Genomic DNA, 516,494 nt, shown 5'->3' on the forward strand with positions numbered 1-516,494 from the left:
GTGGTACTTGCAGTACATCTCTAGTTCAGTGCCGATAAACTGCTTGGCATTGTCGAGCGTAATGGTCCGAGGGTAACCTAAGCGAGTGAAGATTCGGTCAAGCTTGTTAATGGTATCTTTCGCGGTTATTTTCGACATGATTTCAATTTCTTTATAACGGCTATAATAGTCGATGATAACCAAAAGATAAGAACCACATGGCAGAGGACCCAAAAAATCAATAGCGGTGTCGATCCATGGTCCAGAAGGTAGAGAGCGACGGCTCATCGGTTCCGGTTTGCTTGGTAGTCCAACCAGACGACAGCCTTCACACGTCTTTACTCGGGACACGGCATCTTTATCCATGCCCGGCCACCACACGCGCTCACGGAGACGGCGTTTCATTAAGGACTCTCCCGGATGTCCTTCATGGGCAATGTCAAGCATTCTTGATTTAAGTTTAATAGGTACGACAAGTTTGTTTCCCCGGACCAACAAATCTCCTACCAATCCAAGTTCGTCCTTGAATGAAGCAAATGGTTTAGCCTGCTCTTTGTCCCAATTTCCTGACCGCAAACATTCTTTGACACTGTTGAGAACTGAATCCGATCGGGTGGCATCTTCAAGTTCCTGTACGTCGATGGCAGCGGACTCCATTACCGCTAAAACCATGAACTTACTTTCCGCGTCAAACGTCTCCGATGGCGGATTATTCACCAGACGAGATAGAGGGTCCGCTATGTTGGATGATCCTTGACGGTATTTCACTATGAAAGAAAAAGACTGGAGGCGCAGAACCCATCGTTCCACACGAGCACATGGCCGAGATGTTGGTCGAAAAATCGCTTCTAACGGTTTATGGTCCGTCTCAAGCTCGAAAGTCCTCCCATAAAGATATACCGCAAACCTTTCTACACCCCAAACTAAGGCTAATGCCTCTTTCTCAGTCTGACAGTATCTCTGTTCGGTGCTTGTTAGACTCTTGCTGGCGTATGCAATCGGTCGTGGCTCGCAATCAGTTGAACCTTCGAATTGTATTAAAACCGCCCCCAACGCTACCGGTGATGCATCCGCGATAAGCCTAGTTCGGAAGGTGTTATCGAAAAAATACAATTGCTGCACATTACTGATCATGTTCTTAATCTTCATGAAGGATTCCTCTTGTTTTGTCCCCCATACAAATTTAATGCCGGACCGGGTCAGTTCGCGAAGCGGTGCTGTTATTGTTGCTAGATTCGGGAGGAAGCGTCCGACGTACGTCACTAACCCAAGGAAACTTCGTACCTCCTCGGCGGTGATTGGTGGTCGAAATCTTTGAAGAGCCTCAACTTTACGGTTTGACGGTCTTATACCTTCCGACGAGATCGTGTGTCCGAGAAATTCCAAACTATTAACCTTGAACAGACATTTCTCTTGGTTTAAGAGGATTTCACGATCTTTCAGAATCGATAGTACTACCTTTAGTTCCGCATCATGTTCTTCTTCTGTGCTACCAAAGACAAGGATATCGTCGATAAAATTGACGGTGTTTTTGCAGCGACTCAAAACTTGCTCCAAGATTCGCTGAAAGATCTCTGGAGCAACTACAATTCCGTACATCAGCCGTTTATAGCGAAAGAGGCCCATGTGGGTTATGAAGGTTGTTATGTAACGGCTTTCTTCTTTCAACTCCACTTGATGAAAAGCCTCTTTTATGTCGAGACGACTAAAATACTTCGCGGACGTGAATCTGGGCAAAAAATCCTCAACCGTGGGCATAATATGACGTTCTCGCAAAATCGCCTGGTTTGCGCGGCGCATGTCGACGCACAATCGAAGGTCCCCATTATCCTTAACCACTGTTACTAATGGTGAAACCCATTGACAGCCGCCTTCTACCGGCTCGATGATGTCACTAACAAGCAAAGAGGTTAGCTTTTCCTCTATTTTGGATAAAAGAGCAATTGGGGGACGACGAGGATGTTGGCACACCGGCGCAACACTTTTGTCAATAGGGATCTCGATTTGAACGCCTTTGATTTTCGGGAATGGCCGTTTTTGCGTAGACTTAATCATGTTAATTCCATGAGTGCTCGGTAATCCGATAAATAAAACCCCCAGACTCATGGCTGTGGTACGACCTAACAAGCACTGTTGGCCTCCGAGTACCACGTAAAACGTCGCAACCTCTTCAATGAGTTTTCCCTTTCCCTGTCGCTCTCGATCTCGTTTATGCGGTATCGCTTGAATCTGTTGCTAGGACCTGGTCTATTTTCTTCCGCAAACTTCCTTTTAGTTGTAGGTGTTCGACATTTTACGGCATAATGTCCCATTCGTTTGCACTTGCCACACTCCTTTTTACGAGCAGGACACTTAAGATCGTTAGCCCGATGTTTGTCGTTTCCACATCTTGTACATTCGTTGCTGGAGGGAAATCGGATTTGGTTGATGCTACTCCTCTCATCACTATTTATCCCAACGGACTCGGAGGCTCCCGAAGATGACATATTCATCAGCTGAGCTTGATGCTTCACCGACTCATATGAACTGACAATTTTAGCGACTTGGTCAATATCGAGTGCATCTTTTTGCAAAAGCTGTTCTTTTAGATCATTAGGGGCAAAAAGAATGACTTTGTCAATGACACTTATGGCTCTGCTTTCCTGAGCCGTACTTCCGAAGTTACACTTGCTAGCCTGATCCTGACAACGCAACATAAACTTTCCGATTGTCTCCTCCGGATTCGGTTTGAGTGTCCAGAAAACATTCCTCTCAAACGTCTCGTGTTGCTTAGGGGAGAAGTAACGGCCCCTAAACCACATACACTGCCGGCCAAAAGTTTGGGATCACCCACTAAAAAACATGCAAATTTTGATCGTTCATATCTCAGCCGTCTTAGGACATATTGAAAATCTTCTGATCTCATTTGAAAGTTAATGAGCAATAGCTATCTCGGAGGTATTTTGCCCAAATATAATGTTTTAATTATGAACTTAAAACTTAACCTAAAGTTATAACATTTTCAAAAAATCGCACTCAATATTCAAAGCCGATCATCTCGGGATAGGGTAGACCAAATCTCAAAATTTGAGTGGCATTAGAATTCCTGTTCTTTACTTCTCAAAACACAATCAAAAAATTTTTTGAAAAAATTCAAAAACGTATTTTTAATTAATAAAATAGACACTTGAGTTGTCGTCCAAAAGTTTGGGATCACCTCTTTGTATGGTGAGTTTGGGAACATTCTTATAAAAACATGCAAATTTATTTTATTCATATCTTTCTTATCTAACATCGTATTGCAGATCTGAAAGATTCATTTGGAAGCTAAGGAATTGTTATTTTTTAATAAATTCATTCAAAAATTATATTTTGAAGTGATAACCATAAAAAAATCACCTGAAATTTATTGTTTTTTTGAAAGTTCCCAGATTTTTTTCATAATTCTCACCTTAAAATATAATTTTTGAATGAATTTATTAAAAAACAACAATTCCCAAGCTTCCAAATGAACCCTTCAGATCTGCAATACGATGTTAAATGAGAAAGATATGAATAAAATAAATTTGCATGTTTTTATAAGAATGATCCCAAACTCGCCATACAAAGAGGTGATCCCAAACTTTTGGACGACAACTCAAGTGTCAATTTTATTAATTAAAAATGCGTTTTTGAATTTTTTCAAAAAATTTTTTGATTGTGTTTTGAGAAGTAAAGAACAGGAATTCTAATGCCACTCAAATTTTGAGATTTGGTCCACCCAGTTTTAAGTTCAAAACTAAAACATTATATTTAGGCAAAATACCTCCGAGATAGCTATTGCTCATTATCTTTCAAATGAGATCAGAAGATTTTCAATATGTCCTAAGACGGCTGAGATATGAACGATCAAAATGTGCATGTTTTTTAGTGGGTGATCCCAAACTTTTGGCCGGCAGTGTATGACATAAATGCTTGTACATCGCGTTGACCTGACATATTGAACGCGGGGAAGCAGATGTCAATTTGTTCCACCGCTCGAGATCGCTAAATATTAAATTTTCAATTTCAATTTTAATTACTTTATTTTGAAATATCTCGAATAACAGTCACGATTTTTTCACCGTGTTCCTCCAAAAATTCCAGTTCAACACACCCCTGCGGTTGTCAGCTTCGAAAACTGGGATGCCAGTCTTCAAGATAAGTCTATTTATTCACATTTTTATTCAAATTTTTTTTATGAACATAATTTTGAATTATTTAAAGATTTTATACAGATTACACTTGAAATTTCAATGATTTACTATCTTTTGTAGAGAATACTTCGGTAATGAGTTTTGAAAACGGTGAATGCACCAGTTGTAAATAAATGTATTTATTAGCTGGGTTAAAAAGTACGTTTGGAGATCTACAGTTTGATAATACAAAGTAATCTGAACGATATTTGGGATTCGAGTAATTTAGAAAACCAATAGGTATAATATTTTTGCTGGAAGTCTGGGAGCTTAAGGCGCTGTTAAACTTTAAACGCGTTTTTCGCGAAAGTGATGTTGGTGCATTAGCTGTATTCAAAATTTGATGCCGACTGGTTTTGAAATCATACCTGATGGTTTGTATTTTGTCTGCATCTAAAAGCCTATCCTTATTTATTTTAAAATATAAAATTCACTGTTATCAACAAAAAATAATTAAATTTTCGTTGTTTTAATAATCTCTCAAGAACTTCAAAAACCTTTCAATCAATATTTTCAAGTTGGCATCACTTGCTTTCTTTTGCGCGAGCACGCGGGCGTTTTGTTTTGATTCCCTTTCTTCCGTCAGTGCGCTTTGATGTTTTCCTCGCCGCTTTCCGCTGCAGATTGTTTTGGTCCACTGGCAGGTGGAAATTTTCTATCGAGATTTTCCGGATTCATTGGTAATTTCGTCATTTCGCAGTTATTTTGATTCGTTTAGCAGTTCGCTGCTCCTCGATTTGGCCGTTTTGATGTTAACATTGTTTGGCTAGTGAAGTGATTCAAGTTTGTTTGGGGTGATATCTAGAAGGATTGTACCGCACACAAGAATGTCATCATTCACGGAATCTGGATTGGTCAAGAAACTGCTTGAGCTAAATCCAAGCCAGCAAAGCATCCAGACGTTGTCGCTTTGGTTGATTCACCACCGGAAACACCATTCGATCATTGTTAAAACATGGTTCAAGGAACTGCAGAAAGGTGGGTTGTTTGTTTAAAATTTATTGTGTGGTTTTATATTTCAAAATCATTTTCCAGCACCAACCTCGAAAAAGCTTACCTTCATGTACCTGGCGAATGATGTTATTCAGAACAGCAAAAAGAAGGGTCCGGAATTCGGTAAAGAATACGAGAACTATCTGTTGAAATGCTTCAAACACATTGCGCAATCCGGACCGGAAGACAAAACCATACACAGCTTGAACCGGATACTGAATATCTGGGGCGAACGTGGCGTGTATGAGGAAGCTAAAATAAGGGAATTTTCTGGAGCTCTAAACCAAAGGAATAAAAGCCCCGGCTCGATTACACCCGTCGTCGAGGAAAAGAAGCGCAAATCGGAAGAGACTGTAGAGCCACCGGCCAAAAGTCACAAAAAACCTAAATCGGGCAGTAACAAGTCGCCGAGCGATAAGAAGGCCGCCAAAAGCGAGGTGATCGAGGTTAACGGGAAGGTCGAAACGCACGTAACGTTAAGCCCGCATCTGCCGGAAGGAGATCCACCGGAGCCGGAAGAGCTCATTAAGGTGATTCAGGATCTGGAAAATTCTGCCTCCAGCGATGCGGTTGTTCGCGAACGGATTGCTAATTTGCCTCCGGAAGTTTCGGAACTTTCGGCTCTAGCCAAGCTGGAGGATAAGGAGGCGGCCATGCAGCTGGCGATGAAGGTTAGTCAAATTTTTTTAATCCTCGGTCATTACACCATCAAGAATGCACTTTTTTAGTCAAATTTAAAATAATTCAACGTTTTAAAACACGATGGACATCTTAAAAGCATTGAATTAGTCCGGTAAAATACATTTTACCATATTTTGACTTAGTAATATTTATGCTATTTCATAAATGTAGTTGAAAGCCAAAATTATGGGAAAAATAAGGTTTGAAAATTTTTTCAAACTCGCACGAAAACTAAAACACAATATTTCAAACTCAAGCGCCCCTTGGAGTCAAAGGAGTATAAGTGCAAAAATGATTGATTTTGATTTTAAGAATTCTAGAATTTTTTCTACATACTTTAACGTTGGGAAGAAAAATATGGCTTCTCGAAAAATGGGTGAATACAGAAATTTTGAAGCGTGTTTTCTCGAAATAAGCTTTTACGCATTTATACCCCTTCAGCTCCAAGGCCCACATATGACTGAGCATGGAGATTTTCTATGTTGATCTGTCATTCCACTTGCGATATCATTGTTTGGTCTCGGGGACCGTTAGTATTAGCTATTGGACACAGGTTTTGATCAAGATAGCTATAAATGACAAGTTTAAGCACAAAGTTTAGGATGCTCATGGAATTACGATGCGGATCAAATCCGAGGAATAGAATTACTATTAAACTTTTACAAAGCGCTCCCGGACACTCTTCACTAAAAGCGCTTCCCCCAAAACGCCCGAAATTCCACGCGAGAACCAGAATTAATTTTAACACTCTGTTTCTGCAGAGACAGATTTGCAATTCTTCGTCTGAAATAACACTTATTCCCCTTCAAATTTTCCTAACTTGGAAACTTCTGCATTTACTTCCAGTTTATTTTCATGCCCATTTTTATCTACTTTCCACTGTTTGTACCTTAATTAAAAATTTTGTAATAATTCGCGGACGAAAAAAAAACGCGTGCTAATAGAAAAAGTTATTGCCTACTCCTCAAAGGTCGTAGAATTGCCATACTTACACTTCATATGAAAGGTTTGATCTATAATTTACTAAATTTCAAAAACAATTGATTACCTTTGAAAGAATAATGTCAAATTAACAAAAATCAGTGTTTTATCAGTAGATTAGAATTTAAATTCAGTTAAACCCTTTATTCGGTTAAAAAAATGTCATTCAAAGAATTCACATTCAAAAACTCTATATCCAGTTGCTGTAACAGTAGTGTTGATTTTTTGTTATTGTTTCTTAACTGCTATTCATGTTCAGAATTTAAAGTAAAAAAACAATATTTATCTTTGATTCAGCTTCAAACCTTTTTTTTTATTTTAAAAGGATTTTATCTCCACCGGAGGCATTCGTCCATAGACCGAATGTTTCACTTTAACCCTTTAACTATAGGTTTTACAGTTCATAAAGCAGATTTGTGTTTCGCAGGAATACTAATAACTCTTTCTTCATTAGGGCAATTACCATCAAGACGCCATTCACCGCCCAGTTAAGCGGTTTTTCAACTTCAAACATGCGTAATAAAAAAACGACTTCAGATTTTCATTCGCTTTCTTTTCCAATACATCCCAAAACTGCTCTACTTTAAATAAAAAATTTAGTGGAATGCGAAAAATGTACGCTTTTCAAAATAATTAACTAAACTTTGGGGTGTTCAACTGGCCCTATTACCGCCCACTCGACTTTTTCGGGTATCGATAATGTTTTCTCAAGGAAAAACTATCTAAACAACATGGAAACTATTCTTTTTAGTATTTTCCATACAACGAGCTATCAAAACCATATTTTGGCTTTATAGAGAATACATTTTGTGAAATTTTTTCCGCAAATTTAGTACAAATTTTAACAAAGTGCGTTGACTGACAAAATGATGATTTCCGGCAAACAACCTCAAGTAACCGGTTACTTTCAGCGATAAAACATCACTTTCTAACATAATCAAACTAAATGCTTCATACAATTTACACATTTGACACAATACATGCGTTAAAAACAAAGAAATTGTGCGTGACCGGTCATTAGGAACCCACACTTTTTTTATACACCAATTACCGCCCATCACTAAACGCTTCATAACACAACAACTATTGAAAAAATCGAAAAATTTTTGATGCAAATCTATTCTACGAAAATAAAACTATCCTTTCAAGTCGATTTTAGGTCCAATAGGTACTATCTAGTAAACAAAAACCCTTTTTGCCCTAGGAGTACAGTAATGCTTAGTTCGCTAACAGGCGTCGAATTCAATAATTTGACCGGAAACGAAAAACCAAATATTTTATTTCTGGCTATAGTTAGCATAATTAAGTAATGTTTTTTCAGTGAAATGGTCGAACAATGATGCCGACACAGAACACAGGTCTTATATTTGGAGAAAACATCCCAGTTTTTTTCAAAATACACACAAAAGGGTGATTTTGGGCGGTAAATGGTGTCTGGGCGGTGAATGGCGTCTTGATGGTACTTAATGTTGTAATCCGGGACGTTACGGATACAAACATAATAAAAACGCGAATAAATCACGAATTAAAACAAGAGTTTAATTTACGAGGTAAAACGTGATGATACTCGATTCTGAAAGTGAATAGAATAATAATAATATGTTGTTGTTTGTTGTTATCCGCTGCTTCGCGTCGATCGGCTGACAGACAAGCTACCAGCAGTGAGCCCAGCGGGTTTCTTCATAGGGTGTTTCACGCCCTAACATCTCCTCCTATAATACAGCTGGTACGGATCAAACCGGATCGGCGGTCTTCTGGTCCGAGAAGATTGATTGAGAAGTGTACAGCTGTGTGCTCGATGGCTTATTGGAACTCAACTGTATCAAAAGAGCTTGATGGTGAGGTAGTAGAAGACGTTGAGGGTAATGGTGGCATCGGTGGGATATCTTGAGACTGCCTTGGATCTCGCACAACAGTGTTCGGTGTAGAAGTTGGCAGCGAAGCTGAACGACCATGCGCTGTTGATGGTGGGCTGGATTGCGCAGAGGTTTGTTTGTTTGTTTGTTTATTCAATCAACGGACCAAGTATAGGTCCAAATGACGACTTAAAGTTAAAGTTACATAAAATTTACATCTAATTAATGATTTCTTGATAATCTTAAAACACTTCTTCGAAAAACATTCCGCGAATCGTCGAAGTCGAAGAGTTTGGAAAAGCGGTTGAACGTTTTCATCACACCGATGAATGCACTATTGGCTCCATAGTTGTTCAATCGAATGGGAACATACAGTTGAAGGTCCTGGTTTCTCAGTCCATGAGGTCTCACACTAAGAGGAAATAGCTTCTAGTAGCGTAGGACAATCGATACGCGATGTCAGTAGATCGGCGACAAAAGAAGCTCGTGTTGCATTTCTTCGGGCTTGAAGAGTATCCATGTCTATAAGACGACATCGATGTTCGTAGCTTGGCATGTGGAATGGGTCTTGCCAGTTAAGGTGTCTGAGGGCATAACGCAAAAAGCGCCTCTGGATGGCCTCGAGCCGCTCATTACCGTTCTGGTAGTAAGGACACCAGACAGCTGAGGCGTATTCGAGGATGGATCGAACTATGCTGCAATACAGGCTCTTCAGGCAATACACGTCCTTGAATTCCTTGGCCACTCGGAATAAAAATCCGAGGCTTCTAGAAGCTTTATCGACGACGTAGTTCGTATGTGTTTTGAATTCCAGCTTACGGTCGAGTATTACGCCCAAATCATTGATGTGGTCCACCCGCGCAATGGACTCATCTCCTAAGAAGTACTCCGCACAAAAAGGCTGCCGTCTTCGTGAGAAACTGATGACTGCACATTTACTGCGATTCAAAGGCAGGCAGTTGATGTCGCACCACTTTGCGAAAACATTAAACTGGTTTTGCAGAAAATCAATGTCGTCCTGACCGTTTATGGCGTAAAACAGTTTAAGATCGTCAGCATAACAAAGTTTCGGGCCGTTAAGGAGTGTGAGCACATCGTTAAAATAGATTGAGAAGATAATCGGTCCTAAGTGACTACCTTTGGGGCACACCAGAGGAAGCAGAGAACTGGCTGGAGAGAGTGTCTCCAGTGCGAACTGTCAATTTACGTCCAGTTAAGTAACTGCGGAACCAGCCAAGTAAAGGTCCGCAAAATCCTAAGCGCCCAAGCTTACCAATGGTGATATCGTGGTTCACCTTATCAAACGCTGCTGACAAATCGGTATAAATGGCGTCAGTTTGAGACTTAGCAGCAAAACTTTCGTGTACATAGGAGGTGAATGTCAACAGGTTAGTTGTCGTAGAGCGTTTGGGCATAAAACCGTGCTGATCGATTGAAAAATTTTGCTTACAGTACGAGAAAATCGGATCCATGACGACTAATTCGAATAGTTTGGAGATTGCACATAAAGCAGAAATTCCTCTATAGTTGTTGATATCTCTTCGGTCCCCCTTTTTATGGACTGGAAACATGTAGGCTTCCTTCCACAGTGAAGGGTAGGTGGCTCTGTCAAGAGAGGCTTGGAAGATGAGTCTTACAGGTGTCAGTAAAACAGGAATAAATCGTTTTAAAAAGGTAGATGGTATGCCGTCCGGGCCAGTAGAGAGGGAATTTTTGAGCTTTGCCGCTGCTTTAGATATGACCGCATCCTCTACAACAATCGTGCTCATGCTGAAGCCGAGTGGCGAAACATTCCTAACAGCATTCTCCACGTGTTCTCGGGATGTTGAAGCAGTAGCAAAGATACTCGAGAATTTTTGAGCAAAGAGAGCACAGATTCCGCCATCAGAGTTCGCAGTGTTGCCATCCAGAAACATTTGAGTTGGAATACCAGGTTCATTCCGCTGACTTTTGACATGCTTCCAGAACGATTTTGGGTTGGACTTGAGGTTACGTTGTACTCGAAAAAGATAATTTTGGTAACAACGCTTACTAGCTTTTTTATAAGCAGAGTTCAGTCTTCGATATGCATCCTTAGTTTGGGAGGATTTGAGCTTATGGTAATTTCTAAGAGCACATCTCTTCGCCGTCTTCAGTCGACGCAGTTCCTTCGTATACCAAGGAGTCCGCAAATTCCCGGAAGTCGTTCGCTTTGGCACGTGGCGGTCGATAACGTAATTTAAGATATGCGAAAAGGTTTCGGCCGCAGCATTGGGATTCAATAGATTGAGTTCAGATTCCCAGTCGATGGTGACCAGGATATGGGAGATAGCATCGAAATCCGCTTTCTTGAAGTCAAGATAGAAGGGTGCTGATTTTTCGACAGAAGCATGCAATCCGGTGACCTCGAGCGAAACCATTAGAGCTGGATGATGCTGAACTGCCTTAACGAACGGAGCAGGAGCCGATTCAATGGTCGGAACGCGAGACCCATCGCTAGCAAAGCAGAGATCCAACATACGGCCGTTTTCGTTAGTAACTCTGTTAATTTGACGCAAGGTTGCCGTACTCAGGGAGTCAAGTATGATGTTTGAAGGCGCCGAGAATGTAGAGCGCACAGGATCCGGGTACAAAAAGCTACCATGGTTGGAGCACCACTTCAAACCGGGCAAATTGAAGTCACCAATGACGAGAATATCGTCTTCGGGGGCGCAGAGAGAACTCACTTTGGATATGCAGCGAGAAAGAGACTCCGCCAGGGCGACATCTCGTGTGCGATCAGGGGGCAGGTACAGCACGCATACGTAGAGTTTTCGGTTGCCAAGATCGATGCGGGTCCACACAAGTTCCAAGTCGTGCCAGGAGTCATCGTCAATAAGCAGTGCATGGAAATCGGATTTAACAGCAATTAAAACTCCACCCCCAGTGTTCTTCTTGCTATTACGGGGACTGCGGTCATAACGAAAAACAACGTAATCTGGTCCAAATATCTGACTCGAGATAGTACGGTCGTTCAGCCATGTTTCCGTGAAAGCGACAACGTCGTAGCAGGAACAAGAGCTGGCGAGCAGATAATCTGCTATACAGGAGTTTAAACCCCCGACATTCTGGTAGTACATGGTGAGTGAATCATAAGATTCCATCGCAGACCTAGAGCCTCGAACGCTGGAAGGGGAGGAACCATCAGGCGGAGGAAAACGGTTAGGAGGGCCATACTTGTCTGAGTTCACAGGCTGGAGAACCCCTATGCCACAGACGAACTCAGGGCCAGGACGACTGATGACGTTGACGGGAAACAGCGTGACTGAGTCGAAGGGAATAGGGGTCTCCGTTGGACCTGATACGTTGCGTCCCGGTGATGAAAGCCCTATGTTTGTTGAGTTAGCGAGCGTAGCGTGTTGATAGGCGTCAATGGTTGAAGCAGAGCTACCCGAGGATCGTTGTAGGGATCTGACAATTGGTGGAAATTCATCACGCGAGGGAATGGATCTTGAGTTCGAAAGGTACTTGCCTGTAGAGGCGATCTGGGGAGCCTCGTCACCACAGACGAAATCAGGGCCGGGACGACTGATGCCGCTGGCTGAAAACGGCGCGACTGAGTCGAAGGGCTCGGAGGTCCCCAAAAGGCCAAGCTCGGTGCGTCCCGGTGATGTAATCCAAGTCGAGGTGGCTGGTCGAATCGTAGCAAATTGACCGTCGGAATGAAATTGCGTAGCATGTTGATAGGCGTCAATGGTAGAAACAGAGCTACCCAAGGACCGTTGTAGGGATCTGACAATTGGTAGAAATTTATCACGCGAGAGATTGGTTCTTGAATTCGAAAGGTACTTGCCTGTAGAGGCGATCTGGGGAGCCTCGTCACCACAGACGAACTCAGGGCCGGGACGACTGAAGACGCTGGCTGGAAACAGCGCGACTGAGTCGAAGGGCTCAGAGGTCCCCAAAAGGCCAAGCTCGGTGCGTCCCGGTGATGTAATCCAAGTCGAAATGGCTGGTCGGATCGTAGCAAATTGACCGTCGGTATGAAATCTGTTGTAAGGCGAGATCATGTCACGAGCATTGCAAGTTCTTGAACAGAATGAATACTTGCCGTTGAAAACCGGTCGGAGAACCTCGTCACCGCAGTCGAACTCAGGGCCGGGACGACTGAAGACGCTGGCAGGAATCAGCGCGACTGAGTCGAAGGGCTTAGAGGTCTCCAAAATGCTAAAACCGTTGCGCCCCGGTGAAGAAGCAATTGACGACGAAAAAGATTGGCTAGTAGATCCGATAAAATTGTAGCAAGCACATGGGGCTGAGGTCTCGAGGGACTCGTTGTCGAAAAACGATGGACTTTCGATGTCAGCAATCATTGGTGTGGTACAACCAGTGGTGTAGAACTCCCGGAAGTTAAAGATGGAGTGAGCGAGGTCGCTGGAGGAAACGGGACAACAGGTGTCGACGGGTTTTTTGATCCAAGATCCTCAAACTCTCTAAACAGGATACCAGCGGGCCAAGTTCTAGGGGAAAGAGCGGCGTCTTTGAGCTTGGGATCCACTCCAACCTTGAACGAAATAGGCCTGAGCGAGTTCACGTCGACATCCTTCCGTACCAATAGGTGAACCTCGGCAGATTCGCACTGGAGACATTCCGTGACGAGTTCTTCGATGTCCTTAGTTGTGACGGTATTTTGCAACCTTGCGAGATAGACCCAAAATTTTTTCTCCCTCGGTGCAACGGTGGCTATCGATTTAACGGTGACTTTCTTAGTACCGTCAAACGGGGCATCATGCAACAGCGGGGTTCGATGCAACATTTATATAACACTACATTGAATCATTTTTTAATTTAATGTATTGTAATTAAGTTATCTTTTAATGATAACAAAATGATGATGACATAATTTCTCGCATCTTAAGCTAGTTGTCTTAAGTTTTTTATTTTTATGTAAAATTTGAAAAATCGAGCAATTAATGTACAAATTTTAACATTTTTTGATGCCGAAGAAAACTTTACCCAGTATGACGGATCGGCTTGATAAAATTACCTACAAACTTTTTACAGGTTTCCTCATATTATACCAACATTGTTTCTGTAAAAATATTTTTCGAACAATCACCCAATTTTTTTAAATGAATATTTTTTATATTCAGTTAGGTGTCTGGGGTTAAATGCAACAAAATGCAAATCAAAGAAATACCTTGTAAATCTTGTTTCCAAGTGTTAGAATATGAATGTTTTGAATCACGCGTTTGTAAACATTTAAATTTCATTCATCCAAACATTGTTTTTTAAGATTTCAGCTTTTAGAATTTTTCGTAGTATTATTTAACCCCTAAATGTATGCAGCATCCTTAATTTCAGAAAAAAAGTGAAAATTTGTTTTTACAGACCCAAAAACTACTGCAATTGGTGTTGTCATGCGTAATGGTCTTTAAGACATCGCTAATATATTAAAAATTATGAATTTTCGTACTTGTTCATAAGATTCTTCATTAAAAACAAAGTTTGTTGCAAGTTACCCCATTTTCTAAGAAGGGTGAAAATCGAATGTTTTTAGAAAATTCAAAAATAACTGAGGAAACCAATAATTTTTTAAACTACGCCAATTTGATGTCCCAGCATCCTTAAAACTTTTGATGCATAAAGGATACGATTATTTGTGAACATAAGTTTTTTAGAAGCTATTGAAGTTGAAAATTGTTGCATGTTGCCCCAGTTGACGGTACCCACACAAGAGGTTTGAGTAGGTGGTTCGATCCGCCGTCGCTTGTTTGTAGGGGTGCCAAGGCTGGGCCAACGGGCAGACATGCGAGGGGATGGATTTAAATTGGAACGGTCGTTAATGATTTTGTCCAATTTTCGGTGAGTCACGGCTAATTCCGACTTCACTTCAGCAGCTAAGCTCGCTTGATTTTTCTTAAAATCCCGGATCAGAGATTCGTAACAAGCCATTGTGCGACGAAACGCTGAATTCTTTAAAAGATTACAGCACGCATCACAGACCCAAAGCAGATTTTTGTTGTCTGCCCTGGAGGTTAAGGCCCGTATTGGAGGTTCTGGCAAGTTCCAGGCGTCCAGCAGAATGGTTAATGGAAGTTGCGACGGTTTCGGAGAATTTGTTGGCCCACTTGGAGTACGATTGCAAAGCTGGTTTAAGTGGGATCGCACGAGCTTACCGTCCCCCAGACGCACGTTGAACATGACGTTTCCGATTCGTTCGACAATCGTTTTAGGTGTCCAGTGCCATTGTTTTCTTGAAAACACCTTCGCGTAAACCGGGTCATGGCTCTGGAAGCTTTGGTTGAGTTCAGCTGGTGGATTTTCGCTGTGAACTGGTGGGCGAAGTAGATCCAAGGATGTTCGAATTGGCCTGCAGAACATAGCTTTGCTTGGCAACTTCCCTTCAGGAGTCGCCGGATTGGGTGTGCTTCTGTAGGTCAGTAAAAAGGTACTCAACACTTCGCTTATCAGTACCGAACTTCTCCCCTCTCGAATTTTTCGAATGGCCCGTTTGAAGGTGTCCACAAATCGTTCAGCTTGGCCGTTCGATTGTGGGTGGAAGGGTGGCGTGGTGGGGTGCTGTATGCCGTTTTCAGCGCAGAAGGTTTGGAACAGAGCGCTGCAAAACTGCGGCACGTTGTCGCTCACCAAAGTTGTCGGCATTCCAAAACTAGCGAAGAGATCTCGGAGAATGTTGATTGTAGCTGTGCTTGTGGTGCTGCTCGTCCGAACAATCTCAGGCCACTTGGTGAAGGAATCGATCACAAGCAGGAAGTAATCTCCTTCTATTGGTCCAGCATGATTAATGTGCACTCGTTCCCATGGCTTGGTGGATTTGGGCCACAGCGAAGGCGTAGAGTGTGGTGGAGATTTCGCTGTGAGTGCACAGTGTCGGCAAGCCTGGATGTGTAGCTGGAGATTTCGTTGTCAACTTTCGAGCAATGGCTTTCATACGCTGAGTGCCGGGGTAGCCTCGATGAAGCTGGTCGAGACAGCGCTTGCGGAATGGCCAACTGTTCTCCGAAAAGTATGCAACCGTCGACAATCGTGAGTGATTCTCTTCGGTCGTAAAAGCGCTTGAGCTCTGGAATGGATAGAGCTTTTGGATCGGGCCAACCATCTCGCAAAAAACGGTAGACCGATCATGACCAGATCGGTTTGCGTAGCTTGTTGAATGTCGCTAAAAGTAAGAGGAAGTGCATTTAGGTGCAATCGGAAGCAACTGACCTCAAGTGGTCCTCGAGAACCAAAGAAGCGATCACATAATTCTCGTCGGACTTTGAATGGTGTTTGATCAGCCGGGAAAGTACATCGGCGTACCCAAACTTCGTTGTCGGCACATGTTCGATGGAGAAATCGTACAGGAGCAGCATCAGTGCCCATCGTTGCAAGCGGTTCGATGTGTAGACCGGAATGCCCTTTTTCGACCCAAAAATCCGCAACAAAAGAGCATGATCAGGAGGAAGTGGCGGCCAAATATCATTTTGTGGAATTTGGTGGTCGCAAAAATGATGGCTAATCCTTCTCTGTCAGGCCGGCTTTAGTTTTTCTCCGCAGGTGTAAGTGCTCTGGCTGCATGCTGGATGACTTTCACAGAACCGTCCGGAAATCGGTGACTAATAGTAGCCCCAACTCCGACTGAAGAAGCGTCCACCGAGAGGACTATGTCGAGCCTCGGGTTGCTGTGGGTAAGCAGAAGACTTGAAGTTAGAATCTCCTTGAACTTGGTGAACGATGCAGGAATCCAATTGAATATAGCTCCAGCTTTCAAGAGCTCATCCAGCGGGAACCGAAGCGCCCTCATGTTGGGCACGAACTTGTCATAGTAGTTTATGGCTCCGAGGAACGAACAGACTCCGGACACGTCAACTGAAGCGGGAATCTCGTTGATAGCTTGCACTTTGGCTGGATCTGGACGTAGACCATGGCGATCTAGCAGGTACCCCAAGTTATTGATTTGAGGCTGAACGCAAGTGCATTTCTTCGGGCGCAATGTAAATCTGAAGTCGCGAATCCGCTTGAAAAGGGTTTCGAGATTGGCTAGGTGTTCCTCTTTGGTTTCGTCTCCGACAACAACGTCGTCGAGCTATCCAGAAAGGCATCAGAGAGATCGATTTGGCTAAAGATGGTGCAATTTGACAGTTTCGTGAAAATGTTTTCAGGGAGCGGAAGCGGGTACTGGTGGAGCTGCAAGGCTTCGTTCAATCCGGTGGAGATTTTCGCACGACCACGATCGGAGCTGCCCAATTGGATAAATCAACCGGTGAAATGATGCCTGCGCGCTCAAGCTGATCGACCACTGGACGCTTATGCCAGAAAGCTGGCTGGACATCGGATTTCAGTTCCAGCTTTACTTTGGTTTTACTACACAATCCTAGGGCACTCCTGAAGACGGTCGGGTAATAAGCTGCTTTCAGTGATTCCAACGATGTAGATGGTTTGGTAATATGGTTGTAGAACGACGAAATTGGCACTGACCAGAGGCCAAACAAATCAAGCAGATCGCTGCCGAGCAGACTCAGCGCTTTGTCGACTACGTAGAAAGTCCCACAGCGATGCTGACCATTGACGCTGACGTCACAGTCAAACACGAACAGGAGCTGGAGAGGGGCACCAGAAGCAGTAGATGCTTTTTTTAGTGCGAGGGGTGTGGATGGCTTGCCGATTTTCTCCCACACACACTTCGACACGACACTGATGTCGGATCCAGTGTCTAACTGGAGTTTCACTTCAGCACTATTTAGTTTTGCCTGCACAAAACGCCGCTTTCGTTGCACTGTGTTTACACTGAGTGTTCTTGCCCGAAAAGTGTTAGTTTTCCGTTTTCCATAGGGCTTTTCACTTTTTGAGGTCGTACAATAACCTTCTCGGTGTCCACTTTTACCGCAATCACTACATTTGTGGTCCTTGTAAGGGCACTCACGAGTGTAGTGCATTGCACCGCACTTCCAACAAGGGGATGAGGGAATGTTTTTGTTTGCACTTTTTGATGTCACTGTTCTTTTCGGAGGTGTTTGAGAAGTCTGCTGCTGATGATTACTCCGCTTCACATACTGCACCGTTGATCCAGAAGAGGCTTCCATCATGTCTGTGTCTTTCTTCAAGCACAACATCCGCTGACAATCCTCGGAAAGTTGCTCCAGGGTAACGTCGCTCCAATCTTCAATTTTCGCAAGCAGTCTAGTGCACACCTCAGCATCACATTCCGTTTTCAAGCCGCAAACAAATAACAAACACTTGAACTGCTCTTCCGTCAGTTTACTCAGTTCAAAATCGACACAACTCTTGTTTACACGGCTAGAAAACGTTATATAATCTTCGGTGGACTTTTTTGCGATCTACATGCACCGATACCGCTTGCTAATAAGAGATTCCAAGGCACCAAATAGTATCCCCAACTTCCTTACGGTGTCTTCAAACAGGAAACCTTTCGGTTGCCTGGGTAGTATGAAGTTTACACACCTCTCATGCTCAGTTGCACCTAGCTTCCGGAGGAGTAAACGAACTTTTGCTTCACTATCGAGCCGAGAAGCGTCTTGCTCGAAGAGGTCTTTGTACCTCGCATACCAGGCCGCGAAAGTGATGTTCTGGTCCGGTTAGTATCGAAACTCCTCCATGTGGTGCGAAAGTGAATCGAGTATCACTTCGGGATTTGATGGCACCTGAATTTTTTTTCGACGACATTGTGCGGATAAACATTTCTTGTTGCTGCCGCATAAACTCCTGCTGCTGGTTCAACATTTGGGTTGTGAACGCCTGCTACTTTTTTTTTTTTTTTTTTTTTTTTTTTTTGTAGCGGCCCACCACACTCCCCCACACCAAAAAGCTCATTAGAGCCCCCTGGTAATGGACGCTACTGTTCTCAGCATGTCTGGCAGCAACAAAAATTAATAAAAAACGCGGGCAAAATTTTACTCATGCTGAGAACTGAAATGTTTAAATTTAGTGCGAGGAAATGTAATGATAATACTAAATTAAATACTACATGGATCTCAATGGAAAACAGATTTCCTTTAAAGAGATCCACTATTTGATATTAATACTACTAAGCAAACATTTAATCAAATAAGACATTATAATTTAAATAATTAATAAAAAAAAAAAAAAAAGAACACACAAAGAAACTAAATTGCTACAAAAATTAATTATAAAAGAAGAAAACTGGTCACTGATCGATCGGTTTTTAACGACTCAATTTTTCTTTTAATAGCTGTATTACTTTGATTTTGAACGTAGAACGGTTGTTGATGGTTTTTATTTCATTAGGCAAGGCATTGTACTTAGTTGGACCAATAAATGATATTCTTTTTTGACCTAAGGATGTCACGGATCGGCTTCGTTGTAAAAAATCTGACTGGCGAGTGTTATGAGTACGCAAACCCGTTGTAAAATGGATGTTTTGATTACTGAAACTTGTGTGTAAATTGTCGTAGACATATATTACAGTTTGTAAATCGCAAAGATCTTTTAATGGAAGAATGTTATGGGCTCTTAAGGTGTAGAGCTGTTGGGTAGGAAAGAGCAACGGTAGTCTATAAATATTTTTTAAGCATCTATTCTGGAGAGTTTGAAGTTTTTGTAAATTTGACAAGGAAGCTCTTCCCCATATCATAATAAGATAGTTAATATGAGAGTGAATAAACGCAAAGTAAAATTTCAATAAAACATGTTGAGGCACAAAATTTCTCAATTTCCATAGGATACCACAAAGAGGAGAAACTTTTTTCTCTAGATATTCTGTGTGACGACTCCAACAAAGAGTTTCATCTAGGTAGATTCCTAAATATTTAAAGCATTTTACCCTCTCAATAACATTTCCATTTATCGTTGGGTCAATATTCGGAGGTAATCTTTTATGTGAAGAATGAAATAACATGTATTTGGTTTTCGTATAGTTGAGTGAGAGCAAGTTGGTATTAAAATATTTAGATAACAATTTCAAGTCATTTTCAATTTGTTGAATGATAATATCAGTAGATGCTGCTGAGTAGAAAATTGCTGTATCATCAGCGAATAGGCGTGCTGTGCCTTTTAATGGTAAGTTACAGAGATCATTAACATACAACAAAAAAAGTAACGGACCTATATTGCTACCTTGTGGTACACCTATATCAATATTTCTTACCACGCTTTTGGTATTTTCAATCACTACAAATTGCTTCCGCCCCTCTAAGTAACTGCGAAGGATATTATTAGCTGTTCCTCTTATTCCATATTTGTCTAGTTTGGATAGTAATATTTCGTGATTCAATGTATCGAAAGCTTTTTTAAGGTCCAAAAACAATGCTCCCACAATATTTTTGGAATCAATTTTAGAAATAATGGAGTCGACTAGTTCTGAGATGGCAATTAGTGTGCTCGAGCCGGATCTGAAACCATATTGCAGCTTATAAAGTATGTCATGCTGGTTCAGGAAATTTACAATTCTGGTCACAAGAAGTTTTTCAAACACTTTACTAAAAACACTTAAGGTAGATATTGGACGGTAGTTGTTTATATCATGGGAATCGCCAGCCTTAAAAACAGGAATAACTTTTGCGATTTTGAGGCATTCAGGATAAATTCCAGTCTCTAAAATGTAATTAAAATATTCCTTAAGTATGATAGAGAATTTGTCATGGTAATTTTTTAAGACACTTACTGGGAAATTATCAGGTCCACAGCCCTTCTTATTTTTAAGGGATAGAATGACTACCCTTACCTCATTCACAGTAGCTGGATGTAGAAATATTGTATTTTGTACATGTTCAATACGGGATAAATGGTCAGAGCCAGGGTCAATTGGAATTTCCTCAGCTAACCTTTTGCCAATTGTGGAAAAGTGCCTGTTTAATTTTTCACAAACTTCTAAATTGTTGGTAGTGCTGCCTTCTTCATCAGACAGGTTGATTGATGTGGTTGGTTTGTTTTTACCCATGAGGGTGTTTATATTTCTCCAAAGCTTCGAATGTGGTGTGTTGTTCAGTAAACGTTCATAATATAACTTTTTGCATTCCTGTTTTTTTAAATACAATTTTTTATTTATATGACTCAACATTTGTTTTAGTTGGACATCATCGGGGTGCCTTTTAGAACGTTTTAAATAGTTGTTTTTAATTTTTATGAGTGTCCAAAGATCTAGTGACATCCATGGACAGTAGTTGCCTTTCAATTTTACATTTTTTTTTATTGTCCTAGTAGACATTGATCGAAAATGGCTGTAAGATGTTGTGATATCTTGCAAACCAACATTCACGTTATCTGGTAGTTGAACATTATTCAAATAATTCAAAAATAAATTGTTCAGTTTACAATGATCAGTAATTTCTTTCGTTAAAGTTGCCATTTGTTTATTACTTGATAATTTAAAGGATGTAATAACCTGTAAATGGTCGCTCACATCAGTAAAAATAGTGTCATTTTTCAGTCGGCCTAGATCAATCTGCTTAGAAATGACGTGGTCTAAAATATTATTAGTTTTTGGTCTAGTGGGGAAGGAGTTTGTGCAAACATAACCAAAGGATTCCAAAATCGACTTATATTTCGTAACTGTATTTAAATTGGTTAAATTTATGGGGACATTAAAATCACCTACAATAAGACAAGAATGGTTATCGGCAACAGACGCTAACAAGGATTCAATTTGATCGCAAAATGAGTTAAATGGAAATGCGGGTGGTCTATAGATGCCATGAACACTAAAAACTTGACCACTCAAAGATATTTGAATGCTTATCCTATGGAAACCTTCAATGACCTTATTTTCAGTAATTTTGAACTTTAAATTTGTTTTAATATACATAGCTAGACCTCCATAGGACTGGTCACGGCAAGAAAAGATCGAGGTGTATCCTGGAATGTTATAAATATTACAATTATGCTTCGCAACCCAAGTTTCACAAATAACAATTACATCAATACAGACATTTAAATGTTCAATAGTCTGCAACACACAGTCAAACTTATTTAAACTATTCATACTACATATATTCCATTGCAAAACTCTTAAATTTCCTAAATTGTTATCACAAGTTCTTAAATTAAAATCATCGACATTGTCATGGTATACATTAATTAGATTATCCATTAAATTATTTATATAAAAGGTAATCACAAGACCTTTTACAAATAAAATTTATTTTAATTCTGAATCATTATTCCTTTTGCGTTTAGGAGATGGGGTTTCCTTGGGAATTGATGAAACGCTTTTTCCTTGAGTGATGTGCTTGCTCATAAAATGGTTCATTTCAAGTTTTGTTTTAATAACATCTGGTTTAGAAGTATCTGTTTGTTTTACAAGGATAGCACCGCCTCTACCAGGCCAGACGTATTTTACTCCTAGTAAGTCCTGATATTCACGTAACTCGTTCAGAATTTCCATTGATAAAGGTGTAAGCTCGTCCCTAATTGTGATATTGAATGGTTTTCCGTTTAACACACATGTCGGGTCAACTAAAGAGGAAGCGAGTTTCCCAAAGCTTCGTTTTTTATTGAATATCTCTTCTTTAACAAAAGTGTCTTTAAGAAATACTTTAATTGGTGGTAACTTTTCGTTGGGTTTATTCGAAGAAAGTAGTCTTACTGCATTTTCTATGTATTCAAGTTTTAAATCGTAACTAAAAGTCCCACATATTTTACGAACAAGTTCTAGAGTATTCTCGCCACTTTGAAACGGTACTCCAAAAATCATTAAATTTTTAGAAATAGCCTCTCTATTGAATCTATCAAGGTTCGTTTCTAGCTTTTGTACTTGATTTGAAAGTTTGGAATGTTTGGATTTGAGACCAGATACTTCTTCTTCAAGAGCATCATTCCGGGATTTTAAATCTTTGAAATCCGTCTGAATTTCTTCAAATTTCGAAGATAAAAATTCCTGTGACGCCTCTATCGCAGAAGTAACTGATCTCATATCCGTTTTTACCGAAGTCAACTCTTTAGAAACAACGTTATAAACTGTTTCCTCAATTTTCATGTTGATATTTTCTATAATTGTCTCATGATCTTTACGTAGAGTTATAATTTTAGAATAAATAGATGCACAATTTGGGTCACAAAAATATTGCTGTGCTTTCATTTTGCGTGCAGCACTGCCAATTAGATTTTTACAACGTAGATGGACACTTTTAAAACAATACGCACAAGTAATAACTTTCTCAAGGTTGTTTTCCACGTTTTTACATTCAGTACACATTACTTCATTATCACATTCCATGTTCAGATCAAAATAAGATACAACTAAAAAGATTAAAAAAGAATCAAACTTGTTAAAAATACTCACAATAAAAATTAAACAAAAGGGGACTAAATGAGATATGAGGTAAATGTAAATTATGATGAGTACGGAGATGAAACTATGAGCTAAGACTGTGATGATATTAATAAGCAGCGTAATAATAATAATAATGAAAAAAGAAAAATGCTCAAGTCTACAATAAGCAAGGACAACACGTTAAAACTTATGTTCAAAAAGAAAAAAAAATTGATTAATATTTTAAAGTTAACTAATAATATCAAGGTAACAAAGTAGTAAATTAAAAACTAACTAAATATTACTTATAATTACAAACTAATAAAGCAATTGCCAAGAATATTGCAAAAATTTAACTCTGGAAATGAGAAAAAAAAATCTGTTGAGAATGATCGCTTTTCAGAACAAACAACTTTCAACTTTATGTTGCACTGTGTACGGCTTCCAAAAAAATACTTATACTAGTGACAAGTCACCAGCGAATCAGCACGAGCTAGTTATAACGATGTGTGCTACTGACGGAAGCAACAATACTTTCGTTCTACTCATGTGTGCTGGCTGCCTTCGCTTAATCTTCACCGCTAGCAACCGAGATTCACTAACAAGCTAGCAAGTGTAAGAAACACAACCCTTTGAAGTGCGCTAACAACAGAGACACACACTTTCGCACTACACGCAAGTGCTCCGAGGTTCGCCAAATACTGTTGGAGGAGCTGGGAGAGGAGCGCATCGGAAGCTGAGACCTGATGTGGTGATTACTGCTGCAAGAAAATGCCTTCGGTCGCGGGGGAGTCTTGCATTCGAGACTGCTGCTGCCCAAGGAACTGCGTTGCGAGTCTCGGATTCGGTAGCTGCTGACCGTGTGATTGTGTAGCACGGAGGAAATTCTGCTGCATTCCGACTGGTTGGAGCTGCTGTCCAATGGGAAGACCGTTGATGATTACACTAGCACCAGCGGGTCGATCCGGAGTGAGGTTACGTTCACCCGAATCCACCTCACTCGTCTGGCACCGACGTCGTTTTCGCGTAGGTGACGTAATTTCGCGATTGAACACAGCGGATGTCGCGAATAATTACGACCGACTCGTCGCCGCTGTTGTATTCCGGGACATTACGGATACAAACATTATAAAAACGCGAACAATTAACGAATTAAAACAAGACTTAATTTACGAGCTGAAACATGACGATACTCGATTCTAAAGCCTAGTCCACACTAGGCAACATGAACTGCGACCTGAAACGGTCTCAGTGTCTTCCGAAGAGAATGGGAGACGCTGAGACCGGCTAGGAGACGAACCGTCTCCTAGTGTGGACTACACTGAACCTCGAAAATACCCAAACTTGAGAATTTTCCCCGCCAACCCGAATGAAACTCCCTCCCTACAGGTTTGGCTATTGGAGTCATAACCTAAAGTTAAGCTCTTAAAGGAGAACTCATCCCCCAAAATCTGATACCGCAATAAAATGGAAATCAAAATAAAAAAAATTACAGCAGGTAAGGGAATCACACCCATACCTGCAATGGCTCTGCGATTACCATCTCAGGATGCTAACCGTTCGACCACCGGAGAGTTGTTGAGAGAGGCAGCTACATCATCGTATATGCGAGACTTTCTGCGAATGAAGCGGGAATAAAAGTTATCCCCCAAACACAAACAGTTCTTCGCTTTGAACTTACCCCCCAAACCTAAATCTGCCACGATGGAGGTAACAGAATCAGATGCGCTTACAACCAAAACCCCCCAAAACAACAGTTCTCCGCTTGAAGGACAAGTTTGGCGTATTTGTAAGCTGTTATTTTTTCACAAACTTAAGTTGTCAATCTTGAACTTAGGTTTGGCGGGTGCCAGTTCTTAAGTTTGGGTATTTTCGATTTTCAGTGTAGGCTTAAAAGTGAATACAATAATAATAATGTGTTGTTGTTGTTTGTTGTTATCCGCTTCTAGGCGTTGATCGGCTGATAGACAAGCTACACACATAGACAAGCTGCCAGCAGTGTGCCCAGCGGATTTCTTCATAGGGTGTTTCACGCCCTGACACTCAGTATTTCACGTAGATTACTAGGAAGATGGCCATGTGTTCTTTGAGTATTGTACTGCTGACATGTCACCAGGATATGTTTAACGGTGATGGGTACGTTGCAACTACTGCAGTTGGGAGGGTCCTCCTTTTTAATCAGGTGATGGTGTGTGATGTTGGTATGTCCGATACGTAGGCGCGTCAGGGCTCTTCTTTCGATGTTGTGGTTCCTATCGGTCCATTTCTCTGTGGAGTTTTTCACCTCTCTTAGCTTAGACTCGTGGGTTAGGTCCCATGCCAGCTGAAGCATATTTCGGACGAATTTCGAGGAGTCTTGCTAAAGAATGGGCATGTTTGGAGGGTCGAGTTTGGTAGCTGCGGCTGCAAGGCGGTCAGCGGCCTCGTTGCTAGGAATGCCGGCGAGCCCTGGTACTAAGCACTATGTGATATTTCTACGGAATGCTATTTTGGAGTTTTGGAGGATCCAAGTGTTTCCTGCTAATAAAGCATTTAGCACGCTGGAAAAGTCGGAGAATATAATGGAACAAGGTTTGACGGATTGTGTAGCCTCAAATATGGCGTATTCTTCACAGCTGAAAGCAGAGTATTCAGGCGGAAGAGGGAGGCTTTTGTTTTGGATTTTGTCTCCACCGTATATTCCGCACCCTGCTTGGCCGGTATCTGTCTTGGAACCATCAGTTTAAACGTGGGGCTGTGTCTTTTTTTTTTAATTTTCGGGCTGTCAGTTCCCTAAAGTGTGGCAGAATGATGTTGGGATGGTCTCCAGCTTATATTCTTTGTAGCAGGCTCAAGTCAACTTTCGGGATCCTGTAGTTCCAGGGTCTTGTACAGGGGCAAATTGATGGCAAGTTTTGGTATGTTAGGTCGTATAGGAGGGAATCGGTTCTCATTACCAATGATGATTCTTTTGATTCACCGTTGGCGAGCGCTCGGAGGGCTTTGATGGCACTCTCGGCCATCAGAGAAGTAATTGGACTGGCGTCCGTATATGACCGACGGAAGTAACCAGCCGTGTTGAAAGCGGAAGAGCGTGTCTCGATGGCCCATACTTGTATGAATGGAGAGAATTCGTAGGATGTTCATTTTGATTGCGGCATTTTTCAGCATGTTTTTTAAATGCAATTTGAAATTTAGGCGATCGTCCAGACGGACTCCCAGTAGACGGGTAGAGTGTACTAATAGAATTCTTTAACTATTCATGTAGTCTGCCGAGTCTCCTTCTGTTGGGTCCAAAATGGAGAAGACTGGACTTTTTAGGAAAAATACTGGAAACCCATACTAGGGGCCCAGTCAGCTACTATGTTTACAGCACGCTGCAGCTTTTTCTGGAGATCTTAGGAAAGGAAGAGGTTGAGAGGAGGAGAATGTCGCCGGCATGGGTCTGGATGCCGTTAGGTACGACCTGAAAAATTGAATTCATAGCCACCAGGAACAATGTTGGGGCTATGACTGATCCTTGTGGAACTTCCCAGATAACAGGTCGTTGATTAGGACTTAGATGTATCTATCAGATAGGAAATCTTGTACGTAACGCAACATTCGCCCTTGTATTCCCCATTTGGTAAAGGTGTTGAGAATAGCGATGCGATCAACCTGATCAAAGGCCTTGGAGAGGTCGAGTGATACGCATTCCACATGTTGCTGTTCGCTAAGTGAGGTGTCAAGGGTTCTTTCAAGTAACTCGAAGTAGTCATCGGTGGATCTTCCGGGTCGGAAGTCAAACAGCCGGTTGTCGATAGGGACTTCTTTTTCGAGAATGTCGTGTTGTCGGCGATTCACCATCCTTTCCAGTATTTTGCCCGCGCAGTCAAGGAGAGTGATGCGTCTGTAATTATCGAGGAGCAAGGGATTTCGCTTGGGTTTGGCTGTTGGAATGACTAATCCGAGCTTCCTTCATTCGGAAATTTCGTCTTCGGTCCATATTTCGTTGAATATTTTCAGGAGCGTACGTTTCCCAAGCAGTGAAAGGTTTTTAAAGAATGGGTATCCAAGATCGTCTGGTCCTGTAGAGAGCCGCTCGCTTTTCGGAGGTAAAATTCCAGTTCAGCCAGAGTAAAGTCTTCATTATACTCTTGGCAGTTTGAAATTGTTTCGTTGGAGACAAGTGTAATCGTTGATTTAGGATGGAGCATGGAGATGGAAGAAAAGTGCTCGCAAAAAGAGTCAGCCAGAGTTGAAGAATTATTTATGTGTTTCCATGGCCGTAGGAACGGGGGGGGGTTTTGGGGGTTAAACCCCCCCCCCCCCCCCATGAGTGTCCAAAAAAGCAAGCGAGGTATTCTACTCTACACTCAAAATTTCAAATTCATAATCAAATCTTGATAACAGAGTAAAGTTATTCAAGAGTAACAATCTAGACTAAAACCTAATGTCAAAACCTCAAAAACCCATCCCAAGTTGAAAATTCTACTACAGTTTTTCAAAATTTTCTCACTTGTTCATAGAAATTCAGGTCTGAATATTCAGTTTTTAATTAAACCCAATTTCGTAGGTGATGGAAAGAATTAAAAAAACATGAGGTATCAAAAAACGAAAGAACATAAGCCGTAAATATAATGAATTTTTCGAAAAAGATACAACGGCTCACCGGCAGGACTTGAACCTGCAATCTCCGCTTATGTTTTTTGATACCTCATGTTTCTCTAATTTTTTGCAGCACCTACGAAAATGTGATTATTTTCAGGTACAAAGATGTACCAAACGATTTCATAACATCAGTATTAATCAAACCCATTCTGGAGGTTCTGGTTTCATTTTCCCATTACCAAAACTGTTTCTCTATTTTCGTATTTTTGATTCTGTATCCAGTTTAGGATTCTTGATTGTCAGTTCGAATTAAGAAATTAGAAATGAAAAGCTGCTTTGAAATCCTGGTTCAAATTTGGTTTTGCATTTCATATCAAATTCGAATCAAGTTTTTTGCAAATCATACGCATTTTCAATATTTTGATAAAAGTTTTCGGAATATGAAAAAGAAGAACTTTGTATTATATTCAAATTCTAAGTTCTTAAACTTAATAATTACACGAAATTTATACATTTAAAGCTTCTAAATGGCGATCCAAAAATGAAAACTCAGATTCAGATTCATCATTTGAAATTCACATTTTAATTCAGATTCACAATACAGAAAAAAATAAATAATTGAAATAATGAATTAAGATTAAACCAGAACTTCAGAATTTAAATAATAAATTTATGAATAAAGGCTCCTAAATTTGGCTCATAAAATTCTGATCTGGAATTAAGATTAGAAAATCGTATTTTTTTGTACATTTCAGAAATCGTATGGAGATTCGGAAACAGATTTAAAGTTCAATTTTTGATTTCAGATTCAAAATTCAGAAAAAGATTTAGCTTGTAAATAAGTTTTCATGCAATGTAAAATTTTTGAGGAATTCAAAAGAATATTAACTTAAACATTTGCTTGTTTATTCAATTTCCTAATTTCTAATTCTTTAATCAGATTTTTTCTATACATGACTCATCTGAAAACCACAAATATAAAGTAGAATTTGAATTAATTTCCCAAGTTGTGTTTTATGCAAAAAATCCCAAGTTTTATATATTTTTTCACGGTGATTTGTTTAACATTATTAATATTGTAGTCTTTTTTAAACCAAAATCATAAATTTGGTTCAAGTTTGCATCAAGTAAATTTGATCCGAAAATTTTTATCACTTACTTTTTTTGGATTTTTTTTTATTTCAATCAAAGGTTTGAATCTTGGAATTTGCAAAAGAGTTTAGAAGATTGGGCTTGTTTAATTTGAGTATCGCATAAGTTTTTTTTTTTAAAGAAATTAAAGGCTACTCTAAAAAAACTCATTTTATGCTCTAATCAAATGATTTTATCTACCAGAGCTTTTAAACACATTCAAAGATTTTAACTATCGATGAAAGTAAATTCCATATTTTGTTTCTGAAGGTTTCATTATAAAAATTTAGGTTTAGGATCACTTTACTAAGATAAGATTTAAGTACATAAAAATGAATTATAATACAATTACAAACATAATTTGTTAAGAATTTTTTTTATTCGTGCATCGTTGGGCAAAAATCATAGGTAATATTCAGTCACCAAAAACCCCCCCCATGAGTCGGTTCTTCCTACGGCCCTGTGTGTTTCAACAGATTCAACAGAGGTCGGTAGGAGTCTTTACGGTGTTCCCCATTCAGCCTTTTCACGCTTTTTAGTTTCTTCCATAGAACGCTGGAAGAAGTATTAGGATGTATCTCTTCAATGAACTTTCGCCAACTATTTGCTGAGGAGTTCGAGCAGTTGATCTGGCCAACGACCGCGCTTTTTGAATTCTTCCAAGACAAGTTGTTCTCCGGGATCGTTATTAGGAATTCGTCTGAGAGCGCGAAGCTTTTTTCGACGGTGTTTGAGCGCTTCCTGAACTTCGAGGTTCCACCATGGAACGGCCGTTTTCCCCGCTGTACCACTGGTGCGAGGTATGAAATTTTTCCGAGCATCTAGCAGTATTTTGGCAAACGGTACAAAAAGGGCACGTTTGGTGGTTGCTATAAGATAGTCCACTTCAAGTTGGATGCCTTCCCAGTCGGATTCTTCATATTTCGAGCGCGGACGTGTAGCTACTTTCGGAGTAGGGTGTTGAAGCTTGATAAGGATCGGGAAGTGTCACTGAGTGGTTATGAGAGTGTCGTGAGCTCGTGGGCAATCTGTTTTCTTTTTATCGAGGCTGACTTACTGGAAGCTCCAGGATGAATCGGAGAGGGGTTACCATGTGTGATTATAGGAGGTTATGTAGCGGTAGAAGGTTGTCTCTTCTTCCGAGGTGAAGTTGCGGTTCCAAATGGACTACCGTAGGAGCTGTTTTAACGGTTGCGTTTCGGTGTTGATGTGCTTGGAATTGCTTCGATCACGGATTGGTTTTCACTTTCTGAATTGGATTCTTCGGAGTCCTGTGACGTGGAGCTCTCCTTTACAAGCGTTGTGTCGTTGATTTCTTCAGCACGGTCGTTGAATTTAGCCAGTTGCTTAATTAACAAGGCAATCTGGACTTCCAGTTCACGGATCCTTCGGTCTTTTTTGGTGTCGGGGTTTGGTTGTTGCAGTGGCTTGGATAAATCCTGTTGGTTGGTGACGGTATCGATGCTCAGTTTCGATGCTCAATATCAATTTTAATGATTTTTTTTTTGTTCGATTATAGTCGTTTTAACATCTTTATGTCATTCGCGACTTATATCAACGATGAAGTTGGCGGACAAGTCATTGAAAAACTTATCCGGTACAACTGTTATCGATGTTTACTCTTGGGCTCGAACTCACGGACATCGGCTCAGAAAGCAACTGACTTGCCAACTGAGCTATATCACAAGCCCAATTTTAATGATTTACAATATCAATTTGACATTCTACAAACAATAACATAACACAGCCACGTGTGGAGACTTCATCTGTCAAACGGACAACTTGCATGGAAGATTGCACGAGATTGGATACAATGTTTGATACAATATTGAACGGAATCTAGTGGACAACTGGATAAAATGTTCCTAGTTCTTCAAATAAGAAACAGGCACACCGAGAAAAAATGAATGAATAAATCTTAACATCACTAAGCTGTACTCAGTGTATGTTTCAAATAAAGTTACCTTAAACAAGAGTTAGATTCGCGTTTTTACTCAAAGACTCAAGAAATCCCAACAGGTTATGGGCCCAGTGGATAACTGGTATTGTCGATAACCTGCACACATTAACAGGTTATAGACCCAGTGGATAATTGGGATGTATTAACATGTACGGCTTAACAGGATTCACACTCTCTATCGAAACAGAGTTCTAAATATTCCAGAAAATCTTGAAAGACCGCGTTAGTCTTCCGGCATACGAATTTTGAAAAGAACTCTACAAACTTGCAGGAAAACGTCCACAAAACTTAGTGCTTGATATAAATGAAGCAAACATTTGGGACATTGGTTTTCTTAGTCTCAGAGAGTTTTAGTAAGGAAAAATAGGGAAAAGACCTCATAAAATATGTTTTTGTTTAAAGTTTTCCCGTACGCTAATATATTTCAACGTTATCTTCTTTCCAGGTTAACGATGCCATAAAAATCCTCAACGACTACAACGCCCGACTGGCGTCCGAAATGGACGACCGCAAGAAGCTGACAACCATGCTGAAAGATTTCCAACGGGAGCAGCAGGAACTGCTGGCCCAAGCGGAACAGCGATTACAGGTGATTTTCTAAGTCACTTTTTTAAGATCATAGTTAACAAATTCTTCCTATTTCTGTTTCAGGAATACCAAGACAAGCTGACCAAAATCAAGGAAGTGCAGAAGGAGGTACGCAACCACATGAACAATCTACCGGATCTGACGTTCCTACCGGATGTGACGGGTGGCCTGTTACCGCTCCCATCGGCAGGGGATCTGTTCAACATACATCACTAGCCACGTATGCTCAGAAACAGTGGCAGTAACGATTGATTTCCTACAATATGCATTTTCACCCGGTGGAACAAACACCTTGGCCCTAGGTATGGTGGATTTGATCGGCACAACTTTTGTTGTTGTTCTTCTACGCGTGTTTGCTCTCCAGGTGGATCACATTTTTGTATGAGCAGATTTTCTTTTCTTTTTGTAGAAGTTAAAGTAGTGTTTTTTTTAGTTTTGAGGATAGATTGTATAATATCATACACCAGACGGAACCGAGAAGGTAAATCGCAGTTGAAGCGGTACTCGGATCGCTTAACGTTGGACTTTGTTAAGTACGAAAGAGTTTTTCGTAATTGACGACCATAAATTTGGATAGCAAAATGTGTGGTGTAAGACATTAAACCGAATGCTAAAGTTTAAAAGTCTCGCAAACCTAACTATGCAATCAATAAATAACTGTGTTGATGATGAGCACAATTGAGTGATTTTTTTTGCTTTTTCTTATTTTTTATCAGATGACAGAGCCTTCGAATTAAATCGGTTTCTACCTTCTTTTTCGTTTAATCCACTTTCTTTTGAGATAGGACATTTGTAAAACATGTAATAGTTAATTTATTAATTTCACTCAAGTTCACGATATCATAAAAGATAACCAAGTTTATATGGTTGCAACCTAAGAACCTCTTGATTATTTGGGCATAGTCACAGGAATCATAAACAAGAAAATATCTCACTCTATGGAGACCATTTGTCTTCCAATAGTGTCTGGGTGACCGGCAGCAGGAAGTGATAATGTCCCTGTACAATCCCTGCAATTTTATGCTACTTAAAAAAACAAACAGTCTGTTTTCCCTGAATTTCAGGAAAATCAGAGCGAATGATTTATATTAACATCATCACTTGTTGGAATACCCTGAATCAATGTGATTCCCATAGAAACGTTTTCATCCCGTTTCCCGCGATATGCAGAACGGAAGCAACGTTGTCGGAATCCTAACCAAACCACTCTTCTCCCAGGGGGGTGGTTTTTCTTATCCGGTGAGCAACACAAGAGAAGAGCACGGAGAGAACACATTTTAACAACAGCCGAGCTACCCATCCCATCCCATGGGCTGTCGAGGAAGGTGGTTTCCGACCCGAAACACCCATCAGGCTATATGTTCGACCGACCGACCGACGGAATGAAACTACGATACACCGACAAAGAACGGGAAGCTGGCGCATGTCAGCTACCTGTTGCAAAGGACCACCAGAGCGAAGGATGCTGAATCGGAACCAGAACGGCGTGTCGGTGTAGGTATGTATGTTCTCGTACTTTTGGGTGTTCTGTAATTTGAGGTTTACTTGAAGGGCTTTAATGGACAGCAGTGGTGTTCTTAGGGCGACGAAAGTTCTGTTATTTTCAATTATAACTTTTGTCGCTGAATGGTAACCATCGGCTAGAGGAAACATTCAAGTCTTTTCAGCCAGCGGTCATGAGATTTAACTTGATCCCGGCAAACAAAGTATCTACTCTTTCTGTGGGCTGGTGGTTTTTGCATTTTTAAGAAGCTAGTCAACATATCCTAGAACGATGCACGCCTTAGTTTTAAGTAAATTAGATCTCTTTAAAGAAACATGAAGTTTCGCTGATATGCATGTGTTCGTTTTTTAAACATTTTTTTAGGAAGGATTTCTCGCGTACTTATTTACTTACTTTTTTACTTACTTACTTACTTACTTACTTACTTACTCACTTACTTACTTACCTACTTACTTACTTACTTACTTGCTTACTTACTTACTTACTTTCTTTCTTTCTTACTTACTTACTTACTTACTTACTTGCTTTACTTACTTACTTACTTACTTACTTACTTACTTACTTACTTACTTACTTACTTACTTACTTACTTACTTACTTACTTACTTGCTTACTTACTTACTTACTTACTTACTTACTTACTTACTTACTTACTTACTGAAGTGTCCAGATAAATGCATAACGCACTGTAATGATCTATAATGATCACTCGTTTAGACGAGTTCTTCTACTCATCCGATCGATGTGCGATCGGAGTCGAAATGAAAAAAACGATCATTCTGATCTTAGCCGTGACGATAAACGGAGCCATCCTAAAAGTGTATTTTATATATTGTACTGAAAATCCCCTTATTTAAAGTTAATTTCCAAGTTGGATAATAGTTGTTCCTGATTTAAAAGCGTACATAACAGCTAGCGACGAGGAAAAAGGAAAAACTCAAACGGAATAGATTATATTTCTAGAGTGAGTTCGTAGGTATGGTTTTTGACTAGAATTTCTTGTGAGCTTTGCTTAAAGAATTTGCGGTACAAATTGGTTGATTGTAGCTAGTGTTAAAATTGTGCATCTAAGCTAGATCGCCTGAAATATCATAATTGAAATTGAAAAGCAAAATTTAAAACCGTGTGTTAAAATAGATAATGCACATTGACATTGTGAAACATTTTTGATCTACAGTAAAAACGTGCTTTTAACGCCATTTTCATTTCTTTCTATAGGTAATTCCAGCCAAGGGTTTAGTCGGCGAACAAAAGAATTGTTCTAAAGCATCGTGTTCAGTGTGAGTGGTTTGGGCTAGTATAGGCTTGCCAGATACTTTCAGAAAAAAGCGGGACATTTCACGATAAAAAAGCGGGACACAGCCGAAAAAAGCGGGACATTTCAGAAACTCTTCAAAACATCTTTTTTTCCTTAAAGAAATAAAAACAGTTTGATTGTAAAGCCAAACATCGTCCAAAGTTATTCATTGTACACAAAGTTTTTTTTTCACGTGGATTGATTTTGTTCGATTTTTTCTTATATAACTTCTAATTTCCCTGGTTTTTGCCAAAAACACGTTTAATTTTCACGTTTCTCTCTAATTAACACGTTATTTAAGAGAAAATATTTGTAAAATATAAGTCCTACATGTACACAGCTGATTTGATACCGCGTATGAAACCATTGTGTAATAACAAATTTATTTCAAATTTGAAAACTCAAGAAAACTTCCATCATTTTATACTTTGGACAATTTAGTCTCAAAAAGTGATGTACAATATAAGGCAGTTTAATTCAGATTCCGGAGAAAAATTAAGATCTTCAATCATTTGGAAGCAATTTTAACAATATTTTCTTCATACTAAATTTATTTAGATTGCATTGGTTGAACGTTTTCCAAGAACGGTTAACTGAGTCAGAATCTTTTTGTAATGCTAAGAACTATCTAATATGAAATATGAAAAAGATGAGTAATTTGAGAAAAAAAATATAATTTGGAAACTTTTCTTTGTTGAACCAATGAATTCAAATTAGGGCTAAAGTTTGATTTTTTTCTAGTGTAAGTTAGTGAACTTTATGAAAGTTTTTCAAAAAAAAAGCGGGACATTTTGAGGAAAAAGCGGGACAGCGGGACATTCAACAAAAAAGCGGGACATGTCCCGCTTTTGCGGGACGGATGGCATCCCTAGGCTAGTAGGTCGCCTTAGCAAAGCAACTCTACCGACGCTTGCTACTCGACGTCACTCAGCACAGGAAGTGAGACGAAATCTGTGAGTCGTGAGAAAACGTGCGAGTCAAAATCCAATCTTAAGTTGATCGATAGCAGCTACTGGAAACGTGAGGTGGTCGTTGCATATCACTAGCGTCGAACGAAGAGTGCTTCAAGTGAGAAGTGAAGTGGAATTAGAGGGTACTGCATTCCACAGTGCATTTCACGGTACATCTGCAGATAGTAGTTGCTTCGAAAGCGTGAGTACTGAATTTTAACATTGATTTTATTAAATTGTGCACAGATTTAAACTATATACCAATTCAATCATGACTGCTCCGAGTATGATTGGAACGATTGATCACTATAACGTGGGTCGATCGTTTCAAAATTACGTGGAACGATTTGAGATCCTGTGTGATCTGAACAAGGTAACAGAAGATTGCAAGAAATCGTGGTTTATTTCTTTGAGTGGCGATCTTGTGTACGACGAAATAAAACTACTGTTTCCTAATGAGGAAGTCAGTAGTTTACAGTATAGAGATATTATAACGAAATTGAAAGCGCGATTCGACAAAACTCAACCAGCGTTGATGCATAGGTACAAATTCTACAATCGGTTCCAAGGAGCCAATGAAGGTTCCGAAAATTTCGTACTTGCGATAAAACTGTTAGCGGAAAAATGTAATTTCCGTGAATTTAAAAACGAAGCTATAAGAGATCGACTGATCATCGGTCTCAGGGATAAGGTTTTACAGCATAAACTTTTGATGGACGATGATCGTGGACTGGAAGAGGTAGCTAACATGATAATTAACAATGAACTGGCTGGGGAACGCGCGAAAATAATTGGGGAACACAATGAGGCTCAAGCGGATGTTTTTTCAATTAACCCTCATCCGCATTAGAGTGTCATTTTGACACTATTGCAAGTTTGAATGCTTGTAACTTTTTTCAGAAGCTTCAAAAAAGAAAAATTTCTTCAGGGACCCTAAATGAATTCAAAAGTTCTTGAATATTGCATCTTTACTTTATTTATGGACGAACCCTGGAAGCCTGGACAAAAAAACTCCCTTTTCCGACTTAGAGTGTCATTCTGACACTCCAAAAGTAAAATCTATTTAATTCGTTTGAATTATTATGAACTTCATATAAAACTTATATCAATAGAAACCTTGTAATGTCAGTAAAATATGTTTCGAACATTATATACAGCTAAAGTTACAAGTTTTCTCGTTATTCAGCATGAAAGAAAAAAAATCCGAAAAAACATGCCTTACGAAAACTGCTGTAGTTCATATGTTACACGTCCAAAAAAATATTTGCCTTATGCATATGAAAGCTGAAGTTAATGCCTACATCATGAAGACAAGAAATATTTTTTTAAATTTTTTTCAATAAAATGGTCACAAAAAGTTCAAAAAAGTGGTCTAAAAAACCTACTTTTCATTCGATTGCTAGTAAATACTATTTGAGCGATGGTAGAGTTTTTAAAAAAAATATGACTACCAAATCTATTAAAATTCCAACATTTTGCTGTCTTTAGATTTTTGATGCAACAAAAATTGAATTTACTGGAATTTTTCAAAGTTCACTACTTTGCGCGATTTTTTTACAAATTGAAATTTCATCTGTTTTTGTGGTCCACTGTCAGGTTGTACCCGGATTATCAGTGCTTTTACTTTGTTTGGACCAATCAAGAGTATATTCATTGGAAAGCACATTTAATCTACATTCTAGTGAGGTGCTACAATTCACGCTGTGAGATTTCACAAAAATATGAAAATTATAAACGTAAAATCATTCCTGAATTTCTAGAACTACAAGCAGCGGTCCAGCAAAACGTGTTTGTTTGCTCTCCTAGTAGGTACGGTGGGTGGTTATTCGGGCAGAGAGCGAAGCCAAGAGACGAAATAACGATGCGTGTCGTGCATTTCTTGGTCTGTCGGCTTCGCTCTCTGCCCGAATAACCACCCACCGTACCTACTAGGAGAGCAAACAAACACGTTTTGCTGGACCGCTGCTTGTAGTTCTAGAAATTCAGGAATGATTTTACGTTTATAATTTTCATATTTTTGTGAAATCTCACAGCGTGAATTGTAGCACCTCACTAGAATGTAGATTAAATGTGCTTTCCAATGAATATACTCTTGATTGGTCCAAACAAAGTAAAAGCACTGATAATCCGGGTACAACCTGACAGTGGACCACAAAAACAGATGAAATTTCAATTTGTAAAAAAATCGCGCAAAGTAGTGAACTTTGAAAAATTCCAGTAAATTCAATTTTTGTTGCATCAAAAATCTAAAGACAGCAAAATGTTGGAATTTTAATAGACTTTGTAGTCATATTTTTTTTCAAAACTCTACCATCGCTCAAACAGTATTTACTAGCAATCGAATGAAAAGTAGGTTTTTTAGACCACTTTTTTGAACTTTTTGTGACCATTTCATTGAAAAAAACTTAAAAAAATATTTCTTGTCTTCATGATGTAGGCATTAACTTCAGCTTTCATAGGCATAAGTCAAATTTTTTTTTTGGACATGTTTTCTATGAACTACAGCAATTTTCCTGAGGCATGTTTTTTCAGATTTTTTTTCTTTCGTGCTAAATAACGGGAAAACTATAAGCTTTAGCTGTATATAATGTTCTAAACATATTTTACTGACATTACAAGGTTTCTAGTGATATAAGTTTCATTGTAATCGGTAATATATAAAAAGAGTTATGACGATTTTTTTTTTTTTTTTTTTAAAACGAACACACACATATAGGATCTCAGTGAAACTTCATGTTTCTTTGAAGAGATCTAATTTACTTAACTCTAAAGGTGTACATTAGACTGGCCCATAACAAAAAAAATCCTTATATTCCACGCGGCACCCCCTAGGTTGGTGCCTTTAGGTGAAAAAATGACTTTCTGAAAGTTTCAGGTCATTTGGCGGAAGCACGAGCTGGCGCAAAGGACTTGAATTTTGTATGGAGATTTTCGGCAAAATGTATGAAAAATCGACATACTTTCACTCTTTGTGTTCTAAAATGTGTTTCCAGTATGCTAGAAAGCTAAGAATTTCAGAAATTGTAGTTCAAACAATGACAAACAAGTTTGTAGAAGATTGTGACGCGATACGAGTTGACTGTGATGAGTTATTTGCAATTGAACGTGTGATTTTTTCCGCATTTCATCGATATATTGTGAACGGTGTATGGGCTAATAATCGCACTAACTTGATCGCATCGTCACACAATGAGAATAACAAATATAAAGTTTGTGTCCTCGGCCAAGTTGACAAAAACAGCTCTGACAAACATTATTGTGGGGCATTTAGACCTTCTTGCATTCACAAACTTTCTATCTGTTATCCTCATTGTGTGACAATGCGATCAAGTTTGTACTAATAATCCACCTATACACCGTTCACAATATATCGATGAAATGCGAAAAAAATCACACATTCAATTGCAAATAACTCATCACAGTCAACTCGTATCGCGTCACAATCTTCTACAAACTTGTTTGTCATTGTTTGAACTACAATTTCTAAAATTCTGAGCTTTCTAGCATACTGGAAACACATTTTAGAACACAAAGAGTAAAAGTATGTCGATTTTTCATACATTTTGCCGAAAATCTCCATACAAATTTCAAGTCCTTTGCGCCAGCTCGTGCTTCTGCCAAATGACCTGAAACTTTCAGAAAGTCATTTTTTCACCTAAAGGCACTAATCTAGGGGGTGCCACGTTGAAAAAAATGTTGTAAAAATCATCCCATACAAATTTGGGCCAGTCTAGTGTACATCTTTCAAGGATATTATGGCTAGCATCTTACAAATGCTAAAACCACCAGACCAGAGAAAGAGTACTATATGTGCCGTGATCGGGATTTGATCTCATGGACTCTAGCTTAGAAGACTGGAACGCTATCCTCTAGGCCACGACCGGCGGCAAAAGCTTGGAGCGTCAAATTGACACTCTTAGTGCTGATTAGGGTAATGAAATCTAATGCGGATGAGGGTTAAAAACAGATTGGGTCGTCGTGATGGGTTCGAAAGCAATCGTTTTGGTAATCGGGCGGATTACAATCAACAGCGCTACGGAAAGCTTGCTAGGTATCGATCGCGTAGTAGGAGTAGGGACGAAAGTGGAGATAATGACCGTCGATTTCGCGGTCGTAAACAATTCAACCACTCGAGAGCTGTTTGTAACAAATGCAATCGCTCAGGTCATTTACGTCGAGACTGCTGGTTCGAGAAAAAGAATGTAAATTTTGTAGAACAAGAAGAACAGAAAACTGTTTCACCCACCGATAAATTTGATCGTCTACGATTAAATGATTCCAGCGAGGAGAGCGAAATTAATTGCATGATGATATCGTCTATAAACAGTATTTCTGGAGCTTGTTTGGTCAATGCAGTTGTTGAGGGTCAGATTCTTTCTATGGAAGTGGACACAGGGTCTGCAGTATCGGTGATGAGTGAAAATTTATACAAAAAGCGTTTTCCTTTCCTCCTGATTTTTGAATGTAACAAAAAATTATTGGTAGTAGATGGAGCCAAACTTGATATCGTAGGACAAGTTCAAGTGTTGGCTAGTCTCAATAATCGCAAAACATTGAAAACCATGATAATTTTGAAAAGTAAAAATGATTTTGTACCTCTTTTGGGTCGGGACTGGATGGAAACATTTTATCCGCAATGGAAAGCTAGTTTTTCAAAGGTTTCAACTGTTAACAACGTTATTTTGGAGGCTACCAGGGAGAAAACTTTGGACATGATTAAACAAAAGTATGGAAAATTTTTTAACAAAGATTTAACAGAACCAATTTCAGGATATGAAGTTGATTTACATTTCAGAACAGAGCAACCGATATTTAAGCGAGCCTATCAGGTGCCATATAAACTAAAGGAGAAGTTCTTGAAACATTTACAAGGATTAGAGAAGCAGGGTATCATAACGCCAGTCAAATCTAGTGAATGGGCATCTCCGGTCATTGCCGTATTGAAGAAAAACGAAGATATTCGTATGGTAATAGACTGCAAAGTTTCTTTAAACAAATTTATTATTCCCAGTACTTATCCTTTGCCACTTGCACAAGATATTTTCGCTTCTTTGGCTGGATGTAAAATTTTTTGTTCCCTCGATTTGACAGGGGCTTACACTCAGCTAAAATTGTCTGAACGTTCAAAAGAATATCTGGTGATAAATACTGAAATTGGTCTTTTCAAATATAACAAGGTTTGTCATCCAGTGCTGGTGATTTTCAACGTGTAATGGACGAAATACTTAAAGGGTTGGAAAATGTATGTTGCTATCTTGACGACCTGTTAATCGCAGGAAAGGATTTTAAAGGATGTTTGCTTAAATTAGAACTGGTGCTCGAAAGACTTTACAAAGCTAATGTTTTTATAAATTTTAAGAAATGTAAATTTTTTGTAAATTCCTTACAATATTTAGGACACATTATAACTAGTGATGGATTATTGCCATCCCCTGAAAAATTATCTACTATTCAAGATGCTAAAATACCACAGGATGTGACACAATTAAAAGCCTTTTTGGGGTTGATAAACTTTTACAATAAATTTATTCCAAATCTATCAGCTAAATTGCGCAATCTTTATGATTTGCTTAAGAAAAATCAACGATTTATATGGACAACTGAATGTGATGCATCTTTTAAAGAAAGTAAAGATTGTTTATTAAAAGCTAATATTCTTGAGTTCTACGACCCCAGTAAACCACTGGTAGTTGTGACCGATGCTTCATCCTATGGCTTAGGAGGAGTATTAGCTCACAATATTAATGAAACAGAGAAACCTATATGTTTTACGTCCTTTTCTCTAAACACTGCTCAAAAAAATATCCAATATTACATTTGGAGGCGCTGGCTCTGGTTTGTGTAGTAAAGAAGTTCCATAAATTTCTTTTCGGGCAAAAATTTAAGGTTTTTACCGATCATAAGCCGCTGATAGGAATTTTCAGTAAAGAAGGAAAACATTCAATTTATGTAACTAGGCTGCAACGATATATAATGGAGCTTTCTATTTATGACTTCGATATCGAATATCGTCCAGCTTCGAAAATGAGGAATGCTGATTTTTGTAGTCGCTTTCCACTTGATCAGAAAGTACCTAACAGCTTAACACAAGAACATATAAACAGTTTTAATTTCACTAGCGACTTTCCATTAGACTTTACTTTAGTTTCGAAGGAAACTAAAAATGATAAAATTTTAGCAGAAGTTATAAAATTTGTCGAAACAGGTTGGCCAAAATTAAATCAGGTGAAATTTAAGAACTTTTACTCACAAAAGGAGAAGCTGGAAGTGTTAGACGATGTTTTACTTATTGAAAACAGAGTGGTTATTCCTAATGCTTTGAGATATTCAATCCTTAAACTATTACATGCTAATCATGGGGGAATAATTAAGATGAAAACATTAGCGCGACGCACAGTTTATTGGACAGGAATGAATTTGGACATTGAAGATTTTGTTAAATCTTGCAATATCTGTGCTACCATGGCTGTCGCAACAAAACCAAAAGAAATATTTTCTTGGATACCAACAAAGCGACCGTTCAGTAGAGTGCATGCTGATTTTTTCTGCTAATAGTAGATAGTTATTCTAAATGGCTGGAGGTGGAAATTATGAATTATAGCACAAGTGCTCAAAAAGTTAACAAAAAGTTCAGTGCTTTTTTTGCTCGTTTTGGATTGCCAGACATGGTTGTCACGGATGGAGGTCCACCATTCAATTCACGGGAATTCATACATTTTTTAGAGCGACAGAAAATTAGAGTGCTCAAAAGTCCGCCTTACAATCCGACCAGTAACGGACAAGCCGAGCGGATGGTAAGAACTATCATAGACGTATTAAAAAAGTTTTTATTAGATCCTGCATTTAAAAATATAGATTTGGAAGATAAAATTTACTTGCTCTTAATCAACTACAGAAACAGTTGTCTTATGGAGGATGGTGCGTTCCCGTCAGAAAAGATATTTCTTTATAAGCCAAAAATGCTTCTAGATCTTATAAATCCTAAAACAAAAATTGAGCAAAATTTGGGAAAACATCCTGTAAGAGATAATTTATTTGACTACAGGTTGGAAACATCTCCTGACAACTTTGACAAGCTGGTGGCAGGGGATAAGTTATTATACCTAAATCCGAATCGAAAAGAAATACCCAAATGGTTAAATGCTGTATTTTTGAAAAGATATTCTACTAATATCTTTCAGGTCACTTTGGGTACGCACGTCATAATGGCACATCGTAATCAGTTGAAAATGATACACAATCCGCAACGACGGTGGAACGTGATGATCCGGCCAGGAGTTTTGCTAGGAAGCCCAAATGGCAAACGACGACGAAGTTCATCATCAGAGGACGAATTCCTAGGATTTCCGGACGACGAGGAACACGTTGCTCATCCACCAAAAAAGCGCTTCGTAGCAATACGCAGTCCGGTTTGGACGCGGTCTAGAGGAAGCCCAGTAAACATTCCCAAGGTTTTGAATTAAATACCAGCAAGTCGATCCATACAAGGGTTATAAGTGCTGTGGCATACATTGAAATGTATTCGAAGAAATTAGCAGAGAAAAGTAGCAATTCCATGCTGTCTAAAAATGTTATATGAATTTAAAAGTTATAATTTTATTAATATTGAATTTACTAAAAAACGGAGGACTGAAGTGTCCAGATAAATGCATAACGCACTGTAATGATCTATAATGATCACTCGTTTAGACGAGTTCTTCTACTCATCCGATCGATGTGCGATCGGAGTCGAAATGAAATAAACGATCATTCTGATCTTAGCCGTGACGATAAACGGAGCCATCCTAAAAGTGTATTTTATATATTGTATTGAAAATCCCCTTATTTAAAGTTAACTTCCAAGTTGGATAATAGTTGTTCCTGATTTAAAAGCGTACATAACACTTACTTACTTACTTACTTACTTACTTACTTACTTACTTACTTACTTACTTACTTACTTACTTACTTACTTACTTACTTACTCACTTACTTACTTACTTACTTACTTATTTACTTACTTACTTACTTACTTACTTACTTACTTACTTACTTACTTACTTACTTACTTACTTACTTACTTACTTACTTACTTACTTACTTACTTACTTACTTACTTACTTACTTACTTACTTACTTACTTACTTACTTACTTACTTACTTACTTACTTACTTACTTACTTACTTACTTACTTACTTACTTACTTACTTACTTACTTACTTACTAACTTAATTACTTCCTTACTTACTTACTTACTTACTTACTTACTTACTTACTTACTTACTTACTTACTTACTTACTTACTTACTTACTTACTTACTTACTTACTTACTAACTTACTAACTTACTGACTTACTTATTTACTAACTTACTTACTTACTTACTACCCTACTTACTTACTGACTTACTTACATACTTATTTACTTACTTACTTACTTAATAAATCAAAGCAGACGAGTTTAGAGGAGTGGCAGCAGGGTCAATTTCTAGAGCGTTGAGAGAACAGCCTGTGTTTGATTACAATTTCAAGCGAGTTTAGAGTCGAGCTTACGATTGGAAGGCAAGTTTGGAGCACCGCCTAAGCAAATTGAAAGGCGAGTTTAGAGTACGTCCTGAGCGTTCGGATTACAATTTCAAGCGAGTTGAAAGGGCGGCTTAAGTTGGGAGGACAACCTGAAAATGTTGACGCAAACTTCAAGCGAGTTGAGAGGACAGCCTGAGCGTTTTGATTATAGTTTAAGCGAGTTGAGACGACAGGTTGAGTTTAGAAGGCGAGTTGGGGGAACTGCCCGAGCATATTGATGAACTTCAAGTGAGTCCAGAAGTCTGCTTGGTGATCAAGTGGGTTGAGAGGACAGCTTTAAATAAATGGAAAACACGGATAAGCGAACTGAGAAGACAGCTTGATGATCAAGCGAGTTAAAATGACAGCTTTATATGAAATCCAAAATACACCTTGAAGCAAGTTGAAAACTTAACACAAGGGGGTTTAGGGAACGGCTTGAAATAAATTAGTTTGAAAAAATACACCTTGAAGCAAATTGAGATAGCAGATTGGTGAAAATTATAAAACAAGCAGATTGTGAGGACAGCTTGAAAGAAATTATAAACAACATATATAATCTTAGAACGATTTCTTAAGAAAATTTGAAATAAAAAGAATATTTTGAAGCGACATAAGAGAACAACTTGTGATAGATGGAAACTCATGGCAGTGGAATACATTTTGAAAAAACGTTTAAAAAAAATCGATTAAGAAGAGTGGCGATGACAATTTGGATTTTCAACTGAAGTGGAGTGAAAGGACAGCTAGCAATTGTGACGAAACAAAGCGAGTAGAACGTTTGAAAATAATGATAGAACTTTGAGATTAGAGAATACGATGAGAAAATTGTGTGGTGTCACAATACTATTCAAGGCTAACATCAACTCAATCGGTAATCCAGGCAAACCGGCGACACTTCGCCCCCCGACTCGGGTCAATCTCATCGCGGGTCGGCGGAGGAAGCAACCCAGGGTAAGCTATCCGGAGATTCCACCGGACGGGGCCCGAATCCCATATTGGCGATCCTGCCAAGAGCCTTATCTGGTCATTTGATTAAGAATGGCAGGGTTTCCCGCGAAAATCGCCTGATCGTCGGTAGGAGGAGAAAACTAAAGTTCTTTGCAGCAACATGGCGTCTTTGGGCTGACGGCCTGCTCACCTAGAGCGTGCGTCGTTGGCTGCAAGAGAGGGCATGTGTGAAGTGCTTCTCTAACCGCAAAGTGTGGCGGCTTGTACAGCTTGTCTGAAGTGTTGGAAGCGTGCCTCGAAGGCAGCTTAGGTAGTTTTCCAGAACAACATAAGCGTGCCTCGAAAGCCGCTTGAGAAGGCAAATTTGAAATACTTGCCTAAGAGAAAGAGAGCGTGCCTGGAAGGTCGCAAAATATGACAGGTTGGGAAGTCTGCCTGTAATGCAAAAGCGTGCCTCGAAGGCCGCGAGCGGAGACAACCTTGGAATACTTGCTAATGAGAGCGTGCCTGGAAGGTCGCGCAATATTTTGCTTGGAAAGTTTGCCTGCAACGCAAAAACGTGCCTTGAAGGCTGCAAGAGAAAAAAAAGTTAGATATGTTTACCTAAGAGATAGAGAGCGTGCATGAAACGCAAAAGCGTGCTGTGGAGGCCGCAAGCGGAGACAACCATGGAATGCTCGCTAAAGAGAGCGTTCCTCGAAAGCAGTAAAGCATGGCGGCTTTTGGAAGCTTGCCAGAGAAGTAGAAGCGTATCTCAAAATTCTCAAAGGCCGCCTCAACAGTTTTAAAATGTTAGCCAGAGCAATGAGAGCGTGCCTTGAAGACTCTCGTATCGCAGCTTCAGCTGAAAGCTTATTAGAAAGTCAACAACATGCCTCGAAGATCGCGGCAAGAGAAGCTCAATAAATGACAGAAACTTTGAAGTTGTAAAACAGTTTTTAAAAAATGAGAGTCTCTCTCAGGACGAAACAAACGGAATCTTCTGTAAGACAAAGAGAAAGGCAGTGAGGAATTATCGTCACACATGAACAGAGGGAAAATTATACTTTTTCAACTGCTCGTTTATTCTTTAAAGCCTCAAAATGTCGGAAGTGGGAAAATTTGTCAAGGCACCCATGATTCCGAATGTTTGCGAAAAGCCATTAAAGGTAAGCAAACACACATAAATGAAATTCGACCAACAGCCAGCCAGCGATAACTTTCTTGTTTCGAATTATGTATGGAAACAAAATGGCAGCAACCGGTATTGATCGACAATGACTGGGGGCGTAATACTGAGCAATCAGCGCCTCTACAGGACGGAGCAAGCGGCTCGATTCGATGGGATTTGATTCCCACTTTTCCAATGGTTATTCCTTCAAATTGGGTATGGGAGGCGTGGCAAACCTTCCTCTGCTCGTCGTTCAAAATTACTCTTTCTTGCTATGGGCGCTAACCTTCAGAGCATAATAAGAGCAGCCCATCTGAAACCATCTTTGAACGACCCCCACTGCTATCAAAAGTTCGTTGATAATGTCGGCAGTTATTTTAGATCAATGATAGATAAAGCTGCTGAACATTTAGCTTTATCTTTCATGCACCAGAGAGTCGGGGAATCTACCGTTAACTTCCATGCTAGACTAACCGAAAAAGTACGGCTGTGTGAGTACAGCCCCAACGACCAGGATCGCTTTGTGAGAGCGCAATTGCTCAAAGGAATGGTCAACAAAGAATTGGTGAAAGACGCAAGAACAGATACTCAAGCCACAAGTGAAATCGTGAAAGCAGCAACACGAAGAAGAGCCTGCGATGCGGGGTTAGTATCTGTCAACCCAGTCGTTAATTCACGTGCTCCTCCTTGAGGCGAAAATAGATAGGTTTATCCATGTCATCTCCCGTTGGACTTCCGAAGAGCAATTAACTTCGAACATTAAGCGGGTGAATCTAAACATATCGGTTTCTGTAAGGAATGTAGTCAGGTCCCATGACTCCCTGCTAAGTTCTAAATGGTAGAACGCGTTACTAAGGTCCAACTTCGTGAAATACTTGGCGCCGTGGAGTTTAATATGCATTTAGTCTACTAAGGCCAACCGGAATATTCCCACTTTATAGCCTTATTCGATGCCCTCATATTAACGACTAGTCGGAAGTCGTTTTTGTCCTTAGGTACCGCCGACGTACCGCTTTTCCATCTGGGGGTTGATGTTACTGTTTTTTGTTTATCGTTCGCGTTGCTAGAGTAACCGACAACAACAAACAGATGGATTTTGTCCAGCGTGTTCGTTCAACGCTGGACAAAATCCATCTGTGCAGAAAATGCTAAAAACATGGACATTATGCATCCACTTGTCGAATAGACTCGATGAACAACATCCCTGAAAACGAGGAAAAGATGCCACTGCACGGATGGTCTGAAGACGAGCATGAGCAGGTACAGTTCCGTAATTGATTAAACTAATTAAAATAGATTTTCATAACGAAATAAGAAAATATTTTTATATCAAACGCAAATATCCTTTATTCTTCCATCAAATGAACCTAGAGCGAATCCTGACAACCGACAGCTACGAGCATACGCAACTTAGTAGACTAAATGCGTGTAAAACTCCACGGCACCAAGTATTTTACGAAGCTGGACCTTAGTAACCCGTTCTACCATTTAGAACTTAGCAGGGAGTCACGGGACCTGACTACATTCCTGACAGAAACCGATATGTTTAGATTCACTCGCTTAATGTTTGGAGTTAATTGCGCGCCGGAAGTGTTCCAGCTGGAGATGACAAGGATCCTAGAAGGAATACAAAAAGGTTATCATATTCATAGACGATATCCTCATTTACATCCCCACCTTGGAAGAATTGCACAAAATAACAGTGAAAGTGTTAAAGGTGTTGCGTACCAATTGTCTTACACTTAATAATGATAAGTACATCTATGAACAGACAAGTGAAATTCTTAGGACATGAACTAGATGAAAAAGGATTTCACATGGAAGAGGCGAAAATTAAAACTATCCGTTAATTCCGTGATCCTACAACGACTTCTGAACTTAAAAGCTTCCATGAGCTAGCATCATTCGTGAGCCCCCATATCCAAAACTTTGCAGAAATTAAGAACCCCCAAAAACTGGTTGTGGGGCCCCGAACAGCAAAAGGCTTTTCGACTTGTGAAGGAACGCGTTATAACTTCAACAACAACTTTAGATTAATAGGTATAACATTGCGTCTAATCTCAATTCCAGCAAAATATTCGAATTTCGGAAAGCATTTTGTTTTTCAAATGTAGTTTTAAAAATATGCTAAAAAATGACTTGTTACTACGTTGTTACGGTCTATCTCATTGATCTCATTGAAGTTGAGTTTTGATTACAAAAGCAGCAGTTCCCCCCTGTAGTAGTTAGTATTTGAACCACTTTTCATGAAAGTTCGCGTATGAGCGATGAAAGAATGAGATGATCCGAAGTTTATACATTTCGTTTTTAGAGGACTTTCAGTACAATTAATAAATAAAAATTTTTCAATTTAAAACACTTAGCTTATGAGTAGTCATATTCATCTTAAATTATTGTATTTATCCAATTACAAAATAATGTATTCCTTCCTTATTTATTATTAAAATTTGTTTAACTCGTTGGTTTCCGAAATTTATCTTATTCTCTTAAGGTCACTTTATTACTGAAATACAAGTCACATATAGGAAGTGTAAAATTTGTTTCAAAAATTGTTACAATTCTCATTATTAGCATATTTTAGAACGTATAGAAAACCTTAAAACACCTCTGCCCGGATGCATGGAGCCATTAGAAAGCAGCATGACAATTCTGATGGTCCCCTTCAACGGAATGTTGCTCCCAATTTGAAGTTGTATTAGTGACAGGGTGGGGGTGTTGTTTTGATTGTTGCTCCCCAGGTTCTGATCCTTTCGTTGTTGGTACATCCTCATCTCATGCATCCGAAATTGTGTCCTTTTTTGCTTTTAATTTTTCTCATCACAATCGGTCGCGAGCTACTTCAGCAACACGTTGGTGCGTGAGATAAAAGTCTCGATTTTCGAGTGATGTAAATCCTTGTGGAAGCTGAATGACTGGTTTGAAATTTAGATTTTATCGATGTTTTACTCGTGTGAAAAGTGTTTATAAAGGTTTTATAATTGAAAGTCTTTGTTTGAAATGTGAAAAATAGTACTGGAATCTATTCTCGAACTTCAAGCTTCAAGGCGGACATTTTTCCACAACGAAGAGCCGAGAGACCCCGGAGTCTCCAACAGGTGGGTTGTTTGGTGGGAGTTTTTGGGAGAAGGTGAGCGAACTCTGGTTCTGTTTTCTGTTATCAGTCAGTGGCGGCGATTTCTTCTCTCGGTGAGTTGATGTGAAGGTATTTATAGCATTGGGTCGGATGCTGCTGGAGTCGTCAGCTGGCTGGATACTGGGGAAAAACCCTTCGGAACCATCAAAAACACATCCCCAGATTCAGTTATCAGCCTTCGGTCGCGAGAGACTGTCGAGCTTCCGGAAACGCTCGGTTGCATATTGAGCTTGAAGAATTCGAACAGAAATCCTATTCGGTGGGAAAAGCCGTTGCTTCAGGCTTTGAAGTAGTTTTGTGGAGTTTCTTAGTGGAGCTATTTTTGTTACTCTAAGATCTACGATGTTAAAGGAAAAAGTGCTTGCTGTCGCTTAGTTCCGGTTCTTTTTTTTTCTTCCTAAGGTGATTGTCCTAACCCAGGAAAAGAGTGTGGGTAGGAAGATCGAATAATAGGTGCACCTCCATTTTGCCGTTTTTTCTATCAACCATCATCCTAACACACCGTTAGAAGTGAAATCTGTTGGCTGAGTAAAAGTGGATCTAACGAAAATCAATTCGCCCAGTGAGGAGTCTCCCCGGGATGATTGGGATGGATGTGATTCCGTAGAATTTTCGAAAAAAAACGCGAAGCCACAGCCGAGGAACGAAAGTGAAATTTTAATCATGGTTGTTTATTTTTCGATCCTTGCTGAAGAGTTAAATTCCCCTCAGTTTCCGCTCAATGGAGTGCGATGATGAAAATTTATGAGCTTGAGCCTGTGTAAGGTGAAGAAGGAGCTGATGGAAGAAAAAAAAATACGCATGTTAGTGGATTCTATTCAACACGACCGACGCACAAAACATCGTATAATCACTTCTCGTTCGGGGTGCACGTTTGTGAGATTTTTTTTCTCCATTTTGGTGAACAAATAAGGGCTCAATTAAGGGGATGGTGAATGTAATGAAATTAGTGGAGTTATCTGATAAGCATCGACGAGAAACACAATTTGGAAGCGAAAGCGTTATAAAAGATCAAATTTTACTGTATTGGATTGGTGAAATACAATTCCCATGATACCGTTCGCAATTTACATTTAAATTTACATACATACAATTAAAATATGAGAACCTGTAGGTTTGTTTTAAACAAAATATAGATTCAAAATTTCAAATTTTGATAACAATTGAGGCCCTGAGAGTCTGGCGGGTAGAAGTGTGGAAAAATTACTTCGTAGGAAACATTCTTTTTCATTTTTTTTCTCTAAAAGTTGTTTTAATTCAAAAGTATGGAGATAAACCATTTAAAAGGCTGAAATTGGCACAACCTTTAAATTAAGATATTGAAAATTGTCGGTGTTATCCATTAAAAGTAAATAAATTTTACACATCTTTCAACTTCTTAGGGGCCTCTCTCTAGACCAGTGATTTTCTAAGTGGTCCCTACTTCCACCTGGGGGGCGTTGAGAGCCTAGAAGGGGGCGGTTAAAGAGCTGAGAACTACCCATTTTGTTTGTATTTTTATACAATTTTGTTCAAAAACACTTCTAGGGGAGCTGTGAGCTCTCAAATGTCAAGACAGGGGAGCGTTGAGTGAAAAAAGTTTAAAAACCACTGCTCTAGACTGCTCTAGGCATAAACTTTATTTTGGTGTATGCTACGTTCCTTGTGATTGGAATAGATACAAATAGATTCTCAATTTTATTATTTGCATTTTTATGACAAATAAGATCTTCATTTATCTTGTAACTGCTTGATTAACTAATTACACAGTTAACTGAAATTACCGAATTCGGTAATTTATTTCATCGAATCAGTTCAGTAATTTGAAAAAAAAATCGGATGGTAATTAATTATTTTGACGTCTATATTCTACCGACCTCCGTTAATCGATTCTGTGATTATTATTAACGGACTTATTTTGAACCGGGTGCATATTTTGGACCACCTTGCAACTATTTACCAATATGTTACTCATAAATCAACAAATCATCAACGAGGAAGAATGACCTTAATAGGTTAAATTACTATAAAAAAAAAAGAAAAAAAACAAATCATCTTAACACACGCACAAAATACAAAATGATAATAAAGTGTGATACAAAATTGAAAATAAAGTTTCTGTTTTTCACAGTTCAGCCGAATTAAGTCCAATTCAGGAGAACGTGTCATTATTGGAGTCTACTTCCAAGAGGTTTTCTGCATAGCTGTGATGAATTCAACAATTACAAGCATGTTCACAGCTATGATAAAACACTTAAAGAGTAGTTTGCAGGCTCGAAGAACCAAAAAAAAAATAAATTCAATAGCATTTTGACCCATGTCGAACCTGCTTAATTCTTTAGGGACTTATTTTTGAACACTCACCCATATCAAGGTATTGAACTAGCTGTTGAAGGTTCATTAACGTAATAGGAAGTGATAATATAAATAGAATTTTGCACGCTCTTTCATTTGCTTATGAAAAATAAAATTTAAAATTTGGTATTTTAATATTTCACTAGCTGACCCGATGTACTTTACTACCCCTTTCAGGAAAAAGAAAGGTTCGTTAAAACTGTTTTGATGATAAAAACTTTCTTTTCAATCAAATTTAAACATTATTCAAAAGCAAACTTTTTTTCATGGCATCTGAGCTTCTAGATTGTCTTGAGTCTCAGCGTAGCTTAAAGGTTTGAACGTTGAAGGAGCCACTCTTTAGAAAAAATGGGGAATCTTTTATACAATAAATAAACCCCATAAATAAAAAAAATCGCCCTTTTTTGAAGTGGGAGGAACTTTTAAATACAGGAAAATTTGAACATATTCAAAAAGTGTGCCAAACTTTATGAAAACTCTAAGACATTACATTACATTAAAAATAAGTGTGTTACAATTATTGGAAATGAGGGTCTTCATTCATGGAAATGGGAAGCGTCTATCAATACAATATATCATCTTTATTTTTTTTATTTACATAGTATTCCGTCTCACGACATAACTTGACGAACATAATTCCTAAAATTCACTCGGTTCATAGCAACCGTTCTCCAATTTCTCGGGCACCCCACGTTCGCCAGATCACGCTCCACTTGGTCTAACCACCTCGCTCGTTGCGCCCCCGCTCGTCTTGTTCCTACCGGATTCGTAGGGAACACCTGTTTTGCAGGACAGTCGTCCGGCATTCTCGCAACATGTCCCGCCCAGCGTATCCGGCCAGCCTTCACCACCCTCTGGATACTGGGTTCGCCGTAGAGTCGCGCGAGCTCGTGGTTCATCCTTCGCCTCCACATTCCGTTCTCCTGTACGCCGCCAAAGATGGTTCTTAACACTCGTCGCTCGAATACTCCGAGTGTACGCAGGTCCTCCTCGAGCAATATCCATGTCTCGTGCCCGTATAGAACAACCGGTCTAATGAGCGTCATATACAGGTTACACTTCGTGCGAGGGCTAAGTCTTCTCGACCGCAGTTGCATGTGGAGTCCATAGTAGGCACGACTTCCGCTGATAATTCGCCTCCGGATCTCACGGCTGGTGTCATTGTCTGCGGTCACCAGTGAGCCGAGATAGACAAAGTCTTCGACTATCTCCAGCTCGTCGCCGTCAATCGTGACCTTGTTATTACTGGACAAGCGGGTTCGGTCGGTCTCGGATCCGCAGGCCAGCATGTACTTCGTCTTGGACGTATTAATCATCAACCCAATCCTTCCTGCTTCGCGTTTCAGTTTGCGGTAGATCTCATCCACCGCCGCAGATGATCTGCCGACTATATCAATGTCATCGGCAAAGCAGATAAGTTGACTGGATCTGTTGAAAATCGTGCCCCGCATTTCGCCCACCGCTCGTCGAATAACACCTTCTAGCACCACGTTGAACATCATGCAGGATAGACCATCACCTTGTCGAAGCCCCCTGCGCGATTCGAATGAATTCGACAATTCACCCGAAATCCGCACACAGCACTGCGTTCCATCCATCGTCGCCTTGATCAGTCTGATCAGCTTCCCGGAAAAGCCGTTCTCGTCCATGATTTTCTATAGCTCGTTACGGTCGATCGTGTCGTATGCGGCTTTGAAGTCGATGAATAGATGATGCGTAGGGACTTGGTGTTCACGGCATTTTTGGAGGATTTGCCGCAATGTGAATATCTGGTCCGTCGTAGACCGTCCCTCCATGAAGCCGGCCTGATGACTTCCCACGAATCTGTTTGCTTGTGGCGTTAGGCGGCGGAGTAGGATTCGGGACAACACTTTGTAGGCGGCATTGAGGACAGTGATCGCTCGGTAGTTCTCACAGTCCAATTTGTCGCCCTTCATGTAGATGGGGCATATTACCCCCTCCTTCCACTCCTCCGGTAGCTGTTCTATGTCCCAGATCCGGATTATCAACCGATGTAGGCAATCGGCCAACCTGTCCGGGCCCATTTTGATGAGTTCAGCTGCGATGCCATCCTTCCCAGCCGACTTGTTTCTATTCAGCTGGCGAATGGCTTCCTTAACTTCACTCATCGTTGGGAGTGGCTCCTCTTCGTCGTTGGCTACGCCGGCGATGTACCTTCCCCCACCGTCTTGATCTCCTGCATGTGCGCCGTTCAGGTGTTCATCGAAGTGCTGCTTCCACCTTTTGATCACCTCACGATTGTCCGTCAGGATACCCCCGTCCTTATCCCGGCACATTTCGGCTTGCGGCACGAAGCCTTTGCGGGATGCGTTGAGTTTCTGATAGAACTTTCGTGTTTCTTGGGAACGATGCAGCTGCTCCAGCTCCTCGAGCTCCTCCTCCTCCAGGCGGCGCTTTTTCTCCTGGAAAAGTCGGACTCGCTGCCTCTTCCGCTGTCGGTGATTTTCCACATTTCGACGGGTGCCTCTTTGCACTACTGCCGCCCGCGCGGCATTCTCTTCGTCCATCACCCTCCTACACTCCTCGTCGAACCAGTCGTTCCGTCGAGATCGCTCCACATAACCGATGACGTTCTCCGCCACACATTTTGATGGTATCCCAACAGTCCTCGAGAGGGGCTTCGTCAAGCTCGCCCTCTGCCGGCAGCGCTGCTTCGACCGATTGCGCGTAGTCTGCCGCGACCTCAGGTTGCTTCAGTCGCGCGATGTTGAACCGAGGCGGGCGCCGGTTTCGCTTGTTGTTCACTACGGAGAGTTTTGGGCGCATCTTCACCATCACCAGATAATGGTCCGACTCGATGTTGGCGCCCCGACAGGATCTGACGTCGATGATGTCCGAAAAGTGCCGGCTGTCGATCAAAACGTGGTCGATCTGTGATTGCGTTTGGTACGGTGATCTCCAGGTGTACTTGTGTGGGAGGCGGTGCTGAAAAAAGGTACTACGTACGGCCATTCGTTTGGAGGCGGCGAAATCAATAAGTCTGAGGCCGTTTTCGTTGGTCAGCTGGTGCGCGCTGAACTTTCCAATTGTCGGTTTAAATTCCTCCTCCTGGCCGACCTGAGCATTGAAATCCCCGATGACGATCTTGATATCATGTTTTCGGCAACGGTCGTATTCACGCTCCAGCTGCGCGTAGAATTCGTCTTTGTCGTCACCGGTACTTCCGAGGTGAGGGCTGTGCACGTTGATGATGCTGATGTTGAAGAACCGACCCTTGATTCTCAACCGGCACATTCGTGAGTTGATCGGCCACCACCCGATCACGCGCTTTTGCATCTTTCCCATCACTATAAAAGCTGTTCCAAGCTCGTGTGTGTTGCCGCAGCTCTGGTAGATGGCACGACCATCGGGATACGTTCGTACCGTGGAGCCCTTCCAGCATACCTCCTGCAGCGCTACGATGTCGAATTTGCGGCTCTTCAATTCGTTGAACAGCACGTGGGTACTGCCCACAAAATTTAGAGATCGGCAGTTCCATGTTCCAAGTTTCCAATCGCTAGTCCCTTTTCGTCGCGTGGGTCTTTGCCGATTTCCATCCGAAATTTGTTGTTCGTTATTCGTTGCTTATGTTTTTTTAGTAGTCACAGGCTCGCAAGGCCCGCAGCTAACCCCACTATCTCGCAGGAGGACCATCGTGATGTTGCTGTTTTGGGTCCCGAACACCACCAGGACGTTGTTGCACTCCGCACGCCGCCCCTAACATGGAGAACAGACGCGTACGAAGCCCCCTAACTCAGTCTACATGCGACCAAAGCATCCACCGGGGTTGGGTACCTGATCTCCGCTAAGGTTGCTCGCGCCCCAGCTAGTACCACGGGGAGGTAGAGAATCGGAGTTGCAGACAAGAGGTGATATGACCACTACCCGAGGGTTGGGTGTATGGGGTCTCGAGTTGCACATTGTCTACTTCACTAGCCAAAAAAAATCATCTAATTTTGTTCAAACTTATTTGACAATTATTTTCGAAATTCAAATTAAGCTAAAAATAATAAAAAACGAAAAGTGCACAATAAATAAGGAAATATATTTCTAACATAATTTTCTTATACATGACTATCACACAAATAAAAAAAATAAAAAAAATTACTTATAAAACAAATCAAAATTTCCAAAACAAACCACGAAGAAAGTTTCAAATCAATGATATTTTGGTAAGTTATTGATAATTTTTTCAAAATGATGTTCCTTTCTCTGAATAAGGAATATGCTTAAAAATAATTTTAAAGCAATCTAGTTTTCAATTTTGATGAAATAAATATTACCAAAACACCGATTTCAAAAAAAAATTCTGAATTCTAAAAATAAGTCAGACCAGGTTAAAGATTTACCATGATCAATTGATAATAATTGTTATTTATTGTTCATCTTAATTCACATTTCTATTCTTCATTTTCATCTGAAGGGTTGATAAATTCCGCTAAAGTGTTTTGAATTTGAAAAAAAAAATTATTCGCGATTTGAAATGAAAATTTCAGATAACGACAATTTTTAAAAGTTTATGTTTTTAAAACACATGAATTCAGAATTGGAAAACATAGACAATAACCCAAGCTACCAAAAGTCTCATATCGAATTAAACTCGTGCCTCCAAAGTTCGAATTTCGCTGAACAAAGGTTTCAAAGGGAATTGGTACCGAGTTTTCTCGAATGTGAGCATGAAAGTTACAAAAGGTTGCTCAAATAGCCTTCTATGGACTTGAAGTTCCAAAAACTTCCTCACCAGAACTAATTTTTTCCATTAGGTTGTTTGATTGCTTGAGTAAGCGAATCAAATAATAGTGTAGCAGAACTGGCATGCGTTCCGGCATGTATCGAACAAAGTTAAAAACAAAGCAATTAAGTAAGATCAATTTAGGGAGGTGATGGGAGGAATAAAGATGGATGCCGAGAAACCGGCAGCACCACATGGGCTGGTGGTGACCAAAGTAAGAGAAGAGAGGAGAATTGTTTTTTGTTTTTGCTAATTAAACGTTTACTTGTGGGCTGAATAGAAGGCCGTTCAAATCTGTAATGGAACTTCAAAGTTTCAATAAGAACTTAAATTTTGGGCTGAATAAAACGAACTTCAGCACATTGATTATGCTGATTTAGCAGTGTTCGACCGTTTTAACGAGACTTTTGGTTGCTTGGGAAGCTTATCTAAATTATTTTAAAAAAAAATGACTGGACCAGTTAATTCGGTAAATTTCTTTAAAAATGTAAAGAAAAACTGTACAATAAAATTCAGTAAAATCATTTGAAAATTAAAACAAAATATGAAGACAAAAAACATTTTTTGACATTTTAGAGGGTTTTCTTTTTTTTTTTTTCAATAAACACGTCTTACCATTATAAAAACTTATTTATAGAATTCATTTGATAACTCAAGGGAACAGCACTTTGGTGATTATGTTTGAAAGATTGATTTATTGTTGTTGTTGAATTTTGACTATCACATTTAGTTTTGATTATATGGAGTTTTAAAATGTGTCTGTTTCAAGTGAACTCAATCATTGATAAATGAATAACTATCTAACCTGGTTTCGTTCATTATACTTCATTCAATAAAGGAATAATATTTTGATGTTTGTGATGATGCATGATCTAGAAAAGTAAAATCTAACAATTTTTTTAAAATTTTCTAAAGATATCAGTACAAGTATTTGTGACATAACTGCAGAAAGTTTTTAAAAAAAGCTTGATTTCATTCACAAATTTGTTGAAACCTGCAAAACGATAAGATTTATGCTTCAAAAAGTATCTTAATAAAACGTTTTTTACAACTTCTTTTAAAATTCGTTACATGAGGAAAAGTCAACAAATAGAATACTTCTATAACTTTTTTGCAGAGCTCAAAATTACTTGAAGTCTTGATGAAAGTTGATAATTGTTTCAATACTTTTTTTTAAAAAAGTTATGTTGTTGTTTTCAAGTTTTGTCAAAAAGTGCAGAGCTTCCCTGAAGAATTTTGAGCTATTTTGAAAAGTTATTAAGGTAGCTGAAAGAAAAAATGCATATTTAGAGTTAAAGCACTCAAATTAGTCAAAATTACTTTTTAAATTCATTGCACTCCGGAAAAATGTAAATTTTGTGGCCTTGTGTAATTCATCAAAACCTTTTCAAATGTCATGTAGTGCATTTAGAAGAACAAGAATACACAGCAACAAAAAAGTGTTGCGATATTACATCAAAAACGTGCACATAACTTGAGTCGCAAATGGTACCTAAAATTACATTCTGTTGATGTATCAGTTACTCCATAAATGTCACGTAGTAGACAAACCAGAGTAAGAAGTTATGTTCTAGACGCTATCATTCATGATTTTCCTTAAATGTGATACATTTATTTATTCAGAATTAAGATCAGGGGTTTTAAACGAGTCGAAAAGGGATGTCGAAATTCAATCAAAAACAAACTGAGCCAAAAACTTTAAAGCAATTTAAAATTTATTATAGATAGATTTGTCAAGTTTATATTTGTTGAATTTACGTTTGCTATACAAAGCTCCAAGCCTGACTGTATTAAACATTCATCAACATTTTCTGTATAGCATTCTCCTTATCTTGAAATTGGACTTCCATGCTGGAGCTGCCCGATTATTGGGCATTACGCTGAAGCATCATAAATTTTCGTTCAGACTTCATGTAGAATCTTCCCAAATTTTGTTCCCAAATCGATTGGTTTAAACCACTTTGTTTTTTGCAAGCCGGAATACATCGTTTCTTCAAAGCTATAAATGAAAAACCCAGAGGAAAGATGAATAAAATAAAATACTATCCTTATAATCCGGGTGTTTCAAATCATAATATCTTCTCCGCTGAGTCAAGTGGGCCAAATTCCCTAAAAATAAGAAATAATGAAATGAAACTTAAAGCAATAGTTTTGCTTAGAAATTTAATTGATTTTGGTAGTACTTACAAGTCAAACAAATACTGCTGAGTTTCGTAATCCGTTTCAAACTTTTGGAAATGAATAAAATTTGAGACTTCAATTGAGGAAAACATTGACTACTTGATGCGGTATCACATGGAAAGTTGTGATATTACACCACACGACGTGTTCGCATTGTGTACATCGTTTTGATGTATTATTGCATCAGAAATCCGTAATGCTACATCATCTCCAGAAATTACATCTTCCATCGTTACATTTTTTTTACTGTGTACAACATAAAATTGAGACTGAAATTGTTGTTTGAAGGTATAATCGATTTTTTCTAAACTAACATTTTTAGTAATAACTTGTCGATGTCTAAAATTAGTATTTGATTAATTCATTTTGAAGTAAAAATGATGCGTTTTAAACTCTGTTTCTGTTTAGTTACACTAATTAATAAAAGCCCGAAGAGAAAGAGTTTTTATATGTCAAGTTAAGAGTACAATACAAAAGGTTGATCGAATTGCAAATCTAAATTTGTGCCTTGCTTTTAATTTTAAACACTCTCTAAGATCGAATAATTTTCCGATACTACGATGAAAATTTTACTTGAAAAAATCTCGATGAGGGGGGTTAAACCCCTAAAACCCCCCATTTTCGTTCGACCTTGCACCTGATTATGTCATAATGCTTAATTTTATTAATTTTTAATCAAAATTCATCGAGGGTTGTAAAAATTGTCATTTTTTTATTAATTTTGTATGGGAGCCCCCCGTTTTTGGATTAGGAAGGAATTGAAAGTACAGTTATAGAAACCATTACCGGTCTTGAAAACGGCTACACACAAAATTTCACATTTATAGGTTCAGTAGTTTCCGAAAATTGTTCGAATTGTGTCATATTTTCATTAATTTTGTATAAAGGATCACCACCCCTTCCCCCCTCCTGCATGTCGAAGTGGGTTGAAAGTATTTTAGAAACCATCTCCGACCTCAACAACTTTAACATACAAAATTTTACATGGATCGGTTCAGTAGTTTTCAAGTTTATAGGGAACAGACAGACAACCAGATAAACATTAATTCAACCCTGTTAAACCCGATCCCGCCTTTAGACGGGTTTTATATAATCGGCATAAACTCAAAGCCAATCATTATTTTTACTTATTTTTTGAGCAGAATGTCTCAAAATATGTAAATATTACAATCCATTCTAAGCTGTTATTTATTATTATTTATTATAAATCAACAGATTACTTATTGATCCAAATGAAAAATTAAAATTAAAGACAATGTACATAAAGCGGTAATCTACGTTAGACTTAAAACTCTAAGAACTTTTCTTCGAAGTACATCACGCGAAACGTCAAAGTCGAAGTACTCTGAGTAGCGGTTAAATGTTTTTATAACACCGATTAGAGCTGTGTTGGCCCCATAATTTTTCAGCCGGAGAGGGACAAATATCTGAAGATCACGATTCCTCAAAACTCGTGATCGTACGTTGAGTCGAAGTTCCTCTAACAATGCGGGGCAGTCTATTCCCTATGAGAGCAAATCAGCAACGACAAGGCTCGTGTGGCGGTCTGGTGGGCTTGCAGCGTGTTGATGTCGATTAGACGACAGCGACTCTCGTAGCTTGGAAGTCGGATCGGGTCGTGCCAGTTGAGTTGTCGGAGAGCGTATCGCAAAAAAACGCCGTTGAATGGCCTCAATACGCTCTGAGCCGTTTTGGTAATATGGGCACCAAACAGCTGAGGCATATTCAAGGGTCGATCGAACCAAGCTACAATAAAGACTCTTCGAGCAGTAGACATCCTTGAAGTCTTTCGTCATGCGAAAAAGAGGACCTTGACATCTGGAGGCTTTGTCGACGATGTAGTTTGTGTGAATCTTGAAATTCAACTGTGATCACGCCAAGATCATTAGCTTGTTCGACACGAGCGATAGCGTCGTTTCCAAGATGATAAATGGCTGATAACGGGTTCCGCTTGCGGTAAAACGAAATTACTGCGCATTTACTACGATTCAAGGGAAGGCAATAGACATCACACCAAGAGGCGAAGAGGTTGAATTGGCTCTGTAAGAAGTTTACATCCTCGGGGCCTCGGCGATACAGTTTAAGGTCATCAACATACGCTAATTTTGGACCATCAAGGAGCAACAGCACGTCGTTGAAGTATATCAGGAATATTATTGGTCCTAGATGACTTCCTTGAGGCACTCCGGATTTGGCAGAGAATTGACTGGAAAATAATTCAACTATTCGAGCAATGAGTTTACGTCCAACCAGATAGCTACGGAACCATTCCAGTAAAGACCGAAGATACCAATACGATCGAGTTTGTCGATGGCTATGTCATGGTTCACCTTGTCGAAAGCAGCTGACAGGTCAGTGTAGATGACGTCGGTTTGAGATCCCATGGCGAAACTGTCTTTCGCAGTAGACGTGAATGTCAACAGGTTTGTAGTCGTAGAGCGCTTAGGCATGAATCCATGTTGTTCATTTGAAATATAAGGCTTGCAATAGGGTAAATGATCTTGAACGGAACCAATTGGCTCAATTCAACGCAACTCTTAACAGTTGATCAAGCGGTATGGCTATGGGTGATATCCGAACAAATTTTTTTTCAGTTCAGCGGATAGATCTTGTTTTCTGCTTTCTAATGATGATTTTTAGAATATTTTAGAGTAAATCCTAATAACTTTAGAGCTGTTTTACTGAAGTAAGAATTCTGATCTTGAGCGGAACCACGCTGATCTTGAGCGGAACTAAAATATGATCTTGAGCGGAACCATTTTCTGCTGTCGACATCTTTAATAGCTCTTATTCTTAATCCTTGCGTAACTGTGAAAACTTTAATTAAATTTTATCTTTGAAGATTTTAAAGTTCAAAAATTAATGTTTTTACGTAAAAAAAAAAGAAACTCAGCGTTCAAAAGTTGTTCTCAAAATAGCCGTTCAAATTTATTTCTTGCTTAGAAAAGTTCAATTTTCAATTTGATTCACTTTATCCTATTTTAAAAGAATCGATTCTCTAAACTCAAATTTTAGTTTTTTTTATCTCAAAAATTCAATTCGTTATATATTTGATTTATTATTTGAATGTGAGTGTTTAGGGTCATGTTGCCCCGATCAACTTTTGAAGGTAACGACTTAGTCAGTAATACAAAAGTTGTTTTTTTTGCAAAAAAAAAACTGTACGTTTCTCTTAATCAATGTTTTTGAGAAAAAAAATCTGTTTTTTCAGGATTTCTTATTCCCTTAATTCCTTTAATTTCATTGAAAATTCATGATAACTTGGAGCATTTTTATATTTTAGTTGGGAAAAATCAGTTTACGTTGAAAATCTTTCCATACTTCTCTAATTCAAAGTCTGTAAATATTTCAAAAATTTGTGTTCTGTGACACAGATGCTGTGATAAAAGTTTTCTCATAATTCTGTGAAATAACGGATTTTCTGTGATTTCGGGAACCTTTGCTCTAAGCAACTCATTCATAGAATAAAGTTTATAATAAATTCTAGTTAATCACGATAAAATTTATTTAAATCAAAAATCTATGGAAACATTAATTATTTAGCTCAATTGATAAAACAATTATTTTTCAAACCAATTTCGAGTTCGAGCACGAGTGTAAAATGAAACACGAGGGAATTGGATAGGTTTTCAATACCAGGCCACCAATTGAATCGTGGAGTATTATTAAATAGCTAACCCGGTGTGTTTTGCTACACTTTGTAAAACTGAAGGAACGTGTGTAGAAAACAATTTGAATTTTTGTTTATTAGGTAGTATATCGTTTTCAATTGGAATTTGAACATCTAAAACTACCTCTTTAAGGGGGGGGTAGGGTCTAACGGGTATAAAAAAACACCATTTTCACGATTTTTTTTTTGGAGCTATCGTTCAAACAAATGTATTCAAATTTTTTGCATTATACAAAGCATTGTTAAAAGAACATTTAGTAATTTTTTTGTAGAAAAATATTGAAAAATGAGCCGGTAACGGAGCACTTTCGAGGATGCCTTTTAGAAAACAGGATTTGCGGTGGACACTGTATCTCAGCACAGAATCATCTGAAGTCAAAAAATCAGAGGAAAATATTTTTAATAGATGTTTTTCTGGACCCCAACGTTTTTATTTAACTTAAAAAAATTTATGAAATTTTTGTGGCTGTTTGAAGTAAAAACTACGATTTTTCACGAAAAAATTGGCCATTTTTCACCTGTAAAATCTCCCCAAAGTAAAAAAAAAAAAACAAAAAAGAAAAACGTTGGGGTCTGGTATTTTATATGTAGAAAATATGTTCCAAATTTGAAAAGAATCGGATAAGTAGTTTTCAAATGACGATGTCCACGGACTTTAAAAACGTGCTTTCGAGAAAATCGCGTTTGAAGTTTCTGCTCTTGCTTTCTTGCAGCATTAGATAGGAGGAGATAAAGGCCTATAATTTCTACAGTTTTGCTTCAATTGACTTGAAAATTTGACACAACATTCTTGAAATGTTTTACAATAAGAAAATAAAAAAATAAAAAAATCGATTTTGTGAAAGTGTTAGACCCTACCCCCCCTTAAATGAAAGCTACTTCTTAAAGTATGAATAGATTGATTCTTATTCTGAAGTAATGACTTAACTTTATTAGCTTCATTAGTTCTCGAATTATGCCAAAAAATATGTATGAAAGCCTTCCTCCTCCTTCCCGTCGTCCCTCTGAAAGAAAGAATCAAAAACACATTTCTTGTACCTCCAAAAATTAAACTTTTCGTGCGCTGTGACACAAATTACCTAATTAATTTTTGTTCTATTCGAACTTAATTTTACATCTTTTCTTTTCCTAAAATAATAAGAGATAAACAAAGGTGCTGCATACATTCAGGGGTAAAACCGCGTGTGAGACATTAAGTATAAGGCAGCGCACCTAGCGGTTTATTTCGGAAGCTAGTAGTTCCGCTCAAGATCAAAGATGGTTCCACTCAAGATCATATTTCAATTTTAAAAACTACTCGATTAATTGATATTTTAATGGGAAACTTGTTACAAAAACCCGAATAATGCTTTTTTATGAGTTTTTCTATCATTTTAGTCATTAAGAAAAAGTTTTTAACGGTCAACGGTGACATAAATTGACGTTGAAAGTCGGCGTAGATTGATGAAAATTGCAGCAGAAATGCGTATGTTTTTAAATCTTCAAATAACATTATTTAAGGCAATAAATTTTAGCAAAAATGTTAATGTTTGTAGGAAAAGATCTTGAAAAAGTGTTTTTTCAACATTTTGATAAGATTCTTAAACAATCATTGCCTAGATCTTAGGAAAAGTAAATGGTTCCGCTCAAGATCAGATTTCGACTAGTTCCGCTCAAGATCATTTACCCTACGTAAAAATGGGTCCCAAAACAACCAGCTAGAACAATTTGGCTATCGCACATAATGCAGAAATAGCCACGATGTTTGACAAGCAGTTCACAAAAGCTACAACTTAGAGATACTAATAAAATGGGATATCTTGAAAGGGATCGATTTTTTTTTTCAAATTATTAGGGCGGAACAAATTTCAAATTCTTCTTTTGTCCCTCGGAGCTGGAGCATCGCGAGGGGGTGAATAGTAGAAAAATAATGCGAAAAACAAATAAAATTAAATTAATTTGCACGAAACTTTGTATGCAACCAAATTGCTCACCATTCCTTGCAGAAAACTTATGAATTAAGGTTTCCAAATTGCCCGGTTTTATCAGGGTTTGCCCTGATATTTGGTACAAAATTTGCGAACAGTCCGGCCCGGATTTCATTGAAAAATGCCCTGATGATGACCGGGGGTTTTCAGTTTATTTGGCAAATCAAACAAAATAAGAATAAATTGTGTTGTAATTTTTTTCCTATTTATCCACCGAAACAAGATTTTTTTAGCAGATTTTGCAAAAATAATCATGAAAAGGTTTTTCGAAGCCGATTTAAAATTTGATTATAAATTTTGTTGAATAATTAATTTTTTCAATTTATTTCTGGGTTTTGACATAATTTGCCCGGATATGTCCCGGATTTTTGGTCGTAAATTTAGAAATGAAATGCCCAGATTTTGCCAGGTTTTTATAGATAATTGCCCGGTTTTCTATAAAAACCTGGCAAAATCAATAATACAAAAGGTGAAATAACTCCCATTATCAAAAATTGGTTTTTTGGTCTTGTAATCTTTCGGATGATTGAATTTTTCTTCAAAATTTACATACAAGATGTTCAAACTTTATTTATTTCACCTTCGGGTGGATTTTTATGAAAATTTCGAAGGGCCGCGGTGGCAAAAGAAGAAATTGATATTTGTTCCAGATTTTGGTAGCTTCATGAAACAGTTTGGTATACAAGTAACAACTATTCAGGCTTAATTCTTTGAGCATAAAGTAATCCTACATTAGGCAGGCAGGGTTGGCAAAAAACATGATAAAAAATCGACCTAGCTTAATTTTTGTAAGATCAGTAATTTGTGAAACAATTTTATCAAAAATCATACAAAATTATAGTTATGAGACAGTCCTTTTAAGTTTCAAAATAAAGAGTGAAAAATGAAACTGCAACCGAAAAAGTACTGAAAATGCATTTTTTTAGCGTCCTTCGCACTGGCCTGCTATATGGTGTTTTTAATTTTATAAATATTAATATTGTAAAACATTTCAATCTTTTTTGATGTCTCAAAAATTCAATTAGCAATTATTAAACCCAAGACCCAAAAACTAAGTAGTTTAACCGACAAACTTGACTTATTCTTGCCGCAAAAATTTGAAATAATTGACAAAGATTTTTAACTATCGATAGACGTTGGTTAGCCAGTGTTAAAGTTATTCATCAAAACTTGTAAATTTTCAGATAACTACCCTTTTGTTTCAAAATATGTCGTTTCTTGCCGATGATTAACGCCACTAAATGATAAGTGTTGCAAAATAGAACATTAGGATTCTTTTCGTAGCGTTTCTTTGTTGGAATTGTTTGCTTTTTAAGATTGTTTGTGGTTTTTCACTTTTGCACTAATTTTTGAACTGAAAACATTTTTTATCAAATTCAAACCAGTTTTTAGAAAAAAAAATGTTGAAGTCTAAGTCGTATATCAAGGAAAAACTATCATTTTCCTTGTTTAACCTGATCCATTTTTCCAATTTAAAGCTTTGGCTTTGAGATATTATTTCAAAGGGGCCCTAGCTACGTTTTAATTCCGTATTCTAGTTTTGATTTCCTCTCCTAGATTTTTAGAATGATCAAAGAAATTTAAAACTTTTTTCCTCGCGGGGCTCTTCTAATTGCTTCGCATTACCCCCCTTAATCCAGCCTTGCATGGGAATATTGTAACACTAAGGTCTTTATTTTAAACGGATTGGTTTCGTCATTAGAACGATTCTTTTCCACGGTTCCTACAAATCAACACGATTTCGGAGAGATAATATTTTTAGTGCCATGTTTTTTTTTTTTTTTTTTTGTTTCGATTATAGTCGTTTTACCACCTTTATGGCATTCGCGACTTTATAAACGTTACAGTTGGCGGATCGTTATTGAAAAACTTATCCGGTACAACTGTGTTCGATGTTTACTCTTGGGCTCGAACTCGAGGACATCGGCTCAGGAGACAACAGACTTGCCAACTGAGCTATATCACAAGCCCACCTTTTAGTGCCATGTATGTGCGGATTTTATACCGTATACCTTGGTGTAAATACTTTGGAAAGCATTCACATTGATGATGGCATAATGTGTGAAACCAGAGCTAAATTTGATAACATCTTGAATGAAAAGAAAAACCATTTTCCCTGGACTGTTGTTGTGCTTCCGAGCGAAAGAAAACAAACGACAGAATAAATACATTGTCAGGATATCAGTAACAGTTTCTTTTCTTGCTCCATCGTTGTTTATTTTTCCCCGCTGCCTGCATATTGTTTTTAACTTTCGTCTGGCTGGGTAGAATGACGTTCGGGGTAGGAGTTTGAGTTCAGAGAAAAATACCCAAAATAAAGCACTCCAGCAGGTTTTCCCTGGGATATGTACGTCAACGACCAAACCGTTAGGGTCCCAAAGGGAGCTTTTCCTCCTTCTCCACGTGTCCTCCGGTGGGACTCCTTCAAAACGGGAAAAGTAGTAGCTCCCTGATGGATGAATCTGGGATGAGTGAAATGGGAGCTTGTTCAGACGCGCAATTAAAAATGGAAGAAAAATGTGTAACAAGAAGAGAAAAGATAAAACGGTGTACCCGGTGAATCAAATGGGGGAATTTTCCTCCGAGTTAAGCAAAGACAGTGTTCGCTAATGGAATATCTCCTGTCGGTGGAATGTCGACGATAAGCTTTTCAACAAAGAATGTGAAGGGATGAAAGCTTTTTTTTAAATCTTGTTTGTTTATGGTTGTGTGAAAGGTCTAATTATTTCTTTTCTGCTAATGAAAGTTGTGTTACCTCAGGAAACCCCGATAAAAGAAGAATGCAGCTATTCAACACGTGCTACCAGCTGCCACGTGTTAATGAGTGAAGTTTTCCAAACCGACCATAGCAATTCCTGCAAATATGTTAATGTAAACGTACTTGGATGAAAAAAAATACAAAAAAGCACCCGTCGCAAACTTGAAGACAAGCTGAGTCTCCGTATATAAAAATATGCAGCACAATAGTCCCCAGGGATGTTAAGTGGATTATTTATGTCTGAGAGTTTTTCCACTCACAGCAACGACGAATCAGCCAGGGAGTGAGTGAGTGAGTGAGTGGCTGGAAGCAAAAAAAAAATTCCACCCACCCCCAAATGGAGGAGGGGAAACAAAAGTTGACCGTTTCTGCAAGCTTTTGGGTATTAATTTCATCGCAGCATAAAAGCCAACGTAATTAAGCGGTAAAAGGTGAGTTGGGTCTTTTTTACGCTTGTTTTCGGGGCAGCACCCGAATGAGAACTGGATTATGTTGGGCTTTGGGTTGTCGACAAAAGCTTATCATATAAAAAAAAACTTAAGGTCACCAGATGTGTAAATATACTTAAAAAGCAATTATGATTATTTGGGATCGCAGCAAGCCGTGCTCGAGCATGGACGTGTTTTTTTCGCCGTCGCGTTTTTCCCGTTTTTTTTCTCGCGAAATTAAATATACTGTGAATTTAAACTATTTCAAGATTTCTGTTGCGATCAGTATATTTTAAAATTGATTGAAATCCATCAAAATAACTAGCAGAGAAATGCAACTGGTGTTTTGTTGTGCTGGACAAATCCTGTGGGATTTCGTTTTTATGGCTCGTGATTTTTTCCAGAAAGTTGGATTATACAAGTGAAATTGAAGTGTTTTATCCATAAGTTTTATCGTTTTATGATCTTCTCGATTGTATCCTCGGCGAGCATTAATTGTCCCCATTGAAGACCAACGGGAAGAGTGTGGAGTTGTGGTTCTTCATAGTAACAAGCATTCAGAAATCGAATTAAGTTAGGATTGAAGTGTACACTGGGTGGTGATCCATAACAGATTCGTTGCTCAAAACAGGCAAGCGCCTTTGAATTTGCAATCGAGGAAGTAGTGATTAAGAAATCTAACAAAAATTTATTTGGAAAAGTGATTTTAAAGTGGCATTAAACAGTGTTTTTTTTTTTTTTTTTTTTTTTTTTTTTTTTTTTTTTTTTTTTTTTTTTTTTTTTGTTTCTTCATAAGTAACATGATATGAGGTTTTCACACACATGTTTTCGGTTGGAAACGACAGCAGTTTGCTACGACTTTTTCTTTGGTTGAGTCGTCGAGATTTATTGAGTTCCTAGAAAATGTTTAATGAAATCGAGTTGCGCGAAGTTTATCTTAAGTTTATTGTGCCTTGGTGTCGTTGGGGCAGGAGTTGTTTGTAAGGTGCTGTTGAGGAAAGGAGTGGATGGCGGCAGATGTTCCGTTTACTCCATGAAAAACGGACGAAGATTTATTTTCACTCTCGGTCAAGCTGCGACTGACAATGAAGAATTTCCCGATTGCTGCGATCTTTTTGAATAATCCAAAAAGGAGCAGTGCTGCTGCCCACTTACGAAAATGGAGTTGTAAAATTTTCCATTAATTATCTTCAGCGGGGGTAATCAAAGCTAAGTATATTTTTAATTCCATTCTTTGTTTTTTGTATGATGATTTTGAATTATTAACTTTCTCTTCTACAATGAATTGTTATTAAAATCCCATTTTAATACTGAAAATTAACATCGGTTGTAGTATGGCATCCAATGGTAAATCAATAAAGCCATTCGAGTTATTAACAGAACTCCAAAAATTTTGTTTTCCTTCTAATATTTTTCTCTGTTCTTTTTTGAAGTTTTGCTGGGGGAAGGGGATTTGGGATCACTAATTATGTTTTTTTTTATCTGCTAAAGTTTCTTTTCAAGAGCGAGCAAAGGCGCTATATCCAAGGTCAATGACCAGAAATGATAGTGCATCGAAATCCAAAACTCTAAATTACAGTTTACGATAATACAATACTTGAATCATAATTTTAAAGTCAAAGAAGTTAAATAATAAAATTAAGAAAATTTGGAAGGAAATATTGAAGATTTGGATTTCTGTGCAGAAAAACGTCATTTCCATCCACAGAAGGACGAATGCATACGGGCCATCATCTAGAAGCACACAAAAATTTAGCATATGTGCTTCCAACGTTAAAATCTTAGTAATAAGTAGCCATGGAAACGTATGGTACTGTTGTCCACGTTTCTTCTTCCCTGTGTTCCAGTTGTCTCTGCGTCCAATACTGCACAGTGGGCCCGGCCTAGTTAAGATGAGTAGTAAATGTATTTTTACTACTCACCGGGATGCTGACAAGATCTGGCTGTGTATGTATCATAAGCATAAGCAAGCATAAGCATAAGCATTAAAAAGCAATTATGATTATTTGTCGAAAATCAAAGACCAAGGCCTTTAAAAAACTTAAATTTTTTTTCTGTTTCCATTAGATTCTGTCAAACACAAACTTGTTTCGTCTTTAAATAAATAAAATATTGCGTTATTGAACTCAAAAAACAGGCATATGGTCATAGACAATAGCCCTTCATCCGAACTGCCGAGTCGCGTTTCAAGTAGAGCAAAAAATTAAAAAGTAGGTACTCAGAAAACAGGAAGGCATATGATCTTTGAAATAAACCATCGAAGAATTTTCGTTGAGCGTAGAAAGATTAAGTTCACAATTTGTTTATATCGATTCCCTTGATTTCTGTTAATAACGCTGTGTTTAGCTGCAAAAACTAAGTTTCCTAGAAATTAGGAATGCCTCGTGTGGAGTTAAAATCCCTTAAAAAAAAGTTTCTGCAAAAAAGCACTATTATTATTATCATCATCGTTATTTTTTAGTAATTCTTTATTTTTTTAATCATGTTTCTGATGCATTTTGCGCTTTTTTGTTTTGTTTATAATCTAATATATAAAGATGAGTTGGACTATATATGTTTGTATGCACCTTATACAAATCCACACCGCTTAACCGATCAGCCTGAAACTTGGTACAGTTATGTGTTTGTACCATGGTAAGTGTGTGGCACGATGCTTCCAAGGAAACCACCCATCGTAATATGCCGACAACACACGCCATGGCAGCCAGCTCGCTAGGCTGGCGTGTTCCTACTGACGCGGCCACTCAGAGCCAACTCAAGCCAACTGTCGAGTTGATACTCACCCACACAGTTGTATAATACATCTCAGCCAAGGAACGCACTGCGTCACACACACCAAGCTGCTATCGGTCGGCTTCGCTCTCACTGTCAGACTGGTGTGGCTTGAGTGCCGCTCTAGAGGTCTGCATGTTTCTACTGACTTATTTGTGCCTCACACAGTAAGGTTTTAGTAATAGTTTTGAGCCCCTCCCACCTAAGAAAAGGGACCCTCCCATACAACTTTCGGTTTTATTCACACGAATTAAAAGTCATGGCACCCATTTTGGCAAACCGATTTTTTTCCTTTGACGGGGTTGTTTTCACCATCACCATGGGCCGGGCATTAGAAGCCAAAGTTCTTTGAAATAACAGGTTACCTCATCCGCCATATTGGTTGGCAGATTTCCAGAATGATGACGTAGTTGTTACGAAAAGTAGCAAGCATTGTACCGAATTCTTCAGTTTTTCCATAAAAATTATTATTTATGCCAGTAACTTGTATGCCACTGTCCTCAAATTCATAAATTCAACTTCTCTGATTTATGAGCTTCTTTAAAAAACACGGTTTGGTTTGCGGTTCTGCATAAAATGCTAATTTACCGCGGAAACGTCTAATTATTCGGGGAAATTGTTATTACTCGGAATAATTTCTGAGCAAATTCTTAGCTTAAAAATTGAAAATATCGCATGAGGACACATTTAAAAGTTCTAATGAATCATTTAAAACGCAAATTTTGAGTTCGTTAACAGTAAAATATGAAATCGATAAATCATCTTTTATCGTAACTATTTTCGTATTCGAGTTTTGGAATGATTCCAAGCTCTTTATTCAATACATTTCATACTGTAATCAATTGTTTTAACACTAACTTTAGTTCTTTAACACTAATTACTGAACTTTTGTATGCAAATGACGAAAAACGTAGATTTATTTTTTATTCCTATGGAATGTATGAAGAATCTCATAACAACTACGTCATCATGCCCGGCGTGGGGGTACGTTCACACATGATTACGGTACCCTATAATTCAAATACTCTGATTAGAAGCAACCATCCAGAGTTAACGTGTACTGGATAGCAAATCAAAGCTTGCTCAGCATTAAAAATTTGGAAGAAGAAATTTTGGCGGGTGTTTTTTATTCCTTCTACTGTTCAAAGCACGTGGTACCCTAACGAGAAATTTGGATGCAATAATAAGCCTACATTTTGAATTGAAAATTAAAACTCGCCTGTTAGGCACACATTGATTATAACTTTGGTGGCTTTAAAGTGCTCTTTTCTGCCGCTAGGGGACTTTGAGGGTCTACAAAATACAAATAAACTAAACAGTGAACAACGAATTGTCATCTTCAGATGAATAACTACTTGGGCTGAGTGCTGAAAAACTTATGAACCGATTTTCATAAATTCCAGCATTTAAGAGCTAAACATTTTAAAATTTTTGGAATTCCTCATAGACAAAGAATAATTTATAAGATTCAGAGTTATAAGTTAAAGGCTGCGATTTCAACGCTTCGATAGCCTCCAAAAAATTAAACGGGGGATTAAAAAATTGATTAGATAATTCAATCCGAGCTTTTGAGTTTTATACAACTCAATTTCATTGGCCAATTTCATCATTGATGACCAATGTAGTCGATTCTACCATAAAATTTTGAGAAAATTTATTATAAAACTGTTTAGTTCTGCAAATGCAAACAAATGATATCTTGAAATTTTAACATTGATTACTCTTCAAGATAATCAATTGGATGTTTGTGCCCTAGAATAGAAAAATAGAAACAGAACTCAAATAAAACTTTTTTCATAACTTTGAATTGATGATTTCGGTTCAGAGATAATTTGTTTTCGATAACTTTGAAAAACTATAAGTGGAACTTTCAACATTTAAGGTCAAATAATAATATAACAGTGTGAAATTCAAAATCGGAAAAGTACACACATACAATTCAAAACAGGCAAAGCGAATTTTCAACATGGTTCAACAAAGTTCGGAGGTCTTTTTAGAAATTTCTTAGTAAATAAAACTTAATTATTCCATTGTACAAGGAGATCATCCATCTTGAAATGTGGGATGATCTTCAACAGAGATTTTCATTAGATAAAGGATGGGAAAGGTAAAAAACAAACAGTTTGATCTTTTGAAGATAAAATATAAGGCTTTATCTGTTCAAGCTTCCTAAAAAATTATGGTTGTTAAAAATGTTTTTTTAAGGATGAATCAGCAATCTAGGGAATTTTTTTTTAATTTAGACTTATTAAAACCTCATATAAATGTTTTAATAATATGAAAACGATAAACACAGTAAACAATCTCAAAACAAGAAGAGGTTCCAAAATTACAAAAAGTCAAACGTTTCAGTTTGATTTATATTTTATGTGAAACCGAGCAAAGCCGGGTAAAATCAGCTAGTTTTTAATATTTGTTGCCATTTTGCTTGTGTTTAATTCTTTTTTAAGCTTTTTTTTGTCATTTTTAGTCTTTGGTTTGTATTGTTTTTATTTTTCGAAATTTACATCTATCTATCATTTTCGAGTACTTTATAGTTTTTTTTTAAAATTTAGTTTTTGTTGTTGTATTTGATCACCATAAGAGAACGTTAAAACATATTTTTGGTGATTATCTAAATTATATTGATACTAGGGGTGAATGAGGATACTTGATCCCTGGAGATACTTGATACTTGATACTGGAGATACTGACAAATTTCAAATGGTTTAGAAAAATTGGCCAAATTGAACAAAACTACAAAGCTGTTATCTCAACCAAATTTTAAATAAAAATCAAGTTATTGAACTTTGTTTGAAAAATTTAACAATATGTGATTTGATGATCTTTTTTATCACTTAAAAATGTTTCGATCATGAAAAATTTATAATAGAAATATTTATTCAAATATGTCAATCTTTAGAGTATAAGATGAATTCCATAACGCCATATTTTCAAAGCAATAGCAAACTCTAATTTTGTTTAAGTTTTCCAAAATGTATTTTATGGGTTAAATTGATCCCTACACAGAAAAATTTTTGACTATTACGTGTCACTGAAAACTGCAACCTTTAAAATAAATCACCTGTAATTAATGAAACCTGTAATTTTAAAAAGTTTTCCTTGAAAGTTAATTATTACAGCAAATGTCCTGTAAAAAAGTTATACACTAAAAATTAAATGTCACGTAATCATGTTTTCGACCTGTAAAATTACGGTAAATGTCCTGCTCCTTTTTGTTACAGGACATTTGAGTTATTTTACAGGAAATAATTTTTGCTGTGTAGCGTCCGAAAAGATTAATTTTTATTCTGAATGGATCGGGATAATTGATTATCACGAAATTACTAATATTTGTCCACTGACAAACATTGAGGTACTGTGAAAACTCTGAACATTCTTTCCATCAACCGTGGGTTCGTCGCGTCTTAACTACAAAAGTTCATGTTTGAACTTGCATTTCTATGACCACGCAGAAAATTTTGTTTTTGTTTTATTTTCAACATAGGAATTTCAGCCTACTCCAACTTTTCTTCGTGTACACAGCAAGAAAAAATCGTGTAAATTTAGATCGAAAACGATGCACGAAAACGGAACATCGATTTTGGTATAAAATTCTACCACGGTGTATTTTTCTCAACAATGTAATTTTTGAAGCGTGTAAATTTAGATCGAAAACAATGCACGAAAACGGATGACATAAACCGTGGTGTAAAAATACACAATGATGTAAATTTTAAAACATATTAGCGTTAATATTACAAATCTTTTTTAAATAATCAGATTTTGGAAGTTGTTTATGAATAAATACGCCACATGTGTCATTTTATTTAACATATATGTCGATACACTTCAAACTCAAAAAATGCACACCATCACTGGCAGCTGGAATTGTGGTTGTGTCCGATGATCCCCAGCACGGCGATGTTTTGCCGATCAGCATCAGGCAGCATTCTTGAATCCTTCCAGAACAGCATAGTAATCGGAATCCCCTAAACATTAGAAACATTCAACATTGATTCGGCTTTTGATCCATTAATAAAACAGCAATTCCTGCAATCGAAAGAGAATTTGGAGTTCCATTTTTTTTCATTTCGTCTATAACTATAACCTACCATTTTTTAATTCAATTCTGAAAGAATTTGGTTCGGTTTTAATACTAAATTAATTGCGGAAGCGAATTTTTTTCTTTTTGCACAATAAACCACCATCTCGGATAAAAACAGAACAATTTATGCCGCGAAAAAAAGGAAAACAATGGATCTGTTGTGTTTTACATTGTTTTCGATGTAATTTTATATTGAGATATATTTTTTAGATCAGGGCGTGTAAACATACATCATACAAAATTAAGTTTATTCCAACGATTCAAAAATAGATCAAAAAGAGTGTAAAATTACATCAGTTTTGAATTACACTGGTCAAAAAGTAGATCACTCGTATTTTAGATTGCGTATACTTTTAGAAATTTTTTGCTGTGTAGCAAAGTATGTTGCTATGGTTCTCAATTTGTGTTGTTTTCTGCCGAATGGAAAAAAGGTCCCGACTGACGGAGTATGATAATAAATCTACAATTTGAGATTCTAATGTCATTTGAATTCGAACAATCATTGCTGAAAATTTCACTTTTTGGACAATACTGAATATTTCATAAAAGAAATCATAAGAAGGCAACAATTTTCTAAGTAAAATGATCTTAAAATCTACTCTACAATATGATTTGAGATTTATTGATGACCACATCATCATTATTATTATTATTATTATCTGGAGCACGTTTGGTAAATGGAAATCAGCATTTCTCTAAAAATGAATAAATTGGTAAAGGAAAAAATTCTTCGTGTAGAATTTGCTTTTTTAATACTATCATTTAGGCACATCTGATTTTTTTGAAAAATCCAAAACATGTTGAACTGATAAATCAAAATCATATTTTCAGTATAAAATATATTAACGAAGTCAACTTACTTATCATGAAAGATATTATGAAAAAAAATAGAAGATATATTTGTGTTGTATTTAGTATAATTGTCAGATCGGGACACAAAGTTTTGGTGATAATGAGCTTAATAGTTTTCGCCAGAAGCTTTCGAAATTTAGTCTAAGGCAACTTAGGTCTTCTCGATAGCATTTATTCATGTTCGTAAGAACTTTCCTTACATTGAAGCGCGTTTCATGTGTCCTTCAAGTTTCTGGGGAGTGAGGAATATTCCTACTATTATTATATTTGGTATTTATCTAAAAACAAGAAAATTGCGCCTTAAAGTATGTAATAATAGACTGAGTCGATTTGGGGTCATTTTTGAATTTCTCAAACCCGGGGATCTTAAAAGCTTCGTCGTGGCCCAAAACTCATCCATGATTTTTTGTAGAATTTTTAAGTAACGTTTACATGAGTAAATTTGAACTTTAAGGTTTGTAAGGGAAAATTGAATATTTTGTACTGAAAAATCAACATCTTTTTTGTTTCTTCTGTGGAACCAAGCCAAGGTTTTTGTGCCAATTTATAAAATTCCTTAAGGAAATTTTCGGCTGAACAACTTTGTCGAAGATCGTAACTTCGTATTTTATTAGACAAAAAAGTTATTAGATGTTGAATGGGGATATATGTTTCTTTTCGCATTGATAAACGATAAATTCAATTGACATCACTGCAGGATGCCTAGCGAGGTATTGCATGACTGCTTTTCATGCAATACTTCACGAGGCTCAAGCAGTGATGTCAATTGTTTATTGTTTATCAATGCGAAAAGACATACCCCTGTTAAGCAGCATATAACTTTTTCGCCTAATAAGATACGAAGATTGGTCTTCGACAAAGTTGTTCAACGGAAAATTTCCTTAGGGAATTTTATAAATTGGCACAAAAACCATGAGCTGGCTTGGTTTCACAGATGATGTTGATTTTTCAGTACAAAATATTCAATTTTCCCATACAAACCTAAAAGTTCAAATTTACTCATGTAAACGCTACTTAAAAATTCTACAAAAAAATCATGGATGAGTTTTGGTCCACGACAAAGCTTTTAAGACCCCAGGGTTCGAGAAATTCAAAAATGACCCCAAATCGACTCAATCTAATGTAATAACTCTAGGGTAGTAGACAAACTTAGAATTCTCTTTGTCTGATACTTACAAACTGTGAAATGGGAATTAATATGACAAAAATTTGATATGAATTTTGGTAGATTTTTGCCTAGGACCAGGCACCCTGATTCAAGAATCAAGTCTCCTTTGGCAAAGGATCAAGTATCCTTTAACCTAAAAAATATCACAATTTTTTTTCTTCTCACGAAAATGCTTCTAGTTCATCTACGGGTTCATATATCCTTCTAACTTTTGGAGCATGTAAACTTGAAATTAAACGCTGTCAGAAAATGCAAAAGGCGACGAGTTGTCAAATTTCCTCAAAAAGATCTGATGAATATAAAGAAAGGGGATCAAGTATCCCATTCTCCCCTAAAGTAATGTTGTTTCTGAAAACCGTTGTGCCAAAATCGGATGTTTCCAGTATCGAATGTTGCAAAAATCGAATGTTTCCAAAAACGAACGGAGTCTGTAATTCAATCTTTTGTTATGAATTTTCTACCAGATAAATCAAGATGGGTCGAAAGTTAACTACTGAAGTATTCGTATACTTGAAATTGATTTTAAGTTCTCGGAGATGTATAACAGGTTTTTATTTCTTTTGAGAAATTTTCATATCGGACGGTACTCAAAAACTCTTCTACTGAGATTTGTTTCAATTTCATCTTCGGTAAACCAAACTTGAAGAATGCTGTAAACTGGCGGAATCGTTAAATATAATCAAATTTATGTGATGTGTATGTGCTGTGCTGTGCTGTGTATGTGCAACAAATATGTCAAATTTGTTGGAATGTTTTGAAAATTGGGTCAAATCAAATGATAATTTCAAGTCATTCAAAGGCTGGGACTTTTTAACTTGTGTACTTGGTCCTTTCGTTTCATAAATATCTAGTAACATATTTGCAAAAGGTTGTGTATGAAAAATAGGAAAAAAAAATCCTTTATTCTTGACGAACATATTTTTTACACTGTTTAAAATTATGTTAAAGAAAAAAAAACTCAAAAATAAGGGTTCACTAAACTAAAAAAAGTAGGGGAGAGTGGGGTATGGGGAAACGTGGGCCACTTTGAATGTCTCAACTGTGTGTTAAGATCAAAATCTCTATGAAATTATCATCGTCGTCGCTTTGCGTAAGCATGTTTTTCTATATGCTGTTGACTTATGTACGAATCAAATGCATCTTTTGATTAACTAGCCTAGAAAAATGTAATTACATAATAAAACAAGCACTCGCAAAATTGCATTCGTGGGAGACCTACAGTTCATAACAAAAATATGCTCATACGCTTATGATCTTAATTTTGTCATGCTCTTCCACGTGGAAAACGTGGCAGGTTTCAGTGATGAATAGAGTTATCTTTATTTATGTTTCGTCAGTCTAGTCATTACATAACTACACAATTCATTAGCGATTGCTATTGTCGCACTCTCCACTTATCATATTCCCTAACCGAGAAAGTACTCATTTCTCAATGAGTACTTTGATACTCTTACCCAGAATATCTGGCGACGCTGTTATTTTATCACGAACCCAATTCGAGTAGTCTCGCTTAACCGTGTGATGATGTATACATTTGTACCGCGTTTATCATCATCACCTGTCATCAGCAATCATTGATCTATTGTTCATAATGCGTCTAGGATGGTGATCTCATATGCCAAATCACCATTCAGCCATATTGAAAAAAGTTTTGACAACTGGCTGTAGTGTTTACAAAAAAAGGGGTCCAGGGATGCCAGGTGTTAGTATGTTTTTTTTTTTTACAAGATGGAAATTTGACTTCAAACCAAATATAGTAAAATCAATATACCTCACTCTTCAAAAAACAAGGCGACACATCAAGCACGCCATCCTATGGAGAAAGTTCTAACTACCATGTATAAACATCGGCGATCTGAACTACTTCTGGCAGATTTTTGACTTGTAGATGGCGCTGTTGCTGCTAGAGGTGGTGATGGCGGTACGATCAGTGGCTTTAGTAGGAACTTTCGTCAGTAGGTGGTGCTGACATGCCTGTCTTTGATGGGATGTATGGAGAAGGCTGACAGTGAGGTATATTTGTTTTAATATATTTGTTCAAACCATAACAGCCGGGTGTTTGCTGCCATGTGTGGGTTCGTCCCACTAAAACCACCTTGACTTATACATCTCACCCTTTTCCTCTTTCTCAATTTTTCCTCAATTTCTCCTTGATCATCGTTCTGCTTTGTCCTTTTTCTCCTTTTTCCTCCTTCTCCTTTTCCTCTATCGCCAACTTCAGACTGGTACGGAAGACCCCGAAACGTGCCTAAGCATGAGTTCACCTGCATTCTTCAGATTATTAAGTTCGACAAATCTCCAATGCAGCGCGTACACTATACCCGGACCCCATGGCTTCGTATGAACTGTTATGTAGTGAATGTATTGTGTTGATGTAGGTTTATTTTTGGAAGAACGAGTCAATCAAGTGGGCTAGTTTACTTACAGGTATTCCGGCATCCGTGTATATACCTGGCCAGCCGGCAACTGATTGAACATTCTTATTATATAGCCAGTTATTTTAATGAAACACATCTTACCTATCGGCCGCTTATGGGAATCGAACCCAAAAGTTTTACTTGCCAATACCGGGAATCGAACCCAGTACGCCTGGCATACCAATACCAGACTCGCGCCAGCCTATCCACTAGACCACATCGGCGCTTGGGTTCAGAGATGCCGGTGTTAGAGATAAAAAATCAAATGGCGAAAAATTATGTGTTTGTGCACAAGCTAATCGTAAACGAAAGATCAAAAGATTTAAACCGTACTGAGGTTTAGTTTATTTTATTATATTTAAATTGAGCTTTCGGAAATAAAGCAATGATATGAGTATATTCAATGAATTAATTTGTATTCTAAACACTTTTTTTAAATAAAATTACAATACAGTTCGGTCTTTCCGTATGTTCCGAAAAAGAAAAACTTTTCATTGACCGTTATGATAGAAAGGATCTTAAAGGGTGGAACAAACAATCAAAACCGTAAACCGGATGTTGCTTGTCCCTTATTCTTTTTACCTTATCCAAAGAGCTATTTTGTTTCCCTCCAATCGAAAAGTGTTGGATGAAAATAAAAATAAATCGGTTCTGCTAAAAGAATGCTATGAATTCTAAACGATTTTATGATTCGAAATTTTATTTTCAAATACCTGTTGCACCATGTAAATACTACTTAAGCCTTTTTTAATATTAACATATTCAGTTAATCTACCTTCACCACCACCCACGAGCAGCGCTGAGCTGGAGCTTTGCTGCACTCGAGGATGACTAGCAATTGGACAGCATCACTTGCAGGAATCCTTCAGGGGCTCAATCCATTCCGGACAATCAACAGTCGGCAGTGGATCGAACTGATTCCCCAACCCATTCATCGGACTTATGCTGCTCAGGCGCCTAACGTTGCGCATATTTCCCTATTTCAGCTCATCGGTTCCCTCGTTCAAAAGTGCCAAAAACTTCATCTGGTTCATCAAATGCTACCCATCAAATCCGGATTACTCGATTGGATCTTCTGAAGCAGCAATGGCAACAGACGGGGGTCCTCCTGAAGCAGCTTCTTCATCTCGATGAAGATCGGATGTTCCTGCAGGAGGGCCAGCCGCTTCTCGGACGATGGAATGTAACGCCTCGCCATGTTACCATCCGATTCGATGACTTTCTGCTGCTTCTAGATAGCTCTTGAAAGAAAAAAGTGTTGAATAAGCATAACTTTGTCATAAGTAATGCAAAATTAATGTTACTCACCGCTACCGACAAAGCTGGCACCGTCGTTTATAGGTCCAACCTCTTCCAGCTTTGCTTACCAGCCTGGAGCTCAGCCGGAAGATTTTGTTTCGATTCTATGAATTATATTTGCAAAAATCAAGGCGAAATCTTTGTCTAAGCAATATCTCGAGGATTGGCAAAACTTCGTGTTTTACAAAAATCAGAGCACCTGGCATCCCAGCCAGCAGCCAGCCAAACAGCCAGCTGTCAAATTTCGGCTGCGTTTCGCCCCCTCCTCCGCATCCAACCCTCGTTTACTTTTTGCCAAAGTGAGACCACCATATCTAGATTCCATCATGCTATTGTTCTCGATTGCGAATTGGACATAGCAACAGGAACCAAAACAAACAGTGTTTTGGTTCTGCTCGTGGCAGCAGAAGTCTGCTGACGCCGCGCCGGAGGAAACCGTACGTTTCAACACCTCCCGCCAGTAGTAAATTGATAATGCTGAACAGCTTCGCGTGCCTCAGTAGAGATGTGTCTCAAAGAAAGCTGACCGCTTCTTATGATGTCTCTGATGAAAGCATACTTAACGTCCAGACAGGGTTGCCAACATTTTTATTCAATAATCAGGGAACTGGCGAAATAATAATCAGGCAAAATCAGGCTACTATAAAGTAACGGAAATTTCGCTAAAAGTGATGACGTTTTTTTTGTCATCGCTCCCCATTTTCTTTCTAATATTTTTTGTGAGCCTTCTTGGTTGAAGAATTCTACTGAATCAAATCATCAAAGCAATCGAAATATTCTCTTTAATTCCCTTTTTTAATAAGAATTGAAGGGAATCTTTCGATTGCTTTGATTCAGCCATATTTCCACCTTTTCACTTCAGCAATGATACCTAATCCAGTTCCTTACTACTCATTTTTCATCACATTTGCAAAAATCAGGCAAAATCAGGCATATTTTCAAAAATCAGGCAAATTCAATGGCTTATCAGGTTATCAGGCAGAGCCCCAAAAAATCAGGCACATTGGCATCTCTGCTTCCAGATGCTTCATCCACTGATGGGTTCGCGCCTTTTCCAGATACTGAATGCAAAGGATGTTGTCCTCCATTAACGTGAAAGGAGTGCTAACCACACCCAATTCACCTAAGCAGTTTGTTGAGCTTGAGCTTGCTATCAACTACGGTCCACCTACGGCCCCTCCTGGCCAATGGCATAATGGTTGCACTCCGTGATTGGTTCGAGATAATCACCATTGCACAATGAACCAAATGAAAGGTGCTGGGAACAAGCATCACAATCTCACTGTGCAGTTTTGAGAATCTCATACATTTATTTGAACCAATAACGACGCCGGCCAAGTCCGTGTAGTCGATAGGAGGAAGGGAAGTGCAGCACATGTGAAGATATGTTTAGCGGAGGCCGGCTGTACGCCATCCCTCCACAGATCTCCACGCTGAATGTTTGGGGGGAAAGGTATTGTGGCATGGGAAATTACCTTGGTAGGTAAAGTAACCACTTTGAACCTATGCTCCTAGTCTCCTATATTTCCTACGTTTCCTATTGAAACTCCTATTTTCTCCTAATGAGGCCTTGTAATGAATTCGCATGAACATGACTAATGTACGATTGAACTATATGAGTTTAAAATAGTCACATTTTAACCCTAAGGATTCTAAACTGTTTTTTTGTAGCAGAGTGTTAACAACCAAAAATAAATAACAACAAAGAACAGAACAAAGCATAGCAAGCAAAATAGATATTATTTTTTGTTTAACCACAATGCATGTTATTTTCCTTATAGTTGCTCTGGGTATACCTATCTACGCAACGGCCTCATCTGTTTATTCATCTGACCACCGACGAGGTCTGCATTTAGAAATTCATGTTTTGAAAATTGCATTACGAAAAATTTACTGTTAACCTGAATGTCTTAAAGTTCTTTTTTTCTTTTCTAGTAAAACTTGGCTGGTACTTGAAACTTTCAATTGAACCTAATTCGTTGAGTTTAATGATGGATTTTATCTGTGCAAAAAGTCCGATTCTACCATATCCAAAAAACTTAAGAGTCGTCGTGCGATGAACAAGCGAGTACTGTATTCATAACCTATAAAGCAGCCTTCCAACACACGGATGCTTCTAATATGTCATGTACTCATTATGTACATATATTATTAAAACTGAAAATAAAAATAATTGAAAAGTATCAAAATAAACATATGTTGGTTGGTCCTCTTGTTCGAAACAGAAAAGTTAGGCGAATTTTGTTACAAAAAAGTTAGGCGAATTTTGTTACAATTAGGTTTGTTCCAATTCCCGGTGATGCAAAACCGATTCGATCTAGTCCAATGCTCGATGTCGCAAGGACAGTTTCTCTATATATATGTCACATTATTTCAAGAATTGAAAATTTTTAACGGTTATTTTTTTTTGAGCATATTTTACAGCTGAAAAGACCAGGGTTTCTTTTTGACTAACCCACGAGCTGACGTTAAATACATATAACTAATTATAAAAAATTGAGAAGTGGTAGTTTATCATTAACATGTTATTGAGCCTGGACCATTTTCAAACACTCAACATTATTCAAAACCACAAACCAAGCAAATTGTAATAATTGCTTGATAACTTCAGAATCGATTACCGATCAATTGCATGAATCTATATTAAAATAAAATTTTAGAAGTTCCCTCGCATTTTAAAAAACTGTTAATTTACTTGCTCATTACTTTGATCAACTGTCCAAAGATTTATTTTGAGCACATCTTCAAAACGCCTAAATTGCTGCAAGAGTATAGTACCGTTCGAAGTTGCTCAAATAGCTTTTTCTTGCATGGCAGCTTGCGTTCAAGTCTCCAAGTATTCCAATTAGATCTTGAAATATTTCGTGGCGTGACATTTTTTCCAAAGGGAAAATTTTGTTGTCGTCTATATTTTCTAATTTATCAAGTAAAATAATCAATTTTCTAATGAACCCTAAATTGGGCTATGAGACTGCAACAACATAAAATATAAAATTATCTACTTATCTTAAAGATTGATCTGCAATATGCAGTAGTACAACTCGCTGGTTCAGTCCTCATGCTCTTCCAACTGAGCATTTCTCCTCGGCTGATCCAGAGGGCATAGCGCCAGCACCATCGTCTCGTCGTTTGGAAATAAAATTCACAAAATCAGAATTTGTTCATTATCTAACATCACTCCATTTTTCCACAGATAAAGATTTCATTGCAATGAATTGTGTCCGGAAATAATAAATTCTCGATTTTTTGCACAATTTCACGATTTTTTGGCTGTTTAAACTATTATGTTTCTAAATTTTCACGGAGCACGAAAAAATTACTTCCGATGTCCAAAATGCATGGCCAACTTCCTCCAATTCACCTAAGCAGTTTGTTATCCACAAACCTTTCTTGACTCCATGCAAAGGGCTCCTATCTCAGCTTCGGTCGACGACAGACTGACTGTCTGCTGACATTTCGTTGACCACGAAGTAAGATTCCCGATTTCTATCCGTGTTCACGTTTCTGCGGTATACCAACACCTTAACGGTCATACGTCGATGGTATCGCAGAATACGCTGCAGGCCTCGCTAGTGACTATCCGCCGGGCTGGCTTGGTATTTACTTAGTGGTGAACCGCTGCACAAATATCTGGTCTCAATGATATCGCCAGATACTGCAAACAACCGATCAACTCTTTGAACGGCTGTTCGGTGATAACCACACCGTCGTTCAGCTTCGTTCAGCGAACGTTCATGTCACAAAATCTGTGATCTAGGGTAAGCCAATCGCTCCCCATGCCGCATACTTCTCCAAAGCTGCCATCCATTTGTCGATAGCTGTCTTCCAGTAGACCCATTTGTACGGCGCTTCAGATCGCTGATGATGATCGCTTCATTATTAATACCAGCAGCTACGTTAGCCACGTAGCGCTAAATAGCTTCTCTGATTCGCTGACTGCGTCTCAGAGTCGGTACTGGATCGACGAAATCTTGATCATCATCGCTTCTCTCATAGTCGCTCTCGTCTCGCACCATGCGCTGACTGGCACCGGAATCAATGATTCGTTGATTCCGGTGGCTGATAACCTCAGAACACGATCGAACAGCATGTCGTTCATGTTGCTTTCTGGTAACCCCAGAAAAGCAAACTCTTGTAGCTAACAAAGGCCTCTCTCGGTGAATCCGGGAACTAGCCAGACTTCGATCGATTTTGGCAGAACTCGTCTTAAATGCAGCAAAACGTAAGAAGTGGTTGAAATGGCTGGCAACTAACCGTCGCCCAAAACATATCCAAAGCCACAGAAATAAACGTACTGTAGGTTTGGATGGGCACACGCGTACTGATCGCAGCATAGCTCCACATCACGAGAGTAACCCTCTCGCTCGGCAAACAGCTTCTTCCAATCTCCGATACGGGCTTATCGCAGCGCGGCTTGTGTCGGCATCGAGAGTAACCCTCTCGGAACCCGACTTCCCAGCCTCGAACTCCAGTGACACCTTCTGGCTGACGTGGAGCATCTCGTGGTATCTGTGCTCTGCGCATGGATCAGCTCATAACTGCTGAACATAGCGCACACTAATTCTTTCGTTTATTGGTTTCCATCTTATGAGGGCCGCATGGGCCTGCGGGCTTAACAGGAAACCAACTTCTCGTTCCCGAGTAGCATGTTCTCCTCGTATGCCATAGTAAAGCAGGACTTGCCGGGAATGTGTCTTGTGTTCTCCAGTATTAGGCCAACGGACTTCTTTCAGTCCCAGAATTTCACGCTTGAGGCGGCTAGCCTCTCTAGCAGTTTGAGCCAGCTTGCCTTGTTAAGCAAGGGTTAAAACGTTCCAAGTACCAATTCGTGTCCGTGTTTTCATGTTGAAAGTCATCGCCATAGTTTCAGGTCGATCATTCCTTTCGGATTCCGTAACAATTTAAAAAATCGGGAGCAGTAGGTTGTTAGCCTAAGGTCCCTACCGCATTTCATAAATTCAGCCGATCGCTGCAAGACAGACGCTGTTTGAGCCGCCCCTGACCTGAGGAACAGACGCGTGCGGTCATCTTTCCAGTCTGCATGCCACCAAAGCATCAACCGGGGTTGGGCCCCCGATCTCCGCTTAGGTTACTCGCATCCCAGCCGGCACCACGGAGAGTTTTAGTTTTAGTTTAGTTTAGTTTATTTGTGAAAAGCGGCGTAAGACAATTGTCTTTTTTAATGCCACAGTGGCGTTACAGTATTGATGAAATGCACTTAATAATTTACATTGATTTGTTTCTCTCTATCGTTGAATTATTCAGACTATTTTTCTGATTCTCATTACATCTAATTGAATAAAATTGAACATTGCTTCTTAAAGGTGCCTAAATTTAAAATATTTTTTGTTGAGCTTGGTAGTGAATTCCAAAGAACTACACCCCTGACAAAAAATGTGCAATTGTAGTATGTGCTTGAATGATTGGGTATAACATAGTTTCTCACTCTAGTGCCACTAAAAGGCTGTAGAATATTAAAAAGATATGAAGGACATTTAGTATTGACGATTTTATGGAACATAAAACATGACCTTGCTTTAATGAAGTTATAAAAAGAAAAGCCTAGCAACTTATGTTGTAAATGTGTGACTCGATCTAAACGGCGTAGATTAAAAACATAGCGGACACATGAATTTAGTGCAATTCTCATTCTGTCAAATGCTCTGGCTGATACTGTGGGTAGCAAGAAATCACACGCGATGAAATATGGCAAGATAAATGTCTTGAACAGTTTTAATTTTATATCCTGATTAAGAAAACTAGACTTGAGTTTTATGTTTCGAAGCACTCCATAAATTTTTCCACACTGTTTCAAAACATGACTATCCCAATCAAATTTGTTGTTTACGACAAATCCCAAACTAGTTGCCTTTTCCACAAAAACGATTTCGTTTTCACCTAATTTCAAAACCGGGATTTCTGAGCAAGCAGTTCGAGTTAACAGGAGGGCATTCGATTTACATGCGTTCAACGTCATCAGATTGTTATTCGCCCATTCATAAATTGATTCCAAATCGAGGTTTACTAACTGACAGGTTTCGACAACACTACGTTCTTTACATTTAAGATACAGCTGGATATCATCAGCGAATAAATGAAGAGTGCAATGATTCACAACACTTGGAAGATCGTTTATATACAAGGTAAACAATATTGGCCCTAAAACAGATCCTTGAGGTACTCCGGAGTTTACGGGAAGGAAACTCGATAATTCGTCGTTACTATAAACTGCCTGTTGCCTATCTTCCAAGTATGAACGAATTAATTCAACAGCAGCCGGCTGGAAATTAAAATTTCGGTTCAGTTTTTTACATAGCGTCCTATGAGAAATTGTATCAAACGCCTTTGAACAATCAAGAAGCACTAAAATAACTTTACAACCTTCATCTATGGATTTGGATATATCATTACCTATTTTCAACATTGCGGTTTTTGTACTATGGCCCGGTCGATAACCAGATTGATATTCTGTAATTAAACTGTATGCGTTCAAATATGTACTTATTTGTTTTTTCATTATTCGTTCGAATACTTTTGATAGAGCACATAAAATGCTTATTGGACGGAGATTTGAGAGTGATGTTATGTTTGACTTCTTCTTAAAAGGGATTATTTTTGATTGTTTCCAAGCTTGTGGATATTTAGATGTTTCGATTATACTGTTAAAGATGTGTGATAAATGTTTAATGATGAGTGGCAGAATTTGCTTGATGAATTTTATAGGAATTTGGTCTAATCCTATGGCATTCGATTTTACTTCGTACACAGCGTTGATAATTTCATATTCTTGAATGCAGTTGAACTTAAAACCCATTGAATTTGAATGAAAATTTTCATAAGATATTGCGTGGTCTACAGTAAAGCTTTCATGAAATTTTTGATTAATTACATCTGGGTGGAAGTCATTTTCGGTACTGGATTTACGCTTTGATAAGCCGATATTTTGAAGTTTGCTCCAAAACTCTTTCGGTGTCATATGCTGGTTAAATTCATTATTGTAGTAGTCGCGTTTAGCTTTCAAAATTTTCTTGTTTGCTATGTTTCTAAGTCTTTTAAAATTACTTTTATCTTCACTGCTTTTAGTCATCTTCCATTTACCATAAGCGCGATCGCGGTCAATCAGAGCAATTTGCAAATTCGATTTAAACCAAGGATTGTACTTGCGTTTGGATGTGTTTTTTCTCCTAAGAGGTACGCACGTGTCATGGAGGAATTTGACACGATCATTGAAAAAATCTATAATGTCGTTGGTATCAGTAAGGGAGTGAAAATAGGTCCAATTAATTTTATTGTACTCTTGGATTAAATAATTTGGATCTAGACATTTATAGTCTCTATAGAAGTATTCATCGTTTACAATTTCTGTGTCGTAGTTGAAAGAAGCGTAAATCATATCATGATTTGAAGCATTGGGTATACTTATTTGTCCAAAACGTATTATTGAACTTTGTCGGCTTGTTATTAGTAAGTCCAGCTGTGAAGCCCCATGATTATGAAAATATGTTGGTTCAGTCCCTACATTATACATTCCGATTTCACTCAACACGCTACAAAACCGCTCAGTTTTACTATTTTGGATCACGAGATTAGTGTTAAAGTCACCCATCAAAACAATATCATCGTAAGCACCTTCGTATTTCAAAATTTCATCGTGGATCATTTCTGCACAGTCTATACTTGGATGGTTGTAAATCACTCCAATTAGTAATTTTTGATTGGGAAGAATCAGCTCTACAAACATGTATTCGAATGTATTAGAATGTCTAACAACAAAATTAGCTTCAATAAGTTTGCACTTGTAACGTTTCTTGACATACAGGAGTATTGAGGTTGAGATTATTTTATTTCAATAGTATTTCATCTCACGACATAACTTGACGAACATAATTCCTAAAATTCACTCGGTCCATGGCAACCGTTCTCCAATTTCTCGGACATCCCACATACGCCAGATCACGCTCCACTTAGCACTTATCCTTCTTTGGCTCCAAGGGCCTCATTTGATTTCATTCATAGGTGTAGTAAATTTTACAATTTAAGTATTTAATCCGAAAGTAAAATAAGGATTTGCGCATTTCGGCTCGTGTGTTCACCATTCCCCTAACTGAATTTATTCGAGTTAAAATAATTAAAAAAAAACAAAACCCCTTTAAATAAATTAAATGATATGATCACTCTATTAATTATTACGTCACTGAGCTAACCATCGACACAACGATGCTGTTGCATGGTGTATGAGTGCCTTAAAAAGGTTTTGGATGAAAAATTGATTATTTTTATTACGGACAGAATCTCAAATTGTGAAATGATGTTTTTTTTATCTACTTTGAAGTATAAAAATTTTATTTTTAGCTACATTTTTCAGATAAGTCTTTTATTTGCGAAGAACCCTTTTTCTAATAAACTTATAAATAGGTGCAAAAAAAAATTATAAGATCTTCAAACTAGATTGAAAAAATAAGAAAAACTGTCTAAAGTGATTATCGTTAGCTAATTTCTGTTACCTTCTTCTGTATAAGAACTTTAGGGCAAAGTTCATCTATGACGTGCTCACTGCTCACAGTTTTGTGTGTTGTGTGGAGGAATTCATACACTAGTTTAACCTTTTTATTTAACACCTTTCTCAGAAACGAAACGATAAGTTTACAAGCAGCAATGTCATAAATATTGATGTTTTCTGAACTAGGACATGTGTTTGCTACAGTGTAATCTGAGCGAAGTGGACTTGTAGTGTTTTTTGCTATCCGCTCTATAAGTATTTTGTTACATATTCAGCACGGTGCTGACGACCGACATGACACTTCCGGTCCAATGAACGTCTTCATTCGAAAGTGTTGTAAACACTTTCAACCGACAACTGCAGCACATGAAGCATCTATCGAAAGTTGCTCCCTGGACTATTGATGATGTAGGGGATGTATTGAATCGAAGAATTTTGCCATTTTGTAAGTGGCAGATGAAGTGTTTTCAATGGACGGTAAAGTGAAACAGTTGAATGAAATATGATAAAGACGACTGTGTCATGTATTTAGATAATTTTAGATAACCATTCGGGATTCCAAGAAAAATAAAACTGTTGCAAAGTAGGAAAACAGCTTTAAGACAGAATTTTCAGTTAAGCTTTAAATGTTTATCGTTATTCAAAATGTAATTTTCATCAACTTGTTTCCTAAACTCTGTAGCAAAATGCTTTTGAATGGGAAACCATCTATCTTCATTCTGACCGCACCTTATTCGGACCCCAAGCAAGCTACTTAGCACATAAATTCCTACATGAAGCTTGCTATCATCACTTCACAAATGGTAAAGTCACATTCTGAGCGAGCAAATATGGTCGGAATATAACCGATAATCCTGCTGCAGTCTGACTCAACTTGTTTCCTGCGGTTCCATCTTGCTCGCTTGTTTGCTTGCTTTTTGCTACCGGAATCAATGATTCATATTCAGCTTTAGGGTACATTAGTGTAGATTACAAAGATGAAAGCGCTCCGTTTTGTTTCTCGGATGATGTGGTTCTCCCTTCCAATTGAAAAGGACGATTCCGCTTAACGTTCGCATATGAACGAAAAAAAAATCTTTTGATTAAAGGGAAACCATTTTCCAGAGCTGTTTGCATTGAAGAGCCTTTAAATTTGTGCTATCAACCGGGAATCCTGTACACAGGATACAATTTGGCATCGACAAGAAGTAACGTTTTTCCAGCTTTTCTAAAGCAACCTAAATATATCTCTAGCCTTGCTGAAAGAAGGTGTGATATCATTTATCTCACGCACGCAACCTGCTGTACGTCTGGCGTACCTTTGGCATCTGTTTAGGTAAAGCGATTCTGAAATTTTCCGTCTCCCTCGCCTGGATGAAAGGTCCTCTAATCTCGACACAACATTCCTGGCAGGAAAACGATGGCACATGCCGCCCATAAAGAGAATTTACCTACCAACAACAAATGACTCGGAGTTACATGTGACCGGCTGCTCTGGGGCAAGATGTTCTTCATTTGATATTTATCTAGCTTGTAATTGAATTTGTAAGTTTTCGAATTCTAGCCCTTCAAAATTACTTAGTGAAAATTTAATCTTTTAACATAATTAGATTTGAGAATCGTGAGAACCGAATGTAGAAGTTCGAATGTTTTTCACATCCGGTACATTAAGTTAAGAGTGAAGCTCGACCAGGTCTTGTCAACTTCTAGTCAATCTCTCCAAACAACGATTTTTCATTTTTCCACTAAATTTCAATCACTTTTGTGGGCATTGGAAAGGTACTTCAAGTCACTATAAGTTGATTTTTAACAGTGATTAAACGAAAAGCACTTCAATATTAACTCAATTATCTCGGACATTTTTTTTCTTATTTTTCAAGCGTTTGTATAAGCCATAAATCTGTGACACACTCCATATAACAGTAACCAAAAATCAGGAATCCACTCATTGGCGGTTAATATAGAAAACATAATGGAATCAGATTAATCACAGTTGATGGTAAATTCTTAAACATCATCAGCTATGTATCCTAAATAAAAGTAAATTAATTTTTTTTTAAATTTTTTGACCCCGATGGAAAAACACTACTTTTTGGGGGACTTTGGAAGCAAAGTGGCATAAGTGCTGCAATTATACCCCTTGAATTCCAAACAAAATGTGGCTTCAGTAAGTAAAGATTTTTCTCAGAGTTAGGGCTAGAAGTTGGTCATTGTTACTTTTTTCAAGCTGGTCACTCGTTATTTTTTTTTTTTAATTTAATTACTAATGTCACTAGTTTTAATAATTTGCTTTCAAATAAGTACATTTTACCTTCTAAAACTTGCTTTTGCATTTTTGTTTCAATTTCATTTTACAGGTCAGCCTCGATTATTCGTATTTTCATGATTCAATTATCCATGCATGAATAACGTTTATCTTTCGTCTTATTTTATAAAGTTTTGTTTCTTTAATTGTTCAATTTTTTTTTAAAGTGATGGTTAGCCTTTTTATTATGTCCATATTAAAAAAGGTCGCTTTTTTCGATTTATAATGTGGGCTTACGAGTTTATACTACATAGATAATATGATTACATCTCGGATACAAGATTTTAAAACTTTCTTCTCCAAAAGTTGTTAACTAGTATTCCATACATTTTTGCTTCGTATATTCCACTCCAGTTGTACCCAGCAAACATTTTTGAAGATATATTTCTCAACAAACTTTGTTATACGTTTCATATACGTTATAGAATCATCGAATCAAACTCAAAAAAACAGCATTTACCTACCAAAGTGGTGGCAATAAACACACATATTTTTAACTTCTAGCTTAAGCGATAAGAATTATACAAATTGGACAATATTCAACACTTTATTCGTACATCCTTAAAATATGCGAGAGCACGCAAGTTTTGCTCTCAATTCATGAGAACCGTTGCCAGTGACAATATTTGCTGCTTCTTTCATTTGAACATATTTCCAAATGAACCATATGATTTTAAGCAATTTGGTTGTACTGCTTATCGCAGAGAGAACACAAAAGTTGTTTTTTTTTCAACTAACCAAATTTGGAATATTGTTTATCGCCGCGCTTTAATGTAATTTGAATCATCGACGTTTTTCGGCGGATTTTAGAATCAAAAACGTTATTACCAGTTGTCCAGACGTTTCGAGCTACTATGGCTTTCGCTCCTCTTCAGTGGACACTAAAATTATATTTTAAACAATGAATTTTTATCTTAATTTACAATATTTAAAATCTTACAAACTACTGGCCTTCGTCTATACTAGTTTGATTCGGGACATTTTGTTTTGATTTTCGTTTACATTTGTATGTTAGTGTTTGTGACAATTTTTTGATTACAGAGTCGTAAGCTGTCTTAAAATTACAGGAGTCTATCTGCCTATTGACTACATTGTTGTCACCTCTAATCTTAATGTAAAAAGTTTCAGCTGTGATTCTTGCATTATAGCCTGTAACTTTTTCTAAAATGTTTGTATTGTCGAAGTCGAAAAGGTGACCAGTTTCCAAACTGTGTTGTGCTAGTCCAGTGCTTATTTGTTTTGTGGATACATTCGTTTTATGTTGTTTTAATCTTTTTTCCAAGAACTGACTAGTTTCACCTATGTATGATTTGTTACATTTACCACAATTGATTTCATACACGACGTTGGTATTTTTGTTTTTGGGGATTTTGTCCTTAGTTTTTGTTAGGATCAGATTTTTAATTTTATCTAAAGGCTGGAAGGCGACATTAATTTCAAATTGCCATAAGTACCTTGAAAGTTTCTCCCCCAATCCTGAACAATACGGAATAGTTACAAATTTGTTTGAATTTCTATTGGTTATACTTAAAGTGTTATAAATTTTATGTGTTCGTTCTTTGACAATACTCGCAACAAAATATTGTGGATAGTTGTTTAAGTTCAAAATGTTTCTAACTGTATTAAGTGTTTTTTCCCTATATTTTGCGTGTGATAATCTTATTGCCCTGTCTACTAAAGCTATGACAGTGTTCTTTTTGTGCGAATATGGACTTGACGAATTAAAATCTAGGTAGCGGCCTTTTTCGTCAAGTCCATATTCGCACAAAAAGAACACTGTCATAGCTTTAGTAGACAGGGCAATAAGATTATCACACGCAAAATATAGGGAAAAAACACTTAATACAGTTAGAAACATTTTGAACTTAAACAACTATCCACAATATTTTGTTGCGAGTATTGTCAAAGAACGAACACATAAAATTTATAACACTTTAAGTATAACCAATAGAAATTCAAACAAATTTGTAACTATTCCGTATTGTTCAGGATTGGGGGAGAAACTTTCAAGGTACTTATGGCAATTTGAAATTAATGTCGCCTTCCAGCCTTTAGATAAAATTAAAAATCTGATCCTAACAAAAACTAAGGACAAAATCCCCAAAAACAAAAATACCAACGTCGTGTATGAAATCAATTGTGGTAAATGTAACAAATCATACATAGGTGAAACTAGTCAGTTCTTGGAAAAAAGATTAAAACAACATAAAACGAATGTATCCACAAAACAAATAAGCACTGGACTAGCACAACACAGTTTGGAAACTGGTCACCTTTTCGACTTCGACAATACAAACATTTTAGAAAAAGTTACAGGCTATAATGCAAGAATCACAGCTGAAACTTTTTACATTAAGATTAGAGGTGACAACAATGTAGTCAATAGGCAGATAGACTCCTGTAATTTTAAGACAGCTTACGACTCTGTAATCAAAAAATTGTCACAAACACTAACATACAAATGTAAACGAAAATCAAAACAAAATGTCCCGAATCAAACTAGTATAGACGAAGGCCAGTAGTTTGTAAGATTTTAAATATTGTAAATTAAGATAAAAATTCATTGTTTAAAATATAATTTTAGTGTCCACTGAAGAGGAGCGAAAGCCATAGTAGCTCGAAACGTCTGGACAACTGGTAATAACGTTTTTGATTCTAAAATCCGCCGAAAAACGTCGATGATTCAAATTACTAACCAAATTTACGATCGTTTAATTATTTGGTAGGAATTGCGACTCATATTAACATTGATATCGATTTTAGCTATCATTTCTAATGCAATTTTATGTTGGCTGGGCAGTATTTTTAGCTAGGAGAATTGACTCAATTCACTCAAAAAATGTATATGTATGTATGTATGTATATATCCACCTTGGGTTTGCAGCAGCGCCGCAGTTATGGCCAAAAAAATAACCCGCGCGTCCATCTTGGCTACCACGCAAAACAATCATAGCCACTCAATGAGACTGCCATGGGAATAGAATCGTAAGCAGAGGCACTTACGGTATCCAGGGTTATTGGGGTAAAAAGTCTCGAGAAACTATAACTGTATTGTTGACTAACCAAGATAGCATGCAAATTATAATCCCGCCCCCAAGGCTTCCGAAAAAAGAGTGCGTCCTTATTTTACAAAAAGTAATCAAATACTATCTTTTTCTCAGCAATGCCAAATTCCCTTGACATAAATTGAGAAACGTCCAGTAATCGAAACTGGTAACGAGCACATACCGCTACCTGTTCCTTTTGCAAAAGAAGGATACCCTGATGCCCCTAACCCATTCGTTTGATGGAATAAATATGTATTAAAATATAATATTATGAAGAAATATAATAGAACAATATAATAATATAAAAAAGTTATATAATGAAAAATTATATAACATATGATAGTAACAAATGTAATATAAAATAGCACAGAATAATGTATGATATTCAAATATAATAAAACACAATCCATGGAAAATATGTATCTGCATCTGCAAATACTTTGAAAGAATATTTTTCATTACTGATTCGTAATAAAGTAAGTGAAGACATTTTTGAATTGAAGAACTCCAAACACCTGTGCTAAGAACAAAAAGCTAGTGAATATCCTAATTCAGATTCTACAGATAACGCAATTAATATATTGTAGAAAATAATTTAATAATAAGCAATTCACACTATGAAGACTGGAAACTGAAAATGCAAATGAGTGAAATAATGAATTATGAAGGAATATAGCTATAATTTGGAAAAAACACTGATTGATAAAATATAACGATACGACACCACCTGGGAAACAGAATACTTTTGATGATTACAAAAGTACAGTCATACAAAAAAAAACAAATCAATATGTGGAATTATATAAATGAGAACATTTTGAATTATAAAAAATTAGTATGAAATATATTAAATACAAAGTGATGAGCATCTTAATGAAAGACAAACCTAAAATAAAATACAAAAAAGAATTTAATGGTGATTGTGAATTTAAAAATATGGATTTCTAGAGGCGAACCAGCCTGTGGCTGAAAACCTCTCAAATAATGAAAAAAAAAATGGATACCTGCAATAAACTTAAAATTATTTTCGTGTTATTATTTTCAAAGCAGCAATACAGGGTTATCAATCAGAAACACTCAACGATTATAATCTGTAAATTTATTAACTACAAGTATCATGAGCCGACAAGTTGAAATCACCTAATCAAAATCGAAATGGATAGGAATAGTAAAATGGAATGATAGGAAACAGACAACTTATTAATATAATACTCCTCAGTTGTTGCGACGTAACGCTCAGCCGTTACCGCTCGTTTAGATTAAAAGTGTAGGGCGTATACAAACAGGAATGATTGACAGATTAAGTTGATAGTAGGAAATGAAAAGAAGAAGGTAAAGGTTAAAAGAGACAGGAAGAGGATTGAAATAGAGGAAAACGTGAAATTGATCGCAGAAAGTATAAAATTTACAGATAGTTCTAAATCTATAGAGAAAACTGGTGTTTTAGTCATTCCACTACTTGGATACTGGTGGTCAAGTGAATATTATCGGGTTTGAATAAGCCGTAAGTACTCTGAAGAGTAATTTAAACAACATACTTTATTAAAATCCACCTTTCTGGAAATATAGGTTAGAGAGAAGCTTGATACCAAGTTTCGGGGAAAATTTCCCGTATTTGATCAAATTAAACGTATAGCATAGTATTCGCTGAAATTGTTCTACAATATTGGCAGAGTAAGCCGGGAGAATATTGTGAGTACGACTAACATTAAACTTGAACCAAGCATTGTTAAATATGGTAATCATAAATTGTAGGTTAGAGCAAGATTCACGAGCGATCTGAAAATCTAACGTTGTGCGCCAAAAGTGAGGAACGACGCCACTAAAATTGTAAGTTACAACCTAAAACCTTTATTGAATTTACTCTAATGAATCTAACTTTCCTAAAAAACCACAGCTTAAAAGCAACAATAAAATTGTTCAGCTATACGGAAGTGGCGTTTCATTCCACCGCGACAACAAACTTTTAAGAATTTTAAGAATTCTACCCGGATCGGAGTATCCGTGATTGAGATGGCCACTAATTACACCATGGACGACCAGGATAAGACCATGGAAGAAACACAGTTCAACTGTATGGAGTGTTCGAAGCCGGATGACCACCAAACAATGGTAGCCTGTGATACATGTCACGGCTGGTGGCATTTCTCCTGTGTGGGTGTCGATTCGTCGGTTAAGAATCGCCCATGGTCGTGCCAAGCCTGTCGGCTGAAATCACAAAACCGGTCTTCATCGCAGTCCGGTAAATCCGGCAAATCGACAGCAAGCCAGATCAACCTGAAAATGCGGAAGCTAGAAGAAGAGCAGATGTTAAATCTAAACATTCTAGCTGAGAAAGAGAAGGTCCATAAAGAATTCATCGGCAAAAAGTATGCTCTTTTGGCGGAAGAAGCAGTAGCAGGCGAAGAAGAGGACGGAAGTGTACGAAGCTATCATAGTTCCCGAAACGTGGTTCAGCAGTGGTTGAAAGATCATCCGAGTACGCAGATGCAAGCGAACGTGGCAGGAAGTGCCCCAGTTACATCTGGCAATGAGGTAGCGGTCAATCAACGCACAGTGAACGAAACAACGGCAACTTTGTTGAGCGATTTACACACCACCTCTCAGGATGCTCCAAAGTCTTTGCCAACAGAAACTCCAGTCCGAGCCTACACGGGAACGGTCCCAAGGAATGTACCAGCCCAGCCGACCGTTGCCTTGTACCCTGCTGTCCGATCAACGCCGGTGAATACGTCGATGAGTATGTGTGCTCCGGTAGTTGGGCACTACCAAGCTGCAATTAGTAACTCGAATCCGATGTCTACAATGTATCCGACATCATTCGGCCCACGAATGTCTTCTACCGTGCAGGAACCAATAACATCCGGAATAGGTTTGAGTCAACCTACACTACCGTGGATGACTAAGCATCGGCATGATCAGTGTCATCAAGTACCTCTACCCTCATCCTCAGGTGCTGGAAGCACAAATCGAAACGACCAACCTTGGCAGTATCCAGTCAGCAGTGTACCGAACAGCAACCCTTATCGGCCATCAACATCCGAGCAATACAACCAACCAATGTACCCCCTGCTTTCTAAATGGATCGATGGGCCGCAACCAGCTGGTGAGGCGGTTCCAGTAGTTGGTCCTTCTGCCAGAATTGATCATCAAATCGCAACTGGGCATGGAAGACCGGAAGAAACAGCTAGGTCGTGGAACAGATTCCAGCATCAGATCACCGCAAGGCAGGCAGCTCATAAAGAATTGCCGATTTTCTCTGGCGAACCCGAAGAGTGGCCGCTGTTCATCTGTAGCTACCGGAACTCGACGGAAATGTGTGACTATACCGACGCAGAGAATTTGTTGCGCCTACAAAGGTGCCTGCGGGGCAACGCATTGGAAGCGGTGAGGAGTAACCTGATGGAGCCGGCATCCGTTCCCGTGGTGATCTCTACGCTAGAGCAATTATTTGGAAATCCTCAACGTATAATTGCTGCTCTACTCCAGAAAGTGCGGACCGCACCTTCACCGAAAACAGATCGATTGGATTCACTGATCCAGTTCGGCGTGATGGTTCAGAATTTAGTAGGACACATGAAGTCAGCACAACTACACACGCATCTGGCGAATCCTACCCTGCTGCAGGAGCTGGTAGAGAAGTTGCCCGCGAATCTTCAACTCGATTGGGCACTGTTTTTAAACCGGGTAGACGAGCCAGATCTGGGCGTGTTTAATGATTATCTCTCCGTCTTAGTCAAAGCCGCCAGTAAAGTTACTTTCACAAAGAATTTTCTAAGTAGACCTGCGAAGGCAGATAGGAAGGATCGAGATAAAGCTTTCGTAAATATTCATGCTCCAACAACGGAACCAAACTCGGAAAGAAAAGCTATTGTGTATGACCACCGTAATGACCCCAAACCTTGCTTCGTTTGTGGTAGTAGCTCACATAGAATCCGAGACTGTACTAAATTGAAATCCTTGGCAATTCATGCACGATGGCAAGTAGTCATTGACAACAAGTTGTGCCATCAATGCCTCATTCCTCACGGCAAATGGTCGTGTAGATCGAAAAGAAAATGCGATGTGAATAGATGCGGTAAAGACCATCACCCACTTCTCCATCCCGGACCGCCGGAAGAAACAGCTGTTGTAGCCATTCACCAACAACTCCAGACGCCAGTTCTATTCCGTATCATCCCTGTGGTTTTGTATAAAGGAAATCTGAGTATCGAGACCCATGCATTCCTCGACGAGGGGTCATCTACGACATTATTGGAAGAATCCATTGCAAGCAAGTTAGGCGTCGATGGTGTTCATGCTCCGTTGTGTTTACTCTGGACGGGAAATGTTACGCGTAAAGAAAATCGGTCACAGAAAGTGAGCCTCGAGATTTCCGGTTGTGGCGGTGGAGCCCGTATGTCTTTGAAGAATGTACGCACTGTTGTAAACTTAGAACTACCCACGCAGTCGTTGGACTATGAAAAGCTGGCAGAGAATTTCCCGTATCTTTCGAAGTTACCAGTACAGAGTTACCAGAATGCATCACCAAAGTTGCTCATTGGTCTTGACAACTTTCATGTGGCAGTTTCATCCAAGGCACGCGAGGGCCGTGCTGATCAGCCACTGGCTACGAAATCGAGGCTCGGGTGGACGATATTTGGAAACGTTGGACCGAAATCGTGCAGTTCAATCCTAGCACCACAGCTGCACATTTCGGAATGCAAATCTGAACCCGACCTACACGACTACGTTAAACGATTCTTCACCGTGGAGAGCCTCGGAATATCCACTATCCCAGCAGCGAAATCTGAGGACGAACTTCGAGCAGTGGGTATTTTGGAAGAGACTACGATGCAGTTGGATGACGGTCACTACGAAACAGCGTTATTGTGGAAGTACGATGAAGTGAAGCTCCCGCCCAGCTACGATATGGCCTTTGGAAGGCTACGTTGCTTAGAAAGGAGGCTAGCGAAAAATCCGGACATGAAGGCGAATGTGAGTATGCAAATTGATGAGTACCTACGGAAGGGCTATGCCCACAAGGCTACGACTCAGGACTTGGAAACAAATCCCGATCGGGTGTGGTACCTGCCATTAGGCGTCGTAATTAATCCGAAGAAGCCGAAGAAGACTCGTTTAATTTGGGACGCCGCGGCAAAATCCAACAACATATCGCTGAACGACATGCTCCTGAAAGGCCCGGATCTGCTGATAGCGCTGCCAGCCGTTCTTTATCGTTTCCGCCAGAAGCAGGTGTGCATTACCGGTGATATCCGTGAAATGTTTCACCAAATCAGGATACGCAGTCAGGATCGCCAGGCCCAACGATTTTTGTGGCGAAGGAACGTGGAGGATAAACCTGAGGTGTACGTGATGGACGTGGCGACGTTTGGCGCGACGTGTTCGCCCAGTTTAGCGCAATACGTCAAAAACGTCAATGCAAAGAGATGGGAGCAGAAATTCCCGGAAGCAGTAGATGCCATAGTAAATAGCCATTACATGGATGACTACGCAGCCAGTAGAGATAGCGTCGAAGAATTGGTCGAGCTCACGAAATCGGTGCGTCAGATACATGCCTCGGGAGGATTTGAGTTGCGGAACTTCCTGTCGAACTCTGAAGCAGTTCTGCGGCAGATCGGAGAAGGCGTTCAAAGCGAAATCAAGCAGTTTGCGGAAGATAAGGAGAATGATTACGAGAGGGTGCTGGGTATGACGTGGTTTCCGAAAACCGACGAGTTTGGCTACACAGTGGCACTTCGTGAAGACCTTATGCAGCTGATAACCGGTGAGAAGCCACTCACAAAGAGAAGCATCCTGAAATTTGTCATGAGCCTGTTCGACCCTTTGGGATTCATGGCACACTTCCTTATTCAAGGTAAATTAATCCTTCAGACTTTGTGGAGAAAAGCCATTATGTGGGATGAGGTTGTCCCAACTGATGTAGAAGTAGCCTGGGAAAGGTGGATAAAGGTTTTCAAGAACATCGGGCAAGTTAGAATACCCCGTTGCTATTTTCCGGACTATGATGTGGAGAGTTATCGTTCTATTCAGCTGCACGTATTTGTGGACGGTAGTGAAAATGCTTATTCTGCAGTTGCTTATTTTCGGATCATCGATCGCGACCAGGTTCGGTGCTCGCTCATAACCTCGAAGGCCAAGGTAGCCCCACTGAAGCCAATGTCTATTCCCCGCATCGAACTGCAAGCCGCAGTTATTGGAAGTCGGTTAATTCAAACAGTTGAAAGTCTACACACTATCCCAATAGCGAAGAAGTTTTTATGGACGGATTCCTGCACGGTCCTCTCCTGGATACAATCCGATGCTAGGAAGTTTCGTCAGTTTGTAGCATTCCGGATTGGAGAAATACTCGAACACACCAGGCCAGATCAGTGGCGCTGGGTGCCAACGAAACAAAATGTTGCTGATGAGGCGACGAAATGGTTGAATGGTCCTTCTTTGGATTCCAAGAGCAGATGGTTTAAGGGTCCAGGTTTTTTATACTTATCAGAGGAGCAGTGGCCGAAACAATCGAAACACGTTGAAACGGTGGAAGAAATTCGTCCAATGCACCTCCATAAAGAAATCGTTTTTGATTCGCCGATCGCCTTCGAAAACTTTTCTAAGTGGGAAAGATTATTGAGAACTATGTCGTACATGCTCCATTGGAGAAACATCGTGCGTCACCGGAACAAAACCGCCGAGGGATTAACCCAAGAAGACTTTCAGAGCGCAGAAAGAACGATCTGGAACATGGTCCAACGTGAGACTTATCCCGACGAAATGATTCTACTGGGCGAAGCTGAGATTCCGGAAAAGTCGTGCCGCAAAATTGAGAAAAACAGCCCTATTCGTAAACTGACACCATTTCTCGACAAATGGGGAGTCCTCCGTATGCAAAGTCGAATTGAGTTGTCACCGTGTGTTCCTTATGACATGAAATACCCCATAATTTTGCCGAAAACTCATCGAGTGACCCAGCTTCTTGTTGACTGGTACCATCGAAAATACGCACATGGCAACAGCGAAACTATTGTAAACGAGATACGACAACGCTTTCACATTTCAAACTTAAGGGCGGTAGTACAGCGAGCTGCAAAGAACTGTTGTTGGTGCAAAGTGTATAAGGCGAGGCCTGAAGCTCCAAGAATGGCACCATTACCGGAAGACCGACTCACCGCAGGTGGGAAACCCTTCTCAGTAGTTGGCATAGACTACTTCGGTCCTTACAATATAAAAATCGGACGATCCAGAGTGAAACGATGGGTTGCACTGTTCACCTGTCTCGTAGTGAGAGCAGTGCATCTAGAAGCAGTTACATCCTTGTCCACCGAATCGTGCAAGCTAGCCATACGTCGATTTATCGCCCGGCGTGGTCCACCAGCAAAAATCTACACGGACAATGGAACAAATTTCCTCGGCGCAAGCCGAGAACTAGAAGACCAGATCGTAGCCATCAACCAAGGACTTGCATCAATCTACACGGACGCCGAAACGCAATGGTGCTTCATTCCTCCCGTCACACCCCACATGGGCGGAGCGTGGGAAAGGATGGTGCGCTCGGTCAAATCAGCCATGTCCACTTTCCACGAATCTCGAAGTCCAACAGATGAAGTATTTGCAACAGTACTCTGTGAAGTAGAGTCGATTGTAAATTCACGCCCACTAACTCATCTTCCTCTGGAAACCTCCGAACAAGAATCTCTGACACCAAATCATTTTTTGCTGTTGAACTCAAACGGGACGAAGAAAATCGAAAAGGTGCCAACGGATGAACGTGAAGCTCTTCGCAGCGGATGGAACCAGTGTCAGCGGATGGCGGATCTGTTCTGGCAAAGATGGGTGAGGGAGTATCTTCCTACCCTTACGCGTAGGACCAAGTGGCACGACGATGTTAAGCCGATTGCAGCAGGTGATCTTGTTGTCATTATCGACGACGGGATACGGAATCGATGGGTTCGTGGTCTTGTGTTGCAGACGAAGCCAGGTAGAGACGGCCGAGCGAGAAGTGCATACGTGCAAACAAGTCAAGGCGTTCTGAAGAGACCAATAGTAAAGCTAGCAGTTCTGGACGTGCAAGGTTCGGATGAAGCCACGCCCCCTCAGTAGCTTTACGGGGCGGGGAATGTTGCGACGTAACGCTCAGCCGTTACCGCTCGTTTAGATTAAAAGTGTAGGGCGTATACAAACAGGAATGATTGACAGATTAAGTTGATAGTAGGAAATGAAAAGAAGAAGGTAAAGGTTAAAAGAGACAGGAAGAGGATTGAAATAGAGGAAAACGTGAAATTGATCGCAGAAAGTATAAAATTTACAGATAGTTCTAAATCTATAGAGAAAACTGGTGTTTTAGTCATTCCACTACTTGGATACTGGTGGTCAAGTGAATATTATCGGGTTTGAATAAGCCGTAAGTACTCTGAAGAGTAATTTAAACAACATACTTTATTAAAATCCACCTTTCTGGAAATATAGGTTAGAGAGAAGCTTGATACCAAGTTTCGGGGAAAATTTCCCGTATTTGATCAAATTAAACGTATAGCATAGTATTCGCTGAAATTGTTCTACAATATTGGCAGAGTAAGCCGGGAGAATATTGTGAGTACGACTAACATTAAACTTGAACCAAGCATTGTTAAATATGGTAATCATAAATTGTAGGTTAGAGCAAGATTCACGAGCGATCTGAAAATCTAACGTTGTGCGCCAAAAGTGAGGAACGACGCCACTAAAATTGTAAGTTACAACCTAAAACCTTTATTGAATTTACTCTAATGAATCTAACTTTCCTAAAAAACCACAGCTTAAAAGCAACAATAAAATTGTTCAGCTATACGGAAGTGGCGTTTCATTCCACCGCGACAACATCAGTATTTAAATATTTCCTAGAATTCAAAAGTTATTCATTTTTAAATATTTTTACTATGGAGATTTTCATTGAAGAAAATTGAATCATGAACTGATTTTGAATCAAAAACGATCAGCACAAAACGATTTATGTGCAGCATAGATGCTTTTTAAACTCCTTTAGGCAATTGCTAGAATTCAAATAATATTAAATAATTGTAAAATTTCGAAAAATCCACTGCTACGATTGCCCGGCTGCACGATAAAAGTGATGTAATAAAAAATAAACCTGTTAAAATAAAACAGATGTTTTCTACCTAATAATAATAATTTGAAAAAAAGAAACTGTAATCAGAAGAGCTTAGAAGATAAAGGAAAGAAAGAATAAATCATAAGAAACTTTTCATCCGTAGCACCTTTCATCCCATACTGCCGCCACTGAAATAAAATATGATTAAATGATGATTACGACGATGACTATCATTGCAAAACATTTTTGAGTCACACTCACAATTGACACCAAACCTCTAGTCGTTCTTACCATCAGTTCACAATCGTAATATTTCGCAAGAACAGTTTTTTTTTCAATTCGATCATTTGTGCTAAATGAACTTAAATAACTCCAGTCCCTTTCTTTTAATTAAAAATATATTATTTCTTATAAGGGCTGTATTGAATGAAACCGGAAAGCTTAGATTATGACTAATAACTCAAATTTGGCAGTTCCAAAAAGCATTTTAGTCTTTCAATTTATACTTAGCTTGAAATTTCTGCTCTCTCTCATGGAGCTCCATTGTGGTTGGCTTTCCCATTCTCCAAAATCTTCTTGGTTTTTCACCCACAGGCCCCTTAATTCATTGAAAACCTTTTCTTCATATAGCACATTTATCATCGCAATCACATTTTCTCGCTTCTTCAATTTACCTCACTTCATTCCATTTCTTGCTATCCCTTCTAGCCCACAACCTTCACACACAACTTTTTTTTTTACATATCACACACCGACACAAAATCTCCCAGCAAACCAAAACAACTAAAGGTAGGCTAGTAGTAGGCCTTGATGCCGTTCAAACTGAACCAAAAAAGGCTTGCTAACGCTAACGCCTATCATCAAAACTAGATTAATAGCACACACACATCTTCATTTTGAACATGCGATGATTGGAATGGAAAATCTCAACGGACGAGCCAATCAATCAATTTCCTAATTTTGCTTTCACTAGTAACCACAACTGTAATTCACGAAACTTAACAAATTCAAATATTAAAGCTATGCGCCTTTTTCTCTATAAAAATCTTTGCAAATCCTCCACATCGTACCCATGTCAAACACTACCAATCAAACTAAACACTTCGGAGAACAGCAGCGAAACCGAAAACGAACCGAGCTCAGCAAGAGCCAGATCCGAACTGTCGACTCAATTCACTCAAAAAATATACAAATTCAAGTTTGAAATTTTGTTCATTTCAACATTTTTATGTCTTTGTAAGAGTATAAATTTCAAAATTTTTTATTCTTCAATTTAAAATATAAACTCAAATTTTGAATGTTTTGAAAATTTATTTCGGGTTTCTATATCTATGTACTTCAAAACCTGCATGTCATGTAAGACTACCGATTTTGAGTCTTTTTGCTGCATGAATTAGGAATCCGTTTAGTATTTTTATGGTGGAAAGAACTTCTTTGATCTATGACTGGAAATTTATGCTAAAAAACGAAGTCGACTTTTCAATAGTTTGATTTTTTTTGGAGTGGCTAACCACACTCTCCCACACCTAGAGGCTCATTTGATCCCTGGTAATGGACGCTACTGTTCTCAGCACGTCTGACAGAAAGTGAATAAAGAGAAGAATTGTTTGAAGTTTGAATAGTAACACTTTTTAGGTATTATAATTTCTTGTTGTGTTTTTGGTGCATTCAAATAGTTTGAAATTTTTTAAAGTAGATACTGAAAACAGTTAAAGAAATTTAGAAATAAACTCGAGGCCATATGTGAACTATTTAGAGAATTAATTTCTTAGCTCATGAAGTCTATTTTTTTTGTTTTGGCTTAAAATGCATCCACTATATTGTAATGTGTAACTAAAAGATACGAAGTTATGGTCTTAGACATAGATCTTCATCAGAAAAATATCTTTCAATTAATTCATAACAACGATATAACAACTTCCAGAGTAGAAATAAAGATCATGTTTGTTTTGCAGAACCAAATGTGTTCATACAACCCTAAAAATAAAGATTTATTCATGAAAACTTTTCTAAAACAATTAAGACCTCAAGTCCTCAGATATTAAAAAAGTGACCCAAAATTGAGATAGCTGCCTTGAGCCATTTGATAAACTTTTTTGCATGTTGCCAGGAGCTCATAAATCGTTTAAAAAAAACTGTATTAAAATTTACAAATTGATTATTTAATGTATTGGTCGAAATTTTTGAAGTCCTTAAATATTGATGAAATTTTTGGCTTGATGTGGTCACTTGTTTTGTCCAAATTTCATTTGAAAGTAACATTTTTCTCCTCTTTTTGCATCATGTTCGCTTCTCACCCTGCAGAGACCAAAAAATAAGAAAATGGTTGAATAAAATTATGATTTAAAAATTTATTTTTGGTAGTTCATAGTAACGCTATCTCAAAAACTACTAAACACATTTTGCACATGTAAACATTACATTACTAGATAGTATCACTAAAAATTTCATCAATTTTCAATCAGTAGCTTAAAAGTTATTCATCAATGCAAATGTTGCATTTTTTTTTCGAATAAAGTCCTTAAATTTTTTATCATCTCACCTACTATATTTTCACCTACGTACACTTCAATATCAAGAATGTTAAAATAATTTGTTTTTAAAATAAGTATATAAGTAGTCTATTAAATATTTTCTCAGTCGCATCAACTGATGATTCATAACCTGTGACAGACAATCATTAACTTGAAATGAGTTCACAAAGTCGGTTTTTGATATAATTAAATTTTACTAATTAAACTAGCTGGCCAAGTGTGCTTTGTTACAGCTTCCAATAATTAATTAAAGTTGTCAAAATAAGGTTAATTTTAATTTATTAGTTCATCATTTTAAATTATAATCGATATATTGACTATGAGAGCTGCAACTTAAAATTCGTTGAATTTGAAAAGGAATTACATGAATAGAACTCAAACTTCGCGAAAAAACAGTATAGAAGCTCCCTTGCTCATCCAGTTCGATCTTCGCACTCAAATATTTTTTATTGTAAAATTTTGATCCATTTACGTGATAATTCGTTAAATCGGGAGGTTTTCAAAGAGCCACAGAAAAATTTCTTGTACTCAAGTACTCTCTCCTATAAAATTTGGTTCCAATTATTTGATAAGCTCTTCAGTTATCTATATATATAAAAATGAATTTCTGTCTGTCTGTCTGTCTGTCTGTCTGTCTGTTCCCTATAGACTCGGAAACTACTGAACCGATTTGCGTGAAACTTAGCTGGTGGGGGTATTGGAGGCAGGGGAAGGTTTCTATTATGGTTTGAGACCCCTCCCTTTCTCATGAAGAGGGGGAGGGGCCTCCCAAGCAAAAGTCAATTTTTTGCATAACTCGAGGACGCATCAAGCAAATGGTATCAAATTTGGCATGGGGTGGTATTTGGGAACGATGAATATTTCTATGAATATTAGGTACCCCTCCCTCCTCTTAATGGGGTGTTAGGAAGGGGGAGGGGGGTTGCCTTACAATTTTTCATGTAACTCGAAAACTTATCAAGATATTGGAACCAAATTTGGCACGGGAAGGTATTTGGATACGAAAAATACTTCAATGATTATTTGAGACCCATCCTTCTTTGCAGTGGGAAGATATAAAGGGGGAGGGGGCCTCTTTTATAATTTTTTACATAACTCAAAAACTAATTAAGCAAATGGAACCAAATTTGGCATGGGAGGGTATTTGGATACAAAAAATATTTCTATGATTACTTGAGACCCCTCTTTCCAGTAGGGGGGGAGGGGGCCTCTTTAATAATTTTTTACATTACTCAAAAACTAATAAAGCAAATGGAACCAAATTTGGCATGGGTGGGTATTTGGGAACGTGACATGTTCTAATGTTTGAGACCCCTTCCTTCTTCCAGCGGGGAGAAAGGAAAGAGGGAGGGGAGTTTCATACAATTTTTATTGCATAACTCAAAAACTACAGTAGCAAATGGAACCAAATTTGGCATGGAACGATATTTGGGTACGAGAAATGCTTCTATGAATATTTGATATCCCTGACTTCTTCAAAGAGGTGTATGAAAAGGGGGAAGAGACGTCTCTCTTACAATTTTCAGTATAACTGGAGAGTTGATCGAGGAAATTGAACCATATTTGGCATTTGAGGGTATTTGGATACGGTAAAGGTTTCTATTATAAATTGAAACCCCACCTTTTTTCAGCTGAAAGATATAAAGGGGGAAAGAGAGGCTTCTATACAATTTTTTAGCATAACTCGAGAATTAATCGAGCAAATGTAACCAAATTTGGAACCAAAAAGTATTTGAGTACGAAAAATACTTTTTCTATGCGAAATAATTCCTTTATTGCGGTAGGATGATAGAATTGGGAATATAGGAAGGGAAAAGGAGGCTTACATATAACTTTTTTTTTACAAAACCCGAGAAATGGACAAAACTTAACATGGAAAATCGTTTTGGTATGATTTTATGATTATCTGACACACCATCCTCCTTTCAGTGAGTAGGTACATAGGAGGAGGGAGGTAAGCCCAATACAATTTTGTTAGCATAAGTTCTCAATTTATGCTAACGAAGCCAACAAATGGAAACAAATATGGCTTAGAAGGGTACTCGATTAGGACATATGTATGTTTCTACGATTGTTATAGACCCTTATGCTTTATAGTGTAGAGAGGGAAAGAAAGGAGGAGGCTCCATATACATTTTGTTGTTAAGCTTAAAAACTTATTAAAGAATGGAATTATATTTGATATAAGAGGATTTTTGGGCACAAAAAATGGGTATGATTATTAAAGACCAAGACCTCCATTCAGCAGGGGATGAAGGGAAGGACAGGGGAGGGGGCTCTCTTATCAGTTTTTTAGCATAAATCCAGAACATATGAAGCAAAACAGCCATATTTTATAAGTTAGATTGTTTGCGTACGATTAATTTGAAACCCTCCAGACAGATTAAAATTATCAGATCTTTAAAACAAATTTATAAAGCAAGATTAAAAATATTATTTTAAGTTATCTTTGAGTTGCAATTCGAAACTCCAGCTGCAGCTCTCATTTAATAGCAATTGCTTATGAATTATGTTATAATTTGATTCAAAATAATGCCAATAAAACAATAAAAATTTGATTAATTTTGGAAAATATTATTTGATTTTGAAAGGTGTAGCAAAGCACACGGGTCAGCTAGTGCTAAATAAATGTATGGAGTCCTCCTTCATTCTTCCGAAATATTGAGTGAGGGATCAAATCTTCAAAGAAAATATTTTTTGTACCTAAATTCTCTCTCCTTCCGGATTAACATCCATCTGCTCGATGAGTTCTCGAGTTATTTTTTTCCATTACAAAGATCAGTTCTCTAGGTGTCTAAAAAATATTGTATGAAAGTTTCCCCCTTCCCCTTTCCCAATTTGAGAGAGGAAGGGATCACAAAATATTTAGAAAAAACATTTCTCGTACAAATATACTCCCATGGCAAATAAGGTTTCATTTGCTCGATAAATTTTCGATTTATGAAAAAATCTATGGGAGACCCCCGCTTGCTATTTCCTCAGTGAAAGAATGCAGGTTCTTGAAACACCGTACAAATATTTCTTGTTCCTAAATACCGTCCTTTGTCACATTTGGTTTCTTCTCTTCTAGTTCTCAAAATACGCAAAATATTTTATAAGTGACCTATCCTATCTCTCCAATGAAAGGAAAGAGGAGTTCCAGATAATCATAGAAATATTTCTCGTACCCACATACCTTTCCTTGTCAAATTTGGTACCTTTGCAGAGAACATTAGAGGGGGGGGGGCAATGGAGGCAATTGCCCTGGCCGCCCTGCTCAGGTGGGCCCTCTGAGGAAAAAACAAAGTTCAATATTACTTTAATCATACTGCTTTTATTCAAGGAATCGGGGAAAGAAAGTAAAAACTTAAAATTACTTCAACTAACCTAAAACTTCCCCCTTGAAATCTCGAATTGTTTCACACAACCTGGAAAAATCTGGGGATTTGAAATTTTTTAATGCTTAAATCAAACAAAGCAGAAACCAGTGGTAATGTTGAAAAATCGAAAAGAATGTGAAGGAGAACACCTCAATTTTTTTTAAAACGAATCACGACAGCAGCGTTTTTAAATCATTTTTCAAAATCCCAATAAACCATTTATTTAAAGCAACCTAATAAAAGTGATCAACTTTATATAATTCAATTGATTATTTTTTAAATAACGTAGATAAACCCAGTAGAATATGGATTTCATTTACAATATATATATATATTCTGGACACAGGCTAGAACGTAGTATGCTTTACTTATCCACTTTACTTTGAAAATCCGGACTTGCTCGAATAAATCCGGGAAATCTGGAATGCTTACCTTACAATATATAGTATGTCATTTTCTCTTAACAATTCAATATGAACATATTTAAGGAAATCCCAGTGAATCCAACGTTATGTTTTGAATATTATAAACTTTTTTACATTTAAATAAACACGTAATTGCTTTTAACTGGCGACTAGAAAAACTTTTCTCAGCTTTGTTAACATTTGAATAAATAACAGTAATTATCAATTTGTGAAAAAAAATTTGCAGCACAGAAAAGGTGGAATCGAGAAAATTATCTCCCATTTTCATTAGGCACAAAGTTTTCGCATTAAGTACTAAGATATAGCGCTTTTACTTTAAGTTTTTAGATTATTTGTGAGGAATTTTATAAACATGAAATTTATGGATAGATTCGTGTTTACTTAATCTAATTAAAATTCTTTATGATGAATATTCCAGAATTTTATTCCGAGTAATATTCGGGTCCTATTGCAATTTATAAACGGGCTATATAGAATAAATTTTTCAATTATTAAAAAAAATTGCCTTAGTATAAACATCCTTCAATTAACTTTAAAAAAACATCGATATATTCTCCTCTTTACATCTCTCCAAACGAAGAAGGGAGGGATTTCAAATCATCATTGAAACATTTCTCGTCCTGAAATAACCAACCACGTCAAATTTGGTTCTATTTGCTTGATTGGTTCTTGAATTGTGCAAAGAAATTATGATTTTGATAGTATAATGGGTAAATTGAATTAGATCATTGCTTTAGGTATAGGCTATTATCGATACCCTCGATATTATTCCTTAAAATAAATATCTTACATAAAATTACATACAGTACAGTAAATATATATATTATTTTTCATAAATGTTAGTACAAATATCGTGATTTTCATTGTTTTATCAAAATGTTACCCTCAGTGTTTTTAAACTGCTATTACTTTAAACAATTACAAGAGACTCAAAATACCATCAGCTGCAAAATATTCTTTACACAGCAATACCCACCGGGATCCTCAGAATCAAGAGCCACCTCCCCCCTCCTCCTCAGCACACGCAAGGGAGAGTAAAGCATGACAAAGAACGAAAAACAAATTTTCCAAGATTATTTCTTTATCGTGTGTCGCCCATTTGCCGCAGCTGGAAAAACGGCGACTCTTCTTCCTGATGATGGCTGGGCTGAACTGAGCTGAGCTGGCACTGGAACTGGTTCAGTACCTTCCTACTGGAAGCACATGCTCTTCTTGTTTGGGATGAAATAAATGTATATTGGATTTTTTCTCCGTTCTTGCTTGAAAGTGGGAACGCACTCGGTTCTGGTTCTGTTTTCAATCGGCACTTTTTACGGCTTTTCATGATGCTATTTTCGCGATTACTTGTAATACCTGAATTTAACATATTTTCCCCTTTACGAGGATCTGTTCAGCATGATTGGGAGGATTTCTGATTTAAAAATTGGTTGGATTGGATTTAAATTTGCTTGTTTTTTCGAAAAATTTCGAATAATGGCTTTTGTTGGATAGGAGTTGTTGTCAACAACAATTCGAAAAAATGATGACGATAATCAAAAACATCATTTATTGCGTTCAACAGGGGGGGAGGGGAGGGGGTCAATTGATAATAATGGTTTCATCACTTCTGTCAACGCCTGACGATTTAATTATGCAATCATTGATAGGATAATGAGACAATTGATTTAGGTCGCTGCTGTGTGCAGTGGTTTTTGCGATATTTTGATACGTCGATGCATCGATTCATATTTAATGACTGAAACTATTGTATCGTAAGAAACACACACAAATATAATAAAGGAAAAAATTAAAAGACGCACAAGATGGCCCATGCTAATATTTTCCAAAAATACTCTAAACTATGGCTTCGAATGATGTTTTTCTTGAATTCTATTGTGGCAAATAAGCTTTTCTATAATTTTTTTGGAGGAAAGTTCTTAAACCACCTTTGATTTTTAGAAACAGAAGAATTTATCGAACACCCGATCAGGCATGGTTGGTCCGCACTTCTCAAGTCCGACAGTGCGCTGTGTGAATCGCACCGTTATCTTCTACGATTTGTAAAGCACCACACTTCAATCCGAAATGCTCTACACTCATTTCCGAGTACAGCCGAAGCCAAGTGCCGAGCAAAACCGGTGTCCCAATAGCAACACTACTGTGTGATCAGGAGAAATCACGAATCACACAACTGAAGTGCATTTTTTCCTTCTCTTCCTACCACAGTAGGCAAACAAACAGCACGAAACGATATTGCTTCTTCTTCCTTTTCTTCTTGGAAAAGAACCAAGCCTACTGAGTTGCTTTAGCGCTGCTCCCCTACACTTAATGTGATGATTTTTTTTTTCTCTTGCTCTCACTCTGGCGAAGCGTTCTCTGCTCTTTGATTGGGTGTACGCCCGGCGTCTAAACAGAGCAGGGCAAGTGTTTCAGAACGAAAAGTTCACTGAGTTGCATTTTTCAAGCCGCTCGGGGAGAAATGGACAACCATGCGATCAGGAGAGTGTATCAAAATTATTACTCAAACCGATTTCAACGACATATTTTTTTTGTTTCGATTATAGTCGTTCTAACATCTTTATGTAATTCGCGACTTATATCAACGATGCAGTTGGTGGATAGTCATTGAAAAACTTATCCGGTACAACTGTGATCGATGTTTACTCTTGGGCTCGAACTCACGGACATCGGCTCAGGAAGCAACTGATTTGCCAACTGAGCTATATCACAAGCCCAGCTACGTATTATCATCTTATTCAGATATTGCCTTGATATCAAAATCTTCGTCTTAGTCGTTAAAAAAAATATATCACCTATGATACAAATAATTGTTTTTTTCTGCCTCAATATGTCTGCTTCCAAAGCTTTTATTGGAATTTTGAAACCCCCATTCCATTGCATTATGGTTCTAAGGTAGCGATCGCGCCAATCGCGATCGCGAATATCGAGGTTCGAATCTCCTGGCTGTACACAAAATTTTCTAGAGTGTACAGCCAAGCTTGAAACACTGCATAAAGGTTTGAGTACAAGGCGGGAGGCGATTCAACACTGCATACAAGTATGAGTCAAGGCAAACATTGCATGGAAGCTTTGTATGCAAGACTCATATTTTTGCCTTTTTGATGGTCGATCTTTTATCTGATTGAGTTATAATCTTGATATAATGCTATCAAAGGGTGATATAATTCAATTATTCTTGCATCGATTTCATCCTACGAGTTCACCACTCGTTATATCTTATTTTGATAGGAAAAAAAATGAATGTATAAATATTTCATCTTGATATTATTCTGTTTTTTTTCTGTTCTGATCAGGTATACAAATGTTTTAAAGTTCTAATGTAATGGGGGTAACACTTTAATACACTTGAGGTCAAAATTTGACCAGGCGAAACTGAAAGCCATCAGCATTTTTCGAGATACTTGTATTTTATGTTCAAATATTTTCGTTTAGAGATGAAATCTTTGAAGTTTATAAACCAGAATCGGTTTTCGATCTTGTTTATGAATTACACTAAGCATTTCAGATTCCCGCTTAAAACCGAGCTGGTTCGAATTTGCCTGGCCCAGATACGTTAAAAAATCTGGAATGCTTAGTAGGATAACACATGGTTCCATTTCTGTTGTTTTTTTTTAAATTTTCACATAGGGCTTAGTTCGGTCTGGTCGAAGCTCGACCAGATATGTTTCCGATAGTACGCAATACAAGTGGTATATGAGATCTTAAGAGCCAAAGGGTAAAGTTTAGGTTGCCTGAACTTTTGCAGCACGAATCCAGGGCGAACAAATCCAGGCTATTTTATCTAAAAACCTGACGAAATTCGGACATTTGATTTAAAATTGCCGACTAAAATCTTGGCAAATTTGATCAAAACCTAGAAATAACTAATAAATTATTAAGATGACAAAAGTTGAAATTGTTTTTCCATCAAAATTTACCAGCAGATTTTGAATCGTATTTTAGACTTTCAAAAAACAAAATTTACAACAAACATTGTGTTTTTAAGTTGGGTTTGAGAATGAAAATGAGAATAAACCCGGGTAAAATCCGGGATTTTCCAATGAAATCCGAGGAACCGTGTCGGCCAGACTATGCCCAAATTATTTATTAAATATCCTAGAAAACCCGGATAAAACAGAGCAATCTGGCAACCTTAGTTTAAGTGTATCAAAGCTGTGTTTGTGAAAACGAGCTACAAGATATTCTTTTTCCCGTTTTTTTTTCATATAGTTTTCAAAAAACTGAAGTTTTTGCTTAATCAGAAAAGTATGAAGGACATAAATCTAAAATATTTGAAAATTACACCAAATAAAGTTTTAAATATGAAAAATCGTTTGGTACTATAAACTAAAAATTTACCATTTTTGCACTTATACCACTTGAACTCTGAGAAATGCATAATGTTTGAGCATACGATAAAATGGGTAAGTAACATTTCATATATTCTAACTTTACACAAGCTTTAATATTTGAAAATTAAAACTTTTTTAAGGCACTCATCAAGAATCATTTCATTAATTTTTTTTCTTTTGATCTTATGAAAGGCATACTCATTAACTAAAATGAACAAATAAGTTTGGATGTTAAGATTTATTTTCCCTTCTGTGGAATAAATTCACAATTTCACCGATTCAAAACTGCAAAACCGTAAAACTATACTTTTATGTTGGCTTTCAATCATTATATCAATACCTTATCTTTGTTTTTTCAATTCACGAATACATTATTTATTTTATTTTTCAATAAGAAACTTCATTAATAACTGCCAACATTCGATTTTCGAGTTTTGAAGTTTAGTTCTGCCTGTTTTCTTAAAGACTCAATTATGACTAGCTTTGAGTTCTTATATGGATATGGATAACTGAACCAATTTTTAATTGTTAAGTTCTGTTCTTGTGTTTTTATCTCTATTATTTCCTTTAACTCAGGCATGTCAAACTGGGGGTTCACGGGCCGCATGCGGCCCGCGGCCTAGGTCAATGCGGCCCGCGTAGCCTCGTTTTAAATTTTCACAAAAAACACCAGTGATTTTTATGTAAAATATTCCTGCAAAAAAAACTAAAGCTGAATGTACCGATTTAACTGATTTTGGCTGCGGCCCTCTACGCCATAGAAAGTTTTTAATGCGGCCCGCACAGCTAAACGAGTTTGACATGCCTGCTTTAACTGATTTTTGATTGAAAGTCTTATTTTTAGTTGAAATCCGATACTTATTTCGAGGAATAATAAAAACTTCCGTGATTCAGCCCCCCAATACTGAGTTTTGATTAACAAAACTGACTTCAATGAATTGCCTGATACTTATGGTATTAACAAATTTTAAATTCATTTTCGGAGATTTTCTTAATCAAGTTTTGAACTTTCAATGCTAAAATCATTACCTTTTTGAAAATGATCTTACACCAAAGTTTGAACGGATTTTGAGCTAGGAACTGTTATTTTGTGGTACAAAAAATATATCTTCAAGAGAACTTTGATTTTCAGTTTTGTCTTCGACTTTTTTTATTGAAACTTTATTTTGTTGATGAAAGTCAGCATTGATCTTTAAGGTTAGAATATACGACCGGCAGTTTTAATGCATTATAGCAGCAATTTAGATCGTTTCAACAATAAATAAATAAAAATATTTTGCAATCAAACTGCTACAGATAAACCTAGGGTGAATTTGCCAATCGTTGTCCCCTTACCCATTAATGCACAGAATGACTTAAATTGTCAATATTTCAGCTATTTTTCAACATTTTCCCAAAAAATAATACTGAATCATTTAAATCGGAATGTTTACTGATGAAATGGCTTTTTACGATATTTGATGCTGTAAAATATGCATCTAACGCCAGTTTTGATTTTTCTTGTTCTTTTCGCGTGGTTTTTGTGCTAATTGTTAAACACAACCTTAACATTTCTTTTACGAAAAATAAGGTCTTCAGACCAAAACATTTTTCTTTACAAAACGTTTGTTGGACAATTTTAATACCATGATTTTACAAAATAATTACGATCCATATGTAACCAGAGAAAATATCGGATCGTGCAACAATTGGTCTGCTCTATCTCCTCCTGTCCCGTTGTTGTACATAATTGCAAGATTTGTATGGAAATTTCAAATTTATGAATACCTGTTTTTATACCTGCTATAGCTTTGTTAGGTTCTTTTTACAACTAAAAAAGGCAAAAAAATTTTTTTAGCGTTTCATTGTGTCCTGAATTAGCGCTAGGAGGTATTACGGAATATCAAAATTTTCTCATAACCAGATATGTACTGGAAGTAAAAAATAAACTTAACTTTGGATTTTAAAAATATTTCTTGGTTTATGCAATTCATTTCATGTGAACGGAAACCAAACCAAACCGCAATACAATGCTTTGCATAGCTTATGAACTTGTTTATTTGTTTAACTTTTGCATAAACATTAAATGAAATTATTGAAAGTTTCAGCAAGCAAAGCTTGCAATTTTACAATACTTTTCAATGGATTTCGATTTTTTTTTAAATTTTAAATTGGCTCTAATTTTTTCCATGAAAAAGTTAGCTTATTCTCATGTTGGCAAAATAATGAAGCTTAAAAATAGGCAAAATCAATCATTAAACTCAACTTCATTTCAAGCTTATTTAAATTTCCTGGATAATTTCAAAAATTTCTTCTTCCATATAAACTGCCATACAAAATTTAACACGTTCATTGATTAAATGCAACTGAAAAAACAACTAGGATTTTCTTTAAACATGACATGTTTTTTGCTTATTAAGTAAATGTTTACATATAACTCGTTACTTTAAAAATTTAACAAAGACACTTCATTTTACCATAAGTATGTTTTTCTACCGTCAAATCCTAAAATTTAAGCTTTGAGATTATTTAGCTCGTTGAAAAACATATGTTTGTTTTGTATGGTTGGGAAACTTACAATGTCTCAAAGTGTAAAAGTGACTGCCTTGGCTTTGAGGGACTTCTTTTTTATCAGATTTATTTAGAAATCCTTTAATCCAGTAACTCAACATTTTGTGCAAACAATCTAAAGAGTGTTTTGAAAAATCACTGTTTCTCAAATTTCGAGACGACAAACCTTAAAGAATTGAATTTCATGTCGATAGCAAACCCCTTGAATTTGATAATAATATTGTTAAAATTTTGTAAATCCCAAAAAAAAAAATTCGAAGTCGGAGGTTGGAAGACTCGAGAAATTACAATACAATTTTCTCAAAAATTCATATCTGACGTCGAGTTAAAGCGGAGACATCTGAGTGAAGCTTTATTTGGCCCTTGTTTTCCGGAAAAATAAACAGTCATAACTTCGTGAAATTTAATTTGATCAAAAAAAATTTTCAGCCGGAAAATTGTTGGTAAACATTTCAATGTGATGAGAAGGTTTCTAGAAGATTGATACAGAGGTGATATTCTTTACAAATAACCTCACTGTCATAAAAAAACTATTCAAAACAGTTAACTTTTTGGAAAGATAATAGTTATACAAAATTGTACATCTTGAGCAGAAATCAGTCGAACGATCTGAAGCCTTGGGCGTGCTAATTGATATTTATTTTGTAAAAATCGATTGACTTCCAAGTGAGTCCTAAAGTAATTAGGCCGGAACAAATATCAATTTCTACTTTTGTCACCTTTCCCTTCGAAATTTCCTAAAATCCTGGAGGGGGAATAAATAAAGTTTGAAGTATTTTATCAAAATTTCGAAAAAAAATATCCAAAGATCCGAAAGATTACAAGAGCAAAAAACAAATTGTGGAGCTACAGAGTTTTATCAATTTTTGTATTCTTGATTTTATTGAATTTTTCGATGAAAAATTACTTGATTTATAGGTTTGTGCAATGATATATAATTTTGTTGCAAACAAGCTCTCGTGCAATTTATTCCAAATAATTAGTATAACAACCCCCCCCCCCCCCCCTGTCTCGCATTTTATAAAATCAAATCTTCTCAATAGAGGTAAAGGGGGGGGGTCAAAACCGTTCACGTCCTTTTATCTTTTCAATGGCTGATTAAAATTAGGTTTCAATTCCAATTAGTTCAATCTATGGAATTTCAATACAATTACATTTTATGTTGAAAGATTTATAAAGAAAAAAAAAAGCTCATTACTGGGCAAATAAGGTCAAATAACATTCCACTGAGATGGTTCCAGTTTAATTCAGCGGCAGATTTGAGATAACACTTCACATGTGATTAATGCAATTCCAGACTCTCAAACCGGCGGTATCATGTTTTATTTAAATTTTTGGTCTGAATTTTCCCATTGTTCATTTGAAGGTCTATTTGGGAAACCCACCTCAAAAGGGGCCGTCCAAGACAACCAGAAGTCGTATATTATTTTACAGATTATATCGTATGAATGTTATTTAAACCAGTTTTCGTATATCTGTACCTACAATGTGCGTCCCATGCATATTCTTTATCGTATTTAAATACATTGCATGTTTTTATCACGACAAAATAAACCAAATCAAGAATATGTGTACTAATGTACCTATATGGCCTCCAAAATGATACGTATATACTGGTTTTGCTGCATTATATACGATATGTTTACACGTATATTTGCATGTATATTTGTGTTGCAAATTTGATATACCCATCAAATGGTTGTCTGGGGTCTCAAAATTGGGTTGCATTTGAACTAAAAGTTTTCTCGCTAATAAGCAAAATTGAATCTCTTTGCCCACATGATGGTTGAGCCCCTTAAGAAGGTTTTCGAAATGTGCAACCATTGGAAAAAATCGGACAACACTAGGCACGACATCAAATTTGCCGGTACAACAATTTGGCACAGATGGACTGTTTCAAATGATTTTTAAAATTTCAATGTCACATTTTTTTAACAAAAAAGTCGAGTAAATTCGGTCAAAATGACTAAAATACGGCATAACCAAAATCATGTGCTTAGCTGTGCAACGGTTGGCAAATCACTCTATCAATCATTAAAATGAACAAAAACTGTAGGTGTCCTTCCAAAAAGTTTCCCCGGGCCCCATAAGGCTTAATCCGGCTCTGTTGGTTACACCTAAATATTGATGTGAAGTTTAATGTTCTTCAGGGGAATTAGAATTCTTTTCAAAATAACTGGATCAAATTGTTACTTTGATGAAGGAAGTATGTAGGAAAATTTGGACATCAATGGAACTAAATAATGTTTGTATAAAAATCATCAGCAGACGAAAATTGTTGAGCTGATTTTTTGAGTTTTTTTTCTGTATTAGTGGAGAGTAATTTGTATCTATCTTTCAAAGTAGAAATCAGCATCTTAGGCTTTTTTTTTGAATTTAAGTTATTATTTCAAAAAAGTTTTGAGTAGAGTTTAATGTCCTCTATTGACACCTCTACGACAACCTTTTCAAATTCTTGAGGAAAAATTAACAAAAGTTTTGGTCAACCCTTCTGTAATTTCAGTATTATGTAGGGAAGAGTGGGGTATCATGGAACACTTTTTTCTATGCTTTATGACTTCTTTATTATAGGGGAGAGTGGGGTATCATGGGCCACTTTTTTCTTTGTTTCGTAACTTTTTTATTATGAAAGATAAAAAGAAAAAAAATAATGGAAAGGTTTTCTACATTTTTAAGGTATCATTTGGCTTTTTTTTTTAAACACATAAATTTCCCAAGTTCTGACTGTTAAAAAAAGTTTTTTTTATTTTGAAAAACTATGGGGAAACGTGGGCCACCAAATCCAAATTGACTAGATAACGTGCAAAGATTATGAGTTTACCCAAAACTGAAATTTCATACTTCATTTAGTTATTTTAAAGCTATTTTAGATGAGGAAATAAAAAAGAGAGTTGTGTATGATCGAATAATTCCTTATTCCTGGCTCGCGATCATTTCGGCGAAATTCTTTATAGGATTTATGTTCGTCTATATCGCATTGGAAAAAATGGACAAAATATTTTTCGAAACTCTTTATTTGGCATAAGAAAGATAGGAAAACGTATTTTAAGTTCTGAATGTGTATAGAAACACCAAAGTATAGGTGGTCCAAGATAACCCACAAAATGTGGCCCACGATTCCCACAAGCTATGATTTGCAAATTGGTTGCATTTGTGTGACTTATTGATGTTTCATCAAAAATTCCTTTTCCACGTGGAAGAACATGACGAAATTAAGTTCATAAGCGTATTAGCATATTTTTGTTATTACTGTTGGTCTCCCACGGATGCAATTTGCTGGTGCTTTTTTAATTATATAGGTACATATCTCTAGGCTCGTTAAATAACAAAGGCATATGAAACGTACACAAGTCAACAATATATAGAAAAAACATGATTACCCGATCAGGAGGGAAAAACAAAATTATATCAAGATGAGATATTTTGATACTATTTTTTTCCTATCTAAATGAGTTATTATTCAGTACTCGTAGGATGTTAAAATATCTCAAATTATATCAAAAAATCTATGCGGTCATACCTAAATTATATCAATTTTAGATTTGCTGCTTTCAAGATTATATCTCGTTCAGATAGCATAGCTTGATATTGGGCAGAACAAAACCTATCAAAATTATAACTTATCAAGATATGAGTGCTACGAGAAAATTTTCTAGTGGGATGTCAATAAACCACATTATTTGCTTAAACCATGCCCCATTTTTGGATTCCATAAAATTGGATTCAATTTTAAGGATCTGTTGAGCGAAACTCATTAATGTTCGGTTTGGGCCGTTGACTTCGATGTCCGTGTTTCAGAAAAAGTTGTACGTATATCAAAATAAGATATAATCATTTTATTTTAGGACAATCTGAAAAAAATTTTTGATAATTGATAATGAGCTCAACCCCATTCAATTCTGTCAATCAGAATAAGATATAATTCGGATTGGAGAAACTTATAATCGAAAATTTGGAGTACTTAATCATAACTCAATCAGATGTAAATATCTTGGTGAGATATGATTGAGTTATTATTTTGATATGCTCTCCTGATCGGGTACGCAAAGCGACGACGATGACAGTTGGATTGAGAGATTTATCTCAATTCACAGCTCAGATATTTAGAATGGCTCACTTTTCCTCATGACCCACATTATCCCACTCTCCCCTAGTGTAATCATAAGGGTGAAAATCATTTTTATTTGAAATGTGATTGCTTGAAATTCAACGATTTTCAAAGCAGATAGATTTAGCTTGAATCTGCAAAAAATCAGAAACAAACATGCCGTTCTCGTTCATATTATTTGAATTTAATTCTACTCATTACCGAAAACGAATTATGTTAAGAACTTATTACAAAACCTGCTTTAGTAATACGATTATATTATGGGCCAGTTGAGAAAAACTATTCAACTCAACATTTTATGGCTTTCCGATAAAGCTCTTCCCGGAAGACATAATCCCATCACGCGTTATTCCCATTCAGTTCGTTTCTGTTTACTCTGCTGTTTGCTTAAAGCTTTCTGTAAATTCACTGTCACGTCCTCGAACAGACAGACAGCTCTGCCGATAAACGATTCCGCGCTACAAACTGTCGGAAGCGCTCTAAAAGTTTCCCCATTCCGACCGAACTGGTTTATTATTAAATGTACGATCACGAGAGTGCTTTTTCTCATTTCGATTCCAGGCCAATTGACCATCATATGACTTTATACACAATCCAATAGTGAGGAAACACAAATCCTATATTAATATTTCCTCTTTTCCCATCACAATTTCAGATCCGATACTGGAGGCGCGGTTTGAAGAAGAAGATGGACCTGTGAATAATCGAGCTCCGGAAGATCCGTATGACACGCAACCGGAAGTGCCGTCAACGAGCACAACAACAACAAGTGAACACCCCAGCTGGGTAGTGTAGCTTCCGTTTATGGAAAAGGTGGGGAAAGTGAAACGGAAAGATACACACACACAAACATTCACACACATACAGACACCCACATACGTGAATCGGGGCTATGCATGTCCGTGGCGGCTCCCAATGGCAAAGTCGAAGGAAAACCTCCCTGGGGCCGTTGAGGCGAGCCCATCCAGCCTCCGGGGCCACGTGGAATGTCCAGGTGGTCCGAGGGAAGATGACTTCCCGCTGTCTGTGGCACGCCTGCCGGGCTCTCGTGCTTGGCATTGTGCTGATGCTGGTCGGGGGTGGAATGGCCACTGTCGGTAAGTATTATGCCAACCCTAACCTTATACCTCTGCTCTAAGACTGGCGCGTAGATAGTGAACGTGCCTTGCATTATTAAGTGGCATTGGCTCTCGTGAAGTTTTGTTGAGGGTTTAGTTTTATTTAAGGAACTTTACACTTTCTCGGGCCACGGAAAAGTTTAAATTTACTTACTTAATAAAGACTTTGGCTACGAACTTTCATATACTGTTAGGTAATGTGTAAAATATTTTTACGGAACTTGGGATCGATGAACTTCAGTTTTTCACCTTTCATACATTTTTATTATAGTTGTTACACTACACATAAGTACCAGATATTTTTTCAAGATCGAAGCAGTGCTGGACAAATACAGGCGATGTGAAAAAATAATAAGGAAATTTTAATCCTCTATTACCTACAAATTATTTTGTACTATTTTTTATATATCCAATCATTATTTAGTATTGAAAGATATTTCTAATATTTTAAATGCCTCGAAAACTCATGGTGTTTGAAAATTTTGAAATTCACCAATTTTAAGTGAATCAAAACTGATTAACAAACTTACCATAATGAAAAACGAAAACTGATCCGAATCTTTTTGTTACCGTCCATTCAATCAAGCATTCAGAATTTTGATAGTTTTTCGCTTTTCAGAGATACAATGCTATAAAAATGAGAATTTGTTGTTTTGTTTCAATGGTGTTAAAGAATATTGAAGAATGGATATTTCGATCCTTTCGGGCTTGGCAATTGTGGACGGATCTTCAAGAGACGGACAGATCCAAGGTCTCCGACAAGAATGTGAACTCGTGGGTTTTTGCATTGAAATGGAATCTGTATTCCTTGATTCTCTGCGAAGCAGATCTGAACTTTAAATACAGTCATATCAAAAGCTAAGTATTATTATTTCATTATTTGTTTTAACTTCCATCAAAATCATTCATTAGCTTTTTTATATTTAAATTATCATGTTTTTTCTTGGGCGTCATTATTTTTTCCATCGTAAACCGGCATTTATTTTCATGAACACTTTAAATAATTTTGAATATATTTTATTGCAGAACTCAAAGCAGGAAATTTAGCAAATTTTCATTTTAGCTATGTGTATCATTTGATCAAAATGTTTTATCTAGATCAACTGAAGAGACATCAAATGAAATAAGAAGCGGAAGAATTACAAAAACTATGGCAGCAAATGGTAAGACCCAACCATTTTCAAACATAATATTCATTTGTTCAATAATCACAAAATATTCTAAAAGTTATTAATTTCACACAAAAATCAATTTGAAATTTTTCTTTTATAGTGTTTGACTTCTATTTTATCTAAGAGGTTATTTGCCTTTTTATCTTAAATAATTTACTGTGGATACTTCAAAATGTATTAAAGTTGAGAATCTAAAAAGTTACTTGGTTCGAATTCAACTAAATACTAATTTCTTTACTGAACTGGCCCAAAAATGCTTTTTGGGCAACAAACATCATTTTCATATTTTGATTTAAATAGCAAACAACATAATGACATATGATGTTATTTTATAATCTTTTGGTATTATTTTGTGGCAGCTATTCAAAGTGTAGGAATAAAATATAGTCGTTATAAAGTTATCGATTTTAAGCCGTACGCCGTTAGACTTTGTAAAGTATCATGTACAAATATGCTTCAAACGTATTTTTTACGTAAAATCTCTTAGATTTATCATCCAGTTATGTGATCCGTTAAGTTTTAATTTTATTTCGTGTACAATTTCAGACTTGAATAAAATTAAATCGAAATATTTATAAAACTTTGTACTATACGAATACAAAAAAAAAATAAAATCATTATAAGTATTCATTAAAAACATGATAATTTTCAAAAAACCAAGACACGGCTGAACTTCGTAAAAAACATAGCTTAAACATTCGTGTGTCGCTTATCAAAAGGAAGATTATGTCGATATTATTCCCGAAATGGCGCATTTTAGTTGCGCACTTTTCGAAAATCGATTCTGATCTATCATATTTTGAGGTTAGGCTGAGGCCTTCAAACCTGTAAAATTCACAATCTAGAATAATTGAAAGAAATCATTTGAAAATTCTGCCAAGCTTACTCTCTCATCATTATTATTCAATAAAGGTGTTTTTATGATTGTTCAGAAGTTTGATTAGGAAACCTACGAAGTTCAGAAGCTTAGGAGTTTATGTTTAAAGTGGTCATTTTTTTTTTTTTTTTTTTTGTTTCGATTATAGTCGTTTTACCATCTTTATGGCATTCGCGACTTTATCAACGTTACACTGCCGCTCATAGCAAGTCCGTCCCATTTGCGTTTTTGTCATTTTTCAGTTTATCGCTGGAATCACTTTAATTTTATCCGTAGTTTCAATAGAAAATTTTGTTTTCAGCACTTTGTTCTGATAAACATTGAAAAAAACCACAAGTCATTTTGTCCCATTCCACAAATCATCGCAAGTCGGTCCCATATGGCTTAAATCATCGCATGTCGGTCCCACTGTCATAAGGGCCCAGCAAATGATTTTTAACATAATTAAAACGAAAAAACAAACCTTATAAAGCGAAAAACTTTAGTTTGCCGTTGCAGTGACAGATTCTGGTGATTACTTTGATTAAAAAGGCATACAAGTGGCGAATTCTCAACGGAACATTTTACGATTTTTCATTGCTGTTTTTCTCAATTCAACAAAAACGCAAATGGGACGGACTTGCTACGAGCGGCAGTACAGTTGGCGGATCGTTATTGATAAACTTATCCGGTACAACTGTGTTCGATGTTTACTCTTGGGCTCGAACTCGCGGACATCGGCTCAGGAGACAACAGACTTGCCAACTGAGCTATATCACAAGCCCTGATTAAAGTGGTCAATCGTTTACCAAGTTGCTTACAAATATCAGCCGAAGAAAAACGTTATATTAAATAATTTTTATTTTTATTTTATCTACACTGTTTTCATAGTGAGATTGTTACGCTAGTGGGCCGATACATGTTATTCACAATAAGTTTCATGTTTTTTCCGTTAACAGATGTACATGTCTCTTGATTTTTTGTTGTTGTGTAGAGTTAAAAAACATTTTGTTAGGAACAATGAAAGCACCGGAAAATAGGTTTACACACTTGTCAAAGGTGTCTCCTGATTATATCCCTTTTCCCCCATCCCTACAAAAATTGTTTTGCTAGGATGCAGAGGTGACCTCGGTCCTAAAGCATAATTTTACATTCTATCATCCCTTTCTCTTATTTTCCTCTCTATCTATTGACTACTAGGACGTGGCCGGCGCCGTTATTGATGTATAAAGAGAGAGCATCAGTTTTGTTCATTGTGAATGTGTTGTCAATCCCAGACACCATTCTTTTGACCTCTGTGCAAAATTGATGGCCTCGGTCAATCACGGAGTAGCAACCATTGGCGATTTGGAATTCATTCTACTGAGCCACACCAGCGGTAATGGAATTCGAAATGCTTTAGTACTATTATGATGAAATGAACTATGGAAAGTAAGAACTTTATATCATTTTAAAAGTATAATTCCGAATTTTTAACGACAATTCGGCATATGACCATTTCCAGGATCGGGAATTGTTAATTCTTGTTTATTGTATAAAAATCAACGGATCAAATTTAGATCCTAATGATAACTTAATTATAGGTTACATATATAAATTGACATAAATCTAAGTACATCTAATTAAATCTTGACTTGTCCAATATTTTTCTACGGAAAACATTTCTGGGAACGCCGAAGTCAAAGTACTCCGAAAAACGGTTGAAGGTTTTTAGGATGCCTATAAGAGCACTGTTAGCCCCATAATTATTCAGCCGAACGGGAACATAGAGTTTCAGATTCTGGTTTCTCAATCCTCGCGGTCGCACGTTGAGAGGAATAGCTTCCAGCAGCGAGGGACAGTCAATCCTCGATGTAAGGAGATCCGCAACGACCAAAACACGTGTAGCGTTTCTTCGGACTTGAAGCGTGTCTAAGTCTATCAGGCAGCAACGATTCTCATAACTGGGCAAACGAAAAGGATCTTGCCAGCAAGGTTGCCGAAAAAATTTCTGTGTTTTTGAGAAAAATAATTCTGACTTTCTGTGATTTTACCCAAAAATTCTGTGATAGATTTCTGTGATGCTATTCCCTTGAATTTCATAGAAAATTCATGAAAAATTGGGTCATTTTCACATTTAAGTTGGGCAAAATCAATTACCATTACCAATCTTATCATACTTTTCTGATTCAAAGTAAAAAATCTAAATTGGATTCTGTCTAAAAAAAAAATTATTTCGGCAATCCATTCAAAATTTAGAAATTCTGTGAAATCTGTGAAAATTTCAAAATTCTGTGTTCTGTGACACAGATTCTGTGATGAAAATTTGCTCAAAATTCTGTGAAATTACAGATATTTCTGTGATTTCGGCAACCTTGCTTGCCAGTTTAGGTGTCGAAGGGCATATCGCATGAAGCGCCGGTGGATAGCCTCGATTCGTTCAACTCCATTCTGGTAGAAAGGGCACCAGACAGCGGAGGCATACTCAAGAACGGAACGAACTATGCTGAAATATAAGCTTTTTAAGCAGTACACATCTTTAAATTCTTTAGCCACGCGAAACAAGAAACCAAGATTTCTGGAGGCTTTGTCTACAACGTAGTTCGTGTGAGTCTTAAACTCAAGCCGTTGATCGAGAATAATACCCAGATCATTGATTTGATCAACCTGGGAAATTATTTCATCCCCGAGAATGTACTCAGCATAAAGAGGGTGTCGCTGGCGAGAAAAAGTTATGATCGAGCATTTACTGCGATTTAGCGGTAGGCAGTTGTTGTCGCACCAGTCAGCAAAAATGTTGAACTGCCGTTGCAGGAAATTGATGTCGTCTCTACCATTGATGGTGTGATATAGTTTCAAAACATCGGCATAAGCGAGTTTTGGGCCATCGAGAAGCGAGAGAACATCATTAAAATAGATGACAAAAATTATTGGTTCTAAATGGCTTCCTTGCGGCACTCCGGAAGAGCCAAGAAACTGTCTCGAGAAGGATTCTCCAGTATGAACGGACAACTTTCGTCCCGTTAAGTAACTCCGAAACCACTCCAGTAAAGATCCACAGAAGCCCAAGCGACCTAGCTTTGCGAGAGCAATCTCGTGGTTTACTTTATTAAATGCAGCAGACCGATCTGTATAAAAAGCATCGGTTTGGGTCTTCCTGGCATAGCTTTCTTGTACAAAAGATGTGAAAGTCAGTAAATTTGTGGTATTTGATCGTTTAGGCATGAAACCGTGCTGATCGTATGAAAAGTGGTGCTTGCAGAATGAAAAAATGGGATCCAACACAACCAGCTCAAACAGTTTTGCAATATATAGACGCATCGTCGACGAGAATACCATTTAGAGAAGAGCCTAGAGGTGAGACATTATTCACAGCCCTGGTCAGTTGTTCTGCAGAGATGGACCCGCTCTTGAAAATGCTCGAAAATTTCTCAGCGAACAGATTACAGATTCCAGGGTCAGTGCTGGCAATATCGTCGTCCAGGTACATGTGGGACGGGAGTTCGGGTTCTTTTCGCTGGTTTTTGACATACTTCCAAAACGACTTCGGTCTGCTTTTGAAATTTCGCTGTAACCGGTTCAGATAAGTTAGGTAGCAACGTTTGCTGGCTTTCTTATAAGCAGAGTTCAGTTTGCGATATTCCCTTTTCGTGATGAGGCACTTGTGCTTATGGTAGTTTCGAAGAGCGCACTTTTTAGCAGTTTTCTGTCGCCGCAGTTCTTCAGTAACCCAGGGAGTTCGTAGATCACCATCGACGCTGCGTTTAGGCACATGGCGATCGATAGTGTAGCTAAGGATATTCGAAAATTTTTCGGCAGCTGCGTTAGGATTAGATAAATCTAGTTCATCTGCCCAATTAATAGAATCCAGAACGAGGGAGATAGCTACGTAGTCGGCATTCTTGAAATCGTGATAGAAGGATCTTGTTTTCTCTGCGGGAGCATATATCATGGCAACATCGATTGAGATCACTAAGGCGGGGTGATGTGGGACAGGCTTAACAAGGGGAGCAGGAGCTTAATCGATTGTTGGATTTCTAAACCCTTCGTTGACAAAGCAGAGGTCGAGCAAGCGACCGTTTTCATTTTCGATATTGTTGATTTGACGCAGAATCACTGTATTTACTTAAGCTATCTAAGAAGATGTTGGAGGATGCCGAAAACGAAGAACGTACGGGGTCCGGAAACAGAAAGCCACTTCGCGAAGAACACCATTTCAGACCGGGCAAGTTGAAATCACCAATAACGAGTATGTCATCTTCAGGAGAGCACATAGAGCTAACTTTGGTGAGGCAGCGCGAGAAAGGTTCAGCTAACACCTGGTCTCCGGAACGATCGGGAGGCACGTACACTACGCACAAGTAAAGTTTTCGGTCACCGAGATCGATGCGGGCCATAGCCATAGGTTTCTATAATAGTTTCAGATCCCTCCGATCAGAGGGACTTAAACAACGTTTAAGCAATATCCACCAAATTTTTTACATTTTTCTACTATTTCTACATATGTACATGCCATTTTTAAAGGTATACACAGTTTGGTACACATCCAAGTTTTAAGATGGTTGAAAATATTATTAGGCATGCGAAAGGGGCCTGTCAAACAAAATGAACAGAAAAAAGACAAAATTCAAATTATTTTTAAGAGACCGTTGCACTTAAAATTTTAACATGATAAGATAGTTGATTGAGTTTTCATAGTAGTTTTGGTTTTGGCTCCCATATGAAATACCGTAAATTATAACAATATCCAAAAAGTTTTAAGAGATTTGCATCTAACTTCCTAAACTAAATGTGACATAATGACATGGCTGATGAGTCATGATTAAATTTGACAATATATTGTTTTGTAAGAACACTTCTAGAGAATATCTAAAGGTTTAGACCTTTCTTAGAAAAAAGCAAACTTAAATGTTGAGGATCAATTCTTGAAATTCCACTACAACAATAATTCATCTCTTTATTATTAGAATTTAAGATCAATGACTTTTTTCAAAAATATCATTCATCATAAGCTCAGATCTAGACTGGCAATACTAGAAAATGGTCGCTATTTGTGAAAATACAATAATTATGGTGGGTATTTAAGTTTTAAATATATATTCTTCTTTAAAACAGAATTCAAGATAATAAGCTAAATATTCAGATTTTGAATTTAAATCAAAAAATAATTTGAAATTCAAATTTTCTTTAAAAAAAACAACCAATATTAGTTGGGAGGTGTTGCAAAGCAGACAGGATCAGGTAGTCTTTCGATAAAGGTGATTTATTAGAAAACACCTAGTTTTCAGTTTTAAGCAAACCCAAATATAAGGTTGCCAGAATTTTTTCCACTTCCATCCGGGCCTAGCAATTCCGGGCATTTTTTCAAAAAAACCAGGCAAAATCCGGACATGGATTTCAATTTTTCAAATTTAAAAACCGGGCAAAATTGAGGTGTAATTATACATAAAAGCAAAGAAAAAATGCAAAAAAAATTAAATTAATATTTTATTTATGTAATTGCAGACTTCCAATAACTTTTTGGAACACTTAAATGTTTAAAGGTTTATAAAAGTAAATCAGCGAAATTATTTGCAACAACCGTTCAAAATTTCCACACCGTTAATCGATTTTGCTGAAACTTACTCGAAAGCTTTGATTTTTTTTGGTTTCTTTGTGAAAATTGTGAAAAATCCGGGCAATATCCGGACTTTTTTCACGATATCCGGGCAACCGGGCTGGACCGGACTTTATCGAAACCGGGCAATCTGGCAAGCTTACCCAAATATCATTCTAAATTTTTTTAAAATATCTTTTGTAAATTGACAAAGGAATAACTTAATCATTTCGGAAGCTTTGGAACTTTGACGAAAAATCACTTAAAAACGAAGAACAGAAGTCATAAACCTTAAAAAAATATATATAAATTCAAATTTAGTATTTCCTTACTTGAAATTAAAAATTCAGAATTAAGAACTACAATTAAAGATTTAATAACATTGTCAAATATCAATTTTATTTATAATTTCATGATTTGAATTAAATTTCAAGATCTAAACGAAAACTATAAAATCAGCACTTAAATCCAGATCTCACTTGGCATTCACTAACTCTAATCTGTCGTAGTTTTTTAAAAAAATAACATTTTATATAAGATTTATCCAATTATTTATTTTATTTGAAGTAAAACCACACAATGTTGCTATTGCAAAAGCATTTTTTAATTGACTTCGATTGAGGATTTAAAAAAAGCTTATCTGTTAAACTTGTTTCGCTCTTGGTCTATTATAAAAAAATTAAATAAAGTTAAAAATCTCATTAAAAGCTAAATCACAGGTTTAACGTATGTTTTCAAAACACTTTATCGCATAATTTCAAACTGAATCAGTTTTTTTCAAGTATTTAATTGCTTTGAGTATTACCAAATATTTTAAGTACCAAAGTATACATGCTTTTGTGCTTTAAATATATGGAAATACTCATTGTCTTGTAAAAGCTGTCAAAAGCACACAACTTTTGAACAAAGTTCCAATGACGAAGTTGTTGAACTTATTTCACAGATCAACTAACATTACAAATTTTTTGTTACTTATTATGTTGAAATTTTCACCACTTTGAATCTTATTCCAATTTTATTTAAAGCCTTAATTCATGAATATATCCCAATTATGATCTTGCCAGCTGGATACTGTGAGCCAAATGTTAACACGTTCTTCTTTTTAATTCTAGACACGAATTTTCAGTTATGTTGACAAAGTCACAGAATCAAAAATTATTTGAGGCCAAAACTATAACTTTTTCTTCACTAATCGAAGCATCAACATGGAGGAACAATCTGCAAAGTATTGAATTTCATTCTTCATTCTATCAAATTTCCAGAACTGAAGAATCTCTCCTGTCCAAAAATTGACCTTTGAATTTTTCAGATGCATTACATTCTGGGTGTATGTTTAAAGCAGTTTATTAATTTAATTTAAATTTAAATTTAAATTTAATTTAAATTTTTTAAGACAAACAAATGTATGTTGTCAACGGAATTTTTAATGGAAAATTATTTTTTGAATTTTTGAATGCATATGTTTCATTTGATTTCAACGATTTCAACCCCATAATTATTCTGGAATATTCAAATGCTCAGTTAAAATTTCAATATAATATTGCTTTATAACCAAAACGTTTTGATGAGTCTTCTCAGTCAAATTTTCAATTATGTTGAATAACAGAGAGCGAAAATTTTCAATTGAAACATAATTTAACTCCATATAACATATGTTATTTGAAGAGAAGCTCTTGCCTTCTCCTAAAAATAGAAATATTCTTCTTATGTCATTATCTTTGACTTCATGCAAGATATAAATTTCCGATTGAAATATATTTTGAATTTTCTTTACCGCTTTTTGCTACCCGCATAAAACATGAATAAAACCAATAAAAAAGAGAAAAACAGCTTCAGCCGACATTTTAAATTGAGATAATGCCCTTCTCATATTTCATTAAAAATAACTTTACTGTACCATATATTCAGGATGGAATGTAATAAGTTTTTCGAGAAAACATAAGTGCGGCTCTTTGAAACGCTGAAATTTTGAAAATTTATAGTTTTTGGTTTTTCTGACTCTGACTCAAAAGGTTGCCGATCACTGATGTAGGGTAAAACTTCGACCATTCTTATTTCCACACTTTCGCATGAAGTCAATTTTTCGTGCAAACAGGAACAGAAATATCTGCTGATGTTTCCAGTGCATAAAAAAAAGTTAAAAATTTTCGTTAAGATTTACTTCAGTGCAAGGTGTGTATATATAGGAGGTGTAACGATATGATAAACTCCCGATTCAGCCATTTTGATTTGGCTACTATGGAGTACGTGGAGTTTGTTTACCAACAAAGCCCTCAGCTCGAACAAAATTTTCTATGTTTACAAACAAACTCACAGAACCTCACCGCGCTCTGTTCGCCTATGTACCTACTGACAAAGTCAGAGAACCTTGTGATCTAATAACCTTGCTTCAGTGGACCCTGTAGTTGAAAAATTCCTTTAAGATTTACTTCAGTAGACCCTGTATATCATTCGTACCTTTACCCCATTTGCGGTTCGTACTTTTGCCCCTTCAAGATTTCTTGTGATTTTCAGTTTATTGTGCAAACCAGAGACACTTTCTTCGGCATTTGATATTGAATGAAAACAACTAGGGTAAGTGAGCCCTATTTTGGCATGGTCCTTTTCTTGGCATGCCAACATGTCTTTTCATGTTTTTCAGGTCTAAATTGAGCTAAAAAATTTTGAATATATTTTCATTGCGAAGAGAATAATTTGTTTCAAATCTTTGCATACCGAATTTTTCGATTGTTTGTACTTTATAAAAGTAGTTAATTTTTTTTCGATCTGCATCCGAGGCAATTATGTTGTTACTAGTGCAACTGTTAAATTCACATGCGATTTCAAACGCGGACATTTATTTGAAAAATTTGCAATAAATACTCATGCCTTCAGTTAAACTCGGCAAAAAATACTAGAAAGACAGAAGAATGATTATTTATTCAGGTTTTGAATAAAAATTTAAAACTAATTTTGTTCCTTTTCTTGGCATGCAACTTCAATCGAAATATACCACCAGTGTTGGAAGCTGGAAAAAATACATGTTCAATAAAGAGGTGTTTTTGGGCTGATGTTTTCCCTAAAAATACAAGTAGTTTTTTTTTAATTATTCGTTTATTTGACACGGCTCAAACCTTTCAGTATTACTCCCGTTCAAGTCGTATTTGATTTTTATTTTGATAAAATTTTCTCAAAAATCTTCGCAAAAATGATGAACTGTGACATCTTTTTAAAAAATTTCAAGGAATGTAAATCAATCGGGGCCAGATATTTGACCTCAATATTCTGGCAGCTGGACCACACCAACTTTTTTTTAAACTCTACGTTGAAAACCTGGGCTAGTCTAGATAAGCCCATGCCATCTGAAATACTTTTCCTAGATTGATTGGCTTTATTCAGATCAGTCCTTCATAAGTAACTCACCGTATACATATTGGAGAAATTTTTTGAAGTGTTTAGTTTAAAAAGTTTGCTTACAAAATATGTTAGTTTAGATTTCATCAAAGGGATTTAATGTTCATAACAAAGAAAAAGTTCAAACCACTCGCAGACATAATTCGTTTCTGAGTCGGTCCCCCTGATGAAGATTTGGTTGTCATTCATAAACAAATGATTCTTGTTCATACACAAATATTCTGAAACAACCTGAGGTGTTTATAATCATCACTTTGTTTAAATGAGAAAATAGATGAAATTTTTTAAAATTAAAAAAAAAATTGCAGAAATTCAGGACTTCCGACTTTTTTAAATGAAAGCTTATTTTGTGCTTCCCTTCCAACCAAATTTCATCAATGATTTCAAAAGCCTTATTGTTGTATGAGTGAAGCCCGGTGCTCCATCGTCGCATAGAACTTTACGCTCAGCTGACGTCATTCAGTCAGTGGCCATATATTCAGAATAGCCAACGGTTCTGTTAACTGTCAATTGAGCCTTGTTGGTAAAGATCTATTGCACATTGCTGGTGACCAAGAATCGGACCATCGAAACGGCAAACAATTGGTACGGCGGCCAAGTAATTGGAGCACCGCAGTGAGTACTTTGCATGCATTTTGCTCAAATTAATGTAAATTCCGTAGAGAAAACATATTTTTGTTGAACTCTAAGCAAGTTAGCAAGTAAATTCTTCAAAGGATGTTCTATGGTGCACTCATCAGGAAGGTTGGAATGTTGAAAAAAAGGATAAACCATGCCTTATGTGCCAAGGTCGGGTACATTTACCCTAATTACACACAGTAACACATTTATTGAAAACAATAATTTTAATGGCTCCAACAGGTTTGGCGTTATTTTAAATATTACATCATTCATGCAAAAAAGCTATAGTCTGTTTTTTTTAAAGGATTGAAACAAACATGCGCTCCTCGAGGACGGATTTGGGAGTTATTGGCGCCAACGTGTCTAGATTTTGTCAGCTTCACGTATGTAGTTTTAACATTCCGCAAATCGACTTTACTTTGTAATCAATTAACATGGAAGCCGAAAGAAGGAAAAAAGCCGAAAGAAGGAAAATTGTGCACAGTTATTTGAAGAATCCATGATGGTCTGCATTTAGGCTAGCTAAACAGCCTAAATTGCCCAGAAATTCCGTAATACGATTTGGAGGCCTCAAGCCAATCGTCGAAGTGGAACTGTCGACCAAAAACTAAGATTTAGAAGATGGTTAAGAGGAATTCCAATATGTCGGGCCGTTATTTGGCCAGAAAATTCAGCAGCAGCCCATAGTACTGTGAAGAGAATTCGACTCCGGGAAGGAATTAAGTGTGGCCAAAAACCGTACTCGAATTTAGGTGCTGACCAAGTTCGACGAGTGTCTTCTGATGGACGATGAAACCTATGTCAAGGCTGATTTCGGGCTAATCCCTGGTCAAAAATTTTACTTAGCAACGGCTCGGGGGATGTTTCAGCCAAATTTAAATTTTTTTTGCCGAAAAATTTGCAAGAAAGTTTATGATTTGGCAGGGCACTCGCAGCTGTGTAAAAAAACGAAAGTTTTCGTTACAAATAAGACAATGATTTCGGTGCTATACCAAAAAGAGTGTCTCCAAACACGAATTTTGACGTTCATTCGATCCCACGACTGTGATGTTTTGGCCAGATTTGGCAAGCTGCCATTACAGCAAAAACTTTCAAGAATGGTATGCGGAGAAAGGGGTCCAGTTTGTTCCGAAAACAAATAACTCACCCAACTGCCCCCTGTGCCGCCCTATTGAGAGATACTGGGCAATCATGAAGAGGAGACTCAAGCCAAAGGGAAAGGTTGTCAAAGACATTACCTAGATGAAGACCTGATTTAATAAGATAGCTACAACGATGGACGAAGACAGTGTGAGCTGCCTAATGAGCCGTGTTACCTACAGGCAAAAATTCGAGAATTCCTTCGAAACCGTGATGAATAATTTTATCCGTATTTTTTTCTTATAAAGATGAAAAACGCTACATTTGCATAAAAAGATCTTGAATTTAATAAAAAATAATTAAAAAACTTGCTTCTGATTCAATTTTATCTGAGGCAAGCTTTAGAAAGGGATCGTAGACATATTTTATCACTTATAAAGAGAGTAAAAATGGCACTTTTGTTAATAAAAAAAATGCCATTATAACTCGCTAGACGAGACATAAATTCCACGCATGACCTTTCTGAGGCGTTCCATAAAACATCTATTAGCTTGATTGGATCTAAATCCATCCAATCTCAGTGTTATTCTTACGAGTCTGCAACTTGTTATCCAGTATCCATTACATCGCCATCATGGGAAATTAATATGACGTATTTCTTTCGTCTTCGTTACCCAAAAATGATAGCAATCAAATTCCTCTCAAGAAAAGTTCAACACTCGGGCTATCCCTATAATTCTGCTTTTATACACGACTCGAGAGCTCCACTTTTCCACGCTCCTTTAGCCAGCAGGATCCTGAATCCGTTACGTTTTCCCGAGAAAATGGGCCATAACTCTGATCACCAGTATAACTTTTGCGTTTGCCAGTGAGAGTTTTTTTTCCCTGCTAACAGTCCTTTCTCCCTACAATCCACAGGATATTACGCCAACAACTTTCCATCGTTGTCCGACCTCAAGAGTAACAGCACCTCGACGATTCGGGTCCGGAACGAGCAACGTGGCCTACATCTGAACAACCTTTCCTACGTTGGACCCATCATCATGGGGGTGGGAGGTAAGAGATTTTGTGTTTTTTTTTCTTTTTTCGCTCTCTGTGAGTATTCTGGTGGATTTTTTTCCTCAAATTTCGACGCCGCGACTTCTAGTTTGCCCAATTCCCAGCTTATGATGGTGACGTGCCGGAAAAGCGGAAGCTTTGCTCTGCTTGATTGACAACCGGAGGATATTTGAGAAGCTTTGCTTGGGGCTTTACGAGTTTTTCTAGGGTTTTCTATGCGTATGATAAATTTTGAATGGTGCTCCGAACTATTACACTCAAAATCATTCAGATAATTTTTATATTAGTTTATTTGCTTCAGACTTTCATGACCTTTTTCAGTGTACAGTGTACAATCGATTTGCCAAATTTTTGCATCAATTAATTGCTTCTCTTTATAAATGCACGGATGAAATGAAGCTCCTTACTTCTGAGCTGATAAAAATAAACTAGATTGATTGCACAAACGATGATGAAAAGCGAGAATTTATATTTGTACTACACTAAGACTAATGCAGGTGATTCCATTTTACTTTATCCCTTCTTGAAGGTAAAGTGCAGCATATGAAAATATCATCCTGTCTGCAAATGCGATTCGTTCAGTAAGCTCGGTTTAAAGTTCGAGTTAAAATGAACGTGAAAACAACTTATTTTACCAATAACTCAAAAATGCAACACAACTATCATGTGTATTATAATAGAATCGATGGGGAATGGTTGAAAGATAAAATTCCAGTCGTATTTACTATGTCATTTAAACCTTCCAGAACTGTTTTTGTTTCGAATTCCCCTAGTTTTCTCCGCGGAAATTCCATGATGGCGGGGGAATTGGAATAAAAACAGTTTTATCAGGTTTAAGGAACAAATCCGGCTGGAATTTCATCTTTCAACCATTACCCACTATGTTTCAAAATCTAGGTTCATCGCGTTGTTGAGTTGTTGGAGAAAATAGATGTATGTATCACGTTCTTTTCAACGTGAAGTGTAAATGAGCCTGTAGGAAATGAATTGCATTCAAAATGCTTTAAATGCCAATGGTCTAATTTGAAAGACAGTTTTAGAAACAAATTTCAAACGGTATGTTTATTTTTTACATATAACATATATCAAAATGAACCTTTTTAACAAATTTAGTCAATTTTGATTGCAAATTTTCATTTTGAGTGCCAGTCTCCAATCCCGATCTCAAACCTTTTTCAATCTGAGCTCGGTTTCAGCAAGCATCAACGGATGGTTATTTTTGATTTCCCTTATTGACGAACGTGGGGGAAATGCTTCAAAAAGGTTCAAAAATCTTCCAACATCCCCGGACTAAAAAGCGAGCCAAAAAGTTAACGTTTAATGAACTGATAAATACACACTTTCCTCACGATCTACCATGGGCTTATCACGAGCATAATGATGACGACATTGATGCTGCTGATGATGTTATTTAAACGCCCACGTACTCGACAGTACAGATTGAGCGTGCCTGTTTCCCCCCGAAACAGCTGGAGCTCTTATTTATACATTCTCTGGGTGATCCTTTTTTTACATTTTTTTTTCTTTCGGTGGAGGTATCTTGCAAGGGATTTTGCTGCAAATAAACAGATGAAGGCTCTTTGGGGCGCAGTTTGAGTTTTATGCCGCTTTTCACAAGGTAAGCTTTTCTTGCATTGGCTAAACGCCCGGTGAATCAGTGTTTTATTTTTATTGCAATGTAGAAGAATATTATGACCTGATTCAAAAAAAAAATGATTTCAAGTACCGTAAACCGGAGAAACTTTGGTCAACATGAAATTTTAGCAGATAATCATCATTAACTCAGTCTTAAGTTAATATATCTGAGAACTGTTTTCTACATTTGAAAGCCTTTGAATTGATTTCAAATAGGCTCAATTTGGTTTGTAGTTGCAGATTTTTTTTATATTACTTAAAATGTAGTTTTAGAGTAGTAAAATATCTAACTGTTTTATCGAAGACGAAGACGTGACGTTACAACGTTTGCAAAACATTTTTTTTCTATATTGTTTGTAGATTTTACAGTTAATATCGCACACTGAAAAAAAAATTACCCCTAAGTTCAGAACTTAATTCGTAACAATTTGAAATCAAAAGAATTTTTATTGAACAAATAGTTATCAATATATAAGCAAATGAATTCGTGACGTCACAACGTGCCTCTTTTTCCACTTTTCAGTTTTTTTTTTACAAAACTGCATTTTTCTGCTCTCCTTTTCGAGCAAATTTTATGAAAATTTCAGAAAAGTATCGTTCCATTACAACCAACAAATCGCTGTTTTTGGTTTTTTTTTCAAATGTTGATTTAAGTTTATTTTAGAGCGATTCAGTTTCGTGACGTCACAACACACCATTTTTTTAAAAGCAGGGTTTTGCTAAGCGTTGTGACGTCACGAAATTTTATGGTCAGCTACATGAAATAAATCAAAATATAATGTTGGAATTAATGCTTAATTTATTAAAAATATTCAAAAACTCAACAAACAATGTGATTTGGTGATGAAATCGATCCATTTATATCCAAGAAATTAAAGGAATTAAATCTAAATGGCTCATATAAGCAGATAAGGCTTGCAACACTGCGCACATCAATTTTATTCGAAATTTATTTGTGCGATGATGTGAATATTATTTGAAAAAAAAAACTTATGCTAGGAAATATTTATTTGTGAAAGCATTGAAATATGTTGCTGAATCTATTCAATAAGTTACCGCATAAAGGCTACCACGCGCCCATCCATCGAGTTCGCAATTACAAATAAAATAGATAACCCAAACATAAATCGATAATAAATATGAACATTCCGTTCCCAGACACAAACCAAAGTAAATACGAACATTCCATTCCAAGAGAATGAAAAGTTAAACATAAAACAATCCCAGTTGATAACGATCCATTTCAGACAGAATAAAAGGGAACGAAATCAAATCAAACAGTTAGTTCAGGTCTTAGTTTCAGTGAGTGTAGTCAATAAGAAGTAGTGTAATCTAAATGTAGTTTTAAGAGTGATAAAAAAATAAATATTTGTTTTATGAAAAGATAAGAAAAATAGTTTAACTAATATTTAATTGCAAAGGAAAGGAAGAATAAATGATAATTTCAAAGTCCTGCGATCTATTAAAAGTTAGTTAATGGACACTAGAGTGCCCAAATCAGCCGACTTATGAAAATCTAAAATAAATCCCAGGCCTAGTACAAAATGCAGTGCTAAATTTAGGAGATCGGATCACGGAAATAGATGGCGCAATGAGCCTAAAATTTGTTTGGATTATGAGAAATTTTTCTTGGAAAAAAAATGAATACCCTGTTGTGCACCAATTTTTGAAGTCCATATCGGGTGATTCGCGCAAATTTGTATTTTTTTATTTAAGACGTTTTAAAATAACCACGTTTATGCGAAAAAAAAGATTTTTAGTTTCATTAAAACTTGATAAATGAATTCATTTATAGAAGCGCATGGTTTTGTTAAACTTGTTTTGAAGAAATACTATGATAGTGTTGAAGTAAGCAGTCATGGACGTATCCGAAAAAAAAGGAAATCAATTTTCGTGACGTTACAACGCATTCTTTATCCGGGTGCAACTCACAACCTTCTGAACCGATTTTCATTCTGAAAAAAGCATTGAATTCCTCTCAAAAAATTTCGAGAGATCTTCAATTTTCGACAGTATGTTACGTTTAAAGGAATCATGAACTGAAAAATAGTAAAATTTTCGTGACGTACCTTTATTACCGATTCTAGAGCGTGAAGTTGCTGTGATAATTTTTAATCTAATATCATGCTTAAAAGATGGCTTTTTAACAATCATTTTACAATAATTTCTTTTTATATATGTAGGTAGTTTTTTGACAAAGTTATGTTTCAAATAAAGAATAATTGTTAAAATCAGTTTTTTTTCGTACTAAAATTTTTAAACTTCAACGTCAACATACTCAATTCCGAAAAAAAATAATTGAAATTCTTTTGATGGAAAATGAAGCTTAAGAAATAAACTTTCGAACGCTGGGCAAATCATTTAAGAATAATGAAAAATAAAAATCGGTTCTCCAGTTGAGGGCGCTTGGAATGGGCCTAATAAATATTGCATAATAACCAATGGCAAAGAAAATTTAGTTTAGACCATAATGTTTAGATCGATTAGACAAGTAAATGTTTAGAATATTGAATGGTTTGCTTTTCATTGGGACACGAAATTAAAACAATCTGGATGATAGTTAACCTAGAAATTAGTTTGAATCCGATTTCAGCTCCCGACCGATTAAGTAGAAGGGTTTTACTGGTAGGTGACATAAATTAGTGTCGCGAGTTCGCTAGTACAATAGTTGAGTCGATTCGAGGCCTTTTTGAACCTTTACACCTTGGGGTCTTAAAAGCTTCGTTTCGGTTCAAGTCTCATCCATGACTTTTTGCAGAATTTGTATGTAATGTTATGAGTAAATTTGAGCTTATAGGTTTGCATGGGAAAATTAAATATTTTGTACTGAAATATCAAAATCGTTTTGTTTTTTCTGTAGAACCGTGTTTTCTAATAATGTTTTGCATTTGTTTACACCTTTTGATCAAAATCGCACAAGAAGCTTCCGGATATTCGATAAGGCACATTCGAACTCAGTAGAAGCTTCCACATTTTGACATTCGATAGGATCTTTTATTTCAAGTAGAAGCGTTGCCCCAGAATATGTAATGCAAAGTGGGTTGACCCAGAAGAAATGAGTTGAAAAGAGGGTTTCAAAAACATGTTGAAACACTTCAGTAAACGAACCTTGTTTTAGAAATTTTTAGGAATTTTTAACTTTCTGTTCATTCCCAGAGAGATAACCGTTAAGAAACCAAAAAAATGTGTTAAATTTAGTTCTCAAAATGGGACTTGATTTTTTGCTATCTGGATGGGAAAAAGGTGCAGTTACCTTGTTTCACTGCCTCGACCTATCTCAACTTGACCTGGTTGGCCGTTTCGCTCCGAAGGTTTTGATAAATAAGCAGAAAGGAACATTTCATGATTTTTCCTAGCTTACCCTAGATTTTTTCAATAATTTCTGGGTAATATCCTGAATTGCCCAGATATAGACCAAACTAGACCAAACTAGAAACTTTTGACTTTATTTCTGTTGTTTAAATTTTTTAATTACACAGGATGAGCTCATCAAAAAATAATAAATTAAACCAGTTCGGATTGAGACTTCTTCTGATAATGTCTTCAAACTGGATAATATTTTGAGGTACAACACTTACAAGCAGATAACTCTTGATGATATGAATTGTAAGTAGGAAAATTTGTAGCTGGAGACTTTGATATGCAAAGAAAATTGTTGGGCACAAAATAGAGAGATTACTCATAATTTGACGATTTTTTAGTTTCTTCAACACTAAGCGTATCTACTGACAATTTGTACCTTTTCTTACAGCCAGGGGTCAAATGATTTCGAACACTACAACTCTCTTACTGTTCAACAGGTTTTTACACTATTCATAGCTTTGGAAAGTTTGTAACGTGTCTCAAATATGAATTCTAGACAATATACAGCTACAATTACTTACTTTAAAGCTATTTAAAGTCGAAGGAAATAAAATTAAAAAAACATTCTTCGGAAAAAGGCCCAGAATCAGTTATTCAGTGCGCAAAAAAAAATCACTTGTGCTTTAATAAGCTCAAGTTGGAAGCTATATTCAAAAATAAAATAAGAAAATCATTGCCACAAAAAATGTAATAAGTGTTGTAAAACCGTATTTTTAAAAGAATCAACACAATCAATCAATGATTCAGCCACAGTAGAAGCATTGTAAAAAGTTTACTGGTAAGGTGGACTGATTCCAACAAAAATTATAATTAAATGTTTTTCTAAAACCTACGTAATCTAACACCACAATTGAGTTTAACCACTTTACAAATAGTTACTTAAACATTTGTTTTTTAAGGTATGATAGTTTTTTTTCATAGTTTCATACTTTGAGAATTGATTTGATAGTCCACAACACTTCATTTTAAATTATATTCATTTGCAATCGTTTTTATGGAGGAGCAGTGAGACTTCCATGATTCATTTTATGTGAATCAGCATAAATGTACATTCGGATGACAGCCAAATGGGTGATGTCGAATTTCGGACAGTGAACATGTGCATTTTATAGATTGGCCCAATAAACTAACCTGTGCAAAATTTCACTACAATCGGACTTGATTTGGGGGTGCTTTAAATCGTTCAAAGAAGAATTGCCGTTTATCAAAATACCAACTACCCAGAAAGTCGAATTTATGGCCGAAAATATTTTTTCGAGATAACACTAGATCTTGACGTTTCATATATTCATTTGGCATCAAAATTAAGATTTCGATTTTACGAATTTCCTTTGGCCACCCTTTTGGTATTTTTTGAAGCTTTCAAGTCTATTCTGAGATTTTTTTTTTATTTTTACCAAATTTTAACGTTTTATGCATTTTTAAATCATTTGGTATCAAAACTGAAATTTGGATTTTTCCAATTTTCTTTTGGTCCCCTGTTTGTGATTTTTAAGGATCAATAATCAAAAACTTTGAGCGCTTTGAGGTACCCATAAATCGATTCCGAATGAACTGAGTTTTTACACAGGTCAGTTTTTTGAGCAAATCTACAAAATGTGAAGGACTATTGCTGTATCCCTCATGTACAAAAGTACTTGTAGGTAGGTACTGGTGATGATTTGATGGCTATATTTTTTGGGCAATCCCAAAAATTCAGTTGATCACTTATCAAAAAGATACACACCAGGGAGCCGAATGAATATTCCATCAACAACTTTCTAATGAGTCAAGTTATGCGCTAATTGGATACCCAGGGAATACCTAGTCTCGATGTGGTGCGGCGGCGGTGGCATTCGTTAAACTTTTTGAATGAATTTTTGTCGCCGACAGAACGGAACATAACAGCGCCAAAGGAAAAAAAAATCTGGAATGAATTTGGCTTGGCTGCCTGATGGAAATTGAAACCGAGCAAATTGTTTGACTTTCTGCTTCTGAATGGAAAATGAAAAGCAAACTTTTTTTTCTGGGTGAAAACCAAGGGAAAATCTTGTGGCTTTGTAGGAATACTTAGGTCATAGATACCATCAAAAAGCTCTTCGGAATTATGCTTAATACTCTAAATATAACAATGAGAATTTGACTTTTGGTTCTGTTGTCTTTCCTCCTACGTTTATGTTATCTTCCTTACATCGGAATAGTTTTTCAAGAGATACGTTAACAACAATAAAGTGAGATTAAATTATTACGCGAGAAAACTTTCTTGCGTATTTTTTCTCTTATAAAAACTAAAAGAACTTTTCAAAAGCAACAAACTGTCAAAAGAAAAAGAAAACGTTACACAGGAGCAACGCTGAAAAACGGAACAAAAGTTTTCCAGGAAAAAGTGGTTTCAATAGAACAAACGAAGGAAATCGTAAACCCACCTTTCCCGATCCGGGCGCGTCCCAATTCAAATTCAAATTGCCCTACGGTGCTTGTAAGTGGTTTGTTGTCCGACAACCGTTTTTTTTACTTTGCTGTATACCTACATTGCATTGCATACATATACAACTGAGAGCCCTCTAGCAAAAAAAAAAACAAAACGGCACATTCCCCAGGAGAGTTGGTCAAATGAATGAGCTGTATTGTTGGGTTTTTATTTAATTCAATTCCTACAAAGTTGAACAAAGTTGTGGGAATAATCGTTTTTCCCACACCCTTGCCAGGATTTGTTTTTGAGACGGGTGTGCGTGGGAGAGTTTGATCTGGGTTTAAAAAAAGAGCAAAATCTTTTTGCTATAAATAGTAGGAAGGGGGTTTGATTTAAGTGAAGGTTGAAGTCAAAGATCGTCGCTCTCAAGCACAGTGTCTATGACCAGTATTATGACCTTTAAAAACAAAAATTCAGTAACTTCGAAAATGTGTTATATTATAGAAAAAAAAATACTCGCATCTATTCTAACCAACCAATTACCTTTTTTTTGTAATGGATTATAATGGACGATAATGAAACCTCAAAGTTTGCTCTCCAATTGGCTTTTTTTTATTTAGGAATGTGTCGTGCATCTGCTTGATGGCAAATTGTTTTTGAAGAATTGACCAATATGATAATGAAATTTGGATAACTATCACCTCATTTTTATTGTATATTTGTATTGCCTGATTTCTGGAAAAAAGGAAATAATTAACACGTCAAAAGAACTGAATCTTTTAACTAAAATTAAGATCGGAGGCCACATTGCAAAGTTTTAACAAGATTTTTTTAATTCAAATTCATTTTGCTACAACTTACGATGTTCAAAATAATCCATATTTACGTTTGGGATCCAAATTTACGTTTAGAACAATCTTCTCTAAAAAGGCTCAGCACCCTAAGTACACAAAAAAAAATTGAGAGTAAAATAACAATATGTTGAATAATAAGCTGTTACATTTTACTTATGTTTTGTTTAAAATTGAAGAAATGTTGCAAGAAACTTTTAGGGTTATTTCTATCTAAATTTTATTATTATATTCTTTATTTAGGTTTGAAAAAATCTTTGAAGTTTCTGAGCTCATGTTTACTTTCAATGAATTTCCATATATTAAAGCATAAATCTATGATTTCCTAAGCTTTTCGAAATTAGAATTAGATGAAACTTCAACTGTGAATATTTTTTCTGCATAATTTACTTATTAATTTATTGGCAGATTAATCCCCAAGTAACCATATCTACTTAATCTAGTACGTTTTAAGTTCACATTTGGCTGAGTAAAAGGTACTCGAGAGAAATAGGAACCGTTTTCGCCAAGTGCTTGATTTGGACTTTTGAACGAACATAAAAAGTCTAAACAAGGAACATTTTACATATTTGTGCGTTCTAAGTACCTTAAAAAGTCCTTAAATTCAGGCTATCAAGCTTCGTTAAGAACTTCTTGTGAACTATCTGGTTCCATGCGGAACTTCTTACGAACTTTTGGGTTTCCATGCGGAACTTCTTATGAACTTTTTAGTTCCATGCGGAACCTCTATGGAAATACAATGCCATTTGGAAGTGTAGTGCGAATGGGAAATCCTCAGGCACCGTGTCCCAGAGATACCTTAATGAATATAAACCAATTTGTACAAAACCCATCTATCTCTTTCTTTCAATTTTGATTGGATTTGTAGGAAAATGTTCTGCAAAGAAAATTATTCCAAGAAACACAAATTTGTTCATAGTAATTTTTGATGAAGCTCAGCATTGAGTTATCGAAAATCATTTGGCTATATCTTTTTTTACAAACATAGCCAGTACATGAAAGCATATCGGGAATTGTTTTTAGCAATATGAACTCAAAATTTAAGTTTTTTGCACCTAACTTATACACCTTTAGCTATGAATTCATCATATGTTTCCTGTAGGCTAAGTCAGTTTATGGTTAGTTGAAAAAATTACATGAAAATAAAAACTATGTAAATGAAGTAGCTAGACAAAATTGAACTTTTTTTTTATTTATTTTACAAAATTTCTTTTTTTCGAAGTCTCATACAAAAGCTGAATAGCCTTCTACTCAGCTTTGACTATGGATCTTTAAAGTATCGATAAGAACTTAAATTTTAGGCTGAGTAGAATGCTATACAGCTACAAATCAGGGCTGAGTAAGCTTTTAAGAGACCGTTCGATGGAACTTTTGGTTACTTGGGATCCACTTAGATAATCAGTCCAATTTAAGAGAAATACGCTTTGATCACATAGCATGAACCAATTTCAATGAAATACAAAAACCAAAAAATTTATTAATTCATACAAAGGTTATCATGATTTTGATGTTATAAATTGAACTTTCAAAATCATCTGTTTATAATTTCTTTACAAAAAATGTGTGTGGGTTTTCTTTATTATCCAGTTGAAAATAACAAAACTCAACAGACTAAAACATTCAGCAATGATTTAGATGATATTTTACTGGAACCGTTTCTGAATGCCCCTATAAGGCAGGTTGAAAGTCCCAATTAAGAAAAAACAGGTTGGCAACATTACAATTAGGCTTTTCACCATTGAAAATTTCAATTTTAGCCCTTATCAAAATTCCACGTTGTTTATTTTTGCACTTTTAAAAAGAAAATTTGGCATCTCTGAAAATTTTCCACACTATAGAGGAGACTCTTCCCCCCTCCCTATCCACTCGAAAGTAATTTCCCATGTAAAATTTTGTCCATTTGTAAGATGAATTCTCGATTATACAAAAATTTGTATGGAAACCCACCTCCCCCTTTCTATATCGTTAAGCCTATACTCCTACTCCAAGAAAAAAATGGTTTCAAGTTTCAAATAATTATAAAAATATTTCTATTGGTTCTAAATCTTTATTTGGTTCCATTATTTGCTTGGTTAGTTGATTAGTCGAGTTATGCAAAAACAGGTTATAGTCTCATTTCCCCTTTCTATCTCACCATTGGATGAAGGGATGAATACATATTATTCATAGAAATACTTCTTGTACTTAAATATCCTTTAATGCCAAATTTGGTTTCTATTTGCTCAATTAATTATCAAGTTATGCTAAATTTATATGGAAGCCCCCTTTCCCCATTTATATCTTCCCACTGACATAAAGGAGGGGCCTCAATATATTATACAATCATTTCTCGTGTTCAAATACCTTTACATATCAAATATGGTTCCATTTGCATGATCAGTTCTCGAGTTATGAAGACATATTACTTATATTTGAGAGTCCCTCTACCCCCTTCCAGGAAGAGGGAGGGATCCCAAACTATTATAGGAACCTTCCCCGACCTCCGAAACCTTCACCTGCCAAGTTTCACGTAAATCGATTCAGTAGTTTTCGAGTCTATAGGGACAGACAGACAGAAATTTATTTATATGTATAGGGGAGAATAGGGGTACTTGATCTCCTTTTCTTATTTTCATCATATCCTTTTGACAAAATTTAGCATCTTGCCGTCTTTTGCATTTTCTTACAGCGTATAAATTCAAGTTTATATGCTTCAAAATTAAGAACGATTCATGAACCTGTTGATTAACTAGAAGCATTTTCGTGAGACGAAATAAATTGTGATATTTTTTAAGTTAAAGGATACTTGATCCTTCACTCAAGGAGGCTTGATTCTTAATTCATGGTGCTCTTACCCGCAAAGTCCAAAGATAAAAGGTCCTTTGTCTATTTTTCGCATAGTACTCATGTCACAGTTTGTAAGTATCAGACAAAGTGGATTCTAAAAGTTACTACTCTAGAGTCATTGCATACTTCTAGGCACTTTGTCCTATTCTACATAGCATAATATCACTGGATAAACATTAGTTATTAGACAAATTTTAGCAATTTCGTGATAATCAATGATCATGATCCATTCAGAAGGAAAATACCTCTTTTTGAACTCTAGGGGTAAATCAATTTGTTAAATGTAAGTTGGGATGATTCATTAAAATTGTTTTATTTTCTTCTTCATCCTGCACTTACTTTTAATAAATCATAAATCAATAATAATCATTCAATTTTAAAACAAATTTTCTACATACATATTCAGAGCTTGAGAAAAAATCAAATCTCTTATGTTGAATTGAACATAATCATAAACTTAAAATGATATCAACTTATTCAAAAATTATATCATTTCTTATAACATTTATGTGTCGATTTGAATTCAAATCAAATTCATTGAAAGACCTTAATCATATACTGTACATAGGAGAGAATGGGGGTACGATTTTTTTTATTATTTTCATCATATCTTTTGTCTTCTACATTTTCTGATATCGTTTAATTTAAAGTTAACATGCTGCAAAATTTAGATTGATACATGAACCCGTAGATGAGCTTGAAGCGTTTTCGTGAAAAAAAACTGTTTTTTAGGTCCATGACATTTAACCATCTTGTGGCATTCGTGTCATGGGAAAAAATAGTATTATTTTGAAAGTTAACGGAGACTTGATCCTTTATTTAGGGTGCTCTAAGCTTTGGCAAAAATCATGCAAAATCTAAAGATAAAAGTTTCATTAAATTTTTAGGCCATATTAGTTTTCATTTCACAGTTTTTAGGTGTCAGACAGTAAAAATTTAAAAGTTTTTTTACTAGCCAAGAATCATTGCATACTTAAAGGCGCAATTTTCTAATTTTCAGATAAAAACACTTCGTTGAGTCCTTTTTATCAGTAAATTATTGAATAAATTAGATAAACTCGTGCTTAGCAATGATCAACATCCATTCAGAAAAAAAATATCTTTTTTTTTACTCAAGGGATTACATACATTTTGGAAAACTCTTTAAAAAAAATGTGAATTTACTATTGCTTTGGAAATATGACATTAAGAAGTTCATGTTATAGGGGAGATGGGGGCATAATGGCCACCTTAAGGAAAACGGTTATTTAACCATAGAAAATAGCTATAATATGGAGGTTACATTATTGTTTCGTGTTCAGACACTTGAAAAGCCTATTCCCTAACGGGCTGAAACGTGAAAAAGTAGATGAAAACGTTAAAAAATGCATTTTAAAATTTTTTGCCAAAAGATGAAAACCAGCCACTATGGAGGCATAATGAGAACCCCCCCCCCCCCTGAGGCAGTATGAGCACCATTAATCAGAGCAAGATGTGCGTTTTTGCCGGGGAATCTAGCAGCGAATTCAATTCGATGAAGTCAGGTGAGTCGTAGATTCATCAAACAAAGCAATAACAAAATGATCTAGGTCTGTTTGTAGAATACAAACAATTCACGCACGCTCATACATTAAGTGCTTTGTTTGGAGGATGATGCTACTAGCCGTATAATGTAACAATAAAAAAATCGATCATGAATTGTGAATGGAAAAAAATCACCTCGAACAGAAATCTAACTCTAGTCTTTTGATTACCTCTCCGACACCTTACCAATAGGCTAAATCGTCAGATGAAAACTAGTCAAGGTGTGGCGCTATAAATCAATTTTAATTCGCTGCTAGATTCTACGGCAGAAAATGCTCATTATGCCTCGATAATATGGTGCTCTATATGCCCCTAGTCAACAAATTTAAGTAAAAACGTGTTTTAAAATTGATAAAAGTGAAAAATCAAAAATTTGATGATGGTAAAAATTGAGAAACAATGTGTACATCATGTTGCAGTGCGTACATTATAGATCAAGGTTATTTTAAGATCATAAGAGCTTATTCCGTGGTGCTCAAAAATTATAATATTTTCGTAACTTGAGAACCAAGCTAGTTTTTTTTTAAATATCTCTGTAAAGATGATAAGGAGATTCCTTTTTTTGTGAAAAATTAATTCTATAGGAAGTACGAAACAAATCCTCATGAAAATTTGTTTAAGAAAATACGCACTTTCGTAGAAAAGCGTAGTTCTCATTATGCCTCGGGTGCTCGTTATGCCCTCATCTCCCCTACTCTAGAAAAATTGACATATTGGAATAAAAATTATAATACAATTTTTTCGTGTGGAAAACATTTTAAATGATCTCAAATGATTCTCAAACAAACTACAATAACTAAAAAAAAAAAATTAAAAGCACCTGTATCCGTGGTCTATTCTTGGGTCTAATTTACACAAGAATTGGACCAAAGAAATAAGATTCAATCCAGTGAAGAAACATTAACTGTCAAACGGTTTAGAACTCCGTCAAATTGGATCCAAATCTCATCAGTTTTGGATCAATCCTTAGACCAGTTCTAAAAAAAGATAAGTTGAAACTGGTCTAATGGATCACTAGTGCGGTTGCTTTGGTCGGAATTTGGATCTTAACCGGCTGTTTGGACCACCGATACATGTGCTTTAAGATAACAGGTTTGTAATTTTGTTCTATTTTTAAAATTTTTCTAGAACATTTGATCCATGTAAGACATTCCAGTTTCGAGATATAGCTGAGGAACCAAGTATCCCCAAGGATCAAGTATCCTCATTTTCCCCTATAGGGTGAAAAATAGTGAGGCGTTTGAATTAATATAAACAGGCTAGTGTATCTCGATTGTTTTCTGTAATTTTCTCATCATATTTTTAAACTAGATGGATTTAAAATTGTAAAAATAGAACTAAACTTAAAATAGTGCTAATACATTCTTTGACTTAAGGAAATTTTGATAATGATAGTTTTAACTAAGTTTTAATTTTAAATGAAAAAAGGTGCCAATAATAAGCTAAAACTCATTAACAGGTGAACGTTTTTATCTCAGAATTTCTTAATATTACTACAAAAAAAAGGAAAAAGGTATTGTTGAATGCCTGAATTGTAACTTTTCCCACTTTTCAACTCAAAACAAAATTTTGTCTTTTATTGAAATGATTATAGACAAAACACCTTTATTACCGCGCTCTTGTTTATTAGGTACAGTGTTGCCAGTTGATTTGAAAGCTAAAAATTTGTATTGTCATATAATTTTTATACTTAACTTGCAAATTTTCTTCGAAATTTAACTTTTTTGCCAAAATTTTTGATCCAAAATCATTTTTACCAAATGTTTAAAAGTTATTATTTATTATTGAACGAATCTTAACATATTTTAGCTCCAAACTGTCCAATTTGAATTTTACTAGTGTCTTTTGTTCGTAAATTTTCTTTAAAAAAAGTTGCTCCTGATAAATTTTTTCCCTGAAAAGTGATTTGGATAGAGGAATGTCTCCTCTATAATGTGGCAAATTTTCAGAGTTGTCGCTTTTTTGGTTTTGAAATTGTTCTTTTAAAAAAACCGTGTTTTTAACATATATCCTCAATGTAAGACAGGCATGACAAACTGGGGGTTCGGGGGCCGCATGCGGCCCGCGGCCTAGGTTGATGCGGCCCGCGTAACCCCGTCTTAAATTGTCACAAAAAACACCACTGATTTTTATGTAAAATACTACTGCAAAAAAAAAAAAAACTAAAGCTGAATGTACCGATTTAATTGATTTTGGCTGCGGCCCTCCACGTCATAGAAAATTTTTAATGCGGCCCGCACACCTAAACGAGTTTGACATGCCTGATGTAAAGGCTCAAAACTGCATTGATAAATTCACCTTATAGTGATAAGAAAAAAAAAGTTCTCATAAAATGGTATGACGAACTGGGTTTTATACAAAATACTAGCTGATTTTACCCGGCCTTGCTCGGGTTCACATATATTAATCGAAATGAGTCGTTTGACTTTTTGAAATTTTGAAGCTTTTTGTTCATCATCATAACAAATTGGACCATGTTTGGCCATGTGAGCTTTGTAAGTTTTGTTAGTCGTCTTAAAGTTTTAATTGGGATTATTAGCAAAGTTTATGCTTATCCATTCTATCACGAAAAACATTTCAAACTAACGTTGCCAGGTTGCCCGGATTTATTCGGATTTGCTAGAACATTTGAATCAAAACTTGAAGAAAGTCCGGTCTGGCCCGGTTTCCCAGATTTTGTTGCAAAAAGCCCGGATTTATTCACATCATTTTTAAAACGTAACATAAACTGAGGTTTTATAATTATTATAATTTTTTCATTTTGACGTTCAAAAAGAAGTTTTAAATGGCAAGTTTTAGAAATAACCATGACTCGTGTTTGGAAGCTTGCTATACAATTAAAAATCTGCTGATGCGATTTGTTGAAAACAAATATTGGAAGTATATTTTTCGTTATTTTTAATGAATAATTCCGCGGTTTTGACCAAGTTTGCCCGGATATTGCCAGGATATCGGTTTTTCGATCAAATTGGCTGGATTTTTCCGGTCCCGATACGGCAATTCTGGCAACCTTATTTTATACCCACCATTTTTTAGGAAGCTTGAATTGAATTAGGTACCTTTTTTTCATCAAATGATAACATTTTTTGTATCTTTTCCATGGATCATCTAGTGAAAATCCAATGTATTAAGCTTGTAAACAAATGTTAACGACCTCTTTTCAAGATCTTCCCGTAGAATGGAATACCTATTTCAGTTTTATTTTGTACTTAGAAATTTCTAAATAGATTTCCGCTGAAACCTCATTAAAGACTTCCTCTGCATGTTTTCAATGTGCTTTTAAAGTTCTTATAATTAGATTGTAAAATTGAACACATCGATGATTAATAATAAATTAAAATTAAAAAATTTTACAAATGAAATTGAATTGTACAAAACTAAAAATTTCAGATAGAATTATTAAAAGTCTTGTGCCTTTGATTTTGTTCTAATTTTTTGCATAACATGAATGTTTAATTGTCTAATTCTATTGTAAATTAAATTCCTACACGGCAATCAAAGTGTTGAGATCGCAGCCTTGAACTTACAACCCTCAGTTTTATTAATTGTTTCCCTATGAGAAGTTCCGAAAATATGTTAGTTATCATTAGTGAACATTAGTTATCAGCCCAAATAGTTATTCAACTGAAGAAGTCAATTCATATAATGAACACGAACTAATGTATCCATACTTTACACACTTCGTATTCTCGTAGATTCTCAACCACTGTTCTTCTCAATATATTTCTAACAGGCGAGTAGTTTTTTCTATCCTAAATGAAGGCTCATTATTGCAATCAAATGCCTCTCACCGGTACCACGTGCTTTGAACAGTAGAAGGAAAAAACACCCGCCAAAATTTCTCCTTTCAAATTTGTTATGCTTAGCAAGCTTTGATTTGCTTTCCAGTACACGTGAACATTGGATGGTCGTTTCTAACGCCTGGCCCATGGTGATGGTGAAAACAATCCCGCCAAAGGAAACGAAAATCGGTTGACAAATGGGTGCCATGACTTTCGGTTCGTGGGAATAAAAACGTAAGTTGTATGGGAGGGTCCCTTTTCTTACGTGGGAGGGGCTCAAAACTATTACCTCGACCTTTCTCATGTCCGTTTTCATCACTGTACCAAATTTCAAGCTGATCGGTTAAGCGGTGTGGATTTGTATAAGGTGCATATATATATACAAACATATATAGCCCAACTCATCTTTATATATTAGAAGAAGATTTGGTGATTTCTAAAACTTCTCAAAATTTCAGTTATAACGTACGATTTTTATCAGTTTCTATCGTTTTCAATTAAATTTTATGAAAATATTGTCAGAGGAACTGAAATATAGGTCAAATCTTTAAAAGGCACGTTTTACCTGCCCAAATAAGAAAATCTTCTGTTTGGAATACATTTATAATAAAATCATGAGTATATTATTTTCGTTCACAATTTTTTAAGAATATATTTTCTTAGTCGACGCATACAGCCCGCCCTTCTCTTAGGGAAACAAATCTGACTAGTGTTTTAGTATTTAAATTTTTCCTTCAGGATCAGAGATGGGAAAGTGCCAAATCATCAATTTTAATTTGAGTACATCGTACACTGCCGGCCAAAAGTTTGGGATCACCCGCCTAAAAACATGCAAATTTTGATCGTTCATATCTCAGCCGTCTTAGGCCATATTGCAAATCTTCTGATCTTATTTGAAAGATAATGAGCAATAGCTATTTCGGAGGTATTTTGCCCATAAATAATGTTTTAGATTTGCACCTAAAACTTAACCTAAAGTTAGAGCATTTTCAAAAAAACGCACTCAGTATTCAAAGCCGATCATCTCGCGATAGGGTGGACCAAATTTCAAAATTTGAGTTGCATTAGAATCCTTATTCTATACTTCTCAAAATACAATCAAAAAGTTTTGTGCAAAAATTTAAGAATGTACTTTTAATTAATAAAATAGACACTTAAGTTATCGTCCAAAAGTTTGGGATCACCCCTCAGTATGGTGTATTGGCCAAAAACATGCAAATTTATCTCATTCATATCTTTCTCATCTAACATCGTATTGCAGATCTGAAGGGTGCATTTGAAAGCTTAGGAATTGTTGTTTTTTAATTAATTCATTAAAAAATTATATTTTATAGTCAGAACCATAAACAATTTACTTGAAATTAATTGTTTTTTGAAAATTCACACTAATGATTGTGAATTTTTTATGGTTATGGATTTAAAATATAATTTTTTAATGAATTAATTAAAAAACAACAATTCCTAAGCTTTCAAATGCACCCTTCAGATCTGCAATACGATGTTAGATAAGAAAGATATGAATGAGATAAATTTGCATGTTTTTGAAAAAATGATCCCAAACTTTTGGTCGATACACCATACTAGGGGTGATCCCAAACTTTTGGACGATAACTTAAGTGTCTGTTTTATTAATTAAAAGTACATTCTTAAATTTTTGCACAAAATTTTTTGATTGTGTTTTGAGAAGTATAGAATAAGGATTCTAATGCAACTCAAATTTTGAAATTTGGTCCACCCTATCGCGAGATGATCGGCTTTGAATATTGAGTGCGTTTTTTTGAAAATGCTCTAACTTTAGGTTAAGTTTTAGGTGCAAAACTAAAACATTATTTCTGGGCAAAATAACTCCGAAATAGCTATTACTCATTATCTTTCAAATGAGTTCAGAAGATTTGCAATATGTCCTAAGACGGCTGAGATATGAACGATCAAAATTTGCATGTTTTTTAGCGGGTGATCCCAAACTTTTGGCCGGCAGTGTATGTCAAAGATATCTTCTTTATAATTGCTCTAGCTTTACTTGATGTCTCATTCCTTTTTTTTTAATAATTGTTTACATATGTATTATTCCGGTTCAATCTATGTACGTTATTTCAAAGGTTTGGAAAGTAAACGTTAATTTGTTCTTCTTTTTGTATTTGTCCTTTGAAGTTTCACTTTTAGGGGTTCCTTACTCGTAAAAACAATTCTTTTTCAGCCTCTGATGAGAAGCCATAACCGATTTACGACACGGTTTCGGTCGAGTGCGTACGGAATATCCTATTTTTCTATTGGATAAAACCTCATCCTTTTTTCCGCCAGAATTATCACAAGATTCCCATCTACAACTACACCTACACACACAGACAACGTGATGAAATATTAACCTTATCTGTTTTGTTTTTGGCTCTTGTCTCCTTTTTTCTTCTCTCTCATCGACAGGTTTCATAGTGGTGGCATCGTGTGTCATGACCTTCGAGGCGCGAGACTCGGCTGCCAAGGTGGTTCCGGCCCGATTCAAACTAAGCGGAAACGCCCGAACCACGAACCGGAACGCCGCCTCCAGGAGATCAACCAGTAAGTCGATATACCGATCTACTTTTAGGAAGCAAGAAAGAGTTTTTTCCTGCGATTTATACATGCGTTTTAAAAGGGTTATCTTTGAAATTGACTATGTATTTTGGACATACATAAACCTTTTAACTTAAATTTTTATTAGAAGGGATTTCCAATTAATTTTTTTCCTAATTTCCAAACCATCACCCAACTAAAATAAACCTCAGCTTCAGATTTTCTTGAACCGATTGAACTCGAATAAAACCCAACTCTCATCTGTTCTCTATCTTTTTGGTACCGTATCAATCACACGTTGGATGAACTGTTTCATTCAAAGAAACCCAATTTGATTGCTTCCTCTTTATTCCAATAGCTTTAGAACGCATCCGGATTGAACTTTCTAAGCGGCTTGCGATAAGTTTGGCAAGAAGGGGATCGATTCCGTGGTACCTATCTTCCATTTATCTTGAGGCTAAATGCAAGCAATAGCACACTCAGAAAAATACTATTATGTATGCCATAAGATTCTCTTATGAAGTGGCGCCATAAGAAAAATTAATGAAATTCATAAGATTGTCTTATGACGCGAATGAATTCTGAAGATGAACGCCTACTTCAATGAGAGGTTGTTGCTTTTCATAAGAGATTCTTATGGAAACAGTAAATCACTTTCTAATAAGAAAAATTCTCAATATTTCATGCTGAAAACATTCACTTTATTGTTTGCAAATTTGTTTAAAATTAAATCCTTCATGGTCACCATCAGCAGCGCATCAACAGACGGCTCCATCTAAGTTTTTTTTTGCCGCATCTCAATCTCCGACCTTTCGTTTTTTGCCGATCAGCTTGCTGAAAAGTGAACAAATAATGCGTATTTTAGTTTACTAATATATTCAACGTTCACACCAAAAACATCAAATCGAACTTACCATTCCGGAGATAACGATAACATTTAACTTTGAAGGAAAACTATAATAACTATGAACCGGTGATAGCTTCGTACTGTTAGATGATGAAAAAAAAAACTGATGCTATGAATGAATGTGTTCATCATTTTTTCTCAATGCCGTTTCTTCTATTTTTCATAAGAACATTTTATGAAAATTGAAAGAATTTCATAAGACTCTTATGAAAAATTAGTTTGGACGCAAAAAAGTGGTTCATAAGATGTATCTTATGAAATTTATAATAAGATTTCCTCTGAGTGCACCTCTGGCCACATATGGCAACATTCAATACATAAAACAGTACGGAAAGATGTTCCACGAGATTAACAGAAATAAAAGTGTATTTTTAGGAAAATAATTTTTTTCACAATAAATTCGTGATTCATGAAAAAATTAATTTTCAGAAGATGGGACTTGCTGGGAACATAAACAAAAACACTTTCTAACATAAAAAGAAATCTATAAAAACTGCCAACAAAATAAGCGGAATTTAAAAGCTACATACACAGTACTGCCGTTCTAAGCAAGAATGTCCCATGTGACTTTTGGGTCATTTTCACTGTTTTGCTGGAAACGGTCTCTTTTAGTGTTAACTTTCGAATAAAAACACAAACAAGTATACTTTGTTCTGAACTTATACGAAATTTTCATCAAGGTGGTTGTCTCTATGTTGATAGTTCTACGCAAGAATGTCACACTAGAGAAAATTCTATGAAAAATGCTAATTTTATCAAAAAATTGTCTTAAGATGAGTTCAAACTGTTGAATTTAATGTTATTCGCTGAAAAGAACACTAAAATAGAGGGCAGAGGAGAAGCGAGAAGCCTTGAGTGTTTTATTCAGAGAAATTTTCACTAAACACTTTTCGGTAGGCACTACTTACAGGATCCATACTCAACTATACATTTTTATAAACAACAAGGAACGTATTTCTCAAACTACGGTATAGCATGAGTTTTTGGGGAAAAAATAAACTACGCAAGCTTTTAAAATGATAGAAAAATTGTAGCCGTGTGCCAGTTTTTCGGCATGCGTTCTGATTCTACGCAAAAGTGTCACACGGAGCTTTTTTGGCTCTTATTTGCTGTTTTATTTGTAGGAAATGTAATTTTTTTTTTGGCAGAAAACATTGTAGAAAGATTAACTTGAACTATTCACTACGAAAAATCTGTCGGTGAATTTTTAGTTTGAGAGAAAAATTGGAAATATAGCTGATATTTCAATCGCGTTTTTCTCGTTTGCACGTTTTTCACATGGGACAATCTTGCTTAGAACGGCAGAGTAGGGAAGATAAGGGCATAACGAGCACCAATGGCATAATAATAATAAGCATTACTCTTTTCTACAAAAGTACGTATTTTCTTAAACAAATTTTCATGAGGATTTGTTTCGTACTTTCTATAGCATAAATTTTTCACAAAACAGGAATCTCCTTATCGTCTTTACAGAGATATTTAAATAAAAACAGCTAGGTTCTCAAGTAACAAAAATATTGTAATTTTTGAGCATCACGAAATAAGCTCTTATGATCTTAAAATAACCTTGATCTATAATGTACGCACTGCAACATGATGTACACATTGTTTCTCAATTTTTACCATCATAAAATTTTTGATTTTTCACTTTCATCAATTTCAAAACACGTTTTAATTTAAATTTGTTGACTCGAGGCATATAGAGCACCGCTGATCGAGGTACGATGAGCATTTTCTGCCGTAGAATCTAGCAGCGAATTAAAATTGATTTATAGAGCCACAACTTGACTATTGGTAAGGTGTCAGAGAGGTAATCAAAAGACTACAGTTCGATTTCTGTTCGAGGTGGTTTTTTTACATTTACAATTCATGATCGATATTTTTTATTGTAACATTAAGCGGCTAGTAGCATCATCCGCCAAACAAAGCACCAGAAACATAATGTATGAGCGGGTGTGAATTGTTTGCATTCTACAAACAGACCTAGATTAATTTGTTATTGCTTTGTTTGATGAATCTACGACTCACCTGACTTCATTGAGTTGAATTCGTTGCTAGATTTCCCGGCAGAAAACGCTCGTCGTGCCCTGATTAATGGTGCTCATACTGCCCCAAGGGGGGAGGGGGGTTCTCATCATGCCCCTACAGTGGTTGGTTTTCAGCTTTTGAAATTTAAAAAAAAAATGCTTTTTTAACGTTTTCATCTAGTTTTCAAGTTTCAGCCCGTTAGGAAATAGGCTTTTCAAGTGTCTGAACACGAAACAATAATGTTACCTCCATATTATAGCTATTTTCTGTGGTTAAATAAGCGTTTTCCTGAAAGTGGCCATTATGCCCTTATATCCCCTACTTTATGGTGAAATATCGATAAAAGTTTTTTTTTTCATAATTTAAATCGTAATTTGGCCTCAAAATAATTTTCACATTTTCATAAGTTTTTTGTTTAGGAATAGAAAATGTTGATGAAAACGATAAATCATTATTCAAATTGTTTGATTGTGATAACAGTTCAAAATGGTGGCCAAACAACTACAAACAACACTCATTTAAAATCGTCCCAAAATAAACATCTTTACAAGAAACATTGTTTTTGTGTGTGAGAGGAAAATGGAACTTAGAACAAAAAAAAAAAGAAATTGTAAATCAAGATAATTTCAAAGTAAAATCATAAAAAGGCAACTAAATAAAATCCTTCATATTTAAGTTTTTTTTAACCTTCTAAATCATTTTCAGCGGAATAAGATAAACACCAAGGGAAAAAAGAAATGAAAAAGTTTGTTACTTTTTCATTATTAAACATATCCGTTGTGATTTTGTAACTTAAAGAAACAAAATCAGAAGAAGACTTTCATAAACAAATAATTATGTTGTAAAGAAAGATATAAAAGTTAGACTGTCAGTGCACAGTGGTCCAGATATGAAATTAAGCGGAAACAATTAGTAGCGTCTTCCCTTTGATGCATTTGTTGATGTCTTAGACAAATTGTTACAACATCTAAAGACGGTTATTTTGACTGGAACAATTTTAGGGTGGTTCATAATGTTTCTGAGATCCGAAAACTATTTCCTAACTGTGATAAAATAGAGGCCTATTTTATTCTACAATATTGTAGAACATAATAATTATTTAAACTTTGTCGAAAACACAACACATCTATCCCTTGAACTAAAAGTTTTATGACAGCTTGTTTTCATGAAGTTAGGGTGGTCCTATGAAAATCAATATTATCTTGATATCCTTTTCATGGTGATATTTTATCAAAAACATTTATTCAGCAACATTTTAGATAACTATAACGCGCATCTTTTGTTGAAAACGGATTTCTAAAATTTGTTTTTGTTTAGAAGTTATGAGGCAATATGTATTGAAAATGATTCTAGTAGAGCTACAATAACTCCAAATGAAGTAAGTCGTAAGTTTTATCGTTGATTGCATTTGAAAGTTCATTTTACAATCTTCACAACATCAAATGAAAAGAACTGTAGATATGTTTTCTGATTAATGCGTTTAATCGTTGTATAAATTTTTCAGGGCTTGTGATAAAGGTCAGTAGGCAAGTCAGTTGCTTCTTGAGCCGATGTCCGTGAGGTCGAGCCCAAGAGTATCGATCACAGTTGTACCGGATAGTGTTTCAATGACTGTCTGCCACCTGCATCGATGATATAAGTCACGAATGACATAAAGATGTTGAAACGACTATAATCGAAACAAAACAGTTGTATGAATTTTACTAGAAATCGTCATAATCTCTATACAAACAGGGAGAATTTGTACATTTGTTCTTAAAGAATGCAAAAACTACTAGACGGATCGATGTGAAATTCGGCATGGAGTAGTTTTTTGAGTAAAGAATGATATCTGTGGAGTTTAGAGTTCGTCGCACTCTAGGGAGGGAGGGCTCCCATTCGTAAATATGTTCTGATAATTTTTAGCACACAAAGACCCCTTTCTCCAAAGAAAAAGGGGGTCCCCATCAAACATGCAGAAAACACGAGAAAAACCTTATCAGGAAACACGTAGGGGATATTTTTTTCGAATAATTTATCAATTTAAACAAAAAAAAAAATGTGAAGCTCTTCCCTATTTCATAAAGTGGGAGGTATCATTTTATGTTATAAATAATCACACAATGTTTGTTTGTTATTCGATTTAAATCACTCAGTTTGTTTCCTGATAAGGATTAACTTGTGCTTTTTTATATCCTCCTTTTCTTTGACGGGAGGGGCCTTTATGTACTAAAAATTATCTAAACATGTAAATGTAGACATTTTAACAACATTTGATGAGATTCACTATAGTCAATAGATTGAATTTAACCGCTTTTTATCGTATTTTACGAATATTTTGTATGGGAGCCCCCGCTCCCTTGAGTGCGACCGACTCAAAACTCCACGTATATCATTCTTTACTCAAAAAACTACTCCATGCCGAATTTCACATCAATCGGTCCAGTAGTTTCTGAATTCATTAAGAACAAATGTTCAAAATTTATTAATAACAAATGTACAAATTTTGACGATTTTTAGTTAAAATCATACAACGATTAAACGCATTAAACAGAAAACATATCTACAGTTTTTTGATATTGTGAAGATTGTAACATGAACTTTCAAATGCAATCAACGATGAAATTTTCGACTTGCTCCATTTGGAGTTATTGAAGCTCTAAAAGAGTCATTTTTTCAACACATATTGCCATACAGCATCAAAACAAACAGAAATTTTAGTAATCCGTTTTCAGCAAAAGTTGCGCATTATAATTATCTAAAATGTTGCTGAATAAATGGTTTTGATAAAATATCACCATGAAAAGGATATCAAGATAAAACTTCATGGAAACAAGTTGTCATAAAACTTTCAGTTCAAGAGATAGATGTTCAGTTCAAGAGATAGATGTGTGGAGAAAAATTTGAAAAATTGAAAAAATTTGTAGATTACATGGTTTTATACATTCAAAAATGTGTTCATAGTTTTCGGAAATATTCTTGTCTATGTAATAAAAAAAATACTGCGCGAAGGCAGTACATGTATGCCGTCAGCAGAAAAAAAAATAAATTAAAAATCTCAGTCTAATGACCATAATGATTAGTATATTTGACTTTTTAAATTTGTTATTCCTTTGAAATCCATCAGAAAACGTAGAATTTTGAAGCTAAAAAAATCGACGCAAGAGAGGATAAGAAGAGCAAATTATTTAATTGTTTTTAAGTAACCTCTACACTTCATTATGTATCGCAAATGTATAATAAATAAATGGTCAGCAATTTGTGATCAAAATATTGAAGCCTCGATAACAAAAAAAAAATTAAATATTTAATGACTGACTATTCAAGAAGCATATAAACTGAAACATCATAGTAACAGTTCATATTTAAATTTTTGGTTTTGGCCAGAATTTTGAGTTAAATGTGCGATGGTTAATTTGACAGTGTCAATGCAGTTTTCCAAACTTCAAATGTTTATTTTTCTTGTAATATACAAGTAAATGCATGAATGTTTATTTTACTTGTGCAGAATATTTCTTTTACATGTAATTTACATTATGCAATGAAAGTTTAAAAAAATTATTATCTTGAAACTATAAATACTAAAGAGATTTGTCACTTCATTTAAACAATTTAGATAGATCTTACGAAAGGAAGAGAATTTCCTACGGATTAAAATTTAAATAGCTCAAGCTTAATATTGTCAGATTTTTTCCCATACGCATCCGGGTCAACAAATTCGGTCAGATGTATCTAAAACCTGTCAGTATCTGGGCATTTGATTTCAATACTTTGTATCCAAAATTCGAGCTATATCTGGGTAAATTTGGTAATAAAAACAGGAATTTTCAAACAACACTCAAGAAGTTAAACATTTGAAACATTTATTCTTCAACGAAACAAATCAGCAGATAAAGAAACGTATTTTAGGCTCCCGAAAAACCGTTTATGATGATTTTGAAAATATTTCCTCAAAAATTTCGATTTTGGACTAAAACATTGAAAAAGTTATAATTTGTTGTATAATTTGAGTTGTTTTTTAGTTTCTAGAAAGTGAATAAAGCTGTACAAAATCTGGGTGTTCAAATGAAACTTGGGCAACTAGACTGGGCCGGACCCATGTTGTTTCTAATATCCGGAAAAGTACGGTTGAAACCAGTCAATCTGTCAAGCTTACTCTAGCAGTCTAGCCAATAACTCGCTAACTTAGAGCTTCTACTATTAATCTTGAAAGTCCTTAGTGTAAACAGCAGTGCATCGGTTGTGTCTTTCAAACTTGAGAATAACACAAACAAACAACCAGCTTCGAAAAGTTATACCACATGCTGTGCAAACTGCCACACATAAAAGTTAAGACTAAACTCCCCAAAGTCTTTTCGCATTGAGTCAAGTTTTGCTACCGTTGCAATCTTACCAACTTTAATCGCTTGCCTTTCCAAAGTTAGTTTGATTGTACCAAAACCAACGGCAGAAGGTTTCTCGCTGAAACTAACTGATTATATCAGACCATTTCCAGCATTGTTCCACTGAAAAGGATTACACCCTCCCAAAATATGTACCACAACCATCACATGGACGGTGTGCAGATAATTGCATTGCTGTAAGCTCCATTAATATAAATGCTCCGATGATGGGTTCATTGAAAGTAATTGCCTTTGGCTGTTAAAACTGTTACGAGCATCCATTACCATCACATGGCAGCGGAGTGGAAGCTGAGCTGAGTGACACGTTACATGGGATTGTAATCTGCTCCGTTCCGCTCGAAAAAATGAAGCTGTAAAATGAGGTTTACTGTCATCAAAACGTTTTGCAAACATTCGGGGACGACATCATTATCGCGTCGAAAATAATGCAACCACATGAACAGCGTGGTTAATCTCTCATGTCAAGAAGGTACAAATGGGGTCATAAAAATGTATGAGGTGCAACGTTTTTTTTTGGAATCATTTTTTTGAAACCTTGCAAATTTATGATCCGTTCTGAAAAAATCATTTTCAACTTGTTGCATAAATTACTAAGTTTTAAGAGACAGCTTAAAACGGTAGCAGTATAACAAAACTACAGATCTTCCGCTTGTTGTAGTTTTGAATTTATAAAGAAGAATGGGAAATTTGGTTTTCGGATGTACACGGATGAGAAAAAACATTTTTGCCACTCTTATCTTCGAAATAATAAACAACTTCAATACAGAACATCACTCTCTCACGGTAAATTTTCTCGACCCAATAGTAACTTTCTATTGGCTCGTCAATCTGGATCTTTCGAACAGTATTTTGTTCATCCGTGTACATCCGAAAACCAAATTGCCCATTCTGGACTTCACAGTCAGTTTTGTACTGATTTTATACTAACAACAACTTCATTGTTTCATAACTTTTTTTCTCCCATGTTAGATTGCCCCATAGTAAGTAATTGATTCTTGTCTCGTTAACATCCGAAAATCAAATCTCCTTTATGACGATTTTTTCTTTTACATACTCAAATATCAAATGTTACAATCGCAATCAACTTGCTGAAATAATTGGTGGTGATTGAATCGAGAACCAATCGAGGATAACTTATCACGACTTCAGGATAAGCGAGAGACCCTAGAGCACGTTCTGCTACTTTATTTCCATTACAATTTATGAGATTTTGGCCGGAGGATGAGAGCACACTTTACGATACACTAGCTTGTTCTCCAATGCTTTTTGTACGTGTGCCACAAACAAACCAAACAACAAAAAATAACGACTGATAATTCACGACTTCACTTGGAAAATTGATTTTCCGGCACATCGACCTTGCCTTCTACCCCCATCCCAAAGTCCCAATTATGCACGATTCAGTGATTTTTGGCTCTCGGTTGAACGCATTTTCACACGTAGTTGAAACTTACTATCGCTTTTCACAGATACTTTCACACAGATCTGGAGCTAGTTTCGAAAAGGTCTTATTAGGCATAGTTTATAATGTGAATTTAAAGAATTAATAGTTACTGTTTTAGTTGTTTAAATTGAATTCTGAATAACACACAAATTTGGAGGAAATGAATCTCGTAGCTATTCCCATAACTAGCATTTCAACAATTGCCCATACAACCTTTTCAAAACTAACTCTAGCAATGTACATAATTCCTTTTTGAAAGGGGTATGGGTTTGTGTGTGCGTGTTTTCATGATTCCTTTTCGATCGGGGGAAAACTCAAACGAGCATGAAGCAGCAGCGATAATGTGGAGTCGTTATCACATGCTACTTAATATTCATATGATGGCCGAAGGTGTGTCGAACGCATGATCACGACCAGGAATAATCGAAACCATAAAATTGTTTTCGAATGAAGGATTACCACTGTATGAGAAGATTTCAGATAATTTTACCTAAAAAAATAATCTTTCGTGTTTTTAGTAATTTTATTACAGATGTTCTTCAAAATGGATCACGTTCATAACACTCCTAATTCATAAAATTTGTTATTCCATAATCAGAAGCTTTCATCAAACATTTTTTTCTCATTCCCCTCTTCAGGTGTCTCAAACGGTCCAGCATCACTTGGATCTCAAAATGCCCGCTGGGAGCAACATCTGGGGGTGTTCCGGACATCGCCGGCAGTGGAACAGGTGATGCCAGACCGCAAGGCTCTCACTGCTGCTTTGGTGCACTTTTCTCGCGCCCTGGGGTAAGTTTATTTATGATGCCTTCCTTAGCAATGTGTTAAGGTGATACCAAAAGGATGATAGATAGAGACAGGCCAAGGAGGTGTGATAGTGATTAATGGTTTGTGGCTCCCGCGTGAATGCGCTTCGGGGATGAAAAATGATAATCGATTCGATGTCTTAAGGCGTATTATATCCTTTAAAAAAAGGTGGATGTGAGATAGGAACGTAATAAGATGACTCTCGTTCTTTTAAAAGGCCTACATTTGAATAATTAATTATTTTTCTTAAAAGACCGGCACAAAACAGGTTTCTCTTTTGAACGGTCATCGGAATGGGGTTTAGAGAGACGATAGTTTGTGAGATACTTACTAAAATACATCAAACATGTTCACAAAAGATTTACCAAATTTGATCAACGCTCCATAAGGATTGAGGCTGCAAAAAATCAAAAACTATCTTCATCGGAATGATTGATTTACTACTACTAGTTAAAGTTTTATAATTAACTGAGGTATTCAAAATTTTTCAGATCATTACAATAAATAATTTAGTACCGTAAACTGGGGGAACTTTGATCACTTTTTCCATTCATTTTTGAATATTTTGGAAGGGGTTGCTTTTTCGTAATACCTAAAAGCTTTAAAACCCTTACTGATGTGAGGAGTATCAAACATGCTCATTGATTGCAGTAAATTCATACGACATTTGTGGTCATAATTAAATGTTTGTTACAAACCCAGTTTTCGAGTTTCGGGGTATCTTTGATCACATTGGTTTAAACGTATCTCAACATCTTCAAATTTATTGTTTTGATGCCATTTAGCACAAAAGGCTCAAAATATCGATAACAGTATTTTTTGTTTGGACTCGATTGAATTTTTCAACGTTTTTCAAAAACAAATATACTCAAAAGATGGAAAATGTTGCTGCATACATTTAGGGGCAAAAATTATAAACATTTCTTTATATTTTTTGGCCTCAAAAACAAATGAAATTTTATCTTCATGCAATTCCCTGAGTCCTCGCACTGTTCCCATGTTCTTTTTTTCTTCAAACTTAATCATTTGATATGGTTTTTAGCCATTTTTTCTATACGAGCTTTTTCATGGAAAATGACCGATTATTTTCAATATCCAAAAATTATCATCAAATGACCAAAAAATAACACTTAAACTAAACTCAAACTAAGAAAAAAAGTTGAACTTTCACATTAAACAACCCATTTGCTCCTAAATGCTTAAATTTGATCAGGAGAGATGTTTGTTTGTGAGCCTTCAAAAACCAAGATATTTTAAGATTTTAAAATTACATTTGAAGTAATATAAAAAATCTACTAATAAAAACCAAATTTAGCTTATTTGTAACTTAATTTATAGGCTTTCAAACGTAGTAAACAGTTTTCAGATATTTTAACTTTAAACTTAGTTAATGATGATTATCTGCAAAAATTTCATGTTGATCAAAGTTACCCCGCTGATCAAAGTTCCCCCAGTTTACGGTACTTCACAGGCATCAAATTAAGGAAATTTTGAATTTTTTTTTCGTATATGGAGTGCGTTGGATAGGGGGGAGTCTCCTCTGCTCTGTTTTTTTTTCTTGACATTGAACTAACTCAATACTTGCTGTTAGTAAGTGTACCAGTTGCCAGCGCAGCAAAGTCAATAAGTGAGCCTACAGTCAGAGGACCAGCCAACAAAGTATCATAGCAGAAGTCGAAAGGATCAGCTGGAGCAAAACACTGAAGCGATTGGGTGGAGCTAAAAGGCGAGAAGGTTACTCTCGTGCATTGGCTCAAAGAATCGTCAATGTAGAGTTCATTAGATACTTCAGGTCAGCCAGAAGGTGCCCCTAGATTTCGAGGCTGGTAAGTCGGGTTCCGTGAGGGTTACTCTCGATGCCGTCACAAGTCACGCTGCGCTGAACAGCGTCAGTTTGTTCCCGACGACGGCCGGAAAAGCGACTCCCGAGATCTGCAATTATGATGAGTCAGCGTCGGGAACTTCAGAGCTAGCCCGGATTGAGGGTCTGAAGATGCTGCTTGTTGAGAGAGTTACTCTCGGGGTGCTTATTTTTTTGTACAAGTTGTTCACCCAGGTGGTAAAACCTTTTTACGGATTGCATTCCAAGGCACGGTAAGTCACCGTGTCTCTCCAGTTTGCTAATCTGGGTCCATGGGTGCAATTGGTGACTTAAGATACTATGCAATGAAGGCTATACCCGGGATGGGAGACCATACTCGCACAAAGCGCTTCATGGCAATACTCGTTTTTTCGCTATTCACCAGCAAAGCTCTACCCTTCTAATGTCGCGATTCGCGACTCACACACCGGTCAACCAGTCGTTCGCCACTCCTCGTGACTCGAGGCTCACATTCGATCTCTTGTAATTTGTCATAATTTGAGTAGTTGACGAAACGCGTCTCCTCGTGACTTGAAGCACTTTTACACTCCGCCTCTTGGCCCGATTTGAAACGAAACCTCTCGCCTCTCCTCTTGTCTCGAAAGCTCTCTTTCTCCCCGTCTCTTGACCAAATGCGAGACGAGAACAGCTAGCCTCTCCTTGTGTCTGGAGATCCGCACCTTTTCCACTAAACGTGTTCTCCGTCACAACTATTTGATACTCAATCTCTCCTCATAAGACTGGAGGTCTGGGCGCCACTTGATTCTGGCAGAAGGCCCTCTTCTCTGCAAATCGTGTGCCGACCAAGTCCGCACATCTGCGCCTCATCGACTTACTCAGTTTTAAGTCTAAACTCCAGCATGTATACCCTGCCTCTTGTTACGCTTCAAGACTAAGGACTTCTCCTGTGACGACTTGAGGTCCGGACTTTACTCGTTACTGAAGGCTGGATTGGTTACCACGACACGACTATCGTGCGCTCCACTTCTGTTTAAGACCACTGTTGGAGACCAATGTCCTCTCTTCTAACGACTTGAGGTTTTGGCTCCGCTTGGATTGGCTCAAGGCACTCTCCTCTTTACCCGTACGTGTGCTGATTGAGAGCAGCTTATCCTGGACACGCGCCTGTCACAGCTCGGACGTGTGTCCGGAGACGTCATCCTAAGAAGGCTCGAGTGACTCAACCGTCGACGACTTGAAGTCACTCTATCCGAGAGTATTCCGCGGCGTGAATACTCTTTTCCCTACGAATTCGACTGCGAAGAAGGTCAAGTTTTATTACCGCAGCTTTCATCATAAGGAGCGCGTCGGAAAGTTGACTGCACAATGTGTGAAGTTCAGTTCTCTTGATCGTACACCTGCAGGTGGCAAGTCTGCAGACACGTTTCCACACTGGACCAAGGGGAGGTGGAATAACGGCCCAGAGTAAGACTCTCGAGATTTGAAGCTAAGCACGTGAAGTCAGCACGTGTCAGCTTATCCGATTCTGCTGTGTGATTCTTTTTATCACTTTGAAGGACGTTGGATGGTTAGTTGCCAGCAACTTCAGCAACGCATTCGAACCAGTTTGGAAGCATGCTAATGAACGTTTCCAAAGCGTTGGAGCAAAACGATACCAAAGGCCATGAAGCTGAAGTCAAAAGGATTAGTCTCGTGCTTTGGAGCTGCACTGTTCCAGCTACCTTAAAGAACTGCGGCTACCCAGAAAGGGCAGAGCTTATGCTTTCTTCAGAAACCAAGTTCAGATTACGTTTTTGCCTTTCTTTCAGAAAGGTATAGTTATCGGTCGATTTGGGAGATCATTAATTATGGGTCTTAGATATACCTTTATAGGTACCTATCGAATCAGCTCAACGAGTTCAGACGATGTCAGTGTATTTGTATGTATTGGTGTGAATTTTTGTAAACTTTGTCACTACGTTTTTGCGAAACTGGGCAGTACAATAAAAATGATTTTTGTCTTAAATTTTTTTATTTTTTTCCCTCTTCAATGTATAAAAGAAAGAAAAAAAAACAAAATAGTTTGAAAAATAAATTTTCATAGTAATTATCATCAAATCATCACTCCAAAAAACTAGGGTGGTCGGATTTACCGGTTTTTTTCAAATCCGGTATTTCGGTATTTGTAATTTATAAAACCGATAAAACCGGTAAAACCGGTATTTTTCAAAGTGTATCGAATTCATGAAAAGTTTTCATGTAATTGCAGTAGTAACGGCATAAAATGCTCAGAATTTATAACGCAATAGATTCAGCAACATTTCCAATAAAAAAATGGTATTGTGCCTTTAAATTATTCCTTTGTCATAAATCTATCATCATCCTCATAATAATCATAATATTTATCGTCTTCATTTTGTTATTAAAATTTCGATGTGAGGTTGCAGAAATTCTAGAAGTTTCACATTTTTTTCAACGAATTTTTGTCCTATACTCGGTAAAACAGTATTCATATTTAAGAACAGATTTTACAGATTTATAAAAAGTTTATATAGCCTTTAATGAAAATGATATGAAATTGGTATAAAAAAAGATTTTTTGTCAAAACAACGACTTAACTTATAAATAAACAAAACTCAAAACACTGTCACAAAGTTTTTGGTTGACTCACTCCCCACAACCTAGGTCGTGATCGCATTAAGTTTGCGCTCCCAATAATAAAACGAACAAATCGAAATAAAAATTCTTGAAAAATCAGTAAAAATTCAGCAAAAAATTTGTTGTTTGGATCTGATCCATACACTTTTTGTTGCTATAATACTGTTGCAAATTTATAAAAACTTTGTTACTGCTTTATCTGGAAAAGAAAATGCTTCAACAGCGTTAAAAATAAAAACAACAGAGTTCCAACAATTACCTTGAAAAAATTGACAAAAAAAAAACATACAGTCTAACATGTGTTTAAATGCTGACTCTGTTGAAAGTTTCGTTAGAACTAAAGTTAGAATTGATGTAAACATGTGTTCAAATGCTGACCCTGCTAAAGCATTTTATGTTTTGAAACAAACTAGGAAGTTTCTAATCAGTTTTCAATATTTTTTATTTTAAATTTCAAGTTTGTGAAAGCCTGGAACCACTTAGAACGATTTTGATAAACTTGGACTGTTTATAGGTAAATCATTTTTGCAAATTTTATCAAATTTCAGCTTTTCAATGAAAAATTCAGTCATTTTTGTGAAGAAAACTTAAATTTCTTGTAGGTGTATCTTTTTTCAGTCATTGTAATCTTATACAGTCTTTAAATGTTGTGGAGTTCGATAGCTGATCTGAAATGTGTAAAGTTTCATGAAAAAAGCTTTAATTCATAAAGTAACATCGACAAGTTTTAGAAATAATCAAATCTCACATAAACCTTGCAGTAAGGTTTATTGAGCTTGGATTTTGAAGCAGATTGAACAAAATTTAATTATTTGTACTCAAAAATATTTGGTAAAAAACGTTTAGCTGTGTCCATTTTAAAATGCCAAATGATGATAAAATTTACCGGAAATACCGGTTTTTTACCGTCCCAAAAGTCGGTATTCCGGTATTGAGAAAATGGACGGTTTTACCGGTTTTACCGGTTTCGGTAAAACCGGTTAGACCACCCTACAAAAAACGTGTCAATTGGCCTTGCTAGCCACAACCAGCAATCACTAAAATCAAGATTATCGTATATATGACGCCAAATTATACGTGACGTCATAGATACGCGCTTGCTATCTAAAAGTATGGACCTGTCGATGTGTGGAAGGGAGAACAGACAGGCTTCACTCCCACTCAGGTTTGATGTCATCGTGACAGAAACCGTGTAGGAGGAAGACGACAGTTAAAATTTTCCCGGCCAATGATTTTTTTTAAATTTTTATGGATCAGTTTGATACCGATCCATTACAAAAATTTCGGAACCGAAGCCCCGAATTTGAATCATAAAAATGGTTTTCACCAAGGGGTACTACCCCGAAATTGATGAAGTCGTTGATGAGTACGTCATGCCCACACTGCATGGTACGGAAGCGATAGTAACTTCGCCAACATTATATTCAGGCACAGATTGCTCTGAGAAGGGGAAAACAACACGGGTACGCGGACGATGTATGTCCTCTCATCTTCTCACATGCCGTTCGTGCTTACGAAGCTTTTTCTTAAGCAGCAACGACAGGAGAGCCCGTGGAAGCAAATGAAATCTAATAAGACAAATGCTACTGAATCCTCTCGAGCTTTAAGCTCTCGGGCTTGTTTTTTTGTTCCCTTTTCTCTTCCTCTCTTCAGATCTAACGTTGCGTTGTTGTTGTTGGGGTTGGTGTCTAGAGAAAAACGATGACGGCTTGGAGGTCAATCTGAACTTTCACTTGCTGAAGCCAATGGAAGATGACAACCAAACAGTAGCGCCACCAAGCCCTCCATGGTAGAGTTTGAAGCATTTGGGATTTTTTTGGAACATGCATATAACGCTAAAAAGCTAATAATCATTATTGACAAAGTTGAAGAAACAGAAAAAAACATTTTCGCCAGGTTGACCAAATACAAAAATGACAAAATCGACAAAATTGAAAAAATTGACTAAATAGACCAATTTGACAAAATTGACGAAATTGACAAACTTGACATAATTCATTGATTTGACAAAATTCACTTAGTTGAAAAAATCATAAAATTTGATGAAATTTATAAAATTGACAAAATCGAGAAAATTGGTCGATAAAATTCACTGAATTGACAAGATTGACAAAATTAACAACATTGAAAAAATTGACAAAATTGACAAAATTGACAAAATTAACAAAGATAACAAAATTGACAAAAGAGATGACAAAATCGACAAAATCCACTAAATTGACAAAATTGACAAGATTGATAAAACTGACAAAATTGAAAAAAATGACTAAATTAACGATGACAAAATCTAAATTGACAAGATTGATAAAACTGACAAAAATCGACAAAATTGACAAAATTGACCAAATTGATTAAATCGACCAAATTGACAAACTTGGCTTAATTCATTGATTTGACAAAATTCACTTAGCTGAAAAAATCACAACAATTGATAATATTTATAAAATTGAAAAAATCGAGAAAATTGGCAGAGTTGACAAAATTCACTGAATTGACAAAATTGACAAGATTGATAAAACTGACAAAAAATCGACAAAATTGACAAAATTGACCAAAACGACCAAATTGTCAAAATTCACAAAATTGACAAAGACAAAATCGACAAAATTCACTTTATTTAAAAAATTAACAAAATTGACTGGCGAAATTTACAAAATTGACCCAATTGACCAAATTGACAAAATTGACAAGATTGACAAATTGGCAAAATTGACAAACTTGACAAAATCGAAGAAAATTGACAAAATTGAGAAAATTGGCCAAATTGACAATGACAAAATCGACAAAATGCACTTAATTGACAAAGCTGACAAAATTGACAAGATTGAAAAATTTGAAAAAATTGACAGAATTTTCAAATTTGAAAAAGTTGACAAAATCATGAAAATTGTTAAAATCGACAAAATCTAGAAAATTGGTTAAATTGACAAAATTTACTAACTAACAATGCTGACAAAATCATGAAAATTGATAAAATTGACATTATTGACAAAATGGAAAAAATGACCAAATTAACAAAATTAACGAAATAGACAAAATCAACAAAACAGAATAAAAATCTCAAAATAACAAAATTAAAAATACTACGTTTTCAAAATTTTCAATATTATTAATTTTCAAAATTTATTCTACCGATTTTCTACATTTTGGTATCGTATTTTACTCTAGCAATTGAAATTTTATCCAATAATTTTATTTATGTACTAGCAGACCCGGTAAACTTCGTCTTACCATGTTCAACCTGGCGTCCATTTTCTATTTTTCCTAGTTTTCTTTACATTTCCCTTCTTTCCCTTTACTCGAATCGTCCCGCTCAATTCTATCAAAATTAAACCAAAGAGTTTAATTTCAACGGGTCTTTTAAAATCCAATTTTTGTAACTTGTTCAAGAAAAAACTGTATGTTGATAATATGTATGTTTCATTTGCTGCATTCCATTCAGTAGATTTATTTCGTTTTGTTATATTGTTTTTAATATCGGGACAATTTTTAAGAGTATTTGCCGAACATTTTGCCTAACGCAGCGCTTTCAGCTCCCAATAAGCTTTGGATGGTGTATTTTTTAGAGCTGTAGAAATGGAACGCATAAGAAAAGATTTTTTACCATTTTACCATTTTCAAACAGCTTATTATTCACCATCCTCATGCTTCGAAGCAGTTTGAATTAAAATCCATATTTTCACCAAATCATTTCCAAAAAGTTTCGCCTGATACTTAAGTTATAGACTTTACACATTTCAACTTAAAGTGTTCCCAACAGCACTTGTCATGGCATTAAATCTGGTGATTTTGTGTATCGCTAATTCCTTTGGTTTTGAAAAGAGGAAAACATATGTTTAGATATATTCACCCATTATTTTAAAGATTTTAATTAAAGCAGTTCAGATTTTTAAATTTCCTGAACATTGTTGGTGGTGATCTGCGATTTCATTTAGGATTACGTTATATTGTTAAGATTTAATAACATTTAAATTTTTTAAATTTAATAGATTGAAAATAAATAATCTGTTCAGGCTACGATGGTTTCATGAGTTCTTTTTATTCCCTGGAAATTATCATATAAACAAAACCTTAAAAAAATAATGTGTCTTTTTTACTTTAAATCTTAATTTTCAAAAATGAAACACCGGTCAAATCCTAACGAATATCACCACAGTTCAACTTTCATATGCTCTGGAAAAAGTAATATTTAAAAAAAAAATTAGTTATGTTGACAAAAAGAAATATCGAAGTAAATATTTGTCCCATTTATTGGGGTAAGTGAAAACACATAGGTCTTTTTAGATGCGTCAGTGAAAAGACTTTAAAATTAATTAAATACTTGTTCTTGTTTGTCTGTTTTATCCACTTTCATTGCTTTATCCTAAGTTTTTCTCCAGAATAAATTAATGCTTGGTACTTCATGCTGTTCAACCAAAAGACCTTGATTTACAAAGACCTTTATAATAATTTTGAATATCAGCTTCAGATTCAACACTCGGGGTATCCTTTCTGGCCATTTTGAAAATAAAATTCTTAAATTGTAGATGTTTCATAGCTAAATTGCGCGTTTTCATTTATTCCACCTAAGAAATTACAGGAATTAATATTATTTTTAACACTATCAGGTCATATTAAAAGTTCATCTAAAAATCTGCTGCCCCTGGAATATCAATCACAAATATAGCCCAAATAGGTATGTCAAACAAAAACACACTTTTCATGTTAAGTTTGTACTTGAATTGTGTGTAAACAAACAGTAAACGTGTACACAGTTTTGGTGAATGATTTAAAAAAAAGTTAAGTTTATTTATTCAAAATTTTTTTTGGGCCCAACAATTTTTAGATGAAGAAATAATGTATACATTTTTTGTAAAAGTTGGTAGTTTGCTTAATTAGTTTTATAGTTGATAGTTAGAATTTCTTCCGGAAAATGCATATCCTCACTTTTTGTTATTAAAAAGTAGACTATTTTATTGATAACTTCAATTTACGTTTGCAAAAAATCAAATAGTTCATTCGGCCTTTTAAAACTTCAATTCTATCTAATCTATTTCAAAGAACAGACTCTTGTTGAGAGAACGAATGGCCAAGTTGGTTAAAATCCTCTATAATTAAACAAATTAGAAGAGAATTGACTCTTGTTCAGTTAATGTGTCTAGCATTCTAGGCGTATTGGATTATGGATTATAAAGCTTCCCAATTCCTTATTTTCAAACGTCCTCAAAGTGTCATAACATTATTTCATATTTATCTTTACCAAGTTCATATTTTTTGGCAACAATTTACTACTTAAATTAACACGAATTAAAAATGGTTTTGATATTTGAAATCGTTTATATGGTTTTGATTCGATCGATAAAATATCAATCCGTGTCACATCTATGCTGCCCATATTTGATAAACGGTCTAATATGCCATTTTTTTCAAAATGGAGAAAATTGTGCCATTTGATAGCTTATACTCTATATAATATCCCTACTTCATTCATTTTTCAAAAAATCCATTGGTAGAGGCATAACAGCCCTAAAGAAAATTTGTCTAATGTGCAATATATTTGATAAATTGTCTAATGTGCATAATGTGTTGAATCATCCATGGCAGCAACCGGTGTCTTTGAATGGAAAGTTTTTCTAATCCCTTCTTGTTGTGATCTTGTGGCTTGGTGGTTATGGGCGTGAGCAATTGCAGCAATATTTGAAAACGTATGCACATCAGGCAAATTCAGAGCTATTTGTCAACTTTAGTTCACGTTATATTTGATAAAGTGGCTACTGTGATTGAAATTAATTTTTTTCATAAATTCTTTATCTAAATTTGCGATTTAACTCAACCGCCTATGTCCTACACCTACAATGATTGTTATGCACATTAATCTACTTTATTTTGAGTATCAGGATGCAGAAAAATTGTAAAAACATTGATTTTGCGTTTTTCTCGCATTGGTGTTCATGGCACATTAGACCGTTTATCAAATATGGGCAGTATGCGTCATTTATTACCATGTGCTGTGTACAAATAAAATAAGCAAGAAAAAAAACACATCTAGGTTGCATATCGCCCCCACGTGCATAAGAAATATAGGTTCTTGGTTGAGAAATAGGCGCCTAATTTTTAAATTTTTCCAGCGATCAATGAACAGTATGCTTTGGTTACTATTATCTTGTAACGATGTTTGCTAGCGACGCCTCGCCCATGCAGACGAAAAACAAACCCCTCGAAGAAAAGAAAATCTCTAAAAATGGATGCCCGACTTTTCAATTTCAGATTTTGGCAAAACAAATATTATATGTTCTATTCGATCAGCAAAATGTCAACCTGAGTCACATCTAGGCGTCATTCATCACCATGTGCTGTAGAAATGAGCTAGGAATCAAGAACAAAAAAAACACATCAAGGCTTCATATCGCCACCACTTACATTGAAAATATGCTTGGTTGAGAAATACGCGCCACAATATTCTCACTGATCAGTATGCTATGCCATGGTTACTATCTCCTAACGACGTCTGCTCGCGACGCCTCGACCTTGGAGACGAAAAACAAACCGCCCAAAGGAAAAAAAAATCTCAAAAAAATGGAAGCCATGACTTTTATTTCATTCAAAGAACTACAAATTTAATTATTACGCACAATTAATGCGACTTTGTGTAGTTTTTATTCGATATAAACCAATTCGCATGGCTACAGAATATTCTAAAAATAATTTCATTCGAATCGTTTGGGTCATTTCGGAGGAGTAGTACTACAAACACCGTTACAAGAGAATTTTATATAATAGATTTGTTTCCTCTACTTGAGAGGTTGAATTATTTGAAATACATGGTCAGGTATCTTTTTTTAAATTGTATTCTTAATTTTTATACCCCTTCCATTTTGAAGATATCATATGCTGTAACTCCAAAAGGAGTAAATTGAGTTAGATTATAATGTCATAGAAACCGAATCATACATGATATTCCAGAATCTAGTTATTCAAAAATCTCCAATTAGTTGCAAATAAGGTTATTTATATGAAATTTATGATTATATTAAAAATACTTTTATCCTAATAAAAACTTTGAATCTTTATTTCCTAAATTCATTTTGGATTTATTGCGTATGAAATTCATTAATCATAATTCATAATTCATTTTGTTTTATATGTACCCAAATATAATTTACAGACTGTAAGAAAGGCTACAATCCACTGTCAAGTGTATTAAATCGGGTTTTTAACCATGCTATGACCAACAGTGTAATTATAGACGATCCGGGCGAGTGCAATGCGACGACTCTTTGTCAAAGTTGATTTGAAGAGAAATATTGCGAAACCCATTCTGAATATTGTACTAAATAATCTTTTCTTAAGGATTCGTTCGTTGGGGTTGATTTTAAGAGAACAAAAATAGTAAGACCTTAGCTATAGCCATGACGGGTTCGATCAGTCCTAGAGGATTAAATATCTTAGTTATCGTTTAGAGCACTTGTCGTCTGAATCACAATTTGCCGGAAAAATGAAGAAATCACTGCCATTTTAGCCCCAGAGTTTTGATTGTGACGTCGGGCTCGGTTGGTGGTTAGAACAGCTCACAGCACTGCCGATTCATTAATGGCCCACTTGCGAATGAGCAATCCGCCTTTCTCTACACCCAAAATAATTTAGAAATTAAATATACGGGATTTTTCACGTAAACTGAGCTTTTGATGCAGCACATCGATTCTACGTGTGATTTGTAGTAGATACTCTACTTCCATGTAACTGACACATGAATTTCACGTAAAGTCTAAGTGGAGGGATTGAAATTATTTTTTTGCATTTTTTCAAGCGTGTAGTAGTAATTTCTTGTTGGAAAATTTAATGCAGTCAAACGGCCCTGGATGGAAGTTGGTTATTCACCGGCCGCTGAAGCAGTATCGCTTCCACCGTTGGAAATTTAAGCTGCCCGATTCTAAGGAAATTACCGGATACATATATAGGGTCCATTGATGGCAAAAGGAAACAATCTACTGGTCCTAACCAGGTAATCTATTTATCATTTTGATAATTTTATATTTATTATTAGTTATCTAAAACTTTTACAGGATTCAACAACCAACTCGCTGGTAAGACCACGTAAGGCGTCCCGAAAATTTAGTTTTCATTAGAACTAATAACGTTAGTGAAAGTGTTGTGACGATGTGAACACAAACGATAATAAAAATAAATTTTATTTTGGATTGAATTGAATTTGTTTTCATTTTTTGATTACCGAAAGTAAAAACGAAAATAAATAAAAATAATAGAAAAGATCCAAATATCATTCATTCATTTCTATACTAAACACATTTCACGTAGCTTTCATCATCACATCGCATTGAACATACTAAAATTCACGTAAGTTGCACGTGATGTTCACCAAGCAGAAATTCCTATTAGGGGAGCGTTTACCTATTTTATTCGTACAATTTACGTGAAAATCAATTGGATAAAAATTATGTAGTTTTTCACGTAGCAGCTATGTGCAGATTATTTTGGGTGTAGGAGTTTAGTCAGATGCACTCGTTTCTCGATTGCATGCTCAACGGTGTCAGCCAGACGTAGATGTCGGAAACATGTTAAGCGTGTTGCCAAGAGACTCCTACCCTACCGGACCCGTCATCAACAGGTCGTTGAACGTCACTCCGTTGCTGGATTACATCGACCTGCAACCTAAACTTTAGGCGGTATCCATAAACTTTTTTGACCCCCTCCCCCCGTATGTCACAAATCGTAACGATTTGACGTACCTCCCTATGAAAATTACGTAACGCTGATAACTACCCCCCCCCCTCCATCTTCTCATGTTATGAAAATGATTTTTGAAGGTAAAAAAAGATTTTAACGTAAAGTTTTTCAAGGTTCTTCGAATCGGAAATAATATCTTTCCAAATTGCTTCTTAGTACTCATTGATGACAACTCTCAGATAAAATAAATTGATTGTCTTATTACGAGTTGCTCTGTGCTTGTTAACTGATGATATACCTTGTTTACTTTATTTTGTTGAAGGAGCATAACATGTCATGCAACATATACTCCAATTAGGAAGATTCGCCGGAATAGTCAAAATGTCTTTTTTTAAATCAATTGAGAAAAAATGGAAAAATTACCGTTTTTAGGTTGAATTGAGTTCTTGGATGGGGGTTAATGTTTTCCAACGGTTATTTCACGGATACTCAATACACATTTTAAGAAGTCTATCTCAGAATCTTTGAAGAGGAAAGGTTACAATCCAGTTCTAATCAGTTTACAAATTTTAAAATGATTTTGATTTCTGCAAAATTTGCATGACATAAAAATAGCTGCGATTAAACTGAAAATTTTAAGGAAAAAATCGTTACGTAACGATGAGCATACCTCCCCCCCTCCCATATGTCACAATTCGTAATGATCGATCCCACCCCCTCCCCCTCCCGTTACGTAATTTATGGATGCCCCCTTAGTTGTTGTACTGAACTCCTTTGGCATGCTATGGTGACGACCAAGGTTGCCGAAATCACAAAAAAAATCTGTAATTTCACAGAATTTCGAGCAAATTTTCATCACAGAATCTGTGTCACAGAACACAGAATTTTGAAATATTCACAGATTTCATGAAATTTTTGAATTTGCAATGGATTTCCAAAATTATATTTTTTTGGTCAATATTAAATTTAGATTTCTTACTTTGAATTAGGAAACTATGATAAACTTTGTACTGTTAATTGATCTATCATGAATCTCACTTTATCATGAATTTTCAATAAAATGGAAGGAAATAACATCACAGAAAACCATCACAGAATTTTTGGGTAAAATCACAAAAAGTCAGAATTTGTTTTCTCAAAACCACAGAATTTTTTTCGACAACCTTGGTGACGACTCTGCTATGCAGACGTGACCAAGGTGTGTATATATTCAGGAGGTGTTACCACTGACCACACTGACATGACACTTAGAACAAAAATTCAACCATTTTCTGTCTAATTTTTAGTTGTCAGATTTTGCAGGTTCGCAATACCGACGGCAGGTGGCGAAACTGAAAAATTTGACAAAAAATGCCCTGTAGGAAAAATGGTCCTGTTTAGCCCGATTATATTGTAAAAATTGCGTGTTTTATTTTTAAAGTTGGGTGGCATTTCCTAACTGGGATAGCATTTCTTCAAATCGATCGATGCGCACTCTGGAATCGACATTGCGTACTGTTGGAAAAATTATCCAGAAAACGAAATCGAGTGTCCAGTCAGTATGGTCAGTGGTGTTACCGAATATCGAATTCCCGATTCAGCCATTTTGGCTATGTAGGCTATGCAACTATACGAAACTCATGAAGTTTGTTTACTAACAAACCACCGAAAAGCTGAGCAAAAAATAAACAAACTCATTGAGAGCCCCGCTCACTCCTCGCCTACTTACTGTGAAAGTTGGAGAACCTAGTGTATCAAAGGACCTTGGATGTGACCTGCCATTCCATGATGAGATTGTTGAAGAAATTCATCTTTCTTCCTTCTTATCACTGTGCTTCTCTCGATTTTGCTTAACTTTATTTATTTACTCAATCTTTCAACATTTATTTTAAAAACTTTTCTTCACATTAGACACATTACTTTAATTAAGTAGATGTCACGTTGACGTGTCTGCTGTCACAAAAGCTTGACGAAAGGTAAAACCCACACCGTGGGTTGGTCTTTTGTCACTTTTTCGCCCGGAAATTCATATCGCAAGTACTTTTTCTAACTGTGACCCACACTGTAATTCTCCGTGACTCAGATTTGAAGGAAAACAATTCAAAATGCGCCAAAACTGGGAAAACTCAAATTTTGATTAGAACGTCAAAACTCAGAAATGAATAATAGGGGTTTTCGCGAATTTTGAGTTGTTTTTGTTCAGGGTTGCACGGGGGATGACTATGGGTCGACTGAATGAAAATAACTCAACATTTTATGAAATTTTACTGCAGTTTCGCATGGAATGTCCAATTTTAATGAGAAATACAATATTGTACGGTGTAGTCACGTTTTTTTTATATTTATTTTTTTTCAAAAATAACAATTTGGTGTCTGATGTGCAAAAAAGAACAAAACTGAGAAATTAACCTCACGGTGGGTGGGAAGTGATTTGATTGCTTCACTTTTACTTCGGTGCTCCTTTTTGACGGTCATTAGATCCACCATCTTCTTGACCCGCTTGAGACACTGCTTTTTGCTCCGGTTCGGCATGCATTCTGCAATCCGATCCCAATGATCCGGTACACTCCCTCGGTCATCGGTTGCATCGAATCTGTAATTGAAAAAAAATATTCAAAATTAAATTTTCTATTGGACGTTCCGCTAAAACTTACCTTATTTTCTTCAGTCCTAGCTCCATGAATGGCTCTCCTTTTTTTTAAGTCACCAGCACTTCCTGCTGTTCGATGAGGTACACATATTCCCGATGACATAATCGGTCCTGGTTTAGCCGATACTTACGCAAATTCCAATGGTAAAAGCTGCCCACACGCAGTGGAAACCAACCTAGAGGGGATCAAAATTTGTGAATACAAATAAATTAAACTAATTTGAAAATTTTACCCGTCGCTGTCCGACCAAAAACTTTTGTTTTCAACCGTTGTAGAAACGCTCTGAGTTGTTTTAATCTATTTTGCTCGAAGAAATGTGCGTCTTTGCTAAGTCCCAGGATTTGAAACTCGCTAGATGAAAACAACTCAAAATTTTGAAGGTTTCTCACTCAGTTGTTTTCATCTTCATATAAGGTGCGACTCCTGAACCATAACAACTCAGTCTCTGAATAATTCAAAATTACCGTGCACTTTGCGTTCGATGTTATCTTCAACGGGTGTTATCTTCATCTGACCCACCACGTTTCACAACGAGATGGCGAAGATCTCAGTTTTCGTCTCACGAACACTGGTTCAGTTGTTTTTTTAGAAGATCAAACTGATTTAACGCTTGGTATCCGCTTTCCGCAATCTCGACTGGATTTCGCTTGAAATTGAGTTAGTCCCTGGTTATTTGCTGTAGGTCACTACTTCACACAATCGTTTTTCTACTAATAAGTTGCGCTGCCGCACGAGTATTTCGAGTTCCCAGAATCGAGACACAAGTTTGTTCACTGATGGCTCTGGTTCTGCTTCGTCATCAGAATTTCTCAACATTTACTTTAATCCCAATCACCGATCTACTCTGCTGTTGGCAACTACAGCTGGATATGAATCTGTCTTTTTCTATCAACGCACTCTTTGATGACGAGATAGACGGGTATTAAGCGAAACAAAACAAAAAAAATCAAATTCGAATCAACTGTGGTGAAGAGTGCTACTGAAAAAAGCTTGTATATTTTGAGTGAAGACCCATACAGTTTGCCTGTAGTTGTGTTGTCTGAAGTAACTTATTCGAAGAACATATCAATACATTTTAGAAAAATTTAAGAGGGCTCGAATTAGTGCTTGCTGCCGACTAAATGTACTTACGAAATAATTCTCCACGACGAGTCTCGTATCATGCGGATCGAACGCCAGTTTATGATCAGTGTCATTCTTTAGTAATCTTCCGGATGACCCAGCCGAATTTAAGTTTCCGTTCAAAAAAATAAAGGTTTTGCTCGTTTGCCTGCGGCCTCCATAGAACGGGCTGGCTTTGCTGCTGCTGTTGACCCGATCGACAATACAGAGATTTCGATTCGGTGCTGCTGATCATCAACTCCACCACACGTAAATCTGGATGTGTATCTAGTTTTTTAAGAATCACACAATCAATTATAAAAATATAGTTGAATTTACTATGTTTACGCTTCAATGCCTAAAATCAATGACACATTTGTAGTATAATTTATCAAATTTACAGTTGAATCAATCATACCATTACTGTTGAATACATTACATTCATAGTTGATTGCGTAAAGTCAATCAGCAGTTTGTAGTTGAGCATATTATATTTATAGTTGAATGCGAAAAAATCAACAACACTTTGATGATTGGTATAACTAGCTGAAATAATTGAAACAACACAGTCGTCTCTTCTTTTATTCTGTGGATAGTGAAATTCACCCCCCTCATGATGTTGTATGCTGCTGGAGCGGCATGATTGTTGGTACCCCGGCTAAAGGTTGAGTCCGCCTACTCTACTTTATATTTGAAATTCCTAGTTTTACAGCAAGTTTAAAGAAAGAAATATTGTTTGTGACAAAACGCTTCATAAGATCTGAACTTCATTTAATTTAGAATGCTTTCACCAGTATTTGCGTGTATTTTCATATTTGCTTTTTCAACCGCGTCACTAAATCAGAACAAAATCAAACATAACGACCACGGCCGCACACGTGAAGGTGACATTATCTCCGGCTTCAGATTAAATTTATGAATCAAGCTTTTATGGCAAGTAGTGTAAATAGTACCCAACACCCTCCCTACAAGCCACGGTTAAGCTTTTGCGAGGCGCTCACCACGTATCCTACATTCATATCTGAATAAAGTAGGTCTGGTGGAATGTTTACTGATGTGGGAGTAGTATGTCTGGTCACGAACATCCGCTGCATCGTAGCTCAGGAGAAGTATTAAAGTGTCATACAATCCGAAAGATAAATAAAGAAGCACGTATGGCGCGAGGAGTATGCGGTTGTATTTTTATCCTTTCATTTTTGCAGGACTCAATCCTGTAGATATACATAAACGAACTTAAAAAAAACATCTAACAGGAACTGCAGTTTTTTGATGCAGTTTCCAACGAAGAAAAAACGTGTATTTTAAGCTCCTTCAAAGGATTTTTTCATTTTTGTACCAATTTTCATGCTTAGGTATAGTGTCGCAAACCTACAGTGATAATCTTATGCGGCGTGACAAATGGCTCGAATTATGTACATATACTCTAACATTTGAATTCATTTCATATTCGCATCGAATCAAACCGGTCACATGTTGATTCGTGTTAATGTAGACAACTTTTTTTGTCCTGGCCTGGAGGTGAGCGAATGTTCATTCAAAACGAAATAGAAACATTTCCCACCACTTTTTGCACCTATGTGAGGTAACAGATAAACAAACGGATATGTGAGACATCAGGAGACGCTATCGTTCATCACCGTCACTTACCTTGTCATAGTACAGTACCCTTACAAAATTATTTGACGGAAACCTTATCCAAAAATTTTGAGAACAGATTTTTTTAGGAACCTTCTGATACCATTTTAAATATTTTGGACACTGTTTTAGGAAGAATATGGCGCTTTTCATAGAAATCTTTTGAAGATTGATTTCAAACTTTCAAAATTCAACTGATAAAATTGTCAAGTGGACTTAAAGTGCCATCAACTTTTTGCCCGGAACTGCTTCCACTCACCCTTGGACAGGATTCCGGATCCGGGAAAGAGCGACAGGATGCAAGTTAATGCAATCATCATCACAATAACGCTTGGTGTGCTGATGTTTCTGTTTTTTTTTTTTGCTTTCTGCGCTTCCTTTTGCACTGTGACAGATGAAAGTGCTGAGCAAGATTTGACATTTCATTCCACATCATTCGCTACGAGTTTTCATCTCTTCGTCTGTTGCGATGTGATGTTGTTAGCTTGGAGTTTGTTTTTCGTCAGTTTTCACCTTCTGAAAGTTGTCTTCATTGGGAAAAGGATGTCTCAATTTTGGATTATAAGATTGCATGAATCATTTTATGAAGAAAATAATACTTATTCAAATAAATTGAAATGATTCAATTTGATTACGAAAAGTGGTAATAATATCAACATCCATTGTAGTTAAAATTAATCGTTTTCTGGAAAATTTATTACATGAATAACCCGCAATCAATCTGAACTTGAATGGAAAAGGATATTATTGAACCATCATCATCACCACCACCCATTTCAATATCACACTTATCATAAGCACGATTTGACACCCAAAGAGGGAAAAATAGCACCCGATAAAAATATTTTTATTCGTCGATTGAGTGATTGATTGCTGTATACATACTCCGTCATTTGGTGTTGGTGGATTTTTGCTCAATCCTGCTATTTGCATATCTTCATTTTGAAGCGGCCAAAATTTGGCGAGGCATTGAATCACGGTTGGTGGCGTTGCAGTAACGAATGAAATCAATCAAATTTGAATATGATTTCACACGATATTTGGAAATAAATACAAATTGTTAATTGACCATTTTTCATATTAAACTTATTAAAAAGACACAAAGATACGAAGAGAAGAATATGCTACAAAGAGTTGAATTCCCGTAAAAAAAAGTGTGGGGTTCATCTCAAAATTGTTAATAATATGTGGAAATATAAGTGAGTGACGTCATGAAAAAAAATGAAGCAACAATTCTAACACTGCGTTGGAAGTGAAAATCCATGATTCACTTAAACCTTTTAAATGGATATTGGAATTATGCTATCTAACTTTAATATTTGACAATTTTGGAAAGTTACTCCTAATTTAACCGGAACATGTATCCAAAAGAACTTGGACTTGGTAATACTAATGCAGTATCCTTGAATCCGAATGAGAATTCCAATTCAGAACAGAAGAAACCGTACGAACCGTAGGAACCGTACGAACCGTAGGAACCGTAGGAACCGTACGAACCGTAGGAACCGTACGAACCGTATGAACCGTTCGAACCGTAGGAACCGTTCGAGCCGTAGGAACCGTTCGAACCGTAGGAACCGTACGAACCGTAGGAACCGTTCGAACCGTAGGAACCGTACGAACCGTAGGAACCGTACGAACCGTAGGAACCGTTCGAACCGTAGGAACCGTACGAACTATTTGAACCTTAGGAACCGTACGAACCATTCGAACCGTAGGAACCGTTCGAACCGTAGGAACCGTACGAACCGTAGGAACCGTTCGAACCGTAGGAACCGTACGAACCGTAGGAACCGTACGTACCGTTCGAACCGTAGGAACCGTACGAACCGTAGGAACCGTAGGAACCTTATGAACCGTTCGAACCGTAGGGACCGTACGAACCGTAGAAACCGTACGAACCGTAGGAACCGTTCGAACCGTACGAACCGTTCGGACCGTAGGAACCGTGACAACCGTATGAACCGTTCGAACCGTAGGAACCGTAGGAACCGTTCGAACCGTAGGAACCGTACGAACCGTTCGAACCGTAGGAACAGTTCGAACCGTAGAAACCGTAGGAACCGTAGGAACCGTTCGAACCGTAGGAACCGTTCGAACCGTAGGAACCGTACGAACCGTAGGAACCGTACGAACCGTAGGAACCGTTCGAACCGTAGGAACCGCACGAACCGTAGGAACCGTGAGAACCGTATGAACCGTTCGAACCGTAGGAACCGTAGGAACCGATCGAACCGTAGGAACCGTACGACCCGTTCGAACCGTAGGAACAGTTCGAACCGTAGAAACCGTAGGAACCGTAGGAACCGTTCGAACCGTAGGAACCGCACGAACCGTAGGAACCGTGAGAACCGTATGAACCGTTCGAACCGTAGGAACCGTAGGAACCGATCGAACCGTAGGAACCGTACGAACCGTTCGAACCGTAGGAACAGTTCGAACCGTAGGAACCGTACGAACCGTAGGAACCGTTCGAACCGTAGGAACCGTTCGAACCGTAGGAACCGTTCGAACCGTAGGAACCGTAGGAACCGTTCGAACCGTAGGAACCGTTCGAACCGTAGGAACCGTTCGAACCGTAGGAACCGTTCGAACCGTAGGAACCGTACGAACCGTAGGAACCGTAGGAACCGTACGAACCGTAGGAACCGTTCGAACCGTAGGAACCGTAGGAACCGTAGGAACCGTTCGAACCGTAGGAACCGTACGAACCGATGGAACCGTACGAACCGTAGGAACCGTTCGAACCGTAGGAACCGTAGGAACCGTTCGAACCGTAGGAACCGCACGAACCGTAGGAACCGTGAGAACCGTATGAACCGTTCGAACCGTAGGAACCGTAGGAACCGATCGAACCGTAGGAACCGTACGAACCGTTCGAACCGTAGGAACAGTTCGAACCGTAGGAACCGTACGAACCGTAGGAACCGTTCGAACCGTACGAACCGTTCGAACCGTAGGAACCGTTCGAACCGTAGGAACCGTAGGAACCGTTCGAAACGTAGGAACCGTTCGAACCGTAGGAACCGTTCGAACCGTAGGAACCGTTCGAACCGTAGGAACCGTACGAACCGATGGAACCGTACGAACCGTAGGAACCGTTCGAACCGTAGGAACCGTAGGAACCGTTCGAACCGTAGGAACCGCACGAACCGTAGGAACCGTGAAAACCGTATGAACCGTTCGAACCGTAGGAACCGTAGGAACCGATCGAACCGTAGGAACCGTACGAACCGTTCGAACCGTAGGAACAGTTCGAACCGTAGGAACCGTACGAACCGTAGGAACCGTTCGAACCGTACGAACCGTTCGAACCGTAGGAACCGTTCGAACCGTAGGAACCGTAGGAACCGTTCGAAACGTAGGAACCGTTCGAACCGTAGGAACCGTTCGAACCGTAGGAACCGTTCGAACCGTAGGAACCGTACGAACCGTAGGAACCGTACGAATCGTTCGAACCGTAGGAACCGTACGAACCGTAGGAACCGTTCGAACCGTAGGAACCGTAGGAACCGTTCGAACCGTAGGAACCGTACGAACCGATGGAACCGTACGAACCGTAGGAACCGTTCGAACCGTAGGAACCGTACGAACCGTATGAACCGTTCGAACCGTAGGAACCGTACGAACCGTAGGAACCGTACGAACCGTACGAACCGTAGGAACCGTACGAACCGTTCGAACCGTAGGAACCGTAGGAACCGTACGAACCGTAGGAACCGTTCGAACCGTAGGAACAGTAGGAACCGTACAAACCGTAGGAACCGTACGAACCGTAGGAACCGTACGAACCGTACGAACCGTAGGAACCGTTCGAACCGTAGGAACCGTACGAACCGTAGGAGCAGTAGGAACCGTACGAACCGTTCGAACCGTAGGAACCGTACGAACCGTAGGAACCGTACGAACCGTTCGAACCGTAGGAACCGTAGGAACCGTACGAACCGTAGGAACCGTTCGAACCGTAGGAACAGTAGGAACCGTACAAACCGTAGGAACCGTTCGAACCGTAGGAACCGTTCGAACCGTAGGACCCGTACGAACCGTAGGAACAGTAGGGACCGTACGAACCGTAGGAACCGTACGAACCGTACGAACCGTAGGAACCGTTCGAACCGTAGGAACCGTTCGAACCGTAGGAACCGTAGGAACCGTAGGAACCGTACGAACGGTAGAAACCGTACGAACCGTAGGAACCGTACGAACCGTAGGAACCGTACGAACCGTGAGAACCGTACGAACCGTAGGAACCGTAAGAACCGTTCGAACCGTAGGAACCGTAGGAACCGTACGAACCGTAGGAACCGTTCGAACCGTAGGAACAGTAGGAACCGTACAAACCGTAGGAACCGTACGAACCGTAGGAATCGTTCGAACCGTAGGAACCGTACGAACCGTAGGAACAGTAGGAACCGTACAAACCGTAGGAACCGTTCGAACCGTAGGAACCGTTCGAACCGTAGGACCCGTACGAACCGTAGGAACCGTATAAACCGTATGAACCGTTCGAACCGTAGGTACCGTTCGAACCGTAGGAACCGTTCGAACCGTAGGAACCGTACGATCCGTAGGAACCGTTCGAACCGTAGGAACCGTTCGAACCGTAGGAACCGTACGAACCGTACGAATCATAGGAACCGTACGAACTGTTCGAACCGTAGGAACCGTACGAACCGTAGGAACCGTTCGAACCGTAGGAACCGTACGAACCATTCGAACCGTAGGAACCGTACGAACCGTAGGAACCGTTCGAACCGTAGGAACCGTTCGAACCGTAGGACCCGTACGAACCGTAGGAACCGTATGAACCGTAGGAACCGTTCGAACCGTAGGTACCGTTCGAACCGTAGGAACCGTAGGAACCGTAGGAACCGTACGATCCGTAGGAACCGTTCGAACCGTAGGAACCGTTCGAACCGTAGGAACCGTACGAACCGTAGGAACCGTACGAACCGTACGAACCGTAGGAACCGTACGAACCGTACGAACCGTAGGAACCGTACGAACCGTTCGAACCGTAGGAACCGTACGAACCGTAGGAACCGTTCGAACCGTAGGAACCGTACGAACCATTCGAACCGTAGGAACCGTACGAACCGTAGGAACCGTAGGAACCTTATGAACCGTTCGAACCGTTGGGACCGTACGAACCGTAGGAACCGTACGAACCGTACGAACCGTAGGAACCGTTCGAACCGTAGGAACCGTTCGAACCGTAGGAACCGTAGGAACCGTAGGAACCGTACGAACGGTAGAAACCGTACGAACCGTAGGAACCGTACGAACCGTAGGAACCGTACGAACCGTGAGAACCGTACGAACCGTAGGAACCGTACGAACCGTTCGAACCGTAGGAACCGTAGGAACCGTACGAACCGTAGAAACCGTAGGAACCGTAGGAACCGTTCGAACCGTAGGAACCGTACGAACCGTAGGAACCGTTCGAACCGTACGAACCGTAGGAACCGTTCGAACCGTAGGAACCGTGGGAACCGTAGGAACCGTACGAACCGTAGAAACCGTACGAACCGTAGGAACCGTTCGAACCGTAGGAACCGTTCGAACCGTAGGAACCGTATGAACCGTACGAACCGTAGGAACCGTACGAACCGTAGGAACCGTTCGAACCGTAGGAACCGTTCGATCCGTAGGAACCGTAGGAACCGTAGGAACCGTACGAACCGTTCGAACCGTAGGAACCGTACGAACCGTAGGAACCGTTCGAACCGTAGGAACAGTAGGAACCGTTCGAACCGTACGAACCGTAGGAACCGTACGAACCGTAGCAACCGTTCGAACCGTAGGAACCGTTCGAACCGTAGGAACCGTTCGAACCGTAGGAACCGTTCGAACCGTAGGAACCGAACGAACCGTAGGAACCGTAGGAACCGTACGAACCGTAGGAACCGTACGAACCGTATGAACCGTTCGAACCGTAGGAACCGTTCGAACCGTAGGAACCGTTCGAACCGTAGGAACCGTACGAACCGTAGGAACCGTTCGAACCGTAGGAACCGTACGAACCGTTCGAACCGTAGGAACCGTAGGAACCGTACGAACCGTAGGAACCGTTCGAACCGTAGGAACCGTACGAACTATTTGAACCTTTGGAGCTGTACGAACCGTAGGAACCGTAGGAACCGTTCGAACCGTAGGAACCGTAGGAACCGTACGAACCGTAGGAACCGTTCGAACCGTAGGAACCGTACGAACCGTTCGAACCGTAGGAACCGTACGTACCGTTCGAACCGTAGGAACCGTACGAACCGTAGGAACCGTAGGAACCTTATGAACCGTTCGAACCGTAGGGACCGTACGAACCGTAGGAACCGTACGAACCGTAGGAACCGTTCGAACCGTAGGAACTGTAGGAACCGTCCGAACCGTACGAACCGTAGGAACCGTACGAACCGTAGGAACCGTACGAACCGTACGAACCGTACGAACCGTAGGAACCGTACGAACCGTAGGAACCGTACGAACCGTTCGAACCGTAGAAACCGTAGGAACCGTACGAACCGTAGGAACCGTACGAACCGTCAAGGTTGCCGAAATCACAGAAAAATCTTTAATTTCACAGAATTTTGAGCAAAATTCCATCACAGAATCTGTGTCAGAGAACACAGAATTTTTGGAATATTCACAGATATCACAGAATTTTAAAATTTTGGACGTTTTTTCAAAATTAATTTTTATATGTCAATTAAAATTTATTAATATTATCTATGAATTGGAGAAAAATGATAAAATTCATAATGTAAATTGATTTTTCTTAAGTAAAATGTAAAAAAGACGCAATTTCACATGACTTTTGATGGAACAATTGGAAAAAGCATCACAGAAAATCGTCACAGAATTTTTGGAAAAATCACAGAAAGTCAGATTTTTTTTTCGTCAAAACACAGAATTTTTTTCGGCAACCTTGCGAACCGTAGGAACCGTTCGAACCGTTCGAACCGTTCGAACCGTAGGAACCGTTCGAACCGTTGGAACCGTACGAACCGTAGGAACCGTTCGAACCGTAGGAACCGTAGGAACCGTACGAACCGTAGAAACCGTAGGAACCGTAGGAACCGTACGAACCGAAGGAACCGTACAAACCGTTCGAACCGTAGGAACCGTAGGAACCGTAGGAACCGTTCGAACCGTAGGAACCGTACGAACCGTAGGAACCGTAAGAACCGTAGGAACCGTTCGAACCGTAGGAACCGTTCGAACCGTAGGAACCGTAGGAACCGTAGGAACCGTACGATCCGTAGGAACCGTAGGAACCGTTCAAACCGTAGGAACCGTACGAACCGTAGGAACCGTACGAACCGTAGGAACCGTACGAACCGTAGGAACCGTACGAACCGTACAAACCGTAGGAACCGTACGAACCGTACGAACCGTAGGAACCGTAGGAACCGTTCATACCGTAGGAACCGTACGAACCGTAGGAACCGTACGAACCGTAGGAACCGTACGAACCGTAGGAACCGTACGAACCGTAGGAACCGTTCGAACCGTAGGAACCGTACGAACCGTAGGAACCGTACGAACCGTAGGAACCGTACGAACCGTACGAACCGTTCGAACCGTACGAACCGTAGGAACCGTATTAACTGTTTGAACCGTAGGAACTGTGGGAACCGTACGATCCGTAGGAACCGTTCGAACCGTATTAACCGTTCGAACCGTAGGAACCGTACGAACCGTAGGAACCGTTCGAACCTTAGGAACCGTACGAACCGTAGGAATCGTTCGAACCGTAGAAACCGTAGGAACCGTAGGAACCGTACGAACCGTAGGAACCGTACGAACCGTAGGAACCGTAGGAACCGTACGAACCGTAGGAACCGTACGAACGGTAGGAACCGTTCCAACCGTAGGAACCGTAGGAACCGTAGGAACCGTACGAACCGTAGGAACCGTACGTACCGTAGGAACCGTACGAACCGTTCGAATCGTAGGAGCCGTACGAACCGTAGAAACTGTTCGAACCGTAGGAACCGTAGGAACCGTACGAACCGTAGGAACCGTAGGAACCGTAGGAACCGTAGAAACCGTAGGAACCGTAGGAACCGTACGAACCGTACGAACCGTAGGAACCGTACGAACCGTAGGAACCGTAGGAACCGTACGAACCGTACGAACCGTACGAACCGTAGGAACCGTACGAACCGTTCGAACCGTAGGAGCCGTAGAAACCGTATGAACCGTAGGAACCGTTCGAACCGTAGGAACCGTACGAACCGTAGGAACCGTACGAACCGTTCGAACCGTAGGAGCCGTACGAACCGTAGGAACTGTTCGAACCGTAGGAACCGTACGAAACGTAGGAACCGTACGAACCGTAGGAACCGTACGAACGGTAGGAACCGTTCCAACCGTAGGAACCGTACGAACCGTTCGAAACGTAGGAACCGTAGGAACCGTACGAACCGTAGGAACCGTACGAACCGTTCGAACCGTAGGAACCGTAGGAACCGTACGAACCGAAGGAATTGTTCGAACCGTAGGAACCGTAGGAACCGTAGGAACCGTACGAACCGTTCGAACCGTAGGAACCGTAGGAACCGTACGAACCGTAGAAACCGTTCGAACCGTAGGAACCGTACGAACCGTTCGAACCGTAGGAACCGTTCGAACCGTAGAAACCGTACGAACCGTACGAACCGTATGAACCGTAGGAACCGTTCAATTCGTTGGAACCGTACGAACCGTAGGAAACCGTTCCAACCGTACGAAGCGAACGAACCGTACGAACCGTAGGAACCGTAGGAACCGTAGGAACCGTAGGAACCGTAGGAACCGTTCGAACCGTAGGAACCGAAGGAATCGTTCGATTCGTAGGAACCGTACGAACCGTAGGAACCGTTTGAAATGTAGGAACCGTTCGAACCGTAGAAACCGTTCGAACCGTTGGAACCGAAGGAATCGTTCGATTCGTAGGAACCGTACGAACCGTAGGAACCGTTTGAACCGTAGGAACCGTACGAACCGTAGAAACCGTTCGAACCGTAGGAACCGTACGAACCGTAGAAACCGTTCGAACCGTAGGAACCGTACGAACCGTTCGAACCGTAGGAACCGTTCGAACCGTTCGAACCGTAGGAACCGTTCGAACCGTAGGAACCGTACGAACCGTAGGAAACCGTTCGAACCGTACGAAACGAACGAACCGTACGAACCGTAGGAACCGTAGGAACCGTTTGAACCGTAGGAACCGTTCGAACCGTAGGAACCGTACGAACCTTAGGAAACCGTTCGAACCGTACGAAACGAACGAACCGTACGAACCGTAGGAACCGTAGGAACCGTTTGAACCGTAGGAACCGTTCGAACCGTAGGAACCGAAGGAATCGTTCGATTCGTAGAAACCGTACGAACCGTAGGAACCTTTCGAACCGTAGGAACGGTAGGAACCGTACGATCCGTAGGAACCGTACGATCCGTAGGAACCGTAGGAACCGTAGGAACAGTACGAACCGTAGGAACCGTACGAACCGTAGGAACCGTACGAACCGTAGAAACCGTTCGAACCGTAGGAACCGTACGAACCGTTCGAACCGTAGGAACCGTAGGAACCGTTCGAACCGTAGGAACCGTACGAACCGTAGGAACCGTTCGAAACGTAGGTACCGTAGGAACCTTATGAACCGTTCGAACCGTAGGGACCGTACGAACCGTAGGAACCGTACGAACCGTACGAACCGTAGGAACCGTTCGAACCGTAGGAACCTTTCGAACCGTAGGAACCGTAGGAACCGTACGAACGGTAGAAACCGTACGAACCGTTCGAATCGTAGGAACCGTAGGAACCGTTCGAACCGTAGGAACCGTACGAACCGTAGGAACCGTTCGAAACGTAGGAACCGTAGGAACCTTATGAACCGTTCGAACCGTAGGAACCGTTCGAACCGTAGGAACCGTAGGAACCGTACGAACGGTAGAAACCGTACGAACCGTTCGAACCGTAGGAACCGTAGGAACCGTTCGAACCGTAGGAACCGTTCGAACCGTAGGAACCGTTCGAACCGTACACTGCAAAAAATCGACATTTATAGTTTATGTTTCTTCACACATAAGCCAATTATTGTCTGCTGCTATATGATTCAAATAATATTTATAGATAATTGTTCTCGACTGGTAAAACTGTATAAACGGGAAAATATTTCGGCTTTTTCAGTCAATTCACGGATCCAAAACACCTTCTCTTCTTATTCCGACGTTTCGTTCTTTATTTGAACTTTTTCACAGGAATCTACAACAAACATTACAATCTCTTAAAGAACTAATTGACAACATAGAACAGTAGAAAACTTACAGAAAATTGTGTTTCTTCATCTGGAGGATCGATTACAATTAAATTCACATACAATAATTGGACACTTTTTACCATTAAAAACGCTAAAAGATATTAAAATGAAAACTTAGATGAAAAGGCTTACTTAAATATTTATAAAATGAAAATTACTGCCTAGAGCAAACTCCAAACACGAAAGAAAATCTCAAAAAAACTCAGCAAACAAACACTCCGATCACTAGCTGGTTGCACTACCAAATGATGTTGTTGATGTAGCAGTACCGGTCTGTTTGGGTATGTTTTTCTTCGGTCTATTTCCTTTCTTGATAGTGTTGAGGATCCCGGAATATGTAGAGCTCAGATGGTCAACATCGGATCTCTTATTCACTGTTGCATCTGTGTTGATGATGTGACAAACTTCCAGTATGGGCAATGCAGACTCCCGACGGCTTTCATCCAGAATGGCAGCACCTTTTAAATTGAAGCGATGTTCTGTCTCTATGCAATGTTGTAATAGAGCCGTTTTCCCTTTGAGTTCAGAAATTTCGTGTTGTTTCCTTGGGCTATTGTTGATGGCATATTCAGTCAGTAGCTGATTCAATTTGTTGATATTACTTGCATGGCCTCCTATGCGTGTTTTCAACGTGTTGGTGCTATATCCAACATATTTCGCTGGGCAATCGTTGCACGAAATGCAGTAAACAACGTTATTTTTCATATCTGGCGGAATTGGGTCTTTGGTTCTACTGAAAAGTTGGCTTGTAGTTTTTTCATAACGAGCAGCTAATTTTATGTTGGGAAAATCATTTTTCAAAACATTTTGTAGCTTATTCGTCAATCCGCTGACAAATGGAATTGATCTGTATCGTACAGTTTCGGGTGGAGAGGGAGAAACAATTTGCGTTGAATTATTTCTTGCTATTGTGTTCCTGATTCTGTGGCGAAGTGAAACTGGGTAGTGATTTATTTTTAGGTGTTCATCAATGATTCGATCAATTTCTTCTCCGGTGAGATTGGTGCTGAATGTCTGTACTCTTCGGATGAAATTATTGACCATGTTGATTTTCATGTGTAACGGGTGGTAAGAATAATAATCCATGAAACTGAATGGTACAGTAAAGCTATGGCATCGGGGCGGTTCATGGATTATTATTCTTACCACCCGTTACACATGAAAATCAACATGGTCAATAATTTCATCCGAAGAGTACAGACATTCAGCACCAATCTCACCGGAGAAGAAATTGATCGAATCATTGATGAACACCTAAAAATAAATCACTACCCAGTTTCACTTCGCCACAGAATCAGGAACACAATAGCAAGAAATAATTCAACGCAAATTGTTTCTCCCTCTCCACCCGAAACTGTACGATACAGATCAATTCCATTTGTCAGCGGATTGACGAATAAGCTACAAAATGTTTTGAAAAATGATTTTCCCAACATAAAATTAGCTGCTCGTTATGAAAAAACTACAAGCCAACTTTTCAGTAGAACCAAAGACCCAATTCCGCCAGATATGAAAAATAACGTTGTTTACTGCATTTCGTGCAACGATTGCCCAGCGAAATATGTTGGATATAGCACCAACACGTTGAAAACACGCATAGGAGGCCATGCAAGTAATATCAACAAATTGAATCAGCTACTGACTGAATATGCCATCAACAATAGCCCAAGGAAACAACACGAAATTTCTGAACTCAAAGGGAAAACGGCTCTATTACAACATTGCATAGAGACAGAACATCGCTTCAATTTAAAAGGTGCTGCCATTCTGGATGAAAGCCGTCGGGAGTCTGCATTGCCCATACTGGAAGTTTGTCACATCATCAACACAGATGCAACAGTGAATAAGAGATCCGATGTTGACCATCTGAGCTCTACATATTCCGGGATCCTCAACACTATCAAGAAAGGAAATAGACCGAAGAAAAACATACCCAAACAGACCGGTACTGCTACATCAACAACATCATTTGGTAGTGCAACCAGCTAGTGATCGGAGTGTTTGTTTGCTGAGTTTTTTTGAGATTTTCTTTCGTGTTTGGAGTTTGCTCTAGGCAGTAATTTTCATTTTATAAATATTTAAGTAAGCCTTTTCATCTAAGTTTTCATTTTAATATCTTTTAGCGTTTTTAATGGTAAAAAGTGTCCAATTATTGTATGTGAATTTAATTGTAATCGATCCTCCAGATGAAGAAACACAATTTTCTGTAAGTTTTCTACTGTTCTATGTTGTCAATTAGTTCTTTAAGAGATTGTAATGTTTGTTGTAGATTCCTGTGAAAAAGTTCAAATAAAGAACGAAACGTCGGAATAAGAAGAGAAGGTGTTTTGGATCCGTGAATTGACTGAAAAAGCCGAAATATTTTCCCGTTTATATAATAATATTTATGTTTGAGTTTCAGTATTAATTGGATTGGAATATGATGTTCATTACCTTACACATAACTTTTATGAATATCATCTTTGAAAAATTTTATTCTTTCAAAATGGCCAAGATTGATAAAGAAACACGAGGTGCGCGATAAAAAAACCTTTTTCTCGGAATAATAAGGACAAATAAGGTTAGTAAATTTTATTAAAACTTTAAAAGAAGGTGTTTACGATAACAACACAGCCTATGTGTATATTTTTATCCTATCTCTCTTTCACAGCAAGTTTTGGTGTTTGTTGCGGCCTTAAGCAATGTGAAATACAGTGCTAGATTCAGAAAAGGAACCTCGGATTTTTCGGATGATGAGCCACGATGAGCCACCGGAAAGGACAATAGTTTAGTGACAAAAAGTATTGAATAATTCACACGAAAAAAAAAATTAATAAATAAATGATATCATTTTAAACAAAATCACAATTTTCCTGCTTATTTGGAGACTAGATTTGAAAAAAACCTAATTTAAAGCCTACTTTTAGGCGTTTTCATTGCACATACATATAACATCCATATGTGTGAATTTATCATTTTCATGAGTCGCATATAAACCTGAAATATTTCCAGAAAATATGTGTGACACATAAATTTCAATTGGGAGACAAATTGCAAAAGTCTATATAGGCTCACACATAGCCCCAATGTGTCGATTTGGTTGAGTGTAGGAACCGTAGGAACCGTACGAACGGTAGAAACCGTACGAACCGTAGGAACCGTACGAACCGTTGGAACCGTACGAACCATGAGAACCGTACGAACCGTAGGAACCGTACGAACCGTAGGAACCGTACGAACCGTTCGAACCGTAGGAACCGTAGGAACCGTACGAACCGTAGAAACCGTACGAACCGTAGGAACCGTTCGAACCGTAGGAACCGTACGAACCGTAGGAACCGTACGAACCGTACGAACCGTAGGAACCGTACGAACCGTAGGAACCGTTCGAACCGTAGGAACAGTAGGAACCGTTCGAACCGTACGAACCGTAGGAACCGTACGAACCGTAGGAACCGTTCGAACCGTAGGAACCGTTCGAACCGTAGGAACCGTTCGAACCGTAGGAACCGTAGGAACCGTACGATCCGTAGGAACCGTTCGAACCGTAGGAACCGTTCAAACCGTAGGAACCGTACGAACCGTAGGAACCGTAGGAACCGTACGAACCGTATGAACCGTTCGAACCGTAGGAACCGTTCGAACCGTAGGAACCGTTCGAACCGTAGGAACCGTACGAACCGTTCAAACCGTAGGAACCGTACGAACCGTAGGAACCGTTCGAACCGTAGGAACCGTACGAACTATTTGAACCTTAGGAACTGTACGAACCGTAGTAACCGTTCGAACCGTAGGAACCGAAAGAACCGTTCGAACCGTAGGAACCGTACGTACCGTTCGAACCGTAGGAACCGTACGAACCGTAGGAACCGTAGGATCCTTATGAACCGTTCGAACCGTAGGGACCGTACGAACCGTAGGAACCGTACGAACCGTACGAACAGTAGGAACCGTTCGAACCGTAGGAACCGTAGGAACCGTCCGAACCGTACGAACCGTAGGAACCGTACGAACCGTAGGAACCGTACGAACCGTAGGAACCGTACGAACCGTACGAACCGTAGGAACCGTACGAACCGTAGGAACCGTACGAACGGTAGGAACCGTTCCAACCGTGGGATCCGTAGGAACCGTAGGAACCGTAGGAACCGTACGAACCGTAGGAACCGTACGAACCGTACGAACCGTTCGAACCGTAGGAACCGTAGGAACCGTAGGAACCGTAGGGACCGTACGAACCGTAGAAACCGTACGAACCGAAGAAACCGTACGAACCGTAGGAACCGTACGAACCGTAGGAACCATACGAACCGTTCGAACCGTAGGAACCGTTCGAACCGTACGAACCGTAGGAACCATTCGAACCGTAGGAACCGTACGAATCGTTGCAACCGTAGGATCCGTAGGAACCGTTCGAACCGTAGGAACCGCACGAACCGTAGGAACCGTACGAACCGTAGGAACCGTTCGAACCGTTGGAACCGTTCGAACCGTAGGAACCGTAGGAACCGTAGGAACCGTGAGATCCGTAGGAACCGTAGGAACCGTTCAAACCGTAGGAACCGTACGAACCGTAGGAACCGTACGAACCGTAGGAACCGTATAAACCGTACAAACCGTAGGAACCGTACGAACCGTAGGAACCGTTCGAACCGTAGGAACCGTTCAAACCGTAGGAACCGTAGGAACCGTACGAACCGTAGGAACCATACGAACCGTAGGAACCGTACGAACCGTACGAACCGTAGGAACCGTACGAACCGTAGGAACCGTAGGAACTGTAGGAACCGTTCGAACCGTAGGAACCGTTCGAACCGTAGGAACCGTACGAACCGTTCGAACCGTAGGAACCGTACAAACCGTTCGAACCGTAGGAACAGTACGAACCGTAGGAACCGTTCGAACCGTAGGAACCGTACGAACCGTTCGAACCGTAGGAACCGTACGAACCGTTCGAACCGTAGGAACCGTTCGAACCGTAGGAACCGTACGAACCGTAGGAACCGTACGAACCGTAGGAACCGTTCGAACTGTAGGAACCGTACGAACCGTTCGAAGCGTAGGAGCCGTTCGAACCGTTCGAACCGTATGAACCGTTCGAACCGTAGGAACCGTACCAACCGTTCGAACCGTAATAACCGTACGAACCGTTCGAACCGTAGGAACCGTACGAACCGTTCGAACCGTTCGTACGGTACCGATCGTGGGAACCGTAGGAACTGTTTGAACCGTAGGAACCGTGGGAACCGTACGATCCGTAGGAACCGTTCGAACCGTATTAATCGTTCGAACCGTAGGAACCGTACGAACCGTTCGAACCGTAGGGACCGTAGGAACCGTACGAACCGTAGGAATCGTTCGAACCGTAGGAACAGTATGAACCGTAGGAACCGTACGAACCGTAGGAATCGTAGGAACCGTACGAACCGTACGAACCGTAGGAACCGTACGAACGGTAGGAACCGTTCAAACCGTAGGAACCGTACGAACCGTAGGAACCGTACGAACCATAGGAACCGTTCGTACCGTAGGAACCGTACGAACCGTTCGAACCGTAGGAGCCGTACGAACCGTAGGAACTGTTCGAACCGTAGGAACCGTACGAACCGTAGGAACCGTAGGAACCGTACGAACCGTAGGAACCGTAGGAACCGTAGGAACCGTAGAAACCGTAGGAACCGTAGAAACCGTACGAACCGTAGGAACCGTACGAACCGTAGGAACCGTACGAACCGTACGAACCGTAGGAACCGTACGAACCGTAGGAACCGTTCGTACCGTAGGAACCGTACGAACCGTTCGAACTGTAGGAACCGTAGAAACCGTATGAACCGTAGGAACCGTTCGAACCGTAGGAACCGTACAAACCGTAGAAACCGTACGAACCGTTCGAACCGTAGGAGCCGTACGAACCGTAGGAACTGTTCGAACCGTAGCAACCGTACGAACCGTAGGAACCGTACGAACCGTAGGAACCGTACGAACGGTAGGAACCGTTCCAACCGTAGGAACCGTAGGAACCGTAGGAACCGTACAAACCGTAGGAACCGTTCGTACCGTAGGAACCGTACGAACCGTTCGAACCGTAGGAGCCGTAGAAACCGTATGAACCGTATAAACCGTACGAACCGTTCGAACCGTAGGAACCGTACGAACCGTTCGAAACGTAGGAACCGTACGAACCGTACGAACCGTAGGAACCGTAGGAACCGTAGGAACAGTACGAACCGTAGGAACCGTACGAACCGTAGGAATTTTCCGAACCGTAGGGACCGTAGGAACCGTAGGAACCGTACGAACCGTAGGAACCGTACGAACCGTAGGAACCGTACGACCCGTTCGAACCGTAGGAACCGTAGGAACCGTACGAACCGTAGAAACCGCTCGAACCGTAGGAACCGTACGAACCGTTCGAACCGTAGGAACCGTTCCAACCGTAGGAACCGTACGAACCGTACGAACCGTACGAACCGTAGGAACCGTTCTATTCGTTGGAACCGTACGAACCGTAGGAAACCGTTCGAACCGTACGGAACGAACGAACCGTACGAACCGTAGGAACCGTAGGAACCGTAGGAACAGTAGGAACCGTTCGAACCGTAGGAACCGAAGGAATCTTTCGATTCGTAGGAACCGTACGAACCGTAGGAACCGTAGGAACCGTTTGAACCGTAGGAACCGTTCGAACCGTAGAAACCGTTCGAACCGTAGGAACCGAAGGAATCGTTCGATTCGTAGGAACCGTACGAACCGTAGGAACCGTAGGAACCGTTTGAACCGTAGGAACCGTACGAACCGTAGGAACCGTTCGAACCGTAGGAACCGAAGGAATCGTTCGATTCGTAGGAACCGTACGAACCGTAGGAACCGTAGGAACCGTTTGAACCGTAGGAACCGTACGAACCGTAGAAACCGTTCGAACCGTAGGAACCGAAGGAATCGTTCGATTCGTAGGAACCGTACGAACCGTAGGAACCGTTTGAACCGTAGGAACCGTTCGAACCGTAGAAACCGTTCGAACCGTAGGAACCGAAGGAATCGTTCGATTCGTAGGAACCGTACGAACCGTAGGAACCGTAGGAACCGTTTGAACCGTAGGAACCGTACGAACCGTAGGAACCGTACGAACCGTTAGAACCGTACGAACCGTTCGAACCGTAGGAACCGTACGAACCGTAGGAATTGTTCGAACCGTAGGAACCGTACGAACCGTAGAAACCGTTCGAACCGTAGGAACCGTACGAACCATAGAAACCGTTCGAACCGTAGGAACCGTACGAACCGTAGGAACCGTTCGAACCGTAGGAACCGTACGAACCGTAGGAAACCGTTAGAACCGTACGAAACGAACGAACCGTAGGAACCGTAGGAGCCGTAGGAACCGTTTGAACCGTAGGAACCGTTCGAACCGTAGGAACCGTAGGAATCGTTCGATTCGTAGGAACCGTACGAACCGTAGGAACCGTAGGAACGGTAGGAACCGTACGATCCGTAGGAACCGTACGATCCGTAGGAACCGTTCGAACCGTAGGAACAGTACGAACCGTAGGAACCGAACGAACCGTACGAACCGTAGAAACCGTTCGAACCGTAGGAACCGTACGAACCGTTCGAACCGTAAGAACCGTAGGAACCGTTCGAACCGTAGGATTCGTACGAACCGTAGGAACCGTTCGAAACGTAGGTACCGTAGGAACCGTACGAACCGTAGGAACCGTACGATCCGTAGGAACCGTAGGAACCGTAGGAACCGTACGAACCGTAGGAACCGTTCGAACCTTAGGAACCGTACGAACCGTAGGAACCGTTCGAACCGTAGGAACCATACGATCAGTAGGAACCGTTCGAACCGTAGGAACCGTTCGAACCGTAGGAACCGTACGAACCGAAGGAACTTTACGAACCGTAGGAACCGTACGAACCGTAGGAACCGTACGAACCGTACGAACCGTAGGAACCGTAGGAACCGTACGAACCGTACGAACCGTAGGAACCGTAGGAACCGTTCGAACCATAAGAACCGTACGAACCGTAGGAATCGTTCGAACGGTAGGAACCGTTCCAACCGTAGGAACCGTAGGAACCGTAGGAACCGTAGGAACCGTACAAACCGTAGGAACCGTTCGTACCGTAGGAACCGTACGAACCGTTCGAACCGTAGGAGCCGTAGAAACCGTATGAACCGTATAAACCGTACGAACCGTTCGAACCGTAGGAACCGTACGAACCGTTCGAAACGTAGGAACCGTACGAACCGTACGAACCGTAGGAACCGTAGGAACCGTAGGAACAGTACGAACCGTAGGAACCGTACGAACCGTTCGAACCGTAGGAACCGTACGAACCGTAGGAATTTTCCGAACCGTAGGGACCGTAGGAACCGTAGGAACCGTACGAACCGTAGGAACCGTACGACCCGTTCGAACCGTAGGAACCGTAGGAACCGTACGAACCGTAGGAACCGTAGGAACCGTAGGAACAGTACGAACCGTAGGAACCGTACGAACCGTTCGAACCGTAGGAACCGTACGAACCGTAGGAATTTTCCGAACCGTAGGGACCGTACGAACCGTACGAACCGTAGGAACCGTAGGAACCGTAGGAACAGTACGAACCGTAGGAACCGTACGAACCGTTCGAACCGTAGGAACCGTACGAACCGTAGGAATTTTCCGAACCGTAGGGACCGTAGGAACCGTAGGAACCGTTCGAACCGTAGGAACCGTACGAACCGTAGGAATTTTCCGAACCGTAGGGACCGTAGGAACCGTAGGAACCGTAGGAACCGTACAAACCGTAGGAACCGTTCGTACCGTAGGAACCGTACGAACCGTTCGAACCGTAGGAGCCGTAGAAACCGTATGAACCGTATAAACCGTACGAACCGTTCGAACCGTAGGAACCGTACGAACCGTTCGAAACGTAGGAACCGTACGAACCGTACGAACCGTAGGAACCGTAGGAACCGTAGGAACAGTACGAACCGTAGGAACCGTACGAACCGTTCGAACCGTAGGAACCGTACGAACCGTAGGAATTTTCCGAACCGTAGGGACCGTACGAACCGTACGAACCGTAGGAACCGTAGGAACCGTAGGAACAGTACGAACCGTAGGAACCGTACGAACCGTTCGAACCGTAGGAACCGTACGAACCGTAGGAATTTTCCGAACCGTAGGGACCGTAGGAACCGTAGGAACCGTTCGAACCGTAGGAACCGTAGGAACCGTACGAACCGTAGAAACCGCTCGAACCGTAGGAACCGTACGAACCGTTCGAACCGTAGGAACCGTTCCAACCGTAGGAACCGTACGAACCGTACGAACCGTACGAACCGTAGGAACCGTTCTATTCGTTGGAACCGTACGAACCGTAGGAAACCGTTCGAACCGTACGAAACGAACGAACCGTACGAACCGTAGGAACCGTAGGAACCGTAGGAACAGTAGGAACCGTTCGAACCGTAGGAACCGAAGGAATCTTTCGATTCGTAGGAACCGTACGAACCGTAGGAACCGTAGGAACCGTTTGAACCGTAGGAACCGTTCGAACCGTAGAAACCGTTCGAACCGTAGGAACCGAAGGAATCGTTCGATTCGTAGGAACCGTACGAACCGTAGGAACCGTAGGAACCGTTTGAACCGTAGGAACCGTACGAACCGTAGGAACCGTTCGAACCGTAGGAACCGAAGGAATCGTTCGATTCGTAGGAACCGTACGAACCGTAGGAACCGTAGGAACCGTTTGAACCGTAGGAACCGTACGAACCGTAGAAACCGTTCGAACCGTAGGAACCGAAGGAATCGTTCGATTCGTAGGAACCGTACGAACCGTAGGAACCGTTTGAACCGTAGGAACCGTTCGAACCGTAGAAACCGTTCGAACCGTAGGAACCGAAGGAATCGTTCGATTCGTAGGAACCGTACGAACCGTAGGAACCGTAGGAACCGTTTGAACCGTAGGAACCGTACGAACCGTAGGAACCGTACGAACCGTTAGAACCGTACGAACCGTTCGAACCGTAGGAACCGTACGAACCGTAGGAATTGTTCGAACCGTAGGAACCGTACGAACCGTAGAAACCGTTCGAACCGTAGGAACCGTACGAACCATAGAAACCGTTCGAACCGTAGGAACCGTACGAACCGTAGAAACCGTTCGAACCGTAGGAACCGTACGAACCGTTCGAACCGTAGGAACCGTTCGAACCGTAGGAACCGTACGAACCGTAGGAAACCGTTAGAACCGTACGAAACGAACGAACCGTAGGAACCGTAGGAGCCGTAGGAACCGTTTGAACCGTAGGAACCGTTCGAACCGTAGGAACCGTAGGAATCGTTCGATTCGTAGGAACCGTACGAACCGTAGGAACCGTAGGAACGGTAGGAACCGTACGATCCGTAGGAACCGTACGATCCGTAGGAACCGTTCGAACCGTAGGAACAGTACGAACCGTAGGAACCGAACGAACCGTACGAACCGTAGAAACCGTTCGAACCGTAGGAACCGTACGAACCGTTCGAACCGTAAGAACCGTAGGAACCGTTCGAACCGTAGGATTCGTACGAACCGTAGGAACCGTTCGAAACGTAGGTACCGTAGGAACCGTACGAACCGTAGGAACCGTACGATCCGTAGGAACCGTAGGAACCGTAGGAACCGTACGAACCGTAGGAACCGTTCGAACCTTAGGAACCGTACGAACCGTAGGAACCGTTCGAACCGTAGGAACCATACGATCAGTAGGAACCGTTCGAACCGTAGGAACCGTTCGAACCGTAGGAACCGTACGAACCGAAGAAACTTTACGAACCGTAGGAACCGTACGAACCGTAGGAACCGTACGAACCGTACGAACCGTAGGAACCGTAGGAACCGTACGAACCGTACGAACCGTAGGAACCGTAGGAACCGTTCGAACCATAAGAACCGTACGAACCGTAGGAATCGTTCGAACCGTAGGAACCGTACGAACCGTAGGAACCGTACGAACCGTAGGAACCGTTCGAAGCGTAGGAACCGTACGAGCCCTAGGAACCGTACGATCCGTAGGAACCGTACGAACCGTAAGAACCGTTCGAACCGTAGGAACCGTACGAACTGTTCGAACCGTAGGAACCGTAGGAACCGTATGAACCGTATGAACCGTTCGAACCGTAGGGACAGTACGAACCGTTCGAACCGTAGGAACCGTACGAATCGTTCGAACCGTAGGAACCGTAGGAACCGTTCGAACCGTAGGAACCGTAGGAACCGTACGAACCGTAGGAACCGTACGAACCGTAGGAACCGTACGAGCCGTAAAAACCGTAGGAACCGAAGGAATCGTACGAACCGTAGAAACCGTACGAACCGTTCGAACCGTAGGAACCGTACGAACCGTAGGAATTGTTCGAACCGTAGGAACCGTACGAACCGTAGAAACCGTTCAAACCGTAGGAACCGTACGAACCGTTCGAACCGTAGGAACCGTTCGAACCGTAGGAACCGTACGAACCGTAGGAACCGTAGGAACAGTTCGAACCGTAGGAACCGTTCGAACCGTAGGAACCGTAGGAACCGTACGATCCGTAGGAACCGTTCGAACCGTAGGAACCGTTCGAAACGTAGGTACCGTAGGAACCGTACGAACCGTAGGAACCGTACGATCCGTAGGAACCGTAGGAACCGTAGGAACCGTACGAACCGTAGGAACCGTAGGAACCGTTCGAACCGTAGGAACCGTACGAACCGTAGGAACCGTTCGAACCTTAGGAACCGTGGGAACCGTACAAGCCGTAGGAACCGTTCGAACCGTAGGAACCGTACAAACCGTAGGAGCCGTTCGAACCGTACGAACCGTAGAAACCGTTCGAACCGTAGGAACAGTACAAACTGTTCGAACCGTAGGAACCGTACGAACCGTAGGAACCGTTCGAACCGTATTAACCATACGATCAGTAGGAACCGTTCGAACCGTAGGAACCGTTCGAACCGTAGGAACCGTACGAACCGAAGGAACTTTACGAACCGTAGGAACCGTAAAAACCGTAGGAACCGTACGAACCGTAGGAACCGTAGGAACCGTTCGAACCATAGGAACCGTACGAACCGTAGGAATCGTTCGAACCGTAGGAACCGTACAAACCGTAGGAACCGTACGAACCGTAGGAACCGTTCGAACCGTAGGAACCGTACGAACCGTTCGAACCGTAGGAACCGTATGAACCGTATGAACCGTTCGAACCGTAGGGACCGTACGAACCGTTCGAACCGTAGGAACCGTACGAATCGTTCGAACCGTAGGAACCGTAGGAACCGTTCGAACCGTAGGAACCGTAGGAACCGTACGAACCGTAGGAACCGTACGAGCCGTAAGAACCGTAGGAACCGTACGAACCGTAGGAACCGTACGAACCGTTCGATCCGTAGGAACCGTAGGAACCGTACGAACCGTAGGAATTGTTCGAACCGTAGGAACCGTACGAACCGTAGAAACCGTTCAAACCGTAGGAACCGTACGAACCGTTCGAACCGTAGGAACCGTTCGAACCGTAGGAACCGTACGAACCGTAGGAACCGTAGGAACCGTTCGAACCGTAGGAACCGTTCGAACCGTAGGAACCGTAGGAACCGTACGATCCGTAGGAAACCGTTCGAACCGTAGGAACCGTTCGAACCGTATCAACCGTACGAACCGTAGGAACCGTACGAACCGTAGGAACCGTACGAACCGTAGAAACCGTACGAACCGTACGAACCGTACGAATCGTTCGAACCGTAGGAACCGTAGGAACCGTTCGAACCGTAGGAACCGTAGGAACCGTACGAACCGTAGGAACCGTACGAGCCGTAAGAACCGTAGGAACCGTAGGAACCGTACGAACCGTAGGAATTGTTCGAACCGTAGGAACCGTACGAACCGTAGAAACCGTTCAAACCGTAGGAACCGTTCGAACCGTAGGAACCGTTCGAACCGTAGGAACCGTACGAACCGTAGGAACCGTAGGAACCGTTCGAACCGTAGGAACCGTTCGAACCGTAGGAACCGTAGGAACCGTACGATCCGTAGGAACCGTTCGAACCGTAGGAACCGTTCGAACCGTATCAACCGTACGAACCGTAGGAACCGTACGAACCGTAGGAACCGTACGAACCGTAGGAACCGTACGAACCGTACGAACCGTAGGAACCGTACGAATCGTTCGAACCGTAGGAACCGTAGGAACCGTTCGAACCGTAGGAACCGTAGGAACCGTACGAACCGTACGAGCCGTAAGAACCGTAGGAACCGTAGGAACCGTACGAACCGTAGGAACCGTTCAAACCGTACGAACCGTAGGAACCGTAGGAACTGAAGGAACCGTACGATCCGTACGAACCGTAGGAGCCGTAGAAACCGTATAAACCGTAGGAACCGTACGATCCGTAGAAACCGTTCGAACCGTAGGAACCGTACGAACCGTAGGAACCGTTCGAACCATAGGAACCGTGGGAACCGTACAAATCGTAGGAACCGTTCGAACCGTAGGAACCGTACAAACCGTAGGAGCCGTTCGAACCGTACGAACCGTAGGAACCGTTCGAACCGTAGGAACAGTACAAACTGTTCGAACCGAAGGAACCGTACGAACCGTAGGAACCGTTCTAACCTTAGGAACCGTACGAACCGTAGGAACCGTTCGAACCGTAGGAACCATACGATCAGTAGGAACCGTTCGAACCGTAGGAACCGTTCGAACCGTAGGAACCGTACGAACCGAAGGAACTTTACGAACCGTAGGAACCGTACGAACCGTAGGAACCGTACGAACCGTACGAACCGTAGGAACCGTAGGCACCGTACGAACCGTACGAACCGTAGGAACCGTAGGAACCGTTCGAACCATAGGAACCGTACGAACCGTAGGAATCGTTCGAACCGTAGGAACCGCACGAACCGTAGGAACCGTACGAACCGTAGGAACCGTTCGAAGCGTAGGAACCGTACGAGCCCTAGGAACCGTACGATCCGTAGGAACCGTAGGAACCGTTCGAACCGTAGGAACCGTTCAAACCGTAGGAACCGTAGGAACCGTTCGAACCGTAGGAACCGTTCGAACCGTAGGAACCGTAGGAACCGTACGATCCGTAGGAACCGTAGGAACCGTAAGAACCGTTCGAACCGTAGGAACCGTACGAACCGTTCGAACCGTAGGAACCGTAGGAATCGTATGAACCGTATGAACCGTTCGAACCGTAGGGACCGTACGAACCGTTCGAACCGTAGGAACCGTACGAATCGTTCGAACCGTAGGAACCGTAGGAACCGTTCGAACCGTAGGAACCGTACGAACCGTAGGAACCGTACGAACCGTAGGAATTGTTCGAACCATAGGAACCGTACGAACCGTAGAAACCGTTCAAACCGTAGGAACCGTACGAACCGTTCGAACCGTAGGAACCGTTCGAACCGTAGGAACCGTACGAACCGTAGGAACCGTAGGAACCGTTCGAACCGTAGGAACCGTTCGAACCGTAGGAACCGTAGGAACCGTACGATCCGTAGGAACCGTTCGAACCGTAGGAACCGTTCGAAACGTAGGTACCGTAGGAACCGTACGAACCGTAGGAACCGAACGATCCGTAGGAACCGTAGGAACCGTAGGAACCGTACGAACCGTAGGAACCGTAGGAACCGTTCGAACCGTAGGAACCGTAGGAACCGTAGGAACCGTTCGAACCTTAGGAACCGTGGGAACCGTACAAACCGTAGGAACCGTTCGAACCGTAGGAACCGTACAAACCGTAGGAGCCGTTCGAACCGTACGAACCGTAGGAACCGTTCGAACCGTAGGAACAGTACAAACTGTTCGAACCGTACGAACCGTAGGAACCGTTCGAACCGTATTAACCATACGATCAGTAGGAACCGTTCGAACCGTAGGAACCGTTCGAACCGTAGGAACCGTACGAACCGAAGGAACTTTACGAACCGTAGGAACCGTACGAACCGTAGGAACCGTACGAACCGTAGGAACCGTAGGAACCGTTCGAACCATAGGAACCGTACGAACCGTAGGAATCGTTCGAACCGTAGGAACCGTACAAACCGTAGGAACCGTACGAACCGTAGGAACCGTTCGAACCGTAGGAACCGTACGAACCGTTCGAACCGTGGGAACCGTATGAACCGTATGAACCGTTCGAACCGTAGGGACCGTACGAACCGTTCGAACCGTAGGAACCGTACGAATCGTTCGAACCGTAGGAACCGTAGGAACCGTTCGAACCGTAGGAACCGTAGGAACCGTACGAACCGTAGGAACCGTACGAGCCGTAAGAACCGTAGGAACCGTACGAACCGTAGGAACCGTACGAACCGTTCGAACCGTAGGAACCGTAGGAACCGTACGAACCGTAGGAATTGTTCGAACCGTAGGAACCGTACGAACCGTAGAAACCCTTCAAACCGTAGGAACCGTACGAACCGTTCGAACCGTAGGAACCGTTCGAACCGTAGGAACCGTACGAACCGTAGGAACCGTAGGAACCGTTCGAACCGTAGGAACCGTTCGAACCGTAGGAACCGTAGGAACCGTACGATCCGTAGGAACCGTTCGAACCGTAGGAACCGTTCGAACCGTATCAACCGTACGAACCGTAGGAACCGTACGAACCGTAGGAACCGTACGAACCGTAGAAACCGTACGAACCGTACGAACCGTAGGAACCGTAAGAACCGTAGGAATCGTTCGAACCGTAGGAACCGTTCGAACCGTAGGAACCGTTCGAACCGTAGGAACCGTACGAACCGTAGGAACCGTACGAACCGTAGGAACCATTGGAACCGTATGAACCGTACGAACCGTAGGAACCGTACGAACCGTAGGAACCGTTCGAACCGTAGGAACCATACGAACCGTTCGAACCGTAGGAACCGTAGGAACCGTTCGAACCGTAGGGACCGTACGAACCGTAGGAACCGTTCGAAACGTAGGTACCGTAGGAACCGTACGAACCGTAGGAACCGTTCGAACCGTAGGAACCGTACGAACCGTAGGAACCGTTCGAACCTTAGGAACCGTGGGAACCGTACAAACCGTAGGAACCGTTCGAACCGTAGGAACCGTACAAACCGTAGGAGCCGTTCGAACCGTACGAACCGTAGGAACCGTTCGAACCGTAGGAACAGCACAAACTGTTCGAACCGTAGGAACCGTACGAACCGTAGGAACCGTTCGAACCTTAGGAACCGTACGAACCTTAGGAACCGTACGAACCGTAGGAACCGTTCGAACCGTAGGAACCATACGATCAGTAGGAACCGTTCGAACCGTAGGAACCGTACGAACCGAAGGAACTTTACGAACCGTAGGAACCGTACGAACCGTAGGAACCGTACGAACCGTACGAACCGTAGGAACCGTAGGAACCGTACGAACCGTAGGAACCGTAGGAACCGTACGAACCGTACGAACCGTAGGAACCGTAGGAACCGTTCGAACCATAGGAACCGTACGAACCGTAGGAATCGTTCGAACCGTAGGAACCGTACGAACCGTAGGAACCGTACGAACCGTAGGAACCGTTCGAACCGTAGGAACCGTACGAGCCCTAGGAACCGTACGATCCGTAGGAACCGTACGAACCGTAGGAACCGTTCGAACCGTAGGAACCGTAGGAACCGTTCGAACCGTAGGAATCGTAGGAACCGTACGAACCGTAGAAACCGTACGAACCGTAGGAACCGTACGAGCCGTAGGAACCGTTCGAACCGTAGGAACCGTACGAACCGTAGGAACCGTTCGAACCTTAGGAACCGTGGGAACCGTACAAACCGTAGGAACCGTACAAACCGTAGGAGCCGTTAGAACCGTAGGAACCGTACGAACCGTAGGAACCGATCGAACGGTAGGAACAGTACAAACTGTTCGAACCGTAGGAACCGTACGAACCGTAGGAACCGTACGAACCGTAGAAACCGTTCGAACCGTAGGAATCGTAGGAACCGTTCGAACCTTAGGAACCGTACGAACCGTAGGAACCGTTCGAACCGTAGGAACCATACGATCAGTAGGAACCGTTCGAACCGTAGGAACCGTACGAACCGTAGGAACCGTACGAGCCCTAGGAACCGTACGATCCGTAGGAACCGTACGAACCGTAGGAACCGTTCGAACCGTAGGAACCATACGATCAGTAGGAACCGTTCGAACCGTAGGAACCGTTCGAACCGTAGGAACCGTACGAACCGTAGGAACCGTACGAACCGTAGAAACCGTTCGAACCGTAGGAACCGTACGAACCGTTCGAACCGTAGGAACCGTAGGAACCGTAGGAACCGTTCGAACCATAGGAACCGTACGAACCGTAGGAATCGTTCGAACCGTAGGAACCGTACGAACCGAAGGAACTTTACGAACCGTAGGAACCGTACGAACCGTAGGAACCGTACGAACCGTACGAACCGTAGGAACCGTAGGAACCGTACGAACCGTAGGAACCGTAGGAACCGTACGAACCGTACGAACCGTAGGAACCGTAGGAACCGTTCGAACCATAGGAACCGTACGAACCGTAGGAATCGTTCGAACCGTAGGAACCGTACGAACCGTAGGAACCGTACGAACCGTAGGAACCGTTCGAACCGTAGGAACCGTACGAGCCCTAGGAACCGTACGATCCGTAGGAACCGTACGAACCGTAGGAACCGTTCGAACCGTAGGAACCATACGATCAGTAGGAACCGTTCGAACCGTAGGAACCGTTCGAACCGTAGGAACCGTACGAACCGTAGGAACCGTACGAACCGTAGAAACCGTTCGAACCGTAGGAACCGTACGAACCGTTCGAACCGTAGGAACCGTAGGAACCGTTCGAACCGTAGGAACCGTACGAACCGTAGGAACCGTTCGAAACGTAGGTACCGTAGGAACCGTAGGAACCGTACGATCCGTAGGAACCGTTCGAACCGTAGGAACCGTACGAACCATAGGAACCGTTCGAACCTTAGGAACCGTGGGAACCGTACAAACCGTAGGAACCGTTCGAACCGTAGGAACCGTACAAACCGTAGGAGCCGTTCGAACCGTACGAACCGTAGGAACCGTTCGAACCGTAGGAACAGTACAAACTGTTCGAACCGTAGGAACCGTACGAACCGTAGGAACCGTTCGAACCTTAGGAACCGTACGAACCGTAGGAACCGTTCGAACCGTAGGAACCATACGATCAGTAGGAAAAGTTCGAACCGTAGGAACCGTTCGAACCGTAGGAACCGTACGAACCGAAGGAACTTTACGAACCGTAGGAACCGTACGAACCGTAGGAACCGTACGAACCGTACGAACCGTAGGAACCGTAGGAACCGTACGAACCGTAGGAACCGTAGGAACCGTACGAACCGTACGAACCGTAGGAACCGTAGGAACCGTTCGAACCATAGGAACCGTACGAACCGTAGGAATCGTTCGAACCGTAGGAATCGTTCGAACCGTAGGAACCGTACGAACCGTAGGAACCGTACGAACCGTAGGAACCGTTCGAACCGTAGGAACCGTACGAGCCCTAGGAACCGTACGATCCGTAGGAACCGTACGAACCGTAGGAACCGTTCGAACCGTAGGAACCGTAGGAACCGTTCGAACCGTAGGAATCGTAGGAACCGTACGAACCGTAGGAACCGTACGAACCGTAGGAACCGTACGAGCCGTAAGAACCGAAGGAACCGTACGAACCGTAGGAATCGTAGGAACCGTACGAACCGTTCGAACCGTAGGAACCGTTCGAACCGAAGGAAACGTACGAACCGTAGGAACCGTAGGAACCGTTCGAACCGTAGGAACCGTTCGAACCGTAGGAACCGCAGGAACCGTACGATCCGTAGGAACCGTTCGAACCGTAGGAACCGTTGGAACCGTATCAACCGTACGAACCGTAGGAACCGTACGAACCGTAGGAACCGTACGAACCGTAGGAACCGTACGAACCGTAGAAACCGTACGAACCGTACGAACCGTAGGAACCGTAAGAACCGTAGGAATCGTTCGAACCGTAGGAACCGTTCGAACCGTAGGAACCGTTCGAACCGTAGGAACCGTACGAACCGTAGGAACCGTAAGAACCGTAGGAACCGTTCCAACCGTAGGAACCGTACGAACCGTTCGAACCGTAGGAACCGTACGAACCGTAGGAACCGTTCGAAACGTAGGAACCGTACGAACCGTAGGAAAAGAAGGAACCGTACAAACCGTAGGAACCGTACGAACCGTAGAAACCGTACGAACCGTAGGAACAGTAGGAACCGTTCGAACCGTAGGAACCGTACGAACCGTAGGAACCGTTCGAACCTTAGGAACCGTAGGAACCGTACGAACCGTTCGAACCGTAGGAACCGTTCGAACCGTAGGAACCGTACAAACCGTAGGAACCTTACGAACCGTAGGAACCATAGGAACCGTACGAACCGTAGAAATCGTTCGAACCTTAGGAACCGTGGGAACCGTAGGAACCGTACGAGCCGTAGGAACCGTTCGAACCGTAGGAACCGTTCGAACCGTAGGAACCGTTCGAACCGTAGGAACCGTAGGAACCGTAGGAACCGTACGAACCGTAGGAATCGTACGAACCGTACGAACCGTACGAACCGTACGAACCGTAGAAACATTTCGAACCTTCGGAACCGTGGGAACCGTAGGAACCGTTCGAACCGTAGCAACCGTACGAACCGTTCGAACCGTAGAAACTGTAGGAACAGTACGAACCGTAGGAACCGTACGAACCGTAGGAATATTTCGAACCGTAGGAACCGTTCGAACCGTAGGAACCGTACGAACCGAATGAACCGTATGAACCGTAGGAACCGTAGGAACCGTTCGAACCGTAGGAACCGTTCGAACCGTAGGAACCTTGGGAACCGTACTAACCGTAGGAACCGTACGAACCATAGGAACCGTACGAACCATAGGAACCGTTCGAACCGTAGGAACCGTTCGAACCGTAGGAACCGTACGAACCGTAGGAACCGTACGAACCGTAGAAACATTTCGAACCTTCGGAACCGTGGGAACCGTAGGCACCGTTCGAACCGTAGGAACCGTACGAACCGTTCGAACCGTAGAAACTGTACGAACCATTCGAACCGTAGGAACCGTACGAACCGTAGGAATAGTTCGAACCGTAGGAACCGTTCGAACCGTAGGAACCGTTCGAACCGTACGAACCGAAGGAACCGTACGAACCGTAGGAACCGTACGAACCGTAGGAACCGTACGAACCGTAGGAACCGTACGAACTGTACGAACCATTCGAACCGTAGGAACCGTACGAACCGTAGGAACCGTTCGAACCGTACGAACTGTACGAACCATTCGAACCGTAGGAACCGTACGAACCGTAGGAATAGTTCGAACCGTAGGAACCGTTCGAACCGTAGGAACCGTTCGAATCGTACGAACCGAAGGAACCGTACGAACCGTAGGAACCGTTCGAACCGTAGGAACCGTTCGAACCGTACGAACCGAAGGAACCGTTCGAACCGTAGGAACCGTAGGAACCGTTCGAACCGTAGGAACCGTTCGAACCGTACGAACTGTACGAACCATTCGAACCGTAGGAACCGTACGAACCGTAGGAATAGTTCGAACCGTAGGAACTGTTCGAACCGTAGGAACCGTTCGAACCGTACGAACCGAAGGAACCGTACGAACCGTGGGAACCGTACCAACCGTAGGAACCGTACGAACCGTACGAACCGTAAGGAACCGTAGGAACCGTAGAAACTGTTCGAACCTTAGGAACCGTGGGAACCGTAGGAACCGTTCGAACCGTAGGAACCGTACGAACCGTTCGAACCGTAGGAACTGTACGAACCATTCGAACCGTAGGAACCGTACGAACCGTAGGAACCGTTCGAACCGTAGGAACCGTAGGAACCGTTCGAACCGTACGAACCGAAGGAACCGTACGAACCGTAGGAACCGTACGAACCGTAGGAACCGTACGAACCGTACGAACCGTAGGAACCGTAGGAACCGTAGGAACCATTCGAACCGTAGGAACCGTAGGAACCGTACGAACCGTAGAAACCGTAGGAACCGTTCGAACCGTAGGAACCGTTCGAACCGTAGGAACCGTAGGAACCGTACGAACCGTAGGAATCGTACGAACCGTACGAACCGTAGGAACCGTACGAACCGTAGAAACCGTACGAACCGTAGGAACAGTAGGAACCGTTCGAACCGTAGGAACCGTACGAACCGTAGGAACCGTTCGAACCTTAGGAACCGTAGGAACCGTAGGAACCGTTCGAACCGTAGGAACCGTACATACCGCAGGAACCTTACGAACCGTAGGAATCATAGGAACCGTACGAACCGTAGAAACCGTTCGAACCTTAGGAACCGTGGGAACCGTACGAGCCGTAGGAACCGTTCGAACCGTAGTAACCGTTCGAACCGTAGGAACCGTTCGAACCGTAGGAACCGTACGAACCGTAGGAACCGTAGGAACCGTACGAACCGTAGGAATCGTACGAACCGTACGAACCGTACGAACCATAGGAACCGTACGAACCGTAGAAACCGTACGAACCTTCATAACCGTGGGAACCGTAGGAACCGTTCGAACCGTAGCAACCGTACAAACCGTTCGAACCGTAGAAACTGTAGGAACCGTAAGAACAGTAGGAACCGTACGAACCGTAGGAATAGTTCGAACCGTAGGAACCGTTAGAACCGTAGGAACCGTACGAACCGAAGGAACCGTACGAACCGTAGGAACCGTAGGAACCGTACGAACCGAAGGAACCGTACGAACCTTTCGAACTGTACGAACTGTACGAACCATTCGAACCGTAGGAACCGTACGAACCGTAGGAACCGTTCGAACCGTACGAACTGTACGAACCGTAGGAATAGTTCGAACCGTAGGAACCGTTCGAACCGTAGGAACCGTTCGAACCGTACGAACCGAAGGAACCGTACGAACCGTAGGAACCGTTCGAACCGTAGAAACCGTTCGAACCGTACGAACCGAAGGAACCGTTCGAACCGTAGGAACCGTACGAACCGTAGGAACCGTACAAACCGTTCGAACCGTACGAACTGTACGAACCATTCGAACCGTAGGAACCGTAGGAACCGTTCGAACCGTACGAACCGAAGGAACCGTACGAACCGTGGGAACCGTACCAACCGTAGGAACCGTAGGAACCGTTCGAACCGTAGGAACCGTACGAACCGTTCGAACCGTAGGAACCGTAGGAACCGTAGGAACCGTAGGAACCGTAGGAACCGTAGGAATTGTTCGAACCGTAGGAACCGTACGAACCGTAGAAACCGTTCAAACCGTAGGAACCGTACGAACCGTTCGAACCGTAGGAACCGTTCGAACCGTAGGAACCGTACGAACCGTAGGAACCGTAGGAACCGTTCGAACCGTAGGAACCGTTCGAACCGTAGGAACCGTAGGAACCGTACGATCCGTAGGAACCGTTCGAACCGTGGGAACCGTTCGAACCGTATCAACCGTACGAACCGTAGGAACCGTACGAACCGTAGGAACCGTACGAACCGTAGAAACCGTACGAACCGTTCGAACCGTAGGAACTGTAAGAACCGTAGGAATCGTTCGAACCATAGGAACCGTACGAACCGTAGGAATCGTTCGAACCGTAGGAACCGTTCCAACCGTAGGAACCGTACGAACCGTTCGAACCGTAGGAACCGTTCGAACCGTAGGAACCGTATGAACCGTAGGAACCGTAGGAACCGTTCGAACCGTAGGAACCGTTCGAACCGTAGGAACCGTAGGAACCGTACGATCCGTAGGAACCGTTCGAACCGTAGGAACCGTTCGAACCGTATCAACCGTACGAACCGTAGGAACCGTACGAACCGTTCGAACCATAGGAACCGTACGAACCGTAGGAATCGTTCGAACCGTAGGAACCGTTCGAACCGTAGGAACCGTTCGAACCGTAGGAACCGTACGAACCGTAGGAACCGTACGAACCGTAGGAACCGTTCCAACCGTAGGAACCGTACGAACCGTTCGAACCGTAGGAACCGTACGAACCGTAGGAGCCGTTCGAAACGTAGGAACCGTACGAACCGTAGGAAAAGTAGGAACCGTACAAACCGTAGGAACCGTACGAACCGTACGAACCGTAGGAACAGTAGGAACCGTTCGAACCGTAGGAACCGTACGAACCGTAGGAACCGTTCGAACCTTAGGAACCGTACGAACCGTAGGAACCGTAGGAACCGTACGAACCGTAGGAACCGTTCGAACCTTAGGAACCGTAGGAACCGTACAAACCGTTCGAACCGTAGGAACCGTTCGAACCGTAGGAACCGTACAAACCGTAGGAACCGTACGAACCGTAGGAACCATAGGAACCGTACGAACCGTAGAAACCGTTCGAACCTTAGGAACCGTGGGAACCTTAGGAACCGTACGAACCGTAGGCATCGTACGAACCGTACGAACCGTACGAACCATAGGAACCGTACGAGCCGTAGGAACCGTTCGAACCGTAGGAACCGTTCGAACCGTAGGAACCGTTCGAACCGTAGGAACCGTAGGAACCGTTGGAACCGTACGAGCCGTAGGAACCGTTCGAACCGTACGAACCGTAGGAACCGTAGGAACCGTTCGAACCATAGGAACCGTACGAACCGTAGGAATCGTTCGAACCGTAAGAACCGTACGAACCGTAGGAACCGTACGAACCGTAGGAACCGTTCGAACCGTAGGAACCGTACGAGCCCTAGGAACCGTACGATCCGTAGGAACCGTACGAACCGTAGGAACCGTTCGAACCGTAGGAACCGTAGGAACCGTTCGAACCGTAGGAATCGTAGGAACCGTACGAACCGTAGGAACCGTACGAACCGTAGGAACCGTACGAGCCGTAGGAACCGTTCGAACCGTAGGAACCGTACGAACCGTAGGAACCGTTCCAACCGTAGGAACCGTACGAACCGTTCGAACCGTAGGAACCGTACGAACCGTAGGAGCCGTTCGAAACGTAGGAACCGTACGAACCGTAGGAAAAGTAGGAACCGTACAAACCGTAGGAACCGTACGAACCGTAGAAACCGTACGAACCGTAGGAACCGTTCGAACCATAGGAACCGTACGAACCGTAGGAATCGTTCGAACCGCAGGAACCGTACGAACCGTAGGAACCGTACGAACCGTAGGAACCGTTCGAACCGTAGGAACCGTACGAGCCCTAGGAACCGTACGATCCGTAGGAACCGTACGAACCGTAGGAACCGTTCGAACCGTAGGAACCGTAGGAACCGTTCGAACCGTAGGAATCGTAGGAACCGTACGAACCGTAGGAACCGTACGAACCGTAGGAACCGTACGAGCCGTAGGAACCGTTCGAACCGTAGGAACCGTACGAACCGTAGGAACCGTTCGAACCTTAGGAACCGTGGGAACCGTACAAACCGTAGGAACCGTACAAACCGTAGGAGCCGTTAGAACCGTAGGAACCGTACGAACCGTAGGAACCGATCGAACCGTAGGAACAGTACAAACTGTTCGAACCGTAGGAACCGTACGAATCGTAGGAACCTTTCGAACCATAGGAACCGTACGAACCGTAGGAACCGTTCGAACCGTAGGAACCATACGATCAGTAGGAACCGTTCGAACTTTACAGTAGGAACTTTACGAACCGTAGGAACCGTACGAACCGTAGGAACCGTACGAACCGTACGAACCGTAGGAACCGTAGGAACCGTACGAACCGTAGGAACCGTAGGAACCGTACGAACCGTACGAACCGTAGGAACCGTAGGAACCGTTCGAACCATAGGAACCGTACGAACCGTAGGAATCGTTCGAACCGTAGGAATCGTTCGAACCGTAGGAACCGTACGAACCGTAGGAACCGTACGAACCGTAGGAACCGTTCGAACCGTAGGAACCGTACGAGCCCTAGGAACCGTACGATCCGTAGGAACCGTACGAACCGTAGGAACCGTTCGAACCGTAGGAACCGTAGGAACCGTTCGAACCGTAGGAATCGTAGGAACCGTACGAACCGTAGGAACCGTTCGAACCGTAGGAACCGTTCGAACCGAAGGAAACGTACGAACCGTAGGAACCGTAGGAACCGTTCGAACCGTAGGAACCGTTCGAACCGTAGGAACCGCAGGAACCGTACGATCCGTAGGAACCGTTCGAACCGTAGGAACCGTTGGAACCGTATCAACCGTACGAACCGTAGGAACCGTACGAACCGTAGGAACCGTACGAACCGTAGAAACCGTACGAACCGTACGAACCGTAGGAACCGTAAGAACCGTAGGAATCGTTCGAACCGTAGGAACCGTTCGAACCGTAGGAACCGTTCGAACCGTAGGAACCGTACGAACCGTAGGAACCGTAAGAACCGTAGGAACCGTTCCAACCGTAGGAACCGTACGAACCGTAGGAACCGTTCGAAACGTAGGAACCGTACGAACCGTAGGAAAAGAAGGAACCGTACAAACCGTAGGAACCGTACGAACCGTAGAAACCGTACGAACCGTAGGAACAGTAGGAACCGTTCGAACCGTAGGAACCGTACGAACCGTAGGAACCGTTCGAACCTTAGGAACCGTAGGAACCGTACGAACCGTTCGAACCGTAGGAACCGTTCGAACCGTAGGAACCGTACAAACCGTAGGAACCTTACGAACCGTAGGAACCATAGGAACCGTACGAACCGTAGAAATCGTTCGAACCTTAGGAACCGTGGGAACCGTAGGAACCGTACGAGCCGTACGAACCGTAGGAACCGTAGGAACCGTTCGAACCGTAGGAACCGTTCGAACCGTAGGAACCGCAGGAACCGTACGATCCGTAGGAACCGTTCGAACCGTAGGAACCGTTGGAACCGTATCAACCGTACGAACCGTAGGAACCGTACGAACCGTAGGAACCGTACGAACCGTAGAAACCGTACGAACCGTACGAACCGTAGGAACCGTAAGAACCGTAGGAATCGTTCGAACCGTAGGAACCGTTCGAACCGTAGGAACCGTTCGAACCGTAGGAACCGTACGAACCGTAGGAACCGTACGAACCGTAGGAACCGTAAGAACAGTAGGAACCGTACGAACCGTAGGAATAGTTCGAACCGTAGGAACCGTTAGAACCGTAGGAACCGTACGAACCGAAGGAACCGTACGAACCGTAGGAACCGTAGGAACCGTACGAACCGAAGGAACCGTACGAACCTTTCGAACTGTACGAACTGTACGAACCATTCGAACCGTAGGAACCGTACGAACCGTAGGAACCGTTCGAACCGTACGAACTGTACGAACCGTAGGAATAGTTCGAACCGTAGGAACCGTTCGAACCGTAGGAACCGTTCGAACCGTACGAACCGAAGGAACCGTACGAACCGTAGGAACCGTTCGAACCGTAGGAACCGTTCGAACCGTACGAACCGAAGGAACCGTTCGAACCGTAGGAACCGTACGAACCGTAGGAACCGTACAAACCGTTCGAACCGTACGAACTGTACGAACCATTCGAACCGTAGGAACCGTACAAACCGTTCGAACCGTACGAACTGTACGAACCATTCGAACCGTAGGAACCGTAGGAACCGTTCGAACCGTAGGAACCGTACGAACCGTAGGAACCGTACGAACCGTTCGAACCGTAGGAACCGTAGGAACCGTAGGAACCGTAGGAACCGTAGGAATTGTTCGAACCGTAGGAACCGTACGAACCGTAGAAACCGTTCAAACCGTAGGAACCGTACGAACCGTTCGAACCGTAGGAACCGTTCGAACCGTAGGAACCGTACGAACCGTAGGAACCGTAGGAACCGTTCGAACCGTAGGAACCGTTCGAACCGTAGGAACCGTAGGAACCGTACGATCCGTAGGAACCGTTCGAACCGTAGGAACCGTTCGAACCGTATCAACCGTACGAACCGTAGGAACCGTACGAACCGTAGGAACCGTACGAACCGTAGAAACCGTACGAACCGTTCGAACCGTAGGAACTGTAAGAACCGTAGGAATCGTTCGAACCATAGGAACCGTACGAACCGTAGGAATCGTTCGAACCGTAGGAACCGTTCCAACCGTAGGAACCGTACGAACCGTTCGAACCGTAGGAACCGTTCGAACCGTAGGAACCGTACGAACCGTAGGAACCGTAGGAACCGTTCGAACCGTAGGAACCGTTCGAACCGTAGGAACCGTAGGAACCGTACGATCCGTAGGAACCGTTCGAACCGTAGGAACCGATCGAACCGTATCAACCGTACGAACCGTAGGAACCGTACGAACCGTTCGAACCATAGGAACCGTACGAACCGTAGGAATCGTTCGAACCGTAGGAACCGTTCGAACCGTAGGAACCGTTCGAACCGTAGGAACCGTACGAACCGTAGGAACCGTACGAACCGTAGGAACCGTTCCAACCGTAGGAACCGTACGAACCGTTCGAACCGTAGGAACCGTACGAACCGTAGGAGCCGTTCGAAACGTAGGAACCGTACGAACCGTAGGAAAAGTAGGAACCGTACAAACCGTAGGAACCGTACGAACCGTACGAACCTTAGGAACAGTAGGAACCGTTCGAACCGTAGGAACCGTACGAACCGTAGGAACCGTTCGAACCTTAGGAACCGTACGAACCGTGGGAACCGTAGGAACCGTACGAACCGTAGGAACCGTTCGAACCTTAGGAACCGTAGGAACCGTACAAACCGTTCGAACCGTAGGAACCGTTCGAACCGTAGGAACCGTACAAACCGTAGGAACCGTACGAACCGTAGGAACCATAGGAACCGTACGAACCGTAGAAACCGTTCGAACCTTAGGAACCGTGGGAACCTTAGGAACCGTACGAACCGTAGGCATCGTACGAACCGTACGAACCGTACGAACCATAGGAACCGTACGAGCCGTAGGAACCGTTCGAACCGTAGGAACCGTTCGAACCGTAGGAACCGTTCGAACCGTAGGAACCGTAGGAACCGTTGGAACCGTACGAGCCGTAGGAACCGTTCGAACCGTACGAACCGTAGGAACCGTAGGAACCGTTCGAACCATAGGAACCGTACGAACCGTAGGAATCGTTCGAACCGTAAGAACCGTACGAACCGTAGGAACCGTACGAACCGTAGGAACCGTTCGAACCGTAGGAACCGTACGAGCCCTAGGAACCGTACGATCCGTAGGAACCGTACGAACCGTAGGAACCGTTCGAACCGTAGGAACCGTAGGAACCGTTCGAACCGTAGGAATCGTAGGAACCGTACGAACCGTAGGAACCGTACGAACCGTAGGAACCGTACGAGCCGTAGGAACCGTTCGAACCGTAGGAACCGTACGAACCGTAGGAACCGTTCCAACCGTAGGAACCGTACGAACCGTTCGAACCGTAGGAACCGTACGAACCGTAGGAGCCGTTCGAAACGTAGGAACCGTACGAACCGTAGGAAAAGTAGGAACCGTACAAACCGTAGGAACCGTACGAACCGTAGAAACCGTACGAACCGTAGGAACCGTTCGAACCATAGGAACCGTACGAACCGTAGGAATCGTTCGAACCGCAGGAACCGTACGAACCGTAGGAACCGTACGAACCGTAGGAACCGTTCGAACCGTAGGAACCGTACGAGCCCTAGGAACCGTACGATCCGTAGGAACCGTACGAACCGTAGGAACCGTTCGAACCGTAGGAACCGTAGGAACCGTTCGAACCGTAGGAATCGTAGGAACCGTACGAACCGTAGGAACCGTACGAACCGTAGGAACCGTAGGAACCGTACGAACCGTACGAACCGTAGGAACCGTAGGAACCGTTCGAACCATAGGAACCGTACGAACCGTAGGAATCGTTCGAACCGTAGGAATCGTTCGAACCGTAGGAACCGTACGAACCGTAGGAACCGTACGAACCGTAGGAACCGTTCGAACCGTAGGAACCGTACGAGCCCTAGGAACCGTACGATCCGTAGGAACCGTACGAACCGTAGGAACCGTTCGAACCGTAGGAACCGTAGGAACCGTTCGAACCGTAGGAATCGTAGGAACCGTACGAACCGTAGGAACCGTTCGAACCGTAGGAACCGTTCGAACCGAAGGAAACGTACGAACCGTAGGAACCGTAGGAACCGTTCGAACCGTAGGAACCGTTCGAACCGTAGGAACCGCAGGAACCGTACGATCCGTAGGAACCGTACGAACCGTAGGAACCGTACGAACCGTAGGAACCGTACGAACCGTAGAAACCGTACGAACCGTACGAACCGTAGGAACCGTAAGAACCGTAGGAATCGTTCGAACCGTAGGAACCGTTCGAACCGTAGGAACCGTTCGAACCGTAGGAACCGTACGAACCGTAGGAACCGTAAGAACCGTAGGAACCGTTCCAACCGTAGGAACCGTACGAACCGTAGGAACCGTTCGAAACGTAGGAACCGTACGAACCGTAGGAAAAGAAGGAACCGTACAAACCGTAGGAACCGTACGAACCGTAGAAACCGTACGAACCGTAGGAACAGTAGGAACCGTTCGAACCGTAGGAACCGTACGAACCGTAGGAACCGTTCGAACCTTAGGAACCGTAGGAACCGTACGAACCGTTCGAACCGTAGGAACCGTTCGAACCGTAGGAACCGTACAAACCGTAGGAACCTTACGAACCGTAGGAACCATAGGAACCGTTCGAACCGTAGGAACCGTTCGAACCGTAGGAACCGTTCGAACCGTAGGAACCGTAGGAACCGTAGGAACCGTACGAACCGTAGGAATCGTACGAACCGTACAAACCGTACGAACCGTACGAACCGTAGAAACATTTCGAACCTTCGGAACCGTGGGAACCGTAGGAACCGTTCGAACCGTAGCAACCGTACGAACCGTTCGAACCGTAGAAACTGTAGGAACAGTACGAACCGTAGGAACCGTACGAACCGTAGGAATATTTCGAACCGTAGGAACCGTTCGAACCGTAGGAACCGTACGAACCGAAGGAACCGTATGAACCGTAGGAACCGTACGAACCGTACGAACCATAGGAACCGTAGGAACCGTAGGAACCGTTCGAACCGTAGGAACCGTTCGAACCGTAGGAACCGTTCGAACCGTAGGAACCGTTCGAACCGTAGGAACCGTTCGAACCGTAGGAACCTTGGGAACCGTACTAACCGTAGGAACCGTACGAACCATAGGAACCGTACGAACCGTAGGAACCGTTCGTACCGTAGGAACCGTTCGAACCGTAGGAACCGTACGAACCGTAGGAACCGTACGAACCGTAGAAACATTTCGAACCTTCGGAACCGTGGGAACCGTAGGCACCGTTCGAACCGTAGGAACCGTACGAACCGTTCGAACCGTAGAAACTGTACGAACCATTCGAACCGTAGGAACCGTACGAACCGTAGGAATAGTTCGAACCGTAGGAACCGTTCGAACCGTAGGAACCGTTCGAACCGTACGAACCGAAGGAACCGTACGAACCGTAGGAACCGTTCGAACCGTACGAACCGAAGGAACCGTACGAACCGTAGGAACCGTACGAACCGTAGGAACCGTACGAACCGTAGGAACCGTACGAACTGTACGAACCATTCGAACCGTAGGAACCGTACGAACCGTAGGAACCGTTCGAACCGTACGAACTGTACGAACCATTCGAACCGTAGGAACCGTACGAACCGTAGGAATAGTTCGAACCGTAGGAACCGTTCGAACCGTAGGAACCGTTCGAATCGTACGAACCGAAGGAACCGTACGAACCGTAGGAACCGTTCGAACCGTAGGAACCGTTCGAACCGTACGAACCGAAGGAACCGTTCGAACCGTAGGAACCGTAGGAACCGTTCGAACCGTAGGAACCGTTCGAACCGTACGAACTGTACGAACCATTCGAACCGTAGGAACCGTACGAACCGTAGGAATAGTTCGAACCGTAAGGAACCGTAGGAACCGTAGAAACTGTTCGAACCTTAGGAACCGTGGGAACCGTAGGAACCGTTCGAACCGTAGGAACCGTACGAACCGTTCGAACCGTAGGAACTGTACGAACCATTCGAACCGTAGGAACCGTACGAACCGTAGGAACCGTTCGAACCGTAGGAACCGTAGGAACTGTTCGAACCGTACGAACCGAAGGAACCGTACGAACCGTAGGAACCGTACGAACCGTAGGAACCGTACGAACCGTACGAACCGTAGACACCGTAGGAACCGTAGGAACCATTCGAACCGTAGGAACCGTAGGAACCGTACGAACCGTAGAAACCGTAGGAACCGTTCGAACCGTAGGAACCGTTCGAACCGTAGGAACCGTAGGAACCGTACGAACCGTAGGAATCGTACGAACCGTACGAACCGTAGGAACCGTACGAACCGTAGAAACCGTACGAACCGTAGGAACAGTAGGAACCGTTCGAACCGTAGGAACCGTACGAACCGTAGGAACCGTTCGAACCTTAGGAACCGTAGGAACCGTAGGAACCGTTCGAACCGTAGGAACCGTTCGAACCGTAGGAACCGTACATACCGCAGGAACCTTACGAACCGTAGGAATCATAGGAACCGTACGAACCGTAGAAACCGTTCGAACCTTAGGAACCGTGGGAACCGTACGAGCCGTAGGAACCGTTCGAACCGTAGTAACCGTTCGAACCGTAGGAACCGTTCGAACCGTAGGAACCGTACGAACCGTAGGAACCGTAGGAACCGTACGAACCGTAGGAATCGTACGAACCGTACGAACCGTACGAACCATAGGAACCGTACGAACCGTAGAAACCGTACGAACCTTCATAACCGTGGGAACCGTAGGAACCGTTCGAACCGTAGCAACCGTACGAACCGTTCGAACCGTAGAAACTGTAGGAACCGTAAGAACCGTAGGAACCGTACGAACCGTAGGAATAGTTCGAACCGTAGGAACCGTTAGAACCGTAGGAACCGTACGAACCGAAGGAACCGTACGAACCGTAGGAACCGTACGAACCGAAGGAACCGTACGAACCTTTCGAACTGTACGAACTGTACGAACCATTCGAACCGTAGGAACCGTACGAACCGTAGGAACCGTTCGAACCGTACGAACTGTACGAACCGTAGGAATAGTTCGAACCGTAGGAACCGTTCGAACCGTAGGAACCGTTCGAACCGTACGAACCGAAGGAACCGTACGAACCGTAGGAACCGTTCGAACCGTAGGAACCGTTCGAACCGTACGAACCGAAGGAACCGTTCGAACCGTAGGAACCGTACGAACCGTAGGAACCGTACAAACCGTTCGAACCGTACGAACTGTACGAACCATTCGAACCGTAGGAACCGTAGGAACCGTAGGAACCGTACGAACCGAAGGAACCGTACGAACCGTGGGAACCGTACCAACCGTAGGAACCGTAGGAACCGTACGAACCGTAGGAAACGTACGAACCGTTCGAACCGTAGGAACCGTAGGAACCGTAGGAACCGTAGGAATTGTTCGAACCGTAGGAACCGTACGAACCGTAGAAACCGTTCAAACCGTAGGAACCGTACGAACCGTTCGAACCGTAGGAACCGTTCCAACCGTAGGAACCGTACGAACCGTACACTGAACAAAATCGGGCTATAAGGTTTATCGAGAATTCTAGTAATTTCGCACTAAAAGAAAATCCAATACTTTTTATCAGTAGACGTATGATTTAATTTAAAGGAAAATCCAATGAATATTATAGAGATCAAAATTAATAAATTTTATTGTATAACCTTGTGTAATGAATCGTTCTATCATTGTAATAAAATATGCCTGGTATTTCAAATTATTTTATTCTAATATTTCTCATCATTAATAAATTCACAAATTTTTTTCGATGTTTAACATTTATTGCAGCAAATCTAACTTAAAAAAATACTTCCAAAAATGGATAATTAAATCTACACTGCACTTTAACACTTTTTGTTGTACAAATCCATAATGGGATGTAGTTCCTTTGCGTGATGCATGTTCATCCGGCGCAAAATCCTTATTCATTCCGGGGTGCTGATGACAAACAAACTTGTCGAAAACTTTCCTGTTCTAGATGGAATTTATGACTCCGTTATATCCGCTCCACTCGGCATATTCGGATCATTAAACGCATTGATATTTAAACACGGGTACATACAATTTTACGTTCTTCCAGCGAGGTTATGTTTTCTAAAAAAAAATCCGCATATAGAATTTCAAAAGAAATCTTTCAAAAATATGAATTACCTATGTATGTTAGACAGAACTGTGCTCGTACTCGCTGAAATCCGAAGCTGTTTTTCTGCGCTGCTGTCCGGCATTCCAGGACCAACAATGATTTACCTGTTGGGATAAATTCCAAAATATTAACAACCAAGCCGTTCAGCCATTACATATTTTCGTCGTTCCACTTACCTCCATAAATTTTTGGCTAATGTCGTGGCGATGAGGTTCAGCTGGTTAAATCCTTTGGCGAAACATTACTGGTACCGAAGTACACATAAAATCGTTTTCTCGGTTTATGTTTCCCGAACAATAATGAAACCTGTTTCTTCTTAACCAACGATTCAGGCACGCTGATATGTATATTAACTTCAAAATGAATAAATTTATAGGAATTTTCTATACATTTTTCTAGGTAGAACAAGTTACTGAAATTCATTGGATTTTTCTATATTTTGTATTGGATTTATTGTTAGCTTCTATCACACACTGAACGTTAAAATTCATTGAATTGACCCTATAAACCTTATAGCCCGATTTTGTTCAGTGTAGGAACCGTAGGAACCGTTCGAACCGTAGGAACCGTTCGAACCGTAGGAACCGTAGGAACCGTACGATCCGTAGGAACCGTTCGAACCGTAGGAACCGTTCGAACCGTATCAACCGTACGAACCGTAGGAACCGTACGAACCGTAGGAACCGTACGAACCGTAGAAACCGTACGAACCGTTCGAACCGTAGGAACTGTAAGAACCGTAGGAATCGTTCGAACCATAGGAACCGTACGAACCGTAGGAATCGTTCGAACCGTAGGAACCGTACGAACCGTAGGAACCGTACGAACCGTAGGAACCGTAGGAACCGTTCGAACCGTAGGAACCGTTCGAACCGTAGGAACCGTAGGAACCGTACGATCCGTAGGAACCGTTAGAACCGTAGGAACCGTTCGAACCGTATCAACCGTACGAACCGTAGGAACCGTACGAACCGTTCGAACCATAGGAACCGTAGGAATCGTTCGAACCGTAGGAACCGTTCGAACCGTAGGAACCGTTCGAACCGTAGGAACCGTACGAACCGTAGGAACCGTACGAACCGTAGGAACCGTTCCAACCGTAGGAACCGTACGAACCGTTCGAACCGTAGGAACCGTACGAACCGTAGGAGCCGTTCGAAACGTAGGAACCGTACGAACCGTAGGAAAAGTAGGAACCGTACAAACCGTAGGAACCGTACGAAGCGTAGAAACCGTACGAACCGTAGGAACAGTAGGAACCGTTCGAACCGTAGGAACCGTACGAACCGTAGGAACCGTTCGAACCTTAGGAACCGTACGAACCGTAGGAACCGTAGGAACCGTACGAACCGTAGGAACCGTTCGAACCTTAGGAACCGTAGGAACCGTACAAACCGTTCGAACCGTAGGAACCGTTCGAACCGTAGGAACCGTACAAACCGTAGGAACCGTAGGAACCATAGGAACCGTACGAACCGTAGAAACCGTTCGAACTTTAGGAACCGTGGGAACCTTAGGAACCGTACGAACCGTAGGCATCGTACGAACCGTACGAACCGTACGAACCATAGGAACCGTACGAGCCGTAGGAACCGTTCGAACCGTAGGAACCGTTCGAACCGTAGGAACCGTTCGAACCGTAGGAACCGTAGGAACCGTTGGAACCGTACGAGCCGTAGGAACCGTTCGAACCGTAGGAACCGTTCGAACCGTAGGAACCGTTCGACCCGTAGGAACCGTAGGAACCGTTGGAACCGTACGAACCGTGAGAATCGTACGAACCGTACGAACCGTACGAACCATAGGAACCTTACGAACCGAAGAAACATTTCGAACCTTCGGAACCGTAGGAACCGTTCGAACCGTAGCAACCGTACGAACCGTTCGAACCGTAGAAACTGTAGGAACCGTACGAACCGTAGGAACCGTACGAACCGTAGGAATAGTTCGAACCGTAGGAACCGTAGGAACCGTACGAACCGAAGGAACCGTACGAACCGTAGGAACCGTACGAACCGTACGAACCATAGGAACCGTACGAACCGTAGGAACCGTTCGAACCGTAGGAACCGTTCGAACCGTAGGAACCGTTCGAACCGTAGGAACCGTTCGAACCGTAGGAACCGTTCGAACCGTAGGAACCGTAGGAACCGTAGGAACCGTAGGAACCTTGGGAACCGTACGAACCGTACGAACCGTACGAACCATAGGAACCGTACGAACCGTAGGAACCGTTCGAACCGTAGGAACCGTTCGAACCGTTCGAACCGTAGGAACCGTACGAACCGTAGGAACCGTACGAACCGTAGAACCATTTCGAACCTTCGGAACCGTGGGAACCGTAGGCACCGTTCGAACCGTAGGAACCGTAGGAACCGTTCGAACCGTAGGAACTGTACGAACCATTCGAACCGTAGGAACCGTACGAACCGTAGGAATAGTGCGAACCGTAGGAACCGTTCGAACCGTAGGAACCGTTCGAACCGTACAAACCGAAGGAACCGTACGAACCGTAGGAACCGTTCGAACCGTACGAACCGAAGGAACCGTACGAACCGTAGGAACCGTAGGAACCGTACGAACCGTTCGAACCGTACGAACTGTACGAACCATTCGAACCGTAGGAACCGTACGAACCGTAGGAACCGTTCGAACCGTACGAACTGTACGAACCATTCGAACCGTAGGAACCGTACGAACCGTAGGAATAGTTCGAACCGTAGGAACCGTTTGAACCGTAGGAACCGTTCGAACCGTAGGAACCGTTCGAACCGTACGAACCGAAGAAACCGTACGAACCGTAGGAACCGTTCGAACCGTAGGAACCGTTCGAACCGTACGAACCGAAGGAACCGTTCGAACCGTAGGAACCGTACGAACCGTAGGAACCGTACGAACCGTTCGAACCGTACGAACTGTACGAACCATTCGAACCGTAGGAACCGTTCGAACCGTAGGAACCGTTCGAACCGTACGAACCGAAGGAACCGTACGAACCGTGGGAACCGTACCAACCGTAAGGAACCGTAGGAACCGTAGAAACTGTTCGAACCTTAGGAACCGTGGGAACCGTAGGAACCGTTCGAACCGTAGGAACCGTACGAACCGTTCGAACCGTAGGAACTGTACGAACCATTCGAACCGTAGGAACCATTCGAACCGTACGAACCGAAGGAACCGTACGAACCGTAGGAACCGTACGAACCGTACGAACCGTACGAACCGTACGAACCGTACGAACCGTAGGAACCGTAGGAACCGTAGGAACCATTCGAACCGTAGGAACCGTAGGAACCGTACGAACCGTAGAAACCGTAGGAACCGTAGGAACCGTTCGAACCGTAGGAACCGTACGAACCGTTCGAACCGTAGGAACTGTACGAACCATTCGAACCGTAGGAACCGTTCGAACCGTAGGAACCGTTCGAACCGTAGGAACCGTACGAACCGTAGAAACCGTAGGAACCGTAGGAACCGTTCGAACCGTAGGAACCGTTCGAACCGTAGGAACCGTACGAACCGTAGGAACCGTACGAACCGTAGGAACCGTTCCAACCGTAGGAACCGTACGAACCGTTCGAACCGTAGGAACCGTACGAACCGTAGGAGCCGTTCGAAACGTAGGAACCGTACGAACCGTAGGAAAAGTAGGAACCGTACAAACCGTAGGAACCGTACGAAGCGTAGAAACCGTACGAACCGTAGGAACAGTAGGAACCGTTCGAACCGTAGGAACCGTACGAACCGTAGGAACCGTTCGAACCTTAGGAACCGTACGAACCGTAGGAACCGTAGGAACCGTACGAACCGTAGGAACCGTTCGAACCTTAGGAACCGTAGGAACCGTACAAACCGTTCGAACCGTAGGAACCGTTCGAACCGTAGGAACCGTACAAACCGTAGGAACCGTACGAACCGTAGGAACCATAGGAACCGTACGAACCGTAGAAACCGTTCGAACTTTAGGAACCGTGGGAACCTTAGGAACCGTACGAACCGTAGGCATCGTACGAACCGTACGAACCGTACGAACCATAGGAACCGTACGAGCCGTAGGAACCGTTCGAACCGTAGGAACCGTTCGAACCGTAGGAACCGTTCGAACCGTAGGAACCGTAGGAACCGTTGGAACCGTACGAGCCGTAGGAACCGTTCGAACCGTAGGAACCGTTCGAACCGTAGGAACCGTTCGAACCGTAGGAACCGTAGGATCCGTTGGAACCGTACGAACCGTGAGAATCGTACGAACCGTACGAACCGTACGAACCATAGGAACCTTACGAACCGAAGAAACATTTCGAACCTTCGGAACCGTGGGAACCGTAGGAACCGTTCGAACCGTAGCAACCGTACGAACCGTTCGAACCGTAGAAACTGTAGGAACCGTACGAACCGTAGGAACCGTACGAACCGTAGGAATAGTTTGAACCGTAGGAACCGTAGGAACCGTAGGAACCGTACGAACCGAAGGAACCGTACGAACCGTAGGAACCGTACGAACCGTACGAACCATAGGAACCGTACGAACCGTAGGAACCGTTCGAACCGTAGGAACCGTTCGAACCGTAGGAACCGTTCGAACCGTAGGAACCGTTCGAACCGTAGGAACCGTTCGAACCGTAGGAACCGTAGGAACCGTAGGAACCTTGGGAACCGTACGAACCGTATGAACCGTACGAACCATAGGAACCGTACGAACCGTAGGAACCGTTCGAACCGTAGGAACCGTTCGAACCGTTCGAACCGTAGGAACCGTACGAACCGTAGGAACCGTACGAACCGTAGAACCATTTCGAACCTTCGGAACCGTGGGAACCGTAGGCACCGTTCGAACCGTAGGAACCGTAGGAACCGTTCGAACCGTAGGAACTGTACGAACCATTCGAACCGTAGGAACCGTACGAACCGTAGGAATAGTGCGAACCGTAGGAACCGTTCGAACCGTAGGAACCGTTCGAACCGTACAAACCGAAGGAACCGTACGAACCGTAGGAACCGTTCGAACCGTACGAACCGAAGGAACCGTACGAACCGTAGGAACCGTAGGAACCGTACGAACCGTTCGAACCGTACGAACTGTACGAACCATTCGAACCGTAGGAACCGTACGAACCGTAGGAACCGTTCGAACCGTACGAACTGTACGAACCATTCGAACCGTAGGAACCGTACGAACCGTAGGAATAGTTCGAACCGTAGGAACCGTTCGAACCGTAGGAACCGTTCGAACCGTAGGAACCGTTCGAACCGTAGGAACCGTTCGAACCGTACGAACCGAAGAAACCGTACGAACCGTAGGAACCGTTCGAACCGTAGGAACCGTTCGAACCGTACGAACCGAAGGAACCGTTCGAACCGTAGGAACCGTACGAACCGTAGGAACCGTACGAACCGTTCGAACCGTACGAACTGTACGAACCATTCGAACCGTAGGAACCGTTCGAACCGTACGAACCGAAGGAACCGTACGAACCGTGGGAACCGTACCAACCGTAAGGAACCGTAGGAACCGTAGAAACTGTTCGAACCTTAGGAACCGTGGGAACCGTAGGAACCGTTCGAACCGTAGGAACCGTACGAACCGTTCGAACCGTAGGAACTGTACGAACCATTCGAACCGTAGGAACCATTCGAACCGTACGAACCGAAGGAACCGTACGAACCGTAGGAACCGTACGAACCGTACGAACCGTACGAACCGTAGGAACCGTAGGAACCGTAGGAACCGTAGGAACCATTCGAACCGTAGGAACCGTAGGAACCGTAGGAACCGTAGAAACCGTAGGAACCGTAGGAACCGTTCGAACCGTAGGAACCGTACGAACCGTTCGAACCGTAGGAACTGTACGAACCATTCGAACCGTAGGAACCGTTCGAACCGTAGGAACCGTTCGAACCGTAGGAACCGTACGAACCGTAGGAACCGTACGAACCGTAGGAACCGTACGAACCGTACGAACCGTACGAACCGTACGAACCGTACGAACCGTAGAAACCGTCCGAACCGTAGGAACCGTGGGAACCGTAGGAACCATTCGATTTGAGGAACCGTAGGAACCGTACGACAGTGGTCGGAAAATCGCTCAAGAAAAGCAATCAGTAATGGTTTCTAGCTAGAATGATGCTACTTTCGAGTGCTGTGATACGCACGTGGTAAAAGTACCCATTGAATATATGTCGAAAATCAACACTAACTTGATACAAGAAGATATACCATGCCCCACCGGAGGCTACCGTTGCTATTCGTCACGTGGCTTATCGACGGTGATCGACATACTTGGTGATACATTTTGAACGTCGCTCCCTCAATCATTCCCGAACGTCTATCCTCGCATCATTGTTGATAATGCTCGTTATTGATAGACGATCATTAATGTTTCAAAAGGAAAAATCTGAATAAATACCAGGACCACATGTTCAAAAAAGCTGTAGCACATGCTGGACAGTTCATTGCGGTTACCTAGTCATGATTTTGTCCTTCTAGGCAAAACGAAAAATAAAAAAATCATCTGATAGCCTACATAGATCGCTTAGAACTGATACATATCAGTTATGATTCTAAAGGTTGAAAGTCGTTAGGGGAAGGAAATCAGCATCGAGACGTTCGTTGCTGATAGTCTGCGTCCTTATTTACCTCATCATGTATCGCAAAAGTGTTTCAAATACAGAAGCGTCGTTGTCATGCATGATTGTTTGTATGATTTGGTTGAAGAAGGGAAATTTGACTGCTTTGATTTTTTGGCTCTGAATGTAGTCAAGCATGGCTCAGTGAAAATGATTGATTTTCGGAAGCATGCCGTACGAACCGTTCGAACCGTAGGAACCGTACGAACCATTCGAACCGTAGGAACCGTACGAACCGTAGGAACCGTTCGAACCGTAGGAACCGTACGAACCGTAGGAACCGTACGAACCGTACGAACCGTAGAAACCGTACGAACCGTTCGAACCGTAGGAACCGTACGAACCGTAGAAACCATTCGAACCTTAGGAACCGTGGGAGCCGTAGGAACCGTTCGAACCGTAGGAACCGTACGAACCGTTCGAACCGTAGGAACCGTACGAACCATTCGAACCGTAGGAACCGTACGAACCGTAGGAACCGTACGAACCGTACGAACCGTAGGAACCGTACGAACCGTAGGAACCGTTCGAACCGTAGGAACCGTAGGAACCGTAGGAACCGTACGAACCGTAGGAACCGTACGAACCGTACGAACCGTACGAACCATAGGAACCGTACGAGCCGTAGGAACCGTAGGAACCGTACGAACCGTAGGAACCGTACGAACCGAAGGAACCGTACGAACCGTAGGAACCGTACGAACCGTACGAACCATAGGAACCGTACGAACCGTAGAAACCGTTCGAACCTTAGGAACCGTGGGAACCGTAGGAACCGTTCGAACCGTAAGAACCGTACGAACCGTTCGAACCGTAGGAACCGTACGAACCATTCGAACCGTAGGAACCGTACGAACCGTAGGAACCGTTCGAACCGTTCGAACCGTAGGAACCGTACGAACCGTAGGAACCGTTCGAACCGTAGGAACAGTACGAACCGTAGGAACCGTACGAACCGTAGAAACCGTTCGAACCTTAGGAACCGTGGGAACCGTGGGAACCGTAGGAACCGTTCGAACCGTAGGAACCGTAGGAACCGTACGAACCGTAGGAACCGTTCGAACCGTACGAACCGTACGAACCATAGGAACCGTACGAGCCGTAGGAACCGTAGGAACCGTAGGAACCGTACGAACCGTGGGAAACCGTACGAACCATAGGAACCGTACGAACCGTACGAACCGTAGGAACCGTAGGAACCGTAGGAACCGTAGGAACCGTTCGAACCGTACGAACCGTAGGAACCGTACGAACCGTAGAAACCGTACGAACCGTGGGAAACCGTACGAACCGTAGGAACCGTTCGAACCGTAGGAACCGTACGAACCGTAGGAACCGTTCGAACCGTAAGAAACCGTTCGAACTGTAGGAAACCGTACGAACCGTACGAACCGTTCGAACCGTACTAACCGTTCGAATTGTACGAACCGAACGAACCGTTGGAACCGTACGAACCGTACGAGCCGTACAAACCGTACGAACCGTACGAACCATGGGAAACCGTTCGAACCATTGGAACCGTACGAACCGTACGAACCGTACAAACCGTTCGAAACGTAGGAACCGTAAGAACCGTACGAACCGTAGGAACCGTACGAACCGTAGGAAACTGTACGAACCGTAGGAACCGTACGAACCGTAGGAACCGTTCGAACCGTAGGAACCGTACGAACCGTAGGATCCGTAGGAACCGTAGGAAACTGTACGAACCGTACGAACCGTAGGAAACTGTACGAACCGTAGGAACCGTACGAACCGTAGGAACCGTAGGAACCGTACGAACCGTAGGAACCGTACGAACCGTAGGAACCGTACGAACCGTAGGAACCGTAGAAACCGTTCGAACCTTAGGAACCGTGGGAACCGTAGGAACCGTAGGAACCGTACGAACCGTAGGAACCGTAGGAACCGTACGAACCGTAGGAACCGTACGAACCGTAGGAAAATGTAGGAAACCGTACGAACCGTTCGAACCGTACGAACCGTAGGAACCGTTCGAACCATTGGAACCGTACGAACCGTACAAACCGTACAAACTGTTCGAAACGTAGGAACCGTACGAACCGTAGGAAACTGTACGAACCGTAGGAACCGTACGAAACGTATGAATCGTACGAACCGTAAGATCTGGAGGAACCGTACGAACCGTACGAACCGTTCGAACCGTCGGCATCGTTCGAACCGTAGGAATTGAACGAACCTCACGAACCGTAGGGAACCGTTCGAACTGTAGGAACCGTTGGAACTGTAGGAACCGTAGTACTACACCCAAAATTCAGCCTCTGTGCCAATGGCGTGTAGTCAATTTCATAGCATCATTGGTACAAGAAGATAACGCGACCGGCACTGATTCGATTTGCGCCCACCGGCATTAACCTCCCAGTGCAACCGAATTGCGTATGTCTGAATGAAACAAAATAAAAACGTTTTCGCGTCCCTCCCCATCGCATCACAAGCCGAAGAAGGATGGAAATAAATACCGGCCAACACCAGGCAGCCAGCGAACCGAGCACTGTGCGTGTGAATGTAGCAAAAGCAACAACAAAAACTTCCTTCTAATTCAATCAACCGGCAAACACGGCTAAGCTGTGCGTGTGTATGTAGCAAAAGCAACAACAAAAACATTCCTTCAATTTACCGGCAAACAACACCGGCCAAGCTGCCCGGCTTTAGCAGCTGTGTATATGTAGCGTGTGTATGTAATAGCAGGCAGTAAGCAAAGCACAGTTCTCATTCAATGGGTTTCCCGTTCCTTCATTCCCGTTCCCTTTCCCGTTTCCATCTTAAGACAAAGGAATGCATTGAAAGGTGGCCAAACGCCGGGAAGCCGCCGTTGTACGTTTTTTGTGATTGATCGGTAACAGAAAGCCTATGACAAATATACCTCGTCCTACATGAAGCTCGAATAGTACACTGGTTAGAATGTCGGACTGACAAGACGATACAATTGGTGATGTGAGTTCGATTCTCACTACAGCACTGTGGTTTTAATTTTTATTTTCTTGTTTCTGGGAGGAATTATCCAATAGGAAGGAAATCCCATAAAATGTTTTTCTTGTTTCGCTTGAATGTAGTGGTCATCATTTTGGTTGGGAGCCGAGTCCTTATGCCAGTTACGGTTTTTCAAACATACCGTCTTCGGCACAGTGCACATTTCAGCGCATTATCGGCACAGAGATTTGCTAAATAGGCATTGGATTTTTGCAACCTCTTCTATGGGTGTACTATTCCACCCCCACCTGCGTTTTCAACAGGTTATGGGCCCAGTTTCTTCTGGATTTTTGGAAAAACGAGTTAGTGAGAGGGGTACTCTCAAGTTTATCAGACTTGCGGTTAGCAAGTGCTTCAGCAACCATCGCAGAAGGACCAGCCGGGGTCGAGGAGCCAGAAGACCATCGCAGAGGGCCAGCAAGCTGTCGGAAGTCCGCCAGCGCAGACGCGAGCCTGCGAGATGTTACAGGCCAGCACGGAGGTTCCACCAGAGGTCGAGTCCGGGGAGGTTCGTGGACCGAGAGGGTTACTCTCGATGCCGTCACGAGCCACGCTGCGGTTAGCATGCTTGAGCTCACGTCCGACGGCCGGGAGCAGTCCCTGGATCCGCAACCGGACAGCGCAATGGTCAAGAGGTCCACCCCGGATATATTGAGTGATGCTGATAGCCGAGAGGGTTACTCTCGTCCTTTGGTGATGCGCTATGGTCAGCAGTTATAAGCTGATCCATGCGCAGAGGACCATCAGCGCAAAGGACCGTCAGCACAGAGGCCATGAGATGCTTCAGGTCAGCCAGAAGGTGTCACTGGAGTTCGAGGCAGGGATGTTGGGTTCCGAGAGGGTTACTCTCGATGCCGACACAAGCCGTGCTGCAATTAGCAGCATGGTTTTATTTCCGACGGCCGGGAGGAGGACTCTCGGGATCTGTAACCAGGATTGGCCAGATCCTAATGCTCCAGATGGAGTATAAGCCAAGATTGGAGATTGGAAGAAGCTGTTCGAGATGGTTACTCTCGTGTTGTGGAGCTACGCTGTTGTCAGCACGGATGAGCTCATTCAAGCCTACAGTTTGATTTTTCTGTAGCTTAGGAGGAGGTATTTTTGGCGACGGTTAGTTGGGGATTTTTTTTTATTATCTGACAATTTGCGCCGGGGGTTTTCAGATTTTCCCCAAAATTGAAAATTTGGTTCATTTTTGCGACTTAAAAACACATGTATTTTTTCAGATTTCTAACATTTTTATTTTTTGAGTTAGCTTCGGTTAGATTTTTTTGTAAATAAAAAATAACAATTTTTCAAAGCTACATAACTCTGTTGTTTCTCAACGGAAATTATAAAATAGCACATCAAAATGCATTGAAATTTTATCAGCTTTCCAAATAGAATAGTTGAGAAAAATTAAATAATGACCTTCAACATGAAAAGTTGTAAATAAACTTTAAATGGCGTCTAAAAGTACCGTCTGCACCACCGAATATTTTGCAAAAAATACCATTGTATAGCTCGATTTATGATGCAACTTTCATCTGAAGACATCAAAGTGGGCCATTAACACCTTGAAGAGTTATGAAAGAAATAATGACAATAAATCTCTTTTTTTGCATCGAAAACAAACAATGGTCGAACAACTGCACTCACATATGGAGATAGCGCGCACTTCTAACAACAGGGAAACAAAAGAACTTATCGAAGCTGGTAAAAACACTACTTTTTCGTGCTTTGTAGAGTGTTTACAGCAAAACTGACTTTAAATTTTAACCAAAATTCTGAGTATCGTATTGTTTATGTGATATAACTAATAATGGGAATGTTGCTTTTACAACTTGGTCATATACTATATAACTTATTAATTTTTCGATCAAAGATCATTGTGAAGCATAATCAATGCCAATCGTAGAAGGTTCAGTCCCTGTGTTTGGGATCACAAAAATGTGATTAAAAAAATGAAATATAGACGTGCTTTACATAGTTTTCATATCGAGAGCTAAGCACAGGACACCAAAATCCTTTCCCATTGATCAAAAAAGTATGAGAAAGTGGCACAAATGTTGTAGAAATAATCAAAGAGCTCAGTATGGCCAGCCTAGGCTGTAAAATGATGAAAATATGATACTTTTACCGTATTCGTTTTCTACATTCGCCCAGTTTTAAGGTTTATCATACTAGAACGAACATAATTCGTCGTCAGTGTTTTGCTACCTCGATCGCTCACACACGTATCTTCAGTGTTCCACCGTCCATTTTAAATCAAATCTGGGGAATTACGGATGCAAAACTTAGCGCATAATCTTCTAAAAATGACAGTAAAATGTGCATAACTTGTTGTGACCTGGTGCAAAACTGGGTATAAACGAATACGTTATTAGATTTTTGGATATAACAAGAAGTCAGTTGAGCTGCAACAATCTACCGCCCCTTCTTTCATAACAGTCCCATATACAAAAATAAGCAAGCGAGACAATCAGCTTTTTCTGTTTTGGAATATATATTTCTAAATTGTGACCACCACTGGTCCACCACCAGGTTGTCATAATAAATCGTTAGACCTGAAATTTTCGAAATTGGGTTATTGGTAAGGTCGAGAGCACCATTTTTATTCATTATGGGACTGTTAATCGACCATATTTGAAACCTTTTTCGAATCTACTAGCATAACAGTCCCATACAAAGTATATTTTTCTCACCAAGCTTCTTTCTAAGACTAAAATTTGATCATTTTTGAACTTCTAAATGCAATTGTCAGAAAAAGAAACATACTTTTGAAAAAAAATATCATGAATTCCACATTGTAAGTTGAATCTTTTTACGATTTTTGATAGCATCCGATAGTTTTTCGCTCAGGAAGTCATTCCTAAGAAAGTCAGACCTGCCTTCGAAAACTAATGTGCATCATTCGACATCAAGTGAGTTAAAAAAATGTTTAAATGATTCAAAGCAATAAACCAAAGACTATTTCGTCGAAAGAAACATTAAAAAGTTACCAAATCCGTGGTATTTCACATTTGGGACTGTTATTCAGGTATATTTCATATAGGACAGCCACGAATTGATATTTTTTCTCGAAATTTCTAGAACAAAACCTCTTTTATTAGTCTTTTATGTTGAAGCCTTATGTTGACCTAAAATGACGAAAATTCATATGGGACTGTTATGCGAGTAGGGGCAGTCTGAAAAGGACGAAAAAGTAGTGTTTTTTACCAGCTTTGATAAGTTCTTTTGTTTCCATGTTGTTAGAACCTGATCAGGAGGGAAAAACTAAATTATATCAAAATGAGATATTTTGATACTTACTTTTTTCTATCTAAATGAGTTATAATTCAGTACTCGTAGGATGTTAAAATATCTCAAATTATATCAAAATATCTATTCGATCATAGCTAAATTATATCAGTTTTTGATATGCTCCTATCAAGATTATATCTCGTTCAGATAGCATAGTTTGATATTGGACAGAACAAATTATATCAAAATTATAACTTATAAAGATATGAGTGCTTCGAGAAAATTTTCTAGTGGAAGGTCAATAAACCACATTGTTTGATAAAACCATGCCCCATTTTTAGTTTCCCAAAAATTTGATTCAATTTTATGAATCTGTTGAGCGAAACTCGTTAATGTAAGGTTTGAGCCGTTGACTTCGATGTCCGTGTTTCAGAAAAAGTTGTACGTATATCAAAATAAGATATAATCATTTTATTTAAGGACAATCCGAAAAAAAATTTGATCATTGAATATGAGCTCAACCCCATTCAAGCTTGTCAATCAGAATAAGATATAATTCAGATTGGAGAAACTTAAAATTGAAAATTTGGAGTACTTAATTATAACTGAATCAGATGTAAATATCTTGGTGAGATACGTTTGAGTTATTATTTTGATATGCTCTCCTGATCGGGAAGTGCTTGCTATATCCATATGTGAGTGCAGTTGTTCGACCATTGTTTGTTTTCGATGCAAAAAAAGAGATTTATTGTCATTCTTTCTTTCATAACTCTTCAAGGTGTTAATAGCCCACTTTGGTGTCTTCAGATGAAAGTTGCATCATGAATCGAGCTATACAATGGTATTTTTTGCAAAATATTCGGTGGTGCAGACGGTACTTTTAGACGCCAATTAAAGTTTATTTACAACTTTTCATGTTGAAGGTCATTATTTAATTTTTCTCAACTATTCTATTTGGAAAGCTGATAAAATTTCAATGCATTTTGATGTGCTATTTTATAATTTCCGTTGAGAAACAACAGAGTTATGTAGCTTTGAAAAATTGTTATTTTTTATTTACAAAAAAATCTAACCGAAGCTAACTCAAAAAATAAAAATGTTAGAAATCTGAAAAAATACATGTGTTTTTAAGTCGCAAAAATGAACCAAATTTTCAATTTTGGGGAAAATCTGAAGACCCCCGGCGCAAACCCGTCAGATAATAAAAAAAAATCCCCAGTTGCCAGAAACTTTAGCAACACAGAGTCAGATTGGACGTTTGTTTCTGAACTTTGCCTTCACGCTTTTTGTAGCGATCAAAGAGTTGGAGTCGAGAAGATCATTCTCGTGCTAAGTAGCTGTACTGCGTATAGTATGCGCGAGCATGTCTTCGATGGATGGAAGCTGCTTCGGGTGCTTCGGAGGAGGTGGTTCGAGCGATGGTTATTCGCTAGCGAATTCATCCACCTTTTGATTTCTGAGGCATTTTGGATGAGTCCTGTCGATCGAAGTCTAGCTAATTCACGAAGCCACCGAGAAAGGGCCCTGTTAGCAACAAGAGATTGTTTATCTGGGGTTACCAGAAAACAACATGCAAGATATGCTGTGCGTTCGCATGCTGAGGTTATCAGCCACCAGAATCGACGAAGATTCGTCATCGAATCTGGTGCCAGTCAACATACGTTGGGAGAATAGAGTAGCGAGTAGCGAGAGTAGCGATGACGAAGATGACGATGATGATCAAGATTCCGTCAATCGCGAGCCGGCCCAGAGACGCAGTCAGCGAACAGGAGAAGCTAATCAATGGTACGTGGCTAACGTAGCCGCTGATGATGAGGAAGAGCAACTTCGAATCGTGGTCAACGAAACGTCAACAGGCGGTCAGTCTGTCTTCGACCGAAGCTGAGATAGGAGCCCTTTGCCATGCAGTTAAGGAAGGTTTGTGGTTAACAAACTTCCTTGGTGAATTGGGTGGGTTAGCACTCCTTTCACATTAATGGAAGACAACATCCCTTGCATCCAGTATCTGGAAGAGGCGCGGATTCATCAGCGGATGAAGCATCTGGATGTGAAGTATGCATTCATCAGGGAGATCGTAAGAAGCGGTCAACTTTCTTTGAGACACATCTGTACTGAGGATCAGCCAGCTTATGCGTTCTCGAAGGCGTAACCTAGGGCGAGGCACGCGAAGCTGTTCAGCATTCTCAATTTACGAATAGAGGGGAGGTGTTGAAACTTACGGTTTCTTTCCGGCGACCTAAAAAACAGCAACCGATTTCTGCTGCGAGCAAAATCAAAACATTGTTTGTTTTGGTTCCTCTTGCTCTGGGGGAGGAAGACTGAATAAAAAAAGAAAAAAAATCTTTCAAACGTCAAATTTCTCTCCTCAATCTATCGACCAGTGCGAAGGTTCAAAGTTTTACTTTCTTATTTAGTGATTTTTAATAAAACTTGTTTGATGCTGAAAAGCACTTGTTTTGCATAAAACAATGATTTAATTAGGTTTTGTTTTGCTCTGGCAAATTCTTGCATGATCAGGCGTATTAAGTCGCTCAAATTTCGTCAAAGTTTTAAAGCTGATAAATGGAACAATGGTTGTTCTAAAAATATATCTAAATCTAAATTTAGCACCTAAACAACTGAGTTACATGACTCGCTACGCGATACTGATCATCTATAGTTAAAATTTGAACGATTACAAATCTTTTCTGGCTTTTTGCCGAACAGTAAAAAAACGATACAGAAAACGATACAACAAATTTCAGTCTTCCTCCCCCAGCTCTTGCTTGTTGTTCAATTCGCAATCGAGAACAATAGATTAATGATTGCTGATGACAGGTGATGATGATAAAAGCGGTATAAATGTTTACATCATCACACGGTTAAGCGAGACAACACAAATTGGGTTCGTGGTAACACAACAGTGTTGCCAGATATTCTTGGTAAGAATATCAAAGTACTCATTGAGAAATGAGTACTTTCCCGGTTAGGGAATATAAGATGTGGAAGTGACAATAAGCTATCGCTAATTAATATAGTTGTAATCTAATGACCTCATAGACGAAACATGAATAAAGATAACTCTATTCCACCACTGAAACCTGCGTTTTCAACCAGAAGTTTTCACAGCCTGCTGCCCTTATAACCTTCTTGTGCGAAGCTTTTCTCAAATTGAATTTATTTCTCAACTAGTCCGTGTCAGTGTGTCAGTGACTTGATCAAATATGCAAATCACTTGTTTGGAGTTGCATTTGTCCACAATCATTCATGTCAACTTTTTTGTAGTGTTTTAAAGTTTTAATTGCGTTTTTTTTGAAGGTATAAGTGCAGTATTATTTCTATGCGAAGTGTACAGTGGAATATTTTTCAAATCTAGATGAAATTTTTCTGAATAATTGAACTACCAGTTTTAAATTAAAAATACATATAAAATGGGTCGGAAGAGCGAACCACTACAGATAACAGCAGGAATTTTGAATCCGCTGTCAAAGATAACTTTGCATGTTAAATATGTTCAGCAAATATTTTATGAAAATTAAAATATCTTATCAAATTTGGTGAAAAAAATAGTTATCAAAAAACCGTTATCGAGTGAAATCTGTTTGTTACTTGTAGAGATGTACCGAGTATTCGGCGTCGAATACCGCCAAAAAACCGTTAAGCCGAATATTCGGCTCATCGAATAGTTGAGCTAGGTATTTATTTTTTTTAAATTCATACGAGATTAAACTTGTCAATTTTTTCAACTAATGTTAGATAATTTATACAACATCCAAAAGTAATGTTGATAAAGCTTCAAAATTATCAAAATCGTATGGTTTCAGTAAAACATTTAAGATTTTTCCGTATGTTTTTCATTGTAGATAGCTTTGTGCTTTGATTATCATTTATTCCAAATTTTCTTGATGTATTCAGGCTGCCCATAAACCAAATAAAGAATTCGAGAAACGTTAAATCTGACCGGGATGGCCACATTTTTTTTAACTTACCGGATTTAACCTGGTTTTTTTTTCAGATTTTTTGCTAAACCAAATGTCTTTTCGATTTTGTTTAAATTTTGTATTACAAAATGATTTTTCAAAGTAGATTTATTCGATAGATTCGATTTGAACACTACTGTTATAATTCGATGAAAACATTAAATTTCAAGCTATTTAATTTCTTTATTCTCTTGTATGTATGTATGTATGAGAACAATACCTAGTTTCTGTTCAGATTTTACCTTTCTTTACAAGTTTTTCAAAAAATCGTTCAGACCCGGCCGTGTGGATACGTGTCGTAGAAAAAAATGTATGCTTAGGGTTAAATATCATCGATTTTTTTGGCAACTATTTTTATTACATCTAGCAAAAATTAGACATTCATCTAATTTGATATAAAAAATAGCAATTTAAAATAGCTTGGCACCTGTTTTGAAATGTTTTGTCCCGGATTTCAATCTCTTTTATGATGAACGTCCTAGAAGCGACAAGTCATCTGATGTCCTTTCAGCTAATTGTGAAGTTTTTAAAATGAAAGAGACCTTTACCTAAAAAAGATCTGACACATCTGGTTGGGAATAATCGACTTAAAAATATGGCGTTGGCCGTTTGGCCGAATAGTTGAAAAGGTCAATATTTGGTATCCAGCCGTTCGCCGAATACCACTATTCGGTACATCTCTAGTATCTTACCTTTGGCCTAGATCTTAGGAAAAGAAAATAGTTTAGAAAATAGAAAATAGTCAGATTTTGGCTAGTTTCACTCAAGATCATCTACCCTATTCTGGACCATGAAAAACATTTGAAATCACTTGAAATAACAGATCAGTCACCACTATTTGTGTATATGTAAACTCATTATTCGAATATTTCATTTCCTCTGCAGCACTCCAAAAGCCACCAAAACTTGCGAAAGCCGTCGGGTGTCCAGGAGCGGATCGGTGCCAAATCTAACGGACAAACTGACGGTTCCACTCGTTTCCGGTGGTTCACCTTCGAATCGGGCCCGCACCACCGTACGTCCTAGTCGAGGCACTCGGGTCAGCAGCATGGTTCAGCGATCTACCAGAGAGACCAACGGAAGCCTGTTGCATCCAGCAATGCTGCAGCTACATCGACATGCCCAATCCGTTGATGAGCCGGAGCCATTTCCCAAGTAATTAAAGCTCGAAATTAAAATTCCTTGCTGCCCACCACCCACACGGGAATGACGTTTCGATCTGTTTTGACTGTTTGCTCTCCATTCGTTTCAGGAATTTAAATCAGACCGGGTCCCATGGATCGATGCACTACGGCTACCAGTACGATATGCCGGTCGTTCACAAGCTGCGTGACCGGACCAAACGTTCGGACACGGCCCGGAGGCACGTCCTGTCCCGGCAGACAAAAATCGAGAAGGAGGACCCGGGCAGCCCGAAGCAGAACCCATTTGCTGCCGTCAGCCGGCGGTCTTCCACCATTTCCAATGCCTCATCCACCAAGCTAACGAAGAGTAGCAGACGTGCCTCAACTATTTCCAAAACGCCGAGCGTCGATTCCCGGGGTGCTTCCGCCTCGACGATGGAGGTCACGAATCAGAGCCCGGAGCGGTCATTGCTGGCGATGACAACGACGACGACGACGATGCCTCGGAAGGGCAACATCAGCTGCGGTATGATGGCCCAGATGTCGACACCCTCAGTCGAGAAGGAGTGCCGGTAAGTGACCTTCAAAACAAGCCACATAGATTGTTGAATGTTGAATACCAGACTTGACAATATTTCGCTCTTTAAGTATAGATGCTCTGACAGGTACCTAGGGTAGAAGACCCGTCTATTGATATAAACAAGTAGGAGAATGTGTTCCTATATGTGTCCATCGGATTAAATGCGCCTACAGCCGTTTGAAAAAAAAAAGTGGAGGAGGTAGTAATTTGGCTACGACCGCTAAACGTAGAATTACGCAATTGTTTTTTGTCAATGTATAGAATAACAGAACTTATAGTGCATTTTTGAAATGACCAACATATGAGTGTCAAAATGGCAATATGACGTGACAAATTTCACTCATTTAACAGAATTTAACCATGTGACATAAACCTATCACCAGAAATAATCTGAGCATGCAGTACATGTGACATAATCGAATCATGCAACATAATCAGATCATGTAACATAATTCGACCAGGTGACCTAATTCAACCATGCAATAAAATCGACCATCTGACATAATCCGACCATGCAACATAATCGACCATGTGGCACAACCTGATTATGCAATATAATCAACCATGTGACAATATCCGATCATGCAGTTAAATCGAAGATGTGACATTATTTGATCATGCAACATTTTCGACCATGCAACATATTTTGACCATGTGACAAAATCCGACCATGCTACAAAACTCGATCATGCAACATAATCCGACCATGTGACAAAATCCAACCATTCAACATAATCGAATCATGCAACATAATCGGACCATGTGATATAATCCGATCCTGTGACATAATCGACCATGCAACAAATATGTGACATAATCCGACCATGTGACGTAATCGGACCATGTGACATAATCGGATCATGCAAGATAACCAGACCATGTGACATAATCCGATTATGTAACCAAATTGGACCATGTGACATAATCCTACCATGCAACATTATCGACCATGTGAAATAATCCGACCATGCAACATAATCGACCATGTGACATGATTCGATCATGCAACAAAATCGACGATGTGACATTATCGAATCATGCAACATAATCCGACCATGCAACAAAAACGGACCATGCAACATAATCGGAGCATGTGACAGATTCATGCAACATAATCCGACCATGCGACATAATCGGACCATTTGATATAATCCGACCATTCAACAAAATCGGACCATGTGACATAATCTGACCAAGCAAAATAATCCGACCATGTGACGAAATCCAACCATGCAACAAAATGGGACCATGTGACATAATCGATCATGCAACATAATCCGACCATGCAACATAATCGGACCATGTGACATAATCCGACCATGCAACATAATCCGACCATGTGACAAAATTAAACTATGCAACAGAATCGGACCATGTGACATAATCGCCCATGCAACATTATCGACAATGTGACATAAATCGATCATGCAACATAATCGGACCATGCAACATAAATGGACCCTGTGCCATAATCCGACCATGGAACATTATCGACCATGTGACATCAATTTGAATCATGCAACATAATCGGACCATGTGACATAATCCGATCATGCAACATAATCCGATCATGCAACATAATCCAATCATGCAACATAATCGGACCATGCAACATAATCGCCCATGCAACATAAATTGACCATGTGACATAATCCGACCATGCAACATAATCCGATCATGCAACATAATCGGACCATGTGACATAATTCGACCATGTAACATAATCCGACCATGCAACATAATCCGACCATGTGACGAATTCCAACCATGCAACATAATCGACCATTCAACATAATTCGACCATGTGACAAAATCCGACCATGCAACATTATCGGACCATGTGACATAATCCGACCATGTGACAAAATTAAACCATGCAACATAATCGGACCATGTGATATAATCGGATCATGCAACATTATCGACCATGTGACATAAATCGATCATTCAACATAATCTGACCATGTGACATAATCCGATCATGCAACATATTCGGAATATGTGACATAATCCGACCATGCAACATAAATCGACCATGTGACGAAATCTAACCATGCAACATAATCGGACTATGTGACATAATCTGACCATGTGACGAAATCCAACCATCGACCATGTGACATAATCCGACTATGCAACATAATCGGACCATGTGACATAATCCGACCATGCAACATAATCCGACCACGTGACATAATCCGATCATGCAACATCATCGGACTATGTGACATAATCGCCCATGCAACATAAATGGACCGTGACATAATCTGACCATGCAACATCATCGACCATGTGACATAAATCGATCATCTAACATAATCGGACCATGTGACATAATCGCCCATGCAACATAAACGGACCATGTGACATAATCCGACCATGCAACATAAATCGACCATGCAACATTATCGACCATGTGACATAAATCGATCACGCAACATAATCGGACCATGTGACATAATCCGACCATGCAACATAAATCGACCATGTGACGAAATCTAACCATGCAACATAATCGGACTATGTGACATAATCGACCATGTGACATAATCGACCATGTGACATAATCCGACCATGCAACATAATCCGACCATGCAACATAATCCGACCATGTGACGAAATCCAACCATCGACCATTTGACATTATCCGACTATGCAACATAATCCGACCATGTGACATAATCCGACCATGCAACATAAATCGACCATGTGACGAACTCTAACCATGCAACATAATCGGACCGTGTGACATAATCGCCCATGCAACATAAACGGACCATGTAACACAATCCGACCATGCAACATAATCCGACCATGCAACATTATCGACCATGTGACATAAATCGATCACGCAACATAATCGGACCATGTGACATAATCCGACCATGCAACATGAATCGACCATGTGACGAAATCTAAACATGCAACATAATCGGACTATGTGACATAATCGACCATGTGACATAATCCGACCATGCAACATAATTCGATCATGTGACGAAATCCAACCATCGACCATGTGACATAATCCGACTATGCAACATAATCGGACCATGTGACATAATCCAACCATGCAACATAATCCGACCATGTAACAAAATCCAACTATGCAACATAAATTGACCATGTGACATAATCCGACCATGCAACATAATCGGACCATGTGACATAATTCGATTATACAACGCCACTTGCGATGACCTGTAGGATCCCTGCCACTGCCACTGGAGTCCTCCGCCACTGAACGCCTCCGCCGCTGGCTGTCTACGCTGGTGTGGTGGCCGTCATCGCTGCTCACCATCATCGTTGCTCACTGGTCCACGGTTGCCACCAGGGTTGCTAACATATATTTTCAAAAATCAGGGAACTGGTGAAATAAAATCAGGCAAAATCAGGCTACATAAGTAACGGAAATTCCTCTAAAAGTGATGACCTTTTTTTTCTGGTCATCACTCTACATTTTTACTGTGTCGTGGGCCTACTTGGTTGCATAATTCTACTGAATCAAAGCCGAAAGATTCCTTTTCATTCCCTTTTTAAGATATGAATTATTAGGAATCTTTTCGATTGGTTTCATTCAGCCACATTTTCGTTTTTTAACTTCAGTAATGGTATCTAATTTAGTTCCTTACTACCCATTTTTCATCACATTCGCAAAAATCAGGCAAAATCAGGCATTTTTTGAAAAATCAGGGAAATTCAATGGCTTTTCAGGTTGTCAGGCAGAGCCTCGAAAAATCAGGCAATCCCTGAAAAATCAGGCATATTGGCATCTCTGGTTGCCACTGAACTACTGCAAATCGATATCTGAGTCGGATTACCACTGGTGGGGTCCACACTCAGATCGAAGTGCAGCAACGGTCTGTTCAGCTTGACGGCTAACAGAGAAAGAAACCGAGTCGATCGACGGGCCCTTTGTTTTATACCTTTCGTAGGTAGGGAAAAACAAAACCCATCAAAGCAGGCGTTGGTGATGACGTCATAATCCTTTAGATAGGATGTCTGTCAAATGGAAAGCTTTCGTGACGCGAGATCTGTTCGCAAATTTCAATTTGCCCCCCTATAGTGTTGCCGTAAGACGTAATTCTACGTCAAAAATGCGGTTCTTATCAATACATTTTAAAGATATTACATTTTGAACATAAAGGAATGAAAGAATTTTTGAATGAACAAACTCAAAATGTTATACATTTTTTTATACGGTTTTGATACCTTTCGGTCTAATATTTTGACCTTTAAAAAATATACAAACAGAAGCTAAAAACAAAAACTCGAAAGATTTCCAATTCAATTGAACTGTTGCCAGAGAAACAAAAACTTCGATTAAAAAACTCATAAGGTCTATTTATCCCACACTTTTGGGGTTCGGTAATTTTGATAATTTTTATAGTAAAATCGTTACCCAGAAAGAAAACTGACTGGAAGAATGTTTTGTGATCGTGGGAGGCAGGGCCGTAAGAAGAATGGCCTCATGGGGGAGAGGGGGTTTGGCGACAACATTTTTCCTATAATATTTTTGTTTGAAAAAAAGATACATAAAGAATAGTAAAAAAAGTGATGCTAAAAGTAGCTCATCATTCGGGTTTAAGTTCTTTTATATTGAAAATCTATTATATAAAATTCTCTTGTAACGGTGTTTGTAGTACTACTCCTCCGAAACGACCCAAACGATTCGAATGAAATTATTTTTAGAATATTCTGTAGCCATGCGAATCGGTTTATATCGAATAAAAACAACACAAAGTCGCATCAATTGTCCGTAATAATTAAATTTGTAGTTTTTGAATGAAATAAAAGTCATGGCTTCCATTTTTTCGAGATTTTTTTTTCCTTTGGGCGGTTTGTTTTTCATCTCCAAGGTCGAGACGTCGCGAGCAGCCGTCGTTAGAAGATAGTAACCAAGGCATAGCATACTGATCAGTGAGAATATTTTGGCGCGTATTTCTCAACCAAGCATATTTTCAATGCAAGTGGGGGCGATATGAAGCCTTGATGTGATTTTTTGTTCTTGATTCCTAGCTCATTTCTACAGCACATGGTTATGAATGACGCCAAGATGTGACTCAGGTTGACATTTTCCTGATCAAATCAAAACCATATAAACGATTTCAAAAATTAAAACTATTTTCATTTTGTGTTAATTAAAGCAGCAATTATTGCCTGAAAAATATGAATTGAAAACTGATGCATATGAAGTAATAGTATGACTTTTTTACAGACATTTGAAAAAAAAGTAAGAAGCTTTACATACAATTGGATAATCCAATACGCCTAGAAGGTAAGTTTTGATTCATATCGATAACAGAAAAATGAATAAGATGTTTTCGACAGAAATAGATCGAAGACATTTTTTGAACATGTACAAATGTACTTAACTGGAGATATATCAAACGCCTTAAAATAAAACAACAAAATCCAATGAAAATGAACAGACACATGAACTGAACAAGAGCCTGTCCTTTAAAATGGATTATATAGGATTGATGTTTATTTAAAGGCCGTAAACAAAGACTTTTTTTGCAAATTGCCTTTCCTCAATTTTGGATATGCATTTTCCGGAAGAATTTCAGTTCAGAAGGTACACTATTATACTATTTTTATATAATTCACCGAAAACTGTTTACAGGTTCACTATTCGCTTACAATTCAAGTTCGTTATTGAATCTTAATAATATCACATAATCTTAAATGAAATCGCAGATTAGCTCCAACGCTTCTCAGGTAATTTTGAAATCAGAACACCCCAATGCTTCAGTTAGAATCTTAATAAACAGTGGGTTAAATTTTCAAAAACAAATAGTTAAATTGGGCACATATCGGTATCAAATTTTGAATACGGCGAATGCGCCAACTGTAAACAAATCCAGATAATCACATAAATGCGTTAAACTCTTTATTTTACATCCGAAAATATGATCTCCTTTTTATTTCTCTTATTTTAGTGAAGTTAAATTTAATTATTTAAATAAGGCGAATAGCTTTTTTTATGAGTGTGTAATCCCACAGTTCATTCGCCCATTTCCCCTCAAAATTTCGTCGCGAACAAAAGGGCCAATAATTATTTCGAGATGGAAAAAGGGCATTGAAGTTTTTGAAATTTGTTTTCCCAGGGCAAGGAGAAGCACAAATCAGCATTTATGAGATCGTTGAATGTGCTAATGTGTTAATGTGATCATTTGGACCCGCTTTAAAGCCGAAATTTGCTTGAATATTGCTTTTTTAATGAGTGATCCAAAAGGCGAACAGTCATTCTGCAATTCAAAAAGGCGCTCCATATTATGTTCTTTATGATAAAAAAAGAAAAAAAAAGCTGTGATTCCGTTGAATGACAAAAAATCTGAACATATTTTTTCCTCCTTTCAAAACCAATCGTTTCCTTGATTAATTGGGTTAAAGTTCAAAATTAAATATGCATTTTTCCTTGAATAAATAATGAAAAATAGCGAACCTTTTTTTGGGCATGATTTTGGTGAAAATATGGATATTAAATCCAACTACTTCGAAAGGCGAGAATGGTGAACAAAAGCTGCTTGAAAATGATTCTTAAAAAATTCTTCTCTAATTTTTTTTTATATTTCTTTTGTTCTAAAAAGTATACCATCCAAAGGTAATCAGGAGCTGAAAGTACTACATAAGGTAGAGTATTGAGCAGATATCTAAAAATTGTCCCGATATTCTAAATTCTATTTCCATAAAGTTTCGACATGCAATTAATTTACAATTGATGTAAGTAAGATTTATTGAAGGTTATTTTTTGTTAATTTAAGTACAGACCTGTAGAATTCATTTAAAATTCTTAGGTTTGATTTCGATAGAATTAAGCGGGACAATTCGAGTAAAAGGAAAGGAGAGAAATGTTAAAAAAAAACTAGGACATGTTCATGAAAACGATTCGAATAACAACTCACCATTTGATGCTTTTTTAAAGCGAAGAAAAAATGGAAAATGGACGCCAAGTTTAAAATGGTAAGACGAAGTTTACCGGGTCTGCTAGTTATTCATATATAATCATTACTTTAGAAAATATGTCCTTAAATTGTACAGTTTTTTAAGCTTTGATAAATAAATGAGGGATCTTGAAGGCATCATTTGAAAGAAAAACTTGTTTGGGATACAAATCAGATTTATTTTCAATTCTTCTAAACTCGATAAATTCAAATTTTAGTTAAAATCTAAGTCATTGTTGTATATTCTATATAAATAATGCTATATATCGAATGGGGGTAGGCTTAATAGCGGTACGTTTTCCTAACATAGGGGGAAATTGTGCCTAAGTACAAGTTATTTTATCAACAATAAATTATCATTTATACTTTATTTCATTATAAAATTCCTGTGAAAAAAAATTAATTTAAAGTTTAGATTTTCCAAAGAACGCAATCTTGAAAATGAGTACAGATCCTATTTTATTATAGTTATTTTCATATATTTTGTGTTTTGTTTTTGAAAATTTGGATTTGAATTCCGATTTATTATTCTGCATTTTTAACCTGATGGAAAACTCTGAATTCCTGATTTTAATTCGATTTCTTAATGTAAATTCCAAACAAAAATGTCAAAATGAAAAATAAAAATTTTGTAACGAAATCCTTAAACAGAAATCTATTATTTGAATTTTTATCTTGGTTTCCTATATACATTTTTCCTTCAACTAATGTTTCGTAATTTTGGTGAATCTGAATTAAAATTGCAAATGATGAAACTCTGATATTTCAATTCTGGATCATTATTATGGAACTTTTCTTAGTTTTTAACCTGTTGAAGAATTGAAAGTAAAAATTTCAAATCCAAGTCCAAGTCAAATTGTATATTATTTGAAATATTTTATTTCAATATTTCGGAATGATGAGTTTCGATCATGGAAAATGAATCTTATTGAAGTTTTAAATGAAAAACCGAGAATCGAATTAGGATTTTTTCCCAATGATGAACCTAAATGAATATCAAGAATAATAAAAAGGATACAGATTCCACAAACCGGTCACAGGCAACAAATTTTGATACTTATGAAAAAAAAAATTGGAACCAGCACATCGGAGACGATTCAAACCAATGCTCTCCATATATTTTCTGCACTTATCTGGCAGGGAAAAACCCTAGCTTTTTTTTTATTTAAAAGCCTTTCAAAATTTGGGCATTCGAATTCAAAGTTTACAACCCAAAATCAGGGCAATATCCGGGCAGATTTGGGAATCCATCACCTAAAGTAAAAAAGAAAAAAAACTCGAAGTTGTTTTTTTTTACATCGAATCATCTCAGCCAGCTTATTGGATAAACTTTGCTCAAAAATAGTTTTGCAGGCAAATTACAAAATTGTGATAAAAAAATTTAAATTTCTCTTTGATTTTGCAAATAATGTAAAAACATTCGGGAAAAATCCAGACAATCAGGCAACCTCATTGAGTTTTATCTTATTGAAATTTCGATATTGGAAACTAAGGGCTGTACTCAAAATTTTACCACAAACTTTTTTTGCGAATAACTTTTGATAGCTTTTTTCGAGTAAAGTCTTTACATGTCTATCAACAAGGGAGAAATTGTTTGAAAAACTATTGTAGAATTGTAAGCCTGGGATAAGATTTCGAGGTTTTGGACTTAATTCTGAGTCGAGATTGTTACTCTTGATTCACTTTAGTCGTTCATCAAAATAATACAAGGGATTTAAAATTTTGAGTTTGGAGAAGAACACGTGGTTTGACAGTTTTAGGACACTCATGCCCCCCCCCCCCCCGGGTTTAACCCTCAAACCCCCCCCCCCCGTTCCTACGGCTGTGGTGGGAGGGTATTTCGAGCCAATCTTGAATTTTTTAATCGTTTGACGTTGTTCCCAAGCTTCCATATTTATAATTTTTATAGACACTTATTTGTTTAAATATTTTGACAGCATAAGTATTCTGCTTGATAGGGGCATACTGCCTACTTCTTTTTCTAAATTTTACAATTTTTTACTGTTTCATTATTATAAAGATCTACGATTTTTCGATCAAAACCTATCGTTGTTTGAAGTGGTAGATACAGATTCCACTTCATAGTAGTTGGCCCGTGCTGAACAGAAATTTGATGTGTGGTGGTAATACTTCTAAACTTAAAATTCTACTCGCTCATTTTAACCAGCTTTCATTTCATCTTACTATCTATCCGACTAAAATATTTAATAATCTTGAAATGAACATCACTTTCCACTGATTAGGCTGATAAACTAATTATCAAACATAACCAACGGTGAGTTTCAGTCTTTATAAAAAAAAAGTTATATTTTGCCATAAGCTTAGGAGTAAATTTTTAACATAAATTATTTTTAGGATATTTAATAAATTTGAAGGATTCTTCAAATATTTGAAGTTTAAAATATAAGGTTCCAAGTGTTTTGGAATAGTGTCATGAACTGTGGAACTGTCAGGATATTATAGTAAAATTTTAATAGTTTTTTATCCAATCTTGGTTTAATCCTAAATCATTTTAGATTTGAATAGATACGAATGGCATAATGCTAGTAAAGTATCGAAAACATATCCAAAAAAATCGATTAAAAAAAAAGATATAAAAAAATAGTAAAACATATCAAAATACGCCGCCATCGAACTCTTACGGTGAAATGTTATCGATAAAATGATCCCATTTCGAGTCGCCGCGACTTTTTCGGTTGCCCTCTTTCCAATTTAACATAGTTTTAGTAATAAATTTACTAGAATACCACGGCACAGAAAACTTTGTAAAAGTAATTGGAAAAAATATAATATTTTTATATGAAGAAAAAAAAAATATTCGGAACTTCAATTTCTTTATTTCAAACATCCGAAATTTAGATTTAGGGTTCTGAAAATACCATGACACTTTTGTTTATAAATGTGAATATTCGAAAACAAAAGTGTCATTGTGTTTTCAAAAATCAAAAATTTTGATTTACCAAGCATGCTTTAAAATTGGATCCATTTTTTGGATCTAAATGCCATGCCAACTCTGATGTTTGAAAAATTTATGCTCTGTGCTTGACATTAACCCTAATTAACTCTAGAGTGTCAATCTGACACTTTTGGAAGATTCAGAAAAAAATCCTTTTGGGATCTAGAGTGTCTATTTGATTTGCTATAAATCGCTACATCTTTCTGGTTCCTTAACCGATTTATACAAAATTTAAAGTTATGGAAACCTCTTAATGCAACTCAAATAAAGGGTGTCCACGATGAAATTGCAACACACAAAATTGATTCGCGAAATTCGAGTTTTCATCCGATTGCACCAAATTTTCAGGGATTGAAAAATAACTAATAAACTTCATTTTATAATTTTACTCGTATTTTATTTACAGTCCATACGCAAATGCCCGAACCTTGGCGTTAATCCCGGCCATAAAATTCTGCACAACCTGTGAATCAACCGTGTTTTGCATGTAAACCCATACTTTCTTCAGTTTCTCAACTGTCTTCACTACCTTAGGTCGTTTAAGAAGGTGCTGCTTTATAATCACCCAGTTCAACAAGGTCAAAACTAAGGCTGGGCTTCGAACGTTCAAGGTACAAAAGGCCCCTGATCGCGATGAGAAGCAGAACAAGTACACGTTTGTATGGGAAATTTAAAACCTGTGAAATGTTATGCGCTGCTGGCTAAAATTGGTCCTAAGCCTATTACAAGATCTCATGCCAAATTTGGGCCAGATCGGATCACGGGAAGGGGTCGCTCAACGAGCCTGAAATTTTTTTCTGGAATTTTGAGACATTTTGTTCGGGAGAAACATGAAAAACCAGTTTTTTTCAATAACTTTGGTTCCCGTCGGCCGATTTCTTTCAAAAATAGTTTTTCTTAAAGCCTAAACTATGAAAAATGTTTCATCCAAAGACTGCATATCGATAAGAGTTATGATAAAAATGTTATAAGGCTTCGAAAATGGGCTATCTTTCTAAAGAATGGTATTCATCACTGTTATTGAGTCGGAGCGGTCGAACATAATGACGCCCGTTTTCGAAGCCTAAAAACTTTAATATCTTAACTCGAATCGAAATACTGTCTTCGGATGAAATTTTCATAGTTTAGGCTTTAATAAAAACTGTTTTTGAAAAAAATCGGCCGACGGGAACCAAAGTGATTGATGAAAAACTGGTTTTTCATGTTTCTCTCGAACAAAATGTCTCAAAATCTACCCATAAAAACTTCAGGTTGTTGAGCGACTCCTTCCCGCAATCCGATCTGGCCCAAATTTGGCATGAGATCTTGCACTAGGTCTAGGATCAATTTTAGCTTGCAGCGCATAACTTTTTCAAATGTCGGGTCATTTGGGACACTCTAGTTTACATGCAAAAAACGGTTGATTAACAGGTTGTGCAGAATTTTATGGCCGGGATTAAGGCCAAGGTGTGGGCATTTGCGTATGGACTGTAAATAAAATACGAAGAAAATTTAAAATGAAGTTTATTAGTTATTTTTCAATCCCTGAAAATTTGGTGGCAATCGGATGAAAACTCGAATTTTGCGAATCAATTTTGTGTGTTGCAATTTCATCGTGGACAACCTTTATCTACTGAAAACTATCTTATTGCGGAAGTTTTGCGTTTATATACACCGAAAAAATTCTTCACATGACCGCTACGTTAAAATGTACATAGATTTTTGCCACCATGAAAATAATGTGAAATTTCGGGTAGCAAACGGAGCTCGCGCAGCAAGCAGATTTCACGTAATTTTCATATGAGTTGTACGTGAATTAAACGTAGATCGAATGTGGGATTCGTTCTGCTACGTGAAATTCACGTAGATTTCATTGTAATATTAATGTAGGGAGGTTTTTTTTCGTTTATCTATATATATAAAAATGAATGTTTGTCTGTCTGTCTGTTCCCTATAGACTCGGAAACTACTGAACCGATCATCGTCAAAACTGGCATCTGAGGGTTTTTGAGGCCAGGGATGGTTTCTGTAATAGTCAAAACTCCATCCGACTTAAGGAAGGAGAGGCTTCCATACTAAATTTGTAGTTTTTCGAAACAAATTAAAGTCATGACATCCATTTTCTTGAGATTTTTTTTCCTTTGGGCGGTTTGTTTTTCGTCTCTATGGCCGAGGCGTCGCGAGCCAACGACGCAAAAGGAAAGTAACTCAGGCATAGCATACTGATCAGTAGGAATATTTTGGCGCGTATTTTTCAACCTGGGGTTTGTTTTTCGTCTCCATGGGCGAGCAAACGTCGTCGCAAGAGGATAGTAACCAAAGCACACTGTTCATTGATTGCTGGAAATTTCACAATAAGGCGCCTGTTTCTCAAACACGTGGGGCGATATGCAACCTAGATGTGTTTTTTTCTTGCTTATTTGATTTGTACACAGCACGTGGTAATATATGACGCCTAGATTTGACACGGATTGGTATTTTATCAATCGAATCAAAACCAATTGAAAGATTGGCAAAAATACTTCCATATTTAGTTCGTGGTAGGTATAGGGTAGCATTCGACTTTTCATTCAAGGAACATTAGAACATGTTAAAACGTTCAACTTTTTCTGTTAAACAAAATTAAAAATTATGTTTTCTTCTAGAAATTGTTACTTCGGTTCAAATACACAAGTGAAACGAATTTAGAAATGAAAATGGGAGCTTTTAATTTTAAATAATTCTGAAAAAACCATCGTACTTTTTGCTTACATACCAATTCAAGTACGCACCTAACATGAAAAGTGTTTTTGTGTTACATGGCTGCATAAAAGAGACCTTTGATCCGCTTCGTTTTTGAAAAGCGAGACTTTAGAACTGATATTTAACTGGACGCAAAATTTTTAAGGGAAACTTTTAGTTTACCCTTAAATTGTTAAAAACAATATTCCCTTCTGTCAACTTACACGGTGGGGCAAGGGCAAACGTCGAACTTTTAAGAAATTCATCTTCAAAATGATTCAATATGTTGGAAAGACCAGAAGGGGTATTCTGAATGTTGAAACTGCAGCGGATATTAAAAAATCTTAAATGTCTTTGAAGGTCATTCCCTTTGAACAGCATTCGTTAAAAGTGGAGTAACAAACATAAATTTATATTGCAGGAATACTGCAAATATATCAGTGAAACTTGATAGAACAAAAAACAGGAATTCGTATTAAATCCATTTTAAAGCCATTACTCTGACGCATCTGTAAATAAGCTTTGCATTGACACTTGCCCCAATATACGGGACAAATGTAAACTTAGATATTTGTTTTTGCCTACATTTTTGAATATTTGACTTTCAAAGAGAAAATAAAAAAAACCGCTGAGAACTTATTTAGTGATGCAAATGATATTTTTTTAAATATTTGTATGTTTACCGTAGAAAATTTATTAATAAAAAAAGAAATTTGCACTGTATTTACTAGGTACATAACTAATTTATTATATTTTTCAGCCGGTTAAATTTGCCTACCTTCTTCAAGCAGTGAGGGACAAAATTGAAAAAGATGGGAGAGCTCCCATGTAAATTTAAGATAGAGAGCTTTTCAAAGAAGGGACCATATTTTAAAAGGTTTTTTTGGGTACAGAGTACAAATTTCAGATCTTGAAAAACGAGTTTAGAGATCAAGTTTCTGTAAATAATATATACCATCTTTGAATTGCTATTCAGAACTGCAGCTGCAGCTTTCATTTCAAAGTTGTTGGTTCTGAAGTATGATGAGGTTTGATTTATAAAAATGCTCTCTAAAATCTAAATTTTAATAAATTTTTACAAATTACATTTATTTCCTGAAGGTGTAGCAAAGCACAACGGGTCAGCTAGTTTTAAATAAGATTTAATTGTATTTGTGTTTTCATATTTCGGATTATGTATCCAGTTCAGGGTTTGAATCATCATCAAAAATTGAAATGAAAAGCTGTGTTTGAAATCGTTGTTAAAATTTTGTTTACAAAATTAATTTCTTCAAAAACCATTTTTACAAAAAATGTACTCATGATTTTTGAAACTCATAAGCATTTTATACATATTTTTTCGATGGAAGAAATAATTTCCAGAATCGTTGTCTGAACAATATTTTTCCGAATATGATAAAAAACTTAAAAATCATGTTCAAAATTCAAACAGAACAAAGCTTTCAAATGGCGATATAAATTCATCATTCGATTTTTTTTATTTTTATTTAGATTTGCAAGTCAGATTAGAAATACATTGTCGGAATAAAGAATAATCAGTGAAACCCAAAACAACCGAATTATAATTATGAATTCATGATCAAGGGCCCTGAAACTTATTTCAATTCTTGGCCCTTATTTAAGAAACCGTTTTTATGTACATTTGAGAAAACGTTTTGAAGTTCCGAAACAGATTAAAAATACGGTTTCTTTTTCGGTAAGGTGTTTAAATTACAAGTGATCGCAGGCTTATTGTTCTGATTTTTTTTCGATTTTAAAATTTAGCTAAAGTTTAAAAAGTTTGGACAATTCATCCGAAAATGACAAAAATTAAGTAGAATTTGCGTTCATTTTGCAAGTTTCGACTAATGGAAAACTTATTTAAATAAACCTTTCACGGTAATTGATTTCAATGAAAAGTAATTGATGATAAAGACACATGTATGTTCTCTTAAAGAAATTGAAGAGAATTTTGTATGGTTTGGCATATTGTTCAACATTATTAGTATTGAAAAAAAAACTTATTGTTAGTTCAAATCAAATAAGCAAAACTAAACTGACCAAATTACCTGTTTTTTTTAAATAATTAATAAAAAACTGAGAAAGGTTCGACCCGGTCCGGTTGCCCAAATTTGGTTGTGAAATATCCTGATTTTGTCAAGATTCAATCACATTTTATATGGAAAATCAAACAAAAAATTCAAATCGCATCAGTATAATTTTGAATTTTGTTGCCCAAAAATGAACCAAGATTTTAAAAATTAACAACAACGATTTTTCGGGAATCTGAAATAAAATTCAAAATCAGGTTATGTTTTTCGAAGCAAATATAATGATTCAAATGTGTTTTTTTTTTGTTGAACCATTTCTGGATTTTTGTCAAAATTTTGCGGTTAGTGCCCGGATTTTGGTCTGAACATTTGGAAATAGAATGCCTGATTTTTGCCAGATTTAAAATAAAATTGCCTAGATTTGTCCGGCCAAGATACGTGCGGGAGAGCTTCTGGCAATCTTAACCTTCCAAAGCCGTTCGCTAAATATCCGTTTCGGGGAAATATGAGTTGTAATTTGATTTCGTTTTCCTGGCTGTAAATGTTAACCGATTTTGATGATATTATATTCATTGTGTAGGTAATTTATTCTAATTACTCAACATTTCAATCAACATTTCAAAATAAAGTCGATATGTATTACCAGGTTTTCAGAAACTGGTTCAGAAAGTATAAAGTCCGAAAAATCAATTTTATTTTTAAAATACTCATAACTTCTGACAGCTTTTCTGTATTTAATTTTTTCATTGATGTTTGAAATTGTCAAGAATCCATCTATCCAACAATGTATAGATAGGTTGGGGTCCAATGAAAGTTTTTACCGCTATGACAGATCTTCCGGTAGAAAAAAGTCTTACATTAAAAAACGACATCCAGTTTTGGCTTTGCTTAGCTGTATTTCATTTCTCAATGAACCGATTTTAAAAACTCAAATTTTAGTTTTTTGGTGTTAATTTGATCATTATTTTCATAGAACATACTTGGTCTGTCAAAACTACCAGTTCATCAGTATATTGGAATGATGATAAAGATGTTTGAAATGTGCGCTTCGGGTCATATTGACCCGAACGGCTTTGGAGGGTTAAGCTCAGTTCACCAGATTTTGATGCAAATTCCAAGATTTGATGAAAGTAAATTTCCTATTTGGTTACTAAAGGATTCTTTATAGGAATCCTGATCATCATTTGAAATTTTTAAAGATGGATTTTCAAAAATTTCTATTTAACATGAAAAACAACTTATTCTGAAAAACTTGAAAATGAATAATCAAATATTATTTAAATATAATTCTGCAAAAAAAAATCATGGATGAGGTTTGAACCAAAACGAAGCTTTTTAGACCCCAGAATTTGAGAAATTCAAAAATGACCCCAAATCGACTCAGTCTAGTGCATCGGTAATCCTCAAAGATAGACATTTTTTCATTTCTCGGCTCACATTTATTCTCCAAGTCTAACCTTCTACTTAAAATTTCTCTTCAATCATTCTTAAGTACCAATGGAATTTCAAGATGGTACCGAGTTGAGGTAATTTTATGCCAAAAATGTGCATTGCGCCAAATATGACATGCTTGCCTTTGTGTCTACTGGCATAGAGACTTGAGCTCTCGAGCAAAATTATTCATTATTTACTAAGGTTTCCGGACAGATCTGAGCTATTTTATCTAAAAACCGGGCAAAATCCGGGCATTTGATTCCAAAATGTCGACCAAAAATCCGTGCAATATCCGGGAAAATTTGATCAAAATTCAAGAATTACTCAACACGAATCTAGAAAAAAATTTAAATATTTTTTTCATCAGCAATTTTAGGCTTTCAAAAAACTTCTCATGATAATTTATATAAAATTTGGAAAAAAAAAATACGCTTTGGACGCATGAATAAAAATGTTTCCAAACAATTTGTTTTTTTTTTGTTTTGGCAAATAATGTGAATAAATCTGAGAAAAATCCGGGATTGTTTTTAATGAAATCCGGACAACCGGGCCGGGCCGAGCTTTTGTTAAATCTTGTATCAAATATCCGGGCAAACCCGGATAAAACCGAGCAATCCAGCAATCTTATGCATTCCTGCTACATACAAAACATTCAAGCGAAACAAAAAAATCCAGAGAATTTCTTCCTATTAGCCAATTTCCTTAAATGAACATTCTCTGGAAACTCCCTTTCGACTAGTTATTTTTAGGAAACTAAAGACTCTATTTGGAGTGGGTTATTTTAATGTCTAAAATATATTCTTTATTGTTTCAAGTTCATTGCCACCGCACGCAAGCCGAAAATTCCAGTATTCAGCAAATCAAGCACACGTGCCATCGTCTGACTTCAGAAAACTAGGTACTTACTCGTTCCACCTCCTGTTGCTTTTCGTCTAGCTAAAATAGCCGGCTAAATCTGGCTAGCGAATTTCGGCATCAAAGTACTAATCTGGAAAATGAAAATAACACTTTTTCATCGTTCGTTGACGTTCGAGGGATCCTGTCCGTGGAAAGAGCCGTGTTCTGTGAACTCCAATCGAGGCCATTACCATATGACCTAAGTACGTACCCAGCAACTATCGCTAGTTAGATCTATCTATCTACATTACATAAGTATAACTCAACTAACTAGCTAAGCAGACCACACGAACTATCGCTATCGAGATCTCCACATTCAGAAGAGAGAAAACTGTTCGTCATGTCACGGGGAAGTCTGACTGAAGCCGAAACTGGAACGATGATGCCAAGGCAGCAAAACGAAGAGGGAGGCTTCCTTTTTTTCGATTCGTTTCACTTTTCCAGCTCACGATGATGGCCGTGGGACGTGGGAAAGTTGTTTTTCATCGTTCCTCCCCCCAAGAAGAACGAAATCGTTTCTAGGTTCTTTCTAGGTAAAAACCCGTGAAATAAAACCTTCCGTTTTGCGGTGACAGAGGAAAAACTTGCCTCGCAATGAAACTAATGATGTCGGTTGTTGGCTTAGTGGTCACTCAACTTTCTAATGTTGATTTATCAGAGACCGATGGACATTTACCGGGGCTGGAAGGCGGAAAGTGAATTGGCAAAGTCGATTGCCCCATTCCACTTCCGGGCCAAGGAAGTTGGGGAATCATTTTTCACGTTGTCCTGTCAACCATGAGGAAACGTTGCGTGGCCTGAAGATGATGCGTGCGTTTTCTTTAATGTCGGTTCAAAATTTTCGCGGACAAAATTTTTTACACAGCCAGTAAGAAGTTTTGTTTTTCTAAACTTCATGGAATTTTTTATTTTTGTATTTAGTTCATTTTAAATTAATATACCTTGAATTTATTGAAACTGTCAAGGTTTAGTTATGATATACTTTCTAATTCAAGAGAAATAGCCTTCTTGAAGAGTTACAACAAATGATCAACAAAATGTGTGATAACTTTTCTTCTCATCATTAAAATGATAACTTAATGATTATAATTACTTCTTCTCTGTTCTAGATCAACAGGAAATTTCTGAGAGGGAATTTTCAGGTCAACTGTGTAAATTTCTCTTCTGTACAACTTCTGTCAAAAGGAATTTAACGGAGAAGCGCTTCGATTGCTCTGAAAATCCTTGATTTTTTTTAGTCAATTTTCAAGTATTTTACAAATAACCCCTCTTAAGGTAAGTTGGCCATAAAAAAACTGGACAAATATGTATAAGTTTTTCTTATATTTCAAATCTTATCAAACATTATATAAAAAAAAAGTAAAAGTAGCTACTTAACTCATGTTGAAATGAGGCCCTGCTTAGCTCCCTAGCGACTTATTTAAGACCACTTAAAACACGGTATCTTTGTTTCTTAAGGGAAACATTTGTCATATCTAAAAAATTGTCACATAAATGAAGAGACCTCTCTTATCCAACGCACTAATCACGAAAAAACAATCTATCGAGGGGTTTGCGAAAGTTTTTTTCTTTGGTCGCAATATACACCAGGTTTTTTTTTCAAATTTTCGCTTATAGGGTAGAAGCTAAAGCCGTGCAAACGGGGGGGAGGCTGTAAGTTTACGGGTTTAGTGATTTGAAGTTGCTGGGTACAGAAAGGAAATAACAATTTTGTTAGAAAATTTGTTCGGCCCCACGCAGTTTTTTCCCTTAACACTCTAGAGGATAGTCTGGGCTCAAGGCATTAAGTATTCAAATCATTATCTTGATATTCAAAACCCTTATCTTGCCCTCAAAAGTTTTTTTATAAGAAGTGTAAACGACTTCAAAATATAAAACCAATTTTCTTAACTTTACAATACATTCAAGCAATTCCAGTTCAAGTCACAACGATTCAGTAGACTGAGTCGATTTGAGATCATTTTTGAATTTCTCAAACCCTCGGGTCTTAAAAGCTTTGTTTTGGTTCAAAACTCATCCATGATTTTTTGCAGAAGTTTTAAGCAACGTTTACATGAGTAAATTTTAACTTTTATATTTGTATGGGAAAATTGCTCCCAAGCTTGCTAATGGTTTTTGTGCCAATTTTTAAATTCTTTGAAGGAAATTTTCCACTGAACAACTTTGTCGAAGATCTTAACTTTGTATCTTATAGAGAAAAAAGTTATTAGCTAATTAAAAGGGTATGTCTTTTGGCATGTAATTTGTTTTTTTTTTGTTTATTCTGCATTTGAAACGGCTTATTCCTTTAGGCTTTAAGGAGCCAAACTCGTTTTGTTTGATTAGAATTGTGTGCTTATATCTAATTGCAATAAATTATATGACACCACTGCTGGGTGCCTAGCGATGTATTGCACCAGCAGTCATGTCAATTGAATTAATTGTTTTTCAATGGAGAATAAAAAAAACATAGCCCTCGGATCCACAGAAGGAACAAAATTGATGTTGATTTTTCAGTAAAGAATGTTTAATTTTCCCATACAAACTTAACAGTTAAAATTTACTCATGTAAATGTTTCTTAAAGATTCTGCAAAAAATCTTGGATGGGTTTTGAACCAAAACGAATCTTTTTATAAACCAGGGTTTGAAGATTTCAAAAATGACCCCAAATCGACTCAGTCTAACGATGCAGCCATGAGACCGATATTTTCTATTCGAAACAGCCAACCTAATAAGCAAAATGGGGCTTGTGATATAGCTCAGTTGGCAAGTCTGTTGTCTCCTGAGCCGATGTCCGTGAGTTCGAGCCCAAGAGTAAACATCGAACACAGTTGTACCGGATAAGTTTTTCAATCCGCCAATTTGATAAAGTCGCGACGTTGATAAAGTCGCGAATGCCATAAAGATGGTAAAACGACTATAATCGAAACAAAAAAAAATAAGCAAATAGAAGCCCCAACAATCATGTTAATTCATTTATAAAAATCGAAAATCAAAAACATAAGTCATGTAACATTTTCTGCCGGTATCGATATGTAAAACATTCTTCAAAAAAGCAAATTCATTCTCAATTTTTTATTTATGGTTTTTTTATCTTCTAAATTCTCAGTTCCACATTTTTAAAGTGTTTTGATTTTAAAATTGCACTATATTTTCAAATAGAGATATTTCTTTCTAAAATATCAAAAACAAATCTTTCTGATTAGTTTTAATCCGGATCAGGTTTTTTAACCCGTTAGAGTACTAGGAGTGATAACTTGACAATCCTGACCAAAACGGCTACACTTCTATTGTTTCTCAACCAATTTGTTCAAATTTTATAGTTTTGAAAACCATATGATAAAACCCAAATAAAATCCCCAGACAAAATTCAGCTACAATAATTCAATTGAATATTTTCAAAGTATAAGAAAAAACATCGAAAAAAGACTATACATAAATAAGCTACCAAATACTCATAAAACTTTCACTTAATGCTTTAGAAAGCTGTAATTAAAACCAATATTTTGCGCTCATTTTTTTTTTTAAATCACAAACACAAAAAATGTAAAAAAAAGGTTTAAAACCCGCAGTTTTCAACCAATAAGCTATGAAAATTGTTTCAGTCTACTGTGATTTTTGTTAAATTTAAAAAGTTGATTGTAGAGGTGACATATTTTAACATATTTTTGCGTCATTTGATTCTTAGAACACGAAACACAGAAACTTGTGACGAATTTTCAAAGGAAGTTGTTTTTAAGTTTTTTTGTAAATTTGCAATTTTTAAGAATTTTAATCGGCTAAATTCAACTTTGCACTGCACGGAAAATAAAAAAAGGTAAAATTTACCTTTTTGCGAGGTGAATTTTTTCCACCCCTCTTCGAGGTAATTTTAACTTTTTTTTCATCCACCTAGCAAAAAGGTAAATTTTACCTTTTTCGCATTCACCTAGCAAAATAGTATATAAAACCGTTTTCCCATTTACTGATTTAAAAGGTAAATGCTGGTTGGTTTGATTGTTTTCTTCAATAAGAATTAAGAAAATACAAAATTCTTTCAAAAATGATATTTATTGGAGATAAATAGGGACTGGTAATTCGGCTTCGCGTTCTTCTGAACCGCTATGGCCGCTGAATCCACCTGCGTTGCGTACATTCATGGCCTCCTCCGTTCGACTAATCCGGTCAGGTTCGGCTTTTCCGGCTGGAAGATGACGTGGAATACACCTCAAAGCTCTATGGGCCGATCTGAAACAAAATCAATAGTATTATGACGAGAACCAGCACAACTAAATGATATTTAAGAACACTTACCATTCTATTCCGATTTTCACATATTAGGCACAAAGCAAAACTTGTTCCTAAAATGACAAAACAGCTTAACCTCAATGATCGTACCGTAATTGTACCGTTTTGTTTAGCTCAATCCAGGTCAATTACATCTCGCTACGAGGATTTTAGATTTACCTTTTTTTCTAGGTGAATTATACTTTTTTATCGAGCTCAATTCAGGTGAACTTCACCTCGCCACGAGGTAAGATTTACCTTTTTTCTCGGTGAATTGTACCTTTTTTCCAAACTCAATTCAGGTAAATTTTACCTCACTGTGACGTGAGTTTCACCTCGAAGAGGTAGAAGTTACCTTTTTGGCCTTTCACGAGCGTTCACCTTTGCTAACTCGGTAAATTTTACCTTTTTATTATTTTTCGTGTGGATTATGAGAAGATACACTCAGCCGAAAAAGGAACGTTAAATTTACCTGGATTTTCACGTAGCCACTCGTTACGTGAATTTTTGGTTGGTCTACGTGAACCATTTAGGAGTTAATAAAAAATCACTTGATCCTTACGTGAAATTCATATAGTTGAATGTCGTTAAAACAAAGACACATTCGTTTTACGTGACAATCCAGTGATCCGCCAAGTACTGAGGGATTTGGTGCATTCTATGTGATGTTCACGTAAACCTGAACGACTCATTCACGTAAAATCTTTGTGAAGGAATACCAGTTTCAACATGGCGCAGATCCGACAGTTGATGTATAAAGACAAAAAAACTGGGTTATGGAGAAGCTGATATTCATTTCGTAAGTAATAAAATTATGTTTTGTGGTTAGTAGTTATGTACATCTTTGTTTTTTTCCACAGGATTTGATATTGAGGCAGCTGAAACGGCCAAGCAACCGCTGAAGAGGAAGAACAAATTCCATTTTTCGACGAATTTTTGTTCAATGAATTGAGTGGAGTTACAAAGTGTCAGTTTAAAAGTGTTATGCAAGTTCAAATGTTAAATATGTTATTTTGTCGAATAATAAAGTTTACTTTCGAAATCAAAACTTTTTTATTTGAAACTAGCTGACCCGTTGTGCTTTGCTACACCTTCAGGAAATAAATGTAATTTGTAAAAATTTATTAAAATTTAGATTTTAGAGAGCATTTTTATAAATCAAACCTCATCATACTTCAGAACCAACAACTTTGAAATGAAAGCTGCAGCTGCAGTTCTGAATAGCAATTCAAAGATGGTATATATTATTTACAGAAACTTGATCTCTAAACTCGTTTTTCAAGATCTGAAATTTGTACTCTGTACCCAAAAAAACCTTTTAAAATATGGTCCCTTCTTTGAAAAGCTCTCTATCTTAAATTTACATGGGAGCTCTCCCATCTTTTTCAATTTTGTCCCTCACTGCTTGAAGAAGGTAGGCAAATTTAACCGGCTGAAAAATATAATAAATTAGTTATGTACCTAGTAAATACAGTGCAAATTTCTTTTTTTATTAATAAATTTTCTACGGTAAACATACAAATATTTAAAAAAATATCATTTGCATCACTAAATAAGTTCTCAGCGGTTTTTTTTATTTTCTCTTTGAAAGTCAAATATTCAAAAATGTAGGCAAAAACAAATATCTAAGTTTACATTTGTCCCGTATATTGGGGCAAGTGTCAATGCAAAGCTTATTTACAGATGCGTCAGAGTAATGGCTTTAAAATGGATTTAATACGAATTCCTGTTTTTTGTTCTATCAAGTTTCACTGATATATTTGCAGTATTCCTGCAATATAAATTTATGTTTGTTACTCCACTTTTAACGAATGCTGTTCAAAGGGAATGACCTTCAAAGACATTTAAGATTTTTTAATATCCGCTGCAGTTTCAACATTCAGAATACCCCTTCTGGTCTTTCCAACATATTGAATCATTTTGAAGATGAATTTCTTAAAAGTTCGACGTTTGCCCTTGCCCCACCGTGTAAGTTGACAGAAGGGAATATTGTTTTTAACAATTTAAGGGTAAACTAAAAGTTTCCCTTAAAAATTTTGCGTCCAGTTAAATATCAGTTCTAAAGTCTCGCTTTTCAAAAACGAAGCGGATCAAAGGTCTCTTTTATGCAGCCATGTAACACAAAAACACTTTTCATGTTAGGTGCGTACTTGAATTGGTATGTAAGCAAAAAGTACGATGGTTTTTTCAGAATTATTTAAAATTAAAAGCTCCCATTTTCATTTCTAAATTCGTTTCACTTGTGTATTTGAACCGAAGTAACAATTTCTAGAAGAAAACATAATTTTTAATTTTGTTTAACAGAAAAAGTTGAACGTTTTAACATGTTCTAATGTTCCTTGAATGAAAAGTCGAATGCTACCCTATACCTACCACGAACTAAATATGGAAGTATTTTTGCCAATCTTTCAATTGGTTTTGATTCGATTGATAAAATACCAATCCGTGTCAAATCTAGGCGTCATATATTACCACGTGCTGTGTACAAATCAAATAAGCAAGAAAAAAACACATCTAGGTTGCATATCGCCCCACGTGTTTGAGAAACAGGCGCCTTATTGTGAAATTTCCAGCAATCAATGAACAGTGTGCTTTGGTTACTATCCTCTTGCGACGACGTTTGCTCGCCCATGGAGACGAAAAACAAACCCCAGGTTGAAAAATACGCGCCAAAATATTCCTACTGATCAGTATGCTATGCCTGAGTTACTTTCCTTTTGCGTCGTTGGCTCGCGACGCCTCGGCCATAGAGACGAAAAACAAACCGCCCAAAGGAAAAAAAATCTCAAGAAAATGGATGTCATGACTTTAATTTGTTTCGAAAAACTACAAATTTAGTATGGAAGCCTCTCCTTCCTTAAGTCGGATGGAGTTTTGACTATTACAGAAACCATCCCTGGCCTCAAAAACCCTCAGATGCCAGTTTTGACGATGATCGGTTCAGTAGTTTCCGAGTCTATAGGGAACAGACAGACAGACAAACATTCATTTTTATATATATAGATTAAGTATTCAGAAATAAATGACAATCAATAAGTGACAAAATTTTGAAAAACTGTTGCTGAATTCGATTAAAAAACAACTTGATGGACCCTCATGAGAGGGGAGGAGGGGGGGGGGGGGGTCTTGCAACGTATCTCAAATATAATTCTCAGACAATGTTCAGCTACAACCATTTATTTTAAAGTTATTCAAATATTAGGAAAAAATTTTTAAACATGCTTCGAGAAGAAGGCTGTAAGTCAGTTATAAAGTGCTAAAAAATTTACGTAATGCCTGAGAAAGCTGAAGTGAGAAGCTAACATATTTTTCAATTTTTTAAGAAGATAGCCACAAAAAATGTAAAAAAGTGGTACTTTTTAAAGAATCACCCACCAAAGTTGTCCAGCCACAGTAGAAAACTTTTGAAAATTGAATTGAAACGTTTAAAAAAAAAAAATACACCGTCTTAGCCGGTTAAGGCTTTATAGACTGAATTAATGACGTGGACAACTTAAGATTAACATCAACACCCAAAACCGAGATGAGAATCGAACCTATGCCATCAGTGGACCAGCATTTACTGTCTTACCACGCTAACGTTTCGACCACCATATTTAGAGACATTTTCGCGTTTTTATATTCATAAAACATATAAACAAATAAACAAACAAAAACACGAAACTCAGTACTTTAAAATGAAATTTTCATAAAACTGACTTAATACCCAAGCAACCAAAAGTCCCATATCTACATTAACGCGTGATTTCAAAGTTCCAATTTCGCTGAACAAAGATTCCAAAGGGTATTGATACCGAATTTTCTCGAATGCGAGCATGAAGTTACAAAATGTTCCTTAGATATCCTCTCTTCGACATGTCAATTGCATTACTCAGTATTAAAGTTACAAATAGGGCCTCAAATAGCCTTTCAAGGACTTGAAATTCCCAAAAGTTCCTCTAATAGCCTTTTTATGACATGTCCGCCATTTAATGAATATGAAATGTGAACGAACATCACTAAATCATATAATCAATCAGTCATTTTTGGTAGCTTGGAATTTGTAGGAATTTCTTTTGCCACTCGGAGTTGAACCATTGCGAGGGGGGATGATAATAAAAAATAATGCGAAAAACGAATAAATTGGAATGAATTGCACGAAAGCTTGTATGCAACAAAAATGCATACTATATCATTTCACAAGACCTATAAATCATGTATTTTTTCATTGAAAAATTCAATAAAATCTAGAATACAAAAGGAGAAATAACTTCCTTCTTCCACTATTTGTATTTTGGTCTTGTAATCTTTCAGATATTTGAAATTAATTTTGAAATTGACATAAAATACTTCAAACTTTATTTATTTCCCCCTTCGGAGTTTTTTCCAACCTGATTTTTTTCACCTTAAACATTTCGTCCAACTATATTTACTTACCACAAATTTATCACACATTTAAAGTCAGTTGAGGCAATTCATAAATTATGTAAATATATAGATAAACTCAATAATTTGTATATTATTTGTATTATTATTTTAACGAATGTTTGATTTATAGGCCGTTTCGTAATGTTTCTGAGTAATACTCAACATACATCTTTACTGCTGGCGACTGGCTGCCCTTGCAGGTATTCTGGGAAAGCTTATTACCACTTAGAATTTTAGCTGCTAGTACGACAACATCTAGCCGTGACTTCGTGGCAGCGTGTTTGGCTAACATCACGAAGGGCTTCCGGTTTTCGATTTCCCCCCGATCCAGACTTCCTGGCTGTCGACAAACGTTCCCCAAACACTTTAATTACATTTGTAACGGTTGATTTGGCAACTTTTAGCGATTTTGCCAGCTTTGCGTGCGAGTAGCTTGGATTTTCGCGATGCGCGAGCAAAATTTTGATACGCTGCTCTTCTTCCTTGGACGGCATTTTGACAACTGAAGAGTGAATTCCAAAATCAAAATAGGAGCAACATTTTACACACACACCTTCAAAATGAAGGGTGTTCAGGTTTTTTAAATGCAAAATTGAAAGAAATACGTCAAGTTGATACTGACCAAATTTTGACCGTATCTCCGTATGACTTTATCTCTCTTGTTTCTCAATCGTAGAGAATGCATTAGTTGTAGAAATTTCGTAATGTAGCGAAATCATCTTTCTCAGACAATATTCAGCTATAACTTTTCAATTTTCCATTATCTAAAGTCTAAACAAAAAAATCCGAAAAAACATGCTTCGGAAAAAAAAGATTGTAGATCATCTACAGATTGCTGAAAAACAAATTTTTCTTCAATATGATCGCATAATATTTAATATTTAGTAAACTTTACCGGTTCAAAGAAATAATATTTTTATGCTAGGTCCATATTTAATGTGAAAGTATATTTATTTTCTCCCTCAAATGAACTTCATTCCTTCAGCCAATTTTAATCGATAGTTTCCAGTCGTTGAGCATGTGCCAAGATAAATTACCATCTCCGTAGGAATGGATGATTGCTCTGGGAGCAAATTGAGAAAAACAATACGAATTGGAATGCCAATAAAAGTTTCTGTATTCCCTCCGCATGGTATGGAACGGTTGGTTATTAGTTTTCCAAGCAAGATGCTTGCTTTCGAAACACATGCAGGTTGGTTGAAATTTAATTACCATTTCACATAAATTTAATTTAAATTAAATCACGTAGGTAATGTATTTCAATTATTGATTCCGTTACATTTACAACAACGAATGAATATATGAAATCTTTAACCTACTTTAAGAAATTATTTCTAAAATATGGAAATCTCTGTTGTGGTATGAGCCTACTTGGTTGGAAATCTTAAAAATCTACATTGAGGGACGATGTAGCAAATCATGAATGGGCTCCATAGAAAGAGTGCATAATTGATGTATGAGCTAATATTTCCTTTCGTTTGATTGAACTTTACTGTGAGTAGGTATGCGTATGTTTTAAAAAAAGCCCCCAGGAATCAAACATTGTATGGGGCTGGCTGGCTGACTGACTGAGTGGACCCTAGGATAGAGTTAGTTCATGAGAACGAAGAGTGCTTTACCTCGGCTTGCACTATGTTAGTCTGCTATTAATTTTATATTCCATTATGAGAGATGGAGCTGGAGAATGGTTTTGCATGTGGTACGTAGCTATACGTATACATATTTACCCTTCAGGAGGCCCTTCATTTAAGATCCATCTGGAAAACTTCGATGAAGAAAATTTAAATTCTGTTTGCAGTAGTGCTGTGTGTATTAGATTTTTATGTTTTGCTTCACTTGACTTGATTTGGATGGAATTTTACAAACCCATTTACATCTACCTTATTTTTCTAGGAAAATTGAAATTCAAATACGACTTTTAAACAAAAGTGCCAACAGATTAGTGTTTTTAGTATTTATCAGTTCTATTATATGAATGAAAGTGTATTCTTCGATAAGAACTTATATCTAGGTATTTTGGTAAAAGTATAGCACTAATAAACATTTTCGGGCATTTTCGTCCACAGCATTCTAAATCACAGTGTATTTAAAATGTGTAACGTATACTGGGGGAGCTTTGATTGCCAGGGTAACAATGATCAACATGAATTTTTTCCTCATAATCATCAAAATCTTAGTCTAAAGTTCAAATGTTTTAAAATGGTTATTATTTGAGTTTTCAATAAGCAAAATTAGGTAATTTCAAAATCTTAAATTAACTTTCTTTTCGAAAGCTTGCAAACAAACATCTCTCATGATGAAATCAAAGCATTTAGATGAAAACGGGTTGTTTTGTGTGAAAATTTAACATTTTTTCTCCGCATAAAGGGTTTTCAGATTAAAAAGTGGTCAGACTAAATAGCGTGTAAATTAATTATGTTTATTATGTTATGTTTATTTAAAAAAAATCAAAGTATCTTTTTTTTGAAGTTCAATATGCATAAAAGACGAAAAAAAAACTCAGTTAAGATTTCGGTTGACCTAGCCCCGAAACACAGAATTTTTGTCACTTTTTCAAAGGTTGCTTCTGATTTCCATTCTTGTTGATATAGTTAAACAAGCTGGCCCAGTATGCTTTGCTACTTTTTTTCATTTTTGATAGGAGTTGAACCCGTTAGGGTCATTCTCCCTCGGTGCTTTTTTACACCATCGAAAAACTGTTCTAACTTATTAAAAGAATAATGATTTGAAAAAATAAAATGGAAGCTGAGCCTAAATTTAAATCTTTGAATATCAATGTTAAATAAGACTAGTTTTATTAGTTTATTGAACATCCGTTTTGGAGTTGATTTTGTTGAAATTGTCTTCAATATTATTTTTTCCTATATTTTTTATATTTCAATCCATGACTTTTTGAAATAATTTGCTGACTATTTAAATGATTCTTCAATTTATGATTGTAAGAATTATTAGTATAGAATTCAAAAATTGTCCAACTTTGGACCCTTTAAATAAGCGGTGGTTTATATAAACCCATGTTTTTCTCATACATATACGGGATCTATATGGTTTTTAGAAAACCCATTCGTAGTTAATGGTCTTATCTACCAGTTTCAATGAGAGTTTTTATCCTTGGTTTTGCTGTTTTAGATAGATTAAAAAAAACATGAACAATCAACATTTCCTACTTTGAACTTACTGTTCCTGTTTTGGTAGTAATGGACATTAACCCTCAATTGGACCTAAATCTGAAATGCCAGTAAAAAGTTTGATTTATCGAAAAAAAAAACATAAAAAACTTAATTAAATTGAAATAAAAATTCCATGAACTAATATGAGGAATTTTAAACGATTCAAATAAAAACCAAAATTTCTGTTATGAATACCTATCTCAATTATTTTTCTCTTTAGCACGTTTCTTAGCAGCTTTAAAGTTAGAATGTTTTTTGTGTTGACTTGTAACTTATTAACATAAGGCTGCAAAAAACTGTTAACAATGCTTAATATAGGTTTCTTATTATACCCTCTTGAAAATTTGCACCTTTATTGACTGGTTAGTATGTATTGAAAAAAAAAGTGACGTTAGGTCTAAAAAGGGAACGTCATGGCCAATTATGTCATTATTTTTGGACCCTATATGTACCTATTTTTATGGGTTTCTAATATTTTTTTTTATTATTTGTAGTTAGTTAGATAGTATAGTTCATATTCGTCACAGCACAAGGTAGTTTTACTTTAAAATTTGGCTTGGCTTGTTAAATAGTGGGATTTATTCTTTATCTCTTTGATTTTTCGAAATGCTTCCCACAAATATAGATGTCTGTTTTACTACAGGGTGACAAAAAAGTCTGTCACACTTTTTTTTTGGGGTCGCATGTAGCCTACACGTTGTATCTCTCTGGTGCCATCTATATGTCAAATGAAAGGGCTAACTTTGTTGCCCACAGTGGCAGAGTTTCGTTTCTGTGCAGTTTGTGTACATTAAGTTGTTAGTGGCAGAGTTGAGAGCAGCTGTTATCGCTGAATATGGGAGAGGGTACAAACCCGGACACGTATTCAACATATTCAAACACCTAAAACCGCTCGTAATCAACCGGAAATTCGTGACCATAAATCGATCCTAGAGACCAGAGGCACCGAGAACAAGACACGATCTGGACGACCAAGGTCTGTGAGGTGACTCCAAGGTTGAAAAAGATTATACGAGACCGGACGTGCGCGCCGCTTGCAACGATTTTCCGAGACGTCTGAAGCTGGTTCAATCAGAGAAAGGTGGTGTAATTCCGAGATATCGTCTGTGAAGTATCTTGATGAGTTACTATAAAAGTCAGATTCTGATTTTCTTCTTATTCTTTGAAATATTGAGATTTTTCTGTGTGACCGGACTTTTTTGTCATCCTGTACTATGAGGAAGCACTTTTTTCAAAACGCTAAAAATTCTGTAAGAATTATTTTTTATTGCAAATAGCAGTATGATAGGATAAAGGAAGAATACGAGATTATTATTTGCATAGGAGTGTCTGGAATCATTGCAAACGAAATGAGTTTTTATCGATTTTCGGCGTTTTAGGACTAAGCTAGGTACAAGGACCAAGGAACACTCACCCTATTTCGAAATTCAAGGCTCCGTTGTTTTACAATCTTAAGAACAGCAAAACCTTTCAATATTCCAAAAAAAAAATTGTGTTATCATGACAGAATTCAATGCATTGTCGATGTTTTATTCCATGATTTTGATTTATTTGTGAATAGTTTCATTAGAATGTCAGGAATAAATTGATACAGAATAATTTTGTAAGTAAATATTTTCGGATGAGAGTTTCCTTTAAAATAAAAATGGAAAGGTTTTCATCACAACGATTCATTTTATTATTTTATAACAAGTTTTAAACAACGTTTTTTGAGCGTACCTCTTGGAAGTAATTTTATTGGTGCAATACTCCATGTAGCTTTAGGAGATCTACTTACATCGTTTTGCAATCACCATATCCGCCTGATTAAGCTCCGTATGATTTCTGGCTGTTCAACAAACTCAAAAAGCCACTGCGAAACACCGTTTTGACTTGTTTAAGGAGATAAATTCCGAATGCTATATGTTTATTGCAGCGGAAGGGAATTAATTTGAAGGCGATATGTGTAAGTAAATATGTTTTTGATATAAAAATGTGAGAAAAAATTTCAATTTGATCACAGTTACATTTATTTTTACAGTTATTTATTTTGTATGGGAGCCTCCTTTAACAAAAATAGAAAACACCTTACAATATTTTAAATCATCTTATTAAAACTTAAATGTTTGTCAAATTTTGTCACATTTTCTATAGATGACTCCCTCCCTCTCGCTTTCAACAATGGCAAGGAATTTCATAGCTATGAATCTACTCTATATGTCAAAACTCGTTCAAAAATACATTTAATCATCTCTCGACGTTAAAATTTGGTTTTCTAGAAAATGTTATGAACATCACTTGTAGAATCCATTTCCGCTTCTGAAAACGGTCATATGCCAAATTTATCGTTGATGTAGTTTCTGAGTCCCTAGGGAACAGACAGACAAACAATCATTTTTTTATATATGGTCGGGATTCGACTAGACCAAACTGAACGCCAAATTGAAATAAATGGGTTTTCTATTGCAGCGGATACAAAATATGATAAACTACCTACTCTTTTAGAATCAGGATATTTCACTAATTTTTGACCTAGATTTTATTCAATGTTGCTGACAGTGGAAATTTCAAAAAAGCGTTGCACTTAAGTTAACTGAAAGCATCCTTTAATGGAAAAATAAAAAGCACGTTTTCTTCCAGAAAATTATTTTCGTGCGGAGTAATATGCAGTTTGTACAGTTTCCCGATTCGAAACTGTTTTTCAGTTGGCCATAAACTTCATGTTGCGAATTGTCATCATTTGTATAAATTCTCGTTCAGCCAGACCAAACGTGTTAAAATTCTCTCGTTATAATTTTTTTTTGCTAATTTAAGAATATAACAGAAAAATTTAAAATAGAGACCTAAAAATTCTGATATTTAATACCATTCCTTAATAAAATAGTATTAAACAATTGCAATTGAAAAAAAAAACAAAATTTCAGATTCAATAGGATTGGATTTTCGATTCAAAATTTCAATTACGATTGTGTCGTGAGCTGGGAGGCATTGACATTGGTGTGAATCTTGTTATAAAAGGTTCTAGCGTTCTGAACTAGATTTTTTCGTCAGATGTTTTCTATCACCTCTTGTTTTGAGGATATGGCGTTTAGGGTTTTAAACGAATCAGTTTAGAGTGGAATCACGCTATGATGATAACAGATAAAGTAATTAACCTAAAAACCCGAAAATGAACTCCAATCTTTTTGTTATCCGATATTCATTCAACTAAAAACTGGCACAAAGCATTAAATTCCCGAAAAAAAACGATTAAGATTTCGCCTTGATAATATTGTTTCAGTGATACTACGCTTTGAAAAAAAAAATTATTAAAATGTTTAGGAAATTGAACAGATTACACTATTACTATTTCTGACATCACAAAAGGAGGTTTTGTTTGTTTAAGTATTCGATACTTAAGACTTTAACACTAAACATACCGACACTTTGTATATACCTATTCATACCGCGAGCGGTCAAATGACGGCAAACACTATTTTCGCTGAAACTCCCTTGTTTCTCAACCGATTTTCACAATTTATAGTTTTGAAAAGCTTTTAATTCGACTCAAATATGTTTCTCAGACAATTTTCAGCTACAATCAATCATTTCTAAGTTATTTGAAGTTCAAAAAAATTTTCATGAAAAAACATGCCTCAGAAAATAGGTTGTAAATCAGTTATAAAGTGCTCGAAAAAAATTTCACTTTGTGCTTCAGAAAGCTGAAGTTAGAAGCTATATGTTGCACATATGAAATATTTTTTCAAAAAACTTCTAAGATCATGGCTACAAAAAATGTACAAAAGTTGTGTAAAACCCGTACTTTTCAATCAATCAACCGCCAAAGCTGTTCCTGTTACAGCAGAAAATTTTTAAAAATTGAATTGGAAAGTTGACGTAATTTGTCACATTTTGGCATCTTTAGATTTTTAAAATACGAAATACATAATTTATGACGACTTTTCAAAGCTAGCTATTTTTCGAACTTTTTATCAATTGGGATTTTCTAAAGCAATCCCTACACCTAAATTCAGCTTTGCACTGGATTTTGAGTATGTTATCGTAAGGTTTAGGCTTCAAAACTATATATAAAAGAAAGCAAATTTCATACCGGTTCTAGAGGTGTAACTGCATTGGCGGTGTGATGTTTGACAAAAATATAATAAAAATATTTCTGAATGTAAAACCAGAAAATTTGCGCTAATGCTTGTTTGTTTTTTCGTTTCCTTTCACCCGTCTTCGTGTGCAAAATAGCTTTGAGATATTAGGTACCACCAACTGCGCCTGTCTGCCAAGCAAGAATTTGTGCTAACTTTTCAAAATTCAGAAACTTCTCCACTGTTTTATTTATCATATTTTTGTCAAGCATTGCACCGCCAATGCAGTTACACCACTAGAACCGGTATGAAATTTGCTTTCTTTTGCATATAGTTTTAAAGCCTAAACCTTACAATAAAGTACTCAAAATCCAGTGCAAAGCTAAATTTAGGTGTTGGGATTGCCTCAAAAAATTCAAATTGATAAAATGTTCGAAAAATAGCTAGCTTTGAAAAGTCGTCATAAATCATGTATCTCGTATTTTAAAAATCTAAAGATGCCAAAATGTGACAAATTACGTCAACTTTCCAATTCAATTTTTAAAAATTTTCTGCTGTAACAGGAACAGCTTTGGCGGTTGATTGATTGAAAAGTACGGGTTTTACACAACTTTTGTACATTTTTTGTAGCCATGATCTTAGAAGTTTTTTGAAAAAATATTCCATATGTGCAACATATAGCTTCTAACTTCAGCTTTCTGAGGCACTAAGTAAAATTTTTTTCTAGCTCTTTATAACTGATTCACAGCCTATATTCTGAGGCATGTTTTTTCATAAAAAAATTGTTTAACTTCAAATAACTTAGAAATAATTGATTGTAGCTGAAAATTGTCTGAGAAACATATTTGAGTCGAATTAAAAGCTTTTCAAAACTATAAATTGTGAAAATCGGTTGAGAAACAAGGGAGTTTCAGCGAAAACAGTGTTTGCCGTCATTTGACCGCTCGCGGTATGAATAGGTATACCACATGCGTTATTCGAAAACCGCAACACTTAAAAAAAATTTAAAAACGCAAAAATACTTGCATTTTGTAAATAAAAATAGTCCTGTCGTTAAATTTGCGAAAAAACATTTATATAAGGCGCAATCATCGTTTAAAATTCAAAAACCGTCATTTGACCGCTTCCGGTACGTTTAGTGTTAATCCTTTTAACAACTTTGTTGAAGGCAGTCTTCAACTAAGCATTTTAACTTAAGCTGTAAATAATATACAGGATTATACAGGATTCATTTTAAAGTTTTAGGAATTTCCGTAACGGGGAAAAATGAGAAAATGAGTATTTTTATAAAGATTCGTCCGCACTGCAATTTTTCCCGCTTGTGGGGCGAACCACGCTTGGCCTACTAATGTGTGGTGGTAGTTGCAACTCTATCTGTATCTACCACTTCATAGTAGTAGGCCCGTGGAAAACAAAAATTTGATATGTGATGATAATGCTTCTAAATAAATTCTATTCGCTCATTTTTACCATCTTTCATTTCATCTAACCTAGGGTTACCATATCCTGCAACGCCAAAAAGAGTACATTGAGAAATATTTTCAAAATTGTAAAGACAAACGCCATTCATTTAAAGCCATGATGTTTTAGGTCATTCAAATTGCGTCAATTTATTGCAAGTTATGCGAATTAATTGACAAATGCTCAGTATTTTCAGTTGGATTATTCAAAGTTTACGATTTTATACTGAGAAAGTACATCAAAGTTAATAACAAAAACTGAATTTTTTAAAGAGTTTTTTAGAGGCGTATTTTTTCACTCATTAAAAACATTACTGCTGATTCGTTCGCTATTGATTTGTGCACTATGCTTTTAAGTAAGTTGTAGTTATGCATATTGCCTACTGTTCAGGAGTTCGTTGCATACTCAAAGGCGCTTATTTTAAACGAAAAATCCAGATTGAAATCGTGAATGTACTCATTATTTCTCCCTTAGAAATCCATCCTTTGAAACATTTAACACAAGAAGCAAAACTTAAGTGTTGTGCTACAAATGCTCTAGAAGTTGTATATTTTGTATTTATAAGAATACAATCTTCATGTATCGGAAGAAATAAGTTAACTTATATGAGAAAATTTCATTTTTTTTCTTTGAACAAAAAAAAAGTACATTTGGTAAAATTTTTCAAAACGAAGAGTACGCTCGTTTTTCGATCGAAAAAGAGTACATGTACTCTTAAAAGAGTACGTATGGTATCCCTAATCTAACCTTCTATCCATCTATGTATAAAAAAATTCATAATCTTTAGATGTCCCTACTAAAACGGACATTACTTTTCACCGCAAAGGCCGAAAAATTAAAGTAACATATGAATATTTTTATAATTTTCAACCAGAAGTCAAATTTGATTAAAGTCATCGGCAAAATTTATCATTTAGTCAAACCTTATATTTACTTAATCTTTTTGATTTTTTATAAATTTTTGCTAAACGAATCTCAATATTTTTAGAACAATTTTTACCTTTTTTATAGAGGTATACAGAAAACAAGAGCTGATAGAAAATAACTATAGACTTGGAATACTGAGTTTGAAAATTTATGCACCTCGGTTGCTAAACCACATTAAAACAGCATTTATAGATACTTACTATTCCTTACTGGCTCTGAAAATTTCTAATGGAACGCAATAGTTAAAGAACACACAATTTCCTTCTGATCAATTGTTGCTAGAATCTCTTCTGTTTTAACGCTCGAACTTGAATTTAGAAATGTGTTTTGCAGTATCTGTATTTTTTTGGTCATCCCATATTATGAATTTTTAATGGGAAAATTTTAAATCGGAGATTTGTTAAAATATTTTAACTCTGATTCTGATTTTCAGTCGGTCTAAAATATCTTAAAATATATGAAAATCCTGATAGTCTGATAGGGCACTTTGCATTCCGCAAAACTTCTTTGTAATATAAACAATTTTTGTAGATTACGAATGACTTCAGTGTGAAATATCGATAAAAGATTTTTTTTTTCATAATTTCAATCGCAATTTGGTCCCAGAACAACTTTCGTTTTACAGCTTTGATAATTATTTTCGAGGTTTAAAGAATTTAAGAGCTAATGGCACTCATGTTGCCCTGAATTTAAATATACAATTAATTATTTCTTACCGCCTTTTTATCTGAAATAGCTTTTGAAAATTGTTAAAAAAAATCTTTTCGGGAAAATATTAATCAATTATCCACTTTCTCCAAGACAACTAATAATTTTAATTTTTGTGAAAAGTTAGAAACGTTTTCTTTTGGTTAGCTTTTTTCCCATCCTGATAAATACGGGAGTCAAAGGAAATTAATTTTTTTAAATTAAAATGATCTTTTCAAACATCAAGAAGTTCATGAATTTAACGTCAACCATCATTTTAACACTAAACATACCGACACTTTGTATATACCTATTCATACCGCGAGCGGTCAAATGACGGTTTACACTGTTTTCGCTAAAACTTTCTTGTTTCTCAACCGATTTCTTCAAAATTTATATTTTTGAAAAGCCTTTAATGTGACTCAAATATGTTTCTCAGACAATTTTCAGCTACAATTAATTATTATAAAGTTATGTTAATTCCAAGAAATTTTTTATGAAAAAACATGCTTCAGGAAAATTGCTATAAATCTGTTCATCAGTGCTCGAAAAAAATTTCACTTAGTGCATGAGAAAGCTGAAGTAAGAAGCTATATGTTGTACATACGAAAGTTTTTATCAATTTTTTTAAGATCATGGCCACAAAAAATGTAAAAAAGTTGTGTAAACCCGTACTTTTCAATCAATCAACCGCCAGAGCTGTTCCTGTTACAGTAGAAAAATTTCAAAAAATGTATTGGAAAGTTGACGTAATTTGTCACATTTTGGCATCTTTAGATTTTTAAAAATACGCAATACATAATTTATGACGAATTTTCAAATGTAGCTGTTTTTCAAGCATTTCATCGATTCGGATTTTTGATACAATTCCTACACCTAAATTCAGCTTAGCACTGGATTTTGAGTATGTTATCGTAAAGTTTAGGCAAAAAAAATGTATGCAAAAGAAAGAAAATTTTATACCGGTTCTAGTGACGTAACTACATTGGCGGTTCGATGCTTGACAAAAATATAATAAATAAATTTCTGAAAGTAAAACCAGAAAATTTGAGCGAATGCTCATTTGTTTTTTCGTTTCCTTTCACCCGTCTTCGTGTGCAAAATAGCTTTGAGATATTAGGTACCACCCACTGCGCCCGTCTGCCAAGCAAGAATTTGTGCTGACTTTTCAAAATTCAGAAACTACCTCACTGTTTTATTTATCATATTTTTTTCAAGCATTGCACTGCCAATGCAGTTACATGACTAGAACCGGTATGAAATTTTCTTTCTTTTGCATATAATTTTTTTACCTAAACCTTACGATAACATACTCAAAATCCAGTGCAAAGCTGAATTTAGGTGTAGGAATTGTATCAAAATTTGTATTGATGAAATGTTTGAAAAACAGCTACCTTTGAAAATTCGTTATAAATTATGTATTTCATATTTTTTAAATAAAAAGATGCCAAAATGTGACAAATTACGTCAACTTTGTAATTTATTTTTTGAAATTTTTCTACTGTCACACCCATAGAAGAGGTTGCAAAAATCCAATGCCTATTTAGCAAATCTCTGTGCCGATAATGCGCTGAAATGTGCACTGTGCCGAAGACGGTATGTTTGAAAAACCGTAACTGGCATAAGGACTCGGCTCCCAACCAAAATGATGACCACTACATTCAAGCGAAACAAGAAAATCATTTTATGGGATTTCCTTCCTATTGGATAATTCATCCCAGAAACAAGAAAATAAAAATTAAAACCCCAGCGCTGTAGTGAGAATCGAACTCACATCACCAATTGTATCGTCTTGCCAGTCCGACATTTTAACCAGTATACTATTCGAGCTTCATGCAGGACGAGGTATATTTGTCATACGGTTTCTGCCACCGATCAATCACAAAAAACGTACAACGGCAGCTTCCCGGCGTTTGGCCTCCTTTCAATGCATTCCTTTGTCTTAAGATGGAAACGGGAAAGGGAACGGGAGTGAAGGAACGGGAAACCCATTGAATGAGAACTGTGCTTTGCTTACTGCCTGCTATTACATACACACGCTACATATACACAGCTGCTAAAGCCGGGCAGCTTGGCCGATGATTGTTTGCCGGTAAATTGAAGGAATGTTTTTATTGTTGGTTTAGCTACATACACACGCACAGCTTAGCCGTGTTTGCTGGTTGATTGAATTAGAAGGATGTTTTTGTTGTTGCTTTTGCTACATTCACACGCGCAGTGCTCGGTTCGCTGGCTGCCTGGTGTTGGCCGGTATTTATTTCCATCCTTCTTCGGCTTGTGATGCGATGGGGAGGGACGCGAAAACGTTTTTATTTTGTTTCATTCAGACATACGCAATTCGGTTGCGCTGGGAGTTTAATGCCGGTGGGCGCAAATCGAATCAGTGCCGGTCGCGTTATCTTCTTGTACCAATGATGCTATGAAATTGACTACACGCCATTGGCACAGAGGCTGAATTTTGGGTGCACAGGAACTTGCTTAGGCGGTTGATTGATTGAAAAGTACGGGTTTTACACAACTTTTTTACATTTTTTGTGGCCATGATCTTAAAAAAAAAATTGATAAAAATTTCCGTATGTGCAACATATAGCTTCTAACTCCAGCTTTCTCATGCACTAAGTGAAATTTTTTTCAAGCACTGATGAACAGATTTATAGCAATTTTCCTGAAGCATGTTTTTTCATAAAAAATTTCTTGGACTTTACATAACTTTAAAATAATTAATTGTAGCGGAAAATTGTCTGAGAAACATATTTGAGTCACGTTATTTGCTTTTCAAAAATATAAATTTTGAAGAAATCGGTTGAGAAACAAGAAAGTTTTAGCGAAAACAGTGTAAACCAAGAATGGCAAGAATGCCTTGTCCAACATCCGCTTAATGCGACACAACATGCATACCAAACAGGAAAATCAACATTAACTCTTCTGCACAACGTAGTACATAATATTGAAAATAGTTTTTCACAGAAAGAATCATGTCTAGGAGCATTTCTAGACATAGAAGCAGCATTTGATAATGTCTCGTTTACATCAATAATGGATGCGGCACTACTTCATGGAGTGCCTAGTGTTATAACTAACTGGATTAGCGCAATGCTAAGTAACAGGAATCTTCATTCATCTTTAAGACAGGCCTCAATAACAAAAGTTAGCACACGTGGTTGCCCACAGGGAGGTGTACTATCACCTCTTTTGTGGAACCTAGTTGCAGACGGTTTGTTGAGAAAACTCAATGACCGTGGAATACCAACCTATGGATTCGCAGATGATTATCTTCTGCTGGTAAGAGGTTTGTGCATAAGCACATTATTTGATATAATGCAACAAGCTCTGCGCTCTGTTGAACGATGGTGTTCTCATGTAGAACTTTCAGTTAATCCTCTAAAAACTAATATTGTTTTATTTACTAAAAAACGTATCACCCGCGGGGTGCGCCCTCTGCTGTTTTATGGTTCCGAAATCACCGTGTCTAATCAAGTTAAATATTTGGGTGTCATTCTTGACTCCAAATTAAACTGGTCTGATCACATCGAATTCAGAATCAAAAAAGCATGCATGGCCTTCGGACAATGCCGACGTGCAATCGGAAAAAACTGGGGACTCAAACCCAAACATATTCACTGGATTTACTCCACAATAGTAAGACCAATTCTGGCATATGGGTGTCTAGTGTGGTGGCAAAAAGGAGAAGTTGCAACAGTTCGGACTAAACTAAATCACCTTCAAAGAATGTGTCTTTTGGGGATGTCCGGATCGTTCACTACAACTCCTACTGCAGCACTAGAGGCTCTGTTTTCTATCAAACCTCTACACTTGTTCCTAAAACAGGAAGCCTTCTCATGTGCTTTTCGTCTACAGGCAGTTGGTCTCTGGCTGTCAGGAAATATCGAAAGATCATCGAGTCATACAAATGTGTGGCCTGAATTAGTTAGATTAAACAAGTTTAATCTAGCGCCAAACGATTTAACACTCTCGAGTAGTTTTCCCTACATGGGGTTTAAAGTCAAATTTCCTTCTCCTCAAGAATGGTTATCAGGTTTCGTAGAGGACCAAATGTCCTCTCATATTGTATTCTATACTGACGGCTCATTATCAAACGGCCGTGCAGGTGCAGGAATTTACTGTCACGAGTTGAACATAGAATATGCTCAACCTCTAGGAAAATATTGTACAGTGTTTCAGGCTGAGCTATATGCTATTATGTATGGAGTGCAAATTGCACTTCAAAAGAAGATTATGTTCAGAACAATTTATTTCTGTTCAGATAGCCAAGCAGCTATCAAATCACTCAGTGCTTCCAGTTCTAGATCAAAACTGGTAATCGCATGCCGGAAAGCAATCGAAGAACTTGCTGAAGGCAATGGATTAAACCTTCTATGGGTACCCGGACATAAGGGAATTTTTGGAAACGAATGCGCCGACGAACTCGCTAGAGCTGGGTCGGAAAAGGAATTTTACGGACCAGAGCCGGCTGTCCCAATATCACCATGTTGGTTCAGAAACCAAATTCAAACTTGGTCCTCTAACCAGCATGAACGATACTGGGAAGAGTTGGACACTTGTCGTCAAACTAAATTATTTTTAGAAAAACCATCTCCAATCATATCGAGTTACTTATTAACTTTAAATAAATTTCATTGCAGCATCTTGATCAGAGCACTCTCCGGTCATTGTAAACTCAACTATCACATGCACAACATTCAGCGTGCTGAATCTCCAGTATGTGGTAGTTGTGAATCAGATGTGGAAGATCCCTTCCATCTTATATGTAACTGTCCCTCATTCGCCAGACTACGTTTCCGTACTCTGGGATCTTACGCCTTAAGCGAATCTGAGTTTAAGAAATTAAACTTAAAAAACATTCTATCATTCCTTACCGAATGTAGAAAAGAGCTTTAATGCTAATAATCCCTAGTGGAAAGGCTTTATGCCATCTTAAATAGATTGAATTTATTTCTTCCTTTTATAGGTTTTTCAGGTTTCTCAGGTAAATGATGAAATCTTGGATAAAAAAAGGCTAAGCACAATTTTCCCGTATGTTTGGATAACGTGCCGCTATTAAGCCTACCCCCATTCTGATACCTATTTGCTTTTCAAAAATATAAATTTTGAAGAAATCGGTTGAGAAACAAGAAAGTTTTAGCGAAAACAGTGTAAACCGTCATTTGACCGCTCGCGGTATGAATAGGTATACTACATGCGTTATTCGAAAACCACAACACTTAGAAAAATTTTAAAAACGCAAAAATACTTGCATTTTGAATATAAAAATAGTCCTATCGTTAAATTTGCGAAAAAAAAAATTATATAAGGTGTAATCATCATTCAAAGTTCAAAAACCGTCATTTGACCGCCTGCGGTACGTTTAGTGTTAAACCAAAAGTGATTATTAAAATATTGTATTTTTAAATAACTTCATCATGTTGATGTGTCACGATTCTACAAATTTCCATATTTTCTTTCTTCCAGAAGCCAACTATCCATCTGCTCCGAGCCACCGCTGATGGCTCCCCGCAACCTATCGTGTCAATCGAGCTTAGAACCGTGTGTGCCCGAGGAGGACAGTCCAGATTTGGAACATCCGGAGGAAGCAGCACAATCCAAAGCCATAACAGGTGCCAATGACTCTCTCCCGTCAAGACCCGATTCATTGGTCCTTGGCAGCGGTACAAGCAAAGGTGCTACTCATCATCAGCAAAAGTCAACACAATCGGACCGAACTCCAAACTCCTCCGGGGCGACGGCCAAGTTTCTTTACCGCAGCAATTCGACGAAAAGTTTTCGCAAACCGAAGCCTAAAATTAAGAGCAAGAAATTGAGCAACGAATTCGATCAGATTTACGTGATTAGCAGCAACGAGTCGTCGGCGGGACAACAACAGCTGAAGGGGTGTGGGCAGTCGGGGTCAGGTCGTTATCCGAACTTCTACCACACCGGCGATGACGAGTTTTACGATTCTATCGAAGTGATACACGAACGACGCAGTAAAAACTTTAGCAAATTCAGTGCCGCCAACACTCCTACCGGGGAACAACGGGCTGATGAGCTGGCTCAGGAGGGTGGTGCAGGGGATCAATTCAAATTGCAACCGCAAACAGCGAAGCGACCGGATGGGGGAGGTGGGGTAGAAGGTCCTTCGATGAAAACGACTAAAGTCAGTGCCGATGAGCTCTGTCCGGTCGGTGAGAGTTTGGGGTCGAACAAATTTAGCGTGGTGGCCGACATTTCGCCGATGATGGCGCTGTCGAATTTTCCGGCTAGTCCGGAAAAGTTACTGCAGCAACCAGAAATAGCGGCTACCAAAACGCTCGCAATCGGGAGCAGTGGGGAGGGTGGCACCGATCTCGAGGAAGACGAGGAACCAGCAAAGTCGGCAGATCACAACAATAGTAGCTCTATCCAGCGCTACGATACGGTTATATATAATGCAGCTGCGAGCAGCGTAGAAAGCGAAGATAGCAATCCCATGGTGAATCCGCTGGCGGAGAAAATGGGAAGCAGACTCAACAGCAAAGGCAGTGCTGAGGGTGCAGGGAGTGATGAAAGTGCACTGCTGCCGCTGATGGAACATCCCGGTTAGTGAGCATGATAAGACAAATAGTAACTTAGGATGACGGTGGCTATGAGCGAGAATAATTTAGGACTAACTGAGGGTGTCAATATAGCTTGTAGAAAATGGGTTCAAAGTGCCACCAAAGTTCTAAATGGAGTCAACTCAATTTGGTATGATGAGTTGCTTCTCGAATAGCGTAGGAGTTCATGATGAATTGCGTTTCGTTTGTGTTTCAAGGGAATGCGTGATCGTGTTATCTTACTGATGAGTTGTTTGAAAAAATATTGATCTAATTACCTCTTGTTAATAACCTCAAAATGCTTGTCGAAGGTCGGTTTTCCAACGATGTCCATTTGAATAAAATTTTGAAATTTAAATCTTTCGATAGCGTTAATGGGAAGAAGCATTGACATCCTTAATAAGTTTTTTGAAACTCGGACTATATTTTTGGTTAATTAGTTTTAAAAAACTTTAGAAAAAATTTTTAATTGCAAAATATGTTTTTTAACTTTTTTTTTATTATCTCTTAGCTAGTAAGTATTTATTACAGATCAAAATGCAGGATATATTGATCTACCTAGTAACAACATGTAATAGGTTTCTATTGTGCAAGGGGAAGTCTTATGGATATTTTTGTTTTCACCAAACCAAAACTTTCAGCTCGGCTTATTCTAAAAGGCTTGATCCTGAAAGGTTTTTTTAAAATAAGTATTGACAAAAATGTCGGAAAATTGGTTCACCTACGGCAGAATCCGGTCTTATTTAACTCAGTATTCCACATTGCACAGCTTTACTCGGGCTTGCGTTAATATTTAGTTAAAATTCAAAACAACTCCGGATCGACCATGAATCTAATTTTTTGTGGAAAACTGCTCAGTTTTCGCCAAATTTTTTTCACATTTTTATGCAAAATTAATTATCTTAAATCAAGTATTGCCTAATTTTGATTTTGGGATCAAATCATTTTGAGCTATTGCCATCAAAACAATAAAAAAAATAAAATGGTGTGAAGTTAAATTAAAATGAAGCTGATGTGTTTTGTAAAAAAATAAAAGCATGCAATCGTATTGCTAGCATTTGAAAGTGATTTTATCAAACTTATGGATTAAAAACACCATACGCAAAAAACGGATTACAATTTTGGCGCCATCTGAAAAACTGCTGGACCGATTTTCATGACCAATATCACTTTGTTATCATGCTTTGTTATTATTATGTTAGAAGGCATCGAAAAATTGAAAATAAATCCAAAATTGTTCGATAATTATGTTTGTTTTGAACTAAAACTCCGTTAAATGTAAAAATTATTCCTAAAGCTCTCTGCAGCTATATAGATTTGCATACAGCGATACACAGATGTTAGTGATTTGATTTTTTCGGGTGCTCAGGGGTGCCAAGTGCATTGATATTTGGAAAATTATTACATTGGCCCTTATTCTGCGCCGCGCGTGACGTGATGATTGTCACCTCACCTCGGAGTCACCGTGAGATTTGTCACCTTATTCCCGTAGTCGATATGGGTAAAGTGACAGAGGTTCATTCTAGGTGAGTTGCCGAATGAACACATCTGTCAAAATGGTGAAATTTGTTCGCTCTTGATGTGTTTTTGCTTACGGTTCGAATTTTCAGAAGCAAATTTCTAAATAAACTGTTATGGTTTCGGTTCGTTGGAAACTACAATCCGGTTTAAAGTAGGTAGCAAACTTGTCAAGACAAAAACATTAATAATCTGTGCTACCGAATTGGAAATATCGGTCGTCTAAACTCTGCAAGGAACATCCAGAAAAAAAATCAACAGCTGCTGTCCCAACCAGTTTGTGCGATAAGTATATTCGATTACGCCAACCGTAATTCAGGTAAGTTAAGAATAATTCTGTTCTGGTTTGGCAAATCTATCTTTTTGTTTTGCTTTTCAGGTGGTGTAATTTAGCGATCCGGCCAAAGGTGCCGGAGATGTAAGCCCGAAATCAGTCTTCCGGAACGATTATTACGCTGGAGAGGAATACCAGTAACATGGTAGTTCGTATGGTAAAATATCACGGCAGATTTCCTGAAGACGGATTGAAAAACATGTCCGCAAAGCTAAGGAGTTTCTCAAGAAAGGACCAAACACGAATAAAAATAAAAGCTGCCGCCCAGATCGACTAATGCATCGTAGTATGGATTTTAACATCGGCACGAAATTTAAACACATTTTTTCGCCAACTGAGAACAAATTTTTATGCTCGAGAAATATTGAAATTAAAAACACCTCGTAAAACGATTTCTTTTGTCATGTCGTTACCTTCGGCACCCCACGCAAGCCGGAACATTTCACACCAACATCCGGAAATGTACAATTGCCACGGAAACCCGTAAGTACAGTGAAGGAACTTAAGAGCAACATTAACAACAATTTAAAAGTGTTCAACTTTCAGCTGGAAACTGCACCGAGCAGCAGCGGAAATCTTCCACAACCGGAGAATGATAGAGGGTTTCCAATATGCCGCCCTGCGAATTAACTGCACATGATGCTGGATGAATCAAACGCTTCTTATCGTACTGGACTTGAAAAGTGGCAGCTGTCTGAAATTTGCAACAGGCAAACCGGGAAGCAAACTGAATTTTTGATTATCTTTACCGGCTACCTTAAAGTCATATTATGCACCAAATCCCTATTTGTAAAATGTACAAATAAATTATTTTTAAGGTACAAACTAATTGCAATTATATTTGACCGTTTAATACGCCGTACTGACTCATTTTAGGAATTATTTCGAAATACTCTGAATCAGATTTCTAATTTCATATTTTCCCCTTAAATCTTTTTAAAAGCTTCAACAAACTACATATAACAATTTTAAAATCGTTTCAATTTTATGCAATTGTTCTTGCTTGCCCCACTGTATACAAATTTTTGGTTAAATTTTCGCCAAGTCGGTACCTGAATCGGTACCGACAATTGTCACCTAAAATCGTCACCCGAATGCGACGATTCTCACCCACGGTGACTACGAGAATATGGTAAGAACTCACAAAGTTCATTCGAAGTGACAATCCTCACCTAAACCGACTACTGGAATAGAGTGACTTGGGTGACTCTACTATCGTCACGTCACTCGAGGCGCAGAATAAGGACCATTATAATTAGTTTAAAACAAGCAAATGTTAATTCTATTAATTCTATTAACACACCTGGTGAGGCCGCCAAAAAATTAAATTTTAGGTTTTGGCTGAGACCAATTTTTCGCCAATACTATCGTCCGTATCTACTCCTAAAGAGTGGTTTTCTGCATCATTTTGACTTATTTATATTCGTTTCACTATTCAAACGATGGCCTGGCGAGAAATGAAGTCAAATAAGTCACTTTTTGTATTTAAGAACAAAAATTCTCCCAGAGTACCGGAACAAAGGTCCATCGAAACATACTGGGCTATTTTGATGCAGGCGTTCAGTGAGAATCTCAAAGAGACCAATCTTGCGAAATAAATGGCAAAAAAGTGGGTTTCTGTAAAGCTAAAAAGCTGCTTTCAGATGTTGCGTTATTTTTTAGGTAGAGTTGGGCCCAATGAACGATTGTACAAATATGATATTGAACTGAATAAAACAAGTATACCAAAATATCACAAATGAATGATACTTTATTGTCTGAATGTTTAAAAGAATTGGTCTAATAGGTATTTTTTGCAGCGCTTTTACTGTGATGAAATCTGATGTGGGACACCCTTTATTCAATTATTTTAATTTGTAAGTCTCTCTATTTCAATTCTGATTTTTTTGTGTTCTTAAAACTTAATTTTCTTAATCTTTATCATTAACAAGAAAAACATTAATTTTACCTTGGCAAATCAAGGGCGTTCAAACCATATTTTACAATTCAAAAAATTGTTTGCGAGTTTATTTCGCTGAAACAAATTTACCAAATTTGAGTTTTGGGTTTAGATTTTTTTTAAATTGTGAAAAAATCCGGGCAAAATCTGAGTTTAGATATCTGGGAAACCAGACTGTTCCAGCCAATTTCAAATATATTTTTTCTGAAAATTGGGTTAAGCCTGGTAGAAACCAGGCAATATGGAACGCTTATTTTAAAGCAAACAATATTTTTATTTAGGGTGACAAAATACACAGAGCTTGAAATTGAAAACTAAAAAATCTGCACTTTATTTTTATAGGTCTGTTTTTATCAATTTTCAAGAGACTAAATTTTCCAATCTATATTGTGTCAGTATAAACTTTCAATGATGAATTGAACATGTTGTATTATAAATATGTATGTGAACTTCAAAAAAGAAATTTATAGCTTTTTTGATTATGATGACTGGAAGAATTTTGTCTCTAACTTGAATCATTTACACACTTGAAACAAAATTAATTAAATATATACGTCCTTCTTTTGACCAAAATAAACTCAATCATCAACTTGGATAGGGGACTTATTTTGAACCATCATGTCTATCTCTCTTATAATGCAACTCATCATGAAAAACGTTAACAAATGTAGCTGATGCTCGGGCACTAAATATGTTGCAAAAAAATATTCATGATTATTTGTTTTATAGGAAAGCTAGACAAGGTGGTCAAAAATTAGTCCACTGGTCCAAAATAAGTCCGTTACGCTGTATTTTAATTTAAAAAAAAATGTTTCTACTAAATTCTCTTAGGGAACGTCCATAAATGACGTAGCTTTTTTTTCGAATTTTTATACCATTCCCCTCCCCCCTCGTAGCATTTCATCACAAAGTCATAGACCCCCCCTAGATAATAACGTAGCTTTAATAAGCCCCCCCCCCCACTTTTAAAAATCAATATTTAATTTAGAATAATACAAAAAATAACAAAAAAGGGAAAGAACTTATAAATGGAAGTTTAAAAAAGCATATCAATCAGTCAAAAAAAATCAAGCTACCTTTCAACAAACAGGATAGCTAGTAAGTATTCAATGAGTTGCGTCGGTCCAAATTATCTCCATTCTGGATTCCAATGAAATCGTTGGGCAGCTTTCCTCCATCGTCTGTTCGGCTGGAATAATTGCATCTGCGATGTCGGCTGCCTCCACCCACTCTCTATCGTCCTCCGGAGTGATGACCAGCACTTCGTGTCCTCTTTTGCCTACAATTCGCTTTGGACGAATCTATCTATCCGAGGCTGGGGCCTTGTGGATTTTGCTATGCTCCTTTTGGAGAACATTTGAAGCAAAATATAAATTGCATTACTTGCATGTACGCTCTTTGATACGCTTGAAAACAGTCGGGCAGTAGGAGTCAAAAGCTACATGTTCAGACTGGATTGAATTAGGCATAATTTTGCTCAATTTTGATTTTTTTTTCGATATTTAATCAAAGCTACGTAGCTTTACTTGAACCCCTACCCCCCCCCCCCCCTCTCGTCACACATCGTCACACAAAGTTAAACTCCCCCCCCCCTCCCCCTCAAATGCTACGTCATTTATGGATATTCCCTTAACCTTCCAAAGCCGTTCGATAAATATCCGTTTCTGAAAAATTTGAGTTGTAGTTTGATTTCGTTCTCCTGGCTGTAAATGTTAACCGATTTTGATGTTATTATATTCATTGTGTAGGTAATTTATTTTTATAACCCAACATTTCAAAAATAAGTCGATATGTATAACTAGTTTATCAAAAACTGGTTCAGAAAGTAAAAAGTCCGAAAAATCAATTTCTTTTTAAAATACCGTAATCCGGGGTAATATTGTTCACTTTTTCAATATTTTTCGATTATTTTTCCTTTTTATGGGAATGTGGCAAGTTTCATATTTTTTAAACCAGTACTGGACTCCTATGAACGTAAAACATGTTTGCAGAAATTTATTTGACAACTTTAAATTTGATTTAAAATCGATTTCGTCGCTGTTCAGGAATTGATGCTTTGAGGTTACATTGATCAGTCTCCATTTTGATGGTTTTAACGAGTTTTATTGATCACTAGCTGACCCGTTGTGCTTTGCTACACCTTCCGGAAATAAATGTAATTTGTAAAAATTTATTCAAATGTAGATTTTAGAGAGCATTTTTTTAAATCAAACCTCATCATACTTCAGAACCAACAACTTTGAAATGAGAGCTGCAGCTGCAGTTCTGAATTGCAATTCAAAGATGGTATATATTATTTATTGAAACTTGATCTCTAAACTCTTTTTTCAAGATCTGAAATTTGTACTCTGTACCCAAAAAAACTTTTTAAAATTTGGTCCCTTCTTTGAAAAGCTCTTTATCTTAAATTTACATGGGAGCTCTCCCATCTTTTTCAATTTTGTCCCCCACTGCTTGAAGAAGGTAGGCAAATTTAACCGGCTCGATACCCAAACAGCACTTATCATGGTAATGAAAAATATTTTAAATTAGTTATGTTTTAAATACAGTGCAAATTTCTTTTTTTTTTTAAATAAATTTACTACAGTAAACATATAAATATTTAAAAAAAATACCAGTTGCATCACTAAATAAGTTCTCAGCGTTTTTTTTTTATTTTCTCTTTGAAAGTCAAATATTCAAAAATGTTGGCAAAAACAAATTTCTAAGTTTACATTTGTCTCGTATATTGGGGCAAGTGTCAATGCAAAGCTTATTTACAGATGCGTCAGAGTAATGGCTTTAAAATGGATTTAATACGAATTCCTGTTTTTTGTTCTATCAAGTTTCACTGATCGATCTGCAGTATTCCTGCAATATAAATTTATGTTGGTTACTCCACTTTAAACGAATGCTGTTCAATATCCGCTGCACTTTCAACATTCGGAATACCCCTTCTGGTCTTTCCAACATATTGAATCATTTTGAAAATGAATTTCTTAAAAGTTCGACGTTTGCCCTTGCCCCACCGTGTAAGTTGACAGAAGGGAATATTGTTTTTAACACTTTAAGGGTAAACTAAAAATTTCTTTTAAAAATTTTGCGTCCAGTTGAATATCAGTTCTAACTAAAGTCTCGCTTTTCAAAAACGAAGCGGATCAAAAGTCTCTTTTATGCAGCCATGTAACACAAAAACACTTTTCATGTTAAGTACGTACTTAAATTGGTATGTAAGCAAAAAGTACGATGGTTTTTTCAGAATTATTTAAAATAAAAAGCTCCCATTTTCATTTCTAGATTCGTTTCAGCTGTGTATTTGGGCCGAAGTAACAATTTCTAGAAGAAAACATAATTTTTAATTTTTTTTAACAGAAAAAGTTGAACGTTTGAACATGTTCTGATGTTCCTTGAATGAAAAGTCGAATGCTGCCTACATTAACACGAACTAAATATTGAAGTATTTTTGCAAATCTTTCAATTGGTTTTGATTCGATTGATAAAATATCAATCCGTGTCACATCTAGGCGTCATTTATTACCACGTGCTGTGTACAAATCAAATAAGCAAGAAAAAAACACATCTAGGTTGCATATCGCCCCCACGTGTTTGAGAAACAGGCGCCTTATTGTTAAATTTTCCAGCAATCAATAAATAGTGTGCTTTGGTTACTATCCTCTTGCGACGACGTTTGTTCGCCCATGGAGACGAAAAACAAACCCCTCAAAGAAAATATGCTTGGTTGAGAAATACGCGCCAAAATATTCCTACTGATCAGTATGCTATGCCTGGGCTACTTTCCTTTGGCTCGCGACGCCTCGACCATAGAGACGAAAAACAAACCGCCCAAAGGAAAAAAAAATCTCAAGAAAATGGATGTCATGACTTTAATTTGTTTCGAAAAACTACAAATTTTGTATGGAAGCCCCCCTTCCCTTAAGTCGGATGGAGTTTTGACTATTACAGAAACCATCCCCGGCATCAAAAACCCTCAGATGCCAATTTTGACGATGATCGGTTCAGTAGTTTCCGAGTCTATAGGGAACAGACAGACAGACAAACATTCATTTTTATATATATAGATAAAGGATACAAAAAAGCTTAATCATTGTTAACAAACTCTAATTTATCAATTTTACCTAAAAACAGTTTTCAAAAATTTGAACTATAAGCAAAGTTATTGATGATAATGTGGAAAAATTTATTGATGGTCAATGTAACCCCAGTGATCAAAGTTTCCCCGTTTTACGGTACTCATAACTCCTGACAGATTTTCTGTTTTAAGTGTTTAATTGATGTTTGTAATCGTCAAGAATCCATCTATCCGACTATGTATTGTTATATGTTGGGATCCAATGAAAGTTTTGACCACTATCTAAGATCCCTCGGTAGAAAAAATCTTACTTTAAAAAATCGACATCCAATTTTGACTTTGCTTAGCTGTGTTTCATTTCCCAATGAATCGATTTTCAAAACTCTTATTTTAACTTTTTGTCGTTAATTTGATCATTATTTTCATAGAACATACTTGGTTTATCAAAACTCCCAGTTCTTCAGTATATTGCAATGATGATGTGCGCTTCGAGTCTTATTGAACCGAACAGCTTTGGTGGGTTAAATTCAATAGTTTAAATTTTGGTTTAGTTCCAAATTTTAACTCGTATTTTTTCTGGTGTTTCGAAAATATTGATTTGTAAACTAGACTGCTAAAAATTTATTCCCAAGCAAATTTTTAATTCAGAGTAAGGATCATCATTTTGAATAATTTATTAATAACTTAACCAATTCCAATACGTAGGTATGTAGCTCATTGGCTCCGGCGTTCAGAACTTGTTAAATTATGAGTTTTCTTTCTTTTTTTGTTTACTTGATATATTCCTTCTGATGCATATTGCACAGAAAGCTTGACACCTGATCCCCGAATGTCCTGATACTTTGAATTACTTCGATATCAATTCGCCAAAGCCGACCACACTTTACAGTAAGAGTCCGAGAATTCCACCGACCCAATGAAAAAAAAATTTTGTTCACTAATTTTCGCCCCATCACGACATCAAAGGCAACCTGGATCATTTCAAAATATGCAAAGGTGATTGGTAGGCAATATCGACGCTAAATGGCAATGTAATCATTTTGCGAAAAATCAATTGATTTTTCTCTCAAATATCTCGCTCGACTGTTTGTCTGTGACTTAACCATTGATATGAATTTTCGATACATTTTTTTCAAGTCAACTGCTTTAGAAATCAATTTTCTTATTTATTCTGCATTTTTGTATTGATTATATTTCTAGCTGAATTCGAGTGAGTGAGAGATCACCATCAGGATCAGCATCGTTATCGACCTCAGGATCAAATTTAGAATAAGAATCAGGGTCAGCATAAGTATTAAAATGCTTAGGAATATAATTGAGATTGGGAGCTAGGATCAGAAAAAGAATCGGGATAAAAATCTGAATCATGTTCCGAAACAGGATCAAGGTCAAGGTCAGGTCAGGTCAAGCTCATGATCAGAATCCGTAATCTTATCATTATCTCCATTCTGATCTTTTTTTGGTTGATAATGTTGTTCAACTAAGGAAGTTTAAAAAAAATAAAGTTCAAGAAGTTGTGTACAAGCCAAAACCGGAAGTTTAAAGTGTGATCAAAGTACTGGATGTGTTAACCGAACCTTCGCAATCACTTGATTTCTCAAATTTACGTTTTCCGTTCTTTATTTTTGCTCTCGACCGGGAATAGATTTCTGTCCAACTTTTCGCACCAAAATAAGAATCAAGAATGATCACAGTAACCCATTCATCGACCGATCTCATCAGTTCATCCGCTCACACATTCATTCAGTTAATTAACACTCACACACCACTCATATTACACACTTCAATCGCCTGATCAAGTAGCTTTACTTTTTAACCCAGTTTACGCTGTTTTCTGGAATCAATCAACTATGTTAGATATATCACTATCTGTGTTATCTTCAAACGAATATAGCAGAGAATTTTATCAAGGTATTTATGTAAGTATCTGATACTTATACTATATTTTACTCAATTATTAAACATAAATCTTTTCTCTAGTTCATACCTACCACACTGGAATTTACTGCAAAATCTCGAAAGTGTTCGAGCTTGATTGAGTGAATTTATTTATAAAATACAAAAATAAAAAGAAATAAGTTCAAAATTGAACCATCCCTTGCTGCGTGAACCATCCCTTGCTGCGAGAGTTTCAAAACTTTCGCAGTTCGGGAATACAAATGTTTGCTAAGAAAATCGAAGGCTATTTTAAGTATTCCTCTCATGTCAAATTTGAATTCTTATGGATACTCTTAGCTCTCTATGCTCATAAATTGTAGAAAATTTGTTTTAGCTTTTCGATGTCGATAAAAAGGGGGTACCTTAAAAATTATTTCTTAGTACACGCCTGAGCCTTTTGAGTTGCCAAAATCGAACGGTTTTTTCATCAACTTTTTTGCCACTTGTTTTTATTATCATTTAAACAATTTCGGTAAATTTTTTCGGTAAAAAAAATATTTTTGTAGTTATAAACATTTAAGAACATAAAAACATATTCACGGTGTTTGTCCAAATTATATTGGTCTTTTCACAGCGGAAAATGTCGTTTCAAAATACCGTTCGATTTTGGCACATGTGCAAAAATCGGATGTTGCCAAAATCGAATGTTGCCAAAAACGAACGGGGTTTGTACATTCAAAAAGTAGGTAGGAGAACTTGGGGTAAGCCTGGCTTCCTAAAGAAAATAATCATTTGGCAAGAACTGAAAGCATTTTTATTATATTTCCTTCACAGAATCGTTGGTAAGGTTGTCTTGAATAAGATATTTACGTTGTCAATGATTTCGTACCATTTTTTTAAAAGTATATTACCTATTAAAATATAAAAACAGTGGCAAAAACAGTGTTCATAACCGCTCAATGAAAGATATTATTATTCTGTACAATGCAGATAAGTATTGCAGTTATCAGTTTACCAATTCCGGAAATTTTACCGAAACAAAAAGAAATATCGAATTAAGAAACTAGATATTATGTATACCTATCACCCGACCATGTCCAGGGTTTAAGCAGCTTTTTTTTAAAGAATTTTATGGATGCCTGTCCTTTATACATGGAATTTTAAGTGTCTTTTTAAGACATAAACACATGGAATGGCCAGTTTTCTGACTATAGAGGTGGACGCTAGCCTCAGGAGACAAATTGTAACGTAACATGCCCAAGTAACAATTTTAGCTTTATTATGGTCAGCAAAATGTCGTTTGGACCATAGCATTAATCTTCATAAAAAGCTAAAGTACATTCATGACCATTGACCTGACCAATGACCGACCATTCATTAGAATGCGCCATACCATCAGCCATCTTCCCAACTTAGCTATATTTTGAGAATACTTAGTCTTACTTTAAGATTCAAACTAAAGTTTTAAAGTTCAACTTTTAAATTTTCCAGTTGATTTTAGTAAATATCATTATACTGTTAAGAGTAGCTTCATGCTTCAACGTGTGGAATAAAGTCATTAAAGCATAGAAATTGGTTCCGAATCCGATTTGATAACAGCCTTTATACCATTAGGTATGTAAACTATTAATAGAATCTGAAAGGACCCGTACACACAAAAATGAAGATACCATCAAGATACATATACCTTCTAGGTGGCAATAATGGCTCTGGTCCTGCTGCCAAGCCCTCACAGGTCAGGCCAAGCACTAGGAAACCAACCGGATGTTAATGGAAGTTATAAAAGTAAACGATCTTGTGAATGGAAAACCAATGTCGAAGCAAACGAAGGGTGGGTCCGGAACAAAGTTCCTAACCTGCCGGTGTTGTTGCCATAAAAATTCATTTATCACGTGTTTCATTGAAAAACAAACGATGGGCGATGGCCAAAGGATATTCGTTAAGGGAAGCGAGCGACAAATGCAGGCTAGCAAGCTAGCTGGTGAGCAAATAGATAAATATTTGAATCGATGTTTTCATTAGAATTGTTGGTTCCCATCCTGCTGCTACTAGGGGAAAAGTTCATATAACGCCCCATGTGGCTAATACGCGCCACCCTTGTTTTGAAGAATCTGAAGCATTTTAAGCCTGCAAAATATTACCAATTTGTTCTAAATGCTGTGATTGGTCATGGCAAGTATGAATTTTTCCTTAAAATGCTCCTGTGTCGTGATAATTTCACAATTTAGGTTTTTCTTCATTTCGATCTAAATTTTAAAACACTTTCAATAAGGTGTCAACAAGCAGAGAAAACCGAATAAGACAATATTTTCTGACACATCGATAGAGGAGAATCTAAACTACGATTTAATGCTAAAAAATTATACCGAACTCGCTATGGTATGCTTTTTATGGGTATGTTATATCACGGCCCATGCGCTCGTTATAACGCACCAATCGTAGTAGGCTGAAAATAGCATTAATTTTTCAAAAAGGCCAATTTTCATTGAAAATGAACAAAAAGTCGAAAACCTTATTTTGAGCGTTATTTCAGCCCAAAAAATCTACTTTTATTTTTTTTTTTTTTAAATTTTGATTAGTCCATTTTGATTTTATTTCCATTCAAAGTGTCTGTAAGTATTGGTGTGTTTTCGGTCTTCGGCTGCTTTCGGGTGGGTTCGGCTGCTAGGCGCGTATTGAATACACGGCGGCGCGTATTTGCAACACAGTTTTGTTCTGTGGCTTTGAATAAGGTTTTAAAAAATCAAGTTTTTGAAGCAACTATAGCTATTTGAGTAATAAAAAATCATAGGCATTTGTAGAAAACAATTTTCTTCAACGATTGCACCCATTTTTAACACAATTTATACGTGGAATACATAGAAAATCAGCGATTCGCTTAGGTGGCGCATAATAGGGCATGTTCCCCTACCTACGTCAAATGATGATGGTAGCTTCCAATTTTCCATTCCTTTAACCAAAGGGCAGCGAGCAAAAGGTACGTAGGAAGCTCAAAGAAAAGACTCATAAAGGGTTTTCCAGGAAGCGGCACAGGAGAGTGAGTGAGCAGGTCATCGACTGAAAAAAGAGAAGACAAAAAAACGCTGTTTGTATAGGGTGTTGAGTACAATTTTCCTTTTTTATGCAGCATGATTGTGTGATGTAAGAAGTGACTGACAATTCTGGGTGTCAGAGGTGATTGATTGTTTTGTATGCTCAGAAGGAAATGAAGAGTAAAAAAAATCCACGCTCGATGAAGTGTGGAGTAACAGGGTTTGCCAGTAGTAGTTGATTGAAACAAATATTAGCACTAATGTGAGTAACGTAGATTGGTTAGTTTGACGAAATCCCGACCGTAGTAGATCTTTTTGAGTGTCTACCCACTTTACATCTGACGACGAGTCCGACGAATGCTGACGACACATATTTATATTTGTTCGAAGAAATCATATACTCAAACTATATACCAGGAACAAAAAGTACATGAAACCGGAAATGGAACTCAACTGATGTTGAATTTAGCAGCAGCACGTTTGGACTGCGTATCGAGTAAGTGTTAAATTAGCATTTGAACAAAACAAACCAAAAGCTCTAGCCTGTTTAATCGATATTATATACATATATTTGATTGTTATTACTATTTAGGCGTCAAGTGTCGTTTACGAAAAAGAAGTGCTATACACGTTCACAGGCCAAAAATGGCGGAAAACGGAAAGCAAAACTAATTAACAAAAGAAAAAGTCTTGTACACACTCACTCACTCACTTACAAAAAAGAATCAAATTAACAAACAAGCAGCAATCATCATTCCATAACCACGTGTCTATTGTTGTCAAATTAATATGTGGGTGCTACCACTTTTGGAATCCAGTCCCATTTGGAAAGCAAAACCGATCCCAATTTATATACATACATACAAACCTAGAGTGCAACAAAAAGAGGGCGAAATAGAAACACGATATGGAAGAAAGAGCGCTCCCCCGTAACACAATAAATGTATTTTCCATGTAAATTGGTTGTTGGTTTTTCAATTCTTAGATATCACATGTTTCCCTAAAAATTGCTTACATGGTACCATTTCTCAGGGGAATCAAATCAAGAAACGAAATTAAATATAAATCAGTTTAAAACTATGGTAACCATAACTATAACTATAACTATAACTATAACTATAACTATAACTATAACTATAACTATAACTATAACTATAACTATAACTATAACTATAACTATAACTATAACTATAACTATAACTATAACTATAACTATAACTATAACTATAACTATAACTATAACTATAACTATAACTATAACTATAACTATAACTATAACTATAACTATAACTATAACTATAACTATAACTATAACTATAACTATAACTATAACTATAACTATAACTATAACTATAACTATAACTATAACTATAACTATAACTATAACTATAACTATAACTATAACTATAACTATAACTATAACTATAACTATAACTATAACTATAACTATAACTATAACTATAACTATAACTATAACTATAACTATAACTATAACTATAACTATAACTATAACTATAACTATAACTATAACTATAACTATAACTATAACTATAACTATAACTATAACTATAACTATAACTATAACTATAACTATAACTATAACTATAACTATAACTATAACTATAACTATAACTATAACTATAACTATAACTATAACTATAACTATAACTATAACTATAACTATAACTATAACTATAACTATAACTATAACTATAACTATAACTATAACTATAACTATAACTATAACTATAACTATAACTATAACTATAACTATAACTATAACTATAACTATAACTATAACTATAACTATAACTATAACTATAACTATAACTATAACTATAACTATAACTATAACTATAACTATAACTATAACTATAACTATAACTATAACTATAACTATAACTATAACTATAACTATAACTATAACTATAACTATAACTATAACTATAACTATAACTATAACTATAACTATAACTATAACTATAACTATAACTATAACTATAACTATAACTATAACTATAACTATAACTATAACTATAACTATAACTATAAATACAGTGAGCGAAATAAGAATGTGTTTTGCTTGTTAAAATATGAATGATTGAAAATAAAGAAAATTTTCTTCTACAATTTGTTTTGAATTGTTAAACCGATAAATCAAGCATAAGTTTACTTTTTTCGGACGTAGCAATTGGCATTGGGGATCAAAAATATGAAAAAAGGGTGCAAAATAACAATTGTACCACTTGTGTTTTTTCAACAAAAACAAGATTATTTCTAAAAATTTACGGTGTAAAAGTGAATATTGATGCTTCTACAAATTATTTGAATAGATAAATGCGTTTTAGGGAGTTTTATAGAATTCCAAAGGTTTGGCACCCCTTTTTCAATACTTTTGGCCCTCAACGTCAATTGCTACATCCATAAATAGTAAACTTATGCTTGATTTATCAGTTGAATAATTCAAAACAAATTGTAGAAGAAAATTTTGGTGATTTTCAATCATTCATATTTTAACAAGCAAAACGCTTAGTGGTACTCTTCTTATTTCGCTCACTGTATTGCGAGGATCCACGATGGCTCCAGAGAGTTATCTCAGGAGCCACTCTTTTTTTTAATTATATTCTGTAGCAGCTAGATAAATAATTAATAATAACTGATTTAGAATCATTAAGTTGATTGATATGCATTTATGCTGAGAATTTAGTAAATGCACACAAATAGGTAGAATTTTTAATAAATTTATTCAACAATTTTAGAAAGTCCAAATGAGGACACTGCTGATTTGTCTCGATAAAAATAGTGGTGCAAATGATATCAATTCTAAATCTTTCTCTTTTTCCTTGATTTTTTTCAATTAAGGTTAGGGGCCGTTCACTAATTACGTAAGCACGATTTTGGAAATTTTCAACCCTCCCTCCCCCCTTGGTAAGACATAGTAAGATTTTTCAAAACCCCCCCTCCCCCCCTAGTAAGATCTTACGTTTTTTTATTCTTTGAGAAATTGACACGTTTTTTTAAAATAGCTTGAAAATATTAAAAATGTGACCTACATGCTTCAAAGCAAAGCCCTTTTTAAGTAAAATTAAAAAACTGTTTTTAAAAAGCACAATTTATACAAAACAACAGATGAAATGTTATAAACGATAGAATTGTAGATACCGCCACACAATGTATCTACACAAAGTAGAAGGCCCGTGAGGAACAAAACGATGAAATGTGATGAAAAGTTTTTCAAATTAAATTTACCCTTCCGCTCATTTTCAACATCTTTTAACTTATTCTAATCTTCTATCCTTCTATAAACTTTCAATTCTTAAAATATTCTTTCTCAAAGAATATCAAATTTCACCGATATAGCCGATAAAATAATTTCAGACAATAAATTTACGGTGATTAACTCTCAATTTCAAAAATCATAAGAATCTTCAAAAATATATCATTCCATACTACTACAATTGGGGCAAAAATGTTTAACGACAATCACGTTGCCAACTAACCTAAAAGCTCAGACTCATTCAGCGGTAATCGATAAAGTTTTAGGATTTTTTTGGTAAATCGTTTGTTTAATTTAGAGTGTCTATCACAGAAAAACTGTCTAGAAATGCATTATTTAAAGCGCCTTATATTGATTTTTGAAGATTTTTTTCTGGTTGAAGTCATTTTCGAAACATGATGGATTCAAATCGTGGTGTAACAACGAGCCATTTTCCTTTTTGTTTCGACAAGCGACGATCTTTTTGCCTTTCTTTTAGAAAGGTATAGTTATCGGTCGATTTGGGAGATCATTAATTATGGGTCTTAGATATACCTTTATAGGTACCTATCGAATCAGCTCGACGAGTTCTGATGATGTCTGTGTATTTGTGTGTATTTGTGTGAATTTTTGTAAACTTTGTTCTCGACGTTTTTGTGAAACTGAGCAGTACAATAAAAATGATTTTTATCTTGAAAAATTTGATTTTTTTCTTCATCAACCTATAAAAGAAAGAAAAAAATACAAAATAGTTTGAAATTTTCTTTTTCATAGTAAATATCAAAAATCATCACTCCAAATAACGTGGCCATTTGGCTTGCTAGCCACAACCAGCAATCACTAAAATCAAGATGATCAAAACTATGTCGTCATAGACAAAGCGATGGGTGCGCTCGCTCTCAATTTCACAAGAGGGGGCGTCTTTTACAGAATGACATGTATGACACTTTTGATAAAACTAGTACATTAAAAAAAATCGGCGAACTTATCAACATTGCGATTTTAATTAAGTATCGAGTTTACAGTTTTAAACTTAAATAACATACCAGTTCAGCTTGAGGCCGAACCAGATCAAAAATACGAGATTGTAGTCCCGGTTTTCAAAAGTCCAATGATTAGTGATCATGACATCCGGAATGATTATCCTCTTCATAATTCATCAAATTGGAATGCACCAACGGGTCTAACATAGGGTGTTCACTCTCATACCGTAAACTACGAAAGCGACTGTTAGTCAAATTGAAACGAACCAAACAAATGCTATGATTTCTTTTTCATTTTTGTAACTTTGTCAGTTTTGAAAATTTTGTCATTTTGGTCAATTTTGTAAGTTTTATCAATTTGTTGCATCTCGTTTATTTGATCAATTTTTCCAATTTAGTGAATTTGGTCAGTTTTGTAATTTTTATCAATTTGGTAAATTTTATCATTTTTGTCAATTTTATGATAATGTTCAAGCATGACTCTATCAATGGAAAATGTTCAATTGGTTCTCAGTTTAGAAAATAAAATATCATTTTCGTCAAAATTGTCAAATTTTACAAAAAAGACAAAAATGATAGGGAAAGACAAAAATTACAAGGACAAAATTGACTGCATTTACCAAATTTGTCTCGTTGGCAAAACTGACAAAAATGATAAAATTTACAAAAATTCCAAAAATGACAAAATGAATGGATTGACACAAGTGACAACATTTACAAAATTGGCCAAATGGATCATACTAACAAAATGCCAGAAAATGATTAAATGAACAAATAGACAAAATGTTTAAAGCATTCATGAGATTTTTATTTGATTTTCAAAATTAATAAAAAAAAGTCATAATTTACACTTGAAAATTCGTCAATTTTATCAGTTTTATAAGTTTTATCGATTCTTGCAATTTTGTTACTGATGTCTATTTCCTAAATTTTGTCATTTATGTAATTTTTGTCTATTATGTCAATTTGTGATTTTTTTTAAAATGTTATCATTGTCTTCTTTCGCTATATTGTAAATTTTGTCAATATTGTAAATTTTATCAATATTGTAAACTTTGTCATTTGATATATTTTGTTAATTTGGTAAAATTTGTCAATTTTGTAATTTTGACAAGTTTTGTCATTTTTTGTTATTTGTGTCTTGTTATCAGATTTTATCATTTATGTCTTTTTTTTTAAATTTTGGCAACTAATCAACTTTGGTCAATATTATCAATTTTTCCGATTCTGACAATTTCGTCAGTTGTTTTAGTTTTGTCAATTATTTCTGTCAATTCTGAATTTTACGTCATATCTTAGCATTTTCCTTTTGGTAATTTTTGCCATATTAATCATTTCTGTCAAATGTATTTTTTATCATTTTTGTCATTTTATCAACTCGGTATATGGAATTTTGAATAATGCGAATGCACCAACATCACTATTTACATCAAACATATCATTGTTTTTTATAATTATTCGGAAACTTTATATCCTTCAAATAACTTTGTATAATCAAAATGTTGATTTTCGAACAAAATTTTTATGCCGGCTGATAAGTCCATTTGTTTATATTTGGCGCATCCGTCCTTTTCAAAATTCATTACCGAATTTTGATTTTGTTACAAAAACCACACAATTGTACTGCATAGGATTTTCGCTGCGAACGAAATACCAAGCAACATGAGGTGTGTAGAGGGGAAGAAAAAACAAGTCCGTAGGCTTAAAGCTCAAACGAGTAGCATTTGTTTGGTTCGTTTCAATTTGGTTCCACTCCACGAACGAAATTCTCTCAAGCCGTTCGTGCTCAGGAAATAGCTTCCTGACTTCCCCGAACGGCTTGAGAGAGGATGAGATGGTGTGCATCAGCCGCGCCGCGACGCCATGTCGTTTGCCCCTCCTCAATCTGTGCTTGAGAATATTGCGTTCGGCGAATGATGAGACTAAAGGCAGAAACACAATACAGCGTCGGTCGTCGCGTCACGTCAGCGGTCAACGCTGTCGATAAGTACTAAAACGCGGACGCGACGCACCCGACGATTTTTGCATCACAATTCAGCGTCAAGAGACTTCTTAGATGTCTCTTAACGCTGAATTGTGATGCAAAAATCGTCGGGTGCGTCGCGTCCGCGTTTTAGTACTTATCGACAGCGTTGACCGCTGACGTGACGCGACGACCGACGCTGTATTGTGTTTCTGCCTTAACAATCGCTTTCGTAGTTTACGGTATGAGAGTGAACACCCTATGTTAGACCCGTTAATGCATTCCGAGTTCAGTTTCATCTGTGCTACAGTTAAGACGTTCATTGGATTTGCTCTCGAATTCGAATCGAATTTCTCTCACCTGTTATAGATCGACACCCGTTTTATTCTCTCGTCATCTTGTGAAAATTTTCTTCATCTTCTGACCGCGTTAGTGTCAACACCGAATGGCGGAAGCATTTTCGCCATGGGGGGATCCTGCTGGCCCTTCCAGTAGGAACTCTAGAACCCTGCCAAGCTGGCTGGATCCTATGGACAAACACGGAGAGGTACAATACCTCAACCTCAAAGCAGCCAACGATCAAAAATTGACTTCGAATCCTTTCATCATTTCGAAATCAATCGATCAAATTGCCGGTCGCATCGAAGGAGTGAGCCCCGCCGATGGAGGTAAAACTTTTCTACTACGGGTCCGAAGCAAGCAGCAAGTTAATAAGCTGCTCAAAATGAACCAGCTTATTGACGGAACACCCGTTTTCGTGGAATCTCATCCTACTAAGAATACCTGCCAAAGTGTTGTATCGTGCCGCGAAATCGCCGACTTGAAAGAGGAAGACATCTGCGAGGCGCTGCAAGACCAGAAAGTTGTGAAAGTTTATCGTTTCACCCGAAAAATAGAAGGAAAAACCACCCCAACCAACACTCTAGTCTTGACCTTCTCCGGTACAGTACCACCAACGCACGTCTGGTTTGGCTACCTACGAGTAGCCACTAGACCATACTACCCCCGTCCCATGCAATGCCTATTGTGTGGAAAATTTGGTCATACCAAATCCAGATGCCCTAATCAGCCAATTTGTCCCAACTGTGGTGGAATTGACATCCACAAAAACTGCCCCAATCCACCACACTGCAACAACTGTCTTGGCCCTCATCCCACCACCAGCCGATCATGTTCCAAGTACCTTGAAGAACAAAGCATCATCCGTATTCGAATTGACCGCGGCCTTACCCATTCTGAGGCCATTAAAGAATACAAATCCCGAATCAATTCCCAATCAAACCTCCAAGCCCGTATCAACAACATTGCTTCAACCGAAAACAACCTTCAAATTAAAACTTTGGAAAAGCAAATCGCCGAACTGCTCAAGACCAACCAGGAACTCCAAGCCAAAATTGCAAAACTGGAAAACCAAATTTGCCGAGATACCGATGATTCTGACTCCACACTCACAGATACCAACAGCAACACATCGATGGACACAACCGACGACCCTCCCAGCAACACCTCCACCCCGAAACGCGGAAGAGGAATCGATTCTCCCGAATCGGTTTCGCCTATCAACAAAAAGACCAGAACTCCACCTAGCCATCCAGTTCCGAAACCAGTCATCCCCAACTTTGCCAGTAAGCCCAGGACCGTTCCAGATAAGGTAACAACATCTCCCATCCCCCTCTCAACCAATCGGTAAGTGTTTTTAACTCATTTTCTTCCCACTGCATTCAAATATTTAGTATTCCATATTTAGCTCTTATCTTTTGTCATGGCCACTAATAGTCATAATAGTTGCAATAGTCCTACCCATAAAAGCACAACCATTTTTGCCATTCAGTGGAACATCTTTGGTCTCAAAACTCGTCTACCCGAAATTCAACTCCTAGTTTCCAAATTTTCGCCAATCGCTATAGCCCTCCAAGAAACTCTAATTCCAGATGCCATTCACCCAAACATAATCAAAGGTTATCAGTTTTTATCAAACAAAAGTCCTTCCAATCCGTACAGCAGGGGCGTTGGCCTAGGAATTAAAAACGGTTTTCCATTTACACCAGTTACAATTCAATCCACCCTCAATGTTTTATGTGTAAGAATTGAAGCTCCAATCAAAATTTCTGTCGTTTCTCTCTATGCCTCACCCTCCCTCCCTTTCCAAGATTATACCAAAGGTATTGAAGACCTGATTTCACAAATTCCAACTCCGTTCATAATTCTTGGGGATTTTAATGCCCACTCAACTGAATGGGGAAGCAAAAACATCGACAGAAGGGGAATTTTTATCGGGGATTTCGCTCAAACCAACTATCTTAACATTCTAAACGATGGGTCACCTACCCGACTATGTCCACACACAGGCAATTCCTCCGCAATAGACCTTAGCTTAACATCTGGTTCCTTAGCATCCAAATTCAAATGGAAGGCACTCACCGACTGTGGGGGAAGTGATCACTTCCCTATTGTGATTAACCTTGAACATCCCTCTCCAATAGCCGCTACACGTCCCCGCTGGCGTTATCAAGAAGCTAACTGGCCCGAATACCAAAATCATGTTGACCATCTCCTTTCCCTAAACCAAACCACATCTATCCAGAGATTCAATGAAATTCTATTAGAAGCAGGCTCCAAATTCATTCCCCGCACTAGCGGTATTCCCGGTAAAACTGCTGTTCCCTGGTGGGGACCTGAGGTTCGAGATGCTATTAAGCAACGAAGAAAAGCACTAAGAGCTCTTAGACGTTTACCTCAGAATCATCCTGATAAACCCACTGCACTAACTCTTTTCAAAAACGCCAGATCCCTTGCAAGATCTGCAGTACGAACCGCAAAAAATGACTGTTGGTTGAAATTCACTGAAGAAATTCATCCTAATACCCCTTCCAAAGTCCTATGGAGTAAAATTAAAATCCCGAATGGTGAACCTCGTAGAAATCAGTACCATCTTCTACTTAACCGACAGTTTACAAATGATCCCTCCCTCCTTGCCGAAGCCTTCAGTTCTCACTTTTCCAACACTAACCCTCCTCCCAACCAAAACCGCCCATCAACCAATTCCAACCCTTCTCCTAATCCTACCTCCCTCATACATAGCCCATACAATTCCGATTTTACTCCTCAAGAACTTTTCTCTGCCCTTCACAAAGTTCACGGTCTCTCCTCCGGAATTGACGATATAGGTTACCCATTCTTGAAAAACTTGTCTCTTATGGCCAAAACAGTTCTCTTAGATATATTCAATAATATATGGGACCAGGGGTTTATTCCTGACGGTTGGAAACGAGGCCTGGTTATTCCAATCCCCAAACCCCAGAAAGATCCTAACAGTATTGACAGCTACCGCCCTATAACGCTTCTCGACTGCACTGGCAAAATCATGGAAAGATTAGTCAACCATCGTCTGAACACTATTCTCGATGAAAAACACCTATTGGACGATCGACAGTTCGCTTTCCGGCCCGGTCGTTCTACAGATGACTACCTATGCCACCTTGAAGCCATTCTAGATGACGCCTTAAATCGAAGCCAACATATCGAACTACTGTCTTTGGATTTGTCAAAAGCGTTTGACCGTGTAGATCAAAATGCAATACTTTGCACCTTACGCGAATGGGGAATTGAAAATCGACTATTCCAATATATTCAAAGCTTTTTAACTAATCGCTCCATCCAAGTCCTCGTCAATGCCACCCTCTCCAGCCCAAAATCCGTGCTTACCGGAGTTCCGCAAGGATCCGTGATATCTCCCACATTATTTCTTATAGCAATAAACTCCATATTTAAAATAATCCCCGATAACATAAAAATTCTAGTTTACGCCGACGATATCCTATTGATATCAATCTCTCCTTTTGCCCGTCTCACACGTCAAAGATTACAAACTGCCATAGACAAGGTAGCTAGGTGGGCCCCAACCATGGGCTTCCAGTTCTCTCCCGACAAATCAAAACTCCTACATCTTGGCCCTAACAGGAAAAAGGTCAATAAATTACCCCCAATAACTATGAATGGTCAAACCATCCCACTAGTACGTTGCACCCGACTTTTGGGTGTTTGGATTGATGATAAGTTAAACTTTCTAACTCATCTCAACCAAGTCAGAAAAAATGCTAACAATAAGATCAATATGCTTCGTATCCTAAGTCAAACCCCAAGTCATGCCAATCGCGACTCCCTGTTTCGATTCCTACACGGCTGGATGCTTCCTTCAACCCTATACGGCTTGGGCTTTGTAAGTAGATGTGGTCCTCCCGTCTATCAAAAACTTGAACCCCTGTACAATCGATGCGTTCGTATCATTGGATCTGCCTTTGTCACCAGCCCAATAGTTTCAATCATGGCTGAAAGTGGACAGTACCCTTTCAAATATCTAGTCGCCAAATCCCTTACATCTAAATCCCTACGATGGCTTTCCTTTGGTGGCAGTGATGAAGTCCCTTTAATTTCCCGCACTAACTCCCTGCTCTCAGAAATAGCTAACACCTCCCTTCCAAATATCTGTCAAAGAAGAACGACTCCCTTCCGTTATTGGTCTGAAAAAGTACCCCACGTTGATTTATCCCTTTCTCTCAAAATTAAAGCTGGACAACACCCACTTACAGTTTTACCTTTTTACCACAGCCTAGTCCACAACAAATATTTATCAACATCACACATCTTCACCGATGGCTCTAAAACCGCTGACGGGCGAGTCGGATGTGGTATTACCGACCCTTTCGACCAGCGCAGCATCGCTCTACCATCGCAGTGCTCCGTCTTCAGTGCTGAAGCTTATGCTCTACTCAACGCCTTGCTAAACATTTCTAATCATTTCCCCCCCACTACTATTTTCACAGATTCCGCTAGCGTACTGAAAGCAGTTCAAGCCGGTAACATCAAGCATCCGTGGATATCCTCAATCTCTAACGAAGCCCTGAATAAGAACGCTACCCTTGTCTGGATACCTGGTCATGCAGGCATACCAGGCAATGAAGCTGCCGACCGACTCGCCTCGCTTGCCACAAGTCTCGACCCAATACCGACCCCCATACCGCAACAAGATGCATATCGCGACATCTGTAATCGACTGTCCCTCGCCTGGGAAGAAAACTGGGCAATAAACCGAACAGCCAAATTAAGGGAAGTCAAAAACACCACCCAAAAATGGGTTGACCGACCTAATCCTAGAGAAAGAACAGCACTTACCCGACTTCGTATCGGGCATACACGAATCACTCAGTCTTACCTTCTCGATAGAGAAGACCCCCCTAGTTGCCCCGCCTGCAATTGCCCCGTTACCATAAAACACATACTGGTTAACTGCCAAATCTACGACAATCAAAGATCCCTTTGCCAACTGGCAGACAATTTGCGCCAAATTTTATCCAATTGCCCAGAAGAAGAGAAAAAATTAATAACATTTCTAAAAAGTACCAAACTCCTATCCCAAATTTAAACTAGTTGTCCATTCATCCGGATTTGTCTACCGTCACTCGAATCTGTTTCCTGAATTAGCCGGACATGCGTGCCGTTGGGACAAACTGTTTCCCTAATATCCGGTTTTGAATGCCATCAGGATTCTCTGTTCCTCTATAAAGCCGGACCTATGTACCGTTGAACTATCAGTTTCCTGGAATATTTGGATTTGATCACCGTTGAAACAATTTGTTCCATATAGCCGGACCTGCGTGCCGTGACCAGAAACATTTCGACACTACAACTAGAATCTATAGGAATAGGGAAGAATGCCACAATGTGGTAAATTCCTGGCAAAAAAAAAAAAAAAAAAAGTTAATGCATTCCAATTTGATGAATTATGAAGAGGATTTTCACTCCTGATGTCTTGATCTATAATCATTGGTCTTTTGGAAATCGGGATTTTAATCTCGTGTTTTTGATCTGATTCGGCCAAAACCTGAACCAGTATGTAAAATATTGATTACCAACAAATGGCAATGAAAGTAGGTAGTTAGAGAAAAAAAATGGTATTTTGAGCTTGGGTGTACCGAACAGATAAAATTTTGTTGAATACTTTTGCACAGTTTTCCATAGAAATGACAACCAATTGGAGTGAAGGCTATTGCTTTCTCTTTCAGTCTAATGAAAAATCGTATACAGGGATTATGAGCGCGTTAATCGCTTATAAGATGAAAGATTAGGTTCGATTTTTGAATGATTGTGAATTATGAAAATTAGGAATTTTGATACTAATTGGAACGCCCACCGCCATCATCGCCCGCTTGCAATCCCGTTCTTTTTACGATTTCTCAAGTGTTGAACAGAGATTTCTGAAAAATGAAAGCTAACATAAGTGACAAATATGGAATAAATTGACAACAATAACAAAATTGACAGAATCGATAAAACTGACAAAACTAATAAAATTGTTGAATTTTGAAATGTAAATTATGATTTTTTTAAATTTTGTAGTTTTGTCATTTTTATCAATTTTTTGAATATTGTAAATTTGGTCAGTTTTGTCAATTTTGTCAAAAATGTAATTTTTGTCTATTTGGTGAATTTTGTCAATTTTTATAATATTCAAGCATGTTCTCAATTGTAAAATGTTAAATTGGTTCTAAGTTTTGGAATTAAATGATATTTTTGTGACAATTTATAAAAAAAATGACACAAATGATAAAAATGACTAAATTAAAAATATGACAAAATAAATGATAACATTTACAAAATTGGCAAAACTAAGTATATAAAATCAATAAAAATTAATCATATAACTGAAAAAGTTGTCAAAATATGAAAAATTTACAGAATTGATGAAAATTTGAAATTTTTTTCACGAAACTGACATAATTGACAAAAGTGTCAAAATAGTCAATAATTACAAAAATTACATAATTGTTAAAATTGTCAAAAATTACAAAAAGGACCAAATTTGCATAATTGACAAAATTAATTAAAAAAACCAATATAGACAAAAATGACAACATTCACAACTGAATATTAACCCTTCGTTTCATAAAGTAACAAATTTGCAACAATTAATGTTTAGAAAAAGTGAAAAATCGTAATTTATTTTAATTTTTTTCTTGATGTACTCATCATTTGCAACTGTTAAAAATGATTTTTAAGGAAAAATAAAAAAATCATGAAATGAAGGGTTAACTAAAAAGATTGTCTGAAAAAAAAATCATTAACATTGATATGCTTTAGAAAATATTGATGATTTGCCAAAAACCAGAGCATTTGGTATCATCAACAATCAAAACATCAACATCTGTGTATCATATTTGATAAATGCGAACTCAGCGATATTAGTCTCAAAAATCTCAATTTTCATTGCGCCCTTTTCAAAAATCGACCTTACGTTGCGCGTCATTCGTTGGCATACACGGAAAATAATAAAAAGGCAAAATTTACCGAGTTAGCAAAGGTGAACGCTCGTGAAAGCCAAAAAGGTAACTTCTACCTCTTCGAGGTGAAACTCACCTCACAGCGAGGTAAAATTTACCTGAATCGAGGATGGAAAAAAGGTACAATTCACCGAGGAAAAAGGTGAATCCAAAAAAGGTAAATCTTACCTCGTAGCGAGGTGAAGTTCACCTGAATTGAGCTGAATAAAAAAGTATAATTCACCTAGAAAAAAAGGTAAAACCAAATAAGGTGAAACTTACCTCGTAGCGAGGTGAAGTTGACCTGGATTGAGCTAAACAAAACGGTACTATTCTTCTCGAAAAAAAGTGACTATTCGCCGAATCCGTTTATTGAGGTTAAGCTGTTTTGTCGTTCAGAAGGGAAGTTTTGTTTCGTGCCAATATGGAAAAATCGGAACAGAATGGTAAGTTTTTTCTTAGCTTTTATTTAGTTGTGCTGGTTCTCATCATAATAATTTGCTTTTGTTTCAGATCGGCCCAGCTTCGAGGTGTATTCCACGTCATCCTCCAGATATCATTCCGGAAAAGCCGGACCTGACTGGATAAGTCGCCATTATGGAAGAACGAGAAGCCGAATTGCCACGAGCCTGGCGAAAAAAGGACTTACCACAATAATTTTTCAACAAGGTGATATATTTAAAAAATAATATAATGAATTGTCCATATTTATTTATAAAATAAATATAAATTTTTCAATGGATTTTGTTTTCATTTTTATTGAAGAAACCAACCAAACCAACTAGCATTTACCTTTCAAATCAGTGAATGGGAAAACGATATTATTTACTATTTTGCTAGGTGAATGCGAAAAAGGTAAAATTTACCATTTTGCTAGGTGAATTGAAAAAAAGGTAAGATTTACCTTTTTGCTAGGTGAATGAAAAAAAGGTAAAATTTACCTCGAAAGAGGGGTGGAAAAAAATCACCTCGCAAAAAGGTAAATTTTACCTTTTTTTTATTTTCCGTGTAGTTATACTTGTACGTGCATCAAAGGTGCCAGGTGGTTTTGTCATAAATTAGGATATAAGAGATTTGTTCGTAGTTTTCAAAGTTCAATTACAAATTTGATAGAGATTTGAGAATTTTTTGACAATCAGAACAATTCAGGACATTTTGAAGACAAATTTTCAAAAATCAGGACAATTCGAAAGTTTTAGAAAAATCAGTACAACTTCTCGAAAGTCAGGACAAGTCCTGAAAAATCAGGACCCCTGGCACCTCTGACGTGCATTACAATTGTTCAGTTGTTGTTGTTGTTTCTCTTGTGCTAAGCAGGGATGTCAGGTGTCCTGATTTTTCAGGATTTGTCCTGATTTTCGAGAGACCGTCATGATTTTTCAAAAATGCTTGAATTGTCCTGATTTTTTAAAAATGACCCTCAAAGTGTCCTGATTTAAAAAAATATCTAAATTATAACTAAATTTATTAGTAAATGATGATAATATCAAACAAATCTCTTATAAAATAGTTCAACCATTGATCATCTTCGGTTCAAACGATATTTGAATGGTGTTTTTGCTATTAACTGCGGGCCAGCCAAGGATATTCTCGCTTCAGCTGCATAATTCGAGGATTCTTCAGCACCTATATTTTGCCTTATTCTTTAATATTATTTTCAGTTTATACCTATTAGGAATTATTTTGTGTCTTGCATATGCATCAAAAGATAATTAACACTCTGTAAGAAAGGCTATAATCCACTGTCAAGTGTATTAAATCGGGTTTTTAATAATGTGATTGAGTGTTTTTGATGGCATGTTGGTTTGAATTGGTTCTCTATAAGGTTATAGAACCTGCGATTTTTTTTTATTAATTCAAAGACATTAAAAGATAAATAACATTGCATAGAAAATAACTAACAAATAGGTAGAGGGTAAAAAAAACCTGAGTAATATGGTTTCGTATGGCTGTGGCTGTGATTAAATTTTAATGTAACATTTCTTACGTAAGATTTTTGGAAACCCCCCCTACCCCCCTAGTAAGAGATCGTAAGCAAATGCGAAATCCCCCCTCCCCCCCTATGTGCTTACGTAATTAGTGAACAGCCCCTTAATGATCTTGAGCGGAACTTACCGAAACTGATTTAGAGCGGAACTATTTACTTTTCCAATGATCTAGGCCAACGTACGGCCCGCGGCACGTTTGTAAATAATGTTCTTATCCGGCTCGCCGGACATCAAAATTTTTGGTTGTTCTCTGTTATTAGTTTGAATCTACAAAAAATACATTGATTTTCTTACTGTGTATGCTATAACTTTCCTTCCAACGAAATATATTATCCATACCTGTTTGACGTCTTTAACTCGCACAGTTATGTGAGCTTATTTTGTCACGCAAGGTTTGACATACCGTAGAGATGAATGTGCAGTAATGCAGTCTGCAGTGTGCACACACATTATGTTAGCATACGTCAGAAAAATTTGATACATTCGCTTCATTCGAGAAACGGTGTTGTGTACACCCAAAATAATCCGCTCGTAGGGGCTACGTGAAAAACTACATAATTTTTATCCAATTGATTTTCACGTAGATGCTACGAAATTGATATGTGAACCCGTCCCTATAAGAATTTGTGCTTCATGGAACGCACTTACATTTTACGTGAATTTTTTGTCAGTTCAACGCGGTTTGTTTATGAAAGCCACGAGGAATGTTTTTTATGAATGTAAGTATGAATGAAAGTAAGGATGTTTTTTATCTTCCTGTTTTTATTATTTTTTATAATTGTTTTAATAAGCTATTTTTTTTTTGAATAAACTTTATTCTACTATTTTGCACATATTAACACTACACTTTTGAAGTTTAAAAAAACACTTAATTTTTTGGACATCCTACAACGATATCTTTTGAAATCCTGTAAAAATTTAAAAGTATACATCAATAAAAAAAAAAAAGGATTATTTGAATAAAATATATTTTATCTTGTCTGTTGTTCCGTAAATAGTGTTCCGTTGAACCTCTTATTCGAACAGACCCACCAAAGAACGAAAGGTCATCATCAGCTAACGTAAAATCACTTGTATCCAGAGCCATTGCTATCAGAAAAATGAAAAACAAAACTTAGCTGATTACAATTAAGAATTATTATCACTTACCAAAACGACAAATCCAAAACAGTTGAATATCCGATCATAATGACAACAGGCACAACGGCTTCAAAAAATTTCACAACATGGAACAAAGCTGACGGACCACAATTCCATATTCTAATTTGAATTTACCACCACATGCTGGAGAAAAATAAACAAAACGGATTTAGAATCATCCAATCCATGCTTTACGTGAAATTCATGAGTCAGTTATGTGGAAGTAAAGTAGTTGCTACCAGAGCGTCTTTGTTACACTGGGGTTACTACGAAATTCACGTAGAATCGATATGATGCATCAAAATCTTAGTTTACGTGAAAAATACCGTAGAAACAATTTTTAAATTATTTTGTGTGTAGTACTGACTGAGTGGTGAAAATATCAGTTTTAGTTTTAAAAGAACCTCAAATCCGGAAGCAGCATGGCTAATGCGCCCAAGAAACGGAAAACTGACGTGGAACACCGTGTTTTTAATGACGAATGGCAGGAGAAGTTATTTTTCACACTTCTTCAAAAAAGCCGATTTGTTTTATTTGTTCTGAAAGTGTTTCTGTGCTGAAAGAATACAACCTGAACGACATTATGAAACGAAGTATCCGGCTGGCTAAATATGACAGAAGATGGATGAGCTCAAAATGTAATTAATATATATTCAATTGATTTTAAACATTGACTAAAATTGTACTTTCTAGAGTGGATTGACAACACAACAAACACTCTTCACCCGAGGAAACACGGAGTCCGAAAACGCAGTGCGTGGCAGTTTTGCCGTGAGTGAAATATTGGCCAAGAAAATGAAACCATTCCAAGATGGTGAGCTTATCAAGGAAAGCATGTCTGCTGTAGAGAGTGTGTCCTAAGGAAAAAGCTGCCAAAAATAATATATTCCGAGATACCTAGCTCTTAAAATATTTCATATAAACGCCAACGGACAATCTTTTAACAAACCTTAACACCATCTACTGACAGAAAAGGTCTACATTTCTCGATAATTGAATTTTTTACTTGTACCCCTCGTTCCAGGGGGTTCAAATGCACTCTAATATTAGACTGAGTCGATTTGGGGTCATTTTTAAATTTCTCAAACCCTGGGGTCTCAAAAGCTTCGTTTTGGTCCAAAACTCATCCATGATTTTTTGCAGAATTTTTAAGTAACGTTTACATGAGTAAATTTGGACTTTTAGGTTTGTATGGGAAAATTGAATATTTTGTACTGAAAAATCGACATCATTTTTGTTTCTTCTGTGCAACCGAGCCTGCTAATGGTTTAGGTGCCAATTTATAAATTTTTCAAAGGAAATTTTCCGCTGAACAACTTTGTCAAAGACCGTAAATTCAAATCTTATTAGACAAAAAAGTTATTAGATGTTCAACAGAGGTATGTCTTTTGGCATTGATAAACAAGAAATTCAATAGACATCACTGCTTGCGCCCCGCGAGGTATTGCATGAAAATTAGTCATGCAATACCTCGCAAGGCACCCAGCAGTGGTGTCATTTGAATTTATTGTTTATCAATGCGAAAAGACATACCTCTGTTAAACAGTTAATAACTTTTTTGTCTAATAAGATACAAGTTTACGGTCTTCGACAAAGTTGTACAGCGGAAAATTTTCTTTGAAGAATTTATAAATTGACACAAAAACCATTAGCAGGCTCGGTTGCACAGAAGAAACAAAAATGATGTTGATTTTTCAGTACAAAATATTCAATTTTTCCATACAAACCTAAAAGTTCAAATTTACTCATGTAAACGTTACTTGAAAATTCTGCAAAAAATCATGGATGAGTTTTGGACCAAAACGAAGCTTTTGAGACCCCAGGGTTTGAGAAATTCAAAAATGACCTCAAATCGACTCAGTCTACTCTAATATGCTTTTGTTCAAATTTGGAATACATTTTCAAAATGTACTCTGAACTACTTTCGCCAATTTTTGGAGAAATGCTATGCCACTGACTCAATTTAATTGAGAACCTGACTCGTTTTTGCGCATTCAGATTCTTCAATCAAAAATAATTATCTTCAATTTAAACAGATCACTTATTTGTATTGCATATCTGGTTGAGCCTGATCATTGATTCCAAATTCCATTAAATATTAATTCATTAATGGTCACCATCAGCAGCGCGTCAACAGACGCTTCCATCAAAGTTATTTTTGCCGCATTCCAATCTTCGAACTTGCGTTTTTAACCGATCAGATAGCTGAAAAGTAAACAAAACATGTATTTTAGTTTACCAATATATTAAACGTTCACATCAAAAACATTAAATCTAACTTACCATTCCGGGGATAACAATAACATTTAACTTTGAAGGAAAACTAGTAACTGTGATTGGCAATTGCTTCGTACTGTTATAAATGATGAAAAAACTGATGAAATGAATGTGTTCATTTATTTTTATACAATGACGTTTTTTCGATTTTTCTTAAGAACATCGTATGAAAATTGAAAGAATTCCACAAGACTCTTATGAAAAATTATTTTACACTACAAAGCGGTTCATAAGATCTTACACAGTAAACGGAAATTAGGGGAAGAGTTCATATAACGCCTCATGTGGCTAATACGCGCCACCCTTGTTTTGAAGAATCTGAAACATTTTAAGCCTGCAAAATAATACCAATTTGTTTTAAATGATTGGTCATGGCAAGTATGAATTTTTCCTTAAAATGCCCCTGTGTCATGATAATTTCACAATTTAGGTTTTTCTTCATTTCGATCTAAATTTAAGAACACTTTCAATAAGGTTTCACCAAGCAGAGAAAAACGAATAAGACAATATTTTCTGACACATCGGTAGAGCAAAATCTAAACTTTAACTTTATGCTAAAAAATCATACTGAACTCGCTAAGGTATGCTTTTTATAGGTATGTTCTATCACGGCCCATGCGCTCGTTATAACGCGCCAATCGTAGTAGGCTGAAAATAGCATTAATTTTTCAAAAAGGCCAATTTTCATTAAAAATGAACAAAAAGTCTAGACCATAATTTGAGCGTTAATTCATCCCAAAGAATCTACTTTTCTTTTTTTTAAATTTTATTAGTCCATTTTGATTTTATTTTCAGTCAAATTGTCTGTAAGTATTGGTGTGTTTTCGGTCTTCGGCTGCTTTCGGGTGCGTTCGGCTGCTAGGCGCGTATTGGATACACAGCGGCGCGTATTTGCAACACAGTTTTGTTCTGTGGCTTTTAATATGCTTTTTAAAAATTAAGTTTTTGAAGCAACTATAGTAATTTGAGTAATAAAAATCATAGACATTTGTAGAAAACACTTTTCTTCATTTTTACCACAATTTGTACGTGGAAAACATAGGGAATCAGCGATTCGCTTAGGTGGCGCATAATAGGGCATGTTCCCCTACCGAGTTCGGTAATTTTTTTACCGAAATCCTAACATGTGTAAATCGTTAAACTGTTCGGAATTACTTTCGGTAAAAAATAAACGAACATCGGTAAATCGAATCTTCATTTACCGATGTTCGTTTATATTTTACCGAAAGAAATACCGAACAGTTTAACGATTTACACATGTTAGGATTTCGGTAAAAAAAATTACCGAACTCGGTAATTTTCGTTTACTGTGTATGAAAATTATAATAAGAATTTGCCTGAGTACAGGCTTCCGAAAAGTACAGCTTTGCTATGACAGCCTTTTCCTTGTCGAACAAACTGTCTCGGTTTTCCTTGCCACTCGGTTCGCTGTTGTACCGTCGGTAAAGAATCGTAATGCTTCGGCTACATCGCACACGTGCGAGAACCCAGGCTGTATCTGAACAATCTGCTCAAAGCATGCGTTGCCGAAAGTGTCGTGCTTTAAGCTGTAGCGAACCCAACCGACTGTTCGGTTTTCATCCCTTCATGCCTCCTGTTTCGAAAATAATTTCATCCTAACTGTCGGCTGCAGGGCGTGACAGTTTTTGCAGGACTGTCACGGGTGACTGTCGTGCCCATACCGTACCCATGCCCGATCGTATGCGCTGCTGATCGGTTCGAATAGATCGAACGATGCCATCGAGCAGCAGCATACGACCGAGGCGCAACGCGATGTGTGGTGCCGGTGCAGGTTAGGTGAAAAGGGAAGGGGAAGGGTGATTGGGGTGATCACCACCACCACAGTAGCTTTAAGCAAGGGAAAATTCATACGTTCGTTCGAAATTAACTCGGCTCGAGCAAATCTCGGCTACAGTCGGACGGAGTAAGTAGTACTGTCATGCGAGATTCAACGCATTGAAAACTGTCACGAAGATTTTCCCAAAACTGTCACGAAGCTTAAAAAACTTTCATACCCACGAACAAACTCTCGCATGAGGTAAAACAAGCCATCGCTGTACATCGCACGACCGCTCCTTTTAAAACTGTCGGGGAAGAAATATTCGGGAAGCTTTCAACGTGGTGCATGTGCGACGTTCGCAAAAATACTGTCGTTCGCCAGTAGGGTAAAACTGTACAAAACGCACCAGCTAAGCATAATTGCTATTTATAGCGATACCAATCATTTAAGAACCAAATTGAAAGTTGACGACGATTCAAAGATGAAATTTACGTATTATCGAAAAGAAAAAAATATGATTAAAACTCGATTTTGACTATATTTTGGTAAAAAAACTAAAATAGCCAGAAAACAAACCGCGGGGTAGAATGCCAAAACTAGTGGACAGAACGCACCAAACAGGAAGGGTGGTAAGAAATAGAATAATGATTATACGGAATGTAATTATTGAAACACCAAATGTTTAATTACACTTTCATCGTATTTTTGTAAACTACCATTCTTTGGCTAAAAATCATATAGTATTGCTGAACTCATTGAAAATTTCGCTTTTCAAAATTCACTTTTTAATATCCTTATATATAAAACGCCTTCAAGTAGGCAACGAAATTCATTTTTTTTGACTGATATAGTGATATCGCGGCAAACATGGCGGCCGATAATTTTTTCGAATCGAATATTGGTGCACCGTTTTAACTCGAACAAGGACGAAATTTGTTATAACTATGCATTGTTATCGTAATTTGGGAGTCAGCAAATAAAAAAAAATGGCATTTTGTTTTGATATTCGGGTTTTCTCAAAAGTTAACAGCATTCAAAATTTGAGCGTAAAACACGTGGTCTTGTAGGCATTCTGCCCCAATTTCCATATGATTGATTTTTGATAAAATTTTTAGGATATTAATAAAATACAACAAAATATTTATAGTCTTCCAAAAGTGCACATGAGTGGTAAAACTATAAGCTGTAGTTTGATCAGATTGCGCAGGCTGTTTTATCATAAAACCTTATATGTTATTTATGAAAAATTATAAGTTTCACGCTGATTCCATTAATTCCTCTGTTTCTAAGAACTAAAGTAGATTTTGTGAACTTTTCATTTATTGAATGATGAAAAAGCTTGTTTGCTACAATAAAAATGAAGAAAAACATCATTCGAAGCCGTAGGTAAGTTCATATTTGAGAAAAAATGACATGGGCCAACTTACCCCGCTGGTGCGTCTTGTACAGTTCTCCCCTACTTTTCGGAAGCCTGCCTGAGTGTACATTCGTGGTCAACACGATTTAGTTTTTACCAATGCATTGCACACACAAGCACATGCTATTTCAAGGTCAAACATGGTGGAGTGTAAATGCATCCTTGATAAAATGGCTCAACAGCTAGAGAAAACGCACTCCTTTGGCAAAGGTCCTTGAAATGGTAAATTTTCATACCTTCCATCGCCCTCTCTTCTCACCATCTTTCTGGTAACGCAAATTGTGACCCCCTCTCATGGAGGTAATAAATCTAACTCCTTCATGAAATCTCGCTTATCGGTTGTGGTGATACGACAAAGCTGTCACGAATCCCGAAGAGTACCACATTTTTGCATGAAAATAGATTTTTTTTCTCGCAAGGAACAAGATGAAAAGTTGTATGCGTCTGGGTTTGTATGTTTTTGCGATTTCTTTTCTCATCGTCTGACAGAGGCAGCGCTTCATCCGACCGAATGCCACAATTCATATGGTACGAAAGGATTTTTTTGTCACCAACAGCAATTGAGCTGCTCCTTTCGAGCTACCTACCATACATAGGCACTCGATGACACGAATAAAAGGAGCAGAAAATAGATATTTTCCGGATGTTCCCATGTGGGAGGAATAAATCTTCAAGATTGCCGGCTGACGCCATTTATTTGTTGGAATGACAAATTACCATCCAAGCCAATCAATGTGTTATCCTTTGCGGGTGCTTGGTACAAGATCGAAAGGATGAAACATACAGATTTGTTGGTGCTGCTGATTGAGTTATAAACCGTTTAAGGTTAATAGCATTAAAAACTGGTCTTTCTATTGGAAAATAGTGCTGAGTATTTATTTGAGAGTTTCAGAGATTGATTCCGTATGAATAATAGAAGCTTGGAAATAAATTTACGAACAGTAAAAGCGTTTTCGTTTATTTCCCACTGGCATGGTGGCAAAGGAGAATTTCTTAATCAAACGAAATCGAAATTATATGCGGGACAATGCATATAATTTCGATTTCGTTTGTTGACGGGGTGACGGTTTTATTTGTTTACGTAGAACGTACAAAAAATTGCAACCGAGCTAATGGAAAACAAACGAAAACGCTATAAAAGGAGTTTAACCTAAGCTAGTCATGAACATTTCAAAAAATAAACACAATTTTTTTTAAACGCCTATCTGTTATCAAAATTCCAAGTTAAAATGCCTGCCAATTCGAAAAGCGGTGGTGGTGGTTCATCCAGATCGAGTAGACCTTCGTCACGCAGCCCTCCTCCGCCCCGGACCAGAGCACCTCCTCCGCCACCTAGGACTCCACCAAAGGCCGCGCCTGCCGGAACCCCTCCTCCGGGACGCTCATCCGGCATCATGAGGGACATCGGGACAACTGCTGCGGGAGTGGCTGTCGGTTCGGTCGTCGGAAATGTGATAGGAAGTGCCCTTACCGGTAGAGGAGGAGAGGGAGGATCATCAGGCCATCATGCTGCTGCCCGGTACGAGTGTGATCCCGAGAGTCCTTGCGCCAATGAAGTTGAACTATTTTTGGAGTGTGCTGTGGATCAACAGGATCTGCAGAAGTGTGAAAGTTTGAGGGACAAAATGGCTGCCTGCAAGAAAAAGTACGGGGTTTGAAGAAATCATTTATAACTTAAGTGACCTGGAACCTCAAATTTGGATTGTGATTAAAATTTTTACCAGATGAACTCAAATCTGTATACATGAATCGAAAAGCAATTCAAACTAATTCGATTTTTGACAATAGATGACGATACTGATACCTATATTTTTGGCGAGTTTAAAAAAAGTCATTCACAAACGATATGGCAATGATAATATAATAAAGAATTCTAAATTTATTACTCGATGAAAATTACCCTGGGTGTTATCTGGCAAATTTTATTTAATTTTTTTTTATATTGAATGGAAACCCCCCTTCTTTGGCTGAAGGGGCTTTTTCCTAAAATGCAGATGTATACATTTTCACAAAACTTAATGAGAACCACTTGTCAATTGATTGAATTAAATATATTTGTAGATTCCGGGATCTGGAGCACACGAGAAACCCGCAGACAACCACACCGAATACCACTTTTCGGATAGAAATGACAACGAACGCGATTTACAGGGAATTCACTTTATTCCACCTAACGCTACTGTAGGACCGATCCCGATCAACAACTAAAGAACACTGTCGGTCGGGTTCTTATTTGATAGAGGATTATAATTTTAACTAGGGATGTTCAATCCAACATATATTTTATCGTATTTTCCTCTTTTAGATTAAAGGGACTAAAAACTTCACTGGATGAATTGTTTACTCGAAAAACCGCTTCAAGCTAAGTTTCACATCAATCTGTCCAGTAGTTTCTGAGGTTTTGAAGAACACAGATATAATTTTTTTTTATCTAAAGATTTCAGCGATTTGTTCTTAATTTCAAACAACGATTAATAGCTTTCAACAAAAATCATACCTCCAGATTTTTTATATTGTTAAGACTGTAACATGAACTTTTAAATGCAATCTACGATAAAATTTTCGACTTGCTACATTTGGAGTATTCGTAGCCCAAAAATAGTAATTTCTCAACACAAATCGCCTGAAAACATTTAAACAGAAACAAATTATGGTAAACCGTTTTTCACGAAAAATGCGCTTGATAATTATCTGAATTCTTATGGCAATTTGTTTTCATAAAGCTAGAGTGGTCCTATAAAAACTGTTCTTTAACTGTATCTTTTCTTGGTGTTATTGGGATTTATTCTGCGATTTGAGTGGCGTTACATACATAGTTAAGAATAGCCTCTTTAGCCTCGAAATTTTCGTTCGGATGAGTTGTTATTGGTCTTCAGAGCTCATCGATACACAAATTTCTTGTTTCAAGCGTTTTCTGGAGTCAGGTCGAAGAAGTGAAATTTCGTGAGTCACGTCACTCAAGTCGCAGAATAAGCCCCAATATCACCACGAAAAGATACAATTGAAAAACAGGTTTTATAGGACCACCTTAACTTTATGAAAACAAATTGCCGTAAAACTTTTATATCAAGAGTATATATTTGATGTCTTCGACAAAGCTTCATGAATTTTTAGGTTCTACAGTGTTGTAGAACAATGTAGGCCTCTATCTTATCACAGTTGGAAAATAATTATCATATCTCCAAAACTTTATGAACTACTCTTAATTAATTCATTCAAAATTACTGCTTTTAGGATAGAAACTTTTTTGCCACTGTTGAAGCATTTTCTTTTTCGGTTCAAATTTTTATCAAGATTTTCGGACTCTTAAAGCCATGATCACCGAAACAAGAATATGTGTTCAAAATTTAATTATTTTTTTCAACTGGATGAAAGAAACTGCTTTTTTTTATTAGAAAAAAAAAATAGTAAAGACAGATAAAATTCTAAAATAAAAATATGAGTGTTTTCAACTAAATCTTTTAAGATGATTTCTGGAAGAGTGGCAGCCTTTATCATCTCTGTTCTCTGTGTTTTCTTAAAATTTTACAAATAAAAGTATTCAATCATTGGATCACAGAATACGCCAATGGTTTAGTTACACCAGTTTATAGCATTTTTGAACTTAGTAAGTTGAAGATAAAGCTGGGACATATATCAATTTCTTCTTTTGTCATCCCCTCCTCCCCTTCAAAATTTCCAAAAAAAAACCGAAGGGGGGGAATAAATAAAGCTTGAAGTTTTTAAAGTAAATTTCGAAAAAAAAATATGAAAGCTGACAAGACCAAAAACAAATTTTGGAAGGGGGAAGCTATTTAAAATTTTGTATTCTTGATTTTAATAAACTTTTCGATACAAAAAATTACTTGATTATCAGGTTTTGTACATGTACATTAGAGTGGCCCAAAATTGTACTACGTCTGGTATTTTGGGGGCTCAAGCTTCAAATGATAGCTAAGGGTATAAGAAACAAACTTTTGTAAGGCAGGGACTCAGAAAAATTATGTTTAGAGGTCGCACTGGTTCGATTTATGGAAAAATTCCATTTTTTCGACATTTTGTCCTAATAACATTTTCAGATCTTGAAAATGTATCAAACATATATCTCTTATATTTTTTAAATTTTCTTTATAATGTAAGTTTTAAACTAAAAATTTATTGGGGCTGTTTTGGACTCTCAATTTGCATGTATGATTTTTTAAACTACGCAATACCATGAATTCTGGTAAAAAAATAATTAAAATTAACAAAAAAGTGTACTTTGGATTAAGATTTTTAATCAACATTTAATTCAAAAGATGCGCGACGTTATGATGTGCAACTTTGCAGAAGAAAGTGTATAGCCATGACTTGTAGTTTTAAAGTAATTCAAGATTCACTGTGGAAAAAAGTCACGATTTTCAAATTTTTGCTAAGAATTGCTTTATATTATGCTGTGGATGAGTTTCGAGAAATTCAAACTTCTGATATCAAACTTTTTAATCCTTTTATCGATCCTAGAATGAGCCTAAGCAAGCATGACTAGTTTCTAGATTTTAATTTTAAATTTATTTAGTGGTTGTAGCCATACAACATTCCTCAAACCGTCACCGAATTATGGGTAACACAACCTTCAATCAATAAAAAATCTAAAAACTTGGAATGGTTTTTTCTGGTGATTTAAGGATCGATAAAAGGATGAAAAAACCTGATATCAGGAGTTTATTTGGTTCTAATATTGCTCGAAACTCATCCACAGCATAATATAAAGCAATTCTTAGCAAAAATTTGAAAATTGTGACTTTTTTCCACAGTGAAACTTGAATTACTTTGAAATGACAAGTCATAGCTATACACTTTCTTCTGCAAAGTTGCACATCATAACGTCGCGCATCTTTTGAATTCAATGTTGATTAAAAATCTTAATCCAAAGTACACTTTTTTGTTAGTTTTAATTATTTTTTTTACAAATATTCATAGTATTGCGTAATTTATAAAATCATATATACAAATTGAGAGTCCAAAACAGTCCCAATAAATTTTTAGTTTAAAACTTACATTATAAAGAAAATTTAAAAAATCTTAGAGACACATGTTTGATCCTTTTTCAAGATCTGAAAATGTTATTAGGAAAGAATGTTGAAAAAATGGCCTTTTTCCATAAATCGAACCAGTGCGATCTCTAAACATCATTTTTCTGAGTCGCCGCCATATAAAATATTGTCTCTTGCACATTAAGCTATCATTTGAGGCTTGAGCCCCCAAAATCCCAGACATAGTACAATTTCGGGCCAACCTAATGTACAAAGCATGCAATTTTGATGCGTATAACCTTTCGGCAATTTATTCCAATTTATTTGTTTTTCGCATTATTTTTTATTGTCCTTCCTCTTGCGATGTTCCAACTCCAAGTGACAAAAAAAGGATTTGAAATTTGTTTCAGCCTAACTTTTAATGTACAATCTTGCGCTGCATCCGAAAATGGAGTTAAAAAACAACTCAGTAGAAGAGTTTTTTTAGTTGCTCAAAATATGAAATTTAGATGAAATAAAAGAAATACTTGTAGGGCGGGTATTCCTAATTTGGCATTTGTGCCTAATGTTTACATACCGTTTGATGTTGACTGTTTGTGACGTTTTTTTTTCCATTTATCACTATCATAGAATAAATGATGATGTAACGGATCATGTGAACTTCCATGTTACAAAATAAAAGTTTTCTAACTCATAGGGTTTTCAGTAAAATAAAGATTTTTCCTGAACAAACACTTTTTTAGAAAAAGAAGATTAAAGCTGAATTTTTTAACCGTTTTTTTTTAATTTTTCTTCGGATTGTTTTTTGTCATGATTTCAGTAATTATTTTGTTAGAACCCAGGGCTGGAAAACAGAGAAATAAATAAGAAAAAAGCGCTCAAACGTCAAATTGGTCTGATTAAATCACCGACCAGTGAGCAGGTAACAAATTTAGTTTCATTAGAATGATCATTATCACAACTTTTTTTTAAGTCTTTAAATGAGTTTTGCATTCAACAGGTTTACAAATTTTACCAACCTGAGCATGCCTTATTTATATAACAATAGTTTTGTTGATTTTTATTGGCTCCGGCACGAGTTTTTTCTTAAACGATTTCAACTCTTTTTCAAAAAGTGCTCAATTTTTGGCCCAAAATTAAAAAAAAAAATGCTGCAAAAATGCTGCAGCAAATTTCTATTTGCCTGACCTAGGGTAGAACCATGTTTTTTTCGTGAAAAAAACTAAAAAAGCTTAGGTCCATAGTTAGGAACACTATTTTTAACGTGTTCCTAATTTTGGGCATAGTCAAAGTTTTCCAAATCATATCAAAGTCATAGAATATATTTGAAACGAGTATGCTTGACGTAAACACGATATATATATTTTTTTAACTATATATATATAGTTACTATACTATACTATAGTTATACTATAGTGTATTTCAAAGCTAAAAATTTCCAAAACATATTTCTGCCAGGCTGTGGAAAACGCACCCTACCCAACAGAAAAGGAAACCATCAGGTTACAGAGAGCTTCTCAACGAAAACAGAATCAAAAAGAAAAATTACAAAAATTAATTTAAAAAAATACGTTGTATACCGTCAAATGGGGCATCATGCAACCTTTTTCAACTTCAAAGTCTTCTAAAAATGTTTTGTCCACAGATAATCGTACCGCTTGTAGTACTTCAAAAATTTTTTAGACTGATTGATCATCAAATTGATGTAGTGAGAAAAATAATTGGTTACCAGTTAGGGGAGAGGAGGGCTATATGCGCATTAGAGTGCCCCAAATGACCCGACTTTTGAAAAAGTTATGCGCTGCAGGCTAAAATTAATCCTTGGCCGAGTACAGGATCTCATGAAAAATTTGGGCAAGATCGGATCACGGGAAGGTGTCGCTCAACGAGCCTGAAGTTTGTATGGGATTTTGAGACATTTTGTTCGGGAGAAACACAAAAAACTAGTTTTTCATCAATAACTTTGGTTGCCGTCGGCCGATTTCTTTCAAAAACGGGTTTTCTTAAAGCCTAAATTATGAAAAAGATTTCATCCGAAGACTGCATTTCGATAAGAGTTAAGATAAAAAAAGTTATTAGTCCTCAAAAATGGGCTAACTTTTTTAACGGTGGTATTCAGCACTGTTAATGAGGCGTTAATATGTTCGACCGCCTCGATTCATTAACAGTGATGAACACCGTCCTTAAAAAAGTTATCCCATTTTTGAAGCCTAATAACTTTCTTATCTTAACTCTAATTGAAATGCAGTCTTCGGATGAAATCTTTTTCATAATTTAGACTTAAATAAAACCCGTTTTTGAAAGAAATCGGACGACGGGAACCAAAGTTATTGATGAAAAACTGGTTTTTCATGTTTCTCCCGAACAAAATGTCTCAAAATCCCATACAAACTTCAGGCTCGTTGAGCGACCCCTTTCCGTGATCCGATCTGGCCCAAATTAGGCATGGGATCTTGTACTAGGCCAAGGATCAATTTCAGCCTGCAGCGCATAACATTTCACACGTTTTGAATTTCCCATACAAATTTGGGGCAGTCTAATGCGCATAATAAGGAAAGCACTTATTTTCTCCCATATTCCAATAGATAAGAGTCTGAAAACTATATACACATGAGCGACATCTGTTTTATATACTTTAGAGCAATTTTTGTGTTAAAATCTCTCACAGTTTTTGTGAAAATAGTTTTATAATAAAAAAAGTCAAAATAGCCGATTCCCGAAACTGGCGGGCTAAATGCGCATATTTATGTTTTTAGCTATATTTCAATAACACTTGCAATATTTTGAAATAATTTAATTGAAAATGGTAGAAACGGATGTTAAGCATACGTCAAGGCCGAAATTTTGGTGAAATTTTTTACATCACTAGTTTTTTTTTGCATGAAACATAGTTAAGTATGCCATATGGCTATATTTCATGGTAATATTTTTTTCATATTGTATTTTTATCGGATCAGTAGGAAGTTCTTCTTTTTTCGCTGTAAGATCGTGATTTGAGCGTAGATTTCAAGTTTAAATGATAAAATGTAAAAAATGTATACGACTTATCTATTTTTCTTGATATTGGCATTTAACCTGCCTTGATATGGGCATTCAGAACCTGTCTCTTACTACAATATCTTATCATTTTCAACTTTGCCAGAAGCTTCAATTTGTTGAATTTCCGATTTCCAGATGAATAAGAAAGAAAAACCATTCAAATTTTTGTTCACAGAATCTGTACGCACGATAATTAAAGTTCAATATATTTTAACGAAACTGACAAAAATCTTGTTTGAATTTTTAAATTTTTTTGGCTATATATAACAATCAAATTTCTTCATGCCATGTTTCAAAAGCGTATTACCCTCAAACTGCACTGATTAGATACGTTGAATCTCTAGCCATATCGTCAATCGGCTGTATGTGCATATTACCCAACATGCGCATTTAGGAACACTTCCCCCTATTTTTAAATTTACAAAAACGTGCGGTTTTCACTCTACTTAAGAAAAATGGTAAGTTGCAACAACCTTTATTTTTAATGAAAAATCAAATGAAAAGGTTTGAAAATATACAGTTTTTGATATATTTGTTATTTCATTACGCCATCATTACCATTAGAACCATCTGCAGATATATTTTTTATGTTCGAATCACATTTAATATTTTTGCAGTCAAAAAAAATATTTTTAAAGAGAAAACAAAAGGATGGTGTCGTGATTCAACGAATCTCAATTCAGAGATTCACTTAACACGTCTGTCGCTCACAAGAATAGATCAATGACAGACTTTGTTTTGTTTGTTTGTCTAGTGTTGCCAAAATAGCAAACGTTGCCATAGATTTTTTTTTATTTTGCTTATCTTCAGTGTTGCCGAATACAACTTTTAATTTAAAATATTTTTTAACAATTCTGATTTATTTTCTCATATCCTTCATCTCATCACTAAAAGTACAGTATACATTATGGGGTAAAAATACTACCTGAAATCTTAAAAATTTACGTTTGGATCGATGAAACTTAGAAATTTACAAACGAGATGCAAAACAATCAAATTCCAGCATTTGGAAACAAGATTTAAACGGTGAATCATTGATTTGGATGTTGAGTTGATGCATTTTACCCCAGACTGGCAACGGGTTTTTTTAAAAAATTATTTAATAAAAATAGGTGATTGTCCATAAAATATTTTTCCAACAACAGTGTGTGTAGCGCATAATAAAAGCAATTTTACGTTTGTAGATGACATCATTAAGCCAATCCGTCATCTATATATATAAAAAGTAATTTCCGTTTGTTTGTTCGTTTGTATGTTTGTCTTCAATAGGCTCAGCTGCCTTAAGAGCTAGAGAGCTAAAATTTGGCATGGGTACTCATTAGGACCAGGAATGATGAAAAATGTTTTTAGATTTTCGGATGACCCCTTTTGAAGGCGGTCGTCCATACAACAACGGATTCATTCCCCCGAACCAAAAGTCATGGCACCCATTTTTTTAACCGACTTTCGTTTCCGTTCGTTTCGTTGGCGGGATTATTTTCACCATCACCATAGGCAGGCTATTAGAAACGACCATCCAGAGCTCACATGTACTGGATAGCAAATCGAAGCTTGCTGAGCATTAAAAATTTGGAAGTGAACATTTTGGCGGGTGTTTTTTTGTACCTTCTACTGTTCAAAGCACATGCTACCGGTACGAGATATTTGGAAACAATTATCAGCCTACATTTTGATTGAAGAATACAACCAGCCTGTTAGGAATATATTGACTAGAATAGTAGTGGCTTTCAAAGTGCTCTTTACCGCTCTGCCGCTCATAGCAAGTCCGTCCCATTTGCATTTTCATCATTTTTGAGTTTATCCGTGGAATCATCTTAAAATGATCGGTAGTTTTAGGAGAAAAAAAAAATTTTAGTACTTTGTTCTGATGAACATTGAAAAAAACCTCAAGTAAATTTGTCCCATCTTAAAAATGATCGCAAGTCGGTCCCATCGAGAAAATCATCACAAGTCGATCCCAAAGTCAATAATCATAGTGATAGACGACCATGTAGTGTGCTTTGAAATATAATGTTGCTACTGTAACAGTTGTGCAGCCTGCAGTTATATTGGATATGATCAACTCGGTTTTTACAGCAATTTCTCGCATGTTATAAAAAAGTGAAATATTTTTTGCTATTTTTTCGACCATTCTGCATAAAATTTTAATTGTATAAAATAATAACGCAAAAAAGGTCTTCACTTACAGTTCTCTTCATATCCTACATTAAGCTTTTTAGGCTTATTTCTGAACGTATCCGGCCGGGAAAACTCGATCATTTCACCCAAAAATAAGGCAATCTCCTGAACAATGGATTTCTAAATTTAAAACTCAAAAACCGAGCCATAACCGGTCAAATCCGGTCAAGCTCCAGGTATTTTCCTATAAAATGCAAGAAAAAAGGTAAAAAATAAACACATGAACATAGATTTTTTACCAAGACACATCAACGGCGGGCGTTCAAATCTTATTTTACTATTCCAAAAACGTATGCGAAGCTATTTTATTTTATATTCGAAGTAATTTGTCCCAAAAATAATAAATTTCTTGAATTAAAAAGAATTTTTGGTTTGTATTTTGCAAAAATTGTGAAAAAAAATCAGAAAAAATCGGGTTTTTTTTCCTCGATATCCAGGCAACCGGACCAGACCGGGTATTTCCCATTTATTCTTTAAAGATCCGGTAGCCTGGTTAAAATTGGGCAATCTGGAATGCTTACCCTAGGTTGTTTAAGAAATAGGTTCCGATAGACCGGGACAAGCTCTCTTCTAGCCTTGTTTTTTCATCAGCGTTTGCAGTTGGCTATGGAATGGGACTGACTTGCTATCATTTTTGCTAGATACCTACCATGAAAATAATCGCATATGCGTCCCAGAGTATAATGTTCATCACAAACAAACCAAATTTTGGTATTTTTGAACGTGCAATGATGTAAAAGTATTTGTTTGTCACGTAAGTAACTAATGCTGTTGATTGCTGCCATCAAAACCGCGGGAAAATACGAAATTTCTCAAAACAAGTAACAAAATTCAATTGCTGTTTTCTCAACTCAACAAAAACGCAAATGGGACAGACTTGCTATGAGCGGCAGCGCTGCTGGGGGGCTTTGAAGGTCAACCATTTTTGTATTTTTCGAATTCCTCATAGAGATAGAACAATTTTTTAGATTCAGAGTTTATAAGTTCAAGGCTGCGATTTTAATGCTTCAATTGGAATTTTGATGGGGGATTAGAAAATTGATAAGATAATGAAATTTGAGGAATTGGGTTTTATCCAATTCGATTTCACTGATCAATTTCTAACTTTTGAGTTATCATTGATGACCAATGTGGTCGATTCTACCATCCATTAATGGGATGTTTGTGCCCATGAAAAAAAAAAACAGAACTAAAAAAAAACCTTTTTCATAATATAGAAATGGTGTTTTTGAAATGATTTATTTTCGAAAACTTCAAAAAGCTATTAGTAGAACTTCCAACATTTAAGGTAAACTTATAATAAAACAGTACGAAATTTAAAAGCGAAAAAAATACACACATGCAATTGAAAACATGCAAAATGAGTTTCCAACATGCTCAACAAAATCATCCATATTGAAAAGTGGGATAATCTTCAACAGATATTTTCATTAGATAAGGGATGGAAAAGATAAAAAAGCAGTTAAATCTTTTGAAGATAAAACTATTAGGCCACATCTATTCAAGCTTCCTAAGAAATGATGTTTGTAAAAAAATGAGGTATCAAATTCAAAATAAGGGGCCGGCTAAAGGAGTCGTCCATATTAAGTTTTCAATATCTTAGTCATCTTGCCATTTTTATACATCGGATTGCGTTGAAAATTGGCACATAGGAGTTATTTGGGACAAACAATTGTATTCACTTATCCAAATTAAAGTCAGGGATCAGCCTAAGGGGTCGTCCATATTAACTATTCATTGTTTTTGCGATATTGTCGTTATTATACATCGGATTTAGATGAAAATTAGTACACGAGAGTTTTGAGAGACGATGAATCGATTTCAGGTATTGAATTCAGCGTAATGGGCCGGCAATGGGGTCGTCCATATTAACCTTACATTATTTTTGAAATATCGTCGTTATTGTACATCGGATTGGGATGAAAATTTTCTCACGGTAGTTTTCAGAGACGGAAAATCGACTTCAGATATCAAAGATTGTATAAGAGGCCACCAAAAGGATTTTAATTTTTTGGCAATAATTGCGTTGTTATGCTGTTGTTATGTCGACTCGAAATTTTTACACGGGTTTTTTATTTGACACGGGCAATCAATTCCTGATTTCAAATGAAGTAGCAGACGACAGAAGAGGTGTTCGTCAAATATTTTTACAATTATAACTTAACAATTCATTCGGAAAGCATCTGGAAAATATTTGGCTATTGACTTTCATACAAACTGTTCATGACATATTCCAAGTTGAAAGCGAAACGGAGTTCGTATGGGATCAGCTAGTACTTCATATTTTTAAAACCCATATTGGACTCCTATGAACGTAAAACATGAATGCAGAAATTTATTAGAATGCTTTAAATTTGATAACATCGAATTCGTCTTTGTTTAGAGTTTGATGCTTTGGGGTAGCATTGATCAGTCACTATTTGGACGGTTTCAACGAATTTTCTTGATCATAAATGATTCAAAACACCTTCATAATATTTACAAATGCTAGTTTTTGAATTTCTTAGGCAGTTCGGAAGAAACTCAAATAATATAAAATTATTCATGAAACTCTACACAATTGGACACAACATTTTCGGTGATTTAAAGATACTTATTTTGTAATTTTTAGTCCAGTGAATTCTGGGTTTAGATTTTTATCGCGGTCCAAAAAAAACAACATCGCGGTCCTCAATGTGTTAAGGCCGAACAACAATTAAAATCGAAAGATGGACAAAGATGCTGCATAAATTTAGGGGCTATTTTTTTAAGTTTCTTATAAAACTTTTACTACAAAAAGAAACGGAATTTTGCCTTCATTCAGTTCCCTAGGCCCTCGAACTATTCCCTTTCAATTATTTCCTCTAAACTTTACCGTTTGATAGGCTTTCTAGCCTTTTTCCTAGACTGACATACTCTTGGAAAATGTCCCTATATTTTTTAAATCAAAAATTTACCCCAAACTACAACATAAACATCACCAAAACTATACATTTACTAAGTTGAACTCTCACATAAATCAACCTGTTTGCATCTAAACGCTTTGATTTCATCAGGAAGGGTGTTTTTCTGCGAGGCTTCGAAAATAATAGATATTTTAAGATTTTGAAATTACATTTTTACTCACATTTGAAATTTTGAAAAACAAACCAAGTAGAAAAATGTGATGAGATATTTTAACTTGAGACTTAGTTATTGATGGTTATGTGGAAAAAATTCATGTAGATCATTATTAACCCGGTGATCGTTACCCCGGTTTATGGCACTGATAACAAAGATCTGAAAAATCGAGGATGTCTAAGTTAAATATGTATATAATACGATGAAGTTAGTTTGGAATTTTTTGTCACCGCAGTTACCATAAGGGTTTATACTAAGGTTGCTAGATATTTTCAGTAGGAGAGAATGGGATACTTGATCTTCTTTTTTTATTTTCATCGTATATTTTTGGAAAAATTTTGCAACTCACCGTCTTTTGCATTTTCTGACAGCGTGTAACTTTAAGTTTATTTGCTCCAAAAGTTAGAACGATACATGAACTCGTGATTGTATCCCATTTACCCGAAAACCATTGCCCAGAATGAATTTTTCCCAGAATGACAAATACCCGAAATCAAACCCCAGAATGAACCATTTCCCAGAAAAAAAATCCCCAGAATGCACCATTTACCAGAAATTTTTTTCCCAGAATGGACCATTTCCCAGATTTTTTTCCCCAGAATGGAACATTTACCAGAATGGCACAAATCCCAGATTTTTTCCCTGGTATTTTTATTTGTTTTTTTTCCTAATGAATTCTTGAATATTTCATATGATTCGAAATTAATTTTTTCAAAATGATTTTTTAAATGAAACTACGACTTTGAAATTTTCCAACTAAATTTATTTTAGAACCAATATTGTGCTTTGTTTATGGTTTGAGTACTTGATTTGATTCAATGCTTACCATGGTCTTTTAAAAAACCGTTTTGGTTTCCGACTCCTCACGCTGCGCGTTCGAACTTGAAAGACGTTTTGTCCTTCACGCTGTCGCGTGGCGGACGGGGCTAAGGGATCACCCCTAGCTTTCACGCAGACCTAGGAAGCCCCGGCAGACCTAGACCAATGTCTTAGGGCCGCCGCTTCCGACGGCGGGTCGGCGGCCTCCTCGGATTTGGGAGCTTCGGCGGCTTTGTGCCGCCTCAGCCCCTTCATCCTCGTTGGTTGCGGCCTTGCCGCAAAAGAATAAAGTTATGAAACCCCATTTTTTTTGTAACAATCCCTTTTTTTTAAATAATTTCTAGTAAGGATAAATGTTTTCAATTTTCTGGGAAATGGTCCTTCTGGCGAAAAATTTTCTGGTACATGGTTCATTCTGGTGAAAAAATTTCTGGGGAATGGTACATTCTGGCGAAAATTTTTCTGGGGAATGGTTCGTCTGGGGAAAAAAATTCTGGGGAATGGTTCTTTCCGGCGATTGGAATTCTGGGGATTTTTAATTCTGGGCAATGGTTTTCGGGTAAATGGAGTACAACCTGAACTCGTAGATAAACTAGAAGCGTTTTCGTGAGACGGTAAAAAAAAGTGATTTCAAGTTACAGGAGACTTGATCCTTAATGCAGGGTGCCCTGACCCCAGGCAAAAATTTAGTAAAATCCGAAGATAAAAGGTCCGTTAGCTGTTTTGTCATATAAGTTCTCATTTCACAGTTTGTAAGTATCAGACAAAAATAATTCCAAAAGTTTGTCTACTACCCTAGAGTAGACAAATGCAGTATATTTAGTCCTTTTTAACAGATAATTTCTGGATGAACATTAGTTATTGGACAAATATTAGTAGTTTTACGATTTATTCAGAAAAAAAACGTCATTTTGGAATCTAGGGATCAATTATACCCATAACATTCATTTAGAAAAACTTCTTCTTAAAAAAAAATTGATAATAGGTTTATACTAGCTGACCCGGTAAACTTCATTTTACCTTTCAATTAATAAATCGTAATAAATGTTTGATTTCATCTACTCGTTCATATCTTCTTCGTGCTTGTGAATCAATTTTTATGAAAATCATTACAAAATTATTCGACTTGTGTCCAAGGTTGCCAAAAAGAATTTTGTGTTTTTAACCAAAAAAAATCTCGAATTCTGTGATTTGAACCTGAAATTGAAGTTCATTGGAAAGTCATGTCAAACATCAACAAATTGGAAATTACTTATATTTTTAATAGAAAAAAATTAATATATTACCTTGTTTTCATATTTTCAAGATTCAGAGTCAGAAATAAAAATTCGAAAGCGACAAAAAATGTTTATAATTTTGGAAATCTGTTCAAAATTTAGAAAATCTGTGAATTCTGTGAAAATTTAAAAATTCTGTGATCTGTGACATTCGTTGACATATTTTGCTCAAAATTCTGTGATAATACTGATTTTTCTGTGATTTTGGCAACCTTGCTTGTGTCACGTTTAAGTTTAATTTTGTATGCAGAGCCCCCCTTCCATAGAAAGTAAGATTCTTGAAACTATAATACAACCCTTCTCTGACCCCAAAAACCCTGGAATACGAAATTTCACTTCATTTCGACCGTCCGTGATGGTGTTACATAGAAAACGCCTCCATTTTTTATATTAGATTTTAAATTAATTGCTGCAGGTTGTTATAAAACAAGTAGGGGAACTGGGTATGAGATGCGCCGTCGGGACAATATGCACCACCATCAGTGTTTCACTAAACAAACATTGTTCAACATTTCTGAAAATGCCAGTTTGTTCTATTTACACTTTTATGCGTTTATAAACATAAGTGGACCTTCTAAGTTTTCTATATTGCGTAAATTTGACGAAAAAAGAAAACAAATTTTTTTGGGAGCTTTTCTTCCAATTTTTCAACTTTTCTCGTAAGGAATTAAAAAATCTATCAGCAAAACATTTACCTGACATCTGTTCCAATGATGAACATTGGTCTTGACAATCATCACACAACGAAAAATTTCTTTAATCAACTATTTTCTTGATATTTTTAACGATTTTTAATAAGCATGTCTAGGCAGGGCAAACGCGCAAAGTCCGTTTATCTTTAAGCATGTTTCATATTTGTTTAAATTTATATGCTGCTTTCATCACAACAATTTTAAGGATATTCATACGTAATAAACAATTATATTAAAAATTCCTAAATTTAATATTATTTAATTAAGTATTCACAAGAACATTAGTATATCTGGCAGCACTGCGAGTAGCAATACATTTTCCATCTGTGAAGTAGAAAAGAAGTGTTTAAAAACACTTATTAATTGTTAAAAGACGCGTTTGAGTACACACATATGCGCACTTTACCCCAAACGATATGAAAATCATATTTTAGAAAGCCTTTCAAAATTTAACGATTAAGACGTATATAATTGGTATAAGTGTTCCTGTTCGTATATTTCTGGTGAAAAACAGACCCCTTTTCAAAACTAATGTCAAATTTACTGGATTGCATTCTCCATTTACGAGTAATGAAAGATTCTTCTTAACGTGGGCGTCTTACCCCCAGTTCCCCTAATAATTACAAACCTAATCAAATTGAATATGGACTTGAGGAATGAAGTCGATACAAAACATGGGTATATTTTACGTTGAATTTACTATTTACTTGAATTGAGATATAAAGAGGATTTTTCGAAACATTAATAAATTTGACAACTTATGATTTTCATAATGATCAGATGAGATTTATTAAAAAAATCAGTGCAAATATTGTAATTATTAGACCTGACTCCACTGATTAGCATTCAAAATCAAAGCATTGAAAATTCAATTTTTATCAACTGATGAAGCTACTGAAAACTGGTAACAACCAGAGGCTATAAGACAGGCGTCGTCTGCGTAGACAAAACAACTATTCAACGAGGGATAGGTAATGCCTTATAGTGGCTCCATAGATAACAGAAACATGCAGACTGGTAGCACAAAATCTTAAAACACTCAATGTGTTTTTGTGGTTTACTAATTGACCACCCAAGTGATAAAAGTTTTAAGTTTAGTATCTGTTTTTGAATTAGTCTTGTGGAATCCACGATGGTTGCTGAAAAATATCTCTGGAGCCACCTCTTCTAGTAATATTCTAGCATTTTCTCAGGAAGCATTACGTGGACCTAGACAACCCGGCAAACCTCGTTGAATAAACGTACGACTCTTGCTGATTTTTTTTTCTGAAACTTGTTGCATTGAAATATTTCTTTACATAGCGTGAATTTACGGACGAAACCATTCTGACAAATGATGAGAAGAAAAACAGAAACAACCTTCACTTTATTGACTTCCATCTGTACCGTTGAGCCGTCAACACGTACGCCGGAGCATCGTATCGTTGCTGTGTACCTGCAGGAACATTTTACATTATTTATTTTTTTTTCCTTACCTGTTTTTCAATCAGCACTTTTCAGTGCTAAAATTATTTTCATTTTCTTTTATTCATATTTTCTCTTTTCTTTCCAGCATGGGGAAGTCATCGGCTGGCTCAAGGGCTGGTAGAAAGCGTATTGCCGAAACTAATTCAGGTCCATCGCCCAAAAAAGTTGAAATTTCCAACTCATTCGATGTCCTTCATAACATCGGTGATGAGGAAATATTCATATTTAATTCTGATAAGAGTACTAAGAAACCTTCTTCTTCTTATACTCTTAAAAACGAAAAGATTCCACCAATAACGGTCACGATTCCTGACTTCAATGCCTTTCGAAAAGAAATTGTCACTTCCGTTAAGGATGTGAAGATTTCTTTTCAGATCGGTCGAAGGGGAACTGCTCGTTTATTGGCGGAATCTATTAATGATTTTCAAAAAATTTTAAATTATTTGAATAATAAAAAACATCAATTTTTTACTTACGACACCAGAAGTGATCGTCCATTTAAAGTTGTACTTCGTGGTCTCACCGGCGATCAGACACCGGATGAGATCACAGCTGAATTGAATTCTTTGTTAGGTTTTTCTCCAATTCAAGTAATTCAAATGAGGAAAAGAACCAACACGAATAATACCAGTAGTGTTGGTTTTGCTCCTGAACTTTATTTGATCCATTTTAAAAAGGATCAGGTCAATAATTTGCAAATTTTGGAAAAGGCTCGTCTTATGTTTCATTGTCGAGTAAAATTTGAACCTTTTCGTAAATCCCATACCAATGTTTTACAAAATATTACGCAATGTCGTCGTTGTCAAGCTTTTTGTCATGATGGCACTAAAAATTGTAGAATGAATGCCAGATGCATGTTTTGCGGCTCATTCGATCATGAAAAATCTAAATGCCTTTTTGGTGGTGATAAGCCAAAAACAGAATTTTTTAAGTGTGCGAATTGCGCAGGTAATCATTCCTCGAATTCTCTAGAATGTCCCGTTAGGGCAAAAATTGTTGCTTCTAGGAAAAATCCCAAAGTTTCCAGAAAAGTTTCTTCTCCTCCTTCCTCTTTTTCGTCTTCACACGTCAGACCGGCAAACAACCTGCCTGTTCGCGGTCAGCCTCGGCCTACATTGGAATCACGGCTGGGTAATACCCGAAGTGATTTTAATGTTACCTGGGCTGATTCTGCGCCACAAACTCGTTGTTTATCGTTCTCAGAGGTGGTTGAAAATGGGTTGCCCTCTTCAGGTTTAACTAATAAAAATGGGAAAAAACCAAGTCTCAACGTTCATGCGAAGGCTTGGGAAAATCCCCGAAATTCAAATACTTTTTCTTCTCCTTCATTTTCTGATCCTAACAATTTTGTTGATTTGGGTGAGATTACTGAGGAAAAATTAAAATTTTTGCATCAAAATTTAATGGAAATGATGCAACTTATGTTGAAAGCAAATTCAATGTTTGAAGCTTTCCAAACTTCTTTTAATTATGCAAACAAAATTATTATGACTTTACGATTCCCTCATGGATCCAAATAGATGTTTAAATATTATGAATTGGAACGCTAGATCTTTGCTGGCTAACCAAGATGAATTCTTTTTATTTTTGAAAACTCAAAACATACATATTGCTGCCATCACTGAAACTTTTTTAAAGCCAGACAATAACTTGAAAAGCAATGCTTTCTTTAAAATTTTACGAAATGATCGACTTGATCGACAAGGTGGGGGTGTAGCTATTGTCATCAATAGTCGTCTCAAATTTAGACTTCTTCCTTCTTTCAATACAAAAGTCTTAGAAACAATTGGAATTGAATTAGAAACTTCTATGGGGAAAATTATAATTGTTGCCGCATATTTGCCTTTTCAATGCCGCGGCGAACAGAAAAATTTTTTGAAGGGAGATTTGCAAAAACTCACCAGAAATAAATCTAAATTTTTTATTATTGGTGACTTTAATGCAAAACACCGATCTTGGAATAATATTTCATCAAATTCTAATGGGAATATTTTGTTTAATGATTGCTCTGCAGGTTATTATACTGTTGAATATCCTAATGGGCATACTTGTTTTTCTTCAATTAGAAATCCTTCCACAATTGATTTGGTTCTAACGGATTTAGGCGAGCATTGTAGTCAATTAGTTACTCATGCGGACCTCGATTCAGACCATCTTCCAGTAACATTTTCTTTATCCCAAAGTCCCATTGAAAACCCTTTAAAATCAACTTTTAACTTTCAAAAGGCTAACTGGGAGCGATATATGAATTTTATTGAACGTAATTTAGATGTAAACGTTCCACTGAATTCAATAGAAGATATTGATTTGGCTGTAGAAAATTTGACAACTGCAATAGTCAATGCTAAAGCCGCTTCAATACCTAAAGTTAAACATAAGTTTAATCAACCTTTAATTGATGATGATCTTCAGTTTTTGATACGACTGAAAAACATTCGTCGACGCCAATATCAACGTACTAGAGATCCTTATTTGAAATTAATTTATTGCGACCTTCAAAAAGAGATCAAACGTCGTTTAAATTTCATTCGTAATGAAAATTTTGCTAAAGCAGTAGAGGATATAAAACCCTACTCAAAGCCATTTTGGAAATTAACTAAAATTTTGAAAAAGCCCCAGAAGCCAATTCCTACTTTGAAAGATGGGGATAAACTTCTTTTAACTAATTCAGAAAAGGCTCAAAAATTAGCCCAACAATTTGAGTCTGCTCATGATTTTAATTTAAACGTTGTAAGTCCAATTGATGCTCAAATTTCCCTAGAATTTGATGATATTCTTTCTGAGCAAAATGTGTTTGAAAGTTCTTGTGAGACAAATATTGATGAACTTAAATTGATTTTCAAAAAATTTAAAAATATGAAAGCTCCAGGGGAAGATGGGATTTTCTATATTCTTCTTAAAAAGTTGCCTGAAAGCACTTTAAATTTTTTAGTTAAAATTTTCAACAAATGTTTTCACTTGGCCAATTTTCCCAATAAATGGAAAAATGCCAAAGTAACTCCAATTTTGAAACCTGGAAAAAGTGCTTCAGAGCCTTCAAGTTATCGACCAATTAGTTTGCTTCCATCTTTAAGTAAACTATTTGAGAGAGTTATTTTGAATAGAATGATGATTCACATTAATCAGAATTCTATTTTCCCTGATGAACAATTTGGTTTTCGTCATGGACATTCTACTACACATCAACTTTTGAGTGTAACTAATATGATTAACGCTAGCAAATCTGCAGGTTATTCAACTGGTGTTGCTCTTCTTGATATTGAAAAAGCTTTTGACAGTGTTTGGCACAAAGGTTTAGTAGCTAAATTAGCTCGATTTGATTTTCCTGTATATCTCACCAAAATTATTCAAAATTATTTGACTATCCGAACCTTACAAGTAAGTTATCAAAATTCATGCTCTGAAAGGACACCCATTAGAGCTGGTGTCCCTCAGGGTAGTATACTTGGGCCAATTTTATATAATATTTTTACTTCTGATCTTCCTGATGTACCAGAAGGAAAAGGTAGAAGATTATTTGCTGATGATACTTTGCTTTCAGCCAAAGGTCGAAATTTACGGGTGGTACGCAGTAGATTGCAACAAAATTTAAATTCCTTTTTGAATTACTTGAAAATGTGGAAAATTTCTCCTAACGCTTCCAAAACTCAACTTATTTTATTTCCCCATAAGCCAAGAGCTCAATTTTTAAAACCTAATGAAAATCATTCCATAACTTTTAATGGGGTTTCATTAGAATGGTCTGATCACGTGAAGTACTTGGGACTCACACTTGATCGGAATCTTACTTTTAAAAATCACATTGAAGATATTCAATCTAAATGTAATAAATACACTAAATCTCTTTATTCTCTCATCAACAGGAAATCCCGGTTGTGTCTGCGAAATAAGATGCTCATCTACAAACAAGTTTTCCGACCAGCGATCATGTATGCAGTTCCGATTTGGTCTAGCTGCTGCGCGACGAGGAAGAAAGCCATCCAGAGGATTCAGAACAAAGTTCTGAAAATGATTTTGCGGCTTCCACCTTGGCACAGCACCGAAGATCTTCATCGGATTGCAGGCATTGAATCTATCGAAGAGATGGCCAACAACATCATCTCCAACTTCAGAGGCAAATCGATGCAGTCTGCCATCGCAGAGATTCGTTCTCTTTATGTTTAGTTTAATTTTAAGATAGTGTTTAGTTTTAAGTATAAAATATTTTTGCTATTACAGGATGTTCTCCTACATTAAAAACTTGATTGCGCTCAGCAAATTTAAATCTTATAAATAAATTTTCATAATCTAGTTACTTATAGGGCTATGAACAGTTCATTATTGAGCTGAACACCTAGTTTAATGCAATAATGTAATATAAATGTAATCATGATTTGTTACAAATAAAGAAATATTTAAAAAAAAAATTAAAAAAAAAACCTTCACTTTACATTGACTTCAGTCATCAATAACAGATTAAAATAATCATGCAAAAGTGCATACTAAAATAACTTTCTATGCCTAACAGTAAAAAGGTTTTACCAAAAATAACATTTCAAAAATTTATTGGACTCTTTCGGGCAGTTATTTCTTATACGATTTTACAAATCGTTCCAAAGGGTTCAAAATGCCACATTGAAACGGACTAATGGCGTCACCAAACATTTTTTCACCCTGTTAAACAATGACGACATAATGTTAGCCCAGCCGCAGGCACGTAAACTTGCCGAGCTACACGATTCGGAAATACCTCTGACTTTGAATAGGTGCCACCCACTTGCCTTCACCACCCTTCTTGGGGCCCCTCATTCATTCGAGTGTAGTAAACAGTGAGGGAATTCCCACCGACCAACCAAAACAATTGACCGAGGCTATTATTGGGACCTTGATTTATGATTTGCGCCGTTTCGCTTCCAAATGGCACCCATTTGTTGTTGGTCGCTGGGGCCTGCCGCCAATCTGCTACCAGCACCGTTCCTCAATTCTAGAAAGCTACCCCTACCTCAAAAAGCTAAAAATCAACCCCAGGCTCAGCTAAACTTGGCAACATTAGTCGTCGTTCTTCCCCGAGTGCCTCCCATCAACTCCAGACCGCTTCATCCTTCTTTCGAAAACGGATGTCTTCATGCAGGGCAACAATTAAAAAAGTCTGCATCTAAATTGGTACTTCGGCCGGCCGTTGTTCGTCCCGTTCTGTGTGTTTGTGGCTTTTGTAGCCACAATTGGATGAAATATTGTTCAAAAGTTGGAAAACAATCCACTCTGACTGGCAGCGAGTGGTTCTATTTATCGTTTTGTTTACAAGTTGGGAATTAATTTGAGACCCGCTTCAAAAATAGCTGTGCCTGTGGTGGACAGCTATTTTTTGAATGTCGATGAATCATTGCTATGAACACAATAGAATTGTATTTCAATTGGATTGCTAATGAATCAATGGTAGGTGGACTTTATCGATTAAGGGTTAATGAACTCTCGAATCTGCTAATGAAGAATGAGTTTGAATTTAAAACTTTGTTAACTATCAACTGCTTCAATTTGCTTCTGAACCTTTTTATGGGTAAAGCAAGTGCATATAGACCATTCTGATAGTTATAAATCGGTTATTTTTTGAGCATCATTTTTCATCGAAAGATTTTTAGTTACCTTTTTTTTAGAAGTGACAGTATGTTATTTTTGAAATTTAAAAAAAATTGTATGAAAATAAACTGATTTTAACCATTTTTTTTATTTGAATCATAATTTTGTCAAAAATCTAGCTTTGCCAAAAAAAACATTGGAAAATGATGACAAAAAAACTATTTTTAAGCATGATATTAGATAATGAATAATCACTGCAATTTTGCGCTCTAGAACGGGTGATTAAAGTTTTTAAGCGTTGTGACGTCACAAAAATTTTACTGTTTTTAAATTTAAGATTCCTTTAAACGTTACATATTGGCTGATATGAATAACGCTCTAGTAATGGCTTTTGCTATTTTCGAGCAGTTTTGTGAATGAAATATTTCGGATGGCATGCATATTTTTATTCCGGAGCCGGTTGAAAATAAAGGTTTTACTCTGCTTTTTCATACTTATTTGACCAAATGCTTCAAATTTTACCATTCTAAAGTTAGAGCTAAGTCAAGACTACCGAAGCAATTGCTATTTTCTTATTCATAACACCTACTGTCAAAAACTTCAAACCCACTTCACACGTTTTGAGAGGAATTCAATGCAGTTTTAAGAATCAATATCGGTTCAGAAGGTTGTAAGTCGTACCTGGGTAAAGAATGCGTTTTGATGTAACGAAAATTGATTTTTTTTCGGAAATGTTCAAGAATTTTTACTTCAACACTATTACAGTTTTTCTTCAATGCAAGTTTAATCGTGCGTGTTGAACACTTGTTTCGAGAATATACAAACTATCAAAAACATGAAATACTCATCGGCTTTCTAAAAGAATGTTTGAGAATCAAAAAGCAAGTAATTATCTGCGATTTAAGTGAAAATCTTACAAAACCTTGATCTTGATCTTCGCATATCTATGTATATTAAAATGAAAAAAAAAACCGCTAATAGCTTCTATTTCTTACTTGCACCTTGTTCAAACAAAAAAAAGTATCCATGGAATAATTGCAATGAGATTCAAAAAAAATAAACGAACATGGTAAATTTTATAGATTAACTTTTTTATCTAACAATTTTTAATAAAATTATCCCAATAAAACTGTCCTTCATTGAAATTTCAGCCCCGAAGAATGTTACTAAAAATCCAATCGAACCACATATTTACATAAAAGCCTACACAAAAGAGTTTTAACTGAATTACAAAATTCAACTAATTAAAATATGAACTAGCACTCCCAAGCAACCAAAAGTCTCGTTAAAAAGGTAAAGCACAGCTTAATGAGCATAATCAATGTGCTGAAGCTCGTTTAATTCAGCAAAAAATTTAAGTTCTTATTCAAACTTTAAAGTATCATTACAGAATTGAACGGCCTTCTGTTCAACCCACAAGTAATCGTTTAATCAGCAAAAAAATTCTCCTCTCCTCTCATACTTTGGTCACCACCAGCCCATGTTGTGCTGTCGGTTTCTCGGCATCCATCTTTATTCTTCCCATCACCTCAAATCATCTGACTTAATTGCTTTGTTTTTAACTTTGTTCGATACATGCCGGCACGCACGCCTGTTCTGCTACACATTTGTTTGATTCGCTTAGTCAAGCAATCAAACAACTTAAAGGATAAAAATTAGTCCTGATACCAGATTTGAACCACGACCCTTCGAGATAATAGCCAAACACGCTGCCACGACGCCACGCCTAGATGATGCCTCACCGATAGCTAAAATTCGAAGTGGTAATAAGTTCTCCTAGAATACCTAGAAAAAAATGGGTTTCCACGTTATTACTGTTATGCATAAATTATACAAATTCTTGAGTTAATCTTGAAATTTAGTTCATGAATTGCTTCAACTGACTTTACATGCGTGATAAATTCGGTATAAGTAAATACAGTTAGACGAAATTTTTTAAAGTCAAAAAATTTCTCTTTTCAAAAAAATCCTTTGCGAGTTAGCTTTAAGTTGTTCAGAGTTCAAATTTCACTAAAATTATACATTTCAAAAATTTCTAAGCTACACAAGTGATTTATTGATTATATGTCCTTTTATGATGTTCGTTCACACTTCATATTCATGAAATGGCGGACATGTATCAAAGAAGGCTATTTAAGGAACTTTTTGGAACTTCGAGTCCATAGAAGGCTATTTGAGACCTAATTTGTAACTTTTATACTGAATGGATGCTAGTGACATGCCACAAAAAGGCTATTCAAGGAACTTTTTGGAACTTCGAGTCCATAGAAGGCTGTTTGAGACCCAATTTGTAACTATTATAATAAATAGATGTGATTGACATGTCACAATAAAAGCTATTTGAGGAGCATTTTGGAACTTCAAGTCCATAGAAGGCTATTTGAGGCCCTATTTGTAACTTTAATACTGAGTGATGCGATTGCTGTGTCACAAAAAGGCTATTTGAGGAAACTTTTGTAACTTTCATGCTCAAATTTGAGAAAATTCGGCACAAATTCCCTGTGGAACCTTTGTTCAGCAAAATTCGAACTTTGGAGGCATGAGCGTGTTGTTTTGCTAAAATTTCGTTGAAAATTTTGAAGCTGATGAATAATAATTGTTGGATCCGGTTGTTCTAGAATAGTCAAAATAATAAGATTTTTGGTAGTTCACATGGATCGAACAACATTTTTAGATTAGTTCTAAATGCTGGTGTATTCTTTTCTGATGTTTACTTTTGAATCTGCTGCAATTAACTCAGAAGACCTCAATTTTACGCCTAAACAACTAAGTTATATGAATCGCTATGCAAAATTTATCATCGATAGTTCATATTTAAACAATTACAAATCTTTCCGAGAATTGCTGACTTTTTGTTGAACAGTAAAAAAACGATACATAAATGCATTTTTTTTAAATTAAGCATTAATTAATTTTTTTTTAACCGTGTTTTAAAAAAAATAGCTCTTTGTGACGTCACAAAACTGAATCGCTCTAAAATAAATCGAAATCAAAATTTGAAAAAATTTAAAACAGCGATTGGTTGGTTTCGATGAATTGATACTTTTCCGAAATTGTTTTGAAAGTTGATCGAAAGAGCAGAAAAATACGGTTTTGGAGATAAAAAAAAGTGGAAAAAGGAGTACGTTGTTACGTTACGATTTCTTTTGCTTTTATTGTATAACTATTCATTCAATAAAAATACTTTTGATTCCAAATTGTAGCGATTGAAATTCTTAACTTGATGATATCATTTTTTCAATGTGTGATATGAACTGTAAAATTAACATACAATATACCACGAAAAAGCGTTATTCTCATGAACCAGCATCAGTTTTCGCGACATTTTTGTGGAAATTATACGGGTAAACGTACGAATATAAGAACGGGTTCTAGACTAAGGTTGCCAGATTGCCCGGTTTTATCCGGGTTTGCCCGGTAAATTGAAACAAAATTTAGGGACAGTCCGGCCCGGCCCAGTTGCCCGAGTTTATTTGAAAATGCCCGGATTTTGCCCGGATTTTTACACTTCGTTTGAAAAATCAAACGAAAAAAATATAAATTGTGTTGCAGACATTTTTTATTTAGCCAACAAAACAAAAGTTTTTGAGCACATTTTTCGAAAATAACCATGAAGCCTAAAATACGATTTCAAATCTCTTTTTGAATTTCGATGAAAAGAAGTATTTTTTTCAATTTTTTTATCTCGATTTTTCATGAGTAATTTCTAAGTATTGATAAAATTTGCCCGGATTTTGCCCGGATTTTTGGTCGGATTTTTGGTAGAAATAAAATGCCCGGATTTTGACAGGTTTGATAGAAAATTGCCCGCTTTGTTAGGCTCGGATACGTGCTGAAAAAAAATCTGGCAACCATATTCTAGACAGAAATAGATACGTTGGTAATGAAGATGATTTCCAACCTTTTTAATAAGAATACTTTTACTAAAAGACATTTTTTTCCGTGCAATGGGCACTTTACTTTGAAAAACATCATCTTATTTTTATAATTGCTTGCGAAACGGAGTTCGTACGGGATGAGCAAGTACACTATAAAAACCCTCATTTCAAAAATCGTGTAATTTTCAACCAAATTTTGACTGTAGTTTACATCCAAGTGAAGAAAGCATTGTCATTTTCAGCGTTTTTTGCGTAGAAATTTGAAAATGCTTGGCCATACCTCCGAGTAAATGAAACTTGTGCACAAATGAGGCACTGTGAGTGGTCTTTCAATCATAAAACTAGCTTTGGAAGGTCGTGTGACTGTGTGAGTGTCGAAGTCGTTCAAATCGCGTTGAAAAAGTATGGAGAACAGTGTACTTTCGCAGATTCCCCGAGAAGCGGTAAGAGAAATTTGGCCCTGCAATCGACAAGAAGTTCAAGGATGACTCCAAAGGGCATCTTTCGGCATGAGTACGGGATGTGGATAAGAAAATAGGTACTTCATTGACTAACGTCAAGCGTGCCAAAAAGAGAGTTGAACTTCAGACCCATCGGAAGCAGAAGCAGCCGAAAAGGACTACCAAACATGCTGAATCTGTGAATCCAAGGGCTCGGAAACTCTACGACAAGCTTCTGACCAATAAATCGAGGCATGAATCATGATTGATGAAACCTACGTTAAACTCGACTATAATACTCTGCCCGGACCACTATTTTATACCTCAATCTTTATTGAATTGATTTTTAATCTACACAGCAAAAAATTTCTAAAAGTATACGCAATCTAAAATACGAGTGATCTACTTTTTGACCAGTGTAATTCAAAACTGATGTAATTTTACACTCTTTTTGATCTATTTTTGAATCGTTGGTATAAACTTAATTTTGTATGATGTATGTTTACACGCCCTGATCTAAAAAATATATCTCAATATAAAATTACATCTAAAACAATGTAAAACACGACAGATCCATTGTTTTCCTTTTTTTCGCGGCATAAATTGTTCTGTTTTTATCCGAGATGGTGGTTTATTGTGCGAAAAGAAAATAAATTCGCTTCCGCTGTTAATTTTGTATTAAAACCGAACCAAATTCTTTCAGAATTGAATTAAAAAATGGTAGGTTATAGTTTTAGACGAAATGAAAAAAAAATGGAACTTCAAATTCTCTTTCGATTGCAGGAATTGCAGTTTTATAAATGGATCAAAGGCCGAATCAATGTTGAATGTTTCTGATGTTTAGGGGATTCCGATTACTATGCTGTTACGGAAGGATTCAAGAATGCCTGAAGCTGATCGGCAAAACATCGCCCTGCTGGGGATCATCGGACACAACCACAATTCCAGCTGCAAGTGATGGTGGATGTTTTTTGAGTTTGCAGTGTATCGGAAATATATGTTAAATAAAATGACACATGTGGCGTATTTTATTCATAAACAACACCCAAAAACTGATTATTTAAAAAAGATTTGTAATATTAACGGTAACATGTTTTGAAATTTACATCATTGTGTATTTTTACACGACGGTTTATGTCATCCGTTTGCGTGCATTGTTTTCGATCTAAATTTACACGCCTCAAAAATTACATTGTTGAGAAAAATACACCGTGGTAGAATTTTATATCAAAATCGATGTTTCGTTTTCGTGCATCGTTTTCGATCTAAATTTACACGATTTTTTCTTGCTGTGTATTTGTTATCCTCCATTTAATATCAATTTTTTTAATTTATGGGCGAGCCCAGATATATTCAAGAAAATCTGGAATGAAATAAAATCAAAATATAAAGCAAAACTTATTACCTAGTTTTTGGTGATCGTGAAGCTTTTCTAACATTACTTTTGATTATTTTCTTAGTTACATAAGTTTATGGAATATCAGCAGAATATTCGGTATGTCTCTACTGTCAAATTTTTAATATGTAAAAACTTCACATTTTTTTTAAAACATGGGTTCCAATTATGGAACCTGGCATTAGCCCGATATATATCTCGTTATAAATTTCCAGGCTTTGATAACATTGTATGTAAAGCTTAGTTCTTTAAAAAATGGGACATTTTATTTTATTAATAGTTCTTTCACTACTTATTGGGCATTCAAAACTTTGACAGTATTTTGCTGTTTGTGAAATTTACTCTCCGACGCCTACTAACTTACGTGTATTTGAGATACTTACGATGCAAGAGAAAATGATAAATAAACCTGATTTTGCACAGTTTACTTCAAAATCCGTCATTAGAGCAAATTCACTGGTGTTAGGAAAAAGTGGTAAACATTTTATCACTTGAAGCACATTTTAAAAATTTTACCATTTAAAAATGTTTTCAAGATCTTTTGGCGTTGTATTTTTGCACAGCACTGTTTCAATTTCAGCCGTATAAGCACAGACTAATACAGACAGGACACTCTTTTCCAGTTTTTCGCAAGATTTATGGGCAATGTCGACACCAGAGGCGCATCGATCGCACGAAAGATATCGAAGCTAGCGATGTAATTTTGGTCAAATTTGAAACATAAAAATCAAGTTGCTATGCGTCGTTTGTTTTTGTTTGTTTGGTAGAGATAAAGCGAAAAGTTTACTTTGTAGAAAAAAAACAGGTAACATCTGTTTGTGAGCAGTAGCAGTCCTCTGGCCGAAGCTAAACAACGCAGCAAGTTCGGAGTAGTATTTTTCGATTGTTGAAGTAGAAAAAAGGTTTTTATCGGTTAATGTTCAAGTGTTTCAATTATTCAATAATATATTTCTTTCCAGCTACTGTTTTTGGTCACGTTGAGAAACAGTCTCTGCCATGCACGTCGCGAGCTTCAAATTTTATATCGGGCAATCTGCAGACGATCATTGCGTGGACCATCCGGTACACCAGGAAGAGCAGTCAGAAAAATGCCTTAATTATCAAAATTCTACAGGGCCTAAGAGCTAGACTTAGAACCTAATTTTATTAATTTCACAAGAGAAATGGCAAGGAAAGTGCAGTATCTGGCAGCGGAAAGGACCTGTATGTTCTTTTCATAATTTTTTGTCTCCTTTGCCTAACAAAACTGCGCAGTTAGGATGAATAATAAAAACAATTTCGAATTATCAAATTCATTATAAACAATTCATAATTTATTAATTCAACATTTAGACGCAATTGATTTTGAAGAGAGATCCGAGTGTTTTTTTTATAGTTCAAAACTTAAACTTTCCTCTCACAATTTTTTTGAACTTCTCTGACTGACAAATTTAAAAAATAATTATGAATTTATGTTTCCTTTTGTATTTTTCCCGGTTGTGGGTCTGAATTCCCGGATTTCCTGATGCGATTTTCAATTCTCGATTTTTCCCGGTTCTGCAATAACTAATAGCATTCTGCAGTTTTGCATAAGAATTTTTATTGTCTAAAAAAGAAAATATTTCCAAATATGCGCAAATGCAACCCGTGCGTTTGTTGGTTGGATTGGCCACCTTTGGTGTCTCAGCCTCCAAAAACGCCGATCGATCTGCCTTGTGTTTTTGACGCATCACGCATGGACCTAAACAGTACGCGTTCTGACGGTGATAGTTGGTTTCCAACCAACGGAATCCAGCGTGAACCTAAACGAAATCGACCTGTCATTTTGTGTGCATGACACTGTATTACACGCAGGGCTTGATCATTTGGGCCGAAGCTCTAGGTGCGCGCTTAAGCCAATCCAAGTCGTGAGTGAGTGGTACAGTGCTTCTTTTGTTCCATTCAGGCGTCGTGAAGCATACCATACCATAGACTCCAACTAGAGTCATTCACCTGCAAAAAAAAACAAATTTCGAGCAGTGGAAATGTACAGTATTTACTAATTCGGAATTCCTTTATGTCTTCTTTAGCTGCGCACTTTCGGGATTGTTCCGCTTTAATGGAATAAGGTCACTGGCAATATCGGCGACGGTCTCGATAAACTTTCAAATATCAAACGATCTTGAAGATTTTCCTCCTTGAGTTTTTGTTTGTTTACTTTATGATTGATCAAATTTTTTCATGGCTACTTCGACAGTTTTTGAAGTTTTAAATGGTTAGGGGCAATGTCGATACCAGATGGCAGTGCAATCACTTGAAAGAACTTTTGCGAAAAATTGGAAAGAATTTTCTATGGAGAGTCATGTCTGTATTAGTCTGTGGTATAAGGTAGAAATATTGCTATTTTTGAATCACAGCATGCGAGAACACGTATTGTAAAAAAACTTGAAGGCCGCAGACCTTGAAAATGTATTTGCATGGTAAAGTTTTCAAAATGTGCTGAAGGGAAAAGTATGCAAACACTGTCAAAAATGTCCCCGAAGTTCAAATCAAGCATTGCAGTGAAGCACATGATCGATATCTACGGTTAAGGGTTATCAAGGATGTAAAGTCTCATACCCTAGTCTCATAACCTGCGATCTATAATAACCGATTATACAGTACCGTTCATAATTGTATAGAAATTGGAAGCAAGCGCACTGTCACTTCGATTTTGAACTTCCATAACTTTTTACTCTGATAATATTTTTTGATTAATTTTTTTGCGTTAGATAGACCAACAATCACACTATTATATATTTCAGCATTCTGGAGTTTGAGTGGCCTGTGAAACAGTAATTCTACGAAAATCGGACTTTTTGGACTTTTCTCATTCGAAACTGTCTATATCTCTAAAACTACTCAACATTTTTTATTGAAATTTTGCACAGTGATTGTTGAAATATAAAGCTAGCATGTCTGAAGTTTTTGAAAAGTTCTATCGATGAGATCAAAAGTTACGCGAGGTGCAATATTTCAAGCATGAACCTAGAAATGCGATTTCTATAGAATTTTGAACGATTCACGAAAACAATATCGTTTCCTCCACCAATCAGACAAAAAATGTTGAAGTAGAAAAAAGGTTTTTATCGGTTAATGTTCAAGTGTTTCAATTATTCAATAATATATTTCTTTCCAGCTACTGTTTTTGGTCACGTTGAGAAACAGTCTCTGCCATGCACGTCGCGAGCTTCAAATTTTATATCGGGCAATCTGCAGACGATCATTGCGTGGACCATCCGGTACACCAGGAAGAGCAGTCAGAAAAATGCCTTAATTATCAAAATTCTACAGGGCCTAAGAGCTAGACTTAGAACCTAATTTTATTAATTTCACAAGAGAAATGGCAAGGAAAGTGCAGTATCTGGCAGCGGAAAGGACCTGTATGTTCTTTTCATAATTTTTTGTCTCCTTTGCCTAACAAAACTGCGCAGTTAGGATGAATAATAAAAACAATTTCGAATTATCAAATTCATTATAAACAATTCATAATTTATTAATTCAACATTTAGACGCAATTGATTTTGAAGAGAGATCCGAGTGTTTTTTTTATAGTTCAAAACTTAAACTTTCCTCTCACAATTTTTTTGAACTTCTCTGACTGACAAATTTAAAAAATAATTATGAATTTATGTTTCCTTTTGTATTTTTCCCGGTTGTGGGTCTGAATTCCCGGATTTCCTGATGCGATTTTCAATTCTCGATTTTTCCCGGTTCTGCAATAACTAATAGCATTCTGCAGTTTTGCATAAGAATTTTTATTGTCTAAAAAAGAAAATATTTCCAAATATGCGCAAATGCAACCCGTGCGTTTGTTGGTTGGATTGGCCACCTTTGGTGTCTCAGCCTCCAAAAACGCCGATCGATCTGCCTTGTGTTTTTGACGCATCACGCATGGACCTAAACAGTACGCGTTCTGACGGTGATAGTTGGTTTCCAACCAACGGAATCCAGCGTGAACCTAAACGAAATCGACCTGTCATTTTGTGTGCATGACACTGTATTACACGCAGGGCTTGATCATTTGGGCCGAAGCTCTAGGTGCGCGCTTAAGCCAATCCAAGTCGTGAGTGAGTGGTACAGTGCTTCTTTTGTTCCATTCAGGCGTCGTGAAGCATACCATACCATAGACTCCAACTAGAGTCATTCACCTGCAAAAAAAAACAAATTTCGAGCAGTGGAAATGTACAGTATTTACTAATTCGGAATTCCTTTATGTCTTCTTTAGCTGCGCACTTTCGGGATTGTTCCGCTTTAATGGAATAAGGTCACTGGCAATATCGGCGACGGTCTCGATAAACTTTCAAATATCAAACGATCTTGAAGATTTTCCTCCTTGAGTTTTTGTTTGTTTACTTTATGATTGATCAAATTTTTTCATGGCTACTTCGACAGTTTTTGAAGTTTTAAATGGTTAGGGGCAATGTCGATACCAGATGGCAGTGCAATCACTTGAAAGAACTTTTGCGAAAAATTGGAAAGAATTTTCTATGGAGAGTCATGTCTGTATTAGTCTGTGGTATAAGGTAGAAATATTGCTATTTTTGAATCACAGCATGCGAGAACACGTATTGTAAAAAAACTTGAAGGCCGCAGACCTTGAAAATGTATTTGCATGGTAAAGTTTTCAAAATGTGCTGAAGGGAAAAGTATGCAAACACTGTCAAAAATGTCCCCGAAGTTCAAATCAAGCATTGCAGTGAAGCACATGATCGATATCTACGGTTAAGGGTTATCAAGGATGTAAAGTCTCATACCCTAGTCTCATAACCTGCGATCTATAATAACCGATTATACAGTACCGTTCATAATTGTATAGAAATTGGAAGCAAGCGCACTGTCACTTCGATTTTGAACTTCCATAACTTTTTACTCTGATAATATTTTTTGATTAATTTTTTTGCGTTAGATAGACCAACAATCACACTATTATATATTTCAGCATTCTGGAGTTTGAGTGGCCTGTGAAACAGTAATTCTACGAAAATCGGACTTTTTGGACTTTTCTCATTCGAAACTGTCTATATCTCTAAAACTACTCAACATTTTTTATTGAAATTTTGCACAGTGATTGTTGAAATATAAAGCTAGCATGTCTGAAGTTTTTGAAAAGTTCTATCGATGAGATCAAAAGTTACGCGAGGTGCAATATTTCAAGCATGAACCTAGAAATGCGATTTCTATAGAATTTTGAACGATTCACGAAAACAATATCGTTTCCTCCACCAATCAGACAAAAAATGTCTGGCAAAAGCAATGAAGAAAAGAAAAAATGGAATAAATGATCCATTTGTGTTTTGAAATCAGAATCTCGCGATATGGTTGTGATTTTTTCGTTGAAATAGATTTACTGGTTGTTAAAGAGAGAATATGATTTTCCTATGGAAACATTCGTCCAAAATTCTATAGAAATCGCATTTGCAAATATTGCACCTCGCGTAACTTTTGATCTCATCGATAGAACTTTTAGAAAACTTCAGACATGCTAGCTTCATACTTCAAAAATCCCTGTACAAAATTTAAATAAAAAATGTAGCGTAGTTTCAGAGATATTGCAGTTTGAATGAAAAATTCCAAAAAGTCCGATTTTTGTATAATTACTGTTCCTCAGGCCACACAAACTCCAGAAAACCCAAATTTTGTGTTATATTAGTGTGATAGTTGATCCATCTAACGCAAAAAAATTGATCAAAAAATATCATCAGAGCAAAAAGTTATGGAAGTTCAAAGTCGAAGAGACAGTGCGCTTGCTTCCAATTTCTATACAATTATGAACGGTACTGTACTTTAAATTCAATCTCATGATGGCTTTACTTCGTTTTTGTCAGATTTTGCCAGCAGACATTGCATTAAAAATTCTTTTATGTGGCTGAAAAATAATCATGTTTTGTTAATTTCGAAACATCTGTATCCACTTAAAGAAAAGTACTGGATCGAAAGGTAGCAGAAATTGAAGGAACAGGATGCAGCCACCCAAAATACAGTTTAGACGATGCATAAATTTGTATTTATGCTTCCAAAATGACCTTTTTCGAGCTATTTTTATAAGAATAATCAAGGTAGGTTTTTCTGAAGCCTTAAAAACGATTAAAAATTTGTCAAAAAGTTTAGATGAAATTTTTTTTTTCAATTTGTTTTTCTTGATTATTGTTGAGTATTTTCTGAATTTTGACAAAATTTGCCCGGATTTTTGGTCGTCAATTTTGAAGTTAAATGCCTGGATTTTGCCAGGATTTTATAAAAATTGTTCGGATTTGTCCGGCCCGGAAACGTGCTGAAAAAAATCTGGAAACCTTAGCTTAACACCACATACATAGTTTCAAAATCATATTGGTTTTTAAAAGTGGGTATCAATTTTTGATGCATTGTTCTTTGTTCTGTTCTGATGATATTTTTTGTTTGTCTCTAAACTTTTCATACAAAAATTCTCAAATAGCTTTGAATTTTTGAGAAAAATGCTATTTTATTATTATAATTGAATTTCAGTATCAATATTCAATGACCAATCACATGTTTTAGAGAATAAAAAGCAGATGAAACAAAACATTCCATTACTTAGAAGTGAGCTCATCATTCTATTTTTGAAATCGAATGCGAGCCAAAAAAATCCTTCCGAAGTGATTGACGTATTGTATTAGCTATATAAAGCTGTCGTATGAAATGTACCTAAATGCCATCAAATCGTAAAACGCTTCACCATCGTCCGGGAGGGGCTAAGTTTTGGCTAAGTCGCACAATTCATCAACCACAGCACATTTTTTGTTTCCTTTCTAAAACCAAACCGAAAGACGCCGGTTCCTGCCCCTTGTTTTGTGGTTGGTGTAGAGGAGCGCCAATCTGCCAGGACTCAGGCCGGACGGCCTGCCAGGAAGGAAGAATCTGCCGACGGTGGGCCAACGAGGACATAAATTTACGCCAACAAATGTGCGCCAAACAGCCAACCGATTACGTAGTGGGTACCGCGAAATTTACCCAAACTGGACCCTCAGGTCTCGTTCATACACTCAAACAGAATGTGGAGGTAAAGCTTGGCTTCTTTTGGTATTTTAGTCTGTTTTGCCGAGGTTCGACTTGGAGTAAATGAATGTGAATGTTTCGGCTATTAGGGGATCCGTCATGAGTGGTCCGTCTAGCAGAAAACCGAAATAGCTACCGCATTAAGCCGTAAATCCGCCCGTAGTATACGAAGTAATGTGTAGACATTTTCTAAACGTCTCAGGGGTTTAAAAATGCTGACCGGGCGGTTTTGAACTGGGTCGAAGGACTTCGATTTACGATATTTTGATCCAATCGTATTATTGACGTAATTTGCACGTAGATATCTCTTTTTCTTCTCGTAAATTGATAGTATTAGTAGATTGTTCAAGAAAAGCTATATTTACTAGCGGTTTGAAACTTAAAAGAAGAGTATAACTCGAATCGTAAGATGCCAAATTCGATTAGGAAAATGAAAATTTAAGATTCGTTCTTGTAAATTATAGATTTATAAAATACTAGCTGATCCCGTACGGACTTCGTTTCGCCTTGAATCAATAATTTGTCGCGATGAGTTAAGAATATTGAATCCGATGCATTTTTTCGACAACATTGGGTAAAAATTTAACAGTGTTTAAAGTTGCCACTTTTTCTTGTTCTTCAACTTAAAATTAAAATCGAGAGGTTGATAGGTTCTTTAAGAAAATTTCTGTTTTCTTTTCGATCGGTTGCAAAATCACGACATTAAAACAGAAACATGTAATATTTGATTATATGCACGACTCCTTTGCTTGACTTTAACACTAAAATGAGATACCAAATATCAATTGACTGCCTCCCACAAAATTATTGCACAAAACACTGAATTTTAAAAGTGGACGACCTATTGAAACGTCCCACGGCCCGATATTCGATAATTGAAACCAATTTTACGTCCCTCAAAACTCCCTTGTTTTCTATTCAAATAATAGCTGATCCCGTATGAACTTCGTTTCGTTATTAACTTATTATATGTTATGAACAACTTGTGTTTGAATGATAACTGCGAAGCATTTTCGCGGATTATATGCCAAAAGCATTTATCCAGAACGATTTTTCCTCAGACAGACAAATACCCTCTATTATGTGTTGCGTGTGAGCCTACGTGGTTGAATAAGTCGACTGAATCAGAGCAATCGGAAAATTTTTTTAATTCATTGAATTCAGTGAAATCCAGTAGGCGATTTGCAGCAAAGCTGTTTAACATGCAACGCCAACTGGATTTCACTAGAACAACTAACAAAAGGGTAAAGTTTGCTGTTTTTTGAACACGGCTTTATGTATTTAAATTAATTCTAAAACTGAGATATTTGTAAAAACTGCTAAAATTCAGAAGATAAAAATGACTAATCTTTTAGTAAAATCTTCAGTTTAGTAGTTTTAATGCTTTTTACATCTCTAAATAAAGGTATCCAGGTTTTTTTTAAAAATAAAAATGCATTGAGATTTTGAATTCGAATCAAAAAGAATCTGATCCAGAAGAAATTGGTTTTTGTGGAAATTTGGTCTGTCCATTACGAGGAGAATACACCTTTTTTTCTCAAAACAAACTAGTTTTTAGATCGGACAACGAAAAAACGACAACTTTACAGCATAAACGCCGAAGAATTTACATCTTGACGGAAAGATTAGTATTTGGCCAGTAAAATCATCAAAAAAAGACTTGGTGACATGACGATTGATCGGATTATTATTTAATTCATAATTTTTTTGAGATTCAAGATCCAGAAATAAAAGTCGAATATTGATTCAAAATTAAAAAAAAAAAAGAACTCTGAACGCTCTTCCTCCAAAAACCGGATTAAAATTTTCATATTTAGGATATCTTGACTATAATAATTTTTTACTTGTTTGAATTTATCAAGTTTAATGAATTTTTTGGTTCGAAGAATTCGACACTACGGATAGAAATTGCGTGTTAATTCAACTACATATATTTGAAGAAATCATCACCTTCGTTGGAATAGCGTGCATAATAATGTTTCGAGTAAATCCTGTTATGCTTATGCTTATGATACGTACACAGCCACATCTTGTCAGCATTCCGGTGAATAGTAAAAATACATTTACTATTCATCTTATCAAGGCCGGGCCCACTGTGCAGTGGGCCCTCAATCTCAATTTATCTCAATCGTTATTACTAAGAATCTTCATCAGTTCTCCTCAGGTCCGTGTCAATATTTCATTACTTTCAAGGAACCTTGATTTTTTTCAGATTCTTCTTACATATCAGCAATCATAGCATGCCACGAATAGCTCACAGGTTACAACCATATAAAATGGAGCTCTGGGTGTTGGGGCAAATTTAAGGACACTAATCACTGACTTGTAACAAATCTTGTCGAAGAAACTATTTGCAACAAATTTCCGTCACTTTCAGATGTCACCATCCCTCCCTTTCAAACACCTTTTGGAGGGTTAGCTGTTAACGTGACAGAAGAAACTTGGCCAACTTTTTTTAAATTGTATAAATTTTTATAAAATTTATTTTATGTTTCCCTCTCATCGCAGCACGTCGAGATCGCCACGGCGATTGACCAAATTGCAAACTTTTCTTTCGCACACTTACTCGACAAATCACTTCTTCAAATATCACATTCAAAACATCAATTTCAAGGTTCTTGTTTTCTTCATTGTGATTTAAGTCATAGCCATCCCAGGAAATTCTTTGATAACAACAATCGGCGACGATCATCACTGATTGTGCAAGAAACTGCAGCCGCAACACATTCTCACGCCGGTTTTTAAACCATTACCGAAACACAACCTCCGCTATTTTGGCGGAATTGGTGAGATCTATCATTGGAAACTCCTTCGTAAACTTAAACCACTGGAGTCACAAAATTCACTTCAATTGTAAACACTTTTGCCTTTTGCTCGATGCAAATTCTATGAAATGCGCATAGCTATTATCCCACAAGCCCGTTTGAAAAACTTCCTGCGATCAGAGAACCAGTATACATCCAGTCACTTCTTTTGCACATCTTCCTAATGTTTCGAATAAATCCTGTTAAAAGTTAAACCTAAATTTTTGTTTGGTTTCTGTAAAACTTGGGAGCCAGGAAGTCTTCCTGTTGACATTATCGGTGAATGTTATGTTCTCATAGTGAGAACATTTCAAGAATTGAAAATTATAGATGAATAGATTAATACTTAGATCGTTCGCACTGCAAGTTTTGCAGTGCAAACCACGCAAGACCAACTATTGTGTTGTGTTAGACTCAACCCTGTCCGATTCTAACATTTCAAAATAGTTGATCCGTGCTTGAACAAAAGTTAAGTATGTGGTGAAAATGCTTCTTAAAAATTTCTACCCGCTCATTTTCAAAATTTGTAATTTTCTTCTAATCTTCTTCTATCCATCTATAATTTTCAATTCTTGAAATGTTCTCACTATGAGAACATAACATTCACCGATAAGGCCGTAAAAATTAATTTCAAAACAAAAATCACGGTGATTTATCTTAATTGATCACACATTAATGCGCCAGCACTAAATTTTACTTCGGAAGTCCGGACTTCCGACTTCCGAAAGACTTCCGACAAAGAAAAACAAACTACAAACAAACAAGTTTGTGAAGTACTAGATTTTCGGAAGTCTGTGTTTTGTTGCCTGTTCACCAGCGACGTTTCTTAAAAATTTTATTAAAATTCACAATAACATTTACCGATAAGGCCGTATAAAGTAACTTCAAAACAAAAATCACGGTGAGTTATCTTAATTGATATTCTTAGTTGTTTTCGTTCAACGCGTTCAAACAGTCTTTTTGAGTGCCTGCATGACAACTACTCATAATGCACGAACACCCCTACTTTTGATTTCTGATTTGTTCGGTTCTGATCAAAATCTAAATTTTTCCAGTTTAGGCGAATTCTGAATTGTTTTCCTTCAAATCTGAGTCTAGGAGAATTAGATTGTAGAACATTTCTGAGCCCACATGCATCAACAAATTTCTTCTGAATTCTTCTTAAATTTGGCATTGCTACCCATATCCGACATAAAGGGTGTCCACGATGAAATTTCCACACTATGAAATAGCTCCTTTTTAACTTTTTAACCTTTGGGTAGAATTTGATGAAAATTTGGGTGGATTTAGTTCGTAGTGCATTGTTTACATCGTGCAAGTTTTAAAGTCCTGTGATCAAAACTCGCGGAAATGGAGTCGAAAGAACAGCTCGTGCGGGATAAAATCTTGCACATTCATCACGAGAACAAGGATCTCTCGCATCGTTGCATCGCTAAAACGTTGGGAATCGCGAATTCCACGGTGTCGCGAGTGGTTAAGCGGTTCGAGGAACGATTGGCCACCGATTGGAAGCCCAGAAGTGAAGAAAAAAGTATTCCGTACAATACCAAAACTCACAACCGCGTAGTTGGTTCCTTCAACCGAAACCCGAACGCCTCCGAGAAGTAAAACAAGTCCGCCGAAATCCGTGCCAGGAAGTTGTACCCCAATATGCTGACGAAATTTAAATGCTGCATCATGGACGACGAAACATATGTGAAAGCCGACTTCAAACAGATCTCCGGCAACCTGTTTTTCACGGCCAAGGATAAGTTTAGCTTTCCGGAACATGTCCGCACATAGATGATGTCCAAATTTGCGAATAAATGCCTGATTTGGCAAGCCATCTACACGTGCGGGAAGCGGAGTGCACCTTTCGTGATCCAGGACACGATGAACGGACAGGTGTACATGCAAGAGTGCATCCAGAAGCGGCTGCTGCTCTGGGCTGATAGTCCCACCTCCTCATGGTCCAAGACGGAAACGTGTCTGCAAGTCTGGCGTATTGCAGATGTACGGCTAAGAGAACTACCACTAAACCCACTAGAGGCCGTCGACGGGTCTGCCAAACCCGCGCGGAAGAAGTGGTGCACCCGGGTACTTAGGTACCAGTACTTGGGTGTGAGGGTGAGGGTCCAACATGCGTTCGGGGAGTCATGGCCCTGAAATGCGGACGTGACCGGAGGGAGAGCGATCGCCAACTTGTTTTGCGTTTCGGTGGGTATAGACCCGACTCGCAAAACGAGTAGATGCGCAAAGTGGTGGCCAATGGTGAGCCAATCACTTAGAGACGTGTTTCGTCAGTGTCAGGAAGTGTTGTGCCTGAACTGCGAGTGCTACCTGATGAGAGCGGTCTACAGAGAGTTCGGAGGAGTTTGAGTCCTATACGTGGCTTAGGAGGCTTGCCTCCTGACCCGCGTGTTCGAACAGAGAAAGTGTCGTCAACAGCTCGCTTTGTGTTTCTGGACTTTCTGGAATTTCTGGACTAGATCCACAATGTTAGTAGTTGCGCTTAATGGGGACCTATTTTAGCACGATGATATGTTGGATGTCGGGTCCTTACTCGTTAGATAAGGGGTTGTGCATCGAGATGAGGTATTTGCTTACAGAGGATTCGGAAACGAGTATTTACTTGGAGCGCTTTAGCGCGAATCGACCTCCCACTTGAAGTATAGTGTGTCAAACAGATCGAGGTGGGAACAAAGGTCAGCGGCACCAGGTGGACTTTATGGCGTAGGGGGTACAGTGTTCCTTAGCATTGTATCATGAGTGGTCCAATTTCACCCATGGATTTACACGCAAAAAATGGTTGATTCACAGGTTGTGCAAAACCTTATGGCCGGGGATTAGGCTTAGGTGCGGGCATTATGACAAATTTCATATTTTTCTTGTTTCGCCATTAAACTTAAGACTCTTTTGTGATCACATTATATGTATTAACTGGCATAGATATGTTTCTAATAACAATTTACTCAAACCGAATTATCACATGGAGCAAACAAGGCTTCAATCAATTCCTTTGGCAACTCACGAACGGTTCCTCCCGATTAACGCACGCATTCTGCTTAAGGGGGGGGTAGGGTCTAACATTTTCAAAAAATCGATTTTTTTATTTTTTTATTTTCTTATTGTAAAACATTTCAAGAATGTTGTGTCAAATTTTCAAGTCAATTGAAGCAAAACTGTAGAAGTTATAGGCCTTTATCTCCTCCTATCTAATACTGCAAGAAAGCAAGAGTAGAAACTTCAAACGCGTTTTTCTCGAAAGCACATTTTTAAAGTCCGTGGACATCGTCATTTGAAAACTACTTATCCGATTCTTTTCAAATTTGGAACACATTTTCTATATATAAAATACCAGACCCCAACGTTTTTATTTTTTGATTTTTTTTATTTTGGGAAGATTTTACAGGTGAAAAATGGCGGATTTTTATGGGAAAAATCGTAGTTTTTACTTCAAACAGCCACAAAAATTTCATAAAAATATTTTTAAGTTAAATAAAAACGTTGGGGTCCAGAAAAACATCTATTAAAAATATTTTGCTCTGATTTTTTGACTTCAGATGATTCTGTGCTGAGATACAGTGTCCACCGCAAATCCTGTTTTCTAAAAGGCATCCTCGAAAATGCTCCGTCACCGGCTCATTTTTCAATATTTTTCTACGAAAAAATTACTAAATGTTCTTTTAACAATGCTTTGTATAATGCAAAAAATTTGAATACATTTATTTGAACGATAGCTCCAGAAAAAAATCGTGAAAATGGTGTTTTTTTATACCCGTTAGACCCTACCCCCCCCTTAAAATATCACTGTATTTGTGCATTTCTAACATTTTTTAAAACGAACACAAACACATTTAGGATCTCAATGAAACTTAACACTAAGCGTTCATCTTTTGAGGATATGATGGCTAGCATCTTACAAATGCTAAATCCACCAACCCACAGAATGTGTACTATGTACGCCATGACCGGTAATCGATCACATGACCGTTGACTTAGAAGACTCACAGCGTTTGCTACATCATTCAACAATATCTCTGCTTACTGATTGTTTCCATCCTGCTTTGTCTTGTGATTGGATTTGGGATATGTTTTGTTTGGTTTCTTTCAGACATATGCAATACGGACAATTCCAGATTTTAGAAAGCTTGTACATGCCGGCCCGGCATAGAATCTTATACCGATAGTTCCACCTCCAAGGAAGTTCATTATTGGAGTAGAGTCTGATTTGTGGGTGAATAAAATTTTTATATATTTACGTTCAATAGAGTCTGAGTCTGAGTCTGAGAGACGTTTAGACTGCTGCAAATTACTAACAACAGCTACAGACAACAAAACTCGTTTCGCAAACAGAATCGCAGTCCAAGTTGCCAAGTTTGGACTAGGCCTTAGAGTAATTAAATATCCAAAAAATTGTACGGAATATGTTTTTATGTTTGTCTGGCAGTGATTAGAAATAAATATAACTTTACGCAATGAATTTCAATGATAAAATTAATGAACATTATAGGAGTGCGGTCTTGTTTTTTTTCGCCTGTGCTAATTTTTGCTTTTGAGTGTCCGAAAAAATGAAAATTTTGAAATTTCGTTTATTGTAGGAGTGAACATACATATATATCAGAAAGTTTTTCGTGTTCGCGTTGAAATACTACCTAGCAGGTGTTTTAGTTTTCAAATTCACGGGAAATGCTATAATTGTGTGCTCGTGATGGGTTTACAGAAATGTGGTTCTCGTTCGTGTTTTCCGATGTTGTCCTGTTTTTACCCCTGTGTTTCTTTTGTAATTGGCGAAATATTGTTCCGAATGGAAGAAGAGTTTAAAAAGTTTGCTGATGCGGCCGCATTGAAGAATAGTTTAAAGTGATTTTTAACAAAATGAAAAATTCGAAAGCGATTGAGAAATTCTTTTTCTTGAGCTTGTTTATCGATTGTAAATTGTTAATGAACTATTCGCGGAGTGTTCAGGAAAATCTTGTTATAAAATTCAAGCAAGGAGCAATATGAATCAGTTTTTGCGAAGTCTGAAAAAAAACTTGTATCGGATCGTTAATTTCAAACCAATTTGTGCTGTGTCGTCTTGGTTTTGTGGTGCTGTTTTATCATGCTTGCTAAACGGCTTGCCTTGATGGGATGCAGTTTGCTGTTCGGTTGCCTTTGCGCATCCAAAGCAAAGTATTTTGTTTTAATTATTTTTTTTCCACATACTAAAAATATCAGGAAAATTATGCTAGTAAGCATTTGTTTAAGTTTGCAAAAATCTGAGTTAAAATGTTATTTGAATCAATATCTACATTAGTAAAAGGAAGTACACAGACGACGAATGTACCATATAGATAACGATATATTACGCTGTTTCATTTTTTTTACCTCTATACTTTGCTTTGAATTTGAAGTTGTGATTTTTAATTGGTAAACCCAATAGTTGCTGATTTTATGAAACTTTCTTCCAGTCATCAGTTTCGAACAAAATTGCATATGCATACGAACAATGTAATATAAAAAAAGAAATGTTGATCCTTGCAGACTATTGAAAGGTAAAGTAAAAGTATGAAAAACTTCAGCTTTTCTCCACTAAACTTTTCGAAACAGTTTATTTCGAAAGGTTTAGTGATTGCACTAATCATTATTTCCTATTTTTTTTTTCGTTTCAAGAGCGAGAAAAGGCGCATTTATTATTGATTAAAAACCTATTTAACTGAATGTAAATTTAATTTTTTTTAAATCACTGAAAAAAAATTTATATATTCTACAAAGAAAATTAAAGTTTTCACTGATTTGTGGTGTGAGAGAATGAGAGATATTTTTGAAAATTTCCGTTGCAGAAAAATTACTAAATGAAATACATATCAATTGATAAGATAACCTTTCAAAAATATATTTATTACAAGGATACTTTGGTTTTCTTCATCATATTTTTATTATTTCAGATTAAATATGTTTTAATAAACTTAACTTTCTATTGATTTACTATTGATGAGAAAGACTTCTAAAATGTGAGGCACTGAATAGCATAGAATCAAAGAGTTTTCAGAAATGCAATATTCATAGAAAAACAATTTGGAAAAAAATTGTGTCATTTTAAGTTACTTTCCGTCTTCAACCATTAAAGCCCATTCGTAAACTCTTTGGTTCAACAGGGATCATGTTTAGGAAAAAGAGCTAGTTTATCAAGGAAGAAATTTGGATGGTATTGATTTGCTTTCAATATTTTACTCGATCCATTTTATTTGGATGTTTATAGAATGCCTCAGAGAAATAGGAGTTTCCTTAGGAAATGTCTAGGAGCATAGGAGGTGTAGGAAACTCATGATCGCACCATTTACCAAAATGGATCCTGATCTTCACCTTTCACCAACTAACACAACCCCTTCCTTGGATACTTGAACATGGATTCGCAGACGTATAGACGGTTTCCATAGTTTGTGATACTAGCTTAAATCTGGTTCTGACTATTCCAATTTTTTTTTTGGAGTGCAGTACCGAGAGGTTGCTGGTTGAACTTAAAGAGTATCTTATTAACAATCCTTCCTTTTTCCCCATTGACTACTAGGACGTGGCCGGCGCTGTTATTAATCATATAAAAAGGGAGAGCATCAGTTTTGTACAATGAGAATGACTGCTAATCCCAAGCACCATTCTTTTGGACTTTGTGCAAAATTGATGGCCTCGATTAATCACGGAGTAGCAACCATTGGCGATGTGGAACTTGTTCTGCTTAGCCACGCCAGCGATCATGGAATTCGAAATGTATAGTTTGAAAATAAATGTAAAAAATACGAAGTTCCTCTAGAATCGTTTAAAAAAAACCTTTAAATGAAGCATTTCGAGTTCAATGATTTAAGGTGGATATGAGTAGTCAACCAAGCTAAGCTAAGCTAAGCTAAAATTAATGAACATTATATTTTTAAAGAGAAATTCCTCTGAAAATTTGAAGTTGACTCGAATCAGTTGTTTTGCCAAAATTAATTATTATATTGGTGATAGTACGGCCTGAAAGTTACTTTAAAAAACAAAATGAAGTTTTATTGTTGCGCGATTTTACGCAAATTTGAGCGATAGACTCAAAAATCACCATTGATGCACTTTTACAACTTGAACCGCAAGTGTCTTAGATGTCCGAAGGACACATTCCACGGGCTTGTACCGCTCAAAAGTGATTTTTAGCCGTTCGCGTATCAAAAAATCTCAAAGTTGTCTATAATTTTGATAATTTAAATCACACAAAACCATCAGGAAAGGAGAAATAAAAATTTAGAACACATGTTTTAGATGATTTTGAAAATAAATTTTTTGTTGGAAAAAGTGGTTATTTTGACAACTTTTACAAAATCATTAATTTAAATATATGGATAAATTTTTTTTGGAAATATTTTTAGTACATTTCAAAGCCATAAAACACGGCTTCATTTTATAAAAAAAAAATTGTTTATATCCAATGTAGTTGGTTTGAAAAGCGAACAAAATAAGTCGCCAATGAGTAAATTTACGTCACAAAAAAAGAAATTTTTAGTTTTACGAGAAAACTTTGAACTTTTAAAAAAAACAGAAATTAAATTTTCTTTGAAAATGATAAGACGAATCTAAATCTCTAAAATTTATAGAAATCGGCTGGAATCTAGCTGAGTTACAACAGCGCGAATGAGTGAATTCACGTCACAAAATTTGTTTTTTTTTTTTATTTTAAATTAAAAATAATGAAACCTGTTTTGACCCTCCAGATGGTCGGATTTTAACAGATCGAGCATAATTTAGTTGATTATTTTAAAAAATTCAATATTTTCAAATAAAAATACAAAAAGATTGAAAAAGGAAATAAAAAAAAAATGTTTCAATATGTTGCTATTCAAGTGCCAATCAAAATAACGATAAAGTAAGGTGCAGATACTGAAAATTTATGATTGTTAAAGTCGGAACAACAAAATATCGTTTTTTTAAGTGTATGTATATAAAATTTGAAGGCTCCAAAGAATGGTTCAGTATAACCACAGGCACAGGTATAACTTTATATTTCGTGACGTGAATTCAGTCAATTTCCCTGTTCTGTTTGAACCGAGTGAATTCAAGTCACAACTTCAAATAAGCGTTACTTTGTTCGTTATTGTTCAATCGAGATGCTACGTACATCAAATTGTGGGTAATATTTTTTTCTACAACTCATTTGAAGACACCGATATTCTATTTCCACAAAGAGAACAGGAAATCAACGTTGTATGTACTAAAGTCCAAAATGGTTAATTCTAGCGTGAATTCACGTCACAAAAGTAATCAATCACAACAAAAACAACTTAAATTTTACAATGACAAATTGTATTCATTTTGAAGGAAATTCAATTTCCGACCATTTGCTACAATTTTTATCATTTTCGAGTAAATTTGTTGACTCCTAGAATGATAACAGAGCAGAACAGTCCGGAAAAGCGATTTCACGTCACGGTGGAATGTGTCAAACGTGAAAGTTCAAATCAAAATGAAGAATGGCAATCGATGTTGTCAATCGAAAATCTCTAAAAAGTTATTTAATAAACCTTTCCTTTTTCTCTTAAAACAATTTTCTCCAAGTAAATCCTTAAAAATTCTATCTGTATACAACAAAAACCGGCCAGATGAGCAATCATCGCAGCTTTTTTTAATACCTACTTGTCCTCCTAGAAAGACAATCCCAAATTTGCATAATTCCATCTACTTGTGGCTTCAAGTTGAAAATATGACGCGTAACAGTTGGTATAACAAGGCCTATTTTTAGTCCAGCACCAAGAAGTTCTATCAGTGTAGCTAGACAGATGGATGTTAATGTTTGCTTTTTTCCCTCTTGGAAAGGTTTTTGTGGCGTCTTCGGGAGGCAGGACTCGTTTTTTATATACACTTTTTTGCTAAAGAAAATGCCACCCTGCGAGAGCTAAAATGAGATACAAATCCGTGTTATTTAGTTTGCTAATTGAATGCAGTTTAAGCATGATAAATAGTTTCTTCAAGTTTTGCCCAGCTGGCAGTCCCAGAACGCGGGCACGTTAATAGCCTGACCTTGCGAAAGGTGCAATTTTCCTCCCTGGCTGAAGTTCTTCGGTAATTTATTGCTTATTTCGCTGGCGCGCTAAAAGAAAACCTCCTGTGAAAATAAAAACGCAACCGAGGTAAATTTTTAATGAACGCTGCCGTCACTTTTGGGAACTTTTCGCTGGTATGAGGGTTTCAATTTGCGAAAACGTGAAAGTTGCATTTTTGCAGCGATTATTTTATATTTATGAGTAGGGTTACTGTTCTTTTCATGCGACTTATCCTGTAAAATAAATAAATCTTTCTGAAATTACGATGAAAACTTCTTACGATGATAAAAGCTTCCCTAAAGGATACAATTTTTCCTAAGCTGTTTTCAAATCTGTTGTATTTTACAAAGCATTGATGTGCTAAAAGGTCCCATACCCTGAAAGGCGTAAAGCAATAAAAATAAAACCATTAAATCGTCTTCGTTCTTAAAAACTAAAGGGCATCCTCTTGACGCGCGAGTCTTTTTGGCCAACGAAGAACTACCTTTTGAAGAAAAAAAAACTTAAACGCCCAGAAATCCGGGAAAACAACACATCCTCCTCGAATTTTCGTACAGCTGACTTCCTTTTTGGTTGAGGATTATTCCTAACGAACCAGTTCCCTGTGCAAAAAGGCGGTTATGCTTTTAGGAAGCCACTGAATGTTTCACCATTTTAACGGTCAAAGTTCATTTGGGGCTGGCTGGCTTTTGGATCCTTTCCGATGGGTTTCGTTTTGCGATGGAAAATCCCTCCAACATGGGTTTCATCTGAACAAAATTGGTAGCAGCACGTCGTCGTGGGTCGTCCTGACTGAGTTCCGGGATTTCGCCAATAAAAGGTTGTTGTGTTTATTGACGTTTAATTTGTGGGTGATTTTCCCTGACGTGCATAATTGATGTTCGAGAAAATAATGTTGCTGAATAAAAGCTTCACAAATTTAAAAACAAATTTTTGGTCATATTTTCATTTGAAGACCCTACTTTAAGAAGAGAATAAAGATTATAAAAATTGAAATTAAAATAGTTTAAAGATCCTTGTGAATGAACTATTGAACTCCAATAAGACTCCGAAAATTAAATCTGGATGTGGATGAAAAATATAAAAATCTCCCATAGTTGAAAGATTTGTTTGTTCAATTTTTGTCAAGCACACAGTGCGATGATGCTATCAAATTTTTGTAAATTCATAATTTTCGTAAACTGAACATTATACTGATCACGAAATCATCAAATATTTCTACAAAATCGTTTATTATTATTATCTCATATATCTCATATGTAAAAGAGCTGGTGTTCTATGGCATTTCACAGAAATGCATAAACAAAGACATTTTTTTAACATGCCCTACAAACATCTCTTAGGTTAAAACAAAAATAGAATGGACCAACTACGTGATAAAAAATATAACGATTTTCCACTTTCTTCGAGCATCTGAAAAACAAGTTTACCCCCGAGACCTCAATTTCATTCTTACTTAAACATCTTAATTGGGGTCTTAGATGTCCAATAAATCAAAAACAAGCTGCCATTTTTTGCTGATTCAAAAGTTAACATTTTTTTGTAACAGGTTTATCTAAATCGTCCATACTTTTAAGCTTGCTTTTGGTAATATTTTTGAATGAAAAACTTTCACTTTATTCGGACACCTGAAACCTTGCCTTCTTGTTTTAAATCAATAAGGTCAAGCTACAGAGAGCGAAACAATATTTAATAGTAGGTACCACTATGTGTTTTGATTGTTTAAATTTGAATGGTTAATAATCATCAAAATTTTCTTCTACCACTTGTTTTGAATTGTTTAAAAGATATTGCAAGCATACTTTTACTTTTTTTCTATAAATCAATTGGTGTGGAGGACTAAAATTTTTCTTTAAAAAAAAGTGCATAATAAAATAAAAACGAAACTCACATAAGTAGTTTTACAAAATAAAGATTATTTCGTGAAATTTAATATGCACAAATTGCTTCTGCAAACTATTTGAATAGATAAGGGTTTGAAAAGAGTTTCTTCTAGTGCTCTCAAATTCAACATAAGAGCGATAATATTTTATCAAACTGCTTAGCTTTTTCATCAAAATAACGTGAAATGAATCAACAAACGAGTATTATTAAAATCTGCAAATATACACCAGAGTCAATTCCAAATCATACCAATAACCACGCATCATCCGAAAATACATCAGTATTCCGAATACCGCCCCAAGAAATTCACATTGTTGTAAGCTTGATGCAACATTAGGGTGGTCTAACCGGTTTTACCGAAACCGGTGGATTTTCCAATTCCGGAAATACCGCTTTATGAAGCGGTAGAACACCTGTATTTCCGATAAATTTTCCATCATTTTTTGGCATTTAAATAAAATTTACACAACTTTTTCTTACCAAATTTGTATGAGTAAGAATGTCAAATTTTATTGAATCAGCTTTAAAATCTAAGCTCAATAAACCTGACTGCAAGGTTTATGTGAGATTTAATTATTGCTAAAGCTTATAGATGTAACTTTTTTATTCAAGCTATACCTAGTGGCGTTCAAAAGAGTATTGAAAAGCTGTCATCTGATATTTTTTCATGAAACTATAAAAATTTCAGTTCAGCTATCGAACTAACGCTCCACAACATTTGAAGACTGCACAAGTGTACAAAGACTGAAAAAAAAGATACAGCTACACGAAATTTAAGATTGCTTCACAATAATCACTACATTTTTCATTTAAAAACTTAAATTTGGTCAAAATATGCAAAAATGTTTTATCTATAAACAGGTCAAAATTATCAAAATTCAAAAATCAAAATCAAAATTCTAAGCGGTGCCGGGCTTTCATAAATTTAAAACAAAAAATTTTGAAACTTGATTGAAACTTCCAACCTTGTTATAAAGCTTAAAATGTTTCTAAACAAATGTTAGAATGTTAGTATAAATTTTCTCTTTAAGAATTTTCAAGGTAATTGATGTAACTCTGTTGATTTTGTTTTAAACGCTGTTGAACCTTTTTCCAGACAAAGAAGTAACAAAGTTTTTATATATAGCAACAAAGAGCGTATGGATCAGATTCAAATAACTTTATTTATTGCTAAATTTTGACAGGTTTTTAAATAGATTTTAATTTCGATTTGTTCGTTTTAATTTTGGAAAGACAAACTTAATGCGATCATGACCTAGGTTGTAGGGAAAACATTCGTATTTTAGACAACAATAATCTGTTGTTCAATGAGTCAACCAAAAGCTTTGTGAGAGTGCTTTGAGTTTTGTTTAGTAATTAAGTAAGTCATTTTTCCAACGAAAAATCTTTATGTAAATCAAATTTAATTTCATTTTCAAGAAATACTATTTAAAACTTTTACTAAATCTGTAAAATCTGTTCTTAATTCTGAATACTTTATTACAGAATATATGTCAAAATTCCTCAAAAATGTTATGAAATTTCTAAAATTTCTGCAACCTCACAGCGGAATTATAATAATAAAATGACGATGATATATATTTTGATCATCATGAGGATGATGATAGATTTTTGACAAAGGAATAATTCAAAGGCACAATACCATCTTTTTCAATTGCAAATGATGCTCAATCTATTGCGTTATTCTAAGAATTTTATGCCATTACTACTGCAATTAAACGAAACTTTTTATGAATTCGATTTACTTTGAAAAATACCGATTTTACCGGTTTTATCGGTTTTATAAATTATAGATACCGAATTACCGGATTTGAAAAAAACCGGTCCGACAGCCCTTTGCAACATCCATGACTCATTTGGTAGAAATTATTAACTGCTGAAAAATATTCTGGACGTGAGCAAACTCATTGCTCTTTTTTCTTAAATTTAAATCATTTTCTTCTCCTTTGAATTCAAAATACTTTATTTCAGCATTTTTAAAACAAAATAATCGATCAAATTCAAAACTGACCATAGCAAAACTCTCAAAGCAGACTGTTGGGCAACATAATTAATTGATTGCTTTAAAAACAAGAGCCACCCCAGCGACTGAGCAAAAAGCGAGTTCTTTCTTTAAAACTCACTCTCCTCGACCGATCGTGTTTCGTGCCACGGTTTTGTTTACCTCAGCATCATGGTTGCCACATGTACAGAAAACTCGCTTCTAAAAAAGCTAAACAAATTTTCTGAATTTGAGGTTAGTTCAAAAAAATTCTTCAAAACATGTTGTATCAAGATATAGAGCTTTGCCGCTATAAACCTTCCAAAACTGTTCGGAAAATATCCGTTTCGTGGTAATTTGACTTGTAATTTGTTGTTTTTCCCGTGGCCGCAAATGTTGACCGATTTTATGATATTGGATTCATTGTGTAGGTTATTTATTCTAGTTCCTAAATTATTTAAAATGAAGTGAATTTGTTCTAACAGGTGGTCTTTTGTTGGTTCCTAATGAAAAAAGTATCTGACAACTTTTCATTATTTGAGTGTTTCTTTGATTTCTGAGATTGTCAAGAATTCATTTATCCGACGATGTATAAATATGTGGGGGTCCAATGAACATTTTGACCGCTATTCCGAATTTTCCGATAGAAAAAAAATCTAACTCAAAACAAAGACATCCAATTTTGTCTTTGCTTCGCTGTATTTCATTTCTCAATTAACCAATTTTAGAAAATCTCAAATTTCAGTTTTTTCTCGTTAATTTTATTATCATTGTCATAAAACATATTTCGTCTCTAAAAACTCTCAGTTCCTCTATATATTTGAATGACGATAAAGATGCTTTGAATCTGCGCTTCAGGTCATATGACCCCGACGGCTTTGGAGGGTTAACAAAGTTTTTTAAAAATTGAATGGTCTACAACTTTTTTGAAGACATGATTGTGATTAGATGGTAAACACAAAAAATAGAAAAATTATCTCCCATTTAAGTAAATTGATCAAGAAAAAAAGAACAGCGAAACATTCGCATTCCAAACAATAAAAAGTTGAAGAACGTATTATAAAGCTTTTTTGATTAAGAGCCTTTTAAAATGCCCATGATAACGTTTTTCATTTTTTGGACCACCGCAAAATGGCAAAAAAAAAGTTTATAAACCGCGGAGAAATTCAATATCTTCCGATCTACTTCAACCAAATCTATGAAAAATCCTTTCCTTTAGTGAAAGTGCCTGGAAAATTGATTGCACAAAGTTTCCAACGCCACTTACGAACGGAAATATATTGCCTTTTAGTCCCTTATTCTTCTATATTTTGATAACAATCCGGAAAACACTGGTTGGACTAAAAAATTTTGAACAAAAACAGACCTTTCATGTGTGATTATTTTTTAAAACAAAAGAGCCATAACACACATCGGAAAATGGAGTTTTGACCGTTTTACTCTCAAATCCCCTACATTTTTCAGTTAATTGAGAAAAAAGCATGTTCTGACTTGAAATTTTTTAGTCACATGAGACTTTTCTTGTGTGATTTTTCCCAAGGAATCGAATGAAGGCTGTATGAGTAACCTCAAGCATCGTAAAATGGAGTCATGGCCATTTTATCCTTTTTTTCTCAACATTTTTAGTATAGCTCAGAAAAAGCATGTTCGGACTTGAAAATTTTGATCCAAATGAGACTAATCTTTTGTGGTTTTTTCCTAGGAATCGAGTGAAGGCTATTTAAGCCACCGCACGCTTCGTGAAATGGAGCTATGGCTGATTATACCCTCGATTCCACAATATTTTTCAATAAAATATGAGAACAATATGTTCGGACTTGAAAATTTTGAATCAAATGATACCTATCTTGTGCGTTTTTTTTTTGAGGAATCAATTGAAGGCTATTTGAGCCACCACAAGCATCGGAAAATTCAGTTATGGTTGTTTTACTCGAAATTCCCCAACATTTTCTAAATATTTTAGCCACAAATCCGTTTTATGAAGTATCCGGTGACCTAAAAAGCCTTCATTCGATTTCTCGAAATAAAAAAAATACTCGAGAAAAGTTTTAATCGGTTTTAAATTTCCAAGTCCGAACATGCATTTCTCTGAAATATTTGAAAACTGTCGGGCAATGGAGGGTGAAGCATCCATAAATCCATTTTCTGATAGCTGTGCTGGCTAAAATAGCCTTCATTGGATTTATCCAAAAAAAATCACACAGCATAAGTATTGTTTAATTCAAAATTTTCAAAGCTTTTTTCTCAATTTATCGAAAAATGTAGGATATTTGAGGCTTAAAACAGACAATAACTCCATATCAAGATGCGTGCGGTGTCTGGTACAGCCTTCAATTGATTTTTAGGGAAAAAACACATAAAATGACATAAGATTTGGTTCAAAATTTTCAAGTCCGGAAATGTTTTTCTGAACTAGATTAAAAATGTTGGGAAATTAAGAGTAAAACGAACATAACTCCATTTTCCGATGCGTGCTATGGCTCGAACAGCTTTCATTTGATAATAATTAGCAAAAAAAAATCACACAAGAAAGGTTTCTTTTTGTTCAAATATTTTAAGTACAAACTAGCTGACCCGGTGTACGTTGCTACTCCTTTGAAAAATTTACGAAATTTCTTTAAATTAATATAACTATGATTTGTGAGAACATTATTCAAAATATATTTCAACATAATTCAGTTGTAAACTCTTTGAAATGGGTGCTGAAACTTTAGTTTCCATTTGCCAAAGTTGACTTAGTTTTTATTTGCTTATTACTTTTTTAAGTTGTGCATAAAAACATTTCATTTCCATGAAATCTTTTCTTCTTGAAAAAAAATTGAGGATCCCTCTCCCTTACCATCTTTCCATTGGAAGGAGGCAGGAGTTCTAAAAATAGAAACATTCCTCGAACTCTACTACACTCAAATGCCTAATTTTGTTCGATTTGCTAGAATAGTTCTGTATTTATACATGTGTTGTATTTATGTGAGCCCCTTTTTATTTTTTCTTCTGAAAAAAGGAAGGGGTCTCCAAAATTCCAAGAAACTTTCTTTCTACCCTGAACCGCCTAATTTGGTACAATTTTCGTGATCGATTCTCGAGTCATGGAAACTTTTTACTTTTTTTTTGGAACCCCCTCTCCCTTAGATTGAGAGGGAGGGTTCTCCAACTATTATAGAAAGGCACTATATCTCCGTTAGTAAGCTCTTGCGGCTTCTAAAACGATGATCAACCGATTCTCCGGGCATTTTCACTAAAGGAAAGTATATTTTTTAAAGATTTGAATAATGTAGGATGGAAATTTCTATTGAATTTCTTCGCGGTTTATTCACTTTTTTCCCCATTGTGCACTTTATAGGCGGGCAGAAGGTCTCCTTTACAATATTTTTATCTCAACTCGAAAACTATCAAATGTAAGTGAAACTAAATGTACCATGGCAGCAAATTTAAGTTTAATAAATGTGGAGGACGGTTTCACCTTTACAATTTGTATAAAAACTCGAGAACTAGCAGAAAGAATGGATCCAAATGTGGCATGGAAGCGTACTTAAATACTGACAAGGAATGTTTCTCAAGCTGTTTGAGAGCCCTTGCTCTTTCCAGTGGAGAGATGGAGATGCCAAACCAAACTTGACATGTGACATTATTTTGTTACATAAAAGACATTCCTTTGATAAATTAGAGCTTTTGAATAATTAAAAAAAATCCTTTCAAAGACATGTAGAAATAAAATTCTGAAAAATCCTATCAGTTTTATCATAAAGTTTTCATGACTTTAAAAGAAATCATGATGCACACAATATTGGGGTACCACGCTGTATTTATTTGAGCTGATCGAATTAATTTTTTAACGAACATTTTCAATTTGCAAAAGAGTCTTTTTCATTTTTTTAGCTTAGCTTAGCTTAGATTAGCTTAGATTAGCTTAGCTTGATTGACTACTCACATCCACCTGAATCATTGAAGCCGAAATGCAACATTATGAATTATTACAAAATTATTTTCACTGAACAAATTTATGTTTCTTTTAACATTCAATTAATATAGTTTATTTATATAGTTTATTTATTTCTTACAAATCAACGGAACACATATTGGTCCAAATGATGACTTAAAATTAATATAAAAAGAGTTTTAAGTCTAATTACAGGGTTTACTTAAAATTTTACTACGGAAAACATCTCTCGAAACATCGAAGTCGAAGTGCTCAGAAAAACGGTTGAATGTTATGATATTATTGTCTGTTTTTTTTTTAGGAAATGCATTTCGAAAACCATGATCGCCAGCGTGGCTTACTAGAACGAATTCTACATCGCCAATGGTTGCTACTCCGTGATTCACCGAGTCCATCAATTTTGTTCAACTCATTCACACTGCACAAAACTGATGCTCTCTCTTTGAACGTCAATAACGGCGCCGGCCACGTCCTAGTAGTCAATGGATAGATTGGAAGAAAGAGAACGGGATGAAAGTAAGAAATTTGTGCTTTAGGACCGAGGTCACCTCTGCATCCTAGCAAACAATTTTGGTTTGGAGAGTGGGTGGCAGGATAAGATTAGGAAACACTTTTGACCAGTGTGATCTAGTTTTTTCAATCCTGTTATTGACAAACATTTTTTATCTGCAAAGCCCTAAATTTGCTGAACACTATCATACTACCAAAAATTCAACTTCTTGCTAAGCTTTTTCAAATATAAATTCAAGAAAACCCCTTAATGTGTTATAGTAGTGCAATCAATTCTCCGACCGTAACCCTGTCAATGAATTATTTTAATTTGTATTCATAGATTTTGAATTTAAAGGCGTAGTTCTAAGGGCAGTGTGTCTACTGGATACCTTAAAACGTTACCTAAATACCTAAATTGCCGTTTTGTTTTTACGAAATCAGTAGTTTAATGTTGGCATAGTCTCGAATCAAATTGTATTTTTTTTTTAATTGAAAGTTCATGAGGTTAACTAATCTAAATATTAACTATTCATTCTTTTATCAAGCTAGCTTTTTCACTTATTAAAATAATTTCAAAAAGGTTTAATTACTTCTATTTGGAATTGATTTGCTTTTCGCTTTCCTGACTGAAAATGGCCTTATTTTCACAAAACGATAATGAATTTAAATTATATATTTATTTTAAGATAGGCCCATTAAAAAAAAACCGTTCCAAATCATTTATTATTCCGAGGATAAGGTGTAATAGCTCAAAAGTTAACTGAAATATTCATATACAATTGGGAGAGGAAATTCAAAATCTAGTTCAAATGAAAAAGTTCTTTAAAACAAAGTATGAAAATAAGCTAAGACATTAAAGTTTCTTGTTCTAGTCAATATGCCTATCAAATGGGAATAATGTTGTCTAAACTGATCACATGATTATCAGAATGTATGAGTTTATGGGTCTAATATTTTGATCCGTTTAAAACTTTTGATATGAAAGAGAAAAAAATATTTTTCAGAAATAACACAACCCTCGAAAAAAAAAAAAGAACGGGCACCAAAGCATTCTTAAACGTCGGTTTCCGATGTCAAAGGGATCTGGAACTGCTTAGCTGATCTGTGGCAGGCCACCTGGAAGCGCTGACTCTTCAATTTCTGAGAAAGTTAACAAATGTGTTGGTCTAATCCAAAACATGAATCACTGTATCGCTCCTTATAAAACAATCTTCAGCACTTCTTGAAATTTGAAGAACAAATTATTGAAAAATTGAAAAATAAATTGTTTCACTGCAGAAAAAACGCGTCAGCTTTGATCGATCACAGCCTACCGAGTCCAAAAGAGTCTTTTTCATTTTTTGATCATATAACAGTACTCATTTAACGGTAAGTCATATTGATTTCCCAGTACCTCGCAAACCAATTCAAGGCTAACCGAAAATCAAAATCACTTGTAAAGAGTGTGACCTTTCCATTTCCACAATCGCACCGACATACCGAAACACGTGGAAATTATGTTTATTTGTACCATAACTGTGTGTACATCTTACTTCGCCACTAAATACCCATTAATGTTTCCACACTTAACCACCCGAAGACCCCTCGTATTGTAGAAGAACAGAATAACACAAAGACTTGGGCGGTGGTCCTCTGTGGGTGGTAAAAATACCTTTTCCTCACTCGCCTTTCACCCGCCCTCGTTTTACTTTCGGTTCAAGAATTGTCGCGTGATTATTATGCCATTAGTGTAGTCGGGAAGGTACGAGTGTTATGTAGTTTATATAAATTCAAAGAATCGGTACAAACGCTGCTCTGGGATTCAATTCGCAAAAGGTTGAGCAGCCAGAATTAGATTACAAAGAGCACTTGACAGGTAGGACTTGGCGCCATGCCACAACTTTCACCTCTGACCTCCTCCAAGCTTGTCCGACTTCAAGCATGTTAGTTTTCCTCAGAGTCTTCGTCGTCGGATTGTATTTAGAGAACCCCCTTTTCTTGGTCCGGCGAGCCCAGCGTCGAGGATTCGCGTTTAAAAATCGCACACCCCCCACTTCGAAGTCAAAGATTGTTCAGACGTGGCCCCTTTTCCAAAGTTAACTCAACGGAACAAGGACCACCAACCCCCACCCCAGTTTGGGTCAAATTATTCGTTCTTGTCACGAAGTACGAGATTGGCAAACCTGGGCTCCCCTTCCTAATGGTCGATCCGGGTCCACTTGTGCCGCGTGAAGATTTTCGACTACTGGCGGAACGGGTTAGAAGTCATTGGTTTAGTTTTTCCATTTGAGGGCGTCTTGAAGTGGGTTGTTTTGAAATGAAAATATCGAACACGTCGTGCTGCTAAATCACGTCCCATAAAGGGGTATACGATCAGTGGGCTCGAGTTGAGTAGACGAACTGCGACGGAAGTACAACCGATGCTTTCTTTAAATGTTTTAAATTTAAACTTTCTCTTTGAAAAGTTTTGCGTTCTAAATATGCTATCGCGAATCCCAGTTCTTGTGAAGGAATTTGTCAACAAAGATTATCACGGTTCAACCCTCATTTGTAACAGATCTCACCAGATGTTTACAGGATTAAAGACGCCAATTTAATTCTGCAGATGGAAATCAGCAAAAAACTTGGATATTGATTTTTATTTATTCTCTACTAGCTGATCCCATACGAACTCCGTTTCGCTTTCAACTTGGAATATGTCATTAACAGTTTGTATGAAGGCCAATTGCCAAGCATTTTCCAGATGCACTTCTGAATTCATTGCTAAATAATAATTGCAAAAATTTTGGTCGATCACTTTGAAATCCCAAATTTGAAATCAGAAATCCTTTGACCGTGCCAAAAAACCACGTGTATAAATTTCGACTCGATCATTGCAGAACAATGCAATTATTGCCAAAAAGCTGAACCCCTTTCGGGGGCTCTTATACAATCTTTGATGACTGAGATCGATTGCCCTTTCCTCAAAATTCCCGTGTGCAAATTTTCAAAGCAATCCATGGTATAATAACGTCAATATTGCTAAAAACAGTGAAAAAATCATTTATATGGACGACCCCTTTCGTCGACCCCTGCAAAGCATTTGACGTCTGAAATCGGTTGCTCGTCCCTGAAAACTACCGTGTGCAAATTTTCATCCCAATTCGATGTCAAATAACGACGATATTGCAAAAATATTGAAAGGTTTATATGGACGACCCCCTTTGCCGGCCCCTTACACTGAATTTAATACCTGAAATCCATTGCTCATCTCTCAAAACTCTCGTGTACCAATTTTCGTCTGAATCTGATGTATAATAACGACAATATCGCATCAACAATGAATAGTTAGTATGGACGACCCCTTTGGCCGACCCCTGATTTTAGTTTGGATAAGTGAAATCAGTTGTTTGTCCCTAATAACTCCTATGTGCAAATTTTCTCCATAAACCGATGTATAAAAACGTCAATATCACTAAGATACTGAAAATTTTATATGGACGACCCCTTCTGCCGGCCTCTTACACTGAATTTGATACCTCAAATCGATTGCACGTCACTCAAAACTATCGTGTACCAATTTTCATCTGAATGCGATGTATAATAACGTCAATATCGCAAAAACAGCGAACAGTTAATATGGACGACCCCTTTGGCTGACCCCTTACACAAAATTTGACACCTGAAATCGATTGCTCGTCTTTCAAAACACTCATGTGCAAATTTTCAACACGATCCGACGAAAAGTAACGTCAATATCGCGAAAACAATATTTGTCTTCTATGGACGACCCCCTTCAGAAGGGGTCATCCGAAAATCTAAAAACATTTTTCATCCTTCCTGGTCATAATGAGCATCCATGCCAAATTTCAGCTCTCTAGCCCTTAAGACGGCTGAGTCTATAGAGGACAAACAAACAAACAAACAAACAAACAAACAAACAAACATACAGAAATTGCTTTTTATATTTTCTCTATAATAAGCAGAATTCTTTAAAAAATGTGATGGGATATTTATCATGTTATATTAGGTTATAGTTTGATTTAACTGTATTTTCATAAGTAGCAACCTCTAAAGTACTCCGATCAAAACTGTAAGCTATAAAGTGCTTCAGATTTTAGAACGACGTTACGGAAAAATTGAGGAATGGAGAATCTCTTGAGGAAAGTTCTGCAGGGCAGTCAGCAGCGGATATGACGAAAAGCCAATCGTAAGTTTACAGAAAATCCGACCGTTGAAGACACGCTATGTTGAACCGAAAAGAAAGAAAGAACGCCGACGACGGTCAGGCACGACCTATTAGGCGGGAAGTAGCGAGCAACGAAGAGAAAGCTTTGCGTGACTTCCAGGTACTTTTCGTATAGGTGTGGAAAATATTAGAGTGTCCATTTCCCGGGCAATTTCTCATTCCCGGGAATCGGGAAATCTGGTGGCCTGTTTCCCGGGAATTCCCGGGATCCCGGGAAATATTCAAAAACATGTAAAATACATATATGCACTTCGATTCAAATATACATAGTTTATCGAACCTTTCGTACATACAAGCCCACAATTTGTTCAAAATGTACACTCCATAATGTTTTTTAACTTATTTTTTATCAAATAAATCAAACTGTTTTCAACAATGATAAATTGAAAACAATCTAACGAACTTTAAAACAACCTGAATAAGTGAAATGAGGAATTCATCCATGCAATTAGGAGTTGATAAAAAAATGTGTTTATATGTTTATTCCACAATTTACATAAGTGCTCTTCATATGAAAAAAAAGATGTATTCTTCATTTTTAAGTTTTGAAGTTCATCTGGCATACAAAACCAAGGGAAACAAGTGCATGAATATTACTTTCGAGAAAACGCAATCTGTCTACCTGCCGCGCGATTTTTCATATATTTTTCGATCTGTTGTTAGTTTTCGTTCAATGAATACGGCGTGGAAATACATATAATCGATTTAAACTAATCTATTTGAATAAAAAAATACACAAAATGGCTGCAAAATGTCTACTGCCACAGGAATCGGCATATTCTCAATGAGTTTTGTTCAAAATGAACAAACAGAATGACTCCGGAGGCTTTCAGGCTTAGAAATAAGAAATAATTCCATACATGTCGGGAATTCCCGGGAATGAAACAACAATTCCCGGGAATCGGGAATTCCCGAATTTTCCAAATTCCCGGGAATTCCCGCCCGGGAAATCCCGGGACAGACACTCTAGAAAATATTTCAGATTTTTTTTAAACAATGATGAAACTTAAACAGCTTGTATATGTATTGAAATAAAATTGTTCAAAAAGCAATGAGGGCAATTATATTTTGTGTACGATTACTCATTTTTTCCATGGCGACCATAAAAAAATGATTGAGCACCGATAGAAGCTCACATACAAAGAAATTTTTTTTAAAAGTATTTTAGGTTCCGTATACACGAGTAATCTATTTTTTCACGACTGTAATACGAAAAAGATATCATTTCCAACTGTAATTTTAGTGTTTAAAAAGCTAAAGATGAACCAGCCTGTGGCTGAAAACCTCATAAATAAAGACAAAATAAAAGTCTTAAAAAAATAAAATACAAATAAATTGTTTTGGTTAATTTGAAACATAACAGATGCAATGTTTTTTTCGCTGCATAAGTTCATTTACTTTGACTCGAGATGCTGGAGATGACGGTTAGCCAAAAATGTCGCTCAAAAGCCTCGGTTATATTCCGCTCAGGCAAAACTCCGTCGGATAGGTGTATTAAAAAGTGGAAGGTGTATGAATTGGAATGAAACACTGCATTTGTTGTGAAATTTCCAGATGGAAAACCTGAATATTTTATAAATATTTCATAATATTTTGATGAAAGGACTTGAAATTTACATCCCTGTGTATTTATAGACGACAGCTTTCTTTGTCAGATTACGTGCATCGTTTTCAATCTAAATTTACACACTACCAAAATTCCACCTTTGAAAAAAAAGTACCTTGATAGAATATTAAGTCGAAATCGATGTTCCGTTTTCGTACAAGCTCCTATCATATTGTACGGTGATGAATTTAATGCTAATAGCTCATACTTGTTAGATTGCCTTATTTCCGAAAAAAATAGTCCACGGGATAGTTTTGATTCACTATGGAAAAATTAAAACTAAGTCAATCTGATTTCGGAAAATTTTTGCATCCTAATGTTGATTAATTGTCAGATTTTGGTAATTTTAAAATTAATCAGTTTAGAGCTGAATCGATCAATGATAACTGATCAATCTCGTGTAGATTGGTCACCTTAATTTTGAATAGTTTATAAAGTTCATCAAAACCCCTCGATATCTTGCCATAATTTAGTTGTAAAGTGTTACCATTTTGTCATAATTTGTGAAATAAGATGAAGAGTAATATGGAGAATCAGGGCGCCAAAAACTGTAATGTTCAGCATGAATAAAATGAAATGTCTTTTCTATTTTGATCGTCGATAAGAAAGGTCTTTTCCTTCCATCCGAAATGGTCCGCACAAACATTTGGTGCCGTGATCAGGATAGGGCAGCTTTCGCCGGGAGTCAAACACTCCTGACATTGCGCTAAGCCCCCTACCATCTGGTCTAACCCTTGCTGCAGATCCATTACGCGACCAGAATAAGCAGATAATCCATCTGATCCCAGTCCCGAGAACAACGTCGTTGCTGAAACCGGTAGCTATCCCCGAGTGACCCCATTTCACAAGCTGACCCAGCTGGGGTGGAGCAACGATCTTTGAGTTCAGTGACCCATTCCCGATCATCAATGCGACCCGGATGGATGGTACTGGTGTTGACGGTTCAACTCCAGCCATCCGGGCTTCTGCCGTACTGGTTGTCCGGCCAGTACTCGCTTTGGAAGGACCTCTCAGGAATTCCAGAGTAAGTGTGCCCATTGGTGATCATTTTGCCAAGAAATCCGACCCAACACAACAGACGACCTACAGCCCGATTTTCTGCGATTCGAACCAAACCTTTGCAAAAACAAACATGTTCCCAGTCTTCCCGATACTAACTGGCCCAACTGTTCCCGATAAGAAAGCAACCCGGATGGGTGGAACTGGTGTTCAGGTGCTACACCAGCCATCCGGGCCTCTGCAGTGCTGACTGTCCGGTCAGTACTCGCTGTGAATATCATTCGCGGTGTTTCTTTTGTCCCATTCCGAACGATAGTCCAAACTATCTTCCTGCCAGTACGATGTTCTAAAAATCCAGAAGTAAGCCGCCCAAAAATGTACCTACCAGTTCAGCAGCTATTGTCCAGTCTTCATATTGTGTCTTCTGAAGAGTGTCTTGTTTCAACATTGTTCCTGTTCTAAGTTTGTCGAGTTTTTGTTATTGCTGCGTACTTTATGGTTCGAAGATAGGATCAAAACAATGTTTAGGGTTGCAATGATTTAAACAGTTGTTAAAGGTGAAGAATAATATGGAGAATCAGGGCGCCAAAAACTGTAATGTTCAGCATGAATAAAATGAAATGTCTTTTCTATTTTGATCGTCGATAAGAAAGGTCTTTTCCTTCCATCCGAAATGGTCTGCACAAACAATAACTAATGACGTTACTAACCTTCAGGAACAACAAAATACGATTTTAATCTGTAGTTATTCTTCATTCATTCAACGATATAAGTTATAGAGAAGAATGCCACAAAGTGGCCAATTCCTGGAAAAAAAATGATAAAGATTTTGTCTAGACAATCTTGTTTTGCTGATTAAATGATTAAAAAAAAAATAATTTAATTTTTTTTTTGAAAATTTAATTGATATAACTGTTGCTAAAATCACGAAATGTTTGATACTTAAAAAAATGTGTATCTATATCACAATCTTGTTGAAGGCTAAATAGCATTTTCTCTTGTTCATTTGAAAATATCCAAGATTGATTTTGGTTTTACAAAACGGGGAAACATACTTACTTCCAACATTTTTGGCCCTGAAATCACGGTAAGTTACTCACAATCTATAGCCTAAGATGGCGAAAACAGTGATTTGCGCTAGTTTCTTTGTAATTTTTTTTAATAGAAAATTAGGTGTGAAATAGTGTGTGGATATTTATAAAATTGGTGTTAAAACGTAAAGGAGTTGCCATAGGATCAGGATAAGTAGAAGTCTTAAACCAATTTGAATTATTTTATGTTAATATCGATAGTTAATTAACAGCAGTATCAAGCGAGAATCGATGAAAATCTTTTCCTAGCTTGTGCTGCTGGAGCGTTTTTTTTTCTTGCTTTGTTGTTCTCCACACACAATTGATCTCAGCCAAGCGAGCACGCGCGTCCAACGGTCGGTCGTTCGATGGCTGAAACAATGAGTGTGTGCAAGAAATGTGGATTGCAACTGAAGTGCTCGGACCAACCTTTGACCTGTTGGTGTGGATCGGTTTTTCATGCCGCTTGCACCAGCTTGCAAAGGTCGGTTTCGAGATTGGTAATTGAGAATGTAAATCTTCAGTATAGATGTGATGATTGTTCATCGGTAAGGTATGATAGGGAAGAAAATAATGGGGATTCGATGGTCAACTCGGCCGATACCGATAAAGGCGCTGCAGCAAGTATATTGAATTTGGTTGAGAATATGCAAAACGACATTATTAAGCAATTGAGTAATAAATTAGATAACGCAATAGCACAGATGAAATGCGACATGCAAAAGGTATTTGATCAACAGATTGATAATGTACGCTGTTCTATTTTTGGTAAAATTGTTGAAATTGATAACACAATTAAATGTTTGGTTGAAAAGAGTGGAAATTTAATACCGGGGAACAGAAAAAGAATTTTTTCCTCCAGGAACACGAAATCAGATCCAATTTTAGATCCAAGGAAAAAGACTTTGATTTTGAATGACAGAAACGATTCGCCTATACAAGTAGATGCTCAATTGAATGAATTAGACGATGAAGTTTTCACGGAAAATTCTAGTCTTTCATACGCAACTGTAGTTAAAAGGAAACCATCTAATAGGAAAAAATCCAAATCAAGTTACCGAAAAACTCGGCCAGTTATTGTAATTAAACCAACGGAACCTTCTCAGGAGTGTGAGGATACACGTAAGTTTTTGAAACAAAAACTCAATCCGAAAATACACAAAATCAACAATTTTCGAAACGGGAAAGATGGTTCGATTATCGTTGAGTGTGCAACTGAAGATAATGTAGAGGTTTTAAAAGACAGCATTGACAAGGACCTTGGGGATGAATACTCCGCTGTTATTCCATCTCCAGCGAGACCAAGATTGAAAATTATGGGAATGAGTGAGAAATATTCTTCTGAAAGATTTATTGAGATCTTAAATGATCAGAATGATGTGGTAATAAATGATGTTAAAGTTATAAAATGTTTTGAGAACCCACACTTCAAGTACAATAAATATAATTTTATCATTGAAGTAGACATGGTCACTTATAAAAATCTAAAAACATTGAAACGAGTTTACATTGAATGGGATTCTTGCCCATTGTTTGATGCTTTTGGTGTTGTCAGATGCTTCAAATGTGGAGAATTCAATCATAAAAGCACGAATTGCCAAAATCGGGAGAGATGTTCAAAATGTAGTGAATTTCATAAAACATCTGATTGCTCAGTGGATCAATCGAACTGTATCAACTGCTTGAAAATGAACTCTGAACGGAAAATGAATTTGAGAACGGATCATTCAGCATACAGCTTGGATTGTTCAGTTTATAAGAGACTTTTGCAAAGTAAAAAGGATAAATTTAACTTCAGCGAATAGCAACCAACAGAAACTATTCGTTCGGCTATTTCTAACATAGTGTTTTTGAATATAAACGGAATAGCTACAAACTATGTTGCTTTGAACCAGTTGGTAGAATCGACTCGTCCGTCGTTGGTTTTTATCACTGAAACACATGTCAAGGAGGCGGAGGCCTACGATCAGTATAGTATCACAGGATATAAGGTAGTTTTCTGTTTGTCACATTCAAGTCACACAGGTGGTGTAGCAATATACGCTAAACATTCAATTGATTTAAAAATTCGTTTGAATGAATCGATTGAAAATAATTGGTTTTTGGGCATAACAATCTGCCAAGGCATGAAATTGGGGAACTATGGTTTGTTGTACCATTCACCAAGCTCTAGTGATCAGCGGTTTCTAGAAATTTTTGAAAAATGGATGGATAATTTTCTAGATGCAGCTAAACTGAATGTCATTGCAGGCGACTTTAATATAAACTTGTTGGTAGACAATGATTCGAAACATTTAAAGCGTGTTGTTGAATATCTCAATTTAAAGCAAAAAGTTAATGATTATACGCGTATTTCAAGTAACAGTAGAACGTTAATCGATCATGTGTTTAGCAACTTTTCTTCAGTTCAGTGTGAAATTGAAGCTGATTTAAAAATATCTGATCATGAAACAATTGTTATTAAAATTTTGGATGATTTTTTGGAAACTGATAATAGAGTCAAAATACGATGCTGGAAAAATTATTCACGACAAGCTTTATCAGAGCTTGTTTCTAGAAGCTTGGATTCTGATTTGTTTGGATGTTTGGACCAAAAAGCAGTAGGTCTCACGAACATTTTGAAAAGGTGCACAGATAAGCTGGTAGTAGAAAAAAATGTTAATGTATCGAATTCAAACAGCTGGTACAATATTGAACTTTGGCGTCTGAAAAGAAATAGAGATAGACTTTATAAAAAATTTTGTAAATCAAATTGCTTGTCAACATGGAATCAATACACAGCTGCGAGAAACATATATTCAAGGTATCTGAAAAAAACTAGAAGTGAATATATTCAGAAAAAAATTGATCACAATAAACATAACAGCAAAGAACTATGGAAAATTTTGAAAAGGCTGATGAATGCTCAGAGTATGTCAACGAAAGTCGTCACTTTTGACGGTGTTGAAGAAGAATCTAACGATGTAATTGCAAATAAATTTAATAAGTATTTCATCGAAAGTGTCTCGCAAATCAACCAAAGCATTGAAGCTGTCAGCGAGCCCAATGAACTTAAATTTCAGGTTGATTGTAAATTTGAAGTTTTTAAAGTAATTAGTTATAACGAATTGAAAACGATTTGTTTTTCATTAGAGAAATCAGCTGGAATTGATAATGTTACTGCTCAAATTCTTCAGGATTGCTTTCATGTTATTGGACACCATTTTTTAAACATGGTAAATGAATCGTTAGAAACTGGGCTTGTACCGCAAATTTGGAAAGAATCCCTTGTTATTCCTATTCAGAAAATTACTGGAACGATCAAATCCGAAGAGTTTCGTCCCATCAACATGTTGCACACATTAGAAAAAATTTTAGAAATTGTAGTAAAAAAACAGCTAATGGAATTTTTGAACATGCATAATTTACTCGTTCCAGAACAATCAGGATATCGAGAAAAACATTCTTGTGAAACTGCATTGAATCTAGTGTTGGCAAAATGGAAACAGCATTTAGAAAACAAAGAACCAGTTTTTGCTGTATTCCTTGATTTAAAACGTGCATTCGAAACAATATCTAGACCTTTGTTATTGAAAACCTTGAAACAACTTGGAATTTGTGGTAATGTGTTCAAATGGTTTGAGAGTTACTTAAGTGGCAGAACTCAAAAAACATCTTTTAATAATTGTATCTCTAATTCTTTAGATAACTCTCTTGGGGTACCTCAAGGAAGTGTATTGGGGCCTATTCTGTTTATAATGTACATTAATGACATAAAACGGGTTTTACGATTTTGTGATATTAATCTTTTTGCCGACGATACTGTTTTGTTTATTGCAGAACGCGACGTGGTTAGAGCTTTGTCACATCTAAATGAAGACTTACATTATCTAGTTAAATGGCTCAAGTTTAAAAAATTAAAATTGAATGTAAGTAAAACAAAGTATATGATAATCTCGTCACGAATTGATGTTTCCAATTTTAATGTCAACCTTGATGGAGAACCGATTGATCGCGTAAGTGAAATAAAGTATCTTGGTGTGACGATTGATGAGAAATTAACGTTTAAAAATCACATCGACAATGTTATCAAAAAAGTAGCTAAAAAATATGGAGTATTGTGCCGATTAAAGCATGATTTAACGATTGCCAGTAAAATTCAGTTGTATAAATCTATAATTTCGCCACACATTGATTTCTGTTCATCAATTCTTTTTCTAGCTAATGAAACCCAATTATCACGATTACAGCGCTTACAGAATAAAATAATGCGTTTGATTTTGAAATGTAGTCGATATACTTCCTCTCGTTTCATGCTGGACGCTCTACAATGGTTGTCTATTAAAGAAAGAATCAAATATTTGACAATGGTGTTCATTTACAAAATAGTAAATAATTTATTGCCATCGTATTTAAGTAACCGTATAGTCAGAGGAAGTGATATCCATAGATATAACACTAGAAATGCTTCGGAAGTGAGAACACCCACTTTTATCCTTAGCGCAACTCAAAATTCATTGTACTATAAAGGAATAAGTGACTTCAATTCATTGCCGCGAAAAATCAAATGTGCTCATACTTTGGCTGAGTTCAAAAGACTTTGTATTTCACACATAAAAAGAGTAGGTTTTTAAAAATAAGTTATAAGGGAAGAATGTAAAATTTGACGCAATTGCCAATAATAATAGTTAGGAGACAAGCAAATCATTGTTTTCGTCCGATGATGATGATGATATTTGCTTTTATTATTGATTTTTTGTGGCCTTCTGCCATCAGTAAAGTAGAGTTAAAAATCAAGAGAATGTCTACATATGTTTGAGCCACGCGCGCGAAATAGTATTAGATTATGAAAAAAAAAACTAGTTTTGAATGTGCATTGCAAGCACAAATCAGAAATCAGCCCCGTTTTTTTAAGTTTTATTTGTATACTGATTCTGATAGAATATTCATTCATATTAAAATTATCATAAAGATAACTCGACCAGCTCAAACCTGTGTAGGGGAATGAGGTGGGACCATCATCATCATCATCATCATCAATCTTCAGGAAAATTGATCATTAAGTTAAAACCTTTTTTCCTAAACCTTTTTGATATTTTGCTCTTTTACTAAAAAGTTCATACATTTTTTTAATGAAATTTCACCTTGTATTTTCAGAAGTTATACCGGAAACAAGTGCTGATAGAAAAAAAAATACAAATTTGCCTTCAGTGCCCCTAAATAAGTCAAAATCGGTTTTAAAATTTTTTGCACATTGATATAAGTGAATTTTGTTTCCTTTTGTTATAATTCTGCATGTAGATTTTGAGTTTCGGAAGTGAATTCGAATCTCTATCGCAAAACACCAATTCTATCATATTGAAACTGCTTTTATTAATTCGTTTTATTCCTTTTTGGCTCTGAAAACTCACAGGGACCCTAAAAGTTATGACACACCATCTCTTCATTTAGTTTTTTGTTGCTGGAATCTCTCGTGTTTTAGCGTTTTAACTTGAATTTAGAAATCTTGAGAAGATTTTATAAAATTTCAACTCTTACTATGAATATTGTAAATTTGATTCCTGTTTGGCAGTACTTGCTTTGTATGGATGTTTGATGTGATAGATTTTAAACAGAAAAAAATTAAATCGAATCTGAAATTTATTTTTTAATTTTTAATTTCATAATATAGGGTAATAATTTGAAGTTTCATAATTCATAATTGAAGAATGGAATATTGGGGGTGAAATAAATTATGGCAAAAGAAGCTTTACTGTGATTAAGAACCTCAATACTAATTTGGCAATCTAATCATGAATTCCTTGTAAACGCAAGGAAAAATAGCACTGCTTCAGATTTAAAATGAGTTTAGCTTTAGACATCTGATATGACTTGGTAAATTTTAAAAATTCTCAATAAACCTTTTGTTCAAAAAGAAAAAAATAAAGAAGTTAAAATTCTTTTAAATATTTAAATATCAAATGCGTATAAGCTTTTTATTCTTAGATTAAAGTTTTATTAGAATATTATGTCGTGATTCTGAATTCCAAACAAAAAAAAAGATTTTTTTTTGCTAGGATGCAGAGGTAACCTCGGTCCTAAAGCGTAAATTATTAATCTTTATCTCCTTCTTCTCTCTTTTCCTTCTATCCATTGACTACTAGGATGTAGCCGGTGCCGTTATTGATGTTTAAAGAGAGAGCATCAGTTTTGTTTATAGTGAATGTGCTGTCATCCCAGACTCCATTTTTTTACCTCTGAACAAAATTAATGACCTCGGTCAATTACGCCACGCCTACTGAGCAGGCTTGCAATTTCTTTGACGAGAATCACCGACGTGCTCGGTTTTCGATTCTCGGTAGAGATTCTTTGGAACGCACCGCAGAGATTTTTAGCCGAACCTCTGTAGAGAATCTGTAAATCAACACGACGGAGCGAACACACACTACAGTGAAAAAATGTTTTCCCCACGGGGAGCGACAGCGACGGCAGCTGGCTTGGCTTGTTGTGTTTACCAACACATACGAAGCTGTTTCACTCGCCCGAAACATTCAGCGTTTGTTGATGCTATTATTATGCACACCATCGTGTTTGTTTTTGTCTTTGCTTTTTCGTGGCTTGAACCAGCCTGTCTTGTGTTTTCACCAGGGTGCTCTACGGTGACGAATTGTCACACGCCGGAGCTATTGAAATTAGGTGTGTGTGGCTTTCGAAACCGGGGTGCGAATAATGTGTGGAGAGAAACAAAAAAACTCACCCGGGTGATTTGCAGCTATCGCACGGGGGTGATTTATTCTGCGTTCTCCGTCTTCCTCGGTAGAGAATGGCATCTCTGCTACTGAGCCACGCCTGCGACTGTAAAATTTGAAATGCATTGATTGTAACAATAGGTTCATTAATTTTTAGGAAGATACAAAAAATAAATAAACGAATAAAAAAAATTGTGTAAAGATGGATAATTCCAAAGAAGATTTGAACAAAGCATTTCAGATTCAACGGTTAGCGGTGGATGTGAGTAGTCAACATTTTTAACTCCTGATAGTTTTATAGGAAATAATGAAAGTTTTAAAAAGTCATTGCATAAGACTTGATAGCCGCGAAGCGTATTTCGACAAGACCATTACAAAAACTATCTTCAGGATATCTACACGACGATTATAAAACCTGTTTAGAAAACTTCAATCAACTTTTACCCTCCGTGTGTATAGCGGTTTTGAAAGCTGCTATAAAGCAGTTTCAAAACCTCGCTATAAAACTCTGTCAAAATGCCATAAAACGTCAAGTGTCAACGAACAGCTGAGCTGCGAAAACAAACAAGCCACGAAAAGAAGAAGACGAACAAAAAAAAAACAAACAGCTGAATTTTGCGTTCGGTTTCTTCAATCAAAGGTACTTTTTTCGTAATTTTTTTATCCTGAACTTGTATGTAATATATTTTTTCAACTTTTGTAGGAAGTATGCAGGTAGTTCATCCCCTGCTTGGCCTAGCCGTCCGCGATTCGGCGCAATTGCCTTTGCTATCATCTACCCAGTGTCCGGATGTTCAATGGGTGCCAGATGGTTTGCTTTTTTCCCAGAAACGCACCTAGAAAAAACCCAGCTGTTCGGTCGTTTGAGCTTCCGGAACTGTAACGCAGCTACGGCGAAGCGTGCACCGGGACATGGTTTTTCTTTTTTAGCTAAAAATACCAGGTACCGTCGTCGTTTCGTTTTCGGAGCTGGTGCAATGGAAACCGGAAAACAAATCCGCGGATGGAAACATAGTGTTAGATATGTAGATATTATTAAAATAAGAAGTGAATCGTATTCTGGTGTTTTTTTTAATATCATTTCATGGAATTACGAAGTTGAAACGCCATTTTTGATGGAATACAGAAAATGTTGAGAAAATAATTCCCATATGGATTTTATTACTGTGAAGCATTTTTTTTTTATAAAAATACAGCAACTTACTTTATATTCGTATAAAATAGTGAAATATAGACAATATGAGTACTTTTACAGAAAATAGGAGGTAGATTTTATGTTTAAAAATATATATTTACTAGCTGACCCGTTGTGCTTCGCTACACCTTCCGGAAATAAATGTAATTTGTAAAAATTTATTAAAATTTAGATTTTAGAGAGCATTGTTTTAAATCAAACCTCATCATACTTCAGAACCAACAACTTTGAAATGAGAGCTGCAGCTGCAGTTCTGAATAGCAATTTAAAGATGGTATATATTATTTACTGATCTCTAAACTCGTTTTTCAAGATCTGAAATTTGTACTCTGTACCCAAAAAAACCTTTTTAAATATCGTCCCTTCTTTGAAAAGCTCTTTATCTTAAATTTACATGGGAGCTCTCCCATCTTTTTCAATTTTGTCCCCCACTGCTTGAAGAAGGTAGGCAAATTTAACCGGCTCGATACCCAAACAGCACTTATCATGGTAATGAAAAATATATTAAATTAGTTATGTATTAAATACAGTGCAAATTTTTTTTTTAAATAAATTTACTACGGTAAACATATAAATATTTAAAAAAATATCAGTTGCATCACTAAATAAGTTCTCAGCATTTTTTTTTTAATTTTTCTTTGAAAGTCAAATTTTCAAAAATTTAGTCAAAACAAATTTCTAAGTTTACATTTGTCCCGCATATTGGGGCAAGTGTCAATGCAAAGCTTATTTACAGATGCGTCAGAGTAATGGCTTTAAAATGGATTTAATACGAATTCCTGTTTTTTGTTTTATCAAGTTTCACTGATACCTCTGCAGTATTCCTGCAATATAAATTTATGTTTGTTACTCCACTTTTAACGAATGCTGTTCAAAGAGAATGACCTTCATTTACAAAGACATTTAAGAATTTTCAATATCCGCTGCAGTTTCAACATTCGGAATACCCCTTCTGGTCTTTCCAACATATTGAATCATTTTGAAGATGAATTTCTTAAAAGTTCGACGTTTGCCCTTGCCCCACCGAGTAAGTTGACAGAGAGGAATATTGTTTTTAACACTTTAAGGGTAAACTAAAAATTTCTTTTAAAAATTTTGCGTCCAGTTGAATATCGGTTCTAAAGTCTCGCTTTTCAAAAACGAAGCGGATTAAAAGTCTCTTTTATGCAGCCATGAACACAAAAACACTTTTCATGTTAAGTACGTACTTGAATTGGTATGTAAGCAAAAAGTACAATGGTTTTTTCAGAATTATTTAAAATAAAAAGCTCCCATTTTTATTTCTAAATTCGTTTCTGTTGTGTATTTGGGCCGAAGTAACAATTTCTAGAAGAAAACCTAATTTTTATTTTTTTTTTTTTAACAGAAAAAGTTGAACGTTTGAACATGTTCTAATGTTCCTTGAATGAAAAGTCGAATGCTACCTACATTAACACGAACTAAATATTGAAGTATTTTAGCAAATCTTTCAATTGGTTTTGATTCGATTAATAAAATACCAATCCGTGTCACATTACCACGTGCTGTGTACAAATCAAATAAGCAAGAAAAAAACACATCTAGGTTGCATATCGCCCCACGTGTTTGAGAAACAGGCGCCTTATTGTTAAATTTTCCAGCAATCAATGAACAGTGTGCTTTGGTTACCATCCTCTTGCGACGACGTTTGCTCGCCCATGGAGACGAAAAACAAACCCCTCAAAGAAAATATGCTTGGTTGAGAAATACGCGCCAAAATATTCCTACTGATCAGTATGCTATGCCTGGGTTACTATCCTTCTGCGACGTTGGCCGCGACGCCTCGACCATAGAGACGAAAAACAAACCGCCCAAAGGAAAAAAAAATCTCAAGAAAATGGATGTCATGACTTTAATTTGTTTCGAAAAACTACAAATTTTGTATGGAAGCCTCTCCTTCCTTAAGTCGGATGGAGTTTTGACTATTACAGAAACCATCCCCGGCCTCAAAAACCCTCAGATGCCAGTTTTGACGATGATCGGTTCAGTAGTTTCCGAGTCTATAGGGAACAGACAGACAGACAAACATTCATTTTTATATATATAGATATATTTAGGTCTTCTATTTCTCAAAACTGTACTGGGGCGTGTTTTTTTCACATCTATTTTCAAAAATCAATCGATAAATTTTCAAGCGCATCAAATTTGCGCATGTTATATGCGAAAAAGATCATAAGTACTAATTGGGTTAATCGATTATTTATCCTGCTGTTGATTCTTGACAAAATGAAACCATCTTATTTCGTTTGTATTTATGTCAGTCAGAATATTTTTTCCCTTTTTTTTTGTCAACTCAAAACCGCTGTCAAAAATTAAAAATTCAGACACTGAAATTTGACAGCTACCATCAGCTCTTGGCGAAACCCATGGTTTTATAAGGCTCTTGTTGAGTGTTCTCCAGAACCTCCTGTAGGTGGGCCTTTTTACACTTGTAAGTGTTTTAAAGATGTTTTAATGTGGATTATAAAACTAAATCCCGTTTTATAACGAAGTTTGGAAGTACACTTCCAGTTTCTAAAAAACTAAAATTGTTACTTGGGAAGCTAAGCTAAGCTAATATTATGTCCTGATTCTGAATTGATGATTTTCCTTCAATTTTGAAAATATTTTGAAATATAAAAAAATCTTAATGGGAAACTTTCCGTTGCCCGAAACTTCATAAAAATGGATTTCATGCGGCATCAACACTTGCTGTATATTACAAAAGAATGATAAAAAAGTTAGACAGCCAATTGAAGTAATTAGTTTCTTAAGTGCCTACTGTGAAACTGATCAGTTCAATGGAGAATTCGACTACTTCTTACTATAAAGGTTATTTAACACTCGAAGCCCAAAGGTCTTTTTCCTCTTCTTAGAACGACCAAGATCTGTTAATCCACTAAACATGATAGAAATTTCTGAAAATTAAAATTATCTGAAATTTTTTTTTATCATAAGTCGAATCGAAATGCAGTCTTCGGGTGAATTATTTGTCATAGGGTTAGTTGTTAGAAAAGTTCAATATTTAGGCCGGAACAAATTTCAAATTCTTCTTTTGTCACTCGGAGTTTAAACATCGCGAGGGGGTAGGGGGATAATAAAAAATAATGCGAAAAACAAATAAATTGGAACAAATTGCACGAAAGCTTGTATACAACAAAATTGCATACAATATCATTGCACAAAACCACTGAATCAAGTAATTTTTCATTGAAAAATTCAATAAATTCAAGAATACAAAAGGGGAAATAACTCCCATCTTCTACTATTTGTTTTTTGGTCTTGTAATCTTTTGGATATTTGCATTTTTTATCAAAATTTACATATAAGATACACTGGGGTAAGTGGGACGGTTTTTCGTATAGTTCAACTTTAAAAAATCATTAAAAAATCAGCAGTGGGTCAATTTTGATAAAATCGCGTTCAATGTGATGTAGAACATGTTGTTCACAAACGCTGAAGAGATAAGCTTGATAGACGCAAAGCGAAAAAAGTTATCACGTAAATTGTTATGGACTACTGGTGTTTTCACTCACCCCGCATTATGGGATAAGTGGGAACAGTAGATTTTCCCTTTGATTTCTCAGGAAACTTTCAACAAATTTGTGGTAAAGCCGTCCCCACTTACCACAGGTAGGGTTTGGAGAAATTTTTTTAGATTTTTGCAAATAAACCCTTATTTCTCAATTTTAAACCGTCGTTTCTTTTCCTAACTGCTTGTTTCGAATGTAAGGATTGTTTCAATGTAGAGTTTTTCGTCAAGAGCCAGCTAATTTACGAAAAGTTTGCGATTGAAAAAGATGCACATCACCTCGACATCGTAGTTAAAAATATAAAATTTACAAAAAGTCACCGTAAACATCCGCAATTATCGGAACCGTATCTCTTTTACAGTTATTGGATAGATTACAAGTTAATTTAGCATTCTGCATTAAAAATTTAAAAAAATAGTTCACATTATTGTTTTAATCAGGCTTCCGAAAAGTACTGGCGAACAACAGTATTCTTACGAATGTCGCACATGCACCTCGATGAAAGCTTCCCGAATATTCCTTCCCCGACAGTTTTAAAAGGAGCGGTCGTGCGATGTACAGCGATGGCTTGTTTTACCTCATGCGAGAGTTTGTTCGTGGGTATGAAATTTGTTTTAGCTTCGTGACAGTTTTGGGAAAATCTTCGTGACAGTTTTCAATGCGTTGAATTTCGCATGACAGTACTACTTACTCCGTCCGACTGTAGCCGAGATTCGCTCGGGCTGAGTTGATTTCGAACGAACGTATTTTCCTTTTGCTTGAAGCTACTGCGGGTGGTGATCACCCCAATCACCCTCCCCTCCCCTCCGCCTAACCCGCACCGGCACCACATATCGCGTTGAGCGCCGATTGTATGCTGCTGCTCGGTGCGAATAGATGGCTCGTTCGATCTATTCGAAACCGAGCAGCAGCGCAAACGATCAGGCATAGGTACGGTATGGGCACGACAGTCACCCGTGACAGCAGCGATGCCACACATACCGATTTTCCGGTATTTATACCGATTTTTGAGCAAAATTTTGACCAAGAATCGGTATATACCGATTACCGATTTTTGGCAAACATACCGATTTCATACCGATTTTTCAGATTTTAACTCAAAATTCATTCCACTTCAACATTTTCCACTTCATTCAAGCTATCCTCGTAAAGGTCCCGTTGAAAGAAGATAAAGTTCGGTAGCTGGCGTGGCGTAACTTTGATCTGTACAACTTTTAAAGTATTCTGCAAAAATTTCCACGGTCCACTCTCATAATTCGTTCAGTTGTTCGCGCTGTTTTGTTCTGTCAAATGATGCACTGTTATGGTACTCAACCTCAAAGCCAATGGACTTTGAGCCAATGGACTGGATCAGCTCAAGTCTGATATTACCTTCAGCGACTGCCAATAGAAGTTTCTTAAGGTCAATCACAATTGACACAAAGCTCTTGTCTCGTGAGATGCTAACTTTTCAAAGAAAAAACATACACCATTTGATCAAAATCTTTGTTCAACTCTTTGCCAGATGGGGTATGTCGAGATTTGAAGTGCAATCAGATACACGGTATCGGTATAATCTTCAATCCTTCTGCAGCTTGTTAGCCAAATAAATGATATTATAAGTACCTAACTGCAGAGATAGCAGAATTAAAGACCACCCCCCCCCCCAGGCAAAATGAATGCTTTCAGTTATAGGAAAACTATGTGTTTTTTAATCTTTTTCGGAAAAACACGAAGGTACCTTCTTTAAGAGAACATTTCTCATTTATTTTTGCATAAAATTCTTGGATTTTTATAAGACTAATGCGTGATTTTTCATAAAATAAAATTATTTTTTCATTGGCTTTAAAAAAAGTTAAAGCACTCTCTCAACTTTCTGCAATAATTTCTTTTTCTAAAGGTCGCTGAAACCTACGGTGAAAATGCAAATGAAAAATCTTATTTTATCAAAAACTCAAAAAAGTGACACATATTTGCTTTGTAACATGGTGGAATCGTTTGGCAATAGTTAAAAGATAAATTTTGAACTGGCCTAGGTGTTCAAAACCTCTTTAAAATGTTTATTTTCGGTTCTCCTGATTTTCACCGCGGAAATTTCCTCATGTTGGGGTAATCGAAATAAAAACGTTTTTAAGAAGTTTTATACTCGGAGACCGGTTCAAAATTCGGCTTTTAACTATTCCCCAACGACTAAATCATGTTACAAAGCCAATATGTGTCACTTTTTTGATAAAATAAGATTTTTATTTTTATTTTCACCTGAGGTGTACTGCGACTTTTACAGAGAAAATGCAATAATATATGCTAAAACACTTTTATTCAGCTAGTTTTGAACTAAAAATGAACATTCATAAGAGTTCTTAAACTTGCTATTTATTGCAAGCTTCTATTTAAAGAAAAATGCGTTAGGAAGTTGTAAATTTAAGCATTTTTGAATATCCACTTAAAATACCGATTTTCATACCGATTTTTAGGATTTCCATACCGATAAAAGATTTTTTTGGGTTTCAAAATACCGATAGAAATGTGGCATCACTGCGTGACAGTCCTGCCCAAACTGTCACGCCCTGTAGCCGACAGTTAGGATGAAATTATTTTCGAAACAGGATGCATGAAGGGATGAAAACCGAACAGTCGGTTGGGTTCGCTACAGCTTAAAGCACAACACTTTCGGCAACGCATGCTTTGAGCCGATTGTTCAGATACAGCCTGCGTTCCCGCACGTGTGTGATGTAGCCGAAGCATTACGATTCGTTACCGACGGTACAGCAGCGAACCGAGTGGTATTGAAAACCGAGACAGTTTGTTTGGCAAGAAAAAAGCTGTCATAGCAAAGCTGTACTTTTCGGAAGTCTGGTTTTAATAACCACTGTCCCACTTAACCCAGTGCACCTTAATACTTTAAACTTTATTTATTCCCACCTTCGAGATTTTAGGAAATTCCAAAAGGGTGAGGTCACAAAAGAAGAAATTGTTGATTTGTTCGTATTGGAACAGAGTGTTGGTGATATCAGGTCTAAAATTGGAACATCAAAGCCGAAAGTTTCCTATTTTTGGCCCCTCTACCAATTTTCCGGATATTTCATCGATTTTAATTTATTTTAGGAAAAATAGGTAGTTTGATTAATTTTCTTCACAGTCGAAGTAATTGCCCTTTAAACTTTGCCATGGACAAGTGATTTTTTTTCTTATTCACGCTAATTTCTCAAAACGCGCCCTACTAATTGAGCTGTCTTACCAGCTGTATTAATTGAGCTGAATTTACCACAGGGTGCGTAAGTACATTTTTAAAAAGCTTTAAAACTTTATGAGAAGGTATTTTTATGACAAAAAGCGGTATGGTAGGATTCAGGAAGAATAGGAGCTCATTGTGTGCATACGAGTTTCTCTGTCCTATGCTAACAAAACTAATTATTTACATTTTTCGCATTTTAGGACTAAAGAAGGCTCTAGGTCCAAAGAAGGAGCACTCACCCTAGGTTAGGCTTTAAGAAAAACCATTTTCGAGAGAAATCGACCGAAGGGAACCAAAGTTATTCATGAAAACTGGATTTTCTTGTTCCTCCCGAACAAAATGTCGTAGAATCCCATACAAACTTTAGGCTCGTTGAGCGACCCCTTCCCGTGATTCGATCTGGCCCAAATATGGCATGAGACCTTGTACTAGGCCTAGGATCAACTTAAGCTTGCAGTGCATAACATTCTACAAGCTTGAAATTTCTCATACAAATTTGGGGCAGTCTAAGGTACACTCTCGCGGACTTTTCCCTGCTCATAGTGAAAAATATGACCTACAAAGGCGCTAGGAAAATGTTCCCCTTTTTCCCTTTTGGACCACTGTGCATTGCCCATGTGAACTTGTTCAATTTAGTCAAGCCTGCGATCTTGGAATTCGAAATGTATTTAAACCAAGTTTAGAAATCAATCAAGCATTGATTCACAGAGTATAGTAGAATACTTTTAATTCATCATCCAAACATTTTATGGAGCATTTCGGGTTCAATGAATTTAGATGAATGTGAGTAGTCAATCAAGTAAAGCTAAACTAAGCTAAAAAGGAGAAAAAGTGGGTTCCAAAGTTCGTTCAAAAATCGGTGATTATTTTATTTTGTTTCTTTTACATTTTTGTTGACCTGTCAATTGACGATTGATTCAGTTTTCGCTAAATAATTTGTCCAAATCAGGACGACTAAGGACTTGATCGCATTTTCGCAGAGAATTTTGGTAGCTTTTTTCCGAAAAAAAATTATTAAAAACTCCTCCAAAATGTTTTTTAGCAATAAATATATTAAACTGTTAATTAAAAATGTTGAGACATCAATTTATCAAAAAGATTTGAAAATAATTGGAAAATTCCACTACTAAGTGAAAGACTCATCTGATTGAAACAGAGTCGAGCGGCCACCTGTAGGCACTGGAAGTGCCCGTTGTTGGTTGGACAGTCGGTTTCCACCGAGGGTACCTGGGTATTTCGCTATTTTGGTAGGTTCCTCATGTCAACATACAGGTTGGTATGTATAGCTAAATGCTATAGGCCAGGTTTACAGGCAGGTGCTGCTCTATTCATACAACTAGAAGTGATATGAACAGGACCAATTCGGGCTTTGGCTTGCGTGTTTTTCTTTTTGGGGTGGCGATGAGGTGAAAGCGCGTCGCACGCCAAATTAGACGTTGGGAAAATGGGGTTAGCTCCGGCGGCGGTGAAAAGAATGCAGGTCGCCACCATCCTTTGGGGTGTTTTGTTGATGTTAAGCTGCTTGTAGGAGGGTGAGAATATGGGTAGTTAAAGGATCAAAGTTCTTTACAGGTTCTCGTTCGACCTGATATATTCATAGAACAGCTTTGGTGTTACATAGCTTGGCTAGACTCGGTTGAGACTTTGGGTATAGTCACGAGGTCTCCGCGGACTTTGGTCAGTTTTGTTGTGACCGCGATTCGGAACGGTGCTAGTCTTTGGATGAAAACCGAAAAAACCATTTGGACTAGGATATTTACCTACTGAGCAAGTGATTAAGTGTGACCAGAGAGATTTATAAAAAGTGGTGACGAATTCATGGTCATTGAACTGATTACGGGACACCTACGCCGATTGGGATTGTTAAGCTCGTTCGGTGAAAACATTCAACATTCAACATTCCTTCGTGAAATGTCAAGGGTAGTCAAAGTTTAATGTCATCAATAGTGAATTGATATACGATCGTACAGTTAGCAGTTAAAGCTAATGTACTGATGCAATACAACTAGTTATATTGCATTTCAAGTGTCTCGACTACAGCAGTAAAAAACAAAACTTAAAATAATAACCTAGTCCTTTGTTCGGCTAGCTTCTAATAACAAAACAAAGAAAGACACATGTAAGTACGTTAAAGAACTTTTTTTTTTAAATTATCAAACAATGTTAAAAACAGTATTGGAAAAATAGCATAAAACGCATAAAACGACAAGCCTCGTTTGATAAAATTACGACTCATTTTTACAACTTATTTGATTACTAACTTTAAAAATTCAATGGACTGTGTTCAGATTCAACTTTGATTCTAATTAGCATTTAAAAATATGCGTTTTGAAAAACAAAAATTTGGAAAATTTCATGAGGAGATAAACTATCGTAATTAATGTGTGTTACTCTATTTATCGGCCTTATCGGTGAAAAGTGATGTCTTTTTAAGCATGAAAATCTTAAGATTATGAAATTTAATAGACGGATTGAAAGTTAGAAGAAATAAAAGATGGTGAAAATGAGCGGGTAAAATTTAATTAGAAGCATTATCATCAATTGCTGAACAAAATTTGGTATGTGATGATAATGCTTCTAATAAAATTCTACCCACTCATTTTCACCATAATTTATTTCTACTTAGTTTCTGTCCGTCTATAATATTTAACAATCTTAAGATGTTCTTACTTAAAAGGACATAACATTTTAACAATGGCGAATCCTTTAGGTAACTATTTTGAATTGTTTTTTGTTAACATTGTGATTAAAGAACTCTTTGGACAAGTTTTGATTGTTTTCTAAGGCAGCAACGTTGACTCATTTTTATATTGGTAAAGAATCACAAGTAGGGGAGAGTGGGGATACTTGATCCCCTTTTCTTATTTTCACCATATCTTTTTGGAAAAATTTAGCAACTCGCCGTCTTTGACATTTTCAGACAGCTTGTAACTTCAAGTTTCTATGCTCCAAAAATTAGAACGATACTTAAACCCGTTGATGAACTAGAAGCCTTTTCGTGGGAGTAAAAAAAATTGCGATTTTTCTGAAGTTAGGGGAGACTTGATCCCCTATTGAAGGAGACTTGATTTTTTATTCAGGAAGCCCTAATCCTTGAATAAAAATCAAACAAAACCTCAAGATAGAATGTTAATTGACTATTTTGGTCATGTTTGTTCTCATTTCACAATTTATAGCAGACATATGAAGAAAATTCTATAACTTTGTCTCAACGCTAATAACATTGCATACTTAAAGGCGCTTTTTTATAATTAAGAGAAAATTAATTATTTTTGCTCTTTTCTTCAGACAATTGTTTGATAAATATTAATTTTAGGATAAATATTACTAATTTCGTTATCAGCAATCATAACGATCAATTCAGAAGAATCATATGCCGTTTGGAAGGGGGATCAATTGTACCCAACTCTAGGGGATCAATCGTACCCATAATCAACATTTTAGAAAACTTTTTCTGAAAAAAGTTGAGAGTTTTCCATTGCTTTGAAAATATGGCATTATGAAGTTCATTTTACGCTCGAACGATTGATACATTGGAACAAATATTTTTTTCATAATTTTCCAATGTAAGGAACATTTTAAAGTGATGAAAAAAGATCTTCAAGTTACATTTTGTGAATTTTTTCAAACAAAGTTCAATTACTCAAACAATTATTTTGTTAAAAAAATTTAAACCACAAGCATTGTTATATTGCTCATTTTGGCACATTTTTCTAGAACATTTTATCTTTGTAAGACGTTCCAGTCTCGAGATATAGCTAAGGAATCAAGTATCCCCAGAGATCAAGTATCCTCATTCTCCCCTATAGTTGAGGGAATTAAGCTAGTAAGGGGAGAATGAAATATTTTAAATCACACGCGTTTCAAGATCCAATTTAACACTGCATGACTAGAAGGTCGCAAACTAAATTATGAGCCATTTTGCTCAGGGATTGCGTGAAAAACAGTTATTTCAATAACTTTGTCTTAATACTGACCTGTTTATTTTTAAAGGTTGAATCATGACAAACATTTTACCCAAGACTGCCTCATCATTAGAAATATATCACAAAAGCTATTTCGGCACACACTGCTTGATTTGACTCCAATTTTCCACTTGTTAAAACATTTTTAAATGCTTGAAATAAATTTAAAAATTTTTAAATTTCTACCCCTTCCATAACTTTTTTGGTTGCTTTGACTGCCAAAAAAGAAATAATACAAATTTCAGACACGATTTATTCAGTCCTGAATTGCATATCCACAGATTTTGTTGATTTATATAACCTTGTCAAAAACATTTCATGAAATTATTGAAAGCCCTAGCAAGCAGTCTGCTTTTTTTTTGAATACTTTTCAATAGATTCAGATTTGCAATTTTGAAATGATAAGGTTTAACATTATTCACGGAAATAAGGATGTCCCACATAGAATTGCATCACTTTGCAGTTTAAAAAAAAAATTTCCAGTATTTCGAAGGTTTTAAATGAAAAGAGTGTCTCAAAGCGCAGTTCTGACGCAGATCAATACAAAAAGACTAGGAGTCTGAATGGTTATTTTATTAGTAGATAATTAAGGGGAATCTCTTTAATTTACTCAGGAAATTACGAAGCAACTCCATACGAAGTTTTCGCCAAAACTATTTCGAATGTTTTTTTTTGCATTTTTGATGATGTTTTTATATATTAGATGGTAGATTTGTTGTTTTAGTAATATTTTATTTATTAATTTATTATCTTTATAAAAGAAATAATTAATAAAATTATACAAAAACATGATTTTAACAGCATCTTATACGTTTGACTTAAAAAGTGATTTCAGCAAACTTCTTGATAAAGAACACAATTCGCTTTTAACCAGTTTTCGGTTTTTGTCCTGACTTTTGGTGTAATCGCAAAATTCAAAATAGCATAGCATAGCATAGCATTGGGTGACTACACACATCTTGAATTGGCTGATACACAAGCTACAACTAATAGTCAAGCCCAACACAAGATGCCAAAATGAGTACCTGGATTCAATACTCATTTCAAGTGTTGCTATTGAGGATTAGTATGGTAACGTAATGACCGTGTCAAGTCAATGTAATCATGTAGGGATGATCTGAAACAGCTAAATAAACTTTTCAAGTGCAGAGAACTCATACGACCCTACATTTAAAGATGCTGTTTCAGATTGGTAAGGGAAAGATTATTTATGTTTACAGGAAATCCTACTTGGCAGATAGGATTGATGAATAGAAGATTTTTCAAAATAACACAATTACACAAATAATATGGACAGAGCTCACCATATTTTTTGTACCAGCTGAGTTCATGGATAGCTTGAAATGATGGAATCGATGCTGCTCCTTTGTATGCTGTTTCTTTGTATTTCCACTTCCAGTCCTTTCAAATTCCTTCATTTTTTTTGTATTACAATTTCGTATCATCTGGAACCTATTAAATTGACTTAACATTGACGCGTGTTCGTGCCCTCCGTTTTTCATGAAAGTTTCATTGAGGAATGGATCGAAAAAAAAATGAAAAATACATAAGAACTTATAATCAGGTTTATGTGTTATGTTCTGATAAAAAAATAATCCTTAAACATTGAAAGAGACAAATATGTTACATAATTTTTTTTAAATACTTGATAATAAATAACCTGCAAAACTTACCTTAATATTTTTTTAAATTCTAACATGCCAAACTTTAAAAAATTAGCAGAGTGTCATAGTGCCCATATTGATCAATTTTAATGTTTTAAAGCTATTATTGTTGTTATTGAGTATTATTTTCAAAGGTCAATATTTCATAGGTTTGTCATAATTATGCTGTTACTAGTGAAAATTTTATTTAAAAAAAACTTTCAAATCTCCTGACTTTTGGCACCTAATATTTATTCTTCTGGAATATTTTTCGTGTTAATTTTTTAAAATCAAATTTTTTAATTAAAAAATCATTCTAATAAATATATAATCAATTTTAAATATTTAAAAAATCACATTTTTTAGAACTCTCAGCAGCGTCTCCTCCAGTCGCACATAAATTTCCCTACAATCACAGCAATCTGAAACGTAAACACAATCACAATCACAAAACGATTGACACCTTCTGATGGAATAGAAATTTTTCAACTTAAATAATCTACACAAACATTTTTACATGCGACTCAACCTGCGTTAACCTTCTTGACAAGCTTCTTCATAAAGGAGTGAAATTAAAAAATTTCATAGAAGTGTAATCGCAAAATTCAAAATGCTTAAAAATTTGAAGAAAAGAATCCTTCAAAATGAAAATAAAACTTCTAAATTATTTATTTTGTACTCACCTTCAGAATGGGGGTAGGCTTAATAGCGGCACGTTATCCAAACATACGGGAAAATCGAGCTTACTCACAATCGAAACTATTTTAAGTAATGCTCTAAGTGAAGCTCTCAAATTGTGTACCTTTGTTCAACGTATTACAAAAATGTACAAAGTTCAATGAACCAGTATAGTAAGAACCTTATTATGTTCGGTTGCGCTTTTTTTTGTCCGCCTAAGGCAAATTAAAAAAAACCCACAATAGAATTTAAGAAACCGTTTAGTTTCTTCCAAAAACTGTTCAGTTTATCCCTGCAAATTGTGCAACTTGTTGTGCGATGTTGAAGTGGAAATTATAGGCTGCGCAATTTTGATGCTGTTGTGAAGTAATAACATTTTCACCCAAGTGGTTACGAGTGATAATACTCCACTACTTTTTATCTGGGCCGTGTGATATTTGCAGGAGAAAAACGGTAGCAAACTCTTCGAAACAACTGGTAAGCCCGATCTAAGCCTCAACAAGTTCAAAATAAATCATTTTTAAATCCAAAAGCATAACATATCCCAACACAACGGAACTAAGACTTATTGAAAGATACTGTGCTATTTTGTAGCAGACACTCAGTTAGCATGGCAAAGAAGACAATTTCGAGAATAAAATGACGAAAAAGTGGGTTTCTGTAAAAAGAAGCCCCTTCAGATGTTGCGCAAAATCTTAAGAGTCGAGTCTAAAGTACGATTGTACAAATATGGCATTGAGCTGTAATAAAGAACCAAAAGTACTAAAAGATCACAAATGGTTTAAAGTTAATTGTCTGAACATTCGAAAAGTCAACTGAGTAAGTTTTTACAGCGTTTTCACTGGGATGTAAATTGACGTGGGACACCCTTTACTTAGATTCTCCTCATAGTAGCAATAAATGAAGCTTAATAATATTAAAAAAAAACTAATAGTTAAAGTCAAACTTTCAAAATGATTTCAATATCCTTGATGATTCCATATGCAAAAATTTCTTTTCCTTACAAATTACCATACAAAATCAAAACGCTTTTGCGTTAATTCAGGAATCAACCAAATCATGTCAAATTTTACAATAATATTTAATGACTCGAAAGTAAGGTTTTCAGATTTTTTTTTTCAGTACGTTCCAGGCCCGACAAATCTGGGCAATTTTATATAAATACTTGGCAAATCCGGACATTTGATTTCAAAATTGTCGACGGAAAATCCGAGCAATATCCAGACAATTTTATCATAACCCAGACATTACTAAGCAAAAATCAAGAAAAAACATTGAAAAAATAAACTCATCGAAAGATTTAAGATCGTAATCTAAGCTTCCAAAAAACCTTTCATGGTTATATTTATAAAACTTGCTCAAACAATTTCAATTTGGAAATATAAATAAAAGAAATAACAACACAATTTGTTTTTTTTTTTTGTTTGATTTGCTAAATTAAAATCCGGGCTTTATTCATGGCTTCCGGGCAAACCCGGATTAAACCGAGCAATCTGGCGTCCTTACCCAAAGGGCATCGAGAAAAACATATGGAAACAAAATTTTGTTGGTATCATTCTTGAATCACTTAAAAAAAAAACTCTTTACATAAATGCTTCGTGAAACTGTGTAGAAATTTTTGCCTAACCTGAAAATAAAGTTAAATCTACGTAGACTTCAGGAAGCGAATAGAGTTTGCTTTGGCAAAAAAAAACCATTGGAAATCATGTATCTACAATAGGTTCATGTGAAAAAACGTAAATCAAATTTGAATATTCATGCCACTTTAAATAAGAATCGTTAAAAAACTGGAAACAGGTGCAGCTATTAAGCTGTGTTTGAAAAGCAAAATGATACCACACTTTATTTTACCATATATTTAAAATATTAAAAACCATGGCAGTAGAAACGAGGGTTGCGGGGTTGGATGCCCTTGAAGGCTCATAAATATCATACAAAAAATAATGAAATTTATAATTGAAAATAAACAATAGATTTTAATTACCAATTTATTTTAAAACCTGAATTATATTGAAATTATAAATTCAAAAAATAAATGGAAAATCAGTATCCAAAGAACACTGTTTGCTGTTACCCCTTCAAACCATTCGTTTTACACTTAAAATTCTAATGCAAAAAACATATTTACTCATAAAGCTAAGTTTAGCTTGATAGACTACTCAATAGAGTGTAACATTTTGCAATTTTTTTCCGAATTTCGTCCCTGTCGTCCCTGAAAGTCTAAAAAGTTTCCGCTTTGCTCAAAATGGACGATTGATTTTTGCAGATTTTTAAAATGAGATTAAGATACCCAAGTTTTGAATTGAAATTTTGGACAGCTTTTTTGTTATTTTAATTGCTTAAGCATTAATAAAATATGCCACAATTTTGCACGATTGAAAATGGATTGTATCCCAATTACCCGAAAACTATTGCCCAGAATGACTTTTCCCCAGAATGACAAATACCCGAAATCAAACCCCAGAATGAACCATTTCCCAGAAAATATTTCCCCAGAATGCACCATTCATTAGAAATTTTTTCCCAGGATGGAACATTTCCCAGAATTTTTTTCCCCAGAATAGAACATTTCCCAAAAAGACACAAATCCCAGATTATTTCCTCTTGTATTTTTTTTTTTTTTGCGCTGTTAAATCTAATAAATTCTTGTAAATTTCACATGATTCGAAATTAAATTTTTCAAAATGTTAATTCAAATGAAACCAATTGTTTGAAAGTTTCCAACTAAAATTATTTCAGAACCGATATTATGTTTTGTGGTTTGGACACTTGAATCAATTCAATGCCAACCATGGTCCTTTGAAAACCGTTTTGGTATCCGACTCCTCACGCTGCGCGTTCGAACTTTAAAGAAATATTGTCCTTCACGCTGTCGCGTGGCGGACGGGGCTAAAGGATCACCCCTAGCTTTCACGCAGACCTAGGAAGCCCCGGCAAACCTAGACCAATGTAATGGGGCCGCCGCTTCCGACGGCGGGTCGGCGGCCACCTCGGATTTGGGTGCTTCGGCGGCTTTGTGCCGCCTCAGCTCCTTCATCCTCGTTGATTGCGGCTTTGCCGCAAAAGAATTAGGTTATGAAACCCCATTTTTTTGTAAGAATTTTTAAAAAAAATTCTAGTAAGGATAAATTTTTTCAATTTTCTGGGAATAGGTTCTTCTGGCGAAAAAATTTCTGGTAAATGGTTCATTCTGGCGAAAAAAAATTTTGGGAAATGGTACATTCTGGCGAAAATTTTTCTGGAGAATGGTTCGTCTGGGGAAAAAAATTTCTGGGGAATGGTTCTTTCTGGCGATTGAAACTCTGGAGATTTTTCATTCTGGGCAATGGTTTTCGGGTAAATGGAGTACAACCTTGAAAATGTCCAAATTTTATTCAAAATGTGATTTAAACAAGTATAAAAGACAGCTCCACCCAATTTTTGATTATTTTTTGCAAAACCATGACATCTGGTTACTCCAAATTTCTGGTAACCCGATTCGTCTGGGGAAAAAAATTTCTGGGGAATGGTTCTTTCTGGCGATTGAAACTCTGGAGATTTTTCATTCTGGGCAATGGTTTTCGGGTAAATGGAGTACAACCTTGAAAATGTCCAAATTTTATTCAAAATGTGATTTAAACAAGTATAAAAGACAGCTCCACCCAATTTTTGATTATTTTTTGCAAAACCATGACATCTGGTTACTCTAAATTTCTGGTAACCCGATGTTTTTTTTTGCAAATGAGAGATAATCTAATGAAAATTATTTAATCAAAAAATTTCAAGGCTCTAAAACCGTCTTCGGCAAATTTAAATTAAAAGAATTTTCCATTAAGCTCCATACATTAGAATTTCATTTTAATTGCCTGAGAACAGAATATTCAAGAAAAACAAAAACAAGTGAAATTCTTTGGAAAAAATTTTGCGTTTTCCATATAAAATTTCAAATCAAAACTTAGGGACCTGAATCTCATTTTAAAAACCTGCAAACATTCTATCGCTCCTTTTGACAAAAAAAAGAAAACTTTTTAGACAACAGGGTTTTCGAAATTAAAAAAAAAGTAGCAAAATGACACATCCTACTACTCATATCCACCTTAAATCATTAAACTCGAAATACTGTGTAGAAATATTTATACACCACAAAAAAAAAAGACTTCAGACAACATATCTTATAAGTCATTGCTCAGCCAGCTTACGCATTTCAAATTCCATGATCGCTGGTCTGGCTTAGTACATCCAAAAAACTATTCACATGGGCACTTCGTGAAAATGACTATAGATTTTTGCCACCTCGAAAGCCATGTTAAATCTATGTTAAATTCAGGTAGCAAACAGAGCTCGCGTAGCCTTCATATGAATTCAACTTGAAGTGTACATTAAAAAGGGATTCGTTGGATCCACGCCATATTGAAAACTATGTTTTTACATACCTTATATGTAAATGGGCTATTCAGAGTTATATAGAATTTCTTATAAAAAGCACCAAATCGGTTTTTACTTGGTGGATCACTATATTCTCACGTTAATCGAATGGACAGCATACAATTATTTTACGTAATGATAAATAGGTTTTTTTACGCTACTAAGTGCTTCACGTAAATCAAGCAAAAATTCACTCAATGAGCGCCTACGTGAAAATCCAAGTGAGTTTAACGTTTTCTTTTCGGCTGAGTGTAGAACAAGTTGTACATCACCAACGGTTGCTACAGCTACACCGTGATTGATGAAGACCATCAGTTTTGTGCCAAGGCCAAAAGAATGGTGCTTTGGATTAGCAGTTCATTCTCAATGCACAAAACGCATGCTCTCTCTTTGAAACAAAACAATTACGACGCCGGCCACGTCCTAGTAGTCAATATTGTTTTCGCTATTGCAGAGAATAAAGTAATAGGTGTTCTTCAATGAATCCGTAATTTTTCCAAAAATATTCCATCTGCTAATGAAAATTAATAATAGAAAAGAATGACCTTTACGAGTCAAATAATAAAAAAAAAATATGTTTAGGGTATCCCATTATGTCTAAGCACGATTTAGATACAACCCTGCTCATTCCGAATGACGTTTCAACAGCTTATTTTTGCTGGGTGTTGTTGTCTGCAGTTTAACTTAGAATTTTGTGTAGTCCGTGAGCCGCGTGAACCCTACTTTTCATATTTTTTGTAAATATGAGAAGCAGTGGGAGAAGTACGTATCGGAGTGGTTCGAAATGCAATTTGGAAGTATGGAGAGGAAAGCAACTTCGTGGACAAACATATTTAGGCGAAAATCGGGTCCGGTGGACAAAACTTTGGACCGGAAAGTCATGCGTGCTTACGCCAGCAGAAAGACTGCCTCAGTTCGGGATGTGGCCTAAAATGTTGGATCCTCTTTCCGCACTGTCCATCGTTCCAAGGTAAGATTGGGTCTAAAGGCACATATGAAGCAGAAGAAGCCAAAGCGGAGTCGAAAACAAGCTGCTACTGTCAAACCCAGAGCTCGCAAATTATATGATGAACTTCTGAGTGAAAAATCGGTGTGCTTTATCATCGATGACAAAGTTTGATTACCAAACGCTTCCAGGTGATCAGTATAACGCTGTTCGGGATATCCAAAGAGACACCAATTTTTACAGAAAAATTTGAAGAAAATGCAATGTTTTGTCAAGCCAAGTTCACTACTCAAAAGACACGATGGCTTGGTACCAATCCTCCAAAAGTTTAGATCATATCTAAGAAGATGAACCCCCCAAATTGTCTTCAAGCGAAACCGATTGAACTTTTTGGGCCCTTACCAAATCGTTTTTGAGGAAACATGAAGCCTGCAGATTCTATCGAAAACTTCACAAAAGACTGGAAAAAGTTTTCAAAATCGCTGCAAATCAGTCTGTGCAAAAGCTACTGAGCAGTCTTCGTTAAAAAAATCGATCACTGGCCTACGATTGACTGAAATCAATTTTTTTTTGTGATTCACTGAAAAAGAAGATTTAAGAGCATATGAACAAACAATTATGCTCAATATTGGTAACAATTTATCTTCTTGTCTTGTGTTCTAAAATTTGTCAGAAAAATAATTATCGATTTTATGTTTGGAAAAAAATATCCCAAAAATATTCAATTCGTTCTATTTCGCAATTAGATACTGTTTCGTAAAAACCTTTCCCAATTATATTGCCCATCACGTAGTGAGGCAAAATGCACACAATTAGAGGGCACACTCAACAAATGATAACGAAATTACGACCCACGCGCTGCTCATTTTGCTACCTAACCTCAATTGCCTCGACTAGGTAGTTAATCTACAGAACCGGCAAGAGAGAACGAGGGATTTTCGATTTCCCGATTCCGATTCGAACAACAACGAGAGAAACCACAAAGCCGTTAGTGTCCAAATGATGATTAATTCTCGTTTCCTCGCAGGCAGCGCCCCCAAGAATTTCATTGACTTCCGCTTCCTTTTCCCGACTCCAATGCATGAATGAAATCGGTGAAGGTGCCAAGGATTGGAAGGAAATTTAGTGGGGTGGTCGAGAATAAATCGCCGGTTCATGTTCCATGACAAATAGGTGGAACATTGGCTTTTGTATGGCAGTTGATTGCCAACAGCCGGGTGATGACCAATTGCAGGTTTCCACTTCCTGCCCTCCAAGTTCAAGAATTTTGCCGAACCAATTCCGGATTGGAATCGTTAACCTAGATAGATGAAACCGGCTGTCATTAGCCGATAAGATGATGACGGTTGTTTTTGTTGATTTGAGAAAGAGCTGTTTGGACAAAAGAAACGTAATTTAGTATACACACTTTAGGAAAACCGGGAAAAACAAACTAGTCAAAATGATATACTAGATTAAATTCCTAGATAAAAAAGAAATTAAAAACAAAGCAACACACAAACATTTTTTTTATCGTAGTCATTTAACCATCTTTATGGAATTCGCGACTTTACATCAACGTTGCAATTGGTGGACAGTTATTGAAAAACTTATCCGGTACAACAGTGTTCGATGTTTACTCTTGGGCGGACTCGCGGACATCCGCTCTAGACACAACTGACTTTCTAAATAAGCTATATGACATGCCCGGTAATGTTCTTGATAACCACTTATTATTATAAACTCTATTACTAGTATTTTTGTTTGTATTTATTTTTCACATCGTTTTGAAAAACACCTAAACACTGTGCAGACCGGTCCGGAGCTCCGGACCGGTCTACTATTCACGAACTACCGGGAGAATCACAACGCTACTCGACTCGCTCGCTCGCTAGCCGACTCACTGACTGACTGCGTACACGCTTGTGACGAATAACGCAGTGTCGATTTAATCCATTCACACATCCCCCTCCTATCCCAAACAAAATAACATTAATAGAATTACTAATAGACTGTTATAAAATCGTTTCTTTTTATAAAGTTTTTATTAAAATGTGATAATAAAAACAGGGAGACGTTACAGAACAATTTGAAATACCGATTCAAGAACACTCCTCTTCTTGGCTTCCGCCATGATTCCTATCAATAAATATATGTGAAAAAGGTATGAAGAGCTTACGCTTTTGTGCGTTGTCGATGCTTACCTATGTATCTTCAGAATAGGGGTAGGCTTTATAGCGGCATGTTATCTAAATATACGAGAAAATTGTGCCTTAAGCGTCAATTGTTCCACAAATGCAAACAATGTCAAAACTGAAATAACAATTTCTATAATACTGCCTATGGCTGAATCTTTTCTGAATTTCAATTAATTGCCTCCCTGAATTAACATGAAACCACGTTGTATAAATCAACAAGAAACTCAAAATAACTGTTTAATCTGAAATACCACACATTATCCTCTGTTTATTAAGGTCAATTTTGTTTTCCATAAATGTTGCATTCTGATCCAATTTATCTTCCTCCAGTGCTCACGCAGAAAAGCTAGTTTCTTACAGTAATGCATGAAGTATTGGTAATAGAACTTTTTCTCTGTGCTTTTGACAAAATTCGAACTAATGTACTGGAAACAATATTTGGTCAGTTATCCTGAATGAAACTGCAGTTGTCAAGGAAATACACGTTTTTTCTTTCTATTCGGACAGGATTTTTTTTGCCGTTCTCTAGGCTCGCCTAACTCTTTTCGATTATTTTTTTCATGTTGCTCTCTCGACCCACCTGATTATTTATTTGATCAGACACCAAAGTTGTCCAAGACACTCTCCAGTTTATTCTTTAAATGAGAAAGCTGTCTTTACGAATTTTGTTTATCAATGCAGTCCTGTCAACTCAATTTAAATAAAAAAAAAACATTTGCGCTGTTATCTTATAAATGTGTACATTTGTGATTGTTTAGTTCAAACTTCTTGAAGCCTTCCTCTCGACACGCCTTTTCCTAATTTCAAACTTTCTTCTTGACTTACATCATAGTTGAATCTTTTATTAAACTTTTTTCTTAACTTGCTTGATTTTCAAATTTATATGATATTGTGGTTGTCCTTATATGTTAGCTTCCAGACTCGACTCATAATTAAATCTTATCTCAAGCTGTTCTCTCAACTCGCTTGATATTCAATTTGATAAGATATTCCAGTTCGTCCAACTTTTTCTTACAAATTCCAAGCTGTCTTCTCGACTCGCTTTAAATTTCTGATCATCAATTTGGTAAGATATGTCCTCTCGACTCGCTCAATTTCCAATTATTTCTTTTTCAAGCTGCTTGATTCCCCACAAGATAAAACATTTTGACTCTCCTTCATTTCGCCTTCTGATTTCAAGCTATCCTCTCAACCCGTTTGAAATTATCGATACTTTCAGACTGTTCTCTCAACTCGCATTTCAATTAGAAGCTGTCCTGTCAATTTGCATGAAGTTTCTATCGATACGTTCAGGCTGTCTTTTAAACTCGCCTTTCGTTTTCAAGTTGTCCTCTCAACTAACTTGAAAATTCTAACGATACTTTCAAGCTGTCCTCTCAACTGGCCTTTCAATTTCAAGCTGTCCTCTCAACTCGCTTGAAATTTTTATCGATTCTTTCAGGCTGTCCTCTCAACTCGCCTTTCGATTTCAAGCTGTCCTCTCAACTCGCTTCAAATTTCTATCGATAAGTTCAAGCTGTCCTCTCAACTCGCCTTTCGATTTCAAGCTGTCCTCTCAACTCGCTTGAAATTTTTATCGATACTTTCAGGCTGTCCTCTCAACTCGCCTCTCGATTTCAAGCTGTCCTCTCAACTCGCTTGAAATTTTTATCGATTCTTTCAGGCTGTCCTCTCAACTCGCCTTTCGATTTCAAGCTGTCCTCTCAACTCGCTTGAAATTTCTATCGATACGTTCAGGCTGTCCTCTCAACTCGCCTTTCAATTTCAAGCTGTCCTCTCAACTCTCTTGAAATTGTGAACATGATTAAGCTGTCCTCTCGACTCGCTTAATCTGTCATTTTCATTCTTATTTCAGCTTAATTAATTTTTCTTATCGATTTTTGTTTCGGTGTTATTTCATTACCCGTTTATTTTCACTCATAGTAATTTATCAAATACGGCACTATATTTTCCTTTTTCCTCCACTTCAACTTGTCACAAGATACATTTGACATCATTTACTCATTGATCAGTTTTTTTCTAAAGCGGGTCATTAATGAACTGTTTGATTTTTAATCTGGTTCGATGAAAATTAATTAAACGTGAATCGTTCATCGCGTTTGTTTACCTTTTTCGGTTCGACTTTTTTTTTTAATAATTTCTCGTTTTATAAGGTTAACTAGAAATTACCGGTCACGGTCGCCAAATGTGCAGACCGGTCCGGAGCTCCGAAGCCCGGAAGTAGAACCAGAGAGTCTACTATTCACGAACTACCGGGAGAATCACAACGCTACTCGACTCGCTCGCTCGCTAGCCGACTCACTGACTGACTGCGTACACGCTTGTGACGAATAACGCAGTGTCGATTTAATCCATTCACACAAACACCATTGCTTATCAATGTTTTCTTATCTGTTTCAGCATCGAAAAACATTGGATTCTGCTATTCAATGTTATAAAGTGATCTACCAAGGGCAAAACTATCTCACTTCTGCCCCGATAGCAAAAGTGCAATCCAAAATAGTGAGCAACGAAAATTGATTTAAAATCTTCTGGGTATCTCGGTGAACATACTTTAAAGAAAAGACATAAAAAAGTTATTGATATCGGAAAAAACTTTTTCACGAAAAAAGGGGGCGTGTGCTGCAGCAAGAAAAGTTTCCCCAAGGATCAGGGAAAAGTTATAAGCAATTGAATAAAGGAAAAGAGCTCAGCCAAGAGAGTATCATCATGGGATGTGCCAGCAGTTCGCCGCTTATCAATGGCGGTGGCCCCGGAGGAATCGTCGAGACGGTCAAGGAGACGGCCAACAAAACGGCCACGGAAGTTTTGCATGCTGGAGAAACGGCGATACACGGTAAGTGCCCAAGTAGCTGCAGGATGCTTATTTCAAGGCAGCAAAAAGTGGTTCTATTTTTATTCTGAATCCTTAGTTGGAATTGAAATACTTAGGATGAGCTGAGCATCCAATTGAACTTTGAATCAGATCAGATCTATGAACTCTATAAAGTGCAGTAGAAGCCCGGTTATCATGATATTTACAACGATTATATTAACTTTCACGATAATATCGCCAAAAAGTTTACGATTTATATGACCTAAATTTGAAACGAAATACTAAATGGCCGTTCTACAGTGGTCCAAAGCTCAAAAAAGCTGGAAGTCAGTTGATTTTTTAAGCGGTAAAAATTATCTGTTCGATTAGGTATGTTGTTACATAACGGCATTTTCAGGCTAAAACCATGGAAACGATGCTCATTAATTTGTCCATTTGAGAGATTTAAATAAAATGGCTAAGAAAAGTTTTTGTATTGTTTGGAAATTTTACAAGGATTTTTTTTGTATGAAGCCGAAATTCTCATATGGGCTCTATTAGCCAAAATTTTAACATTTTTTCGAACATCAACTGAGGATTGAAAAAAAAAGTTTTCAGCACCAGAGCTGAAATAAATGCGATTTATGCCAATTTAATTTTATTGCCGTTAGTTTTAAATAGAATTAACGTTCATGAAACCTTCCTTAAAACATGGCATTTTCCAGCAAGCAATTTCAAAATCTTAATACTAAAAGTTACTTAGCTATATTTTTTCCGGTATAATAAAAAGTTTTATCTACATTTCTAGGAACAAATGGAATTGTTTCTCTTCAAAAGTGCTAATTTAATTAATTATTCCTTATCTCTGCTAACAAATGAAAAAAAAAAACAATTTTATAGATCAACCGTTTGACAACAATATCAAATGAAACGAATGTTTTCGGTGGCTAAGGCCAAGAAAAATCAAAAGTGCCTAAATTATTCTCTTCAATTAACTCTTTAAAACCACATTGTACAGGGTGTTCAATAAGTTCGCATACAAATAAAATAATTCCTCAAATGGAAAGGTAATTCAATAATGGTCAATCACACCTTTTGTTTAGGAATTTTTTTTTACCTTAAACCAATTATATGAGCTCCTCTATTGTTGAAATTTCGTTCCCCATAAGAATGATGACGATTTTTATAGAGAGTCAAAATAAGTTTCCTGTATTTGATTATTTTCGGCAACATGTAAGATATAACTAACCAATCCAAGAGAGCTATATTTGAAGGGCAAGCCACTTTTCATTTTGAACCAATATTTTCAAAAACCTGTATTATTCTGTGTAAAATGACCTATAAAATAAACACTACATGCAACATTAGCCAAAAAATCCATTAATGATCAATGTAAGCTTAGTACAAAGTTACTCAAGCACATTTTAAATGGTTTTCATCTATTTATGATGTGCAATTATTCTATGCTTCATCACGTTGATAAGCTTTTTGATGAAAATCAGCTAGCACGTAGCTACTTTTTCGACATTTCACACATAATATAAAAAAATAGATATTATATGAGCCAAGTTTAGGAATTCTGTACTTGTTTACTCTCGACATCATCAATGATCAGGAGAATTTGACCAAAGGAGGCAGATTAGGTGACCTGTAAACTATTTATTTTGGTCAATAAATTGGAATTTTTGCCTGTACCAGTACTTGTGGTGTGAAAAGGCTGATAAAAAACGAACACCTAATTAAAATTAATTCTTCGACACCAGGAATAGTTTGCATGATAAAAGCACAAAATTCTTCCAAAAAAAGTTAGATGTATATGCTAGGCTATACGACACTATTTGGTTAAAAAGGGTATTCGAACTAATTGAACACCCTGTATTTTGCTGAAAACTTCATGAAAACTTTGGTTTAAGGGAAACTTGATTGATTCAAAAAGAAAATTAAAAAATCCGTCCAAAGGTGGAATTGGATACTTGGTTCCCTTTCGATAAATTTTCTTATTAAAAAATCAACCCATTTAGTTTATAACACCCGTAGCATCATTTTTTGTATATTTTTGGAACGAAAAAACTGTTTCAAACTTGAAGAATCTGTCACCTGAAACTTTTGAATAAAAGTCGTTTTAACAACTTTGTGTCATTCGCGACTGCTTGAATTCATAGACATCGGCCCAATAGTGTTTTACCCAACTTTCAAAAGAGTGGGCCATTTCACTTATGTTTTTTAGATATTTTCGTAACAAATTAAAATGCTTTAAAAGTTTTAAGTAAATTAGTTTTAGAAGCTATTTATGACTATTCGATACAGTCCTCAATTCCATAACTTGAAGATAACTCAAAGGAAACAGTCGTTGTTATTTTTGGCATCACACGAGACGCTTCCGACCCACCTTCAGATGTTAGAGGTTTTCTCAAAAAAATAAAATTTTTGTAACTATATTCTATAAAGCTCAAATATATCGTTGTTGTTGAAAAATTTATAAGTTATATGAATCCTTTATGAGCATTCTTTAGAATCTCTTAAAAAAATTTCATTGGTTTTTGTATTATTTTTTTTAAATAGACCTTAAGATCCCAAACACTTGAGCTGATAGAACAGGACAAACAAAATCAGTTAGGGATTTTGGGACAAATGAATGGGATAAACGATTCAGGCTGAAATAATATTTATCAAACTTGCTTAATACTCAAGCAGTTGTTGAGTTTCGCTATACGAAAAACTGTGGTAGAATGAGTAAACTATAAAAAAGGTTTTATTTTTGACACTTTACCAGCATTATGGCATTCGTGTAAAGAGTAAACTGTGTGAAATGTAAATTGCTTAAATTAATGAAGAAAGCAAATGAGTGAGTTATAAAATTTTACCGAAACTGGAATTGATGGGAAAAAATATATTCAGCTTAATTCAAGTTTCATTAAAAAAAATAAAATAAATTAAAAATTTCGAGCGATTCATAAGGAGTCGAGTCTTTCCGCCGATCGTGGCCTAGAGGATAGCGTTCAAGTAACTAAGCCATAGGTCATGACATCGAATCCCGGTCACGGCATACAAAATACTCTTTTTGTAGGCTGGTGGTTTTACCATTTGTTAGATGCTAGCCATCATATTCTTGAAATAAGTACGCCTTAGAGTTAAGTTTGGATTAGATCTCTTTAAAGAAACATGAAGTTTCACTGGGAACCTATACGTGTGTGTTCGTTCTTAAAAGGACAGATTGATCACGTTCACAACTGCAAGCGGGTTGAGAGGTCAGCTTGAAATTGCAAGGTGATTTGGGAGGACAGCCTGAACATATCGATAGAAATTTCTAGCGAGTTGACAGGACAGTTTAAAATTGAAAAGGCAAGTTAAGAGGACAGTCTGAACATATCAAAAGGCATTTCAAGTGAGTTTAGAGGACAGCCTGAACATATCGATAAACATTTCTAGCAAGTTGAGAGGAAAGCCTGAACATATCGATAGGAATTTTATGCGAGTTGAAAGAACAGCTTGATGTCGCAAGGCGAGTTGAGGGGACAGCCTAAACAAATCAATAGAAATTTCAAGTGAGTTGAGAGGCCTAAAATTGAAAAGCTAGTTGAGAGGACAGTCTGAGTATGTCGGTAGAAATTTAAAGCGAGTGGAGAAACAGTCTGAAATTGAAAGGAAAATAAAGAGGACAGCTGTAAATCTTATCAAATTGATAATCAGATGGGTCGAAAGGACAGCTTGAGATAAGATAGCAATTCAAAGCTAATCGAGAAGACAGCTTGAAATTTAAAAAAGTGGGTCAAGCTTGAATATCTTATAAAATTGAAAATCCAGTGGAACAGCATGAGATGAGATTCAACTATGAAGCGAATTGAGAGGACAGCTTGAAATCAAAAAAATATTTTGGGAGGACTGCTTTAGTATCTGATCAAATAAATAACCCACCGGGTTGAGGAGACACCATGAGATAATAGAGAACAATACGATGAGTCTAGAGGACAACTTGAAGAAATTATTTTAAACTTCAAGTTAAAAAAAAGTGTTTGTCGAGTGGAAAGTAAGATTAATAGAATATAAAAATTTTATAAAAATAAATAATCGAACAAGTTGCGAGGACAGTTTGAGATGAGAGTAAACAGGAAGTCGAGGAACTGCTAGAATGAATTGTTTTGAATCCCGAGCTTGAAAATGAGAAAAAAAATACAAATCGAGAGGATATCCCAACATTTCACCGATTTGAAACAAGCGGGTTTTGAGAAATGTTTGAAATGAAAAATAAAGATCAAAGTGAGTTAAGAATACAACTTCAAATTGTTCAGGAAGTTAGATGAAAAAAAGCTGTGATAGTACGATAGTATCTTTGATAATTCCAGTAAAAATCAGGATAACTGATCAAATGTTGTTTTCTGTTTTAGATAAAAGTGAAACAACCCAGATTTAAAAAAAACCACAAACAAGAAGGACGGTACTCAATACACATCGTTAGCACTATGTGGGAGGATAAGTTTCGATCGAAACGCACTACCTATGGAAAAAAATGACCCAAATGTGCTGATTTGCCTTGTGTTTGGGGATGCTTTCTGTTACGAATAATATTATGAATGGTGTTTCAAACTATATAGCAATTTTAGGTTTCCTAATGATTTACACAACAACGTGTTCACCTGCAATTTATGAAGGATATTTAGTGTATTAGCAAATGATTTGCATTTCGTCGAAAAAGAGAAAAGAGTGAGTACCGTATCATTATTGAGGCAAAGTTATAGAATTCTAGTTTTTAATAGTTTGCAGTATTATCATAATTGTCGCAAATTGCGTATATTCTAATTGCAAGGCGACAAATGAGTTAAATTATATTCTAGTTGCAAGCTTAGTTTGTGATCGAACAGAGACTTTGTTCCATCGAAATATTAAGATGATTTCGTTTCTAATTAGTTCATTGGTAGGATTCATGAAGAAGCCATCAAAATAGACGAGTGCTCTAGAACAAAAACGAACCAATTAAAAATTGAATCGCTATTCCACATAATAGGTGTTTGTCATGGCCAGTGAGAATGTTCCTCAAAGGAAAACGAATGTTTTTTGTGCAACGAAAACTGCATGGTTCCATTATGTTTGGCTTTTGAAAATTTGTTAAAATTAATATATTAAATAAATATAATTTCATAAAACAACAAATTATATAAATGTTTTTTTTTTTATTAGGATGGGAGGGGGATGTGTGACTGGATTAAACCAAAATCGGATCATTCGTCCAAAGCGTGCACGCAGCCGCCCGTCAGTCGGCGAAAAATTAAGCAAGTGTGTGTGTGTGTGTGTGTGTGTGTGTGTGTGTGTGTGTGTGTGTGTGTGTGTGTGTGTGTGTGTGTGTGTGTGTGTGTGTGTGTGTGTGGGTGTGCTAAAATGGTTTAATTTTACATTTTCTTGAATATCCACCAAGATTATCACTAACACATTCAATTCTGTCAAACTTATACTCTGAAAAACTTTTTCAAATTATGAAAAATGTAGACTCTTTTGCATCTTTCTTTAAAAAAAGGAGATATGAGAGGATCTTTCAAAACGATACAAATTAAAATAAAATTGATAAACATGATTTGAACAAAGGTACAAGGGAGATGCCAACATTTCATCGTATTTGGTTTAATTTGTAAAAAACAATTTTATTTTACCAAATTTCCAACAGAATCTTAAAATTGAAAGTTTGATCATGCCAAACGATTTAATGATGTTTTCAAAATTTCTATTTGAAAAAAATATTGAAGAAAATATTGAGAATATCAACATTCAATAATCGAAACATTTAATGGTCCAGAAATTGTAATATGGCAACAAAAGTGATTTATTCCAAAGAAAAAAAATACATATTGTGGTTTCTTTTTGGAAAGAAAATTCAGAAAAAAAATCAGCTGGTCGATAATCTTTTTTCCAACGGTTTTCGGAAAATTGTTCATCGATTTTGCATAACTGAAATAAGAATTGTTGTAGTTGTAGCTGAATCCTGCCTGAGTATCATATTTGATTTGCGTTTTAAAAACTATAAATTTTATAAAAATCGGTAAAGAAAAAAAATAGATATTGCAATTTTTGTCAGGAGTATCAAATTGACACTCCAAGAACTTGAACGGATGAAAATATCTGGGACGGATTAAGGTTAAAGTGATGCTTTTCTTGAGATGTGGTAATACAAAATATTCTAGGAGTTAAAAGAAATTAGCCTATGGTATTTTTATTACAATATTTGAATGCTTGTGAGATATCGAACAAAGTATGTGGAAAAATTGCGAAAATCAAATTAGGTATTTTTTTTTTCGAAAATGTAGTTTTTGGAAAATCGCTGTTATTTATTTAGATTTGCTAATCCTATCAAATTTTTTAATCACAAACATCTTCCTGCATTCGATTAACATGGTTTGAAGGAGATTTGCAAAATAGTTTTGAAAGTAATTGGGAATTTCTAAAATTTTTCAACTTTGATGGGCCAAAAATTTAACAACACTCAAAATATTGACTTCAAACCTTTTCAGTTGTGTTTTTTTTACAAATCAGATATTGAATCTTTTTAGTCATTTGCTCATTCACATTCGAGAAAATAATACGATGGTTCCTACATGTATTTGTAGGTGAAAGTTGTAAAAACCTTAAAGGCTTTTCCTCTATTCAAATATTTTTTTATCCTTTGAACCTCGCCATTTTCACGAAGAATATTTCTGTGTGCCGAGATACGATCTTATGACCATTGGCTAAAACACTTGATTTCTGACTAACACGTCAAGGTCTTCTGTAATATAAGCATTCTAGCATTATATTCTAAGAACCATGAAAGAGAAATTCAGATTTATGAAATTTCGAAAAAGTCGTGTAGAACTTGTGCATGAATTTTAACAACAAATTTTTATTTTTATAAATCATAATGGCTCTATTAACTTTAAAAATTGTATTGGAACCAGATTTTCGGATACAGAGGGTTCGCCCTGTATTCATCTAAATTTTACAATATTCTAAAAGAAGCCGATCAAAATTTCGTATTATAGAGAAATTCCAAGGTCTGAAGGTCATTTTAATTTTAGTACATTAATCAAACTTTGAACTCTGGCAATTTTCAATGTTTGATTTCTACGCCGATGAATTCAGGTGAACTTTCCTTTTCTAGATTATAGATTTGGTTAGCAATTCGACCTTCAACTTTATATAGGCACCTTCAAACCATTTTAGACGAGAGCAAAAACCAAAAACGAACGCTTCATTAGCCCACCTTTCCAGGTCATAAACGAGTTAACAACCCAATCGGAAGGGCCACCCCGAGCAGACTTCGATGCCAAAAACGATAACAAGCTGATACCAAATTAAGGTTTCAATAGCAAAATGATAGCATCATTTGGTATAAATTCAACCATGATAGCAAAAATAGGCATCAAACAGATATCAAAAGTGTTAATTTTGAAAGCAAACTGCAACTAAAATGAGCTATCAATAGCAAGCGGATAGCATACTTTGGTGTAAAATATAATCTCATGCCAGAACGAGGTATTGTTAAGGCATCCTTTACTTTCATGAATTTCAAAGCTGAGGCCATAATGATAGTATAATTTGGCATTACATTCATTTGATAGCAAGACTAGGCATCATAAAGTCAGCGTTTAGTTTCCAAAGGTTATCAAAGTGCAAACGCTTTCTAACGAGTCAATCATCAACAAGATAAACAGAATTGGGGGGTGTTTTGCATTTTTTGGATGAGGAAAACTAGTTGTGTTGATAAATTGAAAGAAAAATTGATTTCTTTTTTGACATTATAGTCTAAGTAATATTAACAGATTATTCAATACTTCTGTGCATTAACGCATGTTCGACGATTTATCAAGTTCATAAAAACTATGTTTATTTTGAATGTACATAAAATTGAGCTTTCTTAACTTTACTCACATCTTGAGTATTCATCAAAAAATATTTAGAAAGCCATTTTCCCCCATATGAATATATTTTTTATATTTTTTAGCAGAACTTTCCAGGTCATAATTCTCAAGCGTATGAAATGAAGAAAAATTCCTAATTGATATTTTGGTAGCACACTGACGTTGAGGTACCAAAATGTCATTGAAACCAAAGTAACACTGACGTTCTGTAACCAAAAAGTCGTTTCAATCTGTTTACTTGGATTGGACAGTTGCTTCATCCCTTTGATAATTCTTTGGACCGTGCATTTATCGCCTCACAATATAAAAGCTCGATTTTCTAAGCGTACAACTGATACTAATTTTGTGTATTATTACCCGTTATATAGACATATATTGAACGTAACCCAAAGTTTATAAGCTTGATTCATATCCACGGTACAACGTATCAATTTAAGGTCATGTTTTTAATCAATGTTTTGAAGAATATCAATATGCATTGATTATAATAGGACTTAAGACCTGGTTTGCTAAATGAAACATTCGTGTGATATTTTTTATCTAATTTAGACATATGTTCGATGCCACTGATCCTTCCGCGGGTCAGATCGAAGTAGAGATGCCAGGTGATTTTGTCAAAAAACTAGCATATGCAATGACGGAAAACAAATTATGTTACTATAAACTTTAACTATTATTTCTATGTTAATCAAAAATCAGTTCAATTACATTTAAAACCAACCTTTTTTTTCAATCTGAACAATTCAAGCAATTTTGAGAAATCAATACAGTTTTAGAAAAAAAAGTACACTTGGCACCCCTGCAGCGCTGTATTTTTGTTTACGTTCAAGTTAAGGTACACCGGGGTAAGTGTGGACGCGGGGTAAGTGTGGACGATGGCTATAAAAACAATACTGTGCACTATTTTTTCAAACTTTTGATGCAGAATGTTCAATTTACTTGTAATCTATCCAATAACTTTGAAATAGATACGATTCATACAATAACGGATGTTTACAGCGACTTTTTCGGAATTTTCTATTTTCAACTACGATGTCGAGTTGATGTGCATCTTTTTCAATTGCAAATTTCTCCTGAACTAGCTGGCTCTCGATGAAAAACTCTACATTGAAACAATCCTTACATTCCAAACAACCAGTTAGGAAAAGAAACGGCGGTTAAAAATTAAGAAAAAAGAGTTTATTTACAAAAAACTAAAATTTTGTCTCCAACCCCTACCTGGGGTAAGTGTGGACGGCTTTAAAAAGACTTGATGTTTACACATTTTTTCAATTTTCTGTCCTTCATCCTTTATGAGTTGTATTATTTAACGATATTTAGCATTCGGATCATGAAAATTTGAGTAAAGTACTTATTTGTTCTGTGTTTTTGATAAAATCGGATCTCGTGTGTTGTAAAATAAATTACACACTATAATTATAGTATCACGGACTTTTTTCAAAATTTTGGATGGTTTGAGCAATAAAGTAACGTATTCAACCAAGAAAACACAAATTTTTTGAAAATTTCCTGAGAAATCAAAGGGAAAATCTACCGTCCACACTTACCCCATAAAGCGGGGTAAGTGAAGACACCAGCCGTCCATAACGATTTACGTGATAACTTTTTTCGCTTTGCTTCTAACGAGCTCATCTCTTCAGCTTTTGTAAACAACATGTTCTGCATCACATTGAACGTCAATTTATCAAAATTGCTCCACTGCTGATTTTTTAATGATTTTTTAAAGTTGAACTATACGAAAACCCGTCCACACTTACCCCGGTGTACCTTATAAACAAACTAGAAGATTTTTTTTCAATTCGTTCGACATCAGGACACAAACGGTGTCTAGTAGCAAGTCCCGGTAAAGATGTTGACAATAGGTTCTGTGCCATCGGTTCTTCCGAAAGAGAAGCGCTCACTGCTGGATCAGTTCAAATCGCTAGCTTCTCAGTTTCGAAGAAATAGGATTTCGGAATGCAGTGGATCTTCTTCCTTTGAAAGCAGCTGGATGACCAGCAGGTAAAACGTTATCAAAATCTGGCAGGTTTACTTAGTAAATCTGGTTTTGCAGGTACTACCGGTGGAAATTGGAAGTAAGCTGGAAAAATGAGTTTTTGAACTACACAAACCGTAATCTCGTGGTGTGCATCCGCCACTTTTTTCGTTAAGTATGCTTTCGACAGCTAATAGAGAACGAAAGTATTGATCTAGTCCGAATAAGTCTAGTTGAAGCTCACTGGACACTGCTTCAAGTTACCTGAAACCAGCGAAGAGGAAATTCGCATTCCCCTGATACAGTATCGATAGCTGAACTATTCATAAACCTCTTCAACTTATCGGATTTTGTACGGTCCAAACGAGAAACTAGAACAAGATAATGCGTCCTGAAATTGAGAAACGGAGCTGTTCACAATTCATGGCTTAATACATTTATATGAGGTAAGTTTTTGTTTTGAACTTCATATTCATCTTGTTAAACCATAAAACAAAATCCTCAGTTGCCTCACGGTAGGTACCTACTGACTAGCCAATCAAGTTTTCTGAATTCCCGATGATTTCAAAATGTTTGTAGTATCATTGAATGTCAATTGCAACTAATTTCTGCTCAATAATTTAGATGCATGAAAACAATTGATTCATATTTTCAAATTATTTTTTTTTTGAGATTCAGAATTTGAACAAAAAAGGGAAACAAAAGCATCGAAGTTATACTCATTGTATACATCGCGGCGTTTTAATTTGTAGAAGGTAGTTGACGTACGTAGAGTTGATACCAAAATCGCCTTAACTTCTACAACTTATATAACACTTGGATAACTCAATAAATAAAGTGTTATAAATGTATATTGCATAAATTAAAGGGTATAAAGTGTGTAGAGTAGTGAGTTCAAGTTTATCCCGTAATTCTTTGACTTAGGTTTTAACAGAAAAATTAAAAAAGCTCAAAAGTATGGCAACATCAGAAGAAGACTGTTACTTATTTTGTTGTAAACTATTTTCATTCATCCCATGCCTTTTCTTAATCCTGTGTTAAAGTTTTTCTTTACAATTCACTCATTCACTCGCATGTTTGATTAGTTTGATTAGATCAGTGTGAATTTCATATAATTCAACATTTGTTGATATTTTGATAATCATTACTAGAAATTCACAATGCTATCTTCAGTTTTGTTAGTTTGTTAAAACACACAAATTTAAAATTTGGAATAAAATTAGTCTTACATGAATTGACTTATTTTGCAAATTTATTCATAAAAAATCACCGAACACTAATACTTCGAAGAACGTTTTCATGAAAGTAGTTTTCATGTACTAAGACCTCTTTGGCTCTGAGGGCTTCATTTAAAATGGATTTTGAACAATTACTTAAGATTTATGTTAATGCAATTATGTTCTGCAATTAATGTTTGAGTGATTAAATTGGTAGTAAGACTTCGTTATCTGATATTGGTCCATATTTAAAAATTTTAATATTCCAATTTAGATACAGATGTTAACACTGAAAAAAAGTGTAAAAAGAAAAATTTATTTTCAAATCACAATCATTACAAAAAAATATTCCATGTTCGAATCTAAATTAAAATTTCTCGGAGCAAATAGTGAAAATTGATACATTTTACATTTTTAAGGGCTATGTTAGGACTAATCACGGATATTAAATTATATGAACAAACTTTGTTTTCACTCTTAATTTTTGGCATCTTTTTAAAAATTTATCTGGATGGAATCGTCTTAATCCTAATATGTGCTCGAGTAAGTAAAGGCGATATTATAGACATCACAAGTATCATGCTAAGCATCATTGCATACATGAAGGCGATATTTGATATCTCGCATAAATACCATAAACTATCACGAGCAGATTTTTAAGGCAAAATTATTAAATTGCTATCATGCCTTGAAAGCTTAAATTTCGTACATACTTTTTTGTCTAAATAAAATTGATACAGTGTTATAATTTCGGTCTGAATTGCCTTATGCAAAATTTTGGTTGTGTTGAAAGCTTTTTGATACCTTGTTTGAACATTTTTTTTAGAAAGGAATTTGAAAGCACAATTATGCATAAGTGATCGCGATTTTTGCAAGGTATGCATACTTATTTCTTGTGTAATGTCGGATAAATGCATAAATACAGGCGTTTTTTTCAGTTATTCTCTCTCATCCTGTTTGATGATTCATCCCAATACAGGTGATTTCAGTAATTCATTGCGATTTACCTCACAAAGCAAACATTAATAGTTGAGTTATGTAAATTTTTGCTATCATGCCTTGTTAGCAAGATTTGGGATTGTTTTACTCTAATATAGGTAGTAAAATGCGAAAATTTGGGTATTTTAATTTAATATGCTGATAGCATATGTATGCCATATTTTGGTTTCCTCTACAGGTACATGATACCTCGTTTTGCCAGCCTTTGAAAAAAAATTTGAAAGCACACCGATGCCAAATTTTGGATGTAATCGAAGCCTGAAAGTGGCATCATTATGCTCTCAAAACGGGTTTTAGGATGGTGGTTAAACGAGGTATCATTAAGGTTTCAGTGAAACCTACAGTTGGTATAATTGTGGTATCGACATATGAAAAGTAAGACCCAAATTTTGGCATTGTACCACCTTTATTCGGGCAAAATGATACCTCATTTAACTTTCAAGGCATGATAGCAAAATTAGGTATAATTTTGCCATAAAAGTCTGCTCGGGACGTCAAATCATGAGGAAACAACCCGGACCGGATGGCGAAGAGCGAAAAGGAAACCTTTTAAAACGACCGAAAGACGACACCAGTCAAAACAGCCTAATGAAAACATTTAACATGTCTGTTTTTTAGGCCTCCCTCCGGAACTTGTTCTACATTCTGGGGAAGATTTTCTCAACTGAGGCAAGCTTTTCCACGAGCAAAAAGAGACAGTGCCAGTGTTCTGAAAATCTGCCATCAGCTATATATTCCGCCCCAGGAGACTCTAAAAATAAAGGTTCTATGGCGTTGACCTTTTCGGGTCGGATCGTTGTAAACCTTTATGAGCAGCCATTCTGTTGTAACAATTTGGTTGGGAACGAAAGGTTTCTCGACTCAGGGTCCGGTCGAAAGGAAACATCATCACTAGGACCAATCAATCACGGAACTTTTTTTTTCTTTAATGAAACACACACGCCAAAAAACAAAATCCCTAGAACAAAAAAAAATGTCTGCATCCGGTCGACTTGGGTGCTAGCCGTTTGATCTGGGTTCGATTTCCTTTTTTTTTTTGGTTTTATTGGCTTCGCTAAAAAACGTACCATTCCTCCCAAGGTTGGTTCTAATTTGCATGTCCTGTTCTAGGGTTTCTCGGTTGGATTATTGGGTTCGTAGTTTTTGGCCATGTGCTGCGACTTCGAGGTCGATTGAACCAGAAAAACCGAATATGGAGTTTATTGATTCAAATCTGATTAGATTATCTCGGTTTCGGTTTCGGTTGTTCGAATTGTTTCGGTTCGAGTTTCGAGGCTAGAGGACTTTCTTCGGGAGCATTGGTGACCTTCTGAAAAAATCTTTGGATGGGGATCCTCTCAAAGTTTACATTGTAGGACAGTAGTTGTATGAACTTACTTTCTAAACTGTTTCATGCTTGGCGATTCTTTTTAAAGAAAATATTATAGAGCACAACCCCACCAATACCTCCTTCTGTGGAAAATCGAACTCCATTCAAGGTTAAAATGAATGGAAAGCAAATTTCTTATGCCAGAGATTTCCTGCTCGCCAATTTTCTAATTCAAGCTTTTGCGGTGAAAGAAAGAATGCTTCCTAGGTTTTACCCGAAACAGTCCGATTTTCTATGAATTACAAATTGAACAATCCAGCTGTGGACTTGGGGCGCTTAATGGCTGAGTACCGCAAACAAGGGCGATGACTGGTAGAAATCAAAGGAAAGAAAATTTACCTATCGCTTTTCCTTCAGAACCAAATCTTAAATTTAGCATCAGCTCAGGTTACTGGCTGGAAAGTCTATTTTTTTTCTTTAGTTGGCTTCCAAGTAGATTGCTTTTTTTTACAGTATTCAACCTCGGTTGAATAGCAATCCGATTGAATCAACTCGAAATTGTTTGCCCTTGATTTTTTCCATCACCATTTGTACCGTCTCTGGAAGGAAATAGGTTTTACTACACAATGTTTTGAACACTTGAAGATCTTACCTTAAAAAAAAAGTAGATCTTAACCCTCCAAAGCTGTTCGTAAAATATCTATTTTGAGGAAATTTTACCCGCAGTTTATTTTTATGGTTCCTGCGGCCTCAAATGTTGACTGATTTAAATGACATTAGATTAATTGTGAAGCTTATTTATTAATGTTTCTCAATGTTTTGAAATTTGGTAGATTTGTTTATCCAGATTGTCTGTAGTTGGTTTTAAATAAAAAATCAAGTCAAATCAAATTATCAAGAATACATCTATCCAACGGTAAATATGTGGGGGTCCTATAGACTTGGAAACTACAGAACCGATTTGCTTGAAATTTATCAGGTGAGTGCTTCTGAGGCTGGGGAAGGTTCCTATTTCAGTTTGAGTCCCCTCTCTCTTACTGAAAGGTAAAGTAAAAAAGAAATGTTTGCATAACTTGAGAACCGTTCAAGCAAATGGTACCAAATTTGGTATGGAAGAGGGAACTGGGGGTATAAAGCCCGGTACGCCCCACTGCGATATCTAGCTAGATATACACTTATTTCTAGAATTCGGTACGCTATTCCCTTCTAATTAACAGTAGAAACCTTTTGTACAAAAAATTAGCATCAAATATGCGATAAATCCCTGCAAAATACTTTTCAAATCATATTCCTTGCAATTTGTGCCTTGACTTTCGTAAGGAATTACGGCATCTATCGCCAAAAAAAATTACCTGACATCTGTTACAATGATGAACATTGGTCTTGAAAATCATAACAAAATGAAAAATTTCCTTATTCATTTATTTTTTATGTTATTTTGAACGATTTTTAATAAACATGTCTAGGTGGGAAAAAACGCGCCATGTCCGTTTATCTTTAAGCATGTTTCATATTTTTTTAAATTTATATGCAGTTCTATCACAACAATTTTAAAGATATTATATTGGAAAATATACTTAAATATAAACGAATATATTTAAAATTCCTAAATTTAATATACATTTAATTAACTATTCACAAGACGTTCAGTATATCTGGCAGCACTGCGCGTAGCAATACATTTTTCCATCTGTGAAGAAGAATAGAAGTGTTTTTACCTGGCAAACACTTTCGGCGGCACTTGGATCAATAAACACTTATTAAACGTTAAACGGCGCGATTGGGTACACACATATGCGCATTATGCCCCTACTGAATTGACATTACAGGATGTTCTCCTACATAAAAATACTTGATTGCACTCAGCAAAATTAATGCAAATAAATAAATTATAGTGATTAATAAACTATAGGGCTCTGGACAGTTCATCATTGAACTGAACACCTAATTTAATGTAATAATGTAATATAAATGTAATGATGAATTGGTACAAATAAAGACATATTTAATAAAAATAATGCCCCTACTGAATCTGAAATCCAATTTTCTACCTACTCTTCAAACTTCATTAAATTTGTGGCCTTTTTTTGACCTTCCAGTTATTCTAACTATCAGGATTAGACAAAAAATAAACCAAACTTCCAAACACAATCGAAAATTAAAGCTAATCTTTTCAAATGTATTCTAAAACAAGGCTTTCTTCTTAACGTGGGCATCATGCCCCCTCTTCCCCTATTTAGCTACGTATTTAGCTCTGTTGAATCTCAACTATATTGGTCACTCTAAGGACGAACGTCACACAACATTGTGTACAACTATGTGAAGCATTTGCCATTTTGTATAGCTCAAGTGTTGCCAGTTATAAGATAAGTTTTAAGTTGTATTCAACATTCGAGCGGGAAAAATTGTAATGTTTAATGAATGTTCAATAAACGACCTCTTTTGCTGTTAACAGTCCCTAAGTAAAGTTCTGGTTTCTGCACATCCGAAAACCAGTCCGACTCAAAACATGTTTATATGAATATTTGGTACCCTTCCTTTTTTCCAGTGGGAGATATTAAAGGAGAGGGGGGGGGGGGGCTCTTTAACATTTTTTTAACATAACTCAAGAATTAGTCATGTAAATAAATCCAGATTTCTCATGCGGGGGTTTTGAATACCAGAAATGTTTCAAAGATTATTTGAGACCCCTCCCTTCTTTTGGTGCGGAGAAAAAGAAGGGGGAGCTTCCATACAGTTTTTATTGAATAAATTGATAACTATTTGAGCAAATGAGAACAAATCGGCAAGAGAATTTTTATGCATGGTAGAAAAGGCTCTATGAATGTTTGAGACTCCTCCCGACTTGCATTGGGAGCATAGACAAAGGGGAGGGGCCCATATATTTATTTTGTAATATTATATAACTGGACTGATCAAGCAAGGGGAATGAAATTTGGGATGCGAGGGTATTTGAGTGAAAGAAATGTTCCCAAGATGGTTTGAAGCACATCCATAGGAGAAACAGACAAAGGAAGGGAACTCTCATACAAGTTTTTGCATAACAGGGGGGGGGGGGGATGTTATTTGGATACGGAAAAAGTATCTATGGTTTTCAAAACCCTCCTTATTCCCAGCTAAAAAATAAGAAGAAGGGAGGGACCACCACATTTTATAAAGATTTCAAGAATTAATCAGTCGAAAGGGAACGAATTCGGTATGGATTTGTATTTTGATACGAGCTATTTTTCTATAATTATTTGAGACCCTATCCTTCTTTCATTGGGTGAGATAGGAAGAGGAGACAAGAGTCTCATACATTTTTGTTGCATATATTAGAATTAGTCATACGAAAGAAACCTACTTTGTGTGGAAGGGTAATTGGGATGGAGGAAGGATTTATCTAATGGTTACTCGGAAACCTCCAAGTGGGGGGAGGAATAATTCGGTTAAATATTATGAAAATGGAGCTAAATTTGTCTTACGAAAGAATATGGAAATAAGAATAATAGACTCCTCCTTTCTTTTCAGCGAGGAGCTACAAAAGGGAAAGGGTTCACCCATACTTTATTTTAATAACTCGAGAAATGATTGAGAAAATTTTGCATAGAAGGGAATAATGTACGAGAAATGTTTTCTCGATTATTAAACAGGGGGACTCTCATAATTTTTGTTAAATGACACCAGATTTCGATGTTTTACGCATTTTGAAGTCATTTAGCATCGAAATTATCATTTTTATTTTTACGCTTTTTGGCACCCCGAAAACATGTTAGATTGAGCTGAATTTTTGCACAGATCAGTTTTTTGTGCTTATCTTGAAAATGTATATGGTCGTTTTTCAAAATTTGACCTAAACCATTTCGCTTCCCCAAAATACCCAAATATACCTATTTGTAAAGATTATTTAATTTTCTATCCAATGCATCTCTTTTTGACATTTTATAGCAAACGGTTCGAATTGTGGAAAACAGTTGTTAAAAATATATTCAACAACATGCAAAAAATATTGCTCCTACAGAGAAAAGATGGATTTTTGCAACTCTTCCAAAAGAAGAAGAAAAACTACCGCAAGACGTCAAAGCTGTTGCACTGAAACAAACAATTAAGATTATATTTATGAGTTTTAGCGGGCAAAAAATAACATTGTTTAAAAGTCAATTATGAATGATGCAGTGTCATTTCAATCCGTTTTCAATGCATTTTACCAATTCTTAAATGATTTATCACATTTATTTAGAAAAGAAATGTATCGAATCATAGATTTGAAAAAACACGGAAGCCAATCTATTTCTTTATTTATAAAAATCTAAATTATTTAATGATTTATTTTCTAACTTTAAGGCTGATGGTATAATAAGAGCAACGCGTCAGGAAACGCGACGGAACAAGCATCACGTTTTTCAGCATTATTTATAGTCCATGTCATAATTACAGTGTTCGGCATCGCTAACTGAAAAATTAGCTCCGCTAATTAGATCGCTAACTCATTCAAAGTTAGCGATCGCTAATTAAATACGCTAAATGTGCCGAAAAAGTTATCGCTTTAAGCTTAAAGTGCTAATCGCTAATCGCTAACTGTTGCCCAACATAAATGCAGGAACAAATATAAAATTCTTCTTTTGTCACGCCTTTCCCCCCTTCGAGTTTTTCAACTCCCCAAGGGGGAATAAATAAAGTTTCAAGTATTTAATTAAAAATTAAATTGATCGAATTTTCATACAATTATATGAGAAGAACAAAAACTGCCAAAGATGGGAATTTTCATAGCTCTCGGTGTTCTTCTATTTAAAAAAAAACGAATTTTCGAACGATTACTAGAGCAAAAGAACAGGATGTGGAAGATGGGAGCTATATATTTATTTTAATTCAAATTTTGGTTAAACATTTACTCGATTTTTCGATTTTGTACAAAGTATATGGTAAGCAATATCGTTGCAAACAATCAATCTTTAATCTGTTCTCCCCTTTTTAAAACTTGCAGCATTCTCAAACGTAGACATTGATACAATTTTTAATTGAACTTAAAACGGAGGCTACAATGGTGATTTATCTTATTTTTATATGATCTGATCTGGGAAATCTCTAAAAAATGTATGGTAAAAGTAAATATCTCAACCATTTGAAAACACATGCTGATGAAGGGATGTTAAAAATAGTTTGATATTGTTTAACACCTTTTATTGTTATTTTCTTCTGTAAATGTTGCGAAAATGTGCTTAAAGAGAGAAAAACGAAACCAAACACATCTTTTCTCTAACTCGAGTACGCATTCCTCCAACTAATCCAATTAAGCAAACAGAATGATGCGCAATGCCACTTTAACTTGATTAATGACGAAAAGTTCATTCTGTCACTATATTTAATTCGGCAATAAGGCTGGAACAAATAACTATTTGTTCTTCTATCACCTCCCCCCCCTCTAAATTTCCAAAAGGGGGGAGTAAGGGGAGAGTAAATAAAATTTGAAGTATTTTAAGTAAATTTCAAATAGAAATTCAAATGTTCGAAAGATTACAAGACCAAAAACCAAATTTTGGAAGATGGACATGCACATTTTGAGTTCGTGATTTTATTGAATTTTTCGATAAAAAAAAACTTTATTTATAGGTTGTATGTAATTTGGTTGGATACAAGCTTTCTTGCAATTTATTCCAATTTATTTGTTTTCCGCATTATTTTTTATTGTACCCCTTCTCGCGATCTTCTAACTCCGAGTGACAAAAGAAGAATTTGAGATTTGTTCCTGCCTAATTTGATGCAAATATATGGGAGTTAGCGGTCTTCGATTAGCGGAACCAAGAAATAGCGGAACTTTTTAATTCGCTAGATCAATTAAAACTTAGCGGCAAAATTAAACCGCTAACGGAAAGTTAGCGGACTAACTAGCGAATAGCGGAGTAGCGCTTTTGTGCCGAACACTGCATAATTATAAAAAAAAAGCGAAGGGATTGTTATCGACGGGGAAGGGATTGACTCCAGCCTTAGATACCATTCCGTAACAAATTGAGTTATAAAAATATCAACTCTTATAGTTGTAGAACAAAATATATTTAAAAAACTACTCTTTAACTATTAACATGAAATGATTTTTTTATTACCTATCTTCGCGATAAAACAACTGAAACAACCACTGATTAAAAAAAAATCAATATCTTTTATTTAAAGAAAACCATTGATATTTTAGCAACATTTAATTTAATTAAACAAATAATTTAAAAAACATTTGGCTACTTAGTTTATACCGAACAATAAACAACGAAAGTAAAAAATATTAAAATTTTAAATTGGAATCAAATGTGATCGACATCTGTGCAATTCGGAATTTTATTGACTTCTTCTAAAGAAAATGAACTTTCCGATGGAGCAATCGTTTCCCCCATGGACGATATCATCGATTTAAAGCCTTCAATTTTCCTTCCATGGCCGTGATTCTGCTGAGGAAAAGTTTCCGATTGAAGGTTTCTTCAGTTATAAACGTTTCCAGGACACCTTCCTGTCCCAAGGAGCATAGCAGAGATGTTCTACTTAGGGGCTGTCCATTAATGATGTCACGCAAAATTTGGAAAAAATTTACCCCCCTCCCCCCTCCGTCACATATTGTCACAAATTCCGTAACCCCCCTTTTGTATTACGTCACGTTTTCCTAACCCCCCCCCCCCTGGAGTAAAATTTTCAACTCAGAAATTTGAAAAATGTTGCAGTTGTATTAAAAGAATTGAAAAAAAGGTAAACAACTTTTAACAAGCCTTCAATCATTGCTTAAACACATTTCGATCATGAATCAAAGGATTATGTTGATGACTTTCCATATCAATGAGCAAATCTCTATCCAACCATCCAAATCTAGTTCCTCTTCTTCAATCCATTCGCAATCCAAATCTTCTCCACAGGTTAGAATAGCCAAGCAATCCTGTTCCCGTTTTGCCACAATTTAAGTGGAAAGGACTTTTCTGAGTGTTGCAGTGAAAGTGTTCTTGTGAACTTTCTTATGCTAATAAAATTTATCAAAAGTGGTGACGTGAGTATTAATATTCATTAAATGAATGGTGCAAGTATAGTTTTATTGAATTTAGGATAAAATTATTTGTTATTGTTTTGCTGCGTTTTTTTTTGTAATGATAAGTGATGTCACGCTCAAGCTGACCCCCCCTCCCCCCCATGTCACAAATTGTCACAAAAATCAAAACCCCCCCTCCCCCCTAACGCGTGACATCATTTATGGACAGCCCCTTAGGTTGACGTCGAAATTCCCCCCGGTAAAGGACACGCTGACCGACAGGAGCGTAACCTTTATTTCTCAACATTGTTCTTGAATTGAAGGACACTTTGTCAAGGGACACCAAGTGACCTAAGTCCCACGAGATCGCCGAAAGTTCAAAAAAAAATTAACTATGGCTGACTCCCTTATTTGAATTGCTCTGCGTTCCAAAGATTTCCTAGTCATTCCGAACTCTTGAAGTATTGTACAAACTGACGAGATACTGATAGTTTTCTGGAACAATAATTCAAATTTTCTTTTGTCTTCGTACAAAAACATTTCTGGTGATTTTGGAATTGTTGAACGATCCACTTGCACTCTGTTTCGGAAAATTTCAAAAAGTTTTTTTTTCCTGTTGCATCTGTTAACCGTTCCGTTGAGTTCAACTTGCTAACCCAATTTCCAATTGTTGGTGGGCTTTTGTTGTAAATTTTGGCAAGCTCTACTTTTGCCAGTCCCAAAAAATAGTACCCAAACAAACAATTGTATTAGGAGACGCATGCTTCTCCATTTCTGCTCTCAATAGCGCCATACCTGAAAGCGATTTTGTTTTTGAATTTTCAAAAACGTATTTCACTTCTTCTTATCAGAGGACAAAAAAAAACACCACCAGAAAATAAGCCTCAGGTATAACTCAGATATATTTTAAGATGATTATTCCCTTCAGTGTAACTCGGTTACACTGACGAAACGCAAACCCATCAATCGAGCTGTCAAATTACGGTTGTCAAATTTCGGGTTTAACTACCGTTGCGTGAATCCATTTTTTCTCTGAATATGCAATAAAATAATGAAAATAATCGTAGCGGTAGTAGCAGAAAAACACAGGTAACAGTGCAGCCAGGATTGGAAGGATAGATAACGCATTGCTTTTTACCGATAAGGATAGATAAACCATTGCTTTATACCTATTTTTTCGGTAAAAATAGGACTTCGTCTCATCAATTCTTTGGAATTACCAAACAGTGCAATACTGGTCACCCGGAAGCGTTTTGTGATCAAACTTGCAATGAATTTCGAAGTCGAAGATAACACACACGGATTTTCCACACAACAGTTTATCATATAATTTACAAGCTCTTGGTTTGACGGATGCAGCTTGATTTTGACTCCGCTATGGCTTCTTCTACTTTTTATGTGTCTTTAGACACAACCTCGTAACGACGGACAGTGCTACGAATGAATCCAAGTTTAAGACCACATCTCGAACTGAGGCATTTTTTTTACTGGCTCTAGCATGACTTTCCGGTCCAAAGTTTTGTCCACCGGACCAGGTTTCCACCCAGATTTTTTTCCACAATGTTTCTTTTCTATCCTTTCCGACGTTCTGCGAACGAATGGAACAATATAAAAGTATGAGGTACTTACTAATACGTTTTTTTTAAAATAGATTTAACTTTTTTTTAAATTTTTTACTCGTGTAAAGGGTGATACGGTCAAAATTTGGTCAATATCAACTTGACTTATTTCTTTCAATTTTGCATTCAAAAAACCTGAACACCCCTCACTTTGAAGGTGTGTGTTGAATGTTGCTCCTATTTTGATTTGGAATTCACTCTTCAGTTGTCAAAATGCCGTCCAAGGAAGAAGAGCAGCGTATCAAAATTTTGCTCGCGCATCGCGAAAACCCGAGCTACTCGCACGCAAAGCTGGCAAAATCGCTAAAAGTTGCCAAATCAACCGTTACAAATGTAATTAAAGTGTTTGGGGAACGTTTGTCAACAGCCAGGAAGTCTGGATCGGGGGCAAATCGAAAACCGGAAGCCGCTGAGACGACAAAGAGAGTTGCCGGTAGTTTCAATCAAAACCCTGACCTCTGCATCGAGCCAAAAAACGAGCCGGACTATCGACTTACAAGAAGGTAGTGACTCCAAATCGTGATGATAAACAAAATACGACGGCCAAAGCGCGATCCCGGAGGCTGTACACGACGATGCTGACGAAGTTTAACTGCGTGGTTATGGACGACGAAACCTACGTCAAAGCCGACTACAAGCAGCTTCCGGGACAGGAGTTTTATACGGCAAAAGAATGGGGAAAGGTAGCAGATATTTCCAAGCACATGAAACTGTCAAAGTTCGCGAAGAAATATCTGGTTTGGCAAGCCATCTGTACCTGTGGCTTGAAAAGCAGCATTTTCATAGCTTCCGGGACTATCAACCAAGAAATTTACGTGAAAGAGTGTTTGAACAAACGTCTGCTGCCTTTCCTGAAGAAACATGGTTGTTCCGTACTGTTTTGGCCGGATTTGGCATCTTGCCATTACGGTAAAAAGGCCGTGGAGTGGTACGCCGCCAACAACGTGCAGGTTGTTCCCAAGGATAAGAACCCTCCCAACACGTCCGAGCTCCGCCCAATTGAGAAATACTGGTCTATTGTCAAGCGAAACCTAAAGAAGACCAAAAAAACTGATAAGTACGAGCAGCAGTTCAAGGCAAACTGGCTTTCTGCGGCGAAGAAGGTGGACAAGGTGGCTGTACAAAATCTGATGGCAGGGGTTAAGCGTAAAATCCAGCAATTCGGATTTGGAAAAGCGGAAGCCTAACTGAACATTTTCCCTGAATTTTATACTAATTAAACTTGAAAAAGAAATTTAATTTGATTTTTTAAATAAACGATTTCACCGATTTACACGAGTTTTTCACTTGACCAAGTTTGGACCGTATCATCCTTTATGAGGAAAACTTTTTTTTTACTGTTTCATAATCAGCAGTGAGCTTTAAGCTGAAAATAATAACAACTTACGAAAGTGCCTGAACCATAAAGTCCGAAACCAACGACCTACTGACATCGGCAGCCCAATTCAAAAGTTTCATGTTTTTCACATTTTTGAGAGTCACCTATCGTATGAGCTCGATTTTTTTTCTTGCTTGCTGAACTTTTGCATGGTCCACCGAAAGCAGAAACTATATGTTCCTCTACCTTCTCTATGCATATACTAAAGTCTGCCAGGCCAGTAATTTATGTCTTCCTATCCGATCCGACTCGATTCGGGGTAGGAAATATTTTCGCCCACTCGGGTCATTCGGTAGTTGATTTGCTTGCCCCCGATTTGCCGGCACGCAAACATTCGGAGCAAAACATTTCCATCGAGAGAGGCCCTCAGGGAAGCGCCAAAGCAGCAAAATATGTAGGAATGGAAATATTGATAAAAAAGTGTTTCGAAATTTTCTTGTAGCTTTAGTGAAATATTTAACACTTGGGAATGCCTTGAACATCACTAAATTAAATTAACATGAAGAAACAAAAGAGGCTATACATTATTCAGTTATTCCAGTGTACTATTTTACAAACGTCATTCGGCTTATTTTAATAAAATTTCTACCATACAAAAAAAAATCCTTACCCAAATTGTTTGTCATCGTCACGATATCGACAGCAGCAACGGTTTAATTTTGATCAGAAAAAGGATATTTTTCTCTCTCTTTGCTTCACGGAAATTTAGGGCCCAAAATCAATGAAACCACAAGCTTCGCATTGCCAAAGCCTTATGGCCGCAGAGAAGGGTGCTCTATTATTGATGAATCAGCGTTCTTGGGAAATAATCTGCTGACTTAAATTATTTAAAGTTTTTGGGTTTCCGTCATTCTTTCTATTTAACCAACCATGTGTTTGATTTTGGATTATTTACATTTGAGTTTCTCAGAAACGAAAATTGAAAGAATGCAGCATTCTGAGATTTTTTTAAGGATAAAATCATGGTTATGAAATTGGCTTTGACTTTATGCCCTTCGGCTCATTGCAGCAAATGAGCGTAACAATCAAATTAGAAAGTTCCTTGCACGAATGCCGGTTATTATTATATGGAATAAAGATTTCTTTTTTCTGTGCTTCTCTCAATGATGAACATAAAAAAAGCGTTCTACAAACAGCAGCATGTTGCGCCAGGATGCGAAATCCTTGTTACCACCATTCAATCTCTGCAAAAAACAATAACTCGTGCAAAGAAAATGACTGGCATAAGCTGGAAGTTTTCTTGTTATTTTTTTTTTTTTGTTGCTCAAGGGTAAAGCAACAATGTTGCACTTCAAGCAAGGTTCATACAGTTATCTAACCTGAAAAAAAAATTATTTAAAAAAAATTTCAAAATTTCATACATAATATGACACTATGAACCTAAAAATATCTTAGAACTGACAAGTTTACCAAAAAATATTAAAATCATAAATTTAAGCGGTTTTTATGAAACTTTATATCTAGGTTTTTTTAAGTAACTGTGAAGTAGATGCCGCTGTCAACTACCCTTGTAAAGCGAACACAAACCAAAGTACATACGAAACCCGCACCGAAAGAGAGAAATTTTGCACGCTTCCTAGAGTATGGAACCGCACTATTATGGCGGAAATTTGAGGTGGTATTTTTAGTTTTTTTTTCTATTTCTCCTTTAACTTTCTTCCCGGTCCTGGAGAAGTCCCGGAAAACCACCGAGACTGGATGATGACCTAGAAAATGTGCGGCGTCAGAACGCTGATTCGCGTTTTGTTTTTATTATTTTTTTTCTACTCCTTTAACCACCACCACCGGTTGCACTAATTTTCTGGTGAAGGGTACAATTATGAGCTGCTTTAATGGACGGTGCTCTACGAGGAAATTCACTATTGTTCATGTGCAAAATGCAAATTCTGCTTGTTTGGGTTGGCAGCAAACTTTAATCTAGCCTAATGGGTGGTTGGTTTTTATGCATACATATTTTCATGTCAGATTCAAACTGCGGTTTGAATTCTTTTCAAGCTGATTTTTTTAATGAATTTCATAGTTCCAGGGAATTTTATACAGAGAAATAAATATACAGTAGAACCCCGCTTAGCTGAAATAGTCGGGGGAAGGACCGTCTCGGATAAGTGAAACTTAGGTTTACACGATATACATTGACAAACCTTAAACTTTTGCTCGTATTTGCATATTATCCAGGCGCTCAGCTCGGTAAAACATAGATTTTGATATGCTTCCTAATCTAATCTAACACAACTTGACATAAATTTTGTATGAAAATGTGGTTCGGAAGCGTGGTTCTAATGTACCTACCTTATAAAAGGGTTTCATGAATACCAATGAGTCTCAACTTTTATGAACAACAATACGAAGCTGTGTTCCAAATGTTAGGCACATCGAAAATATGATTATTTCATTAAGTCATGTCGTAGTTCGGAAGTTCAATAACCTCTCGATAGGCAGAATCGTGTCAAGTTATCTGATCAAAAGGGGCGGCCCAAATTCCCGACGCACTATCGAAAAAAGTCTATTCACATCGAAAAGTTTGCCTGTTCTTTTTCGTAGCAAACATGTATTCTGGTTGTCGTGCATTAATTATTCAATGTGTTGCGATAGGCAGTTGAGCCTGACTATTTAGTACTCGAAAGTTTTTTTTTTAATTTACCCTTAATATAAACCCTCAAAACAAAAACCTGGCAGCACGGAAAAGTATGTCCAAATAATGAGGCCGTACCAAAGTGGAGCAGACTTGACCAAGCGATGATCAAAACTTCATAACTTTTTTAAATCAAATTTTACTAGTTTGAAGTCTGCTGAAAAGTTGTTCATCAGATCAAAATCTATAATTTAATGTATGTTTAATGTTTTTTTCATCTAGATGTTGTGAAATTTCATATTATATAACTTTGTTTAGCAGATTTTCTTTATTAACTTAGAAGCTACTCAGTCGATCGGCGTGAAAATTTTCATGTAAGGGTTTTTAGGACCGTTTAAAGTTAAATGATGTTTGGAGATTCCTCCCCTCACAAGAATGGGGGGCTCCTATAAAAAATGTTATCTGAATATCTGCACAACTCTTGAATTAATAATTTTATTTTGTCAAGAGAGAAATGCATGTTATTTTAACGCTAGTTTGAGACGCATCTCTTTTCTGGAAGAAAGAGATTTCACAGAAATGGTATGTACACAATTTCTACATTTCTAAATTCTTATCAAGCAACCACAAAAGATCTAACAACTGGTAGGAGCTTGACAAGAAACAAATCAGCAGATTGAACCAAATTAGACCTCTGAGGATGTTGAGGTACGACAAATAGTTTATCATGGTGGCCTTATACTCATTCTATCTATGAAACGAGTGCTTCCATACAAATTGAATTTAATATTTATGTATAACTCGAGAATTCAGCAATCAAACCGAACTAAAGTTTGGCATTAAGTCTCGTCTCCGGAACATTTTAAACCAAACCTCGGGAATAAAAACTTCAGAAAAAAAACAACCAAACTTTCTTCAAACCAATATAAAAAACACCTGCACGAGTTCAGAGCTCAGTTACAGAACAAATAAGTTCCGATAAATGAGCCATAATCTCATATTGATACCTTAATTATATACAGTATGCAAAAAAGTTTATCCACCCACCTCACAATTTTTCAATTGTAATGTTTTTCTGGTGAAAATCAAGTTGATTTCATGAATGTTCCTCCACAATTTATCATTTTATGTTTATTTATTATATAGTCATTGAAAATACGGCGTTTATCTTTTCTCGGGGTTTTATGTGATCAATTATTGAAAAGGGTAAAAAATGTGCAAAAAAAAAGTTTATCCACCCTCAAATGGATACTACGATTAAGGTGTGTTTTACAAAGTTTTAGTATGTAGCCTGCAGCTTTCTTGAATGTAAACATTTTGTCTAGCTGTCATTTAGCGCTCTTGAAGTTTTAGTTTCGTGTTTCGTGTTCAAAATTGGAAGTAGTCGGTTGCAAAATGCCCAAAAAAGCACAAATTCCGATCAGCATCCGAAATTTGATTGTTGAACATCACAAAGCCAGCAAAAGCTACCGTAATATTGTCAATATTGTCCAGCTTAATAAAGATACGGTTGCTAGGATTGTCCAGGGGTTCAAACAGCGTGGTTCAATCTCACCAGCTAAGCGATCGGGGCGTCCTTCAAAGACTACAGGTCGAATTGACAGAGCTATCGTGAAGAAGGCAGAGCTGGACCGAGGACTATCAGCTCCGAAAATTCCGAAACAGGTTGAAAGCGAATTTTCCATTCAACTGACATCACAATCCGTGCAAAATCGTCTTCATAAGAAAGGTCTTAACCGCAGAGTAGCGCTTTAGAAGCCATGGTTGTCCGCAAAAAATATCAAAAAAAGATTGAAGAGGGCCCTGGACCACATTTCATGGACCAATGATGACTGGAATAAGGTGATTTGGTCAGATGGTATCACAAGAAAATGGCGGCGAACCGGTGAAAGTTTGAAAAAGGAGTGTTTGTGGCCTACAGTCAAGCATGGCGGTGGTGCGTTACTCAACATACATTGATTTTTCAGCCAACTGAGCATAACTTTGATTTTCATTTGCAGGTAGAGTCATGGTGTGGGGATCTATGGCTACATCCGGCGTTGGAAAACTTAAATTCATCGATGGAATCATGACCAAGGAGGTTTATTTGGATATTTTGAAGCGGAAACTACCAGCGTCTGCACAAAAGCTAAAGTTGAGGCGCAGATATACGTTCCAACAAGACGGAGATCCGAAACACACCTCGAAGCTGGTTTCGCAATGGTTCAAAGAAAAGCGTATCAAGATTATGGAGTAGCCAGCACAGTCTCCCGATCTTAATCCGATCGAGCATCCCTGGTCAATTTTGAAAATTAAGGTTCATCATCAAAAACCAACAAGCATTCAGCAATTGCGTCAGGAAATCTCAACTGAATGGGACAAAACCACCCCGGAAACAACTGCTAGGCTTGTTGAATCGATGCCACGACGTTGTCAAGCAGTTATTGAAGCCAAAGGAGGTCACACGAAGTACTAAAGCTATGTGAGACAGAGGGGTGGATAAACTTTTTTTGCGTTATTTTTTTTTTTTTTAACATCATATCTCAAATGCAACAGAATGTGTTTTTTATTTGGAACTTGAATGAATTGACTTTGTTTTAACATAAATAATAATAAACTGAACAACAATCAACTGTGTTTTAATTTTCCGTAGGGATTTTTGGAATAAACCTTGTTTTTCGCTTGGGGTGGATAAACTTTTTTTGCATACTGTAAGTAGCTAACAGCGGTGTGTAAACTCGCTTCGGAAAGAATCATTCGGCTGATTTTTTCTGAGTTTAACTTGTTGTGTGCAGATTGATTTTATCTTCGTTCCAATCATGACATGATTACACACAAAACGAAGAGAACAGTTCCGAGTTGATGTTTTCCATGCCTCGCAGGAATAAAATCACACCAACGAAACAACAAAACGAAGTTTACCGTACACGAATGCTCACGAGCGATCGTTGCCCGACGGACCGAATTAACATTCCTCGCACCCTTCTCTCGCTCGTTTCCCGTTCCCTTGTATCTATCACTTTTAGCTACGCCCCCATGCGTTGTCCGATTGATGTGTTCGGCTGCCGAACGAAAACGAATTTTTCTTTAATTCGCAGAACTGTTCGTTTGCTTCGCTGATGTTTCCCCCGATTGTTGTTTACTCATGCCGAGTTTACCCGAAGCTTACTTCCTGGTGCTTTCCGAGTTGAACTTTAGATAGCATCATTGCAGATTGAGTTAAACGAAATAAAATCGTTCTGCAAAGAAGGGCAAAGTGCGAGTATGTAGACTCGCGATTTTAACATCTCTGGTAGCTAATGGATCAAGTAGGCTATTGCTTAATATGACAGCAATAAAACATGGTTGCATTGATTTTTTAAATATCCAAACATTTATTGTGTGAATAATTTCTATTTTGTTTTGAGTAAAACTAAAATATATCATTTTTTATCCCTTTTGAACACATGTTGTAGAGACAACCCAGATAACCAGAAATCGTAAAGTAGTGTTCATTGTAGATTGTATAAGGATCCAGTTTAAATTGGAATTGTATAAACATCATGTTGTAGCTAAACCAAGTTATATTTTATCGTTTATGGTTTGTATAGTTCATTATATACGATAATATTTTGTTAATCGTATACAAAGATCAATAAAGTTGTTTTGAATCGCAGTAGAATTGTGTAAAGCTCAACATTTAATCCCACTGTACAATTAAGCAATCTTCCATGCTTGCGATCTATGATGACATATTATTTCCATTAAAGGTCGTACAGTAATTGTGAGAACATCGTATAATGGAACTTAAACAATCTGCAGATTGTCGAATTGTTTTACAGTACAGTAAATAGCTAGCTAAGATCGCACAGCACTGAATACAATTACAGATTGTAATAGAATCGTCTATGAGATAGGTTAAAGTTGTATGTCAAAAAACGGCATCTATAAATAGATTTGGAGTCCGAAATGATGCAGTCAGTGGTATTTTATACGATCAACTGAATTGTCAACGGCACTCTCAACTGTACATGAACAAATTTGCTTGTTTGTATCAACATGAAATGGCACTGAGGTAGTATCGAAGGACAGGGATCGGAACGTTGTGAGTTCGAGACTGAGGGAAGGTATAGATGAAGTTGTATATAGTTAAATTTTTTTTTGCAGTAAATATTAAACCTTTAATGCATAGTGTTGTTTTAAAACAACACTAATCAAAATCCAAATATCTTGAAAACGCGTGAATATTTTTGAGTGATGTATTCACATAAAATATTCTAGAGATTAAAAGAAAATAGCTCATGGTATTTTTACAACGGTAGGTATTTTAAAGTGTGTGTGAGATATCGAACAAAGTATGCGGAAAAATTGCATAAATCAAATTTATTTGTTTTTTTTGAAAAAAGCAGTTTTTAGAAAATTGCTGTTATCTCTTCAGATTTGCAAATTCTAACAAATTTTTTAGTCTCAATCAATAACAAACACCTTCCTGCACTCAATTAACAAGGTTTTGAATAAATTAGCAAAATCGTATTGAAATGAACTAAGAATTTCAAAAAATATTTTTCAACTTTGATGGGCCATAACTTTTATAATACTCAAAATAACGACTTCAAACCTGTTGAGTTTTTTTATTCGAATCAAAATGTTATTATTTCACTGAATCAATAACTGCAATTCTCATTTTAAAAAAGTCATGCATTAAAGGGTTAAATTCTATTGTATTTATGTTCACGGCGATTCATAGTAAAATCGTAATAAGAGAAAAATATAATTGCTTTGGGATACAATAACAATAAATTGTATTAAATGGTGAAGAAAGTTGTACAAACCTCAGGCTACCTGCAAATGGAAATTGTAATCAAATTGTAAGACAAGCATTAGAAAGTTGTAAGTTGTATAATCCTAAGATTTTGTTCAAAGCAAAGTTGCCATCAAATTGTTGAAAACGCAACAAAGTTATATATTTTCAAGGTGAGTAAAGTTTGGTTCGTATATTTCCTCCACTTTGGTACGTACAGGCTCATAAAGAATATTCTATACAACTTTTCCAGATTGTACAAAAGTGTGTATATCTCAGAAACAATTGAAATATACTGACCAAAATGTTCACTGGGAACTTACTTATAGAAAAAAATGTAGTTTATTAAAAATTAAGTTGGTTAACAGACACTAAGCATCTAACCGAAAGGGATTTATTGAAGGTTATAGAAAGTTTGTATTCCAAAAAATCTAAAAAAAATTTAAAAAAAAAACTAAATGAGCTGCATTTCAAATTCGATTGAGTTCAAGTTTTTCTGGCAAAACATTATCAAAAGAAATCCCAAAAGTACGAAAATTGTCCGAAAACATGTTTCACTAAAACGTGAATATGAGCTATGGGATATGAGCCAAGAAGCTCATGTTTAAAGTTCTGATCTGGAATTAAGATTCAGAAATTATTTTTTGTTTTGTAAATTCCGATATCTTATTGAAATCCGTAAACAGATGCATAATTCGTATTTTGAATTTTCTATTAGATCCATCTCGTAAACGAAATAAGCGACAAAAATATCAAGATGACTGTGTAGTCGCAAGAGATCATACAACGAATTTGAAATTTACAAAATTTAATCTATAACTGTTGTGTATAAAGACTCATCCGAAAATCACAAATATCAAAAAGAATTCGAGAATTTGTTAAATGTTTTGTACAATGGAATATGATTTTATTTTTTTTTAATCCATCCACTGGATTTAAATTATGGAATTGGCGTTTAATTCCAAATATTTGCTGATAAAGAAACATGTAATCCTAATGTTTAAAAAATACCGCTGGAAATATAATATATTCTTGGTGTATTTTTTAAAATTATTTGCATATATTGCAGTTTTTTCAAGAGACAAATTTCAAACTAAAATCTTAAATTTAGATAAAGTTTGTGAGTATCACGTTTTGGCTGCTTAGTTGTAATCTTTTACTTTTACTTTTGAAAATTTGAATCATCTTAGTTTTGTCATGTTCTTTCACGTGGAAAAGGAATTTTTGATGAAACATTAATAAGTCACACAAACGCAACCAATTTGCAAATCATAGCTTGAGGGGAATCGTGGGCGACATTTTGTGGGGTATGTTAGGCCACCTATATTTTTATGTTTTTTCACACTTTCAGAACTCAAAATGCGTTCTTCCTATCGGTAAAGTTTTCTGATGCTAAATGAAGAGTTATGAAAAATCTTTTGTCCATCCTTTATAAGGAATTTTGCTGAGATATTCGCATACCAGGAAGTCGAAATCATTTGATTATACACAACTCTCATTTTAATTTCATCATCTGAAATTCCTTAAAAATAACGAAATGAATTATGAAACTACAAATTTGAGTCAACTTTTCATGTTATTTGGTCCCAAATCCCCAAAATATTATTTTTTTTTTAAACAGTTAGAACTTGGGGAAAATAACTTATTGAAAATTAAAAAAAAACAATAGCCATATGACACGTTAGAAATGTAAAAAAAACCCTTACCATTCATATTTATCGTTAGATATATCATTTATAATAAATAAGTTATGGAGCATAGAAAGAAAGTGGCCCATGATTCCCCACTCTCCCATGTTTATTTCATATTCGAAATATTTAAAACTATTGGTGATTAAATAATCAAAGAAAAATTAAAAATAAAACTCACAAAAAATGTCATCAGACTACATAACTAAAAATTTAAATGAAAGATATTTGGGAATTTTTTTCGAGTTACTTTCTTTTTCGGACCCATAGCTTAATAAAACATGGATAAAGTTGAGGCTCAGGTTACCGAAATTAGGATGTTTTGAGATTATTAGGATCTTCGATATATGTTAAAAAGCAGTTCTGTTGCCTTTCTAAACCTTTAAAAAGAAAATCACGAATATTGACGCTCTCTGGAGCCCCGACTAAAAATGTAGAATTTTTTTCCAACATCTTCGGATTCACATGCGATAGTTTTTGTTGAATTGTTTAACGTAACCACTGACTGATTACGAAAACGCAAATGAAAAAATAGATCTTTTTCTGACAGCTTCAATAACTCTCTGGAGCCACGATTTTGGCACTTCATCGTTTGAAGCCACTTGTTTTTTCACGTTATTCATCCCAAGGCTTTTGTGTTAAAAGGTGATTATTAATAACGATTCTTGAATTCATTTTGATGCACTCAAATGTAAATTAATTAAGATAGCAATCCAATAACGCGAGCATCAAAACTTAGATCAATTACATAAAAGAAATGCAAAGCCCCTTACATCTTCTCGCAATGTGTGTAATTCTCCTCGATGTTCGCCTTAAAATTTTAGCTCAAGAAGTGTGACACAAATATTTTGTACTTAATATTTCAAAGTAGGGAACCATCTGGAGGCGATCGAAGTTAAGACATTCTTGGTAACTTGACTTTGATCGATGTGAATGCTAGGCCGTTGATGTCTCTTTAGCATTTCAATCGATCACACAGATCGATAATCTGAAATGCTGATGTGAAAAATGAAAATCTTCTATTTCCCAATATTCATTGAGTTAGACGATGCAAACTTTGTTGGCCAAATAGAATGACTGCTTGAAAAAAAAAAAACAAGTTAGCAAACTTCTCGACGAAACACGCCAATTTTTCTTTTTTAGAAATTCTCCATGGGACAATGCTGATGTACATGTTCTTGCTGAGAAATATGTTTGCTGTCATGCAAAAAAAAAGTTGTTCACTTACATTTGGGTATTTTCTCAATATCAAAAATTTTTAGCTCACTGTTAAATTTATTAGGACTTCTAGAACGATTTACCACATCAATTTTGACGCATAGTTGATTTCCAGCTGTTTTGGGGTCTCTCAACGGCACTTTCCAAGATTTTTCACGATCTTGCCCAAAAATTTTGGTCAATAAATTTATGCATCAGACGCTATCTCAAAATTTTGCTCATGTAAACATTAGAACACATGTTAACTGAAAATTTCAAAAATTTTCATCCATCCGTTTAAAAGTGATTTGCAAATAAAAGTGATGCATTTTTTTTCGAATACAGTTCTACAACCACTTTTTTATATTTTTTGTGGTCATAATCTTAAAAAAATTGAAAAAATACATCCTCAGAATTTTTGAGAAATAAATGATATCTACGCCTTATGTTTTTTCTTTCTTTGATTTTTCATGTTTTTCTAATACTTCCCATCACCTTTGAAAATGTGTTCATTTTCAGGTACGAAGATGTAGGTACCAAGACGAAATCGAAATATTGGATTTGATTTCTGATCCACAGTCTATTTTCCGAAGCATGCTTTTTCGGATTTATTTTTCTTGGACTTTGAATAATTGAAAAATTGAATTGTTTTGAGGAAATATTTTCTGAAAAACAAATTTGGGTTACATTACGCGGTTTTCAAATCTCTAAGTATTGTAAAAATCGGTTGAGGAACACGAAAGGTATAGCGGTTTTAAGCGAGGAGTGTCAAATTGATATTCAAGGTGTGATTAAGGAGTTTTTTCCTGAGTTTTTAGAGTGCGTCCATAACCAAAGTAATGATGCAAAGTTAAAAATTTCAAGAAATCATTTAGGATCCCCGAGAAAGTTGTTTTATTTGGATGCACCAGAATAAAGTTACAAGCCACCAAACTACCAGTGCCTAGTGTCATATCGACACTCAAGAACGGGTTAGGGTTAAAAGAAAATCTCTTTCCATTGAGTTTCATAGTGTAAGTTTGTTTAATTTGTATCGTCACATTTCCTCGTACTACATTAAACACAATTTGAGTTTGCAACATGAGTAAAATTTTTCTCGCGTTTTTAGTTTTATATTTTTTGTTCATTTGCTACCAGACGTGCTAAGACCAGTTAGCGTCCATTACCAGGGGGTCCAATTGAGCCTTTTGGCGTGAAGAAGTTTGGTGGGTCGCTACAAAAAATGCTCAATAAATAACACCCAAGCCACCAAAAGTTCGGATAACATTCCTCTATCAGATTTGATCAGCTTAATCGAGTATGCTAATACAACTTCTTTTAAGCTCAATTTTTAAGTAGTTAAACGAACTTTAAAGTTGAAAAAAAAATTCGCATAAATCGCCAAACAACTTCTAACCAGCTTCAAAATTCATTTTATAAGCAGCATAAAAAATCGAAAAAATTACTCTTTCGCTCCTCCAATTAATTTGCCTTCTCAAGTCCGCTATAAATTCGATTCATATTAATCAACCATATTTGTTACTAACTCTCATTACATTTAAAAAACATGTTCTTACCAAGCCTCGAACCCGAGCTCACCGCTTAAAAGTCGAGATCCATACTTGTTGCCCTGTATGAACATCATGAGTAGGCAAATGACTTTCAGATTCTTAATTTCTACTTAGTTCCCACTTTCAAGTTGATAAAAAGTTCTTCCGGAACTAATTGTGTACTTCACGTTGTGTTTATTTTTGCAAACACGTGTTTAAGTTCGAAAGTGTCTATAACGCGAAGTTGCTTTTGAACGCCCGTTGGAACTAATTACAAACTTTCAAGTTTACAAAATAGTACAACAGAAACTTTTTTACGAACTATTGAGCTGTACAAAAAGACTTGCAACCCTTTGATAGCTACTTGATTTTGAAAAAAAAAAATGAATGGTACGTAACAAGTAGATTGTTTTTTCTTCATACAAACTTTAAAGTTCCCAAAAAGTAGAAACAGAGACCAACCCAAGTAACACAGATTCAGCCAACTAGCATTTCGATGTTTTATTATGGTTTTATTATGGCTTTTTTTGTGCAGCTCGTTTTATGACGGTTTTATTATGGTCATGCAAAATGCTTATATTCTTGAATCGATCATCTGTTTTCAGATAGTTCTGAAAACTCTCATAAATCTTCCATTAAACATACTGTTTTAGTTATTTAGAAAGAGTTAGGAATGCTACGTTTAAACTATAATAAAACACAAACTTAGAAGTTTGCTCCAAGCTTTTTTTTGCATGTTCTATAATAGCACTCAGTGCCTGATTATTAAACCGCCATAAAACTTAGTGACAGTTCTCGATCAAGACGTCAAAACAGGACACGCTCAGATTAGATAGCACATATTTGAATAGGAATTCCCATTTTTACAAATTTTTGATAAGTTCTGTGTGTTGATTTTGAGTTGAAATAATAAAAAATTATAAAAATCTAAGAAAACTTCGAATTACCGGAAGTGGAATGAAACTCTACAATATGAGTATTGAGTGAAAGGGTTCAAATAGGAGGGACAAAATTTGTTGCTTGACGCCATCATTAATACAAGATGGCGGCTTCCGCTTTTATTTTCAAAGTTGTAAATAACTGAAAATATCATGAAACCTTTTTAATATTGATATTCGGAGAAAGTAATAAACGAGTAGAAGTCGAATTTCGTTGTCCGTCGCCATCTTAAATTCCAAGATGGCGGCTACCACTCAACTTGAAAATACTGTATATGACTGGAAATTGCATAAAACCCTTACAATATGGGTAAAAGTTGAAAGAGATCAACCGGTAGAAGTAAAATTTCGTTGTCTGACGCCATCTTAAAATCCAAGATGGCGGCTTCCGCTGCACTTTGAAATGTAGAAAATGACTAAAAATGATATGAAACCCAAACAATATTGGTATTGGGTAAAAGGGCTATACGAGTAGAAGTCGAATTTCGCTATCTGACGCCATCTTGAAATCCAAGATGGCGGCTTACGATAAACTTTTAAAATGCTATAAATCATTGAATATCGCATGAAACCTTCAAAATATGGATATTTTTGAATTGGGATAAGCTATAAGAAGTTAATTTTTGCTTTTTGGCGCTATATTGAAATCCAAGATGGTGGCTTCAGCAGAACTCAAAAATACTGTAAATGAATGAAAAAGGTATGAAACCCCCAAAATATATTGTATTCGATAATAAGGCTAAACGATAGAAGTCGAATATCTTATTTCGCGTTTCTCTGAAATGCTTTAAGTGTTGCCCTTTCACCCAATACCCCAATTCAAGATGGCGTTTGATAGCAAACTTCGACTTCTACTCGTTTGGCCCTTTAACCCAATACCCATATTGTAGGAGCTTCATGCTATTTTTAGTAATTAACAACATTTTCAAATTCAGTGGAAGCCGCCATCTTGGATTTCGAGATGCACTTGATTGCGAAATTTTACTTTTCTAGTTAAGCCCTTTAGCCAATACCCATATTGTGGGGGTTTCATGCAATTTTTAGTTAATCCTGCATTTTAAGGTTCAGCGAAAGTCACCATCTTGGATTTCAAGATGGCGTCTGATAGAGAAATTCCTCTTAAACTGGTTAATCCATTTTAGCCAATGACCATATTGTGGGAATTTCAAGTGACTTTCAGTGATTTCAATCATTTTAATGTTTAGTGGAAGCCGCCATCTTGGATTTCAAGATGACGCCTGATATCGAAATTTGTATTCTACTCGTTGATCCTTTTCAATTTATATCCATATTGGGGGAGTTTCATGTGATTTTCAGTGATTAACAGAATTTTAAAGTTCAGTGGAAGCCGCCATCTTGGATTTCAAGATGACGTCCGATAGCAAAATACGACTTCTAGTTTAGCCCTTTCTCCAAATACCAATATTGTGGGTCTTTCATGCGATTTCCAGTGATTACCAGCATTTCAAAGTTTATCGGAACCCACCATCTTGGATTTCAAGATGGCGTCGGAAAGAAAAAAAATCGACTTCTTCTAGTTTAGCCCGTTCACCTAATACCCGTATAGAGGTGGTTTAATGCGACTTTTTGTCATTTACAGCATTAAAAGATGAGCGGATGCCGCCATCTTGAATTTCAAAATGGCGTCTCAAAGCGAAATTCGACTTCTACTCGTTAAGCCCTTTCACTCAATACCCATATTGTTGGGGTTTCATGCGATTTAAAGTCATTTACAACATTTTAAAGTTCAGCAGAAGCCCCCATCTTGGATTTCAAGATGGCGTCAGACAACGAAATTTGACTTCAACTCATGATTTATTCCACGGGTCATTCACAACCAATCCCTATTTATTAAAAAAGTCTGTCCTCATTTACTGTACTAATGATTAACAACTCAGAAATGAGGAACTCATCCTAAGCGTGTAATTGGTTGGCTTGCGAGAGAAACGTCAAATCGTAGCTTTTTTTGGGGTCATCATTAAACCATAATAAAACTATGAATTGACTCACGCCATGTTGGTTGCAAAATCGAAGGGCACAAAATGACGCCATGTTGATGGATTCACAATGCAAGCATTGAAAAATATTTTTTCAGGCCTTTTTCCATGAATTCCATCATGATTGACCATCAGATTTGACGAGGCGCATTTATTTTAAGATACTATTTCATATACATTTTACCTAAAATCTTGACTGGCAGTAGAAAAGAAGCTCAATATATGGTTAAAACATTGGATTTTTAGCTATTAATTTTACCAAATCATATCTGAATAATGCAATCATCATTCATCAACCATTATGGTTGCTGGAAAAAATAAAAAAAAAACTCCGAGAACTGACAGAACCGAAAAAAACAAAAAATTCTAGCATGTTTTATAATAGCTTTTTAAAAGCTTTGGCGACCAACATTTATGACCAACAATTATATGTCTTGATGACGTTTCTAGGGTAGGGCCAAATAGCCTGATTTTGGCTTTATTAGAGTCCAGGTGATGTTATAGAATGCGCTTTAGCTTTTTATGAAGATTAATGAGATAGTCCAAACGATATTTTGCTGACCATAATAAAGCTAAAATTGTTACTTGGGAAGAGTTAAACTCCTATCAAAAAGAAAAAAAAACAGAAATTAAAACAGTATTTTAGAGTTTTTTTTTAGTATTGGCTGAACTTGATAAATAATGAAGTTCCATGGACTTCGAAAAAACATTTTGAACAGCAAAAAATTTCCACAAAACTTTTGTACAGCTATATATGAACTTATTTATTAGTTCGTTTCTTAAGGGATATTCGAACTTTTGGTTGCTCGGGAAGCCAACCCAAGCAACCAAAAGTCTCATAAAACAGGTACAAAAACGCTTACTCAGCCCCATCATTCATATGAAGTACGTTCTATGCAGCTCAAAATTTAAGTTCTTATTGATACTTTCAAGTTCCAAAACAAGTTTAATGATCTTCTATTCAGCTTCCAGCGGCCTCTTTATTCAGCTTCCAAAAAATCGCAAAATGAGCAAAAAAATTTCTTCCTATTTCAACTGAACCGTTGGCTTCGGTTCATATCATCTTCTCTTGATTATTTACTGTGTTCTGAACCGGTGCCGCCGTGATGTCACGCGCCGGATTTCAAACTCGACAAATTGTTCAATTGCTTCATTCCTAAATTTCCTACATATATCGCATCAGAATGGTCACTCATGTACAAAATTACTTATTGAAAAAGAAAACTTGCCCGGCTTGGGGATCGTACCCCGACCTTCGTGGTGAGAATCGAACACGCTACCACGAGACCACGTCTTGATGTTGTTCTAACTGAAACTAAAACTTGAAGAGGTGATTTGATTTTGATAGCACATCAATGCACTTTTTGTGACTTATCAAATCCCGTTTGAGCACTTTTGTGCCCTTTATGTGACTTACCAAATCCCGTATTGGGCACTTTTGTGCCTTTTATGTGACTTAAGTCCCGTATAACGTACGTATAGATCACTTTTGCAGCTTTCAAGTTCGTTAATGAGCACATATAGTTCACTAATGGGAATTGGGCAAAACAAGTCACATACAACGTACATATTAATCACTTTTGCAACTTTCAAGTTCATTAATGATTACATAGAGTTCACTGAAGGGAATTGGGCAGTTGATTCTCTTTGTCAGCCAATATGTAACTTTCAATGCCTTTATTCAAGTTAATATGTGACTTTTGGTTGCTTGGGAAATAACTGACCTGTACAAAATTTCAGCTCAATCGGATTTGATTTAGGGATGTCTCAAAACGCTCAAAGTTTTGGTTTTTTACCCTCAAATTCCTTAATGCCAAAAATTGTGTTAAATAAACGTTAACAAAACTTTTTCGCTGAAGATGATGATTTTACTGATATATTGTTTATAGGTGGGTAATTGGAGAAAGTATGCAAATATGTTCATTTTTTTTCCTGTTGCTTTTTAACTTGTTGTTGCTGTCATACTCAAAAATTTATGATTTTGATCGTGTTTCAAATATTTTTTCATGTGACTTAGTTTAAAGAAATCTATATTTTCGTTTTTACACTTATTGCAAAAAAATTCAAGTAACATTGTCTTTATTTTCTAACATTCGGTCTCCAAGAATAGCATTGCTAATAAAACTTGAAGAAACATATATTGAAGTCTAAATTCAAGCGGAATTTGAGCCTTTGGGGCCTTTTCTCAACAGATGAATTCAAGCTTCATTCAATGGGAATTAAGATCTAGTTTCTTTACATGTATTTTTTATTTAATCTCCAAAATACTTTACAAAATATTTTATTTTTGTAGAACTATAACTTTTTTTGTTTCGATTATAGTCGTTTTAACATCTTTATTTCATTCACGAGTTATATCAACGATACTGTTGGCGGACAGTCATTGAAAAACTTATCCTGTACTACTGTGTTCGATGTTTATTTACTCTTAGGCTCGAACTCATGGACATCAGCTCAGGAAGCAACTGACTTGCCAACTGAGTTATATCACATGCCCCAAATAGAAATATTACGATAACGATCTTCTAATATAAAGATGAGTTGGACTATATATGTTTGTTTGTAAGCACCTTATACAAATCGACACCACTTAACCGATCAGCCTGAAATTTGGTACAGAGATGTATTCGGACCAGGGTAAGGTTTTAGTAATAGTTCTGAGACCCTCCCACCTAAGAAAAGAGACCCTCCCATACAACTTTCGTTTTTATTCCCACAAATCAAAAGTCATGGCACCCATTTTATCAACCAATTTTTTTTTTCTTGGCGGGTTGTTTTCACCATCACCATGGGCTGGACATTAGCAGCAACCATCCAGCAGTTCATGTGCACTGGACAGCAAATCAAAGCTTGCTCAGAATTAAAAATTTGAAAAAGGAAATTTTGGCGGGTGTTTTTTATTCTTCTACTGATTAAAGCACGTGGTACCAGTACGAGGTATTTGATAGCAATAATGAGCTTTGATTTAGGATTGAAAAATACAATTACCCTGTTAGAAATATATTGACTAGAACTGTAGTGGTTTTCAAAGTGCTCCCTACCGCTGCTGGCCTTGGGGGCCTTGAGAGTCTACAAGAATATACGGTGAACTGAACAGAGAATTGACTTCCTCAGCTGAATAACTATTTAGACTAAATGCTGAAAAACTAATGAACAGATTTTCATAAACTCCAGCTGTCAGTCAGTCAGGCAGAAAATGTCAGTCATATGAAGTTGTCAAATTGGGAGATGATCCTGTAGAGAGAGTCAACAAGATTAGAGATCTTGGAGTTTTATTGGACTCAAAACTTATCTATGTAGATCACTATAACTCGATAATTCAGAAATCGAACAGTATGCTAGCATTTATAAAACCCATACACAATAAAAACATTGTACACAGCTTATGTTAGATCCATTCTTGAGTATTGTAACGTTGTTTGGTCGCCTTTTCAAATTTCACAAAAAAGCTGTTTGGAATCAGTCCAGAAACCAATTGTTCTATTCGCTTTACGAAATTTAGGATAGTCTCAGAGCTATGAATCACGTTGCCTGCTTATAAACATATAAACATTAAGTGTAAGAAGAGAGTTCGCTGCAATCTGTTTCGTGAACGACATAATTAATCAGCGCGTTCAGTTTGCTTATTTTCTAAATCAATTAAACATTTATTGTCCGTGCCGTCATTTAGGAACAAGAAATCTTTTCATTATAACCCCTACTCGAACTGATTATGGAAAATATAGTCCAATGAATTGTTTAATGTATAGTTAAAATAAACATTATGAGAACATAGACTTTACTTTGTCAAAACAGCAGCTGAAAAAAGGTTTTTACGGTAACAGGCACCGAAGATCCTGACTTAATAAATGTAAAGAAAAATCATTATTATAAAAATTATTTGAAAATTGCAATCACTAGCATTAAGTTATTATATATGTAGCCTACAATGTTTGGCAATGAAATAAATGAAATGAAATAAATAAACCATTTTCATATTTTCAGAATTACTCATAGAATTTTTTTTTTTTGCAGATTCAGAGTTATATGTTGAAGGCTACAATTTCAACGCTTTGATAGCTGTCGGGGGATTAGAAAATTGATTTGATAATTGAATCTGGGGTTTTAAGTTTTATACAATTCTATTTCATTAACTTATTTATAAATTTTGATTTATTTTTGGTTATCAATGTGTTCAGTTCTACCATCCAATTTTGAGAAAACCATTTAGTATTGCGAATTCAAACAAATGTTATCTAAGAATTTTAACATTGATAACTCTTCACAATAATAAATGGGATGATTGTGTCCGAGAATATGTAGAAAAATTTAAATAGAACTCAAATAAGACCTTTCCCATGACATTAAAATGGTAATTTCGGTTCAGAGATGATTTGTTTTCAATAACTTCTGAAATTTTTTAGTGAAACTTTCAACATTTAAGAACAAGTCCAGAACAGAACAGGGTTAAATTAGACAGCAAAAAAAGTACACATACAAACATGCAAAATGAGTCTTAAACATCGTTCAACAACGTTCGGAAGTGTTTCTAGAAATTTCGTAGTAAATAAAACGTGAATATACCATTGTACAGGGAAATCATCCATCTTGAAAAGTGGAATTATCTCCAAAAGAGATTTTCATTAGATGGGGGATTAGAAAGATAAAAAAAATCATTTAAAGATAAACAATTTAAAGCCAAATCTATTCTAGCTTCCTTAAAACTGGTAGGTTTGTTTTGCGTGATAGGGAAAGGGAAAGAATATTATTTTGAATTTCTATTGCTTAAAACCTCAAAACTATAAGCTTTTCCTAAAAAATTTAAAAACGATAAACACAGTGAATAATCTTAACTATAAAAAGACTTACGAAACTGATGTGATCGCACATGGGCCAAATTTCTTAAAATGATCAATATAAAGCTTCCAACATTTCTAAAAATCAATCGACTCATTTTTATTTATATTTCATGTGAACCCGAGCAAGTCCGGGTAAATCAGCTAGTATCATATACAGTGAGGGGCAAAATAAAGTGTCCAAATATTTTTTTTATCATTTCTTTTATTCTTGTGGTTTCAATTCACCGAAAACACATCGTAATCATTTTTAAAATATTGTTTATTATGTTCTTTTCAATTTTTGTTAATGTTGTGCTGGTAAAAAAAGAAAGTTTTTCTGATAGAAAAAAAAAAACAATTAATATTCCAAAAAAAAAACGGGCAAAATAAAGTGTCCAACTCAAAAATCAATATAATTTCGATAAGATTCCATCGCGAGGCCCCTCGAATTTGTTTGTTTTGTGTATTTTGACGTTTCATAAACAACTGGCTTGGCTCCGGAGTATTCAAACAGGTGTCTAAATTCGAATAAGTTGTAAAATATAGAGAACGCATAAATTTCTGGTTCCATTCCGTTGTCCATCCGGAAACTGGTTGTTCGTGATGTGAATAACGGTCAAACGCACCGGGAAGTGGCCAAGCACTACGAAATCAGCAAGACAGCGGTATCAAAAATCATGAAGAAGATGAAAACGTTCGGATCGGAGATGGATCGCCCAGGAAGAGGACTGAAGCCCAAGACAGATGCCAGAACGGACAAGAAAATCATTCTTGAAGTGAAGAAAAACGCAATAATAACGATCCGGCAGATACAGGGAGAGCTCCAATTTTCGGTATTGCGTTGTACTGTCCGTCGCCGCATCCATGCAAAGGGGTACCATAGAAAGATCGCAGTGAGAAGGCCTTTCATCAGCCAGGTAAACAAGGCTAAGCGGCTCAAGTTCGTCAAAGAACACGTCGATATACGGCTCGAGTACTGGAAAACATTGATGTTGGCCGACGAATCCAAATTCGAGCTATTCAACCGGAAGAAGCGGGATCATATGTGGCGCAAGTCGGGTGATGAGCTCCAAGATCCCCATATCCAAGGAACAGTCAAGCACGGAGGAGGTAACGTGATGGTGTGGGGGTGTTTTTCTTGGGGTGGGATGGATAATTTGGTGAAAATTGACGGAATCATGACAGCTGAGTCATATTCCAATATCCTGCGGGAAAACTTCGAGGTATCCCTCATCAAGACGGGCCTCGAAGAGCGCTTCGTTTTACAGCAGAATAACGATCCGAAGCATACGGCCAATGTGATGAAGTCATTTTCCCGTTCCTGCCGCATCAAACCCCTTGAAAGACCCCCACAAAGTCCTGATCTGAACCCCATCGAAAATCTGTGGGCCATCCTCGATGCTCTGATTGATAAGGATAGTGTTAAAAATTAATTTTTTTTTTTGATGCCATGGAGCATGCGTGGGAGGAACTCGACCCACAACACTTGCACAACCTTGTTGAAAGTATACCAAAGCACTTGGAGGAGGTGTTGAAGGCCGAAGGAGGCCATACCCATTATTAAATCGTTCTTGTTTGCCTTCAGTTTGAATCAATTTGAAGCTGTACCGATCTGGACACTTTATTTTGCCCCTGTTTTTTTTTTTGGAATATTAACTGTTTTTTTTTTCTATCGAAAAAACTTTTTTTTACCAGCGCAACATTAACAAAAATTGGAAAGAACATAATAAACAATATTTAAAAAATGATTACGATGTGTTTTCGTTGAATTTTAACCAGAAAAATAAAAGAAATAGAAAAAAAATAATTTGGACACTTTATTTTGCCCCTCACTGTATTTATATCTAAAATAATGAAACTAATACAAAAACCATTTTTTATTATCTTGTTCACAGGTGTTGGCGAGCAAGTGAAGGAAGCCGTCCAAAACGTCACTCATGAAATCGAAGGTGTTCTCGGCAAAAAATCCACCAAAGACGGTTCGGATTCCAACGACGATGGTCATCCACAAATCAACGGCCACGACAAAGACGGTACGGACTATCAAATAATTCCACTCAAAGACAACTCTTCCTCCGGCGTGGACGAAAATCTGGAAAACATCAAAAACAATATCCTTAAAAAGGCTCAAAGTTTCGGCGAGGATGCCGATAAAATGGCCGATGACATCATGAAAGAAACGGAAGATCTCATCCGAGATGCGGAAACCGGCATCGTGGACTGCGCTTCAGAAATGACAACCCGAATCACGTCCTCAGAAGATGGCACCATCGAGATTCTCAACTTGGAAGGTAACGAAACTAGCACCCCGACCCATTCAATTGATAGCTTAAAAACCTCTTCACCAGAGCCTGAAATCGAACGGATACTGGACAACGAACCGAACTGTCCGCCCACGCCGGAAGCGACGATGAACAGCCTGATGGAGGTGGCTCCAGAGACAAAGTCCGAACCCTCCTCCGCTGAATCCGAAACCGTGGCTTCTGCGGCCGAGCAACAACAACAGCAAGAACACGACGAAAGCAAACGAGAAGCGTGAGTAAGGCAGCACCTCTGAAATTCAAAGCAATTTGAAGCCACGCGCACAGACGACGCACCATTTTTATTCCTCCTTATACCGCCAGCAGCTTCCGGTTGTGCATTCCCTCGTGGTCAGTCGCTGGGATTGACCAAAACCGGAAGTGTTATGCTCCACAAATACCACTACAACCTAGCTGCAATTTTTGTACAAATTTTCCCACGTCGATACTTTTCCCGGTAGCTAAGGGTATATTTTTACATAACAAAAAACAGCAGTCAATCGAAGAAGCAGCGGTGAATGTAAATATAGACAAATTTATTATGACAAAAAAAATGTTTCAAAATTATTTAAATAAATTTACCCAGTTTAATTGTAAAATATTTGTTATATTTTGTACCAATTTTATTTATCCTGAACAAAGTCACTCATTTTATTCATTTACAAAGAATGTAAAATAACAATTTTGCAAAAATAAAAACAAAAATATATTTCAATGTTGTACGCAACCGAACACATTAATTAGCAAAGAAATCACCCTTTTTCATTCTTAATGCAATCAACAACCCCCACCTCCCTCCCCTTTCTGGATCTCGAGTAGTATTAGTGATTGATAGACAAGAACCTAAACGTCACAGTATCGAAACACCTCCGACCGTTTTCGAATCTATTTTGGGTAAGTACCGAAGCATGGTTAACACTTGGAAAAAAGTAACAGTCTCTTGAATCCTGTTCTTTAATGATTATTACAAATTCCTATCTGTAAGCACGAAATATTTTGCACAAATTTTTCTTGACAGATCATCAAAATATGATTATTAGAGTTTCAAATATGATAAAGATCAGAAAAAGCAGTTCGATTGTTATAAGGAAAAGATACTCATTAAGCAGAATGAGTAGAGGGCGCGCCATTTGGATGTTTCTGAATCCATTATAGAATAACTCCGCTATTTTTCAACCGAGTTTCAAAAACAAATAAGGTTTTTCCAGGATTTTTTTTCATGAAATTTTGAACGAGAATTGTTCTGGCCATGATGCTACTGTTCATCTTATTTAAGTTTTATAAAAGAGGATTTTTTCCTTAAATTTTCTTTAAATATTGTTTTGAATAAAACCAATTTAAAACGCATAAATATGGTCTCCTTATATAGATGATTCGAAATATCGCTTGAACATATTTTTGCTAACATTTAAAAAAAAGTTTGTGACTAGATTCTCTCAGGATTGGTAAGAAAATTAACAATGTAAGAAATTGTGGCTCCATAGAGTATTATTGAAGATGGTTTATTAATCATTGATCAGTCATACAATTTACACGAAATTAAGGAAAGTTTTAAGTTGATCTTATTCTATTGAGATGTATTGATAGGATACACAAACACAAAATACGTCGTTTCTAGTGACGGTATTAACATTGCAATTGTATATGTTATGTGGAAGCAAACTACCTATCAGAAATCATTATAAAAAAAAACAGAAGCTTATAAAGATTCGATCTCGTTTGACTGGAATCACGGAAGAATTTGAAACTTCAGAAAATTTAAATGATTTCTTTGCTAACAGTGTCATGGTAATCCTCAGCAGCATTCCGGCAAGTACTAACGTCTTTGTGGATCAAATAACCTGCGATGGCAGAAGTTTCAGTTCATTTGAAACAATAAATTGTCAAGAGTTTGACGAAATCGTGAAAAATATGAAACCCAGGGCCGGTATCGACAAAGTTTCTTTGAAAATTTTTACAGATACTCTACCGGTCCTAACAAATCAGTTGACATAAAATTCTAAATACTAATCTAGAACTGAGAATAGTTCCTTCTACATGGAAACAATCGACTGTATACGTTATGATCGTCTCAAATTGCCTGTCGATGATTCAGTCTCCTGCTGGAGTGACAATGATCTAGGACAAGAAATATTTTCGGAGTTTTAAAAACATTTCTGAATCTTGATAGAACCAGCTGCCTAGAAATAGGTACTTAATCGCAAAATCAGAGTGAGTCCAGAATTAATAATTGATGGTTGTGCCATTAAAAACGTGCGTCAGGTCAAATATTTGGGAGAACAAACTGATTAAAAGCTGAATTTTTAATCACATATTATCTATACAATCATGAGCCGCCGAGCATAAAGAATAATGTGAATTATTATATGATTTTAATCGCTGTAATTTTTATGATTATAATTTTATCTTCTCGATTTTCGGTTGATTTTTCTCGGTGATTTTAAATATTATAATTTTAATGGCATGTGCGGTGGAATGAAAACTAGAGGGAATTTATTTATAGAAATTTGAAAGAAAGGTGGATAGACAGGCATTAGTGCGCCAATAGGAGAAAGCTTGATAGGTTATTCCTATTCAGAAAGAGAAAAATGCGAGAGATGCTAAATTATATCGACCGATAAACATGTTGGAAATAAAAGAAAAGGTGCTTGAACTCAGTTAAAAAGCAATTTCTACTTTTTATTGAGTCAGAAGGAATATTGATCGACGAGCAATCTGGAAAGCAGCACTTAACGGAGTCCGCAGTAAATTTGATACTTTGAAATTGGAAGATCAATATGGAAAACGGTAGTTACACAGTTGCAGTATTTCTGGACTTCAAGAGAGCTTTTGAAACAATTGATCGGCTAAAGCTGGTAGAACTATTGGAAAGAATAGGTATCAACGGAACGGCTCTAAACTGTTTTAAGGACTTCTTAAATAGACGAATGCAAAGAAAAAAATATGGTTCATCTTATTCGAAATTTCGAGAAAATAATCTAGGTGTCCCACAAGGAAGTGTCCTGGGTCCCTTGTTATTCTTATTGTATATTAATGATATGAAAGACTGCCTACGATATGGTCGTCTTAAACTGTTTGCTGGTGATTCCGTCTCCTACTGGAATGGTAATGACTTAGAGCTCGTCATTCAAGAGGCAAATGCCGATTTGGAAAATATCGCAGAATTTCTGGAACGTAGAAAATAATGTCTAAATATAAACAAAACCAACTGGATGGTTATTGGTAATCGTAAGATTGGAGTTTGTCCAGATTTGTTCATTGATGGTTGTGCCATCGAAAAAGTGCGCCAAGTCAAATATTTGGGAATACAAGTCGATGAAAAGCTTAATTTCATAGCCCATATCGATTATACAATTAAGAAAATCGCCGTGGTATACTCTGCCGAATTAGCCAATGCATAACTTTCTTGTCAAAAATAATTTATGTTAAATCTGTTATAATGCCACACTTCGACTATTGCGCTACAATATTGCTCAATGCATCTGATACACAAACAAATCGACTGCAAAGAATACAAAATAAAATAATGCGAGTAGTAATACGTTGTAATCGATACACTCCTAGTGTTTTAATGCTGGATATTCTTCAATGGTTATCAGTTAAACAAAGGATAGCATCTAACGCCTTAATTTTTATATACAAAATGAAAAATGGAAAGTTACCATCTTATTTGATGGAAGGCCTGCAGTCAGATGGCGGCAACGTTACACGATTTGTCTATGTATCGTGTGACCAACATCTTTTAAATAAGTGGTCGTGAATCTCGTTTTTAAGCTTTTTTCCCTCAGATTTAAGCTTTTTTGCCTTGAGAGCATAGGAGATGAAAGCTCAAATCTGAAGAAAAAAGCTTAAATCTGTCAAAAAAGGGGAAATCTGAGGGGAAATCTGAGAGATGTGCTCCATACGGTTTGAATAGCGTTGCCGCCGCCTGTCTGCAGTACGGAATCGACATACACAGATACAATACCAGAAGAGCACAAGATTTCAGACTGCCCAACACCAGGCGGCGGCAATGCTATTCAAACCGTATGGAGCACATCTCTCAGATTTCCCCTTTTTTGACAGATTTAAGCTTTTTTCTTCAGATTTGAGCTTTCATCTCCTATGCTCTCAAGACAAAAAAAAAGCTTAAATCTGAGGAAAAAAAGCTTAAAAACGAGATTCACGACCATTTATTTAAAAGATGTTGGTCACACGATACATAGACAAATTGTGTAACGTTGCCGCCATTTGCCCAACACTAAAAAAGAGATTAGCAAACGCTCTCTTTTCTACAACGGATTGAAAATGTTCAACAATTTACCGCCGAGAATCAAAGACAGTGTGAATATAAGCACCTTTAAGAAACTAACAATACAACACATAAAACAGACTATTTGATAAAAGGACTATGGATACTATGGATACTATGGATACTATAGGATACTATGTTAAAAAAATTGATAAAAGGACCAATCCTTAAAAGGATCATATAAAAGTGATGAAGATCTGAAAAAAATCAGATATGAAATTGTACGGTGATGAACATACGCGGGTCTAAGACGAAAAAGTCGTACGGAAAAACAAAATAATTGTTAAATTTAAATATCCAAACGATAAAATGTCCCTCCCACTTCTAAAGAAGCTTATGGGGTGGAGGAAGGACCCAAATGGGCCTATGGGACCATCACAAAAAGAAAATAGGTGTTGAAATTTTAGGCACTAGCCAGGCGGCGGCAACGCTATTCAAGCCGTATGGAGCACATCTCTCAGATTTCCCCTCAGATTTCCCCTTTTATGACAGATTTAAGCTTTTTTCTTCAGATTTGAGCTTTCATCTCCTATGCTCTCAAGGCAAAAAAAGCTTAAATAGGAGGAAAAAAGCTTAAAAACGAGATTCACGACCACTTGTTTAAAAGATGTTGGTCACACGATACATAGACAAATCGTGTAACGTTGCCGCCATCTGACACTAGCTAACTATTCATGAGAAACTCAGAAAGAGAATTCCCATGTATAGCCAGGACCCGGCAACGTTACTCGATTTGTCTATGTATCGGGTGACCAACATCCTCTAAATAAGTATTGGTGAATCTCGTTTTTAAGCTTTTTTCCTCAGATCCGAATAGTTGAGCCAAGTATTCGGTCGAATAGAATAACAGGCCGAATATCAACTACAGACAAAATTTTTCAAAAGACTTAGGATAACTTATAAAATATTCAAAGTAATGTTGTAAAAGCTACACAATCATTAAAAACTAAATAATGGTTTCAGCAAAACATCTAAGGTGTATCCGCTTATCTTTCACTGTAGATCGCATTGGAATAATCGTTTTTTTTTTTTCATTAAAAACTCAATAGAATATTTGGCCGAATATTCGTTTGGCAAAATAGTTGAAAAGGACAATATTGGGTATCCGGTACATCTCTAATCTTCAAGGAAAAAAACATTGTGAGAAAATTTAGTGAAAATATAATTACTAAGAAATGGCACCATATCAAAGTTGGAAAGGTTAGTGACATTTTGGTCTAATAATACCTGGAGATTTATGTTTTATTAGAATATCCCAACACTAAGCTTAAAATTCAAAAATTTTCAAAAAATCATACTTAAAATTCAGTCCCGATCATCTCAAAGAAGGGTGTACAAAATTTGAGAATTCGAGTTTCACTCTAATCAAACTTAATAAAATATTAGTGCAAAAAGTTTGCATTGTACCTAAATAAAATAATTGCTCAAGTTATCGACCAAAAGTTTGGGATCACTTCTCAGCATGGTGTATCGGCCAAAAGGATAGGATCAGTCTTTTAAAACATTTATTTTTTATTCCGTGCGTATCACTGTTACCAAACAATGCATTGCGAATTTGATAAGCAAATTTGAAAGTTAATGAGCTGTAGGTATGATTTTTAGCTTTGATCAGACTTTTAAGATAGATTAACTCTTATGCAACATTTATACGTTTTAACAATTATTGTTTGGAGACACCAGACATAATTGTTGACAATGCAATATAATAAAAAAAAATATTTAACTCAACTCCAGTTTAATGTTGGGTTGTGCAAGTAATGGGAATAAATCTGGCAAACACTGGGCTTTCTTCAAAGATTTTTGGCTTTCTGAGCCGCGCAATTTTCTTCAATTTCACAATTGAATATTGGATAATACCCGTATAAAACCGGAAAATCTGGAAATATACCGAACTCGTTTCCTGTTTCTTCATATGTTTCGCTGGGACGGCATATGAGAAAAAAAATCATTCATAGGGGCCCCCTTGAGATAGATTGTCCCGGGCCCCCCGAAGGCTTGATCTGACTCTGGTAACAATAATATATGAAAAAAATCCAAAGAAATTCTAATAATTTTTTTTAGCTCAATCAATAACAAACATTTTCCTGCATCTAATGAACAATGTTTGAAAGAAATTTGCAAAATCATGTTGAAATAAATCAACGAATTTAAAAAAATAAATAACTTTGATGGACCATTACTTTTAAAAGTTAAGTGTTATTATTTTACTAACTCAATAATTGCTATTTTCATAAAGTCATACATTAAAGTGCTCATGTTTAAATTTTGTTTGACCAGAACCTAAGCATTCATGTTCTGATAAATATTATGAAATGTAAATTGAGAAGAAGATCATACAATTCAGAGAAGATAATAAAATTCATTTCAGGTAACAGATATCGAAAAACAGAATGTAAGATAGAATTTGTTAAAAAAATATATATAAAGCATGGGAAACAGAAACACTGTAAATAGAGATGTACCATGTCTGCAAATTTGGTATATGGTGGGAAATACTTCCAACATGATTTTGACGAAAATAGAAAGACAACTGACTTAAACTGTGTAAAATTGCGGCACATTTCTACAAAACATTCTTTGGTGCACTTATCTTGGGGTTAATCGAAAATCGACAAAACAATGTAAACGGAAGAAAATACATTTTTAATTTTATACTACAAGATATTCGCCTTCAGTTTTCGCTAGAAATCGAGGAATAAAAACTAACTAATTTCTTCGTTAATTTGTGCCCCTAGAGGAAGGCACCAGCATTAAAATTTCTTGAAGTAAAAATAAGGGTGATGAATAACTTGATTACAGGGATTTTGAATAAGCAAAAAATCTGCGTAGCGAAAAACAACGCATTAATCTACCTTCAATATGATGGAAGCTAAAACGGACGTTTTCCTCGATACATTAGCCACTGTCTCTATTCAACCCACTTGGAAGTGAAGAAAAATAGCTGTTTGAAAATTTATAGTAAAAATACTAACAACTTTCTCTTTGATTGTGTTCTGTTCTGCCGTGATATACCGAAGTGACGTATATGCCATTTTTAGTTAACGCCAATAAGAGTTTTTTTTTTCTTATTCCCATTCTCCACTTCTCGGTGATTTTCCATAAAATTTTATCTGTATACAGTATCACATTTCACACGGTAAACAAAGTTACTCTGTTCTGTACAAAAATCCATACAGATTCGAGAAAAGTGTCTCCACTTAGTTTTATGTTTGGGCGCTTTAGACAGAGCGTGAGCAAAAAGCTTTTACACATTCGAAAGCTTTCAGCCAGTTAGTCAATTCTGTATATTTTGACATGGGGATGCCCATGCATTTTAAAAACTTCTACGCAAAAGTAAAGTTTATTGAATTTCTTGAAAAAAAGGCTTTTTTTCGAAAAATAAAACTTTCTTTCGTCCGAACACATTAATACAGGCAATAATATACAGGATTCGACGTCTATAGCTTAAACTTCTTAGTTCTAAAATAATTTTCATCCATCTACCTGACTAAAAGCCTACATCCAAATACTAATTTATCGACCTGTCGTCTTAACGATTGTCCCTCAGGTTTTCTCCCTTGATATGACCATCTCCGCGTCGTTCCATCCGGAAGGTGCTCCACTTGTGATCATACGGTCCCTGCAAGCTAATGTGCGAGCTGTGATCGAAATCAAGAAGACCAGGCTCAGCAACGGCACCGACGACACCACTGTTTTTTTGTTTCGATTATAGTCGTTTTACCATCTTAATGGCATTCGCGACTTTATCAACGTTGCAGTTGGCGGATCGTTATTTAAAAACTATCCGGTACAACTGTGTTCGATGTTTACTCTTGGGCTCGAACTCACGGACATCGGCTCAGGAGACAACAGACTTGCCAACTGAGCTATATCACAAGCCCAAACACCGCTGTGATATTCCCGTTCTGGACCGTTCGTCGGTTCTCTTCAGACTGAGCCTCTGCTCTCGACTATGCCAGCTTTTTATAGTCGTTTATACTCGGGCAGTTTATCTCGTGCGTCAGGATACCACATCCTCCGCTTGCACAAAAAGCTGTCTAATTGCATTCAGGAATTTTTTAAATACATATCTGGCAAATGTCAAAATACTTCAGTTCAGTTTGCGACGCTGACGAGTTAAGACGCTTTTCGATATTATCGCGTGCTGTTCGTAGTGTTCTCGATTTTCTTTCCTGTGTTTCACTAGCACAGACATCCATCTCAAATATCGTTTCAGTGACATTGTGTATTGTGAAATAGACTTCTGATTGATCTCTTTCTTGAGTTTCTCGCCATTATGGCGAATCGAAACCCACCTTGGGGTGGGCAAACCGATCCCGGACAAGCTTTTAGAAGAACTCTCCCGTCATGGATGGATCCAAATGGATTGCATGGAGACTTGCAATTTCTTTTGATGAAACCAGCCGATAAAGTGAAACTTCCAGCTAATCCATTTATAATTGCTAAATCTATCGATCGTGCGGTGGGTAAAATCGATGGTGCGAATCCTATCGATGGTGGTAATTGTTATCTACTAAAAGTGCGTAGCCCAGATCAGTTCAGCAAATTGGAACGTATGACGGAGCTTATTGACGGAACCCCCGTCACCGTTAGCTCCCATCCTACATTGAACACTTGCCAACGCGTAGTTTCGTGCCGGGAAGTTTTTGGACTTTCGGATAAGGAAATCCTCGATAATCTACTCGACCAACATGTAATAAAAGTGTACCGTTTTGTGAAAAAAGTTGACGGCAAGGAGGAACCAACAAACTCTATGGTCCTTACATTTAGAGGAACAATTCCTCCTACACACGTTTATTTTGGTTACGTTAGGGTTCCAACTCGGGCATATTACCCTCGACCACTTATGTGTCTCAAGTGTGGCAAATTTGGTCATACCAAACTTCGTTGCAAGCATCCTGAAATATGTCTAATTTGCGGGGAATCTCCCTCACATCCTGACTGTCCGAAAACTCCCCACTGTGTTAATTGCGATGGTTCGCATTCCGCCAGAGATCGTTCTTGCCCTGTCCAGCAAGAAGAGCAAGAAATTGTCCGAATCCGGGTTGACCTGGGAATTTCTCAGGCAGCTGCGGTTAAAGAATTTCGTTCCCGATGTCTCTCTGCCCAAAACGTCCCCAGTAAGATCCAACAGCGTTTAGTAATAACCAAACCAAAAGCCACAGCAGATGAAAAGGATGCCCGCATTCTGCAGTTGGAACAACAAATCGCCGTTCTCACTGCTCGCCTAAACGAACTCCAACCTATGACCGATTTTGACTCCGAAACCGACAACAAATCCTCTGACAGTTCTGTCACCACCATGGTGACCGAAACCAGCGAAAACACCTCATCTACAACCAGATCCACAACCAAACGGAACCGAGGCTCCCAGAAATCATCTGATGATTCCCAGAAATCATCTGTTGATTCCCAGAAAAAACCCACGACACCAAAAAAGAAACGGGCTCTCCCAACCAGTAAGTCCAACATAACCGAACGACCCCGTGGTAAAGAACCCTCCTAGGCTTCCTTCTAAAACTTGGTAAGTTTAAACCCCTTATTTTAACACCATGGCTGATACATCAAATATCAATCCTCCAGATATATCCCTCCAGAATAACGTTCCCTCTTACGAAGCCCTATCTTTGAACATCAATTCACAAACAACAAGCTCCCTCAATGTCCCAGATTCCTCTTCCCCCAGAACTCCCACCCTAATACGAAAAACCCCTTTCGCTCTACAGTGGAACCTACGAGGTCTAAGAGCACGAGCTCTTGAAATTCCATTACTGATCAACGAGTTCTCACCTATTATCCTTGCCTTTCAAGAAACCCTTGCTCATCCAAATCAAATCTCTGATACGTTTATCAAAGGATATAAACTTTTATTGAATACCAACCTTGGTCAAGGATCTGGTATCGCTGTTAAAACTGGCTACCCCTTCTCCAATATTCCCATTGATTCCCCTTTAAATGCAGTCTGCATCCGTCTTAAATCGCCCTTTGAAATAACTGTACTATCGATCTACGTTTCACCCGAAAAATCCTTCAATGACTACTCCAAAGAAATGGAAGAAATATTTCTACAGCTTCCTCAACCAGTGCTCATCTTAGGTGACTTTAATTCACACTCCACCAGTTGGGGCTGTCACAGAACAGACAGAAAAGGTTCTTTTACAGAAAATTTCTGTTATTCAAATAACATAACAATACTAAATAACCTCCTGCCTACTAGAATTGACCCCTCCACCGGGAACACCTCTGCCTTAGATCTGAGCCTTGTTTCCTGGCACATCGCCTCAAAATTCAGTTGGAGGGTCCTTGATGACACCCATGGGAGCGATCACTATCCAATAATAATTTCCCTCGAACACTCTGCTCCAAAAGTAGCTACAAGACCGCGTTGGAAGTATGAAGACGCCGATTGGGTCGGGTATCAAATTGATATCGAACGAGCCCTTGATAGAGATCCCCAACACACCCCTGAATCCTTTTCCCAACTTCTTTTTGATACAGCTGCTTTACACATACCACGAACTACTGGCGTGCCTGGAAAACGATCTGTCCCATGGTGGGGCCCCGAAGTCCGGGACGCCATAAAACTACGCCGGAAAAAACTCCGTGCGCTGAGACGCCTCTCAGCTGACCATCCCAACAAAGAAACAGCTCTTAATGAATACAAGACCGCACGCTCAGCTGCCCGGGCAGCTATTAAAACCGCTAAAAGTAACAGCTGGAGGGAATTTGTCGAGGAAATCAATCCCGACACACCTTCCGCCAAACTGTGGGAAAAGATTAAACGCCTGAGTGGCACCAATCGCACAAGTCGCTTCCAGCTTCTGATTAACCAACAGTACTCAAACGATCCCTCTCTTTTAGCCGAATCCTTTTGCCAACACTTCTCATCCATCTCATCCCCTGACCCTTCCAACAACAGCAACTCCCCCATTGATTTTAAAACCGACTTAATCCTTGAATACAATTCCGATTTTACCTCACATGAACTTGATGTAGCCCTCCAAAAGGTGAAGGGGCGATCGGCTGGACAGGACGAAATTGGCTATCCCCTATTAAAAAACCTTCCCCCCGTTGGTAAAGCATATCTTCTTCGAATACTGAACAAAATATGGGATATCGGAGAAATTCCAGTTCAATGGAAAGAAGGATTAATCATTCCCATCCCCAAACCGCAACAAGACCTACACCTCATTAACAGTTTCCGCCCCATAACCCTTTTGAACTGTTCAGGCAAAATTCTTGAGCGAATGGTAAAGCGACGTCTTGTGTCCGTTATTGAATCCAGAAACCTTTTGGACACCCGACAGTATGGTTTTCGTCCAGGATGCTCAACAGATGACCACCTTACAATGTTTGAAAAAATCCTAGACGATGCCAGAGAAAGACGTCACCACGTTGAGTGCTTATCCTTAGATATTTCCAAGGCCTTTGATAGGATCTACAGACACAAAATCCTATCCACTATTAAAGAATGGGGAATCCTCGGTAGAATGGGACTCTTCATTCAAAGCTTCTTATCTGAACGAAAAGCCAGAGTCTTTATTGATGGCAAATTATCCTCGTCCAGAGTAATCGAAAACGGCGTACCACAGGGGTCAGTCATTGCCCCAACTCTGTTCCTCATTGGAATGCAATCGCTCTTTGAAATTGTCCCAGAAAACATCAAAATCCTGATTTATGCCGACGACATCACCCTCTTTTCTATCTCCCCCTTTTCTCTGCTAACCAGAAAACGTCTACAAATCGCTGTTGATAAAATAGCTAACTGGGCCCCTACTATGGGTTTTAATTTTGCCCCCGACAAGTCTAGCCTAATGCACTTTAGCCACAAAAAAAGAAGACTGAACAGACTGCTTCCCCTCGTAATGGACCACAAGACCATTCCTCTTGTCCACGGAGCTCGCATTTTGGGCGTCTGGGTGGACGATCGTCTTAGATTCTCACGTCATTGTAACAGAGTTCGTCAAGCTTCCTTTCCTAAACTTAACATTCTCAGAAAGGTCTGTAGTGCCAGTGGTGCTGGATCCCGCGTGTCGTTGTTTCGATTTCTCCACGGATGGCTTTTACCAACAATGCTTCACGGTTTCGGCATTTTTAGTGTTGGAGGTGATCATATTGCAAAAAGTCTTGAACCAATATACAACCAAGCCGTTCGTATCATAAGTGGTGCTTTCAGAAGTAGTCCCATTCTGTCCCTTATGGCTGAAAGTGGACAAGTTCCCTTCGAATACATCCTCTGCCAAAACCTATCTGCCAAAGCTATCCGCTGGTTATCCTATGGTCGGGACCCTGATGTCCCTCTGGTCAGGCGAGCCAGGAACTTTTTACAAAAATACCAAGGGTCTCTCCCTGACATTGCACCCCGCCCCGAACCCAGGTCCCGCAAATTTAACTCTTCGATCCCGCAGGTTGACTTAAGCCTTCTTTCCAAAATACGGGCCGGAGGCAGTCCCGCAGTTGCCCGGTCATTTTTCCATCATCTTGTAGAAAGAAAGTATAAACATCTTCCTAAATTTTACACTGACGGATCAAAATCCACTGATGGTCGTGCAGGATGTGGTGTGTTCAGTAACAACGCTAGCCTAGCACTTGCCTTACCACCCAAGTGCTCTGTATTTAGCTCAGAGGCCTTTGCCATCCTGAGAGCTGCACAAGACCTTTGCCCCCATCCAAGATCTGTAATTTTTTCCGATTCGGCCAGTGCATTGAAAGCCGTTCTGGCCGGAAATACAAAACATCCATGGATAAGTGACCTATCCGATCATGCTGTCCAGAAAAACATTACCCTATGCTGGATACCCGGCCATGCCGGCATCCAGGGCAACGAAGCTGCTGACCGTCTTGCTTCCGAAGGTAGTGAACAAGAACCACCCAACATACCAATCCCTTCTCCAGACGTCTCTCACTGGCTCAAAGAATTTCTCTCTATAACCTGGAGCAATGAATGGAACAGGTGTCGGGATAACAAGTTGAGAGAGATAAAGAACTGCACCTCAACTTGGACCGATCGAAAAGCTTTCCTCGAACGGCGTGCTCTGACACGATTGCGAATCGGGCATACAAGGCTGACCCATGGTCATCTGATGGAGAAAGAGGACCCTCCAGTATGCCATGCCTGCAATGTTCCGATAACCGTTAAGCACATATTAGTGCAGTGCCAAATCTATCATCAAGAACGAACAGACAGTGATCTCTCAAACAGCCTTCGGGAAATTCTTTCGAATGACCCAAATGAAGAGGAAAAAGTCATTAGCTTCCTCCGAAAGAGTAACTTATTTGCTGAAATCTGAATTCTTTATTCTGTCCTATCCTCTTTCCTATCTATCTATTTCTTAGTATTTTCCTTTCCTTATTATTAAAAAAAAAAAAAAAAAAAAAAAAAAAAAAAAAAAAAAAAAAAAAAAAAAAAAACAAAAAAAAAAAAACAAACAAACAAAAAAAAAACACAAAAAAAAAACTACAAAAAAAAAACACAAAAAAAAACTACAAAAAAAAAACCACAAAAAAAATACAACTACAAGCCACGGAAGGAAAAGGGATGAATCATCCTAAGGGATGAAAATCCCGGAAAAAAAAAAAAAAAAAAAAAGTCAAAATACTTCTCTTCAATCAGTTGTTTCCGTCTCCGCTCAATGTATACATGTGTTTCATTGTCTTCTATTATATCAAGTTTTCGCTGTTCAGAATTATTCATCACACATGCAATTACCAGTCTTTCTCAAGAGTCGTTATTATTGTATTTCCTTCCTCAATTTTTCTATTTTTCAATTGTAGTTTAATGATTATCTTTTTCAGCCATTACTATAGTTATAATACTCCTTCTTTATATAGTTACTTTATATTTCTCCTTTCATAATCTTATTTTTTCTGCATCATCTTTCTTTTCCCATCATCTACAAATAACGTCATCTTCACTATCATATCCTCCCCTCTCTTCCAGGCTTTATTCAGCCTTCGCCATCTCCTCAGCATTTATTTGTTTCTTCTCTCATATAATTTTTCATTTTTCATCGTTTTGTTATCCATCAAAATTACTGGTATTTTTTTACAATCTCTTATCGTCTCACGTTATTTTCCTCATTTTTTCAGTTGCTTTTCTCATTTCCCATTTCATTCTCCATGCCCCTACACTTGACCATGAACTTAAACTCGTAATAAGGTTTAAGCTTTCTTTATTCATTTATTTTGCCGTTCTTCACCTGACCATGAACTTATACTCAGATTCAGGATTTTGGCAATTTATGATTGTACCTGACCATGAGCTTATACTCAGATTCAGGATTTTGGCAATTTATTATTCTACCTGACCTTGAGCCGATACTCGGATTCAGGATTTAACTGTATCTGCCTGATCTTGAGCTGATACTCTGATTCAGGTTTGCATTTTCAATTAATTGCGCCTTGGGCTTGACCCGACTGTAATTATAAACACTGCCATGAGCTTTACTCGGACTAGTGTTAAACTTCTTTGCATCTTTCTGCCCATCTGTAACTGCGTCGTATCTTCTTGAAACTCTACGCACTCTACGCACGGTGACATCGTGTTAACTCCAACAGCCAGCATTTGTGCACAGCAATACCACGAGTATTGTAGCGCCTAGCGCATTTCAGCGCTTTGCACAACGCATCACCCACAATTCTCAACCACGAAATCTTTGAGATCATCCCTTAAAATATCTCATCCTGTAATTATCACTTTAGCACTATCGTCCTCGCTCCATCGACTTAGCATCATCGTGCTCTCGCCAACACTCCCTCGCTGTCTCTCCCTGGGATGAAACAAAAACTCTTTCTAACTAAACTAAACTCCTACTCCATGGGAGAGCAGCGCTCCTGTTTCGGTCGCCAATGTGATATTCCCGTTCTGGACCGTTCGTCGGTTCTCTCCAGACTGAGCCTCTGCTCTTTTTTTTTTCCAGGAATTTACCACACTGTGGCATTCTTCCCTTTTCCTATATTTCTTGTTCTTAAGCATTATCGAAATGTTTCCAAGTACGGCACACAAGTCCGGCTGATAAGTGAACAATTTATTTTAACGGAAGCCAAGTCCAGATATACCAAGACTGATTTCTCTTACGGTACATAAGTCCGGTTTTAGAGTAAACAGGTAGTCCTGATGGCAGTCAAGTCCGGATATAACAGAAACAAATTGTTCGAACGGCACACAGGTCCGGATAGGCTAGGAAACAAATTCGAAGGACGGTAGATATGTCCGGATATATGAGTAACAAGAGATAGGGTAGGTGTACCCTCCTCCGTCGTATCCCTCTTATTCGTCTTAATTCATGAATGCATGTTTTAGAACCGAAAAATCACTTTCCACTTTAATAGACTACTTCACATGATAAACTTACGCCTGTGAATTTATTTTCTATCACAAATTTGTCACTTTTAAAATTTTTTTTGAGATATTTGATTTTGAAATCTCGAAGTGAAATTAATTATTGGCACACTCCGCCATATTGAAAGACGAACTTAGTGATCCCCCCAACGTGTTTCTTTGTTTTAACGCTTCCTGTCAATGCATATAACAATCAAAATCCTCAAATTCAACAGAAAAGTGTTGAATTAGAATTAGAAAATGATTTCAAACTAATCTGAACTATATAAATTTGTCAATATTCGATTGAAATCGAATCACTCGGCGCCCATAATTCGTCGTAATTTTGCGACAGGAGTAGGAAACCGTTTTGCAAGAATTGGAATTAGACCGGTTCATTTTTACTATTTTTTGCTGATCACAGTCGGACTCATAGAGAATGAACATAATTGAGTTCTAAGTAATCACTCCACAATAAAGTAATTTTGAAGCTAGGAACTAGATGCGCTGGGAGATAAGTGCAAAAAGTCTTTTTATATTAATAAATTACTTGAATATATTCAGCATTGCTTATAATGCATGGTTTTAAATGAACAAAGAATTGATGGCTTTCTTAGCTAAGTGGTTGGTGTTTTACAAATTATTTACTACCAGTACCGTGCATAATTTCATAATTTTATATTTTAAGATTTGATTATTTTTGGTTCGATTATCTGATGACACTAAACAGCCGTTCTACGCAAGAATGTCCCATGTGACTTTTGGGTCATTTTCACTTTTTTGCTGGAAACTGCTTATTATGGTGTTATCTTTCGAATACAAACACAAAAAAGTATACTTTGTTCTGAACATCTACGAAATTTTCATCTAGGTGGTTGTCTCTATGTTTATGTTTCTACGCAAGAATGTCCCACTGAGAAAAAACTCTTCAAAAAACCACTCGACTGTAACAGAATTCCTCAAAAATCGCTTTAGTGACACATAGTACTGTAATGTTGAACGTTAAAAGTATTTATTTTTTTTTTTTTGAATGAACGTTACAGGGATGGACAAGGGAGAGTGGGTCACTTCAGTGAAAGCTTTTTTTCCACTTCCGGTTCAGATCCATCATTTTGTCTTATTTTTGGTTCCTCATAATAAGCATATATTTACGGATACTTAAAGTATTTTTTGGCCTACGTTATCGAAGCTCCAGAATACGTTATTCAAACAAGCTCGATTATCCCAGCTAATATGGTTATGACAATGCTTCCGGCATCCACAGGAAAACAATTAATCGATGCACAATATTGCGCTTTCGCGTAGAATCTTCCTCGACAATTTCTTTCATGGTTCTAAAAAAAAGTTTAAAACAAAACTTGAATCGGATTCATTCGGATCATCCTTAAACTTATAAAAACATTTTAAGAACCGTTCTGATCCAATTCTGATTTCGGTGTCATTGAATCCGAGGAAATCGTCATTACTGCAGTACCATGTCTGTCACTGTTCTCTAAACTTGACTCCAAACCGTAAACCTTCAGCATCAATAATGCACTCATCTTATCTATAGTTTTGAACGCTCAATTATAATTTTTTTCCGGAACACTTTAAAATTCTTCCCGTTCCCGCACAATAACAAAGAAGAAAAAAGAGCTCGTGTGACAGTTTTTCCATAGAAACAAAAAAAAACACGCTCATATTCTACGCAAAAGTGTCACACGAAGCGTTTTTGACGATTATCCTCTGCTTTGAGGGAAAAAAAATCAAAAAGTAAGTATAGAGTAGAGTAGTAGTCCAATGTAAATTGACCAACTACAAAAACAATATGCATGAAAGGTGCGGAAGAGCCCTAAATTTAACGAAAATCCGAAAAAATAGATCAAAATTTCAATCGCGTTTTTCTCGCTTGCTCGTTTTTCCACATGGGACAATCTTGCTTAGAAGGGCAGTAAACCTCTCTCAAATATTTGAAACATTAGATACATCAATTATATGAAAATAAGACTTTTTCAACTTCTTTCATTCAAACTGCAATATGTTGCATACGACCAAACGCTTTGCTCTACAGAATGTTCACTGGGAGATCCTTGAAAACTAAAACTTAAACTTCTCCAGTTTTCAGAAATTCTCTAAATGGGAATCAATAACTACTCGAGGAAAAAAATCAATTCCTGGACCGATAACCTGATTTCTATTGAATTTTGACGATGCAGGGAAAATCGATGCAAAAAACTCCCGTTGAAGTTCAAAATGACAAGAGAATTTAGATGAATGAATAATTTAAACTTTGAAATAAGAGTTCACAAGTCTCTGGTTTGGATCTCAATACAAGTTTGGATAATAAAACTCGGAAGATATGATTTTTTGTACATAAAGTCGTTCAAAATAAAACAAAATCGAACCCCTTTTTTATGCTGATTCCTACCATATAAGTTTTAAAAATTGACTCATGTTTGCTTCATATTTTATAAATTCTCAGTGAATTTTCAACAAAAGATGTTTTGTCATTTTTGACAAATTACAGTTTGAATTAAAAAGTCGAAAAGTTTTATCGCTCGTAAAAAAAACTCGAATAGATGAGCTGAACCAGTCTAATGCGCATTACACGCATCAACGTGGAGTTGCTTTGTTTCGATATCCTTCGCCAGGGTTCCCACATGTATAAGAATACACATGTTGACAAAACGCAAATGTGATTCTGCCTCTCCTCAAATGTCTTACTATTCAGTCTCATTACGTAGAAAAACATATAGTTCTATTAAAAATGTTGATGTTCTTTAAATATGGGTAGTTTCTGTGTAAATTTGTGCATTGTAATTTGTATTAAATGTATGTATGAATGTTATGAAATTTTATCTTACAGACAAATCCTGGATCATGGCAGCCCTGTCCGTTGGAGAGTGTGTTGGTAGAAAATACATTTGCAGGGTGGATTCAATTTGTAAGGTCTAATATTGCGCTGCCTGCAATTGCCTTAGCCAAGCAATGGTACCTAGCTACAATAACGCTACCTTGAGATTTCTTGGCAAGACAATTTTATTGCGACTAAAGCGGGCCACAGACTACACAACATTTGTACAAATGCGATGAAATTCGATGAAATTTTGTCGCTGTGAGCACGATTTGCATAGTGTATGGCACTGCTTGAATGAGCGCTAAAGCGGTTGGAGTAAAATCGGTCGGGATCGAAATATTTTGTACAAAACATTCTCCCACCCGGGGTGGAGATGGTTTTTTTTTGTTGCTGTTGCTGTTTTCGCCAGCAATCATTTGTGTTCGCGTGAAATATGTTTGTATAGTGTGTGGGCGAGCATAGATCAAACAATCGACGCGGAATCATCGAATTTGTACAGGCCAATTTGTGTAGTCTATGGCCCGCTTAAGAGCTCATTCGAACTTTGCCGTTATCCTGCGCGGTTGATCCGTGCAACGTAAATAATAGCATTTGCATGAACCGCAATCGCAAAATTTCAAATCTATACCTCATGAGGGAGGAATAGTTTGAGACAATTTCGGTATAATTGAATAGAAGGTATAATATTTTTCTGCCTGCAGATGCATTAGCCAAGCAATGGTAGACCTGTTCACAATAAAGCTATCCTAGTTTCATGGCTTATTGCGACTGGTTACTTGAAAGAACTTCTGCTGTTATCCTGTGCGGTTGATCCGTTCGATGTAAGCTAATGCCAATTGCATGAACCGCAACCGCAAAATTTTAAATGTATTTCTGAAGAGGGTGGAATAAATTGAGACAATTTCGGTCTCCTTGTACGACGGAATTAGGAACCTGGTACGACAATAAAGGAACATGAATGAGGAAAATAAATCATAAATTGACTAAAAAGTACGTAATGGATTGATCTATTTCCTTCATAGTTTCATAAAACAGTATTAGAAATATAGTACAATTACTAAACATTAGTTTTAAAATAGCGTGGAAGGCAATTCTATTGAAATAATGAAAAAGCTTCCTTAAGCCGTTGTCTTAGGGTCCTCTACCCTAGGTATAATCTAGTAGTTGGTTTTAATCCTTATGTTTCTGTGTGTGTTTTTCTTCTTCCGTTTTTTTTTTCTTTTTTTTTTATTTTGTTTTTTATTTTTATTTTTATTTTTATTTTTTTTTTGTTTTTTTTTTGTTTTTTTTTGTTTTTTTTTGTTATTTTTTGTTTTTTTTTTGTTTTGTTTTTTATTTTATTTTATTTTTTTTTTTTGGGATTTGATTGTTTTTTGGAGGTTTAGGAAGGGAAAAGGGTGAGGGGAAATTAAGGGTGAAGGGATTATATTTCTTTGAGAAGACCGGTGTTTTGGAGAAAGTTGATGAGTTTCTTCTCTTCAGAAGGACAATTCGATAGCACTTGGCGAATACTATTGCCCAATTGGCATGCTGCTCTTTGAGGGGAGTATATAAGACAGTCAATGAGGAGGTGGCGTACAGAGATGATACAATGGCAAGAAGGGCACATGGGTGGGTTGTCTTTTTCGAGGAGGTAGGAATGGGTTAATCTGGTATGACCGATTCGGAGTCGTGTTAGAGCGATTCCAGGCGCCAGGCGCCTCGGCGGCGACGTTACCGGGAATACCTGAATGGCCAGGTATCCAGACGAGGGTTGCTTTTCTTTTCAAGGCCTCTTCCGAAATATATGTTATCCAGGGATGTTTGATATTTCCCCCGGAGACCGCTTTAAGAACACTCGCTGAGTCGGAGAATATTATAGGTGGGCTAGAAGTCTGAGTGTTCTTGAGTGCATCTAACAGAGCGAAAGCTTCAGAGCTGAATACCGAGCACTGATGTGGTAGAGCAATAGATCTGTTGTTAATCGTGTCGTGAATACCACAACCTACCCTGCCATCTATGGTCTTAGAACCGTCGGTGTAGATATGGGGACTATCGTTGTATTTTGTTTCAACTAAGGTATGGAAATGTGGCAAAACGGTTAGTGGATGTTGACCGGCTTTAATTTTGTTAGACAAAGAGAGATCTACGGGAGGAGTTTCCTCAGTCCAATATTTGAATGACGTTTTTCTTCTTTGTGAGATAGTGGGAATAGGTGTGTTGATGAGATCGCTTAGTATTACGTTATTGCGGTGTATCATGGGGGAATCACTATTGCCGCCGATGGCAAGCCATCGCAAGGACTTGCAAGTCAAGTGTTTGGCAATCAGATAGTTAAATGGAACCTGACCACTTTCCGCCATTAATGAAGTTATTGGGCTGGTACAGAAGGCAGAGCTAATGGTTCTAATGCAGTTATTGTATAACGGTTCAAGTTTTTCGTATAGGAGTGGACCTGCTCGACTTACGAAGCCTATACCATAGAGGGTAGACGGCAGTAGCCATCCATGTAAGAACCGTGAGAGTGAATCTCGATTTGCCATACTAGGTGATTTGCTAAGGATGCGGAGTAAGTTGATTTTGTTAGTAGCGTTTTTTCTAATTTGGTCAAGATGAACTCTAAATGAAAGGCGATCGTCAATCCAAACCCCAAGAAGACGGGTGGAGTGGACTAGTGGAATGGTTTGGTCAAAAAATTTTACCGGAGGGAGTTTTTGGAGTTTCTTTCTATTGGGACCAAGGTGGAGGAGTTTGGATTTGTCTGGGGAGAAAATAAATCCGACTGTCGGTGCCCAATTTGCTACAATGTCTAAAGCTGATTGTAATCTCTTACGAGTAAGACGGGCAAAAAGAGACGTTGATATCAGAAGGATATCATCAGCATAGACGAGGATGAGCCTCTGCTCTCGACTATGCCAGCTTTTTATAGTCGTTTATACTCGGGCAGTTTATCTCGTGCCTCAGGATACCACAATCGCGACCTCGGACCGTGTCCCGATAAGGAAAATATTCTCCGGTGCCGTTCTTTTAGCTGAACACTCAGCTTTCCCAGGTCATCTTATCGGATGCAGTAGCGCCACTAAAATATAAAAAAACAAATGAGTTGTTTTCATCAGAATTGCATTGCAAATATTTACGTATCAATTAAAAGCAAGCAGCCGGCGTCTTGCGACAGCTTATGCAGAAAGGAATAACAGCATCTCGATTCTCCCGGTGTTTATACCTTATGCTATGCACATCGGATAGCTCCAGACAGGGGTAATTTTGGCGCATCCTTATCCGGTTGATAAAGAGGAAGCAGCTCGTCGAATTTTGCTCTCGAAGACATATTCCCCGTAGTTAACGTATTTTACCTGTTGAATGAATGAAAATGTTATTATTCAATTTCAAGCACAACAAACAAACATTCATAATTGAGTGTACATGAGACAATTTTTAATGTTTTCAACTTTTTGTATAATTATTAGGAACATTATTTATGATCAAATACATGAAACATAAATGGTGGTAATAAAAGCAATACTTGCGCCCCCCCCCCCCCCCCCCCCCCCCAACCCAGTGCATTGCGTCCTGGACGACAGACATATTATTGATGGGAATGAGACATTTTTAAATTCTTAATTCGGTACTTTCATGTTTAATTTTTTTGGTTCCCAACGCTTAGAAATATGAAATAGAATAAATTCGGTTATGTTCTAGAATCAATTATTTGGATGTAACAATAAATTATGTTAAAAATTATATACCTATATGCTGTATTCCTCTATTCCTCTATTCCTAATTCCGTCGCAAAACCTTCGTCAACTCTCGGAACGTTGCAATTTCTGCTGATCATGATGATATATTTTGAATCTGCTTCAACCGCCCGAGGAAAAACAATATGAGTTTCGACATTTGAGATCTCGATGGAAAGCTGCCTGTGATCCATCGTTTACGGCCATTTGAGCTGAATCACCATCAATGGTCAAATTTTTAGAGATAGTGTTGTTTACAAAAGCGGAACTTTCCATTCCTCCAGTACAGTCGATAACTTTTTCCAATTCTGAAGTTATATCGGCCAAATTCTGAAATGCGATAAACTAATTAGTTATCACTTAAGTGATAATTTTTTTTATTCTTCCGCAAAGCTTCTTCTTTGCCGGATGACAAAAGATTCAATTTTTTTAGTTTTACTTACCCTTTTTTCTAGTTATTTTTCGATGCAGTACTGGATTCGGCTCAAAATAAATCATTGAGCAAACGAAAGACCAATGATCCCAAATTTAATGACTTTCGTTAACGAATTGAGCAATTCAATTGAAAACTAAAATTGCTTGCGGTCAACTACCAGTGGCTACCGAAAGCTTTTTGGATAAATTTTGACATCCCCGTAGATTTCCAACAACACACCGAAAAAACTTTTCACATGAACGCTACGTGAAAATGTACATAGATTTTTGCCACCATGAAAATCACGTGAAATCTACGTGAATTTCAGGTAGCAAACAAAGCTCGCGCAGCAAGCAGAATTCACGTAATTTTCATATGAGTTGTGTGTGAAAGAAACGTAGATCGCATGTGAAAAAGGATTCGTTCTGCCACATGCGATTCACGTAGATTTCATGGAAATATGAACGTAATAACTTTTTCGGATCTTATAAATAAAAACGTGCTGATTTTGCAGTTCATTTTATTAATTCCAATACACGAAACACTTTTCATTTTCACTATAGAATTTACACCACTGTTTACACTTCACTTATTATTTTATCCATTACTAGCACGTCACTTGTTATTGAACAGAGAAAAATAAAATCTTCGCGAAATTTTTACTTGGTTGCCTCAATAGTAATTCTGTCCGTCCGTCCTCCCAATTTCAAATTCTGTAAAATAAAATTGCAGAATATTAAAAATAACGAATAGGTATACAATCAAACTTTTACTACTCACATGTAATCATGCAGCTTCTCCATCACCTAGAATTTCTCTTTCTAATAGCACAAACTGTTGGATCCGCGCCATATTGAATACTGTATTCTTTCACATAGATTTTACGTGAATAAGTTATTCAGAGCTATGTGAACATCACATAGAATGCACCAAATCCCTTTGTACTTGGTGCATCACTGGATTTTCACGTAAATCGAATGTGTCTTTGTTTTGACAGCGAACGGCTATGTGAATTTCACGTACGCATCAAATGAATTTGTATTAGCTTCTAGGTGATTCACGTAAGTCAAGCCAAAATTCACGTAATGAGCGCCTACGTGAAAATCAAGGTGAATTTAACGTTTCTTTTTCGGATGAGTGCAACAAACTTTTTATACATAGCTGCGTAATCGAATTTTAGTTCACATATGTATATTGGCAACCCATAACTACCCAAAATTGAATTGAGGAAACACAAATTTTGAGCAACAACCGATTAGTTATAATGAAGGTGTAATCGAAATACATTTTATAAGTAACTCAATTTTTCCGTGCATGAAAAGTCCTGGAAAGTAGAAAACGATGAAAAAGAGAAAAACACTCTTGTTGGCGAAAACAAAAAATGGCCTATACGTCACTTCGGCACACCACGACAGGGTTACGATCCACTCAATATAATTTGACAGAAAGATTACGAAAACAGGTCGAAATCTTTCCCGATTGTTTACTTTTTTCAGTACAAATCCAATTTCATGAAATAAATTACCATTCACCCTCTACTTACATTACTAATATATTTGTTAAAATTCCATTGCTAAGCAAACGGTGTCGTGTCAGCTGGTTATTGTAATAAAATGTTATATCAAACACTTACATAGACGACTGGAATAATAAAGATCGATTAAATGAGAAGTCAAAAGATCGATTAAATTATAATGACCTTGTGCCTTTTAATCAGATTAAGCCATTACATAGATCTTGTTACTGTGCCAGAATGTCTTACTTAGAAAAACACATTTCCGAACCAGTTATCAGAACAAAATATGAATATTTTTTTTCCGTAAGAAGCAATGACCTTCTAGAAACTATTTTTGGTTGGACCCTTATGATACCATATGATTGTATAAGTAACTAAAAACTTCATGTTTAACCCCCTTGAAAAGGGACCATTTAAATCTTACAAGTGTTATAGAAGTTTTTAAGTAGTTTACAGAACATAACGTCGTTTTACAAGTAAGTTTTATAGTGGACTTACAGTTTCCATTGTACCTATCAAATGTGTAGTTTCGGGTTGTTTTGTTTTTCTTCAAATTGTCGAAGACGTCTTTGAAGAACAGAAGCAAAGCGAACCTTCCCAGCAATGCAGTAGGGGAGATGGGGGCATAATGGCCACCTTAAGGAAAATGCTTATTTAACCATAGAGAACAGCTGTAATATGTGCTTCACATCATTGTTTCGTGTTCAGACACTCAAATAGTCTATTGCCTAATTGGATGAAACTTGAAAAAGTAGATAAAAACGTTTAAAAATGCATTTTAAAAATTTTTGCCAAAAGCTGAAAACCAGTCACTGTAGAGGCATAATGAGAAACCCCCCGAGGCAGTATGAGCACCATTAATGAAGGCATAATGAGCATTTTCTGCCGGGGAATCTAGCAGCAAATTCGACTCGATGAAGTCAATTGAGTAATAGAACTACAGCTTGACTTGTATCGTCTGACGATTTGGCCTATTGGTTAGATGTCGGAGAGGTAATCAGTAGGCTCGAGTTCAATTCCTGGTGGAGGTGATTTTTTTTTCATTTATCATTCATGATCATGATTGCACTAAACGGTGAGGCGTAGATTCATCAAACAAAGCAATAACAAAATAATCTAGGTCTGTTTGTAGAATTCAAAGAATTGACACATGCTCATACATTATGTTTTGATGCTATTAACCGTATAATGTAACAATAAATAAAATCAATCATGAATGGTATGTGCAAAAAAAAAATCCCCTCGAACAGGAATCGAATTCGAGTCTTCTGATTACCTCTCCGACACCTAACCAATAGGCCAAATCGACAGACGAAACAAGCCAAGCTGTAGCTCTATTATTCAGTTGACTTCATCGAGTTGAATTCGCTGCGAAATTCCCCGGCAGAAAATGCTCATTATGCCTTCATTGAAAGTGCTCTGTTCGCCTCTAGTGAACAAATTAAAGTAAAAACGCGTTTTAAAATTGATTAAAGTGAAAAATCAAAAATTTTATGATGTTGAAAATTGAGAAACAATGTGTAGATCATGTTGCAGTGCGTACATTTCAGATTAAGATGATTTAAAGGTCATAAAAGCTTATTTGGTGGTGCTCAAAAATTATAATATTTTCGTCACTTGAGAACCTAGCCGGTTATTATTTAATATTTCTGTAAAGATGAAAAGGATATTTCTTTTTTGGTGAAAAATTAATACTATGGGTAGTACGAAACAAGTCCTCATTGAAATTTGTTTAAGAAAATACGTACTTATGTAGAAAAAAGGAGTGCTCATTATGCCCTGGGTGCTCATTATGCCCTCATCTCCCCTATTTTTCAGATAATTCGTTAGTTGCGATGAAAAAATCTATTTAATTTAGTTGAATGATGACCTTAGCCCAATACAAATTATACCACAATGTTCTAACGGTGATCAAAGGTAACAAATTTTATTTAGCATGTTTGAAAACTTAAAAAAATGATCTGATATATGAACACCATGTTAAATATGAAATATGAACACCATTTAAAATTGATGCTCTTCCAGATTACAGTATCCAGATCCAGCAACAAAACACAAAATATGAAACTCGACCTAGCTTTGAATTTCTGAAAACTAATTAACGACAGACTGTTTTTTTCTAACGTAAGACACACTCGACCTTAAAACTCAATCCACCGTATTTGAATTTATTTCATCTATTGATTTTTATTTACCAATTGAAATATTTCATATACCATCATGTCACCATCTACCGCCCAGTTAAGCGGTTTTTCAACTTCAAACATGTGTAATAAAAAAACGATGGCAGATTTTTATTCGCTTTCTTTTCCAATACATCTCAAAACTGCTCTACTATCAATAAAAAATTTCGTGGAATGCGAAAAATGTACGCTTTTCAAAATAATTAACTAAACTTGGGGGAGTTCAACTGGCCCTATTACCGCCCACTCGACTTTTTCCACGGAAACGGTTCTTTTTAGTAATTTTCATGTTAGGAGCTGTCAAAACCATATTTTGGATCTTAATAGAATCCATTTTGTGAATTTTTTCCCGTAAATTTTGTACAAATTAAACAAAGTGCGTTGACTGACAAAATAATGATTCCCGGCAAACAGCCTCAACTAACGGTTTACTTTCAGCGATAAAACATCATTTTCTAACATAATCAAACTAAATGTTACTTAAAATTTACACATTTGACACAATATATGCGTTAAAAACAAATCACTTTTGTTTACATACCAATTACCGCCCATCACAAAACGTTCCAAAAAACAACAACTATTAGGATATATTGACAGTTCTAAACGAACACCACCTTAACAGGAGGCCTCAGCCCTAACCTCAAACCATGGGAGAACAGAATCGATTTTTGAGAAGGGCGTACGATAAACGCAATTTCCCGGTACTAATATCGACAAATTCGCCCTGTGGAAAAGCGATACACAGATGTTCGTGTTTTGATTTTTTTGGGTGTTCAGGGCTGCCAAGTGCATTGATATTTGGAAAACGATGATTATGCAATTAAAAGCATTGTTATTGAAAAACCTTTTCATGAGTACTGAGAATTTGCAACTTTCCCGTAGATTTATATTCGAATGTGAAACTAAACGCATCATTTATCTGAACGAAAGAACAACTTTCTGTATCGCACACTTAAACGAAGAAAGGAATTATGTGGATATGTTTAAAATAGTCAGAGCATGCAGGCAGTTTTTTTCAAATTCAACATAGACGGGGCTTTCACTTGTTTGTAACAGTGAATGATTTTGCATTCGTTTAGAAGTTAGAAACAACTCTTTTTTAATCTACCGAGCAGTACATGAAAATATTTCAGATGTTTTAATTCACCTTGAAAATTCATTAGCAAAAGATAGCGTAATTATCTTCATCCATTTAGGGACGCCCCGTAATGAATTCAAACGTTTAGCTGTTGATAGTTAAAAATTTAATCAATTCAGAAATATTATAATTAGTTTAAAACAAGCAAATACTGATTTTAGTAACGCACCTAGCATCACTGGTGAGGCCGCCTGCAAATCAAAATTTGAGGTTATGGCTGAGGCCAATTTTTCGTCAATACTATCGTCCGTATATACCCTTATAAGGGTATATACGGGCGATAGTATTGGCAAAAAATTGGCCTCAGCCATAACCTCAAACTTTGATAAGCTGACGGCCTCACCAGTGATGCTAGGTGCGTTACTAAAATCAGTATTTGTTTGTTTTAAACTAATTATAATATTTCTGAATTGATTAAATTTTTTAACAATCAACAACTAAACGTTTGAATTCATTACGGTGAGTCTCTAAATAAATTAAGATAAGCAATCTTTCGCTAATGAATTTTCAAGGTGAATTTAAAACATCTGAAATATATTTTCATGTACTGCTCGGTAAATTAAAAAGAGTTGTTCTTCTAAACGAATGCAAAATATACAAAAAAAAGTAAATTAATGAATGCCACGTCTATGTTGACTATGAAAATGATAGCCTGCACGCTCTGATTATTTTAAATATATCCACATAATTCGCTACATCGTTTGAGTGTGCGATACAGGCGGTTGTTATTCATTTCAGATAAATGTTGCGTTTAATTTCACATTCTAATAGAAATCTACGGGAAAGTTGCAAATTCTCAGTACTCATGAAAACGTTTTTCAATAAAAATGCAATTTGAAAAAATATAATCATTTTCCAAATATCAATGCACTTGGCAGCCCTGAACACCCATAAAAATCAAAACACGAGCATCTGTGTGTCGCTTTTCCACATGGCGAGTTTGTCGATATTAGTACCGCTAAATCGCGTTTATCGTGCGCCCTTCTCAAAAATTGATTCTGTTCTCCCATGGTTTGAGGTTAGGGCTGAGGCCTCCTTCTAAGGTGGTGTTCGTGTAAAACTGTCAATATATCCTAATTGAAACAATCGAAAATTTTCCAATGCAAATCTATTCTACGAAAATAAAACTATCGCTTCAAGTCGATTTTATATCAAATGTGTACTTTTTAGGAAACAAAAACCCTTTTTGCATCAGGAGCACATGTATGCTCAGTTTGCTAACTGGCGTCGAATTTAATAATCTGACCGCCACCGGAAACGAAAAACCAAAAATTTTATTTCTGGCTAGCGTTAGCATAATTAAGTGATGTTTTTTTCAGTGGAATAGTCGAAAAATGATGCCAACTCAGAATAGAAGTCTTATTTTTGGGAAAAACATCCCTCTTTTTTCGAAATACACAAGGGTGATTTTGGGCGGTGTATGGTGACTGGGCGGTGAATGGCTACTTGATGGTATAAGTAATAAAATAATGGAAAAATATTACAAATCTAAGGATTTAATTCAAAATCTATCTATCTAACTTCCTGACTTTTTCCCTGGTCACTGTTTGTCTCAATAGTTTAACCCATGTGTAGGAAGAAAAAAGCGAATATAATCTCCCCCCTTAATATAGATTACTCGAACTAGCGAGCACGCGAAGCGTAGTAATCGCATTGAATAATAAATAGTTTAATTAAATTTCCCCATTCTGTCTATTTTTTGCCCCCGTTCAACTGATTGTGACGTTCTCGTTCAACCTCACCTGCGGCCGAATTTGGTTCGTGGCCCCACCACAATGGCATGAATGGGTTCAACGGGGGAACCAATGACGGCTAATTGCACTACACATCCGGCGATTGTGTAGTGACAGCAGGAGTGACAATAATGGTACCCCCGGAAGCGAGCGCAACAGCAATGGCGGTAATTCCCAGAACGGTGACAAGGACGACGACGACGACGGCGAAAACAACACGGAACAAGAACAGGACACGGAGAAAATGGAGAAAGACCCACCCTACGAAGAACCACCGACAGAGACGACGGATGCGGGCGACGAATCTCGTGCGGTCGAGGGCGGCGATGCTGGAGATCTTGATGACGATGACGATGATGTTGATGATGGCGATGGTCTCGGTGAGGACTTAATTAAAAATTATTCACCTTGGGGCTGCAATAATGAGCGGTTTGGGATTGTGTATACTTGAAGGAAGCTTGGGTACTATTTGTAAACCAGTTCTGCCTGCATTTTTGCTGAAGGGGTTGAAAAAAATATAATTATAATCCATTACTCGATGGTTATTTTTTATGGCCAAGGAAATTGCATGAGTGAACAATAACTATGCAATGTCTAATCAGCGTAATATTTTATTTTCACGAACCAAATCAAGTGAATTCGAGCGAAAGGTCACAAACACGATTTATATTCACCGGTTTACCGATTTCGTTTTTAATATTTTAATCTTATTATTCTTATGCTATAGATTTTCAAATTGAATGAAAACAAGTTACTTCTTTGATTATTCGTCTCGTAGTCTTGGCTAAGTCGGAAAAGTGTCGACATTTTCCAGCAAATTTTTTGTCAACTGAATGAATCATGTCTAGGAATAGAAAAACTTTTAATAGGGTAACGGACTTATTTTGGACCGGGTGCATATTTTGGACCACCTTGCAACTATTTTTCAATAATTTAATCAAAATTAATCATAGAAAATTCGAACAAATATAGTTAAGGCTCCTTCCTATCACTTTAATCATAGCTCACGTTCCATTTAAATTAGAAAATTTTAAATAAAATTTTGATTTCTCGCAGTTGGATCGAATCAAGCCCATTTCAGGATCACGTGCCATTATTGGAGTTAACTTTCAATAGGTTTTCTGCATATCTGTGATGATTATAACAACTACAAACATGTACACAGCTATGATAAAACAATTAAAAACTAGTTTGCAAGCCAAAAAAAAAATTTTTTTTTTTGAAAAATAAAATTTGAAATTTAGGTATTTTTGTATTCAATGAACCCCTTAACCAAGATTTCAATCCTTGTTGGCTCAACTTGCTATAGAAGCTAGCCGCCTCAAACTTGAAACACTGGAGAACACAATACACAGTCAGGGCATGTCCTGCTTTACTCTGGCATACGCGGAGAACATGCTACTCGGTAACGAGGAGTTGGTTTCCTGTTAAGCCTGCAGGCCTACGCGGCCCTCATTAGATGGGAACCGATAAACGAAAGAATAATCGTTGCCAGATTTAGAACACGGGTTAGAAACCTTACATTGGTCCAGTGTTATGCGCCAACTGACGTTGCCGATTTGCATGAGATAGAGCAGTTTTAAAATCAGCTGAACATCGTAGTAGAGAAAATTCCGAAGGGTGACACTCAAATCCATTTGGGCGACATCAACGCAAATATTGGCTCCGACAATCGGGACTTTGAGCGCATCATGGGGCGCCATGGCCTAGAACAGATGAGCGAAAACGGAGAGCTGTTTGTAGAGTTTTGTGGCAACAACATCATGGTGATCGGTGGATCGCTCTTCCCTCATCGACCAGCACATAAGGTCACTTGGGTATCCCGAGATGCCCGATCCGAAAATCAAATTGACCACATCTGCATCAGCCGAAAATGGAGAAGGAGCCTCCTTGATGTCTGCAACAAACGAAGCGCAGAAATTGCATCTGACCATCACCTCGTCCTTGATGAGATATGACTGAGAGTCGCGCGTGCCCAGCGGCGAGAGGAGAAAGTGGGATGTCGATACGACGTCCGCCAGTTGGATAATCCAGAGGTGAAAAGGGCATAAGTTGAAAAGCTTGAATCGCCGACAGACGGAACAGTCGAAGAACAGTGGTGTAGGATCTATAATGCCTTTATCACGACAAGCCATAGTACTCTCGGTAAAGTTGGTGGAAGAAAAAGTGAAAGGATGTCGGATGAATCTTGGAGGATGGTCGATGATCGGAGAAAGCTTGTAGACGAGACAAGAGAGCATGGACAAACTCCATAGCCGAAGAGGGAGAAAGAGCCGCCGCCAATGGATATATCCGATTACTTTATGACATTTCTCGCCGCCTCAGTGGGCAAGGACTAATGCAAGAATGCCGCTGAAAGACCGAGCAGGTCAGCTGCAGACAGATCGAACAGATCAGCTCAAACGATGGACTGAGCATTTCGAACAAATCTTCCGAGTAACGAATAGCGATGGCCAGCAGAACTCGCAACTCGAAGCGTCAACAGTAAGTCGCATTAATGGCGTTAACTCGGAAGCGCCCCCGCTGGCTGAAATAAAAACGGCAATCAAAGACATGAAATCTAACAAAGCACCTGGTAATACCAGGGGATGCAATCGATACCAGGCTGGTATCGATTGCATCCCTGCCGGAATGCTCAAAGTCGACCTTGCCTTGTCAGCACAAATGTTGCACCGTCTTTTCGCTGACATTTGGGATACTGCAACATTCACGGCCGACTGGATGCAGGGTATGCTCGTAAAGGTCCCGAAGAAATGAGACCTGACAGAGTGCAATAACTGGCCGGCATAACGTTGATCTGTACACCTCTCAAAGAACTCTGCAAAGTGATCCTGAGCAGGACCCAGGAGAAAATCGACGCTACACTTCGACGGCAACAAACTGGATTCCGATCCGGACGATCATGTGTGGACCACATCACAACGCTACGAATCATACTGGAACAAATCAACTAATTCCAGGACTCTCTTCTGGTGGTATTCGTTGATTTCGAAAAAGCATTTGACCGACTTAACCACAAAAATATCTGGGTGGCTCTATGGCGAAGAAGAGTCCCAGAGAAACTAGTCCATCTCATCGAGGCACAATACGAGGCATTTTCGTGCAAGGTCTTGCACGACAGAGTCTTGTCCGATCCAATCCCGGTAACTGCTCGAGTGAGGCATGTATCTTATCACCGCTACTTTTTCTAAGAGTGGTGGATGAGATTCTGACTGGATCGATCGACTGTGCACCGATCCGAGGATTTCCGTGGAATCCTTCAACAACGGAGCCACTGAACGACCTTGCCCTACCTGGAAGACGATATTGTTTTGCTTACAAAAAGAATGCAAGATATGCAGAGCAAGCTCGAAGACCTCATTGAAAACTCCAAGGCAGCAGGTCTCAAAGTCAATGTCGAGAAGACCAAGTCGATGGATATCAATTCAGGAAATCCCTCTAATTTCATAGTAGCTGGGTAACAGGTTGATTAAGTATAGTGCTTTCAAGATAGATTGGTAGCCAGATAACGCCTGATGGTGGTATCAAGAAAGACATCGAAACCCGGATTAGAAAAGCCCGATTTGCATTTGCGAGTCTCCAGAACATCTGGCGCTCACGTCAAATATCTCTATGAACGAAAATTCGAATCTTTAACTCAAACGTCAAATCCGTATTGCTGTACGGTTGCGAAACATGGTGCACGTAAGCGGTAACGACGCGAAATTTACAAGTATTTGTAAACCGCTGCCTGCGGAATATCATATCGCTTGGTGACCTGGCAACTGGATCTCAAATGATGAATTGCATCGCCGGTGTCATTAGAAATCGGTGTCCTAGAAATCGAGATTCCGGACGTCAGGGGAGTTGGTTTGGGAACACACTTAACACTTACACACTTAATCTTTTCTCCTGTGGTCGGAACAATATTGTCCTGTATTTTCAACAGCTGAGATTACAGGACAAATCTCGGGACAGAAAAAGTGCTCAGGAAACATCTTTCAAATTGGTCTGTAGCATCGAATTCGTGTTTTCCTGTGATTTGCAGGAATGTCAAGTGTCATTTTGAGCTCTTTTCCTGTGATTCAGTGGAACTTGATCCCGAGCGGAATAATTGCAATCTTAGTGTGAATCACATCTAGTTTCGGTGATAAGGCGTTTAAAAATTTAAAATAAATCAGTTTTGAGTGTAATAATCAATGATAACTGATGAACTCACTAACATACATGAAACACAACCCATTCAACAAAATTGAATTGCAAGCTTCATTATGGTTAAAAATTTCTTTGAAATAACGTAAAAATTACCTTTTTTCACCGAACGGTTTACAGTTTTCCCAAAAAGTAGGAGATATAAGGGCATTAACGAAAGCTCACATTCCAAAAAAAATAATAATGCAAAAAACTTATGTAGCTCATAGCGCATCTAAGTATCTCTAGACAAAAAAGTAATCTCCTCCAAAATATATAAAAATAACTAACTTTTTCCAAAGTGATGAAAATATTAATATTTTTTAGCACAAGAAATATATTCAAGTTTCAGGATAGATGTAATATGACGATCCTTATAAACACACTGAGCATGATTAACACATACTTCCTTAAGTTTTACTTTCTTGCAAGTTACAAGTTTTCCTTTAGTTAATGTCAAAATTCGTTTTTGCTTAAACTTGTGGAGTAGGGGCAAAAAGAGCACCATTGATTTTGGCAGATTGAGCACCCTCTGCCGTAGAATCCTACAGCTTAATAAATTCGACAGGCTGATAGTTTTGTTTGTTTATTTTATCAGTGATTATTTTTAGTGATGATGCATACAAACAAGAGTAATAACGAGTGATCATAAGCGACCTTGACCACAATACGGCGAATCGCATTACACTTTAATCAATGCAACACAAAAATAACGTTTAAAGCACAATGTGTTTATAAAATGTTTGTGATACATTCCACGCGCTTGTACCGCTCAACAGTGATTTTTATTCGTTCGCGTATCAAAAAATTTCAAACTTGTCTATAATTTTGATAATTCAAATCACACAAAACCAACGGGAAAAAGAGAAAAAAAAATGTTTAACATATTTTTTATAAATTTGAAAATCAATTTTATTGTTGAAATAAGTGGTGATTTTGACAACTTTTCTAAAATAATTTATTAAAATATATGGATAATTTTTTTAAAACGTTTCGAAGCCAAAAAACACTGCTTCATTTTGCAGAAAAAAGAATTTGTTTATATCCAATGTGGTTGTGTTGAAAAGCGAACAAAAACATTTGCAAATGAGTGAATTCACGTCACAGAAAAGGTACTTTTCAATTTTATGAGAAAACTTTGACATTTTCTGACATGAAAAACGAGATCTTCTTTGAAAATGATTGGACAGTTCTAAAACACTAAATTATATAAAAATTGGTTGCAATCTAGCTGAGCAACAACAGCGTGAATGAGTGAATTCACGTCACAAAATTTAATGTTTTGTAAAATTTCATTAGGGGAATATGCACTAAAAGCTGTTTTGACCCTACAGATGGTCGGAATTTTGCAAATCGAGCATAGTTTAGTTGATATTTTAAAAAATTCGTTATTTTCAAATAAAAATACAAAAAAATTGGAAAAAAATGTTTTTTTGGTAAATCTTAAAATGAAGACTGAAAGAAACAGTAGTAATTTTAACGTATGATCCCTCTATATGTTGTTATTCAAGTGCCATTCAAAATAAGAAAAAAAGTAGGTAAAAATACTGAAAATTTAGCATTTTAAAAGTCAGAACAACAAAATATCGTTTTTTAAAAAGCTCATATAATTTGAACGCTCTGAAGAATAACTTGATATTTCGTGACTTGAATTTGGTTAAATATCCTGTTCTGTATAAACCGAGTGAATTCACGTCACAACTTCAAATAAGCATAACTTCGTTCGTTGTTGTTCAATCGAAAAGTTGAGTGCATCAAATTGTGGGTTATTGTTTTTTCTACAACTTATTTGAAGACACCGATATTCTATTTCCACAGAGAGAACAGCAAATCAAAGTTGTATGTACTGAAGTCCAAAATGGTCAATTCTAGCGTGAATTCACGTCACAAAAGTAATCGATTATAACAAAAACCATTTAAATTTGGTAATGACCAAATTATATTCATTTTAAAGGAAATTCAATTTGCGACCGTTTGCTACATTTTTTTTCATTTTCAAATAAATTGGTTGACAGTTCAGCAAAGTCCGGAAAAGCGATTTCACGTCACGGTGGAATGTGTCTTGTGTGTGTGAATATATGCAAGGATAATATAATTTATGAATATAAGTATAGTTTAAGTGCCTTTAGACAAGCTGGTATTTAAATGAAGCGCCAGAGCTCATTCTGCCCAAGTGTGTTCTCAACATGCTCCTCATAGTGGCTGATTTTCATTTGTTTTCACACGTTTATAATACGCATATTTTTAGATTTCAAGCCAGACACGAAATGAACTTCTCTAGTGTCTGAAAACGATCTTGTGATGAAACTCACATATTAAAAGTGTTTGTATGGTTAAATAAGCACTTTCCTTAAGATGCCTATTATGCTCTTATCTCCCCTATATGCAGTACCGTTCATAATTGTATAGAAATTGGAAGCACGAACACTGTCACTTCGACTTTGAACTTCCATAACTTTTTACTCTGATGATATTTTTTGATCAAATTTTCTCTGTTAGATAGATCAATTATCATACTTTTTTATCACAAAATTTGAGCTATCTGGAGTTTGTGTGGCCTGAGATACAGTAGTTCTACGAAAATCGGACTTTTTGGACTTTTACCATTCAAACTGCAATATCTCAAAACCTGCGCTGTATTTTTTATTGAAATTTTGCAGAGTGGTTGTTGAAATATAAAGCTACCATGTCTGAAGTTTTTGAAAAGTTCTATCGATTGGATCAAAAGTTGCTTGAGTTACAACTTTTCAGGCATGAACCTAGAAATGCGATTTCTATAGAATTTTGGACGATTGTTTCCATAGGAAAATCCTATTTTATGTTTAACCACCAGTACATCTATTTAAACCAAAAAACCAAAACAGTATCACTTTTGCCAGACATTATGTGACTGATTTGTGGATGGAAAGGATATTGTTCTCAGGAATCGTCCAAAATTCTATAGAAATCGCATTTTTAGGTTCATGCCTGAAATATTGTACCTCGCGTAACTTTTGATCCCATCGATAGAACTTTCCTAAAACTTAAAACATGCTAGTTTTATATTCCAACAATCACTCTGAAAAATTTCAATAAAAAATGTAGCGTAGTTTCTGAGATATTGCAGTTTGAATGGTTAAAGTCTAAAAAGTCCAGAAAGCTCAAATTTTGTGATATAATAGTGTAAAAGTTGATCTCTCTAACGCAGAAAATTTGATCAAAAAATATCATCAAAGTAAAAAGTTATGGAAGTTCAAAGTCGAAGTGACAGTGTGCGTGCCTCCAATTTCTATACAATTATGAACGGTACTGTACGTTTTTAACGATTTTTTTAGTTTTTAATTTTCAATTTTTAATCTTTGTTTTGTATAAGTGTTTTTAAATTATGTTTTTTGTTTTTTCAATAACTTTAAATAACAGGTTTTATTTCCTATAGACGGAAGGAAATGTATGAAAAATAACTGGATGCAAATCAATTCCAAGTTAAGATCTTCAAACAAAAAGCTGACACCTGTTCTTCACAACCAAAATTAAATAAAACTATCTCTCATCGCTGACCTTCCATTTTTCCTTCCTTCCGATTATCAACTTTCAGATCTCGCCACTCTTTCCGACGAGGAGCAGCAGCAACCGGGGGAGGACGATACCCGGAAATCATCGTCAGCAGCGTTAGCCTCGAGCGCCAATAGTGGAAGTCCTGGGGGTGGAGGTGGTGGTCGAGAGTCCAGACGTCGGTCCCGGCACGAACAGTTTACCATGAAGCTGGCCTCGTCCGAGCTGAGCGTCATCGAGGAGCGGACTGATGAGGACAACAGCAGCACCACGCTGAAAAACATGGCCCAAGGAAATCCAAACGATAACAGTCGGCTTCTCGAGAAATTGGGAAGATCCACCGATGAAAGTGTGCTGAGCTTGGACGACGATGATGCTGCTGCTGTTGCTAAACGGAGTGAAAATTACGAACAGGCTGTTGATAGCCAGCATCAAGATTCAACGGGAAGTCAGAGGAACAGCAGCAGTTCTGGTAGGGTTGAAAGTGGAAAGGATAAGAAGTTACGAGTTGATAATGAAGTGAACAAGAGCCAACGGAGCCTGAAAGGATTCGAAGATTTGGAAAAGCTGCTGGAGAAGATACCTTCGGCCACAAAACTTAGTTCCTTGTCGAGATATCGGTCTTTCGAGTTTCCGAAAAATGATGAGGATGAAGACGAGGAAGAGGAGGACGACGAAGACAACATGGAGGAGTTCCGACGAATGGTGCGATCCGCTGGCAGGGGAATGACAGGTGACATGGATGATGACGAACTGGAACAGGACGAGGATGGAAGGGAAGGTGAAGGTGAAGTAAATCAGCCAGATGACGATGCCGATGCCGATAAAGACGAGGATGAGATCGATTTGGACCAAGCCATTGACAATGTACTGACTGAAGCTTTATCCCCCAAGAAATCTGTGAAGCCTGCAAAGGTAGACAATCAGGGGGAACAGCAACATTCCGGTAGTTTGAGCACCAGTGCACTTTTTGGGGTAATGAAAGCAAAGCTGAAAATGACCAGAAGGAGCAGGAGTAAATAATAGGCTTAATGTCTTTACAGGAATCGTATATGTAGGTAGATAGTCGTTGTTGTGTTTCAGAAATCGTTGGATATATGTTAGTGTGTATTTTAAGTCTAGTTAAAGGATGCAATCGTCGATATTTATTAAAGAACAATTTTCTCGTGCTTTTTGGAGTTTGAATTTCTTTGATGACAACCACGAAAGTTTCTGGATATATGTATGTACACAGAAAAAAATCTGAATCCTTAACAACACTGAAATTGAAAAGCCTTTAATATTACATGACATCGAACGCGATTTATTGATGTAAATTTATGGATTGAAAAAAGTTGAATCCATAATAGCACTGAATTCTAATGACATGAATATTACCTGACACGGAACGCGATTATTTTATGTAAATTTCCATCACATATGATGTAAATAAAAAGAAGCATCACATATGACGGAATTTTCAGTGCGAATTAAATATTACACGTCTTAAATATTTACATGTCTTTCGAATTTTACACGTCTGTTGAAATTCATAGACGTGTAATATTCAACTCGCTCTGAAAATTTCTTCATATGTGATGCTTTTTTTTCGTTACATCATATATGCTGTAATTTTTCAAATGGAGCCACGGAGTTTATTTAATATTACATTACACTGAACGCGATAATGTCATGTAAAAATAAAAACTGTCAAAAACAGGAACACAAATGTAAACAGAGTGTTTAGTCAAGTCTTGATCCTAAGTATTTTGTTAAAGCAGTTAGCTTCTCAGTCCATCGATATCGTTGGTTCCGTATATCTCCGAAAAGAAGCGGCAGCGGAAGTGGTTCTGGAAGCGGCCCAACACTACTCTGCATGCTTAGATCCGGTACTTCGAAAGAAATTGAAAGGTGGTGAAAGTGCCTTTTAAAATTAATGAATCATTAAAATTTGTTTGTAGAGTAATAAAGTAAATGAAATTTATTATTAAAAGATTGTTTCTTATAAAAAGATGAAAAAACTCCATTGAATTTGGTCAACAAAAAAGTAAACAAAACGAATTCCAATAGGATTTTTTCCTGAATTCAGTAGCTTTAAAATTTACATCACTTTCATATTACACGCTGCATAATATTACAGACGTGTAATATATAACTGGCACTGAAAGTTCCGTCATATATGATGCTTCTTTTTATTTACATCATATGTGATATAATTTTCCAGATTTTTTTGGTAGTGTGTAGAACTCTTTTTATTAATGCAAAATAACCCTTTTTTTAACGGTACCCCGGATTGGAACGAACTAGCAACCGGACCAATTACTGTCAAAATATTAGTTGTCAGTTTAAATCTGTCCGGTTATTTTGGCAGCTCAATCGCAAAAACTTAGCGTCGTCAGGAAAGTTGTGTCACCAGAGAACTGAATTCGTCCGAATTCGGTTGAATTTCTGGTCAGATTTCTCACCGATTCACGGGTTGAACGGACTGCAATCCAACCGATTTTGGTCTAATTTTCCGATCCCGGACACAGTGGGAAATACAAATTGAAAATTCAAAAGAAAAAAAATGGGAAACGGGAGAAACGCAAACTTTTAAACGTTTTGTACTACAAAAAGGTTTTAAGCTTTTAGAGCAAACGCATCCGCGGCCCATTTTACCAGTTTCAACTCAATTTGTTTAGAACCGCTTTAAGGATTGATCAAGAACTGATGAGATTTGAATCCAATTTGACGCAGTTCTAAACAGTTCGACCTTTAATGGAACACGAGAGGGGTTGTCAGTTTTTTTCGAGTCTGGATCATTCAGCCGAAATTCACGAGTAGGGTGGTCTAACCGGTTTTACAAAAATCGGTAAAACCGTCCATTTCTCAATACCGGAAATACCGGTATTTCCGGTAAATTTTACACCATTATTTGTCATTGTTATACAATTGACACAGGTTTTTTTTACCTAATATGTTTAAGTACAAATACTCAAATTTTGTTCAATCAGCTTCAAAATCTTACCTCAATAAATCTATAATAAACCTTACTGCTCGGTTCATGTGAGATTTGATAATTGCCTAAATTTTTGGATGTAAGTTTTTGAATTAAAATTATAGGGGCGTTCAAAAACAATTGACAAGGTGTCATCTCTCTCTCTTAGCTCATATTTTTTCATGGAATTTTCACACATTTCGGTTCAGCTATTCAACTAACGATCCAAAAAATTTAAACACTGTACGTACAAGTGTACAACGACTGAAAGAAAGAAAAAAAACTTCAAACTTCACGAAATTTAAGAATGTTTCATAAAAATCACTATATTTTTTTATTGGAAAAGCTGGAATACGGCCATATACGTAAAAATGTTTTATAAAAAAACAGGCCAAGATTTATTAAAATCGTTCACAAAGTGTTTCGAAAGAATTAGCATTTCAACACATGTTTGAATGTTTGTATGAATTTTTTCATCAATATCTTTTCGGAAATTGATGGAACTCTGTTGTTTTTGTTTTAAACGTTGTTGAAGCATTTTTTTTTCTAGACAAAGCAGTAACAAAGTTTTTATCAATTTTCTAAATTCTTATACCAACAACAGAACGTACGGATCAGATCCAAAGAACTATATTTATTTCGGAATTTTACCTGATTTTTTAATAGATTTTTGTTCCTATTTGTTCGTTCTAATATTTCAAAGGCAAACTGAATGCGATCATGACCGAGGTTGCGGGGAAAACATCCGTATTTGGACAGCAACAATCTGTAAATCTGTGAGTTAACCAAAAACTTTGTGACAGTGTTTTGTTCAATCAAATTGAGACTTTTTTTTTACTTTAAAATTTTCTGTTCATCTTATTTCAAATAATTTTTATGAAAGACTTGAAAAACTTCTACTAATTCTGTAAAATCTGTTTATAAATCTGAATACTGTGTTACAGAGCCAAAACAGGACCAAAACTAGCTTAAAATTATATGAAACTACTATGATTTCGGAAACCACAAAGTGAAGTTAAAATAATAAAATGATGATGATGAAAATAATGAAAATCGTGAAGATGATGATAGATTTATGACTAAAGGAAAATTTAAAGGCACATTAGAATTTTTTTCCAATTGAAAATGTTGCTAAATCTAATGCGTCATAAATTCTGATCATTTTTTGCCATTACTACTGCAATTAGACGAAACCTTTTCATCAATTCGATAAACTTTTGAAAAATACCGGTTTTACCGGATTTATCTGTTCTATGAATTTCATACAAATACTGAAATACCAGATTCGAAAAAAAACCGGTAAAACCGTCCACCCTAGTCATGAGGCCTGAAGCCCTTTGGCCCAAGATGATTCGGCTGATGCATGTTAGGCCGATTGGGTTATCAGGCCAAACACGAAGAAAAAAGACGACTGCTTATTATGAATTATTGCAGCTACATAGTTATAGGGGAAAGTCGGGTAAGACGGACACTTTCAATGTTTCGAAAATTACTATGTTTGGCACAAATCTAATGATGGGAATATGTTTGCCTTAGTGTATCAACACTTTCGATACTCATTTTTGATTTACAGCAAATAAGGTCTCGTACTAGTAAACAAAATAAACAAAAACTTTGTGGATGGACCATTTGATTTAATTTTCTCTACTAAGAAAATAGTCCATAACTCGCTACATTATCGGAAATTTCATCGGTTTTCAACGATGGAATGTTTATTAGGCTTCTCATTGACCACCTGGAGTAAATCCAGCGAATTTTGGTCAACGAGCTTGAGCAACAAACGTTTTGAAAAAAAAAATGTTGCTAGGTCGGGTAAGACGTACACTTCAAGGTCGGGTAAAACGGACACGTAATTTCTCCAGGTATTTCTTATTTTTCATCGGTCTGATCCTCCAAATGCCCTCCAAGGCCCTGGCAAGAGCAATTGTCGCCAAAAAAGCACTCTGCATCTCAAACAGGTCATTAAAACTGTTAAAAATAGATCCGGAAGCGCTTAAAAAATACGGAATTCCGAAAACAACCCAATTTCGCTACAGGATTTGGACCAGTTGGTTCCGTTTTGCTTTATAAACATTTTCAAATGTTCAATTCACAAAATTGTGTACTTCAACAGAAATTTTTCTGGAAATATCTACCTTTTCTAAGCAGTGTCCGTTTTGTCAGACCATTTTTTAAATGTGTAATTGGCAAGCATATTTTCAATTGCTTTAAAAACAGTATTGATGCAGGAAATTTGCTAATGCTTATGGTTTATGCGTTAGCAGACAACTTAAACAGCCCATCTGCACGAAAATTGCGATGAAAAAAGAATATCTGATTTTCTATTGCTATTCTACCTTAGGGTGTCTGTCTAACTCGACTATCCCCTACCAATCATCAAAGTTTAGTTGATTTTTTCACATTCAACTATAAATATAATAGATTCTCTTATAAACTGCTGTATGATCTCACGCAATCAACTATGAATATAATTGATTCAACTGTAAATATGATAGGTTCAACTACTGTTGTATGATTGCTTTTATACATTCAACTATAAATATAATAGATTCAACTACAATCTGCTGATTGACCTTACGCAATCAACTATGAATATGATTGATTCAACTGTAAATATGATAGATTCTACAATGGTATGTGCTCGGGCAAGGCCGATGGGGGGATTCGGATTTCGGGGAATTCCTTTCCGTCTCCAGTCGACGCACTTGGGGGTGTAGGTTGATGTGTTGAAAACGCTTCGCAATTCGATTGCGGTTCTACTACTTTTACTTGATTTCGGATGCACTTATTGATAGTCGCTTTATTGGACTAATTACTAATTTATTAGAGAAGTGAAAAATCCGTGTGTAGTATTCAACGTTACAATGTATTCTATCTAACTAAAATGGCTTACATACTATTGTGTGATACTCTCTCGGCGAAAGTTGTTATGTTGTGCGAGAGAGTTGACCTTATGCTAGGGTACGATCATGGTGTTTTCGAACAAATTGATAACAGTGTCAAATGAACATAATTGGGACACAAGTTACAAACAAATCAATTTGAAATTCCTGATCGGTGTAGTACCGATCATTCCGACCCCCTTGAAACTGTTGTTTCATTTATTCCCGATGGGTTGCTGCCTCCCTAAGTGGTTTGGACCAGAAGACATGGTTGACACGTCGCACATCGAAGAACTTCATCTCAACTTCGGAAATGGTGCAGAATCTGTGAACGACAAGAGATCCGGTAGAACGAACAATGGAGGATAAGTTATAGGAACGCTAATCACCTGTTATCGCCCCTTTAGCGCGTTGAGCAACGTTCGGTGTGCTCTACCGATCTTTGAACACTCTGCTGTTGATACCGCTGTTATAGGCCTTTCTCGATGGTGGACGATGCGAAGCTGCGACGATGTCCGATAGTTGACGAACTGGAATCGACAAAAGACCCGGTAGATGGAACGATAGGTTAAAAATGATAGGAACGCTAATCACCTATTAGCGCTCCGTTAGCGCGTTGAGCAACGTTCGGCGTGCTCTACCGGTCTTAGAAGATTCTGCTTCGGTTTGTGGCTTTGTGGCGATGGTGTTGAATACTCGGTGGTGGAATAGGTTGATGATGTAGCGTATTGAATAGTGTAGGATTTGATCTGCAATCGACAGAGAACCGGTAGATCGAACAAGAAAATGTGACAACTTGGAACGCTAATCACCTATTAGCGCTCGACATGCGCAGTGAGTCACATTCGGGGTGCTCTGCCGGTCTTTGTAGAAGGATCTCGAAGATGGTGAGGAATGTTAAGACGTCTATGGATCTGGAAGCAACAAAGACCAGGTAGATCGAACGATATGGATGAAATGATAGGAACGCTAATCACCTGTTAACGCTCCATTAGCGCGTTGAGCACGTTCGGCGTGCTCTACCGGTCTTTGTAACCTTTTCGGTGGTTTTGACAACCATCTAGCTGGGCTGTCTCTAGTCCTAAAACCGGAACGACTCCATCTCGACCTGGATTAAGCTGTTCAAGGCGATTATGTGGCCTCAAGGTGGCGGAACAGGGCCGGTATTTCAGCGTCGACGGATCGTAACACCATGCAGGTAAGTCGGACGGCTGTAGGTTACTGGAGAGTTCGCTGACTGCATTATGCACTCCCGGAATGAGTCTCCAACTGGGCCCGTCTGTACCAATCCGGATAGCAGTTGCACGTTTAGATTTGATGGGAGCTTGCTTCTTCGGGATTTGTCTGGCCTCCTTGGAAACGGTGAACAATGAGGAGCGATGCTGGAGATCGCTGTCCACGGATTTCAACATCCGGACTTGTTGGATTAGAAACTCGATGAGCTCGTCGTATTTCACCTCGTCCTTCTGTCGAGTGTCTTGCTCCCATGCACGAATCGTCGCCGAATCCAACTTGTTTGCTAGTATGAAGATGAGCGGTGTGTCCCAATGCTCGATCGGCTCACCCAGCTTTCCCAGTGCCTTAACGTGTCGCTGGAAATCATCAACCAGTGTGTTGAGGTCTTTTGCGGACTCGTGCTGTATCGGTGGAAGGTTGAATAGGCCACGGAAGAGCTCCTTTCTGAGGAACCGCTTGTTGTCATAACGATTCTTAAGCGCGTCCCACGTCGACGAATAATTATCGGCTTGGATATCCACCGACTCGAACGGTTTCTTGGTTTCTCCTCCAAGCGACTGTAACAGATACTGCAGCTTGTTGACGATCGGTATGTCCTCGTTGCAGTGAATCATTGAAATGAAATTGTCGAATGAATGATATCCATCGCGATTCATCCCCGCTAAACTTCGGTAGATCGATTTTCGGCAACCGATGATGGAAACTGGAAGACATGCTATGAGAAGTCGATGCGTGCATGACCGTCGAACTCAGAAGACGCTCCATGCTTTCCAGTTTAGTCAGCAAAAAACGAAATAGATCCTCGAAATCAGCCCGGAACTCTAGATGATCTTCAAACTTATCCTCGTGATCACCAAGCTCGATGTCGTTCTGCACGTTCAAGAACAACTCGTTGCATTCGTTGAGAGCCTCCAAACGAACCGGAACCTGGCAGCAATCCCGTTCATGGGTGTAGTCCGCGATTAATTTCTACACCACATCTCAGCACACGCTTTTCGTCTCGTCAGAAGGTCTGCTGCTAACTTTTTCTCCGCCTTGCTAGTCATCACTCAACACCACTCAAATCACACTTGTTGACACCAAAAACGATCGGAAACACCAACAACTATTGACTTTTCGGTTAAAAAGAATCTCTCGATTGCTTTGATTCCCTTATTTTTGCACTTAAACCCCTTTGCCACCAAATTAATTCTTTTACTTTTTTGTCACCAATAAATATTCACATTCAGGTAATTTGGTCTTGATGATGCGGTTAAGAGTTATAATATTTTAAGATTTATTTTGGTTAAAATCAAATAGTTTGATTACATATTTATTTGTTGTTGTTTTGATGGGAAATGTTCTCTCTTGACCGACTCAAGAGATTTCATGATTGAAGATCGACCTGGTCTTGTCAGCTTGAAGTCAATCTCTTCAAACAACGGATAACGAATAACTTATATGAGGTATTGTTCTGTCAAATTTCAATCATTGAATGCTTCGTGCGCATTTGCCTAATCAATTGATCATTAGAAATAAACTAACAGTCAGTAGAGTTGATTTTTAATAGTTAATTTTCGACTGTCGCTTCAATATAAACACAATCGTCTCGTACAAATTCATATTGTGTATTTTTCATTCGTGAAACACTCCATGTAACTAATAGTGTAGTGAGCAGAAATCAGGAATTTGTGATTCACTCATTGGAGGTTGTCATAAAAAAAAAACAAAATTTAATATGAAGAGATTAACCACCGTAATTTTTGTTTGTTACTTTGATTTATCGGCCTAGCGGTGAAAAGTGATGTCCTTTTTAGTAGGGACATCTAAAGATTATGAAATTTTTTATATAGATGGATAGAAGGTTAGAAGAAATGAAAGATGGTGAAAATGAGCGGGTAGAATTTGTCTAGAAGCATTACCATCACATACCAAATTTTTGTTCCTCACGAGCCTACTACTATGAAGTGGTAGATACAGATAGAGTTGCATCTACCACCACACATTAGTAGGCTTAGCGTGGTCCGCCCCACAAGCGAGAACTTGTAGTACGGACGAACAAAAAGATGGTATGTGATCGCTCAGATAAGCTCCCTTTAACTCAGAAACGCATCTATCGATGTTTAAGTCTTCTCAGTTTGTTATCTTCGCATTCGTTACATGCGGGGTTTGCATGCGAAACGGTACGGTCGATAGTCTGATAGTGACCAACCACCGATGCTATGATGTCGTGTTTTTATTTCTTTTTGGCCAAAGTTATTTAATTTTATGAAGAGATTAACCACCGTAATTTTTGTTTGTTACTTTGATTTATCGGCCTAGCGGTGAAAAGTGATGTCCTTTTTAGTAGGGACATCTAAAGATTATGAAATTTTTTATATAGATGGATAGAAGGTTAGAAGAAATGAAAGATGGTGAAAATGAGCGGGTAGAATTTGTCTAGAAGCATTACCATCACATACCAAATTTTTGTTCCTGCTTCTAGACAAATTCTACCCGCTCATTTTCACCATCTTTCATTTCTTCTAACCTTCTATCCATCTATATAAAAAATTTCATAATCTTTAGATGTCCCTACTAAAAAGGACATCACTTTTCACCGCTAGGCCGATAAATCAAAGTAACAAACAAAATTTAATAATATTTTGTTCACTAGAATTCTCACCTCATGAAATCAGATGTTGATGGTTGATTTTCAAACATCATTTTCTGTTCAAATAAAAATTTTAATCCCACTTTTTTTTTAATTTTGTGGTCCCGATGAAACAAAAAACTCTATTTTCCAGGAATCACATTTGAGTTGGTGGCAGAAAGGTATAAGTGCTGCACTTATACCCTTGCCTCCAAACCAAATGTGATTTTCAGTTAGTAGAGTTTTCCCAATGATATTAAAACATAATAAAATAATGTAAAAAAATTATGATTTAATTACCATACGATGTTGGAAGGTCAAGTAAGGTCATTCGTTCTAAATAAAGGTTGCCAGAATTTTTTCAGCACGTATCCAGACCGGACAATCCGGGCAATTTTCATATAAAAACCTGGCAAAATCCCGACATTCAATTTCCAATTGACGACCATAAATCCAGGCAATATCCGGGCAAATTTTCTCTGAACTCTGAAATTCCTCATCAAAAATCAAGAAAACAAAATTATCAAAAGTTATCGATAGATTTTGAACAGTGTCTTAGGCTTCCATTAAACATTTCATGATTATTTTTATAATTTTGTTCCAAAAATTTCGTATTGGAGGTGTTTTTTTTTGTTTAATTTGCCAAATAAAGTGAATAAATCCGGGCAAAATCCGGGCAAAATCCGGGCATTTTTCAATCAAATAAAGGCAACCGGACCGAGCCGGACTGTTTACAAATTTAGTATTAAATATCTGGGCAAACCCGGATAAAATCGGGCAATCTGGCAACCTTATTCTAAATGCTTATCACATTTTTTTTTTTAAATTTTGTCACTTGTACCCCTTTGGCTCCAAGGCCCTCATATGTACTAGAATCTGCCAAAGGACACAATTTTTTTTTATTCTGGGGTTTTCATTCTTTGGAATGACTCATCCCGATTTGAGGACACAATAAGAGCTTTGTCTCATTTATTTGTATTAAACTAAAACTTTTCGAAACGAAAAAGAGCCAAAAAGTTTGTGCTCACATTTGATTTTATTTTGAGGAAAAATAATCATTGGTGCATCACGATTGGAACAGTTTCTCGAATTTGCTCTCCTCGTACTGCACCTGTCTAATACGATCTTCCATACAAACCCAAACGGAGCCGGCAGTTCCTTCCAAGAGAGCGCGAACTACACATTTTCCGACAACAGTAGCTCTGCAAATAAAATAAAAATATAAAATAAATACATAAGTAGGTATGAATATGATAAGACTTCCTTATTGTGGTTAATTGAGGTTAGTAAACAATACTTCATCAACATGTTGTAAGACTCAAAATGGCACTTACTCTTGAAACTTAGCACACGCCACATATTTTTGTAGAGACGGTTGAAGCCAGGGAAATGTTGCGGTCATCTGCAACGGATCTTTCACCATGGAACTGAATGTTGCACCGGGACAAATCACCATTGCCCTGACACCGGTTTTATTGAACACTGAATCTTCCTACAAGGAAATTAGAAGGATTTTCATTTCGATTCCATGTAGTTTTTAAAGTATTTTGCAAAATCATACTCCCAAAGACCGCGTAAAGCCAACAACTCCGAATTTGGTAGCGCAATACACTGCTGCATGTGCGACAGGATCGAGGCCAGCCAAAGATGAAATGTTGACAATTGCTCTTCCTGGTCTGGTCTTGTCTTTGCTCATAAGATCGATTGCCGTTAATGTACAGTTGACTGTTCCTCCCTTGAATATTGAAACAATAATTATGATAAAATCTCAAAGATTAATCAGAAGAAATCCAACCAGGTTAACTGCAATTTCCATATCAGGATTGTCTTCCTTAAATATTCCAGCTGCATTCACGAGGATATCTATCGAGCCCAACTTTCGGATTGCTAGCTTCCTAAATGTTTGTTCTATGTCGCTTTTCTTCGAAACATCACACTTCGCATAGAATATTTCAGCATTTTTGTTGAACTGTTTCAAATAAGTCCTGAAAACCTTATCCAAACTGTCCTTCAGGTCAATAACTAAAATTTTCTAAAAATACATAATTTTCAGACATTTCTGTTGGCATTCGTACTGGAAAAATTTCACAAACCGAAATTCCATTTTTGAGCAGTTCTTCGACGGTGGCCAGACCAATTCCACTGGTGCCTCCAGTTACGATAGCGGTTTTATCTTTTAGAGACATTGTTAAATAGTTAGTTCATCCCAGCAGGAGATGATTAGTCGAAGACAGTAGCATAGTAACTGGCTGGGAAGCTCCCAAAGTGTAGCTAGCTCGGAGATTTAAGGCACATAAATTTGTTGACACGGTGTTGGAGAATGCTTAATGCCAAACGTTCTTGGCTTATCAGTGAGAAATTGTTTGGATACAAGCTATGATAAGGTGAAGATTTATTTGATTGGGGATTAAGAATAACGACTGAGATTCAAATACAAGATTCAGAACTCGGAAATGAAATTCGTACATTATTCCAGATCCAGTTTCTGGACACAGATTTAGAGACAGAGATTAGATTTTGTATGATTTTTTTTTGGAAAAGTTTGCAAATTTAATTCGTTTCTAAAATTGAGGTTTTTTCAAAGATTTTGAATTCGGAATTTTAATAGGCATAGAATTTTCAACTCAGATATGGGGATTTTTTTATTATCTGACAATTTGCGCCGGGGGTTTTCAGATTTTCCCCAAAATTGAAAATTTGGTTCATTTTTGCGACTTAAAAACACATGTATTTTTTCAGATTTCTTACATTTTTATTTTTTGAGTTAGCTTCGGTTAGATTTTTTTGTAAATAAAAAATAACAATTTTTCAAAGCTACATAACTCTGTTGTTTCTCAACGGAAATTATAAAATAGCACATCAAAATGCATTGAAATTTTATCAGCTTTCCAAATAGAATAGTTGAGAAAAATTAAATAATGACCTTCAACATGAAAAGTTGTAAATAAACTTTAAATGGCGTCTAAAAGTACCGTCTGCACCACCGAATATTTTGCAAAAAATACCATTGTATAGCTCGATTTATGATGCAACTTTCATCTGAAGACATCAAAGTGGGCCATTAACACCTTGAAGAGTTATGAAAGAAATAATGACAATAAATCTCTTTTTTTGCATCGAAAACAAACAATGGTCGAACAACTGCACTCACATATGGAGATAGCGCGCACTTCTAACAACAGGGAAACAAAAGAACTTATCGAAGCTGGTAAAAACACTACTTTTTCGTGCTTTGTAGAGTGTTTACAGCAAAACTGACTTTAAATTTTAACCAAAATTCTGAGTATCGTATTGTTTATGTGATATAACTAATAATGGGAATGTTGCTTTTACAACTTGGTCATATACTATATAGCTTATTAATTTTTCGATCAAAGATCATTGTGAAGCATAATCAATGCCAATCGTAGAAGGTTCAGTCCCTGTGTTTGGGATCACAAAAATGTGATTAAAAAAATGAAATATAGACGTGCTTTACATAGTTTTCATATCGAGAGCTAAGCACAGGACACCAAAATCCTTTCCCATTGATCAAAAAAGTATGAGAAAGTGGCACAAATGTTGTAGAAATAATCAAAGAGCTCAGTATGGCCAGCCTAGGCTGTAAAATGATGAAAATATGATACTTTTACCGTATTCGTTTTCTACATTCGCCCAGTTTTAAGGTTTATCATACTAGAACGAACATAATTCGTCGTCAGTGTTTTGCTACCTCGATCGCTCACACACGTATCTTCAGTGTTCCACCGTCCATTTTAAATCAAATCTGGGGAATTACGGATGCAAAACTTAGCGCATAATCTTCTAAAAATGACAGTAAAATGTGCATAACTTGTTGTGACCTGGTGCAAAACTGGGTATAAACGAATACGTTATTAGATTTTTGGATATAACAAGAAGTCAGTTGAGCTGCAACAATCTACCGCCCCTTCTTTCATAACAGTCCCATATACAAAAATAAGCAAGCGAGACAATCAGCTTTTTCTGTTTTGGAATATATATTTCTAAATTGTGACCACCACTGGTCCACCACCAGGTTGTCATAATAAATCGTTAGACCTGAAATTTTCGAAATTGGGTTATTGGTAAGGTCGAGAGCACCATTTTTATTCATTATGGGACTGTTAATCGACCATATTTGAAACCTTTTTCGAATCTACTAGCATAACAGTCCCATACAAAGTATATTTTTCTCACCAAGCTTCTTTCTAAGACTAAAATTTGATCATTTTTGAACTTCTAAATGCAATTGTCAGAAAAAGAAACATACTTTTGAAAAAAAATATCATGAATTCCACATTGTAAGTTGAATCTTTTTACGATTTTTGATTGCATCCGATAGTTTTTCGCTCAGGAAGTCATTCCTAAGAAAGTCAGACCTGCCTTCGAAAACTAATGTGCATCATTCGACATCAAGTGAGTTAAAAAAATGTTTAAATGATTCAAAGCAATAAACCAAAGACTATTTCGTCGAAAGAAACATTAAAAAGTTACCAAATCCGTGGTATTTCACATTTGGGACTGTTATTCAGGTATATTTCATATAGGACAGCCACGAATTGAAATTTTTTCTCGAAATTTCTAGAACAAAACCTCTTTTATTAGTCTTTTATGTTGAAGTCTTATGTTGACCTAAAATGACGAAAATTCATATGGGACTGTTATGCGAGTAGGGGCAGTCTGAAAAGGACGAAAAAGTAGTGTTTTTTACCAGCTTTGATAAGTTCTTTTGTTTCCATGTTGTTAGAACCTGATCAGGAGGGAAAAACTAAATTATATCAAAATGAGATATTTTGATACTTACTTTTTTCTATCTAAATGAGTTATAATTCAGTACTCGTAGGATGTTAAAATATCTCAAATTATATCAAAATATCTATTCGATCATAGCTAAATTATATCAGTTTTTGATATGCTCCTATCAAGATTATATCTCGTTCAGATAGCATAGTTTGATATTGGACAGAACAAATTATATCAAAATTATAACTTATAAAGATATGAGTGCTTCGAGAAAATTTTCTAGTGGAAGGTCAATAAACCACATTGTTTGATAAAACCATGCCCCATTTTTAGTTTCCCAAAAATTTGATTCAATTTTATGAATCTGTTGAGCGAAACTCGTTAATGTAAGGTTTGAGCCGTTGACTTCGATGTCCGTGTTTCAGAAAAAGTTGTACGTATATCAAAATAAGATATAATCATTTTATTTAAGGACAATCCGAAAAAAAATTTGATCATTGAATATGAGCTCAACCCCATTCAAGCTTGTCAATCAGAATAAGATATAATTCAGATTGGAGAAACTTAAAATTGAAAATTTGGAGTACTTAATTATAACTGAATCAGATGTAAATATCTTGGTGAGATACGTTTGAGTTATTATTTTGATATGCTCTCCTGATCGGGAAGTGCTTGCTATATCCATATGTGAGTGCAGTTGTTCGACCATTGTTTGTTTTCGATGCAAAAAAAGAGATTTATTGTCATTCTTTCTTTCATAACTCTTCAAGGTGTTAATAGCCCACTTTGGTGTCTTCAGATGAAAGTTGCATCATGAATCGAGCTATACAATGGTATTTTTTGCAAAATATTCGGTGGTGCAGACGGTACTTTTAGACGCCAATTAAAGTTTATTTACAACTTTTCATGTTGAAGGTCATTATTTAATTTTTCTCAACTATTCTATTTGGAAAGCTGATAAAATTTCAATGCATTTTGATGTGCTATTTTATAATTTCCGTTGAGAAACAACAGAGTTATGTAGCTTTGAAAAATTGTTATTTTTTATTTACAAAAAAATCTAACCGAAGCTAACTCAAAAAATAAAAATGTTAGAAATCTGAAAAAATACATGTGTTTTTAAGTCGCAAAAATGAACCAAATTTTCAATTTTGGGGAAAATCTGAAGACCCCCGGCGCAAACCCGTCAGATAATAAAAAAAAATCCCCATATCAGGTTCAGATATAACTAGAACAAGACAACATTTTTGATCACATGGATGCCAAAACGTGAAATCGCTGAGGTTTCCTGTTTCAAAACTCATCAACAACTCAGTTTCAGTAAAAGTTGTTTATTCATTTATTTATTCATCAACCGTAACGTAGACTAGTTTGAGGCATATGCATTTCCTTAAGAATAGGTTTAAGCAGTGTCTGCTTTACAATTTTTCTTAAGAGTTTAGATTAGTTCGATTAAAATATTGTTTGAGTTTTTGCCGATACATTGTAAAGTAAATGGTTTCGCAGTGTTGATTGTAAGAGGCCATCATGCGATTTATTGGCCCGTTTTTCGCGTAGTTTGTGCGATATTGATTAATGAAAAATAAATTTCTATTTCGGAGTTGCCAAGAAGGTGCATAAAAGATTAATTTTGATAGAAGTTCTTTTAAGTCTAAAGCATGGATCACGCGAAATCTGAACGCATTAAAAAGGATCTATCTCGGAGCTATGTGAACGAAATTAAAATGTTTTGTACTCAAAATGTAGGGTTTTTATTGCACTTTAAAGGAAAAATAATAAAAAAAATTATTCAGATGTTGTTTTGATGAAATTTTGAACTTTTCGTCGAGTACCATTCATCATAGTTTGGAAACCCTATTCGCTGATCTCAGACGCCATTTTGTTCCACAATCTATCTCTTCATCTCTGTTGGATCCCGAGTCGTCCTACCATTTTTCTTCATCTTCTTCTTGACAATTGCCCAACATTTTTCGATAGGGCGCAATTGGGGGCAGTTGGGATGGTTGATGTCCTTTTCGACAAAATCCACCCGTTGGCCCAATACCACTGTAGTATCTCCAGCAGCAGCATGCCAAATCTGGCGAAAACTTTACTGGTCCTTTGTGAGATCTAATGTACGAAAAAAAAAACGTTTTTAAGGCACTCCTCCTTGCACATTTGCACATCCTTGCAAAAATCGGGGTTTTTCGTCCGCAGCTGCAAATACCTTGCCAGATCAAACACTTTTCTGCAAACATATCGGCAAAAACGAATTTGAACTTCGTGGGGACATCACACCGACAAGTGGCTTTGTAAAAATTTTGGTCAGGAAGCCGCCCAAAATCAGATTTCACGATTTTTTAACCAGACCACGTCGGGTGTTGGTCGTGAGTGTTCAAAATTAATTTTCGTCTCGCGGCTTCTATTACGTGTAACTTTTTTGAAACAAAACGAATCGTAGTGAAATTTTCAGCACTGATAACGGAATTATTCCAAAACAAATTACTGTCAAAACATTTCAGATCCGACAACTAGGAGCGCTATGGTATAATGAACAGTGCGTCCAGATTTTGGATGATCCATGCTCTATACGCTGCGAAACGATATCGTTTACAAATAAAACCATTGTAAATTCGCGGCGTTCTCTTAGTGTTTGTATGTCAATGAGCATGCAGCACGCTTTATATGATGGAAATGATGCCCAACCTAATTTACGAAGGGCATATAGTAGAAATTGCTTTTGTACTGATTCTATTCTTCCTTCGTGTGAAATTGAATATTAGGACCAAACAACGCTGCAGCATTCCAGTAAAGACCTTACATAGGCAATATATAGAGTTTTTATTGTATATGGGTCTTGAAAATTAAACCAAAAGCGCTTAATAAAGCCCAGCATGTTATTTGCTCTATGGTTGATAGTATTATAATGGTCTGTGAAAGTAAGTTCCGAAATCCCGAGATAGTTCCGAAATCCCTGACTGGTTCACATTTTTCTACAATCTGATTTCCTAATGTAATTGTTATGTTTGGTGTTGTTCTTTTTCTGCTAAACTAGCTGACCCGGTAAACTTCGTTTTACCCGTTACTTAATAAATCGTTGAAAAACGTTTACAGTTCTTTAACTTCTTCGCCTCGTGCATCAGTTTTCATGAAAATCGTCTTCAAGTTGTTCGAGTTTTGTCCCGTTTTTAGTTGATTTTGTATAGGAGCCCTCCTTCCATAAAAAGTGAGATTCTTGAAACTATTATACAAACCATCTCAGACCCGAAAAACCTTCAGATACTAAATTTCACTTGATTCCGACCGACCATTCATACGTGATGGTGTTACAAAGAAAACGGCTCCATTTTTATATATAAGATGTGGAAAAGAGATAATTTTGTATGGGGACCCCTCTTCCATAAAAAGTAAGATTCTTGAAACTATTATACAAATCAACTCTGACCCGGAAAACCGTCGGATACCAAATTTCACTGAATTCCGACCGACCATTCATACGTGATGGTGTTACAAAGAAAACGGCTCCATTTTTATATATAAGATGATATTAAATTGCATTTTTTTACATTGAGCTTCAGAAGGCTTATTGCACCTCAGGTAGAAAATGTGAATTTCATTCTGGAATATGCTGATGTCTTCTTCATTTCTTATTTCCAAAAAGAGCTTCATGTCGTCGGCATAAATGAGCATTTTGAGATGTTTGAGAATAAAGGAAATGTCGTTTACATAAAGTATGAAAAGTAGGGGTCCGAAATAAGATCCTTGCGTAACTCCTGAAGTGACTTGAATAGGGAGTGATTTGTTTCCAATGAAATTTATTATTTGTTGACGATTCGTTCATTTCGTCATTTCAGGAGTTTAGATTTTATTCCAATTATTTGTAATTTGAAAAGAAGCATTGGTATGTCTATGCGATCAAATGCCTTACTAAAGTCTGTATAAAGAGCTACCACATGGTTGCCATTATCCATTGCATTCAATGAAAAGTCTATAAATTCAATTAAATTAGTTGAGGTTGAACGACCTTTGAAAAAGTCATGTTGCCTGTCAGTTATTCGGTTCCTAATTTGGGAAAATAATTTTTCGTTTATAATTGCTACAAAAAGTTTGGGAATGCAAGAGATAATGGCTATTCCGCGATAATTTCGAATGTCGACTTTCGACCAGATTTGAATATAGGCACTAAAAATGAGCTTTTCCAAA

General features: G+C 37.4%; 9 protein-coding genes across 16 annotated transcripts in view; 6 read left to right on the forward strand and 3 right to left on the reverse strand.

The window, feature by feature from the left end:
- LOC129752522 (uncharacterized protein K02A2.6-like) overlaps positions 1–2,034 on the reverse strand; it is a 2,757-nt gene extending 723 nt beyond the window's left edge. The window contains exon 1 of the mRNA XM_055748294.1: positions 1–2,034. This exon is cut by the window's left edge and continues 723 nt beyond it. Within this exon, the coding sequence (XP_055604269.1) occupies positions 1–2,034 (2,034 nt within the window).
- Positions 2,035–2,099: 65 nt separating this feature from the next.
- On the reverse strand, positions 2,100–2,780 carry LOC129752523 (uncharacterized). The gene has a single exon (XM_055748295.1). It carries the CDS (start codon positions 2,778–2,780, stop codon positions 2,100–2,102), a length of 681 nt encoding a protein of 226 aa, XP_055604270.1.
- A 2,001-nt stretch (positions 2,781–4,781) lies between these two features.
- On the forward strand, positions 4,782–31,805 carry LOC129754591 (regulation of nuclear pre-mRNA domain-containing protein 1B). The gene is made up of 4 exons (XM_055750731.1): positions 4,782–5,150; positions 5,208–5,836; positions 30,977–31,120; positions 31,183–31,805. The coding sequence occupies exons 1-4, from the start codon at positions 5,000–5,002 to the stop codon at positions 31,333–31,335; spliced, it is 1,077 nt and encodes a 358-aa protein (XP_055606706.1). The 5' UTR covers positions 4,782–4,999; the 3' UTR covers positions 31,336–31,805.
- A 16,560-nt stretch (positions 31,806–48,365) lies between these two features.
- LOC129750784 (serine-rich adhesin for platelets) lies at positions 48,366–299,613 on the forward strand. 7 transcript variants are annotated; one of them, XM_055745843.1, is made up of 9 exons: positions 48,366–48,609; positions 66,292–66,720; positions 120,182–120,623; positions 134,260–134,397; positions 153,234–153,368; positions 162,762–162,912; positions 242,577–242,846; positions 242,944–243,387; positions 284,782–299,613. In XM_055745843.1, exons 3-9 carry the CDS (start codon positions 120,419–120,421, stop codon positions 285,890–285,892), a joined length of 2,454 nt encoding a protein of 817 aa, XP_055601818.1. In that variant the 5' UTR covers positions 48,366–48,609; positions 66,292–66,720; positions 120,182–120,418; the 3' UTR covers positions 285,893–299,613. The 7 variants fall into 7 exon arrangements, with proteins under 7 accessions (XP_055601818.1, XP_055601817.1, XP_055601816.1 ...); XM_055745842.1 differs by lacking the exon at positions 48,366–48,609 and adding an exon at positions 48,611–48,700; XM_055745841.1 differs by lacking the exon at positions 48,366–48,609 and adding an exon at positions 48,832–48,906.
- Positions 95,175–101,231, forward strand: LOC129752524 (uncharacterized). The gene has a single exon (XM_055748296.1). It carries the CDS (start codon positions 95,175–95,177, stop codon positions 101,229–101,231), a length of 6,057 nt encoding a protein of 2,018 aa, XP_055604271.1.
- Positions 299,614–321,926: 22,313 nt separating the features above from the next.
- LOC129758413 (coiled-coil-helix-coiled-coil-helix domain-containing protein 10, mitochondrial-like) lies at positions 321,927–322,587 on the forward strand. The gene has a single exon (XM_055755914.1). It carries the CDS (start codon positions 322,004–322,006, stop codon positions 322,430–322,432), a length of 429 nt encoding a protein of 142 aa, XP_055611889.1. The 5' UTR covers positions 321,927–322,003; the 3' UTR covers positions 322,433–322,587.
- A 78,384-nt stretch (positions 322,588–400,971) lies between these two features.
- Positions 400,972–461,670, forward strand: LOC129754711 (uncharacterized). 2 transcript variants are annotated; one of them, XM_055750923.1, is made up of 4 exons: positions 400,972–401,391; positions 415,486–415,921; positions 460,631–461,026; positions 461,084–461,670. In XM_055750923.1, the coding sequence occupies exons 2-4, from the start codon at positions 415,795–415,797 to the stop codon at positions 461,272–461,274; spliced, it is 714 nt and encodes a 237-aa protein (XP_055606898.1). In that variant the 5' UTR covers positions 400,972–401,391; positions 415,486–415,794; the 3' UTR covers positions 461,275–461,670. The 2 variants fall into 2 exon arrangements, with proteins under 2 accessions (XP_055606898.1, XP_055606897.1); XM_055750922.1 differs by having other exon boundaries at positions 460,631–461,670.
- A 28,560-nt stretch (positions 461,671–490,230) lies between these two features.
- On the forward strand, positions 490,231–498,907 carry LOC129752525 (uncharacterized protein DDB_G0290685-like). The gene is made up of 3 exons (XM_055748297.1): positions 490,231–490,238; positions 490,295–490,563; positions 497,928–498,907. Exons 1-3 carry the CDS (start codon positions 490,231–490,233, stop codon positions 498,905–498,907), a joined length of 1,257 nt encoding a protein of 418 aa, XP_055604272.1.
- A 9,712-nt stretch (positions 498,908–508,619) lies between these two features.
- Positions 508,620–509,798, reverse strand: LOC129757721 (alcohol dehydrogenase 1-like). Its single transcript, XM_055755009.1, has 5 exons — positions 509,663–509,798; positions 509,365–509,601; positions 509,131–509,304; positions 508,904–509,061; positions 508,620–508,771 (listed from the first exon to the last, which is right to left on the reverse strand). Exons 1-5 carry the CDS (start codon positions 509,753–509,755, stop codon positions 508,636–508,638), a joined length of 798 nt encoding a protein of 265 aa, XP_055610984.1. The 5' UTR covers positions 509,756–509,798; the 3' UTR covers positions 508,620–508,635.
- Positions 509,799–516,494: the final 6,696 nt, after the last annotated feature.

The sequence above is a fragment of the Uranotaenia lowii genome, chromosome 3 (genome assembly GCF_029784155.1).
Source record: "Uranotaenia lowii strain MFRU-FL chromosome 3, ASM2978415v1, whole genome shotgun sequence".
Lineage (NCBI taxonomy): Eukaryota > Metazoa > Arthropoda > Insecta > Diptera > Culicidae > Uranotaenia > Uranotaenia lowii.

Coding starts and splice junctions, on each gene's coding strand:
- LOC129752524 (XM_055748296.1), top strand. CDS start 95,175: ATGGACGACCAGGATAAGACCATGGAAGAAACACAGTTCAACTGTATG.
- LOC129758413 (XM_055755914.1), top strand. CDS start 322,004: ATGCCTGCCAATTCGAAAAGCGGTGGTGGTGGTTCATCCAGATCGAGT.
- LOC129757721 (XM_055755009.1), bottom strand. CDS start 509,755: ATGTCTCTAAAAGATAAAACCGCTATCGTAACTGGAGGCACCAGTGGA. Junction 509,305..509,364: donor TGGAAATTGCAGTTAACCTG/GTTGGATTTCTT, acceptor TCAATATTCAAG/GGAGGAACAGTCAACTGTAC. Junction 508,772..508,903: donor GCGTGTGCTAAGTTTCAAGA/GTAAGTGCCATT, acceptor TTTTATTTGCAG/AGCTACTGTTGTCGGAAAAT.
- LOC129754711 (XM_055750922.1), top strand. CDS start 415,795: ATGGGATGTGCCAGCAGTTCGCCGCTTATCAATGGCGGTGGCCCCGGA. Junction 415,922..460,630: donor TGGAGAAACGGCGATACACG/GTAAGTGCCCAA, acceptor TCTTGTTCACAG/GTGTTGGCGAGCAAGTGAAG.
- LOC129752523 (XM_055748295.1), bottom strand. CDS start 2,780: ATGTGGTTTAGGGGCCGTTACTTCTCCCCTAAGCAACACGAGACGTTT.
- LOC129752525 (XM_055748297.1), top strand. Junction 490,564..497,927: donor TGATGATGGCGATGGTCTCG/GTGAGGACTTAA, acceptor ATCAACTTTCAG/ATCTCGCCACTCTTTCCGAC.
- LOC129754591 (XM_055750731.1), top strand. CDS start 5,000: ATGTCATCATTCACGGAATCTGGATTGGTCAAGAAACTGCTTGAGCTA. Junction 5,151..5,207: donor GTTCAAGGAACTGCAGAAAG/GTGGGTTGTTTG, acceptor ATCATTTTCCAG/CACCAACCTCGAAAAAGCTT. Junction 5,837..30,976: donor CCATGCAGCTGGCGATGAAG/GTTAGTCAAATT, acceptor TCTTCTTTCCAG/GTTAACGATGCCATAAAAAT.
- LOC129750784 (XM_055745843.1), top strand. CDS start 120,419: ATGCATGTCCGTGGCGGCTCCCAATGGCAAAGTCGAAGGAAAACCTCC. Junction 242,847..242,943: donor GAGCCGGAGCCATTTCCCAA/GTAATTAAAGCT, acceptor CATTCGTTTCAG/GAATTTAAATCAGACCGGGT. Junction 243,388..284,781: donor TCAGTCGAGAAGGAGTGCCG/GTAAGTGACCTT, acceptor TCTTTCTTCCAG/AAGCCAACTATCCATCTGCT.